Source organism: Mauremys reevesii, linkage group 4, assembly GCF_016161935.1.
Source record: "Mauremys reevesii isolate NIE-2019 linkage group 4, ASM1616193v1, whole genome shotgun sequence".
NCBI lineage: Eukaryota > Metazoa > Chordata > Testudines > Geoemydidae > Mauremys > Mauremys reevesii.
Genome location: NC_052626.1, coordinates 45,585,204 through 46,161,919, shown reverse-complemented (window position 1 = coordinate 46,161,919; position 576,716 = coordinate 45,585,204). Strand labels below are relative to the sequence as shown.

General features: G+C 42.7%; 5 protein-coding genes and 4 long non-coding RNA genes across 21 annotated transcripts in view; 4 read left to right on the top strand and 5 right to left on the bottom strand.

Moving 5' to 3' along the window:
• Nucleotides 1–7,520, top strand: part of PSMA6 (proteasome 20S subunit alpha 6) — an 18,904-nt gene extending 11,384 nt beyond the window's left edge. The window contains exons 6-7 of the mRNA XM_039537665.1: nucleotides 3,058–3,152; nucleotides 7,314–7,520. Coding sequence (XP_039393599.1) covers nucleotides 3,058–3,152; nucleotides 7,314–7,371 — 153 coding nt within the window. The 3' untranslated portion in view covers nucleotides 7,372–7,520. The remainder of the gene's footprint in view (nucleotides 1–3,057; nucleotides 3,153–7,313) is intronic.
• Nucleotides 7,521–22,669: 15,149 nt separating this feature from the next.
• On the bottom strand, nucleotides 22,670–32,481 carry LOC120405393. The gene is made up of 3 exons (XR_005598539.1): nucleotides 32,346–32,481; nucleotides 22,934–23,079; nucleotides 22,670–22,804 (listed from the first exon to the last, which is right to left on the bottom strand). It is a non-coding gene; the product is annotated as an uncharacterized LOC120405393 (long non-coding RNA).
• Nucleotides 32,482–68,146: 35,665 nt separating this feature from the next.
• On the bottom strand, nucleotides 68,147–72,554 carry NFKBIA (NFKB inhibitor alpha). The gene is made up of 6 exons (XM_039538670.1): nucleotides 72,098–72,554; nucleotides 71,512–71,620; nucleotides 70,748–70,958; nucleotides 70,093–70,181; nucleotides 69,717–69,977; nucleotides 68,147–68,865 (listed from the first exon to the last, which is right to left on the bottom strand). The coding sequence occupies exons 1-6, from the start codon at nucleotides 72,355–72,357 to the stop codon at nucleotides 68,818–68,820; spliced, it is 978 nt and encodes a 325-aa protein (XP_039394604.1). The 5' UTR covers nucleotides 72,358–72,554; the 3' UTR covers nucleotides 68,147–68,817.
• Nucleotides 72,555–154,446: 81,892 nt separating this feature from the next.
• Nucleotides 154,447–157,262, top strand: INSM2 (INSM transcriptional repressor 2). The gene has a single exon (XM_039537613.1). It carries the CDS (start codon nucleotides 154,523–154,525, stop codon nucleotides 155,942–155,944), a length of 1,422 nt encoding a protein of 473 aa, XP_039393547.1. The 5' UTR covers nucleotides 154,447–154,522; the 3' UTR covers nucleotides 155,945–157,262.
• Nucleotides 157,263–158,747: 1,485 nt separating this feature from the next.
• On the bottom strand, nucleotides 158,748–417,268 carry RALGAPA1 (Ral GTPase activating protein catalytic subunit alpha 1). 11 transcript variants are annotated; one of them, XM_039534623.1, is made up of 43 exons: nucleotides 416,865–416,985; nucleotides 394,023–394,217; nucleotides 387,615–387,725; nucleotides 386,668–386,717; nucleotides 380,557–380,614; nucleotides 378,462–378,505; nucleotides 377,671–377,848; nucleotides 374,175–374,290; nucleotides 367,057–367,195; nucleotides 364,927–365,138; nucleotides 363,692–363,931; nucleotides 357,564–357,755; nucleotides 355,315–355,452; nucleotides 347,430–347,578; nucleotides 345,267–345,396; nucleotides 342,978–343,215; nucleotides 337,997–338,158; nucleotides 308,562–310,091; nucleotides 306,531–306,655; nucleotides 301,804–302,020; nucleotides 299,106–299,282; nucleotides 295,876–296,028; nucleotides 293,292–293,485; nucleotides 293,086–293,184; nucleotides 292,818–292,973; nucleotides 281,298–281,426; nucleotides 279,702–279,827; nucleotides 274,708–274,766; nucleotides 260,597–260,705; nucleotides 248,216–248,326; nucleotides 247,700–247,768; nucleotides 244,521–244,652; nucleotides 243,547–243,730; nucleotides 229,705–230,566; nucleotides 227,666–227,737; nucleotides 226,057–226,180; nucleotides 224,097–224,252; nucleotides 209,584–209,742; nucleotides 207,013–207,140; nucleotides 173,892–174,016; nucleotides 173,167–173,197; nucleotides 164,188–164,190; nucleotides 159,979–160,086 (listed from the first exon to the last, which is right to left on the bottom strand). In XM_039534623.1, exons 2-41 carry the CDS (start codon nucleotides 394,135–394,137, stop codon nucleotides 173,190–173,192), a joined length of 7,476 nt encoding a protein of 2,491 aa, XP_039390557.1. In that variant the 5' UTR covers nucleotides 394,138–394,217; nucleotides 416,865–416,985; the 3' UTR covers nucleotides 159,979–160,086; nucleotides 164,188–164,190; nucleotides 173,167–173,189. The 11 variants fall into 11 exon arrangements, with proteins under 11 accessions (XP_039390563.1, XP_039390564.1, XP_039390554.1 ...); XM_039534622.1 differs by lacking the exon at nucleotides 164,188–164,190 and having other exon boundaries at nucleotides 159,955–160,086; XM_039534629.1 differs by lacking the exons at nucleotides 164,188–164,190; nucleotides 173,167–173,197; nucleotides 394,023–394,217 and adding an exon at nucleotides 328,103–328,243 and having other exon boundaries at nucleotides 158,748–160,086; nucleotides 416,865–417,268.
• LOC120403514 lies at nucleotides 320,577–321,724 on the top strand. The gene is made up of 3 exons (XR_005597557.1): nucleotides 320,577–320,693; nucleotides 321,339–321,355; nucleotides 321,600–321,724. It is a non-coding gene; the product is annotated as an uncharacterized LOC120403514 (long non-coding RNA).
• Nucleotides 417,269–434,737: 17,469 nt separating the features above from the next.
• Nucleotides 434,738–483,594, top strand: BRMS1L (BRMS1 like transcriptional repressor). 3 transcript variants are annotated; one of them, XM_039537968.1, is made up of 11 exons: nucleotides 434,738–434,999; nucleotides 445,754–445,844; nucleotides 447,433–447,560; nucleotides 455,497–455,576; nucleotides 460,283–460,379; nucleotides 461,672–461,755; nucleotides 466,319–466,383; nucleotides 468,469–468,508; nucleotides 472,276–472,402; nucleotides 477,698–477,741; nucleotides 478,104–478,236. In XM_039537968.1, the coding sequence occupies exons 1-11, from the start codon at nucleotides 434,864–434,866 to the stop codon at nucleotides 478,109–478,111; spliced, it is 900 nt and encodes a 299-aa protein (XP_039393902.1). In that variant the 5' UTR covers nucleotides 434,738–434,863; the 3' UTR covers nucleotides 478,112–478,236. The 3 variants fall into 3 exon arrangements, 2 of the variants coding, with proteins under 2 accessions (XP_039393902.1, XP_039393901.1); XR_005598244.1 differs by lacking the exon at nucleotides 477,698–477,741 and adding an exon at nucleotides 483,215–483,594 and having other exon boundaries at nucleotides 434,739–434,999; nucleotides 478,104–478,282; XM_039537967.1 differs by lacking the exon at nucleotides 477,698–477,741 and having other exon boundaries at nucleotides 478,104–479,654.
• Nucleotides 483,595–504,585: 20,991 nt separating this feature from the next.
• On the bottom strand, nucleotides 504,586–529,276 carry LOC120404713. The gene is made up of 3 exons (XR_005598130.1): nucleotides 529,162–529,276; nucleotides 528,618–528,667; nucleotides 504,586–505,278 (listed from the first exon to the last, which is right to left on the bottom strand). It is a non-coding gene; the product is annotated as an uncharacterized LOC120404713 (long non-coding RNA).
• A 4,701-nt stretch (nucleotides 529,277–533,977) lies between these two features.
• LOC120402979 lies at nucleotides 533,978–558,133 on the bottom strand. The gene is made up of 3 exons (XR_005597398.1): nucleotides 558,104–558,133; nucleotides 552,612–552,714; nucleotides 533,978–534,111 (listed from the first exon to the last, which is right to left on the bottom strand). It is a non-coding gene; the product is annotated as an uncharacterized LOC120402979 (long non-coding RNA).
• Nucleotides 558,134–576,716: the final 18,583 nt, after the last annotated feature.

Sequence of the window (576,716 nt, the reverse complement as noted above, 5' to 3'; positions counted from 1 at the left end):
AAGTGTGTTGGTTGTTCAGGACCCTGCATTGTGGAAGCCAGAAAATCCTGCCACCTCAGTTTGTAGTTGTCATCTTGGATTTGCTCTCTGAAGAGCAAGTCACTGAAGATGGTTTTAAAGGCTTTTAAACCAACCTGCATGCTAGAAAGCACTTTAAAATAGGACGTTACTATATTCTAGGTAGTTACTGTAGCACCAGTGCTGACAGTTGGTGTTGTGGTGAGTGCACATGCTTTTTGCAACAGCAACACTAGAATCATCTTGGTCAAGGATGCATCCCCTCTAATGGATATGTATATCCATAGGGCTACCAGTAGAAACCTTGATAGGAAGATACTGACTTCCTGATCCTCCATATTTGGCCTGTTAGAGGGGCAAGGTACTAAAAGTGCAGTTGTGCCAGAGATTATAGTGCTATTTACTGTGAGGGAAGTGGTGAGTTTACTCCGCATTTTAGGGCAGACTTTAAAATTACTTTCCATAAATCAGGTGGGTGTCGGGGGGTGGGGTGTGTGTTCCAGTTGTATTTTTCTTTCCTCTGAAACTGACCACAAAACAAGTAACTCTTAAAAATAAGTTGTGGACGCTAGTATGTCCCCATTGAGCATCAGTCCCACTGCACTCTAATCTCTTGTGCATTGGTACTATTTATCCTGCTTTTCCACTGGAGGAAAGATGAAGGGCCAGGAAATCACCCTGATCCTAGCACTAGCTCTGCAGTGTGTCTGGGTATAGAAATACACTGTCTGACTCCTGTGATACTCAATTCAGCAGTTGTATGCCTGTTATTGCATGTGTGTACAAGCGGTAAGTATAAAGCCAGTTATTATGGAAATTATCATTCAAGACACAGCCTTAAAATGTAAACTACTTATAAAATAAGCCAACACTATACCTTGTGTTTGATAATTTTCCTTACTGTTTCAGCTAAACATAGGAGATTTGAGTTTAAACAGTCCTCTTCATGGCCCATCTATTTCTCCTGTCTGATCTTGTTCTTAAGTCATAATGCTGATCTTGTGATACACCAAACAGGGAAGTTACATAAACTGTAATAACCTTAAAATAAAATTGACTCCACTGCAGGATTCAACAGGAGATGGCTGATTTAAATACAGATACATGTTTAGAAATGGAATTGAGAGGTTTTTAGCTAAATTGTTAGGGTTTTTCTTCAAGTCTGCACTACTGTGTAAGCTTTTAAAAAGCTTTGTTAGCATTAGAACATGTTCACACATTGCTTATATTCAGTTATAAATTACAGCCTTATAGGGACAATTAAGCAGTCATAATTTTAACACCCAAAATTATTAGAACTGAAAACTGGGGTTTTCAAAAGAGCCTTAAGGGTGCTAGGCACTCAGATCTTATTGAATTTCAGTGTGAGATGAATACTTAACTCCCTCAGACTCCTTTGAATATCCCCTCAAAAAAATTTTTATTCTTTTGCCATGGTTTCCTGGCAGCTTGTATATCACTCACATTGGGCAATTGAAGTAGATTGAGGCTATTCCTAGTCAGTTTCATGTTCTGTTTTTAATGCACAGCACTGCAATGTTTTGGAAGCAAATGCTTGAAAGGAATGTTTAAATGCAAATGAGTTCCAGTTCCAATCAATTCATAGAAACACTTCTGTTGGTGGCTTTTTTTAAGGTTTTGTTAAAATATCTTCACAAACATATATTTTGGACCTATGTTGACCCTATTAAGTGTTCCTTTTAAAAAATGTTGACCCTATTAAGTGTTCCTTTTAAAGTCAGTCAGCCATGATAAATGACTCTGTTGAGCAAAACCAAGAAACCTGATGGTATCTTCATGCTTTTCCGGGATCCTGGTGAAAAGCTTTGTGTGTGTGTGTGTGTTTGATTAAAAAGATTCTTCCGTAATCTGTCTTCTACTGGACCCTGCATTGAAGGCATAATTCTACTACAACACATTAGTTTAGTGTTTCAGAAATTATTGCATTTCTATTTATTTTTCAATTTAAATAACTAAGAAGATGCCTATCCAAGGCTCTCATCACCGTAATGCACCATTAACAATACAATTAAATATCAGCAACATTAAAATCAATTTGGACAGCTAGCCACCTACAAAAGATCTTTTCTGTCCCTTCATCATTATCAGAAGAGAGCCTCAACATTACAATTATGACTTCAGTGCAGGATTAAGTATGGAAAGAGGTTGAGAGAGAACTTGTAACACATACCTTGGATAATTTAATAGGCAGCAGGTTTAAAACAAATAAAAGGAAGTTCTTCTTCACGCAGCGCACAGTCAACTTGTGGAACTCCTTACCTGAGGAGGTTGTGAAGGCTAGGACTACAACAATGTTTAAAAGGGGACTGGATAAATTCATGGTGGCTAAGTCCATAAATGGCTATTAGCCAGAATGGGTAAGAATGGTGTCCCTAGCCTCTGTTCGTCAGAGGATGGAGATGGATGGCAGGAGAGAGATCACTTGATCATTGCCTGTTAGATTCACTCCCTCTGGGGCACCTGGCATTGGCCACTGTCGGTAGACAGATACTGGGCTAGATGGACCTTTGGTCTGACCTGGTACGGCCTTTCTTATGTTCTTATTATAATTAGTAAAAACAGAAAAGGTAATAATCATGGTTAAGTGCAGTATTTCTTAAATCACCAATATGAGGGCATGTTATAAAAAAGAATAACATAAAATAGTAACTGCACAAGTGACTTGTGTATCTGTTTGTGAAAAGCATGGTGGTGACCACCCACCCACCCACAAGGTAAATCTGGCTTGTAATGAAGATATCTAGATTGTTTTGGGGTTTATTTGTTGGTGGTAAATGTGTTCTATTTTCAACTCAAATCAAAAGATTTTAACCTTTGCATGGTAAACAACTTGTTAGATTTTCTTATCAGGAAATTCCAAGATACACTGATTATTAGGGTATCCTGATCTTGTATGTTGTTTGCCTGCGGGGGAGAGAGGGAGGTGATTTAACTTGAAATTGAAAGATGGGTAGGTCTTGACAATGTTTTGAGTGCTCTTTTTTCAGTATTTATCTTTTATTTAACATTTACTTTTAGACAGGAATAACTTGCCTGTCTACTGTTCTGTCCATTGATTTCAAACCTTCGGAACTAGAAGTTGGAGTAGTTACAGTTGAAAACCCTAAATTCAGGTAAGTTAAATGACTAGTGGAACTTAGTGTGCTTTCCTCGTTATGAATGGCTAATTTTAACTCCCTCCCTTCATAAAGGTAAATTAAAATATAGATGGAAATTAAAAGACATTGGGGGGGGGGAAAATCACTTGCCATTTTCTAAAAATTTGGGGTGAGGGAAAGTTTGATGATGTCCTTTCAGATCACTCTTTGCAGTTGGGAACTGTGGCCCTACTTTAAGCTCTGACTAGACAAGAAGACTTTTTAAAAAAAAATTATATAACATGTTTTTAATCAGTTCTTAGTTAAAATGTATTAACACCTAATATAGACTGGTACTGACTAGACATGGTCTTACCATCCTCTTCCCTTGCCATTGACCATGATAACTAGCATGTTTTAGAGGTGTTAAACCTAGTCTATGCTAGGTGCTAAATGGTGTTTAAAAACATAGCATCATAGAAACGTAGGGCTGGAAGGGACCTTGAGTGGTCATCTTGTCCATCCTCCTCTTTCCATTCCCCCACCCCCATGCTGAGGCAGGACCAAGTATGCCTAGCCACTATCCCTGACACATGTTTGGAGGCTTTTAAGAACAGGTTGGACAATGATGGGGATTCCATAACCTCTCTTGGAAGCCTGGTCTAGTGTTTATAGTTAGAGAGGTTTTCCTAATAGTTAAGCTAAATCTCCCTTGCTGCAGATTAAGCCAATTACTTTTTGTCCTACCTTCAGTGGACATGGAGAACAGTTGATCATCTTCCTCTTTATAACAGCCCTTAACATATTTGAAGATTGTTATCAAGATCTCCTCAGTCTTCTTTTCTCAAGGCTAAAAATGCCCAGTTCTTTTGAAGTTTCCTCAGAGCTCAGGTTTTCATGTTTGTTGCTCTGCTCTGGGCTGTCCCAATTTATCCACATCTTTCTTAGTGTGGTGCCCAGAATTGGACACACTACTTCAGCTAATTGAGCAGGACATTTACCTTCCGTGTCTTTTATATAAGACATTCCTGTTGATACACCCCAGAATAATACTAGTTTTTTTTTATAACTGCATCCCGTTATCAGCTCATATTCAGTTTGTGATCCACTATAATGCCCAGATCCTTTTGTGCAGTACTACTGCCTAGTCAGTCATTCCTCATTTTGTTCATGTGCATTTGATTTTTTTCCCCATCCTAAGCGTAGTACTTTTCCCTGGTCTTTATTGAATTTCATCTTGTCGATTTAGACCAATTCTCATCCAATTTGTTGAGGTTGCTTTGAATTCTAATCCTGCCCTAAAAAGTGCTTCCACAGATTTTACAAGTACATTCTCCACTCCATTATCCAAGTAATTAATTAAAATATTGAATATTGAACACATTAATTGCAATGTGTTTGCTAATGCATTTTTTTGAAAACACTTTTTCCTAATATAGAGAAGGTCTTTGAGTAAATCTTCTGGAGTAAATATCACTGAGATAACACTTGCTCATTCTTGAAAAGTGGTGGTTCATAACTTCTCCAGCTAGTTAATAGATTTATGGGTGCATGCAACTTAAAATATAGATTAAATCAGTGTTAGCTGCTCCTTTTTTCCCCCCCTCTTGGTCTTTGAGTGTACCCCTCCAGTTTTTGAGTCTCTTGCCTTTACCTGTTGGGGTGTTGGATCTCTTGCCTTCACCTGTTCTGGGGTGGATCTCTTCTCCCACCCACCCCCCAGTTGTGGGGTCTGTCTACCCAGTTCATAAAACCTACTAAGTCCTTTGTCATCTTTGCTCCTTGAGCCTAGTCAAACTGGCTTGGCCAGCTTTTGGGAGGGGTATCTGGGCGAGACTTCAACAGAGCTGGTTTTCTGCATTGTCCATTAAGTGTCATAAATGGGGTTGTCTAGGGCTATTATCTACTTTCCAGTTGTGCACTCCAGCCCCTGCTTGTATAAATGCGTTGTAATCCTGCAACAGAATAGCAATCCCAAATTAAGACTCTTTAATCAAACTGCATCTTCCCCCTTGCTTCTTTCTTAATTTGTCATGTAAATTAGAGCTCTTTAGTCATAGCTGTGTGCTAATCTGTATTTAGAACAGGGGGGAATAGCTTTAATGTGAATGTAGGCTTTTTCTGTTTGGCTGGAAACTAAGTTGTAGTTGTCAAGGTTTCCTCCCCCACTCTGAACTTTAGGGTACAGATGTGGGGACCTGCATGGACCTTCTAAGCTTAATTCCTATCTTAGATCTGGTAACACTGCCACCAGCCAGAAATCAGTGTCTGGCACACTTTCTGTCCCCCCAAAACCTTCCCTGGGAACACAGATCAAACCCCTTAGATCTTAACACATGGAGAAATTAACCATTTCCCCCTCCTTTCCCCCACCAACTCCTGGTGAGTCCAGACCCAATTCCCTGGATCTTACAACAAAGAAAAATCAATCAGGTTCTTAAAAAAGAAAGGTAAAAATCATCTCTGTAAAATCAGGATGGAAAATACTTTACAGGGTACTTAAATTTATATAGCCCAGAGAAAACCCCCTCTAGCCTCAGGTTCAAAGTTACAGCAAACAGAGGTAAAATCCTCTCAGCAAAAAGAAACATTTACAGGTTGAGAAAACAAACATAAGACTAACACGCCTTGCCTGTGCTACTTACAAGTTTGAAACAAGACTGATTCAGAAAGATTTGGAGAGCCTGGATTGATGTCTGGTCCCTCTCAGTCCCGAGAACAAACAACCCCCAAAACAAAGAGTACAAAACAAAGAACTCCCTCCACCAAGATTTGAAAGTATCTTGTCCCCCTATTGGTCCTCTGGTCAGGTGTCAGCCAGGTTTACTGAGCTTCTTAACCCTTTACAGGTAAAAGAGACATTAACCCTTAACTATCTGTTTATGACAGTAGTACTGGTCCTTCAGTCATGGATTCCTGAAGCTAATCAAGAATAATGAACTTGGTTTATAAATTTTATGTAAACTTGGCCAAGCCCTACCTGAAAATATATATTTAAAAAAATAATGTAAAGGTTATGAATGCTTGTGGATCGCTCTACCTGTGCATATTGGAACTTTTTTCCAAACACACTTCAAAGACACACCAGTTAAAGACCCCGTACTCCATTGGCAAAGCCAGCAAAGCTTGTAAATTCTACAGGCCAAATAGCTCCATATCAAGTTTCTTATGAGGTCATTTGAAAATGGCTGAGTTAAAGGCTGCATTTAGAATCATGGGGGGCTTTAGCATATACCTAGGTTCAAGGAACACTTAGGCTCTACTTGTGAAACGAATGGAACTTGTAAGCTTCCTAGATCAATTCGCTCTGGAATTCTTTCTTTCTCTTCCTTTAAAATAAACTGACATTATTGCACCCTTAGGTGATATATCAAATACACCATCTGGAAGTTCCAAAAGGGGATAGTTGTTTTCACAGCACTAACCTGGCCATGTTGTACATATATGTTCTGTTTGTTTATTTAGTTAAATTTAATTTCAATTTGTTCTTTAATATTTAACCCATGCAAGCATGGTATAACATCAGTTTGGGGGATTTCCTAACTTGAATGCTTGTTAATGCAACATTAAGGGTGAAATAATGCTGGCTTTTTGCATTTAATACGTTTTATGAAAACTAAATGCAAGTTAGCTCATTGTTAAATGGCACAGAAGATTCCCTCCTAACAGGGCACCTACTGCCATGCTCCCCTTTTGCCGCTGTCATGCTAAGGCTCTGCCCTTGTATTCCCTGACAGTGAGTGTGTATGCTGGGGGAGGAGGGACTTCCATAATCTGGTCATGGCCATCCTTTCAAGAAAAGAGGACCCTTTTTGGAGTAATTTGAATCCCCTTTGGAGTAATCGTCCTACTGATTACTTTGGACCACTCTTATCTCTCCCCCCTTTCCACCCCTCCTCCAGTACATCATGGTAGCTACCTCATCAGCTTTGCAAGGGTATTACTAATGACCTATATAATGACCTGTTCTGTTCCACCACTGTCCCCATTGCTCTCCAGGACCCTAGACTTTCCTGTTGGTTTTTCAAAAATAATCAGCATGGCTCATTCATTGCTGTAGCAATTATTTTAAACAGACAAAAGATGCAGCTGTACTACTTACATTTATTTGTGGGGACATTAAAGATGGAAGATGGTGGGTTAAGGAGAAGAATAAACAAAACTATTTCCAGAATTCTTTTTTTCCCCCCCCTTTAGGATCCTTACAGAAGCGGAGATTGATACACACCTCGTAGCTCTAGCAGAGAGAGATTAACTAGTTTTCCTAGTCGCATTGACTGCTTCTGGCCAGGATGTTTGGAAAAAGAAAACACTTATTAATGGCTCTGGATTATGGTTTGAAAATGGAATGCTATATGGTGTATTTTACTCTGTCCAAATAAAACAGAGGTTTTTGAAAACGTTTGGTGTTTGCTTTAATTGCCATACCTTGTTTAAAATGAGCTTGCTTTTTCGGTGCTGTGAAAACATAATTCAAAATATTTGATAGCTTGGAACACTTCTGCAGTCATTTGCCTCTTGCCTAATGAGTTTGTGAAGGAAAATATGGTAATGAAGTGACTCCCTAGGTTTGACATGACTAACTTTTTGTGTCACTATTAACCCAAAATGCTGCCCATGCTCATTTGGGATTGTTATGCTTAGTTCTGATTTTGTCTTGTAATATTTCTGTACGTTTCTGTAGTGCCATTCACTACAAACCTCAGTCTGGCTCCTTAGAGGAAGAATATTATTTTTTCCCAAAACAGTGCCTTAGGGCAGGACTCTGCCTTTCTGTTCCTTGCTGCTGCTCAGATTTTTACTACAGATGCAGTTAGACTGGTGCCCACAAAGCCTGCTTCAAAACAAGGAGGCGGAGTTAGAAAATGCCAAACTTGATCTAATTTAAAAAAAAAAATAAATCCATAGGACTTCTAATATAAAATCAAGGGTTTACTGCTGCTAAATCCTTCAGAATTGAAAGTGTTCAGTGTGGCTTAAAAAAAGATGAGACCTATTCTTTAAAACTATAACATCCCTGGCCCCTTCTCTCCTCTCCCCCCTGCCCCTTCTATGTGACTGACTTTAGCTGTTCATTAATCATGATCAGTGTTGCATGTGAGCTGTGAAAAGGAAACACACTTACTACAATCATTTCTTTTATTAAGGTATCACCCTGTTGTCTCTGTAGACTACCTGATTCTAGGTCATGGTTTTGTGTGGAGCAGAGCAACTACCTTGCTGTGCTTTGTTGGAAGTCAGGCCATTGAGACCGACCCAGCTATTGGTTAACCACATTCAGCTGGTAAATGAAATGACAAGGCTTTACTTTTCCAGTAAGCATTCTGGCTATAATTAGGTTCTTTTAGAAGGGGTGTGTTAGAGGAAGAGCAGGGGGAACCCGGGGGTGGATTGAGTAGACGGGCTTCTTTATTGCGGTACTTGTTCCCCTTGACCCAGTTGTGGAGTAAGCACTGAGTTAATCACATCACACTCTTTTATCTAAGTTAATATGTAAATACCTACATTTACTACAACACCCCCAAAACCCTTATTTAGTAATATGAATCCCGTATACTGAATGTAATTATCCCCGCTCCTGTTTACAGCATTATGCAGATTATACAGACATTTTTAGCTTGAAGATACATTTCTTTGCAGTATTTGTAGCCACAAGTTCCTTTAATCAGCAGTTCACGGGTGATGGAGGAAGGGGCCGTGACCCCGAGCTTGTTTAAGTAGCTGGGAAAGGAAGGGACGGGTGAGATAACACTGCTTTACACAAAGAGTTTCTTTTAGACCCCCACATTCCGTATGCAGCTGCAACATTTATCAATCCTTAACACGCAGAAGAGAAGGGGAAAGGATGGCAACTTATCTATCAAGCGGAGAAATAGTGCTTGCCTGTGCTTTTATTCCCTAATACTATGCCAGCACACCAGCAGTTTCCCAGGTCTTTACTTAACCCTTACTTATCCCAACAGTATGACTGTTGGTAGCTACTGCACTGTGTTTCACTTACAACTTGTAGTGAGCTTCAGAGCCCAAGTTGCAACTTCCAAGTGCTGTCTACACAGCTTTTGTAGAGCACTAGCATGAGCCCCACCAACCTGAGTCTGTCAAGGCAATTTCTTTCTGTCTTCAACTTGGAAACAAAAGATGAAAAGCCAGGTAGTATGATCAGTAGTATCCCTTTCCAAGATTTCAGGCACTATTTAATGGAACGGATCTTTGCCCAGTTTGTAGTAGACAAAACCAGACCACACTGTCTTACTGGAAAGCTTTCAGTGAAGACATTTACTTCCTTGTACAGGAAGCTAGTAAATTGATCCATGCTTACATGCACTCAACACGTTAATGGCATGACCAAGGATATTGCATTCCCCTTACCTCCCTCCCATATATTTGTGGCAAGCCTTGTTAATCTGATAACTTAAGTACCTACAATGAAAAAGTTTTGGTCGGGAGAGAAAATCTGTCGTCTGCAATAGGAATTGCTGGTACAAAACATTTGCTTTAAAAAAGCAAACCAACCCTTTCTTGTAGTACTTAAGACTTTTATTCTCAGCATGGGAATGTACCTTGCAGACCGAGTTATTAGAAGTAGCTACTAAATTTATATAGCTTGCTGACATGTGGAAAGCAAAAGATTAGCATTGGATTTTTCTCTTACTGGACATAAAACAAAAGCTGCTACTGTTCTGAGAACTCAAAATGACAGGTCACTGTCTGACAGATATAATAGTCTCAGGCTCAGTGAAGCTTATTATGTTAATATGTGAATGTGCATGTTTTCTTGTAGCATAATTACCCTGTTCATGTATGTTTTTTTAGAGGAGTTAGTTTTCATTTCAGTCATTTTCCAGACAGGATGTCATTAAAGTGTCATAGTTCGTTCCAGCTAATTCTGCAAGTACAGATTTGTTTTGTACTGCGTATTTGCTGTAGTAGTCCAAATAACACTTGTAACAATGGAAAACAGCCTGTCTAAAATCTCATAGGAATATGAACTGTGGTCATACTTGTTTGAAATGTCAAAAGTAAAACTATAGAAATACCATAATTTGAAATCAGACTCACTGGGCTAGATTTGTCTATGGAAGAAAAGGATCGAATAATTTTTTGGTCCTTCAATTTCTGCCTAAAGAAATGGTTTCCATTTTGCTCTGCTTTTCTCTATTTCTTGTGCCAATTCCCAAATTTCTGTAGATACAGAAAAACAGCAGCTCTGTTGTGTGAGAGATGCATTAAGTGTTTAAAGTACACCTGTTCTAAGACTGTGTGGCTACTGTCCCTTTCACTTCATAGGGAAGGGTCCGTTAGCAGGCTTAGCGAGCAGCATTTCAAATAAACACGATACAGAACAGTTGTAAAATTAGCCTTCAAAATTTAAAAATAGTCATATCCTCTGGATGACCACAACGCTCACTGAAGGCAATTTTTTTACATTGAGTTATTTGCAGTAACACCTACAACTTCCTTACTCCCACTCAGAAAATAGACGTGAGCATCTCAATAGGTAGCTGAACAAGCACAGCTGCTCAACTTGCAGTGACTGTCCAGAAAGCAAACAATGTTGGGGTGTACAAAAATAGGATAGAAAATAGCAAATGAAAATAATGAATATTTATAAATCAGTGGCATGCCTTCACCTGGAATACAAGGTTCTGATCATCTCAAAAAGAACCTAACAAGGGTCCAGAGACAGGTAACAAAAATTATCAGAGGCATGGATAATCTTCAGTATGAGGAGAGAGTGGAAAAGATTGACTGTTTAAATTAAAGAGGATGTGAATGAGAAGTAACAGTGTAAAGAATGATAGAGAAGGTCAAACGGATCATCCTGTTTATCCTTTCTGATGATGCAACAGGCACAAAAAGCAGTGTTTATGGAAGAAAGAATGAAGAGTATGATCCACAAAGCAAGTTAGATGCCTAAACTCCCTGTGCACAGTACCACTGCGATTTTTTCAAAACTTCTGCCTGGCTGCAGCCTCACCCTATAGGTGCCTACACTTGGCACCTAACTTTCTGCTGTAAAAGTTCCCTGAGTGCCCAATGTTTAGACCTTGGGGCATATACACTGCTTCCGCCCTTTAGGTGGCCAGGTGCCTATGTCCCACCTAAGCTCCACAATGATGCATGAACTGGTGAAGAGAGACATTCGGTCACCTAAGTAATTTGTGGGGTCTGATCTGATAGGCAGCCTCTGAGCATTGTTACCATATTGGCCTGTTACTTTGGGGTATGCTCATTTTTTAGGGTTACTCTTTGGGGAGCAGGGGTCTGTAATTCTATCAGTGTACTATTTGTGTTCTCATATGGAGCGCTACTTCTCCCTTCTGCAAATCCCCTCCCAATGGAGCTATCCTGCAGGACCTAGGTTCCCCCGGGCTGGGTTCTTCCTGCCCCAGAATCAGACGAACACACACATTAACAGAGCGTGTCTGAGAGGACCGGGTTAATCAGCACTCCCAAGCTGACCCCTTGTGTGTCTCTGGACTCAGTAGGCTGGGTCGAGCAGCATTTCTAAGCTGTTACCCTCATAGGCCCTTGGATTTAGCAGGCTGGTTCGAACAGCACCAAGCTGTCACCGTCATATGCAATGGGCACCGCGCCAGAATAGAGTTTGCTAGAATAGAGTTTGCCTGAACAGGCTGGGTAGAGCAGCACTTTCACTCTGCCACCCTTATATGTCCCAGGTTCAGCATGTCCCTATCCCCACTTTCATGTTACAATTGTTCTGGTAGTAACCAGCCTGATGAGCAAACCCCACAGGATTGTTGGGTGCTGCAGGGATCTTTTAGCTTAGGTATGAGGAGCATTGCTGCAAAGTAAATGAGGAAACCAAAAAAACACCCATGGGGTGGGGGAGAGAGAGAAGCAACCAGATTAACCATGAAAGTTATTTATTGCCAGGTAATAACCATAAGGGAGCCCAACAAACAATACAGTTATAATAAATCTAACTTAAATTTTATTATAAAAGTCAAGTTTAGAAAACTATAACTGATCACACAACTCAAAGTCAGAAGGCTGTACCTAGAGAGAGAGAGAGAGAAAGCTGGGTTCTCACCACTCCGTGAAGCTTGAATCAATCAGGAGTCCCAGGTGGTGGTGGTAGCTGAGGGTCTGGAGTGCTGGAGACAGGCAGAGCCCCCAGCACAATCAGTCAGGAGAAGATGAAGTCCGAATGGAACTGATGCGTATTTTGGATCCAGGCATCAGAACACTTGAGCATGGGTAGGGTTTTTATAGAGAAACAACAATGGTTCAAGGGAGAACACTAGATTTGTTTATGTGTAAACAGATGTCTCAAGGGAGTGTACCAAAATTGTTTTGTTCAGGCTAGGCAATAGGAACTGATCATTCCTGGCTATGGGCTGTGTTCCTTCGAGGGAGCTCACAATGCAATTAGGGAGCTTCAGTATTTTGGATACCAATAAAGGATTTATTACTAGAATTGGTCTGATAATTACTGAGCGGGTGTGTGCAGGTGGGTTCATTAACGTCTGGAGCAGAGATCCCCATCATGCAGTGCTTCCCTGCTTTTCTGGTCCCAGAGTTTCATGCGATTCTTGCCTTGGAATCTCTCTTCTCCATTCTGTATGCTAATGGAGATGCTTCCTTGTCCTATCTTTGATGCAAATGAAGCTAGGGGAATTTCCTTAATCCTGTCACCCTTATCCCAGGGGCTTCGGTGTGTCTCACACTGCCTTTTCATTGCTTTTTGTAAATCTTGCTTCTGATTGGTTTTGGTTCAAGCAGAGGCTTGGGGTGGGAGAAAGGTCTTTCGTGGGTCAGACAGGCTGCGTACTGCGCCTGGTTCCCCAAGAACACAGAGTTGCTAGGTAACAGCGTGCCTACCAGATCAGGTCCCATTCACAATACAGTTGGAGGAGGAGGTGGTGGAGATGCTGCCACCCACCTGATCCCTTTTAGCCCAGTGGTTAGAGCCTGAGATGTGGGAGACCCAGATTCAGTTTCCCCCTCTCTGCCAGAGGGGGAGAAAATTTGAGCAGAGGCTCTCCCGGCTCTCAGATGAGTGTTCTAACCACTGAGCTGTGGGGTATTTTGATGTAGGGCTTCCTCAGTCTCCTGTTGGAGCTGCTCCACTGTGGGTAAATGATGAAAGTGATTGAAGCAGGGGGACTGGACCTAGGAGTGTCTCCCCCTACCAGGTGGGTGCCCTAACCAATGGACCACAGAGTCATTCTCTCTCTCTCTCTCTCTCTCTCTCTCTGGCCCAATGACTATTTAAATATTTATTCACAGTGGCACAGTCATTGGGCCATTCAGCCATTTTTTGGAGCTAAGGCAGGCACCTAACTCATTCCTGAAATAAATCCCTTAGGTGGCAGGTTCCCATTCATGGATCACTAAGCAGAGATAGGTGCCCCCCATCCCTCCTGCAGCCTGGACTTGGGTGGCTATGTCCAGGAGAAGGGTGGGGCTTAACACAAACCCCATAGCATCTCCCATTGGCTAGCTTAGGTGGCTCCCCGCTCAGTGTCCTGGCTGTGGGTCTTGTCTAAGGTGCCTGCCTTGTCCCATTCATTGTATAGGGAGCACTTAACTGGGCTTGGTGGAGCTACAGTGTTGTTCCTTTGATTGTCTAGGTGCCTGAAAGTTAGGTGCTGTGAGGCTCACTGATCCAATGCCCGAGTTCCTTTGTGAATCCCATCCAAAGCGTTTAACTGTCTGTAGACTGAAGAAGCTGCAGGCTTTGATGCTGATTCCACACCTAGGCACTGACTCCGTGGGTGCTCCGGGGCTGGAGCACCCATGGGGAAAAATTGGTGGGTGCTCTGCACCCACCGGCAGCTCCCCACCCCAGCTCACCTCCGCCTCCTCCCCTGAGCACGCCACATGCCCACTTTTTCCCCCTAACTCCCAGTGCTTGTGCCACAAAACAGCTGTTTCACATGGCAAGTGCTGGGAGGGAGCAGGGAAGAGGGGAGGACGGGATGGGGATTCGGGGAAGGAGTCCAATAGGGGCAGGGAGGGGGCGGAGTTGTGGTGCGGACTTTGGGGAAAGGGTTGGAATGGGGGCAGGGTAGGGAAAGGGTGGAGTCGGGGCTGGGCCAGGGGCAGGGGGGCGCAAGCCCCCACCAGCACCGGGGAAAGTTGGCGCCTATGATTCCACATGGCTAGACAGAAAACCTTTGCAGCATGACCTGGAGTGGCAACTGCTGCTAGAACTCTTCTTTGAGCTGCTTTAACTATTATTGCATATGTGACCTTTCCCCCATTTAGGAGCAGATGTAATCACAAAGCGGGGAGGGTGTGTTCCTGCACTGTGGCAAGCAGGAACTTGCATGTATGGCTGCATGGTTTGGAGCAGGTGTGCTGTACCACACCATGCAACAGTGCTCGCAGTGCCAAAATGCTCTAAAAAAAGCCTCATGGAAGTGGAGCATGAGGATGGGTTCATTTTTTTTCAGCTTCCAGGGTCAGAGTCACTATTTTAGGCTTCTAGAGGACATGCCTGAAGAGTGCTTGCTCAGTGCAGGCTGGATTTTCAGCAGTTCCGGCCTGTCAAAATGTAAAAACATGACCCTGACCTTGTACAAGCAAAAAGGGGTCACACAGCAGATTGCTGAAGTTTGGGGGTACTTTTTTAAAAATAACACGAGATGGAAGGCTTCCCCTAGGACAAATAACCACTTCCCCCCTTTTCTCTCCCTTCTCACACCAGTATATTGACACTACACTGGGGTAGCACTGCCCATCAACAAAAGTAAAATCAGGTTTCATCACTGCAACTGGAGGAAGTGTTCTGCGACTTGGGCCCAAATGTTCAGAAACACATATGGAGGAAAAATTCACATACAAAACGTACCTGCATAGTTATTACAATTGTGGGTAAAGCTGGCTCATTAAGGACTAGATTTAAAAGTTTATTCTCAACGCATAGCTGAGCTGCCCAGGAAAACACCAGGGAATGAATTGTGACAACTTTCAGGTTCCCCCCACTCTGGGTGGAAGAATTTGCTACTGGTCTATACCAAGAGTAGGTTACTTTGGCTGCTGGGTCAGGTCAGCTGTGTTGGGAGGATGGACAGAGTCAAGGTTCTGCCCATTCGCCACCTCTTTCCATCCAGCCTCTTCTGCCAATGGGCTCCCTTGTAAAGGCCTGTAGGGACAGCAAGCCCCAGTCTTGCTCAAATCTCGTTCTGGCCCTTTATGTATACAACCATCATGACTGTGCATTTGCAACAACTGTCTGTGAGCAAAATTGTGCATTCATTTTTGTTCACCCACTTTTGTAACTTTGGAAAGAAAAATAACCATGTCCTACTGTAGCAGCAGTCCAAGACTGTTGCCCTAGTTATCCATCAGCGAGCATCCCACCTAGACACAGCATTTGTGCCTGACTATGGCACTATCAGTGATCCCACTGGCCCCATTTTCATTGACTGTAAAACAGTGTTTAGAAACAGTGAGTAAACACGGTTGTATAGGGCTGCCAACCCTCCAAGATTGTCCTGGAATCTCCAGGAATTAAAGAAAATGGAAGATTAGGTCATGTGATGAAACCTCCAGGAATACATCCAACCAAAATTGGCAACCCTATGGCTGCAGCAAAACCTGTGTAGCTTGTTTCAGCTGTGTCTGTGCTTGGTTATGCTGGCAAACATTTCCCACTATTTTATTAACACGGATGTAGCTTCACTGGTGATACTGCTAGTGTGCCCAAGGCTCCCACTGGCCTAATACTGTGATCTCATGCTGCTCACTGGCTGCGGCAGGAGCCTTTGGCTATGTCGCCCACTGTTGTAACCAGTGGAGACACTGTGCCGCACTGTTAGCAATTGTGAGAACTATTTACCCAAAACATCTGCCATTGACAATGCCAAATATAACATATTTTTAACATGGTTTGGCTGCTGTCCACATAGGCTGATAAACTGTTATGAACCAGTTTCAATTGTGACCATGTTTGAAACCCATTATGCACATGTTCTAGATGTGATTCTTTGATATGGATGAGAGGGTATCAGCAAAATATTCCTTCATTTCATGTAAAAACGATGATGAGCCCAGAAAAACTTTGTAGATGTTGTCTTTAAAGGCATCAAGAAAGTTGTAAAGTAGCAGAACAGCAAAATGATCGAATCAGTCAAAGGACCTAAAAGTTAGCAGCTAATAGCCACTAAAATGCTAATGACAGGGAGGATTCAAAGCAGGCTTCCCCCACCCTCCAGGCCCCCCTCCCTCCCAAGCGAGCAGCAAAAGAACTGTGCTTAATCTTATCAGTGTCACACCCTTTGAAAAGGCAGGACTACACCCTACTGGGAATTCCGATGATCAGCAAGTAGAAACATCAGCATTCGGATACTGACCTCTATAGCAATGCTTAAATATAAAATAAATACATTAGTGCACACAGCCATCTGGATATCCTTCATGCCTTTGGGGAGCCTTTATCCAAATACCTTTTAATCTATTGAAAATAGACTAATCTGAAACCAGTCTGCTTGGAAGTCATCCTAAACTCTGCAGCTATCTCAATATTTATTTCAGTTGCAAGGTGTTGTAAACACTGACACTTCCTCCACAAAAAGTGTAGTCCTGTCCACATACATTGGCTATGTTGTGTAACCTTGTTAAAATACATTTCCTTCTGGTATTGGAGATAGAACCACATCATGGTTTAAAAGTGTGGCATTTATAACCAGGTCCTTAAGCATAGCTGATTTTGCAGTGTAGATGGAAACACAAAGATCAAACTACATTAGACCACTGTTAGGTTACTACCATGCTTAAACACTATAGATCCTGTCCAAGGTGATTGTGTGATTTGGGAACAGTTACAATGTGGCTAGGACTTGTCTACACCACAAGATGGAACCTGGGTTTGGTTGATTTTGTAAGTAGTTGGGAGCAATGTGGGCAGAACCAAACCATGTTATATCCATAGTAAAGAACTGTAGTCTGACCCTAGTCCTGCCAGTAAACTCTTTACTGTAGAAACATCTGGACTTAAAATTAATTCATTTGCCTGTGGAGGGCGCTGTGTGTGCATTTGTCACTTTTCAATCGTCATACCATTTAATGCTTTGTGTGAGCCCTCTGGGCTCAGAGTAGGGCTCACACACCCATCCTCCTGTCTGAGGTGGCAGAGATGTCACAGAACTGAAATCCAAGCTACAGTGGGTGTCAGTGTGAAGAAAAAAAGTGGGGGTTGGGGGGGAGAACCCCTTGTGGTTTCCGTATTTCCAAACTTTCTGCTAGTTCAGAAGCACCATTTTATGAGACACTGCTGGAGTCTGGGAAATCCCAATTTTACACAGCTTCCTTCCTGGTTTCAGCTCTGCCTCCTGAGGAAATGCAGTGGCTTTGACATTACAGAAGAATAAAATGTTCTGTATGCAAAAAATGGGAGATCATTATCCGATTTTGCCCTTGGGCTTTGCAGTTGGTATTCGCTGGTCTTATGCAAAAGTACACTCTAGATTGAACAGTGTTTTTCCAAGTACGGGTCGTGACTCAGTACTGGGTCGCGGAATGTCAGGCACTGGGTCGTCTTGCTGATTCAAATTATCATGATCGCTGCACAGTAGCTCTAAAGGGCCATGCAGCAGGGACCTGGAGAGGAGAGAGGTAGAGAGTGGGTGGGAACTGGGGAGAGGAGCAAGTTGGGGCTTGCACGGCTGCTGCAGGCCTCTCCCCTGTCCCTGGAGCTCGCTGCTGCTGGGGTGGGAGAGAGGGACCCTTCCCCCAGAGCTCCAGCTCCGTGCTGCCTGCTGGCAGGGAGAGAGGGAGACCCTCCCCTCGGAGCTAACTGCTGCTGGTGGGGAGAGGGCTGGTGGGAGTCTTCTGGCCCCAGCCCTGGGGCAGCCTCCCTGCACCCCAAACTCCTCATCCCTGGCCCCACCCCAGAGCCTGCACCCCCAGCCAGGGCCTTCACCCCCCTGCATTCCAACCCTCTGCCCCAGCCCTGACCCCCTCCTGCATCCTGAGCCCTTCATCCCCAGCTCCACCCTAGAGCCTGCACCCCCAGACAGAGCCCGCACCCCTGCACCCCCTGCCCTACTCTGGGCCCCCTCCCACACTCCTCACCATAGGCTTACCAAGGCTACTGTCTAGTGTTGTTATGTAAAGTGGGTTAAGCTGGAATGTATTGCAATATTGTGATTTTATGAAAACTCTAGTCAGAAGATATAATTATGTTGCATCAACAATTTTCAACTGGGTCACGAGGAAAAAAGTTTGAAAACCACTGCCCTATGGGACGCTGGGGTCTGCTGTTGGCCGAGTGTACTGTCTGGCTCTTCACTAGCTATACCTACGCTTAGGCCAATAAGAAGGATGCAAGGGAAAATGGCCTGCAAAGAAGAATCTTTCTGGAAGTCTTCAAATGCCCAAAACTGGTCCTGCTTTCAAGCTCAGCTAAATATGCCAGCAAATTAGAAAATAAAAAACAACCTAACTATAGGCTTGATCCTCCCACACTAAGTATTAAAATGGGTACTGATGGAGTGGCTAGCAAGCATTCCACAGCAGTGGCACCATTTTATTTCATTTCTTTCCTAGAGCCCTGAGGCTGGTTACTGACTGCAATAAAGGAAGCTGGGTTTTGAGACAATGCTGATCATCTTCCTCTTAAAGTCCTGCTGCAGCAGGAACTGAGTAAGCTGCAAAGAGCCATGTGCAGTGAGGTTAAAGCTCAGCTTGCTCTTTTCCTGCCCCATCTCTGCCACAGCGGACAGTAAGCCAAAAAAACCCAAACCCTAACAAACAAACAAAAAAATAGCCAAGTGAAAAAATAAAGGGAGAAAAAAAAGTAACCCTCTTTTGCTGAGTTCAGCTGAGGGGCAAGGCCACTAAAAACACAGGAGGAATATGCCCCATTTTGGAAAAAATTGTGGAACTGACAGGTTTTCTTTTTGTTTCTAACTATCTGAATTGTAAATTCAGGCTAACAAATTAGCAGAAAAATCTGGCTCATTCTTTTCACATTTTCACTGCCAAGCTGCAGACTGTTAACTTTTTAACACACACTTTAAAGAACATAGCATCTTTTGCAGAGGTCCCCTTTAAGAGTTACTTGAAATACTACAAAAGTTTTTTTTTCCTGCTGATAATGGCCCACCTTAATTACTCTCATTATAGTTGGTATGGCAACACCCATTTTTTCATGTTCTCTGTGTATATATATATATATATATATCTTTCTACTGTATTTTCCACTGCATGCATCCGACGAAGTGGGTTTTAGCCCACTAAAGCTTATGCTCAAATAAATTTGTTAGTCTCTGAGGTGCCACAAGTACTCCTCAGTTTGGTCATATTTGCAAACATGCCTATTAATTTGTTTATTATAGCACCTTGGAGCCTTATACATGGCCCAGGACCCCATGGTGCTAGGTGCTGTACAAACACAGAACAAAAATACAGTCCATGCCCCATTCTTAATAATTTCGCATCAGATAGGAAAGCAGGAGATCCAAGGTGACATTTGGAATTTTGGGACCAGATCCTGGTGCTCAGTCTAGATCCTTTGTGGTAAAGGAAAACTTAATTGCTTAGTAATTAATAAATGGAATAATAAGGCTTAGCACTTGCACACAAGGGTCCACATGCTCCTCAGCAAGCCAGGCCTAAACCCTGCACAGGCTCCCTGGTTGTGACAACACAGCAATGCAGCAGACTGAAAACTCAGTGGCAGCTTCATTGAAACACAGAAATGACTCAGGAGGCCTGCCATTACCAGAGCAGAGGCATGGCTGGAATCAGGGAACAGAACCTGGGGTGAAGAGGGACAGACGTTGTCATCTTAGCCAGCACTGCACAGCTGGATCAGCAGTTACAGCATGGCAGAGCAGGTGCTGGAGGATTTCAGGGATGGTGTCTGAGTGGCACAATGGTTGGGGGACAATTGTTAAGGATGCACAGCTGCTTAACTAATAAGGTCTGCTGGCTGAGGGATCTGTCAGCTCTGAGAGCCACTGCAATGGCAGATCTCATTTCCCAATGCATCATTCACACTGTCATGCACTTGGCTGAGTCTGCACCAAATCAGGCTACCCTAATTCTTTCTCATATACAATTTTGGGACAAGTTATGCTGCTTCCCCCAAAATTAACTGCAGCACATTTGTATGTGGAGACACACGGCCGGCTCCAGCTTTTTTGCCACCCCAAGCAGTGAAGAAGAAAAAAAGACAAACCTGATTGAGCAGCCGCCGAAGACAAAAAGAGTGAGTGAAGGACCCACCGCCGAACTGCCGCCGCAGACCCGGACGTGCCGCCCCTTTATATTGGCCGCCCCAGGCACCTGCTTCCTTCGCTGGTGTGCTTGGAGCCGGCCCTGTGGAGACAAACTGGGTACTTTGCAATCAATACTGAGCTAGGGAAGGGACCAGTGTAACATCTCCGACACAGACAAGGCATGACTCCCCTTGTAGCATGGCCTTTTACTAGAACTTTGCCCAGCTTGCCTGTCTGGCATTAGCTCACCCTTTCAATTGGACAGAGCTAAACAGTTTTGCCTTAAATTGGCAGCTTAGCAATTGGCAGCTGCTGGCTGCAGTGTTGCCAATTGCCACAATAGTTGATGGTTTTCTTAAAGCCCGACATCGAACCACAGGAATACATGAAGATCTCAGGTTTGGTTTTTAAAAAAAAAATCTTGCTAGGCCTTATGGTTACGGAGAAACGTGAACTTAAAGGTTCAAAAATAAGGTAAATAAAAAGAATCCTAAAAGTATTATTTAAAAAAAAATCTTATGATTGTGGGGGGAGAGGGATTGACTCATGTTTTTTGAACACACTCAGCACTGGCAGTATTGTTGCTGTTTGTCTGTTCTAGCTGGAAATTACCAGTTTATCCTTTTTAATTGCTCAGGAAATAGCTTATTCTCACACAATGCTTGATTAAAACCTCTTTTTAGATGTTAACAAATGTGTGTGACCCTCTAACTCAGGCAGTGAGCAGAAAGCAGGCAGAGGCTGTTTTATTCTTGAAAGGAATCATAACAGCAGACCAGGGCCGCCCAGAGAATTCCGGGGGCCCGGGGTCTTCGGCGGCGGGGGGCCCCCGCTCAGGGGCGGCTCTAGACCCCAGCGCGCCAAGCAGGCGCGTGGGGCGGCCCTTGGCGGCATTTGGCTCCGCTTGACCTGCCGCAGTCATGCCTGCGGGAGGTCCACCGGAGCCCGGACGAGTGACTGCGGCGGGTGCCGTGGTCCCGCGGCGCCCCTTGACCTGCCGCCGGCAAGCCTGCGGGAGGTCCAGCCGAGCCGCGGGACGAGCGCCCCCTCCGCAGTCATCCCTGCGACAGGTCCACTCGTCCCGGGCTCCGGTGGACCTGCCGCAGGCATGCCTGCGGGAGCTCAACCGGAACCGCAGGGGCCCCAGAAAACACTCGTGGGGGCCCCTGCGGGACGCGGGGCCTGGGGCAAATTGCCCCTCTTGCCCCCCCCTCTGGGCGGCCCTGCAGCAGACCAGAAAAAAAAAAAGTGACAAGGACTGTAAACAGGAACTGGCAAAAGGTGCGTGCAACACAGTCTTTTTAAATAACTATCAAAACTAAAACACAATCAGCTGTTTACTTTGAAAATTAAGGCAGGATGCCCAGTTGGCCTGGTAACTGGCATTTGGCCAGAGCTTCATATGTTGAAACTTTGATTGTATTTCAGAACCCTATCTAAGATCTAGTTGCAGCCCTTGTATAGGGAGTTATTTCAGGTCAAACCCCACAGCGTCTGAAGATATTTCAAGTTGTCAATGCATGGGGCATTTTAGCTCTACAGAAGGCTGGTTCTGCTTGCACCCACCTCCATGTACACTTGCAATAGTGTAGCACCACTGTTAATAAGTGGCTATTGCACTCCCACAATCCTCCTACCCCACTTCACTAAAAGCATTGACAGCCCAGAGCTCTGGCTCTGCCATCTGTTGAGCCACACCCGTACTGGCTGCATGTATCCCTAAAACCAGCCAATGCACTTTCAGCTGTGCCTAGCCCCACCTACTCCCTGTTCAGGGCAGGTCTGAGAGCATCTGAGGCAACACTTGTCTGGTCTTGGCCCCAGTCCCTTCCATATAGGCTCCCTGTCACCTCCCCTCCCCCCAATCACAAAATATGAGAGTGGGGGTGACAGGGAGGCTGCATGGAAGGGGCCAGGGCCAAGGCCAGACAAGTGTTGCCTCAGATGCTCTCAGGCCTGCCCTGAACAGTGCGTAGGTGGGGCTAGGCAGAGCCAAGTGCCAGGGTGCTCCTGGGGGTTGGGGTCGGGGAAGAACAGTTTAATAAGATTCTTTAACAGATGTACACTTTCCTGTTTGCTTTGTCCCACGGTGATTCACTTGAAAAACCATAATGGCCAAAATCAATGGCCAGCTGGCAGACAGTCAGGCGGCACCTCCAGCCATGTACATGCTAGAGGGGGTTGCCATGGCAATGTGTCCACTGCCCCAGCAGCATCTCCCACGCCCCTGAGATCTGTAAAAGAGAAAACAGAAGAGGGTGGTTAGTTCAGATGCACAGCAAGGCTATAATCCCACTCCTGCATCCAAATCCCAAGAGAACCTGCTCACCCAGGAGCCCCAGAACATACTCTGCACTCCTTGTCTCCCTGACACAACCCCGTGCCTGGTATTGAGTATGGAGTCAGGTGGGGCAATATCACTGGACTGCATTGAAGGGCCTGGAAAAATGCACCACCTCCAAATTCTGGTAAAAGGGAGTTTTTCTCAGATTCCTAGAGGGAAATGGAAGAGAGAGGGAAACAATAGTGCAGCTGCAAAACAAAGCATCCAAAAAGGAGAAAAAACAATATCTCTGTTCCACAAATTGCTGACTAAAAAGAAGAGAACATGATGCTCCTGACCTCTTTAAGCAGTAAGAGCATTTTCCATGATGGTCAAGTGCCCTGGTCGTGTGTCTGTCTGTCAGTAGGTGCCATGGGAAATGCTGATCCTCCGCCAGAGCATTTGCAAACGTGGGTGTGTGTCCCTCTTGTCACATGAGCAGATCCTGGTGTAGTACAGGCCCATTCAAAGAAAGGAACAGAACAAACCCAAAATGTGAATAGGTGCAAATACTGTATACCATGAACATTATGGGTGGGATTTTCAAAATGCTCAGAGTTAGCCTAACTGTGCTCCCACTGCAGGCAATGGTATTGTTGGTATAGAAGTCAGACAACCATCAGACACAGACAACAGCTTAATTGTGATCAGAACAAGCAAGCTTAAGAGCAAGAGGCTCACACCATCCTTAGCTTAAGAGCAAAGCTTCGAGTAAGTGTTAAAAGTATTATTAGGATTAAGATCAACATGTATATAACAAGTTAAAAAATCCATTTAACACATAATCAATATTTAAAATAACAAAGGAAAAAGGGGAAAAAATAGAGAAAAAGGTGTCAAGGATTAAAAAAGAGTCAGGAGTTGACATTAAAAAGTGGGGTTGAGAAAATAGGAGTAAAAGTTTCAGACAGTCTATTGGGAAAAGTTGTCATTCAGAGACATTCAGTCTGAGTTAAGTTTCAGTTCATAGAGAGAGTGGACTCAACAGTTTTCCATTTGTAGCTTTAATTTAACTAGACCCCAGCCTTACACCATTTTAAAGGAGCCAAATTTCGAAAAATTAAGGCCTGGGGAAAGGAGAAAAGGAATATAAAATAAAAGCATTAAAGAAAAAAGAAGAAAATAAATAAAAATTATAAATAATAAAATAAATACAAAAAAAAACTAATATAAATAATAAAATAATAAAAAAATAAGAATAAAAAACAAAATCTTGTCAGAATAAAGTAAATAAAAGATACAGCTAAAAGCATACATTGGTCAACGCTGTTTGGTCTGTCAAGTTAAGTCTCCTGAGGTGCTTGGGGTCACTGTGGTGTGGGCCAGAGTGGAGTGGTCTGGTGAGTGTGCCACGCTGCTGGTTTGCTGGGTGAGGTCCCCTGGCAGAGACTGAGGGAGGGCTTCAGTCGAACTTTGGGGCTGTCTTTGACGAAGTCTCTTCTTTGGCACGTAGGGAAAGTCTGAGGAGGGCTGGAGAATCTGGCAGGTAGTGGAAGGCAAAGAAAAAACTGCGCATCGCCTAGTCCCGGAAATGGCAAGAAACATCATGATCCTCCCATAAGTGGCATCCCAATATCTGTCCCAATAGATTGAAAGGGGGTGTCCATACAGAAAGTTCGAAGGGGATAGGGGAGAGAACAAAAAGTAGCACCAGTCCAAGGTGAAACAGAGGGAAAGGCGAAACCTGAGGCCACTTAACCCTGTTTCCCTGCTTCACGTTTTGTAAATGTAAAGGGGGTCCTATTCATACGCTCTTGTTCTTTCAGACTGGGGGTGGTGGGTGGTAGTAGTCAAGTACCTTAGCAGAAAAGTGCCTGTGGCAATGCCAAAGGGAATGCCCAGGATGTGATCTCCGTCCGCAGGGGTGTGGATGCGTGGGAGGATCAAAACAAGGATGCTCTTCGCCACTACAGGGAAACCAAAGGGCAGCAGTAGTCAGAGGGCAAACCAAAACAAGAGTTGGCCATCAAGTCAGCAAAAAGAACAAGTCTTTTTGCAAAGCTTTGTTGCTTTTTGCTTAATTTTTGAAAGAGGTTGAGCAGCGGAAAAGGAGCAGGTTTATTCCGCATTTTTGTTTGAGTATTGAGCAGCTGTGTTTTTATGATAGAGGCAACCATGCAGCAGCATTACACAGGTGAGGCGTATCACCAAAATGTGGCCTATCATTTGAAAGCGTGCGTGCCACGGGGCCGGTATGCGGTGTGCAGGAAGGGCCACACGGGGTATGTGGGTGCCCTTGGACCAGAGTGGCTCCGGGGCAGGCTGAGGTGTCCAGACAGCCAGGGCCCTGGTGACTGTAGTTCAGCAGCGAGGCTCACTACGAGTGGGTCAAAGCAGCGGTACCAGCAAAAAAAAGCTCGCAGTCTTACCAGCGCCAGGTGGGCAGGCCCACCAGCCAGGCGCCTCAAGCACGGCCCAGCTCCCCAGTTTGAGGGGAGGGCAGAGAGCCTCTGCTTGCAGTGATCCAGGTGGCCCCATTTGTGAGAAGAGGTGGCAATCGCATGAATGAAAGGCCGTCCAGTGACATAATAAATCAGGGTTGCGAGAAGTGGATTAAAGTTGTCCATCACAGAAGCAGAGGATGTGAACCTGGCAGGCAGTCTAAATAGACAGCTTTTCACACTTCCTCAGAGATATGGTGAGGCTGCATTCAGTTAGTGTCCTTTAGGGAGTTCGCTGCTAGCATCTCTAAAAAAATTAGCTTAGTTCTGGGCTGTCCGTGACGACTGGCCGCTGCTGCTGCCGTGAGCCAGAGGAAAGGATGAGCTGTGAGAGGGGCAGACAGCTCTTTGAGAGATGGTGCAGCAGGGGCTGACAAGGCAGGCCAGGGTCAGCAGGATCAGCCTGGCAGCCAGCAGGGCAGGGGGTGCAGGATGGGGTTCCCTGCAGGGCAGGGTCAGCCTGCTGGGTTGGGTGGTGGAGGGCATGCTGGGCTGGCCCGGGCCGGGCAGGGTAAGGGGCCCTGGAAGCAATTCCACCCTCTGGGCGGAAAAAAGGTGAAAGGGGGGACTGTAATTGGAGGAGAGACACAAAGGGGAGACTGCCTTGTGGGGGAAAAAGGAAAGGGAGCACTTTGAGGGGTCAGGGCGGAAGGAGGTTCAGAGGCAGGGCGGGCAGTGAGTCGTGGTGGGGAACCAAAGGAGAGTCCCACACAGCCACAGAAAACCACAGATCCTAAGAGGCAGTTAGTGTTTGGCAGAGTTTTGTTGGCAGAGGCGTTTTGGGTGGGTGGGTTATTTTTCTCCTCTCTTTATGACAGTTTCTGTTTCTTTCGGACCTTCTAAGACCAGGAATCCTCTCTGTGAGGATCTGGTGTGTGGGTATCTGGTGCTGTAGGGGGTGTAAAGTAGTAATATGTAATATCTACCTGCTCCTTTGCGGGTTACATAGATCTATACCTTTAGCTGGGGGGGAGTGGGTTGGACAGGTCCGTCCTTCCTCACTGGGGAGTGGCGGACTGGGTGGAATTCGTGGCTGGTGTGTTCGGGTCTGTCTCTGTAGCCTTGATTCCAGTGTGGCCAGTCTCCCACCTTGAGACCAAAGAAGATAACCAAGTCTGGGTTGACAGGAATGGTGAAAAGTGCACTTTGAAAAAGGAATGAGGGGGGTTAACATAATAACAGTGAAGCATTTGAGAGATAGTGGATCAGATGAGCTGATCTGCTGGATCAGGAACTACTGCATGAAACATACTGATGAAGAGGACCCGTGATCCTGTAATCAGCAACAGATAATAGACACTTTGTCAGGCAGGAGAGTCTTTGACAGGATAGTAGGGAGTGACAGGGGAGTGCTGAGAGGGACACTGAGCTTGCAATGAATGAATCTCAACAATGGGGGCGGGATCTTCAGGGACAGGGGGATGGGGGGGGGGGGGGGGGGGGGGGGGATTGGGGGGGGCTCACTGGCTTTGAGGACTGGCCAGAAGGCCAGAGGAGCAGGAAAGTGTCAGCCAGTGAGGAGTCAGAGAGGAAGGCAGAGAGAGGAGGAGAGGAGAGGTGGGAGAGGGAGAGGGGTGGAGGGGGTCCCATCTATCACTGTCTAGCAATATCATCAACCTTCCTACCCAGCAGTCCTACCCCAAAAAGTGCAGGTTCTAAACCCATCAAAAGGATCCCAAAAGCTGGGGAAGAAAAGAAAAAAAAAAAAAATTTAAAAAAAACATTTATCAAAATAGGAAAAAGCAAGATAAAAGAAGTCCCCCAGAGACTGTCCCATGCCTGCCCAGTTGCAGTGAGAGGAGCCAGGATGAGGATAGCCAGAGAGAGGGGGAGCAGTTTTAAAGGAGAAGTAAGCAGGACAGGAATGAGAGAGGAAGGAAGCAGGAGAAGGCTGGAAGAGGAGAGAAGAGGGGGAGGAAAGAGAAAGGAAAAGCTAAAGAAAAAAAGAAGCAAAAAAAAAAAGACCAAAAAAATTGTTAAGGCAATTTGCCTTCGAACCATCCGCTGCAGCTGCTGCTGTTGCTGCGCTGTGCTTGCTGCTGTTTGAAGAGTTGATCAGGGCTGAGGCAGGGCTGGTGGCTGGTGGTGCAGGTAGGCGTCCCCCTGGTGTGGGGACTGCCCTCTGGACCGGACCCTCTGGGCGTACCCATAAAGTTCGCGGGTTGAAAAACTTTTCTGAAATCTGGCACTGCTGCTTAAACCAACCCCCCCTGGGCACCCCCACCTCCCTCTCCCCGACCACCCGCCCTGCCACCCACACGGCCAGCTAAAAAACTCAAAAATAAGCCTTCAACTTTCTCTTCTCTTTTTCTTCTTCTTTCTTTTTCTTTCTTTCTTTTCTTTTCCTTCCTCCCCTCCCTCCTCCCCTCTCTGTCCCTCCCCTCCCTCCTCAGAGATTCCAGTCAGAGTCCTGCAGATTCCTCTGGGAGAGATCCCCTCTGGAGGAGGCAGAGGGGCAGGTGCGGACAGGTGCAACATTAAAACACGCCGTGGTTTACACCCCTTCATCCCATGTTCACATGGAGGAGAATATAATGGGGAGAACCTGACTGAATGCCTGACTGCCATAATTTTTTTGTGCTGCTGCTGCTGTGCTCCTGTAACATAACAACACCAGTAACATAACTTTTGATTTGGGTTTTTCTCTCTCTTCGCTCTCTCCTCTCCCAGAGGCTAAGCGCCTCAAGCCAAGGTCGCCATCACCAATGCCGCGTATACCCAATACCGCCTTATACCACACCAATTTCTTACACACTTCCAATTTCTTCCCTTCCTCTCTTCCCTTCCTGTCTGTCATTCCATATTCCATTCACAACTTATTTACAATCCCCAGACGGACTGGCAGGAGTCATAGTCCCTGACCCTCTGCCCAGGAGCCCTCCAACTGGCTCCTATCCTGTCCACCTCCCCTCAATATTGAATTGGCTGATTGGAATCTCTGGATCGTGGCGCTGCCTGCCTGCCTATGAGTGGGAGTGGTCTGAGACAGAGGCACAGCACCAGAAGGAAAAGGGGACGAGCCCCGAGCCCCAAAAAAAAAAAAAAAAACACCCCTCTCTCCACCTCCAAGTTTGTGAGTTTGTGGTATAGGCTCAGCAGAGATCTGTCAGAGAGAGAGACAACAGATTGATGTTGATCAACGGTCACACACCTTTTAGCTTAAAGCAAAGCTAGTGAGAAAGTGTTGTTTATTGGTTGAGCATATTATCAATTATTATACACAAACAAAAAAGTGATTAACAGATCATAATGGTCAAGCATAAAACACAAAGATTCTACAGGAAAAAAAAACAAAAAAAAAAAAAAGAAAAAGAAAAAGAGGGACACATGGCTTTATTGGGAGGGGGGAGTGTCAGAGAGTTCGCAGGTCAGAGCTTTTGATTAAAAGTTTCAGACAGAGACATGTAGTCTGAGTTAAGTTTCAGTTCATAAAGAGTTCAGACTCAACAGTATAATGCCTGGGAAGGACATGGGAGCTGCCTGAAATAGCTTATGAATATTATATGTTCTGTTAGTCTGATTGTTAGTGTGTTGTTTACTGTAGGTCTATAAGGGGTTAATTCATCACAGGCTGACTGCACATATGGAGGAAGTGGGTACAATGTCCTGATAACAGTTGCACCACAGACACCCGAGAACGCTTTGAAGTACAACTCTGAGTCCCTGGGGAGCCCCCCCGAACTGGTTTAACCAGGCTCAAGCAAGACAAGAGAAAACCAAGGCCTTTGGCTGGTTTTAAAAAGAGCCACACTCCCTGAAGGGGGGGAGACAGGGTTAGTGGGCTAATATATAGCCAGGCTCCAAAGGTTGCAGTGTCTGGGGCATGACAGGCCAACCTAGGACTATGGGTAAAATAGACGTGTGTGCAGACATTTTATTGTGTTAAACCCCTTTTCTCAGGTTATGCTTTGTTCCTGCTGTGACATTGCACTCTATATGATTCTATAAATATATGCTAATGAGTGAATATAATGTAACTGGAATATGCTTCATGCAAAAGGTCTCTTGTAAGGTATCATTACAAAGTTTATAATCTACTGAGTGCGGTCATCCTATCTGTATAAATGTATCACTCTTGTATCTGAAACTAGAAATATGAAATATAACTCTGAGGGCCTATTGTAATTTTGCAAAGTGTGGGCCATTTATGGTGGTTTGGAGTCTTGAAGGCTCCCATCAACCAGGACAATTGACTGGATGGCTCTGTTTGCTTGCAGGCCTTCCTATATGTCAGGCTGGGAGGAATGAAGGCTTGAAGTCTTACAGTGACATGTGATCATGTCACCTGAACTGGAATCCATCTTTAACCTCGTGTCTTTCCACTGAGAAGGAGGGGTTGGGAACCCAGAAAGGAACAAAGGATTCCCACCTTGTGCAAAAGATATATAAATGGGTGAAACAGAACAAAGGAGCAGCCATCATGAAGAATCCCCTAGCTACCACCTGAGCTGGATCAAGAGCTGTACCAGGGGAAAGAATTGTGCCCAGGCCTGGAAGGTGTCCAGTCGGGGGGGGAACAAAAACAAAAAAAACCACACCTTACTAAAGCATCTCTAAGGTGAGATTATCTGTATTCAGTTTGATTAGACATAGATTTGCATGTTTTATTTTACTTGGTAATTTACTTTGTTCTGTCTGTTACTACTTGGAACCACTTAAATCCTACTTTCTGTATTTAATAAAATCTCTTTTTACTTATTAATTAACCCAGAGTATGCGTTAATACCTGGATGGGCAAACAGCTGTGCATATCTATCAGTGTTATAGAGGGCGAACAATTTGAGTTTACCCTGCATAAGCTTTATACAGGGTAAAACAGATTTATTTGGGGTTAAACCACATTGGGAGTTGGGCATCTGAGTGTTAAAGACAAGAGCACTTCTGTAAGCTGCTTTCAGTTTAAGCCTACAGCTGTTAGGGGACATGATTCAGACCTGGGTTTGCAGCAGGCCAGCAGGTCTGGCTCAAACCAGGCAGGGCATTGAAGTCCCAAGCTGCCAGGGCAGGCAGGCAGGGGCAGAAATAGTGTTGGCACATCACTGGCAGCTCCCAAGGGGTTTCTGTGAATCAACCCATCACACCTACTGTTGACATTAAACAATACTTTGTTTTAAGAAAACAAAGTTTGGGTCACTGCATCCGCCACTAGTCAGAGCTTCCTAAAGGAAGACTTGCAGGTGCTGAACTCAGCTGAACCTATGGAGTAATCACAGTTGGTGCACAGGGGACCTGGTCTATGAATGGGAGAGTCACAGGAGTTCATCCAAAGGCAGGTGAAGTCAAGAAGCCTAACATGCTGGGGGCACTCAGTGAGACCAGAGGGGTACAACTAGCTCTGTAGCATGATGCCCATTGATTTTACTGGAAGCAATTTTGAAGATCTCAACCCACATAACTGCAGGAGGCAGTGCCTGGACCTCCAGGATAGGGCCAACAATCCACAGACCCTGCATTGCTCGCAGGGAGTGCTGGGGGGCATAGGCGCTGAATCCTAGGGTGCTCCAGGGCTGGAACACCCACAGGAAAAAAAATGGTGGGTGCTCAGCACCCACCAGCCACAGCTATTTGGCAGCACCCCCAGTCAGCTGTTTGGCAGTGCCCCCAATTAACTAATAGGAAGCAGCACCAAACAGCTGATTGGAAGCTGGGGAGGAGCTTGGGGGAGGGTGGAGAGCAGTGAGCCAGCAGGGGCTTTGGGGAGGAGTGTGGAGCCAGGGTGGGACCTCGGGGGAGGGGCAGAGTATGGCCAGGGCCTGGGGACAGAGTGGGAGTGGAGCACCCCCAGGGAAAAGAAAATCTCAGTGCCTATGCAGGGAGGATACAACGCACTGTGTGCATTTGAATGGCAATCGCTGGAGTGGAGGGCACTGTACTGTCTCAATCACACCGCAGTGCCAGTTGCAGGAGTGAAAGCCTGGACAAATGGAACTCAAAATAACAGCTGCCACCAGCAGAGACCTGCTTTCTGTGTTCTGCATCTTTCAGTGTACAGAACACTAAATCACAACAGGCAGAGAGCTACGCACCCCACCCTGATAGGTTCAGAGCTGTAACTAAGTATTTTAGTGCCTGGGCTGAGCAATCATATTTGAGCCCCCTAGAGGCGATGCAAGGGGGGGAGGGACATGCACTGTCAAGTGCCTCCCCCACCCCCACAGATATCTGCCTCCCATTTAGCACAGAGGTTTTCAAACTGTGGGGCACACCTCCCTAGGGGGATGCACCCTACAGTTTGAAAACCGTCACCTCTTGCCAGGAGGCCAGCAGATTGGAAGCTGGTGGGAACTGCCTGCCCCGGTCAGGCCCTGGGTTCTCTGTGCTATGAGAACCAGGGCAATGGTTGGCTGCACCTGCCCAGCAGCCCTTCCTGCCCACCTCCCCGATCCAGCCACCTCTGCACAGCTGGGCACTCCCCTGGCAGGGCAGGCAGCACAGCTTTGTGCTGCACCCTGACACGCTCTTGCCTCTGCCCCAAAGGAGCCTGGCACTGGCCAGCAACACCCCGTGGAGCCAGGCTCTGCCCACGGAGCCGGAGATGCTCCCCGAAGTGCTCATCCCTCTTGGGCACCTCCTTCTCAACAGCCTGATCACACCCTGCTTGCTGCCCAGGGACTTGCCATTGCAGCCTGGCCACTCTCCCCATGCTCCCTGTGCGCAGAGCGGAACCTTCCCTTCTCTTCGCTGCCCTGCCCCAGCCCCGTGGCTGCTGAGCTTGTGGTCACACAGCTTGAGCTCTGAGCTTAGCCTGCGAGCCCAATACCCATCCTAGGCACTGAGGGCAGGAGGCTGCTGGTAGGGTGGACTTGTTCCCACCAGCTCTGGAAACCAAGGCTGTGAGAATGGAGTGACCTCTAGGGTTACCATATTTCAAGTTCCCACATAGAGGACAATACTGGGGGAAGGAGGAGGTGGAGAGGATATTTAGGGGGTGCTGGAGAGGGTGTCTGGGTAGTGGAAGGAATATTTGGTGGGTGCTTGAGGGGGTACCTGTGGGAGGGGTATCCAGTGGAAGTGGCTGCCAGTGCTGGGGAGGGGATGGGATGGCTTAATGGGAGAGCCCCAGTGGCTGCTACTGCCGATGCTGACAGGACACTGCTTGTGGGGCTCCTGCTCCCCATTCCCCATCCCCTGCTCTTTCCCATCCCATCCCTCTTCCCCACTGTCCCCTGTCCCACCTCCAACATCCCAGCCCCCTTTCTTCCCCACTGCCTCTTCCTCCCACCTCAGCCCCCTTCCCCCATATCTTCTCCCTGCACCCCCCAGCTCTCACCCAGCCTTGTACAGAAAACAGGATGGTGGCTATGCAGGGAGCCCAGCACACGTAGAAGGGGACGCTGATCAGTGCCAGGAGGCAGCGTCCAGCTGCAGAGGAATCAGTGGGCAGGAGAAGCAGCTCCATACTCCACTCCTGGCCTGGCCTGGCCCGGCCCGGCCCGGCCCACGCCTCTGTTTGGGGTGGGGGGCAGTACTCCCCCCACCCTCCAAATTACACCCATGGACGCCAACCTGATGCTGTTAGGTCCAATCCTGAAAGGGGGGAGGAGTTTATGCAGCTGGGCCTGATCCTGCCACGCCCCCCCCCAGCTCTGCACCCTGGGCAGCTGCCCCTCTGTGGTTATGGTCCTGGATAGGTTGCTAAGAAAAAGACATTCAGTTTCAAGTAAAAAAAACACAGGGCCAACAAGATAACCCTCTAAAAAGCTGCTTTAGTAGGTCTCTGTAGGTTGAAATTCTGTCTGGGGCAGCAGCATTTGTTCTGATTATATAGACTAGTTTTATATAAGCATGCCTACAAAACAAATTTGCAGAGGGGAGCAATTAACTTGAGGAGGAGCCTTGGAAATTCCCAAAGTTGACAGCAATGGCTCTATCAGACGGTTTCCTCCCTAAGCTAATTGGCTTCCATTTTGTCTCTGTACCTCCCACTCTCCAGACTGATGGAAAGCATTCTTTGCATCTGAAGAAGTGAGTTTTTTTACCCATGAAAGCTTATGCCTAAATAAATCTGTTAGTCTTTAAGGTGCCACTGGACTCCTTGTTGTTTTTATGAAGGGACTTGTAAGGACTTCAAGCAGAGCCTGCTTTTATTTGATTAAATTGACTGACTGATGAAAACCCCCTGCAGGCTGAGGCTCAGTTTATCTGATGTCAGATGTCTTTTCGAGATAAGCCAGCTTGCCATCTTACTTGAGCTAACCGACTGCATGGAAGCCCTAACAGTATCATAAATTAACAACTGAAGGCAGCCCAAACACCAGGAAATAGAAGTCGATGACATGGGACAGAACAGCTTTACACTGGCTAAGTCTGGGTTGGTTATTTCTTGCAAGGATGGGTGCGGGTTGAACTTCAAAATACAGAATGGCTTATGTCCAGGGGCGGTTCTAGGGATTTTGCCGCCCCAAGCACGGCAGGCAGGCTGCCTCCGACAGTTTGCCTGCGGAGGGTCCGCTGGTCCCACAGCTTCGGAGGACCTCCCGCAGGCGTGCCTGCAGGAGGTCCTTCGAAGCTGCGGGACCAGCGGACCCACCGAAGCCGCGGGACCAGCGGACCCTCCGCAGCAAGCCGTGTAAGGCAGCCTGCCTGCCGCCCTCGCGGCACCGGCAGAGCGCCCCTCACGGCTTGCTGTCGCAAGCACGCACTTGGCGTGCTGGGGCCTGGAGCCGCCCCTGCTTATGTCTAGCATAACTAAATTCAACACACACTCACTGTGTCTCTCAACTGTGATGACACCAAAAGCCAATGGACCATTCTTAGGGTGACCAGACAGCAAATGTAAAAAATCAGGACCGAGGTGGGGGGTAATAGGAGCCTATATAAGAAAAAGACCCAAAAATTGGGACTGTCCCTATAAAATTGGGACATCTGGTCACCCTAACCCTTCTCCAGTTGTAATTGCTAGTTGCTTTTCCTCAGTTCAGCACAGCAATTCAAAACCAGTCTTGTGATTCAGCCCTTTGTCTGAGTTTTGTGGCCTGACATGCCTGCCTACCGTCTCCTAGTACCATTCCCAACCCTAGCCTTTTTTCCTCTCTGACAGACAAAGGCCTGGTCTACACTACGCGTTTAAACCGATTTTAGGAGCGTTAAACCGATTTAACGCCGCACCCGTCCACACTAAGAGGCCCTTTATATCGATATAAAGGGCTCTTTAGACCGGTTTCTGTACTCCTCCCCAACGAGAGGAGTAGCGCTAATATCGGTATTACCATATCAGATTAGGGTTAGTGTGGCCGCAAATTTACAGTATTGGCCTCCGGGCGGTATCCCACAGTGCACCACTGTGACCGCTCTGGACAGCCATCAGAACTCGGATGCAGTGGCCAGGTAGACAGAAAAAGCCCCGCGAACTTTTGAATATCATTTCCTGCTTGCCCAGCGTGAAGCTCCGATCAGCACAGGTGGCAATGCAGTCCCAAATCCAAAAAGAGCTCCAGCATGGACCGTATGGATGTGATCGCTGTATGGGCAGACAAATCTGTTCTATCAAAGCTCCGTTACAGAAGATGAAATTCCAAAGCATTTTTAAAAAATCTCCAGACAGAGGCCACAGCAGGGACTCAGCACACCGCTGCGTGACAAGCGTAACGGAAAGCCAAAGAATCAAATGGACGCTCATGGAGGGAGGGAGGGGGGACTGAGGACTCCAGCTATCCCACAGTTCCTGCAGTCTCCGAAAAGCATTTGCATTCTTGGCTGAGCTCCCATCAGGCACTGGGATCTCAACCCAGAATTCCAAGGGGCGGGGGAGACTGCAGGAACTATGGGATAGCTACGGAATAGCTACCCACAGTGCAACACTCCAGAAATCGACGCTAGCCTCGGACTGTGGACGCACACCACTGAATTAATGTGCTTAGTGTGGCCGCTTGCACTCGATTTTATACAATCTGTTTTACTAAACCGGTTTATGTAAAATAGGAATAATCCCGTAGTGTAGACGTACCCTCAGCTTCAGGGTTCCCAACCGCTTTTCTGTTTTCACACGCTGTTTTGCAGATGGCCCTATTAGCTCTCCTCCAGGCAGGGCCGGATTAACTTTTTTGTGGGCCTGGCGCCAAACATATTTGTGGGACCCCTTTGGGAAACTAGGGCATGTGATGGGGAACGGTCCGCAGAGCGAGGGGTTAGTTGTGGGCAATGAGGCGCAGTGCAGCAGGAGTGGCCTCACTCAGACCAGCACAAGGGCACTGTTTACAAACCCACAACTGCTAGACACACACTGCCCCCCATGCCCTGCCCTTATGCCCAGCGCCCCCTAGCTCAGAGACCCCTCCTGCTGACCTCCCACAACTGCACAGCACCCTGCACACCATACCCCCTGCCCAGCTCCCACACCCACAGATCCCCTACTGTCCAGCATCCCCTTCACAGTCCCACTATCACAGCTGTACAGCGCCCCATATTCCTGAGGGAATTCTGCATCAAATACTGTGCATAATATTTTAAAATTCTGCAATTTTTTTTTACAATAAATAAATGTGGAAGCTCCACCATAGCAGTGGGGAGCACAGGCCACTGGCTGCATGGAGGTGGGAGAATACCCAGCAGCCTCCCCTGCCCCCCTCCCCCCGGGACAGGGAGTTGGCAGTGAGGCGCTGAACCTGACCCTGACACAGCACAAGGGCCAGGCCTGCCACAGAAACACCCTGGGGCCCTGTCCCTTTTGCGCCAGGCACACCAGATGTGGGCACGGAGGCTCAGCCTGGCAGCAGGATACAAGTGCAGAGGGACTTAGTGTGGGGGGATCCAGATCGGGGTAAGAGGGTTCTGTGTGGGGCAATCTGGGGCAGGCAGCTCAGTGGGGGATCTGGATGCACAGGGAGGTTCCAGGTGCAGGGGCAATGGGAGTCTGCAGGGGGGACCAAGTGAAAGTGGTTGGAGCTCAGCGGGGGGGCAGGGAGGGCATGTCTGGGTGCAGGGGAGGTGGGGTTCATTTGGATGGGGGTCTAGGTGTAGGTGGTTGGGGTTCAGTGGGGACGGTGTCTGGGGGGGCTCATCAGGGTAGTACAGATGCAGGGGAGGTGGAGCTTGTCAGAGTGAGGGTTTGATGGGCCTGCTTAACAGGGGAGCCCCAACTGCTGCCAAGGGGATCCGCATATTGGCCCCCTGCTCCCCTATCCCCTTCTCTTCCCCATCCCATGCCCCTTCTCCACCACTCCATCTCCTCCCCATCCCACCCCCCTTCCTTCCTTCCCCACTGCCCCCGCTTCCCCTATCCTCTTCTCTTCCCCATCCCATGCCCCTTCCCCACCACTTCAGCTCCTCCCCAGGCTTGGGGGGGTGGGGGGAGAACCGCCCCCCCAGCACAAGCCGACGAAGCAGGCTGGGGCCGGGTCTCTCCACTTCCTTCCACCTGGCGATTTTGCAGAGCGGGCCCGACCCTGCACTCACAGGGCAGCAGGAAGTGGAGTGACCTGGCCCGAGCCTGCTCCACTCTGCTTCCCTGGCTCCCAGCCTTGGGACTGAGGGGCAGGGGGAAACTGCCCCCCAGCACTCACTGGTGGCACGGAGCGGGCTGGGGCCAGGTCGCTCCACTACCTGCCACCTGGTGAGTGCAGGGTGCTCCCAATCCCTGCTGCAGTCCCCCAGGACATTGTTCAGGAGAAGGGGTGGAGTGGGGGTGGGGCTGGGGAAGAGCAGGGGTGGGAAGAGGCAGGGCGGGGGTGAAGCAGGGGTGGGGGCAGCTTTTCTGGACGGCTCAGCCAGCTGGGGGATCGGGCTGGCCGGGACCCCTTCTGACTCTGGGCCCGGAGCCATGGTAAACCTGGCACTGCCTCCAGGTTCCCACAACTGTCTTCCAGATAGGCCAGCAGAATCCTTAGCCCAGCATTCTTCTTGGCTTCTACCATGGTACAATGACATCTTGTTCAATCTAGCACTAGCTGCCAGCAGAGATGAGTTACAACAAAACTCTGGATCCAAACACACCTGAACTCTGAGGAAGCTGGGGTCTAAATCAAATGGTATAAGGAACCTAGCAGTAAACTATACAGAGTTCCTGGACTAATCAAACAGACTTATCTCTGTGAGGGTTTCTGCCTTCTTGGGCAAAATAAATAGCTTTAATGCTAGATACTTCCATGTATTTTGGCACTACTACAGGCCTAATAGTACAAAGAATGACAATTGAACGGAAAAGCTTTAGAAAACACTTAGTAATGCCCTTGCAGTCTGAAGGGGAAAACACTGTTCAGTATGTTCCTGTGGTGAAGTCACCCTGTCCACATTGTGCTGCAGAAGTCTCTGGTTGATGTCAGCTTCATGTGCATGTACTTCATGTGCATGAATCTCTGGCTTTCTAGGAGGAATCTCTGAATCACATAAGCCACAGTAAGTCTCACTAACGTCTCATGAATACATTACGGAATTTACGCTCTGCATGGTAGAGACTGTTTGACATCTTGGTTGCCAGTTTCCTTGTGTCACTACTTAATCCATCTGCCTATCTAATCTTAGGGCTCTTTATAGAGCCCAGCACTCTGGTATCTAAGTGCTGACTTACCCTGTGTAACTAATGAATAAATGCAGAGGTTTCTTTTTTGTTTTTTTTTTAAGCAAAGACAGGGGCATTTCAGTGGCATTGCAGATTCATCCTACAGGAGCTACACTAGTGAGGATCAAATTGCAAAGGCTGATAATCCTTCTGCTGCAGGATACAAGATAGTCGCTAGTTGAGTTCAGGAAGAAATCCCTCCCTGTTAGTTCTGTACAATTAGTTGGGAGTTTTATGCCTTCCTCTGAAGCTTCCTCTGAAGCTGGAGACACAATACCAGGATACGTGCTGGAACTAAGGGTGTGGGGTGGTGCCGCACCCCCGGCTTCAATTGGTTTCCATCATATACAGGGTTTACAGTTTGGTTCAATGGCTCTTAGCACCCGCAATATACAAATTGTTCCAGCAGCCTCTGGATTAGATGGACCATTGCTCTGGCAATTTCAAAATCCCTATGATGTGTTGAAATCCAAGTCCTTTGCAAAATGTTCTATTTTGTTCATGCAATCCATTCACCCTGAAGCTGCTTGAAATAGCTTGTGTAGCACATACAGTTCAGTAGCAGTTCAATGTGACTGATGCACTTTGTGGTGCAAAGTGCTCCCAATATTGGGTATCCTCAGGTTTGCTCACCTTTGATACACAGGTGAATAGGCCATTAGTTTGCTATACAAGTAACAGCAACTTTGACTGCAGAAGGTCCTAGGCTAGGGGTGGGCAAACTTTTTGGCCCGAGGTCCACATCTGGGTGGGGAAATTGCATGCAGGGCCATGAATGTAGGGCCGTGGCAGGGGGCTGGGGTGTGGGAGGGAAGGCGGGGTGTGGGAGGGGGTGCGGTGCGCAGGAAGGGCCTCAGAGCAAGGGGTTGGGGTGGAGGAGGGGTGTGGGGTGTACGAGGGGGCTCAGGGCAGGGGGTTGGGGTGCAGGAGGGGGTCAGGATGCAGGCTCCAGCCTGGCGCTACTTACCTGGAGCGGCTCCAGGGTGGCAGCAGTGCAAACCGGGGCCAGGGCAGGCTCCCTGCCTGACTGCCCTGGCCCCACATGGCTCCTGGAAGCAGCCAGCACCACGTCCCTGCGACCCCTGGAGGAAGGCGGGCAGAGGGCTTTGTGCGCTGCCCTCACCTGTGGGTACCTTCCCTGAAGTGGTTTCCCGTTCCCGGCCAATGGGAGCTGTGGGGAGCAATGCCTGCAGGTGAGGGCAGTGTCCAGCGCCCTCTTCCCTCCCCCAGAGGCTGGTGGGACGTGGTGCCATCCGGTTCTGGGAGTGGCACGGGGCCTGCGGCACCATGGGGGTGGCAATCCCGCGGGCCGGATCCAAAGCCCTGATGGGCCTGATCCAGCCTGCAGGCTATAGTTTGTTCACCCCGTCCTAGGCAAAGTGCTGGTTCTCATGTTGCGCAAAGATTCACACTAAAGAAAGCAGCTCGAGGACCCCCTGAGGATGAATGGAGATGGGTGGCCGTGGAAGCTGGAGTCAAAGTGTTGGGTTATTGGAGATGATGTTGCAAATAGTAGTGACAGAAGGTTCCCTGCATGTATAAATATTGGCACCATATCCATGTATATCTCCAATGGCTGGAGATGGGACACTAGATGAAGAGGGCGCTGAGAATTCTTTCCCAGGTATATGCTTGATGGGTCTTGTCCACATGCTCAGAGTCTAAAGGATCACCATGCTTGGGCTCGGGAATGAATTTTCCCTGGGTCAGCTTGGCAGAGACCCTGTTTTTTTGGGTTTTTTTTAGCATGGGGCACGGCCGGGTCACTAGCGTAATTGGTGAATACTCTGTAACTTGACAACTGTAAACCATCATTTGAGGAATTCAGTAACTCAGACAGAGGTCAAGTTCTATTACAGGAGTGGGTGGGTAAGGCTCTGCGGTCTGCAATGTGCAGGAAGTCAGACTAGATGATCATGATGGTCCCTTCTGACCTTAAAGTCTATGAGTTCTTTCAAGTAACCAAATGAAGGGCTGGCAGTTCCTGCTACAAAGGTTGTAGAAACTGGCTTGGTTATCCCCTAATCTTCCAGATCTAATCATGCGAAACAAAAGGGCGGACAGGCTCGTAAATACTCCTTTGTGGGAGCCAACCTACTAAGTATGCAAACTTCCATTTGGCAATGCTTTTTGTATTCTCAACAGCTGGAAGCTGTTCCATAGAGCTGGCTGCTGCTGCTCCCTGAGTAGAGGAAAACTGCAAAGAGGCAGTATAATTAGATGCTGGTGTAACATGGATAGATCCTGGTTGTTGATGGGTGGGTGGGATCAAACCTGGGACCTTTGAAGCTTAGTGTATGAGTCTCTACAGCATGAGCTAAAAGCCACATGGCTCTTAGCTCAGGCTGTAGCAGACTCATCAATCTCTAGCTCGGCTAGGTGCCACTAGAGGAGGACAGAGTGCACCACCCAGGGCCGGCCCACAACATTTTGGCACCTGAGTCGGGGAGCTCAAATGACGCCACCATGCCCCCTTGCTTGGGCCAAAACTTTGAAAGGTCTCAATTCTGCCTTCTTTCTGTTCTACTCCTCTCATGGCACTGCTCTGCTACCTACCCCAATAAAGGAGAACTAACAACTTAAAATGCCTTGTTCAAAAATTATAAGTAGCACTTACATTTGCTGTTCAGATGTTTGAAAGTTAACTGGCATTTTTATCTGTTTGAATAATCAAAGTGGGGCTTTCCATGCCTTCTTGGTTGCAAAGATTTGAACTGCTTCCTGGAGGTCCACAGTCTGGGCCAGCTCATGCTCTTTTGAGATGGTTGCAAGGCCGACCAGCCTCTCCTGTGTCATTGTGGAGCATAGATGTGTTTTTATTAACTGCAGCTTGGAGAAGCTGTGTTCTCCACTGGCAACTGTTACAGGAAGTGTTAGAAGTACGCGCAGAGCAACAAAAGCATTTGGAAAGAAGGTAGTCATCTTATTTGTGCACATATATTCCAGAACAGCCTTTGGAGTTGATCCTGCTGAAATGTATCTTGAAAGGGCTTTCAGTTCATCACCTAAATCACTCGCATCAATATCGCACATGTCATCATGTGTCAACACTGTCTCTAGTGCTCTGCATCGCTGGTGTAGGTCTTCTTCAGGTATAGTGAGGAGTTTTGGAATATCATACAACATCCTAACTATACTGCTGTGTTCCTTGAGCTGCATGAAACATTCTTCAACTGACTGTATTGCACAATGTAGCACCTGGTTAAAGAATTCAACTTTGAATTGTTGTTTGGGGTCTCATGGAATTATCCTGTGCATTGTAATCAAAATGTCTTCTTCTTCGGTGACTCTTGTATTCTTGAATGGGTGGGAAAATAGCTTCAGTGTGAAGTTTCTCTGCCAACTTCTGGGCACTCTTCAGAACGTTTTGAAATCCCTCATCTGACCGGCAAGACTGTAGATATGACTTTGCTTTGTCTATGGCTTCCCAATTTGGTGTTTCTTCAGATCTGCCACACCTGTAGAACCTCTCTGTGCATCTAGAGCAGAGAGAATACATATGCACCAGCAGCGGACACAATTTTCTACACTCTGGGTCCTAGTGGCGCACCCCCACAGTCTGGCACCTGAGGCAGCCTCCTCAGTTCGCCTCATGGTAAGGCCAGCCCTGGCCCCACCAAGCAGGCATGGGTTACACTGGGAAAGGGAGAGATTGCACTAAAACTCTGAGGCTGGCTGTTAACTCGGCAAGCAACACCATGCAGAAAGCCACCAGTATCAGCCAGCCTTGCCTGCAGCATCACAGGGTGTATTGACATTACTGCGGGGCGCGAGCCTCCCAGCCCAGGTAAAACAGACTCACACTCGCGGGGCTAGTGCACTAAAAGTAGCAATGTGGACATTGCGACTTGGGCTGCAGCTCAGGCTTTCAAGCCTCAGAGTGGCTTTAGGCCAGTGGAGCCTCTGTAGAGCAGCTCCAGAGGCTGTCTGAGAGGATTCCTCCAACCCTTCCCGTTATGGAGATCTTTAGAGCCCAGCCCAGTGACCTAGGCTGGGTGCTGAGATTTCACCTTTGGGAGGAAACTGTTGTATGGACATTCATTGCATTAAATAGTTTGTCACATTACTTTTCCTTGCAATGGACAAGCCCTCATGTCAGAGTGCCCAGCACTATGACTGGGAGGTGGGGCTTTTGGGTGACTTGCATATATGGGACCCTGCACTGTATTGACTTGGATTTGTGAGAACTGGCTAAAGTGGGGCAGGTGCAATACCCGCAGCTTCCTAGCTATGCTGTAGAAGGTATGGTCTAAACTAGCAATTCTCTTGACATTTCTCATGGTTGTATAGTATTAGCACTGGTATGGGTGGCAGCATAGGTGTAGACCGACCGGCCACCAGTGTTTTTATCACAGTACCATCTAACCCTGCTCAGAGCAGGTCTATGCAACGTGGTGGTAAAAATACCAGAGTCCCCTTTACATTATAGCTTCTGCTGCTCACTAATGGAGCTGCACTAGTAGTGAATTGTGGTTATGAATGTGCTACTAGTGTAGACAGAGCTAATGTATTCCAGCCAAGCTTTCTTTTTGCAATGCTTTTTTATCTTGGGTTCACAAGGCTTCTGATGATGAATATTAGAGAATGTTACATTCACACATACAAAGAAGCTAGATAAAACATAAATACTTCTGCTGGAGGTTTGCAGTGTAACACTGCTTTATTTTTTAGAATTCAGAACAATAACAAACAAGAACCCCAAAACAGATAGAGAGAAAGCAGGCTGCTCCCTAAAACAGAGCAGCTCAGCTCACCCCTCCTTACACTACGCTGGCTTTGTGTAGACTAACTCTGATTACATGCTTCCCTACAGAACTCCCTAGCCTGCAAGCAGGACCAGGAAACCTCCCTGAACATTTAAAGCCATAGCTTATAGTTTTACCAGTTTTCTATACACCACAGAGAAGGACCCTAATATTGTAAGAGGTGGAAAAAGCACATCTCTATATGAGGGCAGTGCAAATCTTGTCCCTCCTCTACATGTGGAAGGCCTTCTGCTGTATAAGAGGGGCAGGCTGCACAGGCCCCATGTTATGCATATCCCAGTTCTGCTGAGAACTGATGTCTGTGTGGCTGACATCAGGGACATAAGGATGCACCAGGAGTGGGGAGGGGCTGGAGCGGAGGATCTTTTGCTATGTAGATCTCTAAATCTTCCCTTCTCCATGAAGGGGAATGTGTGTGCTGGGGCCGTAGAGGTAACAGACAGTGTAGCTTCCACAGAACTCCTCTCGGCTCCATCACCTGATTCTTCTCTCCTTCTCACCATGGAGCTCCCCAGCCTCCAGCTGAGTTACTCATGACGGGCACTAGAGAGAAAATGTATCCCTTAAAGCCACATCCTGCTCCCTTACTCACATGAGCAATCCCACTGACCCTGAAGGGACTACTCATATGAGGAAGAGGAGAAGGGCTTTTTGTTTGGACAACGTCATTGACTTTAGCCCACTCCCTAATCCTGGAAAACAACTGATGGTGCTGCAGTCAGTCATGTGATAACAGCTCACTGAGGAGTAGCTTTAAATAGACTAGGCTTTGTCCAGCTGACAGAGCTCAGAAGGAGCAGGAAGTGGAGGCCCAACCAATGAGAAGGAAGCCTCACCAGCGCTTTGTGCATTTTACCGTCATGCTAGCATTACTATTCTGCATTTCTCTTTTTAAACACGATGCAAGGATGATTCATGTGACGTTTCCCAGCTCAGCCCAAAGCACTGTTAGAGTAAGTCCCTAGATAAATCATTTCTTTCTCCCTCTGATGCTGAGCTAGGTGGGAGTGACGCAGGAGGTGATTAAGTGGGCAATTCTCAGCATCAAAAGAAATTGGAGCCTGTCCTGGGTGATTAATAAAGCGACTTGAGGGGCTGTAGGAAAATCTGATCCTTTGATTTTTGCAGAGAGTGAGGCTCTCAAAAGCTGCATGTATTAAAAGTTAAAGGTTTGCATTTGCATGCAATGCTGAATGCCTTCCTGAGCAGGGCTGAGTAAAGGTGAAACCTATCGATGTGCAAGGCCCCCGGTTTGATGAGAAATCCTGCCAAATTTCCAAATGACTGGGGCATTCTGAATGATTTGACTTATGTGCATCCAAAGGCTTTTTCCTCTTTACATTATTCTAGGTTTAAAAATCATTGATGGAGAACTAGCAATTATGATTATTCTTTATTGATATTGCACTGCTGCCTAAAGATCCTAACTGAGATCAGGGCCCTATTGTGCTAGGTACTGTGGAAACACACATTTACAACCAGTCACTGTCTCAACAAGCTTACACTTTAAATAGACAAAGCATAGGAAAGGAGAAAGAGACTCTGCCAAGGTCACACAGAGGTTTGCTGCAGAGTTGGGAATAGAACATGGCTCGCCTGAGTGCAGGCCAGTGCCCTGTCCAGTAGACCAGGCTGCTGCTGCTTCTCTGTGGGGAGCTGCCTTTTTAAATAAACATTTTGAGTCTCTCTACTCTCTTGAGAAACAGTGTCCTGCTTCTTGGAACTCCTCTTCAATCACCATTCCTTGCTGTCTCTGAGTGCATGGGAAGAATGGGGAAAACCTGCCTTTTAGTGAGATTAAACTGACTCAGACTATTTGGCGTTTATAGTGATTTAAAGCCACACTTTTCAAACTACTTGGTTCAATTTGTTTAAAAAAGATGGGAATGCTTTATCTTTAGCAGAGTGGCAGCCTACTTCCGTGGATCAAGCCCAGAACTGGAAGCCATGGTTCTCTTTGGTCTCATCCTAACTCTGCCACTGGGTTGGCTGAGTGGCCTTGGGCAAATCAATTCACCTTTCTGCCTCAGTTTCCCCCAACAGAGTGTAATAGTACATTGAGTGCTGAGAAAATTGTATGCAGTGCTCTGAACACACTAACTAGTATTATTACAGGTCCTAGCTAAAATTGCCTGCTATTTATCAGTAAAATATTTTTTTCACTCTTTTGATAAAACTGAACAAAGAGCTCAATTCTGTCACTGTTTCTTCTAGTTGGGTTTGATCAGAGCTTTCATCAAAGTCAATGGGAGCTTAGGTAACCTTTCAGAGGGTGACCAAACACCCTTCAGAACTGTGCCACATAACTCTACTCTTGGTAGCCCACACACCTTTCAATCTTATACAGAAACATAAGGTTTGCTTCTCCTCTCAACCAATATACATCCACTGACTACACCTGAGCACCTCTTGATTTACACAGGATCACGCTTAGCTCCAAAGTTACAACTGTGCAGCCAAAAGCCGAGGGATAGAGGCCTAAGCGAAGATCTGTAAGCAAGACAGGTGGTTACAACACGGCTAGCGTGTTGTTTCACGCAGCTTGGACAGCATACGCATGGCTCAAAAATAATTTCCTCTTTTTACATTGTTGCTTACGTCAAAGGCAGCTGGGTGTACCCAGCTCTCACTTTTCAGCATGCATCTTCATGGCATGGTTCTTCCCCATCTCATGACTGACTGCTGGAAAGAGGATCCTTATGGGCATCGATCGGACTAGAGGGACATGTAGAACCATGCTTCTGGACAAGAAAAATTGCTTTCAGTACTAGATCCATGCAGAGTCAATGAAGTGTCATGATCAAATGTATATGTACTCAGATGCTGCCGTGCGGCACATGCTAGAAACGCCTTACATGTTGGACCTTTTCTGTGCTTCAAATATTTGCATTTACCACCGCTTCTTGCTTTCCTTCGCTTCCTTCGTTCCTGTTCTGGACTTTCCATCTAGTAGAAGAAAGGAAGCTGCCATCCAGGCAAAGTGAGTTGCCTGGCTGTGCATTCTAACAAAGCCAAACCCCTAAAAGCTAAGGGCTTGTCTATATGCAGAGTTAGTGCCCAGCAAGCTGGGAGTGTAAATTGACAGCATTCTAACCTTCTGCACACTTAGGCCTGGGCTACACTAGAAAATTAAGTCAGTTTAATTACGTTGGTCAGTGGTATGAAAAACTCATACCCATGAGTGGTGTTATTAAGCTGACCTAAGTCTCTGTATAGATAGCACTATGGCGACAGAAACATTCTTCCATTGACCTAGCTACTGCCCCTGGGGGAGGTAGATTACCTATAACAATGTGAGATTCTCCCCCCCACACACATTGGTGTAGGTAGTGTCTACCCTGTAGTGTTTTAAGTGTAGACATACCCTAGTCACCATGTGGACCCTGATGCCATGCACTAAAAGTTCCCTTCTGCTGTTTGAAACAGTCCTACTAACTACTGCTCACTACAGAACTTTTAGTATGTGGTAGCAGGGTCCACATGGCAACTTAGTGCACAGCAGGCTAGAGTGATGTAGATTTACATCTCAGCTTGCTGGGAATGAAGGCCAGGTCTACATCACTCAGAGTGTGAAAAATCCATGTGCCCCGAGTGACGTTATTAAGATGATCTAATCTTTGCTGTAAAAACAACGAGGCATCCTTGTGGCACCTTAGAGATTAACACATTTATTTGGGCATAAGCTTTTGTGGGCTAAAACCCACTTCATCAGCTGCATGGAGTGGAAAATACAGAGGCAGGTATAAATACACAGCACATGAAAAGATGGGAGTTGCCTCTTACCAAGTGTGTGTGTGTGTGGGGGGGGTCAGTGCTAACAAGCCAATTCAGTTAAGGTGGAAGTGGGATATTCTCAACAGTTGACATGAAGGGATGAATACTAATGAGGCTAATGTAATCAAGGTGGCTCATTGCAAACAGTTGACACGAAGGTGTGAGTATCAGCAGGGGGGAAATTAGTTTTTGTAGTGACCCATCCACTCCCAGTCTTTATTCAGGCCTAATTTGATGGTGTCCAGTTTGCAAATTAATGCCAGTTCTGCAGTTTCTCCTTGGAGTCTGTTTCGATGTAGACAGTGGTAGGTCACAGGAAGAATTCTAGCTGCCACCTCTTGGGGAGGTAGATTACTTATGCTGACAAACAAGCCCTGAGAGGTGCTGAGCACCCCCTGATTTCAGTGGAATTTGTAGGCACTTAGCAGCTCTCAGGATCAAACTCTTTAACCGTGATGTTTTCAATGACTACTCTCATTTTGCGCTTTCCTTTCTCCTGATTATCATTATCACTGGGTGTTTGTCCTCAGCTCAGTATGAGACTTACAAATCCTGTTTACAGGACTGAGTGTGTTAACAAAGAGGACAATTCTCTACAGCACTCCTCTGATCTCAAGACATCTACTCTTTGGCTTCCTGTGGTGCACCAAAGCAGGCTTCTTCCAGTTAACAGGGTCTGGGCCTCCATAGATGGACAAAGAGGCTTTGATCTTGGAGTATGATAGTGGCTGTGAGGCCTACTGGTCTGAGCACAGCACTGGAAGCCAGGAACACCTGTGTTCTAAGGCCAGTTCTGACAGTGACTCACCCTCTGACCTAAGTCACTTAAACTCTCCTCCTCGGTTTCCCCATTTGTAAAACCATTGACACAATTTACCAAAGGTTGTTGTGGATTCTCCATCACTGACAATTTTAAAATCAGGGTTGGATGTTTTTCTACAACATCTGCTCTAGGGATATTTTGGGGAAAGTCCTATGGCCTGTGTTTTACAGGAGGTCAGACCAGACACAATGGACCCTTCTGGGCTTGGAATCTATGAACACAAATAGCAATTACTTCCCTACATCATAAATATGTTGGGAGGATTCACGTGTGGGGAAGAGATTTATTATTCTAGCACGTTGCATTTGCTCATCCTGTTGGGCCCCCAGGGGAATTCCTTTCTGAAGGAGCACAGCAATGCCTCAGTGTTCCTCACATTCTAGTTCCTCCCTTTATTGGGCTTGTGCCATGGTGGCATCTGTTGATCTGGACAGAACCAAATTCTCTTCAAATTACAGCTTCCCAGCTCTAGTAAGAGCCAACAGCATGAATGTCAGAGTTAGGATTCAAACTGGATCCTCATTTGACAGTGAAATTTATTCCCACTGCCTAGGCAAGCTGTGGAGGGAGGGTTGTTCTTACAGCGGTGCCTCTCTGTTTTCAGCTTTCAGTAAATACAGGATTTTGGGATTCTCAATCTTTTACAGGCTACAAATTATACTTCGTATAACACTGAGCAAAATATTTGGTTGACCTAAAGTGACGATATGTCCTGTTTTTTATCATACAAAGTCCTAGGAACTTCTTTCAGGACACCCGAAATTCCCTGATTTTATGTGTCATCAATCTTTTTTTTATATATATATAACTACAAAATGTGTGTTCAAGACATCCTGTTACACAGACTAGGATCAAGTAGTTCAGTGGAATGAGACATCAGGCTGGTGAATGGTGTTTGGAGTGAAGAGAAAAGGTGAATGGGTATAGATATTATCAGAGCTGCTTTTTTGCTTCAGATGACTGTCAACCCACTGGTTCAACTTTTCATGATAAACTCACTCAGTGCACTAAATTATGGAGAAAATCATATGCCACTTTTGACTCAAGCTGGAAGGACAAAAGTTCACATTTAAAAGAACAAATGTCGGTTGGCTCTAGGAGGACTGTTTGGCAACCCCCAAAAAATGTGTCCCCCCCCCCGGTTTTGATTTTGAAAATGTGGACCCCCTCTCCTGACTGGGTCTGTCTTTACTGTCTTTATTCTCGTGTGCAGGGTACTTATGACAGCTAGGACACACAAACATCTCTCTGTGGGACAGGCTTCTGCATGAACTCACTTTACCCATTTCTCGGAACAAGGGGTGACCAGTGCTAAAATTCTTGCTCACCGTGAGCCAGATTTTCAGACCTGGGCTTTGATTTTGATTTTGTACAACCACTTTTGTGCATGCAACTAGTAGTGTGCACTTGTTTTGTGTGTGCAAACCCTGTATTTGCATATGCAGGTCAGGTGAACAGGAAATGTGGGGTTTGTGTGTGTGAGGTGGGTGGATGCCTTTCATTAGGCAGTACAATCTGTCACCCACAGTTGAAGATCATGTTAAGCCTGGCTGAAAATTTGGCTCTTTACAAAACCAGGGATTTTCATAATAGGCTAACCAGATATGACATACAAAATATGTGACAAATAGAGGGGAATTCTGGGCTATCATTCCACTGAGGTGACATCATAATCCCTTAGACAGGAACAAGCCCAGCTCACAAGACCCATGAAGTGGAATTATAGTCCCCGAAGTCAAAATGGCCTTTCTTTCACTTTATAAATAAGTGGGTCCCACTGACTCTCTTGCTTTCCTGCCCCTGGCAAGGCTATTTTTAGGGATAGGCAAAAAAAGGATTCCTAGATCACCACATCTATGGGGAGTGTCTGTCAGTGTTTCCCTCCACTTGCTTTTCAAAGGAAGCTGGTTGCAAAGTAACTTAGTCAGTTTCCCTTTCCAACTGTGTAAAGCCTTTGATGCAAAACAAAATGAAGGTTTGTCAGTTCCTGTCTTCGTAAAGCTCTTTAGCCATAGAACTGACTTGCAAAGGGAAGCTGACGAGGGCTATTCGATCCTAGTCAGCTCACTTTTGCGTTGAACTCCCGTCAAAGAGCTTGATGCAGAAAGGAAACTGACAAAGCACTTTGAGATCCTGAGATGAAGGCACTATATACGTACGTGTCATTGTTATTATAAATTTCCCATTGAAGTATGGGCAGAAGCTGATTATAACCATGCAAGATGATGCAGTGGGGAAAGTTCAAGCCCTTTGCATATATAAAGTGCTGAGCTGGTGACACTGCAGAGATGAAATAAAATTTGAAACGGAAAAGGGACTAGCCAGTATAATCTGTACCTACTCAGTGACAGAGCTTGCAAACCCATGTGTAAACAACAATATAAATGTTCGTGATTTTCCTGTGTGTGCTATGAAATTTCCCTCGTTGTCATCCTGCAGTTTAATTGCCTATTTAAACAAAGCTGACTAGGGTGAAGCCTGCCAGGTTTGTTGTCTGCCCTCCCTGCAGGGTTGCCATGTGCCCTGATTTCCACAGAAAAGTCTCAGTTTCCCCTGAGCTGCTAAAACAGTTTGCAAGGAATGAAATACCCAACGGTACTTCAGGTGCAGGAGGGAGATATCCCTCTTTTTTTCCCTTTATGATGCGACATTGCAACATCTGAGAGTCACATTTTTTTCCCCTGCAGGACAAAACTACAAAGGTGGGAGCAAGTGCACCTCTAAGCCAGACAGCCGCTGTGGGATGTTGTACTAGGCCATCAGGAAATGCCACAGGCCACTAGACAGGAGGCAGAACTCAGATATGTCTGAATGTGGGGGGCAAGTGGGTGGTGTGAATCCCCCTCTGCAGAAGGGTTTTCCCCACACCCAGGTCAGAAAAGCTCCAATAAATCTAGGCTTCATATAGTTTGTTTGAGCAAAGTCTCAGTGAAGCTGCTATTACTAGTCTGATATGAATATTAGACCAAATCCAAAACCCAAATATGACTATCAGCCTTGACGTATATTTGAATGGACACCCATTGGCCAGGAAGAATTGGAATGAAACCAGCCATTGCTTTCACATACTGTATATCCCTGAACAGCCATCAGATGATTCTGACTTCCAGTCCCTACCAACTGGAGATATATTCAGCTCTGTGACTTGGCAGTGAAAGGTTCAGGATCTCTTTACCAGGGACACTGAAAAACTGCAGGGAATATTGCCATTTTCCAGTACAGTATCTCACATACTGTATAACTGAACAACACAGCTTCTTGAGTAAAACTCATCAGCTCTTTGAGGCAGGCTCTGTATCTTGCTTTATGTTGGGGGCAGCACCTGGCACATGGGTGCAAATAAGTAATAATAATAAAGCATGACTGCACAGTCAGCAAAAGTCTTCTGCCGGGGACGGGGTCAGGGCGCTGGGGGCTTCCCCTGCTGCCCTGTGGCTTCTGCCCAGGATGGGGTTGGGGGGGGCACTGGGAGCTTCCTTTGCAGCCCTGCAGCTTCTGTCGGGCACAAGGTTGGGGGGCCCTGGAGCTTCCCTTGCTGCTGCTGGGGAGTGGGGTTGGAGTGCGGGGGCTTTCCCGCCCTGCCCGCCTGCCCAGTAGCTGGGGCTCCAGGCTTCCGCTGCCGGGCGGTGGATTTTTTCCAGGGGCTCCCCAGTTGGCCGGGGTCCATGGGCATGGGCCCCGTTGGCCCAGTGGCTAATCTGCCACTGCCAGCAGGGTGTGGCCTGCCGGGGCTCAAGACTTCAGAGCCACAGTGGGATGGTGGGGCTAGAGGCTTCAACCTTGTGGGAGGTGCCTGCCCAGTCCTGGGGCTTCAGCACTGCTCCTGTTGAGGACGCGAGCCCCAGCAGGTGAGCCCCATGGAGCTGAAGCCCTGAGACCACCCCCCACCCCCGCTGGTCAGAAGCTAGAGGTGACGCGTGGGGGGGCATGTGGGGGTCATGTGCCCTCCCAGATTTTTGCCAGGGTTTGCTGGTCTGTTTGGTTACATGCTGCCGCCAGGCCCTGTCTCTGCACAGCAGCTGCTGGATAGGGTTGCCAGATGTCTGGTTTTTGACCAGAATGCCCAGCCAAAAAGGGACCCTGGTGGCTCTGTTAAAAGTCTGGTCGGCGGTGCTGCGGGTCTAAGGCAGGCTAGGCCCTACCTGTCCTGGCACTGCGCTGTGCCCCAGAAGCGGCCAGCAGGTCTGGCTCCTAGGCGGGGGTGCCACGGAGCTCTGCACATTGCCCTCGCCCCGAGCACCAGCTCCGCACTCCCATTGGCTGGGAACTGTGGCCAATGGGAGCTGTGGGAGGCGGTGCTTGTGGGCAAGAGTAGCGCGCGGAGCCTCCTGGTCCCTCCTGCCTAAGAGACGGGCCTGCCGCTGGCTGCTTCTGGGGTGCAGCACAGAGCCAGGACAGGCTCCCTACTGCGCTGCTGACCAGGAGCCTCCCGAGGTAACCCTGTGCCCCAACCCTGAGCCCCCCCAAACCCGTCATCCCCAGATTCACCTCAGAGCCCGCAACCCCAGCCGGAGCCCTCCCCCCGCCGCACCACAACCCTCTGCCCCAGCCTGGAGCCCCCTCCCACACTCTGAACCCCTCAGCCACAGTGCAGAGCACTTTCCTGCACCCCAAATCCCTCATCCCCAGCCCCACACCAGAGCCTGCACCCCCAGCAAGAGCCCCCCTGCACCCCAACCCCCTGCCCCAGCCTGGATCCCCCTCCCTGAACCCCTCATTTCTGGCCCCACCGCAGAACTTGCACTCCCAGCCCAGAGCCCATACTCCCTCCCACACCCCAACCCCCTGCCTCAGTCCAGAGCCCCCTCCCAAACTCTGAACCCCTCAGCTCCACCCCACAGCCTGGAGCCCCCTCCTGCACCCCAAACACCTCATCCCTGGCCCCCTCCCACACCCCACACCCCCAGCTGGACACCTCACCCCTTCCTGCATCCCAGCCCACTGCCTCAGCCCAGAGCCCCCTCCCACATTCTGTACACCTCATTTCTGGCCCCACCCTGGAGCCCACCTCCAGCCAGATCCCTCACCCCCTCCCGCACCCCAACCCCCTGAATCCTCCCAGTGAAAATGAGCGAGTGAGTGAGGGTGGGGAGAGGGAGCAACAGGAGATTGGGGATGGAGTGAGTGGGGGTGGAGCCTCAGTGAAGGGGTGGGGCATAGGAGGGGTCTCAGAGAAGGGGCAGAGCAGGGGTGTTCGGTTTTGTGGGAGTGGAAAGTTGGCAACCCTACTGCTGTAGCCAGCAAGCTGGGAGCTGTGGCTGTGGTGAGAGGAAGCGGCAAACAGCTGGGATCTGCAGGGATAGCTGCTGCTTTTGCTGCTGCCACTTCCTGCTGAGCTAAAACTTTTGCCCCTCCCTGCAGGTCCTAGCTATTTGCCACTGCCTCTCCACTGGCATAACACCTGGGAGCTGCAGGGAGGGACCTCTGAGGGTAAAAGGGGGGGTATGCCTGGGGGATGTGTGACTCAAGCTGTTGGGAGAGGCAAATCTTTAAATTGTGGCCCCCCCTCACCCTCCATTCCCATTCTTAGCAGGCACCAGTTGTCTCTGGCAGAAGCCACTGGTGCCACCACAGGGCAAAAAAACCGGAGCTCCTCCTGCCCTCCCAGTCTAGTAGGCAGAGAATGAGGTGTGGGGGCTCCACCAGCTGCACTGTAACCGGAAAAGAGCTGCATGCAGCTCGGCCACCCCCGCTCTAGAACATGGTAGTTAAGGCAAGATATTATGGGCTCCAGTGTTTGCTTCCACCCCCACTCCCCCCAAAGCCAATTCTCTTCCTTTGGTTTTGCCTCGATAAGCTGTACATAATGGATAACTCTGAAACCTCATTTGCAGATGTGCTGTGAAGGTGGCTGCATGTTCATGTAGCATTTTAGCTCTACAAATCCATTCTTAGTGCCACATTTAGCAGAATCAGCCAGTCATACAATGAGTAGCCAGCAAAATGGGAGCCCCAGCTGGATTCTGTCTCCCCCACCCCCCACCCCAGGCCGATGGGAGGGTTCTTGTCAAAGCTTCAGGGCTGATCTCTTAACAGCACACCACGCCCACTAGGAATTTTACCAGGAAATTCCCACTAGTGCTATCAGTGGTTCAGCTGCACTGGTAGGAGCCCTGTGTCACACCAGCTCTGGTGGCTCCTGGCTTTTGTTCCAACATGTCAATTAAATCTGCTGTTTAGTGTAGACTGTATGCAGAATCTTATGGCAGTACCTAAACAAAGAAGTCATGTGCCTGTTAGCTAGAGATATAATGAATGGACCATGTTGCAATTGCTGCTGGACTGTCTAAACTGGGAAATAAAATGGAAAAATCCCAATCATGGCTGAGTGGGGAAAACCCCAACCTCCTTCCTGTAGAGACAGCTTGACTGGAAAGTCCTGTTTGGAAAATGTGGGGAAGGAAACAGTCCTGGGAAAATGTGAGTGGTGGGGCCAGGGGAGGGGAGACAAACCAAGGCAAAGCCAGAGCAGGGGCTTTTCCATTCAGCCCCGAGTGGGTGGTTTGTTTCTTACACTGCTCTTACTTGATAAATGTGTCAGCATTTAAATGGGCCCATCTAAGCTCTGATGTGAATGTAGAGAGGGGAGTAGGCGAGAATTCACATGTTAGTGCTGTAACAGAGATTAGCTGGGGACTGTTTCCTGAATATCTGGGTTAAGCCGACAACAGGGTATCAGTTCACACCTTGAATGCCTTTTGAGCTGAAGGAGATGATGGGGGCTTTCCTGCCTCATTCTCTCTCCCTGCATCCTACACAACCCCTGCCAGGGCTGATTTTTAGCCTGGGCTCACACAGAGACTTGCAAAGTGTTTTTTTCCTAGCCTGGATCAGATTTCACTGGGAGAGGATACTCCTCCTGCTTTCTCCCCACCATTGGAACCCTCTACAACAGGGGTCTCAAACTCAAATGACCACGAGGGCCACATGAGGACTAGTACATTGGCCAGAGGGCCGCATTACTGACACCTCCCCCCAGCCGCCCTCGGCCCCGCCCCACCCCACGCCTTCCATGAGGCCCCGCCCATGCCCCGCCTCTTCCCACCCCTTCCCTGCCCCCATTCCAACCCCTTCCCCTAAATCCCCACCCCAACTCCGCCCCCTTCCTGCCCCGGGGGGGGGCAGGAGGGGTGTGAGGTGTAGCAGGGGCTCAGGGCAGGGAGTTGGGGTATGGGGTGCAGGAGGGATGAGGGGTGCGGCATAGGGCTCAGGGAAGGGGGTTGGGGTGCAGCAGGAGGCTGAGGACAGTGGGTTGGGGTGCAGAAGGGGCTCAGGGGGCGGGCTCTGGCCCGGCGTGCACTGGAGTCAGGGCAGGCCCTGCCCCCCGCGCTGCTCTGGGAAGCGGAACGAACGTGGGGGAAGAGAGGCGCAGCGGCGTGTGTTGCTGTTGCTTCAGACACCTCCCCCAGCAGCTCCCATTGGCCGGGAATGGGGAACCGTGGCCAATGGGAGCTGCTGGGGGTGGTGCCTGAAGCTACAGCAACACACTCCCCTGCGCCTCTCTTCCCCCACGTTCTTTCTGCTTCCCAGAGCGGTGCGGGGACAGGTGCCCCCTGTGCACGCTGGGCCAGAGCCGCTCTAGGTAAACGCTGGGGGATGGCGGGGGGGCTGTGAGGAGCTCACAGGCCACAGAAAATAACTTCACAGGCCGCATGTGGCCCATGGGCTGCGTGTTTGAGACCCCTGCTCTACAACAGTGTTCCTTCTTCCCACTGTTTTTCACACCAGAAAGGACCAAACATTTAATGTGTATTAATACACAATCGAAGTGTCTTCAGAAGTACTGTTTTGTTGAATACAACACCTAGCAGGATGGGGCCCTGGTCCCTGATGGGGGCTTTAGGCACTACCACAATACAAAGTAATAAAAAATATTATTAATTAATAGAGAGCACAGAAAATATTTGCTCACCACTCAGCCTCCACAATCACAGTGTCCTTCTTGCCCATTCATTACTCAGTACCAATGTGGACACAAGAACAAATGGATATAAATTGGACACTAGGAAGTTTAGACGTGAAATTAGATGAAGGTTTCTAACCATCAGAGGAGTGAAGTTCTGGAACAACCTTCCAAGGGGAGCAGTGGGGGCAAAAGACATATCTGGCTTCAAGACTAAGCTTGATAAATTTATGGAGGGGATGGTATGATGGGATAGCCTAATTTTGGCAATTAATTCGTCTTTGATTACTAGCGGTAAATATGGCCAATGGCTTGTGATGGGATGTTAGATGGGGTGGGATCTGAGTTACTACAGAGAATTCTTTCCTGGGTGTCTGGCTGGTGAGTCTTGCCCACATGCTCAGGGTTTAGCTGATCGCGATATTTGGGGTCGGGAAGGAATTTTCCTCCAGGGCAGATAGGCAGAAGCCATGGGGTTTTTTTTGCCTTCCTCTGCAGTGTGGGGCACGGTCACTTGCTGGAAGGTTCTCTGCACTTTGAAGTCTTTAAACCATGATTTGAGGACTTCAGTGGCTCAGACACAGGTTTGATACATGAGTGGGTGGGTGAGATTCTGTGGCCTGTGTTGTGCAGGAGGTCAGACTAGATGATCCCTTCTGACCTTAAAGTCTATGATTCTATGATTGCTGATTCCCTTGAGACATCTAGCCTCTGAGGCTGATCTCACTTACATAAGTACAGGAAGTGGGTGGCATCCCTTTAAATAGTCTGTGAGCTCTCTATGCTTCAGAAGCCATCAGAACCCTGCAAAGCAGCAGTGTATACATGTCGGGAGGCATTGCATGTTGTGTATACAGTAGATTCTGCTTTCTAGCAGTCCCTTGGTGGACAGCAAAAAGTTGCCAATAAGTGGAAAGCAGGTTTGTGGGCCTACAGCCAGGGATGGAAGTGCCGAATCATGCCAATCCTGGGCCCCAGGATAGACTTCAGGCCGGGTAGCAATGGGAAGGGGGATACGCTGCTTGTGCGGAGCTGCACAGTACTTCTCCCTGCAATTTCCAGGTTGTGTCCTGCCCTGGAACCAGAGGCCTTGCTCAACTCATTCCAGTGCCCTCTGCCAGTGGAAAGCCCAGCCAGAGTTGGGTTTACAGGGCTGCAGCCAGGGAAAGAAGGTCTTTGATGTGTCGAGCCCAGCATCACTCCCCCCACCCCCTCATCCTGTGGCAGCCAGGGCAGGATGCAGCCCAGAGAGCACAAGTACTGTGCAGTCCCAGAGCTTCCTTCCCTGGCTGCAGCCCCAGAAGGAAGCACTGGGGTCTGCGGAGCACCAGCTTCAGGTTGATTTAGGGGGGGTTGCAGCCAGCAAAGGAGGCACTGGGATGTGCCAAGCACTGGCCACAGACAAGTTTGGGGCTACAGTCAGGGAAGGCACGTCCCAGCACTTCTTTCCCTGGCTGCAGCCCCACAAACCTGCTTGCAGGCACAGCTGCGGCTTTCTACAAATAGCCGGCCTGCCTGTTGCCCACATCTGGAGCAATTAACATTACACTAAGTTTGACAGTATTGACTCCAGACAAAATGCTTCTATTAACTGAAAGTTGTTGTTATCTCCATTGCTATTCAGTGGCATCTACTGTAGATAGTAAACATAGTTATTTGGACCACAGTGTGCTTTTTGTGGTTCTTTCACATTCCATTTGTTGCGTAAAGAGCGAAAATCCCAACAGGGAATAGCTCCATTGAAGTCAACAAGCCTGATTATTATTATCAGCATTTAAGTAATGCCTAGAGGCCCCAGCTGACATAGATCTGCATCATGCTAGGCCCTGTATGAGACATAGGGTATGTCTACACTTGAAGCGGGGGGTGTGATTCCCAGCTCCAAGAGACATACTCACGTTAGTTCCTAGTCAGCTACCATGCTAAAAATGGAGTGTAGCCACAGCAGCATGAGTGGCAGGATGGGCTAGCTGCCCAAGGTACCCATCAGGGGCAGAGCCAAGAATTGAACTGTGATGCCAGTTCACAGCCCTAGCCACAGTGGATTTGCCTCCAGTTTTACACATCTGTAACGGCTTTGAATTAAGTGGCGTGACTCCTGATTTACTTTGGTGCAAGTGAAAGGAAACCCCTTTAGAACCAGAGTGGTGCAAAACTGGCTCTGGCCTCCAGTCTCCCTCATGAAACCCTTGTGCACTGTTGGTTTTCCTTATACCACGGTGAAGATATTCAGCTGTCGTAGTGTAAATACCTGGGAAAGTTATAGGCAGGGAGAGAAGGAGTTGAAGATGATCCCAATGTTGAGAGTAGGAGAGACAAGGAGGCTGACACAGGGAATTGAGTTCACGGAGAGAGGAGCTGTCATAGGAGGAAATAGGAAGTTCAGTATTAGCTGGTTTAAGGAAATAATGGGATATTCAGGAATAGATATCTGAGAAACAGGCAGAGTTGCAAGTTTGGGCAGCATGGGAGAAGCTTTTGGCAAAGAGGTAGATTTATGAATCACATTGTGAGTGAGCTCACCCAGGGAGTCTCCAGTGTATCAGAGAATACGGAGCAGGGACCCTAAGGACTGGGAAGGATGCAGTCCTCAATGACTTTAGTGAAGACAATTTCAGTGGTGTGAAGGGAGCAGAAGCCTGGTTGGAGGGGATCTAGGAGAAAGTTGGCAAAGTATAAAGTCTTGGCACCAAGAAACAAACCAGGATGATCAAGAAGCCGAAAGATGACGGGGTGGTGAAAGATGTCAGCTAGAGAGGAAAGTGGGGATGAGGGAAGATCTCTTTAAGGACAAAAAAAATGTAACACATTCCTGAAGGTGGAGGCTTAAAAGTCTGAATGAGAGTGAGTGAGGAGATGAAGGAAGGAGCCAAGGAGATCAGGGTCCAAATTAAGGAGGAATATGAGGTGCATTGAAGCAAAGCAACTTCAGAGTCAGTAACTGACTGACATAGTCAAAGGAGGACGGGAGGGGACCAAAGTGCCAGATGCAATTAATTCTGTCTTTAAAAAAATTGGTGAGCACCTGAGAGGAGAGGGAGGAGCTGGTGAAGTGCATGGGAAGATTTCAATAGTGTATCCAAAGAGAAGCACTGGCAGGGGCTGAAGGGGAGGGAGGGGCAACAAGGGAGGAGGAGAAGCAGAATTACTCTGCCAACAATAGAACAGATGATGTATGGATGAAAAATGTGAGTACTTAAGGATCTAATAGCAAGCCCTTTTCCCTGAGTCCTGTAAGTACGACTATTAGACATGAAAAGCTTAGCATGAAACTGACAGTCAGAAATGAAACATTGCACAGATCTTAATGCTACCCAGAGTCCATAATTTTGCATAACATGATAATGCAAATGCTAATTGTTAGCCCATGGGACAGCTTTTCAGTTCGCCTCTTTGTGGCTCTGTGTAGGGTTGTGATTTTCTTATGTCTGTTTTCAGGAAATGTCATGAGGCGGCCATAGGGGAAAGGGACAAAGGTTGTGATAATAAACAAAGACCTAAAAAGCCACAGATTTTTCTGCTCAGAAACACAGTTCTCTGTGTCTCAGTAAGAGCACTGTATGTGCCATAACACCAGTTCTGAATACAAAGGCTGCCATACTGGAGACATCCCCTATTCACCCAGTTTGGTTCTCCAAACTAAGAGCCAGATTTTGGCTACTCCTGCATGGGTGTGTAAGGGAGGTGAGAGTGTGGCGAGGAGTCCTTCCTGCCACCTTGCACACCTGCATGGAAGGCAGCCAGAATGTTGATGCCACCTCAAAGTCCAGGAGTCAAGGGCATACTCTGTCTTTAACTTTTGCCATCCTCAAAAGTCACCCCGCTATATAGCTGACCGGCAGCCGATTATGAATTTCTTCTTTTCTTGATAGAATGATCAATTATGTTATCAGACACCATTCTAAAGAGCTGCTCCGAATTTCAGTGCATTAACAGCAGATACATGACAGCTGCAAACAAATGACATGCCAGACACCTATAGTAGGACATGTCTACACTTTAAATTTGTTGTGGGTTTTGTGTATCAGCATCAAGTGATCTACAACGATTGTTTCATAAGCAGTGTGTCCACCCCACATAGTTATCCAGGGATTAAGGCACTTTTGCCTTGTATCATTGTGGCCACACAGCACTGTGATGTTCTGAAAGAAATGCTCAGCATTCTGGTCGAACATCACATGGTGCATTGCTCCATTGCTGTCTTGTATGCATTTGGGGATTTTTTCATGCTGTGCATTGTGGGATACCTACCAGAAAGTGATGGAATTCTGGAACTTGGGGCCAAACTAAATAATTCCTTTGAGTCTTCTTCTTTCATCCCATCAGCCATCAGTTTTTTATGAGGCACTCAGCCCCATTTTCAAAGTGCTGCCAAGCAGCATGGAACAAAAAATGGGAAGTGCTGCAATCCTCCTGGTGATGAATATAAGCAGCCTGCTGCAAGCATATCTAAATTAATGCAATGACTTCAGAACCAGGGAAATTAGGGTGCCTGAGAAGGAGGAGGAGTCTGAAATTGAGCAGATGCTTCTCCTAGATCTTTTCCTAGAGCAGCTTTACTTGGGGAACCGCACATGGGCAGCGCATGGCCCTGGCATTTGGGGAGACTGGCCTGAGCACCAGAAGCTCCCCCAGCATCTGGACCATGGCCCGCCCCCTGCTCTGTCCCAAGGCCCCATGCCCACTTGGCCTCCTCCCGCAAGGCCGTGCCCACACTCCACCCCCACTCTGCCCCAGGCCCCGCTCTGCCCCAGGCCCCGCTCATGCTTGGCTCCCTCACCCGTCGCTTGCTGAGTTGTTCCACACACCCCTGACACCCCCACTGCTTGCCGAGTCCATCCCTTCCTTCACCCCTTCTCCCAAAGGCCCTCCCACCCGCTGCTTGCTGAGTCTCTCCATGCCTCCTCCCCTGAGACCCCCCACTTCCCACAATGTCCCCCGACACCTCCACCGTTGGCTGCTTGCCGTATCTCTCCTCTCCTCCACTCCCGTTCCTCGAGACCCCTGCCATTCACCGTGTCCCTCCTCTCCTTCACCTCTCTCCTCCCCCAGAACTCCCACCCACTGCATCACTCCACACCCCCTCCCCTGAGACTCCCACTGCCTGCCACTCACTGAGTCCCTCCTCTCCTCCACAGCAAGCGAGGGGCGGTGGGCATCTTGAGGGAAGAGGGGAGGACAGGGACAGGAAGAGGTGGAGCATGGGTGGGACAAAGCAGGAAAGGGCCTTGGGGCGGAGTGCAGGCAGGGCCACTATGGTCCAGGCATCCACATTCTCAAAGGCAACAGGTCGGCGGCTGCACTGCGGGGGAGACTTAGCCTTCCCTGGCCTATTACACCTGTCATCTATGAGACCACAGCTTTTGGGCTTAGCCAGCTAGCCCTGACTGGTAGGACAGGAGAAAGCCACTTTCCTAGAAATCATTGCAGCTGCAGTGGTGGAAGACCTTCATGAGAGCTCCCTTCCGTGTGGAGAAGCATGTGGCCATCACCATCCAGAAGCTCACCTCCCTGATTGCTAGCAGTCAGTAGCTAATCAGTTTAGTGTTGGAGCTGTCAAAGCTGTTGTCATGGAGGTGTGCACTACTGGCAAAGTAGCCATAAAGTCTGGAGATGCACAGGAAGTAATTAATGGGCTTGCATGGTTGGGGTTCCTGAATTGTACTGGGGCCACTGATGGGACCTATGAGCCTCTTCTTTGCCCCCTCCCACCCCTTCCCCAGCTGGCCTTGGAGCTCATCCAGAGAAAGGAGTAATTGATCCATTGTGTTGTAAGGCCTGGTGGATCACCAAGGAAGATTCACCAGTATTAACATGAGGTAATCTGGAAAGGCCCTTGCTGCCAGTTCCCTTTGGAAATTCTGGACAATGACAAACAGTACTTTGTCTCCAATAGTCATTATGGACATTGATGGTGTTGCCGTTTCTCCTGTCATTCTGGGCGACCCAGCTTACCCCTCCACTCCTGCGGCTTATGAAACCTTTTACTGGACACTTGGGCACAAGAATGGAGCTGTTTATCTATACCTTGAGTAGTTGCAGAATGACAGTGAAATATGCAATTGGAAGATTGAAAGGTAGATGGAGAAGGATGAGGCTGGAGGCTGTTGAGAACTATCTGCCTATTATGATAATTGCTTGCTGTATTTTGCACATTTGTGAGAGCAAGGGAGACAGCCTGGCTGAAGGGTAGGAGACAGAGGTGAGCAGACTTGCTAAACATTTTGAACAGCTAGAGAGGACACGTGCGCAAAATGCTGCAACTACTCAGGGGCACAGAGTCAGGGCTGCACTGTGCTCTTTCTTTGAGTCTAGAGGCCATTTGTGAACTTTCACATAAGTTTGTAATCATGATGACTGCACGTATCTTCATATGTATTAGTGGAAGGATTTTAACACACTTAATGCCATACAATGCATCTGACGAAGTGGGTATTCACTCACGAAAGCTCATGCTCCAATACGTCTGTTAATCTATAAGGTGCCACAGGACTCTTTGTCGCTTTTTACAGATCCAGACTAACATGGCTACCCCTCTGATACTTAACATAATGTGTGGCTTTTAGCATCGTGCATGTGTGGATTTTATGACAGTGAAGCTGGGCATTTCAAACAATTGTACAGGACTCAAACCATGAATATAAAGACCTTTTCAATGGTTTCTCAATAAATAACAATGGACACACCCAGTTCAATGTTTTGAGCAGTAAAATGTTCTTGAATGTGCTGTGCAAAGCTAAAAGCCATTTAAAGTTAAACCAGTTGTGTGCAGACAAGTTTGGGCTTTCAAGGTCAGGAGAGGTGTTTGCCTCTCCATTATCCTCAGCTACTGCATTTGTGTCATCATCTTCCCCAGTTGTCTAGAACCCCTGGGCCTGTGGTAGAGGAGTGTGGCTGTGGTTGTTGTGGCAACTTGGGAAAAGGGCTAACAGATGCCAGATGGCCTGTGGTGTTCGGGGAATATGGCTAGCTAGAGAGTGCAGCAGAGGCAGGTTACTCATTGCCTGTGAACTGGTGCAAGCTGTCCTTACTTTGGAGGCTGTTACCCTGAACTGTGTCCCCTCAAATAGAGAAGGATTCTGATAAAAAAAGGCAATGGGCAAACCAGGAAGAGATGTCATGCTACCGTTTGCCCAGGTGGTGCCCCCAGGGCTGGTGCAGATGTAGGGCAGAAGAGAGAGCAGTAAGCATCAAGGCGGAGTGGAGCATTGGTACATTCTCTGGCATGGCCACCATTTTGAGCAACTAGTGGTGGGGTTAGTAGACCAGGAGGCAGAGAGAGGGTAGATACATGGCAATACTGTGATAATACCTGAAACTAAGTTGTTTATATCCCACTGTACAGTTGTACTATAATATATTGTACAATTCTTACTGGATGTGGTCTCCTCCCCAGTTTGGATTTCAGGTTGATCCTCTGGCTGTGATTCAGGTAGGTCCTGGGTTTCCACATCTGTGTCTGCCCTGGAGTCAGGTGAGAATCTGGATTTCAGGCTCAGTCCGTGAGTCCACACAATTTAGTGGTTGAGTGGCGGGATCTCCAGCGAACACGGTAGCTGGAGACCATGCATGTTCCTTCATCTGTCCTGTTGTCCTTAAAATTCTTATAGCCCAGACAGAGCTCCTTTGCTGTATTGCAGCACTGGCTTGGGGCCCATTTGTGCGCCCTGTTCTGCACTTGTTGTGATACCTGCTTAGAGACCTGTGCTAAGTGACTGCCATGCAGGTGGGCCTGTACATTCGCCTCTCAGTAGCGGGCAGTGAAGTCCAGGATCTCAGCATGGGTCTATGCATAAGTATGAGGCATGACTTAACAATAATCAAGAGGATGCGACACAGTATGTGAACTCCCTGTGAGCTGGAGTCATAAAGGACAGCACCTGCTGTGTGCCCACATTTAAATGGGGAGGTGACAGCAGTCAGGGTGCTCCTGGAGCAGCATACGATGCACAGGTACAGGGCACTCCAACAAAGCAATGTGAGTATACCAGGAAAGGACTTGGCACATACACAACAGTTATTTTGGGATTGGGATGCATCCACACTGACTTTGTTACACGTAAACTCATCCCACATCTTAGCAAACACACTCCCAAAGTGGGTTTAAGAATGTGTGTTAAAGTGGCAGATGATTTGCAGCAAAAATAATTAGGTTTTTTTTATACAAGTCACTTTAATGCAAAATAACTCAGGTTAGCCCAGAACAAATTTCAAGTGCAGACAAGTCCTTACAAAAAGACATATACACGCCTCATCTCAGTTACTGAATATGTTTGTTTAATGTGATTTCTCACATTAAATTAAGTGCTTTTGATGATGCTTTGGAGAAATAAGAAATTAACAAATGCTTTTTTAACTTGGCAGTGATTTGTTTAGTAGCATAACTTCCTTATATGGTGAAATAATTTCATTTGCACATTTATTACAAGGAAATACTATCTCATTGATAGATAAATTATATTTGTTCACATGTTCAACTCTGCAGCACGGAATATACATTACTTCCTGAATAGCATGGTACCACTGTCGTTTTCTGAATTGTCCTTTTAAGTTCTTTTCATTTGCCCTTGTAATAATTATACTTTGCAATTATGTTGTATCTATATAGTATTTTTGTATAGCATGCCCATCACTGGTATCTGAGCACCTGTAGCATGCTTTCCAGCTGTAGAGTTCAGATGGCTACAAAGCATTTTTATCCACATTTTATAGATGGAGAAACTGAGGCAGAGAGAGGTTGAAGGAACAAATCAACTTTTTTGTTATAGTCCAGTATGTTGGAATCAAGAAAAATTGCAAGTCATTGGGATACTTTCCTGTGCAAGGCCTGCAGGGGAGGGGGGAGGGCATGTGAGTTTGTATTTATATTTCACCAAAGCTGTGTAGTTCACTTGCCCACTGACAATGCTGTATCGTTCCAGTGGATTTTGCTTTTTAAATTTATAACAGGCCTGATTCTGCATTCTTTGTGCCCCTGAATCTTCCATTGTATTCACTGGAAATTTTGGATACACAAGAGATTGGACCCACAGGCCATCAGTGAACCTCATGACCAAGTGTGTGAGAGATGGACTGTACCCCCATATTCACCCCTTTCACACTATTTTAATAATCTTTTACAAAGAATGCCTTGTGAGGTATCATTTGAACACTCATAATTTTCTGGTCATTATTGTCCTGGTTAAAATAAGTGTGGCAACATGTAAAGTTGTACGTGTTACTAACACATGTTCCAAGTCTAGGGAGTGGCCAAACCAGTTTCTCAGAGACAAAGGGCACGCAGGCACCTCAGCCAGGTGTAGACAAGGCTGATGAGCCATTAGCACCTAACTGGCGCCATTCTTTGGCAGGAAAGTGGGCTTGGGTGAAAAATCAACATTTTAGCAAAGAAACCGCATGGGGTTCCTGTCCATACAGACTGCCTGTTACCAGGCTCCCAGCTGGAGATGCTGCTGAAATGGGGGAGAGGACTATAAAAAGAAAGGGGAGGCACCCCTCTCTTTCTGCCCACTGCATCCATGGCACTGAAGGGACATAAGCAGCGGTGTTGGACTTGGGGAGGGGACCCTGATCTGAGAGTTTGGAGTAATCTGCTAAAGCATGTGGTGAGAAAATCCTTGCTTTGAATTTAACATAGTTTAAGTTAGGCACTAGTTGCATTTTTACTTGCAACCATTTCTGGCTTTCATGCCTCATTACTTGTATTCATTTAAAATCTCGCTCTGTAGTTAATAAACTTTTTTTATTTCAATCCAGTGTGTTGAACTGACGTGTCTGGGAAACTCTATTTGGGGTAACTAGACGTGTACATCATGTCTATTAATTAAATGACGGCGTTTATATAAACTTGTATTGGCCAGGAGAGGGCTGGGCAGTACAGGATATACATTTCTGAGGGGAAAAGCTAAAAATGGGAGTGTGTTGGGGGTCACCCTGCAGTATAAACAAGGTTAGTAAGAGCCAATACATGACTGGCTGCCTGCAGCACACAGACATAGCTGGGAGGGACTTACATGCTGCAGCATAGGCATGAAAACTAAGAGTGCGGGGGGTGGGGCGGTGCTGCAGCACCCCCACATTTTATGTGGAGTGCTGGCTGCCAGCCCCACTCCAGGCTGTGGGTGGGGGTCCTGGCTGCTAGCCACGCTCCTGGCCAGGCACGCAGGGTCCTGCATCACAGCTGCTGGCCCTGTGCCAAAGGGCCCCAGCTGCTGGCCCCGCTCATGGCAGCACACGCGGGGGGGGGGGGGGGGGGGGTCCGGGCTGCCGGCCCTGCACGTGGGGCTCCACTACTGGCCCCGCCACTGCCCCCAGCCTTGGCCCCCTTATCCCTGTCCATGGCCCCCCATTCCTGGAGTCACGGCCCTGCTCCTGGCCTCAGCTGGGGGTGGGGGGAGCACGAGGTAAAAAGTTTGGGGATAGTTTTGCTGGCTTTCAGCACTCCCACTATAAAAAGCATGCCAGTGCCACTGTCCTGCAGGCTGTTTATGAGCAGGCCAGCCTGGAAGCTACAGCAGCAAAGTAGCGTAAAGGCAGGTGGACACAGCTACTCACTAGTCTGGATTGTACCTTGGGTGTGTCACTGTCAATTTTTCAGCCTTTCCTCAGAAAGGAAGATCACACAGGCTTGATGCTCAGTAATGACTTTTCCTGCCAAGAGGCAGTTTCAAAGTATGCACCTTGGACACATTAGGGAAAAAAGGGTGGAAGAGAAAAAAACACTGACTCAGGATGACAATTTCCATGTAATCATTTCCACACTGACCTTTGGATCCAATGCAAATCAGCAAGAGCCTAGCCCTTTGAGCCATTCTTCTCCAGGAAAAGCAGCCACTGGCCCAGGGCCATGTCGTACAACAGTTCTTGTTCCATCAAGCCCACCAAGAAGAGAATGGAGGTGCAGGTCCCCTCTTAAAGTTAATGGTCCAGATTTGCCAGTACAATCCAGCTCCTTTGTGCTTCTCAGGTGGTGCAAAGGGGCTGGATTCTGGCTGTAAGTGGCCAGCAGAGAATTCCCCAGGTAAGAGGGGAATGCCTTGCTGGCATAAAGATAGCAGAGCAGACTCTTGCTGGGAAGGAGTGGGCATGTTGGAGGTGGGGAGGGACCCCCTATATCAGTGACTTAAGTTAAAGCAGGCTACCATCCTCTAAGCCAAGAGGTGGTCAGCTGCAGAGAAGAATTTGGCAAGATGATTTTTGCCTCTGCAGATGCTGAAGAGAACAGTCTGAGGAACTCTCAGAGTGGATGAGACCCACTTACTTCTCTTTCCCTCTATGAACTGAGAAGAACCAAAACCTGCTGTGGATCACGGCTTAGGGAGACAGGGATGGGCCATGAGAGAGGGATGGAAGAAGGCAGCGCATGCTCTCTCTAACCCTGCAGAAGCCCCCACCATGAAAACTCTGCAGGCATATGGATTCATAGACTGGAGGGGGACAGGATGAGGGAGGGTTGGCTGCACTCCATAGAATTAGCCTCACTCTAAATCTACCTGACAAGCAAGTGCAAAGTACTGCTGATTGAGCTGCCACTCTTTTACATGACAGGTTTCAGAGTAGCAGCCGTGTTAGTCTGTATCCGCAAAAAGAACAGGAGTACTTGTGGCATCTCAAAGAGTAACAAATTTATTTTAGCACGAGCTTTCGTGAGCTACAGCTGCATCCGAAGAAGTGAGCTGTAGCTCACGAAAGCTCATGCTAAAATAAATTTGTTAGTCTTTAAGGTGCCCCAAGTACTCCTGTTCTTTTACATGAGTTTCCCTTTTCTGCTGTGACACCACTGTGAGATGCTGTGGGCGCTTAGCCATGCCATTGAGGGGGCCACAGGGATCTGAGGATTAGGGCTGAATGTATTGTGAATGCACAGGGGCTCCAAACAATCCCATCTCAAGGTGGTCAGAGGGAATGCGTCTGTGCTGAACTGTCTGACTCTTCTGTGAGGAGGAAACCAGATCTATAAGTAGTTGTAAAATTAGTTGCAGGCTTCTAGGATGTGACTAAGGCCCAGATTTAAAAAAATATTAGGTGCATAAAGCTGCTGATGGGCAAACATGGGTTCAAATACCCAATCAGCTTATTGGGGAGCAGGGACTTGAACCCAGGTCTTCCAATTGCTGTATAAGGGAATCTAAGCAGTGGGTTATGGGATATTCTAGAGAGCCATGCACTCAAGCTATCCTGTAAAGCTGTTCCAGTGTCTATAAACAATTAGCTCTTCCTCAGCAGCAGGACTGGCCTCTGGGCCTGCCACATCCCTGAACCACCATCATATAGCGTCAATATCATTCTTTTGCACCCTATGATTGTTATTCCCACAAACCCTGGCTGGGCTGGCTTAGCCCTTCAACCTCCTGAAGTAAATCAAGTGCCGGATAGTTCACTATGCACAGGTCTATTGGCTGAGACCTTGAAACACACATTACAGAGCCATTTTCCAAAGCAATGCTCTGCTCTGGCATCCTGGGCCAAAATTCCCCAACCCACACTGTTGTCCAGAGGGCTGGGTGCAGGTAGTACTCATGGCTGCTGCTTTCTAACCCCACTATCACAGCATTTCAGTGATGAGACTGCACATATCTAACTTGTGAAGCCCTTGGGATACATGTCATGTAAAAATATTATATTTATAAATACATTCTTAGCTGGCCTACAATGAGCCTAATTAACTGTGGCCTGGTGGACTTAGAAACAATGCAGGTCAGGCCTCAAGGGAATTCATACATGATGGGGGACTGGAGAAAATGATGTATTAGGGCAGTGGCTCTCAAAACTTTTGTACTGGTGACCCCTTTCACATAGCAAGCCTCTGAGTGCAACACACCCCCTTCTAAATTAAAAACACTTTTTATATATTTAACACCATTATAACTGCTGGAAACAAAGTGGGGTTTGGGGTGGATGCTGACGGCTCACAACCCCTCCATGTAATAACCTTGCCACCCCTTGAAGGGTCAGGGCTCCCAGTTTGAGAACTCCTGTATTAGGGCTACACCCTACACAGCTGCTGACAATTTATGTAGCAGATTTGGTGTTGGCTCTGGAGCAGATGTCTCTATTCTTATGGGAGAGGAAAAATATTTACTATCAGATTTGTAAGGTAGGGAGAGGAACTGAAGATGGTAGAAACGTGGTTCCCAGAAAGAAAGTTAACTCAAGGCTCTTGTCCAGCAGAGATTCACTGCATTAACAACTGTGGTGTTGGGTCTGAATAAACTTTCTTCCTCACAGCTGCAGCTGAGATAGCCCACTGACCCATCTCTAACTCTTCTCTAAAAGACAGGAATGTGAACCAGTCCAATGACAAACCAAAGACTTGACATTTTTTTTAATAAATATACATCTCAGGTATCAAAATAATTATAAACAAAATATACAATATATACAACTGCTAAAAGTTTAGCAATCATGCCACATACATAGGGAAATACACTGTTTCCAATGCAGAGAGTTAACATTATTGCTACCTTTCCCATAAAAGCCAAGAGGTCATTCTTTTGTTTCAATTCCTCTACAGTACAAAGAGCAGCTGAGGTCAGTCATTAGGAGTGATTACAATCAGCCCAACAGAAATCTATGCAATTTCTTCCAGCAGATAGGATACTCGTGTGAACCTGTCCAGCTACGTAGGGGGAAGCAACTCCACAGAAAAACTCACTAGTCATCTCTCAGATACAGTCTTGTAGCCAAAATGAATATTCAGGTGGATCCAGTAGTCTGTTGTCCTCATACTGTTCATACATTTTGACAACCAGTTAATCCGTAACTGGCACAAATAAACATAGATTTCTACTGACGTGACACATCCAACTCCCATTAGTAAAAGTACGGGTCAGAATGTGAAACCTGCTGTTATAATGATGTAGTCCATGATGTGCAGTGTAGTATTTCAACATTTTTTTCACATTTTATCATTTTTTTAAAGAAAATAAGTCAGCTTCCTATACATATTTATAGTCATGTCCTTTAAGAGAAACCTCTTCTTCAAAATGCCAGCTGTCGTCCTCCAATAACACAGTCATCATACATTATCTAGAAGGAAAAAAATATATATACGTTAATGCAGAGTTCTACAAGTAGCACTCAGAGTTCACCTTGGAGAATCTCAGGCCAAATTCTGCTTGCCTTGACTTCAACAACACTGCTCACAAGAGTTAAGGCAAGCAGGATCTGAAATGAACTCTTTAGAAGTATTCAATAATAAGTGATAATATAGATTCTTAAGAGGAAAAATTTTGAAAGTCATGTGGAGAAATACATATTTTAGAAGGAAACAAACCAAAACTTTATGTCACAAATGAAGTAGATACACTAGCTATCTCCAACAGAAAACCATGGAGAGAGAGGCACATGCTGTGACACTAGTTTTAGCAACTTTCTTTCCCTGATATATTTGTATATGCCATTTGTGTGCTTTTATATTTGCATTTTTAATGCTCATTCAATCAAATCCTGATGATAATAATAATAAAAAAAAATAGAGTGCTAGATTTCATGTTCCTTAAATGAACAAATTTCTCTTTGAAATCATGGGGGTTGGGAGAGGATTTGCTTAACACATGCAAAAAATTGGCCCAGAGTAAGAGGAAAGGTTGTCTAATTTACACTTTGATTTTGTAAATAAATGTTATAGATTAGCTCTGGGTGTCCAATGGTTAGGTCCTGTACTATCTTCCAAATGCCTCCTATTTAAATTTTTTATTTTACTTTGAGTTTGTAGGTGAATTATATGTAATCCAGTTAATAGGCCATCAAAGCATCAGGAAAAAACACAACCTAAGAGTTGTGTGCATGTTTCCCCGACAACTTTAATGGGAACCACGTAGATGCACATAAGGGAAAATTTAGTCCTTCCTTATAAAAGGGTGAAAATAACTACTTACTTCATCCTCTGTGAATTCTGATTCTGATTCACAGCTCTCCTCATCCTCACTTTCTGGTAGCATTTGTAGGTCAGCCGTGGTTAAGTGCTTCAGCTGTTCCTGTATGCTGAAGCTGTTTCTTCCCCACGTGAGCTGGTATGGAGAATAGCCCTGGTAGGTCACTTTGTTCACATCAGCCCCATGTTTTACCAGAAGCGACACCAGTTCTGAATTCTGCAGGTCTACAGCTAAGTGGAGGGCAGTTCTGCCATTACAAGGCTCCTGGTTAGTAAAAATAAAAGTTCATTTAATATCAGGATAGTTAGGCTTGGCATTACCAAACATTCCTACTCCAGCACCATCATGTTTGGATAAACAAAGAGCTTCAAATACACACCTGAGCATTGACATCTGCTCCCAAGGACAGCAAATATTCTACTATAACCAGATACCCCTGAATAGATGCCAAATGGAGACATGTGTGTCCTGTAAAACAAGAACATAGGTAAAAATTAAGCACTTCTACTTTAATGCATTATCAGTCACTTTAGTCTAAACACTCTAACACACTATCATCATATCTTCGGTTTGAAATACAATCACCATTATCCAAACTGAACGTAAATTGTCCTATGTGAACTTTATATTGTGCATGATCAGATAAATTAAAAGGCATCTTTATTTCTTAGATGCTATGTCTTTTTTTCCACCAGTGTCAGACTGGAACTTGTTTTAACAAAAAGAAACAGAAAAATGTAAAAATGTCTACAATTAAAAAAACCTAAATAAATAGTTAAACAGTGCTATCTAAAAACCAGAGGATAAAGTTGAAGAGTGTGAGAGCCATAGTAAAACACTGGCAGGTAGGAAGGCTGGAACTTATTCTCAGCTCCAGCCCTGACTGCAGTGTGATTTCAGGGAAGTCACTTTATTGCTAGGCCTCAACCTCCCCATCTGTAAAATGGGAATCATAATGCTTATCCACCTTTATAAAGCTCTCTGAGATCTATGTGACAGAAGCACTACATGCTAAGAAATATATTTATGCATACCATTGTAGTTGGCAGACCGTAGGACTGAATCTAGGTGGTGCTGCTGGCAGTACTGAGTGAGGACGCTGACAGCTCTGACAGAGCCCTGCTCACAGGCAATATGAAGTGGTGTATTTCCTCGGAAGTCTCTGATCTCTGGGTCACATCCGGCCTTGAGAAGAATCTCAGCAATTTCAGCCTGATCTGTGATTACTGCCAGGTGAAGTGGCGTCTACAATAAAAAAAAAAGGAAAAACAAAACTATTGTAAAGTACATTACAAACAGGAAATACGTTAGAGACAGCATCGGAGCACAGAGCCCTTCAACCACTTGGTGATTCTAGCTCAACTTCTTAAAAATAACATAAAAATTTGCTTAATATTTTGTGCTCACCAGGAACACTGTATTCAAGAATCAACAGAGTTCTCTTTTAGCCTGGGAGTGACTGATTTAAGGCTCTCTTGATAGCAGAGGACGATACAAATAAAAGGTATCTTTTATATGGCAAACAATGGATGAATGGAACCCACCATAGTATATTTTAAAGCAATCGTGCTTTAAAATGCCACTCTCAAGGAGAATATTGTCTGTACACAAACACAAGTTTGTCCTGGGCAATCTTGTGGGGTTTTTCTTGTTTTTTTTGGGGGGGGGAGGGGTGTCAGATACGAGTTGATTAAATATCTGTCAATTGTAAAAGTGTGTTTTATAAAGTTACTGAAGTCACCAAGGGGGTCGGGGCCGCCTGGCTTCTTTGGTCTGGAAGGCGGATGGTTTAAAGTACCTGGTTTAGGTTATTCTGAAAGTTCAGGAAGGCAGGATTGGCAGTTGCCTGGCGAATGACTTCCACGCTCCAGGCCTTTTCTTCGTGAATAATTGCCAAGTGGAGAAATCTACAAGAGGGAACAGAAAAAACAACCCCTCAAAATCGGTCCGAGAACAATGAGCGGGGGGCTGGGGGGTCACATCAGGCCAGGGCCCCAGCAGCCAGCCCGGGCAATGCCCCGGCAGTCACGTGCAGAGGCAGCAGGCGGCTTTCGCAAGCCCGGGGTTTTCGGAGGCAGCTGCCTGGTGTTTTCCGCGGGGTTGTTATGAGCTGAGTGTTCCTGGCAGCGGGCCAGGGACTTTCCGCGACACCTTCCCCCTCCGCCCAGCCGGGCGCCGGCCCCGCCCCGCGCCGCCAGCACACTCTGTACTTCCCCCTCCGGCCGGGCTGGCGGGCGGCCAGCCAGCCCCGGACTCCCAACTCCGCGGCCCCAGCCCCGCGCGCCCGCGAGGGTCTCAGCGCAGCCCCCTCGGCCACAGCTCCGTGCGTTCCCCTCCTAACGCCCCGGGCGTCCCCGGGCAGCCGGCGCGGGACACACACTTACGTGTCTCCGTCCTCAGTCACTTGCTGTTGCCAAGGCTCGGCCGGCTGGTGCGGCGCCCCCCGCTCCTCCGGGGGCTGGAGCCTGATGTCCGTCAGCTCCTTCACCAGCAGCTCGTACTCCTCCTCCTTCATGGAGTCCAGCCCGCTGTCGTGCCGGTCGTCCTGCAGCAAGCCGAGCTGCCGCTCCTTCTTCAGCGACTCGGCGCGGTTCTCCATGGCTGCGTCCCAGCGGCCAGCCGGGCTGTAGCTGGGCTGGAACATGGCTCGGCCTCCGCTAGCTCAGGAAGCGCAGCGCTAAATCCCCCTCGGCTCCTTCACAAGCGACCCAAGTCCCAGGCTCAGTGGCAGCAGCAGCAGCGGCGGCAGGCAGCACCCGAGTGAGAGCGGCGGCGGGCGGCGGCGCTGGATATACGCCCTCTGCCGAGGGGATTTCTGCAAGGGGCGGAGCCGCGCCGCTGGGAATTTCCAAGCACAAACCAGCCTGTGCCTGTCTGCGGCGTTACATAAAGGCCCAGGCGAGGCTCGCAGCGGAGGAATCCCCTGACTAGCCCGCCCCTCCCCCATTTTTGTAATCACCCGAGGGAAAGTACTTGGTACAGTACAGCGCTGTGACTAAGCCCCTTCCCCCAGGTACTTCCCTGGGAGCCGGCGGTAGGCACCTCGCCGTCTTTTCCCCACCCTGGGCTTTCCCTTCACCTGTTCTCGTGACCCCGGCCTCATACAGCCTCCCTCGGGGCTGATAATACACCATGGGCAGCTGGGGGCGCGCTAGTGCTCCCGCCACTAGGCTGCTCCCCCGCCAGTCCCCCTTCCCTGTTCGCCTCGCCATGGGATGCGCACAAGCCATCTTCCAACCCGCTTGCATTCATGAAGATCCCGCGGGGTTTTTTGTGTGTGCAGAGGGTAGGGTTGTCCTGGACACATCACAGTTCACATCACATGGTGCTTACCTAAAAGCCCCTGGAGTTGCAGCTGGATGCTGTAGCGTCCTTATCGTACAAGGCAGCTGCTGTATTTCACTCCAGTGCTGGGTGAGCCCCCTCTCTCTGATATGTCAGTTTGCTGTGGTGCAAGGCACTATTTAAATGTGAGACTTAGCAGTAATAGTCAATAGCAGCAACACTAAATACATCTAACCCGAGATGAGTTTGGAATATGACAATCTTTTAAGTATTCAGAACCCCTAATTTGCACAACTGTAGCCCTCTTTAAGTGTAAAGCCTACTAGGACTTCCTCCTAGTAAATCTCCCATTAACTTCTCCTGGGCAGGATCAGATACATACAGTGGAGTTCCCTTTCCACCCCAGTTGAGACAGTACTTGTCAAAGATTAATTCACTTTTTTCCTCTCTCAAAAATGTAAGTATTTAAATAATCAATTTTTCTCAGGAAAAGTGACTCATTTTGCCAATGGTATGCTGTTTATTGTTACCTATTATCTAGATATCCCTCTCTGATAATGTCTATTGAGTGCAATGACATCCACTGATAAAGATCAAATGAAAAATTGAAAGAACCTAGACTGATAAAAAATACCTCTAGGCTAACGTGGATTCAACAAAGCTACACTGACTGGGATTCCTGCTGAATTTTGCTTTTTCTCCTCAGACATGGGGGATTTCCCCATGAAGAATTTTTTCCTGCAACCACGCTGAGTAATAATGTCTGAGAAATTTTCTTGTCTTCCTCCCCTGGGATGGAGTCGCTGAGAAAAAAAAATTATGAGAAAATCCAAAGATAGAGGAAGAGGCAGAGGGGAAAGAGATGGTGCTCGTTGGGCAGATGGTCCAAATTTTTTCAGGCCAGCTGCAATATCACTGGACTTTCTTATAAAAAGTAACAATATGAATTGCTAGGCCTGGAAGAACAAAGTAGTGCCTTTTGGAAGGGTCCATAAAAGCTCCACAGCTGTTTCTTTCAAAATTTCAGGGTCATGGAATTTTCACGTGTTTCCCCTTTTTGATTAAATCATTGTCTTTCAAAGGGAAGTATAATTTAACAAATCCATCCCTTTCTCACTAACTGGAAGCCTGTCCTGTACAAACAGTAAAGATTTTTTTTCTTACCCTTGTTGCTGTGCAATCGGAGAAATAAAACATAATAAGAATCCTGCAGCCTGCAACCAGTGCTTTGCTGGAGCCAAACAGAAATTAAACTTCAAGACTTCCCATTCTAGTTAAAATGAGTGGGTTCTCCAATGCTTTCCATGCTTCCAACACTTGGAGTTGTCAGTAGTAAACACCGAATTACTTAAAAAAAATATTCTCCCAAAAGAAAGACCTTTTCAGATGCACCAGCATTTAGATTTGCTTATTTTAAGTTTTTATGTTAGTATAGTCAAGGTTAAAAAGTGTAGGTGGCAACAGAAGGATGGAAAGTGACACAAGGGTCAACCCACTTCCTGACCGATGGGAATGGAAGTGCCAGACTTTCACAGCCATTTCATGCCTTCATATACACTCTTCAGCAAGCAGCAGTTTAGGTTTTGGAGGCTACAGTACCTTAGGAGCAGAGCATCACATTATTTAATGATAAAGACAAATCATATGAAGCCAGATGTTTTGATCTCCCCAAAAGTGCATTTACAATAGCAAAGCTTCTCTGATATCTTGATTAATTTGTCTCAGTGGTTTGACAGCTGTTACACAGACTGCCTCTAGCTTTGGTAGCAACCTCAAGACTTGCATCTGCCAAGCTAGTGAAGGGTGGGTATGATGCAGCCGCTACCTAAAGAGGACGGCTAGGCGGCTAGTCAATGTCTACAGTGACATCTGCTGGGTCTTTGTGGAATATCATTGCTCAGACCCTAGATAAGGCTTGCTGAAGAGAGAGGAGTGTGCAGTATATCATATAGCAATTGTGACCCACCATGGTCTTGCATTTGAGTAGTCTGATGGGAAGGCAGCCAGGTAGCTGGAATATGGGGAATTTATTTTTTGAGGAGCAGGAAGTGCACTAACTTGTATTATCTACAAGACATATGGACCAGACAAGATGGTTGAAGCATCAGTTACATTTTGCTAGTGATTTTGGGATTAAAAAAATTAAATGTACACTGTAAACATTTACATCCTACATACTTTTATATTCAGATGCCTGGTCAGTCTGGGTAGAACTCCCAGACAAAAATAATTAGGATGGAGCTGAGGTTCTTTTAAAGGAGAGAATCAACCCTCAAGAATGTCAACATTTTAAAATAACAAAACACTGGAAAGTTACTTTATAGCCTCTTCATATAGGTCCAATCCAGTCCTCAGGATAGTAGGTTGAAAGACTCCCCCTTGACTTAAGTGGGAATTGGCCTGAGTCCATACAATATTGTACATTTATTCGAGCCAGGTTTGTTTATACTGAGAGAACTTGCAATTATTATTATTCATTTATTACTGTAGCACCTTGTCACAGACCAAGACCCTGTTGTGTTAGGTGCTGTACAAACATAGAACATAAAGACAGTCCCACCCTCAAAGCGCTTACAGTGAAAGTAAATGACAAGAGACATACAAGCAGATACGGACAGACAGCTGGATGTATATTTAAAACAAAGCAGTTCTCTTCTGTAACTCATGACTTCACCCATCATAGCATACACAATGGATAAATAATGTTGGTCCTGAGGCAGAAGCAGCCAAAGCAGGGACTGCTGCTGTAGAATACAGGGGGTAAAGTACTGGACTGAGAACTGTGCAGGAGAGACTCCCATGCTGTAGGTGCACAAGGAGCTAGGTGGTGCCTCCCCTCCCCACCTCAGGCCACATGGTCTTGAGAGAAAACTGCAGTGAAGCTTCCAAGCAGTAGAAGAAGAAGCAGTCAAAGCCATGGCCTTTGGTTATTCAGGCTATGGCTACACTTGCACTTCAAAGCGCTGCCGTGGCAGCGCTTTGAAGCGCTAAGTATAGTCAAAGCGCCAGCGCTGGGAGAGAGCTCTCCCAGCGCTGTCCGTACTCCACCTCCCTGTGGGGAATAACGTACAGCGCTGGGGCTTTGACCACACTGGCGCTTTGCAGCGCTGCAATTTGCAGCGCTGGAGAGAGTATATTTTTACACCCTGCTGCAGCGCTGCAAATTTGCAAGTGTAGCCATGGCCTCAGATACTTTCTGCTGATTTGACTGGACTTTCTCTTCTCTGTGATGATTGGCTGCTTGCTCCAACTCTCCCCCTTCTTCACAATCTCTTCACTTCAGTTTCACTTCACACTTTCTTCTCCCCTGGCCTGCCCCCTTACCCCCTTCCCTTTCCTTTCCTTTCCTTTCCATTTAGCTGATCACCTCCTCATAAACCCACCAAAAAATCCTGAAACCAAAACCACGGAACTGATGTGCCATTTGTTGTCATCACATTGTTCACTCGGTTTGTGTGTTCTATCCCTTTCCCCACCCTGTGTCTGTCTGGTCTATTTGGAATGTAAGCTCTTTGGGGAAGAGACAAGCTCCTTTTTTTTGTTTGTGCAGCATCTAGCACAACTGACCCTTAGGCACTACCATAATAAACATGATTAATAATAATAACAACAGAACAAAATGATAGAAAAGAAAGGAGTTTAAGTAGTAAAGCAAGTCATTGGCACTACTTTTATATTATTGTAAACATTAGTTTTAGAAAATGTTAGAACATTCTAAACTGATTATTTATGAGTTTTCTATGAAGCAACAAGATTAATTAATTCATATGGAAACAAACTAACTTGATCAGCTTTTGATTATATGATTTTTGCCCTTTTCGTTATGTACAATATATCACATTTGTTTTCAAAGACAATCCACCAACAGAATATAAAAGTTGTGTCAGAAGCTTGGATACACTTCCATAGAGTTCAAATGAAGCTTAGCATGTGGACCCAAGGACAGAATTTGGCCCACGGTTCATAAGATAATATTAAAAATCAAATTTAGTCCCGGTATAAATGAGTATAACACCCATTAAATTCAATGAGAGTTGCAGCCATTTACAGCAAACTAAATTTGTCCTAGGGCCTGATTCTCCTTTCACTTAATCCAGTTTAACACCTGTGAAACCCTATTTACTTCACTGGAATTACTCCTGATTTACACTAGTGTGAGAGGAGAATCAGTCACTATATCTTTTTTATGTCAGACCACTGCAGTCCCCCCACAATGAAGTGTGTGAAGGCTGGCATGGCATTCAGTTCAAAGGATTTCAGTGATACCTGTGAATTACCTGGTTTTTCCTTATTACATGGGAATAATAATACAGGTGCTGTATTGTTATACAGCCCTTTGAACATATAAAGGGTTATAACCATGAGAAGTAATATTATGAATAAGGTTGGAAACATATTTTTGACACTTGAGAGCTAGATTCAGTAAAACTCTGTTCAGCTCTGGGTGGCCGGGGAACTCAATTTTCAGCACTGCTGTGCCACAAAACCCATATATTTGTATCAAGTCTAACTCCTGTAAAAAGCCGAGAGAGATTTTAAAAGCAGCCCTGGTTACTGTAGCACTGAAAAAAGGCAGCATGATTTTCATCAGTTTTAAGGAAGATGAAAAATGTTCTCGTGCCACTTCCATAAGCAGAAGCATTAGACTGTGATTTCCTGATTTCCATCCTAATAGGCACAACTGTCTAGTGCTGTGACTGTGGTGCCGCTGATTAACCAGAATTGGTCCCCCAGCTGCATCCCTGCTGAGGCCTTTGTGATTATCAGTGCAGAGATCTGTTAACGATTTCCTTCCACTTCGTCTCAAGGACTGTGCAGGTAAGCAACAAACATAGCAGGAAAAGGCAATTTATACCACTCATCCTGACCCCGGACAGTGTAGTGAAACCAAAAACAAAGGAGCCCCTCAAAAAAGGTTCAACTAAAGCTGCATCACTTGGTCAGCAGGGCAATCTGAAATTTTACACAGGTAGATGCATTTATAGATGCACTTGTTTAGACTATGCTCTTTAGGACAGGACCTCATCTCCTTACTGCCCGCAATGCACTGAGCACATTGTTGGGTGCAATGTAAATAATAATACAATAAAAATTGTGTTCAGATGACATTTTCAATTAAAATTAGGGTGACCAGATGAGAAGAAGAAAATATCAGGACAAATGGGGGGGGGAGGGGGGTCTGCCAGCGGAGAAAAAAAAACAAAACCGAGTTCTGCCGACAGAGCGGAAAAAAAAAAACCTGCTTCCAGCGGAGCGAAATATCGGGACAAATTGCGTCCTAAATACCTAAATAGTGGGATGGTCCCGATTATATCGTGACGTCTGGTCACCCTAATTAAAATCAACATTCCTGAACCTGCTGATTTCAGCCACCAAAGTGGCATTTTGACAACAGCAATTTCACTGGAGTCCAGTGTCTCAGAGAGCAAACTAATTTCAATCCTGGTTTTAAAATACTAGTTTAAGAATTACTAGAACGTTATAGTTTTAAAATTAAAGTGGGATTTTAAAAAACAGGCATGTTCAGATCACTGAAATCTGAGTCCAGGCTCATCTTTGTCAGTTTAGGTCTGGTCTCAGGTTTGTTACATGTGCTTTTAGATCCATGTAGCTCCTCAAGCAGTTTGATGGGAGACCTCCATAGCTATGTCTACACAGCATAGTAAGCCCGGGTTTGTGTGACCAGCACCTGCAGAGTCAGTGCTTCCAAGCCTGTGCCAGAGCATCCACATTCCATTGGAAACCTGGGGCTTACAACCTTGCTGGCACATCCAAATTGCCCAACACAGACCTGAGTCAGCATATCAGCTTCTGTGGGTATATACCATCATATCCCAGGGTGCCTAGTGCCATCGCCAGGTGTAGCCATTCTAGGGCTTAATCCATAGTGGATTGCAGGAGATTTTGTCTGTCTGTCCTCTGGGAGTGTTTTGTGGTTTTAGCCTGCCACTACATCCAGCTGAGCCATTTTGTGTCTGCATGCTTCCATCAGCTGGAGCCATCAACATGGATCCCAACCTGCTGGAAGAACTTTTTCACCTTTCACTGTCAGACCTATTTTGGGAATAAGGCAGAACATCTGCGAGATGCTGGTGGGCATTTTGGCAGCAGTTTTTGAACTGCAAAAGGCATCTTGGAGGATACTGACATGCCAGCTATGACCCGGCTGATGTTGTTCATGCCTGTTGCTTTAGCTGCAGTTTCCCCCTATACAGGCTGGTGCTTCTGGAGCAGGGCCACAAGCACAGACTAGTGGGATCACATTGTCATGCGGATTTGGGATGACTAATAGTGGGTCTAGAACTTTTACATGAAGAAGGAGGCATTCCTGAAGGTTTGTGATCAGCTTGCCCCCAACACCACCATAAGGGAGGCCTTGCCAGTCCGGAAGTGAGTCACTATAGCCATCTATAAGCTGGCTACCTCAAACTGCTACAGATCCATGACTAACCAGTTTGGAGTTGGCAAATCAACTCTTGAGACTGTTATAGCAGAAATTTGTGAGGCAGTCAGGATTGTGATGTAGCTAAAGATGGTGGGTACATTTACCCAAATGTTCCTGAAATAATTACTATCTTTGAGAGAATGGACTTTCCAAGCAGTGCAGGGGCCATTGATGGGACTCATGTGCTTATAGTTTGCCCTCTGCAAGGAGCATGTGAGTACATAAACCACAAAAACTGCAAAGGGTCCTACTCCATTGTTATGTAGGCCATGGTTGACCACAGGGGCAGCTTCATGGAAGCTAATGTGGTATGCACTGGGACTCTATCTTCATAGACAAGCTGGAACATTATTCCTACTGAATGACATTGTTATAAATGAAGTCACTGTTCTTACTATTCTTCTAAGGGCCCCGCTTAACCCCAGTTCCCCTGATTTCAGAGGATCTGGTAAAAGGAGATTTGACTACACACTCAATAACTGTAGGATAGTGATGGAATGTGCATTGGACAGATTGAAGTCCCATTGGTACTGTCTTCAAAACTGTTTGGATACCAGTGTCCTCAATATAGAAAGACCTTTCTGTTGGGAGACTATTTTTTTTAAAGTAACTCATCAATGCAGTCTGCATTATTGTGGCCTGCTTTGTTCTGCACAATGTCTCCTGGATTTCTGAATTGTTACACACTACCAGAAAGTGCACCTAACATGACTGGTACTGGAGCCACATGCTCAATGGAAATCACATATGTCCCCACATAATGAGTTTGCACGGTTCTGTGAATGAGGGGGAATGAAATAGTATTTGAGATTGTGTTGTGTGTGGATGTGGGATAGTTGTGGGATTTAAAAAAAATGCATTGGTATTATGAATTATGAATTTTGTAAACACGTTCATGAAATGTATGGAGATGTGTTCCACACTTTATCAATACTGGCCATGTACTTCAACTCACAATTTACAGATTATTGTGAGGAGAGTTTGTAAGTTTTATTAGGAAATTTTTGAGAATGGGCATCTGATGACATTCGTTACAGCTTGTGCCACTTTTAACATTACAGATAATAAAACTTGCTATGAATCTATGTGGGCAAATCCAACACTTTATTTTACACCTACATTTACATATAAATGTAAGATCCAGACAGGTAGAGCTGCTCCCAGCAAAACTTGCAACACAATAACCAAACTCAGTGCCAACACAGGGGAAAGTGCATGGTCTGAAATGACATGGACAACTGGGGGTCCCCTGACCCTCTGTTATCCTTGGCCTTTCTGGTGCATTTTACATGTGCAGGCTGAGACTGGACTGAAGTGGATGAATGCACAGAGTACATTTGTCTGTTCCATGTGCCACTGTTCATTGCCTGTGATATGATCCAGCCCTGAACTGTCCAAAGGCTGCATAGTCTGGAGTGCACGAACAGCACAGGGGAATCAGGGCATGAGGCTGGAGCAGGAGCTGAAGGTGGCAGTGGGTTCTGCAGTCTGGTAGCCATGACTGCAAGTCATCACTCAAACAGCTCCTTCTGCTGCACTCGGTATTCCTCCCTCAACCTGTGGTTATGCTCCATGAATCTGTCACCAATCTCGCCTCGTGCTGTGCAGCCTCTGTTTGTCTTCCCACCCTTCTTGAATCCTTATCTGTTTGATATTCCATTTGGTCCCTCTGGAACTCTGGCCTGGTCTACACTAGGCGTTTAAACCGGTTTTAGGAGCGTAAAACCGATTTAACGCCACACCCGTCCACACTAGGAGGCACCTTATATCGATTTTAAAGGCTCTTTAAATCGGTTTCTGTACTCCTCCCCGACGAGAGGAGTAGCGCTAATATCGGGATTAACATATCGGAATAGGGTTAGTGTGGCCGCAAATCGACGGTATTGGCCTCCGGGTGGTATCCCACAGTGCACCACTGTGACCGCTCTGGACAGCATTCTGAACTCTGATGCACTGGCCAGGTAGACAGGAAAAGCCCCGCGAACTTTTGAAATTCATTTCCTGCTTCCCCAGCATGGAGAGCTCATCAGCACAGGTGACCACGCACAGCTCATCTGCACAGGTAACAATGCAGTCTCCTGAGAATCGAAAAAGAGCCCCAGCATGGACTGCACGGGAGGTACTGGATCTGATCGCTATATGGGAAGAGGATTCAGTGCTAACAGAACTGCGTTCCAAAAGACGAAATGAAAAAGTATTTGAAAGAATTTCTAAGGCTATGACGGATAAAGGCCACAGCAGGGACTCAGTGCAGTGCAGAATGAAAGTTAAGGAGCTTAGACAAGCCTACCAGAAAACCAAAGAAGCAAACGGAAGGTCCAGGGCAGGTTGAAAAACATGCCGCTTCTATGCTGAGCTGCATGCAATTTTAGGGGGCTGCGCCACAAGTACCCCACCCCTGACCGTGGATTCTGAGGTGGGGGTTGTAATCTCTGCCATGTCTGAGGATTATGCAGACGGGGAAGATGAAGATGAAGAAGAGGAGGACGACCTAGCAGAGAGCACACAGCACTCCGTGAGCCCCAGCAGCCAGGAGCTTTTTCTCACCCTGACGGAATTACCCTCCTCCCAGCCCTCCCAAGCAACTATCCCAGACAATGATGCCGTGGAAGGGACCTCTGGTGAGTGTACCTTTGCAAATAGCAAACATTGTTTTTTAAGCAAGCGTTTTTTAATGATTGATTTGCCCTGAGGACTTGGGATGCATTCGCAGACAGTATAGTTACTTAGAAAAGTTTGTTAACATGTCCGGGGATTGAGAGGAAATCCTCCAGGGACATCTCGATGAAGCGCTCCTGTACTCCAGAAGCCTTTGCAGAAGGTTTCTGGGCAAGGCAACCTTGTTCTGCCCACCATGGTAGGACACTTTACCACGCCATGCATGTAGCAAGTAATCAAGTATCATTGCATGGCAAAGCATAGCAGCGTATGGTCCCGGTGATTGCTGGCATTCAAGAAGCATCCGTTCTTTATCTCGCTGTGTTATCCTCAGCAAAGTGATATCGTTCAGGATAACCTGGTTAAAAATCAGGAATTTAAGTAAGGGGGATGGCCATTTTCCTACTGGGTTCATGGACTGCAGCAGCTTAAAAAAAATCCTTTTCTGCACGTAGCCAAGCGGGGGGAGGGGAGGAGTGAAATGCCGATGATCTTTTTTGTGTTTGGCCAGCGGGGATCTTCCCCAAGCTACCAGCCACGCAGTGGGTGGGGGGGTGGGAAGGGTGTTGATTAGCAGGGAGCTAGCGTGGTATTAGCCATGCGTTGGGGGGAGGGGTAAATCACTACAGAAGCCGAAAGACAGTGGCTTACCATGGCCGCATGCAAGCTGAATTCTGATGCCTGGACCTGTGTCTGTGAGATCTGTAACTTCAGAGCTGCAGGCACTCAGTATTAAGATGAAAAATGCGTCCTTGTAGGGAAATCACATGTGCTATGTAAGGTGAATAGTGCTTTTCACTGTGAAAGAGTATAACCATTGTTCTGTAAAATGTATCTTTTTAAATATTTCTCTCCCTCATGCAGCTGCAAATTTTTCAAGCATCCCTCCTCCATCCCAAAGGCTAGCACAGATAAGGCGGAGGAAAAAGAAGACGCAAGATGAAATGTTCTCGGATATTATGGAAGTTACACGCAATGAAAGAGCTCATCTGAATGAGTGGAAGGACGTGGTATCAAATTACAGGAAAGATGCCAGTGAACGTGAGGACAGGAGGGACACCCGAGATGAGAGGTGGCGGCAGGAAGACTGGCAGGAAAATCAGCGGTGGCAGCAGGAAGATCAGCGGTGGCGGGATGCAACTCTGGGGCTGCTGCGTGATCAAACTGACATGCTCCGGCGTCTGGTGGAGCTTCAGGAACGGCAGCAGGATCACAGAGTACCGCTGCAGCCCCTGTATAACCACCCTCAACCCTCACCATGTTCCACATCCTCCTCACCCAGATGTGTAAGAACGCGTGGGGGGAGGCTCCGTGCACCCGCCCACTCCACCCCCGTGGACAGCCCAACCAGAAGGCTGTCGTTACTGTGAAATTTTTTTAATGGCCTTCTCCATCCCTCCTATCCTCCTCCCAAACCACACCCTTACTTCTCTCCCTCTTTTTATAATGAATTAATGAAGAATTCATGATTTTTAAATGAGAGTGACTTTATTTGCATAAGTAAGCTGTACTCGAAGGGGGAGGGTGAGTTGCTTACAGGGAATGAGTCAATGAAGGGGGTTGGGTGTTCATCAACAAACACAGCAGTCACACTGTACCCTGGCCATTGATGAAGCTCGTTTTCAAAGCTTCTCTGATGCGCACCGCTTCCTGGTGTGCTCTTCTAATCTCCCTGGTGTCTGGCTGCGCGTAATCAGCGGCCAGGTGATTTGCCTCAGCCTCCCACCCCGCCATAAAGGTCTCCCCCTTACTCTCACAGAGATTGTGGAGAATACAGCAAGCAGCAATAACATAGGGGACATTGGTTTGGCTGAGGTCTGAGCGAGTCAGTAATGTGCGCCAGCGCGCCTTTAAACAGCCAAATGCACATTCCACCACCATTCTGCACTTGCTCAGCCTGTAATTGAACAGATCCTGACCACTGTCCAGGCTGCCTGTGTATGGCTTCATGAGCCATGGCATCAAGGGGTAGGCTGGGTCCCCCAGGATAACGACAGGCATTTCAACATCCCCAACTGTTATTTTCTGGTCTGGGAAGTAATTCCCTTGCTGCAGCCGTTTAAACAGAGTAGTGCTTCTGAATACACGAGGCCATGAACCCTCCTGGCCATCCCACGTGGATGTTTGTGAAACGTCCCTTGTGATCCACCAGTGCTTGCAGCACCATTGAAAAGTACCCCTTCCGGTTTACGTACTGGGTGCCCTTGCGCTCCGGTGCCAAGATAGGGATATGGGTTCCATCTATCGCCCCCCCACAGTTAGGGAATCCCAGTGCAGCAAAGTCATCCACTATGGCCTGCACGTTTCCCAGAGTCACAAACTTTCGTAGCAGCAGCTTAGTGATTGCTTTGGCTACTTGCATCACAGCAGCCCCCACAGTAGATTTTCCAACTCCAAATTGATTCCCGACTGACCGGTAGCTGTCTGGCGTTGCAAGCTTCCACAGGGCTATCGCCACTCGCTTCTCTACTGTGAGGGCTGCTCTCATCTTGGTATTATGGCGTTTCAGGGCAGGGGCAAGCAAGTCACAAAGTTCCATGAAAGTGCCCTTACGCATTCTCAGCCACTGGGAATCGTCCCACACCTGCAACACAATGCGGTCCCACCAGTCAGTGCTTGTTTCCCAGGCCCAAAATCGGCGTTCAATGGATAGAATCTGCCCCATTACCATCAGGATCTCCAAAGCGCAGGGGCCCGCGGTTTGAGATAATTCTGTGTCTACGTCCTCATCACTGTCATCGCCGCACTGCCGTATCCGTCTCCTCCTCGCCTCGGTTTGAAGGTCCTGGTTCACTATAAACTGCACGAGAGTGCGCGAGGTGTTTAAAACATCCACGATTGCGGTATTGAGCTGAGCAGGGTCCATGCTTGCTGTGCTATGGCGTCTGCACAGTTCACCAAGCAAAAAAGGCGCGAAACGGTTGTCTGCTGCTTTCAGGGAGGGAGGGGTGAGGCTGTACCCAGAACCACCCGCGACAATGATTTTTGCCCCATCAGGCACTGGGATCTCAACCCGGAAATTCCAACGGGCGGGGGAGGCTGCGGGAACTATGGGATAGCTACGGGATAGCTACCCACAGTGCAACGCTCCAGAAGTCGATGCTAGCCTCAGACCGTGGACGCACACCACCGATTTAATGTGTTTAGTGTGGCCGCGCGCACTCGATTTTATACAATCTGTTTTACAAAACCGGTTTATGCAAATTCGGAATAGTCCCGTAGTGTAGACGTACCCTCTGTCTGCTGATTCATTTGATCTGGAATCTCTCCCATCAACTCATCTCAGACTCTCTTTTCCTTACCTGCAGCAGATGAGTCTGCCCCCCATCTCTGACTCCTGGTGCTGTGTTTGACCCAAGGAGGCAGTAGGGCCTTGAATGGATAATGAAAGAAACATTATTGTCTGACCATGATAAAAATTACATCTTCCACTCTATCAAAGGGGCTGATTTAATTCAGGGTCAAAAGTTGATACTTTTTATTAATGGGCTTTATTTTATTCACATAAAAACCACTGGTCACTTCAGATGTCCTTTGGGGCAGCACTGAGAGCCATCATGTATCATGGTATATACACACAAAATTCAATGGAAATGATTTGTACACCTCTTTCATTTTTTTCTGGGGTGGATCAGAGGGGGAATTTCTGAGTGTTCTAATCACTAGCTATGGCTTTTCAGTCCTTTCAGACGGTGGAGAGCATTGATATTCCGGCGGTCCCCGAGTGGAAATGTAAACCTCTGTATATTAAGAAGTTATTTAAACGTCTTGTGACTGACTAGCACATCTTGGGATAGAGGGGCCTTGTGAATTACAGAGGTGGCCCTAATAAATATGCTCTGCCTCAGAACATAACCAACCATCTGGAGTTCCTACTACTTGAGAAGTTCGCTTTTATCACCAGCCAGCGGTCAAATCAACAAGATGCTGATTTAGCATAGAGATGCAACACAGTTTCCTTACAAGCACCCTGCATCCATGCACAGACCCTATTGACTGCCAGCCATGGAAACTCCTAATCCAGAGAGACTGCCACCCTCCGTTGTAATATGGACTCATATATTTAAGCCAGCTATGGACCAAATACACATTCTGGTTTTGTTTGGACTCATAACAGCGAAATATTTTTGGGACTCAGTTTACAGGCAACACAGGACAGTGCCCATTTATAAGCCATGCTCTATTAGGTGAGAGGTAAGTGAGGCTGTGCGCCCAACCCATACTTATAACAATCAGTGAGTAGCTAGTAAAAATTTCAGGATAACTGCTTGTGTAACTTTTCCCCCCATTTTCCCATTGTCTATTTTGAATCCCATGTAGTACTGAGAGGAAGGGTGGTGGTGAGGGGTGCCCGGGGAATGGCGTTGGTTCCTGTCTGTATGGAAGCACACCAAAACCCTGGTTTGTATCAATAACTTATTAGGGCCATAAGCCAGAACTCCCTCCCGGCCATATATTAACAACAAACATGGCAGCAGAATCTCACCATTCTCCAGTTCTGGCTCTTGCTCTTGATGCCAGTTTTACACTGAGCTGCTCTCCAGGGCCATCCTCAAACATCTCCTAAGAGAATGGACCCAGGATGTGCTGTAGCTGCTTCTGTGACATAGCCTCTTCAGTTACTGACCTCAGCACCAACAGGGTCACCTCTTGCCATTCATCCAGTGGCTGGCCAGCTCTCCTCTGGTGGTAACTGTTATACAGGCGCCATCCCGGCTCAACAGATTGTTGTACATCACTGTGGGCTCAGTGCTCGCTACAGTTCCCAATACCCAGTCATATTCCTCATAAAAGAGGCAGGAAGACAGTGAGTTTCCAGAGGTGCCATTAGAATTGTTGACTTGGTAGTAGTCCATCTGGAGCCACATGATTCACTCTCTACATTGTTCTGCTGTCCGGTCAACCCTCAATCCTGCCAGCAACTCAGATATAGCTTTGTAGACATGATCATTTCTTGTCCTCTTACTGAAGTTGAACAGCTTGCTTGCTTCACACCGGAGGTTAGCCAAGACCTGGCTGAGTTCCTCTGGCCAGCTAGTAGCACACTTCATGTACTCCTTCTTAGTGCTGGCCCTATCTAATACACGTGTGGGCTAATGGTGTTTCCAGTTGAGCAGACTGCATGGAAATGAAGGGTTAAATGCCAAGCAGCTGTATTTGAACCAGGAGGTTGCTTCCAGTCCTTGGGAAGTGTTCAGATGGAAGGGCTTGGAAGCACTGCCCTAGGGAATTGTGGGATAGCATTGGTGCACCATCCAGACCCGAGTTTGGCAACCTGGATTTGAGCTGCGGCCACACTGCAAAATGCCTGGTCTTTGACCCGTGTCACAGTGGGACTCAGGCTCTGACCTACCTAACAGGATCCAGGGGCCTGAGTCCAGAAGGATTCTTGGCCCAAGTTAGGATGATTTCTGTATGGATGGAAGCGGGGCTTGAGCTAAACTTAGTCAGAGCTCAGGCTTAGTGTGCTATGTAGACATACCCCCTGTGACCTCCAGGTGCTTCAGAAAGTGGTACGAGTGGTTCAGTAGGTGGCATTCATACTAATGAATCAGGACTAAAATAACATCTGAGCATGGTGGTTGTACTTCTAGCCGGGGGTGAAAGTAGAAATAGGGACTTACTGGTACGGGGCTGGGTTGAAGCCGGCTCTGGCCCCCAGAAGGGGTGGGGCCTCGGGTGGAAGGGGCATGGATGAGGGGGGTCAGAGCCAGCCCCAGCCTGTCCTGTACCAGTAAGTGCCCTCCCCCTCCCCTGCTGGGGTAGCAGCGGCAGCTGGGGGCTCCAGCAGCAGTTTAAAGGGCCAGGGCTGTAGAGGCAGTGGGAGCCCCGGGTCCTTTAAATAGTCCCGGAGCCCTGCCGCTAATCCAGAGCTCTGGCAGCAGGGCTCTGGTGGCAATTTAAAAGGCCCGGGACTCCAGCCGCTGCTGGGAGCCCCAGGCCCTTTAAATTGCTGCCCAAGGAAGCTGGACCGCCCCGGTACGGTGCACCAGCTCTTGCTGGTACGCTGTACCAGGGCATACTGGCTTACTTTCACCTCTGCTTCTAGCAAAATAGTACCTTACATTTTTTTGTCCTAACCCATTGTGGTCACTAAAAACCCATTGCAATTGCCACAGAAGTATGGAAGTTGCTACTGCAGATGTCTTGGCCAAATTCCACCTAGATTGGTCACATTTCCCTACCTAAATTCACCTGTCTGGTTTCAATTGGATATCCTGTTCTCCTTCACTTTCACTCCTATACGGTTGCACAGTGTTTATATAATTGCCATGTGCCATCCTAGGGAAGATTTGCATTCAGGGAGTGAAGAGATCCTTATGCATTGTTTGTATTTCAGTTGGCTATATTTCTAGAGTCTTTGGAATCCCTCAAGACTAAATGCATCTTATAAATGTAAGATATCTGAAGGGTAAAACGATATCATTTCATTTTGGTCAATCTAATTGAAATCTACTGTCTCTTCCTCGGCTGAAAATTTCTGGCTGATCCTGTTCACTTTCCTCATATACTACATTGTCTATAAGGGTTATTTTGAATGTATGATGGCCACTAATTTGTCAGAATGTATTGATGAGTCCCATTAACATGTGCAAGGAGTATTGGTCTGTGTATCATGTCGTAAAGAAGGGGTCGGCAAACTTTCAGAAGTGGTGTGCCGAGTCTTCATTTATTCACTCTAATTTAAGGTTTCGTGTGCCAGTAATACATTTTAACGTTTTAGAAGGTCTCTTTATATAAGTCTATAATATATAATTAAACTATTGTTGTATGTAAAGTAAATAAGGTTTTTAAAATGTTTAAGAAGGTTAATTTAAAATTAAATTAAAATGCAGAGCCCCCCCGGACCAGTGGCAGTGTGAGTGCCACTGAAAATCAGCTTGCATGCCGCCTTCGGCATGTGTGCCATAGGTTGTCTACCCCTGTCATAAAGCAAATCTTGTGGGGGCTGGAGGGGGAGAGCCTGCTGCAGATGCAGCTCTGTTGAGCTTCCAGCAGAGTTCTCACTTTATGTTAAATATAGTGTTATTAGCTGGCAATACAAGCCTCCTTTTTGGCTGAAAGAGAGTGGAAGCACCTGGCAGGGAATAATGAACTGGAAACATGCCAAAAATTAAAATAAAACAATGGACTTTCCCCCTAGACTTTCCCCCAGTTTGTGTGGTATTAATAACTTATCCAGCTTCTCCCAGCCTGTGTCTTATGAAGCTATTACAATCACTTTATACAAATTGTGGAATCATTGCAGGAAAATGACTTCACTAGAATCTAAAATGAACAGTTCTGTCAAATGAATGGTTAATATGGAGCAGCAAGCAGAAGAAATTGAGGTGAAACTGACTTGCAACATTTATATTTTGGAACTGGATTTAAACGTCCCTGAAATTCTGGGGTACAAGCTTGCTTACACCATATAAACTACCTGCAGCCTAACTGGAGCAAACAGGGCTTAGTGTCAAGTATAGGCCAGGACAAACCATGTTCAGCAGTGTTCAGAAACTGCACTTAGGACCTTCTCTGAGCATATTTTAACCACAGTTTCTTGAAGCTAAGGCCTGTTCAGTACCACTTAAACTGCACCACTTGCTGACAGACATTGTCAGCAGCAAGGGGTTTATGCAGAAGTGCTTGCTGCTAGGCGTGTTTCAGATCCAGTGTCATGTTCAGGCCCATCCTCTCTCTAAACCTATGAAAAGGAGATTAGTGAAAATAAAGCTGCTGCTCATATCGTGGCTAAAAATTACTTTCTGATGGAACAGAGTTTGAAGATGCCGGAGGATATAATAGCAGTTACACCAGTATAATTCTGGAACAAATCCACTAAATCCAAAGGAATTATTCCAGATTATACACAAGAATAGCTTCAGGCCCACTACATGAAATAAAGAGTGCAGCACTGGTTGTAGCTGAAACAATAGAAATGGCAGAAGTGTTTTTAATATCTAATTTATAGTTACTAAAAACAACACCACCACATGCTCTGGGTGTCCCTAAATCTCCATCTGCAAGAAGTTGGGACTGGATGACAAGGGATGGATCATTCGATAATTGCCTTGTTCTGTTCATTCCTTCTGAAGCATCTAGCACTGGCCACTGTTAGAGACAAGACACTAGACTTCAAGGACCATTGGTCTGACTTAGTATTGCTGTTCTTATATTCTCATCTGTGTGCATTTTAAACATTTCCCTGCACATCTGTGTATCTTTTAGAGCCATGGCATACAAGTAACCTATGTGAGGTGGCTCTGTTTAAAATATACAAATATTTAAAGAGACACCAAGACATCTTCTGCTCTTAGTTACGCCAGTGTAAATCTGAAATAATGTCAGTGGTTTCAGCAGAGACACCCTGGATTTACAAAGGTGTCCTAGCAGAAGTTATATGCAGGCTTATTGTCCAGAAGCCTCAAATTAAACACTGCAGATGTGTTTAAGAGAAAATCACTTGCTTTTCTTTAGGATGCAGATACACTGACTACTCTGGGAGTTGAAAGACATTATAAAGATATAGACTTGTCAGCCTGGGTTTTGATAAATCTCTAATTTTTACATAAACTTCTTACTGCTTTCATAGCCTAGTTTACCCTGTTGCTGCTGAATATTTATTCTGTACATAATGTTACTTTCCTAGCCCATGGACAGTTTAAAAACTGGAGAGTTATTAAACTTAGTATAAAAAACCCAAACAGTTTGCACAAACCCTACTGCTGCCGAGTCCTTTCAGATCACACCAAACTCTGTTGCTGCAACCACACACTGCTCCCCAGAACTGCCCCCTTTGACATCTTCAGCAGAGCTCCAATTAGGGCGACCAGACAGCAAGTGTGAAAAATCAGGATGGGGGGTGTGTGTGTGTAATAGGAGCCTATATAAGAAAAAGCCCCAAATATCGGGACTGTCCCTATAAAATCGGGACATATGGTCACCCTAGCGCCAATTCTCAAAGGGACAGGGTACAGGTAAGCATAACTGACATTCCCTTATTATAAGTGCGCCAATAAACTGGCAAAGCGGAGTTATGCCATCGTCACCAGGCCATTGCATTTCACCCTCTTTGATGAGTAAACTGAACAAAGTGAAATCAAATAGCGCCACCTTGTGTTGGTGTTGTGTATTTATTGTTTGCTGAAAATGGTTCCTCTGTTATATAGGCTTAGAGAGCTGTGCTAGGATCTCAGTTATGGGAGATACAGTAAAGAGGAACTCGAAGCAACACTCCTGCCCTCTCAAAGTACACTGCAACTGATGATTCATAGATAGAATTGTATCAGTTAGAGAGAAGAACAAAAAGAAAAAGAGAAGGGGGAAGAGGGAGGACAAAGCAGGCTTTCACAATATAGACTTGGGCTGTGAAGTGGGTGGGTGCTGCAGGGACATGAAGAGGTTTTTTTACATGATTTCTTCCCCTCCAGGCACTGATTCATACATCTCCGGGATGATTTCCTAACTCAGCTCATTCCCTTCAAGTTTTTGACTGCTTCAAACTGAATGAAAGCTGTCTTGCCATTGCCAGGTGGCCTAGGCCCAAAGATCAGGTTTTACGCTGTGTGCAGGGGAGATTAATGAGAGAGAGAGGTAGGGGTGTGTGTGTGTGTGTGTGTTGCAGGGGAGGTAGGGGTGTGTGTGTGTGTGTGTACACACACACCCTTCTCCCCAGGCCATGGAGAGGCATTTGTATTATCCTTCTCCTTAAAACAAGGAGTACTCATATTCAACAATTACATTATTTTATTCTTACTTAACATGCATCTAACCCAAGAGAAACCAGAATCTGCTCTTCGCTGCAGCCCTGTGCCCTGCTGAAGCCTGCATTCCAATACGGAACTGTCTGGCCTTTGCAAATCCTTCCCCACCAATAACAGCTGCTCCTCACAACTGTGCAAGATGCTAGGCACCTTTAGGTGAAGTCGGTGGGAACTGAGGGCATTTGGTACTGTGCAGGATCCATCCTCTTGCCTCTTACCCTTCACATACAAAGCAAAAATCTGTCCTTATCCATTCTTCAGTGGTCAAGGGCCATGTTGTTTTCATGTCTTACCCTCTACATACAATTCTGTCTCCCACCAGTAGCTACTATTCACCTACAAGTCATAATGCTGCATGTCTCCTACAACCATCTCTGTTCTTTCTTCCACAGCACCTGCTCTGTATGGGTACTATCCCTATGCTGGTCTGCAAGGCCACAGATCTTTCCACATTAGGATCCTTCCTTAAGACCCATGTCTACTGTGATGCCTACAAGGGATTAGCCAACTAATAATGGTTAAATAAACTATTCCCATTATCCTCTATATACACATAGCTCAAACCCCCCCTCTCCCCTAATGGAGTGAACAAGCTGCATGTCTTTCTTTACCCTGATCACTTAGCTTGTATGTTGTATCCCTTTTCCCAGCCTTTAGCATTTTTTTTGTTTTAGATTATAAGATTTTGGAGCAGAGACTTTCTGTGTATTTTTAGCATAGTTTGAGTGCTATTGTGATATAAATAATAATAAATGGTATAGCTAAGACCCGAGAAATTCAGATCTATCCTGCCACAGCTGTCAATATAGAGATAAGAATATCACTATATTTATTATATTACTGAATGTGGGTTGGAGAGCCAGTCACGCGCCTATGACTAGCTAATTATCCTGACCCCATTCATTGTATGAATACGAACCACAAGCCACAGAGTATCGCATTCTGTGAAACAGACTGGATAGTCTAGACAGGCCCTATTGCCCACAGAGAAAGGAGAGGAGTTAACAGTAGAAATTTATAATTTTTTGTTGGAGCAGAATTCAGTTTGTTTATGGAACATCATCTTTGAATTTCCAGATACTTGTATTCCCCCCCCCGCAACTTTAAACTTAACTCTGAATTTTCTGGCTTTTCAACTTTTGTTGCTTTGTTATATAACTGGAATGTCCTGATCAGGGTCGCTTCTGATTTTGATGACAAATCTGTAGAACTTCAACTCTCTCAACACAAATGTTTCCATATTCATTTTACCTAAATTGGGTGAGTTACTGTTACAGATTTTATTTAAAATTATATTAGAGTGTAGTTGCATCATGCAGAGGGTGAAATAGTTCCTAAATTGTTCCAAAGAACAGCCGGAGAGCCAACATGTCCCTTCTCAAAGACCCATCAAAGTATTAGGAGTTGGGTAAGGCCCATAAACATGTTTATAGAACCCACAGCTGCAAACAAGTTTCACCTGCATTCTCCAAATAAATTCATTCAATAAAAACAATTAGCTAAAGAAATATCACTAGACAGCAACACTTATCCAAATATCCTACCATTAGCCATTTAATGACCAAATCCACACAATCAATTGTGTTAATGAATGCTAATTAAAATCTAATAACCTTCAGGTTCATCTGATTATGTATAAAGGATTAATCTGCAGTGTTGTTATACTGCAAGGAATCAGACCAGCTAGGTGTTCTAGTGGCAGCACATCAACTGTCCTGTAGCACATCTGACCTTACATTTATGACTTAGTCCTGGATTTGCTAGTTCATCTGGATCCACAAACTGTACAGCAGCAGTGCACTCAAGTTCTGGAGTGGGACAGAGAGCTTTGTGTTATCCCTCTCTAGTGACCCCTTCCTCCTGTTCTAAAAGCAGCATTAACAGGTGCTGGAAGGAGTTGAACACAGTCAGAAAGATGGGATCTCCGCATGATAAGCTTTTAGGAGAGAAGGGGAAGACTCCACTAGAATTTTTTCTTCCCTACAAAAAGTTTCATATGGGGCTGAATCACATAAACTGAGCGATTGGACTAAGTCACAAAAAACAGAATTCCATGAAATCAGTTTGAATATAACTGACAAACAGAGAGAGGGAGAGAGAGACCTCTTTTATTTAAAAGTCAGTAGTATTTCAACCAAGAGCAATGCACATAAAATATAGTGATGTGACTAAGCTAGACCTTTATTCTACGCTTATCACTGTGGTATCTGGATGCTGGACACACTACATTTTTTGCAAAGTACTAATTAATTATATGAATGGAGTAAAAATCCCTGTCTTGATTATGTTCTAGCTAGATATTTATCATGTGTCATCACCACATTATATCATGGAAATTATATATTCACCGGGATTCAACTTGGTTCCAGAGTTCCACCAAGTCTTCTCCCAAAGGTGCTGTACACACACTTATTCTAGTCCAATACACTTCAGTACATGTGGCTCATGCTGTACAGCATCAGTATTTTGACCCTGGCTATGCTTTTGCTGTTTATTTTGCAAGAATGAAGAAGCCTGAACCCATATACTACAGTCTAGTATAACAGTTTACAAAATCTTTTATTTTAAAAATTCTTTCCTTGCAAATGGTTGGTAAAATATTGTCCTATAAAAGGTGATGGGATTATCATGCCTCCTCCTGACACACCTATGTGAGGCATGTTATATCTAGGTGTAGCTAGTTACTGTTTGTGCAGGGCTTTGAAGGTGTGAGGTGCTAGTTAAAGGCTGAATATTAATGCATTTTTACATTTCAAATATAGGGTTCAGGGAAGGTACCAAATCAAATGACCTGAAAATTGCAATTCTACAGCTTTTTTTTTTTTTTTTTGGTAGATCTCATAGTACATTTACAAAGGTGGGTAAGAATTAGCATCCTTATTTTAAAGATGCGGAAACTATGATACAGGTTAATTTTGCTAGCCCAGATTCACACACACACAAGCTGAAATCCTGGTCTGATTGAACTTGATGGCAGAACAGAGACTATAACTCAGGTCTACCAATTCCCATACCAGTGCTCTAGTCACTGAATTCTGTTGCCTCGTTTAGAAGTGATATAGCACCAGAATCAGCAGTGAAAACTGCCACACTACCCACTGTCAATTCCCACCGTGATGTCCTGGGTCTGCCTGGTGAAGATGGCTAGAGAATGACATTAATCATTGCTCCCTGTTTTGAGCTGCAACGAGTGTGAGTATTTTATGCCCCTTTCGCAGCAGCTTATGGCTATAAATGGTCATCCTCATAGCTACGTTTGTGGGGCACACTCATTAAAATTCAGCATCAGTAGCTTCATTCAGTTCACTAGCACAGTATCCTGACAGTTTAGCAAAACAGCAGGTCACTTAGCTCAGCTAGAAGCAAGAAAAGTTATACCAAGGCAGATCCTTCACACTCCACTAGGTGTCACCAGTACACATGTACACAAGCTACTTCATCACAACTTTTATAGACTGGAATAACAATAGTTACAAAAAGGACAGGTCTCTTCTGCTTGTCTGTCAATGTTAGAATTCATTTTCTTTGGTTCAGGCTATGGGTTTTTTTAAAAAGTCATTCTGTGTAATATAATCATATTGGAGTGGAATTCTTATACCTAATCAAATGAAACTAAATGTTGTTAGTTTGTAATTAGCATTCACTAACAAATCTGATTGTGAGGATTTAGTCTCTCACATGGTTAACAGGAAGGCATTTAGATAATTGCAGCTATCTAGTGTCATTCTATTGCTAATTGTTTTTACTGAGTGATTCATTTCAAGGCTGCAAGTGAAACTGTTTTACAGTTGTGAGGGGAGGATGGTCTCATGATTAAGACATGTGTGTGATCCCCAATTAGATGTGAGTTAGGTGGTCTTAATTCCATCAGTACCACCCTCTCTTGTTTACTCATATTACATGTCTTTTATTTACACTAAATAGTGCAACAGCCACCTGTTTTTATATTTAGTTATAATACTCTCAACATGCAGCTGTGTGTAAGATAGAGATAATGAATTCCAACCCAGGAGTTCCTGGTTGGATTGCATATTTAAAGCTCTTTCCAATGTCTTCCATGCAAGTTTACGTATTGGCCTGAAGCTCACATTAAGTACTTGACTTCTTTTCTCATATGCCCACCATTCACTTTATATATCTGCATATTGTATATGTAACCCATTTGATATGGCACTCTGTCCTCCTCTGGAAGTTGCTGGGCCACAGGTAGAGGTGGATGAACTTGCTTCAGCAATAGCTAAGAGACGTTTGTCTGTTTGCTTAAGCAGTTGAGGCTCCTGTGTTCAGATGAGAAAGTTACTCACCTTGCAGTAACTGAGGTTCTTCGAGATGTGTGTCCCTGTGGGTGCTCCACTGTAGGTGACGGTGCGTCCCGGCGCCGTTGATCAGAGATTTTTGGTAGCAGTGCCTGGTCGGGACGCATGCACTCAGTTGGTATCTCCCGTCTCGTTGGAATCTTCCTGAGCGCGTGCATCCCGCACCCTCCTCAGTTCCTTCTCTACCGTGGAGAAATCATACTAATACTCCAAAGTAGAGGGGAGGAGGGTGGGGAGTGGAGCACCCACAGGGACAGACATCTTGAAGAACCTCAGTTACTGCAAGGTGAGTAACTTTCTTTTCTTCTTCGAGTGCTGTCCCTGTGGGTGCTCCACTGTAGGTGAATGTAAAGCAGTACCCACTATGGTTGATGGGATTTTGGAGCTGTGTGAGGAACAAAGGTAGAAAGTACCATATGGCTGACTATGGTGTCTGCTGTAGTATCCCATGCGACAGCATAATGTTTGGCAAATGTATGGTCAAATGTCCACATGGCCACCTTGCATACGTCTGTAACAGGTACGCTGGGAAGGAAGGCAATGGATGTTGACATTGCTCTAGTAAAATGAGTCTTAACACCCTCTGGTGGTTGAATATTCTGGGTCTGATAGCAAGATCTGATGCTGGTGGAGATCCACTTGGAGAGTCTTTGCTTAGAGATAGCATCACCCTTTGATCTCTTGGTAGTAGAAACAAAAGCCTAGGGGATTCACGAAATGGTTTAGTTCTGTCAAGATAGAATGCACGAGCCCGTTGGACATCGAGGATATGTGATGCAGCTTCCTGTGGAGTCATGTGAGGGTTGGGATGGAATACATGTAAGTGTATTGACTGGTTAAGGTGGAAGGTAGACACCACCTTGGAGAGGAATTTGGCCAGGTTTGTATGGTAAGCTTGTGTTTAGAGAAAATGGTGTAGGGAGGGTAGGCCATCAGGGCGCTTATTTCACCAACCCTTCTTGTTGACGTTATGGCAACCAAGAAAGCCACTTTCTTGGACATGTGGAGCAGGGATGAAGTGGCCAGGGGCTCGAAAAGAGGTTTCATAAGAGCACAGAGAACTAGGTTGAGACTCCAGGAAGCTACTAGTGAATGAATCTCAGGGTAGAGGTTTTGCAGGCCGTGAGGAAGAGTTTCATGGTGGGGCGTGTGAAAGTGAATAGCCGTCCAGAGTGTCATGGAAGGTGGTAAGGGCCGCGAGACGTACTGTGATAAAACAGTGAAAATGTGTCCTGTTTTAGTTTGAAAAGATGGTCTAAGATGTCAGGGAGGGTTGCAGTCTGGGGTATCAAGCATCTGTGGAAGCACCAGATGGAGAAGCATTTCCACTTTTGCAGGTAAGTCTTAGGAATGGAGTCCCTTCTACTGTGCAGGACATGTCAGACCTGTTCTGAGCAGGCTAATTCGTGGGACTGAAACCTTGAAAGAACAATACCGTCAGATGGAGTTTCCAGAGCTGCAGATGAAGAAGCTGACCGTAGTTCTGGGAGAAGAGATGTGGTCTGTCGGGGAGAGTACGGGGAGGATGGATGGACATGCGTAGCAGGTAAGAATACCATGTCTGCCTGGGCCAAGCTGGGGCAAAAAGTATGACCCGGGCCTTGTCCTCTGTGATGTTGCGTAGAACCCTGTGTATGAGTGGAATCAGTGGAAAAGCATACATGAAGGAGTTGTTCCAAGGAATGAGGTGTGTTTCTTAGTCCTGTTCTGGAGCAAAATAGATGGCATTTGCAGTTTGAGGAGTGGCAAACAGGTCTATCAATGGAGTGCCCCAGTGGGAAGACAGCTGTTGGGGTATTGATGGATGTAATTCCCATTCGTGTTTCTCGGAGAACTGTCTGCTGAGTGTGTCGGCGGTAGTGTTGTGACACTTGGGCAGGTAGGAAGCGGTGACTTTTATGTGATGATGTATGCACCAATTCCATAGTTTAATGGCCGTTGTGCATAGGGAGTGAGATTGTGCTCCTCCCTGCCTGACAGCTCGGAGTTCTAGGAGATTGATGTGCGGACGCGTCTCTAATAGGGACCAGCGGCCCCATGCCTTGTGGTTGCTTAAGTGTGCTCCGCAATCTATCTGGGAAGTGACCATGGTTAACATGAGTACTGGGGAGTGTGGATGGAAGGGAATGTCCACGCATAGGTTCTCTGGTCTTGTCTACCAATGTAGGGAGGCCAATACGTTCGGTGGCGGAGTCAGTGTTATGCAGAAAACTATGTCTGCTGGGTTGGATGAATGTATATATGGAAATAGGCATCTTGTAGGGTGAGAGCTGTGAACCAGTCCCCTTGTGCAGTGTGGGTATTATTGTGCCCAATGTGACCATCTTGAATTTTTGCACCTGTACAAACATGTTCAGTTGGCGTAGATCCAATGTAGGTCTCCACCCCCCGCCTTTCTTTTAGGAGTAGAATCCTTTTTCCGGATGTTGCATCAGCACATGTTTGACTGCATCTAGGTGGAGAAGATGAGCCACCTCCACGCAGAGAAGGTGCTCGTGAGAGGGGTCCCTAAGAGGGACAGAGAAGGAGAAAGGATAGGCAGGGAAAATAGGAAAGGGATGGAGTAACCTGACTGAGCTATTTCCAGGACCCAATGGTCCTGCGTGATCTGTTGCCAGACATGGTGGAAAGTCTGGAGGTGGTATACAAATGGGCAAATAAGTGGTGGAGTCAAGGGGTGGTTGCATGTACCCCCGACCAGCACTTCAAAATTGTTTGTTACCCAATGGTGGGAAGTAGTTGGTTGTGCCTGGGTTTGCCGGCAATTAAAAGGTCTGTTGTGGTTTTTACCAGTGTCATACGGTGTAGACTGGGGTTGGTGATATTGTTCTGCGCTGGGCATTTGGTAAGGTTGATACCCGTCCCTCCCCAGGAGACAAGGGTAAGTGCCCAATGTGCAGAAAGTGGCTCTAGAGTCTTTCATAGTGTGAAAGATTTCATATTGGGTTTGTTTGTTTGTTTGTGTTTTGTTTGTTTGTGGGAAAAGAGGTTATCTTTGTCAAAGGAGAGACTCTCCACTTTGGACTGCAAATCTTTGGGGATATCGGATGCCAAGAGCCAAGAAGACCAGCACATCACCACTACAGTGGTGCGGGCTGCTGGATCAGACACGTCCAGGGATGCTTATAGTGCCATGCTAGACACCAATTGACCTTCGACGAGGACTAACTGGAAGTCTGCTTTCCTGTCCTTAGGTATATGGGAGGCAAATTAAAGAGCTTGTTGTAGTTGTCATGGTCATAGCTTGCAAGGAGGGTAGAATAAATTTGCAATTCTAAATTGCAAAGTAGAAGAGTATAAACCTTGTGGTCCAGGAGGTCAAGACGTTTGAGGTCCTTGTCCTGCAGAGTGGGCCAGTAGCGTGGCTGCTTTGTTCTCTGTGTTGCTGCATTAATCACAATAGAATTGGGTTGTGGGTGGGAAAATAAGAAATCAATGTCCCTCGCAGGCATGTAGTATTTATGTTGAGCTTTCTTGCATGTTGGTGAATGGAGGCGGGGTCTGTGAGAGAGTACCAGCTGGTTCTAGGAGAGCTTTCTCTATGGGTAGTGCTATCTTTGAAGGTACAGAGAGGGTTGGAGGATTTTGAGAAGCCTATGTTGTGTCTCCTGGACTTCCTCCAAAGGGATGTCCTGAGTTCGTGGAATTGCATAAAACTGTCCATGTTTTGTGGAGGTGGAGGCATAAGGGCGACTTCTGCGGCTGATGGCGAGGCAGGAGCCAGTAAAACAGGGAAGGGGTCATAGCCCACATCTTCAGGAGGGGATTCAGGAGCTCTAGATGTTGATAGAGCTGGGGATATAGGCATAGGATGAGCTTGCGGTCTGGTAGAAGGAGCGCAAAGAGAAGCAGTGGCAGGAGCTGACCACGGGTACCACTGAGGCCAGGGCATCGGGTAGGAAAAAAAATGGGTCCCGGCCACTGGGGCACAAAGTAGGGAAACTGAGGCTGATTCTTATGATGCCTCATGTCTTGGGGTATATATGGCTCCGGTGCGGGGGGAAGACTCAGGCAGGGAGAGCCCTGCCTGCTGCTGTGTGCCGTTCTCACTATCAGTGAAAGTATCCAGGTCACGTCGGGAGAGCTGCTGTTCAAACAATGAGTGCTCTCTGTCCCGGAGCAGAAAGTCAGGCCTAGGGGCCACAGAGATATCCTGCTGATGCAGGAATTGTTGCTGCTCCGTAGGCTGGTGTGCTGCAGAGCATGAAGCCTGAGCGGCAGCCCGGAGTGATTTTAGTTTCACTTTGGCAGGAGTGGAGAGCTGTTTGTGAGAGCCTCGCAGAGGGTCTGAATCTGCTGGGGGTAGCAGGCAGGCTGGGTGCCGGAGGTGGAACTCGTTGTTGGCACCGAGTCCATTGTCAGTGCCGGGGAAACCGGTGCCGAGGAGAGCTTCCCGCTGCGGGAAGTCGGGTCCCTGCTTTAGAGCCCCGTGAGAGTTGCTTGTAAAGTGCAGGGGTGGTCAGAGTTGCCTACTCTCGGCACTGACAGCACCAAGGGTAAAGACTCTGCAGGAGATCAATTACCCTCTTGAGTGTCTCTGAGAGGAGACATTAGGGCTTCCTGCCTCTTCACGTGAGAGGGTGAAGCCGGGCTCCCGGTCGGTTCTGCCTTGGCAGGGGAGCGTGAGGGAGCGGGTTTACTGGCCTGCTCCATAGGCAGCTGCAGTGCTTCTTGCCTCTGCTCCAGAGAGGGTGAAGCCATGCTCCCAGTCGGTTCTGCCTTGGCAGGGGAGCGTGAGGGAGCGGGTTTACTGCCCTGCTCCATAGGCAGCTGCAAGGCTTCTTGACTCTGCTCCAGAGAGGGTGAAGCCATGCTCCCAGTCGGTTCTGCCTTGGCAGGGGAGCGTGAGGGAGAGGGTTTGCCATTACCTGTCTCCAGAGGCGGCTGCAGGGATTTCTGCATGAGAAGCAGTTTCAGCGGTAGGTTCCTGTCAGGACGAGCCCTGGTTTTGAGGCTCGTGCAGTGGACACACTTGGCAGAGACATGTGTCTTGCCAAAGCACTTCACACAGCGCAAGTGCCCATTGGACATTGGCATAAAGTCCTGACAGGAAGCACATTCCTTGAATCCTGAAGCCCCTGGCATTATTGAACTAGTAATGCCAGGGGAGAGAGTCTCAGTGGGAGACAAACCTGAGGAAAAAAATTTTTTTTTAAACTAAGTAACTATTCTAAAGGAAGGGAAACAACTAGGATATTACTAACTAACTATTTCTATGTAATTGTTTCATTCAAAAACCAGGGAAGAGGATCAGCACTGCTCCGAGTCCCGTCTTCGGCCGAGGCGGTTGAGAAGGAACTGAGGATGGTGCGGGACGCACACGCTCAGGAAGATTCCAATGAGACGGGAGATACCAACTGAGTGCGTGCGTCCCGACCAGGCACTGCTACCGAAAATCTCCGATCAACGGCGCTGGGACGCACCGTCACCTATAGTGGAGCACCCACAGGGACAGCACTCGAAGAAGAAGCAGAAGTTACAGGTTCAATTTCCATGACAGTAATCTACCACTGGTTATGGCAATACTTGTACATGTGAACAGCAATGTATTGCCTGCTTCAATGTAAATGTGTGTTATGTAGTAGGTACACCTCGTCACGGGGAGTCAGCTCATGTATGGTCAAAAACAAGGGTGATGCTGTTGCTGGCTAGATTCTATACTGGTGACCCTGACTATAAAGCGGGGTATTATGGTCTAGTGGCCAGAGTCCCTGGGACTGCCCTCACTCTCAGGGTAGTGTTGCCTGATGGCCCAAGTCAGTAGGCAGCTCTTCCTTACAGGGCTGCATGGCCCAGTGGCCAAAGTCAATATAAGTTGCTCACCTCCATGGGATTGTGTGGCCCATTGGCCCATCGGGGAAGAGGGACACCACCTAGGAGAGTGTGGCATCTGGGATGGGGGCCTGGGGCCCTCCCGGCTTCTCTGAGTCCCAGCCCAGGGACTGGCAGGGGCAAGGGTGCTCGCTGCTGAGTCAGTGGGGATCACCTGAAACACGCTGACCTGTTCCCTGGTTCTACAACTGGAGCAAGGTATAAGTCCCCTGGGCTGCTTCCTACCCTGTCTTCCGCTGCAGTGGTCCACAGTTCCCCTTGGTCTCTGGGGTCCTCGTCCACTGCAACTCCTGATGGCTTGGTCCCCTCTCTGCATTCTGCAGGCAGCCTGGGATCTGTCCAGGGCTCAGAGTACCTTGGCTCTGTGTCTGGGGGCTGTAGCAGCTCCAAGGAAAGAGCCTGCAGTCTGCTTTCTTCCCCTTCAGCAGCCTGTCCAGACTGAGTTGGGCTGCTTCTTTTTACATCCTGTCTCCAGGCTAAGCATGCCCAGCAGGGGTGGGGGGTCGTGGCCTCCTCACCCTGCACTGCGCAGTTAACCCTTTCTGGGCCAGGGTGGGATAGGTACACCCCATCACAGTGTGCTTTTTTCAGCTGAGTCGCAAAGTATGTGACATATTTTGTATTACATAAAATGCTAAAGAATATCTTGTCTGTCTATGTATTCATAAGGTGCCCATTCACAATGAGATCTAGCTAGACAGTATAACTGCCATGGCTGGTGTTTTTGTAATGCCAACAGCCTCCACTCATAATCGGGATCGAACCTGGCACCTCTGAAGCTTAGTGTATAAGCCTGTATGGCATGAGGTAAAAACCACATGCCTCTTAGCATGTAGCAGACTCATCAATCTCAAGCTGGGCTAGGTGCCACTAGAGGGGGACAGAGCACCACAGCAAGCAGGCTTGGGTTACATTTGCACACCCAAAAGCTTGTCATCAATATTCCTTATTTAGTTTGGGTACAGTGCTCAGGCCTAAGGGTTGTCCTTGATCCCTCTAGGAGATTACAGTAATGCCTTTGGAGAATGTTCAGATTAGACTACTTCCTTCTCTCATTCATTTGCTGTTCCTTAGAGCAATAGACACAAGTCAAGGGAAAATGACAAAAATAAATGTGTTCTTAGCGCTACACAATACATTACAGGTTATAAGGTACATCCCCCTGCTAGGGGTTATTAAAAAAAGAGGCTAACTATAAACATAGAGGTAAAATGCATTCAATAGACAATAAAAGTCATTGCGGAGAAACTAAATGGATTCTTTGCTTCAGTCTTCACGGCTGAGGATGTTAGGGAGATTCCCAAACCTGAGCTGGCTTTTGTAGGTGACAAATCTGAGGAACTGTCACAGATTGAAGTATCACTAGAGGAGGTTTTGGAATTAATTGATAAACTCAACATTAACAAGTCACCGGGACCAGATGGCATTCACCCAAGAGTTCTGAAAGAACTCAAATGTGAAGTTGCGGAACTATTAACTAAGGTTTGTAACCTGTCCTTTAAATCGGCTTCGGTACCCAATGACTGGAAGTTAGCTAATGTAACGCCAATATTTAAAAAGGGCTGTAGGGGTGATCCTGGCAATTACAGACCGGTAAGTCTAACGTCGGTACCGGGCAAATTAGTTGAAACAATAGTAAAGAATAAAATTGTCAGACACATAGAAAAACATAAACTCTTGAGCAATAGTCAACATGGTTTCTGTAAAGGGAAATCGTGTCTTACTAATCTATTAGAGTTCTTTGAAGGTCAACAAACATGTGGACAAGGGGATCCGTGGACATAGTGTACTTAGATTTCCAGAAAGCCTGTGACAAGGTCCCTCACCAAAGGCTCTTATGTAAATTAAGCTGTCATGGGATAAAAGGAAAGGTCCTTTCATGGATTGAGAACTGGTTAAAGGACAGGGAACAAAGGGTAGGAATTAATGGTAAATTCTCAGAATGGAGAGGGGTAACTAGTGGTGTTCCCCAAGGGTCAGTCCTAGGACCAATTCTATTCAATTTATTCATAAATGATCTGGAGAAAGGGGTAAACAGTGAGGTGGCAAAGTTTGCAGATGATACTAAACTACTCAAGATAGTTAAGACCAAAGCAGATTGTGAAGAACTTCAAAAAGATCTCACAAAACTAAGTGATTGGGCAACAAAATGGCAAATGAAATTTAATGTGGATAAATGTAAAGTAATGCACATTGGAAAAAATAACCCCAACTATACATACAACATGATGGGGGCTAATTTAGCTACAACGAGTCAGGAAAAAGATCTTGGAGTTATCGTGGATAGTTCTCTGAAGATGTCCACGCAGTGTGTAGAGGCGGTCAAAAAAGCAAACAGGATGTTAGGAATCATTAAAAAGGGGATAGAGAATAAGACTGAGAATATATTATTGCCCTTATATAAATCCATGGTACGCCCACATCTCGAATACTGTGTACAGGTGTGGTCTCCTCACCTCAAAAAAGATATTCTAGCACTAGAAAAGGTTCAGAAAAGAGCAACTAGAATGATTAGGGGTTTAGAGAGGGTCCCATATGAGGAAAGATTAAAGAGGCTAGGACTCTTCAGTTTGGAAAAGAGAAGACTAAGGGGGGACATGATAGAGGTATATAAAATCATGAGTGATGTTGAGAAAGTGGATAAGGAAAAGTTATTTACTTATTCCCATAATACAAGAACTAGGGGTCACCAAATGAAATTAATAGGCAGCAGGTTTAAAACAAATAAAAGGAAGTTCTTCTTCATGCAGCACACAGTCAACTTGTGGAACTCCTTACCTGAGGAGGTTGTGAAGGCTAGGACTATAACAATGTTTAAAAGGGGACTGGATAAATTCATGGTGTCTAAGTCCATAAATGGCTATTAGCTAGGATGGGTAAGAATGGTGTCCCTAGCTTCTGTTCGTCAGAGGATGGAGATGGATGGCAGGACAGAGATCACTGATCATTGCCTGTTAGGTTCACTCCCTCAGGGGCACCTGGCATTGGCCACTGTCGGTAGACAGATACTGGGCTAGATGGACCTTTGGTCTGACCCGGTACGGCCTTTCTTATGTTCTTATGTTCTTATGTTCTTATGTTCTAAAAATACTTCACAAATAACATAACCAACAATATTAATTAGACTTTATCAAGACCTCTTCCAATAAATACCTTACCTCCAGCCTCTCATAGGGATGTAGGTGACCCTGGAGATATCTTTGTTATTTAAACTCTTGGAAAATGCATCCTTTATCTTTCAGGAAGGAGAGGGTTATCTAAATATTTCAGCCCCCTCACAGGCTGTTCAATGTCCCAACTTTTCCCATTAACATTATTTGATTTGGACATATGTTTTGGTACCAAACTTTAAAAAAATGAATAGAATTAGGCATACTTGATCTTAAATATTATACATTAGGATATAAATGTCCTTTTGTATTTTGTAATGTGAAACATTAGTCAGACCAAAGCTCAGATTCCAACACTGCATGATTCAAGACCCATGCATCTGCTGGGCCTAAACCTTCTGCGGTTGTGCTTGCTCTGTAGTCTACCCCTCAGACTCCTAGCCTTTTCTCCTCTGCATGATGTCACCCTGTTTCATAGTCACCCTTGCAAGTCTCTCCCCTTGCTCATGCTAACTGTGAGGCTTCTTCTGAGATGGTACACTTTTTTTTGTTAGCAGCCTGTTGCTCATCCACATGTCACAGTTGACTTAGCCATCGCATGATCCTCAAATTGGCAATCTCACTTAGATTCTTCTGCATAACCCTTGCCCACACTTCCTCATTATACACTTTCTCCGGCTAATATATATCAAGAACCCTTCTTCTGCATCTGCTGGAAACCATTCAATCTTCTAATAAGTATGTTGGTTTGGATCCAGCTTCCTACACCACACAGCACTAACTGCTTTGTTGTAAATCCTCCCTTGGATTTTATTACGCACATGATGTTTTGGAGATGTTGTCAAAAGTGCTCCTAAAAACACCTAACACGTGACTCCTTCCTAATGCCTCTTTTCCCAAAAGGACCACAATTTGTGGGGGAGGAAACATGGCACAGATCCTTCATTTTGGCAGATGAGTATGTGAAAATATTGACTCTCTCTGATAGGGAGGCCTGATTATTGTTTTGCTCCCTGACAGCTAGTAGATAAAACTGATTAATCTTATGATTTAAAAACAAAATCAGTGTTCCTGGTACTTTTTAAAATTTTAAACTCTGAGTATCATGGCCTGAATTCTAACTCAGTCTTTACTTAGGAAAATCTCTAGTTGCCTCCAATGAAAATTCTACCAGAGTAGTAACTTTAGGGTTTGGTCCCTATAGCAGTGTGGTATAGCGTTCTGAGCACCAGGCATGACAGTTCTGAGTTCTAATCCTGATACTGATTCACTCAGTAGATTTAGAGAAATCACTTAACCTCCCTGTCCCTGTATTATTTTTCTCTTTCAGCAAATAAACAGAATGTCTAAGTACCTGGGAGAGATGAGTCCTAAGGGGTATAGGTCTTCTTGTGCTTCCACATTATTACTCTTTAGGAAAAAGTAACACATACATTGTATTATTATTTCTAGGGCACCATCAGTGCCTATTGCATAAAAATACAATGCATAATATAATTACACAAAAAGATAACAAACCCTCCCCCCAAAACCCTTCAATCCTACATTAAAAGAACATTAAGGTTGCAAAGTTAAGCACTGAAAAGTTAAAAAAATGCTAGAATTAAGAATGTGTGTGCAACCTTAATTCAGCCCCCTTGTGCATTTATCCTACGATAGTGTCTTTAATCATGTGATCACATGCTAGATAATACTTAGTCCTGCCATGAGTGCAGGAAACTGGACTAGATGACCTCTCAAGGTCCCTTTCAGTCCTATGATTCAATTCTTTCCATAGGACCCCTGCTCCTTTCCATACATAGAATAGACCTGCTCGGGGGATGAATCTTGGCTGTGTAGTGAGAGAGACTGTTGTCAGTAGGATCCCTGTCTCATTTTATGAGTGCCAACTTAAGACACTTTGGGCCTGGTTTGCAGAAATGCTGAGTGCTCACAGCTACAACTGAAGTCAGTGAGAGTTGTGCATTGCCGACAGCTCCATCTATTATTCTCTTGAATTTCTCCTGAAGCGTATGTCTACACAGGAACTAGACACCCTTGTCTGGCCTGTGCTAGCTGGCTCAGACTTGCGGGGCTCAGGCTACAGGGCTGTTTCATTGTTGTGTAGACTTCTGGGCTCTGGCTGGATCCCAGGGTCTAGGACCCTCTGGGATGGCAGGGTCCCAGAGCTTGGGCTCCAGCCTAAGCCTGGAAGTCTACACAGCAATGAAACTGCTCCACAGCACAAGCCCTACAAACCTGAGTCGGCTGGCAGAGGACAGCCCTGGGTTTTTCTTTGCTGTGTGGACATACCCTAAGGGGCCAATTCTACAACCCTTACTCATGTTGAATAGCACTGGCTCAGGTAAGTGCTATCAGAATGTGTGAAGAGTTGAAGAACTGGATCCTTCAGCTCTTAACAGCAAGTTATTCCATGTAGGCAGAAGCCTGTGCCAATGCAGGGCAGGATCAGAGCCTAAATCAAGAAATGAATTATCTTTCCTTGTATTTCACTGAGATGCAAAATATAGACAGCCACACTATTCCTAGACTAGAGGGAAAACATTCTTATGTTAACTTTAATTTAAAAAAAAACCTGTTACTGGCTTCCCTTCATTTCCTGCCTTTCTTGTGAAGTGCCTAGCACACTTATGGATAGTATAAAATAAGTATTAATACTGTAAAATAATAAATATTAATATTAATTAGGGAGCCACAGGGGCTTTGTGGGTGCTGACATGTTGTACAGAGAGGGGATAATTCTGAACATAAGCTAATAAATATTTTAAAGGTTATATATTTTATATAATAATAACTATATAATATCTATTAGTATTGGACTTTTTATCAGTATTTGAATAATACAAAAGTGACACAAACATTTAAAATGTAGACAGTGGGTGTAATCACAATATGGGCTAATCTTGGATGAGGTTTTTACAGCTAATGGTGAAGAGTTTCCTTACAAAATGGTACATTCCTATGTAACCTATTGTTGTGTGTATACATGTTTATGCAGGTAATTTTTGTTAATCTAACTGGAATTTCCTGTGCAAATCCTATGCCATGACATAGAACATACACATTAACTTTCTGATATATAATCTGTGTGCCCTGAATCTTTTACTGGCATTCAGTTACTGTGACAACAAAGGTAAAAAGAAAATGCCAGTATTGTAACCAATTAAAGGATGCTTCAGGACCAAGAAACCCCCCCCTGCTTTTGTAGTGCTCTACTTTAAGGCAGCATTATATGAAAAAAAGAAGATTCTTTGTCATCCTTTAAAGGAGCCATGCAACTCAACCTGAAAATGGTCTCACCTAAAGAAATTGTTGACACATGAAGTTGCCACCATCTTTTTGCAATTAAGGTAAAATATAGAGATGTGAGCAGCTAAGATGGAAATTTGGTTATAAAGCTTTGGAAAGCAAAGTCCATCAACAGTGCAGCTGTTATAATATGGTTAAATAGTTCATCTACACTATGGCTGACAGAAAGTAGTCCCTCAGACTGCTAGAGGGAGCCATCCATAGATCAAATGTGTTAAATGAGATGCACCAAATGTAACATTTTCGAGGCATTCATTGTAAAGTCTTGGTTGTTATTACGACAGTGTCTGTTGGAGGGCTTGGTACTTGCAGGACCATAGTCAACTGACCTGAAAATAGATGACAAATAAGCAGACTGGAGAGATAGTTAACTAAAATAGTACTCACGATCTGACTGATTTACAAGTTAGGAAGTAATTAAATCTAAGCAGATTATTTTTTGAGGGGTGGGTAGGCAGTTAGTGCATGATAAGATGTTCTATGAGATGTAAAGCAGGGAGCAGGAAAGATAGCTGTATTTATTTATTCTTTTTTCCAGTCTCAGTTATTGTAATTAAAATGACTGGAAGCTAAGTCTTTTAGCACCATTAAAAAACAAAACAAAACAACACTGCATAGGTGTTGACACATCTTATCATCAGGTGTAGAAGATAAGTTCAAGAAAAACTGATTGTTATCAGGTGTGAATTAACATATAGTGGGTTTGCCTGTAGCTGAGGAAGGTGACAAAAATAACACATGCATTAATAAAACTCCAAATGAAAGGTAGGGCTGTCATTAGGGATGGTAGTTGGACAACTGATATTGATTCTAGAAATTTAATTTGATTTGATGTATTTTTACTGTAATTAACATAAGGATTTGTACTCACATAGAACTCTTAACATTATTATCTAAGGAGATAAATTATGAAATTAACCGTGGATTTAAAATGTAATTCAAATTTTATAAAGAGTTTCTAGAGTAAATGGGTCTTAGTTAATTCCCTTAAAGCTAAGAGACCTGAATTTCCTCTCGTAGTGGTTTTATACCATTGACTTCAGTGGAGCCATTCCTGATTTACACCAGTGCAAGAATCAGGGTAATGTATACAAATGAAGCAGAATTAGGTTTTGAGGAACACTTGATAGGCTGCTAGCAGGTATATTCTGAAAGCTTGAAATATATTTTCTTTGTAGAATTACATTTTAAAGGCACTGAATATAACTGGCAAATATAATAATAATGGTCAATTATATAGTGCTTTTCATATGTGCACACATTTCAGCCTGTCAAATATCTGCTAGACCCAGACTCATTCTCTTCTCACTTACACCTGTTTTACGCCAGGGCCAGTGCAATTACTTCAGTGAAGTTACCCATGTTTTACACCAGCGCACATGAGAGGACAATTAGGTTCACAGAGTTTAAAACAATGCTTTTAACCAAGACTGCTCTTCTTAGGACCTACCATCAATGTCAAAGCCTAGGCATGCTATTTTTTTTTAAATGAAGACACGGGAATGAGCAGTAGCCCAGGTGTGTCTGCTGTGTATGTTCAGACTGTAAATTTGCTAGAGTCTGTCATAAAAGTTGGTGGTGGGTGATGTATTTAGGTATTTATCTGCTCCCCATAGCGATAGTTTTTGAACACCTCAAAACCATTAATATATTTATCCCCACAACATGCCATGAGGCAGGGAAATGCTATTATCCCTATTTTACAGAGACCAAGGGCCAGCTTTCCAAAAGATTTAGGCTCCAAAAAATGTAGATAGGTGTCTAGTGGGTTTTGCAAAAGCACTTAGGAACCTGACTCCAGTTAACTTCAGTTGGTTTTGGATCATGCCCATAGTTCATATCATCACAGAAGCAAAGACATGTTAACCCAGGAAAAGTTACCCTCAGAGCTGGACATTCTACATGCCTCAGATCTGGCCCACCTCCAGGCCCACGCAATGCTAAAACTTGGGTGCTGCCCAAGCCTGACCTTGCTCTTTCAAACATCTCCTCAGGAAACTAATTAACAGAGCAATAAAAAAGGCAGGATCATCCCTTGCCTCCCTTGTTGGGATGTTTAAAAAAATCCAGAGTAGTTCTAATTAGCAATAATTAAAATTTAATTAAGAAGCTCTCTGTAATTCCCCCCTCCCCGCGCGCCTGGTAGCTCAGCGTTGCAGGAGCTGTTCTTGTCCCTGTGGTGCTGAATCATGGCTTAATCACAAAGCCTTAGATCACGGCTAATCCACACACCAGCCTTGAGGTCTAATCACTGCCGCCCTCCAGCAGAGACGAGTAAGTACTCGGGACATTAAGAACAAGGGCCAATTAATTTTTAAAGTACACGATCACACGTATAGATTGCAATCCCTCCTTATTTATCGGTTGATGATAGATGTAATTGCTTTGCTATTTATCCTTGCAATAGCTTCCCCCTGTAATGGGGGATAACAGCATTAGCAGGCCTCAAGAAGAATACTAATTACTTAAACCCAAAACTTCAAGTTCCAGGTCTTAAAGGCAAACAGGGGAATTAAGGCAAAAAGAAGATTCAAGGCAGGATAAATGTTGAATGTACTGATTCAATATACACACAAAGCTGCCTCCTTTAACAACAGTCTTTAAAAGTGACAACAGCAATAATGTTATTTTATGGAACTAAATGAAAAAAAATATATCTTAAAGTAAACAAAAGTGCAAATATTTCACAATATCACACTTTGGGATGTTAGTGTAATGTGAATTAGTAAAGAAGAAGACTAGCTACTCTGGAAACTGGAACATTTCTTTAAGTTATAAAAACTGAAAGATAAACTTTAGCCCCAGTATTGGGCATTAAGGTTTAATCATATAATTTTCAGGGGCTTGAAAAGAATATATAAAATAAATAATAAATTCTATTATAGCAGGGCCCAAAACTATGTTGCGATGAATAAAATAGTAATAATGAGAGAAAACAAAACATTCAGAAAAGGGTTGTGGAATATTTTTTAAAACCAAATGGCTAAGAAATCTAATCCTACTGTATCTCAGTAATTGTTAAAGGAAGGGCCCCCATTATCTTAATTATGTTTCTGGAGCAAACATTATTTCAATGTGATAAAAGATGACATGACACTAAAGGTAAAGCTAGAGCAGATGTTCCATGAGTAACAAGCCAATATGCCCACATTCTGGTAATTTCTCCCCCACTAGACATGTTCTCATTAATCTGTGATTAATAGGATTTGAGTATAGTAAATGATGATGATCTATTGTCTGTCTTTGTCCAACACCATGGAGAGAGCAATTTGTCAGCTCAGCTTTTGTGTGACTATTTAATAGCAAAGAGGGAGAGAGAAAAGACGCTAATCTTCTAATTGGCATCTATAGAGAAAGGTCTAAGAACAGTGCCTGCCTGGAAATAGCTAGTATGCAATTCCTATGCCTGTGAGGCTGAGACAGACAGACAGACAGACAGAGGGAATTGCATGGATCTTTTACATAAACACATCCTATAAAAAAAGCAGAATGAAAAGAAAAAAGCACCATAGACCAATGCACAATTGCATAACTCTTCAAAGTCTGTTATGTTTCAGCCTGTTACATGTCAAGAAAGCAATTCTTGGCTGGTGTGACTTTAATAATGACAGGAAAGTTCCATATGTACAGAGCAGAGAACAGAACAAGGGTGGGGGACCAGTCACTTTGCTACAAAAATGAAAATCACCTAAGTGACCAAGAAGAAAGAGTATAGAGTGCCCAAAAGCCTAGCCGCAGAGTCAAGTGCAACACCAGATTCAGACAAAAACATAGTGTTTTTATTATATAACTGTGATTTGTGTGCTAAAGTTAATTAATAAAGTGATTGTCCCCTGCCCACAATAAAATACAAACAATAAAGTGATTATGGTTCCAATTCAGCAAAGAATTTAAGCAAGTTCTTAAAATTAAAAATGTGCTTAAGTGTTTTGCTGAATCAGGGCCTATATGATATTTTGCCCCAAGGTCCTCCACTAGTCTCCATATGATACCCTCCAAAGTGTTTAGAATCCAAACTTAATTTTGGAGTGGAACCAATGAATTGACCCTTTCCCTAGTCTGGTTCTGAGCCATACACAGTTGTTTATGTATATCGGGGTTAGGCAACCTATGGCACACGTGCCAAAGGCAGCATGCAAGCTGATTTTCAATAGCACGCACCCTGCCCAGGTTCTGGCCCCTGGTCCAGGGGGCTTTGCATTTAATTTAATTTTAAATGAAGCTTCTTAAACATTTTAAAAACCTTATTTACTTTACATGCAACAATCGTTTAGTTTTATATATTAGACTTATAGAAACAGACTTTCTAAAAACATTAAAATGTATTACTGGCACGTGAAACCTTAAATTAGAGTGAATAAATGAAGACTTGGCACACCACTTCTGAAAGGTTGCTGACCCCTGATGTACATACTTATCTAATATAAAGAGTGTATAGAGAAACTTCAGAGTCATTGTTTTAGAATTAGGTAATTTTTGGTTTAATCTACTGGAATCTGGTAAGTGGTACAGATTGGGTGTGGAAACAGGTCACTGTGGGAACAGCAATGCTATAGCCAGGTAGATTGAAACATAAAATGGAGTCTAGTTTAGATTACCAATGATAGACATAAACTGACTAACCAGCCAGACCACCTTAAAGACCTTAATGACCACCCAGACCACCTTAAGGAGATTGATTCCTATGGTGCTTGATCTACAAGGAGGCTACATCACTTTGGGATTTGCCATGATGATGATGATGATGATGATGATTGATGACTGATGGTAAAGAAATGGGGGAATGACTTAATGGGCCTTATGCTCAAAAAGTGTCCATTTGTGTGTATGTAACTTTATATGTAAAACGCCTACAAATGCACTTCTCAAGCAATAATACCCATGCATAAAGTCACTAGGACCCACTATTTGAGCATATCTGTTACAGACTCTGTATGTGGAAAAGCCATTATGACAAATGGGGTTCATTACAAAAATGCTGTCAGAACTCAAAGAGTGCACAGACAGTGTTTTGTGCACACAAATGGAGGTTGTGTTGGCCCATTTGGAAAGTCTGGTCCATTAGCTCTTTTCCATCTCTAGTTTCTGATTCTGTGAGTAGATCTGCATTTGGAATTTTTCCTAATAACAGTGACAGAGATAGACCTGGACATCTCTTGTGCAATAAGTTTTGACATTCAATAGGCTTCACTCTTGGGGGCGGGGTGGTGATATTCTCAGCTCCAAGTTCAAACAGAGCTCAACCAACTGCACATACTGAATTGTAAAATAGTTAAGAACATAAGAACATAAGAAAGGCCGTACCGGGTCAGACCAAAGGTCATCTAGCCCAGTATCTGTCTACCGACAGTGGCCAATGCCAGGTGCCCCAGAGGGAGTGAATCTAACAGGCAATGATCAAGTGATCTCTCTCCTGCCATCCATCTCCATCCTCTCACGAACAGAGGCTAGGGACACCATTCTTACCCATTCTGGCTAATAGCCATTTATGGACTTAGCCACCATGAATTTATCCAGTCCCCTTTTAAACATTGTTATAGTCCTAGCCTTCACAACCTCCTCAGGTAAGGAGTTCCACAAGTTGACTGTGCGCTGCGTGAAGAAGAACTTCCTTTTATTTGTTTTAAACCTGCTGCCTATTAATTTCATTTGGTGACCCCTAGTTCTTGTATTATGGGAATAAGTAAATAACTTTTCCTTATCCACTTTCTCAACATCACTCACCAGTTCCTCCTGGTGACTTTCTGTCATCAAGTAATTGTGTAAAGCACACTCCAGCCTTGACATAATGCTAAACCTCTGTGAACAAAATGAGGGGGCCAAAAGACAAGGGTGTGGTTATTGAAGATAGTAATAATAAGAGGCTCCATTCATGAGTAACAATTGCCTTTGTGTGGTAGGAAGCCAGCAAGAATCATGACCCTTTGCTCTGCAGCATGCAGATCTGTTTCCAGGAAGGATGGCTGGCCAACCGAGAGCCTCAGCTACAGCTCATGGAAGCCAAAAGAAAGACTGCCATTGACTTTAAAGGGCTTTGGATCAAACCCAGAGTTATATTAATCAGTAATGTGAGAGCGGGATTATGAAGAAGTCAAAAGGTTCCATTACATTTGTATTTATTCTTACATTTAAGCTGAACACTGCTCCTCTCTGGTATAATAGCCCAGTGCCTCAGATACCTTTTAACATTCACTTATTTCCCCCCTTAATGATTGTTCCCATCAAACACTCTGGAGATCCCCTGTTTTCCCCACCCTGGACCCAGGGGTGGCTCCAGGCCCCAGCATGCCAAGCCCGTGCTTGGGGCGGCAAGCCACTGGGGGCGCTTTGCCGGTTGCTGCGAGGGCGGCAGGCAGGCTGCAGGCAAGCCGCCGAAGGCAGCCTGCCTGCCGTGCTTGGGGCGGCAAAATGCCTAGAGCCGCCCCTGCCTGGACCACGGCTACCAGTTTCACTCCAGCAGAAGCAGCCTGGCTTGGACTCACTTTGGAGCCAAGCAGCATTGCTCCTTAATTGGCCAGAGGAGCCTGTACCAAGTAATGCAAGGTTCTCTTCTGCCTGCAGGTGATGAAAGCACTGCCACCACAGTACCTCTTCTCAGAGAGCAGAACATTAGCCTTAGAATGGAAGCCAGTGCATCGCACTAATGCCTCCCTTCTGAGTGCAGAGGAGCTCTAGAATGACTATTTCCATTCATAATAAAAATATCAAGCCCAAGTTAGGATCTTTTCCTAATGCCCCAATCACTATAGTGACTAGGCAACAAGTACCTGAATATTTAACAGAAGTGGCAGTGCACCTCGGCTTGAATGAATTATGGACTCCATAGTGCTTTGCTATCCTCAGAATCATATGTCATCCACCTGATCCTGTGCTCTACATACATGATTGGACAACACATTTGCTTGCAGTGTAGGACACTCCCAGGTTAAATGCTTACGTTCTCTCCTTTAGTCTCTGTTATTTCCTTGTAAACACATGGTGTAAAATAAATGAACACCCATATCTAACTGTTACATGTAAAACCACTAGTGATGGGCACCTACTGTGAGAAGAGCAATTACTCTCTTCTGAGATGGCTAAAGTTAAAAACAAAAGTATTCATATTTATATATGAGCCAGACCACCTGCTTCCACATGTAACCAGTGGCTCCCACATCATTTTAAACCTACATATATTTACAAAAGGAAACATTTCAGTACTGCTCAGTGACCTTTGTTCTGGATGTGCATGCCACACCAGTTTACAGCACCCAGGGAACCTGGCATTTTTCTTTTTGGGGTTACAATGCCATGTAAAAACACCACATTTATCTTCCCATTTTGCTACACCAAATTCAAAAGCCAGCTGTTATGATCAGTCTTCCTCTAACCAAAGCCTATCAGTGCCAAACACAGGAGGTCAGTCAAAGGAAACACAAACACTTCCTCTTTTCAGGGCCCAAGAGAGATGCTTACACTGTGTTTTCAGCTCCTGCCAACCCTGGTGTCTCCAAACTCTGATCACCTGTCATGACAGTGTTGCTATTATACCAGGTCATCCTAACCCGTGCAGCTCTAAGATGGCACACATATGCATCTACACTCATTGTCTGTTGAGTGCTGGTATGCAAAAGAATGGATAACCTTTTGAGGAGTTGTGACATCTCTTTTGTTTAGTACAAACATGCTAGGTCAAAGGTAAGAAGGGTGGTTTAGAGGAGAGTGCACTGGCCAGGAACTCAGGAAAGCTGGGTTGAGTTTATGGCTTGGGCACAGATTTCTTGCATGAGATTAAGCAAATCACTTCAGCTACCTTCTGCCTCAGATTCCCACCTGTGAAGTAGTGATAAGGCTTCCACTCCCACTGAGCATAAAGTCTGTGCTCAGATGGTGATGAGGGCCATATAAGTAGACAGCAGTTTGCCTTTGGCATAAGCGGTGGCCATTCTATTGATGTCAATGAAGTGGTGACAGCTTATGCCAGCAATGAATTGACTTGATGACTGTATTCTATATGGATAATTGCTTCCAGAAATATCACATGAGATAAGGGTGACACTGTGTGAGCACTGTGGGTGGGAACCAAAGGGCTGCCAAAGCAATCCGGGAACACTTTGAAATGGAAAGATATGTGGTTGGGACCAGTTATGAAGAGCATATAGGAGTATTCAGAGATTTTAGGTATTTCTATATTTAGTGTTAAATATATAAAAATGGAGATGGGGGTGGGGAAACTACACCTTCCCTGACACTGACTACTCAGATGTCAGCAAACTGAGTGATTTGATTGATTTGAGTATGAATTTATTTATGTTTTATTTATGTCTCAGGTGAGAGCATCTTTCCCTTGCTCCTACAGAAAGGTCTGTGGAAGAAAAAAAGCACAACACTGACCTTGCGGGGTAGTCACTAGATTGTTCTGTATGCCCTGCATCCAGTGATCAGGGAGGGAGGGAGGGAGTTAGTCCTTCTAGAACTCACAGATATTGGAGGATCCACTTGAGGCCAGAGCCATCTCCACAGCAGCCATGGACTAGCTGATCACCTCCAGCTCCCTGCATGGAGGGGCACTGCTTAAAAATACAACCTCAGTTTGCATTAACTTTTACATAGATTGCCCATAAAGTTGGCTGTGGGGAGGGAAGACAACATTCATCACTAACCCACATCCTTCCTGGCCCCAGAGAGAGTTCTTTGTGGAGGCCAGAGACAGTGCCACAGAAGTAATGCCACCCCTAAGTGCCCCTCCACCCCCACAAATAATAATAAACCTCTACCCCGATATAACGCAACCCAATATAACATGAATTCGGATATAACGCGGTAAAGCAGTGCTCCGGAGGGGCAGGGCTGAGTGTTCTGGCAGATCAAAGCAAGTTCGATATAACGCGGTTTCACCTATAACATGGTAAGATTTTTTGGCTCCCGAGGCAGCATTATATTGGGGTAGAGGTGTACATACTATTTGTTAAGTGCCAAATGTGATCTGTCTGAGTCACAGAAGAAGACAGAATCCCAGCTCCCTAGTGTTTACAGTCTAAATACATGCTAATTTATATAAATACTGAAGTCTAAGACTCGTAGACTAAGGATTTGCAAATATATATATTTTGGCCAGTTCCAAACTACACAGATTGTTTTTAATAGGCCAGAATTTTATTTTTAAAATGTTCAGAATCATGAAAATGTAAATGACTGTTAAGCTCTCAAATGCACAATCTGCCCTCAAATGCACACATAAAGCTCACACTGACTGTAATGGGAACCACTGGGCAGCCAAGAGGGGGATTTAGTTCAGAAGCTTTTCTGTGGTCTGGAGCTCAGTGAGTAAGTTCTCTTCATCTCAGAGTATGAATACATTGCAGCCATCCATCAAAGCCACTCATTATATGGAACTTGAATTTAAGTTGTCACATATTTTCCAATTGATTACTCTCTATCTAGCATGTGAAGTTGTTGCCAGCACTATCTGTTATTTGATATTTCATGCTCTCATAATGTTCTAAAGCTGCTGAGTTAAGGAAGATCAAAACTTGGAGTGACATTTTGCCATAAAGAAGCTATTATTGTTGAAGGACTCCGTGACTGTTGCAATGTGAGAATATAGTGATACTAGAAATTGTAGAAAAACGTTATTTAGAAATATGACCTGCTTTATGCCTGCCCTCTTAAAATCATCCAGTTTAGCGAGAGAAAGAGGCTGCATTTGAATCAGTTATCTCCTGTGTAGGCAATAGCATCTGGTGATATTAAAATGTCATCAGATGAGACTATATGCACCAGTGTCAGCCTCATTTGAATATGAAACACAGCAACAATTGAGGGTCAGACAATTGCTTGTTTAGTATTAAATCTGAATCCAAAAGCTGGCTCATCAATAATAGATTTAGCTTTTTCTTGTTGTAAATTAGAGGTCGGTTTGTGTTTTGTTGTTTTGTTTTTTTAAATTATTTAAACCATTAGCAAGATTGAATGTTACAAAACACTGTATATAGTAAAAAATGTAAAAATATGGAGTGGGGAGAATTAATTTTAAAATCTGGTACTAGAGTAAAACTACAAACCTTGCATCAGCTACATTGAAAATTAGACAGTAACATTCTGTTAGTTCTGTCAAAGTCAAATACAAAAGCAATTGTTAAGTGTTGATAGGCAGTGGATAGAAGGTGTAATCTACTGGGAAGGTTTTGATCCAAAATGAAACAGTTTTCTACCCCTGCTAGTCAGGCAGAAATCTAATTACTCTCTTTTGATTTCTATGGAGAGGTAAACCAAAGAGTTATATGTTATGGACAGTTTTATTGATTTTTACCTCAGAAATCAACAAGTGCAGGCTTTACACTTTACACATACTTGCTTAACTGGTGTTAGGAATGAAACATTTCAAACTGGCTTTCCCTGCTACCAAGTCAATAAGCATTTTGGTTGTTTTGTTCAAGTTGTATTGTTGATGGTAACATTACAGAACTTTCTTTGTGCTTGGAAGCTTTGGGAAAAAAAAGAGGTTGGTTTATATTTGGGCATTTTAAAGTAAACTATCTAGGCTTTTATTTTTCATGCTTTCTCTTCAGAACTAGAGCAAACGTACATTTTATGCACACATACAATTTTCGATCTATATTTCAGTGGCAATACTTGCAGCAACAATACTCACTGTGACTAAGGACAGCAGACTTGCAGTATGAGTGGGGAGGGACGGTTGATCCTCAGCATCCCATCTCCTCTCTCTTGTGGTGATGGAAAGATGCAGCTCAAGTTACCCCATCATTTGCCATCGTTATTCAGGTTCTTCCAAGATCTTGCTACGGTTCTCTATAGCAGAGAGGGAAGGGAAAACTCATATTCCTAGTGTTAGAAATTCCCCTTTAAAACACACCAGCTCTAGTACATCATGACTGAAGTGGCCTATGTTCAGACATCTGAAATACACTATACAATTCCCTTTTGCCCCATCTCTACTTGGTGCAGATGCCCCCCACAACCCCTATTCTCATCAGTCCCAATCTATTGAAATATTTAATCTTAAAACTATTAGTCCTCTCTCTTCCAAGCTTACTACCATAAATTCAATGCAATATTGCAGGGCAAGTCCGACATGAGTGTAATTGGCCAAATGGGGAGGTAAGTCTATGTTTTTCATGAGAGCCTCCCATATACATGTTAAGCAAGTTTAAAACTTTGGGAAACCACTCAGTACTGCTCTAGTAAAATCCTGGGATGAACCCTGGTTTCATTTAAGTCAATAGGAGTTTTGTCATTAAGTTCAGTGGGCTCAGGATTGCACCCCAGATATTGAGAGTCAGGGGGTGCTGGAACAATTTGTATATTGCAGGTGCTGAGAGCCATTGAACCAAACTGTAAACCCTCTATATGATGGAAACCACTTCAAACCAGGGGGTGTTGCCGCACGCCTAGTTCCAGCACTTATATTGAGCGCTATAAATAGTTTGGTTCAGTTCTTGGCAATTACACATTTTCATGCAATGTAATCAGTCTTCAAGAATGTGCATAGAGTCATGTCCGTTTGTTCATTCACACAAGCAAGCCAGCATCTTGTATATAACTCAGCTGTCAGTTACATAGACATAGACATATAAACTGGAAAGAGTGTAGTCTTGAGATTATTTTGATAGCTGCTCTTCCTTGTGTCCTGGGAGATAAAGCCATTTCTCCCACAGCTGCATTTTTCCTGAGTGACTGACAACCCCTTTAGAAGAGATCAACCCCTCTGTGTGCCCTTTCACTCACTTGGAGGTTATCAGCTAAAAGTGCACTCAGCATTCAATCACATTTTTCCCTTGCGGCCCTAACTCCTGTTAACACAATTAACCTTCTGATGGGAACATAAAATGAATCTAGGGAGGGGAAAAGAGCCGAAATGCATTCCCATATTATGGATTAAGTGGCTATGTTTCTTGTATCTGTGATTTTTTCCACTTCTTTCTCCTGCATCGTACTGTACAAAAGAGGTGCTAAGAGAAAGATACCTGTCACAGAATTCTTTCTAGTGACACCAGCATCCCTCATTTCCTCATTGTTTGTGTTTAGGACTGATCAAAAATTTTACACAAACTTTTTTGGGATAGAAAATTCAGTTTTCAATTAAGTGAATTTTTGTGTGGAAAGCATCTGTTTTCCTTAAACACTTTCAATTTTTTGTGGGAAAATCCGAAAATCCAAAACCTGAAACATTTTTGGTTGACAACTGAAAAGCTTCCAGTTTGGGGCCAAAAATACTGTTTTCAGTTGTTTGTTTCTGTTTGTTTTTTGACAAAAGGTCAACATTTTCCATAGTAAAAGAAACCATTTTTTGACCAGTCTATTTGTGTTTACTTGGAAAAGATTCTATCTAAACATGCTATTTCTTTACATATGTGTCCCCACACTGACTACATTCTATCACATTGCATAGGTTATTTTTGTTATTACATGTGAGACATTCAGCTGTTAGCAGCATTGTTTTGTTTTGTTTTGTTTTAAACAGAGATCTCTGAGAACATATTCTTCCCAAAGCTGAAATACAGTAAGAGGCAGGGACATGAGAAATCCCAACATTCCTCCCTTTTAAAGTCTACCCTCTGCAAGGTCCTAAATAACTGCCACACCTCATAGGCCTTGAAAAATAGGATGATTCCCTTTGGAATTGCGCAACCCTGCTCCTTGATTGGCAGTCAGAGATGTAAGCAGTGTGGTCCAGGAGGCAGAGAACAGAACTAGTACTGAGAAAATCTGTGTTCTATTTTTGACTCTGCCACAGACTCACTGTATAACCCTGGGCAAATCAGTTCTCTGAGTCTCCAGATTCTCTAACTAAAAACAGATCTGATCCTTCGCCACCTTTGTGAAGTGCTTTAAGGCCATGTCTACACTACCCGCCGGATCGGCGGGTAGTAATCGATCTATCAGGGATCGATTTATCGCGTCTTGTCTAGATGTGATAAATCAATCCCCGAATCGACACCTGTACTTCACCTCGTCAGGAGGAGTAAGCGGAGTCGATGGGGGAGCCGTGGTGGTCAACTTGCCGCCGTGAGGATGGCCAGGTATATCGAACTAAGATACTTTGACTTTAGCTATGCGAATAGCATAGCTGAAGTTGCGTATCTTAGATCGATCCCTCCTCCCCCACCCAGTGTAGACCAGCCCTAAGAACCACTGATGAAAAGTGCTATGGCAGTGGTAGGTAGTTGTTGATATAAAGCATGTTGAGGGTCCCCTTTCCTGTTATTAAAGCCATTGGGAATTTTGTCATACAGCACTTCTGAAAATGAGGTCCACGGTGTCAAGTGGGACAATCAGAACCAGAGGCCACTTGTGAAAACTTTGGTGTAAGTGAGTTGTTAGGACAATGGAATGAGTCAAGTAAGAGTTGGGACTAGCACTCAGAAAGCTCCTGCCTCTTAGGCCTGTTCTCAGACCTATATGCCAAAATACATTTCCCCATTGTAATAAAATCATTGACATACTTATTTTCATGAAACTAACTAAATAGTAAATAGTTCTCTCTGAAGTGTAGGGCCTTTGCTAAGGTTGAATAAAAATATCTAACAAACATTTAAATATTTTAAAATTGCTTTCTGAGTATACACTCTCACAAAATCAGGGCATACTGTCAACTAAAAGGGATCATATCAGCCATGATAAAGTTTTTGTTAAGCAAGAGAGTGAAGATCTCTAGGTAAGAAATATTTTTGTTAAGTATTAGCGACTTGCAAAGTTAAAATCTCATCCAGGTTAATTTAACTGGCCTAGTTTGGCCCTGAAATGTAATCTGAAGAGCTGAGTAAATAATTTACTACATGAATTTGATCTCTTTTCCAATGCATTTTTGGCATATTCTTGTTTATTCTATGGATTGATTGTTGTGAATAATTTGCTGTATTTGAAACTCTATATTGAAAATTAAAGCTGTGTTGGTTATTAAGGATTGGTCACTTAAGTCACATGATATTATCTCTGTTCCCTGACTGGATGAGTATAACCTTTTTCATTTGCAAGAGCCTTTCACTGAAGAAGCCAGTGTAGCTTTGATTCTCTCAGGCCTGTCTACACTAAAATGTGTTGTATCTGTTTTCCAGCACCAGGTTAGCTGTAACAGCGCTGGAAACAGGGTGAGTGTTATTGTCAGGGCTGGCTCCAGGCACCAGCTAAAGAAGCAGTTGCGTGGGGCAGTGAATTCAAAGGGGCAGCAGTGCATCCGCTATTGGGGCAGCCCATTCGGGTCTTTGGCGGGAATTCGGCGGCGGGTCCCTCAGACCCTCTCTTCCTCTTTGAGCTGCTGCCAAAGAGGAAGAGAGGGAGTGAAGGACCCACTGCTGAACTGCCGCCGAAGAATGGAGCGGTGCGATTGAGCTGCTGCCGAAGTGCCGCCGATCGGCTTTTTTTTTTTTATTTGCCACTTGTGACAGAAGAAAACCTGGACCTGGCCCTGGCTATTGTAAACAGGGATCTGGCACTTTCATTGCCATGTCATAAATGCCAGCTTGAGTGGAAGAAGCAGCAGATAAACAGGATTAGGACATTTTAAGCTTTTCCCTCTCTGGGTTACATATATGTTTCCCAAGGCATCATTCCCAGTAAAATTAGGCTACTGTAAGATTAGCTGGGTGCTGACTTTATATGAAATTCTTTTGTCAGATTTGCATAAAGTAGTTGAGTGTCCAGTCCTAGCTGTTAATGGTGCAGTTGGATGCTGCCTAGCTGGTTTAACTATCTTCGTGCAAGGCCTCTGGTGAGGGATTTTGGGTCCCCGGCCCCATATTGTGTCACATAGCTTCCCAGACCTATAAAATATCCACAAGTACTTGCCTTTCCCACAGGTAAAGCTGATTGTCTCAATGGTAACAAAAAGCAAATACAAAAGGAGCATGAACCATTTTAAAATCTGGGCAAATACTCATGCAAATGGTTCTGCAGTATTTACCCAGTTCTAGTTATTTGTTTACATGCAGTGACATAGGGAACAGAATTAGGATGTACCTTATATTTTGAAAACAAGTGAATATGGGTAAAGACTATAATTTAGGATTTGGGGATAGAATTAAGTTACTTCTAGATTCTTCGGTTTTAATTCCGAGTTTCTTCCCTTACTCTTTTGATCACTGTTCTGCTCTTCTCTTTGAAGGGACAGGAAATAAGTCTGAAGGCCTACCGTGCATTGTCAGACTCTTTTGTACTGTTGCTATGGATTTGGAAAAGCCCTGCCAGTGCAAAACTTACATTGAAAAACTATAGTTAATAATACTGGAACTCTTCCCAGACAGAAAGGACTTTACAACAGATTCCAAGTGTCTGGTATTGCTGGCTGGGAAGAGCTGGACCTTGGTAAATATGAAGAGCTAACAAGATGCGGCCACCCTGTCAGTTTCTAGAAGAGTTACCATCTAGCTGGATGTCCAAGAGAAGAATAAGAAAACAAAATTTATGGGAGAAGGAGGAATGAAAGAAGTCAAGTAACAGCCAAAGGCTGAACTCATTTTGATTGGTTTTTGGTTTCATTTAGTTTCTTCCTTTTGTCTCTCTCTTTAGTTTACGTTTACTTGCTGTTTTTTGTCTTTGCCCCCAAAATTGACTGTCACATCCCTGGAAAATGGTTGGGATGAAGAAGAAGTTTACTGTAGTTAAAGAGGAAAGGGCTGACTTTCTTGTGTGTCCATTTCCCTTCCTCTTGCAAAAGAACCAAGAACTTAACAACAGAACAGGTTGATTTCAAAGTAATTTGCATTCCACTGCAGCATATGAACCATACTGACAATTAAAATATGACCTGTCATAGAGATAAAATGCCCATGGCTCCAGAGAGTTGGGGAGAGCACAGGTACTGAGCTCAGCGAGGATGACTCATCTTTAAAAGCTGGGTAAGAGGTGTAACAAAGGTGGGCTGGTAGGAGATTGGTCTTTATTTCTTGGCAACAGACACCTGTCGTCAGTCAAGATTACAACAGGTTAATGCCTCCTGGCATGGGTCAGTATTCACTGATGCCAGTCTCACAAAAGATACCAGTTAGCTTGTCTCCTTTCCCATGCTGTCTGCCCACTCATCTGACTATTTCTCATTCCTGTCTCTGTACAGTTTAGAAAACACATGGCTATTGAGGAAAGAATGTACCATAAAATGATGGGACTTGTGCCAGGATGGGGAGTTGTGTCCAATACATTCGGCATGGCCTGCTTTCCCTTGGCTTGAACAGGCCATGAAGTCCATAACATGCTGTGATGGCAGACAGAGGATACCAGTCTGCATTTCAATAAAACAATTTTCCTCACTGGTGAGAAATACCACAGATATAAAAAGGATTGCTGTCAAAATATGAATTCAGGACAAGCTAAGTGGCTCTTATCCTCCCAAAAGACATATGTGTTTGAGTTTTATATAAATCCTGAAAGGATACGATTCCCAGCTCATCCCATTGTTGAAAGAGATTACCTTCTGAGAGCTCTGGGCCTTTGGGGATTATGGATTAGAGTCCAGAGAGGGATGCACCCTGGTGTGATATACGGTGTGTAAGGTCTTTGTGCCAGATAATAGTGCAATTCAAACAGTACTTAGTGCTAGTAAGATTTCTTTTACTTGAGTTTTAGTGATCATAGATAATATATTCTTAACTTCATATGGTTCCATTAGCTCTTGAAATATAGAAAAGCGTGGATCCTTTCTCTCCTCCTGGAGCTGGACCACCAGCAAATGTGACACTCAAGAGTAGTATTTAGAAGAAGGAACTGCCATTCCTCTGCTTAACAATACCTGAGCTGTTCCCAAATTGAAGATAACAGTGAAAGGTTGCTCCTCCTTCCCTAGGCTCAGACAAAACCACTCAGTTTCCAGTTGGAGCTGTTGAAAGTCAGGCTAATCCATTGCCTCACAATATTCTAACCATCTGTGGCACCTCATGAATACATTTCTGTGTAAGAGATCAGTGCAGTAGCCCAATCCCGGAGAATTACAATGCCTTAGGTAGCTCTCCTGCAGAGGATACTGTGGTTATCAATCCTTCTGATAAGGCTGGAGCAGTTGCTATTTGGTATGGAGGCTTGAATATTACTGCATCATACATCAAACCTCTTGCACTGCTTTCTGCTGTAGCTTGTTCTAAAGAGCAGATAAATTCTCCACTGACATCTTAAATGCTAACGAGCCAGAACTTTTCTGCTGCTTAGGGCTCACCTACATTATAGTAAGAACTGTGTCAGGGGACTTGGCCACAAAGTTGTTTCCAAACAATCATTTGGGGATTGGTTAAAATATGATTAGATCCCATACAGTTTACAAGACAGAACTGTTTTAAGTAGGTTGAGTGACAACAACCATGTTATAAATGAGTCTCCTGATACAGTTCTTGTAATAATGTAGATATGCCTTAACTGGGAAATAAAAATCTCAATGAAAAAGAGGTAGATAAATCTCTCACCCGTTCTCCTGGTGGAGGCAGCATGGCAGCCTCTTACTTTGGAGACTGAATGGGGAAAGCCAGGCCTTCACTAGGCCTTTTATTTTTTTATTCACCCTGTTGCTACCACCATGCCAATAGTAGTGGCTGTGTGAATATAGGCTGGGCCTTGGTGTTTTATCCACTGTTTTGTTTAACCTCTTCAGAGCACATCTAGGTGACATGGTGGTTAAAATGCTGGTGGCCAGTCTATGCTAATGTATTACCATTAAGGCTAAGATTTTGTCATGCTTATTTTTAGTAAAAGTCACGAACAGGTCATAGGCAATAAACAAAAATTCACGGAAGCCGTGACCTGTCTGTGACTTTTGCTGCTGCGGCTCCATGGTTTCACCCACCACCATAGTGGCTGGGAGCTGTGGGGTTCCCCCTCTGCCCACGGCAGCTGGGAGCTGCAGGGTGACTATATTTCCCAAAGAGAAAATGGAACATGCCCAGCTGCTTGCCTGAAGCGTCCTTCTCCCCCTGCGTGAGGTTGTTGCCCGTTACTGGAACCCTGAGGAGGTCCCCTTCAGGAGTCTGTCACCTGCTGGAACTTTGCAGGGGCCCTCCTGTTGCTTGTTGCTGCTGTCGCCTGTCGCTGGAACCCTGACAGAGCCCCATGGCTGTCAGCTCCAGAGTCCTGCAGCCCCTGGGGGCTGAAACAGAGAATGTCAGGGAGGTCTCTAGAAGTCACAGATTCTCTGACTTCCATGACCTCCATGACATAAATGTAGCCTTAATCACCATTGCTAGAACTGGTGGGAAACTTTAAGAAAAAAAGACTAGTGACTTCTAGGCCAATATGATTCATTTTTGCTATGTAGAAAGAATGTCCAAAGCTCATGCCTTCTGCTCACTCCCCTTCCATTAGGATTTTCAAAATTAAACAAAAGAAAAACATATTGGGATGCATTTTTAAAAGTAACCTTTAAACTTGCAATACCAATTCTGTATGTGCATTTTTTTGCCACCTCTATTTTACATGAACAAAAGCAGGATGTGAAACAATATTAGACCAGAATTGGTGGTGCACATTTAGCAGTCCCTTTGAAAATTTGATCCATTCAATCAAATTTATTTTACCCTCTGTCTAAAATAACAGATTTCCGCTCAAGGCCAATTTCTACAGTAACCTTCAGTTCTTTTACTTTTTTTATAAGCTATTTTTCTCTATTGAGCTCTTATTCATTTCCATTTACTTCAGCAAAATTTTTCTCAGTTGCAAAACCATTAAAGGTCTACCAGCTACTCCCTTTTTAAAGTGCTCTGTTCTTTATCTTTTGATCACTAATTATAGTTGTCTTTTTGACCTCTTTTTTGTTAGCCTCCTCCTCATATTTCTACCTTGTATCCCTTGATCCCATTTAAAACTTTTTTTTCCACCTTTCCTCTCTGAATACCTTTGTTCTTGTTTTTAGTCAGTTTTGAGAATGGCCACATAGCCGAACCTTTGCCCTTTATCTCATTTTCTGGATTTAGTGCCTACTGTATCAAGGACTTTTTCAAAAAAATATATTTTATGGAACACTGAAGCCACACCACCTTCAAGCTTTATAATCATGTTGACTATAATTTAGGTAGTCCTCTCCATATGCTTTCAGTATGACTGTGAGCCAGTTAGCGCCTCTGGAAGCCATTCAGTTTCTGCTGTTGGGGTGTAGCTTGGTGGGACCAGAGAAGGTGCCCAAGACTGATTTTTGGGTTAGGAAGGTGGAATTGTGAATATATACAGGAATAGCACAAATCCAACCACAGGCACATTGTACTGGAGGAGGCATGTTGCAGAGTGGAAAACTTTTCTGCAGAAGGCTGGTATGACAAGTATAAAAGTGCAAGACTTTTAGTGATAAACGGGAAGAACTTTATTAGGACAGGGACATTCCAGTCTATTCTTATCCATAGGGCTCTACCAAATTCACAGTCAGGAAAATGTGTCACAGATCATGAAATCTTGTCTCCCCCCCAAAATCTGGCTATTGTAGGGGGGTTGCGGTATTGCCACCCTTACTGCTGCACTGTCTTCAGAGCTGGGTGACTAGAAAGTGGTGGCTGCTGGCCAGGCGCCCAACTCTGAAGGCAGTGCTGCTGCCAGCGTCAGTGCAGAAGTGACTGTGGCATGGCTTTGTGGGGTGGGTCATTACTTTTTCAGGGGACAGGACCGGCCTTATGGGTGGGCAACATGGGCCACCACTCAGGGTGCTGTGGTTGCAGTGTGTGTGAGTATGGTGTGGTCACCCCCACATACACATACAGCCAGCCCAAGACCTCTTTAACCCCCAAGCACTGGGCCCAGATCTGGGGAGGGGCAGGGCTACGGACACCCCTGACAGGGGCTCCTACTGTGCGCTGGGCTCCAGCTGCTAATCCAGGATGGGCAGGGAGGGATGAGACTTCCTTTTCCATGGCATGGGCCACTCCCAGGGCTGGGTCAGGCCCACCTCTGGGAAACTCCCCTGGCTGCAGGCTGGGAGTGCAGCTCTGAAGGCAGCGCCACCACCAGCAGCAGCACAGAAGTGAGGGTGGCATAGTATGACATTGGTGCCCTTACTTCTGCATTGTTGCTTGTGGTGGTGCAGAAGTAATGATTGCAATACTGCAACCCTCCTTACAGTAGTCTTGCAACTCCTCCCCACCACCCCCAGCCCCCTTTTGTGTCAGAACCCCCATGGTTACAACACTGTGAAATTTCAGATTTAAATTTCTGAAACCGTGAAATTTAAGATTTTTAATATCCTATTACCATGAAATTTACCAAAATGGAGTGTGAATTTGGTAGGGACCTACTTATTCACCTGAATTACTCCTGTTTGGCTGTTCCAAATGCACCACTTTTCTGTGCTTTACAGTGGCTGCTTCATTTGCTTATCTCCTTGTAATGGTCCCTGTTAGGTTTATTTTTTTTATAAAGGTTTGACAAATGTTAAATATTTCATATAGTGCTTTCTCTCGTTGCCGAAAGCTCCCATTAATTTACATGGGGTTCCATGCGTGGAGTAAAGATAGACTGTAGCATGGTTTTCACATATATGTTTTTCCTCAGCCAGGGATGATAGTTATGAAGCGAGGTCAATTTTTCTTTTGAAACCTTCACAAAGAATTCAATCTTACAAATATGTGAATGAAATCATGATAAATTCAAGTGGCAAGGTCTGCTACAGGATTTCGGTGCCTAACATCCGCCTTAGGTGCCTAAATCCAAAATTTAGATCCTAAGCTCCCCCGCCCCACACACACTCTCAGCTGCCATCTAACCCGGTAGGTGCCAAAAGTCCCAAGAGGCCTAAGTTTCCACCATTAAAGTCTTCAAGGTGCCTAAAAATCTGTCAGTGAGCATGAACACAGCTACCTAAATCGAGACACCTATCTCATGTCTAAGCAGAATCCTCAGACTAGGCATCCCCCAAATCTACCTTTTCTGTGGGCCCGAACCCTCTCCTCAGCATTTCCTATTGGCTAGTGTGGGTGGCTCCCTGATCAGGTTGCTGGTTTTTGTAGCTTTCCATTCCATCCTCACTCCCCCATGCATTGTGTGAGGAGCCTAGACACTTAACTCAGGCCTGTGGATTCTATTAGGGAGCAGGGTGCCTACAGTTAGGCAGTGCAACACTCAGCCTAAGTTTCTCCCCTTTGTGGATCTAGCCCAAGGTTATTTTGTTCTTCAAAACAAATGACCGAATATAACAACAGTCTCAGGCACAAAGCAAATATAGTGAACCTCCAAAAAAGTTGGTATTTGGGTGCAATATTTACCACTGAGGTTGGGATTGCTACAGAAACAAAAATTGCTTTGACTTCAGTGGGTGAGATAAGAATCCATTAAATGAATTAATAGCTAAGATGATTCATCACACAATTCTACTTATTTGTAAGAGACACATGAAAGACAGAGATTGCAAAACATTTGTGCTAGAAAAACATCAATAACAAAGCCTGCTGATTCAATTTTTCAATCCCTCAGGCTTCAAAAGAAGTTGTGACTTGTCCACATTTGCCTTAGGATAAAAAAATACTGTACTGTAAATTACCAATGGCTTTAATTTGCCCAGATGCTTTTAATTTTTAATTTAGTCATATATGCATGATATTTACACACATCTCTTATGCTTAAAAATCTAGCAATTATTATTCATTTTGGTGTGAATCAGATTTCTGATGTTTTACAAAGGAGGGAAATGTTTCTCTGAATGCAACTGTTTAGCACTGCTGTGGCTTGAGAAAGGTAAAGCATGTGTCATACTTCTTTCTGCTTCTTATTCACCTCTTTGCACACGGTGTAATTCTCAGTTCCACAAACTGCTTTTCAGTCTGAAGCTTTGACAGACAATAAAACATCTACTTATTACAAATATTAGTGCAGTCATTCAGATGCATAAGCTTGGAACAAAGAACATACATTGGGGCAACAGATTTTGCTTTCAACTGTTATTTGTTTGAGACCATTTAAGTGAATTATTGCACAGATTTTGGTATACTGTGCTGAAATGCATTCATTTTACAGGTTCATTCTTTTAACAAGTTATAGGAGTATTGTGGTAATGGTTCATAGCATAACTATTGTTATGTAATATTTTTATTAAGGTGTTATTTATACAGAATGGAAATAGCATTGAACTCTAAAAAACTGCACATGACTTATAAGATTTGTATATCCATGTATGTTACAGGAGCGCAGTAGAGAATATAATAAAAAAACAAGAGAGAGAAGAAAAAGAAAAGGAAACAAATACCTGTAAAGATGTAAATAGAGAGGAAACTATTATATAGAGAACTCACTATGTTAGAAAAAAATAGGAATTACATCTTATCAAGTCGAAATACCTTTTGTTATAGAATCATAGAACCATAGGGTTAGAAGGGACCACAAGGGTCATCTAGTTCAGTGGCTCTCAACCTTTCCAGACTACTGTACCTCTTTCAGGAGTCTTATTTGTCTTGCGTACCCCCAAGTTTCACCTCACTTAAAAACTACTTGCTTACAAAGTCAGACATAAAAATAGAAAAGCTTCACAGCACCCTATTACTGAACATTTGCTTACTTTCTCATTTTTAGCATATAATTATAAAATAAATCAATTGGAATATAAACATTGTACGTACATTTCAGTGTATAGTATATAGAGCAGTATAAACAAGTCATTGTCTCTAAGAAATTTTAGTTTGTACTGACTTTGCTAGTGCTTTTTATGTAGCTTATTGTAAAATGAGGCAAATATCTAGATGAGTTGATGTACCCCCTGGAAGACCTCTACGTAACTCTAGGAGTACATGTACTCCTGGTTGAGAACCACTCATCTAGTCTAATCCCCTGCCAAGATGCAAGATTAGAGTTTGGATTTTTTTTTGGTGTCATATTGGTGCCAAATCATGGTCCATCTTGCCCATTAGCCTGTCTCCAACAAAGACCATATCATTGCTTAAGGGGTGTGTACAGAACAGGGCACTTATGGAGTGATCCACCTGTCTTCTAATCCTGGTTTATGGTACTCAGAGATTTAGGGTTTCCTCAAGCATGGGGTTGTGTCCCTGACCATGTTGGCTAATAGCCATTGATGGACCTATCCTCCATGAACTTATCTAGCTCTTTTTTTAACCCAGTTATTCTTTTGGCAATCACAACATCCCAGGGCAATGAATTCTACAGGTTAATTGTACACTGTGTAAAAAACTACTTCCTCTTGTTTGTATTAAGCCTGCTGCCTATTAATTTCATTGGGTGATACCTGTTTTTTGTATTGTGGGAAAGAGTAAATAATACTCTCTATTTACTTTTTCCACACCATTGATGATTTTATTGACCTCTCTTATATTCCTCATTAGTTGTCTCTTTTTTTTTAAACAAACAGCTTTGATCTTTTTAGTTTCTCATATGGAAACCATTCCATATCCTTGATCAGCTTGTTGCCCTTTTCTGAACTTTTCCAGTTCCACTATATCCTTTTTGAGATGGGACGACCAGAACTGGATGCAGTATTCAAAGTGTGGAATTACCATGGATTTATACAGTGCCATTATGATATTTTCTGTCTTATTTTTTATCCCCCTCTAATGGTTACTAACATTCTGTTAGTCTTTTTGACAGCTGCTGTGCAGTGAGCAGAAGTTTTCAGAGAACCATCCATGGTAACTCCAAGATCTCTTTCTTGGGTGATAACAGCTAATTTACAATCCATCATTCTATATGTATGGTTGGGATTATTTTTTCCAGTGTGTATTACTTTGCATTTATCAATGTTAAATGTCGTCTGCCATTGTGTAGCTCAGTCACCAAGTTTTGTGAGATCCCTCTGTAACTCCTCATGGTCTTCTTTCTAACTATTGCCTGCAATCTTTGCCACTTCACTATTCAGTCCACTCTTCAGATTATTAATGAATATGTTGAACAGTTCTGGTCCCAGTACAGATCCTTGAGGGATCTCGCTGTTCACGTCTCTCCATTGTGAAAACAGACCCTTTATGCTGACCCTTTGTTTCCTATCTTTCAACCAGTTACTGATCCATGAGAGGACTTTTCCTCTTATCCCATGACTACTTAGTTTCCTGAAGAGCCTTTGGCTTACCTCTGTCCACATGCTTGTTGACCCCTTCAGAGAATTCAGATAGATTGGTGAGGCATGACTTCCTTTTACAGAAGCCGTGCTGATTCTTCCCCAACAAATCATGTTTATCTATGTCTGACAATTCTGTTATTTACTATAGTTTCTACCAATTTGCCCAGTACTGAAGTTAGGCTTACTGGCCTGTAATTGCCAGGATCTTTTCTGGAACCCTTTTAAAAAAATGGTATTACATTAACTACCTTCTAGTCAGCTGATACAGAGGCTGATTTCAGTGATAGGTTACATACTACAGTTAGTAGTTCTGCAATTTGAGTTTGTTCTAAAATCTCTGCTATTGACACATTAGAAAAGAATAGCTCTTATGTGGATATCTCCTGCACATCCTCTGCAGGAAAACCAAAGCAAAGAATTCCTATTAGCTTCTCTGCAATGGTCTTGTCTTCCTTGCGGCGCAGGCGCAAGCAGGCGCGAAGGGCGGGCGGCTTGGCGGGGCTTGGTGGGGGCGTGGAGCGGATCCCGGGGCCGCATGCCTGCGTCGAGGAGCCGCGACACGGGACGGGAGCGGCCTGCGGCGATGGCGCCCCCTCGCGTCCCCCTCTCTCCAGCCGCCCGCCTGCCGAGCGCGCGCGCGGCACTGCGCAGGTCCCCCGCTCCGTGCTCGGGACCCTGGCCAGGGGCAGGCCGGGCAGGAGCTCACCCGGGAGGGGAAGGGGGGACCCCCCGGGAAGGGGGGCGCGGCGCGCAGCGCTCCGCGCTGCTTGGGGCAGCCTACTTTCTAGAGCCGCCCCTGCTTCCTTGGGTGGTCCTTTAGCACCTTTGTCATCTAATGGCCCCAGTGCCTGTTTGGCAGGCTTCCTGCTTCTGATGTACTTAAAGAAATTTTATAGTTAGTTTTTGCATCTGTAGGAAGTTGCTTCTCAAATTCTTTCTAGGGCCTACCTTACCACACTTTTACATTTTGCATGCCAGAGTTTGTGCTTCCTCCTATTTTCCTCATTAGGATTTGACTTCCTAATTTTAAAAGGGCCTCCATTACTCTGCTGTTTAGCCCTGCTGGCATTTTTTTTTTGGTCATACTACTGTCTTTTTGGATTTGAGGTGTACATTTAGTTTGAGCCTCTATTATGGTGTTTTTAAGTAGTCTTCAACGTTCTTTCAGGCATTTTATCCTGGTGACTGGTCTTTTTAATTTTCCTCTAACTAGCAACCTCATTCTTGTGTAGTTATCCTTTTTAAAATTTAATGTTACTTTAGTGATTTTTTGGGGGGGATTTCCCCTAGAAAGATGCTAAAATTAATTACATCATTACTATTAGCAAGCAGTTTTCGAGTTATCTTTTGGACCAGCTCCTGTGCTTCACTTTGGACTAAATGAAAAATTGTCTCTCCCCATGGGAGGCGCATTGCATAGGCTGGGGGAGGCTGTGCCTACCCAGACAGCCCAGCGTGGCCCCTCCCATGCTCCTCCCCAAAGCCCTGCTTGCCCTTCCCTGCTTGGCCTCAGCCCAGGCAGGCTGCTGCCTGCTTCTCTTCAGGGAAGCAGTATGCTGGGACTGGGGCTAGGGCGGCCAGGACCTGGGGTGGCTGGGGTCACCCAATACTCGGGGTGGGGCTGAAGGCACTGGGGTTGCCTGCCCTGTGCTCGGGGGCCTGAGGGGGCCGTGCACTGGGGGGCCGCCCGCTGCCCACCCTGTGCTTTGGGGCTGCGGGGGAGAGGCTTGCGGCCATGGGGGGGGCTCTGGTGGGGGAAGGAGGGCAGGTCCTCGGGTGGGGTGGTGGGGCGGCTCGGGGCTACCCTCCTCAAGCCGGTGGTTAACCCGCTGCCCAGGCCTCTTCTCTTAAGGGTTCCAAGACTAGCTGCTCCAAGAAGCAGTCATTTTATCTCTGCATATCTAGAAATATCATTGCTGAGGTGACATTTACTCAGACAATATGAGGATCGTTGATATCACCCATTATTATTGTGTTTTTTGATTTTGTAGCCTCTCTAACCTCCCTTAATATTTCACAGTCACTGTCACCATCCTGGTCAGATGGTCAGCAGTATATTCCTACTGCTATATTCTTATTATTCAAGCATGGAGTTTCTATCCATAGTGATTCCATGGTACAGTTTGATTCATTTAAGATTTTCACCTTAAATGACTCTATTCTTTTTTTAACATATGCTCCACCACGAGTACAACCTACTCTGTCATTCCTATATATTTTGTACCCTGGTATTTCCGCATCCCATTGATTATCCTCATTCCACCGAGTTTCTGTGATATGTTATATTATATCATATTATATCAACCTATTATATCAACATCCTCATTTAATGCCAGGCACTCTGGTTCACTCGGCTTGGTATTTAGACTCCTACCATTTGTATATAAGCACTAAATATACAGTTGCTTGCCTTCATGAGTTAGATTTAAATGGGATTCTTTTACATTTGACTGTTCCTCACTAGCTCCTACCTCTACTTTACCAACCTCTTTCCTATCCTCTATACTAGGATATAGAGTTCCCGCTTTAATAAATTCCTCACTATGTGATGTCTCCACTCAAACTGTGTGCTGTTCCTTAGCTGTTGGATTTCCCCCAGCCCTTAGTTTGAAAAATACTCTAAAATCTTTGTATTCTATGTGTCAGCAGTCTGGTTCCATTTTGGTTAAGGTGGAGACCATCCCTCCTGTATAGGCTACTCCTTCACCAAAAGGCATTTTAACATACAATTTTGAATGTTCCCAGAGAGAACATTATTACACCTACACAGCAGAGCCTCACTGTCCATTGTTTGCACCAGCTTCTGCTATCTGAACCAGATGGAAGGGTCCCTGGTATTGAAAAGCCTTTCAGTTGGAAGTCTGCAATAGTGAAAAGCAGCTGCAAGCTTCCCACAGCTGGAGGTTGCAGTACCTCTTCAAGGAGCCTGCACAGCTGCAGTGTGGGAAGCACAAAGTAAAGAGCACAACAAGGGTAACGTAGGGATGGACTGATTCAGCATGTCCCTTCTGGTGGAGACTGTTAAAGTGTTCCCATGGAGCACACAGTGGAACTAAAGCAGCCCCCCTGAACTTCACAGGAGAAAGGCTCCATAGTATTGAATAGTCCTGAGACATTAGGATCTGGGCAGGAGCTTAACTTCAGGAATAAAGCTCTGACTCAGCAGAGCACATTAGTATTTGTGTAACTCTAAATATATGTTTAAATCTTGCTGATTTCAGTGGGACAAAATACATCCTCAGATGAGGATTATGTTAAGTTTCTAAGCTTCACAGGGTCAGCGTTAAACTCCTGCAGAGTTTCTACATGCGTCAAGAGTAGAGCTGGCAGAAGAGCTTCAGGCCATCCTGGCTCCCAGCCCTATGCATATTCCCCAAGGATAAGGGGGCATTCTGGTGAGGAAAGCAGCAGGAACAAGGAAGATTTTAGAGCAGTTGGGGGATCTCCGCAGTTTACTGCAAAGCTAAGTTATCTATACATGCATGTATAGCACAGCATTCCTCAGGTATTCACTTCGCAAACTCAAATATCTGTTGCACATACTCTGTATATAATTTACAAACAATCAAATCAAAACCAATTTCCTCTGAGCCAAATTTATGCACTGCTCTGCAGTAAAGACTTTCCCTTCCAAATTGTAATTTAAACAAACATACAAACAAAAAAACCAAATAACAACAACAAAACTCCAAACAATCCCCCAACCCAACCCCAAAATCAGAACCAAACCAAAACAAAAAACCCTAAATAAATTAACAAATAAACAAACCAAACTTCAGCAGCTATTTTGACTGTCATGCTGTTTACAATAATCCTTTTTTATAATGGTGAAATGTATATTTTCCATAGCTCCTGTCATTGAAAAATGGTAGGGCCATTTTTGCTCAAACTGTAGCGGAAAATCATATCTTCATGCAGAGACCAGGCCTGAGAAATTTCAGCCCAAATGGTGAATATTTTGCGATTCATAACTGTCTGAAAATAGACCCTCAGAACAGAAAATGCCATGCATCCTTCAGCTATAATGGTCACTGCTTTGCCCGCTATAATACCTAATTCTTATTTTAAGCATTAGCTCTGCTATTTTTTATTTCTATTTCCATTTCAAATATATTTCTGTTTGTGTATCTTCTAGCTGAACACACTGTGCTTCTGTTTAACTATCTATTTATAGTCATAAAAGAAATAAACATATAAAATAAATGCATCTTGATGCATAGCTGTGCAGGAGTACAGATGTTTTATTAATGAAAATGAATCCAGCTTTTTGTAAGTCATGGCAGCAATATAACATATCATTGTTTGGTTCTCTGCTAGACAGTCCCTGCTGTTTTTACATAGAAATTCCTGTAATACTTAATGGACATCTGGAAGAATTCAGCCAATTAATCGAATTCACGCAGGAGCTAGGCTAATGGCTGTCTGAAAGGCAGATTACATTAAATCAAACTTGCAATATGAATGAAAGTACTTAATCATACATGCAACATTCATTAGATGCGGCACAGCAAGTGTTTTGATTACTTTAATGAAAGATCAGGTAAAGTGCATCAACTGAACAGATTGAAGAGACAGCATGCTTACAAATGTTTGATTATACTGACTATCAACAGAAACAGTGCCAGTAATTTATAGCAAAACATATTTGTACGAGGAGAAGTATGGAGCTAGTGAACTTGGTAGAGATAAGTGATATTTGGGCCTCGCCTCCAAACACTTTAATTAAGAGACAGGATAGCAACACTTTAATCAGATGTCAAGAAAGAAGCAAAACAGATGTATTTGGAGATGCATGCATGGCAATTGCCAGTGAGCATTTTTGCCTGCAAGTCTAATGACTTGATTTCTTGTTGAAACTCCATGTTTTGTTTTCCTTTGCAATGAAAAAGGTATTTTATCGGTTAAAAAGACATTTTTCAGAAAGATGAGATTAATACTGGATATCTTGGTTTGAGAAAGATAATTTGTGATTTGGGGTGACTCTCCCCTTCATGCGACTGGGAGAGATTCCTTCATCCCCTTGTGAATTGCCCCAGATATTTGTTCATTTAAAGCAGAGACCAATCCCCAGAAAGGAAATGGATTTTGGGATTGACTTGAGGAGGGGAGTTAGGCCCAAATCTCCAAAAGTATTTAGTTACCTAACTCCCAGTAAAATCATTGATAATTAGGCATTGATAATACCTTTGAGGACCTGGGCCTTAAGCCTAAACCTTAGACCTTTCTGAAATACCATTACATTTTCCCTGTCCATTAGGAAGGTGTTCTAACTCTCTGGATGGAGTATCATCAGAGCATCACTGCACAGCCCTGGCCACAAGACCCCTATATTTCCTGTGCCATACACCAAGAACATAGGCCGAACTTCTGTCTTGATGCAACCACAAGGGTCCAATGTTGCATCAGGAGAAATCCTCCAGCCTCATCTGTCTGATATTCCCAACCATTAGTGCACAATGGGAGTTTGTAGGGACTGGCACTCCCTCTAGGCCACCAGGTTGATTTAGCAAAACTTTGGAAGTGTTATTTTTTTAAAAAAGACGCTGGTCATTCCACCAGAGCTTTCTTTAAGTCACCACACCCCAGATTCTTTGTACAATGGTTTATGCAGCAAAATGAGTTACATCTGTCATTTTCTTTTCTTTCATCTCTCTGCTACTCTTTTGATCCATGCAGTCACCCAATCTTCTGGATGTGTTTTACAGTATTTTTTTTAATGGTTTATAGTTTTCTGGATAGTTTTTTATATGATGCACGCTAATCTGCTTCCTACACTGGTTTCCTCCTCTTCTTCTTGTCCTCCCCTTCCCTTCCACTTTTTTCCATCGACCTGTCTCTCTCTCCATCTGTCCCTCTCTCTCTCTTATTACATTTGAGTTTGTGTTGTTGCTCCTGTGCTCCCATCTGTTCTGAGTCTCACTTCTTTGCAGCTTATTTCAAAATGTGGATGAGAACCCTCTGCATGAGAAAGCAAAACCTAGGTGATATTTTCCCAGCAGGAATTATGTACATCTCAGGCAGGAAAGAGATCTGTGAGGCTGATAAAATATGGAAAACTGGAGGGATATGGTCACAAGTTAGGTGGGTGGAAAAAATCATGGATGACTGCCCTTCTGCTGTGTGCTGCCCTCCAAATCAGAGCAGCTTTTGTTGGGAAAATCAGTGATAGTTAATCCTGACAGTTTCCATATTAACTCTCCCTCCATGAGAGGGGGTCGGAGCACAGAACAGAAACAGCTGGCGGCAGCACAGCACAGAAAAAAACAAAACAAAACTGCTAGCATTGGGAGGCTGGGAACCACATATAGACAGCTGGGATATGCTCAGTTTTCCCTTGCACAAAGAGCAAAGCCTGATGACTTATTTCAGTTTAAGCAAAACAATGGAGGGAAAGAACAAATATAAAGTCTCCATGTGAGAGAGAGCACAGTGACTCAGTAACCTTCTGTTTCTGAAAGTAAACACAAAATGGCAGCTGCTTCAAAGTCACCTCTGCAGCTCTCCATTTAAAGGTGCAGTACACAGAAGCACCCCTCCTTTCAGTTTCATAGCTACAAGCACCACAGATAGCAATCATACTGTATGAAATCCTTATGGATAAGGAGTTCATAGCTGTGGCCAAGGCCTAAGTTTGTCAGCAAGGAAACAGATACACTGAAGATCCAGAGTTACGTAACAATGGCAACATAGTCTATTCTGCTATAACCTTTATATTTTGAAAGACTCTCAGAGACACAGGAAGGTCAGGCCCTAAAAAAGACATCTACACAGTACACACAAAGAGATTTACACTGCATCTTTTCCAGATGACTTCCCCTCCTACTCTGAGCATCGCTAGCCCTCCCCCCGCGCCCCGCGTGCGCAAAGGATGGCAAGAAATATGCATTATCCTGGTGACAATCCCACAGATATTCAAGTACACCTCTATCCCATTATAATGCCACCCGATATAACATGAATTCGGATATAATGCAGTAAAGCAGTGCCCCGGGAGGGTGGGGCTGCGCACTCCGGTGGATCAAATCGAGTTCGATATAACGTGGTTTCACCTATAACGCGGTAAGATTTTTTTGGTTCCCGAGGACAGTGTTATATCAAGGTAAAGGTGTATTCGTCTCTTCCTTGCACTATTACATGGGAGGGGAGCATAAATATTTTAAATGAGGAAGCAACTATTATTATGGCATTACTGAGTGGTGACAGCTCTACTTGCTACTCTCACAATATCCTACATGTGCTGTGTGGCTGGCTGCATGAGCAACACACTGGCACATTTAATGGCTGTCTCAGGTGTGTAAATCATGTCTCTGTGAAGAGACTATATTTCCAGGCAGCAGGGCTACACTGTGGGATAGAGCATTAGCTGACAGTGCTGGGGCCCTATTGGTTAAAATCCTGTTGTGAGCTTTAATTAATTGATTTTGAATTTTTTAATTTCTTTAAGATAACATGAGGGAGTGGGGAGCAGTTTGATGTGTGTCATGTGAGAAGCAAGAGGAAGAGAACATGTGCTAATTCAAGGGAGTGGGGAAAGAGAAATTCTTCCCCCTCATGTGCAGGGGCCGGCAATAGATGAAGGGAAAGACTGTCCTACTAGAATAAAAGATATAGGATGTAATAATGACATCAGAGGAGGAAGGAGAGGGAGACCAGAGATGGAGCTCATTGCAGGATTGATACCCCAGGATCCAGTCTTACAAAAGGATGCATGAGGGTGGACCTTCCTGCTTGCACTAGAAGGAAAGGGTTAATCCCTTTCTTGCATCAGGACCTAAATTAGACCAATGATAAAATTTTCAAAAGCACTTAACGCCAAGCTCTTCAGAGATATTTAGGCACCTAGCTCCCTTTGAAACCCGTCTGATTTAGGCTCCTTAGGGCTAGATCCACAAAAGATGTAGGCATCACCACACCTAACATTTATATGCCCTACCACCTACTGGAATACACAACCCTGAGTCAGGCACCTAGGCTCCCTATACAGTGCCTGAGGAGAGTGAGGTGCCTAAGAGTGGGGGATTCACAGAGGCCAGTGAGCTGAGTGGGGAGCTGCCTAAGCTAGTCAATGAGAAATACTGAGGAGAAGATTTTGGCTTAGGCCCTGCCCCCCACAGGTAGTTAAGCACTTAACTGCAGGCAGGAAGGGGGCACCTCCCTCAACTCAGGGTTCACAGGCGTTAAATCTCTCCTGGAATTAGGCATCAGGGCAGTCCTTTCTTGAAAAACTATGGTGATGACACAGCTGTTCCCTTAGAACCAACAGCCCAGTAGTTAGGGTACTCATGTGGGTTGTGAGAGACCCAGGTTCAAATCCCCATGCTGTCTGATTTAGAAGAAGATTTGAGCACAGATCTCCCGCATCCCAAGTGAGTGCCCTAACCACTTCCCATGGAAGACTTCAGTATTCATTGGGCCAGAGAGAGAGAGTGAAAATGACTCTGTAGCCAGGTAGTTAGGGCATGCACTTGGGAGTCCAGGGTTCCAGTCCCTACACCAAAGAATATTTAATTCTTTATACAAAATGGAACAGCTTCAACAGAAGAGATTGAGAAATACCCCATAGTTCAGTGACTAGGGCTATGAAAAACATGTAATGGACTCTGAAATCTGTTTTTTTGTGTGCTTTTACCCTATACTATACAGATTTCACGGGGGAGACCAGCTTTTCTCAAATTCGGAGTCCTGACCCGAAAGGTAGTTGCAGAGGGGGTTGTAGTATTGCCACCCTTACTTCTGTATTACCTTCAGAGCTGGGCCGCCAGAGAATGGCAGCTGCTGACTGAGGGCCCAGCTCTGCAGGCAGCAGTGCAGAAGTAAGGATGGAAATACCACACCATGCCATCCTTACTTCTGCATACCTGCTGGTGGTGGCTCTGCCTTCAGAGCTGGGCTTTGGGCCAGCAGCCAGCGCTCTTCAACTGCCCAGCTCTGAAGGCAGCGCTGCTGCCAGCAGCAGCACAGAAGTAAGGGTAGCAGCAGTACCGAACGCCCCACTACAATAACCTTGAACCCCTCCCCCACCACAACTCCTTTTTGGGTCAGGATCCCTACAATGACAACATTGTGAAATTTCAGATTTAAATAGCTGAAATCATGAAATTTACTATTTTAAAAATCCTATGACTGTGAAATTGACCAAAATGGACTGTGAATTTAGTAGGGCCTGAGGCATACTGGGAACTTGAAGTTGCATCTCCTACATCCCAGGGAATGCCTTGGGCATAAGAGCACCATCTCTTCCTCACTGTGTGAATCCCTACTGGACTGGGCCCCAAAGGTGAGATAGTTGGGGGAACATTTAGCATTAGAATCCCACTGGGGCTTCAGGGTAACTGCACTAGAAGCAGAGCAGCTCGGTGGCATCAGGATTTAGGAAGTGTTGAGCTTGCCCACTGGTGGAAATTTAGCTGCCTAGGAGACTTTACTGGCAGAAACATAGGTGCCTCCAGGGTTAGGCAACAGCTGAGTGGGGGTTTTGAGGATTTCAGTGGTGCCTAAATATTGTATTTAGGTGCCTAAATATTGTATTTAGGCGCCTAAATATTGTATTTAGGCGCCTACTCCCAGAACCACAAAGGTATTTTGGTTCCTAACTTCCACTGAAATCAATGAAAGTTAAAAGCCTAAATACCTTTGTGGATCTGGACCCTAAAGTGGCAGTGAGATGCCTAAATCCCTTTGTGGATCTAGCCATAAATCACCTTTGAGAATGGGATTTAGACTCCTAAATCACTTAAATGCTTTTGAAAATTTTACTCCAAAACCACACAAAGTGACAGTATATGAAGGTGGGAAGGGAACTGACGTTGAGGACAGAAAACAGTAAGGCCTGGAACTGTTGGGAACTGCTGTTGGGAACACATATTGTGTAAGTTGTTTCACATATTTCTCGTTAGTTATGCTTTATAATTATTTTATTTAGAATTTGTTTCTCTTTTAGGACATTTGTCTTTCGGAAATATTGATTGGTTAGGAATTTATTTTTAAATAAAACTTATCTACGGAGAGGAAAGATGATCTCTGGTTATGCCCTGGACTGGCACTCAGGAGATCCAGTTTAGTTCTCAGCACTGACCACCAGCAAGTCATTTAATCTCTCTGTGCCCCATCTATACAATGGAGAGTTCTTTTCATTCATGCCCACCCCCCCCATGGGGGGGGCCAAACAACAACAGATCTCCATAGTCTTCTATCCTGGGCCATTCGCTCTAGCTGGTTCCAGGTATAGCCCATTTCCACCTTTTATCTGTTTTGTCTTTTTGTCTTTTCTGTTATGTTTTTAGACTGGAAACTCTTCAGGGCAGAGAATTATCTTATCTGTATACCAGCACCTAGCTCAACGGGGCCCTGATCTTGATTGAGGCCTTCAATGGCCATTAACTTTACTTTAGAGGCAAAACCAAAAACATTGAAAAACCATGAAAAATGTTTTAAAAGTATTTTAAAATCCCTTTGTCCTGCAGCCTGAATATCTTTCACAGAACAAAGTGTTTCATGTCCTGTACTAAACAAGCTTTTTTTTTTTTTTTTAAACATTTGTATTTAAGCAATAAGGAAAACAAAGCAGCTGTTAGCATAATTTCCCCCCTGAAATAAAGTGTCCTCAATTAAAACAAAACACAATTAATTTACCAGAAAGATCAGTTATACTGGACAATACAAAGTCTCATACTGCAGATATTTCCTTCAACCTCTGTCCCCAACCCCTGTCCCCATGTGCAGCAAGATAACTGGCAGCCTACTTCAAGAAGGAAGAGTAAATATTTTATGCTGCCACCAAAACAAACTGTATTTTGTTTGCATAAAGTGCTCAGGCCTAGGGGCTGTATCTCTGATCTAACTATGTTGTTATAGAGGCATGAATCACACAAGGCTGCTTCCCTCTTGCCTCCATTTACTGTTCCTTTAATTATAAAACAGATTGACAGATGGTGAGAGACGATAGAAAAGTCAAGTTTATCTGAATTTTAACATATAAAAAAGCTTGTGGGGTAAGAATTCACAATAACACCATACTACGATGGGGAGGAAAATGAGGTGAAGGAGGGAAATTGTTCTTTAGTTCTTTGCCTATATTCGTCTTCTATTTTATTTTTAGTGATGACCTTTTTTAGTCCATAGGTACTTTTTCTTTGATGAAGTAGCCACAGGAGCTCACCTCTCCCCCATCTAAGTCTAGCAAGGAGTTTTCAATCTTTCCTCTTAGATCCAGACCTCACCACAGTTATTCAAACCTTTGTCATCTCCAGCCTGGATTACTGTAATGCATTCTCCTTCATTTTTATCCCTGAGGACCATTCAGAAACATCAAATGCAGCTGGCCACTTAGTGGTGGTTTCATTCAGAAAGCATATTATACGTGTCCTCCAAAGCCTGCACTGGCTTCCAATTCATTTCCAGGTACAATTCAAGATATTGGTGTTGATCTATAAAGTCCTATATGGCTTAATTCCAGACCCTTTGGAACTGCCTCTCTCTGAGTGCTCTGTCCTGACAGCTGAGACAGAGTTAACTTAAGTTAACAAATCCCAAAGTTAAGCATAAGGGCTGGAACAACACATTCTTGTCCTCAGGAGCTTGCAGTCAAATGGTACCAGTAGTACAACATTTAACTCTGAAACTCAGGGCTGGATTAACTCTCCTGTGGGCCCAGGGCTATTAGATTTTGTGGGGCTCCTGTATACAAGTCTTTTTCCTGGGAGGGAGTTTGGGTGCAGGAGGGAGCTCCAGGCTGGGGCAGAGTGTTGGAGTGCAGGAGAGGGTGAGGGCTCTGGGAGGGAGTTTGGTGCAGAAGGGGATTCTGATCTGGGGTAGGGGATTGGGGTGCAGGAGGGAGTGCAGGGTGTGGGAGGGAGTGAATGGTCTGGGAGGGAGTTTGGTGCAGAAGGGGATTCTGATCTGGGGTAGGGAATTGGGGTGCAGGAGGGAGTGCAGGGTGTGGGAGGGAGTGAATGGTCTGGGAGGGAATTTGGTGCAGGAGAGGATTCTGACTTGGGGCAGGGGGTTGGGGTTCAGGAGGGGGGTGTGGTCTGGGAGGGAGTTTGGGTGCAGGAGGGGATTCTGACCTGGGGCGGGGGTTGGGGTGCAGGAGGGGGTGCAAGGTGCAGGCTCCGGTCAGGAGGCGCTTACCGCGGGTGGCTCCCAGCTGGCAGTGCAACAGGGCTCAGGCAGGCTGCCTGCCTGCCATGGCCCCACGCGCCTCCCGGAAGTGTCTGGTTGCTGGCAGATCTCTGCAGCCCATGGCGGGAGGGGACAGCATGTCTCCATGCACTGCCCGCACCTGCAAGTGCTGCTGGGGATGGTGCTGGGGGTGGGAGCAGCGCACAGAGCCACCTCCCCCCTTGCCAGGGGCCACAGAGATGTGCCAGCAGCCAGTCACTTCCGGGAGCAGGATGGGGCCATGGCATGCAGGCAGCTGCCCTGAGCTCTGCTGCGCCACTGGACTTTTAGTGGCCCAGAGCTGGAGATCGCTGCCTGTGATTTATTTTTGCAGGGCCCCCCTTTAGCCGGGGCCCTGGGCTGCAGCTCCTAAAGCCCCTGCCTTAATCCAGCCCTGCTGAAACTCACTCCCCTCAGTGGTCTAACTTAGTTTGTTGACCTTCAGAGAAAACTGCAAGGCATACCTGTTTGAGTTTGGAAATTAGCTAGAGGAATCTAAAGTTCTTGTTTTCTTTGGGTGGTCATGAAAACAGCTGGCTGAATTATCATTGAGTCAACTTGTTTTGAATCCCGTACATGTGCTTAGGGAGCCCAATAGGCATGTTGTATCTATAAAATAATAACCAGTGGTTAAAGTACATCTGTCTAGGAAGGAAAGCTCACCAATATTGGTGGCTGTTGTCATGGGTTTCAACATCAGCTGGTGAGGAGGTTTTGCATTATCTTGCGGTTGCAGGACAAAGCAAATGGAACAGAAGTGTATCTGAAAGGAGTTGCTGTCCTCAAACAGGCACACAGCAGATGTCAGAGTGACAGAGCGTATGCAGAGCTGGGTAGTGCCACATGGCTCGTTTCCAATCCATAGTATTATAAATATCAAATGTTTAGACTTTGTATGCAGTATAGTTGTAGCTGTGTCAGCGCCGGGATATTAAAGAGTCTAGGGGGATGAGGTAATATATTTTATTGGACCAACTTCTGTTGGGGAGAGAGACAAGCTTTTGAGCCACACAGAGCTCTTCTTCAGCCTGGGAAAGGTACCCTGAGCGTCACAGCCAAATGCAAGGTGGAACAGATTGTTTAGCATAAGCAATTAGCACATATTTTAAGGGACCACCTTCAATGTCCCTTGCAGTATGTGCTACTTATGCTAAACAATATGTTCCATCTTGCATTTTGCTGTGACGCTTGGAGTAACTTTCCCAAACCTGAAGAAGAGCTTTGTGTAGCTCAAAAGCTTGTCTGTAGCATGGGTGGAGGTGCTATACTCCCTCTTATTTTAACTCCCACTATTACCCTTATAGTGAGGATACACCTCCTGCCAAACTCACAAGATGTACTCCTTTTCGGCTTTGCACTGACTCTGGGGTTGGTTAATCCTCAAGGAAAAGGCATCTCTGCTATATCAGCAATAACAATGGAGACAATTTTACAGGTCCAAAAGCACCCAGCTGAAATCTTCTTCCACCATATTCAATACATATCTTGGGTTTACACATATTTATCGTGTTTCTTTCATTTTCCCTTATTTTCTGCTAGCTGTAGAATTTACAGAGGCATCAAAACTCAAACAAAAGTCTTCTGTGCAGCTTCTGATGGTTATTTTTGTTCGCATCGGGAGAGGAAACTACCATGTATGCCCTTCCTACCTGTAATCTCTCCCCTGTAATAATCATTCCTGATTCTGGATCACTGGATGCCATTCAAACTGACTTCCAGTACTAAAGCAAATATCATCCTAAAAAATCCCCAGAGTCTACAGACAACACAAAGAGATCATCGCTTGCCTGTCACAGAAATGCAACACCTGCGAGTTAGTACATACAAGCCATTCTGAATCAGTAGTCCACAGAATTTTAGAGAAATGAAGAATAATTTATCAATTTGAAACCATGGCAGGAATTTTTGATAAGAAGAATTATTATCCAAGTTGGCAGTAAGTGAACAGATTTCTAAATGCTTAGACAATCATAACTTGATGGACAGTGGCAAGTGTTACTAGCACCATGATAGGTTTATAAATACAGGTCATACCAGGCAAATCTGTTTTTTATTTTTTTTTAAATAAAATAAATTAAAAGTAGATAATGGGAACATAATACATATACTATATCGTGGGCCAAATCTTGAGATCATTATGCAGGCAAACTCCCATTTACTTCACTTGGATCCTGGATTTCAGTTCTGCCTTTGAAAAGTTCTTGCATGAGATATGATCATCATTTATTGTTGGTAGCACCCACTATATGCTAAACACTTTGCAGACATTCAAGAGAGGATTGTCCCCAACTTGAGCAGCTTACATTTGCAATCTGAAAAACTGGAAAGATGTCTAGATAAAGTGATAGCATGAATATAAAACTGAATAACAGATGAAAATAGTCAATAGCCATAAATGGCACATCAAACTTGGATGAAGTATCAAATAAGTTTCTATAGGGTTCTTAATTGTAGCTAATACTATGAAATATTTTAATAAATCATCTGAGATTTGCTGATGGCACAAAATTAGGAAGAGTTATAAGCAGAAGATGATAAAATAAAACTGTAGAACAATTTAAAGAGCTTAGAAATTCAACAGAACTCAATGTAACAAGAATCAATGTGGATAAATTCAAAGTAATTTACTTAGAGATGGGCGGTGAAATAATACACTGCAAATATATAAAATTGGAAACAGCTGCCTAGAAACTAGCAATGCAAAAAGGGGACAGGGTGGGAGATAATAGGAGATATTGAATTAAGCATAGGCACGATGCATAATATAGTTGCAACACCCAGAAACAAATTTCACCCGTATATTTGTAGAATGCTCTTATAAGACCACTAGAAGTGACAATTCCTCCCTACACTGTTATAATGAGACCAAAGGTAGAGCAAATGTGTTGGGCTTTGGGTCCCACAACACAATACACATTCATAAACTCCCTGGGAGCCCTTTCTTAAAATTCTGCCCCCAGATTAACAGAAAGATTGAGATGAATTCCTTGTCTCTAGCAGAATCACTTCCTCTCAAAATACTGCAAAATCACTCCTGCCAGAGGTGACTTATTGCTAGGGCTCATAAAAATACCTTTGAAGAGTAATTTTTTGCCTTTGGAATGGCCCAGATTACACTGAGCATACTCTACTCCTGGGGGAATTTTGCACCACTGTGCATGCGCAGAATTCATGTCCCCTGCAGATGTCTTTGCTTCATCGCAGAAAAATGACGTTCTGACAGGGAAGCAAAGGGAAGCTGTAAGAGCAGTCATGCACAACTCCCTAGCAGTACATGTACATCATTTCAGGAACCCGGAGCAGCCAACAGATAGGTAAATCACCATGGGGCTGGGGACACCCCAGTCAGTGGCTCCTACCCTGAGATGGGATCAGCTGCTAGTCTCGGCTGGGCTGAAGGCAGGAGAGGACAGGACTTTCTCTTCCTCTGCTAGGAGTTGCTGGGGCTGTGTCAGAACCACCCCCAGAAACCTCCCTCAGCTGCAGGAGGCTCAATATCTTCCCCAGTTTCCTGCCCCCATTGCTCCTCAGCTGTGGGAGGAGGGGGTCACTGTACGGGGAGCTGCTCTCCCATCCACCCAACCTCAGGGCATCTGGACCTCCCATATCCAGACACCCCTGCCAAGCCTCACCTGGTACATCCAGAACCTTCTCATTCCCTCCATACCTGAAAGCCACCACACTGAACCTCAACTCCTGCATCTGGAGCCTCCTTCACTCAGACCCCCTGCCTCTGTACCCCACCCCTGCACCCAGACCAACCCCCATTGAGCTCCCTGCACTCAAACCCCCACCTTTGTGCCCTGCACCTCCTGTGCCCCCACACCCATGCCATTGACCCCAACTAGCTGAACCCAGACCCCCATCTCACCAAGCCCCACTTCCCCAGCACCCAGACCCCTCCACTGAGACCCCCATACCCAGACCTATCCGCTGAGCCCTAACCAACTTAATCTGGAAGCTCCTGCAGAGTCCTATTGCCCCTGCACCTGGAACCCCCCCAATGAACCTGTGTGCATCCAGATCCCTCCACACCTAGACCCACACACTGAGCTGCCTGCACCCATATTGTCCCCCACAAAATCCTCTCACCCCACACCTGGATCCCCCCACACTGAGCCTCTCCACACTTGGATCCTGCCTGGTTAGCCTGCCTGCCCCATACCTGGTGTACCTGGCACAGAAGGGCAAGGGACCAGGCCTTCTGCTGTGTCAGGGTTGGGTGCAGCCACACCACTGAGTCTGTGTCATGGGGGTGGGAGCTGCAGGGTGATCTCCCACCTTCATGCAGCCAGTGGCCTGTGCTCCCCACTGCCATGCTGGAGCCTCTGCATTTATTTATTAACAAATACAACTTGCAGAATTTTAAAATATTGTGGCCAGAATTTTTATTTTTTTGGCACAGAATGCCCTTAGGAGTAATACTCTAAATATTTCCGTTGGGAGGATAACTCCAGACCTACCCCTTTGCAAGATTTTCAACTCCTGCTTCCACTGCAAGTAATACCAGTTGAACTTTCAGTTACATTATCAATAGAATCAGGTATTGTTTTCGGAGAAAAAATGATAGATTTCCAGCAAGTGCACTTAATACATTTGTTTGCCAACTGGTGTTAGCTCCATTCTTGCTTATTGATGGAGAAGCTTTTGTTGTTTAAATAGGAAAACACATTATTAGATTGCCCAGTTCTCACCCCTGCTGTCTGTAGCATCTATACCTAAATTGGACATATTTTATGACAATCCTTTGTTTAAATATTGGTAGCAAACCATTACCAGTTTAAAAGAGTGAATGAATGATTAGACGGGCTATTTATAAGGAGAAATTGAAAGAATTCTATATGTACAGTTTAGAAGAGAGGTATAACATGGGGATACAATATCAAAGAGGCATATTTATTCAGTAGCAAGTACAATGGGAAAGTGCTAATTACAGTGACCGAAGGAAGGAAAGGCAGCTAAGAAAAGGAAAAGTCAAACCAGATATCAGGAAAAATTTCCTATCAGATCAATTAATGGAATAATCTACTTGTATTATAGTAGAGATGACAGGTCTCACTTAGAACAGTGCTGGGTGTTGTAAAACACATAGGAAGATATGTTCTCTGTCCCCCGACAGTTTTCAATCCCATTTAAGACAAGATGCCACAAGTGGCAGTAATAAAGAGTGGAGGGGAAAGAGAGAAGGAGAAAGAATCTAACAGTAAGAAGTATTCATCATGTTACCATCACCACATGTATTCAAGAGAAATATGGATTTAGTGTTATGAATCACTACAGGAAACCTCTGAACTTGCACCTGACCAAAAGACCTCATCCTTTCTGCTATTTATTATAAGCTCTTGATTTAAAGGCACTGCTTGCACTGGTCCCCTTCTTCTTCACATACCCCATAATAATTTTTTTCCGGGCTAAAGAACATTCACCAGGGGATCATTTGTATTTTACTGTATTGACAAGCTATGTTATTCCATAATTTAATTAGAAATACATGTACAACCCTTCATTTTGCCATTCTCTGTCATATGTTATGCTACACATACATTATACAGTATTCACACACACTAGGTCTACATACAATTCACCTCTCACTGTGGATGTCATAGACTGGCCTGTGCTAGCTGACTCAGGCTTGTGAGGGTCAGGCTATGGGGTTGTTTCATTGCTGTGTAGACTTCTGGGCTTGGGCTGGAGCTCAAACTCTGGGATGCTCCCATCTCGCAGGGTCCTAGAGCCTGGGCTCCAGCCTGAGCCCAGAAGTCTACACAGCAATGAAACAGCCCCGCAGCCTAAGCCCCGTGAGCAGGGGTGGCTCTATATTTTTTGCCGCCCCAAGCATGGCAGTCAGGTGGTCTTCGGCGGCGTTTCTGTGGGAGGTCCACTGGTCACGCAGATTTGGTGGCAGTTCTGCAGGTGATCTGCCGGTCCCACACCTTTGTTGTACCTGCCACCGATTTGCCACTAAAACTGTGGGACCGGCGGACCTCCTGCAGAAACGCCACCGAAGGCTGCCTGACTACCGCCCACACAGCGACTGGCAGCCTGCCCCCCATGGCTTGCCGCCCCAAGCACGCGCTTGCTGCGCTGGTACCTGGAGCCACCCCTGCCCGTGAGCCTGAGTCAGCTGGCACAGGCCAGCTGCAGGTGCTTAGTTGCTGGGTAGATATATTCATAGAGTTTAAGGCCAGAAAGGACCACCAGATAATCTAGTCTGGCCTCTTGTATATCACAGGGTACCAATACCCTATTTTTAAAAAATGATTTTAGATAAATGAGTCAATTCCAGTGTTCAAGAAGGTGAGAAACTGATAGCATGGGCCGAAGACAGGGAGAATTTAAACAATTGTTCCCCATATAATTCTATCATTGCACTTTTACCTTGTTCTATTTTCAGACAACAGCATTTCTAAGGGAAAATGATTACAGGCGAGTCTCATCTTACGCGGGGCTTCCGTTCCACGGTTAGTGCGTAAAGCGAAAACTGTGTATAATCAAAATTACATTGAGTTGAATGGTGGGCAGAATCGCCCGCACTACAGGTACAGTATTAAAATTGTTATTTTTCTTTTTTTTTGTTTTTTGTTTTGCCAACCGCGTAAAGCTGAAATGGCGCATATTAAATGCGCATAAGATGCGACAGACCTGTACTGGATTATCAAACAGCACTACCACTCTATTTGCTATACTCACAAACTGTCCATCACACATACAAGGCCATGAATAAGGTGTTGGGGTATGTATGGGGAATGTTTTGCAAAAAAACCAACCTGATGTGGATGAAATGAAGCAACTCAATCCTGCATAATTCTCCTCTTCTCCCCGCAACACACAGATAGTCAAGGAACTCCCTAGAACTTGAGGAGAGTTATACTCTTGCAGTTATGCACACAGCCTCTCTCTTTAATCACAGATGAATTCTCACATTAGGACAGACATACAGAATTTCAATCATGGCTAGACGCTATCACAAAATACATACCCTGTCTACACTATGATTTTAAAATATGTTATTTAAAGCCTGTTAACTAATAAGTTTTAAAGGAACACCTTTTATCTTCATTTAGACATGCCAAATTGTCCCTAATAGTAACTGAGCATCCCACCTGCACAACCTGCTCCTTCCCTCGCAAATTAACACAGCTTCTGTCACACAGACACTTTGAAGTTAGAAGGTCTTTTAATTTTAATCTTTTTGTCCCTTTGTGCCTAGTAGAAGTTCTATTAGAAGTATTTTACTTTACTTTAGCTGGATTAGAACTGTAAAAGGAATAGACATCTTAGAATTTCTGCTAGGAAAATTTAATTGTGGGGGGAAGGAATTACTATTTTGACCTTTTACATAAGAACATAAGAACGACCATACTGGGTCAGACCAAAGGTCCATCTACCCCAGTATCCTGTCCTCTAACTGTGGCCAATGTCAGGTGCCCCTGAGGAAATGAACAGAACAGGTAATCATCAAGAGATCCATCCCCTGTTGCCCATTCCAAGCTTTTGGCAAACAGAGGTTAGGGACACCATCCCTGCCCATCCTCACTAATAGCCATTGATGGACCTATCCTCCACGAACATATTTAGTTCTTTTTTGAATCCTGTTATAGTCTTGGCCTTCACAACATCCTTTGGCAAGGAGTTCCACAGGTTGTCTGTGCACTGTGTGAAAAAATACTTTATTTTGTTTGTTTTAAACCTGCTGCCTATTAATTTCATTTGGTGACCCCCTAGTTCTTGTGTTATGAGAAGGAGTAAATAACACTTACTTATTTACTTTCTCCACACCAGTCATGATTTTATATACCTCTATCATATCCCCCCTTAGTTGTCTCTTTTCCAGGCTGAAAAGTCTCAGTTTTATTAATCTCTCCTCAGACAGAAGCTGTTCCATACCCCAAATTATTTTGTTGCCCTTTTCTGAACCTTTTCCAATTCCAATGTATCTTTTTTGAGGTGGGGCGACCACATATGTATGCAGTATTAAAGATGTGGGCGTACCATGGATTTATATAGAGTCAATATGATACTTTCTGTCTTATTATGATTCCCAACATTCTGTTTGCTTTTTGAACTGCCACTGCACATTGGTGGATATTTTCAGAGAACTATTCACGATGACTCCAAGAGCTCTTTCTTGCATGGTAACAGCTAATTTAGACCCCATCATTTTATATGTATAGTTGGGATTATGTTTTGCAATGTGCATTACCTTGCATTTATCAACACTGAATTTCGTCTGCCATTTTGTTGCCCAGTCACCCAGTTTTGTGAGATCCTTTTGTAGCTCTTCACAATCTTCTTGGGATTTAATTTACCAAGGTGCGGTAGCTGACAGATAAAAGCCCTTTCCCCTGGAGCTTTTAGAAGGCATGGTTTGAAATGAAAACACAAGCCAATGGTTCAGTGCATTAAATGGTCCCATATCTCCATGCTCCATCCCTCTCTCTCTCCAACAGTGTGAAGCTGCAGCAAGCAGGCCAGCAGCTGTATGGTAATGAGAGTGCTGGTGCCTGGCGGTAGAGGAAATACCCGTGAAGAGAAACACAGTGACAGACACACAACCCCAGTTCCATCCCAAAGTGCAACTGCAGACAGCTTAGATCATTTCAAACTAGACTGGACAAAGCTCTAACAAATGTACAACAGGGACCACCAACCCTGCACTATCTAGTGGGATGGACCTCATAGGAGCTACAGAGGAAAAACCTATAGTTAACTTTCTGAACAAGTCAAGTGTAGCCGAGCGGGTACCATCTCTTTAACACACATAGAAGCCAATCCTCCACCTTTACAAAGTCCTGGTGCTTCTTTTCCCAAGGAGCGCTGGAATGGGGAGATGTGTAAATGGATGTGCTTCCTGTTGCCTTTTTTTTGGGTAGGAATAAAAACCTAACTTAGCAAACTAGATCTAGACTAGAGACATGTCAATTAGATGGGGGTAACCTGGTAATTAAAGAGAAAACGACCCCCACATCGATATATTTCACCTACCTTCTCAGGAAGAGGACATCTTGCAAGGCTGGGAGTGAAGGACTTCCTGTTAAATTTATCCCTTTTCTTGATGTGAGATGGACTAAATTCACCTCATAGGATGCACTTGATGACGGGGGATATGAATTTGATCCATTGTTATAAGAAGCTCTAAAATGTCTTAGTCCACGAGGCAAACGCCTTGCAGAAGAGGGATTAAGTGATGGTGGGGCCCCGAGGAAGGAGGCAATAGCGAGACAGATACACCGAAGAACCAGCTACAGTCAGGACATAAACACGTGGAATTCACTCATTTCGATCAATCTCCAGGATTTTAGAGGGAAGAGAAATTGCTTCTTTCACTTAACCAACTCCCCAGCTTTAAAGAACGGTCATTCCAAGAGAAGCTCCCGTAAGGTGACTCCCATGGTCTTGGGAAGTGTAGGGTAAGTCGCCGAGAGCCTGCCTGGAACTCCCAGGGGCTCTAGTCAAGATAACATTTGGTAGCCGTCAGACCAGCGACCTGGGGCTCCTGTGGCAGCCCACACCCAGCGCTGGGCTGCGGGGAGCTAAGCTGGTCTAGCTACAGAGCGGCTAGAAGGGGGTTCTCTCCCGTTGGATGGGTGTATTGGTTGGTGTCATTCCAAACGCCAGGCAGGGACCATGAAGGTCCAAGGGCAGAGTCTGCGTGGGCTCTGGCCCGCGTTGGACGCCTTGTGCCAGCTCAGACCCTCTGTCTCTAGCGGGGAGGGTGTTCGGAGGGGCCCTCTAGCCAGGACTTAGAGCCCCCGCCACACACTCGAGGCTCCTTCCCTTCCCAGCCCATCCTCCCCCCTCCCTCATCCAGCGGCGGCTCCAACTCCTCATTGGCCGCCCTTTGCTAAAGGGAGGATGACGCCTTGGCAAACGATAGGCGCCTTTAGGTATAAATGCACCTCGGGCAGGCGGCGCCGCGATGCTCAGCGCTCCTGGGGGGCTGCCGTCTCAGCCCGGTGCCCTGGCCCTCGCCACCGCCCCGCACGCGGGAAGATGCCCCGGGGGTTTCTGGTGAAGCGGAGCAGGAGGGTGGGCGGCTCCTACAGGGTGCGCCGCCAGGAGAGGGACCTCCAGCAGCCTCTGCAGGTGCCCCCCGCCCAGGAGCCCCCGCTGGCCGGCACACCCGTGTCCCCGCTCCCCAAAGCCGCTCCGGAGGAGGGGGAGCCGGTCGCCCCGCCGCCGAGCCCGGAGCCAGCTCCTGGGATAGCCACTTGCCGGCCAACTCCGCCCGAGGGACCGGCCGCCTGGGGTGCGGGGGGCGCCTGCAGCGCGGCGGGGCTGAGGAAGGCTTTCTTCGAGCGCTGCCTCAGCTCGCCCGCCTCCGCCGAGTCCTTCCCGCCTGCCGAGAGGCTCCTGCTGCCGCCCCGCACGCCCCTCCCCGCGCCGGGCGGCCGGCTGGTCCAGGAGCCGCTCTGCCCGGCGCTGAAGCGGCCGCCCCGGGCCAAGGCGCCGGCCAAGAAGCCCAAGGCCCTGCGGAAGCTCAGCTTCGCCGACGAGGTGACCACGTCGCCCGTGCTGGGGTTGCGGATCAAGGCAGAAGGGCCGGAGGGCAGGGCCGGCCCCCCCGCGGGCGGGCGCACGCCGCTGGGCGAGTTCATCTGCCAGCTGTGCAAGGAGCAGTACGCGGACCCGCTGGCGCTGGCCCAGCACCGCTGCTCGCGCATCGTGCGCGTCGAGTACCGCTGCCCCGAGTGCCACAAGATCTTCAGCTGCCCGGCCAACCTGGCCTCGCATCGCCGCTGGCACAAACCCCGCCCCGCCGCCGGCGCCGCCGGCCCGGGCGCCAAGAAGCCCTCGGGCGCCCCGTGCCCCTCTGAGGGGAAGGAGAACAGCAGCGAGCCGCGCCCCGCAGCCTCCGAGGGGCCGCGCCAGCCGCCGCCCGAGCAGGATCAGCACCCCAGCGCCGCGGACAGCTCCTGCTGCCGAGACCTGAAGCCCGCCGGCCAGAGCGCCCTGTGCGGGGCGGGCAGCGAGGGGCTGAGGGAGGCGGCCCCTCCGGGCCCGATCCCCGGCGGCAACGAGGTCTTCGTCTGCCCCTACTGCCACAAGAAGTTCCGCCGCCAGGCTTACCTGCGCAAGCACCTCAGCACCCACGAGGCGCCCCGGCCGGCGGCCTACAGCCCCCTGGAGCGGGGCCAGATCACCTTCCCCTGCCACCTGTGCGGGGCCCACTTCCCCTCGGCGGACATCAGGGACAAGCACCGGCTGTGGCACGCCGTGCGGGAGGAGCTGCTGCTGCCCATGGTGCAGCCCGAGAGCAGTGCCACGGAAGGGGAGCAGCAGATCTTCTCCTGCAAGCACTGCCCTGCTACCTTCTTCAGCTCGCCGGGGCTCACCAGGCACATCAACAAGTGCCACCCCACGGAGAACAGGCAGGTCCTTCTGCTCCAGATGGCGGTCAGACCAGGCTGCTAATGAGTAAGAGGGCATGGGAAGGCACGGGCGCTGGCAGGGGAATCTCGTTCATAGGGACTGAACTGTCACCTCGCAGAGTCCAATGTCTAGTGCTCCCCGGGGGAAAGGGTGTATTTGGTTGTAGTCTGCAGTGTTAATGACTCTCCTGTAGTTTAAATAGTTGATTTGATAGGATTCTTCAAAACCACCGGTGAGCTAAACGAATCCTATCCAAGCTGTAATTCCTATGGAAAGTCGCAGTGTGTGCATACATGTCTACAAAGGAAAAATCAGGAAAGGGCAGGGGAGAGGCTGCCAAGTGGCAGCAAACGAAAAGTCCTGTTGCCATCATGCCAAAAGTTTAATAAGTCAACCACAAGTTGACTACGAATGATCCCTGCTACCTTAATGGACTTAGACTGCAATGTATATTCTGTGAATCCAAAAAGTGAGAGAGAACTAGTGACAAGCATCATATTTTCAGTAAAGTTGGGGAGTTGGATCTAGGCATGGCCCCCTTACCACTGAAAGTTAGTAACAGTATTTTGAAGAGCTCTTATATAATGCTTGAAAAGATGAAAATTATCCAAATATAAAAACCTCGGGCTGGCTGTGGGGAGTGCTGGGGAAGCGGCTACTGATAATGTGAAAGTAAATAATCTTCTGTAGTCTCTCCCCCAGGATAGAAGTACAGCTGCATATCCTATTTAAAAAGAAGAGTATTATTTTTCGTGAAACAGGAGACTGGCTTAGTTAAACTGTTTTAATAGAAGCCCCAGCTCCACAAATTTAATAATTTATGTTTTCTTCGCTGTATCCTGTATTAAAGTACATAAAGTTAAGTGTTCATATTAAGTCAGTGTCAAGTCCTATATAACTAGCAATACTTATGGAGAATTAACGTACTGTCTGCTGTTGGTTATTAAAATATGACTTGTTAACCGTTTGTTAGCTATTTGCGCATTTTCTTATCACTGTATGTTGTATACTCTAGAAAATTTAGTGTAGACGAAACGCTCCTCTCTAACAACTGGAGGTTGGAAAACTTTTGCTATTTTAGTGGGTTGCTAGCTTGACCAACACTACACACAAATCGGTACATTCCATGCATTGTGTTCTATCCAGGGCAAAGAGCATCAGTACAAAATCATCACACAGGATGCCTGTAAGTGATCCATTTCAGCACCCAGGATTCCAAGCGGCTATGATCCTGAATCCCCTCTTTCTCAATTAACTCAAACTCCATCCCCTCTACTGATGTTGTGAACATTAGCCAGCTTAAAAGTCAACACAGTCCTTCTAGGATGTTGCTAAAGAGCAGATAAGCACCCCTCCTATATTGACACACAATATTAAGTTTGCACTATTATAGCCATCTGGGTCCCAGGATATTAGAGAGACAAGGTGGATGATACATCTTTTATTAGACCCACTTCTGTTAGTGAGAGACAAGCTTTTAAGCCCCAAAGAGCTTTTCTTCAGGTCTGGGAAAGGTTCTCTATGTCACAGTTAAATATAAGTTGAAACGGATTGTTTAGCATAAGTAGTTAACACACATTCTAAGGGACCATTCAAGGTGAAGTGGCCTGTTGAAAAATAAGTTTCTCTCACCCACCTTGTCTCTCTCTGTATTAATAAGTGCATTGACAATATATTTCCTCACATTGAAGGGATCTGTCTGAATGTTTTAGAACATCACATTCAGAGTGCAAAGATAGTGCTATTTCCTCTTGAATCACTGCATACAAATACTTATTTCAAAATAGGATGGTAACTTAGGCAAAAGTGATATTTGAATAAAGTATTTAAAACAAAACTAATCCTTTTCCTGAAGCTAGCTGGGGAATGGGTTAGCAGGTGATTTTGTATAGACTAATGGATTAAAATAATCAGCTCCTGTACCCTCTCAAATGAGCAGAAGAATCAATTTAAAATAGCTGGATTGGCTTCCTCTACAGTAATTATTTCTTCACAGTTTAGTATCTCTTTATAAACCAATATAAAGTATGAAGACATGGAGTAGTGAGACTTGTATAACAAAAGATTAAAGATACAATGCTAGTTTCCTGAGTACAAATATGCATGAGAGGGGTGTTTCTCTTGTTTGGCCCAAGAACTCAGAAGAGTCAATCTATAAACAGGGGGAAACTGTCACACAAAACTCCTGCTGAAGCAAAACTTCCAGCTCAACAACACTTTTTGTCAGAACTTATCTGAACGGTGCTATTATTACATAAGTGCATCTTTGCAGTTATCTGTTGAGAAACAAAAGGGGCTTTGGTAATTTGGGATTCCAGGAAGGCTTTTAAAAAGTATCAAAAGTCTAAAGGGGGGTTTTAAACAAATCTAATTAATTTCCTTAAAGTAAATTCTCCCTTGGAGAAACTCACTTAATAAATGAGGCTATTGCACCACCAGCCTTAATCTTTGCTCGTACAATCAAATATAATGAACTAAGAACAGACTATAACCATATAATGACCACCAAATGCTGTTCCTGCAACTAGCTAAGAGCACACAGCTCACACAGAAAGATGTTCTCATAGGTGCTTTGTATTATTTGACCTGCTTTAGGTACTGCATATTAGTCTAGTGGCTCTGGGGAAGAGTTTTCAGAGGATGCGTGTTGGAAGCACTACAAGGGGCTAAGGCTAGAGATCTAAGAATTTACACCAAATTTAGTAAGGATGAAAACAAAATCACACATCACACCAACCCTTCCCAAACCCTCTAATTTATCTGATAACAGACTAAGCCACTCTCATTGATTTGAATAACAAGAGTCCAATTTCTGCAGAGGAATGAATAATATAAAGAAGGTGGTAAGAATAATTTTATTGTATTATTAAATAGCATGTCTTCCCTTAACCATTACAAATTTGTAGATACTACATGAATGACAATACGTAATTTATATTTCTATTGTTGCCTTATGATATATTTACACATGCCGTTAGTACCAATGCCATGCTACATTTCATTATAACAGAATATGCCCAACTCAAAACAAATGTGAGCATTTCATCGCCTGTAGGAAAATATCTCTGGGTGGGTGGAATGTGTACTAATCTACACCTATATGGTTAGAAAAAAAGCCACCATTTCAGGTCAGACTCCTGGAGCATGTTCCCTTTTCTTCAAAAGTACACATCACTGTAGCAATGAATTTACATCAGAAAAGTGCTTTTATGTAAGAAAGAGTAATATAGATCTAGATCCAGCAGCCTGATGATAAAGGCCACAGCTTCAGAACAGACTAGAATTTACTATTGATACCACTTAGAAAGCAAACATTATAAAAATATTTGGAAGCCAAGCATAAATAGAATTTCAGCACAGTGATTTTTTTCTGGTATTTGGGCATAGGTTATGGCATCACCTGCACAGTTATGAAATGATACATTATATAGTGAAGGAGTTGGTGCTGCTAGCAAATTCTCTCATTTGAACTCTGAAATGCTAAAAGACCATTTATTTTAAGTATTTTATTCTTATAACATAAATAATCTGTACATATCCTGTGCATTAACAATATCTGTGACATTTGAGGAGGACGTTACAAATGCATTTTCAATTTAAAATTGTACATTCATTTCAAATTGTACATATTTATTTCTTTCTGTTACAAAGAAAATTGCAATGGGGGCACAATAAATAAAATGTAATAAGACTGCAGTTTCCAATTCCGTGTGTGGCTTGAGGTTAACAACAGGGTTAAAAGTGGCTACTTTAGACATCATCATCCTGGAAGGTAAAAAGTGCAGAGAAGAAACTACACTGAAAATAATATGGCAGCCTGGAGTTTTATTTAAAAAAATAACAAAAGCTAAAATATTAAATTACAAATAAAATTCCAGTGTTGCTGTCTAAAATAAATGTACAGGAAAAGGCTGTGCTGGCTATGGGAGACACATATCAAGGACATTTTCCTTTAACTTAAAGCAGAGTCAGTGCACTAGGGGGTTGCTGATCACTGTTTACTTGTTTACTAGGAAGCTGCAGGTTTCTTAATGTTTAGGACTTGTTAGCTGAGCCAGAGGAGCGGCGAAGTTTCATGGACATTCGGCTCTTGCTAGTCCGAGGAGACATTGGAGAGGCTAAATCGGTCCCATCCACCTGCATTGCTGCTGGAGTTTCGTCTGGCTGGGTCTCTGGGCAAGAGCCTGCAGAGGACACCAAGCTTGTTAGTACAGTCTTCCTCACTCACAGCAAGGAAATCTACAGACAGGGAACAGATGGAACTGGAGCTACTCCATCAGTGCACAGCATATACTAACCCTTTACCAACTGTGGGAGACTTCACTGAACATGAAAGTAGCAACAGAACAAATTAACCCCTAGAGAAAAAACTATGCCAAAAACTCTGTCTAGGCTACAAGGTTCTGTAAACCTCAGTCTCTGCAATGAGACAGGACTGAAATGGGCAACACCATTCCCCTTGTCAGGAGGGCAAACAGGACAACTTTCTTGAAGGATGGAGAGTTACTATTCACACTATAACCAGAGAGAAAGCAAATTCACTTGGCAGTCAGAATGTGAAGGATTAACAGCTTGGTAAGTATGCAGTGAATTCTAGGAAAGCAACTGAAAAGGAAGAACTGGGAGAAGGGGATCACTGAGGGGCCCCCATTGGTAGGACCTAATCTTTAGTAAAAAGCATCAGAAGACAAATTCCTCCAGACACAGAAGGCAGAAGCTTGAACAGATCTTACTAATTGGATGTGCTACATGTTTTATTTTCTTTGTAAAAGGAACAAGATGAATTTCAGATTACAAAAGGCAACTCATTACCTGAGCACCCTCAGTGGGCTCAGAGACTTTTTTCGAGAGCTCATTATGAAAACCACACCACCCAACTCTTCCGTCCTCAACATCCTTTCCCACAAAATGGTGCCAAAGAAAAAGTAACAAATGTGGGCTCAAAGTTGCGTTCTCTCTAATTATTTCTGTGTGCAGAGATTTATAACTATGTTCATCAGTCCCTCTTAAGCATCTACAATGAACAGAGTTGGGTGAATTTTCTTCCTTGAATAGTTTATTAGCCAAAAAAATGCAGTTTCAGGTCAGCTGAAGCTATCAGTGATGTGTTGAATTTGCCAAATAGTTTTGACCAAACTGAAGAACTCGAAATGTTTAGATAATGTCAAAACTTGAAATATTTTGTTTTGATTTCAGGCGTTTTCATGTAAACAACGTAACAGATTAACAAAACATGTGGAGGGATGGGGAAGAGGATGTCCCTTATAACATTTAGCCCAATGGGTTCTCAACCTGTTTATAATTGTGGGACGTTACGTGGGCCGTAGGTTGAGAGCCACAGCAAACCCCTCCCAACACCTCTGCCCCCACAGTCCCTATGCCCAGCGCCCCCGTGTCCAGAGACTCCTTCAGAGAGCGGGGCCAGAAGCCGAGCGCTGGGCACAGGAGCAGATAGCTGGGACCCAGACCCGCTGCGTGGGGCCGAGCAGACAGATTGGAGATCCTACTGTGTGGGAGTGCACAGCCAGACCCAGACCCTGCCATGGGAAGCCAGGCAGCTGGGACCTGAGTTCTACCGTGTCTGGTGGCTATGACTGCCCGCACCAGACCTGGAGCAGAGTGCTGAGCATGGACTGGAAGCCAGGACCTGAGGCACCTGGCCCGGAGCAGAACCCCACCTAAAACCTGGGGGTGCTGCAGCACCCCTGCAAACCCCTAGTTCCAGCACCCAACCCCCTCACTGCCAGGAGCCCCCCCCAACCCACCCAAAGACCCACTTTCCCCACCCCCAGGAGCACTCATCAGCCTCCTGCTGGTAGGAATGCTCCTGCAGGCTGCCTTATGCTCTCTCCCCCTCAGCCAGCCCCGCCCCCTGCCAGACCAGAGCAGCACATTTTCAATTTTTTTTTTTTAAAGTAAAACAGCTGAGCCATAGCTGTGTGCTAATTGGGCTGCATTTAGCCTGTAGGTTGAGAGCCGCTGCTTTAGCCAGTGCTTAGAATACTCTCCTGGCATATGGGAAACCCAGGTTCAAATCCCTTCACTTCATCAGCAGAATTGAACTTTGCAGGTGATTGTCCTAGCCACTGGGCTATAGGATATTCCGGTGTGGGGCTCTCTCAATCTGTCCTGTTAAAGCTGTTCTACTTTTTTTTTTTAAAATAAATATTTAAGTAGTATTTGCAGCAGGAACTTGAACTGGCATCTCCTGTATTCTAGGTTTAACCACCTGGCTTATCAAGTCACTCTCACTCTCTTTCCCTGGCCCAATGACTATGGATTGCTCCTATGAATGACAACCAACAGGCCAGCAGACTCTATAGCAGAGGTCCCAAACATTTTACCTTGTGCCTCCTCTTACCGTTGTCCGTGCCCGCTCCCTCCCCAAGCTGGGGCCAGGAGCAAGGCTGCAGCTCCACGAGGGGGGGATGTGGATAGAGATAAGGGGGCTGACACTGGGAGCAGGGGTGGAAGCGGAGCCTTGGCTCGAGCTGTGGTGGGGCGGCCCTCCCTCCCTGTCCCCTGTGGGGCCTGGCCTGGACCCTAGCCATGCCCCCGAACATTCCTCCCTGCCCACGAGGGACATGCCCTAGAGTTTGGGGACCTCTGCTCGATAGCTTGGTAGTTAGGGGACTCACCTAGGATGTGGGAGATGACTGAAGTGTAAGTCCCCAGTCCAGTGACTATTTATAATAAATGGAACAGCTTCAACAGAACAGATTGAGAAAGATCCACAGCACAATATCCCATAGCCCAGAGATTAGGATACTCTCCTGCACTGTGGAGATGCTGAAGTTCAAGTGCCTTTTCTACACCAGGCAGAGGGGAGAATTGAACCTGGGTCTCCCACATCCCATGTGAGTACCCTAACCACTGAACTAAGAGTTATAAAAGAGGCCTTTCCTTCCCCCTGCTCATCCCCTGAATTTTGTGAATCTATGCCTTTGCTTCTGTGAAAATGTCTGAAATCAAAAAAATTGAGGTTGAAATTAAACATTTAGTTTTTGATCCAATTCATTTCCCCCCAATTTTTCTGATTACAAAACAAAAAACAGAACAATGCCCCCCAACAACTCAAGGAATTCTATTTTCACTTCGACTCAAAACAATTTTTTCCTGAATTTTTAGAATTGCCAGCAAACCACAAACTCCATTACTCTCTCAACTCTAACAGACTTAACTAATTATAATTAACTTGTAGCACAGCCTGGCAGATTGATTTAGCTCATTACCGGAATCCTTACTGATAATTTTGGCCTGTAGAAATTATGAGTGAAATCCTGATCCCACTCAAATCAAAAGGTAAAACTTGAATAGGCTTCGATGGGACCAGAATTTCAACCTGTATTTTTCCCATTCCCTGGCCTCTTCTCTACAATATAGATGTAACAATCAAAACTGAGGCTACCACTCCTCAACGTAAGCTCAATGCATAGAGGGGATCACTTTATTACACATATAAATCTCCGAATATAATTTATTTTGATGATGCCCTAAAGTGGTCAGTGAAATCACATACTCAGGTCAGAAGTATGTACCTAAAACATATTGCCATAAACCAAACTGATTTAACAACTCAGATGTTTTACTTGTCTGATACATCATCTGCCCACTCCAAACAGACCACAGTACTTCCCATGTTGTTCAAACTGACATGACCCTCCCAAGTGACAGGGGAGGAAAAGGCACTGTGTTATTTGTTCCCCAGCTGGTGACAGTAATTCTGTTCATGAACTAGGTACCGCATTGCCAAACAATCTGGAATGGTACGATAGTGCCTAACTCACTATGCCTTTTAAAAAATGTAAGTGGGGAAACACACACCCACTTTGTTTTTTGAAATTTTATCTTCCTCTCATTTTACAAGGAATTAAAGCATTTCAAATCATGGGAATTAGAGAACAGAAAACCATGGATGTCATTCACAGCTAGCGTGAAAGACCTTCCGTTTCAAGCCTTTGCCCTTTACCTTGATGTGGCCAGTGCTTTCTAGTGGAGGTTTTAGAAGGAGAAGAAATATCACAGCATTTCTTTCTTTGTTGAGAATGAAGAAGTGATGAAGGAAGGAGTGGACACAAGTGGGGGAGGGGGAAAAAAAGATAAAAGTAACAGGTATGAGACACTAGACATGAACCGCAAAGGTTGAAGGGCATTAACGGATGAGCACAGATGATAGAATAGATAGAATTTCATTATGTAACTGCTGTTCATGCTACAGGTTAAAGAGAATGACAGGTTAGTATGCATGATGAAGCAATAGCTCTGAAATCAGGAGTTATACTTACCGACTAAGAGTTATAAGGAAAAAGAGAGAGAAAAAAAGAGTTCTATAAAATCACCTAGATCCAGCGGTCTTATTTAGTACAAATGCAACACATGCCAATCACTCTATTTTTAAAAAGTTTGTGAAAACAGTTCAATACTGCCTTAAAAAAACCTAAAAGGAAAAATAAAAACGGAAGTCTGATACTTGGCTTCTGTTCACCATCACTGTTTCACATTTTTAATATGCTCAGAATTACACCTAGCATAAAAAAGGAATCAGCTGAAAAGATGAAGCAGGGAAAAATATCAGTGTAACATTTGAGCTATATTGTGTAAGTCAAAGGATAAATCAGAACATGGTGTTTTACCTATAGTGTCAAGAGAATTCTAACATTCACCAACTTTCAAAAGAAAAACCACCAATTACACTGGATAAAGAAATATTTAAAAAATAATGTACAATTTTGATTGACGTATTACTCCAGTGTTGCATAATATTTTGTTTACAATTACTGAAGAAAGACATTAGAAAATGTAAGTATGTATAATCTAAAAACTTTAAAATGTGGGTAACAGACTTTACTGAAGAAGAGATGTTATATAAGGCGTGTTCTACATCTGAACATATAAAACTAGAAGAGTGAAGAATAATGGCAGTTTATGAGATTTAATTCTGACAACAATGGATGGATTAAAATAATAAATTTACTGGCAATGTGTTCCAGATGTCATAGCTATCAATTTGCAAGCTTAAATTCCCCTTCAGAGTTTTAAGTCTTTCATGTAAGGCCTGGTCTACACTACACGTTTAAACCGAATTTAGCAGCGTTAAACTGATTTAACCCTGCACCCGTTCACACAACGAAGCCCTTTATATCGATATAAAGGGCTCTTTAAACCGATTTCTGTACTCCTCTCCGACGAGGGGAGTAGTGCTGAAATTGGTATTGCCATGTCGGATTAGGGTTAGTGTGGCCGCAAATCGATGGTATTGGCCTCCCGGGCGGTATCCCACAGTGCACCATTGTGACCGCTCTGGAAAGCAATCTGAACTCGGATGCACTGGCCAGGTAGACAGGAAAAGCCCCACGAACTTTTGAATTTCATTTCCTGTTTGCCCAGCGTGGAGCTCTGATCAGCACGGGTGGCGATGCAGTCCTAAATCCAAAAAGAGCTCCAGCATGGACCGTACGGGAGATACTGGATCTGATCGCTGTATGGGGAGACAAATCTGTTCTATCAGAGCTCCGTTACAGAAGACGAAATGCCAAAGCATTTGAAAAAATCTCCAGCTATGAAACAGAGTCCACAGCACAGTGCTGTGTGACAAGTGTAACGGAAAGCCAAAGAATCTAATGGACGTTCATGGAGGGAGGGAGGGAGGGTGTACTGAGGACTCCAGCTATCCAACAGTCCCCGCAGTCTCCGAAAAGCATTTGCATTCTTGGCTGAGCTCCCAATGCCTGAAGGGTCAAAAACATTTCCCCGGGTTTTTCAGGGTATATGTTGCCAAAAAAAGAAAAGGGAAAAAACATTTCTTGCCTTTTTTCAATGTCACCCTATGTCTACTGCATGCTGCTGGTAGACGGGGTGCTGCAGCGCTGAACACCAGCATCCCCTTCCCAGTGGCAGACGGTACAATATGACTGCTATCCATCGTCATCATCAGCCCGTGAGTGCTCCTTGCTGGCCTCGGTGAGGTTGGCCGGGGGCACCTGGGTAAAAATGGGAATGACTCCCGGTCATTCCCGGCAGATGGTACAAAACGGCTGGTAACCGTCCTCATCATAGCAACTGGAGGCTGAGCTCTATCAGCTCCCCCCTTTTCATGTCTAAAGAAAAGAGTCTGTACTGCCTGGACTATCATAGCAGCGGGAGGCTGCACTCCTCCCCCTCACCCTTTAATGTCCTGCCTGGACTATCATAGCAGCTGGAGGCTTCTTCCCCCTCATTTTATCTCACTAAAAAGTCAGTGTTTCTTATTCCTGCATTCTTTATTACTTCATCACACAAATGGGGGGACACTGCCACGGTAGCCCAGGAGGGTTGGGGGAGGAGGGAAGCAACGGGTGGGGTTGTTGCAGGGGCACCCCCTAGAATGATATGCAGCTCATCATTTCTGCGGGATCTCTGGGGCTCTGACACGGAGCGGCTGTGCTCTCTGGTTCTCTAGTACACTTGCCCCATATTCTAGGCAGGACTGACTATTTTTAGACAAAACATAAAGAAGGGAAAGACCCAGGGAGTCATTCCCATTTTTGTACATGCGCCCCTGGCCGACCTCAGCGAGGCCAGCCAGGAGCACCCATGACAGCAGCAGATGGTACAAAACAACTGATAACCGTCATCTCATCACCAATTTACAATGGCAGACGGTGCAATAGGGATGGTAACCATCAGTGCTACCTTGCAAAGGCAAATGAATGCTGCTGTGTAGCACTGCAGTACTGTGTCTGTCAGCAGCATCCAGTACACATACGGTGACAGTGACAAGGCAAAACGGGCTCCATGGTTGCCATGCTATGGCGTCTGCCAGGGCAATCCAGGGAAAAAGGGCATGAAATGATTGTCTGCCGTTGCTTTCACGGAGGAAGGATTGAGTGACAACATTTACCCAGAATCACCTGCAACACTGTTTTTGCATTGGGATCTCAACCCAGAATTCCAATGGGCGGGGGAGACTGCGGGAACTATGGGATAGCTACGGGATAGCTACCCACAGTGCAACGCTCCAGAAATTGACGCTAGCCTCGGTACATGGACACACACCGCCGAATTAATGTGCTTAGTGTGGCCGCGTGCACTTGACTTTATACAATCTGTTTTACAAAACCGGTTTATGTAAATCGGAATAATCCCGTAGTGTAGACATACCCTAAATATTATTTTGGCCATCTTTATATATTTATTCAAATTATAGCAAGCCTAAACAAAAATAAAGAACCTAGTTGACAAATGAAATAGAAGCAGAAAATGCTATTAGAAAAAGAGATGACTGAGTGACAATTATGTCAAATAATTTGAAAGACAATTACCAAAGGGTAATCCCCCCCCCCCTTTTTTTTTTTTTTTTTTTTAGAGGAATGATGCTTGACCATGTTAGACTAAAGTAGTATGATGGGCTAGGTGGTTAGGATATTCAGTGATCATAATAAAGCTTCAAAATCCATTCACAGCCAGTTGTGCTTATTTTAGTGGTGAAGAGAATGGGAAAGTTGGAAACCAAAATTTTCATTGTTATATTTTCATTTTTTTAAAGACAAATTTAAAAGCTATTTTGGTTAGTTATTTAAGAAAAGAAGCTTATTTTTACAACTGCTAAATATATTTAGATGTAAGAAATGGGGAAATATAGTTATACTTTCACCTTTGTATGAATTGAAAATGATTGAAGTGGTGTACCCAAGAGCTATTGATCTACAATATTTGACCTCATGAATTCCTATAGAATCCACGTACATATAACTCATTCCACTGGTCAATTCTGACTCTCCAAAATTTTAAAACATTAAAAATAACCCCTATTTTAAAATTCTGTTTTCCCAAGAAACTATAGGCAAGGTGTGTTGCACCACCTGTTATCTAACACTTCCCATGATAAGAACCTGTGTTTAGTTGTTTATCACTTGAAAACCATTTGGCCTGTAATTTTTCCATGCTGGGGATCTGCCTTTGACTGAATTTTTCTTCAAAGTTTAAGCCAAAACAGTCCAGTCATTTCTGAGAAGATGGCTAGAAAGAAATATAATTTTGCCCACGTTAAACTCCAGTGATCTTTTGAGAAATTCCAGTACTCCTATGCTTTGGAACAGCACTAGAAATTTAGTAGGGTGGTGGTGGTGGGGAGTCATTGTTGCAGGGATGTACTTTTTGCTCCCCATGAAAATCTGCCCAAGTTTTAAGTCTTTGAAAAATCAGTTTGCATATACTCAGTAGAGACTTCCTAGAGCTTTGGAGCTAAATTCCCTGAAAATTTTATCTGCGCTGAACATGTTTCAGACCTGGGCTGAAAGGGTGAAGCTGGATTTTCCCTACAGTTGCAGTTCTGAGATGTTGTGGGCTGGGCTGGAGACAAGCAGTGGAACTGACAACAGGGAGCCGGCATCTCCTGTGCTATCAATGCCTCCTCTGCTGGACCCACCCACATAGAGGATGACAACCTGCTACTGCTATCAATTACTCCATTAGTTCAAGTGGCAGAGGTCTGTATGGTGGATCTAAAGGTTCCAATACTGCTGATGAACTATATAGGTATCCATATGATGCCACATGAAGTTTTTGTTTTTTCAGTTTGCTTTTTTAAAAACCTAGGAAATTATACACACAAAAACTATGTTAAAAGAACACTATTAAAGTTGCAAAGCACTCAAAAGTTAGGAAATGCCAGAATTAAGGATGCCCATGAAACCTTAATTCTGCCCTCTTGTGCATATGTATTAAGACATACTCTTGAATTACATGATCACAAACTGTTTTTCCCACTGGATTTCTGTCTCATTCAGTACACAGGATGAGCCTACCAGGTTGCCCAGGATCCCTTGCAGCCCACCTGGCGGGCTCTGCAACTTCCAAGAGGGCCAGCTACTTTGGTTGGTTGGTTCCAGAGTGCCTGACTGAGCAGCTGGCCTGGAATTTTTTTGAAAATTCTGTTTCAGTTCTTAAACAAATTTTTTCTCCAAAATTCTCTTTTCTAGGGAAGATTTTGCATTTCCGGTCTTTTGCTCAGATTTGGAATGAAAAAGATCAAAGATTAAAATTTTTCTGGGGCTGGAAACTCTAGTCACACACAGCCATAATTATGATCCTTGCAAGTACCTTGACCTAAAGCAGGGATAGGCAGGGGAATTCCTGAGTTCTCTCCCCAGCCCTGCCAGCCATGCAGCCTTAATAATGAACCTTTTCAGTTCTACTATACCTTTGCTCCTGAATTTCAAACATCACAATCCATTTTAATTTACAATCCCCTCCCACAGAGAGGTGAGCATCTTTATTACCATTTGTAAGTGGAAAATAGAGGGGAAGAGAGAGAGAGATGAAGTTACATTGAATTAATGGAAGAACTGAGATTAAAACTTAGTCCCTCCATCCTAATCCCTGGTCCCATAACTAAAATACTAAATCTCATGGCCTTCTGTCCAAGGTGGACAAGTCACAACCTCGATATTCACCAGTTCCCTTACACGTAAATTGGGATACATATCTACTGCACAGAGGGCTGGAAGAACGTGAATAATGTTTTGAAACATTCAGTCACTAAACTATTCTCTATGAGATCAAAAGGCTCCTGCCTGTTCAGGCATGGGCTAAATGGTCATAGGATCCAGACTGATCTCATGACACAATACTGCGACCAAATGAACTGTGCTAGAGGAACCCTCTGTTTATAGGAATCAGCATAATTATCTAGTATGGTCCGTGGCATTGGACTGAAAAATAGGAAAAAGGGAAAAAACTCTTCAGCAACAAGCTAAAGATCTGAGCCTCACATTGTCAATAAGCCCTTCCACATCCATGATTTTAACATTGACAAGTATCCTGGCCTGCCCTGCATCAGAGAAACCTGTCTTACTCTAGGGATCGGTATTAGCTCACCTAAGGTTATTGTTACTACCTCCCAGGTTATTGTATTCAAAGACTCAGATACAGGCAGGACAAATATGAAGGCAAAATAGCCATTCTATTCTGTTTGTGTCAAACACAGGAAAAGATCACTTAAAACAAAATCATTTTAGTGTGTCCACCTATTCTGCAAGTCCAGCACCTATAAGCTAAACAAGCTATTTCTTCTATAGGCTGAGAGAGAGATTACTTCAATTTTTAAATACTTGGGAAGTGCTGAGATACTATGGTGATGGAGACCATAGCATCAGCCACAGCTATCGCCTTCTAAGAAGCAACTGTAGTGACCATAATGAAGGTAACAGCTCTTTCTAAGGTCTGCATCTTCAGTAAAGTTACAGTATGTTGAAGCACAATTCTATCATCCAACAGTGTTCAATTTGCCCTGTTTTTCAAATTTGGTCAAAACTTCGGCACATCAAAACTGACCAACAGGATGTCAGGGACAAATTTATTTACAGCAGTTGGTGATTTTTTCTTAGCTTCATGCTTTCTATAAGTTTAATCTTCTTTCCCCTAAAAGGTGAAATTGTATGCACTGCCTCCTTATAAAGCCTATCTTCATCAGTTATACTAACATATGACTGGTCTTGCGGATCTTGGTTAGATTTAAAAAGACATTTGCCATAAGATTATTAAAATAATGGAATTGGGGGCCTAGAACACTGAAAACCTAAAAATATTTTGCACCCCTCTTCATCCACCCCTACTTCTAGTCAAGAATGGCCATAAACTGTGGAATTAGTGAGCATTTTAAAAAATTGGATATTCTGATTATATATCCTGAGTTATCAAGCATATCAAATTTAACAAATATCCCACATGGTTAAGTAGAATTAAGACATGTCAATATATTTTAAAATGAATTATAAAAACTCTAAGAGAAATCTAATACAATAATATTTTAACTCAATTTCTAAAAAGACAACAGTTAGTGAGATAGGATGCATCCTTAAGGTTGTTGAGAAATTGTATGTAAAAACAGTTCAACCTATGGGACCAATTCTCCACTCCGTTATGATGGTTTTAACCCTAATATAACTCCATTGGCTTTAATGGTGTGTAAATGGCATAACAACATAGTGTAGGCCTTATATTTGTATCAGTGCTTTTTACAGAATCCTTTTGGGAAAGCATTTTGAAATCCAGGTTTGGGATTTCAATTTTTACCTGGAACAGTGAGATTTACTTCTGTCAGACAAGAAGAGGGTTCAGTAAATTTGTTAATTTACTTGGAATAAAGAGGAGAAAATCTGAATTTAGTTTTAGCCATCTGCCCTCAAATTGGTACCTGGTTATTTTCCAGATTTCAAAACCAATTGATTTTAAAAAGTGATTTCTTCATTGTTTCTCTTATAATTTACAGATTACTTGGCACATGTGAAGCTAGCAGAAATAAGTAACTGCTGTGTAGGATGCACTCATTTTCATTCAATGACCACTATTATTTAGACAATGATTATATAATCTATTCAATTTTTTAATAAAAGAACCAAGTACTCAGGGCTCTTTGATCACAGATGGCAATAGTGCTTTATCATATTTGTATTAACATGGATAAAAACTATGTAAATATGTAATATTTATAAAAAAGACACTTGTTTAATACAAGTTATTTGCAGAAATTAAACTGTGTCTAACTTTTTTTAAAAAATGAAGTCTATAATAGATACAGTACACACATGGTTTATAAACTCATATGCAAAAATAATTATAATATTCCCGTTGAGATTGACATGGAAAAATAGTTCATTTGGTAGAAATGTTTAACCTAAAATAAAGTTTTAAAAGTATTTGTTCAAACTGAAGTTAGAGAAAATCAAGTAAGATTATTTTAAAAGGAACAGAGGAATTGCCATTCCAAAACAGACTACTAGTCTAACTAAGCATTTGATAATCGATGCTTCAGAGGAAGGTGGTTATGCTCCACTTCCCCCTAAAAATGCACCAGACAAATTATGCATACTATACTCGCTAGTGCAGGGGGATACCTGAAAGTGAATAGATAAAATTAAAACAAATGCTTGAGTAAGTACAGAGAGAGAGAGAGCGCGCGCGCGCGCGCAAGAGAGAAGGCAACTCCAACTATGGCCTGGTCTACACTAGGGGATGGGGTCGATGTATGATACGCAACTTCAGCTACGTGAATAGCGTAGCTGAAGTCGAAGTATCTTATTTCGACTTACCTCCCGTCCTCACAGCGCGGGATCGACAGCCGTGGCTCCCCATGTCGACTCCACTACCACCGCTCGCACTGGTGGAGTTCCGGAGTCGACAGGAGCGTGTTCGGGGATCGATATATAGCGTCTAGATGAGACACAATATATCGATCCCCGATAAACTGATTGCTACCCGCCAATTCGGCGGGTAGTGTAGACATACCCTATGTGGAAAAACTACTGAATACCATTAGGGAACAGGAAGCACAGGGTACTTTTCTTTAAACAAACACTAGTAATGTAAATATAAATGTTATTTCTAAATTTCTTACGAACCCTGTTTTGAATCTCAAATAGATCAATATCCTGTAGCAATCAAGTCTGCTGGTCGATTAAGAGATGTGTAAAAAACATGTCACTTTAACATATTTCTTGTATTTAGCTTATTTGTTCAGTTTAACATTTATTGTCTTTAAATTTAGCTTCCCCTACTTATTGTTATCTTTTCAAACATAGTAATCTCAGTGTTTTTAAGCTTTTCCAGTATTTTTAAGATGTCCTTAATCTTTTCTGGACCAACGTAGCATGTGCTTTAGAATTTATTTCTGTAGATCTTAGACAATTTTGCAGTCAGAAAACCAAATATAAAGAAGTACCGATTTACTAATTCTAATCTCATTTGATTTCTATCTATTGTTTTAAGTAGAAAACTGAACTGATTTTACTCGACTGCAAATGTGTGAATCATGGCTTTTCAAATGGTGGCATTTTGATTTACTTTGCATTAAAATTACCCAAGTTTATCAACAACAAAATTTCAAGTGTTATGAATTCGTCTTCTCCTCTCTTACAGCACCATTATGGATTATCTACCAACATCAATGCAAGACAGTACAGGGTACAAAACACACCACTGCCATCCAGTACTACTTGTTCATGCTGAGAAACAAAAGGTCAACACAAAAAAGTGTTACTAGTTCAACAACTGTGTCTACCATTAGTTATTCTAATCCCATAACCACTGTTAGTGTTTCATGCAGACCTGGGATTAGTAAAAGACAAAAACTTGAAGAAAATGTAGAGGAAATTTCTCAATCAACGTGAAATTCTTTTTAGAGTGAACAAGGGTAACAAGGAAAGTTTGCATACAACTTGGTTAAAAGCTTAGTGCCTTAGTAAGAGTAATAAAAACAAAGGGTTTTTTTGGACATTTTGTCTTACCTTCAGATAAACAGAACTGATATTTAATGATCTAAAAAGAGGGGAAATAAAATAAATGAAATAATCATAAGGAGTCACGAAATCATCATCAGAACAGGAAGGCCTTGAGTTACTCATTTTCTTACTGATTATTATTTTTTATTAGTAACTGAAAATGCAGTACCTTCTTATAAAACAGACTTCTAAAGATAAGTTACTGTGAAGAAAAGAAATGGATCTGAAACAAATTTTGTTGCTTCTTAATATTTTGAGAATATAAAGTTGGTGAATACAAAATTTTGTTGGCATTTTAATTTGACCTTTCACATTACAGCAAGATAGCACCCTAAAGCTGTGTTAGAGAAGGTCTAGGAACAATATTTAAGGATTCATCAGCCCGCAGCCTAGATTAAATGTCACATGTACCTAGATTTTTATGAGATTTAGTATGAGCATGTGATAAACATTCATTGTAAAAATATAGAACTTGATTGCTCTATTAAAATATTTTGCCAAATCATAGTGTCAGGCAACAAACTAAGGAATTAAAGGCAACTCTCCTGTGGTTATAAACTACACAGCTGCTCAAATATGAAAATATAAAATCACTTTGTACATTTTCAGATTAATGATCAGTCTTCATAATACATAAAAGTTTGGCATTTACAGATTTTATAAGTAAGGATACTGCATTTTAAGTGTCATTAAACACTATGGAAAGACAATTTCTTTATTGCATTTCTTACCTGAATCAGAGGGCAAATGGTGATAGGGTGCTGGACAGAAAACCTGAGCAGCAAAGTCCTCAAAAGTTGTGGGCTCAAGATGGTGTTGAACAATTGTTTGCAGATATCGAGCTCTCTCTTCATAGCTGGTTTACCCAAGAGTTAAGGATCAACTTAAAGTCACATCACACATTTGCTAAACACTAAAGCCTACTCAGTAATTCCCTTTAGCAAATTTATTCATGTATGTGCATATTATAAATTTCAATGACCATTTGCAGTTTACTAACACTGAAAGTATGGCATTTTTGGATTAATTTAAATTATTCTCAAATCTTTACATAACATTATTTTAGTTAGCCAATAAAATGATAGTTTAATAGTGCGGCATACAGTACAAAAATTTTTAATTAGAGATGGATCTGAACCTAAACTCTGGATCTGAACTCCTTCTTAACACTGGGATGGGTTATATTCTGATGCATACCTCATGGCTCAGGCTATTTTGATTATAATACTGTTCGACAACTCGATGAAGCTAAAGCAAAATATCTTTGAATAAGGCTACACGTTGCCTTCGGGTCAATTTTACTTTCTTTTCTTACGCACTTCAAAATTGTTTCAATCAACCTAAGATTACAGATTATTTTCTAAAGCAGCAAACTGACTTGGTTATAATACTGTTTAAAATTAGGTTTTAAAAAATTCTGTAGTTGTAATTTGTAGGGGTATATTGTGAAAAATAACTATCATTAACAAACAAACTAGATTCCTCCTCTCAAAAAAATTCTATATATTTTCAATGAAAAATAACTGTTTCCATAATCCCTAAACAAATTCATGCAGTTAAGATAAATACATAGCTTAAAATGTGTACCAGAAAAAAATAGCTAGTCAATTATGCCATTAAAAAAAGCAGACATATTTGTAAAGAATCTGCAGGACCCCTAAATACTGGCTAACAGAGTGTCGGAGGGCACTGACAGCAAAATACCGTACTTCCTTTTCACCACATTCTCCCTCTCTGATATTATTGACTGGAGACCAGCATCTTGAAGTGTTGTTGCTTTTGAAGAACCCTCTCCAGGCTTCTTGTTCCAGCAGGCCTGATTGTGCTGTTAGCACAGAGAGAGCGAGAAAAAAAGAGAATATTTCTGCTGTTCATGAAAGCAACTATGGAAATGGCTGTCAAAATGTAGAGCAGCAGGCAGCAACATACAATTATCAAGAAAAACTACCATGCTGACTTCATGTCGTATAGTTCCTGAACTGAGAAATCAGTTAACCTTTTCTTCCACAACTTTTAAAGTTGTCCAGCTGGACTCAGTGTGTTGAGTTAGGCAGGCCATATTTAAATATCTTACATAAACATAAAAGAAAAAAAATACTCCTACAGTATCTCTCCTTAACGTGTATTTTTAACAAATGATTTACTCTTTGCAAGTATTAACATTTCCATTAACATATTTTTGTTTGCATATTTTAGTAAGAGGCAGCACAGAGTGGAGGAACAAATTGAGGGTTGGCAGTTTGGAAGTCCTGAGTTCTAAGCCTGGTTCTGTTGGTGACTTGCCATGTATTTTTAGGGAAGTTATTTTACTTTTTTTGGTCTCAGTTTTCCTTTCTGTAAAATGGGGATAATAGCTACCTATCTTTCTCATTGGTGTGTTGTGAGAAGTAGGCAGAACATGTAAAATGCTATATATAAAACACAAAATACTATTAAACAGATGAGCCTGCCATTTTCAATTACGATGAGCAATAAAATTTCAGCCCTGAATTAAGACTGAAGATAATACGTTTTAGGTACTCTTCTGGCTTTCACGATTATATTTCAGCAATTAAAAGGGTTATGTAGTGATAATCCTTATATGTAAATATCACACAGGAAGCAATTACAACGAAGTATATTTGAGTAAATTACTCTAATTAAGAAAAAATGTGGCCAAAATCAATAAATACATTTTGTCTAAAATAGTTTTCCCATCAAATAAAATGGGCTCCATAGTATTCTTTGCTTACACCACAACTTGAGTGCATATAAATATTGAAATCAACTGTCTCTCTGGAATTTTTGAAATTCTTTCTGAATACTGAGATAGTTGAACCTCAGAAGATTTCTACCCCGAAAACATTATAATGGAAACACTAGGACAAGAAGAAATAAAAAACTCTCCATTATAAAGTTCTTAGGTTGGGGGACATACACAGTATTGAGCCTTAACACAGGAGACTAATATAGCACAGTTTTTAAGAGGCTATATATAAGTGGTAGAGGATGAAACTGATGGTTGAAGTCTAAATAATACTACATATCTCACAACTTGTTGAAAAGCACTTTTTTTCATTGGGGGAGATTCACAGCTGCTGAATTTTCTGCAGTTAATAGAGTCCTTTGATTCACAGCAGTGCCCCTTGCACAAAAAATACTGGCCTTTGTGTATTACCAGAAGCTAATTTTCTATTTGGCTGAAAAGAGAAAAATGGGGTTATTGCTTCTCCCTCCTACAGAGCTTTTCATTATGCCTGATGCACTCAACTTCTAAGCTCTTCTGAGAAAAAAAAATAACTGAAGAGGCAAGAGGTAGAAAAATGAGCTTGTTAGCACATTAGAAGTGAAGTATCTTGGTGGGCCCTAGAAATTCCCAGTGGTGTGTTAACTTATCACTCTATGCATGCTGGCACTGATAGTCTCCCAATTGATCACTCTCTTTTCGCACCAAAGGTGCTGCCAGGAAGCAAAGGCTGAAGGCCCACAGGAGAACAGGCTGCTATCAAAACAAGCTGTTTTTAAAAGTCTGCTTGAATGGATAAAATGTTTCATGAAAAACTAGGGTAGAGACACCTACCTGCTTTAAAAATGCTCTACTTTAAAAGGTCTCTAAATGAAACCTTTTAGTTTATCTTGTTACATCTGAAGCTTATACATAAATAAGGCAGAAATGAGGCAAAATTAGTATTTTGAAAGTGACCAGGAAATTCCCAATTTGGATGCATACCACCAAGCCTAAGGGGGGGAAAAAAAACAAAAAAAACCAGTCCTGGTACAGTTGCTGATTTAGTAGGGCAGTACTTGTTTTTATTATATTATCTCAGTGCTGCAAGACTAATATAAACTTCACTTAGCATACCCAGCAAAATCATCCGGTTAGCAAAGTTGTTCATTTTATCAACATTTAATAGAATTTCTAATAACTGGCTGAAAACAGCATCCTGTGTCGAGCTTTTTTTAAAACATGAAAGCCAAAACCAGAATTACTACTATTCCATATTGTATGGAGACAATGTTCAATTATTTTAAACAAACAGCTTTCATATATTAAGAATCAAATAACTGAGTGTTTGGGTTTTATGTAGACTAACATACTTGGCAGCATTTGGAAATTTATTAATTCACAACTGAAGAGTAATTTTACTTTTTAAACCTACAAACAAGTTGATTGTCATGGTTGAAATGATCTAATTATAAATTGTGTATGGATGTGAATATCTGCAATAGCAGCTATAAGATACAGTAGTTAATTTCTACATCTATTCATAATAGGCTAGATATTTATCCTTTAAAAGGCTGCTCTCTAGGGAAGAGTTATTAGTACCTATACATTGAATGCCACATATAACCTCAATGGCTAAAATAGGCCAACTCAAGCTGTACTCTCATTGTGAATGGATGTTGCCACTAGCATTGGCAACATAGCTAGAATGGGAGGATGCAAGGATGGACCAAAAAAGAGGAAGAATCTGGGAAAAGCAGCATCTACATACACAAGCAGACAAATTTAAATCTGGAGCTACTGGTAACTAATTTTACTAGGAACAACATGCTAAATGCAATGAAAGACAATGGATAAAAAGGGAAGATTACTTATCAGACAGGCACTCTTTCAAGTGAAGATTCACAGGTCTAAAGCAAAATCTACAGATTTTGCAGAAACTACTAAGCTGTATTTATTGCAGAAGTTATTCTTCAAAATTTTATCAATACAAGGAAGAAAACAGTAGCAGTACCCTTATACATTTTAAATGCCACCCACCCTTCAATCATTGCAATTAACAACACTGGTATTCATTAACTAAATCATTTTACATATGTATTCATTATCTTTCAATTACATCTATTAATACTGTAAATATGCAAGCAGTTTTAGGACTACTGATTTGCACAGGGGAACTACCACTGAACTCTTGGTTGTCACATTAAATATGAGTAGGCAATATGTCAGAAAAGCAGCTTCTCATGTTTCCTCCTCCTGATCACTCTCCCTCCTCTATCACTGTTGACAATCTTAGTATCTTTATCTTCAACTTGGACGACTTATTAGGTCCTCACAACCAGGCTGCATCTAAATCTTGCAGATTCTTTCTGCATCACATCTCTAAGATACAGCCTTTCATATTCATCCACACAGCTAAAACTCATCACATTGTATATTGATTACTGCCTTTTCTCTGGCTTTGACATATGCAATCTTACCTCATTCATATCCATTCAGAATGCTGCTGCAAGATCATTCTAGCCCGTTGCTTTCAACCATGTCACCCTCTCTTTGCATCCCTCCACTGGCTCCCCATTTTCTATTGCATAATACCTAAGCTGCTTGTCTTCATTTTTCTGGTCTTTCATGGCCTACCATCACCCTTTCTATAATCTCTTTTTCACTATCAAAATGTTGGCTCCCATCTCTGATTGCCCAACAATGTCAGCCTCCATCAGCCACTTATCAAATTTTCCAGCAAAGTACTTTTGTGCTTTTTCCCATGCTGCTCCTCATGAGTGGGAGAAGCTCCCCGTAAACATCTGTAAAACTACTTAATTATTTTCCTTTAAATTTCTTTAAAACTTTTGCTGTGATGACTATAAAAATATTGATCACAGTTAGCCACTTGTGCACTAATACTACTGCCTATCATGCTGACCAATATTGCCTCAATGTTTCCTTATACTAACCTGTGTCTTGTCTCCATGTGTTGTCTCGTCTTATACTTCGATTGTAAGCTCTTGAGGCAAGGGCTGTCTTTTTGTTCTGTTTGTATGGCACCTAGCACAATGGTGTCCTGATCCATGACTGGGTTCCTAGGTGCTATGGTAATACAAATAGATTGTATCCTAGCTGTTTTGTGCATTTTGTTTTCTTCCTTTGTATTGTAACTAATTCCTCTACCACCAAAATTCATCCTTTCTACCCTCTCTTTACTACTATTTAAACTTCTAACCATGGTGTTATCTTTCAACTTGATTAGTACAACCTATCCTCTCTGGCCTCCACATTTCTCACCTCTTTGCCTTTCACATTAACAAAATGCTGCTGCTAAAAACATCTCCTGAACTTTTGATCATGAACTCCTCTTCCATAAACACCTTCGCTGACTTCCTCCCCCCTCCCCACTCCCCCTCATCTCCTCAAATTCACTTTCATTTATTTAAATAACCTGAGTTCTGCCTATATCTTCTCAGTAACAGCTCCCCAAAAACTTCTAGAAACAGGCCAGACTGCATTGCTGTAGCATATGAATACAATTCACTATTTTTTTATATAACCTTATTTTACAGATAAGAGAGTACTTGGATTTTATATCCCCACAATAAGCTGGGAAGACCTATGGTAAGTACTAGTTTGACTGAGGTAATAATATGCATCCTATTTTGTAGGTCAAATAAATATTAATTTCAAATTGAGAAAAAAGAAAAAACAACATCTAGCTATGAATATTAACATTATATCTAATATTTCATTTGACAGCTCTATAATCTATTACATTGTTACCATAGTCTCAAAGTACTTGTAAGATGTTGGAAGAAACAAAGAAAGAGAATAGTTTGATTGAGATGGTATTCCTAAACAACCTGTGTTGTGGAGAACCAATTCCCATTTATGAACGTTCATACTGAGGGAGGTAGCTGAGAGACATGTGGTCCACTAATTCAAATTGAAATGCTAACTCAAATAGTTGAAATTTACGAAGACATCTCCTTAAAGAGAGCATGTGAAACTACATTAACATAAGGGTTCAAGAGAACTTACAGTGAACAAATTTAAATGGTACATTTTAATCACAAATGATAGTTAATCTATAGTATTTTTCTAAGGAACAAAAAAAGTGACCCATCATTTCAGAAACTTGACATCAATAAGATGTTTATGCTTAAGCCTATGCATTATCAGATGATTTTCTAGTCTTTGAGAACATTTGAAAATACTTCCAAGACCAATTTGAACTCCTGAAATATCCTAGGCTCACACAAAGGTTCCAAGATTTTGGCTCAACAGTGTTATATGATATTGGAGGAGCAAAATATGCCTATAAGAGAGAAGATCCATGCTGACGGAAAGGTATCTCTGGGAAGACACCAAAAAGCCGATCAGGTCTGAGAAACTGGCAGCAGAACTTTTTACACACCTTTCATAACATTTTCAACAGTTTCATAACAGCATGAGGAAGGAGGGTTGGCATTCTCTGAAGATTCCCAAGTGGAGAAAAAGAGATAATGGGTTCTCCACCCACAGTTTTTCCATCACTGAGATGATCTCCAGTTAGGAGGAAAGGCACTTGCAATGTAACACTGCTTTGTACAGTTCTCTGAGTTGATTCACAATCCTTTGTCATATGGAGTGGGAGCTCCAATCTGTACTGATTTTTAAGTCATGCCAACGGTTTAAACTGGGGTTTCTCAACCTATGGGTTGAGAGAGAAAATTTGGGTCACCAGAATGTTTCAAAGGGTCACGTGGCAGCTCCTGTCCCATGGAGCTAGCTGGGCTTGCCTCCCTGCTCCGGGCACTGCAACCTCCCAGGACCCAACGCTACTCTGGTTTAGCCCAGCCATCATGACGACGAGTCAGGGTAGGCCAAATCTGAATGAGTGGCAAATCCCATGAGCCAGGTCACAACTCCACTTACACAAATGAGAGTCAGGGGGCAGGGCCAAACCTGAGCGGCACTGCAATCCCAGAGGTTGCAACACTTGGAGTGGAGAGCAAAGCTCAGCCAGTCCCATAGCACAGGAACTGCAGGAGCCACCACTGTGGGGTGAGTGCCGAGCAGGACCCAACCCCACCACAGGGGGCAGGATCTGACAGATACCACCCCAGGGCCTCAATCCCCAGATTGTTTACTGGGTTGCGACAGGCCATAAATATTTACAAATGAGTCTTGAGCCCAAAAAGGTGAGAACCACAGGTTTAGACCATATATGTACACAAAATCATGAGCCTAACAAAGACAAAGGGAAAGTTTTACTGGACTGGAAGATGAGCTGCTAAATGGAAGCATCTCTGTATAACTATCAATTTATCCTCTGTATAACTATCAATTTATCTAGACATTTATACTGCAACATCACCGTATTGCATGAAAGTAGAACCTTTGAGCACATATGAGCATATTGCCTCAGGTGAAAGAGGCTCTTTTAAGAGTAGCCTAAAATTAGGGGGAGGGATAGCTCAGTGGTTTGAGTATTGGCCTGCTAAACCCAGGATTGTGAGTTCAATCCTTGAGGAGGCCACTTAGGGATCTGGGGCAAAAATTGGTCCTGCTAGTGAAGGCAGGGGGCTGGACTCGATGACCTTTCAAGGTCCCTTCCAGTTCTAGGAGATTAGTATATCTCCAATTATTACCTTTATTACCTATTACTCTCTGTGACCAAAACATAGCTAAGAGGACATTTTTAAGTAGCAAGAGAAACTCAAAATGTGGACATTATGAATGATTATCAGAAATACAGGTACCACTGCCTCTCTGGATGCTGTGATTTGATTATAGATGGCATAGCCATGACTGAGACACATTTGCAGACTACTTTAGGGGCAAAGGAACAAAGTTTCATTTCAGCACTAACTGGAAAACGGGAATCCTCAACTTGCAAATACTTGCTGGTAGAATGAATGGGCTATGACACTAGTAGGCCAAATGTCAGCTCTTGTAGGCATTAATTAAGAACTGACAACCTGATAGCTGGAGACCAGAGGGGGTCACCCATATATTAGTTTTGCTCAAAACTGGTATTCATATTAAAAAAACATATTTAGTGTTTAGACTATGAAATGCTTGTATGGTGCTGCATGCATTAATATGACTTATAATATCTATATCCCATGTTATAAAGTAATATGTTTGCTCTTCAACTGTAAAAGTGTTTGCTCTGAAACTATAAACTCCCATAGGACAGAAACATTACCAAGTGTGAAATGCTGGTTTGCCACAGGAGGTGTTGTCTCCTGCCAAACAAAAGAAGGTCCATAGATATCAGACAAACCACTGTGGAACATTAGAGGACAAAATACTTCGTTGATTACTTCTCCCCCACACACCCAGGAAGAGGAGACATTCAGGTGAACATATCCCATCATCTTAAACTCTTGGGGAGGGGAAGGGAATACAAATCCCTGGTAAGAAGAAACTGAATCTTATGGCTGTCTGAACTCTGAAGGGCCAGAAACTCTAAACCAGTGGTTCTCAACTTGCCGCCCAATCAGCACACAGCTGCAGCCCATGTGACAACCTCAGGGCCATATAGTAGTATATATATATCAGGGGTCTCAAACATGCGGCCCGCGGAGCTCTTCCCTGCGGCCCTCCAGGGCCGCCCAGAGGGGGGGGCAAAAGGGGCAATTTGCCCCGGGCCCCGGGCTCCGCAGGGGCCCCCAAGAGAAAAGCGGAGGCTCCCGCCTCCGCCCCTCTCCTGGAGCCTCAGCGCATCAAGCGCCGAGTCTCCGCCGGGGCCTCTGAGCCCCGCTCCGCTCAGAGTCGCGTGGGGAGGGGGCGGGGCTGGGAGCTCCAACGGGGCCTGAGCCCCGCCCCGCTCAGAGTCGCGTGGGGAGGGGGCGGGGCTGGGAGCTCCAACGGGGCCTGAGCCCCGCCCCGCTCAGAGTCGCGTGGTGAGGGGGCGGGGCTGGGAGCTCCAACGGGGCCTGAGCCCCGCCCCGCTCAGAGTCGCGTGGGGAGGGGGCGGGGCTGGGAGCTCCAACGGGGCCTGAGCCCCGCCCCGCTCAGAGTCGCGTGGTGAGGGGGCGGGCAGCTGCCTCCGCCGGCGTGGAGCTCACAGCCCCGCCTCACCACGCGGCTCTGAGCGGGACGGCTCAGGCCTCGCCGGAGACGCGCCGGGTAAGGGGGAAGCGGAGCTGCCGGGCCGCCCGGGCCTGGGTGGGAAGCGGACCGGGCCGTGGGGAAGGGAGCGACCGCCGGGCCGGGGGGGTGGGGAGGGAAGCGAGACCGCCGGGGCCGGGCCGGGCCGGGCCGGGAAGGGAAGCGAGACCCGCCGGGCCGGGCCGGGCCGGGGAAGGAAGCGAGACCCGCCGGGCCGGGCCGGGGTGGGGAGGGAAGCGAGACCCGCCGGGCCGGGTGGGAAGCGGACCGGCCGGGTGGGGAAAGAGGACCCGCCGCCCGAGCGCAGCCCGTCTTCGGCGGCGGGGCCCCTTCCGTTCGGGACCCGCCGCTAAGTGCCCCAAAGACCCGCGGCGGGGACCCCCCCCCGCCGCAGGGCTTCGGGGCACGTTGGCGGCGGGTCCCGGAACGGCAGGGGCCCCCCGCCGCCGCAGTCCCTGGGCCCCTGGAAGCCTCAGGGCGGCCCGGGAGCGCCCCCAGGTACTTCCTGTCACCGCCCAACTCCTCACCCCGCCTCCCGAGTTATTTTCTGTTACTAAGCTCCCCGCGCGCTGCTCCCCAGGGTTTGGGGCCGGGTCTCTCCCCTGGCCCCACCAGCCCCCCCCCCCCCCCACCCCCCCGCGTCTCCCCGCCCCCACGTGCTGCCCCGGCACCGCCCGGGAGCCGGCCCGGGAGCTCACGCTGACTCCACTCCTCTGCTATGCCAGCTTCCGGCATCACCTGCTGCCGCAGGGTTCTAGAGCCCCCCTTCACTAGGGCCAGGGCAGGCTGCCCTTCCCCTGCCCTTCTGCTCTAGTCCTGAGACAGAGACAGGGCAGGGGCGGGGCCTCATGGAAGGGGTGGATTGGGGGTGGGGCCAGGGGCAGCAAGGGGGCGTGTCAGTGATGCGGCCCTCGGGCTAATGCACTAGTCCTCATGCGGCCCTCGGGGTCATTTGAGTTTGAGACCCCTGATATATATCATGTGGATGTGGCCCATATAACACAGATTGCTGCACATATGGCTCACAATGGTAAGTAGGTTGAGAATCACTGCTTTAAACTCCTCACCCTCCTGGGTCTGCCCCAAAAGACACTTTGAATAGACAGATCACTACAACTCTTAGGATTTAGATGGTAACTCATTTTTGTGTTTATATTTGCTTGCTTTAACTTGTAAGTAACTCTCATTCCTTTTTCCTAGTTAATAAACTTTTAGACAGTCAATTACAGGATTGGCTATAGGCATGGTCTTTGGTATAGGATCTAGAGCAGGGGTGGGCAAACTTTTTGGGCCGAGGGCCACATCTGGGTGGGGAAATTGTATGCAGGGCCGGGGCGGGGGTTGGGGTGCAAGAGGGAGTATGGGATGTGGGAGGGGGTGCGGTGTGCAGGAAGGGGCTCAGGGCAAGGGATTGGGGCAGAGGAGGGGTGCAGGGCATATGAGGGAGCTCGGAAGGGGGTTGGCGTGCAGGAGGGGTGCCGAGTGCGAGAGGGGGCTCAGGGCAGGGGGTAGGGGTGCAGGAGGGGTGGGAGGTGCAGGCAGAGGGCTTAGGACAGGGAGTTGGGGGCAGGGCCGGCTCCAGACCCCAGCGCGACAAGCACGCGCGTGGGGCGGCAGATTGGGCCGGCGGACCTGCCGCAGTCACGCCTGCGGGAGGTCCACCGGAGCCCCGGAACCACCGGATCTGCCGCAGGCATGACTGCGGAGGGGGCGCTGCTCCCGCGGCTCCAGAGGACCTCCCGCAGGCGTGACTGCGGACGGTTCGCTGGTCGCGCGGGTCGGCTGGACCTCCCGCAGGCATGCCTGCGGCAGCTCAACCACAACTGCCGGACCAGCGAACCGCCCGCAGCTGCGGGAGGTCCAGCTGAGCCGCGCGACTAGCGGACCCTCACCAGTCAAGCCCGCGGGAGGTCCGCTGCTCCCAGGGCTCCGGGGCGCCTCCCGCGCATGACTGCTTGGGGCGGCGGAATATGTAGAGCCGCCCCTGGTTGGGGGGCGGGGTGCAGGAGGGGCTCGGGCTCCGGCCCGTGCCACTTACCTAAAGCGGCTCTGGGGTGGCAGCGGTGCGAACCGGGGCCAGGGCAGGCTCCCTACATGCCTGCCCTGGCCCCACGCTGCGCTGTTCCGGAAAGTGCTGTGGCCCCTGGGGGATGGGGGGTGGAGGGCTCCGCATGCGCTGCCCTTGCCGCGCCTCCAGGTACCTCCTCCAAAGCTCCCATTGGCCATGGTTCCCCGTTCCCAACCAATGGGAGCTGCGGGAGGCAGTGCCTGGCGGCAAGGGCAACACATGGAGCCCTCTGCCCCCCCCCGCCCCTGGGGGGCTGCAGAGAAGTGGTGCCGGCCGCTTCTGAGACCGGTGTGGGGCCTGCAGCACCACGGGGGACAATCCCACGGGCCGGATCCAAAGCCCTGAGGGGCCGGATCCGGCCCGTGGGCCGTGGTTTGCCCACCCCTGATCTAGAGTATCAGCTGATCTGGGGTAAATGACAGGTCTCTTGGTACTGGAAGCAATATGGATGTGGTATGATTTTTGGTGTAACTGAACATTTATCACTAAGTCCAGTATGTCTGGGTGAGACTCTAAGGGGACAATCTGTGACTCCATGATAAGACTGTTAAAGTAATCTAGGAATTCACGTGCGTTACTGGCTTGGTGAAATCTAATTACAGAACACACTACTAGTTTGGAGTGTCTGCCCTGTTTCTGACAGTCTGCCCTGAGGTAGTAAGCCACTCCAGACAGTGTGACATAGACATTTAGAATTTCTTTTAACTGCATAAAGTCAATTTCTATAAAGCATGGTTACAGTCAGAAGAGCAACTGTGCAAAATGGCACCTTCTTCATCAACATATCTGCTCCTTATGAGTCTAGGCAGTCATATTTACATACTTTACTGATAGAAACGAGTTTACAGTATTGACAGTGTACAGTGAATATAATTAAACAACCTGCTAAAACTGTTATTTGACATCAAAGGTCAAAGCAAAGAAAAAGATCACCCTGTTGGTTTATTGGCAGCATGTGTCAGGGATCAGAGTTTTGGCTTTTTGCTCCTTGGCCTGGCAGAGGCGGCAAGCACAGAGGCAGTTATTAAACAGAAGATGTACTACAATTTGGGGCCCTTGAGAATGAGGTTGGTGACTGATATTTTTGGATAGATTCCTCCAAGTAAGTTGTGATTTTTTAAGGTCAAGGGGATTAAGGATGAGTCCATATGGAAACAGGACAAGACTTTTGTAGTAGGTAAAGATTCCTATAGATGATGGTAGAAAAACATTGCCATAATAGAATTTAGCTCTTGAAGGAAGCCAAGACAAAATATTTAATAACAGATTTTTTTCTGGAAGTGAAAAATCTATTTCTGAAAGAGATGATTGGCCAGCGGCTATCAAAACAGCTGAAGTCACACTGAGTCATTGGAATTTGTGCTCTTTATTGGCTCTGAGAATTAAAGATGTAGGATGGACAGCTACTGATCCAGTGTTGGAAGCTCTACAACTAACACCATTTCATCTGTGGGTGGCTGACCAGTATCAACCAAACACACTTGAGATGCGTAGGTAAAGGCCTTCTCTATTCTGAAAAGTGATTCTGTTGAAAAGGCATTATGGCATTCCCTATTAGTTTTGCAAGGATTTCCAGATCTAATTTGTACAGTTTACAAATAAAGAAGTATTTTTCCCTTAACTGCCACTCATGCTAACTAAAATCAATCTGGCATCTGAAAGTCAAGCTGCGTTCTTTTCTGCTTATCTTTACCAGTAATGAAAATGTGTATGCCAAATTCTGCACTGTGTATCTGTGTTTTCTGTGGGGCTGCACAGATGTACTGTAACTGAGTGGAGAATCTGTATCTGCAACTGGAAGTTATTAACAACTCTGCTGATGCATAAAATAGAATCCAATTCATTCTCCCATTGCTGTGTGCCAGCTCTGAAATGCTAACAGAAGTAAAAAGGTAATTTTGTCATTAAAGCAAGCACATAAGAAGTCAATCTATGGGGTAAGACCACCCTATTTTCAAATGGATCAATTATCAGAGTAGAAACTCACTTTCAAACAAGAAATCTTGTCTTGACCACACTGGACAGTGACGGTCAAAGGCTTAATCATTTTGTAACTTTCTAGTGCTATGTTTCTTCCACATGAACTGAGCTTTCAGTATTAGGGACAATAGCTTTGCCATAACATGCAATAATTTCTTTCTTTACTTCATGTAACTCAGCCAGAGGTTAGGGGTCTATTACAGGAAGTGGTAGGTGAGGTCCTATGGCCTGCAATATGCAAGAAGTCAGACTAGATGATCAGATGGTCCCTTCTAGCCTTAAAGTCTATGAGAGCTGAGCAAAAAAAACACAGAGGATTTAATGTTGGCTGATCGTCAATTTCTCTTATCCATATTTTATAAATATTTTATTTAAAATGCTACAAAATATGTTATCAAAAAAGTTTTTTTTAAAAAAGAAATGCTCATATTATATAAGCATCTGTATTCATTAATCTAATTATCTCATGGTTTAATAAAACAACATTCACATGTAAAACAAAATTATCCAAGAATAAAAACTCTATAAAACAACTGAATATTAAACAGTATCATATTTTATAAGTAGTGAGCCTACCTGATACTAACAAATTAGCGTTGGCATAAATCTTCTGTTAATAAAAGGCTACCAGAATCAAGAGATGCTCTCTGATGTAACCTCCAGGAAAATGTAAGTATGCCTCCTTGAGGATAAAGTAATATATATGATAGCTCTCACATATGTGGTTAAATATCAGCTCCAATATTACAAATTTTTTATGTTGGCTCATTGATTTTTTTTTTTAAAGTAAAACATTTATGTTAATTATACCTTAGGAAAATGAAAAAGGAGAAAGCATCTGGGTCAGAGGAAGTAACAATGGATTCACTAAAGTCACTGGAAAGGCATCAAGTATTTTACAATTTTGTTCAATGATATTCTTAAGAAAAAAAAAAGTTGTCTGAATTGCATAAAAGCTTTGGAGTGGCCATTTTTTTAACAAAGGAAATATTACGCGGTGCTAATTATTACCCAATTAAGCTGATGTCACATGCTATGAAAACATGGGAGACGATTACTGAAAAGTGCGTGGCGTAATTGAAATTTGGATGGGTCAACATGGATTTATGGTGGGAAGGAGAATAGCTGATGCCACATTTGTACATAAATCCTTATAAAGAAATTAAAAGGAAAGAGACAGCAACTTGACATGTTTTTTGTGGATATGGAGAAGGTATGTGATCACGTACCAATAGAATTAGTTTGGTGAAGTTTGTTTTATTCAGGATATTATGATGGAGTGGCTACTGTAGTCAAAACTAACTGGGACTACCGTAGAGAATTTCCAGTAAACACTGGCCTACATTAAGGGTAAGAGTTGAACCCCTTTTTGTTTGCAATTGTCATGGATATAAATAAATGAGAATATATGAAGGGAGCTACCTGGAAACATGCTGTTTGCTGATGTTTTAGTGATAGGCGCAGAAGACTGAGAGACCTTGCCAGTCAACGCTGAATAATGGCAACATAATTTTGAGCAGACTGGACAGAGCGAACGTTGATACGACCAAGGCTATGATAACTGGGAGGGATGGGGGAGGAAGGATTCATCATAAAGGATATCACAGGCAGATGGTGTAGAAGAGCAAAAGGACTTAAATACCTAGATCAATGGTGCCCTCCTGAACGATGCCTGGCATCATACTAAAGCTGCTTGATAGAAACAGCAGGAGCTGACCCCAGTTCTTTGTGATAAATGATGTCAATAAAAAGTTAAAAGATAGAATGTTTAAAACTGTAATTCAACCATTCTAATGTATGGAACAAAGACTTGGCCAGCCACTAGAAAAGAAACCAGTACACATACTACCACAGAAATGAAGATGTTGAGATGGTCAAATGGTTGGACAGTATGTGAGAGGAAATGAAACGAGGCTGTAAAGGGTTATAATAAAGATAGGGCCAATTGAAGACAAGCTGAGGGAGGCTAGGCTATGCTGGTATGGGCATAGTGGAGACCTGAGAGCTATATTGATAGGCTGACTCTTGCAATAATCATGGATGGAAGATGACCAAGGGGGAGACCAAAGTCTCGGTACATGGACAGGACATCACCAGACCTCATAGCGATCAATCTGCACGGCAGCCTGGCATACAAGCATGAATTTTGGAAGAAGGCTATGAAACTCACCACTTCAAAATAGGAAATTGTCAAGAAAGAAGAGGACACCTAATTGTTACTTTTTGTTCCAAAAAAGGAGTTCAATTTCTTTTCAATTACTTTAAAAAGCCTTTATGAGACCTATAATATCACAAAATGCACATTTGCCACTGGAGGGGTGAGGGGTACTTATAGCTAAAGGAAATAGGAGGCCATGAGATCACTACAAGGATAGTAAGCTAACAATGTAAAAGGCTGAAAATACTGCAAAACAAGCACAGTGTATACATTGGGCTTTTCCAAGGAAATATTACAACTTACCTAATTTATTGACAAATATATTGATAGACATTTTCTTAACATATACATTCATTTTACATGAACTTAGGCTAAATAGGGGGAGTGTTCACTTATACAAAGTAAGCACTTGCCACAAGTGCTATATTTTTGTCAGAAACTGTGAATGGAGCATACATCAGCAGCAGTACAGTATATTTAACATACTGTTGTACAATCCTTCTAAAAAACTCTAGATATATTATAGGTTGGGGCACAGTGTTTATTTTTTATGTTGTGCCATCAGATCTTATCACTAAATTCTTCAGTGGTTTATGGTATCTTCCACGAAGGAAAAGCAGCGATTTGTCAGAGCAGACAAAGCTGAGCTTTAATCCATCCCTATAACCATATTGCCAAGTCTATATTGTTTACAATGCGTCTCAATTAAGAGACAGGCAGGACACCTGGTACTTCTTTATCTAAGTCTCACGGGCTGCCAGATGACTCAAAATCCATAACAGGTGCTAAGGCAGTGTGAGTGTAGGCACATTAATACAAGCTGGGTAGGATAAAATTTGGACCATACTTAACCACTTACAACACTCAGTTACTAAATGAAAAATGTCAGAAAAACTGCAGCAAGCTACAACTCCTTCTCTTCTGAAGTTCATATGAAAACATTTTAACAGATTAATTGTATCTGTGGAGAATTACAAATTTAAGTCCACAGGAGTGACCCTAAATCCTCCATTTAGAATTAATATTTTCAGAATTAAATAATAACACCAAAGTTGTATAACATTTCATATAAATATTAAAATAAGTATACTGAATATATTCTTAACTATTGATTTGGTCAGTTCTTTAGGTAACAAAAATTGCAAACATTTTAAGCACCAGTTCTGTCAATTTCAAAGTAAAAAACAGTAATTGATTCAGCAACAATGTAAAACAATACTTCTACCCTTTAGAATTCTGAAATAATTTTATTAAACTCACAGATAAAATGCAAACATCAACCAATTCCGTTTTAAAGATTTTTAAAACAAACCTGGGCTTTCAAGTGAGAAAAGCTACAGGATAAGAGACATCACTTGCACTGAAAAAAAATAATGTTGTAGATTTCTTTTCAGCACAAAGATGTTTTAGTTCAGCTAACTTAAATAAAGCAAGCATCTGGAGTTAGTATTAAATTTAGACACTGACAGACCTAAAAAAAATGAATATCAGAAATTTTACAGTGGGCAATTACTTAAGAGCTATCTGTATCTAAATGTGCAGTAATCAAATTAAGTTTCTACTTAATATTGTAATTATCAAGAACACAAAATAGTGATTTTATTACGACAGTAAGCAGTAACAAAGTACAGTAAACTGTCATTTAAGACAGTGTCATAGTATCTATGATAAGCAGCATACTGGCTTAAACTAATGCACTATATGCCTCTAGGGAATGACAGGCTCAGAGACTGGATTTTAACATTAAAATCTATCCATTAATCTTGACTTAAATATAATCTACTCGTACAGTAAGAGGAAGAATGGGCATTCAATGAATTATCTTTTTGAAATATAGCAGGGGCATATTTACTAAATCATGTTAGTAGAAACTCTAAATTTTACTATCATTTGCTGGTTCTGTTTCTCATTCTATAAATCTTGCATAGCTGAGGATTCCCAGCCATACTCGCCATTGGATCGCCATACCACAAAAACCAATTTTTCACATCTGTAATGGACTACCGATTAAATTCATGAGTGGAGAGGTCGAGACATGAATGGTTGTATTCACAGACACTTCAAAGTCTGTGTTTTAGTCACAGGCTATAGGAGGTGAAAACAAAACAGTGAGATAGACCTGGATAAAAATAATGGTCCAGTCCTGAAGTACTTACTCAGGCAACATTCCTATTTTGACTTGACTAGAATGTCGTCTTATTAAGGACTTCAAGGTAGGGATCAATGTGACTATAGGGCAATGTGTGTTAATTATTTTAAACACCATTAGAACTAGCACCACATAAGCTCCTCTATGGGACTTATGCTGGCAAAAGCAGATACAGCGTCGGCACACAGGCAGCCTCTTTGTGGGGTGTCTATGCGAGACCCACAGAAGCAGCTGTGGAGGACAGGGATGGGGCAGGCCAGTAGACTGATGCTTAAAAGCATCCAGTTGCTCTAATCACTACACTGCACAGGCAGTGCAGAAGGATTGCAATTGCTACTGTACTCCAGAGGCCTGTGTAGATATAATGGGGGGTGCACTACTGCCCGATACCCTGATTCTAGATATGGAGAGATGAAATTCACCTCCCCAAATTCCTTGCACTTTATCTGTGTAAAGCTTATGTATGTGAAATGATTTTCACCCTACCTTTTTTTCTTTTAAAAAAATCCTTAAAAGATTTTGCTTGGTAACAGTAGGATTGGATCACTGATTTAAATCTTGTACTCTTTGCAGAGACTACATTTTTAGCTAAGGATAACTGTCTGGAAGCAAACTGACTCTTTACCCTGTGGCTCTAACATGAATGTAGAGTTCAAATGTTTTCATACCATCAGAAGTATAAGCTTATATTGTACATATATACAGACAGAGACAAGAAGAAAAGTATTAAAAAGCTCCCTGTGAAGACACCACTAAAAATGATAGGACTTCATAGAACTAAATTAGAAATACTGAAAATATGCCAAAGTGCCCAGTAGAAATATTATTACATTTATACACACAAATGAATTCACTGTTTTCAATTCAACACCGGTACAGGATAAGTAAACTTCTAACAAGATAAATTTTGTTACCAAGTCCAATCTATAATTGAGTATATTTTCTTCAGGCTTTTGCTTCTCCTATCACAGGAGAAGAAAATATTTTTCCTTACACAGACAAACTCTTGTACAGATATTAGATAATCAAGAATTAAGAATGAAATTATGTAAAGGCAGCTGTGTAATTATGCCATTTCTGTTTGATTTTTGTAACAAACAAGTTCTTTTATGCAAAAAACACATGAAAATAAGTATCAGTTCTCAGCTATTTTCCCCTTCCTTATTTTGAGCAGCAATTAGCAAAGCAAGCCCTTTACCCCTCCTTCCCTGTGCTGTCAAGCTGTTCAGAGCAGTTTGTAACCCTACAATAGTACTATTGTGAACAGTGTCTGGGCTTCCTTCCCACAGAGAGTTAAATGGGCAGTTCCTGCTGCCCATGATTGGTGTCCAGTGAAACAATACTCAAGAGCCAGGTTTTATCTGCTCCACGCCAAAGAAGTGAAGCCAGGGAACCCAAGCCTTCATATCATGCTGAACCATATGCCAACCCTGCTGGCCCCAAAGGTTTATCACTAAGAATCAGGATCCATCATGTCCCCTGTGAAATTTTACTTCACATACCTTCTGTGAAATGCATGGCTTTGCTGAAAACTGAACCTTTTTCACAATTGGCAAGAACAGATGGATGGTAACTGTGGCTTGGCAAATGGAAATTAAAAGATTTTTAATAGCCTGCATTCTTATATGTTTGAGAGGAGAAACATTCAGAAGGGAAGAGATACATTTGTGACCTATATTTGGATAGAATTAATCAGCAATTAAAATATTTTTAAAGTATTCCTAAAAATAGTCTTAAAAAGTATTGGGTATTAATTTTATTAGCAGGGCCAAGATTAGAATTCATGATCTCCTGACTCTCATATGGTAATTCCAATTATTGCAATACTGATTTTTAAAATTTGTTTTATAATGACTTCTTGAGTTTTTCTGTAAAATATGTGGCATAATACATAATGGTGTGTATGTGATTTTACTGGTACCATTTTGGGATGGCCTGATCACTTAACGAGTACTGTTATATACTACACATCTATCTCTAAATAGATAGTGACATGCACACACACAGGTTTAGATACATAGGTTTTTTTCCTTAACAGTTGCAAAACCAGGGAGTTGGAAGACACAGAAGACAAGTGGGCATGTAGACCCTACCTTTTTAAAAATTTCTTAGAAATATATATTTTTAAATCTCTCAGGGGGAAGGGATAGCTCAGTGGTTTGAGCATTGGCCTGCTAAACCCAGGGTTGTGAGTTCAATCCTTGAGGGGGCCACTTAGGGATCGGGGGCAAAAATTGGTCCTGCTAGTGAAGGCAGGGGGCTGGACCCGATGACCTTTCAAGGTCCCTTCCAGTTCTAGGAGATTGGTATATCTCATTATTATTATATTATTATAACTGGTGCAGGATAGTATGATCTAACTGTTTTGATGACCGTATGTAGACCCATGCAGAAATAGATTTGACAATATTCTCAACCAACTCTTCTGAAACCACTGTCATCTTCTACAAGACTGTTGTCTGTTAATTTTGCTTGTAATAAAACAAACAAAAAAAAGCCTCACACATCTTTCACATATCTATAACTTTTCTAATTATTACCATATGGGGGGATAGCTCAGTGGTTTGAGCATTGGCCTGCTAGACCCAGGAGTGAGAGTTCAATCCTTGAGGGGGCCACTTAGGAATCTGGGGCAAATCAGTACTTGGTCCTACTAGTGAAGGCAGGGGGCTGGACTTGATGACCTTTCAGGGTCCCTTCCAGCTCTATGAGAGAGGTATATCTCTGTATATAATCCATATTTGAATTGTATGTGAAGTCTACATTTATTATTGCTGATGAAGATGACTGCAAAGGATTAAAATGATATTTATACCATTTTTTGCTTCTCTATGATGTATAAAAGAAGGCCTTTTTAAAAGAAATTCTGATTGGGTTTGTTTTAAACCTTAGAAATATCAGAAATATCAAGTCTAGTCCTTCCCCGGTTTTGTTGGAGAACTTCTGGGAGGTATCAGGGATGTCTGTACGAGCTATAACATTTAAAAGGGGCAAGAATGTTTAAATTTTAACAGAAGGCTTTTGTTATCCAAAACGTTAAATTAATGAGGTTAAACAGGTATTAACAAAAACTAATTTCCTGCTAGCTACAATGAGATCATACTTCATAAGATTGAATTAGTCATCTTCTCTTACAGCAAGAGAAAATCCCATATTTGCTTTTATAAAACCATTTCAAGTATATTTTACAACGGTGTAATTAAATATTGATTACGCCACCAAGTTCAAGAACAGTATATTTAAATTTCGGACTTTAAAACAGGAGTGAGACACTAACAGGTATAAATGAGACCTCTTCAAGGCAAGCACTAACTACTCACTATTAAGCCTATACATGCAGTTATAATTCCAGAACTTGTACGGGGGTCACAGAGAACAACAGGATTCAGAACTTCCCTACTGCTTTTCAGGGCACTCCACAGAAATTCTGTTTAAACAAAAATTCTCCTTACATAAAACAGTAAATACACTGAAGGAATTCTGTGTGTGCAGTTGAATAATATATATCGGCTATAGGCAGGTAGATAGATAGATATGGGAATGAACTGAAATATTCATTTTTCTAACGTAGGTGGGCAAAGTCAATCCATACAAAAATTGAGACAAGAACAATCTACAGTACAACATACCATCAACTATATGAAAGTATGTGGCTCCGAAATATTTTTTTCTGTAACAGAAAGTGACCAGTGATGCCAGTAGCCCACCTTGAGAGTTTTTCATAATACAGCTTTATGAGTGGCAAAATTATGCTAGCACAGTCACTTTTGCCTCATTTATATTTGATTCTTTCATCTCTTTCCAACATGTCTCCTGAATCTGGATAAGAGAAGAACTGATAACAAAACTGTGTAATTCAGAAACAATTACTGACAACCTGTGTTTTTGATACTAAAATTGTTACACTAAACTAATAGTGATCTAGCTAATGAAAACAAAAGCTTGTGAAAAAAAGACAGCATTTTTTAATTTGGGGAGGGGCAGAATTTTTAGCTTTTGATAATTTCAGTTACTGTTACCGTTCTAATATCCTTTGTTCTGAAGAGAGAAATATGCAATGAAGAAAGTGAGGTAAAGTATTTATGTGTCCTTACAAAAATACACATATGCTTGATACATACATCCCCAACATGGCTTTTGCAGTTATTTGAAGTGTCTATGTGACAAACAACAAGACAAGAGTTTAAAAACCAATCACAAATGTTGGTTCAATCAGTGGTTTCTAGTGGTTAAAATCAAGGCATTTAAAGTGATGCTTTGGAATTATTCATTGCAAAAAAATTCTGTTCTTTCAACAGGTTACTAATAAATGATGTCTGAGAACAAGCTTGTACTACCCTTAAGGTCCAATTGTTACTCAGAACACTACCTAATCTTGCTCCCCAGTGTTGCATTTTAACTCTAATTGCATGATCAAGCCAATAAATTGGACTCAAGGGACAAAAAACACTATCAAGTACCTACCCTGACAAAACCAGAGGTTGCAAGAAAATGCACTTCAAATACAAGTAAGGCAAGACATGACAAGCGAGGGAGAAGTATCAAAGCCTGAAAGACAGTCATCAATACTGACAGATTACTGTAATTCTGGCTGTCAGGATGATCGATTTAAGCAGCATATGCCAATCAATACTCTCCCTCATTTACTGAACAACATTAGATATATAGTTAGGTAAGATGTCCCTGAGATAAGGCTCAAACTACATTTAACGAACATAAATAGCACAATTTATGCTTTGGAATTTTAGTATTTTTTAATTTTTTTTTTAATTGGGAATAAAACAGCTTACACAGCAGTACAATTGTCCATACAAAATTTAGTTTACATAGTGAACATTCAAAAAGATAAAACTATTTATAGGACTACTGAATCATCTGTAATATATTTTAAAAATAGCTCAGTTTATAAAATAAGATCCTAAAATGATTTATTTGATTTTAGAATTTTTAAATATATGATTTCTTATAAATTAAGACATTTTCCTTTTCTTGGGTTTTCAAGAGGTTTGCTGTTCTGAGTACTTGAGCTGACTTTGGTTTACAGAAACCAAATCCTTCTGATATATGTCCTTCAAGTAGTCTTTTTCATAACTACTCATTGTTTAAATGTCCTTTTGAAATCAATGACAAATGCATAAATTAAACCAGAGGGGTAGCCGTGTTAGTCTGGTTCTGTAGAAGTAGCAAAGAATCCTGTGGCACCTTACAGACTAACAGACGTTTTGCAGCATGAGCTTTCGTGGGTGAATACCCACTTCTTCGGATGCAAGTAGTGGAAATTTCCAGGGGCAGGTATATATAAGCAAGCAAGAAGCAAGCTAGAGATAACGAGGTTAGATCAATCAGGGAGGATGAGGCCCTGTTCTAGCAGTTGAGGTGTGAAAACCAAGGGAGGAGAAACTGGTTCTGTAACTGGCAAGCCATTCACAGTCTTTGTTTAATCCTACACCCTACACTAACACCGGAACAAATCAACATACCCTTAGAGCCCTGACCAGGGTTATTCTATCTACTACCCAAGATCCACAAACCCGGAAATCCTGGACGCCCCATCATCTCGGGCATTGGAACTCTCACTGAAGGACTGTCTGGATATGTAGACTCTCTACTCAGACCCTATGTTACCAGCACTCCCAGCTATCTCCGTGACACCACTGATTTCCTGAGGAAACTACAATGCATTGGTGACCTTCCAGAAAACACCATCCTAGCCACCATGGATGTAGAGGCTCTCTACACAAACATCCCACACACTGATGGAATACAAGCTGTCAGGAACAGTATCCCTGATGATGCCACAGCACAACTGGTTGCTGAGCTCTGTGCCTTTATCCTCACACACAACTATTTCAAATTTAATGACAATATATATCTCCAGATCAGTGGCACCGCTGTGGGCACCCGCATGGCCCCACAATATGCCAATATTTTTATGGCCGACCTGGAACAACGCTTCCTCAGCTCCCGTCCACTCACGCCCCTTCTCTATCTACGCTACATTGATGACATCATCATCTGGACCCATGGGAAGGCGACTCTGGAAAAATTCCACCACGATTTCAACAGCTTCCACCCCTCCATCAACCTCAGCCTGGACCAATCTACACGGGAGGTCCACTTCCTAGACACCACGGTGCAAATAAGTGATGGTCACATTAACACCACCCTATACCGAAAACCTACCGACCGCTATGCCTACCTTCATGCCTCCAGCTTCCATCCCAGACACACCACAAGATCCATTGTCTACAGCCAAGCACTGAGGTACAACCGTATCTGCTCTAACCCCGCAGACAGAGACCAACACCTAGAAAATCTCCACCAAGCATTCTCAAGACTACAGTACCCACACGAGGAAATAAGGAAACAGATCAGCAGAGCCAGACGTGTACCCAGAAGCCTCCTACTGCAAGACAAACCCAAGAAAGAAACCAACAGGACTCCACTGGCCATCACATACAGTCCCCAGCTAAAACCTCTCCAACGCATCATCAGGGATCTACAACCCATCCTGGACAATGATCCCACACTTTCACAGGCCTTGGGTGGCAGGCCAGTCCTCGCCCACAGACAACCTGCCAACCTGAAGCATATTCTCACCAGCAACTGCACACCGCACCATAGTAACTCTAGCTCAGGAACCAATCCATGCAACAAACCTCGATGCCAACTCTGCCCACATATCTACACCAGCAACACCATCACAGGACCTAATCAGATCAGCCACACCATCACCGGTTCATTCACCTGCACGTCCACCAATGTAATATATGCCATCATATGCCAGCAATGCCCCTCTGCAATGTACATCGGCCAAACTGGACAGTCTCTAAGGAAAAGGATAAATGGACACAAATCAGACATTAGGAATGGCAATATACAAAAACCTGTAGGAGAACACTTCAACCTCCCTGGCCACACAATAGCAGATCTTAAGGTGGCCATCCTGCAGCAAAAAAACTTTAGGACCAGACTTCAAAGAGAAACTGCTGAGCTCCAGTTCATCTGCAAATTTGACACCATCAGCTCAGGATTAAACAAAGACTGTGAATGGCTTGCCAATTACAGAACCAGTTTCTCCTCCCTTGGTTTTCACACCTCAACTGCTAGAACAGGGCCTCATCCTCCTTGATTGATCTAACCTCGTTATCTCTAGCTTGCTTCTTGCTTGCTTATATATACCTGCCCCTGGAAATTTCCACTACTTGCATCCGAAGAAGTGGGTATTCACCCACGAAAGCTCATGCTGCAAAACGTCTGTTAGTCTATAAGGTGCCACAGGATTCTTTGCTGCTTCTAAATTAAACCAGTTTGCTCATAATAAAAAACCTATACAAAATGGTTTGAACTTTTATTAGAGTTAAATGTAAAACAATTTTAACCCCACCTCTGCTCTCTAATATTTAGGTAATCTTATTTTAATGCAGAAAGTTGTACACTATGCTCATTGCTTTGAAACTGGAATACCTGAATAAACTATTAAAAATAATCTGATATAAAATTAGCATACATCTTGGGATACTCCCAATTTTTAAGGGTAAATAAATTCTTATATTTCACAAGTGAAACTAATTTATTTAATCTTGAACTAGTTAGAAGATTAGGAGAGTTTTTAGTACAATTTAGTTGTGAAATAATTGTCAAATCTACCCATGACAATGTGCTAGTGAGTCTGGATAGAAAATGCTTAACTGTTGTGATTTTTTGCTTGGACTTGGGAAGCAATTTTCTTCATGGCACAGTGGGATGGACTTTGGACATCTGGCCTTCCTTTGGCACACTCAGCAGGGATAGGGTGACCAGATGATTTTTGGGCCTTTTTATATGGGCTCCTATTACCCTCCATGCTCTGTCCCGATTTTTCACATTTGCTGCCCGGTCGCCCTAAGCGGGGATCATCTGTTTGGATCATGTAGCATAAATCTACAAAGCAATCTCTTATGATCAAGGATTGTGTGAATAGTCACCTAAAATAACAGTATTGGAAATGCCCAGATATCTGTCTGGGGCAAAAAATCATCAATACTGAAGACCTAAAATTATCTCTGTTGTCCATTCCTCTCCATCTATGGTGGGGGAGTCAGTGATGTACATTTACCCCAGGTATTTATGCCCCAAAGTACACTGTACTTTTGAAATCCCACAGCCAAATCTTGGATGCTTTGGGTTTTCAGAAATATGGTGCAATTTGGTGAGTGTCCTAGAGGTTTATGGTAGTTCGAACAAAACTGCAGGAGCAAAATTCATTGCAGGGGCAACTACAAGAGGATGCATATTTCCCCATTTTCAGGGGAGGCCACAGTGATCAGTGGTAGCCTCCAGAGCCATCCCTAGGGTATGATGAATGGGGGTGACTGCCCTGAGCCCCATACTTTGGGGGGGCCCCATGCTTCGTGAGGAGGTGGGAGGTGAGGCGGGAATGAGAAGGAGTCCCCCTACCAAACTCCCTCTCCCCCAGCGCCTCCTGCCTGCCGGCGGGCCCCACCAATCAGTCCTGCCCCTCCCTCCCAGCGCCTACAACCGATCAACTGTTTCGTGGGATTAGGAGGCGCTGGCAGGGAGGGTGCGAGGGCGCAGCACACTTTGGGGAGGGGGTGGATCTGGGCATGGAAGAGACGGGGCAGGGATGGGAAGAGGCCTTGGGGAATGGGTGGAGGGGGGCTGGGCCTGGGCGGAGCACCCCCTGGCAGATAGCAACTCGGCGCCTATGTCCCAGGTCTTGTACCTCCCTAGGGACGGCCCTGGTAGCCTGGGAACTTTTCTGTCACTATTGGGGGGGGGAGGGGCGGAAGAGAGAGAGCGCAAGCACCCCTTATGACGTTTATATTGGGTATTCAATTACTGATGCAAAATATATGATATTAATTGAACACAAAATACTGATATTTTTCTTTCCTAGACTGGAGAAATATGGTAGTTGGAGGTTGGGTGGGAGGAAAAAAGAAACTGGCATTAGTGAACCAGTGCCCTTCCTGCCTTCTATTTTTATATTTCTATGTTAATAGTACCCATATTTAAGAAGAAACCTATGACTAGAATTGTGAACAATAAGCAATTCCAGATCACAGAAGATAAAAAACCTCAGAGCATTGCAAGTTGTAGTTAAAGTTGTTCAATTTGCAAAATTAAAAATACAACATGCAGAAAAAAAAGTGCTGTAATATATATTTGTTAAAAGGTTATCGACTATTCACAAACAACAGCCTGAAAACTTACCAGATCAATATGAACTTTTCTTAAATTACATTAAAAAAAATCTGCCCCAGAACTTGAATGGAACAAAGTTTCTCAGTTTATGATATATTATTACTTCACACCATTTTTATTTTTAAGATAAAAGTAAGATGGAATTTAAAGCATGGAAAAGATTATCTGAAGACAGATGTTAGTCTAAGAGGCACAACAAATATGAGATCTGTTTTCCTGCAAAGCCCTCTTCTGGGCAAATCAGTAGAAAGCATATCAAATAAATCAAGTAAGCCCCTCTTCATTAGAAGTTTGAATTTTACAAGTAACTTCGAAGTTTTTTCAACCTTGAAGTGAAATCTCAAAAAATTATCTCATGAATAAAACAAGTGATGGAAACAAACCGTACTCAAAATGAATATGAAAAACAAAAGATATAGAGAGAAGAGTAATGTGTTGGTATACAAGGAAGATTTTTTTCGTTCTCATTAAAACAGCTATGTTGAAAGGCTAAAGGTTTGATAACAATGTTTCAACTATTAACTCTTCAGGAATATACTATAAAGAAAATGTAAGACTAGTTAGTGTCCAGGCAGAATCGAGGTGATTATAAATAGAAAGGCTAGGAAAGATAGTTAGCAAAATAGTCTATCAACCCTGCTTTATATATCTTACTTTACTGATATTGCCTCCTTTTCATTTTATTTTAAATTTTAGGCAGAATCCTTAAAGGACATTAGCCCACATTACAAAACCTCCAAAAACATTTTTCATGATTGTCACTCTCTCCTAGCAGAGAGCTGCAAGAGCAAGATCATGTTATAGTTCAAGACCTATACGCACTGGTGTGGAAAGATTCATACAGTGCCTATTTCTGACACACTTAGAGTTGCTAGCACTGTAAGCCTCTTACGAGCAAAGTTTATCAAAGTAAACAAATTATTTATATTGAATGGCAAAGTTTTTGAGTCGAGACTAGAACTACCCCCTTTTCTCTAAACCTACATGCATGTTTTCTGAAACATTCTCTCCATGAAAGCTTATTTTTATATAATGGAGGCCCCCACCTTTCCTCTTCTAAGCAAGCAGGTGAGTAATGGGCTAACTCAGCAATCCAACAGCATTACATGTACTACCCCATGGATATAAAGATCCTAGATTGATCATTTGCTCTGATGGTGGCTGTAGCATACTAACAGTATGCTTAGCTGTTAGAGAGAGTGCCTTTCATTATTTTGCCAGCAACTTTTTTTGGTGGATCCAAGAATGGCATTAGTAGCACTAAAAGGTGCTATACCAAGCCTTACTTGTCGAAAAGACTGGCTTTTTGACACAAAGATTTGGGGAGTGGGCAATAAATGGGAATTCTGGGAACCAAGGATTTTTGGAGATTTAAGAAATTGAGGGGGATTGAGGGATCAACTGTAAAATAAGACCCTAAATTCCTGATTGACCCAAAATGAGATTTTTAAAGGCTTCTGTATTGGCACTATGAATTGGAACAAACATTCTCTGACTTTAACCAATTCAGATTAGCTCACTGAACTGTATGGAAATCCTTGATCACATATTCTCACTAAAGAGCCACAAATGAGCAAGGCCACACAATATCATCATGTTCTATGTACTGAACCTACCAACTGATAGGAAAAATCAGAAATGGTGGAGAGTTCGAACATTCCATAGTTCATGAGACATAAGCTGAACACCAGAAGAAAAAATGATCTATACTTATATCATGCAGATACTGAACTTAATCTTTCTAAGCAAGCTAGAAGACCTAGAACAAATCAACAGTAGGTATGCAAGGAGTAATTTAACTACACCTCAAGGCCTCTCTAAGTAGTTGAAATTATTTAAAATCATGTTGATCTTGAGAGAGGAGACAAAGAAATAGTTTTTAAGGCTAGAAAAGATCATCTAGTCTGATCTCCTGCATAACACAGGCGATAGACTCTAACCAAGTAATTTCTGCATCAAGCCCATAACTGCTGTTTGAGCAACAACTTGTTTTAAAAAAAGATATCTGGTCTTGACTGAATTGACTTCAGGTGATGAAGAATCCATCAGGTCCCTAAGTAAATTATTCTAATGGCTTCTTACTGTTAAAAATGTGTACCTACTTCTAGTCTGAATTTGTCTAGTTTCAGTTTCCAACCATTGGATCTTTTTCATACCTTATTCTTCTAGATTAAAGAGCCCTCTTCTATCAGAAATTTCTTCCTTGTATAGATATTTATAAAGACAAGATGGGGTGAAGTGATATCTTTTATTGGACTGACTTCTGTTTGAGACACACAGAACTCTTCTTCTGTGTTGCTGGAAAGCTTGTCTCTTTCACCAACACAAGTTGGTCCAATAAAAGATATTACCTGATGTGATAAAGTCAGGCCGGACACCTGAATCCAATTAAGGGCTGCCTGAGACCTTTTAAAACCCCTCCTCTGGTGAGAGGAAGGGGAAAGAGAAGGCAAGCTCCTTCCAGGCTAGTGGCAGCAGGGAAATAAGCTGCTCCAGGAGAAGCTGTGATCCTTCCCATAGGGGAAACAGCCAAACCTGAGTGCCTGCTAGGGGAAGGATTGACATCCCAAGGCAACCAGCAGGACGACACCCTGCACCAGCGAGGAGGCAGTGAAAGCCCCCCCCCCCGGGTTTTCTGTGTTTATGTGACTATTTCCTTTTTGTTTGGTGGAGGATCACCCCTTAGGCTGACCCTGAGGCCTACCCTGAAAATATTACCAAAGGAGCACAGAATGGGGAAGGCAAACCTGCCCTGAGTGGGGCTGATTACCCCAGGACCACCATCATGAGAGGGGGAAGTGCTAAGTCTGGCAAGACGAAGGAGGTGCCTTGCAACACTGACCCAACATAGTCTCTCTAATCCTAGGTCCAACACAACTATAACAATACTGTAAATTACAGTGGTAGGTATTTATAGACCATGCTTAAGTCACCTCTTAATCTTTTCTTGAATAAACTGAATAGACTGAGCTTCTCACTACAAAGATATTTTCCAGACCCAGAATCATTCTTGTAGCTCTTTTCTGAACCCTTCCCAGGTCTCCAATATCTTTTTTGAAGTGTGGACACCAGAACTGGAGACAGTATTCTAGTAAGAGTCTCATAAATGCCATATACAGAGGTAGTACCAGCTTCCAGCTCCTACTTGATATTCACCTGATTACACATTCAAGGATCATGTTCATGCTCTTGGTTACAGCACTGCAGGAATTCATATACAGCTGGTTATCTCCCATTAGAATAGCAAAAACATTTTCAAGGGTGATACCTATAATAAAATTCCAATTGCAAAGCGGTTACAGAAATAATATATATGTATATACACACATACACAAGAGCCATAACATTTTGAAACAGTAAAACACAAAGTTACTGCAATCAAACTACACACACCTAGACAGTGAACCCCATACTCTTCCCTTCAGTCACCATTACTCTTTCAGGTTCCAATCCCGCAAAGACTTGCACATAGTGCAATCCTACACATAGTGAGTAGTCTCAGCAAGCATGTATGTGTTTGAATAACTGGGTCTCTAGAGACTTCCACCTTGGCTTTTTATATCACCAAAAAGCCCCTTCCGGATATGGAGAAGTACACAGCTGGGTATCACCTGACCAACAGTAACCAAAAATGTCTATCAGGTAGCATATACTACATACTGAATGGTGACATGGCATGGTGGGATGAATTTCAGACTGGAGTCAGACTCCTGTGTTCTAATCACGGCTTTAAAATCAATTACTACAGTGGTTTTGAACAACTTTAACATCTCTCTCTCAATTTCTCCATCTTCAAAAAGGAGAGAATACCCAACAACAGGGCACAGCTGCCAACTTTCACGTGGTAAAAATGCACCCCGACTTTCACAATAAGCCAAAAATCAAGCTAATCCCATTTCAAAACAAGGCCAAACCAAGCCAATCCCTAAGAACCCCAACATTCTATACGACTAGATCCCCTCGGCGTGCAGTATGGGGACTGTGGTGTGCCTGATGTGGACCCCTGACTCTCTCCCTCACGTACCCCTGCTTGCCAGGAGCCAATCGAAAAAAAGAAGCAACAGGCTACAACAAGCTACAAGCCAAAAACTAGCCAACAAGCAACTCACAAGCCAATTAAGCCAAAAACAAGCCCAATTTCTGCGTTTTTTCCGCAGGTTTGGCATGTCTGCTACAGGTTTTGAAGAACGTCTGACACTCATTTGCCAGAACACTGATCTAGCAAATGACCTGCCCCCTCAAAACCCAGTCTAATTTAATTACTATTGCCCCACCTTCAATGTCATCAATAAATCACAATGCTGCCCCCAATTAAATCTGCCCCTCCTGTCCAAACAAATAAAAATTAATTTGGTTCCTGCTACTGCTTTGCAGGACTCTATTGTGCTGCAACCGCCTCACTGCTGGACATGCATAAGGTCCATAAACCTCTCCACCTGGGCCCTCTGCTCCTCTCCTGATTACCCTCTGAAAAGTAAAGGCTCCAACTAGTCTGATCTCTTTCATCCTTTCCCTTCCTAAAAATGGAGTAGTATGCATGGGTCACTCTGCTCCCTCTTTCTCCCTTTCCCTCCTTCTAAAGGAGCAGCAACAGGGTATTCTGTCCTTCTCTTCTCCATAGAAGCAGACAGGGGATTCACAGCCCAATTCATCAGAGAAAACATTGTATTCATCCTGAGAAAGTAGGTATTTGAAGCCCTGCTCACATCCCTCACAGAGGTATCATGAAGATTAGATAATGAAAGTGTTTGCATTTACAGTAGATAAAGCCTTTTATCTTCAAAGTATTATGAAGAGCAGTGAACACAACACATAATCCGAGCAGAGGCAGATACCAATTCACACGATGTCACCAATTAATAATGAAGTCCTTTAAAACCGGTACCCACTATATTGGCACTTAATGTGTATGCTAAATGGGGTCACAAATTCCAACATACAGGGAATACCTTTCATACCAAAGCAATGCTAATGATTTAAAATGATAAACGTCCATATTTTAATGGTGACCACTGTATCATGATGTATGATATGTAGATAAGCAACTACAATCAGGAGCACAGAATCTGAAATCTTTGTAGGAGTTCTTCCAGTATATATAACCTTCAGGTCCTGGACAATTTCAGGGCACTGAATTTACAAACCTGCAGGTTAAGTCTGTGGGATTTGTTATATGCACAATACTCTTCACAAAAGCTCAGATACACTGCTCCTTTGCAGAGCACATAGAAGGTTATTTCAAGGCAAGTAACTTTCAACTGTCCACCCTGCATGGTTCAGTACACCCACAGGCCCCAGCGATTTTTGAGGTCAAATGACCGCAACATATTTGGAATTCCTACTCCGAAACAGCAATAAATAAACAAATAAAATAAATACATTAAAAAAACCACAGACCTCTCCAAAAGTGAAATAATGGTGCATCTGCGTATCTATCAACAAAAAGAGACTGCAGAAATGTCATTAAATGTGATCAATGTGATAGATTTTTGTTTTTCCATCTATAAATCTATATCATATCAAATGTGACAGAAAAAGCAAAATTACACAACTACTACAAAGACAATTTCTGAAAGAATACAGAACATTTAAGTAATAGTCTATTGGCTGACAAATGCAAGGCAATAAATCTATACTGCAGGTATACAGGTTAACATACAAAGTTGAAAAAAAAAATCTTAATTCAAATTTAAACTCTCCTGTTCATTACTTAAAATAGATGCAACAAGAACATACATTTACTAGTTCAATAACAGTAATAGTAGAAGTCAATCTTAGAAAGGGGAGAAATGTAAAAAAACAACAAACCATTTACTATGTAATGATATATATGGATAAAAGTGTGTAGCTATATTACATCAAGTGGTATTAAAAAAAATTAAGTGGACTAGTTTACCTCATGTTTTTATTTTCACTTCATGTTGTTCTGTAATCTTATTTTCTTAGGAGCTCCTTGTTCTGAAGTTTACAGAAATATAAAATTCCAACAGGAAAAGGTGATAAACTTTTCAGGCTTCTCTACAAAGACATGCCTAAGTAACTCTGATGACGGCCTGGTGTTCTTAACTATATTATACAACTATGTATCAGGTACCATAATAATTAAGCTAATAAGCAGCAATAATAGATTTTTTTCTCTTTTTGAAACAAAAACAATTCCACTGGATTGAAAAACAAAATTACACAATGTTAACAATGAACAAATATCTACTTTCACTAAAGGAACAAACTGCTAATAATACCACAAATCAGCTATTTTTGGAAAAATCTGTATATGAAATGGACTTGTATGTTAAACCATCATTCCTTATTTAATAGCACTAAAGTGACTTCATTTGGCAATTTTAAAGCATTAATCTGAAGCTTCTTAAAAAACAGTTTAAAATATATTCCCTGAAGGTCTAAAACAAACAAACAACAAAAAATAAAACACGAGAAAAATATCTTTAGCCCTGAAAAGTCAATGTATGTGAAAACTGTACAGGTGAAAAGGATACAAGTTTTGGTATAATGGAATCAGTGATTTCAGTGCTCGGCTTGCATTTATAGCTGTTGCACGAACCATAATAGGAAGAATTTTTCCATTAACAATAGCGCCATCGAAGAGTGGACCAAAGAATGGAACCTGAATCAGAAATTAATAAATTCAACCCTAATATGAAATCTCTGCTATAACAATTAGAAATCAACATTAACAATGGAGAGCTCATCATTCTTTTTCTTCCTCATCTCTGGTTAATCACAACAATTATTTGTGATAGACCTATTCTTTCATGAAAATACTTAGCCATATAACGTGGTAACAGATAATTTTTCTGCACATTCTGTTTTAAGTAACCATTTGAATATTGTGTCTCATACAGGCTTATTTTCAACACTTTCTGCCAAAAGCCTAATAGTAAGTCATATATGTGACACTTACGAAGTTCAAAGGCTAAGGGAGGGGAAATGATTACCCACTTTAAAAAAAATTACATCTTTAGATACAGCATGCATCTATAGTGTGGAACTATCTATTACTGGATCTTCATCCACCACTCCTTCCCCCCATTTGTTGCTCTCATTTTTTATATCATATCTACAATTAGACTGTATGTTTTTTGAAGCAGAAACCACACATGAAGTCTTGACCCCCACTGAAGTCAATGGGAGTTTTGCTGTTGATTTGAAAAGGGCAAGGATTTTACCCCCCTGTCTACTTTGTGTGCGTAATGTACTTAGCACATTTTGGTAGATAAGTACATGAATAATAAAATCAGTCTGAATGCTTTTTGCTTATACGTTAAACAAATTAAAAATAAAAAAAGTACGATTACAGGTGGAAGGCCTGATTCTCTATTTGCTCTCATGGGTTTCCTTCTTTGCAGTATTTATCATGCTAACTTCATGTGAAACTCACTGATGTCAAATCTTGCATTTATGTGTACATAATGAATTGATACATGGCTAACTACCAGATATGTCTGCAAATTCAGGCTTTGCATACACAACCTTATAAGCAGAGTTTTAGAACTTAGGCTGAGACTAGCAGAAAGTTTGGTCCTTAATATATGTATATCCCCAAAAGTCCACAGAATTATCTGGCTCTAATATTTTGACATTATATTTTTCACTGACCAGTTAGCATCTGGGACTCCCCCATCACTCTGGAGCAGCTGTGTGTGGACCTCTGGGGATCTGTGGAGCACTTGCTGGTGTTTCACAGATAGAGGGCTTGTTACATAGTGCTGGGTCTCAAGTAAGAAGAGACCCAGCACTTTGTTTTTAGCTACTAAATAGCATAAAAAAAGTAAAAATATATAAAATACCTTCCTTTTTGTGTATGTAAACAATTGCTGTAGTTGCCACCACAAGGATTTTATATGACTGCAAAAAGGAAGAGAGGTGGTCTATTTGTGATCATGAATGGGAGAGGTACCCAATAGGCAATCTGTCTGCTAAGATGTGATCCACACTACAAATGAGTTTAAGTGCACTATTTTTGCCAATACTCAATTTTGAGCATCTTGAAGTTATCTAGTTTGATTGGTGGAAGTCATTCATTTTCCATTTAATGAATGCTATTAGGGCAAGGCTGTTCCCTTCTTTCTTAAAGCAATTAAAATAGTAATAAAATATGGCAATAATGTAACCCCTCATACTTTCGAGTAAGAAAAAAAATGTAGTTTTAATTAAAATGTGTGCACCCTTGGTAGTACCATACCATTTATGGCATTAGTTTTATCCTGAATGCCATATGAATGCCACTACCATACCACCCTCAGTGCCATATGGTTGACTTCACATTTCTCTCATGTAGCTTATTAGTATTAATATTTATAGTAAATAAAATACAAGTCTGTAAACCCATGCCACTGACATCCCACCTAAGAATTAAGCGATCCAACCATTTATTGCTGCTTCTAGTCCAACAGCTGCTCAATCCATATTGAATGGTTAATCTGGTGCTGTTAAAGAGCATGGCTATGAGACAGGGATGCAACTACATTAAATCCCCAGTTCAACAAAATATTTAAGCATATGCCTTACTTTAAGCAAGGTAAATAGTTCCAATATAGCCAACATGCTTAAATACCTTTCTGAATCTGGGCCTGAATTCCTGTGTGCCAGTCTAAAGGAAAGGTAGAAATGGCTGAGAGAGGAAGGAAAGGAAAATGGTAATACCGAATGGAGCAAGGAGGAAGAGGTAGCCAGCTCAGGACATAGATCTAGGATTTGGATTCATGTGCTAATACAATACAAATCTAACAAACCAGACTAAATTTAATGTAATCTAATCTCAGAGTTCAAGTGACTATATAAAATATTCTAACCTTTGTTCTTGCAGTTTATATTAGTTATCAGAACTGCTTGATGAGATTATGGCCCTTTTGTTCACAGTTCCTTATTTTCCTCTCTACACTGCACTCAGTACACATGACTTCTATCTTGTAGCTATTACTACTGTCATTATTAAAAAAGGATTACCTTGTTGGATCAATATGTCACACCATAAAAAACAGCAACATATATTTAAACAACCCAAAAGTTACTCAACACATGAGGGAAAACACAAAAGAAATTTTTACCTCTGGTTTTTTCATGATCTGAATACTGAACATGTGGTTTTTCATTGGGTAGATAATAATAAGAACATCACCGAATTCTGTAGGAATTATTCCTCTCCTGTAGTCTCGAGTATGCTCTGACCAGACAATGTGCACTTCGTCATTTCCTAAATGTCTTAGCTGGAAAAAGAAGGGAAAAACAAAATAATTTTTAACAGCTGAGTACACAATACTGCAGCTGTACAGAGATAGCCAAGGCTTGTACTCCAAATGACAATGAACTGAAGAAGAATTTGTGGGGTGCAGAGAGAGGACACATCCAAACCACATTGCAATGTCCCTGATTTAGATGCAAGTCAAAGCAAACATTCACAATTAGGTCTGTGTTTAGTATGCTGATGTCAGGTATGACTTTTTTTAAATGAATAGCTGTGGCAATATAGAATATTTCCAAGTTAAATCTATAATTTTCCCTAATAAAATTGGTAGAAGATGTTCAGAGGCTTGTATTTGACTTACCAAAATACTTTAAATCCTCACACCAAGATTAATAGGGACTAAGTTTGTAAGTGTGAAATCTTTCCATATCAATTCTCAAAAGCAGTTTGAATGAATATGTGGCTACAAAGATCTGTATTTGAGGAATCTGCAACTTTGCTCCTCTTGCCAGATTAGAAATGGGCTACCATCAAATAAAATAATCATAGAGAAAAATGTAATCTGGATTTTCCATGGCTCCAAAAACCACTGAAACTAAGTATTTATTTTTTCTTGAAGCCTGAATACCCTTGCAAATTTTCAATGGCCAGAAGTTTCAAAATGTGCACCACTGAAACCATTTGGAACAATAATATACTAGGTTAAAAGAAATACTTTAAATTCATGTAGGGTGTGACTTTCAAAACTGCTCACGATTGTCTGAACTTTTCCATTAAGTCAGTGGTAAACTCCAATCATCTTTCATGAAAGTAGAATTAGGCCAATGATGAACACTTTTGAAAATCTCAACCTTGTGCTCCAAAATTCACCTTCTGTTAAAATGTGTTCTTTCCTGAAAAGTCATTGTAAAAATGGCATGAGGTGGCTCCATGTTATTATTTCTCGATGGATTTCCTGATCGAACGTGTTCAGTGTACAGATAAAATGATGTTTCCTCCCACTAAGTGACAGCCCTGAAAATTCAACCTGGCATCTGAGAGAGGTTTCCCTCTCGCACATCACCACCAATAACAAAGGTTGTATGTGACAAATTAAGTCTTCAGTTACACTTTTCAGTCCAATATGATACCATTTCTATTGGCCCATTGCCTTCATTTAGCTTGCACAGCGTTACCTGTAAACTATTTAGTAAACTATTCTGTTGATGCTACTCAAGGAACAGAATCCAACTCACAATTTGAACTGTGCTGGCTCTGCACTGATAATAAGAGTAAGAAGTAGTCAGCAGATACTACCCTGAACAAAACAAAACAAAAAAACCCCAAACACACACGTACACATTAAATAAGAAAGGGCCTCTTTTACACAGTCATTTTAAGAGCATATCTGTACTTTAAATAAAAGTAAAACCTATGCAGCATCTCTCGATAATAAACAGATACCTCTGAGTAGAGGATGATTTAACAATATAACCTACAAACCTCCTAGAATACTATTTAGGATTTACTTAAAAGGGGGTACATTTTAGGTCCTAAACAGATTGTTAGTGGCCTTCTTTGCATTACAAGTTTTTTTTGTTATTACAAGTTTGTGCTGTTCTCTGTTGGTTTGTAACTGGATACAAGAGTTTTTTAAATAAAGACTCAGTGAAAAGCAACTCTCACATTTCTAGCAGACATGGAGGATGTTCTTGTGGCCCAGTACTGTACTGAACCTACATCTCCTAAGTCTCAATTCCTGACTCTGACACAGACTTCTTGTATGATCCTGAACAAGTCAATTCTATCTCAGGCCCACATAAAATAGTTACTTACCCTACAGTGACTGGTTCTTCAGGATGTGTTGTCCACACAGAGTTGCACTCTGATGTGTGTGTGCCCCGTGAACACAAGATGATTTTTTTTTGTCCATGGGGGCCATTCCTGCACCCTAGCACTCTTTATAACAGAGTGTATAAAGGATGAGGTAGCTCAAATCCACACTCAGTTCCTTCAGTCAGAATCTCATAGGAGCAGGACTCTGATTAGCAGGGAAGGAAGGCAGGCTATGGAATCTGTGTGAACATATCTTGAAGAAGCACAGTTACTGTAGGGTAAGCTATGGTTCTCTCTTCTTCTAGTGAGTGTCCAAACAGATTCTACTCTTTGTGACCTACAAGCAATTGCCTATTGCCTAGAAGTGGATTAGAAGAGTTCTATTTGAACGAAATTTTAAGAATGCCCTACCAAAGCTAGCATCTGATCTGGATTGCTTGTACCAGGCAATAGTGAATGGTAAATCACAGAATCATAGAAACGTAGGACTGGAAGGGACCTCGCTAGGTCATCTAGTCCAGACCCCTGAACTAAGGTAGGACTAAGTATTATCTAGACCATCCCTGATAGCAGTTTGTCTAACCTGTTCTTAAAAACCCCCAATGACTGAGATTCCACAGCCGCCCTATGCAATTTTTCTAGTGCTTAACTACCCTTACAGTTAGGAAGCAATGTCTGACATTGTTGCAATTTAAGCCTCATCACTCCTTGTCCTGTCCTCAGCAGTTCAGGAGAACAATTTATCACCTTTTCTTTTTAACAACCTTTTACATACTTGAACACTGCTATCATACCCCCTCCCCCTGTCTTCTCTTCTCCAAACCCATTTTTCCCCCCAATCTTTTCAATTCAATGCATGGATCAAGCTCCATGTTGCTGCCCTACATCTCTCGGATATGAGGGATGTAAAGTGCAGAGGTCACTTTAGTTCTAGTGGAATGATCCCCAATACATCCAAGGGATGTTTCTTAATCAAACGGTTAACAAGTCCTATTACAGTCAGACCCACTTAGTCTCTGAGGTGACATGGGTTGTCCCTTAATCCTCTCAACAAATGCCAAAAGAGTAAAGGCATACACCTGAATAGCCTAGTCCTATACAAATAAAAGGACAACGCTCTTACAACATTGAGCATGTGGAGTTTTATTTCAACTCGGAAAGAGAGCAGTTTATGGAAGAAAACGGGGAGATGAATTGACTGATTGATGTGAAAATTGGAAACTATCTTAGGCAAAAAAGTGGGTGAGGCCTCAGAGTGGCTCTGTCCTTGTGAAAGATCATATATGGGGGACCTGCCATGAAAGCCTAGCTCTCTTCCATCTTCCTACCTGATATGATGGCTACCAGAAAAACTGTCTTCATTAACAGGTGGTAGAAAGAGCAGATAGCATAGGCTCAAATGTGGACCCATCAAGTCCTGTTAAGGTCCCAGAAAGAAGAGGGTTTCTTGACTGGTGGGAAAACATGAGTTGAGGTCTCTTAGAAATTTCATCCTTGTGGGATGTGAGAAAACTGTGATCTTGGGCAGACAGATGATTATCACAGATTGCTGCCAGGTGCATGCTTATTGAGCTGAAGGACAATCCCAATTGCTTTAGTTAAAGTAGATAGTCCAATAGTGATGATATTAAAGCTTCAATGGTGAGTTGTTGCTGAAATGCCAAAATAGAAAACTGTTTGAAATCTGATTGAAGGTTTTCTGCTTTCCAGCAAAATGTCTTGAACAGAGGCAGAACAGTTTCTGTGTATATCCATCCATTCCTCAATGTACTGAGCATTATCTATCTATATATAAAAATGGGAAGATATACATTATATCTGGAGCCCATGGTATGAGAAAGGTGTCCATGAGGGAGCCCAGGGTTGGCACTCTCTGGAATAGAACATGTAGAATTTGTTTTTCTAAAATATTGCAAATGAGTCCAGATTTTGGAAACCCCCATCTATACATACCATATGATGGGGACTAATTTAGCTACAACTAATCAGGAAAGAAATCTTGGAGTCATCGGGGATAGTTCTCTGAAGACGCCCATGCAGTGTGCAGCAGCAGTCAAAAAAGCAAACAGGATGTTAGGAATCATTCAAAAAGGGATAGAGAATAAGATGGAGAATATCTTATTGCCCTTGTATAAATCCATGATATGCCCGCATCTTGAATACTGCATACAGATGTGGTCTCTTCATCTCAAAAAAGATATACTGGCATTAGAAAAAGTTCAGAAAAGGGCAACTAAAATGTTTGGAATGGGTCCCATATGAAGAGAGATTAAAGAGGCTAGGACTTTTCAGTTCGGAAAAGAGGAGACTAAGGGGGGATATGACAGAGGCATATAAAATCATGAGTGGTGTGGAGAAAGTGAATAAGGAAAAGTTATTTACTTGTTCCCATAATATAATTAGGGGCCACCAAATGAAATTAATGGGCAACAGGTTTAAAACAAATAAAAGGAAGTTCTTCACACAGCACACAATCAACCTTGCCTGAGGAGGTTGTGAAGGCCAGGACTATAAGAGGGTTTAAAAGAGAACTAGATAAATTCATGGAAGTTAAGCCCATTAATGGCTATTAGCCAGAATGGGTAAGAAATGGTGTCCCTAGCCTCTGTTTGTCAGAGGGCCGAGATGGATGGCAGGAGAGAGATCACTTGATCACTACCTGTTAGGTTCATTCCCTCTGGGGCACCTGGCATTGGCCACTGTTGGTAGACAGGATACTGGGCTGGATGGACCTTTCGTCTGACCCAGTATGGACGTTCTTATGTTCTTATCAGTCCAAAGTTATCCCAGTCCAAGCCTACTGGAATTAAGAAAGGTAGTTGCCAAAAGATAACTTGGAAGTGGATCCCAAGGTGTTCCAGCCAAATTCTCAATATGTGAGAGTCAAAACTGGATCTTGCCTGGTGCCTTAGAATGTGGGGCAAGCCAAGGACAAGGCAGATGGTCACCTCAAGTGAAATCATTAACTTCCTTAGGGTCTCCGAGGACCATTTCTGTGGCTAATATTGAGACAACAGTCTCTATCTTAAAATGATATTTTGCCTTTGATGTTTCCTCTTTGGGGCTGACACACATAGCCTTATGAATGCCCTTTAGTCTTTTAGTATATGGAGTGCTTCATCCATGCCACTATTAAAGCGCTCACTGCCTTCAAATGGGTGGTCTCCTATAATGGCTTGGACCTCCCTCCATCTGCTAAATGGAAGCATCTCTGTATAACTATCAATTTATCTACACATTTATACTGCAACATCACCGTATTGCATGAAAGTAGAACCTTTGAGCACATATGAGCATATTGCCTTAGGTGAAAGAGGCTCTTTTAAGAGAAGCCTAAAATTAGGGGGAGGGATAGCTCAGTGGTTTGAGCATTGGCCTGCTAAACCCAGCGTTGTGAGTTCAATCCTTGAGGGGGCCACTTAGGGATCTGGTGGAACCTGTAGAACTCATTGCAAGGGGATATTGTGAAGGCAAAAGTATAACAGGGTTCACAAAAGTATTAGATAAGTTCTTGGAGAATAGGTCCATGAATGGCTATTAGCCAAGATGGTCAGTGATGCAACACCATGTTCTGGGTATCCTAGCCTCTGCCTGCTAGAAGCTGGGAGTGGATGACAGGATGGATCAATTGATAATTGCCCTGTTTTGTTCATTCCCTCTGAAGCAACAGGCATTGGCCACTGTTGGAAGACAGTATACTGGGCTAGATGGACCACTGGGGTCTGACCCAGTATGCCTGTTCTTATGCTTTTTGAATCCTCTTGGAGAAGGACTTGTAAACTGGGCAGTGTTCCAAAGCACAACCCTCTTTCAGGCAGAATGGGCATTGGGAGTGTCCATCATTCACCGACATTGCTGCTTCAGAGGAGAGGCAAATCTTGAACCCCTGCAACTTGAAGTTAAACATTTTAAGTTCTTGTAGGGAGGTGCCCTTGTACAGGGGAGTAGGCCCTTGTACAAGGGAAAGGAAACCTATCACTACTCTAAATAAATCTAAAGTTTTGGAGGGTTTTTTTTTTTAAATCCAGTAGGCAAAGAAATTTTTTCTAAAGTTAACGAACTACAGAAATGAACCAGCTCAGAGCAAGGGATGTGGACTCTAAGGTTTTGTCTTGCTGCCATAGGAGGTAAGAAGAAAGTGAGAGTTGTGGCTTCCCCATCCTTTATACTCTCTGCTATAGGGAGTGAGAGGGTGCATGTGCGGCCCCAACAGACACAGCTATTTAAAAGAATCCAATCTTCTGTGCCTGGGATGCAAATGCACCAAGAGTGGAATCCATGTGGACAATCACTCAAAGATCGTTTATAAATTGTCATAGTTGAAGTCAATGGAGTTATGACAATTTACACCAGATGAGGAAGGTAAATTCGCACCTGCCTGGTGCGAAGGTTGTGGATCTCTCGAGGCATCTAGACAGACTTATGTGTACTGCTGGGGAGGAGCCAGTGGTCGTGGTACATGTAGGTACCAATGACATAGGGAAGGGTAGGAGAGATGTCCTGGAAGCCAAATTTAGGCTGCTAGGGAAGAGACTGAAATCCAGGACCTCTATGGTGGCATTCTCAGAAATGCTCCCAGTTCCACGCGCAGGGCCAGGTAGGCAGGCAGAGCTTCAGAGTCTCAATGCGTGGATGAGACGATGGTGTAGAGAGGAGGGGTTCACGTTCATTAGGAACTGGGGAAACTTCTGGGATGGGAGGAGCCTATACAGGAGAGATGGGCTCCACCTAAACCAAAGTGGAACCAGACTGCTGGCACTAAACATTAAGAAGGTTGTAGAGCAGTTTTTAAACTAGGAGATGGGGGAAAGCCGACCACTGCAGAGGAGCGTGTGGATCGGACACAGACTTTTCTTAGGGGAGAGTCTGATGATAGAGAATCTCCAGGTTATAGTCAGGAGCAGAGGACGGAAGAGGATAATGTAAGGGCCAGATCAGATGATAAACAGTCACATAAAGAATCTGGCACATCAGAAAAAGGCAGGCTAATAAACAGGGACAAGTTTTTAAAGTGCTTGTACACAAATACCAGAAGTCTAAATAATAAGATGGGTGAGCTAGAGTGCCTTGTGATAAAGGAGGATATTGATATAATAGGCATCACAGAAACCTGGTGGACCGAGAGCAATCAATGGGACACAATCATTCCGGGGTACAAAATACATCGGAAGGACAGAACAGGTCGTGCAGGGGGAGGAGTGGCACTATATGTGAAAGAAAGTGTAGATTCAAATGAAGTAAAAATCTTAAGCGAATCTACATGTTCCATAGAATCTCTATGGATAGAAATTTCATGCTCTAGTGAAAATATAACATTGGGGATCTATTATCGACCACCTGACCAGGACAGTAATAGTGATGATGAAATGCTAAGGGAAATTAGAGAGGCTATCAAAATTAAGAACCCAATAATAGTGGGGGATTTCAATTATCCCCATATTGACTGGGAACATTTCACTTCAGGACGAAATGCAGAGATAAAATTTCTCGATACTTTAAATGACTGCTTCATGGAGCAGCTGGTACAGGAACCCACAAGCGGAGAGGCAACTCTAGATTTAATCCTGAGTGGAGCGCAGGAGCTGGTCCAAGAGGTAACTATAGCAGGACCGCTTGGAAATAGTGACCATAATACAATAACATTCAACATCCCTGTGGTGGGAAGAACACCTCAACTGCCCAACACTGTGGCATTTAATTTCAAAAGGGGGAACTATACAAAAATGAGGGGGTTAGTTAGGCAAAAGTTAAAAGGTACAGTGACTAAAGTGAAATCCCTGCAAGTTGCATGGGCCCTTTTTAAAGATACCATAATAGAGGCCCAACTTCAATGTATACCCCAAATTAAGAAAAACAGTAAAAACTAAAAAAGAGCCACCGTGGCTTAACAACCATGTAAAAGAAGCAGTGAGAGATAAAAAGACTTCCTTTAAAAGGTGGAAGTCAAATCCTAATGAGGCAAATAGAAAGGAACACAAACACTGCCAACTTAAGTGCAAGAGTGTAATAAGAAAAGCCAAAGAGGAGTTTGAAGAATGACTAGCCAAAAACTCTAAAGGTAATAAAATGTTTTTTTAAGTACATCAGAAGCAGGAAGCCTGCTAAACAACCAGTGGGGCCCCTTGACGATCAAAATACAAAAGGAGCGCTTAAAGACGATAAAGTCATTGCGGAGAAACTAAATGGATTCTTTGCTTCAGTCTTCACGGCTGAGGATGTTAGGGAGATTCCCAAACTTGAGCTGGCTTTTGTAGGTGACAAATCTGAGGAACTGTCACAGATTGAAGTGTCACTAGAGGTGGTTTTGGAATTAATTGATAAACTCAACATTAACAAGTCACCGGGACCAGATGGCATTCACCCAAGAGTTCTGAAAGAACTCAAATGTGAAGTTGCGGAACTATTAACTAAGGTTTGTAACCTGTCCTTTAAATCGGCTTCGGTACCCAATGACTGGAAGTTAGCTAATGTAACGCCAATATTTAAAAAGGGCTCTAGGGGTGATCCCGGCAATTACAGACCGGTAAGTCTAACGTCGGTACCGGGCAAATTAGTTGAAACAATAGTTAAGAATAAAATTGTCAGACACGTAGAAAAACAAACTGTTGAGCAATAGTCAACATGGTTTCTGTAAAGGGAAATCGTGTCTTACTAATCTATTAGAGTTCTTTGAAGGGGTCAACAAACATGTGGACAAGGGGGATCTGGTGGACATAGTGTACTTAGATTTCCAGAAAGCCTTTGACAAGGTCCCTCACCAAAGGCTCTTACATAAATTAAGCTGTCATGGGATAAAAGGGAAGGTCCTTTCATGGACTGAGAACTGGTTAAAGGACAGGGAACAAAGGGTAGGAATTAATGGTAAATTCTCAGAATGGAGAGGGGTAACTAGTGGTGTTCCCCAGGGGTCAGTCCTAGGACCAATCCTATTCAATTTATTCATAAATGATCTGGAGAAAAGGGTAAACAGTGAGGAGGCAAAGTTTGCAGATGATACAAGACTGCTCAAGATAGTTAAGACCAAAGCAGATTGTGAAGAACTTCAAAAAGATCTCACAAAACTAAGTGATTGGGCAACAAAATGGCAAATGAAATTTAATGTGGATAAATGTAAAGTAATGCACATTGGAAAAAATAACCCCAACTATACATACAACATGATGGGGGCTAATTTAGCTACAACGAGTCAGGAAAAAGATCTTGGAGTCATCGTGGATAGTTCTCTGAAGATGTCCATGCAGCGTGCAGAGGCGGTCAAAAAAGCAAACAGGATGTTAGGAATCATTAAAAAGGGGATAGAAAATAAGACTGAGAATATATTATTGCCCTTATATAAATCCATGGTACGCCCACATCTCGAATACTGTGTACAGATGTGGTCTCCTCACCTCAAAAAAGATATTCTAGCACTAGAAAAGGTTCAGAAAAGGGCAATGAAAGTGATTAGGGGTTTGGAGAGGGTCGCATACGAGGAAAGATTAAAGAGGCTAGGACTCTTCAGCTTGGAAAAGAGAAGACTAAGGGGGGATATGATAGAGGTATATAAAATCATGAGTGATGTTGAGAAAGTGGATAAGGAAAAGTTATTTACTTATTCCCATAATACAAGAACTAGGGGTCACCAAATGAAATTAATAGGCAGCAGGTTTAAAACAAATAAAAGGAAGTTCTTCTTCACACAGCGCACAGTCAACTTGTGGAACTCCTTACCTGAGGAGGTTGTGAAGGCTAGGACTATAACAATGTTTAAAAGGGGACTGGATAAATTCATGGTGGCTAAGTCCATAAATGGCTATTAGCTAGGATGGGTAAGAAAGGTGTCCCTATCCTCTGTTTGTCAGAGGATGGAGATGGATGGCAGGAGAGAGATCACTTGATCATTGCCTGTTAGGTTAACTCCCTCTGGGGCACCTGGCATTGGCCACTGTCGGTAGATAGATACTGGGCTAGATGGACCTTTGGTTTGACCCGGTATGGCCATTCTTATGTTCTTATGTAGGATGTGGCCCTTTGTGCCTCAGTTCCCCACTTGAAAACTGGGGTAATAATGCTCTCCTCCCACGCTTTCTCTTGTCCATTTAGGTCATAAGCTCTTCAGGACTGAGACTGTATCTTCTTATGTGCATGAACAGTGGCTAGCATAATGGATCCCCAATCTGAGTTGGGGATTAAAGGCACGACCATATACAAATGATTAAACAATAGAAAGATCATTTATCCATTTAAGCTACAGTATATGCTTTGAACCTCTTCTCCATTGTTAAAAATAAGTAAAAACACTCAACAATTTGGAAAAGCTAAGTTATCTGCAATTTTAAATCAAAATACTTTAAAATATTCTTACTATACAGCCATCACCATGTGTCAGCTTTCCTAATATGTTTATGTTAACTGAATACAAAAGAAATGTGAAATAAATATAACCAGGAGGGATGATCAAATCTAATTTTGATACATTAGTGTCATATGCTGTACATGTTACAATACCAGCCAGACTTAATACTAAGCTGCAGGCTACACTGAGATTTCCAAATGGCAGATTGTTCTAAGTGATACCAAGTATAATTGAAGTAATAAACGATAGAAAAAGCAAAGAACACTGTCAGGAAAAATTTAAGTATTTACTTTTTAAAATTAAATGAGTTAGGTTTGGAAAGGCAAGACAACTGAAATAATGCAGGGCTCAATTTACAGAAAATTCCTTTTATTTATCTCTTGCATTAACCCTTGAACTCTTGCCAAAATTATTTGTAATTTCTAGTACCCACTTATCTAAAGAAGGAAAGAGAAAAAAAACTATTTCCTTTTGTAATGAAAGCTAGTCTTCAAATTTTATTTTGTTTACTTCAAAAATAAAGTTCACTAGAGAAGTACAGCAGAAACAACACAGCAGAAAAATTTAGGAAGCAGCTTCTTATTGCAGCTACTTTTGGCCGTTACATGTATTCAGCATCTATCTAAGGCACCTTCAAACATTTGGTTAAGTTCTTCATAAAATGTTGTTTTAACACATTCATTTTTTTACTCCTGTAAAATAATGGATACGATTAATTGCAATTTTATAAAAATACTAATATTACACTAATGGCCATGCTTTATGGCCTTATGCCTTTGACCACCCAGTTTGTATTAAAATCAAAGCAAAACAATTAGCTATGAATTATAGGTCTATAATTGTTTTGAAGGGCTTTGAGAATGTCAAACCAAGCTTGAGTCATTTATATAGTCACCAAAAGTTTCAGCTGGATTAATAGGCTAATAATTAGAAAATGACCTCTTTTGTTTTAACATCATATGTATAATATATTAATTAAGACACTTTCACACCTTCCCACTCCAAATTTCCTCAAAGTGCTAGCAGTAGCTAGACAGGGGGTAAGCTGCATGGGCGAATCTGTGATATCACTCCCATTGTGGCTTGTGAGATTTTAGAATTCTATCTTAATTTTGACACTTTCATTATAATGTTACTTTTGTAACTGTATTTAAAATAATATTTTCTATTTTGACACATCCTTTCACTTAGAAAAATTCAAAGATAGGATTAAAATTTATCCTTCTCAGAACTCAAAAACACTCTATTCTCTTCCTTTTCAATTCATCTTCTTTTCTGCTCTCTTATCTCTTGACTCCAGTGTTTCTAAGAGAGCCAAGATACTTAAAATTTTATTTACTATTCAGAAAGATTGATAGAAAATAAGTTTTAAATTGGCCTGGCATCTGAAGCACTAGAATCTTGATGCTGAAGTGGTTGGGCTGGCAGGAAGAAGTTTTATTTTAATTAAATTTAATTTCCATTTATAAGATGAACCTACCATCTACCTCTAGGCACATTACAATATAGAAACCAGCAACAATTCTTCAGCCAACCAAAGTACAATAAATAACACTTAAAAACACGGATAAACACGTTCAAAATCCTCAGTGACAGTTCAAGATCCAAGCTCTTCTTCCACACAACTAGAGTATGTCTACGCTGTAAAAACAACAAAACAAAACAAAAAAACCCCATAGCCTGGGTTAACTGACTTGGGCTCAGTAGCAGCGCAGACATCCCTGGTCAGACTGGAGTTTGGGCTCTGAAACCCAGCAACAGGGATGGGTCTCAGACTGTGCAGAAAGGTCTACACTTCTATTTTTAGCCCTGTAGTGCAAGCCTGAGTCGATTGACCAGGGCTCTGAGACATGTTGCTGCATGGTTTTGGCTTTTTTTCAGTGTAGACATACCCTTTTTTATCTCCCTTCGTTTCCTCCCCCTATAGCACCATTTCTGTGACTTCAGTAGCAACAAGTTATATAAATGTGGAATAAAAATCATCTTCTGTTGTCAGGGGTGGCTCTATGTTTTTTTGCCAACCCAAGCACAGCAGTCAGGGAGCCTTCGGCAGCGTTTCAGCGGGAGATCCGCCGGTCACATGGATTTGGCGGCGATTCTGTGGGTGATCTGCCGGTCCCGCGCCTTCGTCGTACCTGCCGCCGAATTGCTGCCGAAACCACGGGACCGGTGGACCTTCTGCAGAAATGCCGCCGAAGGCTCCCTGACGACCGTCCTCTCAGCGACCGGCAGCCCGCCCCCCACGGCTTGCCGCCCCAGGCATGCGCTTGCTGCGCTGGTGCCTGGAACCGCCCGTCTGTTGTAAAAGCTCACATGCTGCACACTGTATCTAACACATCTTAATAATAAAGAATAATATTTTGATTACTACTGTGTATACTGCTGAAGTGTACATATAGGTTATAAAGGTTCCAACTGGAATCAGAGGCCCACTGTGTTGGGCACTGTACAAAACACGAGACATTCTCTACCCTGAAGAGTTTAAAATCTAAATAGACAGACAGAAGATGGGAGGGGAAATAGAGGCATAGAGAGGTAACGTGACAAGACCAAAGTTACACAGCAGGTCAGTGGCTGAGTTAGGAATGGAATCCAGGTCTCCTGACACTCAGTGTAGTACCCTATTCATTAAGACCATACTGCCTCTCAGAATAGTCTAAATCATTGAAGGATGTGATTATGGGTGAAAGCAGAAAGAAATGGGGTTTAGGAAAGAATGTCAAACTAACTGTGAAAATGGTGACTGATTTGTACTTTTTAAAAAATTACATCACCAAAGGACTGGACCAGCTCTGAAATGTGGCTAACGGTATTAGCTATGTGGAAAAGACTGAATTCTCTTGGAAACAGATATAGGATTCAGGCTGCACTTTCTGCTGAAACCTATAACATGTTGTTGTTTTTTTGTTTTTTTAGTTCTTTAACGAATAGTGGAAACAATTTTCATTATGTTTTCCCCACATTGCTTTTTAATCACTCTAATCCAAAAAAGTTATTGATACGTATTTCTGTATGTAAAGTACAGTGGTTTCTTCAAAAGGGCAGAGAAAGGAATCATACTGTTATTAAAAAGTTATGTTATTTTTACTAAGATACTTTAATAATTTGTTTAGAAACCTAAATAATAAACTGACTGCACTTTATGAAATAAAAGAGTAGAGTAGGAAGTACCCATCTTAGGCATGCAAGAAAAATATTTTAATAGTTTAAAAAAATGTATAATGCCACTTTTAGAATTAAAAGTCAGTTTATAACAACAACAACAATAATGATAATAAAGATATAAATTATTTTCTTCAAGTTGAACAAAAAACAAAAAAAAGTCATTAATAATTGAAGTTTGCCAGAGGCATGGCTATTTCTCTCTTTACTGTCGACTATCTAATTTAATTACAAGTATTAAACTCCATGCTGAGGTCAACCAGCCTCACTTCCTCCAATATTACACTTCAACCAGTGCTCATTAATGTGTCTACTGAATGGATTAACACATCTGAAGATATATGTACAGAGGATAGGGGGACAGTCTAATGATAGCCAATTGTTCATTTGTAATAGGACACATGTTCAAGGCCTCAACTTATCATCACTAATATGGAATTTATTAAATTCTAAAGAAAAAATACCAATACAGAAAGCCATTTTTCCCTTAAGGTGGATATAAGAGAGCAGACTTCTGCTGAACATTTGTGTCATCACCAAAGCAATAAAACTAAATTCACTAAATGTTGTCAAGTTCCTAACATTTTGATTTTCTTTTAAAGGCAAATGTTCTATGAACACACTTTGTTTCAGTTATTCTGCAAGTCTTGCAGCTTTCATCTTTGGACCATGTATTCATCAGCTATTTCAAGACGTTAACAGTTCACATCCAGAAGTCTCAAAGCACTAGAACATGTCATTCAGATTTGGAGCTTTTTCTTCCACACAGACTATTAACTCTGTTCCTTTTCCTATCCTTACATCACCATTCCTGTGACCTCAGCAGCAATAAGATGTACAAATGTGACAAAACTCATCTGTGGCAAAATAATTGGCTGGTAGAAAGTAATTTAACAACATTATAGTTCACCCGCCCCAACCAGCTTCAATAATATATAAACTGTTAGAGGAACAAGCATTGTATTATTTTTAGAAAAAACTACTAATTATTTTTAAGGAATGATTTCCTAAAATCCCTTGATATACTGTTACCTAAGGGAAATGCTGTATGCAAAACCACCTACCTTTTTTGTTAAAGAGTCATCTGAATCAGAAGGCATTCTTGTTGACACATGAAACATTACTTCCACTGTAGAGGTAGCAAAATATGGAGTGGTCAATCCAGTGCTTTTGTTTTTTTGCAATCCTCCCATAAAACCACAATGGTTTGTGAGATTCACCTAAGATCAAAGCCCATGTAACATTAGGGGAAAAAAGTAATATCTGGTGGTAAAATACTTTTCAGAGAAAGCCTTTTCAAACATCATATACATTTAAAAAACCCATAATTCTGTTCTGATGCTGATCCTTTTGTACTATTAAGTTTATCTAAAAGAGCAGAGGCTCACTAATTAGAAGGATTTAATTAGAAAAGAAACTAATTGCAGTGAGGGAACATCTATATTTATTGGCACAAGAGGGTATAACAATCTCAGAGACTGGTGGGAAGTAAAGGTTAAAGGGAAAAAAGCAAGAGTGGAAACAGTGGCGTCTTGACACTCTCCTGAGAGCCAGTACTAGCAGTTGCTTTTCTTCTCCTCAGAAGACATGGGGAACGACCACATAAAGAACCATGATGATTATTCTGGCTTTCCAACAGGAAGGAAGGGCAACTGCTATAGTTCTGCTGGCCCCATCACAAATTAAGATATTGCTGTCCCATATTTTTTCCCCATTCCTGAATACTGAAGAGGAAAGTCAGAAGTAATCCTTTTGCAGTGGGTTATTTCTCTTAGCATTATAAATCTAAATTAAATGCCTTTTAAAATTGGGATTACTTTCCTTAACAGCATATTAAATGTTTTAGTCTCTTGGCATGAAATTTTGGATTTTTTTGTTGGTATAATAGCAAATACATTATTGCCTAGTGTGAGATTGAATCGGTTTGATTTAACTTAGTAAAAATGTTGCTGCAGAACTGAAATAACGCATAATAATACTTTATCAGGTTTACAAAACTTCTTTAATTGTAAAAAAAAAGTCTGTTTCCATCAAATTTAAGACTTACCATATTTGCAAATTTTCAGTTATGTCTTTGAATTTCACAATTTTCCATTCTCAAAGTGAAAACGGATGCTTTCTGACAAGAAGAAAAATTCCCTACACTTAGAATGTGTGTGTGGAAAGTCACTAGGCAAACCAAAATTTGCCAGCTTTGGTCAAAGCTTTTTCACAGCTCAAGTCAGGGATGTATTGCCTTGGAATTAACGTACAAATTGAAAAAGCAAGCTTTAGTCATTTAAGCTACTACCGTTTACTGATCATTAAGCAAACTATTTAATATTAATTTCAGGTGGCACTTCCAAGAGAGTCAGAAGCAGTGATGATTCCTGCACTTCCGTGGGACAGGTCTGTACCTAAAGTGTCCTCTTATTGATGGTAGTGGGGGTCTGTCTTGAGCAGCCAGAAAGGGATGGTGATTAGTGTAGCAAAGAGAATTTGGACCAGGGGAGAGTCAATAGAAGAGAACTATATTTAACTAATGCTTCTTGGTGAAAGAGATAGGGGTATGTGTGTGTCTGTCTCGCTCTCTACTAGGCAAGGAGAAGACGATGAGAGAAGCAGCATGCCATTATTTCTCCAACTCCCAAATCTGAGCAATGTGCAGAACCTTTAACAGATTTAACACCTTTCTGGCCTACACAACAATACAGACATAGTCTAGTTAGTGTATACAAGTCAGGAACAGGGTGGCTTGTTGAACAGCCTCTGATTATGTAGAAGCTTCCACAGGTTCACCTTTCAAAGCCAGTAAAGCTTTGCTGTCTCAACAGTTCATCTACATAGCATCACTGATATAAGTATAACCAGAATTTCTCTTAGTGTCCTATTTTCAGAATAAGATGTTTCGATAATTGTGAGCAGTAATAAGGAATAATAGAGATGGAAGAGTAGAGAGAAAAACAATCAGCCTCCCATTTTATATTTGTTTTCTACAATCTAACACAAAACTCAGAAGATATAAATAAAACTTAAAACAGATACCTCCCAACCAAGGCCTGCTACAAAATCCTCATAGGCTTGGCTTCCTCCAGTGTTAGTAAGGATGGAATGTTTATCTTCTTGTCCCTCAGCAACATAAAATACTGCAATCTTGTGTGTCTCTCGGCTGTAAAACATAGGATTGTCATTGGATTGTCACTAAGAGTTCACTTTCAAGTCTTAACACAGACAGAAAATGCAAACACTACCCACAGATCATAGCTTTCAGAATCAAAAAGGCAATGAAAGTGCAGTACAATTAAAATAAGTCTCTTTCTGTTCTTTGACCATCTTCTATCTTTTCATGTTCTTATCCTCTTTTCTATTCCTTTGCCTTCTCTTTTACAGTTTGCTAATAGGAACTTTCACGTGTGAAGGATCAATTCAGCAATCGGCTGAAATTAGCAGCAACAAATGGTATAATAATGTATTCAGAAAGTTGAGTAAGAGATTTACAGCTGAAGACATGAAATAAGCAAAACCCATGGTTTGGACATTATTTTACATTATGAAGAAGACCCTTCATTACCATTAATAGTGATAATCCTTGTGAATGATAAATGTGTCTCAGGAAGATGAATTTAATATCCTCAAGTAGCAAGGTAACTTCTTGTGTCCCTGGACTGCTGATTGGTGGATATAGAGTTGAGCAACTTAACAGTTTCCCACAACTGTCCTACTAATTCTGAAATTACTAATTCTATAGCTGTTGACACAGTCACGTGATCCTTGGAGGACAACTGACAAAATGCAGAGTAGCCAGCAAATTGTTAAATTCCTTGGCCCATTCTTTAATGCATTTAATTCTGCCTTTCATATTCAAAAATACCTCCCAATAAAGAGAAAGAGCACTAAGCAAAATTTAAGATCTTTTAAAAACTAAATGCATCTCCAAAACTTTCACTTATTTTGAAGCTAACCTACAATGGGAATAAACACTGAGATCTCAACAATGCCACTTGTGTACTAGATGATATTTCTCTAACATCCACTACTGAGAGCCTACATATAATGTACTTAAATGCCCACAGATGCTACTTTGGTGTCCATTCATAAAAGATCTAATAAAACATCTTAAAAGAGAAACTACAAGCCTGAAAAAGTGGCTTGCAGTGGACAGTGACTGAAACCTTTGTTGGTCACTAGTTCATCCTGAAATAGCTTTAGCTTTCCATGAGAACCTCAACTCTAATCACTTTCATTCCTTCTCAAATATCGATGGCTTTGATCCACAGCTATAAAATTAGTTTCAAAGCTATTGGAACTGAATTTTAGAATGTATCCCTTTTATTAGATATGTAAATACAGCATTTGGGCATTATAGCACGTTTCCATAATTTACATGGAACACAGAAAAAATCATATTTGACAGATGAATTATTTATTTTGAGGGTGGGGGTTTATTCTCTTTCAGGATAATCTATTAATTAAATATTCATTTCATTTTAGTTTCACTTAAGTTTTAGCATGTACTGCTTCCAAAATTTAGTGAACATGAATCACTTAGTGGAACATAAACTAGTCTCCAATTGCATATAAAAAATAGCTGTACAAACTCACTTTGAAAAATAAAATAGTTAGGTAATTAGGCAGTTTTTAAAAGATAACTTACCATTGTCTTGAGTCCAAATTTCTAAGTTCTCGAATTAACTTTTCATTTTTTTTCAGGAGATGAAAGCTCCTTCTAAATAGAGAAAAAATTAATAACATTTTTGTTACCTGTCCCGTAATGGGCATAGGACAATACAAGAAAATATTTCAGTTCCAGTCATGCAATCACCTACAATTTTCTTCTCAAATTTCCTTTAAAAATAAGTTATACTCGTTGTCAATTTTATGCCAGAAGGTCTTCTGCATTCTTCTTAAAGTCCTCAGCATAACTCTACATTTGCCCACTTTCCTCTCTCAACCTAGTGACTTCAGTTGTCTGCAGATGACTGGACAGGACTCCCTTTGGAGCCCATATCATTTACTACGTAGTAGGCCTGAGGATAGCTGCTTAGTGATACACGATGGATTCATAGATACCAAGGCCAGAAGGGACCATTTGTGATCATCTAGCCTGACCTCCTGTATAACACAAGCCATAGAACTTACCCAAAATAATTCCTAGAGCATATCTTCTAGAAAACCATCCAAACTTGATTTAAAAATTGTTAGTGATAGAGACCCTTCATGATCCTTGGAAAATTGTTCCAATGGTTAACTAGTTTAAAATTTACACCAAATTCCGGTCCAGAATTTGTGTAGCTTCAACTACCAGCATCAGATTGTGTTATATTTTTCTCTGCTGGATTGAAAAGTCCACAACAAAATATTTGTTCCCTGTGTAGATACTTATAGACTATATCCAAGTCAACCCTTAATCTATTTTTACAAAGAGAAGGTTGAGTCTATCACTATAAATCAGGTTTCCCCACAATCTACCAGCCCAGAGAGTGCATTAAAAACTGAACTCTACATTCCTGAACTGCAGAGCAAGACAGAGTACATCAGCCCACCTTGTCATCTGTAATGCTTTTTGTTTTTTAAGAAAAAACAAAATAACCACTATCCAATTTTTAGACCTACTTAAGATACCCAAAAAATATACTGAAGTGAGATTAGGAGCAGTACCCATTGGAAAACAGGCTGCTTTGGCAAACTAAAAGCCCATTAAGTATTAAGAATGGTAACAAATGGGTTGCAGCCAAAGTTCTTTGTGATCCAAATGTTTCACTCATACGACTGCAATATTATTTTACTGATCCAGACTTATTCTAGCTCTATAGAATATCCATTTTCCCTTCACAGTAGGTAAGTATTTTGATTCAGCATTTCACTCAACAGAGAGATATGATTTTAGAAACGCCCTTACGTTCTGGGATACGAATTCTGTATTTTAAAAAAAAACAAAAAACAGTACTGTCAATACAAGTAGTACCTCTCTTTCTCACTGAAATTTTTTTACCTCCTATTGTTATTTGCAACATTCAAGAGTATGCAGATTGAAAAAATGAGAGGAAAAAACCTCTCTACTTTTCAGATGTACATTTGTGCACTTTTCTAGGGAGAGGACATATGCATCCCCTTTCCTCTGGTAGGGCAAGAGGGTGTTTATCAGTAACAGCACCAACAAACTTCCTGCTATTCCAGAGCTTGGGTCTGGTAGGGCAAGGTGCCGTCTTCCCCATATCCCTACAGAAGCATGGAAGGAGAGCAGAGACGAGGCAGCAAGGGTGTCTTTCTCCACCAATCTAAGGCTTCTTAATGGAGCTGCTGAGGAGAGCAGAGTAGGGAGAGAGGGTATTCTCCCACCAATAGTATCCCTGCACTGAGCTGGAAAGGAGGTCATCTGTCTTCAATTCCCGTTTGCATGGATCTTAGGGAGAAACAAGATCAGCAGGCTGTTCCCTCCTCTCCCAGTCTCTCCACACGGTGGGATGAAAGTAATAAAACAATCTTCTTCCTCCTTAGTAGATACCCACTCCCCCATCTCAAAAATTCTGCTGTCAGTTGGCCAAAGGCATTCTTGGCCTAACCAGTTCTACTGCCTAAAGTTAGGAGGATTAATAAAATGATGAAGGAGAGTTACATAATTGTTACCAAACACTGTACTTTTAAACCAATAGTAATTTGTGTTACAAAACAGGATTTTTTTTTTTTTTTTACCTTTTATCCCATGAATTCATTCCCAATATACTGAGAAGTAATCTGCAATAGTAAAATGCCGACTGGGGCTTTTGTGGAGTTGGCTCATCCTGTTCCACAGCCTTCATATTTAAGTCATTGAAGTGTTTTTCAACAAATTCTCTCTCTTCTGTGTGTTGTTTAAGGATAGCATTGATGACATCATTTTCTTGTTTCTCTGAGATGCAGATAGGTTGAGGAGCAGGTATGTTCAGTGAGACGCCTGCTCTCTGTAAGCATTCAGGACTAGTGACACCTAAATAATGTAACAGTTCATCAAGAGAATCTTCTTCTTCCCTAATTGTATCCCACGTTGGCACAGTTTCTCTAAATTTCCTTTTTATCTGAAGTGCAATTCCATCCCTTACAGATACATCCTCTACATGATCAGATGATGGGGCATCTTCTGGTTTCTCTTGCTGAAATACAGAAAGTGCCAAAAAAGTATGTTCTGATAATCCACATAAAGATGATGGCCCATACAAAATGGCAGAATCCCATGAGTATTTACCAGACAGATCACGCACTATAATTCTGACATTTGAATTAGCAGATGCAAGTCCAGCAGACAATCCTCCTCCAGGCATATTCTCTTCTGCTTGGATTTGTATACAAGAGACTAAAGTAGTGTTGTTTAACACAAAGAACTGGAGGTTTGGGCTCTCAAAAAGTTCAGGAGAAAGCTCAGGACTTTCATTGTAAGGATTGTCATTGTTCTCACAAACTTGACTGGTTAGCATAGCAGGGCCTCCACTCATCGGATAGTGGCCTAAGTGGTTCACCAGATGTGTTATCACAGTACGAGCGGCAACAGAGATTAAGCCTTGTTGCATGTGAGTTTTCACTGTAAGATAAAGAACACTGTATTTAAAACTTAAATTTTGGGAAGCAACATGGAGATTTAAACATTTATTTTGGATTTTTATTGCCTAGATTTTTCAACAAAGAATGAGCTTTATGAGACTAGGACACACCTAAAACAACTCGGGAAAATATGGATTTCCAGGAACTTTAGTTCTAAGTGTGAAGAAAAAAGTAAAATAATCACACTGTTACAGAAAGAATAAACAGTCTATAATTGTAGAGCTTAGCCCATTTTCTCACCATAGCTTTTATGTAGAGCATGGGTCCACTTAGATATACAATAGTGATTCTTAAATTATTGAAAATAGATCTTAAGTTGCTGCTGAACTAGAAGCTATTGCATGATAATCAGTCCAACATCACAAGCAACAGATTTTTATATTTTGGCACAGTAGTACTCTGATGAGGAAAAACACAGCTATAAGTGTGTGCAAAAAAAATATCTAATCACCCTAATTGCCCAAGGGAGTATACAGCTCCAGGTTAAATTAAGAATGACAGTGGATCATTTGAAAACATTGATCAAAGCTCAGGCTATTTATATACAGCAAACTCTAGCAGTAACAAAACAGAAAATAAAAATCTTACATTGAAACTGAAAAAAATATGTACACATGAAAAATTTCTGGGAAAAATCAGCAAGGGAAAGAGGTAAGTTAATCTTGTCAATTCTGTCTAAGTTTCATCTTGCTAAAGGTACCGGAGAAAAATGGGACTTCTATTCTTTCTTCTTTGCCAAAGATTTTCCACTCTTCTGGAAATTATATTAATTTGTAACAAAGGTTTCATAATTTTTATAACAAGCCAAGCATGCCTAAGAATTATTTTTTTAAACCACACTCTGAGCTGGATTCTCTGGTCCATTAAGTCCACTTTGTGATACTCATACAGTGCAAAGTGGCCTTAAACCAGTTGAAGATAACTGGTGGAGAATTCTTCCTGCACAGGGGAGATCTCCACTGGTACTACTAACCCCTTTCCTCTCTCCCTGCCACCTCTATAGTGTAAATGGAAGGAGTGGGTATATTGGGAGCAGAGCACAGGGAGTGGAGGGTGTGTGCCAGAGCAGAGCTTTGTTCAGCCACAGCTTCCACCGGAGGGGCTGAGTAGTCCTGAATATGCAAGTCATAATGGGGCTCCCTGCAGATCCTCCTCTTAGACAAAGAAAAGAAACAAGGTCCCATTTTCAGAATTAGGTAGTCTGTACATGATTGTAAAATATTACTAGAAAGTGTGGGTTTCCTTGGATTTTTAGTAGAAATCTATTGGACTGCCCCTTTCCTTTCTAGCCTCTTCCTCTTTCCATGCAAAATTTAAGAGAATATACCCAATGTCCACTTTAGGGGATAAACTGGAGTAAACCAAACCATTTCCTTTACGCTATATAAGTTACAGTAATTTTTATGCTAAGCAATAAATATTGCTTAACAATATACATAAAACAGTTTAAGGCACAAGGTTTCTTGAGCGCTTTGGCAAAATAAGGGTAAAATGTATAACAATGAATTTCTGTGAAAATTATTTAATGCACGCATTTAGCAAAGCGTGGAGTGCATTTTGCTCTAACTGTTGACAGTAATTACTGATACATATATCTTTGTCTTCTGAGTGCAACAGAAAGCATAAATACGGCAATGTTTAAAATATCTAAAAATCATTCAAGAATGTTAATTTACACAAGTCTTCACAAAAGCAAAGTCTCAATTTGGAATAGCTGAATAGCATCACCCAGATGTTAACTATTTAAATCATTTAACAAATTCTACTGCATGCCAAAAAATAGGCAAAATTCAAGCGCCTAGTTAATGTTTACAAAATGATCTGAAAATAGCTGAAAATGTAGTATCATTACATATTAAGTGGATTTGACAATGTAGATAAGAGACCAAGAAAAAAATATTCTGGCTTCTTTAGTCTCTCTCATGGTTGAAAACAGAGACTCTTTAAAAACAAGAAATCAAAGCCCAGATATGGGGAAACCATGCAAGGAAATTAAGTTATAGTGCCATCTGCTGAAAAGTAGTAAGGACTTGCAAGCAAGTTTGTACAAGTCTTCTAGTGAAATGAATGGGAGACTCTGAAAGTGAAACTTATCAAAGATTGTACTAACCATATTTCTGGGGGAATTCTGCACTAAAAATTAAAAATTCTGTGCACAATATTCTCAAATTCTGCAAAATTTTGTATATTTTATTTTTATATATATTTGATCAATATAATCACACCAGTTTCAATTATTTTTGGTCATTTATTTCAAAATACCTGTCAGCAAGTATGTCTGTAACAATACAGACAACAAAAAAGATTCAGAAAGTGTTTTTTGACAAATAGATTCCTTATTAGGCATATTAATACAGAACCCTGAGTAATAATTTATTTAAACTACAATATGGAACCATATTTCCCGCACCTCTCAGAAGGAGTGGAAAGGCTTGGGGGAGTCAGGGATAATGGAGGAGCGGAAGGAGAGGGAAGTAATTGCTGGGAAGGAGCCTGGGTCTGAGCTTGAAAGGTTATTGGGTATGGGTGGGAAAAATATGGAACAGGTTTTTTTGGGGGGAGAGGGGGGGACACAGGGAGGAACTGTTAGGGAGATTCCCCCATGCAGACCCCTAGCCTCTCCCATTTGGTCAGGCACATCTGCCCCTGCAACCTCTGGCTACATGTGTCCATCCACCCCCACTCAGGCATGCCCCTTCCCCCTGTAGATCTGCACCTCCTTCCCCCTCTGCCCATGTGGTCCTGCACCTCTACTCCCATTCAGCCCCTGCCAGTCTGTTCTCCCCCATTAGCCCTTATGAGTCCCTGTCTGATGCCCCAGCAGCTCCACGCTGTCTATCTCCCCATAGCCCTGGCCCGACATGGGCTGTGAAGAAGGCAGGCTCTTTCTCTTCCCTAGCTGGCTGGGAGCAGCTGCTATGTTCTAGCACCACAATGCCCTCTGGTGGGCAAAAGGCAGAACTGCAGCAACATTCCAGCAGAAGCTTTTTTCTGCACAAAATATTAAAAATATGCACAGCTCATTAATTATGCATTGAGTCTAGGGGAGTGGCGCAGAATTCCCCCAGAAGCGTAACCAGTAAAGGAAGCTCTGCTATTGGATCATCTTTGCTGCAGATATTTACTCTAAGTGACTAGCACACAGTTGGTGTTGTACAAACAAATATTATACTACTACTTTTGGGTTCCCGGGAGCATAGCAACTTTATATTCCCAATTTGTTGGCATTTCAAATTTGAGTCACCCTTAAGTGCTTTAGCTGATGCATCTCTGAAGGGTCAATCCATCCATCCATGTTTGTATACATGTCGCCACAGAGTAAAAACAGATCGACTGAAAGCTTTAAAAAGAAATGAAAGCTTGATAATGAGATAAGCAAGTGACTGCCGCTCTGTGAATTGGTTATTAGTAATTTCTATATGGTATTGCCTAAAGGCCCCAAATGAGATCAAGGTTGCATTGTGCTAGACATTGTACACACTTATGCACAGAGAGTAACTTGTGCCATAAAGAGCTTACAGTTTAAATAGACAGACAAAGGGTGGCAGGGGTACCACAGAGAGGTGAAGTGACTTGCCCAAGGTCATGCAGCAGTTCAGTGGCAGAACCAAGAATAGAATCCAAGTCTACTGACTTCCAGAGCAGTGTCCTATTTTTTTGAGTACACTGCCTCTTAAGAATGCCACTTATTGGAAACCCGTTAACTTCCTCCCCCCAACAAATTTGGAATTTCTTTCTTAGAGTTCCTGCTCTTTATAGAAAAGAAAGAGTTCCCTGAAGAGGGAAGGAGGGGCTGAGGGTTCATTATAAATTTAGTCAATGTATATTTTAAGAACTGCTCTACCAAAACAAAAATGTCCAAAACAAAAACAGTTACATACTACAAAAAAAAGTATGCAGAATATGCCAAATGGCTATTTAGCATATATCTAACAAAAATTTGCAGGGCATATACTGCTCTGGCCCACCTACAATGTGTAGTTAGCGCCCTTCAAACCATCTTTACTGCAAGTGTATAATGACTGATCTACTCCGATAAGTGACGAATCAGAAGGGTAGCCGTGTTAGTCTGGATAGGTAAAAGCGACAAAGAGTCCTGTGGCACCTTATAGACTAACAGACGTATTGGAGCATAAGCTTTCGTGGGTGAATGCCCACTTCATCAGACGTAGAAGTGGGTATTCACCCACGAAAGCTTATGCTGCAATACGTCTGTTAGTCTATAAGGTGCCACAGGACTCTTTGTTGCTCTGATAAGTGATTAATCCTTTTAGAACATAAGCACCAAATTATATAAACTGAGAGATGAGAAACCACCTTAATGAATACACTCCTGTTCCTTCTCTCCCTTACATTCAGTTTCTCTTTCCCTTGACTTGACCATTCTACTCTGTTTTTCTTTCCTTCATTCAGCCCACTTCATTGATCTACATAGGAACATTGGACATATGACCAGAAAGGACCTCCTGAGTCATCAAGTCCAGTCCTTTGCTATCACACGCAACTTCATCATATAATCCATCATAAACTTCTGAAGCTCCATCTTAAAACTCTTCTATGGTTAGACACCTACTTCTAATTTCCAGCCTAAATTTATTTATGTCGAGTTTATAGCCATTTGTTCTTGTGCCAACATTCTCCTTTTGCTTAAACAGCGCTTTTCCCTCCTTGGTGTTTACACCCCTAATGTCTTTAAATTGAGAAGTCATATCCCCTTTCAACTTCTGTTTTGCTAGGCCAGGGGTCGGCAACCTTTCAGAAGCGGTGTGCCGAGTCTTCATTTATTCACTCTAATTTAAGGTTTCGTGTGCCGGTAATACATTTTAACGTTTTTTAGAAGGTCTCTCTCTATAAGTCTATATATTATATAACTAAACTAGTGTTGTATTGTAAAATAAACAGGGTTTTCAAAATGTTAAAGAAGCTTCATTTAAAATGAAATTAAAATGTTGATCTTACGCTGCCGGCCCGCTCAGCCCGCTGCTGGTCTGGGGTTCTGTTCACCTAGGCCGGCAGTGGGCTGAGTGGGGCCTGCGGCCTGGACCCCGGCTGGCCAGGGTCCGTCAGCCAGAACCCCAGACCAGCAGCGGGCTGTGCGGGGCTGGCGGCCAGGACCCAGAGGGCTGGGGGCAGGGTATGTGGGGGGGGGAGGGTGTAGGTGTCAGGGCAGAGGGGGCTGGGTATGGGTGGGGGTGCCAGAGTCACGGCTGGGGTTGCGGGTGGAGGGGGCATGAAGGAGTCAAGCAGAGGGCTGGGTATGTATGAGGGAGGTACAGGGCTCAGGGCAGGAGCCTGGGGGGGGGGTGCGGGGCTCAAGGCAGAGGGCGTGGTGTGTGTGTGTGTGTGGGGGGTTGGGGGTCAGGGCTCAGGGGAGAGTGCTGGGTGACTGCCCCCCTAAAAACTCTCAACCCCGCTGCTCCTTGTCCCCTGACTACCCCCTCTGGGACCCCACCCCCTATCTAAGCCTCCCTGTTCCTTGTCCCCAGACTGGACTCTACCTCCTACCTGTCCCCTGACTGCCCTGACCCTTATCCACACCCCCGTCCCCAGCCAGACCCCCGGGACTCCCATGCCTATCGAACCACTCCCTGCCCCCTGACAGGATCCCCAGAACTCACGACTCATCCAACCCCTCCCCACTCCCTGCCTGCCCCAACCCCTCTCCACACCCCTGCCTCCTGACAGGACCCCCAGAACTCCCGATTCATACAACCCCCCCCCAGCTCCTGGTCCCCTGACCACCCCTTTCAGAGACCCCTCACCCTAACTCCCCCCCCCGCAGGACCCTCCTTGCTCCTGGTCCCCTGACTGCCCTGACCCCTATTCACCCCCACCCCTAACAGACCCCGGGATTCCCATGCCCCATCCAACCCTCCCCGCACCTAACCACCCCCCCCGGGATCCCACCCCCCCCCTCCAACTCACCCTGCTCCCTGTCCCCTAAGTGCTCCCACCCCGTATCCAACCCCCCCAGCCCTGGGCCCCTTACCATGAGGCTCCACACAGAGCTAGATACGCTGCTCCACGGGAGCACACAGCCCCGCCCCTCTGGTTGAGTGGGGAGCGTGTCTGTCTCCCTGCGGAGCCAAAAATTGCCCTCGGGAGCGCGCAGCCCCAACCCCCAGAGTGCTGCGCGCGGCGGCATGGCTCCAGGAGAGGGGAGAAGGCGGGGGAGGGGTCGGCAGCTTGCTGCGCTCGACCCCGCGGCTTGCCGTGCCGGGAGAGTGGGGCCATTTGCCCACCCCATGCGCACAGCTATGCTTCTGCTCCCTGCCCCCACGGGGGAAGTGGAGGGCAGAGGAGAGCATGCCGGGCTGGGCAGGATTTTTAGTGGCATGCAGGAGTCCCAGCAGGCTCCAGCATGCCATTAAAAATTGGCTCGCATGCCGTCTTTGGCACGCGTGCCATAGGTTGCCGACCCCTGTGCTAGGCTAAGCAAGCCAAGTTCTTTTAGTCTCCTCTTGTAAGATAAGCTTTCTTCATTCCCCATATCATCCTAGTAGCCCTTTTCTGCACATGTTCTAGTTTGAATTCACTTTCTTGAACATGCGTGACTGGAATTTTTCCACGGCCACATAAGATTGGTGGCTCTTAGATTGTGATCTACTAATACTCTCCCCCACCCCGCAAGTCTTTCTCCTCTCTTGTTTCCAATTGATGAGCCCCCAGATCTGCCTTTGTGGTTTACACTGCTGCTCTCACTGTTGTTAATACCAGTGGAATTGCACCAGTACTACAGCAACCGTGGGAGAATTTGACAAGAATAGTGAAGACAAAATCCAAATTTAACACTCACCATTCTTTCTGGTAGAAAAGACTGGACATGATTCGCAGGAACAGAGGACGTGCCAAATCAAGAACTAGGAACATCAGATCTGGCAAGCCAATTTCATGGTGCCCAGAAAAGGGAAGTAATATGAGAGGGATTAACTGCATTGTAGATGGGACACAGCTTTCATATCTATAGTCAGCACCCAAAATATGATCCTCATGAAAAACCTGTTGAATCTTTTCATGTAGTTTACTGGTGCAGAAAGGACTCCAGACTTCTTTATAATGAGAAAATACTGTAAGTAAACAACTCTTGCTAATATGAAGGAACTGTATGTGTTCTACTGCTCCCATTTCCAGAAGGGAGGCAATTTCCTACCTCAAACTCACAAGAAAAGGCCCCGTAAAGCAATACGATGGAGGATGCAGCACAATGGTCTTGTGAAGAAAAAAGGTGGTGTAGTGGGTAAAGCACTGGACTGGGATTTAAAAGTGCTATTCCCAGCTCTCCCACAGACTTCCTGTTTGAGTCATTCCCTTCATTTCAAAAGGAAGCTGGACTGAGCCATAAATCTCTCTGTGCCTCATCTGTAAAATGGGAATATTTCCCAACCTCGCAAGGTTTCTGTAAGGATAAATTCATTATGTTGGTGAGATGCTGAGACAAGTACCATAGAAAAACTTAAATATAAATATTAAATAATTGAAAAATAAGAATGTCAGGCTATAGCCCTTCTCTATTATGCCAAGGAACGAGATGTGTGAAGTGATAGTATGTAATGCTGGGGAAAACTAAATCTATTGTCCCCAACAGTCTTTATAAAGGAGACCCACACAGAAGTTCTGATTGGTTCTCTCTAGGATCCCTTCTTAGAAGAAGTAGCAGAGACTAAATTGTTTTGAGATTGTAGTAAGTGCAGGCCCTGATAAAAGCCCAGTATGAGGCCTGAGGCCTGAACTGAAGTAATGAACAAGACTTAGCTAAAAAGCAAAGTGAGGCTGTAAGCTGAAGGCTGACTCAGTTCACAGAAGCTGGCAGGAGAAAGGCTGACATAAACATATATTCACCTAGCATACCGAAGTATAAACAGCATTAGAACACACTATACTGAAACATTCCATAGATAACAAAAGGACAGGCTGACCCATCCCAATGACAGGGGCAAAAGGGTAAAATGATGGATAAAGTTGTTTTGATCGAACCAACATGTACAAGGTAAAAGGCGGCACCTAAATACGTAGAAAGGTTGAACCTTGCTGCGTAAAGGGGTGGCCCCTCAATACATCAGGTGTGATGTGTAACTTGTTTGTATCTGTGTATAAGAATGCATTCCTGGGGCGGTGTCTTTGTCCAGCCTAGGGGGCAGTGGAAAGTCCCGCCACTGACTGAGCTGAGTCCATTGCCAAGAGGCATTCTGTCGCAGTACGCCCGGTAGTCTAAGTAATCTATGGGGACCCTACCAGGGTGTCCGAGGTCGCAATAAACCTAGCCGACGTGGCTTTGCATCTTACTGGACTCTGTGGTTATTGGGGGTTCTCGTCGGGTCTGCTGTGTCAGCTATCTTCGAAGAGCTGGGGCAGCACACAGAGGGAACACACGCACGCAGCCGAGTGATATCAACATTGGAGAGAGCAGAGCACCATACCGGTAACACTCTGACAACAGAGATCACTAAATGAAATTTACTATCTTAAATGTAAGTATTATTATGTTGTTATTAAAGAAACCTGTACTCTGCTGAGGCTGAAAAGATGACTGTTGATGCTCTCCTGAATATTGTGAATGACCCCAAGAACAGTAAAATGGTTGGTTGCCATGATATTGTTTCCTTCAGTCTGCTTGTTTAGCATCAGTCTACCGTTAAATAAATTAGGACCCTTAAAGCACAAATCCAGTATCTTGCCCTCTCTTTCATGAATGGACTAAAGTATGTAACCATGAGAACCTCCATAGCATTACCACAACTACTATTGTCTGAGTTACAGTGTCAACCTAAAATGCCACATTAAGGGTATCAAGTATCAGAGGGGTAGCCGTGTTAGTCTGGATCTGTAAAAGCAGCAAAGGGTCCTGTGGCATCTTATAGACTAACAGATGTATTGGAGCATGAGCTTTCGTGGGTGAATACCCACTTCGTCAGATGCATCTGACGAAGTGGGTATTCACCCACGAAAGCTCATGCTCCAATACATCTGTTAGTCTATAAGATGCCACAGGACCCTTTGCTGCTTTTACATTAAGGGTATGTCATGCCAAGGGAACACCTTTTTGTTCTATATATTTATGGCTCAATAGCAGGCAGCATTTTATTAAGTGATTATAATCATACTTGCTCATGAGCACTTGGTAGTTTGCCAGGAGAAGATTACACTGGCGATTTTTTCCACACTCTGAGATCCTTCTTTTATAGGAAGGCTGATGGTCTTTCACCAACGATTTAACAAAGGCTGCAGAATCTGAGACAATGCATGGAATGGAGGATTTCTTGTCCTCTTTATGATGCTTGGATCAGCAGGTGGCCGTGGGCTTATCACTATTGCAGTGGTGCAGCTGAGGGGGAAAATAATGACCGAATGTCTCTCCTACTCCCTTTGAACCTCCGGGGCAGATAAAGAAACAAGCTAGCTGTACACAGTCCAAAGAAATATCCTTTCCCTAGGCATGCTAAGCACAAGTTGTTCTGGTCTAACTACAGCCTGTGAGAAGTGAATTAAGTGCTTTCTATCCTCTCACCCCCAGAAAAGATACAGGTGTCACCTTCAACTAAAATAGCAGATGGTGGCAAGACTTTAAGGGGAAAAAGTTCTATTATTTTATTAATTTTAAATAAAAGTAAGAACTGAACAAAAAGTTGAGGAAACCTTTGTTAATTTTAGAACCTAAAATCTACAAGGAAAGTTATCTACAGCAGGTTGAATATTTGTTGAGAGGAATATGAAGAAGAAAATAGAAAAAAATATCCAGAACAGTGTAACAGCTGAACACCTTTTAATAATTTTGATCCTGGAGTACAGTTGTGTGTGTGCAGTCTCTCTCAGCCTCATGTCCCAAGCACCAGCCTGTAAGAAGGTCTGAGGTCCAAGGGACACAGTACACAGGTCCCAAAAGTGGGGATCTGTGGATGCAATTTTATAAGAGAAAATGATTTTACCTGAAGCTGTGGAAGAAGTCCCCCCTTTAAAAGTTTTATACAATTGTCTGATTTTGCCAGCAAGTGACACTGCAATAGCTATGTAATATTTAGTATTTTTTTTTGTCTCAGCATAAATACATATTGCTTTCACACACTTGTTACATGACACAATCCTGCAACAACAGTTGAAAGATCAGGACTAGGTAAACTAACAGATTTTTTTTCCATTTTTAACATTTAGAGTTCTACGAACACCTGACCCTGGGAAAATAAAGATTTTTTTTTTAACTTTGCAAGCTTTGCTAATACAGGAAAAGGCTTCCTACTTTTTTTTTTTTTAATATAGATTTGTATCATGTAATTTCAGTGGTATTTAAACAAAACTCTAATATAGATTTTCATTTAATTTCAGAACTGTTCCTTGTAAAAGTCAGCTATACTATCACTTTGCCACAGACACATGGAAGGGAGGACATGGACACAGATTAGCAAATTCTGTATACCTCCCTAATCCCTACTCTTGCCTGCTTCCTAGGGAATTCAACAAAACTTTGCCTACTCCCTCACTGGGATGGCTGTATCAGCCTCTGAGCAGATGCTGCTCTAGTGCATACCAACATGTAGAGAAGGGGTTCTCAAACTGGGGGTCAGGACCCCTCAGGGGGTCGAGAGGTTATTACATGGGGGGGTCACAAGCCGTCCACCTCCACCCCAAACACCACTTTGCATCCAGAGTATCTAATGGTGTTAAATATATTAAAAAGTGTTTTTAATTTATAAGGGGGGATGCACTCAGGCTTGCTATGTGAAAGGGGTCACCAATACAAAAGTTTGAGAACTACTGATGTAGAGGGTTGCTCTGTGGGTATGCCTCCACAAGTCCCTTAATGGTGGACTTATCCCTGCACAATGGGAGAAGTAATATGTCCAGTCTCCCAATCACAGCTGTCAAACCTGCAAAGGACTACCCCGTCTTTAAAATGCTAAACACATGACAACTGCTTATCTGATACAGACTCATGAATGAGCTTTCGTCCTAAATAGAGTGTGGCACACTCTCTCCTTGTCCTTGTACATTTTCCCCACTAATACGCCTGCCCATTCTACCTATCTATGCCCCCAACGGGTTTGTATGAAAGCACCTGTACACTGCTAAGTCTATGTCTAGTGAGAGGAGTGCTGTGTGGTTTGGCTTCATGATAGTTCAAATAGTGTGCTTCTTCTCCAAATGCAGCCAATCAGCATGCTCCTTTGCTGCTGAGATGCACTACTTGGCCCCCTATTTGATCTGGCTTCTGACTACTCTAATCCATCAACTTTGCTTCTACCACAATGCAAGCAAGAGAATACGCTGTGGGATGGGTAAAACAGTGCTTGGTAATGTTCCCTGGGTGATGGCACAGGCAAGAAGTGCCAGGGCAGCAATTAAATCTGTGTTATGGTTTGTCAATTACATCTGGTAATCTAGCCTACTCAGATTTACAAAGCCTTGAAACTTTAAAGAAAACATATAAGGTTACCATATCTCATCTAAGGAGACATAAGGAACACGTGGAATTACCTTTATTTAGAAATTTAACAAGAAATCATAAAAGAACCAATCATGTGGGGAAATGCAAGATGAAGAAATCAATGCTAAGGCTTTGTGCAACTGGCATTCATTTAAAAAAATCTATTCAGGGTTGTCTTTTCAGATTGTCAGATTAAACAAGCCACACAGCATTTGCTGCAAACCCATAATTACAGATCATTATAGCATACAAAAGATGCAAGGCATAAAAAGCTGCTGCAATTCACTACACTGTAATAGAACATGCAGTGGAAGTTAATTCTGGCAAATGCTTTAAATATTAGCTTTACATAATACGTATAGGTGAAACTGTAATTAGGACAGAATGAATCCTTCAAAGCTGCTTTCATTCTGACCCTGCAGATGATTACTTTTTGCTAATAAGACCACTGCCATTTGACAAAAAGCCAAATACAGTACCTTGCTTCATTCTTCAGTAAATTTAATAATTACAGCTCCTCCTGCCAATAGTTCTCAAATCAGACTTGTTCAATCCAATACTGAGCTTATTAGGGGCCAGCTCTATGTTTAGAATTCTTTGGCCAAAAAAGTACTTGAGGATGATGAAGCATGCCTTAGACAAGGGCACAATGATTAGCCATTTTCCCCACATAAAAAAACAGCACGTAGTCACTACAGACCACAAAATCACCTGCTGTTAGCACACAGCTGCTACAAAAAGGTTCTGCATTTATCTGGCTCTTAATACCTTTAAGGAAGCCTAAAGGGAACAACTTAATATGGAGGGAGAATAGCACTACATAGAGTATTTGGTATCAATATTAAACTCATCTTTTTCAATTTTCTTTCCATTGAGGCCATTTGATAGATACATTTTACAAGAAATGTGTCACTACTTTAAATCTTAGTTTCTCGTGTCTGCTGTCTTTATTTCAGAAGAAAGTGTTCTTCAAACCTCATCAGAGTCAGGAATTAAGTAGATGACATAAAACTGTATTCTAGAAATTAACTTCATTTTTTTTTTACAAACGTGTAAAATAGGCACAGAATGAATTATTATAGGTTTCAATAATCCATTTTAAATATAGAAAACTTTCAACAGTCTTTCAAATTCTGTCATGTCAGTTTAGTGATATTATAAAATTACACTTGGAAGATCATAAAAAACAAAATTATAAAAAAGAGCAAAATTAAGACTTAAGTGCACTCATTTACCTAAAACAAAAGGAGAAGTAAAACATTTACACATCACATTGCAATATTTTGCACTTTTTATACACATGAGCAGAAGGATCCATATAAGATAGATCTTTTACAATGTAGAAATCAATTTATTTTAGTTAACTGAGTTGTAATTTTTCAAAATTACACTGTTTCATTCTATACTGATAAACATTACGTATTGTCTAAAAAGACATTAAATATAATTTAAAATTCATTATGTAGACACACACTTCAGTATTGGAAACCAAGAGACTGTCTATTCTCTTTTAAATAAGAGTTCATCCAGACAATTTGACATACCTTCTGTGACTGGCTGGAGCTTAGAAGATCGCTCTGAGTCAGGAGAATGTAGTGGTTCTGGTTCTTTCAGGCTTTCTAAATGCATAAAAGGATCATAATCCACAGATGCCAGATCAGAGAGACTTAAAGGGAAATATTTTGGGTTGCTGAAACACTGAGCTCCATAGACACATCCATGCAGAACCTAGAACAAGACCAGGATTTCAAAACAGATTACTAACTTTACTTCATAATCTGATTAATTTGTTAAAAACAGAAAACCTATCACCAAACAATGAAACCCACTAAACAGAGTAAAAAAAAAAGTGGGATAGTTTTAAACATTGTACATTCATGGATCTGAACTCCTGTCTGCAAGTGCTATACTAAAGGAAGGTTAGTAAAAACAGCAGCTGTGTAAAAAGGATATGTAATAAAAATACAGTAAATAGATTTCCTATTCTCTATGTATCTACATTTCAAATGTAAGATTTTTGAGGGGTAAAATCTGTCTTTGTTTTGTACTTAATGGCATAGACCATATGTTTGCACTAAGCAAATTAAATAAACCAAGGTTAAAGTAATTCAATCTGTAAGGGTCACATTCCAATCTACATACATTGTCTTGTTTGTAGGGTTGACCTTCACCGCTGCCCCTGAACTGTAAACCCTTTAGGGTAGTGTTCTATTATTTGTTTGGCACTAACCTTCTCTTGGACCAACATTATTTATAGCACTATATGAATGATTAAACTTCTTTAGATCAAACCATCACAAAATGAGGCAAAACTAACTGCATAGGATACATCCCAAAACTAAGTAGTTCTGGGTAAAATGCATAAGTTTACAGGCAGAAGAAGCAAATAGTACAGTCACAGAATTTGAGTCAAATAGAACAGAAAGGTTCTGTCTTCATTCCCCATAACTAACATCACCTCCAGCTTTACAAGTTTTCATTAAAAAACAAAACAAAAAACAATGTAAAGGACAAATACCTTATATACACAATTAAGAACAGATTGTTCGGTCTTATATTCAGCTCCTGTGGTGTGAAGAGGTTGCAGTAAGGTCTTTAAAGGCAAGGCCATTATCCAGTCCAATAAACAGAGAAGTAAAGAAACCACCAACTGTAACAACAGTATTTTTAGTTACAATTCATTAAAATAGCAGTCTGATGCTTTACATTTCCTACTGTATTTTGTTTTCCTGCTTTAGTTTCTCTTCCTAATTTAACCATACAGGTAATCAACCTTAGACAATACCACCACATTAAAGTTACTTAGAAGCTACTGCATGCCTAAACTTCATATTGTAGGTGAAAGCTCTAGCTGCTGAAGGCCCCAATTTATATTCTGTCCAAGGACTATCAATATGAATAGCTTTTCATTATCATCATCGTGATAGGTGGATGAATAGCTGTGCCTGTGCTGATAAATTTCCATGATTTTGCAAAGTTCATTTAAAAACAAATTCTTTTAAAATGACAGATCGACAACATGTACGTGGGGGTGGTGGAATGGTCGCACTTGAGCCTCATTGTAAAGAGAATAAAAGATCATGCAAGAGTAAACAATCTGAATTGCCTTTACTACTTTATAAATATTGTTATTCTTCCTTCATAATCTGCTACTATAACTATACAGCACCATATATTCATTGAAGGCTATCCAAATGCTTTCCTAGGTCAACAACTTTTTCACTCTATAATACACCCATCTTCCTCTAGTGGCTATTTTTACACTGTCCATTACGCAACAAACACGCCAAGGTTTCAAACACAGATCAGACTACTAGTTCAATAATAATGGTAAACTCATGTCAAACACTATCTCAAAACACAATTAAAACTTGTTTATAGTTAAAAAACCTAAACAAGTGGCCATGGTGAAATAAATAAAGCAACTGAGTTCAAATAAACAGCAACAAAATTATTCAAAATACTTTAAATATGTTAATAAATATCTTTATCAATGTGACAACAAAGTAAACCCCTAAAGCGATTTCGGAAACTATATTTTAAGACATATAAGCATAATACCCATTTCACAGCTATAATCTTAACTTTTCCCCATAGTGACATCATGCAATAAAACACATGATTAAGGGATTTTAGTATTTATAGTCCCAGATTTAGATGACAGAACATAACTTGAGAAGAAATCTCCTTAAATAGAGGAACCACCTTGCCAGTGTAAACTTGGTGGAGGTGGAGCTCTGCTGTGCCCTACACCAGCTCCGAAGCCCCAGTATAAGGATGCTATTATTAGCATAAGGGGAGGGAGATGGCATCTCATGTGTGTTTTGGGTGGGAAGAGGAAGGAGGTGGTGTGGTGGAGCAGAGCAACTCTATGATCTTCCATTGCTATGAGGCCTAATGGAGCTTATGACGGGGGCAGAAGTTAAAATAGGTCCCTTACTGCTCCACTTTCCACCAGGGTGGGGTGACCAAGCACAAGAGAGCCACAATCAGCCACTTACTGCCCTGAGTAGAGATGCCCTTTTCAAAAATGGCCATTGCCTTTCATTGTTCCTAACAGAAGTGGAGCCAAACTGCACTTCAGGGATGGTAATCCACTATGTTATCAGGAGGCAGAAAGGAGCATTGAGGAGCAGCTGAATGAAAGCAGAGGTCATCTTTGTTAAGGGCCTCAGGCCTCTGTGGCTCCAGGCACACTAAGAACAACAGGAGATGGCAATCATTTTGAAAGAAGGCAATCTTTGCAGAATTAATGAAGAATTATGTGCTACTCCTTCTAAAGAATACACTTTAAATTATTCCTGGTAACAATACAAAATGATAATTAATCCTAAAGTGGTCTTCAAATGTAGTCTACGCACAAGATTTCAATACAATAATTATATAGGAAGTTTGAAAAGTCTGCAATACTCTGGTATTAGGATCGTTAGGGACCAGAAGAAAAGGTCTGACATAGGGTGCTAAGTTTATTAATGGACCAGTTTTAAAATTAATTTTAACGCTAATAGCTTTACAGTAACTCCTCGCTTAACATTGTAGTTATGTTCCTGAAAACTGCAACTTTAAGCAAAATGATGTTAAGCGAATCCAATTTCCCCATAAGATTTAACGTGTGTGGGGAGGTAGGTTCCAGGGAATTTTTTTTCATCAGACAGAAGACTGTATTTAATACTATACACGGCAATGATGATTGTGAAGCTTGGTTGAGGGGGTGGAAGACGGTAGGATATTTTCCATTGAATGCCTTGCTGCTAAATGATGAACTAGAACAGCTGAGTCCTCAAGAGTTAACATGTTGTGCTGCTTTGTAGAGTGTAAGGCTACATTAACAAATGGAGGGAGGGGAGACAGCATGGCAGACAGAGACAGACACACACACCGTGTGTGTGAGATGCACGCGCATGTGTGTGTGTGTGTGTGTGAGATGCACATGTGAGAGATGCGCATTGCCTCTTTAAGTACCACTCTAAGTACATTGCCTTTTAAAGTAGATCAGCAAGTTGAAACAGCAGCTGCTGCCAGCACTCTCCCTCCATCCTGAGCCTTGTCTTGTCTCCCCACTGATCTATTGAGATGGGGTAAGCAGGGGGCAGCAGCAGCAGGGAGGGGGACACCCTGGCATTAGCCCCCCTCCTCTCCCTCCCCACCGCACAACAAGCAGGAGGCTCCCGGGAGCAGCTCCAAGGCAGAGGGCAGGAACAGCACATGGCAGTGGGGGAAGGGTCAGCTGAACTGCAGGGAATTGATAGCCTGCTGGGTAGCTGCCACACAGGGAACTTAGGGGAGTGGGGAGCTGATAGTGGGGCTGCCAGTTCACCCTGATTCCAAGCCCCCACCAGCTAGCTCCAACGGGCCGCTCTTTTTGTGGACAAAGCAGGTGGCTGCTGAACAACATTATAAGGGAGCATTGCGCAACTTTAAACAAGCACATTCCCTAACTGATGTAACAACGAAACAACATTAATCGAGACGACCTTAAGTGAGGAGTTACTGTACTTGTAAATTCTGAGAAAACTCATTCTATTCTCAAAGAATAAATGCTGTAATTTCGGGGAGAATATAGTATATTTTACATACAAAGAGTCTGAATCCCAGCCTTAAGGCAAAAGTCAACCATAATCATAGAGCCATGACTGGCAGTTTCATAGTTATATTAACAGTAGCATATATAAAAAAGCATGATTAATGTCTAATTACCCTTTTGTCCTGTTCATAAGAGGAAGCTTCTGTATTGGGTAGAAGATGAGTAATAGTTGCTATCAGGATCTGTGGACAATAAATAAATAGTTTTCTTTAAAAGTTATATTTAAGTTTAAAGGAACTGTGTCATCAGGAAAGTGTGATACAATACCATACCTATGGTTAAATTCTTCTAAAATTACGTCAAACTGTAGAATCCAGTTAGACTGTTGTTTGTAAAACAATTTTTATTGAACTTCAAAAAGAAATTACTTAATGAACTCTAGGGACTAAGTTATATCTGCCTCATGCAGGTGTGCAAGGAGGCAATAGAGGCCACAGAGGCCTTCCTCCACCTACCTAGCGCATCCATGCAGGCGGCAAACTTAATTTGACTAAAAGCACACTTTATACTTAACGTCTATAAAAACATTCACATCACAATCTTAAATTAGCTAATTCAATTTCAATTATATGGTTTCCTAAAATCCCTAGAAAACTGCAAATTGTTTAAAATATTTTGTAATTACTTACTTGAATAATTTTTAAAGGTGAATCAGCTTGGTATATTTGAAGCCTATATACATAATGAATCAGCATGTTAAGCATATTGCAGGCAACATGTGCAACTGTTTTATTTGGAAACTGTAAAAAAGAGAAATGAGTGGTAATAATTACTTTATGACTGTCCATGATTTCAAGCTATGACACACTGAATGGACAAACACCTCATGAATAGTATTACAGATTTTGAAATAGATTAGGAGGAGCTGTGGAATGAGTCCTTTGCTTTACACTTACTGATCTTCAATTTAACATGACTTTATAGCCTTTATCCTAATAACCCTTTGCCTATGTACAAAAAAACCCCAAAAAACGGTTACTTACCTGATCACTGCTACATGCTGCTGTACTTGTGTCCGCGAATCCCCCTGATGAGCCAGTCGTCTAGGTAGGGAAAAAACGCAGATGCCGCGCCGACGGAGATGCACTTCGTAAATACCCTCGGGGCCGTGGATAGGCCAAAGGGGAGGACCGCAAACTGGAAGTGAAGGTGATTGAGCGTAAATCGTAGAAAGCGCCTGTGTGGTGGAAAGATGGCGATGTAAAAATAAGCGTTCTTCAAATCGAGGGCGGCCTACCAGTCTCCAGGATCCAAGGTAGGAATGATGGTCCCCAAGGAGACCATGCGGAACTTCAACTTTAGCATGTATTTGTTGAGGTCTCGCAGGTCTAGGATGGGCCTGAGGCCCCCTTTGGACTTGGGTATCAAAAAATAACGGGAATAAAACCCCTTGCCTCTTTCCCTCTCAGGAACCTCCTCTATCGCTCCGATAGCGAGGAGCGTCTGCACCTCTTGTAAGAGGAGTTGCTCGTGAGAGGGGTCCCTGAAGAGCGACCGGGAAGGAGGGTGGGAAGGTGGTGGTGAAACAAATTGCAGGTGATATCCACGTTCCACTGTGCGGAGGACCCAGGTGTCGGAGGTCAGCCGGGACCACGCCAGGAGGAAGAAGGAAAGGCGGTTGGAAAAGGGAGGGAAAGGATCCTGAATCAGAGCTGGTAGGCCGTCCCTGGGCGCATCTTCAAAATGACGATTTTGGCCCCGCCGGTGGCTTAGAAGGGGCGCGACCTTGGGACGGTTGTGGACCAGGCTGCCGTCTACGTCCCCCTCGACCGCGTCGCTGACCAGAGTCTTGCCTGTACCGGGGCATAAAGTAGGGCTGGTTAAGCGGGGGGTGGAACGGACGTCTCTGGGTCACAGGGGTGTGCATCCCCAATGTGCGGATAATAACCCTGTGGTTATCCTTCAGGCTTTGGAGCCTGGGGTCCGTTTTTTCGGAGAACAACCCCTTGCCGTCGAAGGGAAGGTCCTGGATTGTATATTGTAGTTCAGGGGGGAGATTCGAACTCTGCAGCCAGGAGATGCGGCGCATGGTGATGCCGGAGGCCAGAGTTCGGGCTCCTGAATCGGCCGCATCCAAGGAGGCTTGTAATGATGTACGAGCCACCTTCTTACCTTCCTCCAGGAAGGCTGCGAACTCCTGGCGCGAATCCTGAGGTAGCAGTTCCTTGAACTTTTCCACCTCAGCCCATGTGTCATGACAGTAACGGCTCAACAAGGCCTGCTGGTTAGCCACTCGTAGTTGTAAGGCGCCCGCAGAGTAGACTTTGCGGCCTAGCAAGTCCATTCGTCTTGCGTCTTTAGACTTAGGAGCCGGGGCTTGCTGTCCATGACGCTCCCTGTCGTTGACGGATTGGACCACTAGCGACGAGGGGGGAGGGTGGACGTACAAATACTCATATCCCTTAGAGGGGACCATATACTTGCGTTCCACCCCTTTGGCTGTGGGAGGAATAGAGGCCGGTGATTGCCAAAGGCTGTCAGCATTCGCCTGAATAGTCTTAATGAATGGCAGAGCCACCCTGGATGGAGCGTCCGCCGACAAAATGGTGACCACAGGGTCGTCCACCTCTGGCACTTCCTCTGCTTGGAGGTCCATGCGCAATGCCACCCTCCGAAGGAGGTCCTGGTGGGCCCTCAAATCTATCGGAGGGGGCCCTGAAGAGGAAGACCTCGCTACTGCTTCATCCGGGGAGGAGGAAGAAGAGACCCCCGGGACGATGGTATCCTGCCCAGCCTCTGGGTCCTGGGACGGTTCCTGATCAAGAGGCTCCGGCAAAGGCTGGAGGGGTGGTGGTGGTGGTACCTCCGTCTCATCCTGGGGGTGGCTTACAGTAGCCTCTGGGACACGCGGCTCTTATGGAACTGCGTGGGTGGCAGGCAGAGGAGCGCCTTGGGCCTGATGGTAAGCCCAAGGAGTCCAAAAACCCCATTGACGAGGGTCTTGGTCTGTGTATCGGGCCTCCTGGAAGACTCCCGAGGGCACCTGAGGGTCATGCTCGTCCACATAATAGCTGTCGGCCTGTGATGATACCGACACATGCCTGGAGGGCCATGGAGGAGCAGAGAAGCCCTGCGCCGAGGTGCCGACTGATCTCGTTCCCCGCCGTTCTGGTGACCGGTGCCGGGAGGCAGTGCAGCAGCGAGAGCGAGATCGGGACCTACAACCGGCACGGTGTCGGGAAGTCGACCGTGATCTCCACTCTCGGTGTCGAGAATGGCTCCGAGAGGCACGGTGTCCGTATCGGCACTGGGATCTGGATCGGTGCCGCGAGTGTTGAGTCGGGGAGCGGGAGAACGACCGGTGCCGTGAGTCTGACCTGCGCTGCGTGTTAGAGTGGTGCCGGGACTGCGAGCGGCGTTGCGATCGACGCCGGGAATGAGATCTGCGGGACCGGGAACGTTCGTGTGACCTGGAGCGGGAGCGGTGCCGGTCTGACTCAGTGCCAGGAGGTGGTTTGAGCAGTGCCGGCTTGCCAATAGAACGGAGCACCCACACCGGTGGTGCCGGGGGCGGAGGCACTGCTGGGTCCGTCAAAGCAATAAAGGTCCTTTGCCGCTGCGAAGGTCTCTGGAGTCGACGGCAATGGGAGCTCTACCGCGGCGGGTGGCGGGGAGGACACAGGTTCCGGACTCGACGGCCTCTGTGGGGCCGGAGTCGACGGTACCGGCAGAATGGTCGGTGCCGGAGCGGTCGGCGCCGCGGCAGGTTTCGGTGCCGGGCGGTCCGGTCGGGGCGCACTCTGCTGCCTCGAAGCGGGCGGTGCCGAGGTGGCAGCGGCCTTCGCTTTTTTTGCCCTTGGCGAGAGAGAGCGTCTCGGGGCCGATTTTGGTGCCGATGGTGCTCGCGGTTTGGGCAGAGAAGAGTGGCCTGGTGCCGAGGAGGTACTGCGAGAGTCCGATGGAATGGCAGACGGTGCTGAAGCCGGAGGGGTTAAGGCTGCCTCCATGAGGAGCTGTTTGAGCCTGATGTCTCGCTCCCTCTTGGTGCGCAGCTTGAAAGCCTTGCAAATTGGGCACTTAGTAGATAAGTGCGACTCTCCCAGGCACTTTAAACAGGAGCTATGTGGATCTCCTGTAGGCATAGGCCTGTGGCAGGCCGAGCACAGCTTGAAACCCGGGGAGCCGGGCATGCGCTCCGGTCCCGGGAGGGGGCTAATCCCCGAACCCGCTAACTAATACAACTCTAAAACTACTGAGAACTAATAAAACAAGAAAACTGAAAGAAGATAACTATGTACAATTTCACAAGATAAGAACTATGAGGAAGCTAGGGAAGTGGAGGTCAGCTAAGCTGCACTCCACTGTTCCAACGACCGACACGGGCGGTAAGAAGGAACTGAGGGTCAGGTGGGTCGGCTGAGGTATATATCCAGTGCCGTTATGGCGCCACTCCAGGGGGCGCTCAGCCGACCCACTGAGGGTTGCTAGGGTAAAAATCTTCCGACGAACGTGCACGCGGCGCGCGCACACCTAACTGGAATGGATATGAGCAAGCACTCGAAGAACTGCTTTTTCATGCTTTGAAAAAAATCTCCAAGGGTATGAAGGACAGAGGTTATAACAGGGACCCGCAGCAGTGCCACGTGAAGCCTACCAAAGAACCAGAGAGGCAAATGACCACTCTGGGTCACAGCCCCAGACATGCCGCTTTTATGATGAGCTGCATACCATTCTAGGGGGTGCCCCTACAACTACCCCACCCATGTGCTTCCCTCCCGGGCTACCTTGGCAGTTATCCCTCCATTTGTGTGACAAATTAATAAACAATGTATGAATTTGAAACAACAATGACTTTATTGCCTCTGCAAGCGGAGATCAAAGCGGGGAGTGGGGAGGGCGGTTGGCTTACAGGGAAGTAGAGTGAACCAAGGGGGAGGCTTTTCATCAAGGACAAACAAACAGAACTTTCACACCGTAGCCTGGCCAGTCATGAAACTGGTTTTCAAAGCTTCCCTGAGGCACAGCGCACCCTGCTGTGCTCTTCTAACCACCCTGGTGTCTGGCTGCATGTAATCAGCGGCCAGGCTATTTGCTTCAATCTCCCACCCCACCATAAACGTCTCCCCCTTACTCTCACAGATATTGTGGAGCACACAGCAAGCAGTAATAACGGGAATATTGGTTTCGCTGAGGTCTAATCAAGTCAGTAAACTGCGCCAGCAAGCTTTTAAACGTCCAAAGGCACATTCTACCACCACTATGCACTTGCTCAGCCTATAGTTGAACTGCACCTTACTACTGTCCAGGCTTCATGAGCCATGGGAGCAAGAGGTAGGCTGGGGTAGGTGCGACCGCACGGTGCTGCCAACTGGGAGGGCAGCCTGAGGCAGAAGCCTCCAGCTGGCATGATATTCCAGGCAGGACTGAATCTCCATTAGATGAAACTTAGAGAATGACCTGGAGTCATTCCCATTTTTGTCCAGGTGCCCCCGACTGACCTCACCAAGGCCGGCCAGGAGCACCCATGTCTGCCCAGGCGCCCCCGACCAACCTAACCGAGGTCAGCCAAGAGCACCCATGGGATGACGACGGCTAGCAGTCATATAGCAGTGTGTGCCATCCGCAAAGCAAGGGGATGCTGCTGTGTAGCATTGCAGTACCATGTCTGCCAGCAGCACCCAGGAGACATACGGTGACAGTGAGCTGAGCGGGCTCCATGCTTGCCATGGTATGTTGTCTGCACGGGTAACCCAGGAAAAAAGGCGAGAAATGATTTTTTGCTGTTGCTTTCACGGAGGGAGGGAGCGGGGCCTGATAACATGTACCCAGAATCACCCGTGACAATGTTTTTGCCCCATCAGCATTGGGAGCTCAACCCAGAATTCCAATGGGCGGCGGAGACTGTGGGATAGCTACCACAGTGCAATGCTCTGAAAGTTGACATTAGCCTCAGTACTGTGAACGCACACCACCGACAATGTGCTTAGTGGGGACACACATAATCGACTGTATCAAAATCAATTTCTAAAAAACTGACTTCTATTAAATCGACCTAATTTCGTAGTGTAGACATACTCTTACTCAGGGCTTGTCTACACTTACCAGGGGATCGACACGTGGAGATCAATGCATTGGCTGTCGATTTACGGGGGTCTAATGAAGACCCGCTAAATCGATCGCAGATCGTTCTCCACTCGACTCCTGTACTCCAACGGATCAAGAAGAGTAAGGGGAGTCAACGGGACACCATCTCCCATTGATATCACGTAGTGTGCACCCCCCAATAAGTAGATCTAAGCTATGTCGACTTGAGTTACCCCATTCATGTAACTCAAATTGCTTAGATCGTAACTTAGACCGACTTTTCCCTGTAGTGTAGACAAGGCCTTTCTCTCTCATATGCCTCATCCAAGCACTGAGTATTCAGTTTTTATATTACAGAGAGTTTATTACTAATGCAGCAAGTTCAACATCAGAGAGCAAAGACAGGGATGGTTGACCGCACGACTAAAATTGTCTGGAATAAGAATGGAAATGTTGGGTGTAAATGTCACTAGTCGGAACTGTGACTAAAAGGAATTTTGCACTTATAATTTTTTTTTTGTTCCAATGTAAACTGATGGTTTCTCTCCTGTTGCTCTATCTTGGGACCTCCGTGAGACAGCAGTTCTAATAACTGGTTTCTTCTTGGGCATAAGCCTGTGAAGCTTAGTTCCGGGAACTGCTTTGGTTAGGGAACCATTAAACTCAAATTCATTTAGTTTGAATAGCAACAAGGACCACTGCTTTTTCCTTAGCAAGAAACTTTGACTCCGATCTGTAAACAGTAACCCCTAATTGGAGACGTCTTCTTTTTCCTTTTGCTGAGAGCAGACATTTGCAGTTGTGTTAGCTGAGTGCAAACTGTACTAGATTTTTCTTCAGGATACAGTTCCAATATATACTATTCAAAAACACTTTTAAAAAAGGTTTATTTCTCAAAAATTCTAACAATTAGACTCCTGGTTGGCTCACCATGAGACTCAGTTAATTATCACACTCGATTAATAGCCTAAGGAATAGGGTAGCCTAATAACCCTTTGCCTACATACAAAAAGCTGCTTTAAGCATCTCTTAGCAATGCTAACCTTTGTAATACGTTTGGTCAACCAAAGTCACTCAAAGTCTACATGCATGCATGGCCTATGTTCTTTACAACTAGGAAAAATCCCCAGGCTCACTGTGCTTATTTTTTCATTTTTTTTTTTTTTTTTTTTGCAGTATGGAAGGGAAGTCATTTAACATAGGATTCCAACACTGTCAAAAGACTATCAGGTACGTTTCGATCTTTTATTTACTTTCCTTTTAGTTACCAGTGAACTAGAGCACACCTTCTCTCAAATTCAGGGGATGCACTTCCATATGGTTACATGTCCAGCTCTGAACTGAACCTAGGGGCAGTTACTCCAGTTGTAAAAGATGCTTAGAGACAGCATCTTGGATTTCTAGGACATTCCATGAGGTCATCAGTCCTGTTCTATGACCCCTTGCTAGAATGTTATACCTTAAAAATGTCAAAAAGGCAGACTTACAAATGAAAGTTAAGAGTTAGTGGGTAAGAAAGCACAGATAGAGAATTAAGAGGAAGGGGAATTCAGGGTAGCTGTAACTTTCTGAATAGCAAAATATTCAAGACAGAAAAGAACTACATTGCAAAAGAAAAAAGTAGTAAAATAATTATGGTTGTCACAATGGCTTTTTGGAAACAATATGACAAGGAAATTATGGTGCACAATAAAACAAGGAGTTAGACATTTCATGTGGCGTAAGTAAATGAGCTCTGATGCTCTGAGAGGAAGCTGCATCCTGGGCCAGCTTCTTACCTCCACAGATGCTGCATTTTGAATTTTTCATATCTTCAATGTGACTGGGAAGAATGGGCGAAGTTACACACTTGGATGAAGCACAAGAAAAGGTTCTGATTGCAAACTTTCAGTTAATTTTCTTTTATATCTGCATCAGAATCAAGAGATCTTGTGGATGACTCTTGTGAGCCAGTCAGAGGGATACAAATGAGCAGATATAAGCAGTTAGTTCTCTTCTTCTGTCTCTCAAACTATTTAGCTTTGCACTTTTGTTTGTAAGTAGCTATAGATTCTGCCACCTTTTGCATTTGACTGAAAGAAGGCAGACATTTGCAAAAGAAAATTTAAAATCGGCAGGAGAAGCTTCAGAAGACAAGACTAAAACAGAACTCTCTTTTATTCCTGATGAAATCATCTCTTCTGATCTGCTAAATGATAATGCAGAAGTGGTTGAGAGTACAATAAGCAGAGTACAGATTCTCTACTTATGTTCCTGGGTGACCTCCACAGTACCTTGACAAACAAAAAAACTGAAAGCTTGACAACTGGATTACTGAATTTGAAATCAAATCCAGACTGCTGGAAGTATCTTTAAAAACCTGCATGACTACCCATCAAGAAACTTATTATTACTATGAGAGACAGACAGTGGGGTGGAGGAACTTGGGAATTGTTTGGACATCCTGAATGTCCAGATTATTGAATTTAAGAATCCTTCCTGACCTCTGCAGGTAACTAACTGAAGCCCTGGAGCATGAGATTTAATTATGGTTATTGCTTTCATGCAGAGTTGCAAGTGCTAAGAGCATGCTGCAGGCAATGCAAGCAATCCTTTTCTCCCTACTGCCCAGGAAAAAAGGGGATGAACAGGGTACTCAGTCACAGATTTCAAGGCCAGAAGGGAGCACCATGACCACTCAGCCCAACCCCCTGCACACACACACGTGCAATACAATTTATCCAAGAAACTGAATTTAAAAAAATCGAATCGCGTCTTCAAGTCTCCAAGCCATGGTGAGTCCACCACTAACCTGGTAAGCTGTTCCAATGTTCAAGTTCCCTCACAGCCAGGAAATTGCAACTTATTTCAGAGCTGAATTTGTCTAGCTTCAACGTCCAGCCCTTGGATCTTGTTGTGCCTTTGTTAGCAAGGTTGAAGAGCCCCCTCACTATCTGATATTTTTTCCATGCGTAAGCACTTACATACAGTGACCAAGCCACCTTTTAACCATCTCTTCAATAAACTAAATATATTGAGTTCCTTAAGCCTCACACTATATGGCTGGTTTTCCAACACTTGTGGCCCTCCTTTGAACTCTCACCAGTATTTTCGTATCCTGTTGAAGAGTGGACATCAGAACAGGACACAATGTATTCTTACTAATGCTATGTATGGAGGCAAGATCGCTTCCCTACTTCTACGTGACGTTCCCTTTTTTATACATGCCAGGATCACATTAGCCCTTTTTGCCACAGCATTGCACTGAGAGCTCATGCTGAGCTGATTATCTATGATGATGCCCAAGTCCTTTGAGTCACTGCTTTCCAAGACTGTCTCCCATCCTTTAGGTATAACCTAAGTTCTTTGTTCCCAGATGTACTACATCACGTTTGGTTGTATTAATATGCATTTTCTTGGTTTGTGACTATTTAACTAGGCAATTTAGACCACTCTATAACAACAACTTGTTTTGTTGTTATTATTTACTACCCCAAAGATTTTATATCACCACCTGTGTCATTTTGATTGGTCTATATATTAGCAAAATTTTGTCTCAGAGGGTAGTATTAAGATATTATACCAATGTACACGGTCACAGAGGAAGTAAGGGGTGATAAGTCCATGGGATATTGCTCAAACTATGTAATACTCTCTCTCAATCATTTCTCTTCAAATAGACCTAGGTCTTGCATGTGTGGCTGATACTCTACTCTATTACCAGATTTTCTTTGATCAGACTGAGACACAGTTTCCAGGATGGTCCATCAGAGTCCATCCACATCTTCAATATATATTTTCCTAAAGTTACTTTCTGGGCTGTTCCCCCCTCCACGTTTCTTGTGCTCAGAATAGGTTTCAGCTACGGTTCCCAAAACAGCACTAAATAAACTAAGTAATTATCCTTTACCTATAGGATACATTCAGCACTGGTTCAGCTGAACTCATTTCTGATTACTGGCGTCAGCAACAGGTATTTTTTGGAAGGCTTTGAAGTCACTCCAAGATCAAGATATTATTGAGTGGTACATAATCTCTAACTGCAGTGGTACAGATGGCCAATTAGCATCTTTCATGCTGAGACTTTCAGTGTGGTTAAAAGAGACAGCAGTGTCTTCACAGTGTTTATAGATAAACTGCTGGCTATACTTGGACATAGCTCCTTGGCTGGAGTTCTGAATGAGTTGCTAAGTCGGAGTTATAAGCAAGCAATTTGCTTTCGTCATCTACATTCCTGTTCAATGGTGTACATACTATATTTGTAAATATGTTAGTCTAGAAATATAGCTTCCTGTATCTGTAGCCATTCAGTCCTCTCCCAACAAGAAAATAACCCACTCTGGGAGTCCAAATCCTTGACTATGTGGAAGCCAAGACATTATTGATGTACCACGCTACAGCTGGCTTGTTTCGTCATGACACAAAACTGTATTTATGAACTTTTCATATTAGATAGTACATTTGCAGATATTTTACCCCAGTGTTCAAGGTGAGAGAAAAGATGGCATGCTCCAAAGTTTTTGCCAACTTGAAGCAGTGTTTTCCAATACAAGCACTAACTGGTCCATACTTAATATGTGCAGTTATTACAGATACTGGTTTAAAATAATTGTTGTTAAAAAGAATGAGAGAACAAACAGGAAAACAAATTATTTTGGATGACAGGATTAAAATATTTTACAACTTTGATAAATTGGAGAGATGAGTTAAAATCAAGTGACATTTGTCTAATATCAAATTCACAAAGAAACTGGCTGAAATCATCAAATGCACAAGTTATAGAATATTAGAGAGATTAATCAGGTCACTGAGAAGGTGTCACACCTAAAATGTGATTTGGCAAAACAGGCAACGGCAATATGGTGTTTATTACTAAAAGAACCATGTTAAAAACAGCAATGTAATTATTCAGCTCCACTTGGCACTGGTTAGCCTCCAAAGCTGCATCACCATTCTGTTTATCACAGCCAAAAAAGACTATCTGTAGAGAGTTCAGGTGAAAATAAGGAAAATTAAGAAAGGTTTTGAAAATAAGACTTATTAGGAAAGTTTAAGAAAACAGAGCATGCTGTTGAGAAATATACCAGTCGGCAACATCTTTAGCTTATAAAGATGCTATTAAGTGGGTAGAAGCCAGGTATTCTGATTATTCAATAAATGACTGAATAGAAAGTAATTGTTTTTAATGGGGAAAAATACAGATTACATATTTGAGGGGGGGAAGAAGGAAGATTGGCTAAAGAACAAGCTTGGCAATAGACCAGATTGTCAAGGAAGCTGTAGAATACCATCACGAGGCTGTAAAACTTTCACGGAGATCACAGAAGTCACGGATACTGTGACTTTCCGGGACCTCTGTGACTTCCACAGCTGCAGCAGCTGACCCCAGGCAACTGGTCTCAGGCTGCCCCAGAGCAGCACCCACCCTCCCCACAGCATCTAAGATCTAGTTAGGGGTATTTTTAGTAAAAGTCATCGACATGTCACTGACCGTGACTTTTTGGTTATTGCCTGTGACCTGCCCTTGACCTTTACTAAAAATACCAGTGACTAAATCATAGCCTTAATGATCACTACAGAAACTCAAGGCTGTTTCAGAATAATGAAGGTTCTACCACTCCCAAAGGAAAGGACAAGATGACTCCACCATATCTCTCCATCAGGTATTACTGTGTTGATATTGGTCCACAACCGCTACTAGCTATATTTGAATATACTGCTTTTTAAAATGTGTGTGTATAGCACCTATGTCTAAATAAGGTACAAATGAGTGAACAAATGCCAAAATAGCAATCACATGGACAACAATCCTTCACTCCACCAGGCTATCCAGAAGACATGAAAATCTAGAGGTCTTTATAACAAAGTAACATCCACACAACCTAAAATTGTAAAAGTTTTAATTTTATAAATTACCCAGATCATATTGAGGGGGAAGTGAAAATCTTTATGAACAAACTAACATTCCTCAGCATTAACAAAATGAATTTAATAATAAACTTTACAAATGTACACCTCTACACCAATATAACGCTGTACTTGGGAGCCAAAAAATCTTACCGTGTTATAGGTGAAACCATGTTATATCGAACTTGCTTTGATCTGCTGAACTCCACAGCCTACCCTCCCTCCCTCCCCCCCGGAGCACTGCTTTACTGCGTTATATCCAAATTCGTGTTATATCGGGTTGCATTATATCAGGGTAGAGGTGTATTTTAAAGTAAGACAGTAGTAAAAATAAATTCTTCCTTTACTTTTTTTGCCAAAATTAGAGTTCTGTTATTTCTTTCCTATAGATAATTTCATCATAAACTACAACAGTGCAAAGCTGTGACCTACTTCAGGTTCAGAGTATACACTGTGCTGCACTGCCCCAATGTGAGCGCTGAGAGGCACTTTGCCCCAGAAAGGCATAATACCTATTGGAGCTCTCAAGTGCACAGGTAACACATCCCTTAGGATGGTGCAGCATACTCCCCCTTGCACATCTGGCCAGAGTTGCTGACTGGTCAAGAGTAGGGACAGAGATGCTGTTCTGCCTCCTCTGCTCCATTTAGGGTGGCTTGCACTATGAGGAAGAAGTGCCTGAGGCTCTGCGGGGACTATAAATGTGACTGACACTTGCGCAGGTGTGTAAAGAAGGGATACTCTTTGTGCTCTCCCCTTCAGCTCACAACCTGGCCTTTAGATGTTAAGCAATGCCTTGCTTTGGCAGGTACTAAAATGTTAGTTTCACCTTTAAAAATAATTTAATTATTTTGCTTCGGAGTGAACACAGGACTGGAAGCCAGGGACTTCTGTATATAACCCTGCCTTTGACACTACATCACTGATCTATGTCGGGCAAGTCACTTAACTTGAATCTCAGTCTCATCATCTGTAAAATGATACTTGCCAAATTCAGAGTTGTGGTGAGGATTAACTAGTTAATTTTCACATTGGACTTTGAAGATGTAAATAATTTTTAATTTAAGTTATAACAGATTGCAGCACACCTAATCTCTTACCTTCAAAGAGACACAAATCACATTCAGTGCTTCCTTTATCTGAGGATGATGTGACTCATGAACCAGTTCCTCACAGATCCAAATGCCAAGGCTACAAAGAGCAACACATCTGCAAAACAAGATTAGATAAGAAAAAACATAAGGAATGGTTACTTACCCTGCATTAACTGTAGTTTGAGATGTTGCAGTCAGTGTGCCTCTTACTACAGGTGCACACCACCACACACGCATGAGCTCACAATCTTTTGAATAGTGGTGTCCGTTGGGGCTGCACATGCATCCTGTGCCTTCTCATGTTCCTGTATAAGGGCATAAATTTCAGAGCGGCCACAACCCTCCCTCGAAAGACAAAACTCCAAAAGCGGGGATGGAGGGCAGTTTGCAGGATCCACGCATTACCACATTTCAAAGAACCACAGTAGTATAGGTCAGTGTGGATCCCACTGTAGGTAACTGGCAAGTGAGATCATCCCCGGATGGTTGGAATGAGGAGCAGAATCAGTTGCACGGAAATTGGAGTACTGCTCTTCCAAATTTGGAATCTGACCTAATAGCTAAGTCCAGTGTATAATGCTTGACAAATGTGAGTGTATTGCTCCACGTAATAGCCTTGAAAATTCCTGATATCTGTATGTTTTGGAAACAAGTCAAGGATACTGCATAGGTGCTGGTGGAAAGGGCTTTAGAAGTTGGTGGGAGAGGCAGCTAACTGGTAGTACAGTGAGACACAATGACTTACCCGTTTTGTAAGTCTTTGTGACACAATGGCCTGACCCGCTGAAGCAACAATAGCCACAAGCAGACGTTAGGAGAGTTGAAAGATTTGGTCCTGTTGATGCAGTATTGAAGAGCTCGGGATATTTCTAGGATGTGGAGTTTCTTCTCCACTTGTATGGAATCTGGCTTTTGGAAGAACATAAGTAAGTTGATTGACTGGTTTAAGTGGAATTTAGAAACCACTTTGGCGATACATTTTGCAAGAGGTCTCAGTACAACCTTGTTTGTTGAAACAGAGTGCATGGGGGCTCTACCACAAGTGCCTGAAGCTTGCTCATTCTTTTGTCTGAGGTGGCAACCACTAGAAAGACTATTTAGAGTGCAAGACAATAGATGGAGTGCCCCAAGAGAGGCTTGAAGGGGTTTCAGTAAGCTTTAAAAAGATGATGTTGATTTCCCATGCTACAGTAGATACTCTAAATAATGAATATGCATGTAGCAAACCCTTAAGGAATCTGAATACTGTTGGATGAAAGAGGACTGAGAATGACTGTATTAGAGGAAGATACCGTTGCTACATGAACCTTGACTGAACTAAATGGAAGCCCAGAGTATTAGTTACAGCAAATTGTCCAGAATCCTCAATACCAGGGTGGCTGCAGTGGGTCTAGGCCATGTTTGGCTGCCGTGAGTCTCTTCCAGTTGAAGGAATATGTCTCATGAACAGTTTTCTGCTTTGTACTAGGATTTCCTGAACATGTGAGGAATGGTTCTTTCCAGGTGCTCAGCCAGCGAACATCCACACCAGCTTGGCAACAATTTCAGTTCTGGGTGCAATTCTTGACCCTGATCTTGAAAAAACAGGTCCGGGCAATCTGGGAGCCTGATCAGTGGATGCGTGAACATCTGCTACAGGTCCATCAGCCAGAAATGTCTCAGCCAGTAACAAGCTATGAGAAGAAGCCTGGCCTCGCCTCATCAGCCTGTGGCAATCAACCTGGAGAGTAGGAGAATCAGTAAGAAGGCATAAAGGATGTCCCAATTTCAATGCAGATGGGTGTCTGGCAAGCATCCCAGGCTCATGTCTCCTGTGGAACATAACATAACAGAAGACTGGGCAATTGATGTTGTCCTTGGTGGCAAACAAGTCTATCGCTGGAGGAATATCAAGTAGGTGATAGATTTCAGCAGTGCCCACTCATGGATGGTGAGAGATTGTCTACTTAGAAAGTCTGTCAAGTCATGTTGACTCCCAAGAGATGCACGGCTAGTGGTTATGTCATATAGATAGCACCAGTTCCAGACTTATTGCTTTGTGGCAGTTATTGCTTCAGAGCAGGCACCCCTTTCATGTATATGGCATTTTACATCCTCTGAGGACCACATCTCTTGTATTTGCAGATGATTCAGGTGGGCTTCTCAGCCTGTTCCACATGTTTCTATGATTAATGGTCTGGATGGTGATGGGTCACAGGCAGTACCCCATTTTTAAACACTGTTGGGATGCAGGTACCAGATCAGCACTGCGAGAACACAAGATAGAATTGAAGCTCCCGTTTATCTGATGCTTCACAGGGGAGTACACTGACCTGAGCCAGAGTGGTAGAGGCGTGAAATGAAGTCTGGCAAGCAGTGTCCCATTTGTACATGCAGACATATGGCCTAATAATGTGAGGCAAGGCCATACTGTTACAACCAGGTGTAATATCACCACATTTATTAACAACTCAAGTGAGAGGATTCAGTCCTAAGGTAAGCATGCCCTCACCATCATGGAATCTATCCTGGCCCATATGAATTCTATCATGAGATGATTTCTTGTAGTTTGCCAGGAGGCCGAGCTGGCAAAAGAGGTAGCACATAGTTGAGGTTTGTCAGAGAACTTCCTGATGTGATCTGCTTCTGATCAGCTAGTAGTCTAGATACAGATATACATGGATGCTTTTTTCCCTTAGGAGTGCACGTACAATGAGGCACTTTTGTAAAGACTCTCGGTGCTGCAGAGTGTCCAAAGGGTGGCACCTTGTACTGATAATGGCTTGGCCCTACCCTAAATTGCAGGTACTTCCTGGGGGCCAGGTAGATGGCAGTGTGGAAGTATGCATTCTGTAAGCGAAGAGCCATTAACTACTCTTGAACCTGCAATGACTGGATAATGGAGGCAAGTGTTACCATCCTGAATCTCAGGCAGTGTATGTATCTGTCAGTTTCCTCAGGTCTATGATAGAATGAAGATCCCCTCTCTTTTTTGGAGTAAGGAAATACTAGGAATAGAAGCTTCTCCCTCTGAACTTCTGCAGAACCTCTTCTATGGCTCCTAGATGAAGCAATGAGGCCACTTTTTGTAATAGGCTCCTGCGAGAAGAGTTCCAGAAGAGGGATGGGGAATGGGTGATGATGTCCAGCACTCCTGTGTTGGCCATAATCTCCAGTCACGCTCAATAGAAAAGGGGCAAGGTGGCTTCCAAAGGTCAACTCTGGGATGGTTTTGGGGTGGCTCTCAACTGTCTTGTCAAACTTGCCTTTAGGAGGAAGTCTGATGTATGCCAAAGATTAAGATGGTATTGTGTCTTTAAGGGGGCTGGTACCAGAAGGACATACAGGATGGTACTGGAGTGTAAAACACCTAAGACTTCAGCACTGCCCTCAAAAATCAATCACTCTCTTTAGGATACCACTCCTGTCTCTTGGAAGAGGGTTCCCTGCTTGTAGCAAGGGACTCAGAGTGGCCCACAGACAGTGATGAAAAGTGTATCTCTGGGGATGGCAGTGTCACTGGCTGGGATTCTAGCACTGATATTGCTGGTGCTGGTGCCAGTGGAAAGAGGACGGTGGTGGTGTCTCCTTGAAGGCATACCTGAGTAGTCAAAGGGCTTGCTGGTCAGTGCTAGAGTCTGTATTGGGTTGGATCTTGCTCTCAATATTTATACCAGTGTGACAGTCGCTCAAGCCTTCTTCTCTGACTTTGCCTTCAACATCATAGACGGTTGAGCACTCATCTCTTGGCCTCAAGTCCTTGCAGTATGGTTGTTTGACCACCTTGAGTTGTGTTTGCATTCAGTGTGGATACTTTACTTGTCAGATCTCTATCCCCGGGTGTTGGTGCCAATGTGGTCAGCACCGGGAAACCCAGCCCCAATGCTGATCGTCTTGGAACTCTTTTAGATTTTGTCTCCCTTCTGGAATCAAAGATGTGGGCACTTGCAAAGATAGTTTTCTCAGCTCTGGTTTGGAGGACATTTCAATGCCTGGATTGAATGCAACTTCATTGATTGCGCCAAGAAGTGTAGTTTGAGTCTTGTATCTCAAGATTTTCCAGTGTGCAATGAGAAGGAAAGGCATATATAATCTGTTAGGGATATTACCTTCCCCATGGCAGAAGAGGTATCTGCTGTGTCCACCAATTAAGGGCATCAGACCATTGCAAGAAGTACAGCATATAAACCCTGTTGGTTTAGAATCTGCCATTACCAATGGTTGGTAAAAAGTATTTTTTCACCCCAGTATATCTGAATGTACAGGAGGGTCTCACCTTGCTTATTCACTTCCTTTTGGGGGAAGTGGGGGGAGGAGGGTGGAAGAATGCCCAACTAAAAAATCTCAATAAGGGGTAAAGAGATTTCTTCATGAATTAGAATTGGGTCAGACAGTCCAAGTTCTGTCTTGCTGACACAGGTGGTAAGAGGGAACTGAAGGAGAGTTGCGGCCACTCCGCCCTTTATGCCCTTACACAGGGCACATAAAAAGCCCTGACAGCCACTGCTATTCAAAAGAGTCCAAGCTCACGTGCATGAGGCACATGCACACCAACAGCAGGGCCTACACTGACATATTCAAAGAAGAACTCAAGATTCCAAGAATGCTCAAATACCTGCAATAAAACACTATATAATATAGGATATTTGTGATTTTTAGACTGCCTTCCAAGATATATATTTAATGTAACTACAGTTTCCTAAACAAGAAAAACATAAAAACCTTAATTTATGATGCTATATAAATGATTTTTAAAATTTACAAGAATCTCAATTCCTCATCCCAGAGGCTAGAATAGGGTAAAAGTGGAGTTCCCTGCCAAGCAGGTGAGGGCAGGGGGAAAAGGAAGAACCCCTGAAATTGTGCATATATCTTTCAGATTAAAAATTCAAACTAAAATTAGCGCACACAAATTGTGGGTTAGGGCTACACTCTACAGGTTTAAAAAAATTAACAGAACAAAAACAAACATCAGTATTTTTTTAAAATCTCTTGATTTTTAAGACAACCTATGTATTATTATTTGTATTATCCTAGCACCTAGGAGTCTCAGTCATGAACCAGTACCCCGCTGTACAAACAGAGCAAAAAGAACCTCATGGGTTTAATTTTGGTTTTTGGGTCTTGCTCATGGATGTTTTAATACGTTATATTTGCAATAAAGAGGAGATGGTAAATCTTAGTGGAAGAAATCTACATTGATTTTCCTTAGATCATGAGCAGAGCAAACAGATGTGAGGTACAAAGACAGGACAAAGTTTGGAAGGGTGGACTTCACGGTGGGAGAAGTCTAAGGAGTTGATTACAGAGTCAGTGTTGATGGAGAGGATCAAGGGCAGTGGAGAGGAGAAGATGGTGGTCAGAGAGAAAGAATTCAGCAATAGATGGGCCAGGGAGGGAATATTGCTGAGTGAAGATAAAATCTGAGTAGTGGCCATTTTCACATGGCCAAGACATGACCCAGAGATGAAGGAGAGGAGATGGGAGAAGAAATGATTGAATGGGAAGTTAACATGAAAAGTTGCAGTTGCAAGGCTAATGTTGGAAATTGAAAGACAAGGAAGAGATAGTACAGTCAAAATCAATAAGTAACGTGAAAAGGAGAGAAGTGGATAGCGATTGACAGGTACATCATGGGACGGGGAAGAGTACAGTATGATAGATAGAAGTTCAAAGGCAGGAAGGGGGTTGGATCACAGTGGGGGAGATATGTGGAAGCTGCAAGAGTAGGAGTGCACTGAATCCCCGAGGGAAGCAAAGAGCTGGAGAGCTTGCTGAATGGAGTCAATAAGGAGACTTCCCTCAGGTGAGCCAGTTGTTGATCTATGGGTAACGTATGACTCATTAATTACTCAAGTAGGTTGTTACTACAGCCAGGCATTTGGTGAATGCCTTTGGTGTCCCTGACAATCCAAACTGCAATTCCTGGTACTGATAATGGGAACTGATCACTTGAAATCTTAGATATTTTCTGTAGACATGATGGACATCTATACAGACTTGAAGGTCAAGAGCTAAGTATGACTCCTGTGGATCTACGGAGGGAATTATGGAGGCGAGGGTTACCATCTTTAACTTGAATCTGTAGATGAAGGTATTCAGCTGTCTCAAATCCAGAATTAGTAAGGAGACCCCCTTTTCCTTTGGTATCAGAAAATACTAGGAGTAAACCCCTTTCCTTCTGAATTCTGTTGGAATCTCTTTTATTGCACCAAAAGACATAAGTGACTCAACTTCTTGATGTAGCATGCTCTAATGGGGGGTGGGGGTGACCCCTGGGGAAAGAGGGGGAAGATTCAAGTGGAAAGGGTGTGATACTGAATGGAGTATCCTGGTTCTACTACCTCCATAGCCCCCTGGTCTGTTGTTATAGTTCTCCAAATGTGATGAAAATAAAAAAAAGATGGTTTCCAAAAGGGAGGAAATAACAGAGGCCCCAACTAGAAGTCATACAAAGCTCTTGGCAAATTCTCTTCCTCAAGGATGTAGATGAACGTAATGATGATATAGAGGATGCTGATGGTTTTTTCCTCTGGAACTTCTGATGCTTTCTTGGGGGCTGAGAAAGTCTGTATTGAGGGTAATAGGAGTGTGTAAAGCAAGACTGAGGCCTACCTGCTTTCCTCTTCAAAGCAGATGAATACACTCCTAAAGAATGCAAGACCTCATTAGTCTTCTGAGTAAGTCATATCCTTCAAACCACTGGTCTTCTGTTATAACTTTGTACTTTCTAAGGAATGCGGGAAGCTTGGAGCCAGGATGATCTTGTCATGACATCTGAGGTTTCTTAGGCCTGGTCTACACTAGGCGTTTAAACCGGTTTTAGGAGTGTAAAACCGATTTAACGCCACACCCGTCCACACTGAGAGGCCCTTTATATCGATATAAAGGGCTCTTTAAACCAGTTTCTGTACTCCTCCCTAACAAGAGGAGTAGCGCTAGTATCGGAATTACCATATCGGATTAGGGTTAGTGTGGCCGCAGATCGACGGTATTGGCCTCCGGGTGGTATCCCACAGTGCACCACTGACCGCTCTGGACAGCAATCTGAACTCGGATGCAGTGGCCAGGTAGACAGGAAAAGCCCCGCGAACTTTTGAATATTTCCCGTTTGCCCAGCGTGGAGCTCCGATCAGCGTGTGTGGCGATGCAGTTAAAAATCAAAATAAAGAAAGAGCTCCAGCATGGACCATGCGGATGTGATTGCTGTAAGGGCAGGCAAATCTGTTCTATCAGCGCTCCGTTACAGAAGACGAAATTCAAAATAATTTTTAAAAAATCTCCAGACAGACGCCATAGGAGGGACTCAGCGCACTGCTGCGTGACAAGCGTAACGGAAAGCCAAAGAATCAAATGGACGCTCATGGACTGGAGGACTCAAGCTATCCCACAGTTCCTGCAGTCTCCGAAAAGCATTTGCATTCTTGGCTGAGCTCCAAATGCTTCTAGGGTCAAACACAGTGTCCGCGGTGGGTCAGGGCATAGCTCGGCAATTTACGCACCCCCCACCCACTCCCAGAAGTGAAAGGGAAAACAATCCTCTCTTGACTCTTTTACATGTCACCCTATCTTTACTGAATGCTGCAGATAGACGCGATGCTGCAGCACTCAACACCAACATCCTTGCTCCCCCCCGCCATGGGTGGCTGATGGTGCAATATGGCTGATATCCATCGTCATCATCAGCCTATTGGCACATGGGGCAGTGCAAAAGGACTGGTAACCATGCTGACTAGCATCCGTGAGGTCGATCAAGGGCGCCTGGCCCTAATTTTTCCTGGTAGATGGTGCAGTATGGCTGGTAACGGTCCTCATCATAGCAACAGGGGGCTGAGCTCCATCAGCCCCCACCCTTCATGTGTAAAGAAAAGATTCAATTGCCCCTGGGCTAGCAGCGGGATGCTGGGCTCCTCTCCTCCACACTGCTTAATGTCCTGTCTGGACTATCATAGCAGCTGGAGGCTGCCTTCCACTCATTTCTCACTAACAAGTCACTGTGTCTTATTCCTGCATTCTTTATTACTTCATCACACAAGTGGGGGGACAATGCTACGGTAGCCCAGGAAGGCTGGGGGAAGAATGGAATCAACAGGTGGGGTTGTTGCAGGAGCACCCCCTGTGAATAGCATACAGCTCATAATTTCTGCGGGATCTGACACAGAGCAGCTGTGCTCTCTGGTTCTATGATACAGTGGTTCTCTAGTACGCTTGCCCATATTCTAGGCAGGACTGATTCTATTTTTAGATACCAAAAAGGAGGAATTGACTCAGGGAGTCATTCCCAATTTTGGCTTTTGCGCCCCTCGCTGATCTCAGCCAGGGGCACTTATGACAGCAGCAAATGGTGCAGTGCAAAAGGACTGGTAACCATGATCATCTTATTACCAATTTATGGTATGGTAGATGGTACAGTATGGCTGGTAACCATCTCTGCTGTCATGCAAAAGCAAAAGCATGCTGCTGTGTAGCGCTGCTGAATCGCCTCTGTGAGCGGCATCTAGTACACATACGGTGACAGTCACAAAAGGCAAAACAGGCTCCATGATTGCCATGCTATGGCATCTGCCAGGGCAATCCAGGGAAAAAAGGCGCAAAATGCTTGTCTGCCGTTGCTTTCCCAGAGGAAGGAGTGACTGACGACATTTACCCAGAACCACCCGCGACAATGATTTTTGCCCCATCAGGCACTGGGATCTCAACCCGGAAATTCCAAGGGGTGGGGGAGGCTGCGGGAACTATGGGATAGCTACGGAATAGCTACCCACAGTGCAACACTCCAGAAATCGACGCTAGCCTAGGACCGTGGACGCACACCACCGATTTAATGTGTTTAATGTGGCCGCGCGCACTCGATTTTATACAATCTGTTTTGCTAAACTGGTTTATGTAAATTCGGAATAATCCCGTAGTGTAGACGTACCCTTAGTCCTGGCCATGGTATCAGATGCATCAACATCTGCCATGGCCAGGACTAAGGGTACGTCTACACTACGGGATTATTCTGAATTTACCACTCTGAAATCAAAGACTTAATTTTTTCCCCCTGTAGTCCTGTGTGATTTTATTGGCAATTTGGAGACGTTATAAAAATTCATAGTCAAATTTTGCCAATAATGCTAGAAAATTGGCTAGCATCTGTAGGCTTAAAAAAGAAGCAATTTTTGCATTTAATTAAGTCTACTTCTTAAGCTCCTTATCTCAAGTGGTAGATTTGGAAGGACCTTGATGATTCATCTTTTCATGGACTACTGACACCACGAGGATCTTGGAGCAGGATGTATATAAAACTGTATGAAACCAGCAGATGGTACTTGATATTGTTGCTGTAAATGCTTGCAAGTTGAAGCTAGAGAGGCCAGTTTCTGTCAGAGCAACTTCACAAGGTGCAGGAAGCCTTCATTAGCAGCAATAGCTAGATGACCTGGCATGGTTGTATCCAAGATGTCAGAGCTTGTATGACTTCCCTTTGACAACTTCTACTAGGATCTCTAGCACATCTGCCATTCTGCTGAGCAATGCCCAAAAAGATGTGTTGCCCTCTGACTATGAAGAGGGCATTAACAAAACTACAGCCATATGAGGAGAGGACAAGGTTACATGCGCTAGAATAATGAGATCATCGGTTTAACTTCTTCAGAGCCTTAGTCTAGATGTTCAGCAGAAGCATCTGGTTCTTGAATAGTTAAAAGTGCTTTTCTTTGCGACAGTGGAAGTGGAGATATAGGCCTGGAACATGTTGCAGATGCTGACCAATTTGCACACTGAAAGCTTTATCGAGCCCAGTAGGGCCAAAGGTGCTGTAAAGCATAGGGAGCAGGGGACCATGGTGGAAGATACCAAGAAATAGGGTTCAGGTGAACTTCAGAACTAGGATAATGATAATGAGACCTAGACTCCCTATGAGAGGTGTATCTATTTAAATCCCAGGGAATGAGAGGGAGAGGGCTCTCCACCATCATCAGAAGCTGAGTAGGAGAAGAAGCACTTCTCCTTTAGTGGTGGTGATGTTGTGGCAGAGATGCTAAGCAGACCCTCTATGCAACTTCTGGCTGGTACTACAGGTGTGCTCGGTACCGAGGTCTAAGAAGCATCCGGTACCACTAGGGGGTACCTTAGTGAATGCTAACAGAGAGAACACTATCAAAGAGATAGATTATTCTCTACATGCCATACAAGTCCTCAGTACCAAGAACTCTGGTACCAAAGGTAAATGAACAGACTGCATTGGTACAGGGATAGTCAGTACTATGCGCTTTGGTGTGGGTAATTTCTTATGAACTGAAGAGACTGGTACTAAGGATTGGTGACCAGAGTCTGCATGGGTTGCAGAAGGACCCTTTCTGGGCTTTGCATTACCCTTCTCCAAGGATAAATGTGGAGTTTTACACTTTTTAGGGTTAGAATGTTCCTTTCTTCCTCCTAGGCTGATAATAGCTGTCCTAGCAGGGGAAGATAGCCACAGGCATGCAGGAGTGAAATCAGGAAGGCCAAATCACACTTGGAGTTGCAGCTAGCAAGAGATGTTAAGAGTAACAACAAGGGTTTCTTCAGGTATGTTAGCAACAAGAAAGTGGTCAAGGAAAGCGTGGGCCCCTTACTGAATGAGGGAGGCAACCTAGTGACAGAGGATGTGGAAAAAGCTAATGTACTCAATGTTTTTTTTTTCCTCTGTCTTCACGAACAAGGTCAGCTCCCAGATTACTGCACTGGGCAGCACAGCATGGGGAGAAGGTGACAAGCCCTCTGTGGAGAAAGAAGTGGTTCAGGACTATTTAGAAAAGCTAGATGAGCACAAGTCCATGGGTCCAGATGCGCTGCATCGAGGGTGCTAAACAAGTTGGCGGATGTGATTGCAGAGCCATTGGCCATTATCTTTGAAAACTCATGGCGATCAGGGGAGGTTCCGGATGATTGGAAAAAGGCTAATGTAGTGCCTATATTTAAAAAAGGGAAGACGGAGTATCTGGGGAACTACAGGTCAGTCAGCCTCACCTCAGTCCCTGGAAAAATCATGAAGCAGGTCCTCAAGGAATCAATTTTGAAGCACTAAGAGGAGAGGAAAGTGATCAGGAACAGTCAGCATGGATTCACCAAGGGCAAGTCATGCCTGACTAACTTAACTGCCTTCTGTAAAAATGAGATAACTGGCTCTGTGAATGAGGGGAAAGCAGTGGACGTGTTATTCCTTGACTTTAGCAAAGCTTTTGATACAGTCTCCCACAGTATTCTTTCCAGCAAGTTAAAGTAGTATGGGCTGGATGAATGGACGGTAAGGTGGAGAAAAAGCTTGCTTGATCGTCAGGCTCAATGGGTAGTGATTAATAGCTCCATGAATAGTTGCCAGCTGGTATCAAGCGGAGTGCCCCAAGGGTTGGGCCTGGGGCCAGTTTTGCTCAATATCTTCATTAATGATCTGGAGGATGGCGTGGATTGCACTCTCAGCAAGTTTGCAGATGACACTAAACTGGAAGGAGTGGTAGATATGCTGGAGGGTAGGGATAGGATACAGAGGGACCTAGACAAATTAGAGGATTGAGCCAAAAGAAATCTGATGAGGTTCAACAAGGACAAGTGTAGAGTCCTGCATTTAGGACAGAAGAATCCCATGCACTGCTACAGACTAGGGACTGAGTGGCTAGGCAGCAGTTCTACAGAAAAGGACCTAGGGATTAGAGAGGACGAGAAACTGGATATGAGTCAACAGTGTGCCCTTGTTGCCAAGAAGGCTAACGGTATTTGGGGCTGTATAAGTAGGAGTATTGTCAGCAGACTGAGGGACGTGATCATTTCCCTCTATTCGACATTGGTGAGGCCTCATCTGGAGTACTGTGTCCAATTTTGGGCCCCACACTACAAGAAGGATGTGGAAAAATTAGAAAGAGTCCAGTGGAGGGAACAAAAATGATCAGGGGGCTGGAGCAAATGACTTATGAGGAGAGGCTGAGGGAACTGGGATTATTTAGTCTGCAGAAGAGAAGAATGAGGGGGGGTATTTGATAGCTTTCAACTACCTGAAAGGGGGTTCCAAAGAGGATGGATCTAGACTGTTCTCAGTGATACCAGATGACAGAACAAGGAGTAATAATCTCAAGTTGCAGTGAGGGAGGTTTAGGTTGGACAGTAGGAAAAATTTTCACCAGGGGGGTGGTGAAGCACTGGAATGGGTTATCTAGGGAGTTGGTGGAATCTTCGTCCTTAGAGGTTTTTAAGGCCCGGCTTGACAAAGCCCTGGCTGGGATGATTTAGTTGGGGATTGGTCCTGCTTTGAGCAGGGGATTGGACTAGATGACCTCTTGAGGTCCCTTCCAACCCTGATATTCTATAATTTTAAGAGCCTTTAGGCCAGGGTTTCTCAAACAGGGGTCGCCGATTGTGTAGGGAAAGCCATTGGCCCAGAGCCATGATCGGCCGGACCTTCAGACGGGGCAGGTAAACAAACTGGCCTGGCCCGCCAGGGGCTTTCCCTACACAAGCGGAAACCCCTGTTTGAGAAATCCTGGTTTAGGCTATGTCTACACTATAGCCTATGCTGGCATAACTTCAGCTGCTCAGGGGTGCAAATATTCCCCCCTCCCGCGAGTGACTTAAGTTATGCCGACATAAGCGCTCGTGTGCACAGCACTATGTTGGTGGGAGAGCTTCTCCCACTGACATAGCTTCTGCTATTCATGGAGGTGGTTTTATTATGCTGATGGAAGAGCTCTCTCTTGTCAGCACAGAACTTCTTCACCTGATGTGCTGCAGCAGCACAACTACATTGGTACAGTTGCACCGCAGTAGGCATGCCCTTAGTTACTTGCACATCAAAGGAGCAGGCTGATGAGATGATAGGAGTATTTTTACATGATAGTTGCCCTAGGTTTTCAGCCTCTGTTGCTCCTGGATCTGAGGAGTGATGCATTGATCCTTCCATAAAGAACATTGTCGGGTGTGGCTCCCTAGCTTTGTGTGTTCTTTTTGAGAAGGACGAACAAATTGAGTACCTATTAACAATATGCCCTTCTCCCAAACACATTTGGCATCTTATTATTGAGGGGCATTATTTACATGAAGGACAGTTCTTAAACCCCAGACACTTCTGCTCTGCTACAGCAGAGGCAGGATAAATTAAAGGAATGAATTAAAAAGCAACACTGCACTATACTAGTCACTAAACCACGGGTGGGCAAACTTTTTGGCTTGATGGCTGCATCTGGGTATGGAAATTGTATGGTGAGCCATGAATGCCCGGTGGGGGAGGGGGGCTCTATAAGGACTGTTGCCAAGGTGGGGGGAAGGAGGGCTCATGGAATGTTGTGCGGGGGGTGGGGGGAGCAGTACTGGGGACTCCTAGGGGCCCTGCCAGCAGTGACACCAAGGCGGCCGTACCAGGCACCACCATGGCACCCTAGCTGTGACGGGTGTGGCCCCTGGTCAGTTTCAAAGCTGTCAAGAGCGGGGCCGTAGGAGACCAGGAAGACATTGGGTGCGCTGTTGCGTGAGTGGGTGGGGGACTGCCGCGTAGGGGCGGGTAATGATCCCGGAAACAGTGTGGTTAAATCACGCCTAAGCAGTGTGGCTATGCATGCCAGAAGTTGGTACTCATCAAGGGAACTGTGAGTCGGGGGCTTGGGAGCGCCGGGCAGAGCGGGGCAAGCCCTTGACCCCACTCCCTGGCAGGAGCTCAAGGGACAGATATAAACATCCGACGGGCTGGAAACAGTCCGTGGGCCATAGTTTGCCCACCCCTACACTAAACTAACAACTACCTAACAATCACTACCTAGAGCTATTTACAAACAATTATGAGGCTGTCCAGGGAGCAAGAGCTCAAAACACTGCAAAGTTCAGTGAGGGCTTGGATATTGCAAAGTCCTGACCCAAAGCCACAGGGTGTGAAAAATAACTGAGGAGTGGTTGGGGTCATCCTGCCCTTTATGTCCTTTGACAGAGGCATGAGGACTCTCAGGGTGCAGACGCAGTCCCCAACAGGTACTGCTGGCAAAAGTGAGCAGGGTGCACATGCACCACTAGTGGAATATATGGACAAGCACTAAAAGGAGAACTTCGATTACAACATACCTACTTGAATACAGTGCAATTATAAAAGAGCTCCAATAATATGGCAGCCTTTCATCACTTGTTCAAGTATGACCTACCGTGCAGGACCAGATGGCTCCTCTCTTGCAGAACTTAATACAGTTTTGATTGTGAGTTCCTAAAACAAAAGATGAAAATGTTCAAACTCAGTTGCCAGAAATGTCTCCACAAAAATCTTTAGAAAAATATAAGGGCTCTGCTATAGAATACACAGGCTTATTCTTTTGCTGGGTCTCAAGTGAACGGCTCTTTAAGTAATCAGACTTTTTACTCATCTAACACAAAACACACACACACACACACACACACACACCCCTTAAATTTTAAATTATTTTGTTCCTAGCAGTGCCTCCAATGCACCAGGCCCTTTAAAGGAAAGTATGAACCCTGCCTGAAGAACTCACTTTCTCAAAATACACAGAAATGGACCATAGGCCTGAGGGAAACAAACAAACAAGTAATTGGCCACATCCAGCTAAGTTTTATTGAACTACATTTTAAAAATTATATTTTCATAAATTATACTAATATCTAACATAATACATACTTATAATTTCCTGGTTATGAACTCTCACTTCTTTTGAATCCTCACAACATGGTCATCAGTCATCATCTGCAAGAGTGTATTCTTTCAGGACCCATCAAGCCTTGTTACTGACTGGAGGAGTTGCTGTTAACTGATGCACAGTACTCACTTTCCACAAATCTGGGTAGCAAATAGTCTCTTTGGAATACTTTTAAAACCTGCTGCCCCAGAGAGTGTGAGTGACTGAACCAGGATTTGATACATACTACAGAACTTTACCACTAAGTTAAAAGGTTTCTTTTAAAATACAAACTATGAATTGTTCCAGGTATCACACTGAAAACAGAATATTAGATATAAACTAAGAAAGCAATACATGCATCTTGTGTTCCAGATATAATCCTATTTGAGGAAGGGGGACAGGAGACACTGGATGCGGTTCAGTTAGGCTGTAACTTTAGTCCTAAAGGTCAGGGAGTACTCAGCAAATAAAAGTGTACAGTGCAGATAATTCCAGTTACTAGTTATCTGATTCTAAAAGCTCCATTGTCAGTGTGGAAACCAGACCTCTGTAAGTAAGGCCATCCATTCTAATCATAGCTTATGATGTGGTATGATCCACTGGATCCTGGTTTGTGTTGCCACCTTCAATCTAAACTCTTAGTCATAGTTAAGCCAAGCCATGCCCCCAAATGTATTATATACCTTCCTGATTATATCCATATATTTGAACAATGCTGGGCTCATCTGGGTAAGCCTCCGCAATAAAGTTTGTATAGATCAGGAAGGCGGCTTTCCATTTTCTAGCCACCCTTGGCCACTCGACTATCTGATTGCCCTGCTTGCTCTGCCCCAGTTTACACTCTGTCAACTTATCACTGTTGGACAGGGAGGCAAAGTCTACATATTCACCACTAAAAATTTTATATTTAATAGTAGTGAGCTGGTGAACTCCCACTGGGTCAGCCACCCCAGGATAACCATATTCATGATTGACCATTGGGGAACCTTCAGTGACCTGCTGCCCCTGGGGCAGTAATTCCATCCAGCAAATTCACATTCCTTGTAAGCTGGTGAGTTGTAAGGTGCTCAAAAATCACCCCTTCACCCTGCCCAGTACGGGTTCCTGGCCCTGGTGAGGGGTCTGCCTCACCTGAGTATTGTCCATCTCCCAAACTCAGACCCATGCTGGGTTTCCATTATTACCACTTCCAGAACACCCAACCTTCCCCCAGCCCCCAGAAGCTCACAGTTGCTACAACAACTGAAGGCTAGCTTGCAACAACTGTGTAATGCCATAAGTTTCTGTAGGTGTGTGTATCCCAGACATCCAAGACACAGTTCCTAGGACAAGGATGGCCAACTGGTGGCTCCGGAGCCACATGCGGCTCTTCATAGGTTAATATGTGGCTCCTTGCCTAGGCACTGACTCTGGGGCTGGAGCTATAGATGCTAACTTTCCAATGTGCTGGGGAATACTCAGTGCTCAGCCTCTTCTCTGCCCCAGGCCCTGCCCTCACTCCACCCCTTCCCCCGAGCCTGCCATGCTCTTGCTCTCCCCCCGCACACCACCAGAGCCTCCTGCGCACCGCATAACAGCTGATTGCGGCAGGCAGGAGGTATGGGGAGGGAATGGAAGGCACTGATTGGTGGGGCTGCTGGCAGGCAGGAGGCACTGCAGGTTGGAGTGGGAACAGCTGATGAGGGGCTGACGACATATTAGTGTGGCTCTTTGGCAATGTACATTGGTAAACTCTGGCTCCTTCTCAGGCTCAGGTTGGCCGCCCCTGTCCTAGGACATCAGATCCACCCCCTGTAGCCTATTTGCTAGTTCCGCTACCCCTCTAGTTTCAGTTTCTCCTGCCTTGCAATGTGGGAGATGGGGTGACTACCTTCCCCTCCCACACTTAGGTCCCCCAAGAGGAAAAGTAGGCAAGTTCCCTGAACCCCCACACTGAAATCCCCCTCGTCCCCCCCCCATTGCAGCACTGTCCAGAAGGGACTCAGTTCCACGCCCTGCCTCTGCAACCTCCATCTGGTGCTGGTCACACTCACCCCTGCCAGCCGTGCCACTCTTCTGTCCTGCAGATTTTTCATTGAAATATCATGGGTCTGGGTGACTCACTACACCTTGTAAACATTTTAGTGCCGTGGAAACAATTTCAGAAGCAACTGCCTAGACTATTTGAATCAATTCTCTGATGGCTCCTCCACCCCAAAATGCAGGTGGTTCACCACTGGGAGCATTTGCTTCCACAGGGTCCACATTATCTCCCACTAAAGAGGAATCCATTTGGTAGACAGACAGATCACCCCTGGATCCTCCAACCTTGGTCAAACCCCTTGCCCATGTGGCAAGGATCCCACCTCTGGGCTCCCATGACCGTTTGAGTCCCACTCTGTCCTCTCTGAGCTGGGTTTGGAACTCCTTTCCTCGTCTGCTCTAACATGCCTCTATGGCTGGCTGGAAGTGAGTGGCGGACAACCCTCTCCTGTTCTGACCACTCTGCTGTGGCACCACACTGATGAGTGTGGCTTGCCAACTACAAAACCAGTTTCTCCTCTCTTGGTTTTCACACCTCAGCTGCTAGAAGAGGGCCTCCTCCTCCCTGATTGAACTAACCTCGTTATCTCTAGCCTGCTTCTTGCTTGCTTATATAGACCTGCCCCTGGAAATTTCCACTACATGCATCCGACGAAGTGGGTATTCACCCACCAAAGCTCATGCTCCAAAACGTCTGTTAGTCTATAAGGTGCCACAAGACTCTTTGCTCCTTTTACAGATCCAGACTAACACAGCTACCCCTCTGATACTGATGAGTTTGAAACTCCCTCCTCTTCCCCTTCTGCTAAAAACACCTGCTTCTGCTGCTGCAGGCTGGAAGGGGGAAGGCTCCTCCCCATTCTCACCAGTCTGCTATGGCTCTGAGCAGAGTTCCCTACCTCACCCTCTCTGTTACCAAATGCCTGCTTTTACCACTGTAGGCTTTGGGGGAGAGGGGAAAGAATGCCTCCCCCCCTGCTTCCTGTTCTCACCTATCTGTTCCTATGTGGTGCCAGGAGAATTCGTTGTGATGTTGTTCCTGCTGCTCCACCTGGTCCAGGTAAAAGATGGCTTTTCTTGCACTGGCATGAACCTAAATAGTCTCCCCCTCTTTCGGACATCTGGGGGCTGAAGTTGCTGCAGCAAGTCACTCTCTGGCTATCTAGTCCTTAAAAGGGCCACACATCTTTTCTTACAAACCAGACAATGGCTCCCACTGCTTAATGTGTGGGTAGGTCATTCTGCCTGAGTCAAGAGGGCCAAATGTTCTTACTGGTGAAATTCACCTTCCATAAAGCCCAAGTAAACAGGCTTTGTGCAGGGAACTAAATTTACTTCTAAACAGTGAGCAAGGTCTGTGGAGCTACCTCATACATTATTCCACTCTTAATATTGGAAGCAGGGGCAGCAACCTGCAGGATCCCTATAGTCAGAGACACAGTGGACTAATGGTTCTCAAACTTATTTGATCACACACCCCCTTCTTTGTGTCTGTAGTAGTTTATGACCCCTCCCGCTTCCTGCCACACAAGTACATATATATATGCAGCAATGGTGCTTCTCTTGAACCAGTTTTGACCTCTTTGGTTTTCACTTGAGTTTCTTTTTATCTGTTGCATGAATAAGCCAACAATCCATTGTAATAAGAGCAAAAGCAAAACTGCGATTGTGGTCAATGCGTACAATTAAATGTGCACACTTCATTGTAGCAAATGGGTTAGCGTACAGATGGCAACGACATTGTATAAAGCTATGCAAGCTTAATAAAAATCCATCAAAATGCACAGTGTCATCTAGAGTCAAATGCACAGCGCTTTCTGAGAGGAAATCAACTTTGGTAATTATTCATTGCTGTGGGTAAAATGTGTGCAGCAAGTTTTCCCCCCCTAAAGCTCCTCATGCTCCCTTTCCCCCCGAATACATTCCATGACCCCCAGTTTAAGAACCTCAGTAGTACACAGACCCCTGAACCCAGACTGCTTTCAGCTACGTTAAACTGTCACAGAGCCCAAACTTCATGTGCTGGAGTCTCTCTGATTTTATGTATTGTGGCCACCACGGAGGTGCACATAGGGGCTTTTGGCAGCCCCTAAGAAAATAAACGGCAAATGGAATAAATAGTGCAGCTAGAAACCAAGTCTTTTTCTTCTTTCTGAGATGTTTGAAGCCAAGAAACTTTTTAAGTGATCACAATGACCAAGCATAAGAAATGTGCATTATTTTGAACATTTACTTTTAGGAACATATGCAGACACTTTTGAAGGTTTTTGTTGATCAACAGTAATTTCAAAATAACTACATGTTTAGAAGTTTAAAGCCTATTTTGACAAATTTTATGGACTTAAATCTTGTCCTCTACATATGAAGATCTAAAAAGAACATTAGAATGTCTAAATATTAGTAAAAATTACCTGGAACACTATACTACTAAAAAAGACAGCTTGGTAGCTGCAATACCATACATATGTTTTCAATATTCCCACCTTAACATCTGTGAAATGAGACACAACTATGTCAGGAGTGTTTGGGTGTAGAGCTGGCAATTCACAATATAAGTTAGGAAAGCAGACAAGAGATCCCAACAGAACTTGTGCTTCTACTCTTGGTGCCTAGGAATGGGGAAAAAACAAAAATATTTACTCAGATTGCACTAAGATGAAATATCCAGCTACCTTACATAAGGTTGAATTTTTATTAAGTTTATCCTGGTGACAATATGGAGGCCAGAGAGAAACTCAAGCAGTTTGTATTTATCACAAAAAGTACAGCTGTGTGATATACACTAAGATTGCTTAAATAAGCTGCTGTGTTGAAACGGTAACTCAAAATTTCCATTACCACGTACGGTACTGGCTCTACATCCTATATTACCACAAAAGAGAATAATTTAAATAGCCTTTGTGATAAAACACTGTTTCTAAATATTTTTCTTATAAACACACAATAGAAAGTTTTAAAGGATAAATAATGCCTCTGCCAATCAAGCTGATCAGAAATAACTGAAAGGTATAAACTTTTAAAAATACAAATGCAAAAGCTAGCAATTTTAAGAGCCACCAGCCCCATTCTTGGAAGGCACTGTACAGCAACAACATGGAGGAATTACAAGTGTAACACACTTTTAAAGAGAAAACACTGTAAAAATCCATAGCAAACTCCAAAGAGATTATACTGGATGATCCAAAAACTAAGCTGACATCACCTCAACCAATATACAGGGGAAATTATTTACCGGCAATAGTTGTTTTCTAAGACAGTATTTTGCCAAGAACCCCATTCTTGAGGCAAGAGATCGCCAACATACACCATCAATAGAGCTCTGAATATTTCAAGATTTTGAAGAGAAAGCCAACCTTGGTCAGTTAAAAGTTAAATATCTCAGGATGAGCAAGATGACACCGGCTCATGGTGAGCATTAATTGAAGGTTGCAGTATTATATGAACATCCCTTGCTAAAAGGTATTTAATTGCTTCTGTGAATCATGGAGTGTTTTGTACAGTAACAATGTAATATCTATGGTATACAAAGCACTTCTCCTAAAATGGATCATCATCATTTAACGGCCAACCGCAACATTTTTACTTCTTATTAGTCCCAAAGGATACATTGCGACATCAGTACAAAACCTACTATATTTAAATAGCTGTGGACCTAATACACCAATAAAGTGTTCCTTCCCTTTAAAAGTTTGTTAATATGGTACGTCTTCCGTAAGTTTTAAAAAACAAAAAAGACTCTGGATATGCATGTGGGTGATGACATAACTAAAAAACACCACACATAAAGGAGTTTATTTCAAGAGTTCTCTCATAATTGTTCCTGCAATTCTGAGGCTAAACAGACATCAGGAATAAACAGCAAATTTTTGCATTCTTTATATTATACCTTCTATATAGGATTTTTATAATGCCATCTTTTAATGAACTACTTGGTGATTTCAATAATTAAGCATTAAGTTCTCTTTTTGGGACAGGTCAATACACACTAGCTGAAGAACAATGTTGCATAGTATATTTTCTATTAAAAGATCTCATGATTACATACAATCACAAAAGCAAATGAACTGATGAACACTTACATTGAGAAAAGAAGAAGCAGCCACTCTACCAGCTGCTATAATAAAATCCATAATAAGCATGGTAGCACCAGGCAAACCAAGTGAAAAGAATTGAGGAGAGCAGTGCTTGATGATTGTATTAACAATATCCTTGGAAGGGAGAAGGGAAAGAAGTATATGACATTCATTAGTTAAACAAAAAAGCACACTGACAATGGTTATTATGCTCATTACTGAGCAAAATCTGAATAATTTAAAAATTTACTAATCAGCTGTAGAGTCCAACAGGTTGCTTATAACCATTCATTACACTTTCTACTGAGGTACTTATAACCAACTATACCACGTACTGCTTATGATTGCAACATGCTTATAATACCTGTTAAGCATTTATTAACCCTTTATAAATTATTTGTAAATGAAATCTTAATATAAAGAATGACATATTAAAGTGTCTTAAAATTCTTTTCTTTGTAGCTATACATTACATGATATATTACGTGAATGCAGATTTAGTGAACCCATGAAATATATCATTAATCAAGATTTTCAATTTCTAAGGTACATGTGATTTCTCTAAGAATCTATGAATTGTTTAAATATATGAATCTGTGTGTGGACAAGATACAATCAGTATAAAAAACTCCACAGTTCATATGCAAATAAACTATATAATCCTTCTCTGAAAAAAATTCTCTAAGAGATAGACTCTAACATACCCTGATGGTCAACGTTAACATGCAAATTTGCAATTCAGTAGGAGAGAAAACGTAGTTTAGTGGTTAGAGGAGGGGAAAACTGGTTAGGTCTCTTCGGTTCAATTCCTAGCTACACACTGACCAATCTTAAGAAAGTCTTATTCTTCCTCCATTCAAATCAGTTAAAATTCTCCATTGACTTTCATGGGAACAGAGTTGCTCAGGCCTTTAACCTCTCTCAGCTAGATCCACAAAGGGATTTAGACATCTACCTGCTACTTTAGATGTCTAAATCCAACATTTTAGCTCCACTGAGACCTCAAAACCCCCACTCAGTTGCTGCCTAAAACTGGAAGTGCCTAAATTCTCTACATGCCTAACCTGCTGCTGGTGGGCATGTGAAAAGCTGCCTATGTTTTGACACCACTGAGCTGCTTGGCATCCTGACTCACACCCAAGCTGTGGAAGAGTTCTCAAAATAAGCATTCCCCTGCCTATCTTGCACAGAGAGCCCAAAGTGGAAGATGTTTTCAGAGCAAGCCTATCAGATTGGGCCTTTCACAAAGAGCAGCTGAGGGCAATCAGATTGGGAATTTGGGTATGTGTGCTTCACAGAATACCCAATCCAGTAGTTAGGGCACTCACCTAGAATGTGTGAAACCTGTTTTCAAATCCCCCCTTTGCCTAATCTGAAGAAGGGACTCCAACCTCTCAAGTGAGTGCCTTACCAGCAGTCCACTGGGTATTCTGGAGTGAGGCTCTTAATCTCTCCTCTTGAAGCTGTTCTACTTTGTATAAATGACTAATAAGGCGTTAAAAAAAATTGTCGGCCACAATGCCATTCACTTAGATTTTGGCATGGCTCTCCCTCCTGGCTGGGCCATATTTCAGTGAGAGGCACTGTGACTTGGCGCACGGCATTGCAATGCCATTCAATAGGGTTTTTTATGGGTTATTTTTAATGTGGTTCTTTTATGGTACTTGAACGGACCATACAAAACTGCAACTTAAATTGTAGCTGCAATTTTTGAACCAAACCCCACCTGCCCAAACTCAAAACACCACAACTTTCTTACAGCCTTAATGATTAAATATTGATGGTGCGCACACACACACACACACTTTCTTCCTTCCTTCCTGGGATGTAGGAGACCCAAGTTCAAGTCCCTGCTCCAAATCAGGCAGAGTAGGGATTTGAAAACAGGCCTTTCACCTCCCAGGTGAGTGCCCTGACCACCAGGCTACTGGGTATTCTGGGGTGGGGTTCTCAATCTCCCTCTCATTTTTAATGAAAAAGGTCTGACATGGTTTAGGTGCCTAACCCAGGAGAGGGTTCGTGGCTCTGAATCCCAAGTGGAGATAAGTGCCTAACTGAGCCACCGGGTGGTGCATAACACTCTTTCAGAGGCAGGGATTAGATCACACCCCTCTCCTTGGTATTCCTATTGAGTAGCTCAGGTGGCTCCCCACTCAGTTTTCTGGCATCTGTGAATCCCATTCTTAGATGGCTAACTCTTGCATATTGTATAGGGACCTTCACACCTAGCTCAGGGCTGAGGATTCCACCGGGAAGCAGGTTACCCAAAAGTTAGGAATCGTAATACTCAGCATTGCCGCCCCCAGTCCCTCTGTGGATCTAGCCCTCTCTGCCTCTATTTACTCTGGGGGGGAAGTTGGCTAAAACGAAACGGTGACTTACTGTAACTGTGGTTCTTTGAGATGTGATGCAAACATATATTCTACTTAGGCGTGTGTGCACCCAGTACACCGGAGCCAGAGACTTTTGTCTAGCAGTACCTGTAGAGGGGTGGTGCTTGTGCCCTTGGACCCTCCCCTGGTGCTGCCCAGATCCCCTCTAGTTCCTTCACACCAAAAGGCCCTGAGAGGAGACTCCGAAACAGAGGGCACAGGGGGTGCCATGGAATACATGTCTGCATCACAACTCGAAGAACTACAGTTACAGTAACTAACAGTTTCTTCTTTGAGTAGATGCAGACATGTATTCCACTTAGGTGACTCACAAGCAGTAAGCCATCTGGAGGCGGGGCTCAGAGTCTACTGCAATAGGATTCGTAGGACCATCCTTCCAAGGCCTGCGTCCTTTCTGGAAGATGTGGTCTGTAAATGTATGGATGGATGACCATGTAGCTGCCCTGCAAATGGAATGGAAATGTCACCGAGGAATACTACTATCAACATCACTTGTGCTTTCGTGGAGTGAGCTTGCATCCGTTGAGGACATAGCCGAAGCGCTCTCATATGCAGTCTTGATACAGGATGTTATCCATCTAGAGATGCTCTGTACAGAGACTGCTTGCCCCCTTCATGTGGTCTGTATATGATATGAACAGGCAAGGTGAAGCACAAAATGGTTTACTCCTGACTAGATAAAAGGCTAGACATTGCCTGACATCCAGAGTATGGACGGACTGTTCTTCCAGGAAAGAGTGCAGCTCAGGGGAAAAAAACATAGGTAAACACACCACCTGATTCAGATGAAACAGAGACCATGTTGGATAAAAAATCTTGGGTGTGGTCGCAGCATCATCTTGCCCTTAGAGAACTGAGTGTAAGGAAGCTCAGCCATCAGGTCCTGCACCTCTCACAACCTTCTTGCAGATGTGATAGAAAACTGTGTTCCCAATAGCTAAGACAAGAAGGGCAGTGGACAGGATGCAAGTGACTTGAATGGAGGGCCCATTAGAGCAACCAGAATGGGGTTTAGGTCCCACATGGGAACTGGTTCGTGGTCTGGAGGATTTAAGCAGAGAAGCCCTTTCAGAAATCCTTTCAGCATGGCATTGGGAAAAAAACTGATTTCCCTTGACCAGGGGGATGATATTGATACTGATATTGCTGCCAAATGCACTTCAGTGAACTGAGCGCAGGGTCCGATTTCTGAAGCTGTAACAGCTACTCCAAGATGTCCTGGATGGAAGTCCCTGTTGCTTTGGTCCCATGGACCAAGGACCACACCATTTTGCCAACTAGGCCATCCTAGTGGAGATCTTCCTACTGCTGAATAGGACTTGTTGGATAGCCTCCGAGTACAGCTCTGTGTCTTCATTCAGCCATGCAGCAGCCACACCATAAGATGCAGGGAGCTGATCACAGGCTGGAGAGTGTGGCCGTGGTTCTGAGTGAGCAGGCTGGGATGGAGAGGAAGTGGTATGAGAGGTTGAACCGACAGAGCAAGGAGATCAGGGAACCAGCACTGCCTCGGCTGGAGCAACGAGGATGGGCTTGGGCACGATCTGCCTTCAGTTTGAGGATGATCTGAGGCATGACCAGAATAGGAGGAAAGATGTACAGAAGAGTCAACCGCCAGTTCCAGTGGAAAACATGAGAGAGGGAGCCTGGGCTGAGACCCCCATAGGAGCAGAATAAGGGATGCTTTGTTTTCCCTCGTCACAAACGGGTCGATCACACAGATGCCCCATGTCTCAAAGACAACCCAGAGGACATTCACCTTCAAGGACCACACTCAGTTCAGGGAAAGAACCCTGCTGAGATGTCTGGAAGACAATTTTGTGCCCTCAGCAAGTGGGCTGCTACCAGAGTGATGTCTGCTTTGATGCAGAATTGCCATAGGTTGATTGCCTCTAGGCAGAGTAACCTGGAATGCCTCCCCCTTGTTTGTTCACTTAGTACATTGCAGTGGTATTGTCGGTGAATAGGTGAACCACTAGGTGTGTGAAATGGTCCCAGAAGGCACAACATGCATTGTGGATGGCTCAAAGTTCCAGCACATTGATTAAGAATGAGGCTTCCTGTTTTGACCACAGGCCCCTGCACCCTCAATGAATCCAGATGTGCCCACTCCCAACCCAGAAAGGAAACGTTGGTAACTACTGACTTAGTTGGAGGGACCTAGCGAAGGGACTCCCTGGCACACAGTGCGTGGGGACTCCAACCAGTGCAAGGAATCTAGAACTGGTGGAGGAAGGCGAACCAACCTGTTCAGAGAATGCAGGGCAGGGTAGTAGCTTCTCCTGAGGAGTCGCATCTGAAGATGGCAAAGGTGCAGTCTGGCGACCTGGATCACTTGCATGCAAATGAACATGTGACCCAACAGGCTCAGACATACATGGAGTGTCATGGAGGGCTGAGACTGCAGACTGAGGCAGAGCTGTTGAATTGCCTAGAAATAGTTGATCGGCAGGAACGCCCTCAAACTTGTGGAATCTAACAGGGCCCCAGTGATTTCAATTTTTTGAGCTGGATCCAAGGTTGACTTTGTGATGTTTAAAATGAGTCCCAGATACTAAAGTGAACGCAATGCGGTATCAATGTGGGTGAGAAGGCCAGCCTTCAGTAACCAGTCGTCGAGGTATGGGAAAACGTGGATTCCTTTCCACCTGAGATATGCCGTAACAACTGCCATGCATTTGATGAAGATTGGGGGGCAGAAGAGAGGCTGAACGGGAGAATCATATACTGAAAGTGTGTTCTCCTACCATAAAACAAAGTTACTTCCTATGGCTTGTTAGAATAGTGACTTGAAAGTAAGCATCCTGAAGGTCCAGAGTCGTTCTGAGATAGCGTGGGGAGTAATCGATAGAGTGACCATGCGGAATTTCATGTACTTGTTGAATTTGCTGTGGCCCTGAATGTCAAGAATGGGTCTCATCCCACCCTTGGATTTTGGTATCAGGAAGTACCAGGAGAAGCAGCTGTAGCCCCAGTGTTCCTCCATTGCTCCCAACATTAGCAGAGAGCTGACCTGCTTGATTAACAGTGTCTCATGAGAAGGGTCCCTGAAGAGGGACAGGAAGCAGGGGTGGGAAGGGGGCCTGAAAAGGAACTGAATTGTGTAGCCTGATCTGATAGTGTGTAGGACCCAGCCATAGGAGGTAACCAAGTCCCAAGCATTGTAAAAAAATGGGCCAGCCTGTCCCCAAAGGGGGAGGAGGGGAAAGAGGGCAGAGTAGTGACTGGACCAATACTCTGGACTAAGGAGTCCAAATGGGCCCTTAGCAGGTGCCAAGGGAGGGCATACAGATTGTCTGAAGCCTGAATCTGCCTGCTTCTTTTTGTGGGATCTATCCCTCTTTATAGGGTAGTCCCACTGTTTCAGAGAAAGGCTGTGCAAAGGAATGCTGTGGGCAATATTGTTGCTGCTGCTGCGCCCCATAGTGGAGTCTTTGCACAGATGGTGTGTACACTCCCAAGAACCTCAAGGTACTCTGGAATCCTTAAAAGAGTGCAAATAATCAGTCCTGTCCAAGAGCAAGACTCAGCTGTCAAAGGGAAAATTTTCAATGAGCTGGACGTCCAAAGTGATCCCAGAATTTCACAACCAGGAAGCCCTCCTCATAGTTATCGCCAAGGCCATCACCTGGCTGAGGTGTGTGCAATGTCCGGGGTGGTCTGCAGGGATGTTTTGGCCACCACACAACCTTCCACAACAAACACCTGAAACTCTTCACATATGGCCTCAGACAACTGGTCTTTGAATTTAGACATGGCTGACCAATTGAGGAAATCATACTTGGACAGCAAAGCTTGTTGATTTAAAATCCTCATCCGTAGGAACATTGAGGTATAGACCTTCCTGCCCAGAAGATCCAACCACTTGGAGTCTCTGTCCTTGGTGGTAGACTTGAACCCACTCTGTCGGTCACTGTCGTTTACCACCATTATGGTCATGGAATTTGTGGGTGGGACCAGAACCCTTCAAATCCCTGCATGACGCCAAAGTAGAACTTTTTTATGAACCTTGCCACTGGCGGTACACAGGGCTCTTATTGGCTCAAAGAACACATCATTGATTGGGAGGGCCACACTCCCAGGGACAGCGGACTTGAAATCTACCAGTCTGTGTGCTCTCCTGAAGAAACTCTGCCTGGATGCCTAAGGATGTGGCTATGTGGAGTAAAAGGTCCTGGCATGCCTTAAAGCCCTCCGGAATAGAAGGGGAGGCTGAACCGGGCAGCACTGCATCATCCAGCGATGAGGAAGAGGGTCCTGGCTGAGCAAAAACTGGCTCTCACCCCCCCAAAAGATGTATCTGGAAAGGAGGACTTCTCTCAGGAAGAAAGACTGCTGATGCTTGGGCTTGTGGCTCATCCAAAGTCACCACCGTTGACCTGGCAAGTGACTTCAGCTTTGAATGGGGTGAAGAGTGGGATCTCTGTAAGCGAGGAATGTCCCACTGAGTCCAAGGTGGCCACTGATATGGGTAGGACATTGGTGACCAGTAGGAGCCTGGCTAAGGTCCTCTGTCCTGGCCACATGCCAATTATGAGAGCCACACTTGTCCACTGGCAGCCCCCGGAGTTCATTAGGAGATGCGGAGCAGGAGGATGACTGACTTGGAATCAGAGCCCCTGGATCTCGGCGACATGGGCGGAGTGATGCCTGGGCAGTCCAATTCATCCATTGTCCAGAACAAGGCAAGAATCAGCTCCTGCGATTAACAAAGTGCTGTCAGTACCGAGCATGTCAGGCAGCATTGGTCCTGGAGCCAACAGAGATACCAAAGCATCCAAGTGCATCAATGTCTACGATGATGAAAGCCCCCATGGGAACACTTGAGGTGTCAAATATAGCAGGGCCAAAGAAGGCTCCGGTTCCGATGCCCCTGCACCAATTCCAGTACCAGCTCCATGCCCACCATGAGGAAGGAGTGTCTAGGTGCAGTGCTGATGGGCATGAAGGTTCAGCGGGGCGCTCCACTGGAGGGGCTGCTGAAGGCGTGAGCATTGCAAAGTCCTGGACCAGCAGTGAGGACACAATGGAAAGGCAGAGCAGGTCCGCTAGACTGGTACTGGCATCACCCTCATCGGGACCTGCAGGCTGGCACTGGAGTCAACAATACGGGGTTTATGTCCTTCCCACAGTCCCATGCTGATTTGTGCTTTTCCTGGGGGAGGCAGAGGAGTTGCGTCGCAACCTAGAGCAGTCCTGATTGGTCTAATGAGACCTCTTCCTCAGCACCAATAATGGAGAGCAGCTCCTCTGCCTCTTTGGAGAAGTACCTGCCCCGGAATGAGAGGTGGCAGCGCTTACTGAGCCTGAGGGCCATCTTCAGCCTGAGGAGGGCTTCAGTACTGGATCAGGCAACATGGCCTGTTCAAGCAGATGCTGCTTGAGAGGAAGGTCCCTGTGCCACCCGAGTGCACTTCTTGAATGATATAAGATCGAACAATGCTCTGTAAGGTGGGCCTTGCCAAGACAAGGCAAGCACCTCATGTGGGGGTGTCATTGTTGGGGATCACCCCTTCACATGAAGGACAACATTTAAACCCTGGTGTGGGCATCAGAGGGGAACACTATCAACTAAGGGTATGTCTATATTACCCGCTGAATCAGCGGGCGGCGATCGATGCAGCGGGGGTCAATTTATTGTGTTTAGTCTAGATGCAATAAATTGACCCCCAAGCACTCTCCCGTCGACTCCTGTACTCCACCGCTGTGAGAGGCACAGGCAGAGTCGACGGGGGAGTGGCAGCAGTCAACTCACTGCAGTGAAGACACCATGATCAGTAGATCTAAGTACATCGACTTCAGCTATGTTATTCACATAACTGAAGTTGCATAACTTAGATTGACCCCTCCCACCCCACTGTAGACCAGGCCTAACACTCTCTACTAACCACTGACTAACACTAAGTATATACCATAAACTAGACTAAAACAAAATGTGCCACCCCTCTACGGGTACTGCTAGGGAAAAGTCTCTGGCTATGGAGTGCTGGGCATGCACATGCCTAAGTGCAATACATGTCTGCATCTACTTAAAGAACACCTACTTCACACAAATATGAGCCATTAGGACAAAAATTTAAGCTGTGAAATGTCTTTAGTTTCTTTCATGCATTTTAACACTAACTGATCTGTTCTATATTTCCTTCTCTAAAAGAAAGCATAAGAACATAAAAGGGAAAAAATTAACTTCATTTATCCTACAGCACAGCTGAGGGAGAGGGTTTCAATTGTCAGCTAAAGAATCACACTAAATGGTTACCTAGAAACACAGTAAATTCTGAAAAAATAGCAGTGTTGCCCACTCTCACAATATTTGGTGTTTTTCTAAAAAAGCACCCCCGCTCTCCCGAATCCTCCTATTTCACAAGAACCTCCGGCTTTCATAAAACAGTAAGTTTATAGACTTTGCACGTGTGGAGAAAAGCTTGAAACCATGATGTAAGTGTGTCCTAAAGACTCAGAAACAAGACAATTCCCAGGGGCGGGGGAGACTGCAGGAACTATGGGATAGCTATGGAATAGCTACCCACAGTGCAACGCTCCAGAAATCGATGCGAGCCTCGGACCATGGACGCACACCACCGAATTAATGTGCTTAGTGTGGCCGTGTGCACTCGACTTTATACAATCTGTTTTACTAAACCGGTTTATGTAAAATCGGAATAATCCCGTAGTGTAGACGTACCCTCAGTAAGGCAGAAATAGCATCAGGGAATGAGGGAAAGAGAAATTAAGACAGAGGAAAAGAAGGGTAACCAAAAGCAGCACAATGTATGAAAAAATGTAGATAGTGATCTTACATTTTTACAAAAAGAACCTGCTAAATCACTCATAGGAAGATTGTGATTTGAATAGGATTACTGGAACTAACATCTTCTTACTGTGATGGGTTGTAGCAACCCCGCACTGATGAGGTGAGGTTAGGGAGCTTCTATGGATGCCGGAAGCTTCGCTCCCTCATCTCTGCTGGGCATGCTCCCAGTGGAGGAAGCATTCAAAAGGGAGCAGCTCAGTTCAGTCTGGGTAGATGGAGCAGGAGAGCAATTGGGTACAGCAGCCTCCTGTACAGAAGCTGCCAGGGCTCCAAGAAACCAGGACCGGGCCTCACAGCTAAGCCATTGCAGACCTTCAACCACAGGGACTAAGGGTGATGAATCACCGCCAGCAGGGGAAGCTGCTCCAGAGAAGGACCTGAGAGGACGTCAAGTGGGATCCCAGGCAGACCCGTGGCACTGAGTAGCAAGAGATGAAGACGATTTTCACGGCAGTATTTTGGCTGCTTCAGTTTCTTTACATCTCTCAAGTAATTATCATCAACTACATTTAACTCTGCAAGACTGTTTCTTCCAGTATTTTCAGAGAGGTATATGGCTTGATCTTGTTCCTACCAAAGTCACTGGAAAAACTGTAACGGACTCCAATGGATGTAGGATTGTGCCACTGGTGAAACTCAGAAAAAAGTACAAAAATGTTTGGATTTGTAAGCTCTACTTACACTTCTCTAATGGCTCCTGAATGAACATTTTGTATTTGACTGAAAGACTGTTAATAAAATCTACTCTGATCTTTAACTTCTCCTACCTACTTTTTTGGAAAGAATTCAGTCCCCATGCTGATCAGCTCATAGGCCTTCATTTGTCCAAAAAAAGTTCTTCACTTTTTCGTAATTGTTCTTCAGGATGTGTTACTCATGTCCATTCTGTTACCAATCTTCCTGCCCCTCTGTTGGAGTTGTTGTCAAGAAGGAACCAAGGGGGTGTAGGGCTGGTAGCACCTGATATACCAGCACATGAGCGCAGCACTCAAGGGGGTGACACAGCCGGCCCTACAGATACCGCTAAGGCAAAAGTCTCTAATGGCCACGGATGTGGATGCACGCACACTTACAATGGAATAGAGATGAGCAAGCACTAGAAGAAGGGGAGTTTGCCTGCATTACCGATCTGACAGATATAAGGAAAAAGCTTGACCTACACTGGAGGGATCCTGACCAAAAAATAATAATAATAAAAAAAAATGCTAATCACTTCAAGTTTAAAAAAAATACGCCAACAAAAACAGCATTCTAAATTGGCTTGGATTACTATATGCTAATAGGACAATGGTATCTTGAGCAAATATGATGTGTGCTTTGTTAACAGTTTCCTTTTGTACAGTACACCTTATGTGTGTCAGAGATGTGGTCTATATATAGGATCGGGAGCTGACAGCACAAGAGGTCTCAACCCAGCTCTGACAGTCACTTAACCTTTTCATAAAGGTTTCTCCACTGAAAATTTGGGACAATACTACTTATTAAATGGAAGTTAATACTGTGAAGATTAGCTAATGATTTCTATCAAAGTACAGTGAAGATTTATATTGCTATACATACTAAGATAGATTTTGATTTTACCACAAGCACTAGGTATGGTGCAGCATGTAATTGCACCAGCCAGGGAGCAGACCAAGAACCATGTTGTGACTCACAGTCAATATGGTCCTTTGTTCCTACTTTGCTCCTGGGATGGAAGGAAAGGGAAGTAGCAATCTGAACCAATTTTGTACCTGGCACAATTACTTTCCCACCAGCCCAACTGCAAAGGCTGGTGTATTGAAGGGAGGGAAGTCTCCCAGAAGTTGCTTGTTTCTCTTTCCTCCATGCTGCAACCTGCAATATGGATAGCATAGCCTATGCAGATGAAAAATGGGGCACCTTCTGCCTCCTTATGCCCCTGCACAAATGTGTATAGTAGGTTATAATTGTGCTCATTACTATGGGCATGATTTACCAAGGCAATTGCTCAGCAATAGGATATACACTGAAGTACTGATTCTTAATTACCAAGTTAAATTATTTAATTGAAAATCCACTCAGTACACCTTTACCTCGATATAACGCTCTCCTCAGGAGCCAAAAAATCTTACCGTGTTATAGGTGAAACCACGTTATATCAAACTTGCTTTGATCCACCAGAGTGCGCAGCCCTGCCCCCACGGAGCACTGCTTTACCGCATTATATCCAAATTCGTGTTATATTGGGTCACATTATATCGAGATAGAGGTGTATTTTCTGACAGAGACGTGACTCCATTTCAGTTATATCGTACATCCTCATCTGAATTAAAAAAATATATATAAAAAAACACTTACCTGATCAACATGAAGAAGTCCACAGTGCATTATATTGTAGAAATGAGTTAAAAAATCCCTATTTGGAGAAACATCTTGTCTTCGCTTCATCGTATTACAAATAAGCTTATAAGCATGTAGCTTGCCTTGTTTGTATTTATCAGTCAACATGGTTGCCTACAGTTTTTTAAAAAAGTACTTATTACACAAATGAAGTAACAGGTTAATGTTAGCATTGTTCTATATTATATGAACGTCTCTTATCTACTGAATGGATTATTGTATTTACCTTGAAAAGCCATGGAGTTAGAATTCTCAGTGGTGGGATTAAAACTGGTGGAGAGGGTGAAGTCAAGTTATCAGCTGAAATACCAAGATTATCTCTTATCTGTAATTATTTAAGAACACAGAGGCAGTATGTCAGAAATTTATAGTTTTTGATCCATTCTCAAGCTCTTGCCCTATCAAGCTGGTCTGTAGAGAAGGTTCTTGTACCTTAGCCAGGTTCTGCCAGAGTTCACACAAGTAATCAAAAACTTGCGCATGAATTTCAGGGTCCATAATGGTGTTAACATCTCCCAAAATCCCTAGCATTCGTCTCCACATTACAGTAGCAACATCTGCATGCCATCCTGTAAGGGTGCCCCCTGCCATCACACTGCAACATTCTGATGGGAATTCACTAGTTTCTGTAATAGGAGAAAAAACATACAATAAGAATGACCTTTGGTAAAGCAGAATAAGGTCTGATATTTAAATCATGAATAGTTTCCTTAAAACAAGTAATAAATGGATAAGGCATGTATGTAGAGTAAGTACAATAAAGATATTTCTTATAGAGCTAGCCACTTTAGCACGGAGTCATCCAATCTTGTTATTAAATTAACTACATCAGTCTACTTTTCCTTACATAAATGAAATTTCTTTAGCTTTTGCTTCAATGAAGCTGCAAATGTCCAACATTCCCCATTCAAAGGATCGTCAGAAAATTAGCCTTCAGCTTTAAATCTTACTCACTAAAGCAGTTGGACCTTTTTCTTTAGCATTTACCATGACTGACTCTTACTTGCAAATTAGGGAAGAGAATCGTGAAGGAAGTGTGAACTGCTGTATCTTACCACTAGTCCCTCCTTAGTCAGCTAGTGAGGGGGTAATATTCAATAACTCAGCCCAGGAGCCTGAAAGCATCACACAAGATGCAGTTCTCTCCACTTCAATGTAGTACAAATAAAACCTACTTTTCCAACTGGCAGATAGTTTATCTACTTTTCTTGTACAACCCAAAAGCCTAAATTAGTTAAGATTGCTAAATATCTATCAACTGATATTAAACATTAAAAACTGTCAATTATAAATACTATGCACAAACACTTGAAAGTCAGGATATTCAATGTTGTGGTTTCTCAAAAAACAAAAACAAAAAACACTTCACTATGATCCCATATCTCAGCTGCCATCCATATGTAGTATTTTATGGTACAGTATCTAAAATCTTATTTGAGCATTACAAACAGAGAATATAATTTTTGGAGAGAGAATGAGGTTAGATTTGAATTTTTGATGCATAGGATTAGTTCTTCAAAATACCTAGGATTTTAAAGTGCTCAGCACTCACAACTGGAGCCAGGTTTAAAAAAAAACCCAAAAATCTCTCTCTCTCTCACACACACACACTCCAGAATTTCATAAATAAATGTGTTTTGAAAAAGTTAAAAAAATTTCACCCTTTCGAAACATTTCTGAAGCTCTCCAAGCTGGCCAGAGCCTTGGTAGCCTGCCATGTGGGGAAGAGTCAGGGCTTCCAGGACTTAGCCAGGAGCCTAGAACCCCTGAGCAAACACTGGGGAGGCAAGTTGGAAGGAAACTGAATGAAAAAGTGCTTGATTTCCATTGGGATTTTGTGAAAATCAACATGTTCCCATGGAATGTTTTGATTTTGACAAATTTGCATTTTTTGACAGAAATATGTTCCATTGGAAATTTTCCAACCCTTTCTACTCAGTTTACATTTAGGCACTTATATGAGGGCAAGAACTTCAAAAGTGTTGGTGCACAGCAGCTCCAGTTGTGACATTTGTGGTCAGATTTTCAAAACCTCTCACAGCACTAGAACATACTGAACTGTTCTGAAAATCTGGCCACTTATTTAGATGCCTAAATGGGATTTGAGCTCTCTTGAAAATCTGGCCCTAACTGAATACCGTGCTTTTTAAAAAAAAACCTGGGGAAAACACTATTAAAATAAAATTAAAAGGAGGTATATATTTTATTTATGTTAATAGTGTTTTCCCATAGCCACTATGGGATGGATATATATATATATCCTTTTTATTTTTTTTATTTTTATATTTTATATTTTTCTGTCTGTCAGTGAGTTGTGGAGGAGGGTCTGGAATTTGGGTCAGTGGTTCATATAGGATATGTGGGAGGAAAATATAGCTATGTACAATAGGGTAGATATTCTCTGTATATCTTTACTGCATTTACACCATAGTAGTTAAGGGTTTGTTGTGCATGAAGTTTGGTAGTTAGGTATAGTTGATCATATAGGGTCAGAGAAAAAGTTACCTTTCCATAAACAACTATCAATTTCTTGATTTACCAACATTTCAACTAAGCAAGTGTGCCACACAATTAAATGGGTACCATTTAGCCTCAACTAAGAGTTTGTATAAATCAGAAGAGAAAAACAAAAGATATCCTAAAATTACATTACAGCATCATATAAATGTAATGATGCTTCATTACTTATGTATTAATGATGATGCAGTTCTGGACAATACTGCACATTACATTAAATTGTTGTGATTTTAAACATAAAAGGATTAAAAGGTTTTTTAGACTGATAATCCAAATAATCCACTGATAAGCCCCTGCAGTGATACACAAAAAACACAGGACTTTCTGTAACTTTTTAAAGGAAATTATTTTCATTCAAAAGTTTCAAAATCTGTCAATGTAAATTAATATAAAAGCCTTGTATGAGACTTTTCCATACTGAAGAAATACTAGCTATTAATTATATTGCATTGAAAAAGAAAGAAAGAACAATTTTAAAGTTTTCTATTCCAGATATTGCCTAGGTCATCTGGCGTCTGTAAAACTGAGTGGTGGAGCTTCTCATCCAGCTGCAGATCCTTCTGCTCAATATGATCTGCATTCAGAGTGGCAGGAGAAGGTGTCTGTGATCGGGATCCAAGAGCAGATTGGATTGGAGAAGCACTTTCAGAGCCTGTAAATGCAATTTTTTAAAAGTTAGCTTAAAAATCTTTTCTATTTCTTCGAACTTCTGAAAAATTTTCTAAACATAACATTAAAAAAACCCTGAGCTCTTTTTATAATCAAATCTGGCCAAGAAACTATATACACCACAAGCAGGTGTCCATGTGAATAGTGCTGTGAAAGAAGTCATCAGTCAAGTGATAAACTGATACCAAATCGTGTACATGGATTAATTGGCAAAAGTCTACATTACGTACAAATTGTTTTAGAGTATTTATTTTCTCTGACAATACTTTCAGTGTTCTCAACCAAACAAGTTTCTTCCCACCTTCTTTCACCAAGATCCCAATTCAGTAAAAGCATTTAGGCACGTGTTTAAGTCCCACTGAAGTGAATATTTTTCTGAATAGGTATAGATTTTAGATATATGCTTAAGTCATATGACTTAATTGGTGTCCAAATTCCTGAATGTGAAAAATAAGGCCAGAGAAAATACAAAGAACAAGCAAACCGTAGTTAAATGAAAATTCTTATTCCTTCAACTACCAAGGGAAGTAAAATTCTGTGCTGGGGAGCAATGCTGCAAAGACACCTCCTGATGTTTTATTATTTCTTGGTATCCTTGTCAGGTCTCCACTACTGACAGGCCCAGGAAAGGAGAGCAGCTGTCGGTCATGTTTCTGTTCTCCAGTTCTGCTTCTCTCGCCTCACAGTTCACCTTGCCTCTGAGTCAGGAGCTGGCTGAAGATCCCCATAAGCAGTAGAACTCAGGCAGCTTAGTTAAGTAGCAGAGAACATGGGAGATATGTGATTTAACCACTGGCTTACCTAAGCATAAATAAAACTGTTACAATGAAAAGGCTGAAACCTCTGATTTTTAAAATTTAGACAAATGTAGCCTATATTTGAGATGTCAGGATAAACATGTATGTATGTGAAGTTCCAAAAGTAACTCATTTAGCTACAAGAACAAGAAAAAAAAAAAAAGAAAGAAAGTTAAAGGCTACTCAGGCTAACTTGCAAAACAATGATTTTAATTGATTGTTCTCTCTTTAAAAGTTAGATTTATCATATCCAGAAAGCATTAAAAGTAAATTCAATTGTTGTCTGAATAGTAATTATGGTAAATAAGGAAACTAAATTAAATTGCTCAAATGTGAAATACAGGGATTTCTATCCTGCTTCAAGTGAAAAACTTAACACAACCTTAAATATGGAATTATAATTAATGCCTTTATAATAAAAAGATAGTAGCAGTTGACAAAAGCGGACACCAAATAAAAAAATCTGAAAAACACCACGGATATATCCTGGGGAAGTACTTTCCCCCGCTTTTAGCACTTCTCTGCAACACAGCATACTGTTTCCCTCTGGTAGTTAAAAGGTAAAGGATTTTTATTAGCTGCCGTTTGCTTGTTCTCCATCTTTTCCTCGGGTCTTATTTAAAATGCACATTTCAGGCAAATAAGCTCCAGGACTTCTCCAAAAGGACATTATTCACTACTTTCCACAGAGAAGCAGAAAATACTTATTTTAGGGTGAGGGAGGCATGGGGAAGAGAGTACATCAAGTACTGTATTTAAAACCTATTAAAATAAACTTTTATTTCTGTTTTCTGCTCTCTCCACATGGAAGGATATAGTGACCAAAACAATTCTGTACAGGAGTTGGAAAGGAAAGGGCAGACTAATTATGCAGAATTTGATAAGCCATTGGGCTCTTTTGAGAAAACTGAAGGATATGCCATCACAGTTGCCTCTAATTCTTACAAAGAGTACTGCAGAATCACTTTGCTCTGATGCTACTGAATGAACAGTGATTGACAAACTCATTAATTTCCTGTTAATACTCCAGCAAGAAAATTTCCCACTTAGAAACTGGAAAGCAGAGCTAAAAAATTCACAAAAATAAATATCTTTGCCAAACAAAAACTGACGATCCCTGAAATGTTGGCTAATATCCAAAATGTCAACAATTTGAAGGAAACTGGGGCAGTAAGATTAATCCTCTTAACACTTCCATGCCAAATAATGAATTAAGACTGCAAGAGTACAACTGAACAAAGCCACTACAGTTTATAAATATGGAGGGGATTAAGAAAAAAATGTCTAAGGAAGCTAGTACAATGCTTCTTTGAGTATAACGACAGCTTCAGGAAAGGAAAATAGAGTATTTCTATGGCTCATCTGCCAAAAGTAGAGATGTCTTCAACATGTCTCAAAATGCAGGAGTTGGATTTGCTATAGACCCCCACAGCCCAGGGTACAGATGTTCGGTCACAAAGATGAAACTTCAAAGTAGCAATCATGTTTGATCCTTGGCTTGCAACTGGCACAGCATATACAAAACAGCTAGAGAACAAGGGATGTGAAACTGGCTATGGAATCCATAAATCCTGGCCCTAATAAACTCAGACACTTCCACAGGATGCGCCTTGGAGAAGATTCTTTCCTCAAAAGGGAACCTGCTCACTTTAGGCTCACAATCTAGTTCTCATGAGGTTAAAAAGGGTGGGGAGAAGAGAAAAATCTAATAACTCAACATTCAAGAGAACATGGATTGTATACAGCACATATGTTGATGTTTTATGTATCAAAAGCATCAAGCTCCATAACAGACCACCCTGAGAGAACGTAAGAGGCAGGAGTGTCTTAGGCATCCCATGATGTAGCTGTAAGTTGAGCTGAAAAAGTATTGTATACCAGAATACTTTAAAAAGAGTTATTTATATAAAAAAATTTGTTTTTCTAGTAACAACAATAGTTGGTAACACTTAATCGATGAGATACAGTATATTATGTGCTCACAGTTTTCTACATGATAAATCTGTCTGTTTTTCAAGAGAAGACTAAACATATACTTAGCCCTCTATGTCAATATCTGCTGATCATGTAAGTCAATGGAAAGTTTTTCTTAGTCAGGTTATTTCACTCAGTTTTCATAAGGATTTCAATTAACACACTACCTGAATTCCAAATATCACTGTACACAGAAAATATATTAAATTGCAAAAGTTGCTACCTGTATTCTTCAGAATGAATGAAAATATTTGAAATTAAAATCTACTTATTTTTACAACTACTTTACCAGTAATAGTTGCAGCTTCAGCAGACAATTGTTGCTGGTTAAGACTGCTTGTTTCAGAATCAATGTGGAGTGTAGTTAGACTAGTCACTTCCTGTTCCTCGGCACTCTGCTGATGTCCTGAAATTGCATCAATCTCAGTGGAAGCTGGTGTCCCAGCATCAGTGCCAAAACTGAAATCTACAGTAAGGGAAGAGCTATGTGGTTAATTAAACCATTGTTGATGAACACCAACTTAAAGAACATTGCCAACCAAAGACATTTCCGAAATGGTCCATGTAAAAGTGTATACACCCCTTTATGTTAACAATAAACTGCTCAAGCAAATTACTCCAAAACCAACATTTAAATAGGAAACCATTTACTATTTCAAATGCTTCTCCAGTTTCAGTCACAAAACTGAGTTATGCAAAACACACTGCTATTGCATATTCTGCATTCTATTTAGTTGGCAAGGTCAAATATTTTTACTTCATTCTCATCATTTGGGTATAATATAACGCACAAATTATGGAATCTCCTCAACAACACTGAGGGCTTGTCTACATGGAGACAGTGTGCAGCAACGCAGGGTGTGAATATATGCCACACCAGTTTGCCGAGTGCTAACTGGCCATGTGGATTCTGCTACTGTGTACTAAAAGTTCCACAGTGCACTCTGAAGTACTACAGAAATTTTAGGGCATCATAGAATGGTCCATACAGCATGCTAGTGCAATGTAGATTTACATCCTGGCTTGTAAACAAGCCCTAGGGTGCCTAAAAGAAAACATTTAAGTATCAACTTTAATTGAGAATATTATGGCAAATGACAGTTTTCTGCAAATAGCACTAAATTGATTGTTTTATATCCTGAGTTTTAGATTTAACAGTTTTGAGATTATACTAAGTGATAGCTCAGTGGTTTGAGCATTAGCCTGCTAAACCCAGGGTCGTGAGTTCAATCCTTGAGGGGGCCACTTAGGGATCTGGGGCAAAATCAGCACTTGGTCCTGCTAGTGAATGCAGGGGGCTGGACTCGATGACCTTTCAGGGTCCCTTCCAGTTCTGTGAGATAGGTATATCTCAAATTATAAGGAACACTAAAGACAAAATGTCATGCTCAAATCAGTTTAGCCAACTTAGGTTTTGTCGCTCTGCTATAGTTAAGGCTTATAGTAAGATTCCAGGATTGTCATTCCACGTGTCCATCTGAAGCCTACGATGTCTGTTGAAAAAAAACAGGAGTACTTGTGGCACCTTAAAGACTAACAAATTTATTTTAGCATGAGCTTTCGTGAGCTGCAGCTCACTTCTTCGGATGCATAGAATGGAACACACAGACAGGGGATATTTATACATACAGAGAACATGAAAAGGTGGAAGTATGCATACCAACAGGCAGAGTCTAATCAATTGAGATGAGCTATCGTTAGCAGGAGGAAAAAAACTTTTTGAAGTGATAATTAAGATGGCCCATGTGATGGAAACAGCTACAAGCATGGTTGAGGTCTCTTTGTTTAGAACATCACCAGGTTCAATCAATACTGAGATTCACAATCTCTCTTTGTAATTTTTAGTTCTCACCCATTTTTTGGCTTTTTTACACTTTACAAGTTACACCAGTAAGACAGCACAAGTTTTAACTGGTAGTTAATTAACTTCTAAAGTGAATAATTAATTCCTACACTTTATATAGATTTTCCAAAGAAAACCCATCACTTCTCAGTTGTACAAGGTGTGACGTGATAGTCCTCAGTGACACTTGTAGCCTCTCCCCATTAACAAGAATGGGAGTGTCATGAATAAAAAAAAAATTAAAACGCAGTTAATTTATTAAACCATTTGTTGTTTATCAGGTAGTATTTTGCTTCACTATTCCACTGCAAGCATCCGATGAAGTGGGTTTAGCCCACGAAAGCTTATGTCCAAATAAATTTGTTAGTCTCTAAGGTGCTACAAGTACTTCTCGTTCTTATTCCTAACTACATAGTCAAAAAGAATGCTATACTAAGAAAGGTTATTACTTTTTTATAGTTAAACTGATGTTTCGAGAAGTAAAAAAGACTTCCAAAATGAATGCATGAAGACATTCCTCAGCGTTGGGACCATATCTTCCTAGGTATGTTGTGTGGTGTTTTAGGGGGAGGAGGGTTGTTCAACACATTACACTAGGGGTAGGCAACCTGCGGCACGCGAGCTGATTTTCAATGGCACTCACACTGCCCAGGTCCTGGCCACCGGTCCGGGGGGGGGGAGGGGGTCTGAATTTTAATTTAATTTTAAATGAAGCTTCTTAAACATTTTTAAAACCTTATTTACTTTACATACAACAATAGTTTAGTTATATGTTATAGACTTTACAAAGAGACCATCTAAAAACGTTAAAATGTATTATCAGCACATGAAACCTTAAGTTAGAGCGAATAAATGAAGACTCGGCACACCACTTCTGAAAGGTTGCCAACCCCTGCATTACACAGTAAGGCCCCATTTCTGCTTTGGGCTCTACTACAATACAAATAGTGAATAAAGCTATTTTAATAAGAATTACTGCATCTTTCAAGAACTATTACTGCACTAACTAAACTATTAACAACAACATCAATGGGATGTTCATACGAAATGCTGTTCATGAGACAGCTGTATACAATCTATTTAAAAATGGAAATTAATATGCATAGATAAAAAACGTTACTACTAGTGGAAAAAATATACTTGCTTTCAAATTTGCGGCCATCATACTGGAAAGCACTGAATGAGTCAGAATGGCTATCTGAACTGATGAGGTCACTGCTTCCTGCACTGGCAGGAGACGTCCATTCAGAAGGCACACCTGGATCATCTATAGGGTGCATTTGGCTCTGCTTGTTCAATATATCAGGAAGGTCTTTTGGAACTTCCAGGCTGCCAGGACTGCTCCCTCTTCTTGTCACATTCTAATAATTGAAGAATTATAAAGTATTTTACAATCTAATAAAGTTTCCTTATTCACAGCAAGCAGTTATCACACATTTACAAATGTCAATATTCAGGGAAATAGTTCACAAATAACCAAATTCAAAATGTCTAGATATTATGATTTATATTGATAAGTATTTTTTCTTTTTATAAAATGCACTTTAGTTTATTGAAAGTATACAAGTTACAATGTTTTAATTAGAATTTACCTCCTTTATTAAAATAATTCAAAAGTAATTCAAAAGTAATATTAAAAAATAACTGAACCCATTCTAACAGTATTTAAAGCTGTATCAAAAAATGCCCAGTGCAGAGAATTCTAGGGCCTACATTTTGTGAACTTTTTGTGCCTAAGTTGTGTGTGCAAAAAATCCAATAAGCAAGTAATAAATGTGGAACTTGCACATGCATATAATATTGTGCACACAAATCCCTTACCCACACCTGTGCATTGGGCTTTTTGCACACCAAAAAAAGGGAACAAACAAATGTGCATGCATTTCAAAAGACTGGCAATGAGGCCAATATGTGAAACATATTTGCTAAAACTAGAGATGCAGATAATATGGAGAGAGAATATTTTGAAAATTATCTCCAAAATACTAAACAAATTTTTCAACCTTAGCTTTCATTCAGTATTTATGAGAAAAAACTCCATAAAACAGTCTTGACAAATTTTGACTTGCAACCTACAAAATTGAAAGCAGAATCTCAATATACACCAAGAGTCAAATGTTATGTACATCTTAATTCCTTAGACACTAAACATAATACACGGTATTCACTTGAATACCTTTTCAATGTATTGTGATGATGGAACCTACAGATCCTTCCTTACCCAGAAAAGACCGAAGTATTTGAAACCTTGTGTGTGTGTTCCTGGACTCTCACAACTGCCCTTTTAACAAGTTAGGACTATTTGGGTGAGGATGGAGAACTGAAAAAATCTGGAAAAGTTTTTTATGAAACATTCTGAACTTTTCTATGAACTAAAAGTTAAGAGACTAAAGGTAACTGGTGACAGGATTTTTTTGTTTTTTTAAACACTAGACCTGATCTGTTCTTTCCTTTGTCCTTTCCCTATTATCTGATCTTAATTACAGGTTTCACCAAGTTGCTATAGTTTTCATACCATAAGTTTGACGTTTCTAGGATCTTCAACTACCTGAAGGGGGGTTCCAACAAGGATGGAGCTAGGCTGTTCTCAGAGGTGGCAGATGACAGAACAAGGAGTAATGGTCTCAAGTTGCAGTGGAGGAGGTCTAGGTTGGATATTAGGAAAAAACTATTTCACTAGGAGGATGGTGAAGCACTGGAATTGGTTACCTAGGGAGGTGGTGGAATCTCCATCCTTAGAGGTTTTTAAGGCCCGGCTGGACAAAGCCCTGGCTGGGATGATTTAGTTCAGATGGGTCCTGCTTTGAGCAGGAGGTTGAACTAGATGACCTGAGGTCTCTTCCAACCCTAATATTTTAAGAGTCTATGGATCTAACAAGTTAGCACTTGTTGGGCTAACAATTTGGACCTTGCCTGATATTCCCTTTACAAATCTGCCACAAGATCAAGGAGGAATTCCATCCAGCAACTGGATCTCAGTTCCTCATTCCTGCTGACCTCAGCAGCGACCACAACTTTCTACAACACTGAGGTAAGAGCCATGTTTCCTGCCTGAATTGATAACAGGCACAGTCAACATGTTTGATCACCTACTTATAACAGAAAGTTCTTCCCTTTTCCTCACTCATCTGCCCTTTGTGTCTATTTCTGTTTTTGTTGGAGTAAATTGATTTACCAAAACCATAGAATGAGTTTATGACGACTATAATTCAGTTAACATTTTCCATTTTATAGTAAGGGTTAATTTGATGAGTAGAAGGTTATTCATTCCTTAGTAACAACACATGATGTTCAACTTTGAATCATATAGAGAAAGAACCAGATCTTTTCTAAGAATGAGGAGCATAAGTAACATCTGAGTCAAATGATTTTGAATGGTGTAATTAAAAAAAAAAAGGCATCTTTAAATACACACTGAGATTGGCCAAAAATTCAATGGTTTTGGAATTGAATAATGGAACATGGCAACAAGATAAAGGATTGGCAATTTGTTCTATACATGCTGTAGGCTGTATTGGGACTATGCAATATATTGTGCACCAACAGTTAAAATCTGATAAACATGGGATGTACCTTTGAAGGAGAAAAAAAACCAGCATTTGAACAGACATTTAAGGCAAATCACTTGCCACTTATTTATCATTTATCAGATATGAAGATAAATCAATCCAAACTACATAAAAAGATAAATAAACACAAGTCAGATATTAGGAATGGCAATATACAAAAACCTGTAGGAGAGCACTTCAACCTTCCTGGCCACACAATAGCAGATTTTAAGGTAGCCATCCTACAGCAAAAAAAACTTCAGGACCGGACGTCAAAGAGAAACTGCTGAGCTTCAGTTCATCTGCAAATTTGACACCAATCAGCTCAGGATTAAAAAAAGATTGTGAATGGCTAGCCAACTAGAAAAGCAGTTTCTCCTCCCTTGGTGTTCACACCTCAACTGCTAGAAGAGGGCCTCACCTTCCCTGACTGAACTAACCTCGTTATAGAATCATAGAATCATAGAATTCAAGATCAGAAGGGACCATTATGATCATCTAGTCTGACCTCCTGCTAGATGCAGGCCACATAAGCCGATCCACCCACTCCTTTAGCAAGCGACCCCTGCCCCATGCTTCGGAGGAAGGCGAAAAACCTCCAGGGCCACTGCCAATCTTCCCTGGAGGAAAATTCCTTCCCGACCCCAAATATGGCGGTCAGCTGAACCCCGAGCATGCGGGCAAGACTCTCCAGCCATACCCTCTGGAAAAAGGTTATATCATATCATTGACTCATTGTACTATTTACCAGTGTGGCACTTAATTGACCTATTGACTAAGCCCGTTATCCTATCATACCATCTCCTCCATAAACTTATCTAGCTTAATCTTAAAGTCATGGAGGTCCTTCGCCCCCACTGTTTCCCTCGGTAGGCTGTTCCAGTATTGCACTCCCCTGATGGTTAGAAACCTTCGTCTAATTTCAAGCCTGAATTTCCTGACTGACAATTTATATCCGTTTGTCCTCGTGTCCACATTAGCACTGAGCTGAAATAATTCCTCTCCTTCCCTGGTATTTATCTCTCTGATATATTTAAAGAGTGCAATCATATCTCCTCTTATCCTTCTTTTGGTTAAGGAAAACAAACCGAGCTCCTCAAGTCTCCTTTCATACGACAGGCCTTCCATTCCTCGGATCATTCTAGTGGCCCTTCTTTGTACCCGTTCCAGTTTGAATTCATCCTTCTTATCTCCAGACTGATTCTGGCCTGCATATTTATACCTGTCTCTGGAAATTTCCATTACATGCATCTGATGAAGTGGGTATTCACCCACGAAAGCTTATGCTCCAATAGATCTGTTAGTCTATAAGGTGCCACAGGACTCTTTGTTGCTTTTTACATGGAAATTGTTCCTCCTTTAACCCATGCTATTAAGGAGCCCAACTACTCTTTGAAAACTTTGTGAGCAAACCTTAGAATGGCATTGGATACATCCACCACCTACTGAAAAGGAATTTGCTAATCACACAAAATTGGAGTGATCACTAAGTTTGAAATAATAAATTTAAATTTCTTCCTATTCAGTCTATTCGTTGACAGAAAAACTTGCAATAAAATAGTATTTTTATATTTTGCCTTTCCCATCGCTGCCAATTAACAAAATATTTATCTTCTCCAATCAGCTGCCTCTTTTATAATCATTCAATGATAACTCAATCCAATGCTTGTAATACAGAACTGCTTACATGATTATGAACAAAGACATCTCAAACATGGCATTACTGATCAAATATGGCAAGAGTGAAAAAGTCAGGCTCTAGAGCAGAAAACTTGATACAAAAATATCTTGATAAGCAGAAGTGAAAAGAAAAGAAGTGAAGGCACACCATTTAAAAATATTTAGTTTTCCAGATTGTGCCAGTGAATACACCTTCACAGAACAATATACAGTGCTATACTGTGTATGTTAATACACACATTCAGGCTTTGATCCTGCAAACACTTATGCATACAAGTAACTATGCTCAGGATTAGTGCCATTCAACCCAAAGAGACGATGCAATAGAATACTCATTTGTGTGAAGTGACTTATATGGTTTGCAGGATCAATAATGAAGAATTTTAGCATAAAATGGTGTGTGAATATTACATCACTGCCCATTAGACTGTAAATCCTGTTTTTTAAGTCATGGTGTGTGAGACATAATATGCATGCAACATGACTTAAAAAACAGGATTTACAATCTAATGGGCAGTAATTTTCAAATAATGTATTTCTGGTTCTTAAAATCCAGAATAAAATATTTCTGTAACTTGAGCAATAATTTTATAAATGTATTTGCATTTTTTTTTACATGTAAAAAAAAGTCATAAAAACTTACCAATGCACTACCACTGCGGAGTCTCTCAGCTATAAACTCATCCATGAGGTCAGGAACATTTGTATTGCTACTGCCAATATCGCTAGCAAGAGGGTGCAGCTTTTGACTCATGTCCTCTCTATTAACTAAAAGCAAATGAATGACTACATATAGTAAGGGATACTTTTAAAAATACATTTTAAAAAACAGAAGTCAAATCAAAAAACCTAGGTCAGTAAAAAAAATTACTTCCCAAACATGCATTTAAGAGTTTTCAACTCTTGAGTAGATTCAGTTTTAAGAATTAGTAAATCTCCTTTTTCCTTCCCACTAAGCAGGTGTTAGTCAATTTCCAATATAACCTTAAAGAGCAAGAAAGCTTACAGATAAGCACTACTCAAAGTTGTTAATGCTTGCTTTAAGGATACAGCATACATCCCTCCTCCCTTCCTCCACATCACACAAAAAAATAATAAAAAAAATGTACAAATCCTAAGAATTTTTATTATTTCTAATGAGGAACAATGTTGGAGAAGAAAGTACATTAGATAAAGAAATATGATAAATGTCAATGTAGTACTGTATACAGTTAGTATACTTGCAAATAAAATCTTATGTAATAAAAATGTATGGTGCAATATGGAATACAAACTCAAAAAACTCTTTAAATGGTCAGTGATTTATGAACAATTAATTAATTTCTATCTTTTTTAGTTTCCACATTATATAGAATTACATTGCCTTAATTATACTATGAATGTTGCATCTAATTATAGCATTTTAGCCTTTAAGGTTGCAATTATCCCTCAGGAGACTACAGTGAAAATTATATGAATTTATCATAAGACCTTAATATCAAAATTTCAAAAAAAAAAAGATATTTTGAAATAATTTGTGTCTCAATACTTTTGCAAATGTAAACTGTTTCTCTTGGAGAAACTACATAAAATGTTAAAACAAATGATACACAAATAATCTTTCTTCTGAGATAGTATGATACTAATACCACTGCCCAGATTGTTATTGTGCTATGCCTACAAAGACTGCCCTCAGGTGGCATTAACATCTCAATGCAGGATGCATGACAGAACATTCTGTTAATCATGCTAGCATAACAGTGTAAAAAGGAAAACCTACCTTACTGCTGAAAGTTAATTTATTGTTCATTTAAGGTTATTTAAGATGAGAACTAAGATGATGAAAATTAGAATAGCCTTGTTCTATTTGATCAGTCCACAGAGGTCCCATATTTAGCTGAAGGACTACCATGAGACCTTTATGCACATTCATGATCCAAAGAAAAAGAAAGCAATGATAGAGATTGCCAAGATGTAACTGCATCCACTTCAGTGAATGCATACAGAAAGACCTAAAGCATGTTTTGAAATGGTTCAAACAAAAAATTACTAAAGCCACATTGGATTGTTCTAATGAAGCCATCCAAATAAGAGGAAATTTCTGGTTTACTTAACGTTAAAAATATTCTGTATGTGTTACATAACTGATTAAAAGCCAAGTCTCAACTTCAAAGCCTAATTTTGGGAGAATTTTTTGTTTTGGAGGAGAGAAGGAGGAGGAGGAAGAAAACATACTAAATGAACTAGCAATTTTAGCTGATAGCCGAGTCTTTTTACCAGACAGACAAACAATAGGTACCAGAACTTACTATTCCACTAGAAATAAAAAAAATCTGAAAGCCATACAGTAGGCTGAATTTCAAAGCCCTCTAGTGTAGGCTATGATGCAACAAGACTTGCATTTGATCCCTTGGTAGGTCATTTACTGTCTCTTCCTCTTCCCTAACTTGATGGTCTTCAGCAGCAAAGAGGTTCAACTAAGTATCTTTAAAAGGGAAATTAGTAATTTAAAGTATGTAAACATAACTTATGCTGGGGAAAATTTCAGCTGGCTAAAGGCGCATGCATAACCAAACAGGGAAAGCAGTGATCATCCCAAAGCCTTCTGATTGCTTATAAGAGCTTGCTTCAGTTGCATTAAGCCAAACTGGTGCTGCCTTTCTCCTTTTGCACTGTGCACACTGTTAGTGCTCACCTGCAGCTTTCCTTCCAAAATAGCCCATTACATGACTGTACAGATCCCTCAGTGGAGCCTCTGCTGGTATTCTGTTCTGCCTCTGTGGGGAAACATTTGCCTTCGGCTTCGAAAGAGCATGTACAACAGTTTTATAAACACCACCCAGGGAGCCCTGCTGTGGTCCTGACTCCTGACCTGATGACCTAGGTGCACTCCGATTATGCAACTGATTAGCTGCAATACCTTCTTTCTGAAACATATCTGTTTGAGCTTCTGTGGATTCCTTAGTCTGTTTACTACTAACTGAAGCTGCATTGGCTGCATCTAGAGGTCTATATACTCCTGGTCTGACTAGCTCCAAGACAGCAGAGGAGCTGGTGCTTGTGTTGCTACTACCACTACTGAAGCCACCGAGTTTACGAAGTCTTGCCCTCCAGGGGGCCTCTCTGTTTTCTAGAGGATTATAAAATTGAACAGACTCAGTAGATGGTCTAAAAGTAACATGAACACTATTTCGTTTCTTAGTAGTTATTTTCATGATTTTGGCCTTATGGGTTACTGTTTCAGATATACTCCTTTTAGTTGGTAAAAGTTTGCCTGTAGCGTGAGGCATTCCAGGGTTAACTGGTGCTTTAGGTAGAACTTTCTTTGCATGCATAACACGTGTGTCAGTTATTTTTTCATTAAACTGGGCACTTCTAGGCTTTTCAGCTAAAGCTACTTCCACAGCTACATCTACATCAACTTCAGTGGCTGTTTGTCTGTACAGGTATCTCTTTCTTTCTTTGTTATCAGGACTACTTGACCCATGCTCAAATAAGCTTTCATTTTGTTTACCAATATGTAATTGTTTGGCTTTATCGATCACTTGATTTCTTGTAAAACTGTCTACCTGGGTAGGAGCAATATTACTTATAAAGCCACTTTGGTTTTGTTCTACATGTTCAGCTCTTTCGGCCACAGTGTTGCTACTTGCATATTTAACAGTCTGATCTCTATACTCTAATTCATCCAGTGGTGAACTATCATTTCTATTTTCTGTTGTATTGACTTCAGGAGGAGAAGCCTCAAATTTATCTATCTCATAGTGACTGCAAAGTTCTTCTTTTTCCTTAAGATATTCTCTCAGAGAGGAAAGAAGATCATCTTCACCTTCAAGGTCAACATACTGGCTTTGTTCAAAGGATGTATTTGCAAGATCTACTGGCCCTATCAAATGACAGAGATGGTCATAAATACTATCCCCAACTTCCAAGGAGGACTCTCTGCTATTCGTATCGGTAATATGACTTTCAGTGGATCTATATATTGAAGAGGTCTCAGTGGAACTCTGTAAGCTTGGCGCATGATGGGATGAACTGTCAATGACAGGAACTGCACCTTTGGCTCGTTCAACTGTGAATGGTTCCAGGATGTCAGATGTGCTGCTACTTCTTGGCAGTGGCTGTTCCTCATTCAGTGCACCAAAAACTTCGCTTGGAGTGTCCTCGCTCTGTGAAAAATGTCTGACTCGAGATGGACGTGGAAGAATTTGAGTATCATCAATGTCTGTAGAAAAAAAATTATAGGTAATGTGCACAAGGTAAGTCTATGAAGATTATTATTATTCTTCACTGCTATATCCTAATAATATGCTTTAAAAAAACAAAACAAAAAAAAACACACCAGAAGAGTGCAGAGCCTTGTTTCTTAAATACAAAGATATTTTATCTAATATTAAATGTTGTTAAAAATACATACACAATAGCCATACAGAATATGATATAAATGAGTTAGACCATCAGAACACAGCTTAAATGTTAACATGCATGGAAATGGACAGTGAGATCATGGAACATTTGGAAGTACAGTTAAAGCTAGAGCTGTGCCAATAAATTAAATAATTCAAGCAAAATTATTTTAACTAAATGTTCAAAAGAGGAAAAAAAGGTACTTGTAATATTATCTCAACAGCAGAACTCTCCGTGGATTTAAACTCTTGAGAAATACATAATTCAAGAGGAGAACATGGCAGTTATCTGGAAATATAAGACTGTTCAGTACACGAGTAACACCTAATATTTATCAGTCTCTAGTAATTTATTTTTTTAATCTAACACATAATGCATACATGAAAGCTTACATTTTAAAAAGAGAAGATGTGGAGGAGTTTGGGCCTCTGGGACACACATGTACAGATGAAGCACAACATAAGAACATAAGAAAGGCCGTACCGGGTCAGACCAAAGGTCCATCTAGCCCAGTATCTGTCTACCGACAGTGACCAATGCCAGGTTCCCCTGAGGGAGTGAACCTAACAGGCAATGATCAAGTGATCTCTCTCCTGCCATCCATCTCCATCCTCTGACGAACAGAGGCTAGGGACACCATTCTTACCCATCCTGGCTAATAGCCATTTATGGACTTAGCCACCATGAATTTATCCAGTCCCCTTTTAAACATTGTTATAGTCCTAGCCTTCACAACCTCCTCAGGTAAGGAGTTCCACAAGTTGACTGTGCGCTGCGTGAAGAAGAACTTCCTTTTATTTGTTTTAAACCTGCTGCCTATTAATTTCATTTGGTGACCCCTAGTTCTTGTATTATGGGAATAAGTAAATAACTTTTCCTTATCCACTTTCTCAACATCACTCATGATTTTATATATCTCTATCATGTCCCCCCTTAGTCTTCTCTTTTCCAAACTGAAGAGTCCTAGCCTCTTTAATCTTTCCTCATATGGGACCCTCTCTAAACCCCTAATCATTTTAGTTGCCCTTTTCTGAACCTTTTCTAGTGCTAGAATATCTTTTTTGAGGAGAGGAGACCACATCTGTACACAGTATTCGAGATGTGGGCGTACCATGGATTTATATAAGGGCAATAATATATTCTCAGTCTTATTCTCTATCCCCTTTTTAATGATTCCTAACATCCTGTTTGCTTTTTTGACCGCCTCTGCACACTGCGTGGACATCTTCAGAGAACTATCCACGATGACTCCAAGATCTTTTTCCTGACTCGTTGTAGCTAAATTAGCCCCCATCATGTTGTATGTATAGTTGGGGTTATTTTTTCCAATGTGCATTACTTTACATTTATCCACATTAAATTTCATTTGCCATTTTGCTGCCCAATCACTTAGTTTTGTGAGATCTTTTTGAAGTTCTTCACAATCTGCTTTTGGTCTTAACTATCTTGAGTAGTTTAGTATCATCTGCAAACTTTGCCACCTCACTGTTTACCCCTTTCTCCAGATCATTTATGAATAAATTGAATAGGATTGGTCCTAGGACTGACCCTTGGGGAACACCACTAGTTACCCCTCTCCATTCTGAGAATTTACCATTAATTCCTACCCTTTGTTCCCTGTCCTTTAACCAGTTCTCAATCCATGAAAGGACCTTTCCTTTTATCCCATGACAGCTTAATTTACGTAAGAGCCTTTGGTGAGGGACCTTGTCAAAGGCTTTCTGGAAATCTAAGTACACTATGTCCACCGGATCCCCCTTGTCCACATGTTTGTTGACCCCTTCAAAGAACTCTAATAGGTTAGTAAGACACGATTTCCCTTTACAGAAACCATGTTGACTATTGCTCAACAGTTTATGTTTTTCTATGTGTCTGACAATTTTATTCTTTACTATTGTTTCAACTAATTTGCCCGGTACTGACGTTAGACTTACCGGTCTGTAATTGCCAGGATCACCCCTAGAGCCCTTTTTAAATATTGGCGTTACATTAGCTAACTTCCAGTCATTGGGTACCGAAGCCGATTTAAAGGACAGGTTACAAACCTTAGTTAATAGTTCCGTAACTTCACATTTGAGTTCTTTCAGAACTCTTGGGTGAATGCCATCTGGTCCCGGTGACTTGTTAATGTTGAGTTTATCAATTAATTCCAAAACCTCCTCTAGTGACACTTCAATCTGTGACAGTTCCTCAGATTTGTCACCTACAAAAGCCAGCTCAGGTTTGGGAATCTCCCTAACATCCTCAGCCGTGAAGACTGAAGCAAAGAATCCATTTCGTTTCTCCGCAATGACTTTATCGTCTTTAAGCGCTCCTTTTGAATTTTGATCATCAAGGGGCCCCACTGGTTGTTTCGCAGGCTTCCTGCTTCTGATGTACTTAAACATTTTGTTATTACCTTTGGAGTTTTTGGCTAGCCGTTCTTCAAACTCCTCTTTGGCTTTTCTTATTACTCTCTTGCATTTAAGTTGGCAGTGTTTGTGCTCCTTTCTATTTCCTCTCTAGGATCTGACTTCCACTTTTTAAAGGAAGTCTTTTTATCTCTCACTGCTTCTTTTACATGGTTGTTAAGCCACGGTGGCTCTTTTTTAGTTCTTTTACTGTTTTTCTTAATTTGGGGTATACATTGAAGTTGGGCCTCTATTATGGTGTCTTTAAAAAGGGCCCACGCAACTTGCAGGGATTTCACTTTAGTCACTGTACCTTTTAACTTTTGTCTAACTAACCCCCATTTTTGTATAGTTCCCCCTTTTGAAATTAAAGGCCACAGTGTTGGGCAGTTGAGATGTTCTTCCCACCACAGGGATGTTGAATGCTATTGTATTATGGTCACTATTTCCAAGCGGTCCTGCTATAGTTACCTCTTGGACCAGCTCCTGCGCTCCACTCAGGATTAAATCTAGTCGCCTCTCCCCTTGTGGGTTCCCGTACCAGCTGCTCCATGAAGCAGTCATTTAAAGTATCGAGAAATTTTATCTCTGCATTTCGTCCTGAAGTGAAATGTTCCCAGTCAATATGGGGATAACTGAAATCCCCCATTATTATTGGGTTCTTAATTTTGATAGCCTCTCTAATTTCCCTTAGCATTTCATCATCACTATTACTGTCCTGGTCAGGTGGTCGATAATAGATCCCTACTGTTATATTTTTACTAGAGCATGAAATTTCTATCCATAGAGATTCTATGGAACCTGTGGATTCGCTTAAGATTTTTACTTCATTTGAATCTACACTTTCTTTTACATATAGTGCCACTCCTCCCCCTGCACGGCCTGTTCTGTCCTTCCGATATATTTTGTACCCCGGAATGATTGTGTCCCATTGATTGCTCTCAGTCCACCAGGTTTCTGTGATGCCTATTATATCTATATCCTCCTTTATCACAAGGCACTCTAGTTCACCCATCTTATTATTTAGACTTCTGGCATTTGTGTACAAGCACTTTAAAAACTTGTCCCTGTTTATTAGCCTGCCTTTTTCTGATGTGCCAGATTCTTTTTTATGTGACTGTTTATCATCTGATCCGGCCCTTACATTATACTTCTCATTCCTCTGCTCCTGACTATAACCTGGAGATTCTCTATCATCAGACTCTCCCCTAAGAGAAGTCTGTGTCCGATCCACACGCTCCTCTGCAGCAGTCGGCTTTCCCCCATCTCCTAGTTTAAAAACTGCTCTACAACCTTTTTAATGTTTAGTGCCAGCAGTCTGGTTCCACTTTGGTTTAGGTGGAGCCCATCTCTCCTGTATAGGTTCCCCCCATCCCAGAAGTTTCCCCAGTTCCTAATGAATGTGAACCCCTCCTCTCTACACCATCGTCTCATCCACGCATTGAGACTCTGAAGCTCTGCCTGCCTACCTGGCCCTGCGCGTGGAACCGGGAGCATTTCTGAAAATGCCACCATAGAGGTCCTGGATTTCAGTCTCTTCCCTAGCAGCCTAAATTTGGCTTCCAGGACATCTCTCCTACCCTTCCCTATGTCATTGGTACCTACATGTACCAAGTTAACTTAATTCTTTATTGTTAAAAAGATATTTTCCTACATCTTTCTAATCTTCAAGAATGCAAAACTAAAGGGATAACTGATACACAGGTAACAGATATTACCACACTAACTGTTAAAAGATCCCATGTTGGGAAGCCAAAAAAAAAGACCAGGACTGGGACCAGACCAAAAGACAACAAATTAACTTCCCTCAAAAAAAACCCCATACCTACTCCCCCTCTCCCCCAAAACTGCACACCAAAAAAAAACAAACAAACAACCACACCACCACCAAACAGTTTTAGTCAAGTAAATTTAGGTTTGGTAACTCATGAACTTTAAAAACCTAGGCCGGGTCTACACTGCGGGGGCTGGGGGAGGAAATTGATCTAAGTTACACAACTTCAGCTACGTGACCAACGTAGCCGAAGTCGACATACTTAGATCTACTTACCGCAGTGAAGTCAACAGCTGATGCTCTCCTGTCAACTCCGCCTGCGCCTCTCACCCCAGTGGAGTACCAGAGTCAACGGGAGAGCACTTGGTCGATTTATCGCGTCTAGACTAGACACGATAAATCAGCCCCCACTGGATCAATCGCTGCCTGTCGACCCAGCAGGTAATGTAGACAAGCCCCTAGAAACTGAAATCTTACATCCACAGAACAGTTAATACAGTTAACCAGTATAAAAGAAAAACCATCTTTATGGGTGAAAGGAGAAAGCACTCTATGCCCATTCAATTATTAGTTCTTAGCCCATCTGCTTAGGCTGCTAATACAAGTGAAAGTTAGTACTAATTAAAGTGCAGGGCTTCTACAGGCCCAATACATATCCCCCAGCAAATGGGCAGAGATCACACCAGAACATTTCACATAATCAATTGAATTGAGAAACTATATCATCCCTCAAATTTCCTAAAATGGTAAAGGAAACCCTAACATTACACCAAATCAGTGATGTGGGATACAGAAAAATGGATAACAGCAAATGGCTGTTACGGATGCTCAAATAGTATCAGTTTCCTGATAGGAATTACAGCTATTCGAAGCAATATTTTTAATGGAATGTGTAACAGAGTTTTATTATAAAAATATCTGCCTCGTTTTTGTTAGAATCACTCACTTCCTGGTTATGTTTTTTTAAATGCAGATTCTTTTTAAAAGCCAGAACCATTATTAACCATCAAGGTTACTTGATCATAAAAATGGAGGAATTATTAGGGTTAAATTAATTAATTAAGGTCCAGGACTGTAAAGGTGTATTTAAAACCATGATAAATTTTGAGGTGGAATATAACAAGAGAGACTCTGACATGTTACTGCAAGATTAACGATCCTATGTTAAAGAAAGTAGGCTGACTTCACTTTAAAATTTTCTGAATTACTAGTTCACAGTCACCTAAAACAATGACAGCAACATTTAATTAAGACTACGACTGAAGTTACCTTACAAACCTCCCGTTTAAGGAGCTTGTATGCAGAGCAATTTAATCTTTGAGCTGAAATTTCTTGTTTGTTATTCAACCAAAGGTGAATATTTTGGAGAAGTTGGATATATGGAAGTGTACCTATTTCTGAGTTATATGAATGTATCCATTTGTGGGGTGGAGGTGGAAAAATAAAGTAGATATTTTCATGCTAAAAATAATTTTGGGGGGTGGGGAAGAGGGTGTGGTTGTGATAAAAAAATTTTAAACAAGTTTATCATGAGCTTAATACTTTGGGCCTGATCTAAAGCCCACTGATGTCAATCGGCATCTTCAATGACTTGAATGAATTTTGGATTAGGCAATTAATGAGGACAAGCGGGAGGCAAATTAGAAAAAGGTGGTATTGGTACTCATCTAAGCTCTGCTCTGTTCACAAAATAAGTTGCACCCACTTGAGTGACTAAAATGAGATTCCTCTCTCAGCAGAGTGCAGTTGTTCATAATATGATCACCCTACTTCTTTCTTCCCCACTTTGATTAGCAGTGCATTAGTTAATGATAATAAAAATATCAAAAAATTTAAGTACCTGAGTTAACACCTCACTGAGATGAAGCAATGGTCTCAAGTTGCAGTGGAGGAGGTCTAGGTTGGATATTAGGAAAAAACTATTTCACTAAGAGGGTGGTGAAGCACTGGAATTTTGTTTACCTAAGGAGGTGGTAGAATCTCCATCCTTAAAGATTTTTTAAGGCCCGGCTTGACAAAGCTCTGGCTAGGATGATTTATCTGGGGTTAGAATAATAGAATATCAGGGTTGGAAGGGACTTCAGGAGGTCATCTAGTCCAACCCCTGCTCAAAGCAGGACCAATTCCCAACTAAATCATCCCAGCCAGGGCTTTGTCAAGCTGGACCTTAAAAACCTCTAAGAATGGAGATTCTACCACCTCCTTAGGTAAACAAAATTCCAGTGCTTCACCACCCTCCTAGTGAAAAAGCTTGTCCTAATATCCAACCTAAACTTCCTCCACTGCAACTTGAGACCATTACTCCTTGTTCTGTCATCTGGTACCACTGAGAACAGTCTAGATCCACCCTCTTTGGAACCTCCTTTCAGGTACTTGAAAGCAGCTATCAAATCCCCCCCCCCCCATTCTTCTCTTCTGCAGACTAAACAATCCCAGTTCCCTCAGCCTCTCCTCAGAAGTCATGTGTTCCAGCTTCCTAATCATTTTTGTTGCCCTCCACTGGACTCTTTCCAATTTTTCCACATCCTTGTAGTGTGGGGCCCAAAACTGGACACGGTACTCCAGATGAAGCCTCACCAATGTTGAATAAAGGGGGATGATCACGTCCCTCGATCTGCTGGCAATGCCCCTACTTATACAGCCCAAAATGCTGTTAGCCTTCTTGGCAACAAGGGCATACTGTTGACTCATATCCAGTTTCTCGTCCACTGTAAGCCCTAGATCCTTTTCTTCAGAACTGTTGCCTAGCCATTCGGTCCCTAGTCTATAGCAGTGCATTTGATTCTTCCATCCAGTGCAGGACTCAGCACTTGAACCTCATCAGGTTTCTTTTGGCCCAATCCTTTAATTTGTCTAGGTCCCTCTGTATCCTATCCCTACCCTCCAGCGTATCTACCACTCCTCCCAGTTTAGTGTCATCTGCAAACTTGCTGAGAGTGCAGTCCACGCCATCCTCCAGATCGTTAATGAAGATATTGAACAAAACCAGCCCCAGGACCGAGCCTTGGGGCACTCCGCTTGATATCGGCTGCCAACTAGACATGGAGACATTGATCATTACCCGCTGAGCAGAGTTGGTCCTGTTTTGAGCAGGGGATTGAACTAGATGACATCCTGAGGTCTCTTCCAACCCTAATCTTCTATGATTCTGTGTTCACAAATACAACATTATGGTATCCTCAGCAACTGTAATTCATCCTTGTTGCACACTGGTATAAATTCAATTTTGGACACTATTTATTCGGGGAGTGGGAGGAAGCATGCACACATTTCTTATTAATTGCACTGCAGAAACACCTACTTGGGCTTTGAATCAAGTGGTGTCAAAAACATGCAAAAATACAGGTTTAACTCTTCAGGATTGACCCATTCCTAAGATTCTGGGAGGAGGTTGTTGCAGGACAGGGAGAGTCTGTAGTTAGGCAAAAGAAGGAAAGGGTGCAACTCAGGGCTCTTAGATGCGCCAATCCAACCCAATCACATCTCTCCTTCCTCTAACCTCCCTAACCCCATCTGCTGGGCCCATCCATTCCTTCATGTTGAGAGACAGGACAAGCAGACAACTTCATAGCACTGCTGGGGAGCATGACAGAATAGGCACATAGCCAAGAAGTGGATCCATTCTCTGAGATCAAATGGCAAAGAGCAGGAGATTCTCCACATAATTTATGGGGAGGGGTCCTGCTTCAATATCTACAGAAGGGTCACAGAAGACAGGGAAGGCTTGTTCAGAGGGTGGAGAGAAAGCAGCAGATTTTTTGGCTCTCATCTATCATCTTAGAGCTCTTAAAGACAAATATTTTCATTCTGAAGGTTTCTAGGATTGACTGTACGATATGTAAGAAAATATAAAACATTTGCAGAGGTATGGTTGAATTATGGGACATTATAAAAATAGATTTGTCTACGTTTCAATTCTCAGTCATAATACTGTTTCATCAGAGTTTTGCACTCAACTTGGAGGAAAGCTGTAAAGGCACAATATTAAGTATCCCTCTCTGGCTCCTCCCTATTCTTTCAATTTACTGCTTCCTTTGCCTCTTCGTCGCAATGCTTGGAAAAAATTCCCACTTCCTGTTCAGTAAGCCTGCTCTCTGCCCAACACCTTCAAATCCATCTCTTCCAGGCATCTTTTCTTCCTTTGCCTCATCAATACCATTGCCTCACTCTCCCTTCTCAAAAGTGTCCTGTATGTTTTAGTTATCACAGAGTGTCCCAAATGGTTATGGAGCCATATATAATTATTTTAAAAGATTCTAATTAAAAAATGTTCCTTGATAGAAGACTGCAGATATGCCTCCAAAGAAAGCAGACTGTACTAATCATATTTCTAACTACAAGGATCAATTTGCAAATCCTCATTTTTATTTTGTGGATTAAATTTGGAACGTTTACTGCTATTCTATTCATGGAGCTATAGCACAATTCTGAAGCGTCCGAAAGGTGAAGAAATGATAGACTTGTATTCAATAATTACAGCCATAGTAAAAATGTCCTATATGTATAATACAGATTATTATTTTTGCCACAAGTCTGTTAGTCAGCTGATTGACTTTCAAGGAGAAATGTCACATTTTCCCCCCCACCAGAAAAAGTGAGATCTCAGAGGCTGGATTGGAGCTAGTCATTTTCTTTCTGAAAGCTAGTGCATTACAGTGCACATATAGTGAAGGTTTTGGAAGAATTTCTCTCTTATGAGCCTTCTTAACTAGTGAATGTTGGCTGGTGTTCAACAACTTTTTTCCTTAAGTGTGGATTTTCAAAAGACTTGAAGTGAGTTGGGTGGCTAACTCCAACACAATATGAATAGGATTGGCACCCAATTCCCTTAGAGTCCTTTGAAAATCTTAAGCTCAAAGTCCAGTGGTGCTGAAAGCCAGTTTTGATAAAAAGATTACTAGCATTCTAATATGCAACCTTGTGAACAAGTGGGCAGAGGAGCGGTCACAGCCAATTTAGCCAGTCTCACCGTCTGTCATGTATAAGTTATGCATGGTGGACAACAAGATCAGGCCCTGATTGCGCCTCCACTCTGTGCTCAGGTATTGGGCAAGAGAAGCCTGGAGAAAAAGACTAACATGCAGAAGAATGCAGAGATACCAGAAACGTCTGGGCTATTTGGGAGCAATCATGATGACCAATGCTCTGTCATGCTTCATCTTTTTCAGTGCTCGTAATAAGAGTGGGACAGGTAGAGAGCAGTACATCAGCTGCCCTGATGCAGTAGAAATGTCTCCCCTTTGGAGTCTTTACTCAGGGTGACCCTAAAGCAATAGGTACTACATTTTGTGTTGTCCTGAATTGTAAACAAGTCAGATGTCAGTGTCCGCATTGCTGGAATGTCGACTGAACCAAACTGTTCTGTAGTTCCAATTCTTGATCCCCAGATAGGAATCTGCTGAGGCTGTCTACAAGAATACTGTATATCCCTGAAAGGTGCACTGCTGATAGAATGATGTGGTGACTGATTCACCAAATTTCACAGGCTGATGACTGCTATACAAATTGATGGCTGGGTTGGATTTCATGCTGCCTTGCTTGTTGATATAGAATACGGTCATAATATTGTTTGACTGTACTTGGACATGTCCTGTTTTTATGTATGGAAGAAACCTTTCACAAGCTCTGAGGACTGCTTGCAGTTCCAGACTGTAGCATCCATATGTCTCATGCATGCGGTATGTTCACCCAGATGACAGCCCCATCTCAATAAGCAGGTTTCTGTGATGAGTATTTTCTCATGTGGAGGGGGAATGAATGGGAGTCCCATACAAACAGTTGGTAACTGTTTTTCCACCAATTTAGTGAGTCTCATACTCTCTGAGGGATAGATTCCTGTTTTTCCATGCGGTCTTTGCTTGGGACATATACTATCTTGAGCCAGACTTATCAGCTGTGAAGTTGAAGCCTTGAAAACAGTATTACATATGTGCAGGCAGCCAAGTGGCCTAAAAGAGTAAGACATGTCTCAACAAATGTCTATGGACTGGCTTGAAGCTTTGTGACTAGTGCCTTCATGATCAGGAGTCTGTCCTTTGGGAGATATGCCCTGACTGTGATTGAGTTCAGTGATGCTCTGATAAAGTTCTATCATTTATGTGGAGACCAACATGGATTTCTCTTTGTTTACACAGATGCCCAGTGATCGCAGCAGCTTGAATGGAGCTGTTGTTGCTGAATGGACCTCTTGATGAGATCTCCTTGTCAACAGCCAATCATCGAGGTATAGAAAGACAGAAATTCTGTTGTGTTGGAGGTGAGCTGCCATGACTGACATCACCTTTGTAAACACCCTTGGGATTGTAGGAAATCCAAAAGAAGCACTTTGAAGGTCCAAAACACTATCCCTACAGTGACCCTGAGAAATTTCTTGTATACGGGGTGGATATCTATATAAAAATAGGGATCTCATGTTGAGAACTGTGAACCAATCTCCTTCATTTAAATGAGAGAATTGTTGCTACCAACTTTCCCATTCTGAAACGTACTGCTTGAATGTAGATAGTGAGTCATCATAGATCTAGGATAGGTTTCCATTCTCCCTTTTTTTGGAGGGTGGGGGGAGAGAAATCAGGAAGTATCTTGAATAGAACCCTTTTCCTTGTTATTGAGGAGTCTATGGCTCCCAGATGCAGAAGGAATCTTTTTCCTGAATAAGCATCTCCTCATGACAGTGGTCCCTGAAGAGGAACAGGGATGGAGATTTTGAAGGGGGAAGAGAGAGGAACTATATCATGTATCCTGCATGAACAATGTTGAGGACCCATCTGTTGGATGTTTTGGTCCACCAGTCATTGAAGAAATAGACTAGATGTCCTCCAAATTGGGTATAGGAAGACAAGTGTAGGAGCAGAGTCGGTTCACAGCTCTAGACAATCTTGTCATAATTGTTTCCTTACAGATGGCTGGGTTCCGAAGGTAAAAATCAAGAGGCGCAGTCTGTCTAGTTCTTTGCAGCCTCTGACACTGCCTTAGAGGCTCATAAGGTCTGTGGTAGAAAAATGGTTGGGAAGTAGGTCTTCGCCTGTATGGTTGCAGCCTATGAAAAACTCTCTTGGATGCTGGTGTATAAACACCAAGCAAACTGAGAGTTCCCCTATAATTTTCTGGTAAGCATAGGGACTTCTTTGTCTTCTCACTAATGAGATAGTTCTCTTCAAAGGGCAAGCCTTCTACCGTGGATTGGACCTTTCCCAGGAACCCAGAAGACCGAAGCCACAATGCTCTCCCCATGACCACTGCTGTGGCCATTGAATGGGAGGCTGTGTCAGCTACAGCAAGTGCAGTCTGCCGTAATGATCTCACAATCAGCTTTTCTTCCTCGATAAGCACTTCAAACTGTTTGGATTCGAATGAGTAAATAAAAATTCTGCCCCTTTGGCACCAATGTTCATGATGAGCACCATCTGCTTGGATTGTGTTCCATGAGCGGTGCTGATGGTACTGTATACTTCATAGTATCTCTGCTAGTAGAGCATACCAGAGACCGAATCTCTGCATACACTGACGATACTGTTGGTTTAGCGAGACCTTGATTAGTAGAAGGTCTGGTGGAAGGAATTCCCCTGTTGTGCCATTCCTGAATAGATGAAGTCAGAATGTCTAGAGATGGTAGGCCTGAAAGAATGGGCAAAACTTAGAATCCTGCAGGATGAGGATGTCTTGCTGAGCACTGTATTTTTCTCTTAATAAGTGGGGAATGAGTGCTCCTCTCCGCCTGCACAATCAGAGTCAGCTTAATGAGAGATCTTGGCAACGAGGACTCCTAAGTCAAAAATCCTGATACTATCTGTGCTGGTTGAGGCCAATACTCTTCTTTCAATTGTGCTCTGGACAGTAGCGGGGTAGTCGATGGTGCTGGTTTCAAAGCAGTCTTACTCTTCAGTGCTATGCTTGGAAAGAGCTGCTGTGGTACTGTCCCCAAGGACTTATAAAAGGGGGCTCCCTTCTTAGGAGAGAGAGCTCAGATGGAGATTTATCCCTCTGCTTATGAGAGGATCTTCCCTCATGTTTCCACTTAGAGGCGGTAGAGGACTTATTCCCACCTTTCTTGGCAGTAATGGAGTCTACAGAGCCTGGAGGAGCACTCTGTGGTTCCTCAGCCCATTGTACAAGGGGTTCTCCTGGGTCTGGTCCATTAGGAACCTCTGCAGTCAGTACTCACGTACCTTGCAGGTTCTTAAAGGAAAGGATTGGCAATTGAGCACTTGGAGTGAACATGAGTTTCTGCAATGCAGTAGACTGGGCGTGGTTGTCACCGAACTGGGAACTGGGCTGGGGGGGAGGGAGGGGGAAATATCACCAAATTTAGCAACACTGAACAACTACCTGTATAAACTATTATCCTAAGGAAACTAACAAACATTTACAGATAAATCAGTGAAGGAAGCAAGTGCTGGACCATTCTGTTTCACACCACGGGCAGTAGAAAGGAACTGGAGAGGTCTATGCTGCCATTTATACCCTCAGTCTGAAGCACCAGGAAGATGACTGTGCAGATGCGGAACAGCAGCCATTTCTATCAAAAATCTTGTGGACTCAGATGCATTAAACGCATGCACACCCCACAGTACAAATAGGGACCAGTGCTCGAAGAATATTCCACCCCAATTTAGAAGACACTTGAAGGTGAGATGAAAGAACAAGAAACAAGCAGAGACAACATTACTGGTATGAGATGAGGGACTGGAACCAGCTGACTGAAGCCTGTGAAGAGGTATAAAAACTGCCATCTGAGCACACAAACCATAACAAAGGGGGGCCTTCTTTGGTTGGAATCCAAAGGTAACAAAAACAGAGAGAAACTGTTCCTTTGCAGAAATAAGCTTTCCAGCTCACTGCTGACAAAGTAAGCTAGGTCCCCCGGTTCTGGAGTCAGAATCAGAACCAATGCAGGGGGGTGGATGGACTGATCAGATGTTTGGTATGGCTACTAGCTTCAGTGCCCACTAAGCAGCACAAGTGGTATCTCTTGTGGCTTTAGTCATCTGCAACTCTCCTCTCACATAATTTAGCATTATAAGGCTCTCTCAGGAGATATCATAATTGCCTAATCTAGTCAGATACTCCCCATACTAGCAGTATGTGCCATTTGCCACATGCACCTGGTTGGCAGTTTTAGAGGCATGGGAGAATGCACATGGTGTGGAACTCCAGGACAGAGAGAGAAGCAGTGGCCAGGTAGTGAAGGCAGACAATGAGCTTTCAACACAGGTTTATGTATAGTTGTACATTCCAATTGGCGCTGGTTACACCATTGGGCAGTTTTCTCCCACAGCGTTAGAAACCTATACCAAGGCCTATGACAATATTTTATTTCAATAAATCTGAAGCCAGCATCGCACCTCCCTCACATGGTAGGAATTAGAACAAGTGAGGTTCTAAGGAAAGGCTTTGAGTCCCTGGCCAGTCCCATCTGATACAAAACTAGAGGATCTTACCTTTACGAAAATGTATGCACCATCTACCTTGCACAAAGGGGCAGTCATGAAAGCAGTGTTTTTCTAGCTTATCTAGCTGTGCATTCTGAAATGAATTCAGTCTTACGAACTTGCTAAGGATGTGGAACAAGCACATGTGAAAAGAATACTAAAAGAAAAGTGTAATTGGATATGAAATCTCTGTTCACTCAGATTATATTTAAATTTTGGCCTCTATTCATTGCTATTACTTATCATAACACGGACCTGCTAATATATTTGTTTCCTGTAACACTTTACAAAAAGTGAGGTTCTATGAAGAGTGAGTCACTACAAATACGGCCTCTATAGGAGTCTTTCCAACAGTATTAAAGAATTAGCCATCCTAGTGGGAGAACAGTTCAGGGATGCTAAGATGCTCTTCTATATGGACTGGCTGTAGTCATCAGCCTAAACTGAAAGAATGCAGAAGGTTAATCGTATTGGCCTGGGCATGTATACTGCAACATTAAAGTTTAACATTCTCTCAAGAGCAGGCCATGTTGCTGCTTCCTTATCTTATCAGGTAAAGAGATTTAGAGCTTTCATATTAGAAGATAAATGTGAAGCCTACTCCGGTTACCAATTCTGTGCCCTTGATCACTAGAAACACTGTGTTGGACATATAAATTGCCACAAATATTCAGTTATCAGAATCTAGAATTTTACTTGGTTCTTGGGAAAAATTGACCTGCCAGATGATTAGACACAACCATTTGGTATCCACCAAACATACCACCATCCCACTGCCTGATGTTCCTGAATGCAAGGCTAGAGCCTGACAACACAGAACCTCAGGGCTCAACATAATAACCCTTAAGAACATGGTGAACAGCTTGTAAAACTGGAAGACAGAATGAGCATCAAGAATTCTCTACCATTCATCATATTATATCAAGCAAGCAGAAATGTGATTTAGTAAAGCTGCAGCTCATGGCCACTATGAAGGGGTGTCCATCTTTTCATTATAGAAGTGTTGCACCAGGAACTACATTTTTCATATATTTCTGATAGACATTAAATTCTCTTGCTCCCCATTTCATGCTAGAAGATAGGAGCAGGTATCTAGCAATTGGAAGCACATGACAGAAAAAGTATAAAGCCAGGAGGATTATCGTTCAATGAACCAACTCAGGCCAGCCAAATGGTGACTTGCACTACATGAAGGTGGTGTAAGGATATGAGGGGGCACATTGTGCCCCCTTATGCTCCTGTATCAGCTATCTGCATCACAGATAGCAGCACTGCAACTGATGGAGCCTCCATAAAACTGCTCCAACTACCTCCAAACAAGTGGGAAAAAACAGGCTGAAGTGTGGAGCCTTGACTCACTGGGTTGCAGCTTCCCTCTCAGGCTGTTATGGGCAATGCTGGCTCTAACAGAGGGCTTATTGGCAGAGGCACGATTGAGCTCTCAATAGCTTCAAATGAACTAATTTTATGGCGTACAAACCAGACTGAATACTTACTCACTGGGTGTATTCAGAAAAAAAAAAGTAGAAAAAATGCTTGCTTATCTTAAACATTAGATGATTTCAAGATAATTATAATTGCACTTATTACTTTCATACCAAAGGAAATGTCCTTTTAAAGCAAGAGGCCCGCTGCAGAAAAAAAGATCTTTCAAAGTAATATTTTTAGAAAATCCAGTCTCCAGTTCTGAGCACCATTAAAGGAATTCAGTAGATAATCAGTATTCAAATTCATAACTCCTAAGAATGTGTAGGAGGCAAATTAGCAGCCTTCATTTTCTGATAGCAGCTAATAACTTTTGAGTGGGTCCTTCCATTATGGGGAATAGTATTCAGCATATTTTTCCTTTCCTTTTTAAATGACCTCTCAAGTGCTGTACACCACAGAACAGAATCCGGAAGGTGTAATTTTTTCTCAGCTCAATTCAAGACGTACTACCAGAGAGAGGGAGGTAAAAGCCTTCTTTTTCCCTTTTTAAATACTAAGATTGATCTGCAGTGATTTATGTTCATTTAATTAAAACAACAACAAAACCCGAGGTGTTCCAAGCCCATGTTAGTCACTTTAGAGCCTCAGTTATTTTTGTGGGCGAGGAGGATGATATAGGAAAAAGCATCAATTGTTTTGAAGTCAGAAGAGTGGTTTTTGTTTGCTTGATTTTAAGATGTATAGGCTCTTTTAAGGATCTTTATCACTGCATCATGGTCACTTGCATTGTTCTTTATATTACATATGTATGCAAACAGTGTTTGGTGCTTCATCTACCACTATACTGATGCTGTACTGAATGCATTTTATTTTTTACCAAGGAGAATATTCAGTCAAGATTTACAGATTAAAAGATCAATATGCATCAGAATAGGGCTACTAGATGTCTTATAGTGCTAATTAATCTTCCTAATTCCATCCTACCCGCTGGTGTATTTAGAAGCTTTTTTAGATTAGCCCAATCTTTTATGAAACAGATTTTAGAATAGTATGGCATTAGCAAGCAACGTTGAGTTATAATGAAAAATATTACATTGAAATTCTGCACAAAAACCTTAATGCATTATTTTCACTCAAAACTCAAATACTAGGGTAAAACAACACAGTTGGGCTATGCAGAAACACCAGGGAAGACACCGGTGGGCACAAGACCTCACCATTAACTTTCTTCCTGTCCTAGAGAATTTAAGGTTGCTAACCCCTCCTTTTTTTAGATCCACAACTGACAAAATAAATAAATGGAAATAACAACACAATGCTTTCCTTTTATAAGAATCACATCTGTCCCAGAAGATTTGATTTTTATAAATGGTTGATTCTTACAAGTGGAGTATAGGTTAGTACAGGGAATTATTTTATCCCAGTGGTTTTGATCACTATATGCGCTTGATTCTTTTATAAGCGATTCTTATAAATGGAGTACACTGGTACCATCTAGTTTTTAAATCTATTTTCACCCACACATCTCAAAGCACTTTACAAAGAATGTTACAGATGGGGAAACTGAGGCACAGTGAGGCAAACTGACATTCTCAAGGTCACCCAGCAGACTAATGGCCGAGACAGGAAGCCTCAATCCCAGTCCAGTGCTCTATCGACTACATCATACTGCCCCCCTAAAAAACAACACCCAAAATTATCCAGAGACCCAAATCCAACCATTCTTTACACATAAAAGATTGCAGAATATGGTGGGTTGTGGATTTAAAAAAAAAAAAAGTTGAAAACCATTGTTCTAGTGCAACCTGCTTCCCAGCATAGAGTACCTTGGAATACTGATGGAGTTACCCAGGAATGCACATTTTAGAGGAAAGGTAACAAGCTGTCGGGTTGCTTCATGAAGACCTTGTTAGGCAGGGGATAAGGAGGGATGTTAGCAGAAAAGAAACTAACAGCTTAATAAAGGTACTTAGAAAACAGCAGGAAAAAATACCCAACACATCTAGCACAACCAGCTAGTTACTTTTAAAAATTTGTTTGTGCTAATTCTAAATTTTACTTATTTGTTGAAAAACTAAATTCTCCAGAAGACACTATTGTCAAACTTCCAGCCAACCATTCTGCAGCACCAATCATGTTTTCAGAAAACTCCAGCTCTGTACAGAAGACTTTATCCTCAAAAAACAACAACAACAACAACAAAAAAACCTGGGGATTTCAAACTATATATTTTCCACTTTAAATATATTTTAAAGGAGGCCGGCATACTGTAGAATATGTTTTGCCATGCTACATGGCTTTTCTAAAGAATCTCTTTATAAATATTCAAATCACAAATTACTTTTCTATTACAGTTGCCATAATGTTGACAGTACAATGTCTGTGGACAGCATGCTCAAAAACTCTTATGTTGAAAGACTGCCTATGGCAAGTCAGTCAAACAATGTGTTCCTCTTTTTCCTCTCTTTCCCCCTCCACCACAAATAAAGCTTTAGAGCAATTCTATCCCCCAGCTTATGGATGTTAAATTACTCTTATTGAGTAAACTGAAAAAGCAGAAAAGTTCCATTATTTTCATATTATTAAAAATTGGCACAGCACTAACTTCTAACAGCTCCAGAATGGGTTGCAAATAAAGCATGATATTTCACATAATTCAAAATGTTCATTCTTAATCTTTTCCCTTCTCCTCCCGCTGCCCCATAATATTTTACTTTGAAGAATTTATTGATTTAGCAGAATTTGAAAGCAGAAGGATTAAAAAAAGTGATAAAGGGGGTGCAGAAATTAGCAGAGGTGGCACTACCTGAAAGCTCATCAGAAAGGGGAGTGAGAACAATATCAGGCAAGAAGGGTTTGGAAGTATGGATCAGAACAGGAGCACTTTTAGCACTGCGTATATAGGCCGATGGCAGAGCACATTCACCAATGGATCGGCTTCTCATGGCTTCAAAAAAGGAAAAGAAAGAAGTGGGGAAGGAAAAAAAGAAGAGTGACTATAATGAAAGGCTTGTGTCACAGAAAAAGCAGCAACAGAGAAAACAAAGAAAGGAAGAAAAAACTTTAAAACTTAAAACATTTCAGCACAGCAGATATTGGCAGAGCTGTAAGAAAGAAAAAAAATCAGTGGACACATAAGAAATTTTGAGTTTTAAACTTTTTATGTAAAGCAGCAATAATGCCTTTAGTCTGACAGTTACAATGATTTTCCATCCAAAATTGATAAACTAATTAAATAGTATTTTCCACTGCATCAGGGGTTGAAAAATCAGCAAGTTCAACACCATTCCAAAAACAATCAGAACTTGTGCAATTTTAATCTAAAAAGTAATTTACACTATTATAGTTCTATTTTTCTAGACTAGCTTTAGTGTTGAACAAGAGTATCCTGATTTTGAAATGAACAATTTTCAATTCAAGAATTTCCAATGGGTTTAAAATACTAAAATAAAATTATTTTTTTGTCAGAGCTTAACAGTTTAAACACAATACTATAATAATAATAATAAAATAAATAGTTCATAAAAATCTAGTTGAAGTTGATTAACAATTTCTTATTTGTACAGAAAATTTCAATAGTAAGTTCTGAACATAAATGGATATTTGATAAATCTTCCCAGATATGAATATTTTCTTACTTCAGTTTATTCAACTAGCTCAGTTCAATGACAGGTTCAAAGTTGAGAAACCAAATGAGAGCTGACTGAAAAGACTGTTTTCCACTTCCAATTTATAAATAAAGAAGGTATGTGTGAAAGGATGAGATCTACTAGTTCTAAAAATCTTGAAGGACATAGTGAACATGGTGGCCAAAACCAACCAGTTCAATTTGCTAACCACAGATAAAATACTTCCTTTGTCTAAAAAGTTAGTTTTAAATGAAAAACGTATTTGATAAACTTACTTTTCCCTTGTATTTCCAGCTCATTTAGTTTGATTTTAGTTAATTAATAAACAAGTTTGAATTGCAGTTTTTATGCATTCTTATTTTAATTGCAGTTTCCAGCCAAACGCAGTTTGACAAAAATCACAAGTAAAAATAAATCTAGTAAATCAGAAAATCTTGAATGGCACATTTCTAACAAGTTTAAAAAATGCAAATATTAAGAACCTTAATAAATGTGTGTTAACCTTAAATAAATACATATAGATGTAGTGTTTCCTCCTGGTGATTAAAAAGTATCAAATTTAGTGTAAAAAGTGCTTGTTTTAGTTGCTAATCAAGTTTTATTGGATACTAGGCAACAAGAATCAACCTCTCTTTAGGAAAATAACTAAAAACTACAAATGCAAAACAAGATTAAAACAGATCATTTATATCAAGGATTTCTGCTGGCTGATTTTAAATTAGTCAATTAAATCACTTTGATTTAAGTCAATCCACCCTGTTTGGTGGGATTACTTATATAAAGATTGCAGGATAAGAATTATATTTGCCATATTCCCAATAATCTTAACAGTTCCTTGGATAATATTGGTTTGTTTCCATTTTGCAGTATATCGGTAAGAACAGATACAACAATTTATTTGTCAGTATAACTAAAGCTTATAAAAGATACAATTCATGATCTTCCAGTAGTGTTCTCCTTCACATTTTCATGATGGAAATCTTAATTAAATAATATCAAAAACCATTATACACTGACAATTTTTTCATGGGAATTTCAGTGCTTTTAAAAAAAATAAAGCTTGATTAGTAAATACAATATCTATAGACTTGTTACTCAGTTGCATGTATCTTCAAAACATTTTGAAATAAAATATGGGAGTCCTATTCTGCATGGGAATTAGAAGTACATGGAGGTGGTACAAGTTGGAATTAGTCACAGCACACTTATCACTCCAATTAGAGGGATGCCTCTAACATAGCAACATGCAGAAAAAAATGGTGAATCAATGTATGTGGAGCAGGAAACACATGGGACAAGTGGAGTGTAGAGATTATAGAGTTCTAAAAGCACTTTGAAGAGCATCTGGTAAGACATGTTTTAAATCAAAACAAATAGTTTCCTATTAAACACAGGGCTTCTCTACACAAACATTTAACTGGTGCAATTTCAGGTATGAATCTACTCTGCATTAGCTCCCTACACACTAAGGGCTAGTCTACCCTGGCAACTTTAAAGCACTGGCTTGTGTAGTCATGGCAGAGCGCTGGGAGAGCTCTCTCAAAAAAAACAAACCATGAGGGGCGTAGCTCCCAACACTGGTGCACTGTCTACACTGGCACTTTACAGCGCTGAAACTTGCTGTGCTCGGAGGGGGGGGGGGTGTGTGGTTTCACACCCGAGTGAGAAAGTTGCAGCGCTGTAAAGTGCCAGGGTAGACAAGCCTTAAGTGTCTGTTAGTGTCAGTTCATTTGCGTACTTTGATCTAGTCCTATTTCAAAGTCCTCGATGGATCAAAATGAACTAGGGAACTGTTAATGCACATCATCAGGGTCCATACAGACAGATGGTGTATGGCAAGCTAGTACAGGGTTGATTCACATAAACTCAGTGTTGTATAGACAAGCCCTCTGTTTATGAAAGAGAAAGTGACTAGAAGTAGCTTTGCTGCAAAGTCTACAAGTAACGGTAAGTGCAAGGCTCCAGCTTCCTTTATTTTCAAAATTTATAGTATTAAAATATAGGCCATATTCTATTATTAGATGCACAGCATGCATTATTGTGTATCTTAAAATAAATCAAATGAACATGGATATTAGAAGATCTTTTAAACTACAGAGCATGTACCAAACTTTTATAATAAGATACTAGACCTAACACAAATTTGCTGATAATAGCTCATCTTAATTAATTAGCCTCCTTACAGCTGGTATGGCTACTTCCACTTTTTCGTGGGGTGTGTGTGTGTGTGCGTGTGCGTGTGCATGTGCGTGTGCGTTTACTATATGTTCCATTCTATGCAGCTGATGAAGTGGGCTGTAGCCCATGAAAGCTTATGCTCAAATAAATTTGTTACTGTCTAAGGTGCCACAAGTATTCCTATTCTTCTTAAAATGAAGTGTTCTTTGTAATCAGGAGCTTGTCTCCTCAACTCCATGCCCTGGAATAGTGTTTCACAGCCTTCTGAACAGCCCAGTTGAGATTATGGAAATTTAAACTGCCTTTCCAAGATAAAAATGCAAATCAATATTATTAAGACAACTGCCTATGAGGTGCTGTGAAATACATTAGCCAGGCTAGCCCAAATTTTAAAATTATTTTAGTTTAAATAAGATGTGCTATATTAGTATCAATAGTCAAGTAAGGGGAGTCTTATTACCAGGATTTGAGGTTTTCAAATGAGCGAAGGTTTTGTAGCAGCATTTTTACAATAAATTGTACCAGACAATTCTGAAAGTTCACAAGGAAGCGTCTTGATATTTTTTCTCTGTATAAATACAGTAATAGTAAAATTAAAAATATTTATTCCCCTTCCATATTTTGATTGGTGGGGGGGGAAGGGAAGGGAGGAAGTAGAGGAGGCAGATGGAGATGCCATATTTGCTGCTTTCATTGTATGCCTATTTTACTCTGGCCTGTAGATTATTTGGGGCCACATTCTCACCTAAGTTATGCATCAGTAAATACCTCACATCATTCACTATTGTTCTTGCATACAAGTGTAGTAATTAGTGGATTTTTCATATTATGATATACCTCTAGGATCAGAATCTGCTGCTTAGGCTATGAATCCTGGACTCTAGCCCAACAAAGATTTTTCAACCCATATGCATACAAAGTTAAAAGGCCCTTTTTGAAAAAAACACTTTACATAAGATCAGACTAATAAATGTACACACTGCACATCAGAGAAGCTGTGAATTTTACTCAACCCAAATACATACACAAAAATGTGTGTGTCCAACTAACGGGTGCTGGCATGAGGATGGCTCAAAACAGAGGTGACAGACGTATACAAAACATACGGATAGAAAAATAACCCCATCTTTTTCTTACCATAAAAATATTCAACATATACTTCCCCTACTCAAACATATAAGGAGTATATTACCAACAATCAAAGGAAATATACTGTATATCAAAGACCAAACATCACATCTGAGGACTGACTCCATTCCAGACCTAAATTCAGGTCTGTCTGCAGAGTCCATATAGAATTTAAAAGAATATGATAGCCAAATACAGCATAGGAGAAGATATATTCTACCCCTGGGCACCAAGGTCATACAATTACAACCATGGTCACAACCAATTTATGTTCCATTTATTTCAAATAAGAAACCAAAGCAATGCCTTCCTAGTGCTTTAAGATATTAGCATAGGGTTAAGATTTTGGTCTCCCTCTCCTCTCCTAATGAGAATTATGCTTATGAGGGAAAAGAAAATAAAGCACAGGATTAAAATAAGGCAGGGTTCAATTAACTCACCAGAGCCAGCCTTACATATTTAAGGTTGGAGGGGGAACCTTGATGTTCTCAAAACAAATTAGTTGCTAATGCTAGACATCACCACCAGCTGCAGAAGTCTTTAAAAAGTTAACTCTGGCTACTAAAAATTATTAACTCTCTGTATTTAAAAACTGAAGAAGGAAACTCATTACACATTTTACTTAATATACTGTATGTCAAGTAGTACAGTAACAGTTTGATAAAGACGTTTGCGGAAAAATTTAGCTAATATCAGAGTTCAATTTTTAAAATTAGCCGATTACTTGTTCCAAACGAAGTAAATTGTAAATATATATGAAAAAATTAGTATCCAAAAGGATATTGGAGTATGTTACTGTATATCACAAATGGACTATTAATCACTTCATAATTTTTTAAAAACATATAGGGATTTAGAGGGCTGGCTCTGGCACCTATTTTGGGGGTTTGCACCTTATAACTGTAATATTAGTGCTGGGACACTTGTGCACAGAAAATATATTCCCATGTAAACATGAAGAGATTCATGATTTTTTAAATGGTTATATTAATAAATAAATAAAATAAATAATAATAATAAAAGTCCTGTTAAGATTCTGTCATGGAATAGGATTGTTTGGGGGAGAAAAAAAAACAAACAGATGATATGTTACAATGAGACTAAAATCAGATTAGTTTGTTACTGATTAGGTCAATATGTAGCTTGACTTGGACAAATTTCAGTGATTTAGGAATGAAACCATACAATATCTACCTTTTGAAATGTTAATAATTAGAGACAGCAAAAATGTAACAGGATCTTTAATTTGGTATCACCTTGTTAAGGCACTGAAGGTTAACAGAAAACTCTCATACAAGGGTAATCACAAATGAACTACAGAGAGCCAATAATTATATTTTAAATATCTGAACCATAATGAAGAATAATTAGTCAAACTAGAGACCGTCAACTTAACATTAGACAGGAAATGCAGATTGGTGTTTGAATGCATGAAAAAGGCAGACATTTGAAGTTGTTTTTAAGCTTTATGGGGCAGAGATTGAGTCTTCCTACACATTTACACAATGGATCTCCAGACCTGATGGAGGCTTTAGGTGCTAAACAAATAATTAAACAAATAATCACAGAAACAGAAATGTTGAGAAGTCATCTAGGCCAGTCCCTGTGCTAACGTAGGAGCAAGTATATGTTGACCATCCCTGGCAGGTGTTTGTGTGAGATGCTCTTAAAAACCTCTAACAATAGGGATTCCCACTCCAGTGCTCAACTACACTTTTAGTTAGGAAGTTTTTCCTAATATCTAACCTAAATCTCCTTTTCCGCAAATTAAGAACATTACTTCTTATGCTACCTTCACTGGACCTGAGAAAAACTGATCACAGTCCTCTTTGTAACAGCCCTTAACATACCTGAAGACTTATCAGGTCCCTCTCAGTTTTCTTTTCTCAAGATTAAACTACGCCATTTTTTTTTAAGCTTTCCTCATAGGTCACATTTTCTAAACTTTTTTTCTCTCCAATTTATCCAAATCTTTCTTAAAATGTGGCACCAAAACTGGACACAATATTCCAGCTGAAGATTCCCCAGTGCCGAGCAAAAAGGACAATTATCTCCTAGATCTTAAATATAACACTCCTGTTAATACACCCCAGAATTTAACTCCTGGATCCTTTCAGGAGTACTACTGCCTAGCCATTCAGCCCCCATTTTGTAGTCAGGAAGAAAAATATTAAATGCACAAATGTAGTACTTTGCACTTGCCTTTATTGAATTTCATCTTGTTGATTTCTGACCAATTCTCTAATTTGTCAAAGTCATTTTGAATTCTAATCCTGTCCTCCAAAGTGCTAGCAGACCATTCCAGCTTGGTATCATCCACAAATTTTATAAGCATACTCTTCACTCCATTATCGAAGTCTTCGTTAATGAAAACATAAAATAGAACTGGACCCAGAACAGACCCCACTAGTAATAAATAATAGAAACTAATAGTGTTGTAAGATATTCTTAAGAAAACTAACTTGGTTAATTTAAACACTGAATTAAAAATTTAAATTACCCTCAAGAATTTCTGGGGGAAAAAGGAGAAATACTTGCATTTCTGAAAGTCTACCTCAATTATATATTCAATTGATGACATGCACAACCACCATCTCAAACGGTGTCAAAACATACCAGCTGTTAGGCAGTATCAGTAAAATTACTTCTCTCACTGAATAAGGCTAACATCATTTACCACTATGGAGATATTAAAACAGCAACAGACATTTCTAAAAAAACTATTTCTCTTTTGAATTTAAACAACTGCAATTTTCCTTCAAGCAATAGAGAACAACTGAAATCATTTTAGGAGATAACTCATAATAAGTAAGTTTTTAGTCCAAGTCACATTTGCATTTTCTAAGTAAGTCATACAAGCGTGATTGAGGCCTCCATTAAGTAATCCACCTAGAACACTATCTAGCATGACTCATTTTTAAAATAGGAACAAAACATTTCTTCAAGAACATAAGAATGGCCATACTGGGTCAGACCAAAGGTCCATCCAGCCCAGTATCCTGTCTACCGACAGTGGCCAATGCCTATAGGGAGTGAACCTAACAGGTAATGATAGTGATCTCTCTTGCTGTCCATCACCACCTCTGACAGACAGAGGCTAGGGACACCATTTCTTACCCATCCTGGCTAACAGCCTTTAATGGACTTAAATTCATGGAGGTTATCCAGTCCCCTTTTAAACCTTGTTATAGTTCTACCCTTCACAACCTCCTCAGGCAAGGAGTTCCACAGGCTGACTGTGTGCTGTGTGAAGAAGAACTTCCTTTTATTTATTTTAAACCTGCTTCCCATTAATTTCATTTGGTGGTCCCTAGTTATTTTATGGGAACAAGTAAATCACTTTTCCTTATTCACTTTCTCCACACCACTCATGATTTTATATACCTCTATCATATCCCCTCTTAGTCTCCTCTTTTCCAAGCTGAAAAGTCTTAGCCTCTTTAATTGCTCCTCATATGGGACCCGTTCCAAACCCCTAATCATTTTAGTTGCCCTTCTCTGAACCTTTTCTAATGCCGGTATATCTTTTTGGAGATGAGGAGACCACATCTGTATGCAATATTCAAGATGTGGGCGTACCATGGATTTATACAAGGGCAATAAGATATTATCTGTCTTATTCTCTATCCTTTTTGAACGATTCCTAAAATCCTGTTTGCTTTTTTGACTGTTGCTGTGCACTGCGTGGATGTCTTCAGAGAACTATCCACGATAACTCCAAGATCTCTTTCCTGATTAGTTGTAGCTAAATTAGCCCTCATCATATTGTATGTATAAGTTGGGGTTATTTTTCCCCAATGTGCATTACTTTACATTTATCCACATTAAATTTAATTTGCCATTTTGTTCCCAATCACTTAGTTTTGTGAGATCTTTTTGAAGTTCTTCACAGTCTGCTTTGGTCTTAACTATCTTGAGCAGTTTAGTATCATCTGCAAACTTTGCCACCTCACTGTTTACCCCTTTCTCCAGATCATTTATGAATAAGTTGAATAGGATAGGTCCTAGTTGAATAGGATAAGTCCTAGGACTGACCCTGGGGTTACCCCTCTCCATTCTGAAAATTTACCATTTATTCCTACCCTTTGTTCCCTGTCCTTTAACCAGTTCTCAATCCATGAAAGGATCTTCCCTCTTATCCCATTACAACTTAATTTACGTAACAGCCTTTGGTGAGGGACCTTGTCAAAGGTTTTCTGGAAATCTAAGTACACTGTGTCCACTGGATCCCCCTTGTCCACATTTGTTGACCCCTTCGAAGAACTCTAATAGATTAGTAAAACAGGATTTCCCTTCACAGAAACCATGTTGATTTTCCCCAACAATTTATGTTCTTCTACGTGTCTGATGATTTTATTCTTTGCTATTGTTTCAACTAATTTGCCCGGTACTGACTTTAGATTTACTGGTCCGTAATTTCTGGGATCACCTCTAGAGCCCTTTTTAAATATTGGTGCTACATTAGCTATCTTCCAGTCATTGGGTACAGAAGCGGATTTAAAGGGCAGGTTACAAACCTTAGTTGTTAGTTCATATTTGAGTTCTTTCAGAACTCTTGGGTGAATGCCATCTGGTCCCGGTGACCTGTTACTGTTAAGTTTATCAATTAATTCCAAAACCACTTCTAGTGACACCTCAGTCTGACAATTCCTCAGATAGGTCACCTACAAAAGCCGGCTCAGGTTTGGGAATCTCCCTAATATCCTCAGCCGTGAAGACTGAAGAAAAGAATTAATTTAGTTTCTCCACAATCTTTAAGTGCTCCTTTTGTATCTCGATCATCCAGGGGCCCCACTGGTTGTTTAGCAGGCTTCCTGCTTCTGATGTACATTTTGTTATTACCTTTAGAGTTTTTGGCTAGCTATTCTTCAAACTCCTTTTTGGCTTTTCTTATTACATTTTTAAACTTAATTTGGCAGTGTTTATGCTCCTTTCTATTTATCTCACTAGGATCTGACTTCCACTTTTTAAAAGATGCCTTTTTATCTCTAACTGCTTCTTTTTACATAGTTAAGCCAATCCATGGTGGCTCTTCTTTAGTTCTTTTACTGTATTTTTTAATTCGGGGTATATATTTAAGTTGGGCCTCTATTATGGGGTCTTTGAAAAAAGCGTCCATGCAGCTTGCAGGGATTTCACTCTACTCACTGTATTTTTTAATTTCAAGGAATATAGTAGTGGCGTTGATCACTGCAGGAAGTTAGCTCTGCACATGTTTGTGCCTATTTATAGTTACCAAAGGTTTTAGGGATATATCCAAGACGACAAAACACTTCAAAGTACTTCCAGCTGATTTAAATACTTTACACAGTTCATTGCTCTACTTTGGAAATCCACTGCATATTTTGTGCAAAATGTATTCATACAGCATTACTTAGAGAGCCTCATACTAATCACTTATGCATATCATTCTTGAGATGGCCTATTCTTGTCATCACCTCTTTCTAACACATAAAGCAGTTTTGTTGTTGTTGTTTTAAGTACAGCTAAACTGTGCCTAAGCAACTGGGTAAAACATTCAGCATTAATACATCAATTGCATGACCTGTATTTGTTAAAAATCTATATACAAGTAACAAAACACTATTCACTTACCCCCAAAAAACACCACATAAGATTGGTAATTAGTAATATATGTAAATATATATTAAACACACATGAAACTTGTGTGGGAAAGTTCACTATGTAGATACAAAAATGTTCAGTTATGAATTCTTTCCCTCTTCCCTCACGTCACATCTCTCATAGTTTGTACAGATACATACCAACTGTTTTCTGCCGTACTATGCTTCTTGCCTTTTCTGTCCCTGGAGATCCAGTTGTTGTAGCACTGCGCTGTCTCATTGGTGCCTGTCCAGGCTGATCACGGCTCCAACCTCTAGAAAAGGACTTATCAACGGATGATTTTTGGAACTCATGCCCAACTCCTGCAAAAAATATAAATTTTGAATCTATTCACTTTGTCACCTGAAAAGTTCATATACTAGACCTTTGCAGTGGTCACCTTTTCAAATAATTTCCACTTAGCTTCAAATATACAATCTTGTAATGCCAAGCATGCGACTTCAGAAGCCGAACAAAACTTTTTAAAACCACATTTATGAGCCCCATCCAAACAACATCAATTGAAATATGTCCATACTATGTCAAAGCTTCTAGTGCAATTAATGTTGTAGTTCTTTTCTGACCTTTCCAATACACAAACCCAAGAAAAGTAAGCTTAGCAACGCCATACAAAATAAAATGAACTGTGGATAGTTTTTCCTCCTTTTATTTCCAAAGCATTTAATATAAAGTATAATTCCAGCTATCCAAATTCCTTTTTTCCAAAAATCCTAGTTACCAAATCCACAGTCTCTCTCCATATAGCCCTACTGCAGCTAATAGCACTTTCATCTATATGAACAACCAGTTATGCAAAACATTCAAATGTCCCCCAGGCCATTTGGATAAATGGGAGTGCACTGTATTTCATCTTTTGTTGTCCCTATTAGAAGTGAGACATACAAAGCAAGATATTTAAAAATCATGTATTTAACTAATTATTTTTTGTTGGAAAATAATTATACACCATAAAGATTCAGGCACCATAAGTAACTAAGATGCTAAAACATCTTAACACCAACATGAAAGAGAAAAAAATAGGACTAGCTCATAGCAAAAGGTTTTTGTGATCTCAATATTAAATTGATCTCTCTATGAAATCCTAATGCAACAATCTCAAAGAGAAAGTAGTAAATTCTGAATGAAAATTTTATAAATCCCCAAATAAGTTAAACAGACATCAGTATGGCTACTGCAGCTGCTGGAGCAATTTGAATAAGTTACTTGTATTGCAAGAAACAAATGAACAAAGGATAACCAACAAATGAAGTATGTCCTCACAGAATACTGATCCACAATGTAGCAGTATGTGCCAGATATAGAATCTTAGGACTGGAAGGGACTCAAGAGGTCCTCTAGTTCAGTGCCCTGAAGTATTATCTAGACCATCCCTGACAGGTGTTTGTCTGTCTAACCAGGTCTTAAAAATTTCCAGTGATGGAGATTTCATGACCTCCCTAGGCAATTTATTCCAATGCTTAATTACCCTGACAGTAAGTTTTTCCTAATGTTCAACCTAAACTGCCCTTGCTGCAATTTAAGCCCATTGCTTCTTTTCCTATCCTTAAAGGTTAAGGAGAACAATTTTTCTCTCTCCTCCTTGTAACAATCTTTGAGTACTTAAAAACTGTCATATCCCCTTTCAGTCTTCTCTTCTCCAAGCAAAACAAAGCCAATTTTTTTCAATCTTCTCTTAAAGGTCATATTTTTCTAGACCAGCAGTTCTCAAATTTTAGCAACCGAAGGACCCACATTTTGATTTAAAAGGTTTTGGACCCCCTAAGTACTCCCTTGCTCAGCCCCAAACCCTGCCTCCACTCCACTCCTTTCCCCAGGGCCCCATCCACACCCCACCACTTCCTGCCCCCACTCCACCTCTGCCCCTCTTTAATGCCTCTTTCCATCCCCTGCCCCAAGCACACTGTCCCCACTCCTCCCCTTCCCTCTCAGTGCCTCCTGCATACCACTGAACAGCTGTTTCCCGGCATGCAGGAAGCACTGGGAGGGAGGGGGAGGAGTTGATCAATGGGGCCGGCAGACCCCCTGGACTACCCTGGCAGACCTCCAGTTTGAGAAACTCTGTTCTAGACCATTCATTATTTTTGTTGCTTTTCTCTGGACTTCCTTCCATTATCTAAATCCTTGATGAAGATATTGAACAGAACCGGACCCAGAACTGATCCCTGTGGGACTCCACTTGATATTCCAGCTTGACTGTGAATCACTGATAACTACTCTCTGGGAATGGTTTTCCAACCCGTTATGCACCCACCTTACAGTAGCTCCAACTAGGATGTATTTCCCTACTTCGTTTAGGAGATCATGACAGACAGTATTTAAAGCCTTCCTAAAGTCAAGATCATATCACATCTACCGCTTCCCTTTATCCACAAGGCTTGTTTCCCCATCAAAGAAAGCTATTAGGTTGGTCTGACACGATTTTTTCTTGACAAATCCATGCTGACAGTTATTTATCACCTTATCTTCTTCTTATAGGTGCTTGCAAATTGATTGCTAATTATTTGCTCTATTATCTTTCCAAGTACTAAAGTTAAACTGACTGGTCTATAATTTCCCAGGTTGTCCTTATTTCCCTTTTTTATAGATGGGCAAATTATAGTTTCATTTTCCAGTCCTCTGGAATCTCTCCCGTCTTCCATGACTTTTCCAAGATAATCACTAATGGCTTAGATATCTCCTCAATCAGCTCTTTGAGTATTCTAGGATGTATTTCATCAGGCCCTGGTGACCTGAAGACATCTAACTTGTCTAAGTAATTTTAACCTGTTCTTTCCCAATTTTAGCCTCTGATCCTACTTCGTTTTCACTGGCATTCACTTACTAACCTTTTTGGTGAAAACAAACAAAAAAGACATTTAGCACTTCTGAAATTTCCACATTTTCTGTTATTCCCCTCCTCCCCCCGCACATTTCCCCCCCATTAGTAGTAATGGGCCTACCCTGTCCTTGGTCTTCCCCTTCCACCATTACTTAAAGCATCATGTTCTCCATGCCTGAAAATTGTGGTTTGGTTTTACTCAATGAAAAGAGGTTAAATATTTCGGAATTTATCGACAACATTCAAAGTGATGCTTGATGAGGAGTAAAGTAATTGAAAATGCATCTTATTTGCAGAATGTGCCATAATCAGAGCAATATCCTCATTGCTATTTGCAGATGTGGGTGTATGTACTATTACCAAATAGGAAGCATAAGGAAGCTTGCCAAAAAAAAATTAATTAAACTAATCACCTCCAGAAATCACATTTAATAATGAATGACTCTTAGTGGAGCTCTATGAAGACTATTCACTTCTAGATAAACATCTCTTTTCATCATTTATTCCTTTTTTTGGGTCTATGGCTGCATACAGAAAAATATATTTGTGCTTTCATGCATGTGTAGTACTGTTCCATGATTCAAAATACATGTTTAAGCAAATGTTCAGTTAACTGCATACATTCTTATTTGAGAACAGACTCTTTCAAACACTGATGACATGAAGAGATGCAAAATCTTAGTTTCACTGTGGGTAGCAGGAATGGGAAGACTATGAAGGACAGGGAGAAAAGAAAGTGTGCTTTAGAGTGACACCTCTAGGCCAATTTAGGAGGAAGATGTATTCATCCAATCCTCACAATACCAAGCAATACAGTGAAAACCAGGGATTTCTTGGGGCTTTACAGATTCCCCTACCTAAGATGAAGCATTTAAGTAGAGGATGAAATGTATTTAATTATAAGAGTATACAGAAACATTCCTATCTGCCCCTCCCAAGAGAGAAAGAAACATTAGAATACATTATCTCTCATTCATGACACGCAGAACATAACAAGTGTCTTCTCTTAGTCCACCCAAAGCCATCACCTCAACTGGTCTGATTCTAATGGTACGTCCATACTACCCGCCAGATCTGCGGGTAGCATTCGATCTATCGGGGATCAATTTATCGCGTCTCATCTAGATGCGATAAATCGATCCCCGAACGCACGCCCATCAACTCTGGAACTGCACCAGGGCTAGAGCTGGAAGCGGAGTAGATGGGGGAGCTGCAGCCATCAATCCCGTGCCATGAGGACGGGAGGTAAGTCGAAATAAGATAAGTCAATTTCAGCTATGCTATTCCTATGGCAGAAGTTGCGTATCTTACATCGCCCCCCGCAGCGTAGACCAGGCTTCGGAGATAAAAAGTGGACTGTAGAAAAATTACAATTATTGCAACTGTATTACAGATTTCCATGTAACATAATACCTACTGTTTACATAGTGCTTTTCATCAGTAGATGTGAAAGTGCTTTACAAAAGGAAGTCAGTATCGTTATCCCCTGTTTTACAAATGGGGAAACTGAGGGACAAAGAAATGACGCGACTTGCCCAAGGTCACACAGCAGGCCAATTGCATACCTGGGAATAGAATCCCAGTTTCCTGAGTCCAGCTATTAAGCCACTCTGCCTCCCTTCATATTATTCAGGACTGTAAAATAGCCCATTATCTACATTCTGTAGAATATCTACAACACTGAACTCTAATCTGATTTAAAAACTTGCAACATTCAAATGCATTATTAAGAGGCTCCTTTTTTCTTAAATAATCATTAGTCAAAGTAATTTTGACAAAACTGGCCTTCTCCAAGGCTTGCACCTCAAGACCTGAACTCTCATAGTCAGTGGCAAACTATTAGCCCAGACTACAACTTTAATCAATATTCCAATAACAACATCTTTACTTTAAAAGATTTAGAAAGTGAATAATGTTAGCAGTGGATTTACAATCTAGTTAAGGTTTACTATAAATCTATCATGGACATAATTCCCTCTTATTACTAATCAGAAATTAATGGTTATGATTGATGCTTACAGTTAACTAAATTAAACTGACACAAAGAGAAAGAAATACCACTCCACAATATGTAATTATGGGCTTAATCCAGCAAACATTTAAACTGTTTGCAGGATTGGGTCCTATGCTAGGATGTAGTGGTTTTTAATTTACAAAATATAATCTACAAAAAACAGAAGTTGTCCCATTTCAGTTGACAGACACAGCTAATTAGACATACATTAAGGCCCGCCTCTCTCTTTCCCCCACCTCTTCCAAGACTCAAGTTGTATAATTAAATTATTTAATGCAGGATGTCTTACCTTTGCCTTTGTGCTTTTTCTGTTTCTGCTCACTTAATTTATCCAGTGGTAAGTCACTGAGGTCCAGGCTGTACAGGTTTCTAGCTAATACTTTTGTTAGTGTCTCCATAGTCAGTGACCACTCAGTGGCCAGCTCTTCCCAATATGTCAGTGATGACATTACAGACAGCAAATCATCCCAAAGCTCTCGAGAGATGTACACATTTAGATTTGCTTTGATCCAGGCTACTATAAGAGTCTAAAAGAATAAGTAATTTAAGTGACAATAGTTGGCTTGTTAACATAAGGCAACAGAAGAGTATTCAAGTATCAGACTTTACTGTCTGAAACAAAAAGTTGCCATATAGTGTCCACAACACACACACCCATCTCTACCTCACACAAATCTTACATGAATTTCCATGTGATGATTAAGCCTTTTTGTTTTCACTCATAGTTGTGTGGTATGTTAGGTTACTTAGCTGTGGGAACAAATTGGTTTGATTCATAAAAGATTTCTTCAGATCGTAACATAGTTTAGTTTGGATTACATCTCATGCATTTTGTTTCTTTTCTTTTTTTAAAAGCATCTGGAGAATCTCCTGACCCCAGAGAAGCCATCAAAAGAGCAACTTGAGGCTATCTACTTTGAATGACTCTACTGCTGGCCCATCCCCATAGATCAATGCATTTTCTGCACAGGTAGGGCAACCACTACAAGGGGAAAAGGGTGGGGCTGCAGTTTTCAAGCTAAGCACATGGCAAAAGGAGAGAGACTACTTAAGAAGGGTGTTGCTCAGAAGCAAGTAGGGCCTGACCACTGCCACATGAAAACAGGATATGCAGGAAAGAAGCCATCAGGGACTTTGCCCTGCTGGATATGCTGGCAATCCTTGGATGCATAGAAGAGATGAGATCAGACCAGGGATTTGGAGCTGTGCACCGGCTCCGCTCCAGCTCCAGGCAAAAACCTGCAGCTCCACTGCTCTGTGCTCCGGGCTCTGCTCCAAAGCCCTGGATCAGACTGGAGGGTATTTTTCCAAAGAACTGTAACTCTCAAGTGCTTTAACAGTAACATGACTACAGTTCAGAAACTCCTTTACTGAGCCTGTATTCCTTGTTTTCTTGCCATGTTGTCCCCAACATGGGCTTCTAGCTTAATCCAAGTGCCCACAGCATCAGTGGAACTCTGGGAAAGCATATGTAAGTTGGTGGGAGGCTCAGGAGGTCTGAGGCATTTGGTTTAAGGGTCTAGGCTGGCTGAACAGCAGAGTCCCATGTCCCAACCCCAGCCTCGTGTCCCCATCCCTGAGCCCCCAACCTGGCCCTCCCCACTCCCTGTCCTTCGGGGCCAGTCCTTGGAGCCCCAACCGGCCTCTTTCCCTCCCCCGTCTGTCTCCAATCACCTGTTTCTGCCACATCCCAGCCTCCTACCATCTCCCCAGGGCTGCTATCTGGAGTCCCATTGGTCCCTCCCACTACCCAGAGCCTCCTTCCTGCCCCTCTATTGTCCCATCCCCCAGAGGGGCATCGTACCTCTAGCTGATCATAGATTCCAACAGCTTCATCTCCTCAGTCCAAACTCAAAAGTACTCATACACATTCACACCTTGCTTTGCGCCCCAGATCCCAGCCCACACCCATTCCTCTCCCCTCTGGCCCATTTCTGTTACTTGGCTCAATTGGTGGGTACGGAGGAATGTTTAGAGGGGTGAGGGGGAACAGTAGCAATGCCAGATGCCTCAGGCCAGCCTCGTGCATCCCGTTTTCAGATAAGGAAAATAAGGTCACCTTACTCTCTGGGCAGGGTGGGTATAGAGCTGGCAGGCAAACGGGGGTATGGGAAGGGGAGCTGGACCTTGACAAAAAATAATCACCCCCAACTTAGACAAATAGTTGTCAGCATGTTGTTATATATAGTAATGCTATTATCAGATGCAACTAGCCCTTTAACATGCAGTGGTCTCAATATTTAGGCAATATGCTTATTAAAAATTCTAGTCTCACATATAACAAAGAGAGAAGGTGGGTGATGTATTTTTTTTATTGGACCAACTTTTGTTGGTGAGAGAGACAAACTTTTGAACTTACACAGAGCTCTTCTTCTGTCCTGAAGCCATGTAAGCTCAAAAGCTTGTCTCTCTCACCAACTGAAGTTGGTCCAATAAAAGATATCACCCACCTTGTCTTCAATACTCTGGGACTGACTCGGCTACAATACCACTGCAGATGACAGACACGACAACTGCTTTTGTTGCAACCAGCCTCATAGCCAAAGTTAAAACTCGTATTAAATTTTTATTTAATTGCCTGAAAAAGAGGTCCTGCAAGTCTTCCTGCTAAAGTGGAGTTCTTTCTTCCTTGATACTGCAGGAAAGCCTGGGATGGCATCTTCAGCACAGATTCTGTGACCCTGAGCAGCACAAGTAACATCTGCTCCCTGCAAAGCAATATTAAATTGAGTTACTTCTTCAGTATATATTTGGGCCGTGACACTTAATAAATGATCACTGTCTATGTTTCTCCCCTTACACAAACATTTAAAAAAAAAAAAACCAGAAAATGTAAGAGTCAGAAATAGCTCAACATCAGTCTATTTTTAAGAAATCTATCACTCCTGCCCTTTATTGTCTGTCTCTCTCCACTGCCACAACAAGGAACCCCTGCAGGATTCCCTTTCATGTGTCATATACGGCTTTCTACCTGCTCTCTCAAGGAAGCATGGCTCTCAGGAGTCCCAAATGGCAGCAAAGTTACTTTTAGTTAGATCACTATTTCTGAACCTAACCTACACTTTAAAACCAAATAAGAGTATTTGGCAGGGCACTGGTGTCATAACAGAAGATGACTTTTCTAAACATACTCTAGCAGCCCTAAAGAGGATGGCACGGTGTCTTCACAGTCACAACTGAATAATGTTGGTTGAAAGTTTATTTAAAGTTATATGAAGCCTGTGAAGGTGTTACATTTAAAATTATCTATTGGAATTTGCTAGAGATTCCCATTTTACTCCCAAGTCTCCACTGGAAAGCTGAGAACCAAGTCTGACTATTGTTTTTCCATATATGGATATATAGTGATGGCAGCCCTACTTATGAAGAACTCAGGAGACATCAATAAGAGACAATGAAATTTAAATTACAATGAAAAAAGTTGGAAATTTAAAGATTTGCTGTTGCTCTCTGCTGCAGCAGACCATGGTGGCATTCTACTATTCCATTAGAACAAGGCGCGGGAGGGGGGAGGGGAAGGGGGGAGAGAGAGAGAGAGAGAGAGAGAGAGAGACTGATTGACTACAGAAATGGCTCAGCTTTGGAGCTGGGTTTTGCCCCATGTACCTGGCTTGTTAGAAAAAAAAAATGAGCTGGTTAAAGTGCAGATGGACTTTTGCATAAAAAATCCTGAAACCAGAATAAATTGCAGACAAGGACCATTACAGACCTTTAAACACAAAATTACTGAACTTGTATATACCCACTACCTTCATGTTAGCCCTACTCCAACACAGATCTCTGAAAAGAATCTTCCTATAGCTTTCCTAGGTGAGTGGACGAGTACCCCCATGTCACAGAGAGCAGGACAAAGGAGAACAAAAACAAGTCTATGCTCCTTTCCCCCACAAAAACAAACTGAAGTGGTCACAGGTAATACAAACACCTTACCACCATGGGAGATGAAGGGGGGAGGAAATACCCACAAACAGGAAGTGGTAGAATGGGCATTCAACCCCAACATCCTTCCTCCAAAAGTGGTAGAGTTTGGCTTCCCCAGCTCTTGGCTCTCAAGCACGATTTCCCCCAATGGGGAAGTGAGTAGTAATGAACCCAGCTTTTAGCAGGGTTGAGGCCAGTAAACGGGATGGCTATATACACTGCCCCCACCTTCCCAAAAGCTGGTAAGACTGGCCCAGGCATTAGAATAGAAGCCATCAGTGTCCATACAGGAGGCATACAGATTATCTGCTTCTCCTGCCTCCCCACATCCCAAATAAGCATTCAGCATTGGCTACTCAGAAAAGGTGCCTGTCTATGACCTTTTAAATAGCTCTGAAGAAAGGACAATTGCAGCTGCTTATCTTTGCCTCACAGCTCCTCTCACCATCACTGATGCTGTCTTTTAGTGCTGAGGGTGTCTATTTCTATCCCTTCCACTTAGCAGTCCCCTTCCAGCTAGGATGGAGGTGTCCACATTTGCCTGTTGTAATAGTTATCTAGGTTTATTTAAAGGTTTTTTTTTTTTTTTTGTGCAGGGGGAAGGCAGGAGATGGTCCATATGTACTTTATACCACCAACTCCAGCAAAATGATACTTTAAAGTAAACCTAGATATGTATCGCTCTTAAAAAACTGACTTGTTGAGAGAAACTGACTCACTTAGTAGAAACCATTTCATTGGACTTTCTGGGTATTAAAAAGTTTTAAATAGTCGGTCCAGTTAATTAAAAATCTTAAAGATAAAAGCATAAGCTTTTTACCAAGTCTTCTTGTCCATTGTTATTTGCACCACCATGTGACGATAGATATTAAGAATGCGTTTACACATATCAGTGTGCTCATCCAAAAGAGTTTTAATTTCATTTGCAGGCTCAAGAAGAAATATATTTGAAGAGTTTATTATAAAAACCTATAAACAAAAAAAGTGGCAATTAAAATTATTAGCCTGAGAAGCTAGCCAGTTTTAGCTCTAATTAAAACAACTCAACAGATAACCGTAGAAAATAAAAGTAGTGATGTAAATTTTCATAGGTACATCACTTGTTTAGCCTGCTTTAATGAGTGACAAATTCAAGAATAAAATGGGTTTAAGTTTCAGTTTAGCAGAAGAGAAAAGTTTTCACATTTTCTGTACAAATTTCTTCAGATGTATTATATGGAAAATTACTCAAGGCTGTGTTAAAACTGGAGAACATCCAACAGCATAAACCCACTTCTGTCCTCTGTAACTGCAACCACAAAGTAACACTTGATAAAACCATGATAGCGGATCTATATATACACACACAGTGTGCCTGACAATGATGGTGGAATTTCGGGACTTGAAGTTTTTATTCCACAGCGTATAGCACTGCTTGCTAATATTTGGGATATTTACCAAAGAGGCTGCCCTACACTTAGCAGCATTCTAGGAGTTTTGTATAGCTAGCCCAAGATTCCAACACTCCAGTCCATACTTTAGAGTTCATTGTGGCAGTATCAGAGTCAGCCACATACAGTTACCTTCAATTCTGTAAACAAGTCTTGCTCAGCATTAAAAAAAGAACAGAACAAAACAGCAATGGGAACAATTTAGAAGAACTAAGAAAGGTGATCGCAATCTTTGAAGCATTATTTATGGGACAATGCTCCAAGATGAGCAGCCTGACATCAATGTCTGCTGTGCTTAGATCCTGGTCACCATACCTGCTCAAGATGAGTGCCAATTTTGAGACTTGGTCCAGTGTCTTGATAGGACTGCACTGAGAATCTAAAATGAGTGGCTGAAAATCTTTCAGATAAAACACACACCTTTCATTCTTTCTGTATGCAACTTAGCCTAACATGACAGCTAGACTCTCAGTATGAGAATAGCTTTACGCATTGTGGAGACTGGCCACAAATTACATGTGCAAATTTCTTGGAAAGGTTATTGCATTCAGGGTAAGCAATGAAATATATACAATCCTAGAGAGGCCTCTTATTACTAATAAGCATTCCTCTAAGGTAAGAAACATTTGTAAATAAGGCTTCCCAGCTGCAATGGATCTACTGATGGAACTCAGCTGCCCATTCTCCATCTACTAGACAAAGCACCAAGCAATTCAACCAGAAAAGGTACTAAATCTACTGTGTTGTAAGCCTTTGTTGATCACAAATGTGATGTCCTGGATATTTACTTTAGCTGGCCTGCCAAAGTGCATTATATATGGTGTCTCAGGAACTCCGGCTTGTACCAGCTGGGATATTATTTTTTACCATGCACACCAAATGTTAATAGAGTGCAACCACAGGGATTCTTGTGATCCTGCCTATTCTTTGCTTCCTGGTTAATGAAATTATATCTGGATTATCCCAAGAGCAAGACACTGCTTTAAATACTGCCTCCAAAAGAATAGAATATGCCTCATGAGGCTGAAGGGGAGATGAGACGCCTTTTGAAATGTTCCAATGCCATTTTGGGATGCTGTGGTTTATACAACACTATATGACAACATGGGGAGGTTTTCCAGACAGACAGAGAATAATTTGGAGACAAAGTTAATACATCTCAGACACCTCCAATTCCTGATATACAGGAGACCATGTCAGGAAAGCTAACTTAATGCAAAGTGTTCTCTGCCAATACAGCAGCAAATGGGAGAGAAGAGAAAATAATCAAGTCTCAACAGCCATAGGCTACCAACTGAGCTGTGCACTATCTGACTTTGAATACCTACCTCTTGGATATGGATAATGCTCAAACTGATTAAGTATGGGAGTACCTTTTATTTATTTATTACAGCCGCTATAATTTTTGACTAATTTATCTGTTTCAAATTCGAAGAGACAAAATACTTCAGGTATCAACGTTTTTATTTCTCATTCTTTAGGAAACCATGAAACATATGGTATATTGTAAAATACAGCTTTTAATAAACAATCACCCCCCAACTTGGGATCTGAAAATAATATAGTTTGTTAAGATTGACTGTACATTTGAATAGTTTCTGAGTTACTCCGCTGAGGAAGACATTAGGTTTAGGGCCTGATCAAGTGCTCATTTAAGTCAATGGGAGTTTTTCCATTGGATTTCAACAGGCATTGAACCAGGTCATTGGGGACAGCATTAGTAAGAAAGAGTAGAGTAGGATAACAGGTAGGACAAGGACAACGTGGAGGTTAAAGGAACCACTACTAGAATGAAAGATTCCAGAGTGAGGTTGGTGGAAGGTGACACTACATTAATACTCCAGAGTAAGTTCTCACTCTTCCTTTTTCATAGTGGGAGTAGAAGCCTCAAATATTTGCCTCCAAAGTTGAGCCTGGTTTTCTGATTCTTCTGATTTGCATCTCTTGGCCTATACACTCATGAAGTCATTGGTTATATAGCTGCAGTTTTACTCTCGTCTGCTTTGGGTATCTGCAGCTCAATATTTAGTCCTTTGCCAGCTTTTTCCTCTTCAAGTTTTAGAAGGAGGTAGGGTAATTTTCCTTTTCTGTTCCACTGAAATGCAAGCAGCTGCAATGGAAGGGGACTCTCAGCACCTTCTAGACTCAGCATGGCAGCTGTGCCTTCTTGGTCTGTTGAAGAAGCAGAGCAGAGATTAGTTATATTTGGCAGCAGGCATTTATTCCTGTTGCAGGACTGAAATGCTGCTGTGTGCTGGACTTGAAAGAATTTAGGGTTCCCACTGTTAAGGTCTGCCTCAGGAAGTCACTGGTAAAATACTATGTATTCTTTAGAATGTGTGCCATTAGTTTCAGAAATATCTATTCTTGATTAGTGCTTTTAGAAGCAATAGTAAGGAACTGAACAAAGAATAATCATATACATACTTCTCCAAAATTCCTAATGCTTTATATGTTTGTGCCCTTGAATGTTGTGTTTATTACAAGGAGAAAGAACAGAGGTGAATATGTGTATTAAATATTTGTCCTTCTCCTGCAGGCCAATGAGGAATTTTGGGCTTCATGTACCAATTACTTTATTACTGCTTGGGACTTTGGTTCCCAATAAAACATAATGCCTTAACTCAATCTGGTGTTCTATTTGGCTTTAATAAGTTTAAATAAGAGACAGTTAAATGCTATTTCTCTCCTTATGAAATCAGCTATACTGACAACTAGAAGCTTACAGAAAAAAGCAGTTTGGTTGCAAAGGTAGCAGGAATGGGAGTTTGGCTATGCCACATTAGTGTGTGTGTGTGTGGGGGGGGGGGGGGGTTGGGCAGAGAACAAAGCAGCACCAGAGATAGTCTAGGCTCCATTTGCAGCTTTGTTCATCTCTGGGAAATGGTAAGCATACTTTTTTTTTACTGGCAGCTATCACTGTCCTTATAACATCAGTAGCTTGCAATGCTGACACAGTAAACCCCCTTCTATTTTCAAGCACACACCAGAAATAAGATCCAGTAAATGTAGAGAGAGCACAATACCTTGCATGAACGGCTGCATGTCTTGATTGCTCTGGTTTGTCTCCTCTGCCAGCTGCACTTCATGTGGTAAGACACACTGTTTGGGACTCAAAGCGTATTCACCTTACTCATTTGTTGCAGTGGCTCTGATAAACTGAGAAGGCTTTATCAGTGGCCTGGCCTGGCTCGGCCCAAGAATAATGTACATCACATCAAAAAAAGGGCAGGTTATTCGTGCTGAACCAATGCTACTGTTGTTGTCTCTGGTCTTACTTTACCAGAGGCTTTAATGTTCTCCCAACAATGCTTGGCATTTCATCCAATCCATAGATAAGCTAATCTCTGACACCTTGTTGTAAATTTCCTTATTGTTGTCAAAGAGAACGCAATATGGATGGAGTTTTCACTTCAGATCCTGATTGTAGAATCATAGAAATGTAGTGCTGGAAGGGACCTTGAGAGGGCACCTAGTCGATCCTGCTGCACTGAAGCAGAACCAAGACCATTCCTGAGAGGTGTCTGTCCAACCTGTTCTTAAAAACCTCCAATGATGGATTCCATACAGTCCCCCTTGGAAGCCTATTCCAGAGCTTAATTGCCCTTACAGTTGGAAAGTGTTTCCTAATATCTAATATAAACCTCCCTTGCTTCAGATTAAATCCACTACTTCTTGTCCTACCTTTGGAGGACACAGAACAACTGATCACTGTCCCCTTTACAACAGCCCTTAACATCTCTGAAGATTTATCAAGTCCCCCTTCAATCTTCTTTTCTCAAGACTAAACATGCTACTTTTTTTTTTTAAACCTTTCCTCATAGGTCAGATTTTCTAAACCTTTTACCGTTTTTGTTACTATCCTCTGGACTCTCTCCAGTTTATCACCATCTTTCCTAAAGTGTGGCATCCAGAACTGGACACAGTATTCCAGCTGAGTCCTCACAAATGCTGAGTAGAAAGGAGAAATTACCTCCTGTGTCTGGCATATGACATTCCTGTTAATACACCCCAGGATGATGATAGCCCTTTTTTGCAACTCCATCACATTGTTGATTCATTCAATTTGTGATCCACTATGACCCCCAATCCTTTTCAGCACCACTACCACCTAGCTTGTTCTTCCCCATTTTGTGTCTTATTAATTACTTGCATTACTGCAGCACCTACATGCTTTAGTCATGGGCCATGACTCTCTTGCAGCATTGCAAGAGGGAAGGGGGTGATCACAGGAACCCTTCAGTGGCCACTGGTACAGCACCCCCACCCCATACTGTACCTTACATCAGGCCTCACACTCATTGCCCCAACACACTATTGTCACAATATCTTTCTCAAAAGGTGTCATCTAAGGTATCATATGTAAACTGGCAACACACTGGTTCTGAAAATCATTGTGTGATGTATGCATGGATTGTATACAAAGAGTTGTAGATGTGTGCTGGAAATATGATTTTAAAATGTATTTGGGAGGCACAGCATGATCCCAGACAAAAATGTACATTTACTTATGTGACCTGTTTGGTTACAGGCAAAAGTACAACAGAAATACATTTATACATAAAGTAAACAGACATCAAGCTAAATGAGAGGGGGAGAAAACCATTTAACAACCACACTGGGGGACAGAATCTGCACCCCAAGAAACCTTTCTGAGAAAGTCAATGGACTCTGAAGTATTATAAAGGGGAGCAAAGAGACAGTTTAGTTACCCTTCACCTAAGGGTTGATAGGATACAGCACCCACTGTGCCTATTAAAGCTGATCCCTTGGCCTGAAAGGCAAGAGTTGGTGGAAACTTCACTGTAAGCGAGAAACTTGCTTACACAAAGATTGTAACTTGCTGAAATTAAGTTTTAGTCACTAGAAAGTGTTTTGTTTGCTTTGTAACCACACTTGTCTTCTATTCATATTCAGTATCACTTCAATCTCTGTTCTTTTTTAATAAACTCAGTTTTGTAATAAAACAAGAATCTCTCTGTGCGGTGTATTAAACTGGAAGGTGAGTCCACAGCGAGCAATACAGGCTGGCGCATACATTTTCACTTTGGAGGCAGTGAACTTAATTTCTGTGAATGTCCAGTGAGGAGGGACTAGACACTCCAGAGAAACATCTCTGGGTAACTCAGGAGTTGGGATTCACGGATTGTTATCTGCAAGGTAAGATTTGGACTAACAGAGTCCTGAAGAGTTTGGGGGCAAGGCAGACAAGCTAACGTCTCAGGTTGCTCATACATGGTTTGGGAGCAGCAAAAAGAAAAAAAAAACAACCACCTCTCACTTGCTGAGGCTGAGAGGAGTTACACAGGGGATCACAATTCTGGGTACCCCAAGCAGGAGGTCACACATCTGTCTATACATTCTATATTACAGGAACCGTTTTCCTTAAAAATCTTCTTGGGTGTCTTTATTAACTATTTGTACTACCCTGGTGCCTAGAAGCTCGAGATATAGACCAGGACCCCCATTGCACTAGGCGTTGTATAAACACAACAGTGACCCATGTTAAAGGTTAATGGAGTGAGAGAGGAGCAAATGCACATTTCTGCTGCTGCTACTGTTTGGTTGGATTCTGCCAAAGAACAAGCGCATAGGGTGAAACAGTAAAAGCTATCTTCATGCCAGAAAAGCCTAGCCTGCTATGCACTAAGGCCATGTCTACACTACAGCTGTTACAGTGGTACAGCTATGGCACTGCAGCTGTGCCACAGTAGCATCATAGTGTAGATACTTCCTACAGCAATGGAAGGGGTGTTTCTGTCAATGTAGTTAATTTACCTTTCCAAAAAGGTGGTAGCTAGGTTGAAAGAAGAATGCTACCATTGACCTTGCCATGTTTACACTGAAGGGGTTAGGATCAACCTAACTATGGGACTCAAGGTGCAAAAATGCCCTCAGTGATATCGATTTAATTTTTAAGTGAAGACCAGGCCTGAGTATCTGTGTGGACCCTGCTGCCGCACTCTACTCCTATTTCAAAGAGGGGTAGCTCTTGGGAACTGTTAGTGAACGGCAGCAAGGTCTAACCAGAGAATTTGCACAGACAAGCCCTATGAGACTTGCAGTCTCCTCCCTGCAAAGCTTCCCGGTAACAACTAAGATCAGCAGCCTGTATGTCTGCTAGGGAGAAAGATCAGTTCTCCCCATTCCCTAGCACGTCACATAGCTGAGTCTAATGAGTCTCTGCTTAACATCATATCGCCTACAACTTTAAAAACTTGTGCTCCAGTTGCCTGATGAGTGCAGGAAAGCTCAAGGATTTTTTCTTTCAATTTAAAAAAGGTTGGGGTTTTTCACTCAGCAACTAAAAAATGCCTGTAAGCACGCTCAGTGGACATCCAATACTGCTAAGACTTGTGCTCATAAATGACTTTATGCACCTGAATAATCCCATGGTGAGACTCAAAATGTACACTGAACACGCTAAAAGGTTAAAAAAAAACCCACAGTGTCTTATAACACAAGAACAAGGCATTTTGCTCAAAATGTCCAAAATAATTGACCTCTGTGCTAAGACCAGTTATAGAAAATTTCAATTCCAAAAGCAGAATTTTCAGGAAGTTATAAACAAATGGAAATATAAAGGCTATATACACAACTCTAGCTAATCTTTACTACAGCATTTGCAACTTACAATAGTATTGAATAAGTTATTTCTATTTAAAATACACCCATGCAAAGTTCCAAAAATCCTTGTATTAATTACATTTTAAAAATGTAAATAAACTGTTAATATAATATGATTAAAATAACTAAAGAACAAAGATCTAATAAGTGTTTATCTCCAGCTATAACATTAAGCCACCACATGTGTTCTAATATAGATAAAATTTCATAAACAGGACAGCACTCAAATTCATACAAACAATCTTCTAGTGTGGATTAGTTTAGATAATTTTTTTTGTAACACCCTGTAGAATGGAGTACACTTTCTGATGTAGAAATGAACATATGGAATAAAGATTTTTTTCCTTGTGTGACCCAACAGTAGTAAATGCAGTCCTGTATACTATGTGTTAGTTATGTCAAAAACGAAGAAAGAATGCAGGAAGTCAATAAGAACACATTAAACTATCATTATATCTTTATTATCCATCCCCTTAATTAAATCTACAATCATTTAGCAACACTAAGATGTTATGGAACAGCAGGAGACTCATTCTGTAATCATGTTCCGTTTTATCCATTAACATTTTATTTACACAATATTAAAGAAAACACATTAAACAGGAAAGAATAAAATAGAGGGGGAAAAAAATAGAGTGCATTCTGTACCTGTAACACTGATTGTACTCCAGCTCGTATATTTTGCTCAGCGATATCTATTTCCGATATTTTATGGGAAGCATCTTGGTGGCAGCCATTTCTTGTCCAACTTGAATTTTGAACATGACCAGAGTTTGTCATTTTTTCCTGAAGCATAAAATATTTTGTTTCTTAAACTCCCAGAGAAAAACCAAACAAATGGGAATTAGATTTTTGCCCCCCTCTTTATTTAAAAAAAAAAAAAAAAGGAGGAATATGAGCTGAAAATGACTACTGGGAGCAGCCTGCCTCCCAGAGACTGGAAAATGGAAGAAGGTGCATGTCCAGGCACCTTAAAAAAAAGGATACAATGTAAAAAAGAGTCACAGAACAAATATTCAAAATAATAGGGGAAAATTACCATATATACTCAATCATAAGCCAGTTCGTTTATAAGCTGACCTCCTTCCCCCCCAAGATGGATAAGTAAAAATGGAAAATTTTTATGACCCATTCATAAGCCGACCCTATAATTCAGGGGTCAGCAAACTTTGGCTCCCGGGCCATCAGGATAGGTTGCTGGCGGGCCAAGATGGTTTGTTTACCTCGAGCATCTGCAGGCACAGAGGTAAACCTAAGTAAACAAAGTGCCCCGGCATGCCAGCTGCTTACCCTGATGGGTTGGGACAGCAACTGGTGGGGAAATTTGAGGGGGTGGAGAAGGGAGAAGCTTGGGGTCAGGGGAGTAACCCCTGTGACCACCCCCCACATAACCCAACCCCTAGCCCAGTAACCCCACACTCTCCCCATCCCCGCCCTTCCCATCTTATCTGGGGCAGGCCAGACCGGGCAGTGCGGCCGCAGCGTGCCTGCCCCGGAGCTGCAGCTGCCTTGGATTTAGGGGAGAGCAGCGTGGCCAGAAGCGGAAAGACTCTGGCCCTGCCTCTTCCCTTCTGGCTCTGCTGGCTGTGCTGCCTCTCCTTGCTCCCTCTGTTGGGGAGGGGGCTGTGTCCCACCTCTCCCCCTCTATACCCATTCATAAGCCAACCCACTTCTCTGGTGTTTCCCTTTTTTACTAAAAAAATATTCAGCTTATGAACAAGTATATACGGTAATTGCTACTTTGTCTCATTCTGCTTGGAATTATTTTTCATATATAGTGTAAGGATATAGTGCACAAACCATCTCCCTAAGTTAGTTTATAGTTAGCAATGAACCATAAGGTAATATGTATGGCAACAATTTTGTCACGGTAAAATTAGGCAAAATTTACAGAGCAGTCATGGTAAAAACGTACAAAATCAGGGTATGCCCAAGCCGGAGCCAAAGAAGTCACTGAATCCGTGACCAAATCACATCCTTACTAATGAGCCATACTAGGGAGTACATTACACTAATAAAGCAATCGTAGTCCTCAGTGTCCTGCTCCTTCTTGTACTGAAGTCACTGGGGAATTTTGCAGTTGACTTAAAATGTGCAAAGTCAGGCCTCAAAGGCATTTGGCTTTCACCCTGTGCATACTTTATTTATTAAAAACCAATGAAAATGCTTATGCTTATAGCTATTTTGAAGGGAATTGAAAAAATAACGACAGCATTTAAAGATGGTAACGGTCTGACTATTAGAGAAACTTATAATTTTGTTTTTGGTCCCCAAACTGAGGAGTTCTCTCTTAGGAAGCTCTTGGTAGGAGAATACACAGTGTCAAGTTCTAAATATATACATAAATCACTAACATTAAATTCCACTATTATAATTTAGATTAGGAATAGGTTTTCAAAAGGCATATGAGCAGTTAGGTGCTGGCTTCCTATTGAAAGTTAAATGGACAGTCTGTGCCTCTGAAAATCTCCCCCTTAAATTTAATTTAAAATAGGATTTTTCTGTATTTGGTTTGTTTTATTTAATGCTGGCCCCTAGAAGTCAGTTACTGCTGAGTTAAAAAAAAATTCCTGGTCATTTGCATAAACAATCTGAACAAAGAACGGATATGAAGGTGAGGTGGAGGCATGAATTGAAGGATTTGGGAGTATAGCTTTTATGGGGGGCGGGGAGGGAGGCACCTTTACTGTGCTGCTACTCTATTTACTCATACCTGAGGGGACAGATTTGTGCCTTCACAGTTTTCATCTCAATATTTCCTTTCACTCCTCTTTTCTAACTCATGCACCAACCAGACTGCTATGTGGAAACAAAGTACATATGCTAAATTGTTCAGGAAATGAGACATCTATTTAACAATGGTCTTTTTAAATTTGAAGAAGTTTGGGTTTTTTTACCTCATCTCTCTCGTTTCCCTTCTCCGCTGAATTATGTTCTGCAACATTTTCATCACAATCTATATTTACAGATGTCAATATTTCTTCAGGTTCTTTCATAAATAAAGGCTTATCTTCCTGTTGGATCCATTCTTGGTAAACCTTCACCACTTTCCTCATAGCAGCTGCTTCGCAAATTGGCAACAAAAATGCCTAGTTGGGAGGGGGAAAAAAGTTATAACATTTGGAGACACGTTAGACTCGAACTACGTTATCTCACGATACTGCTAGTAGTAAACAGTTTCAGGAACATGCATTTCAATTTATGGATATGATATGAAGATAGAAAGTTGACGTGATTTAATTTTATTTAAAAAGTTTTTAGGACTCACTATACTGTACAATTCTGTCGCTTTGAGGGAAAGGAAAAGTGAGAAACATCCAACTCACTTCTTTCAACTCTAGGAAAGCTCCCACCCCAGGCATCATGCTCTACAGATGGAGAAACTGCTGCAGCCACTCTGCAGGAATTTAAACTAATGCTGATTTACATCAGTATTAATTTATTAACTTTCCCCATCTGCAATCTGGAACACCCTGAAAGTCGGAAGGAGGGCAAAGGGGGAAGGACAGAAAGTTTTTGAGGGAAAAAAGTGACACTTGGCAAAAAAGCTGTGCTGCTAGGGAGCTGGATGTAGTTAGCAGGGAAAGGGAGCAGCTGCCAGTGGGACTCCATGCGGACCTGTTCCTGCATAGATCTTAGGGGCCCTGCTGATACTGAACACCAAAAACAGAACAGAACAGAACAGAACAGAACAGAACAGACTCGGTGGAAGCTTCTGCTGCATCCAGTCCCATACACGGGGGGAGAAAGAGTAAGGGGCAATAGGGTTCTTAATTATATTAGCCATTTGAATTTGTACTGATAACAAAAAAGCCATGTTTTACTGCTGCTATGAATGAGTGGCGCAAATCAGATGACACAGAAAAAGCATTTTTTTAACTACAGTTATGAAAAAATGCATGTCAGCAAGCCAGTTTGCTTGCAAGATGCTGCCCTCTTCAGGAAGTATTATGTAACTGTGGGGCTAAAATAAAAGTGCTCTCAGATCAGCCGTCTCTAATGCAAGTCTTGGGATTCTGCTAAACTTAACTATGTTCAAAGACAGTCTACGTTAATGCAATATATTTACTGGGAATTTAACTTTCTTTTAAATTCACAACTTTACCAGCTTGTGCACTTTTACTATACTAGTTGTATTAAAAAGAATAAAATAAACTGAACCAGTTTGCATTTCCCAGGAGCCATTGGATATACCAATATCCCAAAGAAATGCATGATTCTTGTTATGAACAATTCATTCTCAACTTCAGGACTGAACACTTTAAAGGAGTATCAGAATGGCACCCAGCTATTCTGTAACTTCCAAAGTCAGCTAAAAAGTAGGATAGGCAACTGCTATCCTTTAGAGTTTCTTATGCTTTTGCAACACAGAATGCCCTACAGCTTTCAAAGTGCAGGAAATATGATGTGGCTGAGGAAATATTGCCACACCTGCTGGGCCAGTTATTAATGGATTCACAGACTCCAAAGCCAGAAGGGATCACTATGATAATCTTGTCTGACCTGTGTGCACAGACTATAAAAACTTTTTTCCTAGAAACTGGATTAAGACAGGTTTTATAGAAAGGTATCTAATCTAAATCTAAAGACGCCATGGGATGGTGATTCCATAATCTCCCCTGGGGTAAGCTCCTCTGATGTTTAATTACCCTCAGAGCAAGGAAATGGAGTCTTATTTCAAAGTTGAGTTAGCATACCTTCAACTTCCAGCCACTGGATCTTGTTATGCCTTTGTCAGCAAGATTGAGAAGCCCCTCGCTATCAGATATTTTCCATGTGTAAATATTCATACACAGTGATCAAGTCACCTCTCAGCCTTCTCTGATAAGCTAAACAGATGGAGCTCCTTAAGCTTCACTTCACATTATTGTTTTCCAGCCCTTGAAACATTTTTGTGACCTTTCTTCAAACGCTAACATTCACACATCATTCTTCAACTGTGGACACCATATCTGGGCACAGCATTCTTGCAGAAGTTTTACCAATGTTGTGTACATAGGCAAGGTCAGTTCTCTACATCCATTTAATAGTCACCTTGTGTACGTCCAAGGATCACATTAGCCCTTTCTGCCACAGCAGTGCACTGCATGCTCACTGAGGTGGTCATCTACAACAATCCCAAAATCCTTTTCTGAGTTACTGATTCCCAAGACAGTGTCCCATCCCACAGGTATCGCCTGTATTCTTTGTTCCCAGATGCAGTAACCTTGCATTCGGCTGTATTAAAACACATTTTGTAGGATTGTGACCATTTAACTAGGAGATTCAGATCACTCTGTAGTAGCAATCTGTTCTCATTATTTACTATCTCACCACACAGCATGTTATCTGCAAACTGTACAAAGATTTTATATCATCATCTAGATAGTGAATAAAAAATATTGAGTAATATTGGACCCCAAAAAATCAATCCCTACGGGACCTTGCTAGTAATGGGGAGACAGCAGTAACTGGGGCCATTCTGAGATCTGTCAGTGAACCAGTTTTTAATCTGTCCAGCATGTGCCCTGTTTGACAAGATCTAATCTTCCATGAAACCATGTTGATTGACATAAGAGGCTAAAAAATACTTTTGTTGACTTAGTTCTGAATTAACCATTCCATTATTTTACTTGGGATTGACATCAGGCTAACCAGACTATAGTTCCCTTGGTCACCCCTTTTACTCTTTTTTAAAAATATTAAATCTTCCATTCCTCAGTTTTCCAAGATTTGTTAAAAATTAACATCGTGGGTAAGGGAAAGCCTCAGCTAGAGCTCCTCAGATAGTCCCATTAAGACTGTTGTATACAAGTTATCCAAATGTTTAATTTTAGCAGATGCTGACTTGCAACTTCCTTTGTTACACACAGTAGACTTTCTATTCCATCCATAGCATCAGAAGCAGTTGATATAGCCTCCTGTTTTGTATCAGATACAGAACAGAATTATCTACTGAACGTTTTTGCCTTTTCTGCATTACTATTTACAATTTTATCATCTGCATCCAGCAATGGACCTATGCCTGACCTAGGGTTCTTTTTGCTCCTAATATGTCAGGGATGGCCAAACCATGCTCATGAGCCACATGTGGCTCTTTTACAGTTAAGTGCGGCTCAAAGAGTCCCCCGCCCCCCATTCTCTGCCTATCAGACTGGGGGGGGGGGTTGTTTTGCCTCAGGGCTTCTGACCTCAGGTCAGGTGGTGGGGCTAGGGCTTCTTTCTAGCAGGGAGGGAGGGATAGCTCAGTGGTTTGAGCATTGGCCTGCTAAACCCAGGGTTGTGAGTTCAATCCTTGAGGGGGCCGCTTAGGGATCTGGGGCAAAAATTGGTCCTGCTAGTGAAGGCAGGGGGCCTGGACTCGATGACCTTTCAAGGTCCCTTCCAGTTCTAGGAGATTGGTATATCTCCAATTATTACCTACTACCTTTTATTACCTTCAGCCCTGCTCCTGCTGAAGTCCCTAGCTCCGGCAGGTGCACCTCCCCTCCTGCAGAGTTGAAGCCCCTAGCCCCAGCAGATAGCCCCCCACCCCCACTCGCAAGGCTGAAGCCCTGAGCCCCAGCAGATGCACCTGGCTCTTGAACTTCTGAAAATTACTGTACGCAGCTCGAAGGGTCAGTAAGTGTGGCCACCCTGTAATATGTTTTGAAAATACAGTACTTCCTCCCCCCTACTCTGTTGGCCATTGATATTTTCATTTGTCTCATCTGGAGAGTGAGAATGTAAAAGTGGATGGAGCAAGCAGCCAGACACAACCCTAAGGCTGATCTCCCCTTCACATTTCAGGTGGCATGAGAATGGGCTCAACAAGTCTAATAGCCTTTTAAAGCTCAACCCACTCATATTTTCCTAATTTTCTGTGGTCTGAGTGCATTCTAAGGCATAAAGCTCTTTAAAGTAGGGACACTTTTCACCACTTGTCCTAGGTGCTATGCAGACCACTGGAGCTTGATCCCAAGGTGTCTAGGTACCACTGTAATAAGAATAAATACTAAAAATACAGCCCTTGAGTGCAAGAAATTTGAACTGAATATGCAATGAAAGAGATCACAGGCATTTAACCAAAAACTATCCACTTTACATGGATGCATTTCCAGAAGAGTGTCTAAATGAACAGCAAATGCAAATTTCAAGATTCAGATGCTTTACTGAGAATAAAGAAAAAGAGTACTTGTGGCACCTTAGAAACTAAAATTTATTTGAGCATAAGCCCACTTCATCGGATACTGAGAATGTTCAGTATGGCATTTTCAAATAGAAACTTAATTTGAACCCAAACTTTTCATATTCAGCTATGGACACACTTCACAGCGAGGCCTACATATTTACACTGCGAGTTTGAAATGCAAATATTTAGGTTGCTTCAGTAAAGTGAAAAATCTAGCAGACAGATTCCACTTCTTGCCATCCTCACTGTATAAATGAAAAACAGAGGAAGGGATTTTTCTAAAACATTCTCAAAGAAAAAAAAAAAGTTCCCACAGCTCAGCCCAAATCTGGAACTGACTGCAGCAGCTAAGAAAATGTTATGCTAAAGAAAAAGGAGTTGAACAGGTTGCTTATTTTGGCTCTCTCCTCAAATCTGCAATGCCTTCTTCACTAACTTTTTTGAGCATTGTTTGAAGTGTTTTTAATAAATACATCAATCACTTCTTATATAATGTAAAGTTATTTTCCTCCCAATTACACAAGGTTTAGATACTGTTTGAAAACTAAACTTCTCAAATTCTCTTTTTACTGCATTAAACTAAGATGATCAACACATGATTTGATCATCTTAAATGCTCTCATACTAGAGTAAGATACCAAAAAATAAATTAATCGATTCACCTAAAAATATAGTAGAATGATGCATTAGTACTAATTCACACTGACTAGTATTTAAGTTATATTTTAATATCAGAATAGTTTTCATTCATCTTCATGTGAAGTTCAAACATTTTCCAGAGTTTTCAATTTCCCTTCATTGCAATGAAACAGCAAACTAGCAATATAACTAATTTGAATGTCAGTTTACCACAGTGAGTAACAACTTCATTTTAACAGCTAATACCCTTCCCTTGCTCTAGCTCCCACCAGTAAATTTTCTTTAAGCAGAACAAATGAAGTAAGTTTCACATTGTATCTTACTCTGTTTTTAACCTTATATGTTGTCAATTTTGTATAATTTATAGGTTCTTACTCACAAGCTACTGGTAAAAGGGCCTCTGAAATCTTAACCTATTTTTATTGTCTGACTAAGATATTCTTTTAAGTGAACTTCATAAAGTCCTACTTAAGCATATACAATTACAGCATCTTACCATTCTTCCACATTACTTCACGGATACTTTTACAGCACTGGTCAAAATATGCAACTGCGTAAAATAGTGCTCTTGTAAAGTTTCATTATACTTTAAAAATTCTTAGGATCTGTGCATTTACCCTCTTATAGGAAAGACATACAGGAACAGAACTACTCCTTTGCCCACTTCCATTCATCTTTGTTTGATCCTTGCCATTTTTCCAGATTCGTAATTAGACAGGGAACAGCTAGGTAATCCAGAAGGAGGATTTTTGGCTCCTTATATAGTTACTACAGTTCACCCAGATGACTTTGCTAAAATTGTCTGCATTACATGAAGTCAAAGTTATGTCACTCAAGTGGTGGAAAAACAAAACAAAACCAGAAACCAGAGGCAGATTTTTCATATTAGTTGTTTTAAATTAGCTTTTGCTTTCCACACACAAGGGAGAGAGTGAGGTGGAAAACAGATGGCAAACTTTGCTGAACAAAAAACAACGTGTTTACCATCGGCCTAAATTAAAAAATAACAGTGTAAATAAAAACAAGGAGTCCGGTGGCACCTTGCTTTTGTGGATATAGACTAACATGGCTACCCCCTGATACTTGACACCATGAGTGTAAATAAAAACACAATCAAAGTTTTTACACTTTTGTGCACTCTTACTTAACACAACCTATTTGAAACAAAAGCTATAAATATGATCAGGGCTTAAATTAAAACAAAAAAAAATCTTCCACACTTGAGGGTTTCTTTACCTGTCGAAATATCTCTGTAAGAAAGTTTACATTACTTCTTTTAGAAGAAAAGACTTTGCGAACTATTTCAATATCAGTTAGATGCTCTTCATCAATACTACAAAGGCTGGAGGAACTTGGTTCTCTTTCTGTTAGGGTGCTTGTATTAGAATGAGATTGTTCTGGCTCTGCATTTCTATCCGGTCTATCAGCACTGTCGTTTTTACTGTCTTCTCTAGAAGCCATGCTAGCAGCTGCTCTCTGAAACAAAAGAGCAAGAAAATAGTTCTAGTAATATAATTTGAATACAATTCTTAAAAACAGCACAGAGAATTCTGCAGACAGACAATGTGAGAAATAAGTATCTCAAAGCACTACATATCTACTAGGTTATGTAGAAAGTTAGTGGTTGTCTAAAGCCAGTTAAAGTACAGATCTCAAGCACAAGGGAGTCCAGTTATTGTCCAGTCAGATCAATGACCTTTACTAAGAACTCTAATCTGTGTTTCCTTCATTCAATTTGCTAACCTATAATTTGACATTTCTTGGGAGTATTTAGAAGTATTATCACAAACAACCCAGTCTTACAAAACCTCAGCAAACAGAGCCACTGAAGTCAAATAGAATTTGGATTGCTGGACTGGGCTTTAAGGGAAACTGAGCATATCACCCTATGCAGAGAAATTACTGTAGATTTACTTCAACAATTCACTAAAAAATAATTTACAGATAAAAACATTTCTTTAGGTGAATGAAAACAGTACTTCACAATATATTTCTATTATTTTGGTAGAAAAACCAAAGATTTAAATATCTGGCGATTCTTTCCAAATTGGATTCAGGTCTTGATATTTCATTTAAAAAAAACAAACAAATAGCCTTTCTTCAATTAGCTAAAACCAAAAAGTATGTCTACACAGCCGACGCAGTGCTTTAACATGGCTGTGTAATCGCGGCGCCAGTGCTGGGAGAGAGCTCTCCCAGTGCTGTAATAAAACCACCTCCGTGAGGGAAATAGCTCCCAGCACTGTAGCAATCTACACTGCCACTTTACAGTATTGAAACTTGCATCAATCAGGGGGTGTTTTTTTTCACACTCCTAAGCGAAGGAAGTTTCAGCGCTGTAAGTGGCAGTGCAGACAAGGCCTAAGAGAAACATACAGTGGTAGAATTTCAGTGTTGACATCACAACAGAAGACTACTAAGAAGTCTTTCAAAATGGAGAAAAACTATTTGAAATGTGCGTTTGGTGATACCTGAATATTCTTTGGCACAATTTCACCACCTTCCATCCCAGGAATATGAGGCCCTGTATGAGGTTTTGGCTCAAGCCAGAAAGATACCAGCCATCGAATAACAATAACACGAGCCTTAAGGAAAGGTTCCTTTGTGCAATATATTGCTTCATTGGTTTCAGCATCTTTCTTTACCATTACATAGTGTGGCTTTGGTCTCATTTGTGGTATCTCTGTGATGAAAATCAAGCATTTTAAAATTAGTGTCAGAAGAAAGGCCTACCACCTCAAAGCCCTATCCAACCCAATTGAAATCCCAGGATTTCTTGGTTTTTGAAACTCCCAGTGCAGCACAATCATTGATTCCTCAAGGGGATGGGACAGAGTCTCTCAATAGCAGTAAAAGGGTAGAGCATTAAGCTTCAAAAGGCAGCCCCTGGAAATTGTATTATTGGCCTAGAAGGCTGTAAATATTTCCTATTGGATGAACTGGTCCATTTACCTTTTCTTTAAGCTCTCAAACAATTCTTAACAAATAAAGCTTAATTTATACAGTGCCTTTCTATCCAGATGATTCCCTAAGCCGTTTTAAAATTATGTACTCTATTGAGGAATTCTATAGCTTGCTACTGATATGGAATGAAACCCAGCAAAATTTTAACAGCAAATAGCAACATTACACCACTGTTCAAAACAAAAAGTAAAGGAAACCACCTTCCAATTAAAACTACTTGAGCAATTTTAAGTGGCAGAATGCAATTACCCAAACTGGACTTTGGCCCAAACAAGCACAGCATTTTCATTTAGGGTGAGAAGAAACTGCCGTAGGTTTATTTAGAAATGAAAAATTGTTTATAATTGATCAAATGGGTTATTGAGCAACAATTCATAGATGAAGTAATTCACCCATTTTGCAAAGGGTTATTTCATACCACTTAAGTCCTGTGGTTGAACCTATGTTGATATAGATCCACAGTTCCAGCACCCCTGGCATGGTGGGTTCAGGGCCTCTATTCTAGTCCACAGGCTTTAACAGCAGTTTTGAGGAACATGCAACAGCCCTTGCTGACCTTTGTGGAGGCCAGCAAGTGGGAGGAAAGTATGTGGCATGCATATCACCTCCCCAACTTATAGGCTGTGTTTAAATTAGGATGTAAAGATGTGTTGTTAAATTGTGTTAGCTAGCTCAATCTAACCAACACCTTTTAAAACTCTAGTTAACCCAGGGAAGTTATATTTTAACATATGCAAAAATTGTCAATTTAGAGCTTGGGAGATGCCAAGCTCTTAACATGACCAGTTTAGCACATGATAACACATAATTTGCATTGTCTTGACTTTAGACGGTATTATGGAGTCCAACTGATCTGGCTCCGTGTCAATGGAGTGGATGTTACCCAACGAGCAACACTGCTAATTTCTTTTGGATCCACAGAAATAACAGGTTTTTTCCTCTTCTAAATGTAATTTATTCATGATTCAGGGTGCATTAAGTTTGATTTTTTTTTTAAACTTGGTTTTTAGTGCAGTGAGTGTATCCAAATGACTTATATGGTTTAGATGGAACAGCAGACTTCCTCCTGGGATAGAAGCTTGGCTCTACAATTGGCTCACCTAGAAGCTGAAGAGTGAGTAACTTTTTGGAGAAGAGGAATTTAAGACAAACTTGAAAGGATCTTGTCTAATTTTTAGAAACCTTTGATTAATTCTTAAGTGGATGGAAATAGATAATGCTTTCCTTTCCCCTCACTGACCTTGATCCTTCTACTCCTTTCCCTCCCATCCCATTCCTTTATATTTTGTTCTTTAAGTTATTCCCTTCTGTTGTCCCCAGATTTTAGGAACGTGGGGTGAAATCAAACTATAAATTAAAAAAAAAGATTTTTTTTAAGTATGTAAGAATTACTGTAATGTATTTAAAGTGAACCAGAGCAATACAGCATCCTGGCTCTTAAATAATTAAAAAGAGAGGTCAAGTGGTGTTTCCATTAATACAGGTGAACTCAATAGAACTGAAAACATACATTGTAGATAAAGGCCACATTTCATAACAGATCCAAGTTCTCTGCAGGCAGCATCACTCAAAAAAGCTGTCTATATTGTAAATTACAAAATGTTTAAGCATCTGTAAAATCATTAAACAACACTTACCAAGTACAGGGTTATACAAACTGGTCTCCTTACAGATGTTTGGAAAAATATAAGGCAAGTAATATTTTTTAAAATATGAAAACAAGAATGAAAATCCCTTTTCTTGGTTTTCCTTGTTCTTCCATTCTAAACTCTTGACCTTAAAAAAAAAAAATTTTTTTTGAGGTTGAAATATGGGAAATATTGAAACAAATATTTCAAGTATATCAAATGTTTCAGAACTTTGCTGCAGTGTTGTTTTTTAAGTTGTCAAAAGTCAAACAAATTTCAGTTTTAATTAAATTAAAGGTCAAATGCATTTTCAAGACTTGCTAAACAGAGCAAAAGATAAAATAAGAGGAGAGATCCTATTACTTAATTATACAAGAGAGATGATTATATTAGGACTGGGCTGTATGCATTTTAAGAATTGTTACGTTTTCAAAATGCTGGGAGAGACTGGCTAGCTGAGAGATTAAGACGACTATGCAAAGCTTTTCCTCTAAGCTTTAGATTCAGCAGAATACTTAACCATATATGTAATTTTAAGCACATGTAGAATCCCACTGAAATCAGAGATTACACACACTTTTAAGAGTATCAAGCCTGAAGTGACCCCTCCAGAAGTTTAAGTTGTAGTAAATCATCCTTCTGTTTCAAAGTTACCTTATAAAATATAAAAATATTTGTGCTTACCTAAAAAATTCCTCTTTTTTGTGCAATAATGTCCAGAGATCTGTTACAATGGGTACTTCAGCCTGCCTGCAGCTCAAGAGCAAAACCAGACCTGTCAATCACTGACAGCCAGGGTATGCTCTGCTTTCTGAAGTTCCTTCCAGTTCAGGTAACTTCTACAGCCAGGATAATTCAAATATGCTTTCTTAAATTATAGATTGAGTAAATATGCTTTGAGAAAAAACAAATCAATTTCTCCTACTGCAGAATATGGTAAATTCGACCTACTGACAACATACCCAAATCCTTGAATATCAGTTTACATCTCTGTCCTGGGTAATCCACTTGTCTCCAGAATAGATCTGTGGACCTTATTACTCAAAGAAGGAAATTTTCAGGTAAGCACTGAAAAGCTTTCCTCTTGTTCTTCATCCTAAAGTCCACAGACCCATTACAATGGGATTTTCAGAGCAGTGCCCTTTCAGGGATTATCCTTCAGATATGGACATCCAAAACAAGATACACCTCTACCGTGGTATAACGCTGTCCTCGGGAGCCAAAAAAAAAAATCTTACCGCGTTATAGGTGAAACCACGTTATATCAAATTTGCTTTGATCCAGCAGAGTGCGCAGCCCCGCCCCTCCGGAGCGCTACTTTACCACGTTATATCCGAATTCGCGTTATATCAGGTAGCGTTATATTGAGGTAGAGGTGTACTTGTATACAATCTATCTAGTCAAGGGCAGTAAGACACCGAGAACTCTTCTGCAAAAGCAAGTTAGTGGCATTGGCTATGATTGGATGACCAATCTGCAGAATTTGGTCAACTGATGGTCATTTGCAGATCTCAGTACAGGACTATTCTGCTCTGCGCTTGTGAGTGCTCTTAAGAACAGGACTCTGGTGCTTAATTGAAGCAGGAACTGTTCTTGAATTTACTCATGGAATGGATGCCATGACACAATTATGAACAGTTCCTGTCTGAATTAAAAGTATAATAATGGGACTTTGTTAGAGAAAGCTCCCAACCCAAAATAAAAATAAATAAATAAATAAAAAACCACCACACACCTCATTGGGAAGCCTACTCTAATGAATAGCAAATATGACGACACTTTCTTCAGAGATTCAATCTGGGTAGTGCTGGAAGATGCAGAATGAGGTTCCAAGAACATACTGAGTGACCTTGCAGAGTTAGAATAAGGTGGATGCCCAAATGAAGCATTTAATATTGGATTGCACAAAACTTCCTTTTCATTAAAATATTGAGAATATTATACCTGAGCTTAGCAGAATTTGATTTTTATAATTTCTACAAATAAAAAATAAATATTCATGTTAAGCATTTTTTTTATTTTTATGGATTTTAAATGTTCACAGTTGTGGAAAATTATGGGGAGGACAGTCAAGGAGGTGATTAGACAATGACTGTTGAGATTGTTTCTGTGACACCACATCATCAGGGCCATCTTCATCATGTTAACATTCTCCTCAAATAAGATCTTGTGCCCAATAGTATTCATCCTCCATAGGCCTATGACTGACTTTCCTGGCACCATGTGTTTGTTTGACCTGAATCAAAAGATAGTTCAGGAACCAAATCACTCTATATATTCTTCAGTTTTCTCTCTACAGAACCCTGACCAAAAATGTTTTCCAGGAAGAGATAAGTGAATTTCAGCCTTCTCTAAAGCCAATAATATTGCTACCATGATCCCAGAGACAAACCCTGGAATCACGTCAGTTCAAATGATAATGATCAAATTTGGGAAAAGAAAAAGGCTGCCACCTGTCTGAAAAAAACATAAGAATTGTCTGAGGATGATAAAATAGGAATTCTTGAAGAAAAATCTCCTTTAGGAACTTATTTAGATGATTCAGCTGTGCCCTGTTTGTTCTCAGTTCCCAGAGAACAGAAATAGTATGGGGAGAGGGTTTTAATGCTCTGATCTGAAGAAAGATTATGGATTATTTCGTTCATGTAGTGGCCTTTCCATGGGTTGAGACTGGGACAGGGACAGAGCTGTTTCTAAAATTCTTGCACAGCTCCACAGGGTCTCCCCTCTGGGCAATATCCAGTGACCCCATCTGATCAAAGCTATACAGATAGCTCTAGTATTCCCTAACTGAGAAAGCCTGGCATCACATGAGATCTTACTCCACATGGAGCTGGTTAGGAGGCCTGCAAGTATCTCTGAATAGAGATGAGCAAGAGAGATCAGTTACTGACCCTCCACTTGTTCTAGCTACTTCTTACAAAAAGAAATATTTTCTCCTGTTGTGCTTCAGACTGCTTCAATTTCCCATATCACCAGTATTCCTTTCCGCAGTACCTGGCAGGAGTCAGGATTGTAAACTGACTTTACTGATAACTCAATAGTCTCAGCTTTCAACTGTATCACTCAGACAGCTGGGAATTGCTTTGTCTGAGTGCCTTACACCAAGAACCAGAGACCCATATATGCCTGCATGAAACAAATTTGAATCCAATTTCACTCACTTTTTATCCAGGGAGACGCTCTTGGTCACACAATTTTGAGTCCCAAAAAGACCATATTACTTGTAATTAGGGCTGTCAATTAATCAGTTAACTCACATGATTAACTCAAAAAAATAATTGCATTGTTAAATGACAGAACACCAATTGAAATTAAATATTTTCAGATGTTTTTCTACATTTTCAAATACATTGATTTCTATTACAACATAGAATACAAAATGTACACTGCTCACTTGATTATTATTTTTGATTAAATATTTGCACTGTAAAAAACAAACAGTATTTTTCAGTTCACCTCATACAAGTACTGTATGCAATCTCTACCATGAAAGTGCAATTTACAAATGCAGATTTTTTTTTTGTTACATAACTGCTCTCAAAAACAAAACAATGTAAAACTTTAGTGCCTACAAGTCCACTGAGTCCTACTTCTTGGACAGCCAATCGCTAAGACAGACAAACTTGGTTACAATTTGCAGGAGATAATGCTGCCTGCTTCTTGTTTACAATATCACCTGAAAGTGAGAACAGTCATTCGCATTTTGTAGCCAGCATCGCAAGGTACTTTTGTGCCAGATATGCTAAACATTCGTATGCCCCTTCATGCTTTGGCCACTATTCCAGAGGATAAGCGTCCATGCTGATGATGCTCGTTAAAATATAATGAGTTAATTAAATTTGTGACTGTACTCCTTGGGGGAGAACTGTATGTCTCCTGCTCTGTTTTACACACATTCTGCCATATATTTCATGTTATAGCAGTCTCGGATGATGACCTAAGCACGTTTGTTTTAAGAACACTTTCCCAGCAGATTTGACAAAACGCAAAGAAGATACCAATGTGAGATTTCTAAAAATAGCTACAGCACTCAACCCAAAGTTTAAGAATCAGAAGTGCCTTCCAAAATCTGAGAGGCACAAGGGGTTGAGCATGCTTTCAGAAGTCTTAAAAGAGCAACACTCAGATGTTGAAACTACAGAACCCAAACCACCAAAAAAGAAAATCAACCTTCTGCTGGTGACATCTGACACAGATGATGGAAATGAACATGCATTGGTGCGCTCTGCATTGGATCGTTGTCAAGCAAGAACCCATCATCAACATGGACGCATGTCCTATGGAATGGTGATTGAAGATGAAGGGATATATGAATCTTTAGCACATAAATATCTTGCGACGCCAGCTACAACAGTGCCAGGCCAATGCCTGTTCTCGCTTTCAGATGACATTGTAAACAAGAAGCAGGCAGCATTATCTCCTGCAAATTGTAACCAAGTTTGTTTGTCTGAGCAACTGGCTGAAATAGGACTGAGAGGACTTGTAGGCTCTAAAGTTTTACATTGTTTTATTTTTCAGTATTTATTTTTGTATATAATTCTACATGTGTACGTTCAAGTTTCATGATAAAGAGATTGCACTACAGTACTTGTATAAGGTGATTTGAAAAATACTATTTCTTTTGTTTTTTACAGTTCAATTATTTGTAATAAAAATAAATATAAAGTGAGCACTATATACTTTGTATTCTGTGTTGTAATTGAAATCAATATATTTGAAAATGTAGACAACATCCAAAAATATTAAGCAATAATGGAATACCATTTATTTAAACAACGCAATTAATCACAGTTAATTTTTTTTAATGGTGCAATTAATTTTTTTACTTGCTTGACAGCCCTACTTGCAATATTATCCACCCATGTTAGCATTGCTTGTAAAAGTATGCAGGGGCATTTAGGGAGTCAGAGGACTTGTTTATTTGTGTTGTACTAATTACACCTGGAAGTTTTCATGCCCCAGAGAGGGGACTGAAATTATGCCAGTCCACGCATGGCTGCCTTTGAAAGGCCTGTATAGTGAAGAGAGTACTCTTTCAGTTAAAAATCCTGAGTCACTGCTCAGGATAGCCACATTTATAGGATACCACATTACATTTTAACTAGTACACAAATTGGGAACCTGCTAGGGTGACCAGATGTCCTGATTTTGTGGGGGCAGTCCCGATATTTGGGGCTTTTTTTTTTTTTTTTTTAATATGGGCTCCTATTACCCCCTACCTCCGTCCCAATTTTTCACATTTGCTATCTGGTCACCCTAGAACCTGCTGGCCTTATAAAATGGAGGCTGAGAAAGAATGAAAAAAAATGGCAAGCCAAGAAACTCTTTACTGCCTGCTGACTCTTCCAGATCTGGGATGCTGCCTCTCTCATCACTCCATAACCATCTGCTCAGGGGAGCAAGTTGAGGCAGGTTTTTGTTCCCAGTTTCCCTGGACATTAGGCCATGGTGACCCACAATGACAGCTGGGAATGATAGCCCAATACTTTCCCATTCTTTTAGGTATGGCAGGAAATTCCTACCCCACTATTACATCCTTCCAGGCTACATGAGAAAGAATATATAGCTATAGCTTGCCTTGGGCATTTGTAGACCCACTAAGTTTTAGAATTCTTGCCTCACGATCAATCCTCTGGTGTTTAGATATATTATTTGATTCTCAGCTGATTTGGACTGGAGATCTTTTTCCCTTAGGAGAAAGAATTCTCTTGGGAGGTTCAGGGAGGGGTGCACACCTACAGGAATCAGCATATGTTTATGGCCTGGTCTTTTCTGCTCTAATCTGCCATGCTGCACTCTGTGGAGCTGAGCAGGGGAAACAGGCACTGACGATTATCTGCTCTGCTGCACTCAGTAAGGTGAGCAGGGGAAACACAATGGATTTGTTTTCCCTTTCAGAGTCTGTTCCCATAAGCCTGATTCAGAGGCAGTATGAAATCACCCTCAGAAGACTCCAAAAATATTTCAAGAGGCTAGTGATCTCCCTGTTCTCCAAGAGGCTTGATTTGTTTCCTCTCCCACAAATGGGCCCCTCCTGATTGCCTCAAGAAAGGTACTGACTCTGCAGAACTAGATCCCTCTCTGTTGAATGGAATTTACATGGATCAGAGAAGTCTGTTTTCCCAGGAGGTCTGAGCCTCAGACATGAATTGGGATTGCTAGGGGAGCAGAGTTAGAGGTGGCAGCTGAGCCCAAAAGCCCCTTACTGCATTCACTGGCATCAACAGTGTCCAGTGCCCTCTAGCCTCTGTTCAGCGAAGAGGAGGCAGTTGAGCTCCACAGTCAGAGGTCTGGTTGATGGGCTATAGGACTCAGGTGCGATCTTCCATCTGGCAGTCTGTTCTTTTGGCTTCACTTCCCTCATGTACTTTGGGGAGAAAAGGACTGGCTGCCCCAGAGCAAATTCTTTTCCAATCCTGCCTGGCTCATCTCCTTCCCTGGGAAAGGAAGGGAGCTAAGGTGACCCTGCCCAGCTTATGCTGGGAGGGTGAAACTGCATCCTGCCTGCAGAGCCAGCAGAGCTCTCCAACAACACGCTTCATCCCCATATCGAGTAAGACCCTTTTGCCTCTGGGTTTTCCTCAACCTAGCATACTCCCTGAAGCCTGCAAGGGCATCAGCTGAGGAAAACACCTCAATAGCAAAAGTGGAGCGGAGGGGACAGTCTCCCCAAAAATCCAATGAAACCTTAGGGACACAGCTAGGAATTAGACATATTACTGAACTAAACTGTTAGTCTAAACATTTGAAATAAAGTTTGAAATTTTTCCTCAGAAAAGCTTGGCAGCAGGTAAAGTTGGGCTGAGCCCATCAGCCACATGGGGGCAGAAAAAACTGGCGGGAACTTCCAGAGGCCAAGCATTCCCCTCCTATCAGTGACTGACAGGTCTGGTTCTGCTCCCAAGTTTTAAGCGGGCTGAAGTATCCACTACGATTGATCTGTGGACCTTGGCACAAACAAGAAATGGACACTTTCTGAAAGTATATTTTCAATAAGGTACGCTCTTGGAAGGCGAAACAAAATAATGCATCATTCCCGTGTATGTTAATGGTGCTGTTGGTCCATTACAATAGATGGACAAAAAATAGTTACTTTTCTTCTGTTTGCAACCTATGGAACATACCTGAATTACTATGTATTTCAAAAGTGCTTCTAGAAAGTAGCTTGTAAGATCTTCTTGTCCTTTATCTCCTGATTGTGGAGGGACAAGTGGAGTAATTTCCTCTACAGTTACTTGCGCTGTCCAAAAATGAAAAATAGTTAATTAAGATACTGGAACAAATTACTAAACCATCAATTTGTAAGCACCTAGAAGGCAACAGGGATATATATAACAGCCAACATAGATTTGTCAAAAACAAACCAATTTGATTTCCTTTTTACGAGAAGGTGGATAGGAGGCAATCAGCAAATGTGATTTATCTTGATTTGAGTAAATTCTATGTCAAAGTCCCACATGACATTCTCATAAGCCTACTAGTGAAATGTGGTCTATATGAAAATTATTACAAGGGTGGTGCGCAAATAGTTGAAAAACTATACCCAAACAATACACCTCTACCCCGATATAATGCAACCCAATAGAACACAAATTTGGATATAACACGGTAAAGCAGCGCTCCGGGGGGGCGGGGCTGAGTGCTCTGGCGGATCAAGGCAAGTTTCACCTATAACGCAGTATGATTTTTTGGCTCCCGAGGGGTACGTCTTCACTACCCGCCGGATCGGCGGGTAGCAATCGATTTCTCGGAGTTCAATATATCGTGTCTCATCTAGACGCAATATATCGAACCCCGAACGTGCTCCTGTCGACTCCGGAACTCCACCAACGCGAATGGCGGTACAGAGTCGACATGGGGAGCCACGGACATCGATCCCGCGCCGTGAGGACGGTAAGTAATTCGAGCTAAGGTACTTCGACTTCAGCTACGCTATTCATGTAGCTGAAGTTGCGTACCTTAGATCGACCCCCCGCCCCCCCCAGTGTAGACCAGACCGAGGACAGTTATATCGGGGTAGAGGTGTAGTTATCAATGGTTCACTATTAAGGTGGGAGGACGTATCGACGAGGGTCCCACAAGAGTCTGTCCCGAGTCTGGTACTACTTAATATTTTCATTAATGATGTGGATAATGGGCTGGAGAGTATGCTTATAAAATTGCTAATGACACCAACCTAGGAGGGCTTGAAAGCCTTAGGAGGACAGGATTAGAATTCAACACGCCCTTGACAAATTGGGGAACTGGTCTGAAATCAACAAGATCAAATTCAATAGAGAGAAGTGCAAAGTACTAAACTAAGGAAGGAAAAATCAAATGTAACAAATACAAATTGGAGAATAGCTGGTTAGGAAATAGTACTGCAGAAAAGGATCTAGGAATTATAGGGGATCACAAACTGAATGAAAGTCAACAAGTGATGCAGTTGTGAATAAGGCTAATATAATTCTGGGGTGTATTAACAGAAGTGTTGTATGCAATACACTGTGGATAATTGGTCTGCTCTACTTGGCACTGGTGAGATCTCAGCTGGAGTAGCATGTCCAGTTTTGGATACCCACTTTAGGAAAGATGAGGACAAAATGGAAAGAGTCCAGAAGAGAGCTACAAAAATTATAGAAGCTTTAGAAAAACTGAACTATGAAGAAACTGGGCATGGTTAGTCTTGAGAAAAAGATGACTGAGGGGGGGAAATCAGATATCAGTCTTCAAATATATTAAGGGCTATTATAAAGAGGATGGAGATCAACTGTTGTCCATGTCCACTGAAGGTAGGACAAGAAGTAATGGGCATAATCTGCAGCAAGGGAGATTTAGGTTAGATATTGGGAAAAACGTTCTAACTATGAGGAAATTTAAGGTCTAGGATACATGCTACAAGAGAGATTGAGGAATTCCCATCACTGGAGGTTTTTAAGAACAGGTTAGATAAACACCTATCAGGCATAGATTAGTTATGTCTGGTCCTGCCTCAACGCAGGGGAATGGATGAAGTGACCTTTCATGGTCCCTTCCAGCACTATATTTCTACAGTACATTTCATCAATAAATATATTGTTTCCCTTAATTTGTGTTTGCCTGCAAAATTATGACAAACAGGTGTTAGAAAATTGGCTGCTCAAAACAAAATCAAATACAAAATTACAACCAAAAATCCTACCCCGAGAGTGATTCAAATTTTAAAAACCAATAAGTCCTCTACAAGTTGTCTTATCATGCCCTTTGTACTTTTTTCACTTTTATGTGGTAAGCACACATCAATCATCATTATCATCAAGGCTATCTGTGCTTACTTTTGAATACTTATTTTATTAAATCTATGTGCTCAGTCCCTATTTTAAAAATCTGTTATCGTTCCATTTTGGAATTTTCCTTGTTTCGCTTGATTTTATGGATTTCACACTTTTGTTTTAAGGAACTAAAATATCTATCCTATGGTTCTTTCAGTTGTTCTTTCATTAGTCAGTAATCCTAAACCTGTTTTATGATTATTGTTGCTGCTTTTAGATTTTAGTTACATGTTTATTTAAAAACTCCCCAATTACATTTGTTCAGTGCTTCTCTATTTTGTACTCTTGTAATCAAAGCTTGAGCATTTTTTCCAGCTCCTCCTCCTCTATAATTCTTTGCTGCCTAACAGCATGTAAGTCCTGCCCTGCTTGTTCCTCCTTTCCCATTGTTTTGGACACTGCAGGACGATAGACACGACAACAAGAACCTCTGGGGTCCCTGGCACAATCTGCACTATGGGGCTGCTCTGAAGCTGCAACCCCTGGAAGCCCTGGTGTCCCCAGTAGCACACCAGGATAACTGCTGGGAAACCAAGCGTGGCCTATGGTGTTTCACTGGAAGTTCATTGAAATGGATATATTTCCACAAAATATTTTACTTTTGACAAATCAAGTTTCTAATAAAAGCCCGTTTTCTCAGAAAATTCTGACCAGCTCTAGTTACGATAACTAATATGAGAGGAGATGATGCTATGAATCTGTTTTTCCGGAAAAGGTGAAGTTGAAATAGATCTTCATACAGGGGTCTTATGGAGTTAGTGATACAGCTACAGGTATAAAAGTTGCTCCGAGTGATCTGCAGAACTCATTGTCCCAAGAAATCATTGAGACTAAGAATCTAGTAGGAATCAAAGGATCATCCATATGAATAATGAAAATATCCAGTTGCCTTAGCTAGTATAAAAATTATGTCATAAAAGGATATAAACCCTTATGCCTTAGGGCACAAGGCTGCAGTTAGAGGTTACAGTTTCTCCTATGGGCAGGTTATTCTATAATTGTCCAGTATGGTGGTTCATAAGCCTCTCTCTCTTGAATATCAGGTACTGGACACTGTAAAGATACTGGATTAGATAAACCACTGCAGTAAAGCAACACATATGTTCCTAAGAGACTTGGGAAGAGAAAGAAGGGTCAGGGTCAAGAATGACACCAGGATCCTAGAAGGCCTGAGCACAGCTGCACTCATTAGTGGTTCCATAAGCCCCATGGGTAACAGAAAGCATGTCAGATGACTTACATTAGTTATTTCTACAGTACCTGAGCAATGGAAAAAAGTTAGTGAAATGGAACCATGTAAAGAACTGGGTAATGTTACTAAATTACTTACTTTCTTGAACATTAAGTGGAGGGTTAATGAGATTATCTAGTGTTCGAGGTCCATACTCAGATTGTGGTGATGAAAATCCAGGAATTAAGCAAGAAAACATACATAGCTGTTCTTTACTACAGTTATTCTGAAGTGCTTGCAACCACAAGAGGAAGAGACGCACACCTTCTCGACGGATCTTAAAAGGGGAAAAAGGGAGTTTGTCAGACTCTTTGCTTTTTAAGCTGCATTACACTCTAGTGTGTAGACTTGCAAATAGCTTCCTTACATATGCATACAAATAAACAAAAGGACCAGGTCTGGAGAGTACAAAAGTGCTATTTTTGCACAATCTCTCCCTTTCAATAAAGAACTGCACCACAGAGGGCATGTCATCAATACTCTTTTTTCTTCAAAAGTAATCAAAGTGTTACAAAATATATTTCTTAAAAATTATTGGATCTTTCTGCTCATAACCAAAACTATGATAGAAAAAGACTGAAGTCTCATATTATATAAATGAACCAAAAACTATTCCTCTCCCCATATAAAGTAAAAATTAGGACTTCTTTCCTCTTGAAAGCAAAAACTAAAGCGTCAATCCTGCAAACACTATGCACCTGTTTACCTCTATGTGACTTCTGAAGGTACGAAACCAGGCGCATAGAAGTTAACAGGTTCAGGGCCTATTATGAACGTAATCAATCTTGTTAGTCAGTGTTATTGTTTTTGTGCCAGTGATTATTCTAAGAAAAACAACATATACACATCAAAAATGCAAAAGCAAAGATATATGTATTTATTTTCCTTACCTTTAAGGAATTTCCGGTGTGAAGGAGTTTCTTTAAAATCAAGCCTGAAAGGAAAATACATTTTAAAGATGTTCTTTGCTCTTTACTTAACTGCAGATGTCAGAGTTCTCGGTCAGACTTGATAATCTTTTAAGCAAGTCCTTGGCAATCTCCAATTTACTCTTGGTGAACTTAATATCCTCTGACAATCACCTCAATGCCAGAAGGGGGAAAAAAGATCACCTGCTACAAGATCTGTTCCTTTTCTCATAATCAATACCAAAAAATTTATGGAAATGTAGGGTGGTGTAAATAAAAGCACAAGTGGGCAAAGGCTCCTAATTCATCAATGCTGTTGCTATTCAAATGTCTAGTTTAGGGTTATACTGGATAGCTTGTGTTCCAGTATCTCTCTTTTTTACATTAAATCATTACCAGACAGGAAAAGGATTTCCTGGGTCATCTACTGTAATTCATAGCATAGAGCAGGATTTTCCATCTACATTATCTTTATGTTTTCTCTAATATTGTTCTTTTATACCAAACTCCAGTAATGGTGCCTATGACAATCAGGGTCCAGACACTCCAGGTGGCATGAACCCCAAAGAATAACGTTATTGTGTTAAAAAAGTATGTCAAGTAAGGTCTTTAACCTTGTAATGTTCTGAACTTAATGGTCTTTAGGAAATATTTATAAAGACTGTGGTTTTGAATTTATATATAAAGAAAACTGTGCTCATAATTTGTGCTAGAACATTCAGCTCCACCTCACAATAGGGTGGTAAGTAGTGAAGACTGGGAAAGGATGCCTCACCAAGCAGATGAGACTAGCTCCAAGCACCTAGCACTGTACAACCTGAAAAAAAGATAACTAACTAATGAACCATTAACATCAGTAGGAAGGCACTAAAACACCCCAGCTATAAAGTCAAGAGGGGACTTCCCCCACCCTGAGTCATTAATCTGATAGGGGGGGGACCCATAAAACTGCAAACCCTTTTTAGAAGGGAAGAGGTTTGAAGTGAAATCTATCCAGAACTTAGACATGAATCATAGAATCTGAGTTGGAAGGGACCTCAGGAGGTCATCTAGTCCAACTCCCTGCTCAAAGCAGGACCAATCCCCAGACAGATTTTTACCCCAGTTCCCTAAATGGCCCTCACAACCCTGGGTTTCGCAGGCCAATACTCAAACCACTGAGCTGACAGTCTTGAAGGTGGGAGGCTGCCTGAATGCTGGATCCCCACTGTGGCAGTGGGCATGCTGGGAAACTTTTCAGAGATATCAGGTAAGTTTAATTAGAAATGGAAGTTTAATTTGAAAGCAGAAAGCTTGTGGTTGCATCTTGATGTTTATCTTCTGTGTAACTTGTACCATGTGTTTGCTTCCCCTTACAATTTTCAACTTTGAATTTATGATTTTTCTATCAAATAAAATGTTTCCAACGTGCAAAGTACGTGGAGTGTGCGCGTCAAAGCAAGCAAGCTGTTGTCGGAGGGCGGGGGGAGTGGGGGGTGGGGAAGCAGGTTTCATGCATTTGAGGGTGATGAACCAGATGGGAAAAGTGCAACTGTCTGGCAGTTAAGAACTTGGGATAGACTGATCTGGAGAGACTAGGGACTAGAAGGGCTGCTGGGGTCACCCTGAAAGGAGTAACTATTCTGGTGGAAGCCAGGGTGAGACTTTATACTTCTGGGCTGGCTAGTGGTATCAGGGCTCTGAACCATAGAAGTAAGGCACCTGAAGTTACAAGGCAGGCAGTGATAGAAGCCCTTGCTGATCTGAGTGATTGCCAAGTGTCACAGTGCCTTAACTATGTCTCTAGAAAAACCATTTCATAATATCAGTTACCTTATTGTTAAGACGCTTAAGAACATCCAGACTAAGTTTCGTTTTAAAAAGTTGCAGAAGTTTCAAGTCCTTGCTCATTATGCCACTTTAAGTATGTAATCCCTATCCCCTCCTTTATGAGCATCACAGAATTATCACGCAAATAAAACTGTCAAACTTAAGACATTAAAGAACTCAATTACACTTTATATAGTATTTTGTTTGATTCTATTTTTTTTTAAACCACTTATAAAAAACAAGGCTTCTTTTTTAAATACAAACTCACCAATACTATGAAACTGCCACCTCTGGTGAATCCTTTCTGGAAGAAGTTGTAAAATTTTCTACAAAAGCAAAAGCCAACAATCCACACTACACAGTTATTACTTAAAAAACGCAAGCTAGAAATACCAAAGATTAACAGCAGTTATCAAGGGAGAAAATGTAAGTTTTCTTAATTAATAATGCTGTCTTTTTGTGGCATCCACCCACCCCCAAAAAACAGCCACCCACAGGAAGAAGAAAAGCAAATTTTTAGAAAAATTTATTTTATCTGAATCCAAGATACAAGTTAAATATGTATATGCAGCATTTCACTGTAATTATATAAATGAACAGGTATTTCTAGTGTCATCCCAGGTACGTGACCACCTCCAATATATGACAAGCTATAAACAGCTTGATTCACCATTGAATTACATTCTTTGTGGGAACACAAGGTAGGTGCGGTAATAGCTTTTATTGGACCAACTTCTGTTGATTAAAGAGACAAGCTTTTGAGCCACACAGAGGGCTTGGCTACACTTACAAATTTGCAGCGCTGCAGCAGGGTGTGAAAACACACCCTCTCCAGCACTGCAAATTGCGGCGCTGCAAAGCGCCAGTGTGGTCAAAGCCCCAGCGCTGGGAGCGCGGCTCCCAGCGCTGTACGTTATTCCCCACAGGGAGGTGGAGTACGGACAGCGCTGGGAGAGCTCTCTCCCAGCGCTGGCGCTTTGACTACACTTAGCGCTTCAAAGCGCTGCCGTAGCAGCACTACCACGGCAGCGCTTTGAAGTGCTAAGTGTAGCCACAGCCAGAGCTCTTCTATGTCAGGGAAAGGTGCATCTTAGCTAAATCCAATGTAGAACAGATTGTTTAGCATAAGTAGCTAGCACAGTCTAAAAGGACCATTCAAGGTAGAGTGGCCCGTTAACACCTCTACAGTCATAGGATAAAAAGAGAGGGTTAGTGGGTTACAGATTGTTGTAATAAGCCATATATAGTGTCTCTGTTCATGATTTTTAGTATCTAGCCGAGTGATCAATTTTAAGCTCCCATGCTTGTCTTCTGAAAGTGTTATGCACGTTTCCTTTGAGGGTGAGGACTGATTGATCATTCTATATCTGACCTCTTTGTGAAATGTTCACCCACAGGTGACTGATAAAAAAAAAGACAAAAATATCCTTTTTCTTGTGAGAGTTCATTTGAGAGCATAGCAATTGTCTGGTTTCACTCAGAGTTATTGGGGCATTTAGTGGCCTGGATGAGGTATGCCACATATTGGCCTGGTCTACACTACACGTTTATACCGAATTTAGTAGCATTAAACCGATTTAACACTGCACCCGTCCACACAACGAAGCCCTTTATATCGATATAAAGGGCTCTTAAAACCGATTTCTGTACTCCTCCCCGATGAAGGGAGTAGCACTGAAATCGGTATTGCCATGTCAGATTAGGGTTAGTGTGGCCGCAATTCGACAGTATTGGCCTCTGGGAGCTATCCCACAGTGCACCATTGTGACCGCTCTGGACAGCAATCTGGAGTCGGAGACAGGAAAAGCCCTGCGAACTTTTGAATTTCATTTCCTGTTTGCCCAGCGTGGTGAGCTGATCAGCACAGGTGACCACGCAGAGCTCATCAGCACAGACAACTATGCAGTCTGAGAATCGAAAAAGAGCTCCAGCATGGACCGCACGGGAGGTACTGGATCTGATCGCTATATGGGGAGAGGATTCCGTGCTAACCGAACTCTGTTCCAAAAGACGAAATGAAATGAAAAAACATTTGAAAAAATTTCCAAGGCCATGATGGAGAGAGGCCACAGCAGGGACTCAGTACAGTGCCGTGTGAAAGTTAAGGAGCTCAGACAAGCCTACCAGAAAACCAAAGAAGCAAACGGAAGGTCCGGGGCAGGGCTGCAAACATGCCGCTTCTACGCTGAGCTGCATGCAATTCTAGGGGGGTCCGCCACCACTACTCCACCCCTGTCTGTGGATTCTGAGGTGGGGGTAATCTTAGCCTTGCCTGAGGCTTCTGCGGACGGGGAAGATGAGGAGGAGGAAGAGGAGGACGAGCTTACAGAGAGCACACAGCACTCCGTTCTCCCCAACAGCCAGGAGCTTTCTCTCAGCCTGACAGAAGTATCCTCCCACCCTCCCAAGCCACTATCCCAGACAATGAAGCCATGGAAGGGACCTCTGGTGAGTGTACCTTTGTAAATATAAAACATGGTTTAAAAGCAAGCGTTTAATGATTAATTTGCCCTGAGGACTTGGGATGCATTCGCGGCCAGTAAAGTTACTGGAAAAGTCTGTTAACATGTCTGGGGATAGAGCGGAAATCCTCCAGGGACATCTCCACGAAGCTCTCCTGGAGGTACTCCAAAAGCCTTTGCATAAGGTTTCTGGGCAGGGCAGCCTTATTCCGTCCTCCATGGTAGGAAACTTGACCACACCATGCATGTAGTAAGTAATCTGGTATCACTGCATGACAAAGCCTAGCTGCGTATGGTTCCAGGGTTTGCTGGCATTCAAGAAACATCCGTTCTTTATCTCGTTGTGTTATCCTCAGGAGAGTGATATCGTTCATGGTAACCTGGTTGAAATACGGGAATTTAATTAAGGGGACAGAGATGGTTGGGCTGTTTGCCTGTGGCTTAAAAAGAAATCCTTCCCTGCATTTAGCCAAACAGGGGGTGTGGAGGGGGGTGATTGGCGCTGAGCTTTTTCGCTAGCTGGGATCTTCCCTGCTACCAGCCACACAGTGGCGGGGGAGGGTGGCTAGCAGCGATCTTCCATGATACGAGCCACGTGGTGGGGGGAGGGGTAAAGCGATCATCCCAGAGAATTGGATGGGGGCGGTTCTGATGCTGCATGTTAACAGGAAAGAAGCAGCACTCAACGGGCTCTGCTTTCTATTTGGGAAAGGAGGACGCTAGATATATGAAGGCTGCAGAAGCCGAAAGACAATGGCTTACCATGGCCACATGCAAGCCGAATTCTAATGCCCGGACCTGCGTCTGTGATCTCTAACACCAAAGCCGCAGTCACTCAATATTAAGATGCAAAATGCGACCTTGTAGTGAGATCGCATGTGCTATGTAAGGTGAATAGTGTTGTTCACCGTGAAAGTATAACCATTGTTCTGTAAAATGTATCTTTTTTAATACTTCTCTCCCTTTTTTCCCTCCCTCATGCAGCTGCAAATTTTTCAAGTCTCCCTCCTCCATCCCGAAGACTATCTCAGATAAGGCGGCAGAAAAAAAGACGCGAGACAAAATGTTCTCGGAAATCATGGAAGTGACCCGCAATGAAATAGCTCATCTGAATGAGTGGAAGGATGTGGTATCAAAGTACAGGAAAGATGCCAGTGACCGTGAGGACAGGAGGGACCAACGGGAGGATAGGAGAGACACTCGAGATGAGAGGTGGTGGCAGGAAGATCTGAGGTGTCAGGATGCAACTCTGGGGCTGCTGCATGATCAAACGGACATGCTCCGGTGTCTGGTGGAGCTTCGGGAATGGCAGCAGGATCACAGAGTGCCACTGCAGCCCCTGTATAACCGCCCTCCCCCCTCACCATGTTCCTTAGTCGTCTGGTGGGTGAGGAGGCTAAGAACGTGTGGGGGGAGGCTCCGTGCACCCGCCCATTCCACCCCAGTGGACAGCCCAACCAAAAGGCTGTCATTATTGTGAAATTTTTTTAGTGGCCTTTTCCTTCTCTTCTATCCTCCTACCAAACCCCACCCAGGCTACCTTGTCAGTTCTCGCCCTCTTTTTATAATTAATTAATAAAGAATATATTATTTTTAAACAAGAGTGATTTTATTTCCTTAGGAAGCAAGCGGTAATCGAAGGGGGAGGGTGGGTGGCTTACAGGGAATGAGTCAATCAAGGGGGGGGGGGGTTTCCATCAAGGAGAAACAAACACAACAGTCACACCATACCCTGGCCCATGATGAAACTGGTTTTCAAAGCTTCTCTGATGCGCATCGCTTCCTGGTGTGCTCTTCTAATCGCCCTGGTGTCTGGCTGTACGTAATCAGCGGCCAGGTGATTCACCTCAGCCTCCCACCCCACCATAAAGATCTCCCCCTTACTCTCACAGAGATTGTGAAGCACACAGCAAGCAGCAACAACAATGGGGACATTGGTTCGGCTGAGGTCTGAGCGAGTCAGTAATGTGCGCCAGTGTGCCTTTAAATGGCCAAATGCACATTCTACCACCATTCTGCACTTGCTCAGCCTGTAGTTGAACAGCTCCTGACTACCGTCCAGGCTGCCTGTGTATGGCTTCATGAGCCATGGCATCAAAGGGTAGGCTGGGTCCCCCAGGATAACTACAGGCATTTCAACATCCCCAACTGTTATTTTCTGGTCTGGGAAGTAATTCCCTTGCTGCAGCCATTTAAACAGAGTAGTGTACCTGGAGACACGAGCGTCATGAATCCTTCCAGGCCATCCCACGTGGATGTTGGTGAAACGTCCCTTGTGATCCACCAGTGCTTGCAGCACCATGGAAAAGTACCCCTTTTGGTTTATGTACTGAGTGTCGTGGTGCTCCGGTGCCAAGATAGGGATATGGGTTCCATCCATCACCCCATCACAGTTAGGGAATCCCATTGCAGCAAAGCCAGCCACTATGACCTACACATTTCCCAGAGTCACAACCTTTCGTAGCAGCAGCTTAATGATTGCTTTGGCTACTTGCATCACAGCAGCCTCCACAGTAGATTTGCCCACTCCAAATTGATTCCCGACTGACTGGTAGCTGTCTGGCGTTGCAAGCTTCCACAGGGCTATCGCAACTCGCTTCTCAACTGTGAGCGCTGCTCTCATCTTGGTATTCTGGTGTTTCAGGGCAGGGAAAAGCAAGTCACAAAGTTCCATGAAAGTGCCCTTACGCATGCGAAAGTTTCACAGCCACTGGGAATCGTCCCACACCTGCAACACTATGCGGGGTCCCACCAGTCTGTGCTCATTTCCCGGGCCCAAAATCGGCGTTCAATGGCTAGAACCTGCCCCATTACCAGCATGATCTTCAAAGCGCAGGGCCCGCGGTTTGAGAGAATTCTGTGTCCATGTCCTCATCACTCTTGTTGCCGCGCTGCCATAGCCGCCTCCTCCTCGACTGGTTTTGCAGGTCCTGGTTCAGCATTGACTACACGAGAATGCGCGACGTGTTTACAACGTCCATGATTGCTGTCTTGGGCTGAGCAGGGTCCATGCTTGCCGTGCTATGGCGTCTGCACAGTTCACCCAGGGAAAAAGGCGTGAAATGGTTGTCTGCTACTTGCACAGAGGGAGCGGTGAGGCAGGGGTGAGGCTGTACCCAGAACCACCCACAACAATGTTTTTTGCCCCCATCAGGCACTGGGATCTCAACCCAGAATTCCAATGGGTGGGGGAGACTGCGGGAACTATGGGATAGTTATGGAATAGCTACCCACAGTGCAACGCTCTGGAAATCGACACTAGCCTCGGTACATGGATGCACACCGCCAAATTAATGTGCTTAGTGTGGCCACGTGCAATCGACTTTATACAATCTGTTTTTAAAAACCGGTTTCTGTAAAATCGGAATAATCCCGTAGTGTAGACATACCCATTGTGTTAGGCATGTGTAGGATCCAAGGATGACTGCAGAGATGTTAACAATAATCTGCCTTGAGTGGTCCCTTACAATACATGCTAACTACTTACCCTAAAAAAATGAGATCCACTTTGCATTTTGCTGTGATGCTGAAAGTACCTTTTCCAGAACTGAAGAAGAGCTGTGTGTGACTGGAAAGCTTCTCTCTTACCAACAGAAGTTGGTCCTATAAAAGATATTACCTCATACACTTTGTCTCTCTAATATCCTGGAACCAACACAGTTACAAGTACACTGAATACATTATTTTTTGGGCAGTTAATATTTAACCTGTGTAGTTGCACCCAAGGAAGCAGACAATGGGCCCTACCAAAACCATATTCACCGATCCTCCCCATGAAATTATATGATTTGCTCATTCCAGGTTTGCTCCAACTTCTAACAGCCTAATCCTACAGTTCCATTGTGTTAAAACCCAATAACTTTTCTGGCAAATTATAGGAGTCAAAAAACAATACTGAAAGATTCAAAACATCTTACCTCAAAAATAAAAAGTATAGCATCTAATTCTTCCCTCTGAGACTTGTGACCTAAATTTAATTTAAAAAGAATCCTTAAATTATGTAGTTTTCATTATGAAAAGTCATTTAAGGGCCCATTGACTAAAAATATAAATACACAAAACATCTATACTTCTACAGATACAGAAAGTAAATTTCTCTCATTCCTTCCATTGCATTAAACCATTGCATTGGTTTAAAATAGTACCCTGTGTTTTTACATTATATTTAGAGTCTACACCTGCAACCGAATGTAACTATGGAGCTAATGACTAGTGTAGTTACTAAAAATATAAAATGCAAAATATTTTGCAGGGATAACAATACAAAACCTAGATGTCAGTGGAATTTATTTAGGTTTCAGAGCAAACTTTTAGATTTCACTTTAACTGCATTAAAATGTGAAACTGCACTATTAGATAAAGTTTTGAGTTCTGGTTTATATTTTTCTCTCACAGAATATTAAAGCAAGCTCTGGAACAGAGTTATAACATTCAACAAGAGAGAATTAAAGAACTTTTTAACAAAGGTGATGTTTTTTGACCTGCTCACCCTCCAGATCAAGTTATACCACACACTTTATGAAACATGCAGTATTTTGGGAAATAAAAAAAATGTCTTGTAAAGAGATTTAAAGAAATGAGCTAGCTTAAATTTTGAGGATCCTCAAATCTTCAAAAAGATTAGAAAGGCTAGCAGGCAAGCTTTTTCTCTCCTTGCCCCATATGAGTGTCAGTTGCTTCTCCCTTTGTCTCTTGCTAAGAGTGATCCAACTGGTGAACCTGCCTTGGATCTCTCAACCTACACAGATAGTACCAAACAGTTGAGCACAAATGATGGAATCAAGGCCAATCCTGCTTCAAAGTGTTAATAAACATCACTGCAGAGAAAGAAATTTCAAATTTGAAAGACATTTGAAATTCTTACCTTTCTGTTTGAGACCTACTTCAATAGTCACAAAATTTTCAAAGAACACATAATATATAGGTGAAAAGTGTAGGTCAAAAAACTGTTTAAGATCAATGGACTCTGCATTCTCTGAAAGACAAACAGAAGGTTATTTTTCTCTCATTATCTAGCCTTATGGTTCATCAAGTTATATCAATGTTTAATAATACCGGATGAGCAAGATGTTTAGGATGACTAATATAGTCAATATAGAAGTCAAAGCACATTTACAATTCTGGCTAATTAAATTCAAGTTGGTGGGTATGGATTGCTTAGTATATATTTATGTTTAAGCAAGACAAACAATGACCATTCTTTCTTAAATTATTTTTGCATGCAAGACATCAACAAAGGTGTCACACCAATTCCATCTTAAGCATTCCTTGAGTGCGGGTCACTCTAGTATCTAGAAACTCGTAAGTAGTTCCCAACCTGCACCCCAACCCCCTGCTCTGAGCCCCCTGCCACATCCCACACCCCAACCCCCTGCCACATCCCACACCCCTTTTGTACCCTGAGCCCCCTGCTTGCCCCCCAACCCCCTGCCCTGAGCCCCCTGCCTGCACCCCAACCCCCTGCTGCACCTTAACTCCCTGCCCTGAGCCCCCGCCACACCCCTCATGCACCCTCTGGGGGCAGAGAGGGGGCGGAGTTGGAGTGAGGACTTCAGGGAAGGGGTTGGAATGGGGGGCAGGGCCAGGGGCAGCGGGGGAGGGGGGGTGTCAGTGATGCTGTCCTCGGGCCAATGAACTAGCTCTCATTTGGCCCTCATGGTCATTTGAGTTTGAGACCCCTGGCCTAGGATCTTTCCAGCAGGCTGATGAAGTGGGTTATAGCCCATGAAAGCTTATGCCCAAATAAATTTGTTAGTCTCTAAAGTGCCACAAGGATTCCTCGTTTTTATAAAAGAGAAGTGACATCATCACTTGACCTTATTCCCCTCACAACTCAACACCTGAAAACAAAGACAGAACTGGGGAGGTGGTCCCAGGCTGAAGGAGAGTTCCAGCCTGTGTATGGAAGATTTTTAACCTGCACGTACTATCTATCTATCAGGGTGAGAAACTGCTTGATTCAAATCCTGTCCAGTTTATAGAACTCAGATTGTGAATTTACTTTTATTTCTTAGATAACCAACTTTTATCTGTATGCTTACTACTTATAATCACTGAAAATCTTTCTGTAATTAATAACCCTGTTTTATGTTTTAGGTAAAACAGTGTGTTTTAGTTGAAGTGCCTGGGAAATCTGCAGGACAGTAGAGCTTTGGGGTCCTAGGCTGGGGAGCTGGGGGAACTGGCGGGAGACTTTCTATTATTGGTTCATGAGTGGTTGGCAAAAGCATTCATGTCACTCAGTTGGGTATGTTCCTGTCTGTGTAAGTGCAGTACCTAGAGAGCTTTGCCATTTGTTGTAGAATCACAGTGTGAGAGGGAGCCCAGGCTGGTAAGACAGAGTACTCAGGAGTACCCAGTTCCTGGTTGCATCCTGGTGAACCCATCACAACAGTAATGAGTAACAACCAATTAAAGAGGATGGCTCCAAGTACATCAAGTTACTAATTGTTTTTTCTGCTGCCCAAGTCTGCATTATTGCCATCTCTCATAATGTCATTCCAAGTATTGCCATTTATTTTAAAAAGGATGCTCATGAACATCTGATTTCTTCAGTCTTTTTCAACATCAAAACTTCAACTGTACCAAGTTTTGCCCTTACTCAAAGTGACTATCAACAATGGGGCAAATACCAGATTGCCCTCAGGGAAGATGGTGGCCCCTTAATCATCACATGAGGACCAGGAAGCAGGGATGGCATGGGTAATTTTTACCATGATAAATCATGGTTGTAATCACACTAGAAAAAAAAACTAGTTTGTCCGAGTTTAAGGCATTTTCTATTTTAAAAATGGTTTTGTTAATGCACACCACATAACACTTAGTTTGAGTAACATTCAAATTTTGGTTACATAAGGCAGTAGATAAGTAGATTAATTTGGGATTGAACAAACAGACTACGGTGGGCTTAATATTAACGTGTAATTATAATACTGAACATTGGAATGTCTACACATTTGGTTCAGTATTTTCTCAAGGAAGTTATACATATGGCTCATATTTCAGTTTTCAATATTATATAAACTGAAAAGTCAAAAACATTCTATTACATGAAAATGCAGAGTTGTAGGCTTGAAGCATTAAGTAATCAGAAACAGAGTTGGCCATTTGGCCACACAGCATTCTGTAGCAAAAGACCAACTTTGATGTAGTGGACAGACCGAGTCTTCAGTTTTGAATGGATGTTTCCAAAGTTTGAAAAGATTCACTCTACACTTGCTGAACACTGATGCGGTTATATTTCCAAGTTTAAGCCAGTATTTAGCAGCACCATGTCCTAAACTAGTTTTTCCTTGGGAAATTGCCAACCCTACCAGGAAGGGGACAGAAGAATATGGAGGACCAGGAATGGAACTGTGATGGCATCAGGAGGGAAAATCAGGGTAGATAAAAATCAAAGATTTTAAAAAATAAATAAATAAATAAAAATCTTTTTTTTTAATAAAAAAGGTTTTTGAGGGGAAAAAAATCTATCTAAAGAAATAGTATAGCTCAAGGATATCTCATCATGGAATAGAGATTATAAATACTAATTCTATAGTATGAGACAATATATTCATGTAACGTTTAAGAAAAGTTTTGTAAATGAGTTCCAGTAGTTCATGGATTAGGGACCCACAGGGGCGGCCCTAGACTAGCTTCTGGCAACTGGCGCCCTAGGCGAACCATGCAATCGGCATCCCCTCCCCCAGGGGCAGATCTAGGCTGAGGTTTTTGATAAACTGGGAAATTTTGCTCCTTTTTTCCTTTTAATGTTTTTACTTTAAAAAAAAAAAAAAAGAGGCTTAATTATTTGGTCTGTCCGTCCATCCAACCAATGTTTCTGAGATCAGATAAAATAGACAAAATTTTCAGAATAGATTTGTACACGACAGCTAGGTATTTCAGTCTGATTTCAAACAAAAATGCATTAAAATGTTAATTATAATTACTACAAATCCAAAATCATCCATTACGCTATCCTGCTTTAACTGCCATTACCACCACATCCAATATAGAAAGAAATAAGAAAACTTTTCAATGAACTTTAACCTGTATTTACAAAACACACCCCGAATAAAAAACACTGTGCTCTTGAAACATGACTTTTCTTGATTTAAGTTTTGAAAATTCAGTCACTACTTCTTTTAGATCCAGTTTTCCAGCTATTTCATGCTCTATTGACATTGTGGCAAGTCCAACAAGTCTCTCTTGCACCATTGCTGAACGCAGATGTGTTTTTATCAATTTTAACTTTGAGAAGCTACGTTCCCCACTAGCTGTGGACACAGGCAAAGTTAAAAGAATGCGTAGAGCTATAAAAATGTTTGGAAAACTTTATGAGTTTATTTTCACAAACAAATTTCAGTACTTCTTCAGGAGTGGAAAGTTTCTTAAGTAGTCTTGAAAAAGCCTTAAGCTCACTAAACAAATCTGTGGCATCAATAGTCTTTTGAATTTTCATGAGTCAATGCCAACTCCAGTTTTATACAAAATTCTCTTATCTGTTTTGCTGTTTTCTTTTGCAAGCTGTGGATATCATACGGAAAGCCAAATACTGACTAGCTGCTGCATCTGTTGAAATCTTTCATCAGCCGAGTGAATAGCAGTATCAAGGACTGCAAAGTAGAAATTCACTTTGAACCTTTGTTTTGGGTTCTGAATGGGTGTGTGTCTCGTCCTTCATAAGAAAACTGCTGTTTCTTTTGCTGAATTGAACCAGAGCCAGTTCACAATTGGGTTGGAAAGTTTATTTCTTCAGCAAGCTCGAGAGAATCTACCAGTGTTCTTTCAAACTCTTCATCAATTCTGAATTCCTCCAGAATATTTTTAGTTTGCTGCAGTTTTTGAATAGCAGAATGTATGTTCAAGTTCTTTTCCCGAAGCTGCTTACTAATGAAGTTAATCTTGAAAAGGATATTACCACCACAAAATGAGTGAAGTTACAAATTTGAACTTGCAGAAGCTCTTGCAAATGGCCTTTCCATCTGAATGTGCTGTATTGTCAGATGATCCAGTAAAGTTAGTATCATCAGAAATTTCAATTAGGGAATTATAAATGTTTCCAAGTTCATAGTGAAGAGGCTTCAAAGCATCAATGCAACTCTCCCATCTTGTTTGACTAAGTGGTTTCACAGTTAGAGAATTCACATGGCGAGTCAGAATCTCCCAATGGCGTGTTAAGTCTGAGAAAAAAAGAAAAAAAAAAAAAAAAACACACGTTGCACTAGGTCAAAGAAACTGCTTGCCTCCAAACAGCATCTAACAGCATCATTGACAACCTAATTCAGAGAATGCACACTGCAAGGAACGAAAGGCCCTAGGATTGATTTCCATCATTCTCCTTTGCACACCATTGTCTTTACCCTTCATATTACTCCCATTATCATAGCCTTGGCCACGTAAGTTTTCAACAGATAATGACATTGTTTCAAGCTCTTGTAGAATAGTTTCAGTCATAAATGCTCCAGTTGTCTCCTTCAGTGGTACGAAACCCAAAAAATGTTCCTTTATGAGCACTTCAACATTATCTTCATCTGCAGACTTTTCCATATCCACAAAACGAATGATCGTCATTTGTTCAATATGACTAACATCTGGTGTACAATCCAGTATTACTGAAAAGTATTTTGCAGAATGGGCAGTTTCTACAATTTTCAAATCCTCGCAAATGCCACTAAAAAGAATCAGTTCATTCTGCATATTTTTTCCTAAGTAATGAACCTGTGTTTCATGATCAGTTATTTTACGTAGATGCTCCTTCGTGACTGGATCAAACAAAGCTAGGTAGTCAACAAACTTTAAAACGTTTCCGTTATCTGGACTGTATAATTTTTCATTTCTACTGTGGCCACAGAATGCTAAATTTTGCCCATCGAGAACTCTCACTAAAGCAGATGCTCTAATATTTGTTGCCAATATTCTTCTTTCTTTGATCACACAAATTCTCTTCATCAATAGTTTTCCCTTTTTCATTTGTAATTCAAGTTCTTTCCAATTTTGAAAACATCCCAAATGTTCTGTACTTCTTTCATGTGAAGAGAAAATTGAAGATGTGTTTTTCCAGTCCTTCGAACCATTTTCGGTAAGTGATGTACCAATTGCTTGATTTCTAAACAATGTGCAGCAAAATAAAAAACAGAGTCCTTTGACACTGAATATTGTAACCAGTTTTGATGACTTTCTTCCCCATTAATGCGTTTCCTCTTGTAATGCTGAGCAGAGAATTTTCTTTTATTTCCATCCCTAGGGAAGGGAAATTCATGAACTTGTTCGGGTCCATGTTCTACGAGAATTTGCCACACACTGTCATCACATCTAAGCCATGAAGCTGGGTCCCCATACTGTAACCTATTTGTAACTTCCTCATCCTTTCTTCCTTCTACTTCATTTACTTCAATTTCTGCACGTGTCTCTGAAGGGGTATACATTTTCTCCACTTCCATATCAGTCTGATGCTGTGAACTGCCTTCATCTAGAAGTAAGTTTCCATCATCTTGAGTTTCCAAACTGCTTTTTTGTTGATGTGAGCTACCCTCATCTTGAAGCAATATACCTTCATCTTGATGTTCCAAACTGCTTCCATGCAGATGTGAGCCAACCTTCTCTTCAAGTAAAATTCCTTCATCTGGATGCTGAACTGCTTCCATCTTTATTTGGAAGAAAGATATTTCAGGAAGGATCCCTACTGTTTTGCTTGGTCCTTTTCCTTCTCAGCCTTTCGTTTATGATACTCAGCTCCTGATGGTTTTCTTTTTCCTCTTTCTGCCATGGGGCATTTGAATATTACGTACCGTGCTCCCGACTGAAGCACTATAGCATTAAGGATGGCTGACACACCACATGGTTGGCGATTTAAACCACATTGCAGCCATCCCAACACATCTTTTCACTGCTTAAAGGTTCAATGTTTAGTTACATACACTCACTTACCTATTCAACCAGTTAGTTACAGCGTTTACACGGAAACAAAATGACCTTTTTAGACGTTATAACCTGACACCAGTTGTTTGGAAAGTAATCCCCTTCTTCACGGTTACCCACTTGGAGTGTGACATCACTTCCACAGTCTAGTCAGCATTAATGCTGTTACTTTTCTTTTATGGACCTTATTTATTACATGTGAACCAGTTATAACAAAGAAAAGTTCATAACTATACAGCCCGATAACGCTAAGGTTTAACAATGCTTAAAGATACTCATATTTTGGATTTATAATGCTAAAAGACATTCTTTAATCTTTGGCATCAAGAAACAATTTTACACAGTATTCACTCGATTCTTAGCCATCTACCTGTGACGTGTGTTAAAACGACCATTTGACATGTATCAGCTTGTGATATCTCCATTCTACATGAATTTCTGGCTATGCAACCTTGATGTATATTCGAGTTAGGTGTCACTAGCATTGCAGCTCTTGCCACTGGCGGATGTGTTTCATTGTGGTTGAGTTATTGCTTATCAAATTGCGGAGTGGGTCATCTTGACCCTATATTGCAAATTGAAAAATAAATTAGCTAAAATATTATTTATTTTTGCAGTAAAAAAATATCTGACATTAATAAATTCTCAGAAACAGAGAAATGAATTATAATTCATATTCCTTCCATACGCGCACAGGAATTGAAATAATGACATCTTTGTTATTTTATTTGTTCCCTCCCCCCATCTTTTTCATTTTTTCCTCCATTTTTTTTATTTGATTTTTTCCTTGAATTTGGCGCCCCATTTAACTTGGCACCCTAGGCAACTGCCTAGTTCACCTATATGGACTGGCCGCTCCTGGGCACCCAATCTTATGGGGCTCCAGGGACTTCTGTATAGATTATTTAGGTTAATCTTTCTATCTACCCAATGAGATTCAGTGTTCAGTCTAGAAGATACCATCAGAAATGCTTAGTTTTGCAGTTCTCAAACTCTGGATTGTGTCTCCAGAGATAACATGCTTGTTAACAGCAAAAAAGGTTAAATAAATAAATGTGAGAAATAACAGACCTCAACCCTATTGTTCCTCTGCAAATTTGTGTACACAGAGTCACGCGCTCTTACCTGTCTCTCTAAGTGCAAAGTTTTAAAAAGTTCAATAAACAGAAGATTGTTGAGGGCGGAATAGATCTGGACAAGAAGAAGTCTGGAGATAAATGTGAGAAGGAAGGGAAAGGCAGTACAAACAAAAGTGAAACTGTTTGAGCAGCATATTCCATAAGTCTTGAGGTCTGAGGATAGCCTCCATTGATTTGAGATCTACCACAGTGGTCTCCAAACTTTTTTGATTGCACACCCCTATCAGTAAAAAATTTGAGCATGCACCCCCAAATTTATGTATAAATTATATACATGTACTACCATTTTAATATATTATGTACATTACAAAACATACACAAAAATAAATTAAAAAAGGATGAGATAAAGATGAAATAAAATTAAAATATTGTTTATTAATGGTACAAAAAACCTTTCTGCTCTCACAAAAAAATATTTTTTAGTGAGAGCAATGTAATTGAATATGCATCATTATTTCTGAACATCTTGGTTTAACACTGATACAGCGATTCGAAGGTCTGGGTTAGGGTGCGGGAGGGCACTTCAGGGTGGGGTGCGGGGTCTGGGAGGGAGTTAGGGTGCGGGACGGTGCTCAGGGTGGGGGTGTGGGAGGAGGCTCAGGGCTGGGGCAGGCAGGAGGTGCAGACCACTTGTCTGGGGCAGCTCCTGTTTGGTGCAGGGAGTGTACAGGTGGCTCTGCCCAGCGCAGCACCGCCCCCATGGCCGCGATTCTGGGAGCTCCCCCCACACACACCCCCGAGGGGGCAGGCAGGGCCACCCGGAACACATGGGCTTTAGGGACTGCAGGGCCCTGGGCTAAGAGGGCCCCGGGGCCCTGGCCTGCAGCTCCAAAGTCCCTTTCAGAATGCGGGCCTGCGAGCACAGGCCAGATGACTCAGGAGGAGCCGGGCAGCCACGCAGCGAGCCGCCGGAGAGAAGCGGCACTTTTCCCTTCAAAGCACCACTTCTCTCCAGCTGGCTTTGAAGGGGAAAGTGCCACTTCTTTCCGGCTGCTGGCTGCGCGGCTGCTCCTGCTCCTCCACAGGCCGGAGGACTCAGGGCCGCATTCCGAAAGGGGCTTTAGAGCTGCAGGTTAGGGTCCCGGGGCCCCTTTAGCCAACGGCCCTGCAGCCCCTAAAGCCCCTGCATTCCGGGTGGCCCTGCACACCCTGGGGTACACGCATCCCCACTTCAGAGACCACTGATCTACCATACCATTCACTCACTAAAAGGGAAAACCTATAATGGCGGCAGGTCACAAAAGAGACCCAGTTTGGGAATATTTTAATGAAGTTCCTCTACCTGTGGGTAAAAACAGGCATGTGTGCAAAATGATACAAGGCCTGGTTGCCCGAATTAAACAACGTCATGAGAAGCGTTCCTTCTCAGGAGTTAGCTGCATTGAAGATGATGAAAGGAACATGTCTGAAACATGAAGGACCTTAAGGTTCGTAAACTTTATTTCATGCTTCTTTTTTAAGGACTGCCTGTCTTCCTTCTGGACTGTTCTTGAATTCTCATGTTTGAGCAAAAAATATAGTACCATAGAGTAACAACTATAATTTTAGATGCAGTTGTGATAAAATAAATAAATAAAATAGCTGAAATAGGCAGATCTTCCTTTTACAATTTCACCTTTAAAAATGGTACTGAGTGTCAGTGAATGCAGTAATACTAAATGAGCAGTATGGTAATAATTTAATAACTGCATTGACTTATTTTGTTTAGGAAAATCCATCCTTAACATACAGGATTCTGAAGATTATCCACCTCCAAGATCACCATCATTTTCTATAGTTTCAGAATTATCTGCCAATGATAGTGTTTCAGTCACATTATATATGGTCACATAGCCACAGTATATCATCTGTAGCAAAAAGAAAAAACCCTCCATCATCCAGAAACCACCATAGATACATTTGTGATAAGAACCAGCAGATTACAAAAAGAGGTAATTGATGAAAAAATTGCCTGTTTATGCAACAAACTGTTCTTTCCCACGCTTCATTAACATGGTTCAGTCATTAAGACCAGGATACAGTCCACTCAACGGAGCAGATGTCACAGGCAAATTGCTGGATAAGTGTATGAAAGAGAAATTGAGCAGTGTGCAAAAGGTCTAGAGGATGAAATTGTTAATCTGCGTCTTGATGGGTGGAGCAATGTCCACAATGATCCTGTTGTATGTGATTGTGTGACAACAGAAGTAGGGAATGTCTTCCTTAAACAATTGATACATCAGGAAATGCACACAGCAGAATACTTAGAAGTAGCAGCAAAAGCTATAACAAACTGAAAAAAATTCAAATTTCTGGTATGCAGCTTGGTCACAGACAATACTGCAAACGTGTATCCAAGATGAGAAGTTATTTAGAAGAGAGTCCCAAGCTAATAACATACGGTGCTCATTTGATGCACCTTGAGCACTATATCAAGAACTGAGCTAATCTGATGACAGTTAGTGAACAAAATTGTGAAAAAATAGATGGCACTGTCACAGCCAAAGTTGTCAACATTGGGCTTAAGAGAAATGTTGAACCCATGTGGAGTACCCTGAAGCCCATTTCTGTAGCCTTGAACAAAATGCAGGGAAATAGCTGTTTTATTGCTGATGCTATTGAAATTTGGAAGGAACTGAGTGAGATCTTAAAGAGAGAAAAGTACGACAGAGTTAAATTACAAGCATAACAAAAAAAAAAAAAAAAAAAAGAGAGGGACAAGCACTATTTCCAGCTCATTTTCTTGCAAATAGTCTCAATACTCGGTCCCAGGGTCAAACCTTAACTGCTGAAGAAGAGGAGCTGGCTATGACATGAACATCCAGCAATCATCCCTCCATAATGCCAACTATAATAAACTTAAGAGCTAAGGGTGAACCATTCAAGAAATATGTTTGCTGACGTTTTAAAGAAAGTCACACCAGTGAACTGGTGGAAGTCACTTAAGCACTTCGATTCAGAGACTGTTGAAGTGATGATCTCACTTTTAACAGCAGTAGCTTCTTCTGCCAGTGCAGAAAGAATATTTTTCTTCCTTTGAACTAATTCATTCCAAAGTGAGAAATTGTTTGGGACCTGAAAAAGCAGGAAAGCTTGTTTTTCTTTTCCAGATTATAAACAAACAGGAAAATGAAGGTGAAGACAACGGAGTTAGCTGCAGAAGCCAATATTTTAAATGTCTCATGTTGACCTGGCTGACAGAGTCGGTTTGTTTGTTTTTTAAAAAATATTTCATGTAACTATTTTAGTTAAAAACAATTTTAACAAAAACAAGTCTGATTTTAAAAATCTTGAATGTTTAACTAAATTCATATGCTTGTTTTGTTAAAATATTATATGTCTGCTGTTGAAAAAAAAATCCAGAATACGTAATATTGTTTTAGTTAAATAAAACAATTTAAATGCCTGTCTGGTGATATTCTCCTCCTAATACAGCATGGCAAGAAAATCCTCCAAATATTAATGATTAACCTGTTGAATTGGAGATATTTCACCTCCCAATGACTTCATAAATATCTGCTTCAATTACCTTTGGTAAATGAAATAACCAAACAAACAAACATTCATTTTCTGATATAGCTGTAAAACTAATCTGAAATGTTTTCAAAATAAATCGCTTCAAAAATGTATAGTGTGCACCTTCTAAAAATGAAACCTACATCTTTGAGTTGAAGAATCTGTATTACGGTTATAACAACCAACAAGAATGCACTTTTATGTAGAAATCCATGATTAAATCGAGTCTTCCTGACTAGTGATTTAAATCATGATTTAAATCAAATCCACCCTGTGGGAAATGTTAGGAAACTGGGCATGAAACAATGAGGAGTCAAGGAATGAGTGGCAGGAAACAGACTGGAGGGAGTAAAGGGCAGCGCCACCTGAGGGGGGGGGCAGCAAGTGGGTCAATTTGCCCCAGGTCCCGGGCCCCACAAGCCCTGGCCCAGCGGCAGTCCGGGTCTTCGGCCGGCATTTCGGCAGCGGGGCGCCCTTCAGTTCTGCAGAAGACACGGAGCGACTGAAGGGCCCCCCGCCACCAAAATGCTGAAGACCCGGACTGCCGCCGGGTGAGTAAAAGCGCCGCAGCTCCCCTGCTTTGCCCCAGGCCCCCTGAATCCTCTGGGCGGCCCTGGTAAAGGGGCCCATGAGGAAGCAGAGAGGGCGAATGTGATAGGTAGGAGACTGAGAGAAAGAGAGGAAAATACAGGGGCAAGTGATCGTAGGGGGCAGAATCTCTGGGGGGAGCATGCAAGGAGAATGGGAGTGGAGCAGCTGCCTATCTTGTCAAACTGGGGAGAGGAATGAAATGGCACCCTTTCCTATGCCCTGAGGTATGGTGAACTAGGTGGAAATCCTGCCTGTCAACAAGCAGGGAGGCTGCATTTGTGTGTGTCCTCTAAAGTTTCATTTTGATCCTGAAATGATCACATACACATTGTGAATGTGTGGCTTTCCCAAATGATAAAACAAAAAGAAGTGCGATTTAATGATTTTTAAAATCTCATTTTTTTAAACCATTCGTATTTTTAATGTTTAGCAATTGCAATACTGTTCCTCGCTCCTACGCCTTCAAGAGATTAATTAAAGCTTTGTCTAGATGAGGGAAATCTGTAATATAATTATATCCATGTAGTTGCACCAATGTAAAACCCTAACAGAGGCACGCTGTACTGGTGCCAAATGGCGCTTGCACTCACCCCAAGGTAAGCCACACTATCACAAGCCTTGTTTTACACACAGGAAAGAGACATACTGCACCAATCTCTTTACACGTGTTCCAAGATGGGTTTCTATAATACTCCAGCATGGAGCCTCACGGCTTTCTGACTCAGCCAAGATGCCAATTGGCTGAGACTCGATGATACTGTGATGTGATATACTATTATAATTAGGTAACTACCTATTCTGATTAGACCACTAATCATCAACTAACATATCTGAATTTCTTAATTTTAGGAAACTGCTCATAACTTTTAAGTATATGATATGGGGAAAAAGAAAGATTAAGTAGACGGAACATTTTAGCAGTTTTCAGTAGTTAAAATATTCCATCCTGATTTCCTCCTAACATTTACTTAACAGCACTAGCAATGGCAAATTTTTTGGAGTTCAAATAATAAAATGATTCAAGAGTCAATGGTTGCTGCAAGAAATTCTATTACTCCAGGCTGAAACAAATCAGAACAGAATATTTTCTTTAGTACTTTCTCTTGTACATGCCATGAAAATATTTACTGTATTAAAGTAGTAAGAGTTTTCTGTTAATTCTAAAACAACTTCCACAGCAGGAAAGTACAAAGTATACATCTGGTTTATTTAAAATATAAAATTGTTTAGGACCTCCATTAAAAGGATAGTTTTTCCATGAACAACCTAGTACACCTCCTTTTGGCACTGATCCTGCTACATGTTGTGCACAGGGGGACTCCCTGCACCCATACGAAGTCACGTATGAACACAGTCAATTGAGGTCTCCCCCCGACACCTGCAATGGGTTGTTGATCTGGGGCCACAGGGAAGTATATATACACACCAATATTTCCTCCTCAGACCTGATTTTTATAAAGGAAATGTGGTGCTCATTGTATGCATCACACCAACAGTCCAGGAGAAAAGTCCTATATCCTTTGAACAGGTACAGGATAGGAAATGGCAGTACAAACTTCAAGACCAGATGATCATTAAGCCTGACCTCCTGAATGACACAGACCATAGAATTTCACCCCGTTACTCCTGAATTGAGCTGATAATTTGTGTTTGACACATCTTTCAGTCTTGATATGAAGACATCAGAAATGGAGAATCCACCAATTTCATTGGTAGTTTTTCCCAATGATTATTCACCTTCACTATTAAAGATTTGTGCCTTAATTCTAATTTGAGGTTGTCTGACTAACTTCCATCCATTGATTCTTGTTATGTTTTTCCTCTACTAGATTAAACAGATCATTAGTACCTGGTATTTTCTTCTCTTGAAGGTACTTATACACTGATCAAGTCACCTCTCAATCTTCTTTTTGATAAACTAAGTCTCTCATGGCAAGGAATTTTTTCCAGCCCTCAAAACATTTGTGTCTTTTCTCTGCACCCGCTTCGTTTTTTCAATAGTATTTTTCAAAATGTGAACATCAGAGCTGGATGCAATATTATGGTATCAGTCTCATCAAGTTGTATAGAGAGGTAAAATTACCTCCTTCCTCTTCCATTTATACATCCAAGGACCACATCAGCACTTTTTGCCACTGCATCGCATTGGGAGCTCATGTTGAATTGCTTGTCCACTGTGATCTCTAATCCTTTTCAGAGCCACTGCTTTCCAGGATACAGTCCACCATTCTGTCGGTACGACCTGCATTCTTTGTTCCTATAATGTATAACTTAGGGCTTGGCTACACTGGAGAGTTGCAGCGCTGGTGGAGGCTTTACAGCGCTGCAACTTAGTAACTGTCCACACCTGCAAGGCACATCCAGCGCTGCAACTCCCTGGCTGCAGCGCTGGCTGTACACCTGATCTGCTTGGGGTATAACGAGTGCAGTGCTGGTGATGCAGCGCTGCTCGTCAAGTGTGGCCACACACTAGTGCTGTTATTGGCCTCCAGGGTATTAGGAGATATCCCAGAATGCTTTTAACTAAATTACTCTCTTTGTTTTGTTATGATGCCTCTCTTTGTTTTGTTGTGAATTCGGGGCTCCGGGAGCTGCTTATCTAAAAAACAAACACAGCTCCTGTTTGCTGTGATCAATCTGTAACTGACTGTGAACAATCAACTGAGATAACCCACTACCTTGCTGTGAATGAGGCAGGCAGGGGGATGAATGTCTACAGCCTAGTGTTTGCTTGAGGAGAGAAACGGGGGGAGGGGGAGAAAGGGAGTCCGTTGGAGCAGCTGCTTATCTGGTCTGCAGGCTATTTGCAGTTAAGAGTGAATGAGGGGTCGAGAAAATGTTCAGATTTTCAAGGCAGGGAGCTGACACACAGTGTCGGCTCCAAAAATCCACTCTCTCTCTCTCCCCCGCTCCCTGTCACACTCCACCCCACCCCCCTCTTTTGAAAAGCACGTTGCTGCCACTTGAACGCTGGGATAGCGGCCCATAATGCACCACTCCCAACAGCGCTGCAAATGCTGCAAATGTGGCCACACTGCAGCGCTGGTAGCTGTGAATGTGGCCACACACCAGCGCTTTCCCTACACAGCTGTACGAACACAGCTGTAACTCCCAGTGCTGCACATCTGCAAGTGTAGCCAAGCCCTTAGCTTCCTCATGTTGTTCCACCATCAGCATGTCTCAACCCTAAACAGAGGCGTTTACCACCTTTGGAGTAAAAAGGCAGTTCAGTCTCATGGAAGTTCAATCGTTGTTTCGTTCGCCAAGATGGCATAACAAAGTTGAAAGTTGTGGTGGGGATTTCTGTGACATGAGCACCCGTTCATTACGAACTGCACCAAGACCACCAGCTTATTTTATGTAGGCGGAACAGCTATTGGAAATTAATTGCCAGATGTGACTTTCTACAGGACTTTGAAATGGATTCTCTCCATCCTCCCATATTTCTTGACGTTTTAAGGGGTAAAGATGTGATGGGTGAGGAAAGTTGAGTAGGGTGACAGTGAGTAAGAAAAGGTTATGAAGCAGTGGGAAACAAGATGAATCCTTCAGTGTTCATTTCCAGACACTTTAATGTTTGGATTTTTAAAAAGGTACCATTTGTTTCTTAATGAATATCGTGTAATCTTGGTTGTGGATGTTATCGGGACTATAATGAAACACTTTCAACCTTAACAAAAGTTAGTTTACAAATAGATCTCTGTATCCTTGATCTGCAGCTACATATTTCCAAAACAATCCAATTTATTCCTTGTTTTCTTGGTAACCTATGCTCTAATGGAAATAAAGCCTCAGAAATAGATCTGGCACCATGTAATTCAGTCAGAAAAGTTTGTCGGGGGGGGGGGGGGAGAGAAAGAGAGGAAGGGAGGGGATAATGTATTTCTATATTTAGAGACTAGAAGGCCAAAGCTTGAACTGTATAAAAATAGCTCTACCATAGTAAAGTTCACTTTCCCAACATCATTACAAAAATTCTGAGTGTAGAATAGGAAGATACAGTTCACTTAACACTTTGCTATCGCATAAAACATAAGAATGCAGTACTTAAGTAGATAATTAACTCTCAGCAATTTGAAAAATGTATTGCCAATCTCAAAATTTTAGAATACTTTAATATTCTACTTTAAACAAATACCTTGTAACTGAAAAATTGGTAAGAACCTGTAATATCTAGTCACTAGTATGCCTTGTGTATGGTGTATGTAACTTTTCCTTAACACTTTTTCCCGCATTTCTCCAATCTAGTCTTTATGTTCTTTTAGATGTATTAGAAAGAAGATTTTAAATTAGTTTGTCTGTTTAAATTAAAAAAGTTAAATAGGTGAGCATTTTCCAAGTTCATTTTATGACAAAATGGGTGTCTTATTTTAGTTAACCTGACAGAGAGAAGCAAGGAGAAATACAATGAAAGAAAAAATAAAACTGTAATTATGTAAAACCATTAAAGAAATCCACAATTGGTATGTAAATACCATTGGATAGTCACATCCCTTAAAAAAAAAAAAAAAAACTTTGAACAAAGGTTTAATGTAGTTTTAAAAAAAGAAAAAAAAAAGAAAAAGCCTGAAGTACACTAAATTCTCCACACACATGCAAAAATACACTAACAATTAAAAAAGAAATACAGGTACTTCACAAGCCCTATTATAGAGGTGCCAAAGGAAGACAGCAGTTACCCACCAACAGGGACTGTTAGCTGGTAAAGCAACTTAACATGACCACATGAATGGGTAGCAAGTGCCTGAAATCTATTTACCTACTTAAGATTTTATAGTGGCCAGGGACAAGTAAATATAACATGGCCATTTTTAAGTTTACTTCAAACTATTAGGGAAGAGAGAATTTTCTTGTGCATTTCATGCATTTCTGAAGTTGATGCTTATATCCTCAAATTAATATTTTATATATTACCCATAATAGGTAGATTGAAAGATCCAGCCACATCATGAAGTACAGTTGAATACAATTTAGCTTACTGAACCTCCCACATTTGTATTTATATGCAAGTTGGATTTAGCAAAACAGACTCTATAAAGAGGGATCTTTCTGTGCTTTAAAGACTTATTATTTGTATTTCATTTAGCTTTTTAATGCATTATTTTTAGGGTTTTTAGACTGACAGCCCTGAACATTAAAGATCTCTACTGATTCACAGAATCACTACTGCAGACTCAGTGGCAGTGCAAGCTTCCCTCACACACCCCTGCTGAACAGGAATGTGGCTCACTGGTGGAGATTATCTACTGTTGCAAGAGGATAGTTCACTTTCTCTGTCTCCTATACTATGAACAAAATAGCAATTTGATAACAGCTGTGTGTGTTGTGGACACTTTGTCTTTAGAAACTGCATGATATTACCAAGCCCTTACAGTCACACCATCAATCATTAAATGGCAACAACTTCTGGGCACTATGATGGACAGAGGTTCCATTCAAGTCAGGGACCTATATCTAAGGTACTTATATAGCCTCCATTACCACAGTATCCGAGTGTCTCACAAGCTTTAAATGCATTTACCCTCAACAACCTTAAAGACACAGATGTCCTATTATCCCCATTTTACAGAGGGGAAATTGAGGCACATAGACATTAAAACCAAGACTTTAAAAAGGGACTATTGATTTTGGATACCTACATTTTCAGGTACAGTAACTCCTCACTTAACGTTGTAGTTATCTTCCTCAAAAAAATGACTTTAAGCAAAACGATGTTAAGCAAATCCAATTTCCCGATAAGAATTAATGTAAATGAGGGGGTTAGTGTCCAGGGAAATTTTTTTTCACCAGACAAAAGGTTATATAGTAAGGCATTCCCTGGGAAATCTCTCACCCTTTGACTTCACCACCTCAACCAAGCTTCACAATCATCATCACTGTGTACCGGTATTAAATTGATGGTTTAAAACTTATTGTGTGTGTGTGTAAGTTTTAAACCATCAATTTAATACCGGTACACAGTGATGATGATTGTGAAGCTTGTTTGAGGTGGTGAAGTCAGAGGGTGAGATATTTCCCAGGGAATGCCTTACTCCTAAATGATGAACTAGCAATTGGCTGAGCCCTCAAGGGTTAACTCTCACACTCTGCAAGGCAGCAGGAATGGAGGGAGGGGAGACAGCATCGCAAGTGTTGCGCATTTCCCCTTTAAGTACTTGACCCTACTCTTAAGCACACTGCCTTGTTAATTAGATCAGCTTGCTGAGACAACAGCTGCTTCCAGCAAGCTCCCTCCGTCCTGAGCCCTGGTGTGTCCCCTGCTCTATGGAAGATGGGGTAAGCGGGGTGCAGGACCAGCGGGGAGGGGGATACCCTGACATTAGCCCTCCTCTTCCACCCCTTCCCCTCCACCCCCCGCACAGCAAGCAGAAGTCTCGGGGAGCAGCTCCAAGGCAGAGGGCAGGAGCAGCACATGGCAGTGGGGGGAGGGATAGCTGAACTGTGGGCAACTGATAGCCTGCTGGGCAGCTGCTGCACAGGGAACTTAGGGGAATGGGGAGCTGACTGGGGGCTGCCGGTTCACCCTGGTTCCAAGCCCCCACCAGCTAGCTACAACAGGCAAGCAGTGGACAAAGCAGGCGGCTGCCAAACGATGTTAGAAGGGAGCATTACACAACTTTAAACGAGCATGTTCCTTAATCAGCAGCATAACAATAAAATGACGTTAACCGGGACAACTTTAAGTAAGGAGTTACTGTACCTAACTTCAGATACTTTAAAGGAGCTTGATTTTCCGAGGGTGGGTGCGCAATGTTTTCAGAAAAAAATTACCCCCTATGATGGGCACCCAAAAAACAGTTGCCCAAAAATTGGTGGTCTTTTTCAAAAGTCTTGTTAAGTCACTTCCCCAAGGTCATACAGGATATCTGGCAAAGCAAGGAACTGAATTCAGACATTGCAAATCCTAAACTACCCCTTGACCACGGGACCATTCTTCCTCTCAACCTATATGCAAGAGATTTTGTATCCATGATACCAATCCCATGACTCTGTTAAGTAAAACCATCTTAGCAGTACAAATGTCAGAAAATACAATATGTTATGCAGAATATCAAATATTTAAGTTTATAAATCAAAAGTTAGATTAATCACAACTTGTTGCTTCAAACACCTTAACACAGTGACCCTGAAACAGATGTGCAGCATAGAGTGAAGGAAGCAATAATTTTTAATGTGTACCTAATCCTGTAAAAGGGAGCCACATGGGCAGCTCCTTATACCCATGAACTACCCCCAATAAGTGAAAGTTTGCACAGGCTTAAGGGTCCACCCATCCATGCACTTGGGGAGCTTTTTTGAAAAATATATAAAGTTAAACAAATTATACTAAAACAGTTTTGTTCATTTTACCCCCTTTCTATGTATTATAGCGTGCAATCACAGATTTTCATACCAAATTGATAAAATAAGTTAAATTACATATAATTTTAATGGGCTATGTCACCAGAAACCATCAAGGGATGGTTACTTAGAATTATTAATCTCCATGTTAAATTAAATTTTGCTTTGTTGACTAGATTATCTACAAATTAAATTGCTACTACTATTAGATTTTAAAATAAATAATACTCTCTGTGTAGGACAGAGGACTCAATGATGAACAGAACTAGCTTACCAAAACTTCAAATTTAAAAAGAAAAGAAGAAGAAAAAAGAAAACCAAATGTTATCTCCACTACAATCACGGTATGTATGCAAGGTAAGGTGTAAACAATCTATGCAGGACTAGGATTTACACTACAAAGTTATCACTACTAAATGCTGTATGTGTAATGCTGTAAAATATGATAAAGACCAAGCCATAGTTGCTTTTACATATGATTTTGACTGTTTAAATAGTTTTCAACAATCGTTCTTTATTTAAAGATAACAAAAAATTATGAGTGAACACAAAGTATGTGGCAACACTAACATAAAAAAAATATTTTCTCACTTTACAGCAGGTTATACCAACTTAATAACAAAGATACCCATGTCAAGTACTGCTATATAATTAGAAAACTTAAAGGGCTAGATTTATATTGAGACTTTATAGTATCAGGACTTCAAATGCAATTTTTGTAATGATCTGTGCAATCAATAGGAAAACATTTCAGTGTCCAAAATTCCTGTATGTGTCTGATCAAGAAGGCAAATGGTACAAAAATTATAACTATTCCAGACTTCAAGACAAGTAATCTGCTTGCTGCCTTTCAGTAGGTTACAGTAAACTGCACAAAGCACAGATATTTATAATGACAGTTCTCTTTAAATTAAATAAAGGAACTAATCATTTGGAGAAGTTCATTAGAAAATTCTCAGAACTTAATGGAACTGATAAAAGTTACCAGAAAGAATGTTAAAATAAGATAACATTTGATAAGCCATATTGCTTAAAATTACTGCATTCCAAATATGAGATGGGGAAGGTAGCATTGCTATTCAGTAAGGAGTTTCCCAGCTCTCTTAATGCTTGACTGTTAAAATGGTGGAAGGCTTTTTACAACTCCCATTTAACTCCAACATCTGACTAAATGTTTGGAGAAGGGTGTCTTTGTTTCATAGATTCATAGACTCTAGGTCTGGAAGGGACCTCGAGAGGTCATCGAGTGCAGTCCCCTGCCCTCATGGCAGGACCAAATACTGTCTAGACCATCCATGATAGACATTTATCTAACCTACTCTTAAATATCTCCAGAGATGGAGATTTCACAACCTCTCTAGGCAATTTATTCCAGTGTTTAACCACCCTGACAGGAACTTTTTCCTAATGTTCAACCTAAACCTCCCTTGCTGCAGTTTAAGCCCATAGCCTCTAAGGACAGAACAAGAAGCAAAGGTGAACAAGTTTTCTCCCTCCTCCTGATGACACCCTTTTAGATACCTGAAAACTGCTATCATGTCCCCTCTCAGGCTTCTCTTTTCCAAACTAAACAAACCCAATTCTTTCAGCCTTCCTTCATAGGTCATGTTCTCAAGACCTTTAATCATTCTTGTTGCTCTTCTCTGGACCCTCTCCAACTTCTCCACATCTTTCTTGAAATGCGGTGCCCAGAACTGGACACAATACTCCAGTTGAGGCCTAACCAGCGCAGAGTAGAGCGGAAGAATGACTTCTCATGTCTTGCTCACAACACACCTGTTAATGCATCCCAGAATCACGTTTGCTTTTTTTGCAACAGCATCACACTGTTGACTAATATTTAGCTTGTGGTCCACTATAACCCCTAGATCCCTTTCTGCCATACTCCTTCCTAGACAGTCTCTTCCCATTCTGTATGTGTGAAACTGATTGTTCCCTCCTAAGTGGAGCACTTTGCATTTGTCTTTATTAAACTTCATCCGGTTTACCTCAGACCATTTCTCCAATTTGTCCAGATCATTTTGAATTATGACCCTGTCCTCCAAAGCAGTTGCAATCCCTCCCAGTTTGGTATCATCTGCAAACTTAAGCAGCATACTTTCTATGCCAACATCTAAGTCATTGATGAAGATATTGAACAGAGCCGGTCCCAAAACAGACCCCTGCGGAACCCCACTTGTTATACCTTTCCAGCAGGATTGGGAACCATTAATAACTACTCTCTGAGTACAGTTATCCAGCCAGTTATGCATCCACCTTATAGTAGCCCCATCTAAATTGTATTTGCCTAGTTTATCGATAAGAATGTCATGCGAGACCGTATCAAATGCCTTACTTGTTAAAGATATAACACCCGTGTCCCTTTAATTAGGGTATGAAAACATACAATACATATCCTCAGAGACTTCAAGGGACTTTGGATCAGGACCAAAAGTGTATACCACTCTGTGCATACTATAAATAAGTCTGTATCCTATGGGGGTACATTTAGACCTAAATTACATAGCATGAGCCCCAGATCAATGCAACTGTCCTTCCAATATAACATGATCCATTTTAATTTATTTATGTTAATTTTTTGTAATGCTGTCACAGATTATTTGAGTGCAACCAGATTTTTGTATGGAAAAGTCATTACTGCTTTATAGAAGTTGCCAGGGGAAAGCAGCTGGATGTTTTGACATCTGTGGTGTTCAGCCTCCAACATCCCAAAAATTGATGAACAAGCACATTTGCTGGATGTTTTTGCTGAACTGAACAGCAGTAAAATACCGAACATTGACATTTACACGGTCATCAGGTTTAAATTTCAACATTCCATTGAGATGAAATAAAGTATCCGAGAGCTCTCAAACCTAGTTGTTTCAGGTTACCAGCAAACTCAGGGGGAATCAACACTTGTTTACATTTATTCCATTTTTAATGTTCTCGCTGTAACCATACAAACTGGAGTCTTAAAACTTATTTTAATGAAAACTTAAGCGCGGGGGGGGAGGGGGGAGAGAAAGGTGGGTGAGGTAATCCCTTTTATTGGACCAACCTCTGTAGATGAAACAAACAAGCTTTCGAACTTAAACAGAGCTCTTCTTCAGGTTCCAAAACACAGATATGAGGCAACTGTAAGACATTCTGCCACATCTGCAAGTCTTCGTAAGTCACAAATTTAGCCCATGCAAACCCAAGTCCGCCCCCAGAAGCCAAAACTACTCCTTTGCCTACCTTGGACCTTTGACCTGATCCCAAACTGTTTCCTAGCACAAACTCATTATTCAGTATGTTTGCCAAAACTCACTTTGGCAATGCCCCTGCCCTCCCCGCTCCCACCCCCCACAAATAAGCAGCAAACCTAGTCCAGGCTCACAAGTCAAGACCAAAACTTAACCTAGTCCAGATTCCTTAACTACAAGGCAATTCCTTTACATGAGCCCAAGAACAACAACAGCAACATATCCTATTAATTAGGTATAGCTGTTAACATTAAAGAAAACACACATTCTGCTGCTATTGCAGAAAATAATGCAGGTTTAAAGATCCAATAAGAACTTTGTGGCCTATCATCCCTAAAAAAAATTCCAGAATGCTTTTCTTTGCAATAGTATTCCCCCTCACCCACTTCTATTACCTTTGCTAGAAGGATCATTAATTCTTTCAGCTGGTATAGTTTGCAAGACTGAGAGATTATAAAGCACCATTTTACAGTATAAAGCCACTGGATATTTATCCTTTTGAAATGTTGTAACAGACATGTTCAAACAGGTATTTGTTTAATTTAAAGCCCTTCTGATTTAACCTAAATAGGCCAATCCACACCTGTAAGCATCTCAGAAATAAACTTTAGATAATGTTTTCACCCCTGAACAAGAGACCAGTCAAACTGGATGTCCAACATATGTTTCATCCAGCTGTAAGGTACAGACTGATTTCCTCTCTACAGATAGCTATAGATAACTCAAAGTCAACAGGACTGCTATGGATGAAAATTCTTGAGTTCTCAACCACTGTAAAATTTTAAAACAGTAAACTGGAATTGTGGAGCATGTTTACAAACACAATACTAGCAATAAATTGGTTTGAATTAGCAGCTATTAAGTTGGTCTTAGTTTTATTCCACAGTGAAAATGTAATGGGGAAAGAATAGTTTTATTGTTGATGAATATTTTGCATCTAAAATTTAAAACTATCAGGACCAGAACATACAAAAAAAAATCTGCTTAAGCTAAGATTTTATTCTCAAAGGACCTAGTTTGCAACAGTGTACATTTAACTGATTCCACAAAGCAAACACCCATAATTGCCTACTGCGGTGTTTTCTTTCTTTGAAGCAGCTGGTACTGGTCACTGTTAGAAACAGGCTTCTGGACTAGATAGACCACTAGTTTTGATCCAGTATAGCAGTTCCTATGTTCACGTGGAAACTTGTTTTGCAGTCATCAGGAACTTGTGTGTGTGGCATATGCTTTCTTAATGGTATCGATATTTCAGTGTGGTTTTACTGAACTATGGTGACCTAGTTTTCTTTAATGTGAGTCACCTTGGATTTTTAGAGGACATCCAACTCCACATGCTTTAAAACACAGCAACCTGAAGCAGGGACACTGCTTTCTCCCTGTGCAGGAGAAAGGAAGCTATTCATATGTAAATACCGCCTAGTGTTATCTCTCATGGCCTGTATGAGGTGACTTGATTGCTAATGGGCCATGTCTTTGGAGATGAGTTCCATCTGTTGGGGAAGGCTGCCTTAACAGGAGGGGCAGAGATGTGCTTCATGCTCCTTATTGAGGTAGGTCTTGCCTTCAGAATAAATAAGGCAATTTTCCAGTCTAATGTTGGTTTGGAAAAGTTTACAGATGCTAAAATTGGGTTTTATGGTAGCGAAGCTATCACTTCTCTACAATATTTCCATGACACCCCCCCACCCCGATAATTGATAAAAATTGCCATGACTAGTCACCGCATTCTTGATCAAAAGATGCTTTTAGTGAATTGTGTGCGCACAGACACAAATGACCCCTTCCTACTTTTTTAAATATATATATTTATATATTTTATATAAAAATTACTATGGTAATTATGGATATTATTGTTATCCACGAAATGTTTAATTCTTTTTAGGATGCTGCCAAGGTCTTGGTCTCTATAAAAATCTTGTCACCATTATATCCATATCTTCATTGTGTGAAAAATATTTCCTTTTATCAGTTTTGAATTTGCCACTTTTCAATTTCAATGCATTTCCCATTGTTCTTGTATAATGAGGAAAAGTGAATAGACATTTTTACCTTGTCTGTGTCATTTATTATTGTGTATTTACCGTATTTTTCCGTGTATAAGACGCCCCCATGTATAAGACGACCCCCCCACTTTTCTAACCCAAAATTCAGAAATCAATATTTTAAACATAAAACAGAACACATTTTTATTTAGTAATTACCGTAGGCAACATTTACATACCAGCTGTGAGCGCGGGAAGCCTGGGAGGGCTGAGAAGCAAGCAGGCTTCCCGCTCAGGCCCAGGAAGAGGACGCCGAGGTAGGGGTAGAGGGAACGAGGAGGGCCGTGCGCCCCGGCTGGTCTCCGGCCGCGGCCCTGCCCGGCTCCTGCCGCATCCCTCCCCGGCCGCCCGGCCCCGGCCCCGCGTCCCCAGCCGCGGCCCCGGCCGCCCGGCTCCGGCTGTGTGACTCCTGCCCCATGACCCCAGCCGCCGGACTCCTGCCCCGGCCGCCCGGCTCCGTCCCCGTCCCCGCGTCCCCGGCCGCCCGTCCCCATCCCCGGCCCCGCGACTCCTGCCCCGGCCCCGCGTCCCCGGCTGCCCGGCTCTGGTAGTGCGGGTCCGGGCACTGCGGCGGCCGCAACCCCACCTACCCAGATGCCCGGACACTGCCTGGCCCCGTGGCTCCAGCCGCCCGGCTCCTGCTGTTTTACCATGCGGCCGGGCTCCGGCAGCGCGGGTCCGGGCACGGCTCCAGCTCCGGCTGCGTGGCTCTGGCCGCGGCCCTCCCCGGCTCCGGCCGCCTGGCTCCCGCCACATCCTCCGGCTCCGGGCGCGCAACTCATGCCCCGGCCCCGCGTCCCGGGCTCCCAGCTCCAGCCGCGGCCTGACTGTAGCGCCGCCAGCCACGTCCAGGCAGCATGGTAAGGGGGCAGGGAGGGGGTGTTGGAGAGAGAGCAGGGGAGTTCGGGAGTGGGCGAGTGGATAGGGGTTGGGATTTTGGCAGCTCATCACTGGGTATGGGCAGTTTCGCAACCGCGCGGTTCTCTCCTTGGCTTACTTCCGTGTATAAAATGACCCTCAATTTTTAGTCTAACGATTTTAGGAAAAATTATAGTCTTATACATGGAAAAATACGGTATACGCCCTCTCTGAAGTCAAGTCTCAATCCTTTTAATTTCTCTTCATATGAGAGGTTTTCCAGATCTGAATCATTTCCATCTCCCATCTTTGAATCTTTCTACCTTCTGTTAGTCTTTCTGTGATGGGGGTTACTAGAACTGAACACTGTATTCTATGTGAAGGCATATCATTGTTTATATGGCATATTTTCCATATTCATCTTCATCCTATTCTTTATGCATCGTAACACTGTTTGCATTTTTTACTGCTACTGCACATTGAGCAGAAGTCTCAACTGAGCTGTCCACAACAATGCCAAAGTAGTTTTCTCAAGATGATGCAGTTACTTTAGAACCAACTGAGCTGTAAAACTAATTCAAATGATTCCTTCCAATGTCTATTACTTTGCATTTGTCAACAGTAAATTTCATCTGTCATTGTATGGTCCATTAATCTAGTTTGGTTAGGTCTTCCAAAGTTAGTCTCTTCTGGTTGTGACCAACAATATTGTGTCATCTACATGTTCTGACACCTCATTGCTTGCCTCCTCCACTTTTAAATACATTTAGACTCTGGTCCTCATACAGAACCATGTAGAACCCAAATGTTAATCCTCTGTCATGATGAAAACTGACAATTCCTGTTCTTTATTTTCTATTTCTGATCCATGCCAGCACTCTGCCTCTCCTACCAGTACTATTGTACTTCACTATTTTAGTAGCCTCCTATGAGGGACTTCGTCAGAGGCCTTGTGAAAAATCTAAACAAGTTATGTTAGTCGATTCTCCTTTTTCTATTATTTTATTAACACATGCAAAGAGTTCTAATAAAGCAGTGACTGTCCAGGACTTGGATTTGTAGTCACACAATCACTTACTGGACCAAACATTAAGTGTACAGCAGAGATTCAGCTCCCAAGTACGTTACCATCAGCGTACTTTGCAGCTCCATTAAAGGGGTTTAAAGTTTATGAAGGGAGGTAAACTCCTGTCTTCTCTGTGGATGTGAAATGACTAGGGGATTCTCCTTTTGCTACAACTTGCTGATATGCAGAAGTTGGGGAAATAAGTGATCTGACAGGTACAAAAGTCAGTCTTCACAAAGAGTGGGGAAGCAAAACAGAGCAGATTGTGGAAAGCTTTTCCCAGAGATGACACTGGAGTGGTTGGGTTGGCTCCCCTGGAGCATATGGCAGAGTGCCCACTATTACAATGTGGTGGAGTAGTCACAGAAGATGGTAAACAGGAAGCTACAACACTTCACTGCTCAGAATAGGAACAGCTCCTGGTGTACCAAATAAATGCAGACAGTTATCCATATCTATTGCTACCAGACATCTATCTGATACTGGCACCAATATTTTTAAATTTGGTCCTGCAGACCAATCATGAAAGGAGGATGGGAGAAGAGGCAGAGTGTCTTGTAAACAAGCAGCAGATCTGCTTGCACTGTGTGCATGCCATGTTTTTAAGGATTGAAGGGAAGGAGTAAACCTTACAGAATAGAAGACTACAGACAGACAATCAGCAATCCATTTATTTCATTGTCAAGTGTGTATGTGGGAGGAGCCAATAGGAGCATCCAGAATAAGTCCTGTCATTTTTCCAATTCACAGATATATAGGAGAGCACATCTGCAAGAAGGCACAATTTTGTAGCCAGATCATGGCAAAAAAAAGAAAGGATACAAAACAGAGTCATACCCAGCAAATCTGCCTTTGTCTACATAGTCATGCATTGGACTGTACTCTAAGGCTATGTCTACACTGGCAGCTGAATGACAAAATTTTGTCTTTCAGAGATGTTAAAAAAAAAAAAACAACCTGAAAGACAAAAAAGTTTTGCCGACGACAAGCGCCAGTGTGAACAGCGCTTTGTCGGCAGGAGTGCTCTCCTGCCGACAATGCAAACACCGCTTATTGGGGGTGGAAGTTTTTGGCGGCAGGAGAGCTAACAAACAGCAGCTACACTGCACAACTTTTAGCAGCACGGCTGTAGCGACACAGCCATGTCAGTAAAAGCTGCGTAGTGTAGACATAGCCTAAGACTGTGGCAAATGGAACAGGCAGGTGCTGTGATGCCCCAACTGATTTAATCTGTTTTAAAGTCACTGCAAAAACCTCAGATTAATTAAGAACCATTAGCTGACACTGTGATGATGTTCCTAATAGAGCTGCAGCCCTTGTTTCTTATCAACCACATCTAACTTCCAAAGGAGTGGAAGTAAATACTCCACGTTCAAATCAAACAAAACAATACACAGACTAAGGGTAGCCAAACAACATCAATTCAGAATTGCATTTTGTTCCTTTGTGAGGCTGGTTCCTATTGCAGACCTCTTCAAATGCTGGAGAAGATGAGGTTACTTGTCTTCTGCCTCTTTTGAATAAAAGTAGAGTACAGAATGTGCAATTGCATAACTTCCTGTGCAGTATACTACCTGGTTACTAGATTGAAAATTTGTATCGGAGAATATCAGAATATAGAACTTTCTGATTGATAAACTGCCGGCTAACACAGCATATTTATACACAGCGCAAGCCACAATTGGTCCAGTATAAACAGGTAAGAACAATTTAATGATTTCAAGGATAGGGAGATAGCTGTTCCAGCCCACCCCAGCAGTAAGAGAAGTTAATTACAAGGATGTAGTATCCTCTTTTGAGGCAGTGTAATTATAAGTCCTTAAACTGTAAGGCTGCCACACATTAACAGTTGTACCCTGGCATTTGGCATTTAGAGGAACAAATATCAATAACCATTTTTCTTGGCAGTTTTGAACTGTAAGGACAAGAAACTTATATACCCCCCACCTCAAATAAGAACAGCCGAGAGCACTGACTCCTACCCAAAAACTAAGAAACACAGTTGCACCAAGGTCACTCTTCTTGACCCAGCTCTAAATACATGTAGAGAAAGTGACAGACCTACAATTGCACTCAATGTATTTCAGGGCAGAAAAACAGGACACAGCTAACTATTTGCAGTAAATGTAATCACTGTGTCTGTTCTCCAAGTATCCTTGAACAGACTTGGATTTTTACAAATGTATTTGTTATTTCAACCTACTGACCTCTAACAAATCATCATCACCATGACTACTGCATCATGTATTCATTACTTATCATTCACTATTTGTACTAAGCTACTGCTTAGTGCTGATTCCACTCCGACTGAAGAACTCCCAAACCCAAATGGAGCTTTCAGGATGATCACATGAACACGTCCAGTATGAATACGCATCTGAATACATTTTAACGAGTATTTGTGATGCAGTTACTGTGAAAATCCTTACAAACAAAATTTGCTAATACAAGCATTTATGTAATATGGATAAGAGTGGTTACAAATGCCATTAAAGCTCATTAGCAGTTTTTATTCAACAAAGATATTAAACAATTTTGCAGTATTTATACAGATCTAGCATATACTTCTTTCACAGGACAAATTAATCCACAACTTCCAAAAAACTCAGCATTACTGTAGTCTTTCATATTACAGGGCTTGGGGGGGTGGAGAATAGAGCAGGAGGAGGACGAGGGGGGAAGAAGAGGTGGCATGAATTTAATTAACCCTTCACTCCACCTCAAGAATTGCCTCAGGGAATGGCAGAGCGATGCTCAAGGACCACAGGAATAAAATCCCCGGCACTCCTGCAAAGCCCTGTTCCAAGCAGATGTTCCATGACGTGAGCTCCTTAGGAACACTCAATGTTAATGTCATTTACACTTAATCAACACCGTGTAGACTATCATGCCAACAAAGAGGTTTGGTTTGAGGCTCTGGGCCTTCCCTCCTATCTTTGGGTGAGAATCCACCCACCCCCTACAGACAACACCGCCCATCCTCCCTACTCTCTCTGCCCCTCACCCAAGCAGCGGGGCAGACACAAGCCTCTAAGTTTTGTGTCTTTCTAAACTAGGAACCTGAGCCAAGAAACCCCACCGCCAGCCGAGGGAGGGAGGGAGCGAGCACCCAACCAGGGCTCATCAGGAGGCGCCCACAAGCCTGGGTCGCCAACCACAAGGCACCGTAACACACCCCAGACTGGAGTGGCCCCACCCCTGTGCCCCCTCAGGGCCGGGACCCCTCTCGCTCTCAACGCCCCCCGAGTCGGGGCACCTTCCTCCCCGTCCCCACCTAGACCCCACTCGCTCCCCACGCTAGGGTACCGTCCCCCCGGCCGCTCTCGCTCCCCACGCCCCCCAGGCCAGGGCACCTTTTCCCCCGGCCCCGCCCGGTCCCTTTCGCTCCCCGCGCCTCCCGGGCCAGGACACCTTTCCCTCGGCCTCCCTCGCTCCCACCCTGGGCCTCACCGATGAGGACGCGCAGGTGCTTGAGGCGGGTGAGCGGGTCCTTGCGGCTGTCCAGCACCTTCTGCGTGGATTTCCGCACATCCCCGTGCGGCTTCTTGGAGAACATCTCGCCGGACCCCCGGCCCGGCAATCGAGCCCCCCTCGCCGCTCTCAAGAGGCGGACAGCGGCCTCCGGATCCGCCCGCACCAGGCCCCCTACATAGCAAACAGCGGCAGCACCGCCTCCTCCGGCTGCGATACGGCGGGGGAGGGGGAGGGGGAGTGGCGCGGAGTCAGCGCCCGAGAGAAGGGGGAGGCAGGGCCTAGGCTCCCGCCACAGCTCTAGTAGCCCCGTCGCTTCACGACAGCCGTCAGGCACACCCCTGGTGTTTCCGTAGCAACCGCGCCGTGACGTCACAGCGGGGCAGAGGTTCCAAGCGCACGTTGAGGCGGAAGGTTCACTTCTGCCTTAGGGGGAAGCGCCCAGAGTGATGGCAAAGGGGTGGGGCTTGGGGAAGCGCGCGGGGGGAGTAGTGCCCAGGACTGAGCTGGGTCAGTAGCTGGAGCAGAAGGACCCGTGGGCTGATTGGGGTGACAGTCACAGCAGGCATTGGAGTCAATGGAGAGTGACCCCAGCCCTGGGATAACCCTCACCAAGAGAGTCAGGAAATAAAGTTTCAATTTCTTGCTAACACTTCTCTGTGTCACCTTCTTATGATCAGTAGCAAAATCAGGTTTTTTGACACTACAGCTACCAGGCAGGAGCAAGAAGGGAAGACATTTGATATAAGGATTCAATGCTTGGTCTCCTTCAGGACACCAAAATGACAATAGCCAGAGAAGGAAAATATCAATATTCCAAATATTGAAAAAGTCCCCAAAGTTAATGCTGGCAGTATAGCCAACACCTGGCATTCAAAAATCATAAGTTACCCGCCAACATTAAGTTTGACTTAAAAGCCATGAATCATAAAATATTTCCTTCCCCCCTCCATTTTTTGTCTTTTCATTTGACTTATGGTGCATTTAGGGTTTGTGTTTTCAAGCATTTTTCTGCAACCATGAGTAAAGCTGTGATTTTGACACAGAGCTCATGATGTTCACAGTAATATGAATTTGAATAAAGTCTATGAGAAGTCTGTCCTGCACTCACTCTGCAGTGGCAGTTGCTGTTCTTCAAGGCTGGTCTCAGCTCACCACTCTAGATGTTGTGACCTAGCGCAGGCCTATCCCTCCTCCATAGATGGAGGCAAAAGTGACAGACACATCAAACCTGAATGCGATCTTGTGTGCCAGGTCGCAATGCCCAGAGAGCAGGGAACTAGACAGAACACCGCAGTACATGCATCTCTGCTGTGGTGTGGGTGCAGGGTGGACTCTCATCCCCCCTTTTGTGACTTACAGTCTTTTCCCCACACCTCTGCCATGAAATTTACTAAAAATGTATATGCCAAAATCATAGCCTTAAGTATGAATGCTAAAAGGTTACTTATTTTTAAATGAAAGCTGAGGTTCTCAGGTGATAATGTGATCCCAGCAGCTGGAGCTTTAAGAAATATACCAACTGTTTGCAAGATTCATAGTAAAATTGCAAGAATTGGCAACATTATCTTGCGGATATAATAAAAGAACACATTTCATTACAACACAATAACTTTAACTCTGAAGGTTGATTCTTTAATATTAAATATATATTACTTTATACTTAATGAGAATAATTTATCCAATCAGCTGGCAGTGCAAGATTTATGATATCCTTAACAATTTGTTTCTTTATTTTTAAGTGCTTGGTTTTCTAAATTGTGTGACAAGTAAATACATTTTGTAATTCCACAACCTTAATTTTTTTAAATAATATTTTTGTTTTGAGAATTTGCCAGGCCTTTTCTTTTCTTTTTAAGTAACTAAAATGAAGCCCCTTGCTTGATCAAGGTGTCCCAGGCTTTAAGGCCAAGTGGGAGATAGGGGAACCCAGGCCCTCCTACTCCACCAGGTCCCAGCCCAGGGCCCCATGTAAGTCAACTCTTGGGTAGGGGCCTCCCAGCAGGGAGACTACATTCACTGCCCTGAGCTACTTCCTATTGCCATCACTTCATTGTGAGGCATGGCAGTGGTGACTTATCTCTAATAGTATCCCCTCATGGCCACTGGGTCGCATCCTGTTGTGGTCCCAGGTTCCTCTGGGCAGGGCAGCCATGTGTTTGGCAGGGTCAGAACTCCACATGGTCTCTGTTCTTTGGTCACACAGTTCTGTCTTAGGCTGGGTGCTCCTAAGCCTCTTCCTCTAGCCAGGGAGACGGTGCTTGTCACAGATGCCGGCTTCCTCCTTGCCCCGAGGGTGTTCAACCCCAGCTCTGCCCAAGGTCCTGCCCTCACTCCACCCCTTCCCCAAGGCCCTACCACCTGCCTGCCCCCTCCCCCAAGCACGCCCTGTCCCTGCTACTCCCGCCTCACCAGTCAGCCCCAAAGTGAGGCAGGTTCCCCTCTTTTCTCTCCCCTCCTGGCCTGGCATTGGCTCCTGGTATAAGAGGACAGGGCTAGCTGGGCCCAAAGGTTCTCTTTAACCCCTTCTGTGCTGTGGGCTGTTTCTCTGATTCATCATTCACAGGGATATATCACCAAATTATTAGAGTAAGGATGGAATGATGCTGGTCAAGCTAATAATGACTCCTGCAGAGCCATGCTTCATTCAAAGCACAACTGGCAAGATATGCCTGTTCATTATGTAGCTAAGGCTGTGATCTTATAAACATGTAAGCACATGGGGTGGGATTTAGAAGGGACATAGGTGTTGCAGTGCTGAGTGTCACACCACTTAGCAAACCACAGGAACAACACTGCAATCCACAAAGTTGTTAGACACCTAGGCTCCCTATACAATGAATAGGGAGAGATAGGCACCTCAGAACAGGATCTACAAAGCCAGCATGCTAGGCCCAGAGCTGCCTAAGCTAGTCAATGGGAGATGCTGACTACAAAGGTGTATGCTAAGTTCCACTTCTCTCTCAGAGATAGTGCCCAAGTCTGGTCTGCAGGGAGGCACTTGTCTCTACTTGTGATCCACAAAGAGGAATCCCCTGCCTGGAAAGTCAGAGAGCTTAGATGCCTAAGGCACTTCTTGAGGGAATAAGTTAGGTACCTGCCTCCCACTTTTGAAAATAGACTGAGGCAGTGGAGGTGCCTATCTTATAACTTTTAGCCCAGTAGTTAGAGTAGTGATTGCCTGGGATGTGGGAGATCCAGGTTCAATTCCCCCCTCTCTGCCAGATGGGGAGAAAGAATTTAGACAGGAGTCTCCTACCTTGAACCATGGGATGTTCAGATGCAGGGCTCCCTCAGGGTATGTCTACACTATCAGAGTAGTTCGATTCTACTTAAATCGAATTTGTGGAACCGATATTACAAAGTCGAACGTGTGTATCCACACTAAGGACAGTAATTCGACTTTAAGAGTCCACACTAACGGGGCAAGCGTCGACATTGGAAGCGGTGCACTGTGGGCAGCTATCCCACAGTTCCCGCAGTCCCTGCTGCCTATTGGAATTCTGGGTCGAGCCCCCAATGCCTGCTGGGGGAAAAAATGTGTCGAGGGTGGTTTTGAGTAACTGTTGTCATTCAACCGTCACTCCCACCCTCCCTCCCTGAAAGTGCCGGCGGGCAATCAGTTTGCGCACTTTTCTGGTGAGTGACAGCACGGATGCCACAGCACTGCGAGCATGGAGCCCGCTGCGATCATCGCTGCAGTTATGGCCGTTGTCAACTCCTCGCACCTTATCGTCCACCTTTTTCAGAGTCAGATGCTGAGAAATCGGGCGAGGAGGCTCCGGCAGCGCGGTGAGGACATGAAGTGTGAGAGTGGCACAGACCTCTCACAAAGCACGGGACCCCGCGCCGTGGACATCATGGTGGCAATGGGTCATGTTCATACTGTGGAACGGCGATTCTGGGCCCGGGAAACAAGCACGGACTGGTGGGACCGCATAGTGCTGCAGGTCTGGGATGAATCACAGTGGCTGCGAAACTTTAGGATGTGTAAGGGAACTTTCCTTGAACTGTGTGAGTTGCTGTCCCCTGCCCTGAAGCGCAAGGACACCCGGATGCGAGCAGCCCTGACTGTGCAGAAGCGAGTGGCCATACCCCTCTGGAAACTTGCAACGCCAGACAGCTACCGGTCAGTAGCGAACCACTTTGGCGTGGGCAAATCTACCGTGGGGGTTGCTGTTATGCAAGTAGCCAACACAATCGTTGAGCTACTGCTCTCAAAGGTAGTGACCCCGGGAAACGTTCAGGTCATCATAGATGGCTTTTCCGCGATGGGATTCCCAAACTGCGGTGGGGCTATAGATGGAACTCACATCCCTATCCTGGGACCGGACCACCAGGCCAGCCAGTATATTAACCGAAAGGGCTACTTTTCAATGGTGCTGCAAGCACTGGTGGACCATAGGGGACGTTTTACCAACATCAACGTCGGATGGCCGGGCAAGGTTCATGACGCGCGTGTTTTCAGGAACTCTGGTCTGTTTAGACGCCTGCAGGAAGGTATTTTCTTCCCGGACCACAAAATAACTGTTGGGGATGTGGAGATGCCTATAGTGATCCTCGGGGACCCAGCCTACCCGCTAATGCCCTGGCTCATGAAGCCCTATACAGGCGCCATGGACAGTGACAAAGAACTCTTCAACTACCGGCTGAGCAAGTGCAGAATGGTGGTGGGGTGTGCTTTTGGACGTCTCAAGGGGAGATGGAGAAGCTTACTGACTCACTCAGATCTCAGCGAAACCAATATCCCCATTGTTATTGCAGCTTGCTGTGTGCTCCACAATCTCTGTGAGAGCAAGGGGGAGACCTTTATGGCGGGATGGGAGGTTGAGGCAAATAGCCTGGCTGCTGATTATGCCCAGCCAGACAGCTGTGCGATTAGAAGAGCCCAGCGGAAAGCGCTGTGCATCCGGGAGGCTTTGAAAGCTAGGTTCCTCAGTGAGCAGGGTAACCTGTGACTATTAAGTTTGTTTACAGAGAAGCTGAACCTGCCCCCGTTTCTTTACCCAGCTAATGTTGACTATCCTCTGCAGTTGCATACCCCGTTCACCCCCTTCCAACGCATGCTTAAAAATAAAATACATGGAACTTTGTTAATTAACACCGTTTTCTTTATTACTGATTTCGCGGTAAAGGGTTGAAACTGGGACGCAGACTGTGGTGGGTAGGGTGGGTAGTGATGTAAAGACTGCTTCTAAACTCGAGGAATGACAGGCTCCTGCTCCTAGAGCGGTCCGCAGTGGTGGACTGGTTGTTTCAATGGAGCCTGCCACCCCTCCTTTTCGGGACTCTGTGTGTGGTGGCTATGTGACTTTGTGGCGGGGGAGGACGGTTACAGATCCCCTGCTGCGTGGCTCTGTGATCCAGGATAAGGACCGCTGCATAAGATCTCTAACCACCCTCCCCCGCCACAAAGTCACATAGCCCCCCACACACAGAACATGAAAACCACCTCCCAGACTGACCAGGGTGCCTAGTGACTGTACTGTGTGTGTGACCTGCTGCTGAACCTGCCCCCGTGTCTGTACCCTGGTAAAGGTGACTGTCCTGTCCAGTTACCAACCCCCTTCCCCCCCTTCAAACACAGTCTCCTCTAAAAGAACATGACGGAAACAGTAATTAACAGAAAAGTATTTTTTATTATCAACTAGACAGTTAGGGGATGAAACTGGGACGGGGGCTTGGGTGAGGCGGGAAGGAAAGGACTTATCAAAATTTTGGGAATGAGAGCCTTCTTGTACTTGAGCACTCTGTAGGGGTGGAGTGACAGTTTTCATGGCCCCTGCCGCCCCTCCTTCTTGGTACTTTGGGTGAGGGGGGTATGGAACTTTGTGGCGGGGGAGGGAGGTTAGAGATAGACTGCTGTGGGGCTCTGTCCTCCTGCCTCCAGTCCTGCAGAACATCCACAAGGCGCCGGAGCATGTCCATTTGCTCCCTCATTAGTCCAAGCAGCGTTTGAGTCACCTGCTGGTCTTCCTGCTGTCACCTGTCCTCCCGTTCGCTGTGTGAGCGCTGGTACTGCGACATGTTCTCCCTCCACTGGGTCTGCTGGGCCGCCTCGGCTCGGGAGCAGCCCATAAGTTCTGAGAACATCTCGTTCCGTGTCCTTTTCTTTCGCCGCCTAATCTGCGCCAGCCTCTGTGAGGGGGATGCCGGGGTAAGTCGGGAGACAGTCACAGCTGTGTGATGGGAAAAAGGGAGTGAATTCCTTACAAAGATACATTTTTGCGAACAATGAACACAGTCTAGTCTGTCTCTGTGAACAAGACCATGCACAGCACCTATCTCATGCACACTCAGGACAAGGTCGACTTTTCAGCCTTCGCATTCAGTGCCTGGGGTCTTGCAGTGGAGATCAGACAAGTGGGGCAGGACAGCAGAATTCGTGTAGCAGGCAGACATGGTAAGCCGTAGACTTTTGGCTGCTTAAAACTTAATTTATAGCAGTGCCCTCCTTTCACGGTCAAAGCAATGCTCCTAGCGTTGGCCAGTTCCTGCTGCCGGCAATCCGGAAAGCATGAACTCTGCCCCTGTCCCACCCCCTCATGGCTGTCACCGGGAAAGATCCCTGTATGCTGCCCCTGTCCCGCCTCCACCGTGTGGCTGTAAACCGCTGGTTACAGTTATGTAAAGGAACAGGCAAGCAGTCCCAATACTAACTGTCCCCTAATTCAAAGCAGGTCATCATGAGCGAGATCACCCTGATGAGGATCAGTGACACAGATAAAGGCCGCATGCTGCATGAAAGCCAGCAAAAACCCGGGCCCTATGCCGCCATGCTCGTCGAGGCAATGATACCAGACTACCTGATGATAGCCTGGCGTGGAAAAGTGTGCTACCACAGAGGACGCAATAAGGCCACTCTCCCCAGGAACCTCATGCAGAGGCTTTTCAATTACCTCCAGGAGAGCTTCGTGGAGATCTCCCATGAGGATTTCTGTTCTATCCCCGTACATATTGACCTTCTTTTCACATAGTTAATATTCCTGTTCTGTTAAAAATAAATGTTTACATGTTTAAAGCACTTACCGACTGATCCTTCCCCTGATTCAGGGTCCGGGTTAACAGCTGGGGAGGGTTGGTAGGGGATCTCCGTGAGGGTGATGAAGAGATCCTGGCTGTTGGGGAAATCAGCGTTGTAAGCGCTGTCGACTGCCTCGTCCTCCTCATCTCCTTCCTCATCTTCCCCGTCCGCGAACATCTCCGAGGAACCGGCCGTCGACACTATCCCATCCTCAGAGTCCACGGTCAGTGGTGGGGTAGTGGTGGCGGCCACACCTAGAATGGAATGCAGTGCCTCGTAGAAACGGCATGTCTGGGGCTGGGATCCGGAGCGTCCATTTGCTGCTTTAGTCTTCTGGTAGCCTTGTCTCAGGTCCTTGATTTTCACGTGGCACTGCATTGCATCCCGGCTGTATCCTCTCTCTGTCATGGCTTTGGAGATCTTCTCGTAGATCTTCGCACTCCGTTTTTTGGAGCGCAGCTCCGAAAGCACAGACTCATCGCCCCACACAGCGATCAGATCCAAGACTTCCTGGTCAGTCCATGCTGGGGCCCTCTTTCTATTCTGAGATTGCATGGACACCTCTGCTGGAGAGCTCTGCATCGTTGCCGGTGCTGCTGAGCTCGCCACGATGTCCAAACAGGAAATGAGATTCAAACTGGCCAGACAGGAAAAGGAATTCAAATTTTCACTGGGATTTTCCTGTGTGGCTGGTCAGAGCATCCGAGCTCGGACAGCTGTCCAGAGTGTCAACAGAGTGGTGCACTGTGGGATAGCTCCCGGAGCTATTAGCATTTAATTCTATCCACACCTACCCTAATTCGACATGGCTATGTCGAATTTAGTGCTACTCCCCTCGTCGGGGAGGAGTACAGAAATCGAACTAAAGAGACCTGTATGTTGAACTAAATAGCTTCGTTGTGTGGACGGGTGCAGGGTTAATTCGATTTAACACTGCTAAATTCAACATAACCTCCTAGTGTAGACCAGGCCTCAGTCTCTCCTGGTGAAGCTGTTCCACACTGGATAAAATGAAAGAGTGATTGGAGCAAGGGGACTGGACACTGGCATCCCTGCCTCTTGTGAAAGTAGAATGAATTATATTGTAAAAATAAGAATGGATTAAAGAAATGTTGTATGTACCTTTAAGCAGAAATAAGAAATGTTGAAATACAGGTGCCAGGAAAAGAAGCATTAGGCATAAACAATGGTGCTAATGGCGAAACATTAACAGAAGATGGGTAATAGTTATGCATGCCTAGCCCAGGTGAACTTATCTGATTCTGCTTCCTTTGTTATCTTGTTAAGTTCTCACCCTTTATCTGTATAAATAAGATAGTTTGTGTCTTGCATGGTGCTCACATTATCTGGGTGTCATTAGCAGAGCGCTATGCTAATAAAACAGAGTGGTCTGACAAACTGTGAGTCCTGAGTCTAACTTTGACACTCCCAAATGAGTCCCCTAAAAACTGGACCACAGAATCATTCCCACTCTTTCTCTCTCTCTGGCCCAATAATTGTTCCATTCTGAATAAATACTTAAATAGTCATTGGGCCAGAGAGAGACAGCATGTGAGAATGGCTCTGTGATCCAGTGGTTAGGGAACCCAGGTGGGATACCCTGGGTCCAGTCTCCCTCTGCTCAGGGGCAGATCAATTATATAGATTTTATTAGGATCAGGGTCACAGTTTTTCCCTAGCTCAGTGTAAAAAGCTTTATAAAAACATGAAAATGTTAAAATCATATACATTTTTTAAGGGCTTTACCTCAGGAACACTTGGACCAAGTGACCGCAAATTTACACCACTAATTCTGCCTTCAACCGGCATAACAATTTTCAGGAAAATCTGACTTTGCATGTGGTGTGACAGGTTCTGTCACAGAGACCCCCTGATGTGCTGAAACTACCTCTGAGCCCATTTTCCTTGCCAGCTTGACTTCCAGAACCCTGTCTTGTTGAGCCAGACACACTACTCTGCTCCTACACAGACCCAGGGTCTGAACCATGTCCCCAAAGCTGCAGGCTTTAACTGAAAACCCCTCAGCAGCTACTACTGTCTCCAGCACCCAGACACCCAGCTCCCAATGGGATCCAAACCCCAAATAAATCTGTTTTATTCTGTATAAAGCTTATACAGGTAAACTCATAAATTGTTCACCCTCTATAACAGTGACAGAGAGATATGCACAGCTGTTTGCTCCCACAGGTATTAATCACTTACTTTGGGTTTAATAATTAAAAAAAGGGATTTTATTAAGTATAAAAAGTAGGATTTAAGTGGTTTCAAGTAATAACAGACAGAACAAAGTAAGTCACCAAGTAAAATAAAGCAAAAACACGCAAGTCTAAGCCGAATACATTAAGAAACTGAATACACCCTCAGATGTTCCAATAAGCTTCTTTCACAGACTAGACTCCTTCTTGTCTGGGCCCAATCCTTTCCCCAGTACAGTTCTTGTTAGTTCCAGCTCAGGTGGTAAGTAGGGAATTTCTTATGACTGCCGCCTCCTTTGTTCTGTTCCACCCCCTTTTATAACTTTGGCACAAGGCGGGAATCCTTTGTCTCTCTCCGGGTTCCCACCCTTCCTTCTAAATGGAAAAGAACCAGGTTTAAGATGGATTCCAGTACCAGGTGACATGGTCACTGTAAGACCTCATTCTCCATTCTTTCAGGGTTGGCCTGCACCTACCCAGGAAGGTTTGCAAGTAAACAGAGCCAGTTACAACCAATTTTCCTGGTTAATGGGAGCCATCAAGATTCCAAGCCACCATTAATGGCCCACACTTTGCATAGTTACAATAGGACTTCAGAGTAATACTTTATATTTCTAGCTTCAGATACAATAATGATACATTCATACAAATAGGATGAACACACTCAGTAGATTATAAATTTTGTAATGATACCTTACCAGAGACCTTTTACATAAAGCATATTCCAGTTACATTATATTCACACTCATAAGCATATTTCCATAAACATATGGAATGCAACATCACATGTGGATTTTAGAGCACTTTAAAGAATCAGTTCTAAACAGAAAGTTCCACTCAATCTTAACAATGATGTGACTAAGGCTATTCCATAACTGGGTCTGATATTGCTCTCACTGAAGTCAATTGCAAAAAACTCCTATTAGCATCACTGGGAGCAGAACTGGACACCAACAAAAACGTTGCTTTAACACAGAATGGTTACCACACCTCTACATAATCTCAGTATCTGACTGCATAACCATAGAACATATATAACTATTTTTCTCATTATCATCAGTAAACATGGTAAAGAACAGGTAGCTGGTGAATAGATGTTGTTCCTGGGGTGATGCAGCCTTGCAAAGTTGTCATGAAATTGTAACAGGACCTAAGAAATGACATATAGTCTATCCTACACCGATCTTCTCAACATCTGTGGTTTGAGTATACAGTATTGGATCTATCTGACCTAGATTAGAGACGCTATCTTTCATATTTTTACATGTCCTTTAGAACTGTGATTCTTCTGGCACTCTGCAATAATCATCACCATCTTCTTGTGAATTGCGTGAGTCATGAATACACTCACAAACCATCAAACTCACATTTTCTAGTTATCAGGTCTCAGCCATCACTATAAAAAATATTACCCTATTCTATAGTAATAGCTCCAAACTCTAATACTATATTGTTATAGTAAGGTATACTTGTTTTTATTTTCTTTACAGGGATGTCATTGGAGAACTAATGGAGGATGGGAGAGAGAGAAGAGAACTGGAAAAGGGCAAATATATAGTACCTATCTATAAAAGGGGAAATAAGGACTTCTTAGGGAATTATATAGACCAGTCAGCTTAACTTTAGTACCTGGAAAGATAATTGAACAAATAATCAATCAATCAATCAGTTTGAAAGTAAGGTGATAAGTAACAGTCAACATGGATTTGTCAAGAATAAATCACATCAAACCAACCTAATATCCATCTTTGACAAACAGGGATGGGAGGAAGCAGTAGATGTGATATATCTTGACTTTAGTAAGGCTGTTGATAGTCTCATATGAGCTTTTAAAAAACAAATTAGAGAAATAAAGTCTAGATGAACCTGCTATAAGGTGAGTACACAACTTTTTGGAAAAGCAAAATCAAGGAGTAATTACCAATGATTCACAATCAAGATGGAAGGACATATTGGTTGGGGTCCCGCAGAGATCTGTCCTGGGTGCTGTTCTATTCAATATCTTCATCATTTGTTTGGATAATAACATAGAAAGTACACCTATAAAGTTTGTGGATGATACCAAATTGGGAAGGGTTGCAAGCACTTTTGGAGAATAGGACTAGAATTCAAAATAATCTTGACAAACTGGAGAAATGGTCTGAAATCAATATGATTAAATTCAATAAGGACAAATGCAAAGTACTACACTTAGAAATAATCAATTGCACAAATACACAGTGGGCAGGGGCGGCTCTAGGCACCAGCAAAACAAGCTGGTGCCTAGGGCGGCAAAATCTAGGGGGCGTCCCCTGCGGCCGGGGGGGGCGGCAGGCTGGGCCGGCGGTCCTGCCGCAGTCATGCCTGCGGGAGGTCCACCGGAGCCCCGGGACGACTGGACCTGCCGCAGGCATGACTGCGGAGGGGGCGCTCGTCCCGCGGCTCGGCTGGACCTCCCGCAGGCATGACTGCGGCAGCGCAAGCGGAGCCGCCAGACCCGGGAACCGTCCGCAGCCGCGGGAGGTCCAGCCGAGCCACGCGGGACCAGCGGACCCTCCGCAGTCATGCCTGCGGGAGGTCCGCTGCTCCCGCGGCTCCGGGGCGCCTCCCGCGCATGACTGCTTGGGGCGGCCAAAAACGTAGAGCCACCCCTGACAGTGGGAAATGACTGCCCAGGAAGGAGGACTGCAGAAAAGGTTCTGGGGGTTATAGTGAGTGGATCACAAACTAAATATAAGTGAACAATGTAACACTGTTCCAAAAAAAGTGAACATCATTCTGGAATGTGTTAACAGGAGTGTTGTAAACAAGACATGAGAAGTAATTCTTCCATGCTACTATGCACTGATCAGGCCTCAGCTGGAGTATCGTGTCCAATTCTGGGTGCCACATTTCAGGAAAGATGTGGATAAATTGGAGAAAGTCCAGAGGAGAGCAATAAAAATGATTAAAGGTCTAGAAAATATGACCTCTGAGGAAAGATAGAAAACATTGGGTTTGTTTAGTCTGGAGAAGAGAAGATTGAGGGGGGACAAGATAACAATTTTCAATTACATAAAAGGTTGTTACAAAGAGGAGGGAGAAAAATTGTTCTCGTTACTTCTGAGGACAGGACAAGAAGTTATGGGCTTAAATGGCAGCAAGGGAGATTTGGGTTAGACATTAGGAAAGGCTTTCTAACTGTAGGGGTAATGAAGCAGTGGAACAAATTACCTAGGGAGGTTGTGGAATCTCTGTCACTGGAGGTTTTTAAGAATGGGTTAGACCAGTGGTTCTCAGCATATTTACCATTGTGGGCTGCATATGTAGCTCTCTCTATGTTATGTGGGCTGCATCCACACAATATATATACTACCTATACATTAAAAAAAAAAAGGTTTAGTATTTGTTATATGACAGCACTATGATTTAAATCAATATAGTAACCTTTCATTTCAACGGTAAATGTCTACCAAGAAATTTAAAATTAGCAAAATAAGTAAAAACATTAACTATTAAAATTAATTAATTTACTATAAGTGGGCCTTGGCATGGTAATAATTGGAGATATACCAATCTCCTAGAACTGGAAGGGACCTTGAAAGGTCATTGAGTCCAGCCTCCTGCCTTCACTAGCAGGACCAAGTGCTGATTTTGCCCCAGATCCCTAAATCGCCCCCTCAAGGATTGAACTCACAATCCTGGGTTTAGCAGGCCAATGCTCAAACCACTGAGCTATCCCTCCCCCCCATGGCATATTGCAACCCTCACTTCCATGTTGCTGTAGGTGGCATGGCTGATCTGAGTGCCCAGAGAGCATGGCTGCAGAGCCTGCCTTACAAAGATGGGAGTCCTGCCAAGTGTGGGACACACACACACCCTGCCAAGGACTACCCCTACATATACCCAGCCCCCCAGCCAGGGACTGCCCCTCAGCCCCTCCTCAGACTGCCCCCCCCAGCCAGGGAATGCGCCCCATCACCCAATTCCCCTGGAACTGTCCCTGCAGCATCCAGACCCACCCCCAACACTAGGCTGGCACACATGCTTGCCCTGCAGGGAAAGGGTGCCCTGTCCTGGGCAGAAATGACCCCCCAGGGATTGCCCCCCCATGCACCCAGACCCCCACCTAGGGACTGCCCCCGGCAACTTCCCCCAATGCCCAGCCCCCACAATGACTGCCCCTCAGCACTCAACCCCCCTCCCGTCTAGGGACTGTGCCCCAGTATCTAGCCCCCCATCCAGGGACTGCCACCAGCCACCAGTCCCCCCCACTTAGGGTCCTTCTCCCATGCACTGGCTGCATCCCCCTCCCCATGGCCCAAGCCCCCTTCTGCATCCTCTCCCCATGCACCAGCCTCCTGCACCCCCCCCCCCACAGCCCTAGACCTCTGTAGTGCCCTCCCCACACCTGCTAGTCTCCTACTGTGGCTGCAGGTAGCTTAGCCATGCAGCGTGCCTTGCCTGCCTGCTGCTGCGGTCCTAGTGCTGGGGGGTGCGCTCCAGCCAGGGTCACTGGACCCATGATCCTGTTGGGTGGAGGGGTGCTGAGCACCCATACCTCCTGGCAATGCTTCTGGGCCCGATCCTGCCGGGGTGGGGGCTGATGTCACTGGGCCCAATCCTGCCAGGAGCACTGATGCTGGGCCTGATCCTGCATCGCCCCATTTTTGCACCTCCTCACCACCTCTGCGACCGGGGCAGGTGTCCCGTCTGCTGTGCCCTAGTTATGATCTTGAGGATGTCATGTGGGCCACAGCTGTGTGCTAACTGGGCTGCAGGTTGAGAACACTGGGTTAGACAAACACCTGTAAGGGATGGCCTAAATAATACTTAGTTCTGCTTCAGTGCAGGGGACTGGACTAGATGACCTAGTGAGGTTCCTTTCAGTCCTACTTTTCTATGATTATACATATAAAACTGGAAGCACCACAGAAACGCCTTCTCAACTTTAAAAGCAGCAAAGAAACCTGTGGCACCCTATAGACTAACAGACGTTTTGGAGCATAAGCTTTCGTGGGTGAATACCCACTTCGTCGGATGCAAGTAGTGGAAATTTCCAGGGGTAGGTATATATATGCAAGCAAGAAGCAAGCTAGAGATAACGAGGTTAGTTCAATCAGGGAGGATGAGGCCCTGTTCTAGCAGTTGAGGTATAAAAACCAAGGGAGGAGAAACTGGTTCTGTAGTTGGCAAGCCATTCACAGTCTTTGTTTAATCCTGAGCTGATGGTGTCAAATTTGCAGACCAACCCAAGAAAGAAACCAACAGGACTCCACTGGCCATCACATACAGTCCCCAGCTAAAACCCCTCCAACGCATCATCAGGGATCTACAACCCATCCTGGACAATGATCCCACACTTTCACTTGGGTGGCAGGCCAGTCCTCGCCCACAGACAACCTGCCAACCTGCAGCATATTCTCACCAGTAACTGCACACCGCACCATAGTAACTCTAGCTCAGGAACCAATCCGTGCAACAAAGCTCGATGCCAACTCTGCCCACATATCTACACCAGCGACACCATCACAGGACCTAACCAGATCAGCCACACCATCACCGGTTCATTCACCTGCACGTCCACCAATGTAATATATGCCATCATATGCCAGCAATGTCCCTCTGCTATGTACATCAGCCAAACTGGACAGTCTCTACGGAAAAGGATAAATGGACACAAATCAGATATTAGGAATGGCAATATACAAAAACCTGTAGGAGAGCACTTCAACCTCCCTGGCCACACAATAGCAGATCTTAAGGTGGCCATCCTGCAGCAAAAAAACTTCAGGACCAGACTTCAAAGAGAAACTGCTGAGCTTCAGTTCATCTGCAAATTTGACTCCATCAGCTCAGGATTAAACAAAGACTGTGAATGGCTTGCCAACTACAGAACCAGTTTCTCCTCCCTTGGTTTTCACACCTCAACTGCTAGAACAGGGCCTCATCCTCCCTGATTGAACTAACCTCGTTATCTCTAGCTTGCTTCTTGCTTGCATATATATACCTGCCCCTGGAAATTTCCACTACTTGCATCCGACGAAGTGGGTATTCACCCACGAAAGCTCATGCTCCAAAATGTCTGTTAGTCTATAGGGTACCACAGGATTCTTTGCTGCTTTTACAGATCCAGACTAACACGGCTACCCCTCTGATACTTCTCAACTTTGCAGCACTCAACATGTACAGGTATGTTTCTTCTCCTACTTTCTGAGGTTGGCAATGGAAATATTTTCCATTTGATCTTTTGTATTTTTTTTTTAGGCCACAAAGCTTATTCTTCCCACAGAGGTGGTTTAACTCCCCTTAACCAAATTCATGTAATTAGTAATACTCCAAAATACTGCAGTAACAGTTTTTTAAGATGTAGAGTCCTGGAGCATTACTGTGATATGTTTTTATTAACAAGCCAGGATGGGTAACTAATTGGCCCCTGAATACATGGTCTTTGATACTATAATGCCCCATACTGACCCCAGTCAAGACTTGCTGGTGTAGGCTGCTGGACTGGCAGCAGTTGGGTTGGTCTTGTGGGGGAAGACAATGCATCGTGTATAAGGGGAGATATTTAAAAAGCAAGAATGCTTTAGGTAAGGCATCACTGACAATGCAACAGGGGACCCAATTATGAGGTTTTTAGGTTCTGTAGCAGTTGACTGCTCCTGGTTGAGAGGATGAGCTGCTTTCAGAGATCCCATTGGGGGAATAGAGAAGCTGAAGATTTCTAATTACAAAGCAACAAAATGTAGTTTTTCATGGTGTTTTGTAACCATTAATAAGTATTTTATGTAGACCTTGTCTTCGCTAGGGTTTTTTTTTTTGCCAGTTTTGCCAAAGGATATACAGACAAGTCAAGTACTAAGCGACCCAGAAGATGGCTGTATTTTTTTCTTTTGTGTTTGTTATTTTTTCTTGTCCTCATCATATGGGAATGGGTAACTGATTTATGTGGCCCAGTGTTTTGGGGCCTCATTAATATATGTAATAATTTACATTCTATGACAGGTCTTTCTAGCTACAGTTTAATGAAACAGCTGTTAGTAAGTCTGTCTCATACTTAAACCTCAGTTTCCTATTCACTACCCATCCCATCAGCCACCTCCTTGTGATTCAGCTGTGGTTTGAAATTCCCAATTTGAGAACCCCTGCGATACTCCAGTTGGTGCTAAACACTTCATGCGGTATCTTTGAATACATCCCAATCTCATCTAAGGAAACATTCATGCTGTCATATCCAGCTTTCAGTCCACACCTTAAGTGAATAGAGAAATTTTGTGTTGTGGATTCTTACATGGACCCCGTTGTTACAAAACTCTTTTGAAGCCTTCCTTTATTAGTGTTTATTCTGAAAGTAGGGGAGGGAAGTCTATTATACAGTTATAAGATCTGACTGAGCAATACGTTTCTCTGCTATGTATAAGAAGATAATAAGGTAGTCATTAATTCACAATTTTGTGGTTAATGATTTTAAAGAGCTGTGAAATACATAAATTGCTAATATGACTAAAGGAGCAGCACTCCACATTAAGGTAAATACTGTAGGTGAAGGTGAGTTACAATTTATTCATAATTATTAATTAATAATTTAACCAAGAACCTGGAAGGCTTGTCCAAGGCTGGTTTTGTCAGGAGGAGGGAAGCCAATGAAACTCTTGGGCCTGATTATCCCTACAGATGCAACTCATCCCCCATTGAAAAGTTGCATGCATGCATTTGTGGAAAAAAATACGGACCTCTTATATGTTTAACGGCAAACATAAAACATTATAGTCAGAGAAGGGAGAACAGACAGCTCCTTGCTCCCCTCCCTGCGTCTCATCTGCCTAAAAAGTTTTGTCTTCTGAAGCCCTCTTAAAAGCTTAAAGGTTTCAGTCATCTGCTTCCCCCCGTGCTCTCCTTCCTTGCTACCTTTGCTGCTTCCTTCCCATGGAGTTTATCAGCTTTGAGCAAACCACCTGGATGCCTTCATTATTTAAATTTCTCTTAGCTGAACCTGATTGGAAGCTGGAAAGATTTAATCCTATGGTAAATGGCTCAGCCTAGGGTGAACCATAAATGTTTGTGGTCTGTCCAGACCCAAGGTACAAATGTGTTAGCTAATTTGAGGTAAATGGTAATCGAGTAATTTCAGTTAAAAGACAAAACAAAAAACCTCTAAGCATTTTGGAGAATTGTTGTGTGAAGTGACACTGAAGCTCGGTATTCAGATGTAGGGTTCTGATGTCTAGGCCAGGAGGTACTGCTGTGACCATTCACCCAAATGCTAGCCAGCCTCTCCGTCCATCCCTCCCTCCCCTGATCCATCTCATGCTGCGCAAGGCTGACAGGAGGAGATGGAACCAGCTCTGGCACATATTCCTAGCTCTAACTCATAAACTGTAACCACCAAGGAGCCTTTCAATTAGATCAGCACCCTTGGCGCCAGAGGGATTGCAGGGAAGGGTGCGAATTCCCCACCTCTACCTGCCCAGCCCCAACCCCAGTGCTCATCACAAGCCTGGCACCTCCCCTATCTAACCCATGGCTACGAAACTACAGTCTCCTCCAGACGAACTACAATTACCGAGATGCCTTGCACAACGGCCTACCACACTTGCCGAGTTTGGCGGGGGAGCCGCCCACTCGGCCCGGTATCCACCAATAAGCGGCGAGAAGGGCCATGCGGCAAGGGCTTGGGTTGCGTTGTGGCGCGTGCGGGAATGGCGCGGTTTTATTGAGGGGCGGGCAGGAGGAGGAGCAGCCGGTGGCGGCGGAGGAGGGAAGGGCGGTCCCGTGGCTCGGCGGCATCTCCGGGGAGGATGCCGGTCCATTCCCGGGAGAAGAAGGAGAACAACCACGATGAGATGGAGGTGGATTACGGGGAGAACGAGGGAAGCTCCTCGGAGGAGGAGGACACCGAGAGCTCGTCCGTGTCCGAGGAGGGGGACAGCTCAGGTAACCGGGGAGCGGGTTCGCGGGCGGGGGTACCAGGGGCCGCTTGCAAATGCCGGGGAAGGGCGGCAGCCTGCGCAGTTACCCTGCGCGGGGGGGACCGTTAACGCCTTCCCCTGCTGTGGGGGCCGCAGTCCGCCCCAGCCCCCGCAAGGCAGCGTCTGACCCCGCCCCTCCGCCTCTGACCACACCCCCCCTTCAGCTCGCCCCCTTCCCCCGGCACGGCAGGGTCTGCCCCCTTCTCCCCTGTACTGCAGCCGCTGAATCCCCTTCTTCTTGGCCGGGGTGGGGGTGACAGCCCACACTCTTCCCTGCTGGGCAACTTGTGAACCCCCCTTTACGGGGGTACGGCCTGCCCCCTCTCCATGGCAGCTTGTGGACACGGATCCTCCTTCCTTGCCTGACACCTTCTGAGCCTCCTCTTTGCAAGGGGATTATATCTCACCCCCTCCTTGTTCATGGTAGCTTTTTGCTTTACCCCATGGGACCACAGCTCGTGCCACCACACTCCCTCTGTATGTCAGTTTCTTCTTGCCCTGTTACCTGATGTGGGGGCCACAGCCCCCTTTGCCTATCTGGTAGTTTCTCCTTTTCTGACCTGGAGGGCACATCCTTTCTCACCTTCCCCTACGTGGAAGATTTCATCCTGCTCCCTTCCTGCATGGCATCTCCTTATCTCTCTTTCTTGACTTGAGTTACTATTTTTTCCTCCCCATACACAGCATTGTAGCATCTTGTACCTTGCCAGGAGTGTGGCATTCAGTTGCTAACTCTTACAAGACAATATTATGCATTTCAAATAAGGCTTTTAAAAATAAACTATGGGTGTTTAAAGAAACTGCAGAACATTTCTTATCAAAAGTTCCATAGAAAAGACTTTGCAAGGAATAAATATAATTTTTAAAATACCACATATCACTTTCAAGAAATTACCTGTTGGTAGTGTTGTTGGCCCAGGATATGAGATGCACAAGGTAGGTGAGGTAATGTCTTTTATTGGACCAACTTCTGTTGGTGGACAGTACAGTCTTTCCAGTAACACAGATCTCTTCTTCAGGTTAGGGGAAGGACATCAGAGTGTCTGAACTAAATGCAGGTTGGGACAGACTGTCAAGCAGGGGTCTCAAACTCAATTTACTTTAGTGCCAGTGCCACTCCTCAAATCCTCCCAGCAGGCTGATAATGTCACTGAAGATGGTGTTCAGAAAAGAAAACGTTTATATTGTATTTTTTATTTTGAATGTCTTAGAAATAATAAAACTGTCATACAACTTTATACAATTCTTTGCTGGCTAGAGAGTTTTTAGTGTTTCCCAGACACCTGGCAATGCTTCAATTCTGTCAGTTTGTTGATGTTTGGCATCAGTGACTGAGCAGTTGAAACCTTCAGGATTGCAGCAAGGTGTGCATCAGATAGTTGGGTTCAGTATTTTGACTTGTTTATAGTCGTGGAAAAAAGGGACGCTGCTGCCATGGCTGACTCTGTCCGGCGACTAGTGATGGTATCTCTGTCCCTCTCCCCCAGCCAATTGGAGTAGCAGCGGGCTGCGTCTGCAGCAGACAGTGCCAGCAGCGTGGCTGCATGCATCTCTCCTCCTGAGGTTCTTGGGCCGCAGATGACCCGTGGGCTGGGACTTGGAGACCCCCGCTGTTAAGCATAAGGGTTAATGAATAATATATACCTTCCACCAAGTTGGTACAATAAAATAATTACCTTAGTGTCAATATTAATATGGCTGTGAACTCAGTTGAAGCTACTACACCGCTACCTCAATACATTGGGTGGCGTTATAACACAAATTTGGATTTATCACGGTAAAGCAGTGCTCGGAGGGTGGGGTGGGGGGGAACTGTGCACTCCGGTGGATCAAAGTAAGTTCAATATAACATAGTATCACCTATAACACGACAAGATTTTTTTGGCTCCCAAGGACAGCGTTATATTGAGGTAGAGGTGTATATTGCTTCAAACAGGCAAAAAGTGAGGTTGAGTTGGATAGCAAATTATTCTGCTTTAAATCAAGGGAAGAAACTTTGGATGGAATGAAGTTCTGATAAGTATTGAAAATAATTGGTGAGTTTACCTTTAACATATTTAACTCCAGTTGGTTTATTTTATCAATAGGTGTTGTCTAGTAGTTTTAGATATAGTTAGACAATCAATACAATCTGCCCTTGAGCATCAAGACTCCTCCAATCCCACTCCCCTGAGTTTAGAAATGCCAGATTAGTAGGGCCCTACCAAATTCATGGTCCATTTTGGTCAATTTCACGGGCATAGGATTGTAAAAAGGGTAAATTTCATTATTTCAGCTATTAAAATCTGAAATTGCACAGTGTAATTTTAGGATTCCTGACCCAAAAAGGAGTTGCGGGGGGTGGGGTGGTCACAAGGTTATTGTAGGGGAGGTTGCGGTACTGCTACCCATACTTCTTCACTGCTACTGGCAATAGCGCTGTCTCCAGAGCTGTGCTGCTGGAGAGCAGCAGCAGCTGCTGGCAGGGAGCCCAGCTCTGAAGACAGAGTTGCCACCAGCAGCAGTGCAGAAGTAAGGATGGCAATGGTATGGTATTGCCACTCTTTCTTCTGCGCTGCAGCTGGTGCGGCATTACATTTAGAGTTGGGCATCCAGCCAACAGCTGTCACTCTCTGGCGGCCCAGCTCTGAAAGCAGCACAACATTAAGGGTAGCAATACTGTGATCCCCTTAAAATAACCTTGTGACCTCCCCCTGCAACTCCTTTTTGAGACAGGCACTCCAATTTGTGAAACGCTGGTCTCCCCCCATGAAATCTGTATTGTATAGGGTAAAAGCACACAAGATCAGATTTCATGGGGGGGTGGGAACGACCAGATCTCCTGGTCTGTGATGTGTTTTTCATGGCTGTGAATTTGGTAGGGCCCTATATATTAGTGACGAATGTCAAAGCTACAAGTTATGCTCATCATCTCAGATGAGAACTCAGACATTTTTGTAGGACACCTTGGTATATCTGTATTGGCCACATCTTACAGGAGAGCTAATTCAGAAATTTACTTTAAATACTGTTATTATCTTTACCTTTAAGACAAGCTGCCCTAATTACCACAAGTCCCACCCTTCAGGCTTTAGAGGAAGAAGAAATTGTAATACATTTTAGAAACATACCAAAATTACCTAAACCAATTCTCCCATACATAAAGTTGTGATTTTTAATACCTTGAGGCAACTCCAGGTCTAGAAATGAGTGATCTTTTGGGAAGTGATCTCTGTCTCTATACATCCTCACCTGAAGGGCAGTGAGATATCTGACCTAAAACCTGTTACTTTTCCAGGACTATTACCCATCATGCTTCTCAAGTTTGGGTAACCTTAGGGAAGAAATTCCAAATTTTGGGACATAGGAATATAGTAAACTACTGGCAGTATTTTTAAAGATACTTTAAAGCTATTTGGAGGTTGGAAATGTTACAGATAATCCTAGTGGAGATGGATTAGTGGGCAGAGTGCAGGTGAGGCAGTCAGAGGTACGTGATAAATCCAGTTGATCATGAGGGTGTGCCATTCCATATGTGTTATGTATACATGAAACACTAACTTCTGCTAGATGGAAGGTCATTCTGGCTTGTATATGTATGTACACAGATGTAGAAATGGAGGGTCTATGATGGTGCTAGCTGCAGCTGGAAGAGGGCATTATTCTCCTACACTTCGAGGTGGTGCATTCCACATTGTAGCAGATGATAAGAGTACACATTCACACTACCCAGTATGTTATGCAGGGGGGAAAGGGTCCAGAGGACCACTGATTCTCAGAGGATTGGGGTTGAGGTTGCTTATCTTGATTTAAAATCCCATGATATCTGTTTATGAAGTAAACAAATACTAATTATTTTGAAACAAAGCATTAGTTACAAAAATTACTTACTGGAACATGTCTGAAACCTGAAACATAGCTGAGACCCACCTGAACCGTGGAACAAAGTGGAAGAAACTTTAGGACCCTGTTTGCCTTCCTGACTTGTGTGAGGCAGACATCCTGAGGAGTAAATTGTTGGGATAATTATATAAGGGAGCTAAAGGTAAGACTAGAAGGGTTTTTTCCTCCTCTCATTTATGCTGTCTGCAATGCAAGCCAATAATAGGCTATGCCTGTTGAAAATGTGCACGTAGAACAATGGGTTATGGCTTGATAGGATATTTTAAAAAACTACTAAATTACTTGGAGCCAGTAAGTTGTGCATATTTTCAGTCCATGTAACTTTCTGATCTCATTACTATTACCCTTGTCTTCATTGCCTCTTCTCCTTACTTGTTTACGTGTTGCATCTAGTCTTTAGTCAATAACAAATAGTTTATCGCATCCTATTGTTGCTTCTTGCCTGTTAACAGTAAAATAATATTTTAATCAACAGAAGTCCTCTTCTGTGTTAAATATAACTTAATTTCAAATTGTAATTTTGTATCTAAAAATTCCAGGACCCTTTCTGATCTAATATTACTCTTGTGTGTGTGCGTACGTATGTACGTACGTACTGTGGAGCCTGATACAGAACTCCCTGCCTCTCGTAAGCTGTTGGGGTGAATGGAAACACTCTGAAATGGCTGACATCTTTCCTTTCAGAAGGAGCCCAAAAGTTCACTGTGGCCTGCTCTTGGTCACCACCAAAGCTCTCCTCACTTGTGGAGTACCAATGTTCAATCATTCCACCATGCTGTTCAACTGTATGAGCCAGTGGGAGAGCTAGTGAGACAGCATAGTTCGAGGTGCCAACAGCATGTGGACAACCCAGTTGTTTACATCAGCTGTAAACTGTACCATTGTCATGCTGGCAGACCAGATGCCTGCTCATGCCTAGGCCTCCCTGAACACTGACAAATGTATATCTGGAAGCCATTCTGGCTCACCTATATGTTAGTATTTTTTAAATAGATCTTATGTTTATAAGAATGTGTTTAGACTTGATGAGATGCTTGTAGGATGCTGTATGCTCCCTTATAACATTTGTATCTTGTGGTATAAAGTTATATTGAATGTTTGCATTATAAACCTCTAACTGTGTAACTCACCAAACAGGAAAGAAGCATTAATTAATGTAAAATGCTTGTCCTGTACACAAGAAGCCCCATTGCAGCCAAATGAATCATTGTGAAACATCAAAGGACAAAGACTTTGTTGACTGATTGCCTTCTGCCTGCTCTCCCCACACCCATGAAGAGGAGATGGGTGCAAATGCTTGTCCCATGAGTTTGAACGCTGGGGGAAGGGAATAAAAATTCATGATCAGAAGGAACTGTATCACTGTGCAGCTTGGCATTTGGAGAGGGCAATATTTCTAAGAATAAGCATGGGGAGATCCCCATGCTGCTTAGCTTGGATTAGCTATAAAGGATGTAGAAAGCTTGCGTGGTACATCAGCTTCTATTACCTTTTGGAACCTAAGACTGTAACTTATTTGTGTGTGTATGTTTACTTGTATTAACCTTGTAAATAACTTATTTCTTTTTCTTGGTTAATAAATCTTTAGTTTGTTATAGGATTGGCTACAAGCGTCTTTGGTGTGACCTCATGTAAGTGACTGGTCCTTTGGGACTAGGAGTAACCTGGTTTGTAACAGTCTGCCCTGAGGTTGGTATTCAGTCATGAGCACCTGGCTAAGAATCTCCTCAGTCTTCCCTGTACATTTACATTAAAGTTAATTTGGTAGCAGCCTTATGAGGGAGTAGCGCTAACTTGCATCAAACAATATTGAGTACCTTCTGTGGTAACAGAAGAACACACAATTCCATATATGACTGTCTAGGAGATTGCACCCCATCCTATTGGACACAGATTCCGCTGTATTGATGAAGGGTTCGTGACCTCAAGGCTTGCTTATTGAAACTCATGGAGGAATTAGGATTCATTGTGTAGCAGCTGGAGCTCTTTCAGGCAATGAAACAGCCACCTTGCTTAGCAACACAGTTTGATGAAGCTTTCTGGCACAAGATGGCTTTCCATTAGTCCCTATGTGACCAGGGCTCTTGATCAGTTTGGACTGAAGCTAAACTTTCAGATAGTTTGTTTCTTTGTTTTTGACTATGATGCCGAACTTCTTTATCATCTGTACAGTGATTAGGTGAATAAAATTTACCTGACTTTTCTGTGTCGAAGCCTGGAGGATAGACCAAATGTTTCAGTTGGAAAGAACTAATGCAGGAAAGCTGCTGCAGGAATTGATGACATTCTACCAGAGCCTCGTGGTGAGGGTTGTGAAACAGTGTGTTGGTTTTTTTTTTTGTTTGTTTTTTTTTTTTTTGGAGAACTGGACTGCTGTGTTAAACTAAGACATCACCTTTGAGTCGTAGACTTTAAGGTCAGAAGGGACCATTATGATCATCTGGTCTGACCTCCTGTACAATGCAGGCCACAGAATCTCACCCAGCTACTCCTGTATCAAACCTATGTCTGAGCCATTGAAGTCCTCAAATCATGGTTTAAAGACTTCAAGGTGCAGAGAATCTTCCAGCAAGTGACCCGTGCCCCATGCTGCAGAGGAAGGTGAAAAACCCCCAGGGCTTCTGCCAATCTGCCCTGGAGGAAAATTTCTTCCTGACCCCAAATATGGCGATCAGCTAAACCCTGAGCATGTAGCAAGACTCACCAGCCAGATACCCAGGAAAGAATTCTCTGTAGTAACTCAGATCCCACCCCATCTAACATCGCTTCAGAAGCCATTGGACATATTTACCACTAGTAGTTTTGTGCAGTCTATTTTGGAGTAGCTTTTCAGCTGGAACTTTCAAAATACACACTAAGCGTTCCTGTTGTCAAAGACATCAAAAGTAGGTGTCGAGATTTCTTGTTGGAATTTGTGAAACCGAGATCGCCATCAAACGTTCAGTGATTAAATCCCTTTCAGTACTAAGTTTTTTTTTCTATTGTGCTCAACCCTGCATGACCTAGATGAAATATCAACCATTGTTTTGTAGAGATCTTGGACAGTTGAAACAGCAGTAAAGAGTTTTGCCTATGGTTCACTGGCATACTCAAGACAACTAAGTAGAATAGATTTGGGTTGAAGTTCTCGAACGCACTGCTGCTGGGGACAAAGACTTAGTGGACTTGGCTTATTTGCTCTTTTGTTGCTGTCGCTACCTTCTAGCAACACTGCACTTGAAAGAGTTTCTCAGATGAACTTGATAAAAACAAAACTGTGCAACAAGATGCAAGAGGAACTTTTAGAAAACATTCTTTGTGTTGGAGCATACATGCGGTGACAGAAAATCTGTTGTGAACAGTTTGCATCAATGAAATGATTTCACTGGTGATGTGTGACCACCAACAGAAGCATTCTACTTCTGACGAAGACTGCTATTTTTAATGCTGTCATTAGCCATATTTTGTTTGAAACATCTGCCAACCCTCTCTTGGGATACAGGTACCAGAATGGTGGTTTTGATTTTTGAATTTGATTGCCATCTCATAGCTTTGTTGCTAATGTTGATGAACTTCTGCTGGGGCATGTAGCTTTTTTATCAAATCTGTACTATGTATCTAAAGCTTTTGTTTGGTCTATACATCAAATAACAATGCATTTAATAAAAATCTTCAGTATACAGATTGGGCTATTTTTAAAGTGACTTTGGGTTATTAATGCAGTAAAAATCTGGCGATTCTTCACCCTTGTATATAGTTCATTGTATTAGTGTGGTTATGACAAATCAACCTCATTTTGCCTCAATTTTTGTAGGAAAACTCTATCTGCTGTAAACCTAACCTGCTAGTTTTCAGGCTGAGGTGACTAGATTTTGTGAGCAAACTCAGGTTTATAAGGGAAACTTAGCTGCAATAACAACACAGTTACTTGTGTTGCTCCATAATAAGGTATGCATATTGAGTGTAAACACTTTTAATCACCAAATTTGCAGGGTCAGGAGCATCTTGCAAGGGACAATGTAAAATTCAAAGCAATTTTTCACCAGCTTTTGCAGAGTAGTCCAGATTTTGCTGGATTTCTTTCAATTTGAGAGGGTGTGTGTTGTTTTCCCTCCACTCCCCCCCCCCCCCCAAGTTGTGGTAGTCACTGTTTACTCAATACTGAAGTGTTGGCTCTTTAAATTAGTATACAATGTATATGCGGGTAACTTTTTTGGCTTAGAAAATCAGTTTAGAGTTTATACAGCTATCTCAAGCAGGAAAGTAAGAGATTCAGTCTTGCATCTGGTTTGTCTTACTCAGCTAATCTGTATAGCTGTGTGCACAATACTTTTTTTATTTATTTTATTTTATTTTTTTAAAGCCCTGCTGTGTAAAGTAGTAAACTTTTGAACAGGCCTGACTTTTTCAGAGATGTCTAGCACCCACAACTTCCATTAACTTCAGCTGGACTTTTGGGTTCCCAGTACCTTTTTGAGAATCAAGACGTGTGATGCTGTGCTACATTTTATAACCCTGGAGGGACCAACTTTTTGCTAGGCACTGTATGAACACACAGCATTATGAGATCCTGGTCCTTGACTGAGGCTCCTAGGGGCTGATGGAGTGCAAATAATAAATTGTTCCTTTCCTCCTTTTCGTCATATCTCCAAGCACAAAGAAGCTATCACCAAGGTTTGCCCCTCATCTCCAAAAGCTTAAACGCCCCTCCCAATTACAGTGTAGTTGCAGAAGATTCCATCCAGCCAAGAAGTCTAGGAGTGGAAGAAACCAGAAAGCACTATATTTATCACCATATGACAACTGTTGATATGCAGGCATTGAAGCTCTGCCTTCCATGTCATCACCCATGCAGATTGCCATGTTTAACAAAAAATGAGTCTGAAGACTTGAGTGGTACTTGTGTAAATCAGTCTGATACAGACACTTTGTTAAAATTCCCCATGGCAAACTTATGCTGCATTAAGGAGGAGGCAAAAGAGCTTAGTATGGTCACACCTAGCGGAGCTCCTTGGGACCGTAACTGGTGTTGTAAATCCATCTGGATATCTGTGATGAATTGTCACTGTACTTCACAGAGACGAGAACTCATATCTGAAGTGGCCTCATGGGGACATCAAGAACAATGGGGTCTAAGACAACCCTTCCTCACCAACAATGCAGCCTGTCTGTCCACGTAGTAGTCATGGAAATATTAACAGCAACTGGAACTGTCACATGTGTCTTTGACCCTTCCTAAAAGATGGTAGCATGCCTTTCAAATAGGGAATTCTCCTTTCTAACCAAGAAATAGACAATAGCCTGATTGGTGCTAAAGATGCTGCTGCCACCACTGCTACTACTAAATCCTAGTGACCTTGCCAGTTACCATCGGATATGCTTTTCTTCAGGAGGTTGTATCTCTATCATGAACAGAAGTTGGACCAAAAAAAAGAGGTGGTATTATCAAACCCACCTTGTCTCTGTTTTCCAGGCAAGCCAGTCAAGAAGCTAGTCAAAAAAGCTCCAGAGTCAACCAGCTCTGCTGGTATCCTGGTTATTTTAGAGTTTAGGGACAAGGAATTTTTCAGAAACAGCACCAGTTGCTCTAGGAGATTACCTGTCTGTGTACAAGAGAATTATATCCATCCTCATTAATAGATCTGTGGCATTCAGTGCTAATGAAATTCTCTTGTCTCCACTCCATGATATTGTAGGGGTGAACAGAAATGTCCTTTAAATAACTCTTAGTGTCACCACTTAACATTTTGTTTTTGTTCATGCTTGCTGAACTCTGGTGCATCCAGCTAACTTTCTTCTGACTCCCCTACATTTGAGTGGTGAGAGCTCACAAATACGCATCTCTTGAGACACTTTCCCTTCTCTTCTGCCAAGAAGTCCTCTGGGAAAGATTAGGTGAAAAATGCCTAAAAGACGGTGGGGTGGAAAAACAAAGCAGAAACTCTTGTGGAAAAACACTTTTCAAATTCTCTTGTACATTAGAGAGCAAAAAGGCAAATTCCACCCTGGAAAAAAAAATAAGATTTACATTCAATATTTTGGAGCACGTACTCAATACCATCGGGGATTCTCTCCATTTCTAGGACATTTAACATTTATCTGCATCTGAATTAAGAAAGCAACTAAGCCTCTGTATACCTCTATAGTAATTGGAGGTGTCAAGCAAAGTTTTTAGGGAAAGTCTGGCAGAAGAGCTTTGCCAAAATCCAACATTCCTTGTGTGTTTTTTTTTTTTTTTTAAAAAGGTACTTGATCTCTAAATGCAAAGTATATTTAAGGAAATATTCAGAAATATCAATAAAATAACTCTCCGGTAATGGTGATGAATCTGTCTTTATTGCATTGTGTTAAAATATTTATTTAAATACTAAGATAAATGAGGGAGATTTCTATACATAAGCTCTCTTGGCTGCAAAACCAAGAAAGCAATTAATATGAGAATAGTCTTCCAAACTGAAGAACTATGACTTCTTTTTTTTTAAGTGGAGGTTGATCTAGACAAAATATCAGTCTATGGATAACCACTATAACTCCAAGGACTATGCACTCATTTTATGTGGATTGCTATTGCTTCAACTAACTAAACTGATCTCCATTTCTTCTAATTCTAGAAGAAACCCAGTTAGGTTAATTTCTTTTATATACCACAGCAAATGTAAGGTAGCTTTGAAAATTGGAATTGTCTTCAGCAGGGACTAATCTCTTAAACCTTTAGCTTACGGAACATCGGTAGCTGGCTCAGTTTTTCATAAATAGTTTATGGTTAGCTCGGGGTTCAGTTGTATAAAACTGGTAACTTCATTTCCAATAAATTTATTCTGAGATATTGTTCTCCCAAAAAAACCTTTTAATTTTCAGAAATGGATGATGAGGACTGTGAAAGAAGAAGAATGGAATGCTTAGATGAAATGTCCAATCTTGAAAAACAATTTACAGACCTCAAAGATCAGTAAGTAGTCAAACATTTTTAAAAAGTCTCTTCCTTTGGGGGCTCATTCTTTCAGTAGTGCTATAAGTGACCACGAACAGTCAGTCTTTCTTTTCCTGTGTTGCAGGAATTACTCTTATCTGGAAGAGGATTCTACCATTCCAGCAGCTGTTGACTCTTTAAAGAGCATAGTGTTAAATTGGCATTCTGAGATGAAATAATTGTGCGGGTAGTCAAATTTCTACTTTATTCTCTCAGTAGAATGTTTAGGGGGAAGATAAATGTAGTTTTAGAGTAAGAAAGGGGATCTTAAATGCAGTTGCTGGGTGGAGGTGCCAGCATGAGTCTCCTGTCCCAAAATGCTGAGGGGATATATGTAGACCTGCATTCTTGGGGTGGCATCAGGACCCCTTTTGCTTCCCTATGTGATTGGTACCAGTGTATATGCAACCAGAGGCATTCCCCCAGCATTAAGTAAAAGCGTGTCTAGAATTAACTCTTCAACATCAGTGTAACAGACTGCAAAATTTGACTTCCCTCTCAGCTGATAGTATCACCAATAAAGTCTGTTTTGAATTGTCATTTAGATTTTGTTTTCAGAAATAATTATGTAAGGTCAAAAAATTGTGCTTTAGCAGCAATTAATACCTTTTTAAGTTCTATCAGCCTACTTCTCTCCTTCACCGCTTTAGATAGGTTTATCTGTTATAGACATGAAGGGAAAACTAAAACAAGCAGGTAAGCTAATATTAATGGTTGACCATACCGCTTTCAATTTAACTGATATGCTATACACTTTTTGTAAAAGTTATCACTATTGAACTCAGAGGCTCCACTTGAGAATGGGGCTCTCTTACAAACTGTAAAAACTGTTTATGATAGATACATTGTAATCTTTAGACTTAACCTGTCTGTTCTGTAGGGAAAAGGATTTTGCCCACATCACTCTGCCAATTAATATCAACTTGTTCAGAATGGAACAATTTTAGAGGTTTTAAAATACCGGCTCACTTTCCATGCCAGTTGAGTATGCGATATCTTAGCTGAAGGTGCCAGTTAATGTTATGGTGGGAATATTTTATGTGGTATGCAGAATCTGTCCACTGAGAACTGATATGGAGGCTCATCTCTTTCCATGTAGGTTGCTCATCTTTTTGCATGTAGTGTTATTTGATAATTCAGTTGCTGCCAATCTGGGTAAGTTTCGTAAAAGTTTCTGTATACCATCACCAGTTCCTAGTCACTTTCCCCTTGGTGTTGGTCGTGGTTTTTTTTTTTTTTTTAAAGTGACGCGATCATATTCTGCAATGCTGTTTAATATCTGTGATTCCATCTTCAGAAAGAAGGGATAGAAATGCTATGCTTGTACATCTTTCCTAGAAGAGTGAAGTATACAAAAAGAAAATAGTTTACCTTAAACATGACTTTTTTGTCTTGGAATTTAGAGTGGCAACATTTAGATTTCTAGGTTTTAGTAGATCTGTCATGGGATTATTAAACTTTGATTGTAGATATGGGATTGTCTAAAGAATTCTTGCATACAAAACTGTCATTTCTGCTGTTCTGCTTGTATTGGCTCTTAAGTAATGCACTACATTTTTATTTTAAGACTTTACAAAGAAAGATTAAGCCAAGTGGATGCAAAACTACAGGAGGTCATAGCTGGAAAGGCACAAGAATACTTGGAACCATTGGCAGCTTTACAAGAAAACATGCAAATCCGAACAAAGGTGGCAGGTAGGAATGTGACATGATTGTTGCTGTTTAACAGTGTAGATCTACTATGCAACTTTAAAGTCAGTTGACTCATTCTAGAACAGGGGTAGGCAACCTATGGCATGGGTGCCAAAGGTGGCACGCGAGCTAATTTTCAGTGGCACTCACGCTGCCTGGGTCCTGGCCACTGGCCCAGGGGGCTCTGCATTTTATTTAGTTTTAAATGAAGCTTCTTAAACATTTTAAAAACCTTATTTACTTTACATTCAACAATAGTTTAGTTATATATTATAGACTTATAGAAAGAGACCTTCTAAAAAAACGTTAAAATGTATTACTAGCACGCAAAACCTTAAATCTGAGTGAATAAATGAAGACTCGGCACACCGCTTCTGAAAGGTTACTGCCCCTGTTCTAGAACATGTGACTATTATAAATTTGAAATGCCTCAGAAGAGAAATCTAATGGATGCTTTTTTAGCAAAAGCCAACATTGTAATAGGTTGTCTGTCTCCTCAAGGTACCGTCTGATTAAACCCTAGGCAGTGTGATGTTAACTTGTGCCGCATCTGTTCTCTGTCTCTGTAGCATTGTACAAAATGATTACACTTCTGCATTAATAAGGGCTGTTATTTCTATTAGTGTCAGAGGATTTCAAAAATAAAGGATATGAAAATGTGAAGGAGACTTTTGCCCTTAGATTAATCTCAAATAGATAAAATTTTGAGTACTTTTTTACGGCTTTAGAAACCTTGTTGTGAGTTGTCTTCTATAAACTTTAAAACTGCTACTGTATTTTATTAGAACTTGTTAGATCCCTTAATGTACAGTGCTAGAAGACAATATGACACACACAAACACACTTAAGCTTGTAATTTTTAACATCTAACACACTGAATATATTCTAACACTCTAAAATAGTTTCTAGTTATAGTTTTGTATAACCAGTTCAGCTGCCTTGTAATCCATGTCTCCAGACCTTATTGTGCAGAGGATATAGGGCATGTAAATTCCTTAACAATGGGTCTACAGCAGGTGTGCAGTTCTGACCCCAAAAAAGAAAAACCAAATAATTCCAGGAATTTTAAACTCCTAGCATTTAGATAAATTGGATCTTAACATCTAGATACAGTTTTAATAAGAACTCTTGTCAACTCAGTTTTGTCTGCTGAGGTTGAGTATTAGCCATGCCTCATGGCAGTTACATGGTACGCTGACATGACAAAGAAATTGAAGAGGAAAACAAAGATCTGCTCCTCTTGTTCTACCCCATTACTAAGTTTTTGGATGGTGACCTCTTCAACCAGATTAATCCACAGATGCTCAACCTGTCTGTGGTAGGAGAGGGTGTCCCCTAGCACAGGTTAGAAAAGAGCCACGAGGTACCATGCCTACCCCTTCTGAAGGGAGAACCAGCAGAAATGTTTAGCTGTACTTCAATCTGGAAAAGTGCAAAATTGCCTCGGCTTGCATCATTAGTGTGGTGATCACAAACATTGCCAACACCTTCTTTCTCATCACTCAGCTCCATGCCACGAAGCAAAAGCAGGTCAGGCCAGGAGGATCAAAAGGGATCTTCTCTTTATTCTGTGGGTTCCTCTCAATGGGGTTTTCCCTACTGTTCCCTCATATAAGGATAACTTAAGATTTCGGGGGCTAGTGATTCTTTCCCCCAGAAAGATAACCTAACCTTTCTTCAATCCTAGATATCCTCTTCAGAACTGGTCTTTCCCCTGGGATTGACATATGTTGTTGTAATGTGCCCTGTTTATCCTAACCTAGGTCTTGGATACCCTGGCTCAAACCTCAGACCTGTATTGCGAGCAGTGGCATAGCCAGGTGTAGTGACCACCAAAAAAGGTGCCACCTGCTGCGGCGCTTTTACTCACCCAGCGGCGCGTTTACTGACGGGGCGGTGCTCCGGGTCTTCAGCAGCGGGTCCTTCACTCGCTCCGCGGGTCTTCAGTAGCATTTCGGCAGCGGGTCCTTTGGTGCCGCCGAACACACACCGGGAGTGAGTGAAGGACCCGCTGAAGACCCAGAGCGCTGCCCTATCAGTAAAAGCACCACTGGATGAGTAAAAATTAAAAAGGCACCAAGAAATTTGAAAAGATGCCACTTGCGCTTGGCAGGAGAGCGGCCACTGCCCTGCTTTCCCCCTCTTTCCCCCCCCCCCTCCCAGCTATGCTACTGACTGCATGTACTGAGTCTGGAGTCACAATGGTATGGAGAGGCAATATATTGAGATTCTCTGACCCATTCACATCTTCAGTGCAGTTGGAAAGCCCATTACCCTGTCTCCTTCAGAATCTGAGAGTAACCATAAAAGACAGAGAGAGAAAAGTAAGCAGGCCTTACCCAGTTGGAGCTACTGTATCATGAATACCTTTCAAGTTGAAGAAGAAATTCATGGTCTCCACGCTCAGACTAGTCATATCTCTGAATCAGATTCAGAGGAGTTGGTTCTAGAGAACTCCAAAAGCCTGGGTTAGTTGTGGAAGCCAAAAAAACAAAAACAAAAATCTATAGCATTATTTTCTCCCAGTCATCTTCATAATCACTAGACTCAAAAATGGCTTTTCTCAAATCTTGAGAAAACAGTAAGGAAAAAGAAAGCTATGAAATCTAAACAGATGGATTCCTGCTGGAATTAAGGGTTAGTTATCAGAAGCAGAGCAGGAAGCTTAGGAGAAGGAAGTTTGTCTTGTACTATTTGTCCCAGAATAGTATGAGACCCACATACAGCCATAGCAAGACTAGAGCTTGCTGGATAGTTCTTCCTGGTCTCCCCCTTGCCCTTAAAAGAGAGAGGGCAGGCGGATGAGACTGTCAGGGATCAAACTAGACCTATACATTCCCTTACCTGCTGCCTTGGAGGACATCATTAGAATCCGCAAAGACCAAAAGGCTGGAAGGAAAGGTAAACTTTTTTGCAGTGTCAGTAGGGATAGGATTTCCTAATGAGTAGGGCCCTACCAAATTCATGGTCCATTTTGGTTAATTTCATGGTATAAGATTTAAAAAAAATCATAAATTTCATGATTTCAGATAATTAAATCTGAAATATCAGTGCTGTAATTGTAGGGGTCCTGACCCAAAAGGAGCTTGGGTGAAGAAACAGTTATTGTAGGAGGGGTCACGGTATTGCCACCCTTACTTCTGCAATGCTACTGGCGACACTGCTGCTTCAGAGCTGGGTGGCTGGAGAGCAGTGGCTGCTGGCCGGGAGCCCAGCTCTGAAGGCACTGCTGTTGCCAGCAGCAGTGCAGAAGGATGGCATGGTATGGTATTGCTACCCTTACTTCTGCACAGCTGCTGGTGGGGCGCTGCCTTCAGAGCTGGGTACCTGGCCAAAGCTGCTGCTCTCTGGCCGCCCAGCTCTGAAGGTAGCACAGAAGTAAGGGTGGCAATACTGTGACCCCACCCCCACTATAACCTTTCAACTCCCCTCTCCCCCATGCCCTCCTTTTGGGTCACAGATTTCACAGTCCGTGACGCATTTTTCACAGCTGTGAATTTGGTACGGCCCTACTCTTATCTGGAGAAGGACACAGCATTTCCTATGAGGAGACTTGCTATCAAAGAACTTGATGTACATGATGGTAAACTCCTCCCCGGCGGGAAATAATGAAGTACGCTCCAGCAGCTTCCATTTGCTTCACTTGGGCCATGCTAGTGTGGACAAGACTCCTTGTTCACTTTTTGGGTTTCTTACTGTCACTCAGGAAGCCCTGGCCTCTAGAACAGTGGTTCTGAATCTTTCCAGACTACTGTACCCCTTTCAGGAGTCTGATAAGTCTAGTGTACCCCCAAGTTTCCCCTCACTTAAACTACTTGCTTACAAAATCAGACATAAAAATACAAAAGTGTCATAGCGCATAATTACTGAAGAATTGCTTACTTTCTTTTTACCATGTAATTATAAAATCAATTGGAATATAAATATTGGACTTACATTACAGTGTATAGTAATATAGAGCAGTATAAAGAAGTCATTGTGTGAAATTTTAGTTTGTACTGATTTTGCTAGTGATTTTTATGTAGCCTGTTGTAAAACTAGGCCACTATCTAGATGAGTTGATGTACCCCCTGGAAGACCTCTGAGTACCCCCAGTGGTATGTGTACCCCTGGTTGAGAACCACTGCTTTAGCAGAAACTCTTGCAACCTACTTTTCTTGCATTCCCTGCACAAGTTGTTGTCAGGCCATGTCTACACTACTAAATTATGTTGACCTGACTTACGTCAGAATACAGCCACTGTAGTTATCAAATCACTCTGTGTGTGTGCGCGCACGCTTAGCTACTTGTGTTGGCAGTGCGTGTCCTTACTAGGAGTGCTTGTATCAATTATATTGACAGTGTGAGGCATTGTTGGATGGTTCCTGAAAGCCACTAACAGTTGATGTAAGCAACACACTGACACTGCATCAATGGTGACTTTCTGGGATGGGGCAGGAGGTTGGCGTGCAGGAAGGGGTCAGGGGGTCACTGGCTACCTGGGGCAGTGCCAGCTCCTGAAAGCAGCCTGCACACCCCTCTGGTAGTGGCTCTATGGTTTGGGCAGGGGCAGCATGTGAAGGACCCTCCCCTCCCCGGTCCCTGCCCCCACCTCCCACCCCACCGGGGCTGCAGGGATGTGCTGGCCACTTCCTGGAGCAGAGCAGGCAGGAAGCCGCCGGAGGCTGTGTCTATACTGTCACTTTCAGTGCTAAAACTTTGGTCGTTCAGGGGTATGAAAAAACACACCCCAGAACGACAAAAGTTTTTTAGCGCTGAAAAGCGCCAGTATAGACCGTGCTTACCCCTCATTTGGGGTGGTTATTTTTTATTGCTGGGAGAGCTCTCCCACGGCAATAAAGGGTGACTACACTGCCCATGTCACAGCGTGGCCAGTCCTGCTGCACTGCTGGTGGTGGCAGTGGCTGGGGACCCCTGGGCGCTTTTAAATCGCCCGGGGGCAGCAGTGGGGGCTGAGAGGCACACAGGAGCAGCAGGTGGGGCCGGGGGAGGAGATCCGGCCCTTAACATTGGTGGAGCTGGGCCCCAGACCCTGAATATTCATGGAGCCTGGGCACCACAGGCCCATACAACTCGCCGCCCCTGGCTGGGATCATAGAAAACTGACATAGCAACTCAGATACTATGAAAGGTGCTGACATAAAGCAATATTAGACTTCATTCTTGAACAAATTATTTGAAGAGGAAAGCTACTCAGTTCATTTGCATTATAATACTGTGATTTGTCCTCTCAAAAGTGCAAGATCTTCCATACACGCACATACCAATGTTATCCAGGGTTGGGATATTTAACATAGAGTCAGTAGTCTTGTTCTCAGTGTTAAGGAACACCACCCTTACATGAATCACCCAAATACAGATACACATAGTCCTACTTCTTGGAGAAGAAAACTCAGATAATTTTGAGCAGCTTTTCATGTTTGATTCATTACATTCTGCTACAGAAGTTTTCTAAATTGTCATGATACTTGACATACAGCTCAACAGTTTTTTGGTTGTTCCAACTGTAATCCCCCTACTGTTCACCATCCCAGTTTGAGATTGTACAAGAATCGGGTATATCTGCCTGGTAGCTTTTTACAAAACTTTGGGGAACTGGGCTTGAGATTCCTCAGTGTGCTTGGCATTGTGTGCCAGCATGTGGTCACCTCAGACAAGACCCACTCAGACAAACGACCAGAAACAAAGCTTTATTTGTAAGGAAACATCAGGACTGCAGTCTAGCAGCCTCTTCTCTGCTTGCTTCAGGCTCCCTGCTTCAATGCTAAATCTTCCTGCTGGGAAGGCGGAGGGTACTTCTGGCAGGGCCCAGGAAGTTTTCCCAACATGCAGTGGTTTGTAGTCCACTTATAGTTCTTGCTGCTGCTGAAACACACGGGACCTTGGGCTATACAGCCATCAGTCAGTTAGCAACCAGAGAGGTTATAAACAAATAGTCCAAATCTTTTCTCAGCACACTTTATCAGCCGCTTCACTTCTTTAGCCAACTTGCTTAGATTCTGTTTCACACCAATATGCAAGTGCACTCCACTAACTTGGAGTTTTAATTCTAGCCTGAATCAGAAGTGCTATATTATCATGTCCCATTAATCAGTAATAGCATTCATTTCACTTTTATTTTATAGTAACTCTATTTCTTAAACTCTAAACTTAATATCTAAAACTGTTACCCATACTGTATTCTCATTTCCCAAAAGTGAGTTGAAAAGATGTTTTGTTGATGATCAGCTCACAGAGTATGAGAAGAATATTTTAAGAAACATGATGATTTGTCTTCTAACATCTTAACTCTTCACAGTGTTAGATGGGGGATATAACTGAGTAAAACTTCAGTGATAGAAATTGTTCATTCTAGGTCTCTTATTGCTAGATTAATATGTTAATCTGACATCTGTTGTGTAGGGAGGGTTGGAGAAGCATTCTGAAAGAGTTTTTAAAAGCTAATATTTGCTGACACAGTAAGGATTTTTTTTTTATTTTTTTAAATAAAAGTGGCTATTCAAATCAGTGTGTAAAATGCCCTTTTAATTTTTAAAAGTGATTCTTTTTTTCTTGGGAGTAGAGAAATTGCTAATTTGTACTCATTAATTGGGGAAGTACTTTGTGAAAGACCAGCTGAATTTGAAAACAAAAACTGTCTTATGCCAGTACATTTAATTGTATTTTAACTATTCAGAGCCCTTAATTGAAAACTTATATGAGCAGAAATGGATGCAAATAGAATTTGAGGTTACAGAGAATTCAGTGGTTTTTTTTTTTTTTTTTTTTTTTTTTTTTTTACGAAAACTGCAAGAGACTGTCCAGGAGATTCAAGTTCTCCATTTAGAGAAGAGATACAACATGGACCACTAATAAGAATGGAAGAGCACTTCAGTTCCCATGCTTTTCAAGCAAGAAGCTTGTCCTCCTAGGTCACATAGGTGAACACAAGAATAGCCATACTGGGTTGGACCATTGGTCCATCTAGCCTAGTAACCTGTCTTCCGATAGTGGCTGCTGCCAGATGCTTCAGAGGGAATGAACAGAACAGGGCAATTTCTCAGGTGATCCATCTTCTGTCATCCAGTTCCGTTTCTGGCGATCAGCGGTTTAGGGACGCCCAGAGCATGGTGTTTGTTCCTGACTATTTGGCTAATAGCCGTTGATGGAGCTATCCACCATGAACTTATCTAATTTATTTTTTTTGAACCCGGTTATATTTCAGGCATGGGATGTTGTGAAGGCCAATTCAATCTTTGACCTATGTCATAAGATTGCCCACAAGATAGATGGTTGTGGTGGCTTGTCCCTTGAGAATAGCTTGGAGACCACCAAACAGTTAGTAATACCCAAGAACTACTGACTTTGGCTGGATACATTTTGTCCTCTTCTCCTGCCTTATTAATTACTGTATTTTTGTTAGCCTCCCATTCATTACTTTTAAACACAGTACTGCGGTAGCACCTAGAGACCTCAGCCAGGTTGTGGCCCTATTATGTTAGTGCACTGTATGCACATACATGTACCTTCTTTAAAAAAATAATTGTGCTTTCTGCTTGAAACGATCTTCCTGCAATGCACCAAGTTATCTCAGCCAGAAGTGGCAAAGCTGTAACATAGTAAGTCTACCTTGTGTTGCAGTGACAGAATGTTGTGGGATAAATTAGTTTCTTTTCCACCTATATTGCCAGCAGGATAAACTTTTTAGTCTCTATAAATATAAAAGTGAACAAAATTGAGGACAGTTTTCTCTGCAGCCTCTTGAGTTCAGTCAGTTATTTTTCCATACAAGTTTTATACTCTGTGTACTGTCTGAACACTGTCAATATGTAAAATAGTATTTTTTTTCCATATGTGCATTACTCTAGGACTAGCAATAGCAATCTTAACAGATAATTCTGAAATCTGTTACTCTTATTTTTTAAAAAAAGTAATAATGCTGTAATTTGTCTGGTTGCAGGTATCTATAGAGAGCTCTGTTTAGAGTCTGTAAAGAACAAATATGAATGTGAAATTCAAGCTTCTCGCCAGCACTGTGAGGTATTGTCAACTTGTTTAAACTGGTGGCTAATCAAGTCTGTCCTTAATGGATGTGCAACAGTTTCCAAGATTGGTCCATTTTAAGTTTGTATTATTTTGTAACTTCAGTATTTTGATGTAACTTTCTTTATCATTTCAAAAGAAATACATCCTTAACAACTTAAAGAAATGAGACCTCAACTAGGTGTCAGTTTGGTTTACATAAACAAGATTAATACTACTTTCATTAACAGGGCCTGTCTAAGATTGAAAAGACCTCCAATCATTTTTGGAATCTCTTTTATATACTAGGCATCTGAGAAAATAGCTAGTGGTATTCTACCATAAATATAGCAGTCACATTTTGCAATAATTCTATTTTTAAAAGCAGTTTATGGGCAGAAAATAATGTTGTCACTATTCAAAAATTGGTATGAGAGAATTAGACATGTTTCTATTTCAGTAGACTCTCTGATCATTTCAGCAATAGAGTTGTAGAACAATTACCGTATATACTCGTTCATAAGCCGAATATTTTTGGTAAAAATGTAACGTATCAAAGAGTGAGGGTCGGCTTATAAACAGGTCTACACCAAAATTTGATGATTTTAAACTCTGTGGAATCATTAAATTGAATATCTTAATACATTGTCGTTTTGTTTACCTGGAGCATCTGCAGGCATGGAGCCCCTCAGCTCCCTGTGGCTGCGGTTCACCGTTCCCAGCCAATGGGAGCTGCGGGAAGTGGCTTACCCTGACGGGCCGGGAGCCAAAGTTTTCCAACCCCTGAAATATAGGGTCGGCTTATGAAAGGGTCATACAGTTTTTGCTATTTTTACCTATCCATTTAAAAGTATCAAAACCTTTAAACCCAGAGATAGAAATTCTGCTTGTAAAAACAAAAGCTTCTTTCTGTGAATGCATATAATACTTGAAATGTCTGGACTAATATGGATCTTCATATTTTGATACTGTTACCTGTTTACCTGGATGTAAATTGTCACAACCTGATCTAGTCCTTCTCTGAATAGACATCAGTCTACTGAGATTGACTTCCATGTGCTTCTAAGCCTCCTGAGACTGGATAGTGACTGATCACTGCTCCGAGCTCTGTATCTCTGAAACATACTCCCTCATGTCTGACACCATTCTTGGGCAGTGGGACCCTGCAGTCTGGCTGCCTACACTCAAGACCCAGTGCCTTAGCCCTCCTGACCCTCCAGTTGTTAGATAAGCCTTTGTTTCCTCCCCCAACACCAAGCTGTAGGAGCTCCAATTTCCTTGTTATACCCTTCAGGGATAACATGGCAGTAAAGCACAGGCTTAGCAAAGAAATCTGACACTCTCTTCACATAAATCACAAGAGTTACAGACCCCTTGAAAACAAATTCCTAAATACAATCCCCTTCAGTGAGAGCCCTGCCTTTGGTTAATCCAGGCCAGTCCTAAAGCACTCAGTGTGCTTGCACAGGGCCCCCATCTCAGTCGGGGCCCCAGTCACTGGATGGGTAGTGTTATGATGTGGTGCACAGGGTCGCAAAGCCACTCATCACTCAAATGTGGCCTGCTCCATGGAGTGCAGGGTAGGTGGTGATAGCGAGCAGAGCATCTGGGATTGGGCAGAGCCTCCCTAGCCCAGGATGGGAGCGGAGTACTGAGCTGGGAGGAGATCAGGGAGTGGCTGTGGAGGTCCTGGTGAGGGGTTGGGGGTGAGTTGGTGACAGGTTATGAGATGAGTGGGAGTGTTTGGGGAGGGGGGCTGCAGGGTGAGTGGCGATGAGTGGCAGATGTTGGGGTCTGTGGCAGGAATTGAGGATGTTGTGGGATGGGGAACTAGCTGGTGGAGCTGCAACGAGCAGGAAGTATGTCAGGGATGCTGGGATGTGTGTGGGGGGGCTCTCGGGATAAGTGGGGGCTGATGGAGGATTCTAGGGGGATGGCTACTCATGCATTCCCAGATTATTAGAACTTCAAAAACAGACTCCAATGAGAGACTTCTGAATTGGAATTAATTTGCAAAATGGACACCATTAAATTAGGCTTAAATAAAGACTGGGAGTGGATGGGTCGTTACACAAAGTAAAACTATTTCCCCATGTTTATTCCTCCACCCGCACTGTTCCTCACAACTTCTTGTCAACTGCTGCAAATGGACCATTTTGATTACCACTACAAAAAGTGTTTTTTCTCTCCTGCTGGTAATAGCTCACCTTAACTGATCAGTCTTGTTAGAGTGTATATGGTAACACCCATTGTTCATGTTCTCTGTGTGTGTGTGTGTGTGTATATATATATCTTTCTACTGTATTTTCCACTGCATGCATCCGATGAAGTGGGCTGTAGCCCACGAAAGCTTATGCTCAAATAAATTTGTTAGTCTCTAAGGTGCCACAAGTACTCCTGTTCTTTTTGCGGATACAGATTAATACGGCTGCTACTCTGAAACCAGATTATCAGAGTTTCCAGTACTTCCCAGAATGATGTGAGTCTGTCCCAGCTGGCATGACCACACACTGCACTAGGGGAAGGGGGCATTTCTAAAAGCGTGCTGCCCTGCCCCCACTGGCAGGAGCTGAAATGCGCTGTAGGTTATTAACATTAACGGACATAAGTCCTTAACCTCTTTCTTTCACTGATATGGAAGTTACAATAGAAAGTTGTGAAACAGACTTATAATTCTAAATGGGGATTAAATGTGTATGAACATAAGTATTGTGTATATTTAAAAGTGAGGTAAATATAACTTTTCTAAGAGATTTTATCTACATCTTAGCAATTTATCCTTAATAAGGACTTGAGCAAGCATCTTGGTGCTTTCTTCTTGAGTTTCCAAAGCCTCCATCTTTTCTTGTATTTTCTTCATATTTTTTTTTTCTGGTCCATCTGTGGTTTTTTTGTTTGTTTTTGTTTTCCCCCTTTACATTTCGGATATCTTCGACAACAGAGAATCTGAGATATTCTCATGAATTAAGTTAGGCATCCAAGCCTTTATATTACAGAAGAGATGAATTCCAGTGCAATTTTAGGTGCAGTTGTAGAAACTGATTTTTTGGTACCAGATCATTTCTTAGCCATCTGAACCACCTCAAGTGCTATTGTAGATAAAAGAGAACGTGACTAGTGAGTGTTTCCTCTTCGTTACTTTCAGCCCTTCTAGGAGTCATTATCTGTTGCAATAAAAACAAAAACCCTCCAAAGATGCATGTATATTTGTCATCCTTTAGGAGACATGCCAACAAATGAAAGGAGCAATAAAGGTACTTCCCCAAAGCCCAAAACTCATATAATACAAAATGATATGCACAGTTCTGGGATTTCAGATACTGTTTTACATTTCTTTAAAAGTCTAATTGCTATATCTAAGCAGTTTATAATTATTGTGTCAAATATGTACTATTCTGTAAATAAAATCCATGGTATAACCATTCTTAACTTTAAAGCCAGCAACCTTGAGGGATGGGAAAGCAGCTGAAGTATTTGTTGGATTATATAGAGAATCAGAGCTTGCGTATGCATCTGCTTCTGTTTGTCAATGAAGGAAGGGTCTAGTACAATACCTATAACTAAAGATAAGCCATTAATGTATTTGAAACCAAATGGTGGTAGAGTTTTTATATCCCCTTTGAAAAGTGCTAATTAAATTACAATGTTTTAAACTATTGTATGGTTGTGTCACTGCTGATTTAGGACTGTTTCAGTTCACACTTTTAAATCTAAGTTCCATTATTCTGGACACACAATATTTCTATTGTAGCAGTCACTTCTTTGTTTGTTCACAAAGTTCAAAGGACAATTGTTAATACAATTCTATGAGAGAATGTAACTGTTACTAGTACTATAGTTAACAAAGATTAGATCTGGCTGAAAAATAGGGATGTTTTAATAAAACATAATTATTTTTTCCCAAATTTTTAAAAATTTAGAAATTTGGAAAGCTTGACCAGGTGTAAATAGATAATTTAATTTGCACACCACTACAGAGTACATTCTGAATATGAAGTCCATAGTGAATTTGGTTGGAGATAGGACACCAGACTATATTGACCATGTATTTGATCCAGTCTGGTATTTCCCGTGTTCCTGGGTGTGACTTTATAGGACTGAAGGAGTGGGCAAGTCTTGACCAATGCACACAGTCCAATGTCCTTGACCCACACCTAAAGCCCTTCCAAGTTGGTAAGAACTGCCATTCATTCAGGTTTATTCTTCGTTATCCTGACCTAATCAATAGACTGTTTCCAGTGCTCTTTGTGTTCCATTTTTGCTTTAGATCTACTTCATATCTTGAGAAGAGCACGAGTGATGGGTCGACCATCTTCTCTATTCTTCATTGTGAGTCTTTCATCAGACAGTCATGATGGGAGATAATGTCCAACTAGAGAATGTTCTGGTGGAGATCTAGCTGCTTGCTTTAAATCTCCTTCCTATCATGGTCCCACTCAAATCCTCAGCACATGCACCCTTCTTTGATATCTGTATATCTTGCATCCACATGAAATGTCTGGAATAAGTGTAAGCTTTAAGGGGCTGGGACATCACACTGAAAAAGCAGGTGGATGAGGGACTCAAAATCGGGTACAAAATGTGGCTTATGCTTCATGGCTGTATCTAAATGCATAAGCGACTCTTATCATGTTGCACCTGAACTTCTAAACCAGTTGATGTCAAGTGCATTTAGTTGATAAACATGCATGAATGCATGTTATAATTTCTTGCTTTTGTTTCAGAGTGAGAAGCTCTTGTTATATGATACTGTACAAAGTGAACTAGAAGAGAAGATCAGAAGATTAGAAGAAGACAGGCATAGCATTGACATTACCTCAGGTAAATAGAATTTGAAAGATTTTTCATGACTTGGTGTCACAGTTTAGGGCAGCTGCACCTGCACTGCCCCTCCATGGGCCATTAAGAGCACCCACTCTAGGCTTCTCAGCCATCACCTCTCTTGGGCAGACCCATATCTCTCTCCCTCCTGACTGGGCTTTTTCCCTGCTGCAGAGTTCCCTGTCTACACTATGATTTCCCCATCAAACCAGACTACCTAAGCAGGTTTATTTCTCTGCTTTGCTTTCTCTACAAAGAATATGAGCAGCTGTAATTGCCGGTGGTCACAATTTACCACACAGTCATTTATAAGCAATCACATTTATTCTTAAGATGAAGGCATTACAGAGAAAACATTACAGAAAAGAACTTGCACATATGCCAATAAGCTTACCAGAGAGCTCCCCCATCTCCAGCCAGGGCTATGGTAGGAATCAATCCTTCATAACTCACAAAGGCATTTTTTCTGTGGTTACAAGTTCATAGCAGCCTTATCTTAGGACTAGCACACCCATGAATAGGTTAGTCTTTTCTTTTATATAGATTGGGCCTTTGATCTTTGGGTTCTGGGAACAGGTAATCAGTGGACAATGGTCCCCTCTTCAGGATGCAATTTCAACAGGCTGGATTTTTGCATAGCTGCAGGTGGGAAATTGCATTAGTCTATAGAGATTCCTCAGGCAAACACTTGACACTGTTTGTCCCAAAAGTCCATTCTTGACTGGTACATTGCTCAACATAGTCCTTTGAAGTTCATAATGTGCCTGGGTTCACATCCCATCTCACTCTTCTGCGAAAAGTTACATGCAGTCCTGGCCTGTAATAATACATAACCTTTTCATTTAATATAATGGACTCCAAAGATAGTTATACTTGATTCAATAAGGATATTGCAGAAAATTGTCATATCCATCATCTGATAGCTAACTGCGGGTTCAATTATATGCAAGTACTGCATCTATAGAGCCTTTCATCACATTGTGGAATGCTGTTAATTGTATTTTAGACTTTATTCTAAGCCTCAATGAACTTAAAGTAGATACAATCTGCTGTTAGAGCAGATGTCACCATGCCTTGTCTACTATGGTGAGAATCTGTTAATTTTGGCAGACAGATAAAATTAAGGCCTACAAAATATAGTACATTAAAATGTGACAATTGCCATTCTTCTCACAAAGAGCATATATCAGAATCTGATTTATATCCTTGTCAGACAATTTTTTTTACTGTAGAAGAGTTAAACATCAAATTCATTAATGTAATTGTAGCACTCTTATTATGCTTTTTTCCAGAGTTATGGAATGATGAACTACAGTCCAGGAAAAAAAGGAAGGATCCATTTAGTCCAGATAAAAAGAAACCTGTTGTCATATCAGATATCCTTTTTCTATCATTCTTGTCTGTGCAGCATTTTGTGGTTTACATCCTTCTTACCACATGTTCTCCTGTCATATTGTCTGCTTAAGGAAGACTATATATAATTTTTTAAAATATATTTAGGAAGTCTTAACAGGCTTGCAAATCCTTGCCATGTAAATATCCGTAACAAAACAATTTACAACAGTGAACTTTTCTTTAGAGGGACATTATCCAGTGGTATTTTTTTTTTTTTAACATGGGGATATACCTATATTATAGAACTGGAAGCGACCTTGAAAGGTCATTGCGTCCAGTCCGCTGCCTTCACAGCAGGGCCAAGCACTATCTCTGACAGATTTGTTTTGCCCCAGATCCCTAAATGGCCTCCTCAAGGATTGAACTCACAACTCTGGGTTTAGCAGGCCAATGCTCAAACCACTGAGCTATTCCTCTGTCATATAGCTGTATTTAACAAGTTCCTACCATATCAGAGTGAGCATGATTATGATGTCCATGACATGCCACTTCCAGTGTTTTTTTATTAAATACAGTGAAATCTCTGAATACACATTTAACAGACCAAGCATGTATATCAAATGTTAATATTTCAAAAGAATTGGACAGGTGTGCTGGGTTTTTTTTGCAGGTGACTATCTTGTCTGAATATTGAATAAATGGCACTCAAATATGCAAGTATTTGTCCTTTGTCTATTTTTTGGGTACATAATTGGTGTATTAATTTTCCCATAACAATCTCTTATCTCCTAGTAGCTGCTAGGCTGCTGATAGCCTCTCATTGAAAAAGATAGCTCAGCTCTAGAGGAATGCTTAATAAATACTTTCTTACTGCTGTTCTTGGCAGACAGATTGTGTTCTAATTGTGGTGGTGGAAATCTAGTTGAAAGGTCACCTTTTGTGACCTTGAAAATCCAGATTAAGATCACTGTTTTCAAAATACTAGTTTCACTGTTAAGTAATTGCAAAAGTGACTGTTTTTAATTCCATCTAATTTTTCACTTCCAAAAATAGAAACAATTGAATTCTTGAACATGTCAGCCAGGTTTCTGCTGTGACTTTGTTTCAATACACTGATCCATGGCATCAGCTCCAGGCAGCAAAAACAGAGGAAGGAAGTTGTTACATAGTAGCAATCATAACAGTGAGAGTAACATAGGCCAAAAAGAGAGGAAAAGCATATTCTAAACATGCTTACAGAACAATTTGGGAGTGAAGGGAGAGGACTCAAGGGAAGTTTAGGGGAAAGTAAGCGAGAAGGCACAGAGAATACTCTAAATTAGATAAAATTTGGAAACTAATTCTACTGGCCTTTGACAGTGATCTTTTTAAAATAAGAGGGATTTAATCCCAAATTCTAGTCTTTTAAAAACTCACCCTAAACTTTTTCTGGTAAGATAGTAAAGCATTATTTGATATGTCTAGTAAGTGGTGTCATTATGCTTGGTGCATGGAGAAACACATGATTCTCACTCCAAGGAGTTTGCAGTCTTTAATTTAAAAAAAAATACAGTTCCATGCACATGCTACGCAAGATGATGTGACAATGGATACATAATCTCCAAGAAATGTAGAACCATTTTTCTGATAATGTTAAGCCACTAAGGGTAGGTCTACACTTACCTGCCGGGTCGACGGGCGGCGTTCGACTTCTCGGAGTTCGAACTATCGCGTCTAATCTAGACGCGATAGTTTGAACTCCGGAGTCGACGGGAGCCTGTCCGGAACTCCACCACCGCGAATGGCGGTGGCGGAGTCGACGGGGGAGCCGCGGACTTCGTTCCCGCGGTGTCTGGACGGGTGAGTAGCCCGAACTAAGGTACTTCGACTTCAGCTACGCTATTCGCGTAGCTGAAGTCGCGTACCTTAGTTCGACCTCCCCCGCCCGCCCCCCCTTAGTGTAGACCAGGCCTAAAATCCAATATTGATATGCTTCAGAAGTTTAAGGAATTGATACATTTGAATAAAAATGATACCTTCCCAGGACACGAGGATAAGTAAGGAGTTAACAGCGTAAGGATGGCATGATATATGCTCAGGTGATGGAGGATGAAATGAATGATTCTGGACGATGGCTTTGGAGATGTAGGTAAAAGGAAGATGAAATGAATGTAGGTGGAGTTGTAGTTAGTGTTCTGAAGGTGAAGATTAGAAACTTGAATTTGTGAATAGTAGAGAAGCAATTTGAAGACTGACATGATCAATAGTATTTTTGAGGGCTGAAAAGTAGTCCTGTCAGAAGCAGGAAAACTAGAGAAAAAGATTGCAGTAATTGAGGTAAATTGGCCAACATCTGGACTTTGCTTTAGAGGTAGAAGGTTGTCTTTTTTTGCGGAGATGTCAGAGGTGGAGCCTTCAGAGGCAAAGATTTGTATTTGTTTTGTACAGTGCCAAACACACTTCTACTACCAGTGACACAATGACAGAATTTGGCAGTAGGGGGGGAGAGAGGATGCTTAATATGACATTGTGGTTGAGATTAGATGATGGAATGTTCAACTGTGGAGTAAAAATAGGGTAAAACTTAGACAAAAGATGCCCCTCTCCAGGTAGCTTTTTGAAAGGGAGTTGCACTATGCAGAAAGTAACTTACTTGTTGACCTTTTCTTGTACTATGTTCTGTAGCTTGTGCAATTTAACTCCCATATCTTGAGTATTCTTTACCTTGTTTTATTGACTGTGGTCTAATTGTTAAGGCTTAAGAGCTCTATGTTTATCACTTTTTTGATTGCGTATTTTAAATTCCGGAGGTCAGGGTTGCTAATGTGTGCAGGCTTTAGGTTAATAAGGAGTAAGGACAAGATTCAAAAGCTGTGAATTCATAACTTTGTCACCGTTTTACAGCTGATGTCCAGTGCAGGTGAGAGGCTCAAAGGAGCCAGCTTCCAGAAGTAAACACAAAACCCAGGAAATGATTGGTAGACCCTCTTAGCCTGGAGGAAGGGGAGGAGGTCTAAAGTCTTTGCAAACTGAGGTACCCTTCAGGTGCACCCTCACTTCCCCCTTGCAGTGGAGGATGAGAGAATTCAAAGGTGGGCTGAATCCTAGGAGTTAGGCCTAAGGGGATCAACCCTAAATATATATTTATTTATTTATTGGTTTGGAGGCCATTTAATATCACATCAAACTCAAAACACATGATATTTGAAGTGTTTAGGTCCCCCTATTAAAATTTAAAATAAAAATGAAGTTAAAGTTGTGGCTTTCTTTTTTAAAGTCTATCACTGTCTATTTCATTTTGCGTGTCTCTAATTGGGACACACCACATCAAGACTGCTGCTTTATTGGAATATTTCCCAGAAAGATGACCTGTCGTAATGACAGTGGATAATAACGAATGTTACTTGGTTAAGATGGCATTATCATAAATTCAGCTTAGTGGAGATGCTTTTAGCTAGTGCCAGAAATTTAAGTGGTGGTTATTCAGGTGTTTGGATGTAACCCTATCGTCTGGTCTTCTAATACAGAAATTGCTAAAAGGAATTAGGGGGTATAAATTTCCAAGTATTCATGCGCAGGATGGCTGTGTGCTGGAGGTGTCAAGCCAAATAGCTTCAAATTACAAGATACACTGGCAGATCTTACTTATTTTTACAGACAGAGATCCATGTTAATTTGCTGTCTTGTTCTTATTTCTTAAAGTATGGTTAAATTTGTCTAACAGAATATGTAATGCATACTGGAATTTCTTAGTCTTTCAGTACGTTACAATACATAGTCTTTGAACTTGACTTGAAATCACGAGAACTACAAAATAATTTTTTTTAAGTGTTGATTAGTAATGAATGTTTAATTTCAACAACTTAAACTTTTTCTTCCAGTTTTTCAATCTGCTTCAAAACTAATGTGTTTTTTAAAGTCAGGGCGATTTAACTTTAAACCTTCATAATTTATCAACTTTTTCAAACTTGCCTTGTGTTATAGAGCTTGCTGAGGTTGAAAAAACAAGACAGATCTGAAGACTATTGTAAAGTAGTGTGTATAAAATTCTGTTTTGTATTTGTGTATATTGTAGTAATTAACAACTTGTGGTACAGAGTTGATATTTTAAGGTAGAGCTTTCGAACTTTTTTGACTCAGTATTTCCAGTCTTTCAGATGCTTGATTTCTCAACCTTAACATTTTTTCCACGTAATAGTATAGGATTTAGAGTCACTAAGAAACTGCACTGAAGATGTTAATTTAGATGCTTGATTTCAGTATTGTAGAAAAATAAGCTGCCAGGATTGATTTATTTTGTTTGGAGTACAAGAAACAAGAATTGTTTTGGTGTTTGTCAAGTACAGAATGGGTATGTAATGTCTGTTGTAGTTTTGTATCCCTGTGGTGTTCTGCAATAACAACCTTAATGTAATTGTAAATATGATAGCTTCTAGGAAACTTAAGTGACACTTGTGCACTGTGTGGCTCTCAAGACCTAATTTTTGCAGTGCTCTTTCACTTCATTTGGAATTCTGTGTGTGGAGCAATTGCAGAATAGAGTCACTAAGTCATTTCAAATTATGAAGATTATAGACCTTTTATGCGAATTTCACTGTAAAAAGCGATTCCCTTAACTTTTCAACGTCCCTATATAGTTTATATGTTACAGGACCTCGATATACTTGAAGATTGGACAACAATAAGGAAGGTATGATTGGAGGATGAATGTCAATTTTGTTGCCTGTGTTGTTGCCCTGTTCTCATACATTTTACAGATATATAGGCAAGCTTCCATTAAAATAATCGAGAGCATAAATATTGCTAAATAGTATTTTTGCAAGGAAGTCTGATAGTTATAGCAAGGGAACAGAGTGATGTGCGTTCTAAACTTAGCTCTGATACTGCATAGTTTGCCCTTGGCCATGTCTCTTAGGGTATGTCTTCATAGCAAAGAATGGAATAGGATGGAGGACGGAGAACCTTGCAGCAGTGAGTCTCATATCCTGGGTCAACTGACTTGGGCTTGTGGAGCTGTCTGTCGGGGCCTAAAAATAGCAGGGTAGACATTCCTGCTTGGGCTGGTGCCTGGGTTCTGAGACCCACCCGTCCTTGCTGGGTTTCAGAGCTCAGGCTCCGGCCCAAGTGGGAACGTCTACACTGCTATGTTTAGCCCCAGTCTGTGAGTCCAAGTCAGCTGAATCTGAGACTTGCTGCTGCAGGGTGGGTATGTGTTGTCGTTGTTGCACTGTAGGCATACCCGTAGCCTTTTCACCTCAGTTCCTAATCTGTAAAATGGGGAATGCCATATTGAAGGCCTGGTTTACTCTACAACAAGCTGGACCTAAATTCTGTTTTACTTTTGGTACAGTATGCTGGAAAATCTGCAGCAGCTTTTTAAAAAATTTCAAAAACATTTTTTAATTGTGAAAATGAATGAATAAATATGGTAGTTTGTTTAATTTGATAGTAAATTCAGTTTATTTTGCTCTGTCACCACATATTTCATTATGACATAGATGTTGGTCAGGTGGTGCGGCTAGAGTCCCAACCCAGTGGTTCTCAACCTGCAGCCTGTGGGCTGCTCGCAACCCAATCAGCACAGAGTTGCAGCCCATGTGACATCCTCAGGGCATAGATGTAGTATTAGATGTGGCCCACACAACACATTGTGGGCCCCATATACAGCTCACAGTGTTAAATAGGTTGAGAACCACTGGTCTAACCTGACTGTAACTCCCCAGTGGCTAGAAAACCACCTTTCTGCCATAATGTCCCGGGACCTAATAAAACCTAGAACCAGCTAGTCAGCAGGGTGTATAAGCAGTATTTCCCATCTTGTGGAACACCAAACTAGTTCAAGGGGAGATGGGCTAGAGGAGAGAATCAGGACAGAGACACCTGCATGACATTGCATCCACCTCTCTTCCTGACTGTAAACATTCTCTAGACTGCACATAAAACTGGATGGCTACTTGAAAACCAACCTGTCTTCCTCCTCTTCTTTGGCACTAGAGGAGAGGAAGGAAAATAGAAAAATATACAGCTGAGAAATATACAGAAAAGACACTGAAGGTGGGTGTGGGTAGGAGATAAACATGTGCAAGAAGGTGAACAAAGCAGAAATGTCCACTGTGCTCCTGAATGGTACAAGGGAACATGGGCAAATCCATCACAATTGAGGGTCCAGCACATAAAGTTGGAAACTGCTTTACTTAAACTACAGCAGGAATCATGCTGAACAAATATGTGACCATAGACACAATTTCACCCTAGTAGCTCTTAAGTATGGCCGAGAGTAAGTAAAACGGATTATTATACACACAGCCATAGAATGTACTTGGATACAACTGTAAGCTAGGCAGAGGCTTGTTTCTATAGCTTTTGAGTGAGCTTGTCATTTTCCAAAATCTTTATCTGGCAGCTGTTGATTGTAAGCTGAACTAAGAATGTTTTGTGCTATTTTGGGTTTGGTTGGCACTCTGCAGAGAGATGTAACACCAACTATAAAATATTGTATAAAGAATTGCTCCTGAGTTATTTAAAACCAAGCCCATTAAAGCAGATAATGGTTCTGTTTCTCTGCATGCTTTTATTCAGCTAATCAGTGGTGTTTAATGTTATAAAATACTTGGATTTTTTTTTTTTTTTAGAACAAGCATTTAAACATTTATATGTAAATGCTAATCTATTAAAGAGCTGCGCTGCAGTATAACTTTTCTTAAGGCATTTTTTAATAAATGTTCAACAAGTAAGCTTTCTTAGCTTTTTCTTTTTTCCTTTTTTGTACTTCAAGGCAATGGCTACGCTTGGGCCACACAGAGTAAAGCCAGAACGTAAGTAATAAAAACCCTCACTGCTTAATACATTCTGGTTTCATAAGATAAAACTCATTAAGCACAACAGCATAGATTTCATCTGGACAGAACAGAGATTTATCAGACACAACAGGGACTGCAGTGGTTGAGGAGGGGAAAGGAAACCAGAGGGCTTTAAGGATATGTCTGCACTTCAAAAAGAAAAAAAACAAACATGGCAGTGAGTCTTAGAGCTCTGGTCAGCTGACTCAGGCTTGCACCATGGCAGGGCCACCGGGGGGAGGAGGGGGGGCAAGTGGGGCAATTTGCCCCGGGCCCCGCTGGGGCCCCCACAAGAATGTTAGAGGCTCCCTCCTGCCTCCGCCTTCCCCTATTGCCCGGCGCCTCAGCGTGCCGCATCCAGGAGCGGCCCTGGACAGAGCTAAAGTGGCCCGGCTTGGGCGGGGCCTGAGCTCCTCCCCCACTTGGAGCCGTGTGGTAAGGGGGCGGGGTCTGAGCTCCTCCTGCTTGGAGCCGCATGGTAAGGTGGCAGGGCTGCAAGCTCAGGTCCCACTGGAGCCATGCTGCTGCAGTGCTGTCCAGGGCCACTTGTGGACGTGGCGTGCTGAGGCTCCGGGAGATGGGGGAGGCAGGGGTAAGTGGCATGGTAAGGGGGCCAGGGCCAGGGGGGTTGGATAAGGGGCAGGGAGTCCTGGGGACAGGGAGGGGGCAGAGGTTCAGGGGGGCAGTTAGGAGACGGGGAAAGGGGGGTTGGATCGTGGACGTTCTGGGGGTCTGTCAGGACTCGGCGGGGGGGGTGGATAGGGGTCGGGGCAGTCAGGGGACAGGGAGCAGGGGGAGGTTGTGTGGGGTGGGGTCCCGGGGTGGTGGTTGAGGGGCAGTCAGGGGACAAGGAGCAGGATGGATCAGGGATTCTGAGGGGAGAAGTTGGGGGGCAGGAAGTGGGTGGGGGTCAGATAGGGGGCAGGGCCAGGCTGTTTGGGGAGGCACACCCTTCCCTACCCTAAAGCTCATTCAGCAGTTTGAGGCTTGCAGACAGCTATTTAACACAAAGAGCCAAGCTGTTATCTTTTCCCTTAGGGCTACCATCCCTTTCACTTCTCAAATGCCAAATTATAGTCTACATTTAATTTCAATGCCATAGGGAGATTCATGTCAGGGGAGGGTAGTCTCATTTAAAATTAGCCACTTTAGATTAACAGTGATAGAGCCAACACAGCCATGGGGGAGGGATCACGTGAGAAGAGCAATATCCTACTCCACCTGCCTCCTTCCCAGCTCTACCAAGGGAGACCCTCCTCCCCTGCATTCCCAGAGGGGTTAATTCAGTCATTCTCAAACTTTTGTGCTGGTGACCCCTTTCACATAGCAGACCTCTGAGTGTGACCGTCCCCCCCCCCTTATAAATTAAAAACAATTTTTATATATTTAACACTATTATAAATGCTGGAGGCAAAGCAGGGTTTGAGGTGGAGGCTGACAGCTCACAACCCCAGTAATAACCTCGTGACCCCTTGAGGGGTCCTAACCCCCAGTTTGAGACCCCTTGGGTTAATTTAATTTTAGCATCCTGTGTTCATTCACATGCATGTGCTATTTTGAGCATTTCAGTTTTCACAACATAGGCTCATCCCAGATTCTGGAATAAGCTCAAATGCTCAGTCCGTGGAATATGTACATAGTCTATACTACAGACAAACCCACAGTAACCGTCTCCAGTTTGTGAGGGACCCCATGGAGCCAGTCTCTAGGAAACAGATAAATGCATGGAGGTTAAGTCCATTAATGGCTATTAGCCAGGATAGGTAAGGAATGGTGTCCCTAGCCGCTGTTTGTCTGAGGGTGGAGATGGATGGCAGGAGAGAGATCACTTGATCATTACCTGTTAGATTCACTCCCTCTGGGGCACCTGGCATTGGCCGCTGTCTGTAGACAGGATACTGGGCTGGATGGACCTTTGGTCTGACCCAGTATGGCTGTTCTTACGTTCTAACCTAAATGAACCCAAAGTTATGGAGACAGAGATGAGTCAAGGAAGCCAGCAGAGTATCAGAAACCTAGAATAATCTCTGTCTGGATGGGCTCAGGCATTTGGTCACAAGCTGAGGTGGTTCAAAAGTTTTGGATTTTTTTAAGCAGAATTTTTTTATTGTTTCTTTAAACAATCAAACACAGCAAGCAGCAAATATTTGGCCACACACTTCTGAAACCCCAAATCATGTTCAGGTTTTGGCAGACTAATTTCATCTTTTCAATTAAAAAAAACCACAAAAAATTTTGAAGGAAAGCAGACATTGTCCGTGATTTTTTTTCCTGCTTTTTAAAAACCCCTAGTTTTCGATCCAAAAAAGTTTTGATGGAAAATATTTGTCCAACCCTTTTAATGAGCTTTAGTGCCTTTTTAGCACTAGCTGATGCTGAGAACCAGTGATACCTTGTAAAGGTGACTTGAAAAGAAGTTTTCTCAAAATTGCTGAGATGTGGAAGGTTTTTAAATGTTTATTTTTCCTGGGGTGGCAAGTGGGGCAATTTGCCCCGGGTCCTGCAGGGGCCCCGACGAGACTATAATATTCTATAGTATTGCAACTTTTTTTTATGAAAGGGGCCCCTGAAATTGCTTTGCCCCAGGCCCCCTGAATCCTCTGGGCGGCCCTGCACTATGGGGCTGCAAACAGCAATGTAGATACTCCTGCTCGGTCTGGGGCCTAGTCTCTGAGACGGCTGTTTTTAGCCCTGCTACACGAGCCCTAGTCAGTTGATCTGGACTCTGAGACTCAATGCTGTGTCTCTCTTTGTGTTTGCTGCATTGTAGACATACCCTAAGCTGCTTTCTATCTCTCAGGCCTTGGTTGAGGCACTGTTGTGCTCTGTGCTTTGCAATAGGGTTGCTCTCTCCACTGACAGTCTGACTTTCTTACATATATTTGTATGAAATAGTTATTTTTCATTATGGTGAAATGTTTTTAAAGTCAAAGTTAATACTTAAATGGTGGAAGAATACCAGTAGAAGGAGTAGACTTGTAGAGAAACAGATTGGATTGGCTTGATACATGTCAGTGCAGCATATTAATGCTTTTTCTCTGGCTTCTACCTCCCCCAGCTGCTCTGCATGCAGCAGCTAATTGAAGTTAAGCAGAGCTTATCCATTTCACTATGCTCTGCTGCTCTGAGTCAGTGAAGAGTAGAATTTGGGAGAGAGGAAGGGGACAATGTTTGGATACCAAGGTGATATTCACCTTAGATGCCCAAGTTAGGTAGAAAGGGAAGCAACGGGGAGGAAATGGTTGGGGAACAAGAGAAGAGGAAGCAAGTAGGTGTTGCTTTATTTAGTGACAAATTTCTCGTGGGGTATTGTGGTTAATGACCTAGTACACTGACACAATTGTATTGGGGAGGAGAGGTGTGGGGTGGGGAGAAAGAGGAAGAAATTTGATCAATGGTTGATACTTAGACTTGCCACATATACCACAGTTACTATGGTGTTTGCAAACTTTCACATTATTGGTATAGGAATGCTGCAGATACTGTGGTTAATGTCAATTTTACCTGAAAATGGAGTTTTTAATGGACCCCACTACATGAGGAGATAAACGAAAAAAGCATCTCGTCTCTTAACTATCTTAGATTTTAGTTTGATTGTTGCGCAAGGTAGCAGTGCCCTTTTTTATAACTAACACTTAACTACATCAGCACATGCATATATGCTAAATATTTGAAAATAAATTTATAAACCTGACTTTAATATCTGCATGGTCAGTAATAAATATTTCTGTTGATCATTTTAGCACCTGTCAAATTGGAAAAGCATCTGCACAGTGCTAGGTCTGAAGAAGGAAGACTCTATTATGATGGAGAGTGGTATGGACGTGGACAGACAATATGTATTGATAAGAAAGATGAGTGCCCTACAAGGTAAAGGTCATTATAGCCTACTCCCGTTTACAATAGCATACATTATACAGTGAATGGAAAGCCCAACCTTACAATTTCAGTCAGCTGTTGCCATGTTAGTTACTTATCAATATTTTCTATCTTAAAAGATAACGAGCTGCTGTCTTGTAGATACCTATTTTTGCCTTCCGCCAGCATAAGTACCAAATGATATAAGTGTAGAGGCTTAGTTATCTTAATATTTAAAATACTTAAAATTTGAAATAATAGCCTAAATCTAGGGCTGTCAATCACAGTTAATTCACGCAATTAACTCAAAACAATCACAATAAACAAAATTAATCTCGATTAATCATACTTATAACAATAGAATACCAATTGAAATTTAATAAATATTTTTGGATGTTTTTCTACATTTTCAATATTGATTTCAATTACAACACAATACAAAGTGCACAGTGCTCATTTTATATTGTTGTTTTTTTTATTACAAATATATGCACTGTAAAAATGATAAAGAATAGTATTTTTCAATTCACCTCATACAAGTACTGAAGTGCAATCTCTTTATCATGAAAGTGTAACTTACAAAGGCAGATTTTTTTATTTTATTTTTTTGGTTACCATAACTGCAGTCAAAAACAAAACTGTAAAACTTTGGAGCCTACAAGTCCACTCAGTCCTACTTCTTGTTCAGCCAATCACTAAGACAAACAAGTTTATTTACATTGAGGGGAGATACTGCTGCCTGCTTCTTGTTGACAATGTCACCTGAAAGTGAGGCATTTGCATGGCACTTTTATAGCCGGTGTTGCAAAGTATTTGCCAGATATGTTAAACATCTGTATGCTTTGGCCACCATTCCAGAGGACATGCTTCTATGCTGATGATGCTCGTTAAAAAAAGTGTCAATTTAAATTTGTGACTGTACTCCTTGGGGGGAGAATTGTATGTCTCCTGCTCTGTTTTACCCACATTCTTCCCTATAACATGAAATATATCAGTCTAGGATGATGACCTAGCACATGTTTGTTTTAAGAATACTTTCACAGCAGATTTGACAAAACTCAAAGAAGGTATTGATGTGAGATTTCTAAAAATAGGTACAGCACTTGACCCAAGGTTTAAGAATCTGAAGTGCTGTCCAAAATCTGAGAGGGATGAGGTGTGGAGCATGCTTTTAGACGTCTTAAAAGAGCAACACTTTGATGCGGAAACTACAGAACCCAAACCACCAAAAAAGAAAATCAACCTTCTGCTGGTGAAATCTGACTCAGTTGATGAAAATGAACAGTCCGTACCACTTTGGATCGTTATCAAGCAGAACCCATCATCAGCATGGAAGCATGTGCTCTAGAATGGTGGTTGAAGCATGAAGGGACATATGAACTTTAGCAAATCTGGCACGTAAATACCTTGCAACGCCAGCTGCAACAGTGCCATGCAAACGCTTGTTCTCACTTTCAGGTGACCTTGTAAAAAAAGACGCAGGCAGCATTATCTCCTGCAAATTGTAACCAACCTTGTTTGTCTGAGTGATTGGCTGACCAAGAAGTAGGACTGAGTGGACTTGTAGGCTCCAAAGTTTTACATTGTTTTATTTTTGAATGCAGGTGTTTTTGTACACAATTTCATAATAGAGATTGCACTACTGTACTTGTATGAGGTGAATTGAAAAATAATTTTTTTGTTGTTTTTACAGTGCAAATATTTGTAATAAAAAAGTGAGCACTGTACACTTTGTATTCTGTGTTGTAATTGAAATTAATACATCAAAAATATTGAAAATAAATGGTATTCTTTTGTTGTTTAACAGCGTGTTTAATCGCAATTAATTTTTTAATCACTTCACAGCCCTACCTAAAACATGAATATAAACAAAACTCCATATCTTAACCCACTAAATATACCACACTTAAAATACTCTATTCCCTTAGACTTTCCATCTGTATTTTTCTATGGCTTCAAATCCACATACAAGAGGGGACATCAGGCTATCTGACTTTGTTTATAAAAATGAAATCTGAGCCCACATCCTAAATTTGTGTAATACATTAATTAAAAAGCCATTGAAAATGTCAAATGCTTGCCCCTATTTTTTCTCCAATGAATCCTGTCACAAGCTGCTCCACCTCAGGAAAAAGTCTGATTAAAAACCTGGGAGTGAAAATTCTGTAAATGTTCTCTTTGTAGTTTCTAGTACTTGATAGAGGCAAGACAGGACTTGGCACTGACATCAGTCAGGACAGTGGACTAGATTGAACATTGGTCTGATCTGGTATGACAGTTTCTATGTAAGAGGGCAGAGATGTGATAGATTTTGAACTATGAGTGAAGTCCTGGCTCCATTGTAGTTAATGGGAATTAAATGGGGCCAGGATTTTACCATATAGATTGAAGCCCCGAAACTTGTTACCAGATTCTGAAACTCTTTCCTCAGTGTGTTTGGATCAAGGGGATTAAGTTTAGATCAAGTTTTGACCCAGTTTTAAATGGAATCTTACCTGAATATTTCCAGACTTATTGACAACTGCATTAAACCAATGGTAAATCATGGGTCCTTGCTTTCAAATGTCTGATGTTCTGAAAAGTTGGAGCTCTGTTTAGAACATGAACCTCTTAACTATTCCGAGACTAGAATCTTTGTTAAATGTGGATTAAAGTACAAATTATGTGGAATCTGTAGGACCTTTCAAATTTCAGTGAATTTTAAGCAATACATTGAAAATGTAGATAAATGTGACCCTCTGCCCAGTATATAGATACATGTATTCACAGCTAAATTTCCACATTCAAACTTCAACAACCGTCAGCATCAATGGAATGATACAACTAAATTTAGGGTGGAGTTTGATCCAATATATGCAAAGCCACACAGGTTTGTGTGAGAAACTACTTTTCTGTAATGGAGGAATCCATCTGAATTGGACAATAGTAATTGAAGTCAACTGTATCTGCTGATTCTCTGTTACTCTTATCAGGGAAAACATTTGAACAGGGAGTTTAAAAAAAAAAAAACTGTTTAGAGCTGAAGCAAGAAAGAATTTGGATACAATTATACATTGTTTATTTTAGCACTTACATTAACCGTCATGAAACAAATCTGTGGAAATCACTTGCCCTTTCCCATTTTGCCTTGCATTGAGTTTGAAGACTTTTGTTAAAGTTTTGGACAGGATCACACAGGTAAATGTGTTCAAACATTCATGCATAGAGCATGGCTTTCATAAATTTGATTGACATGCTACATCCTGCACTGGATCCTGCTACATCAGAGCAGCTATGCCATTCAGCAACGATTAAGAGTATGTTAAATTTACAATATTGAGATAATCTGGAGATCTGATATGGACTGTAATGTGAGTTGTGTAAATAAATAGCTCTTACTTTGAGGTTGTCTATTGTTACCACAGCTTTAAACTATGTAATTTGTACACTGCAAATATCCAAGTACTACATGATCCTCTAATATATATTAGTTATTTCAAGGCTGAGTAAACTGTTGCAATTTTAATATAATATAGAGAATATCTTTTGAGAACTCATGGAGGATGGGCGAGGTCCAGAAGGACTGGAAAAGAGTCTTTAAAAAGAGAAACCAAGAGGACCAGAAGCATTTATTGACCAGTCAGCCGGACTTGAATACCTGAAAAGATACTAGAGTGAATTATTAGAGAATACATTTTTAAGGCCCTTGTTGGCTATTACTTGTCATCTATGATCTTCTAGGATTTATCAAGAACAAATCATGCCAAACCAGCCTAATACCTCCTTTGACTGGATTACTGGCCTAGTAGATAAGGGGGAGACAGTGGACACTTACCTTGATTGATTTGATTTTTTAAGTAAAGCTTTTGACACAGTCCCACATGACATTGGCATAAGCAAACTAGGAAAATGTGGTCTAGATAAAATTACTATCAAGTGCATGCACAACTGGTTGAAAAACCATACTCAGAGTAGTTAACAATAGTTAGCTTTCAAACCGGGAGGACAAGTATAGTGGCAGAAGGTCTATCCTGGGTCCAGTACTAGTCAATATTTTCATTAATTACTTGGATAATGGAGAGTGTACTTATAGAATTTGTGGGTGATGTCACTGTGGGGACTTTCAAACACTTTGGAGGAGAGGATTAGAACTACCTTGGCAAATTAGAGACTTGCTCTGAAATCAACAAGATGAAATTCAGTAAAGATAAGTGCAAAGTCCTTCACTTAAGAAGGGAAAAGCAAATGTATAAATATATAAAATGGGGAATAACTGGCTAGGCAGTAGTACTGCAGAAAAGGATCTGGGGGTTATGGTGGATCACAAATTGAGTAAAAAATGTTATGCAGTTGTGAAAAAGGCTAATATCATTCTGGAGTGTATTAACAGGAGTGTCATATGTAAGACATGGGAGGTAATTGTCCAACTTTACTCAGTACTGAGCCCTCAGCTAGAGTACTGAGTGTGCTACTGAATGTTGCCCTTTAAGAAAGATGTGGACAAATTGGGGGGAATCCATAGGGCAGCAAGAAAAATGAGAAAAGGTTTAGAAAATGTGACACATGAGGAAAAGTTTTTTTTAAAAATGGGCATGTTTAGTCTTGAGAGAGAAGACTGCGGGTGGGGGAGGGGACATGACCTGATGATAGTCTTCATATATGTTAACGACTGTTATAGAGAGGATGGTGACCAATTTTTCTCCAGGTCCACTGAAGGTAGGACAAGAAGTAATGGTCTTACTCTGCAGCAAGGGAGATTTATGTTAGATATTGGGGGGGAAAAACTTGCTAAATATAAAGATCTAAGTACTGAAATTGTTACCTAGGGAAGTTGTACAATTCCCATCTTTGGCATTGTCTAAGAACAGGTTAGACCCCTCCATCGGAGATGGTTTAGGTATATTTGGTCCTGATGCTGTTCAGGGAGATGGACTAGATATCCTCTGGAGGTCCTGTCCATTCCTACATTTTCATGATTCTGTGAATTCTCTTCAGCTGAGTGTCAAAGTAATAATGACTGAACTGGCACACCACTAGCAATCAAGTGTCAAATTATATTTATATTTTAATCCTTAAATGAGGTGGTCCAAAGTAAAGTATGGCCTGTGCCTTGAAACTGCTTTCTAGTAAGGAACAATGAGGAAAAACAACTCCAGAAGTGTTTGCATTAATGTTTAAGTAAGTAATCCATGTAAAAAAAGTTCAATTAGCCAAACAATTCAGTTTTTACTTTACGTGTGTAGTGGCTAACAGTGAAATACAAGTTCTCCCTAACTTTCTTTTTGCTGGAGAGCAATTTCATTTGACCTGTTCATTTTTTTTTTCCAGGAAGCTCTCTTCAGATTGGTGTATTGATAAGGTCTTCTCAATGGGTACTATGAGACAAACTTCTATTTTTACTATAGACTCTGTACATTAAAAGGGAAGATGAATGCTTTGTTTAACCAAATTAAATGTTTGAGATTCATTAGAACTATCATTTTTATTACATTCAAGAGATGCTGGGATGAAAAATTATTAGTGAAGATATAGTGTTCCTAGATATGTCCATGTATCTTTTGTGTCAGCTACAGAATTCTGTTAAAAATATCAACATAATCAGGAAGGAGGCAGTAGCTGGGCCTAGTACTTCTTAATGCAAATATTTAGTATTCCAAAAGAGCACTCTACTTGTGAGGCTGATCCTTTGGCTGATAAGATCATTTGTTTCTAAATTCTATTTTTTTCTTTTCAGTGCCATAATTACAACAATTAACCATGATGAAGTGTGGTTTAAGAGGCCTGATGGAAGTAAATCCAAACTGTATATTTCTCAGTTACAGAAAGGAAAATATTCAATAAAACATAACCACAATTGACCATTACTAATCAGATGTGTAACAAGTGGTGTTAACATGCTTGATGTGCCATGAGGTGAAAGATGTATTTAATAATGTTTTGTATTCCCATTAAATTTATGGCAGTATCTGATGTATTTGTAGTACTGTATGTAAACTTCATATGGATGTCCTTGAATGGTGATGACTCTTAATCATGTTGACCAAGACATTTTACCTCTAAGCTGGGTCCAGTGCCTAAGATATGAAGTATGCCTTCACAGATAATGGCTGAACTTCTGATTTAAAAATATTTGTAAAATGCAAAACATTTGCTTTTATTATTTGTGACTAGATTGTGTGGTAACTGTGCAATTATTTTTTACCAGCAGTTCACTTCATATATTAAGTGAATTGTCATGTTTGTCTTGTGAGTGTAAGTTAATCTGCACAAATGTTGCTTCTGAATAGTCTAATGACTTACATATTCTTTTATCCAAAGTGAATAGAATTTTTTAAACTTGAGACCCTGGACAGTTCTGACGTTTTTATAAGGTTTACCATGCCACTTGTAACAAAATAAAGTCAATATTAAGACATTTATGAGAAGCACTTTCTGGTACCCCATTATAAATTTAAAATGTTGGTGGCTTTCTTTTCTAAGTTATGCAAGAACGTCACTAGCAAAGGCAATGTAAAATTAGTTACACTACAGGTAGAGGCAGTGCTATGTGGTCCACAGAGGGCATGAGTGCCTGGCAATATTACCATGTAAATGGTAAATAACAAAGTATTATATTGCATGCTGTACTTGTCTGATCTATAGTCTTATGAAACAAACACTTTTTGTCAAAAGTAAAATGTACCCTCAGAAATGGTATCTCTGGGACAAATTAACAGTGACCTGCTCACCATGTGCCATCTTTCCAAATTTCCCATATTTTACTCTTTTCTTAATGGAATTGTTTCATGCAGTTTAGAAAGTTAAGCTTGCACAGAGGTTATATTTCAGGACATCAGGGGCAGAGTCTGAAATCCTTAATGTTATAGTACCTGTTTGGAGCATGTAGAATAACAGGTGGGAATGGAGGAAAAATAAGTTTTTCCTGGTGGTTGTGTGCACTTTACTGTCCATTATGACGACTCATCTTGGAGCAAGGAAAACATGCATTTGCTTAAGTTGATCATGGCAATGCAAAACTCTCTTTTGCCCTACATAATACTTAACTGCTTTACCTCTGAAATGTCCTTGCTGGTGCAGGGTGGTAACTATGTGACTGTTGCCAAAAGTCTCTAAAATATTGGACCTTTACAGTGATAGAAAAGCATTCCTCAGGATAAACTGCATGTCACATTAACATTAGCCAACTGTACATAAAATAACAATTGATGTGTTGGCTTTTGACAGTACTTACTGTATGTACACAGTTTGATAAAAAAAATTGTAATAAAATATTTGTATTTTTTAACGTAGGGTATAAATGATCTGTGATAGTGGACACTTTGTATAGTTACTCCTTTTTTTATTTTTCCTTGAAAGTTGCAGATCTTTAATTCTAAAGAGAGCTTAAAAATATTGTAGTTTTTAATGCTGCCTAGAAATGTTTGTCTTCCACAGAACCTAAAAAGGTGAATACAGATATTTGACTGGAAAATCACTTTAAAATCCAATATCTTTGCAATAAACTAAAATATAGAAGTCCATATTCCAGTATATGTATGGACTTATATAACCAGAGATGTAATACAAGTCTCTGTCTTTCTGGCTTCTTTACCCCCATGTCTTTATAATATGTGAAAGCTTAAACCCTATAGAAGTATAAGTCATACGCATGTACTAAACAAGGTTTGCTTAGAAAATTGTAGAAATATACACTTGTTAATTTGAAAGTTAACTTTCTTAGTTTTTTCAAAATCTTTGAAGGAACTGCACAAGTTACTCAAATGCTATCTAAGTGTGTACATGTGCAACTTTTATTAATTTAGGTTTGGAGAAGTAAATGTGGGCATTACTGTAATATGGACACTATGGATTACTCAAGCATTTTTAACAGCTGGCCACAGTAACATTAATATACACTTTTGCCTGCAAGAAAGGGGAATGAGCGTAAAGCAAACTTAAGGACTGTGGAAAATAGTTTACAGTCTAGAATAGATGTGCAGGGGAATCTTAGTTTATATTGGGCATGTATCTTGAGAGTAGTGTCTTTGTACACAAGCTCAGTATTTGCTGCTTTGTCTCCATGCTCTCCCTTGCTACTGGTAACAAGCCAGTATTACACTCTCCAGACCTGCTCTGCACTAACAAATGTATTGTCAACTAACCCTTTAACACTGTTCAGATGCTATGTGGACAAATAAGGGCTTGCTTAGCATTTGCAGCTAAGCTGTGTTCAACCCCAGTTCAGATAGCACAATTGCTGCCCTTAAATTTTGTAGTGTAGCACAAGTGTCAGCCCTGGGTACAAAGTAATGCCTGTCTGCAGCTGATATGAATGGGACAGAATTGAGTTTGGGGGCTGGGGAGGAAATTAGAAGTCCTTACTGAAAGAAGGGTTTAAAAAGCACATTGCTTACTTTTTGACTTGCCTGATTTACTCAATAAATCATTTAAAGACTGTCTGCACTGTAGCTGGGAGGTGAGATTCCTGGCACAAGTAGACAGACTTGCACTAGCTCTGCTCGAGCTAGCATGCTTAAAAATAGCAATGTGGATGTTGGGCTTGGGTGGTGGCTCAGACTAGCTACCTAAGCTCAAACCCAGGGAGTTGGCCAGGCTTGGGGATGGGTGACTAGCTCAAATTGCCATCTGTGCAGCACAGTCTATTCTGCTGTTTTTAGTGCACTACCTCAAGCAGTGCTAGCATGAAGCTTTCTACTTGTTCTGGCAATCACACCTCCCAGCTGCAGTGTAGACCTACTTAGAGTAAGCACCTCTTTGCTTTGCCTGGCAAGTAAGAGGCTAAGATTCTGAACTTTTTTGCATTAGATACAAGTTAACTACTTATTTTTAACTTGGAATTTTTAAAATTGACATTCCAAGTCCAGTGCTTTTCCCATTAATTTCAATGCAGAATTCCTTTATATTTTCTCAAAATTATTTTACTCCTGAATGCTCAGAAGAAAAGAGAAGTCCATGGAGTAAACATGGATAACGGTTGCCAGAGAAAAGCTGAAACTTCAAGAGGAGTTGATTTGTTTGGCTAGTGCTCCCTATTTATTAGTGATCAGGAAAAAGGAGGGAGCTGTACTGTGGCAAAATTTGTAGACTCAATTACTTAGTCAAATGCAGAGAACATACAGAACTTTATAGGGACTTGACTAAGCTGCATAAAAGGGAGGGGTCTACTATAAACCACCAAATCAGGAAGAGGAGATGGATGAGGTATTTTTAGAACAAATAACAAATATCCAAAACACATGAGCTGGTAGTAATGGGGGACTCTACCTATCCAGACATCTGTTAGAAAAATAATCTAACAACACAATATCTTTGAATGTACTGGGTACAACTTTTTGTTTCAGAAAGTTGAGGAAGTAACCTGGAGAGAGCCACTTTAGATTTGACTCTGACCAACAGGGAGGAATAAGTTGCCAATCTGAAGGCAGAAGGCAATTTGAGTGAAACTGATCATGAAATGCCAGGTTTCATGATTCTAAAGAAAGGAAGGAGTGAGAGCAGCAGAATAAGGACAATATACTTCGAAACAGACTTTAACAAACTCAGAACCTATGTAAGGTTCCTGGAAAGAAAATCTAAGGGGAAAAGGAGTACAGGGAAATGGGCAGTTTCTCAAGGAGACCATATTAAAGGCGTAATTGCCAACTATTCCAATGTAAAGGAAAGATAGGAAGAGGCCAATATTGCTCCATCAAGAGCTCTTTAATGACCTGAAAATCAAAAAGGAATCCCACAAAATGTGGGAACATGGATGAACTGCTGAGGAATACAAAAGAATAGTATAACCATGTAGGGACAAAATGAGAAAGGATAAAGCATAAAATGTGATACACCTAGCAAGGGACATAAAAGACAATTGGAGGTTCTTTAAATACATTAGGAACACAAGAAAGATGAAGAAAAGTGTAGGTCCTCTACTTAGTGGGGAAGGACAGCTAATAGTAAATGCCAAGAAGGCGGCTGAGGTGTTTAATGCCTATTTTGCTTCAGTCTTTGGTAATAAGGTTAATGGTGACCAGATGCTCAACACAATTAGAGGTTAAAGAATATTTAGATAAATTAGAAGTATTCAAGTTGGCAAGGCCTGATGAAATTCATCCTAGGATACTTAAGGAATTATATGACTCAACTTTGGAACAGTTAGCAGTTCTTTGAGAACTCATGGGGAGAGGGTGAGTTCCCAGAGGATGAGAGAAAGGTACTATGTTTGCTTATCTTTAAAAAGGGGGACAAACAGGACCTGGGAAACTTAAAGACCAGTCAGCCTAACTTTGATACCTGGAGATATTGGAATGAATTTTTAACCAATCTAGAGGATTAACAGTGTTATAAGGAATAGACAACATGATTTTGTCAAGAATAAATCATGCCAAACCAACCTAACTTTCTTCTTTGACAGTGTTACTGTCCTAGTGGATAAGGGGAAGCAGTAGTCATGTCGTCTTGAATTTAGTAAGGCTTTTGATGCAATCCCACATGACTTTGTCATAAGCAAACTAGGGAAATGGGGTCTAGATGAAATTACTATAAGATGAGTGCACAACTGGTTGAAACACTATAATGAAGGAGTAATTGTGATGCTGGCAGACTAGGTGCCAGCTCTTGCCAAGGCTTTAGGCCTCAGCTTAGCACTGACAAATTCACTGCTGGAAACCAGTCTGTTTCACCTGTGTTGGTATAGTTAAGATGGGTCTTGAACTTTATTAACAATGTGTTTAGTGTTTAAACTTTATGAAATGCTTGTAAGTTGCTGCTTTCATTAATCTCAGTTATAACATCTTTATCACATGCTATAAGGTAATATAATTTTTTGCTTTATAACTGTAAAAAATGTTTGCTCTGAAACAGTTAACCCAGTCAGGAGGAATTCTCTTCTAACCATCAAGAAGTCCTGTCAAAAGTAAATGGGCCATTGTGGGACATCACTGTACAAAGACTTTATTTTCCCCTTCACACCCACAAAGAGGCTACGTGCAAAAGGGCTCGTCTCATCAGCTTGAATTCTCGAAGGAAATAAAAGTAGCTGACATTTTTTTCATCTCTTTTGCTATCTGGAGTCTTTCAGGTCCACAGCAGCTATGAACCAGGAGGAAAGATCTCCAGAATCCACCTGTGTTAGCCCTGAAAGACATTCAGAGCTGACCGATTACTACAGCGCTGTCACCTTTTAAAACCATAGACTCTCATTTCTGTATATGCTTGCCTGCTGTAAACCTTGTAATTAATTTTTTCCCTAGTTAATAAACTAACTAAAAATTTATTACAAGATTGTGATCTTTGCTGAGAGATTTAAGGTACACGGAGACCTGGGGTAAGTGAGTGGTCTCTTGAGACTGGGAGCAACCTGAATATTTTGTGATCTTTGGTGTATAGCAAAGGGTGGCAAGATAGACTGGAATGCCAATGGGGACTGCCTGTGACTCCATGATAAGACTGTGATAGTGCTTCAGCAGTTCACATTTGTTACTGGGTTGGTGAAATCTAATTATAGAACACACAACCAATTTGGGGTCTCTGGCCTGCTTCTTGACAATCTACCCTGAGGTTAGCACTCATGGTCATGAATCACTCCAGACAGCGAGTGTGACAGTTGGCCTAGTCTTGGCATGATTCACATGCCACAGGTCAGTTGGGCGCTTAGATCATAATCCCAGCACTGTTCAAAATTTAAACTTGATATTGAGAGTTTTAAGAGCTAAAGATTAATAACAAGGAGTGAATCACAGTCTTATGAGAGTCTTGACCCAAAAGCCATTAAACTTATGTAAGGAGAGGGGAAATACTCCCTAAAAAAGAGCCCCAGATCAGGAACTGAGAACTACTCCAGACAGTGTGACAGTAATCATCAGTGGCTTGCTGTCAAACTTGGGAGGATGTATCTAGTGAGATCCCAAAGGGGTCAGTCCTGGGTCCAGTACTATTTAACATTTTTATTAATGATTTGGATAATGGAGTGCAAACAAGAGCATGCACAGGAATAAAAATGTGGCTGCTTTTGGAGGTGCACTTTCTGTGCCCCTTGTGGCTGGAGGAGCTGCCTCCTTCCCCCTCTCCCATGGCCAGAGGAGTTGTCATCTGCCCCTGTCCTACAAAATTCCCAGATTGACACCAAGCTGGGAGGGTTTGCAAGCTCTTTTGAGGACAGTATTAGAATTCAAAATGATCTTGGCAAACTAGAGAATTGGTCTGAATTCAACAAGACAAAATTCAGAAGTCCATTTCATTTAGGAAAGAAAAATCAAATGCACAAATACAAAATGGGGAATAACTGGCTAGGTGAGGATACTGCTGAGAAGGATCTGGGGCTTATAGGGGGATCAAAAATTAAATGAGTCAAAAATACAGTTGGGAAAAAAAAAACTAATCTGATATGTCTTAACAGAAGTGTCATATATAAAACATGGAAAGTAATTGTCCTGCTCTATTCAGCCCTGGTGAGGCCTCAGCTGGAGTAGTGTGTTCAATGCTGGGTGCCACACTTTACAAAGATGTGGACAAAATGGAGAGTCCAGAGGAGAGCAACAACAATGAGAAAAGGTTTATAAAACTGACCTATGAAGAAAAGTAAAAAAAACTGGGCATATTTAGTCTTGAGAAAAGAAGACTGAGGGGGGACCCGATCACAGTCTTGATATATGTTAAGGACTATTATAAAGAGGATGGTAGTAATTGTTCTGCAGATCCACAGAAGCTAGGACAAGAAGTAATTAATCTGCAGCAAGGGAAATTTAGGTTAGATATTGGGGGAGAAATAATCTAAGTATAAGGATAGTTAAGCCCTGGAACAGTTACCTAGGGACGTTGTGGAATCCCTGTCACTGGAGTTTTTTAAGAACAGGTTAGATAAACACCTCTCCACTGATGCGGGGGCACCACCACTGCTGCCCAACAGCTGGTGGGGCTGGGCTGCTGACAAACAGCTGATAGAGGGCAGCACCACCACCAAACAGTTGTTTGATGGCTCAGGAGGGGTTTAGGGGAGGGCAGAAGCGGTGGGCGGGGGCCTCGGGGAGGGGATGGAGTGGGGGAGGGGAAGAGCGAGGGCAGGGCCTTGAGGGAGGGGCAGAGCAGGGGCAGGAAGAGACAGAGTGAAGGCAGGGCCTTGGGGAAGGGGCAGAGTGGGGGCGGGGCCCTGGGGAAAAGTGGGTATGGAACACTCCTGGGAAAAAGTAAAAGTCAGTGCCTGTGAATGACCTGGTTTAAATCATCACTGATAAAGTTTGCAGATGACACAAAAATTGGGGGAGTGGTAAATAATGAAGTGGACTGGATACTGATATAAAGGGATCTGAATAGCTGGGTAAGATGGATGCAAGCAAACAATGTGCATTTTGAACCAGCTAAATGTACATGTATACATTTAGGAGCAAAGAAGGTAGGCCATGCTTACAGGATGGGGGACTCTCTTCTGAAAAGCAGTAATTCTGAAAAAGATCTGGGGGTGGATAATGAGCTGAACACAAGCTCCTAGGCTAACGTTGTGATCAAATGGACTAATACAATCCTTGGGTGCTTAAACAGGGGAATCTTGAGTATGAATAGAGAGGTTATTTTACGGCTGTGTTTGGTAATGTTGGGACTGCTGCTGGAATACTCTTGTCTGGTTCTGGTGTCCACGGTTCAAGAAGGATGTTGATCAACTGGAGATGGTTCAGAAAAGAGCCACAAGAATCATTAAAGGATTAGAAAGCATGCCTTATAGTAATAGACTCAGGGAGCTCAACCTATTTGCCTTAACAAAGAGAAGGTTAAAGGGTGACTTGGTCACAGTCTGTAAGTACCTAAATGTGGAACAAATATTTGATCAGGGCTCTTCAGTCTAACAGAGAAAAGTATAACACAATCCAATGGTCATAAGTCAATGCTAGACAAATTCACACTGGAAATAAGGCATACATTTTTAACAGTGAAGGTAATTAACTATTGGAACAATTTATCAAAGGTTGTGGTGGATTCTCCATCACTGACCATTTTTAAATCAAGATTGGATTTTCTAATCTTTCTAAAATATTTTCTATTTTTTCTAAAATATATGCTCCAGGAATATTTTTGGGCAAGTTTTATGGCCTGTTATGCAGAAGGTCAGGCCAGATAATCATAATGGTTCCTTCTGACCTTGGAATATATCAATCTTGAATCTATATGCATTTCCTGCCTCACTTTCCTCTCTGCTCTGCAGAATTCTTTGGACTTAGGATAGTCAACTGGGGTATCCAGGATCCTTCTGCACAAGGCTTCTCTCAATCATGGAGTCTCTCTCTCCTGCGCGTCAGTTTTCTTTTACTTTGACTAGTCCCACAGTTAAATAGGAACACTTCCCAACATCAGCTACAAAAACATACCCCTCTCTTCCTCAATCCTGCCCATACCTTTATCTGTGAGTCCCTTGAGTTTATGAGGCTATGTCTACACTAGCACTTTTGTCAGTATAACTTATGTTGCTCAAGCATGGGAACCCTCCTCACCGCCGAGTGAACCTCCCCCACAAGTGACATAAGTTACACTGGCAGACATGCTGGTGTGGATAGCGCTATGTTGGCAGGTAACCCCCCACTGACATAGCTACCGCCACTCGCTGCAGGTTGTTTAATTATGTCAGAAGGAGAGCTCTCTTCCCTCAGTATAGAGCAGTTACACAGGAGATCTTAGAGCAGCACAGCCACATTAGTACTGCTGTGCCACTGTAAGGTCTCTAGTGTAGACATGAGTTAAGTCTTACCGCTGGTTCCTTTGTTCTGTTCTCACTATCTGCAGAGAAACTGGAGGAATTACTTTCTCCTATCTTCTACTTTCACCATGTTGTCCCAGGTTTGGCAGATACTTGTTATAGCCCTTGTCAGTTCATGGCTGACACACTGCACATTGAGGCACTCCATCACACAGCAATTTCATATCAGCCAGGAATCATAAGCTGTATGTAGAGATTTCCAAATTCTTAGACAGCTTCTTAGGGTATGTCTACATGGCAATTGAAAACCCACAGCTGGTCCCTGCCAGCTGATTCAGGCTCCTGGGGCTCGGGCTAAGGGGCTGTTTAATTATGACATAGATATTCAGGCTTGTGCTGCAGCCCAAGCTCTGGGACCATGCCACCTCACCTGTCCCATTTGGCCTGAATCTCTACACATCAATTAAACATCCCCTTATCCCAAACCCCAGTCAGTTGCCATGTCACAGCCACAGGTTTTTAACTGCAGTGCAGACATACCAATAGAGGTCAATATGAGGGCTGAGAGAAGACAAGAATGCCTGCACATCAAAGGCTGGATATCTAGTCCTCGAGAAACTTTAGTGCCTGAGGTCAGAGAGAAGCAGCCTTTTGGCCTCTCAGTGTATCTAAAATAGCACATTTAGGCCTTGTCTACACTACCGAGTTAAGTCGACAAGTTACATCAATGATCATAAGCTGCTTTAATTACATTGGTTGTGCATGTCCACACAATGCTCCTTGTGTCAGCAGAACACATCCACAGTTGTTGCTCTTGCATTGACAGAGAGAGCATTGCATCATGGGTAGCTATCCCACTGTGCAACTCACCACCTTCTGGCACCCTCTGTTGCTGGGAGATCTGGGCATGGATAGCAGTGCATCATGGGGGTGTGCTCACCCTTCCATGATGCAGTTATTTCCATCCCATCATTCCATGGACTTCCAACTTCATTTTGCACTGTTTAAACTGTGTGCCCACCATCTCTGCCTGACACCATGGATCCTGAATTGCTGATAGGTCTGGTGAGGAGCATTATGAACATTCAGGATTGCTGCTGGCATTCAAGAACAGCTGCACATGGTGGACCATCGGCACTGGGCTCAGGAAACAAGCACTGAATGGTGGGATCACATTGTGATGCATGTATGAGATGATGAGCAGTGGCTGCAGAACTTTCGGATGAGCAAATCCACCTTCCTGGAACTGTGTGTGGAGCTTGTCCCAGCACTGCGGCGCAAGGACACCAGAATGAGAGCTGCCCTCACTGTTGAAAAGTGAGTGGCCATCTGTGACGGGGTATACCAGCCCCTCTGCTGGAGACTTCATGGCCCTGCCACACTGTGCTCCAAAAAAGGGCAGTGGAGAGGGTCCTCCAAGCGGCCTAGAGTGGCTCTGTGGGACACAGCCAATCAGAGCCCAGCAGCCTAGTATAAGAAGGGCTGTAGGAGTGTGGCTGGCTGATGGAGCTACAGAGGACTAGGGTGCGGTGTGACTGGGGAGAGTGAGAAGGAGCCCTGAGCTGGTTGCTGGAACTCCATTAGGACAAGGTCCTTAGGTAAGGGTGAAGATGATGCAGGGCTGTGGGGAAGTGACCCAGAGAATTAGAGAATCCATATGATACAGTTAAATGTACACAGCAGACAGCTGCTATCTATAGGGTCCCTGGGCTGGGACCCAGAGTAGTGGGTGGGGCAGGGTCCCTTCCACCTCCCATTAGCCACTTCAAGACTCCTTATAAGAAATGGAAAGAGAGGTGGATGTTTTTTCTATTTTTAGAATTAAATAGATAGCTAGTATTGTTCTAAAAATTATTATCAAGAACAAGTTTAAGCTTTGTTGTAATGTATGTTGTTTGCCTGGACTGAGGGCTGTCCTTACCCATAGACAAAGTATGCAGCTGCATAGGGCACCAGGAAATTTGGGGCACCACATTTTCTGGTACCCTATGCAGCTGTGTGCTGCCCCTGCTCTGCCTCTTCCCTGTGGCCTCTGCCCCAGCTGTTCCCCCACTCCACCCCTTCCCCTGAGGATTGCAGTAGAGGTTGGTTTCCCCCTTGGCCCCCAAGGCTGGGAGTCAGGGGAGCAGAGCGGAATGGGCTGGGGCTGGGTCACTCCACTTCCCGTTGACCTGTGAGTGTGGGGTCAGGCCTGCCCTGCACTCACTGGGCAGCAGGAAGTGGAGCGACCTGGCCCCAGCCCGCTCCACTGGCTTGTGCTGGGGGGGGTTCCCCCCCAAGCCTGCTCCTTCCCCCCCTGTGGAGGCCTGGGGCTACCCCCTGCCCTGTAGGAGGGCTGTGTAGGGCACCAAAATGGCTAGCGATGGCTCTGCCAGGACTGCTCAAGACCTGAGTGCTTGTGTAGGAGGAACTCTTTGAGTTGGCTTCTTAAATACCTTCATGCTGTTTCACATCTGATGCTCCTTGATGAAACCTAGGAGCCTTCACTTATAACAGGCTTATTCAAAGTGATACAAGCTATGAAAGAAGCAGCAAAGAATCCTGTGGCACCTTATAGACTAACAGATGTTTTGCAGCATGAGCTTTTGTGGGTGAATACCCACTTCTTCGGATGCAAGCAGTGGAAATTTCCAGGGGCAGGTGTGTATATATTTTCAAGCAAGTAGCAAGCTAGAGATAACGAGGTTAGATCAATCAGGGAGGATGGGGCCCTGTTCCAGCAGCTGAGGTGTGAAAACCAAGGGAGGAGTAAACTGGTTCTGTAACTGCAACTGCACACCGCACCATAGTAACTCTAGCTCAGGAACCAACCCATGCAACAAACCTCGATGCCAACTCTGCCCACATATCTACACCAGCAACATCATCACAGGACCTAACCAGATCAGCCACACCATCACCGGTTCATTCACCTGCACGTCCACCAATGTAATATATGCCATCATATGCCAGCAATGCCCCTCTGCTATGTACATCGGCCAAACTGGACAGTCTCTAAGGAAAAGAATAAATGGACACAAATCAGACATTAGGAATGGCAATATACAAAAACCTGTAGGAGAACACTTCAACCTCCCTGGCCACACAATAGCAGATTTTAAGGTGGCCATCCTACAGCAAAAAAACTTTAGGACCAGACTCCAAAGAGAAACTGCTGAGCTCCAGTTCATCTGCAAATTTAACACCATCAGTTTAGGACTAAACAAAGACTGTGAATGGCTTGCCAATTACAGAACCAATTTCTCCTCCCTTGGTTTTCACACCTCAGCTGCTGGAACAGGGCCCCATCCTCCCTGATTGATCTAACCTCGTTATCTCTAGCTTGCTACTTGCTTGCTTATATATACACACCTGCCCCTGGAAATTTCCACTGCTTGCATCCGAAGAAGTGGGTATTCACCCACGAAAGCTCATGCTGCAAAACATCTGTTAGTCTACAAGGTGCCACAGGATTCTTTGCTGCTTCTACAGAACCAGACTAACACGGCTACCCCTCTGATACTTGAAGCTATGAAAGTGAGCTCTTGGAAGAGTGTTGCCATATTCATAATGTAATAACACTATAATGATTAATAATAAACAGTGTGTAATAAGCATGTCATAAAAACAAATTTTATATTTCCAAGATCACTGCTTTTATAACTTATACTCCAGATAAAGGAGAAAATCCCTAGAGATCTTCATTTTTAAGAGGGAGTTTGTAAGACTTGACATTTTAGTTACAGGGGTTCACAGGTTGTTAAAGTTTGGGAACCACTGCCATAGATCCAACAAACAAGAGTGGAAGAGTCTGTCCAAAAGTGGGGGCGCCAGGGCCCCCTGCCCCTCCTCTTCTGCCCAAGGCCTCGCCTCTGGCCAAGCCAGAAGCCGGAGTGGGCTGGGAGCCATGGACCCTTCATTTCCCTACAGCTGCCTGCACATGGCTCTTACCTGGACCTGGTTCTGGCTAGGGGGCCTGAAACCCAATCATGGTAAGAGCCACGTGGGGAGTTGCACCACGGACCTTTCACCTGCCCAGGATGAGGGGGTTGAGAGCAGCCCCCGGCCCATGTCTCTACCCCATGGGCCATCTGCCCAGGGCAGGTGGAGAGTACATGGTGCAGCTCCCCACAGCTGCCCGAGTGACTTACCACAGCCTGGGTCCAGCTAAGAGCTGCACGCAGCACACAGGCAGCTGTGGGAAGCCATGGACCCTCCTGTTCTGGACAGGGGGCCCACAGGGCAGGGACATGAGCTAGGGGCTGCTCTTGACCTGCCCTACCACCACTCCGGGCAAGTGGAGGGTCTGTGATGCGTTGCCCCACAGCTGCCCTGGCTTCCTAGCCGGGCTTTAGCTGCTGGCCTGGCCGGGGAGAGTGGGACCTGGGGTGGGGGGGAGAGAAGAGAAGGGGTGGGAGCAGAGCCCCTGCTGAAAATTGGCCAGGCCTGCCCACTTTCAAAAAGTGGGAAGGCCTTGACCTCCCTTTATTCTGGTGCCACTGCCATCAGATCCAACAACTCCAGTGTGCTCCACGAGGGAGCGCATCTCTGGCATAAAGCCGGCATGGTCAGCTGGGAGGATGCTGTGTTAACTGTCCATGCTGAACAAACAGGAAGAGAAATTTTAAAAATTTCTGGGCCTTTAAAAGTGGGAGGAGCACATACCTGTGTACCTTCTGGTTCAAACTGCTGACCAGAGCAGTCAGGATGGACATTGTGGGACATCGCCTGGAGGCCAATTAGCATGACAGAACCAAGTACAGTTTTCAATGATGCTGTGTTACTCTAACTATGTTGCAAAAAGCCCTGTGCCGCTCACCAAGGTGGTGGTGATATGTTGGCATAGCAGGGGAGTTACAGCAGTGGGAAGAGCATTTCAGTGTGTACACTTCCACGGTTTTGTCAATGAAAGCTGACTTTTGTCAGCAAAACTGTAGTGTAGACAAGTGTAGTCTTATAATAGGCATCTCGTGGGAGGGACACACAGGGTGAACCAGGTAAAGGGGAGGACACATGACCTCCCAACCTGTCTCTTCCCAGCCCATGGTCCCCACACTCTCCCCATCCCCTTCCCATTCCATGTTACCCTGGGGAGGAGGGGGCTCTGTCCTCCTGCTGCAGCGGCTCCCCCTGGCATGTTCAACTGCTCTTCCTTGCAGCCAGGCCCAGGAACCACTTCTGGATGCTGCCCAGTGCAGCACAGCAGCTGCCTGTGAGAGCACCTGGCTGTGGCAGTAGTGGGCTGCCTCCCACCCAGGCTTAGCTTCTGGGGACAGTGGCCAATTCTGAGCATGCCAGAGGGGCTCCAGCTTGCTCAGTCACTGTCCCCAGAAGCTGAGCCTGGGCTGCTGCAGCCAGGCACTCTCCCAGTCAGCCATTGCGCTGCACTAGGCAGTATCCCAGGTAGTATGACTGGAAGAAGAGAGCTTCTGGCCTTGCCTCTTTCCTTCCAGCTCTGCCCCCACCCCCATCTGGGCCAGCTGCTGGAGGGTCAGTTGACCCGTTGTGCCCCACCCACGAGTTGCCCCTCTTGCTGTGGAAACTGATGTTAACAGGCAGTTAAATTTTGCAGGAAAAGGTCCCTAGAGTTATGACAGGGTGGCAGTATTACCTAGTAGATAGAGCACTGGATTTGGAATCAGAGTTCTATTTCTGGGTCAGCTACTCCTTGCTGGGTGACCTCAGGTTAGTTACTACATCTCTGGGTGCCTCAGTTTCCCCATCAGTAAAATAAGGATAATACTTAAACCTCCTTGGTAAACTGATTTAATATCTGTGGATGAAAAGGACTATATATGGGCTAGGTTTTATTATGATGACAGGAAGTTGCGGTGGAGAAAGCCTCATGGAAAAGTGCATATGTATATTTCACAGAAGTTACTGAAACTTCTAAGTGCAAGTGGTGGTGTCCTGAGAATAAAATCTGGGAAATGTCCTGAGAATAAAATCCCTGTTTTTTATTCCAATTGGATTTATTCAGTTAGGACCTGATTCTGCCAACCTTATAATGGGTAGCCTTATTACACAGAACTATAGGCAGAATGTAATACTCAGCATGAGTCAGTGTGACAAGATTCTGTTATTGCTGTATGTATTTAAAGATTGCTGATCCTGATTCAAAGCCCACTGAATCAATGAGGGTCTTTCTATTGACTTCAAGATGCTTTCTATCATGCCCTGACTTCAGGAAGGCGAGAGATGAGTCAGCGCATTCACACTCAGTTGGAGTCTTATGTTTTAAGAACAGGTGATAATTGAATAATCCAGAAAAAGATCTATGGTCTCCTAAAGGCAGTGAAGGGCTATAGTAAAGCCTCCAAGCTTTATTTAAGGAAGAGGAGCTACATTACCTTTCTAGTTAAGAGACTTGTATTATCTGCTATGGACAGTGTGGCCCAGTGATGAGAGCAGGAGTCAGGTCTAGGGGGTAGAGCAGGCATCTAGGTTGGGGAACAATTCCAAGGGTCAGCACCAGAGTCAACTTCCAATTACCAGAGCCAGGGGTAAAGCCAGGAATTGAAGCTGAGGGTCAGAGCCAAGGTCAGATACTAAATGCCAAAGCCAAGGGTCATGCCACGACTAGTAACTGATGGTTGGAAGTATGGCATAAGGGCAGGAACCAAAGAAGAGGCAAGGACCAAGCCTGGTGCAGGAGCACATTGGGAACAGGAATGAAGACAGAGGTGAGGCAGGAGTAGAGCAGGAACAGGCTTAGGTGAAAGAAGCAGGCATAACCAGGGTCCAACAGAGCCAAAACAGGAATTGCCTAGTTGCTCAGACAACTTCCTGGGCCTCCTCTGGGTTAAATAGTGCGATTGGATCAATTGGTTCAAGTGACTTGTCACACAGAACTCTGGCAGAGGCAAGGATAGAATCCAGATCTCCAGCAGTCAATTGTTTTTGGTTTTTACAGAAGAGAAAACGGAGAAAGTGCCGAATATTTAGCAGTAGCATTTGGCTAGCTGTACTGGATTTTGTATTCTTGTCCAACAGAGCAGTGCAATGGGAAAATCTTCAAACAATATAACTACCTTTATTTTTCCAATGGCTCAGTGGTAAAATGACAAAGAGGAAGATATAGTGAAAGAGCAAGTTTATGAAGGAGATGTGGAATTTCTCTTCAGACTGTGTGTAAATTAACCAGGCTTCATACTTTTTCTGAAACCAAAAAATTCTAATGGTTCATTTAGAACTTCCCCTAAAGAAATTAAATCCGAAACAGTCAGTGACGCTTGGTAAAGTTAAATCTGCCTCAAGCAAATAATTTGACCAGAAGACACATGAAAACTATATCAGAGATGTATTTTGATGAAAGCCTGAAGGTGGCAGTAAATTCATGCAGGAGTTAGTTAGCAATAGTTTTTGAATTTTCTATTTCAGTATAATATTAGTTATATTCGGTTTCTTGTAGTTGCAGTAGAACTACTTTTGGATTTAATCCTACTGCATACTAATTAAGGGATATTCAGAAAGAGCAGATAGTGTCTAGAGTTCTAAAGAAGGATTATTTTTTTACTACTGTACACTGAAAGCAAAATCACTGTGTAAAGACTCAGGAACTGAAACTGATTATATGCTTTCTAGTTGCTATAGAAACAAAGTATGTAATTAAACAAAAGGAAACATAACAAGGGTTACCCTGATGAAAGTACTTAGAAAGGATTGGACAATGAATTAATGTTTTATGGGAACACTAAACCAACAACTAGGCTGGGTTGGCTTTTTTTTAAATAAATGAAAATTCACCCACTCAATATTTTGCGCTCAGTTGACAAATCCTCCAATGGATTTATAAAAAGGAGCATCAAGAATAATACAAAATGAGAAGTGGTGACACTATGAAAACTCATTTCAGTGTTTGCAAGCTAATGACATTAAATATAATACTTTTATCATGGGATGGAAAAATATCAAAAGTAAACTTGAACAATTGGGGCAAAAACTAAAGACTTATTAACATAGTGTTTAATAACATTAATTTCAAATCAATAATTTTAGTCTAAGACAAATACTTATTCTATACAAGTGCAATATTTACAGTTTCAAATACTTGCTCTGGGTTTTGCAGATATTTATAATATCAGTTCTGTGAAGAGTTCCTTCAAAGAAAGGACATTTCTATAACATAAAGGCCAGGCATAACAATTTCCCTCATTTAAATAATATTTTAAATGTACAGATTAATATTTCTAGTCAAACTAGTTCAACTGTAGGTCAAACTATTATGAGATAATCTGATAAATAATGTAAAGTGTCAGGAAAAATCATACATCATAATCAGAAACAAGAAATACTGTGGGTTTAACAAATATTTAAAATTAACTAGCTGTTAGTAACAGCTTCCAGAAGAGGGCACTTTAATCGTATTGATAACATAAAAAAACTCAATTTTCAAAGTTTCACTTCAGTTCCCAGAACTTTCTATTTCTTTATTTTTTTTCTTAAAATAAGAAAGTCAATTAGAATTCAATGTTGCTTTTTAAGCAACAATTATAGTGTCTCCCCTCTCCCTGAAATACTTTCACAGATACCTGTTCTTTGGGATGTGAGGTGACTACAGTAGTTTAACATATCTTTATTGGAAAAGAGGTTATGATTGTATTATCCCAGTTCTGTTCATACTGTCTTAGAACCCTTTCATCAGCTTGAACCTGGCTTTGACCAAGTTTGTCACTGAAAAATCTAGAAAAGAGAGATTTTTCAGGGAAGGGTCTCTGCTTAGCATATGCCTCACAGCATCCCTCAGCGCAGACTTCCACCAATGGCTCTCCAGTCCAGGGTCTTTTGTAGAGCAGTGGGTGCTCTGAACAATGCCATCTGCTTCTCCAGCAGTAACGGTCACAGTGCTTTATAGAATGGGAAGTGCAGGGAGGTAAATAAAAACCCTGTTCCGTGTAAGATTCTGTGTTTGGGTGACATTATTACAAAATGTGGTTAAAGTGAAAGAACACGCACCTCCAAAATAACATCAATTAGCTCAAGGAAAACAAGTACTTTACCTTGTCTCTGTCTCCTTTCTAAGGTTCTGTGTAAAATGGGCCTTTCTCCCTCCCCACTGGTATAATCCCAGCTATGGGAGAGGATTACCCTATAAATGGAACAATCTCCATTTTTGGATCCCTCCAAGTCCCTCTCAATGCAGCACAATTGAGACAAACAAGCTACCAAAAAGCAGGTAACTTTGAATAAAACAGGGGAAGGGGGCAGACCTGGCAAGTGCTGTTACAGAGGCTGTATTCATCTTGTCTCTAGTCTGCCCACTTTCACTTTGAAAATAAAATTGGGGGGCAGGGGGAGGAAAATGAAACAAAACTTGACTACTTGGAGTTCTCTGGGACAGGAAACCATGTCAGACCTTCCTACTCACCAATCACCCCTCTGCCTTAGCCCTGATTTGAGCAGCAGCTAGTGTTTTCCTATTTTTGTTCTGATTTATAAAGTGAATTGTACCTTAAACCAGGCATCCAACAGCATCAGCACAAGCATCTCTGAACAAAAATGAACTAGAAAAACGTGCCGATTCCCACTGACTTTGTTAGACTCATTTGAGTTTGCCATACTTTTAGGCCATGTCTATACTACAAACTTCAGTTGATGCAAGTTACATTGTTGTACAGCTGCTAAAGCTTGTATGTCGCTTGGGTGCATGCATACCTGTTTGCTTGCATCAGCGCTGTATGTACTCACCATGAGTGCGTGTGGCAACACAAAGTGCATTGTGCCAGGTAGGCAATCCAGTGTTCCAAGTGCCAGTGTCCCATGCAGTTCCTTTGGGGGCACTTTTGTAGTGTTTTGTGGGGCAGTAATGATTTGCCCAGGGATTTCTGGGAGTTAAGGATCAAGTTCCCAGCATGCAGTCTTTCACCATCCCATTATACATCCCATAACTGTCATGCTATTTTTTTTTTTAAATCTCGCAAACTCATTCTTTGCTTTTCAGTTTCTGCAATGTTTGACAGAAACATGGAGCCCACAGAGCTCAGCACTATTCCCTGGGAATATTGCAAATGCAGGATGTGTAATTTTCCTGTACTTGCAGATTTCAGTAAATTCCACAACAACTGAAAACACAATGAGGAAGACAGATATATTTGAGGAGATTTTTTTTGGATGGACATACAGAAAAAATTTCCAGATTGCTGGTGATGTTCACAGAGCAGCTGCAGATGGTGGCATGCTGCTTCTGGGCCCAAGAAATGAGCATTGATAGGCGAGATCACATCGTAATGCAGGTCTGGGACAACGAACAGTAGCATCAGAACTTTCAGAAGTGAAAGGTCACATTCCTGGATCTCTGTGCTGAGCTCAACTCATCCCTCTATTGCAGGGACACAAGAAACAGAACTGGATTGACAGTGGAGAAGCAAGTGGCAATCAAGCTCTGAAAGCTTACAATGCTGGATTGCTACTGGTCAGTGGGAAATCATTTTGGAGTTGGAAAATCTGCAGGATGGCTGTTGTCATGCAAGAGTATGGGGCATTTATAATCTCTGCTACCGCAGGACTGTGACTCTAGGCAATATGCAAGACATTTGCAGCAGTGGGGCTCCTGAACTGCGGTGGGGCAATATATGGCATGCATAATGCTATCTTGGCACAAGCCCACCCTGCTACTGAATGCATCAATGAAAAGGGCTACTTTGCTCTGGTTATGCAAACAATAGTGATCACCAGGGATGTTTCATTGATATCAGTGGGGGTTGGTCAGGGAAGTTGCATGATGCATGCATGTGTAAGAACATAGGACCATTCAGAAAACTGCAAGCAGAGACATTCCTTCCCAATTAGCAGATTATCATGGGTGATGTGGAAATGCCAGTAGTGATTCGAGGGTACCCAGCCTATCCCTTACTCCCCTGGTTCATGAAGCTGTACACTGGCTATCCAGAGAGATTGAAGTGGTCTCCTATTGGTTTTTGAATGTTATGATTCCTGATGTCAGATTTGTGTCTATTTATTCTTTTGCATAGAGACTGTCCAGTTTGGCCAATGTACATGGCAGAGGGGCATTGCTGGCACATGATGGCATATGTCACATTGGTAGATGTGCAGGTGAACGAGCCCCGTATGGTGTGGCTTATGTGGTTAGGTACTATGATGTTCTCCCTTGAATAGTAAGAGAACACTTCAATCTCCCTGGTCACTCAATAACAGATGTAAAAGTGGCAATTCTTCAACAAAAAACCTTCAAAAACAGTCTGCAATGTGAAGCTGCAGAACTGGAATTAATTTACAAACTAGATACCATCAGATTAGGCCTGAATAAAGACTGGGAGTGGTTGGGTCATTACAAAACTTAAACTTTATTTCCCCAATACTAATTTCTCCCTACTGTTACTCACACCTTTTTGTCAACTGTCTGTAATAGGCCACTCTCTTACCATTTCAAAAGTTATTTTTCCTCCCTTGGTATCCTGCTGTTAATTGACTTATCTCATTAGACTGACCTCACACTTGGTAAAGCAACCCCCATCCTTTCATATATTTATACCAGCTCCTGTATTTTCCACTGCATGATTCTGATGAAGTGGGTTTTAGCCCACGAAAGCTTATGCACAAATAAATTTTAGTCTCTAAGGTGCCACAAGGACTCCTCGTTGTTTTTGCTGATACAGACTAACATGGCTACCACTCCATGAAAGTTGCATAGTATGTATTTCATATGTGAGGTAAAAGGGGAATAGCTGCCACCAGTAAGGAAGGCTGAGGTGGAGTGACTGTCTGCAGACATTGAACAGCAAGAGATCAGGGCTATTACAAACCCAATGTGGAGCTATGCTTTTGAGGGAGGCGTTAAAGGGTTATTTTCACAATCAGCCATAGTTGTGTTCTGTCTTAGGATAGTGTCTGTCTTGTGTAATTTACATTATATGTGTTTTAGGTTTGGCTGCTGGTACCTATTCTGTTGTGCCTCCTGCAAATTATAAATACTGCTGGGTCTGGAGCAAGGCCAGCAGCCAGGGCCCCAGACATCAGCATAGGTGCTGGAACTAGGAGTGCTGGAGGTGCTGTCGCACCCAACTAGCTTGAAATGGTTTCCATGATATACAGCACTTATGGTTCGATTAATGGCTTTCAGCACCCCCCACTATACAAATTGTTTTGAGCACCCTCAATGTGGGACCGGCAGCTGGGGCCGGGAGCAGAGCCCCAGGTGTGGGGCTGGCAACTGGGGCTAGCAACCAGGGGCGGCTCTAGGTATTTTGCCGCCCCGAGCATGGCAGGCAGGCTGCCTTTGGCGGCTTGCCTGCGGGAGGTCCCTGGTCCCGTGGATTCGGTGGCACGCCTGCAGGAGGTCCGCCAAAGCAGCGGGACCAGCAGACCCTCCTCAGGCATGCCGCTGAAGGCAACCTGCCTGCCGCCCTTGCAGCGACCGGCAGAGTGCCCCCCGTGGCTTGCCGCCCCAGGCACGCACTTGGCGTGCTGGTGCCTGGAGCCGCCCCTGCTAGCAACCCAGGGCCAGGAGCAGAGCTGGGTGGCACTCCCTCCCCGCCCACCATGGGGGCTGGCCAAGGCCCTAGCCACTCCCCTTGAATGTTCCTTCACACCCTCCTGGGGGGGGGAGGTGTCCCACAGTTTGGGGACCTCTGCCCTAGGTGGGTTTTAAGACTTGGGTCCTGAGTGCTACTGACCCGAATCATACAGATTTGTGTGCGGACAGTAGGGGGATTGGGCTCAACTCCAGTTTACAATGCAGTGTAGACATTTCCACTCCTTGTCCTAATGGTACTCCCAGGCCCTCTGCTTGTCCTTTCTGTTTTTCTCCATGCTCTTGATCATATTGGCCCTTTGTTCACGGTATGATACAGCATTTGCTTGTAGGATTTCACAAAACACATCTTCCATAGTCCTCTTCCTTCTCCTCATCAGGGTCAGACATTCTGCAGGGGAGGAGTCGTCTCCCCTCAGGGCCATCATGTTAGAAGCTGCTGATAAAAACAGACACATTCCCCATTAGATTTACAATCACAATGAAAGGGCAAAGATAAGTTTCAAAACTTCTTTCCTGTATTCTTTTTAATAAGAAATGTCTGTTGACACTTCAGCTTTGGTGTGCCTCAGCACAGCCCTGCTTTCCAGCTTAGGGTTGCCAGATCTGCAGGATGGTCCCACAGTCTCCAAGAATTAAATATTAATCTTTAATTAAAGATGGTCATGTGATCCAACCTCCAGGAATATGTCCAACCAAAATTGGCAACCCTACTCCAGCTCAGACCATGGTGTGTCTTGCCAGGCAGAGAGGAGGTGGGAGGGAGAAGACTTTCTGTTGCATGAAGCTATAAAATTCTGGCCTCTATTCCATGGATATGAGTACAGAGCAATGGAAGTGAATATTGGCAACATTTTCCACAGGAGGTGGTGATTTTGGCTGATATCTTACTCCTGAGGGTCACAAAGGGACAGAGAACCCAGCTGCTACTGGTATCCTGAGGCCATCTGGGCCCATATGCCACTAGCCTGTTTGCTGCCATGGTGACAGCTGGACTCACTGCAGAGTGGCTGGGAAAGTGTCCTATCATGGAGGAAGAAATGAGGACACCCTCTCCAGAAGGCTTCTAGGGATGATTGCAAGGTATCCCCAGGAAAGATTCATCAAGATCTCTCAGGAGGATAAGAGATATAAACAAAGTGTTCCACATGCTCCTTCTCCCTCTGTCTAGCCTAGCATGGGAATGAAAAGCAGATGGCAGTGTGCCCCTTTGGGGTCCATCCAGATCAATAAGCGTTTGTTACCGCCTGCCTTGAAACCTTGGGTGCTTCTGTGCTATGCAGCTTTGGCCCAGAGCCCTGACACCAGCAGCCTGCACACAGTGGTCCCACCTGGGCTTCCACCAGCTTGGTTAGTCCTTGCAGGGTGACACCAATAGCCCTTCCAATCCTGAGTCTTCCCAAAGTTGTCTCTCCTGCAGTGTCCAGTCCCTCTCACTGGATACTCACAGAGGTTGTTAAATTTGCTACCTCCAAAGATACAGAGCACACACCAGCCTGTTAGTTTAACTGAGGACTTCCCCCTTCAGTTTAATACACAGCACTGAGATGGTTTTGTAATAAAACAAAATGAGTAATTTTGTTAGCAAAGAACCGATATTTAAGTGATGGTAAGTAAGAATAGGGGATAGATACCGCTACAAGTGAAACAGAATAAAACACGCTTCCTAGTGGCTAAAACTTAATTTCAACAAATTACAATCTTTTTCTAAGCAGGTTTCTCACCTATACTCAATTCTACTATTCTTGATTTTTTTCAAGCCAAGAAAATCCACTCCTCTTCCTTTGTTTCCTAGGTACTGGATGCCTAAGTAGCTTTCTATTTCTGCTTATATTTCTCAAAATCTATTGTCTCTGTTTCAAGAGCCAGGAAATCTTCCTGGCAGGTGTAGGCTTTATCCCTCAACATGATCATTAAGTGGCCTTCCTTCTTGCTCATTTAGCTTGATTACTTTCTTTACCTTCTATGCAGATATACTTTTCATTGTCCGTTGAGTTATTACCTGGCTCAATTTATACTGGAGACACAGGAAAACAGGCAAAACAACATGCCTTTAGCTAGGACAGGTTGGGCTTATGCACTGCTTGCAAAACACCTTTTAAGAGCATATTTCCAGCATACATCTGTAATTCTTTATACACCACATGTAAGTACATCACAGAATAATACTGATGACCAGTGTGTTACCGATTTTCATATGGCACCCTTATATAAAGATTATGACAAGTGTGTTGGTGTAATGAATGTGTCAGACTTGATGTTAGAGTATGGTGTTCCCTCTGCCAGTTGGCACTGAAAGACTCCCTGGGTCATAGCCAACTCTACCACTGTTTGTTCTACTTCTGCCTGAACACAGGACCCAGAATCGATGTGGATCATGTAATCAGACTGCCATAATACTGTTCAAGAACTTGTTTTGAATTTAGTTTCGGACTTTTTTTTTTATTTTCCCACAATATACCAGTAAAATAATGAAAAGTTGGTACCTTTGTCTTTCCCACTTGGGGATGGGATGGATACCACATTTAAATAGTTGGAAGACAGGGGGAAAGAGGAAGTAAATGGAAATAAAACATTGTAAGGAAAAAATGCATGAACACACTTTCTACATCATCAGTGGGCTCCTCTGCATTTGCTTGGCAGGATTGGCTAAACTCCTGCTGAGTTTCAACAGGTCACGGCTGTAGGGACTGAGGCATAGCTGGTCATGCCTATGGTTAGCAGCAGGAGCCTGGAGTCAGGTACCAAGCTGAAGGTCAGAGTCAGCATCAGTGGTAAGGTGTAGGAGCAGGGTGTTGGAGCAAGGCAGGAAAGCAGGAACAGACACGAATTTAGGATAAAGAGGACAGGAACTGGGAGTGAGCCAAGTAGACAGGGTCCATAGGAGCAGGCAGCCAACAATTCCTCTAGTTGCTCAGACAACTTTGTTTGCCTCTTTCTGGTTTAAGTAGAGCTTCCCAGCCAATTGGTGGGGATGGACATCTCAGCCCTCTCCATGGGTGGGGTCCTTTGTGATCTAGAGGTTCAGTGACTCCTTTCTCCAGTAGTTCAGGTGAATTGCTGGTTGGTGGACCTGGTCTGAGCTCTGGATGGTGACCCACGGGACCATGTTAGAGGCTTGTGATCCTTCCTGTCACCCTGTTCCCTAGTGCAATCTCTGGGCAGTAGTGGGCCTGACTTTCCAAGATGGTTTTTATGGAAGGTGTTTACCAGGGCAGGAGCATGGACATTCTCCAGTGGTGCCCATGAGTGCTCTTCAGGACCGTAGCTTTTCCAGCCCACAAAGTGCCAGAGTCCACCCCATCTGATTCTGACATCAAGGATCTGATGGACGATATACTCATAGTCTTGAATCTATGCCGGTGGGGGTGTGTGGTTGGGAGTGGTGAGGGAATGGGTCCTGAATGTATGGCTTCAAATCAAATTTTGTTTTTATTTGTAGCCACTTGGACCCTTTGAGGTGAAAACTTCTAATTGTGCTAATCTAAGGTTGGTCAGAAAATTCCATCAAAACTATTTTCAACCAAAAATTAGGTTTATCTACTACAATACATTTGGAAAAAGCATGTTTTCCATAGAAAGTTTTGACTTTTCATCAGAAAACTAAACGTGTGAAAACCAAAATATGACCATTTGGAAATGTCAAAGCACTTTTTTTTTCTGTTTTCAACTGAGAATTTTTGGGTTTTGATTTTTCACCAAAAAATTGAAATTTTCTATACAAAATGTCAACAATTTTTGTTTTCATCAGAAAATTTTCCACAGGAAAATAATACTAACTAGCTAGTAATAGCTAATACATGAAGTATGGTTGTTGTGTAAAGCTGGCTAGTACTCGTTTAAAACAACCAAAGCTATTTCATTTAAAAACCATAGCCAAAATTTGAACTGTTCTACTAAAAATGAAACCATACGGCTATATATTCTTTTAACGTATAAATGCTTCCATCAATCAGCCTTCAGTTGCTTTTAAAATATAGTAAATAATAACAGAAACCCCAGTCACATCTGTGTTAGCTAGTGCAGTAAAATGATCCTCCTGCCCTTGAAAAGAAACAAAAATATACCTTAGCGCACACTTTTAGCATTTTGGCTATATTTTGTTCAGCATTTTGTGCAAATTTGTGATTTTTAAAAAACAAGAACCAAAACCAACCACACAAATGTGGGAAGGTTTCATTTGACCCTAAAACTGCCACACATCTCTTCTATCTGAAACATGTTTAAAAATGATCATAAATAGTTTTAATTTTAAACACTATTATAAAAAGGATTAAGAAAGCTGCTATCATCCATTCAAATGGCTAGTAAATATCCATTAATTACTTGATAACTAAGTCAGCTTGCACATAACATTCTTAGCCATATTTCCTAGCTGAAAGATGATTAATGACTTGTCAGACATGATTAACAAAATGTGGAGAAGCTGCAGGAAGCTTCTACAATAGGGGTAGCAGAAGAGGAAACTTACCCCCATCCATTCTCAATAGCAGGAACAGCCTGTGAGTAAGGGGACTAGAGAAATAGAAAGACTGTCACATGTTAGAAAGATTGAAACTGGCCTTCCCTTATGACAAAGAAGGTCAGCAGCCACTGCCTGTGGAGCTGTCAAGCATTAAAGGTCTCAACCCCAGGTTGATACAATTACTGATAATACCCTCCCACCAGAGGCTACACCTGCTGACTCCGCAAGCTCAGGTGACTAGCAGCTGACTGCTAATTGGGCACCACCAGTATAAAGCTTCCAGTTCCTATCCAACCCTTTGCTTATGCCAGGGGTTCTCAACCCGTTTTTTTCTAAGGCTATCCCAACATGCTATAAGAACTCCAGGGCTCAGTGGTGTGGGGCTTCAGCTGCTGGGGGGGCTCAGGGCTCCCACCCTGAGGGGTACCAGGATGCCTGCCCTGCAGGGCAGCAGCTCTTGGGGCTTTAGCTGCAGGACAATGGGGCTCTGAGATTTCTGTCCTGGGCCTCAGCCAGTCTAACACCAGCCCTGCTTTGCAGACCTTCTGAAACTGGCTCATGGCCCCTGGGGGGGGGTGGGGGAGGGGGGGCTGCTGACTCCTGGTTGAGAATGGCTGATCTAAGCAACTGGTTGCTATTGCTGACAGGGCTCCTGAAACCAAGTTCCTGCCTCATTGCTTGGGTCTTGTTCCTGCTATCACACCCTGTTCCTCGCCCTAACTCCAGTTACTGACTCCAGCTTGACCTTTGGTGATGCTGCCCCTGGCTTTGATTATCACTTGACTCTTCATGGGGCTTTGGACTCTGAGATGGAATCCTGGGGTATGAGCTGGAAGGGTGGGACCACTGTCCCCCTTTAACTCTCCAGCCTGGGCTGTCTCTCACAAGGCTAGGCCAGTGACAAGCAGCAAAAACCCCTCCAGGCGATGTGATCGCTCAGCCATCAATATGTGGAGCCCCACCCACCACTAAATTACATAAGGGCTCTTCAAGTCACTCATGAATTATACAGAGAGAGGCACCAGCTTTGAATCCCAGAAATATGCTGTCTTAGGCTGCTCAAGACTCCCTTGGACAGTACACGCTCATTAATTAGTTTGCCACGCCAACAAAGGGTAGTGGACATGCAACAGCCCTTGTTAACTTGAGCCGAGATTCCTCAAGCACTTCAACCAAAACCACACTGTTTTAGGTAAAATATCAGGGCTTTGGAGTGGAGCCCGGAGCAAGAGCACGGACCAGTAGGTTTTTGCTTGGAGCTGGAGTGGAGCCGCAGAGGAGCACTTCAAAAATTTGATTGCTCCAAATCCCTGTAAAATATAAAACAGATTTATTAACTACCGAAAGAGATTTTAAGTGATTATAAGTAGCAGGCATAGATATCAAAGTTGGTCATATAAGAAATAAAAATAAATTGGCAGTCTAAATTCTACAGACTAAGCAAGATTGGAATCAAGCTCTTTCTCATCCTAATAGATGTTACAGGCAGCTCACAGTTCCTAATACACAGACTGAATTCCTGTTCAGCCTGGGACCAATCTGCCCAGTTCAAAATCTTTGTCTTCCAGATGATGATCTAGGTGTTGAGATGGGGAAGGAGAGAGGCCAAGTGATGATGTCACTGTCCCTTTTTTCTGCATTCTTCCATTTGCTAGAAAGATCCTTGTTGTGACATGGGTTTAGTGAGCCCTTTCTGCATACGTGCTTTCTCTGAGGAGTCTATGGGATAGTGGATTTTTCTTGATGGGCCATCAACATTCGTCTGGCTGGTCCTCATGTAAGTCTATCTTCTAAGTTACTGATCCTTGTTGCTACTGAAAGGTTAGCTATGAGCGTTCCCCTCTTCACAATATATTTCAGGAACAAACCTATAGCAATAATTCATAACTTCCCATACAATGATAGTACCTACAATTCAATGTGGTATTAGGGTTCAATAGATCAAACCTTTTAAAATTATACCTCACAAGGGGCATGCATTGTAGAAAACATATCATATGACTGGTGACTATAGGTTCCTAGGGTGCTATCTTCAAGTACAAAGTGTCACAGACTCTCTCTGGTTTTGACCTTTGGTGTGACTTCTGGCTGTTTCCACCAGGTCACACTGCTACATTAGGGGCCCTGCCAGGACAGAGAGTAGATAACATTGGAGCAAATAAAGGGAGAGGGAGGAGTCCCATGGGAGCAAATAGGAATTTGGGTGTGTGTGAGAGAAAATAAATTGCATAGTTCTATCATTAGCCTCTGTGCACTCCTGGGCCGTCAGCTAGGATGTTCTGCAATCAGGGACTTCACAGCCAGATGGATCACTTGTTCTGTCCATTCATTTGGAAGTTTCTGCACCTTTGCATTAATGCCACATAACATACACATACACATTTATTATTCTTGCAGGAAGCTAATTAGCTTTCAGAATCTAGCTCCTGCCAATCTGAGTGATTAATCTTACTACTAATGTATATCATGCAGAGTGGTGAAACTCAGTAGTTTTCCTCTCTGATGTGATTGCATTTTCCCCAGTGTAAAATTTCACCATGCTAACAGGTAACAAGAAGCATTTCTTTCATTACAAGTAACAAATTCAATGCTATCATGAGAACGCTTGTGTATTAGCTCACGATAATGGACAAGTGTCACAAATGGCCTACCCTCTTCCATAATGAATGGCATTTTTTGTGCTACGCTCTTACAGTATGCAACAGAGGTCTATGAAATAGCAAACCTGGATGAAGACCACTAGCAATTCCTAATTTTCTTTTGCAAGCACTAGTTATTTGAATGCTGAAGGGAACCAATAAGTTATGGAATGTAAGTTCAATAAAAGCCATTTGCTGCTGTCAAGGTCCTATTTCTGCACACTTTTTCATTACGTTACCACCATTATATTAAATTCCTTGACCTTTGGTACCTTCTACAACTCTCTAAAACCTAGTACTGGCCACTCTTTTCTTGATTCTCTTTCATACTACCAGACCATATTTAACCTTCCCCTTCTTAGCAAATTGCTTGTAGAGGTTGCCTTCCCCCATCTCTTTAGTCATTTCTCACACAATTGTGCAGAGTGGTGACTGCTTTTAATAGAAAATTTCAATCAGTGCAGTTATTGGCCAATAGCATGGCCATCCCACTTCTATGTATATAATAATCTCCCCCTTTCTGATGATGGCCACATCTTTCCCCACCCCTTTTTATCTCTTTGACATAGTTGCCTTTGATTCTGTGGCATGCTCCATCCTTCAGGATCATCTCCATATCTGTGCAGGAATCTGTGGTCCCCTCCTGCTACTTTTCCACTCATAAATATCTAATAGTTAAGGCCCTACTTAATTTGTGATACCGTGGAAATTGCAGATCCTGCAATATTAGGTTACCACTGCAATCTTGTCAGCCAGGGGGCTGTCAGCCGCTGGGGGCTGAGAGTGGGAACCCTGCCATGGCTGGGGCTCCTGCTGTCAGCCGCTGGTGGCTGGGGCTCCTGCAGCCAGCCCTGCACATTAATTATTACAATATAGGTGAAGCAAAATGTCTGGTTATCCAAAATATTAGCAGACATAACACAATACTTGTGTTTATATTGTTCCAGCAAATTTTTCTTAAACAAATAGGTCTTCTCTGGCTTTTCCAAATTACTGCAATTAATAAAGGTCCATTATTACTTTTCCACGATTTTCCATGTCTTGTCTGCAACTCAGCCACAATTATTTGATAATCATCCTGCAATTCAAGTACTAATAGTGTTTTCTTCTGGTGCTCCTTTGCACCAATACCATGGAGTCCCTAAGTACTGAAAATCATCAGGATAGACATGGTAGTTTGTATAAACCAAGGAAAAAATAATAAAGAATAGAGGCCTGACATTTTTCTCTTCTACCTTACCAGCTCTACCCTGATAATACTCAAATGTACGTATTTTTTGACACCTCTAATGCACCCTTCATGGTGCCTTCCCCCTGCTGCTCCCATGAGGGAGCCCTAGATGACTCCTTCTAGGCCTTCATAGGAGAGGGTAAAATTTATTTCATTTTTGGGCAAAACGGGGACTTCCTGGGGCTCCTTACCCACAGAAAATGATCAAATTTTTGCTGCAAATCTCATCTATGCCTTCATCTTGAGTACTGCTTTTCTCAGTGCCCCTTCTAGTCCCAGCTTCATAGGCCCCAGCATGTGCAGAATGGTGCAGGCTTTCTCTTCCCCAGTGTGGCTGCCTGCCATCCCTATGGCACCTATGCTGTCTCCTCCATTCATTTCTGGATCCAGTTCAGAATTGCCCTTCTTGTTTTCAACTGATTCTCACAGTTTCTAGAATTTGAGAGGTATGTTTCTGATTGTTCTAATGAAGACATGATCATTTGTGTATTGCTGTGTCAGGATATTGTCTGGTGCATGAGTTCTCCTTTCTTCTCAATTTCAGACATATTCTGGAACCAGAAGGAAATATTGAATATACTTGTGCACCATTATTCTTTTTTAAAAAAATGTATATATGGTGCTTCTGAGCCTACATTTCAAAAATCAACTAGATTATGAGTTTTAAATGTTTGATTTTCTTTAGTTCTTAATGTGTTTTGCAGTAAGAGGCTGTATAGGCGCTGTGAAGCTCTCCAAGGCTGTGGTGTGTGGCACAACTGACTATGGAACTGTCACAACAGAGCAGTACCTCCCTGAGTTACTCCTTTGCCACCCCAGTGCCCAGTGAGCTGTTCAGTGCAATGAAAAGATTGTTACAGAATAGAACAAGGTCAAGTAAAAGCTGGCCACTGTAATTTGAAATCCGTGTGTGAGTGACAGGAGCCATCATTTCATCAGCAGCTATGGAAAACTTGAGTCTCCAGACCCCTCAGCTGGAATTCCAGCCTGGGGCTTCCCAATTCTAGGAGATCTAGGAGGCCTTTCCTCCTTGCCCTGCTGTGTAGTTGTTTCAGGGTTAAAGCAAGGGCAGAGGTCAGCCCTGTGTGTGGCAAGGGCTCCATGATGGCACTGACTCTGTAAGTGATCTGAGCAGTGCCCCATGGGTGTGTGTCAATGCAGTGTTCAGCCAGGCCTCCCAAGAGCCACGGCTGTGCAGTTCAGCCTCCTGGCTTGTCCTCAGAGAAACCTTGGCCAGGCAGGAGTCTGTTCAAATTGCAAACACCCTCTAGTGGGTACAACTGGTGATTAGCAACTTTAATGAGAGCCTTATCCCCAGGTGCCCTCTCTCCCCCAGTGCTGGGAAGGGCCAGGCCCCAGGCTGGTGGCAGTGCTCTGCCAGGCCTCAGCCCTGCACGTAGGTTAGGGAGCGTGAGCAGAGCCAGTGGCGCATGGCCAGACAGTGGGTCTGGGGAATGCAACAGCTCCGTTTTGAGCTAACCACCCAAGCAGTCACTTATGGCACAGATCCGTACAGCCTAGCATGTTTCATATATGCTCCATCACATAGTCCCACTTGTGCACCCCTTATCCTCCTAGTGCTTATGCTGACGCTCATGTATCCCCTTCTCCCCTAGCCTCTGCACTCCCCTCCTGCACCCCTTCTCACCAACCTCTCCTGTGCGCCTTCTTCCCTAACCCCGGCACTCCCTCGTGGCCCTAGCCCTTTGCACTCCTCCTTTGTGTCCCAGGCACACAGTGCGGCCAGTCTCCTATTTCGAGCAGCTGCACGTAGCTCCTTCTTCCCTTCCCACCAGACACCATCCGGCATCTGCAGCACTGTGATCAGCTCCCCAGCTGTGAAGCGCAGCTCCTGCTGGTGCTGCTCCCTGGAGAAGGGGTACAGAGTCTGGCAGCTTGAGCTTGACATGCTGTGCTGTGGAGCTGGCCTGCCGGGGTGTCATTTAGGGAGGGCAGGGAGGTACCCCTACCAAAATCTGAAATGGCACCCCTGCTCTGTTGTGGTACATAATTTGGGGGTGGGGCTGGTGCCCTCTGCTACTCCTAAATATTGTCCCTGCAAGCTGCTACCCCTCTTTCCTGAGTCTGCTACTTTTGTCAGTACAGGAATGAATCTGTCTCAGAGAAAATGGTACATACACAATGATAAGAATAGGGATTATCACTTTCTACCTTTAAAGAATTACATGTTCTTTGTAGTGTGTTATATATGTATCTGGGGGTGGCCTTAGCTGTTTTGCTGGCCAGGCTGGAAGATGTTTCCAGTCCCCACCTTCCTGTGACCAAGTCCAAAAAAATAAAAAAGTCAAGTGACCCTGCAGTCCAGCACCCCCTGAAAGTGATTGCCCTCCTCGCATGCCTCTAGAATCAGCCCTGTGCGTTGAATATGTTGCCTCAGAAGTAACTAAGCCTTGATAACCATTAGTAAAATATGATACTTTAATCTGTGTTCCAGATGCTGAGAGATACAGCACAAAAAATATACATACAAACCTTTTCCTTTTTTATCAGGTCCTGACAGTGGCAATGAAGACTATAATAAACCATTTATGCTTCATTGTTTGGATCTACTTGACTGTAAAATGAAGCAGGGAGAATATAAATGACATAATTTGTCTTGATTATTTTGTGTCCCTTTTCCCAAGGTTAGCTGGAATAAATATTAAGGTAAGAACTAAGCAAACATTGACATAGTCTCTTCTTGAACCTACATACAGGATCAGATGCCTGGTGAGAATTTCAATTCTGAATTTGCTGACTATAATGCAGACTCCAGGTGTATGAGAGAGAAGAGAAATTTCTCACAATCACTGTTTACTAAAAACAAGACAGCTTTTAAAGGAACTGTATGTTTTCAATTTTCACCAGAAGGGAACTTTAAATGAAAGTTAAGAAATGTGGAAAAACAGTATAAAAGTATCCCAAAACTGAACTTTCTTTTAATTTTTTAAATTCATACATATTATATATACAATAAATAAAATGTGTGTGTGTGCGTGTACATACTCAACTACCAAATTGGGTAGCTATGATAGGGTACAATATTTCTCCCATTGAAATCAATTGTAAAATATCCTAGCAGTAGGATGACCAGACAGCAAGTGTGAAAAATCGGGACAGAGGAGTGTGGGGTGGGGGGTTAATAGGAGCCTATATAAGAAAAAGCCCCACTTCTCTACCTCATAGGAGTTTTGTTAGTATAAATATATTAAATTGTGAGGTACCCAGATACTATGGTAATGGGAGCCATATAAGTGACTAAGGCTATGTCTACACTACACATTACTGGCCGTGGCATGTAGAACACGTACTTACTCTACATACCACCGAAAGAAGAGTGGCGTGTAGATGTACCTTAAGATAGACAGCTAGTACAATATGATTATATGCAATATATTTTCAACACAGTTATGCTCGCATATCACAAGGTTATAGCTCAGTTAAATGCAAAGTAACCCAACATTCAAGATGAGGTTAAGAAACAATGTGATAACATGATATTCAGATCACAGACCAAATCCTGCTCCCCTAATTCACACAGATAGTGGGATTACTTGCACAAGAAAAGTACGCAAAATATGGCTTTAGCTGTATTTACTAATCCAGTGATGAGACTATTTATATATATATATATATATAGTCTATGCTATCTGAATAGTAAAATTTAAAACAAATCATGCCTTTCTTTCAACAGTTTCATTTCTTGCAGAGGTAGCTCAAGTCTGAAGAAGATTGAGATGCTATGATGAAAGGTGCTATATAAGTAAAAATATTCTTGATTCTTTAACTATCTTTATTTTTTAACCAGGTTGCACCACTTTTACAGCATATCTTGCTGCTTGTTCATTTGATACATTCATGAAGCATCCCCTTCCTCCAAACATATTTGTATTTATGTGTTTTTTAATTTTCCCAGGAAATGTTTCATTTAAAAAAAATTTGAGATGTGACTAAGTGTTCCTGTAATTTGGCAATAAAATCAGGAATTTCCAACATGCCTTTAGATGAACCACTTTTAAGTCACGCTTCATCAGAACTGGGGACTATAATGAAAATCTCTGATACAACCTAGAGACAGCTGTTTCTCATTTTAAATAATGGTCTTTATTTGTTTCCGTCCTTTCAGCCCTAACAATATATAAATAGCTTGGTATTGTTTGGATTAACATAGAACAAAGATATGACTAGTTAGTCAAGCAGGGTGCAAGATATGGGTATTCACTTTTTGTCTGTGGTACATGAAGGGTTTTATTATAGACGACTAACCAGACAGTGCATTTATATTTTTACTGGGTGAAGGGAGCCTCGATAGCAAGTAGTATCTCCTGGAATCTGGCATTAGACTATTCCCATTATCTCTGATATTAACTTGGCTTCTCCCTACTCCCCCAAAATATAATTAATGAGACAGTTGGTGTAGTGAGGTGGATTGGCCGCCCACAGACGTGGTGAGGGAGGGGCCCCTCACTGAACCTGGGTGGGCGGAGCTAGGAAGTACAAAAGGCAGACTGGAGAACTGAGTTGGGGCCCAGCTGCCAGAGGAGTCAGATAGCTCCTGCAAGCTCTTGAGCTGGGAGGATGCTGCAGACCCTGAGGAAGCTGAGGACTGGCCAGGACCACCAGGGCCATTTACAGACCCAAACACAGAGGCGCTACAAGCCCTGACAGAAGCCCTCTTCCCTGACAACCAGGATGACCCTCTACAAAGCCAGGTACACCCTGAGGGGGAGTTGGGAAGTGGCCCAGGGGTAGCCGACCCCTGCCTGGCTGCAATGCTGCCAGCAAGTGAGTCAGCGTGCTGCAGTCAGGATCCCTGCTGACCCAGTGGCAGATCATTCCGGGATGCAGTGGAGTGGGTGGGCCGGCATCCACCCTGCCACCCCAATCTGTGGTTTGCATTCTCCCCCCACCTTAGGCAAGAATCCTGTGCTTGTCGGCCCTCAACTAGAGCTAGGAGGCCCCACTGTTTGCTGCTCAGCCTGGGTGCAGGCCTGAGGCAGAAACTCTTTGATACCCCATCCTGATCAGGGGCTGGGATCTGTAACAGTGTTTGTCATTCATCCCAGATCACAGACCCACTCTCACGTCACCCTGCTGATTCCCCATGCCAGGCAACCTCCCAGAGATGTAGTGAGGCAGATTGGCTGCCCATAGACTCAGAGGGAGAGGGACCATTCTCCCCAGTGGACTACACTTGGTGGAGAATGTGGACATCGGCCTGACTCCAGCAGCCCACCGTAGGGAACCCTAAAAGAAGTGGGCGGGGGGAAGAGAGAGAGGGGGAAAAAAATGGAGTTTGAGAAGCTCATTAAATATCTGGCTGAGAGCCAGCAGCAGAAGCAGCAGCAACTGGTGCAGCAGCTGGGGGCCCAGCAGCAGAAGTTACTCTGGAAGCTGGGAGCCCAGCACTGAAAGCAACAGCAACGGTCGCTCCAGCAACTCGCAACCCTGCTGCCTGGACCCAGTCTGGCCACAGCTGGGGCCACAGGGAATCTCCCCGCTCCCTCAGTGTCATAAGACTCTCCAAAATAGGACCCAAGGACAACCCTGAGGTGTTCCTTGTCACCTTTGAGTGGAGAGCGGTAGTGGTGGGATGGCCCCAAGAGCATTGGGCCACTCTCCTGGCCCCCTACTTGACTTGGACTGCACAGACAACCTATTGGGGGCTTCCTCTGGATGAGGCGCAAGATTATGGGTGGGTGAAGTCAGCCATTTTAGATGCCCTCGACATCATGCCAGAGACTTTCAGTTGGCAGTTCCGGATGACGACCTACCTGCTGGGTGCCCAGACCCACATCGTAGCCCAGAAAATTAAAGACCTCTGCTGGCGATAGCTTCTTACCGAGCAATGCTTGGCGAGTGAACTCGCTGAACAGGTTGCCCTAGAGCAGTTCATCCAGGTGCTCCCACCCCATGGTAGGGCTTGGGTACTCCGCCACCACCTGATGACCTTGAATTCGGTGGTCACCTTGATGGAAGACTTCCTGGCTTCAGAGATCCCTATCAGTCCAGGAACCCAGACCATGGGCCCTGCGCCAACCCGGACCCAAGACTGAACACCCGATCACAGACCCATGCTCACGTCTCCCATCACCTCGCTGATTCCCCATGCCAGGCGACCTCCCAGAGACTTAGTGAGGTGGATTGGCCACCCACAGACCCAGAGAGGGAGGGGCCATTTCCCCCCAATGGACTACAGTTGGTTATGACTGCATTTGATGATAATCATTTGGAGATACTTCATGGGTGGAAGGATAGTCTTGTGGTTAAGGCAGAGGACTAGGTGACACTGACCAAGTAGACACTTGGTCAGTGTCACCTAGTCCTAGCTGTGCCATAAACTTCCTATGTGATCTTGAGTAACTTGCTTAACATCTTGGGCTCTCAGTTTTCCCTAATTCATGGGGGGGAATTTTGAGGATAAATTCATTGTTTGTAAAGTGCACTAAGGGCCTTGAATGAAAGGTGCCATAAATTAGAGAAGTCCCTTCCTCCGTTCTTCCACTTAGTTAAGGGACTTCCTCTAGGGCCTATTCTGGAAGTAAATGCTGCTTTACTGTAAAGGCTGCAAATGGAGATAATGTTGTCCTTTGTTAGCTGGTCTGGTCTGCTCATACTTTGGGCACAAAGATCCAACATTTTGAGATGGCTGAGTAGCGCACTAGATTAATTTGTAGCATGCCTTTTTATGCAGGCATATAGCACTATTTGTTAGTTAAGGTATATGTATAATGCAAGATATTTTACTGCTGGAACAAAATAGTACACTCTGCGGGAAAGCATTTGGAAGCAAGTAACTTGATAAGCAAAATATGATAAATAACTTAGACCAAATCTTGCCAATATTATTTGCTTTCCAAGGCTTCCTTCTGGATTCACTCCTTGGTGTGAACCCAGTGACAGTGCTTGTGATCTTGAGCCCAAGCTACAGCTCATGACTGGAGGGGTCAGAGTTGAACCTTCGTGGGCAGATTCAAATAATTCCAAATCAGAGCCTAGCCAGTTGGGTTGGCAGTGGCTCAGTCGGTGTTTGGGCAGTCTAATTAGTTGTGAGTTTCCTCTGCTGGGCTACCTAAGGAACCTTCTAAGGTGCACAGGTCTATTTCTGTTCTCTGCATGCTGGAGTTCTATCTTGTTGCTTCACTTGAGGACTCAGAAGCCACAGGTTCACCTATGCTCATATCAGGAAGGAGAATTATTTCTAATTCTGAGTCCAACCACATTTGATACCTGAAGTTTTACAGTTTCCCTAAGAAATGTAATTTTTTTAATGTTGGTTTAATCTGTACTGATTAAAAATATAAAAAGTACGTTCTAATTGTGACCTCCTTTAATGTTGTCACTAACTTACTTATGTGGCAGGGAGGCAACACACTCATCACTACAGCTCCATATAGATGGTGGTAATTATTTATTTTATAGAGGATTTGGCAGGTGGCAGATACACACAGACCAAGCTGGGAGTGACTTATGTGCTGGAGGCTGTTTGTGAGCACTCCTGACTGGAGGCTACAGCAGCAAAACAGTGTAAAGAGCACCCCAGGTTAGGGGAGTGTAAGCTGTTGGTCGGGGCTCAACTCTCCGGCTGGCGGGAGGGGAGCCACACCGACTCGCTTCTTGTCCCCTCTAACTGGTGGGACAGCAAGACTTCAGACGGCAAGACAACACCTCCTGTTCTCAGGCCCTCTGGATCAGGGGGCGGGGCTGAATAACAATAGTTCGAGGTAGGCCCAGGCCCTCTGGAGCAGGGGGCTGGGCGACAGTCAGCCTCAACAGGGCCAGGCCCTCTGGAACAGGGGGGCTGGATAACCACAGTTCAATAGGAGCCCAGGCCCTCTGGAGCAGGGGGCTGGGTGACAGCAATCAGTCTCAATAAACCCCAGGCCCTCTGGAACAGGGGCTTGGGTAACAGCAATCAGTCTACAAGCCCAGGCCCTCTGGGGCAGGGGCTTGGGTAACAGCAATCAGTCTCAATAAACCCCAGGCCCTCTGGAGCAGGAGCTTGGGTGACAGCAATCAGTCTCTATAAACCCCAGGCCCTCTGGAACAGGGGCTTGGGTAACAGCAATCAGTCTACAAGCCCAGGCCCTCTGGGGCAGGGGCTTGGGTAACAGCAATCAGTCTACAAGCCCAGGCCCTCTGGGGCAGGGGCTTGGGTAACAGCAATCAGTCTCAATTAGAAGGTTCACAGGTTCAGACCCTCAGGTAGGGGCTGAACACAAGGCACCCAGTCAGTTAGTGGAAGCCCAGGCCCACAGTCAGGGCGGGGCAACAGCAGTTCCAGTCTATAAGCCCAAGCCCTAGCTCAGGGCGGGCAGCAACCAACACAGGACTCAGACCCTCAGACCGGGCTGAGCAGCAGTTCGAGTCTATAAACCCCGGCCCTAGTCCAGGGCGGGGCAGCAACAAGAGGCAAGGCTCGGCCCCTTAGGCAGGGCTGAGCAGCAGTTCAGCTTATCGGCCCAGGCCCTCTGGAGCAGGGGGCTGGGCAGGCAGCAGTACAAATAGGCCCAGGCCCTCTGGAGCAGGGGGCTGGGCAGGCAGCAAGGCCCAGGCCCTCTGGAGCAGGGGCTGGGCAGGCAGCAAATAGGCCCAGGCCCTCTGGAGCAGGGGCTGGGCAGGCAGCAGTACAAATAGGCCCAGGCCCTCTGGAGCAGGGGCTGGGCAGGCAGCAAGGCCCAGGCCCTCTGGAGCAGGGGCTGGGCAGGCAGCAGTTTACAGGGCTCAGGTCCTGGTGGCAGGAGCTGAGCAATAACAATCGCTCAAATTAGTGCAGGCGCTGTCTGCTCTGGGGTGAGGGGAGACTGCCACCCGCGAGTGGGGTGGCAGGGGACACAGGCCCACCCACTCCACTGTGTCCCAGCCCGGGGCCCTATTAGCGGCTAGCACGGCCGCTGGTCAGTGGGGTCCTGACCGAACACACCAACATGGGCACCTAGGTGCCTATAGCCTGACCGAGGTCGGCTATCCCCGGCTACAGTCCATCTCCCTCCGTGGGTACCTGCTCCTCGGTCGCCGGGAGGTCGGGCCAGTCCATCTGCATGGGCTCCGGGACCAGGGCTTGGGGGCAGGTCCGCAACTCCTGTTGGAAGTCCGTCCGCTGCCTCCGATGGCTCCTCCGGGTAACAGCAGGGTGGAAGCGCGGCGGCGGCTCCTCGGGCGGAAGGAAGTCCGGGCGGCTGCCCGGGTTCCGATCCCGGGAAGTTCCGCAGGTTCCTCCACGGGCAGCGGGGCCAATCCGGATCGCCGCCTCGGGTCCTGGAGGGTTCCCAGTCCGGAGCTCCCGCCGGCACGTCTGCTCGCGGCAGTGGCTGGCCCCTGACTGAGGTCTGGCGTTCTCCTTTTCTACTTCCTGTCCCGCCCCTTGACTTCCGGGGGGCGGGGACAGGAAGTGGTGACTCAGCCCAGCTGGGCTTCTGGGAGGGAGCGCCCTCTGCTGGGCAGGAGGGGAGCCACACCGACTCGCTACAGGGAGCCATAGCTACTCACTCATTTAGATTGTACGCTGGGTATGTCATTGAAGGGTTTCTCAGCTCTAGCTGCACCTTTGACCCCCTGTCAGTATCTTTGAGTGTAATCCCTCCACGTGATGGATCCTGAGCCTTCACAGGCCCAATTGCCCTGTAAAACTTCCTTCTGGGAGCTGTGACCAGTAGGTAAATGCAATGATATAAAAGTCTTTTCAAAACAAAGTATTGTTTAATCTTAAGAGTAGGAATCAAACCACAAAAAGAAAAGGGTTTTCAGCACAAAAGTCTACATATCTGTGTTTTACGCAAAGCTTAGGTAGGTCTATCTATCTCAAGTACCCCAACCTCAGGAACTGGGGTTCGGTCTGCTCCCAGCAGACTCTTCTCTCTCTTTTCTGAGATTTCAGGAGTTGTCTGTGTATCAGTCCCAAAGCTTTTTTGTCTCTCTGGATCTCTTCAACCTGGTCAAAACCAGTTTGTATGGCTCTTGGAAGGTGAGTGGGGACCAGCCAGACTCTATACCTCAGAATGGCTGGAGCCGGTAAACTTCAAAGGAATTGTAAAAAGCATCAGAGTCCTGTGGCACCTTATAGACTAAGAGATGTATTGGAGCATAAGCTTTTGTGAGTGAAGACCCACTTCGTCAGATACTTCAAAGAATACTTCATATTCTCTGTATGTATAAATATCTTCTTGCTGTATGTTCCAGTCTATGCATCCGATGAAGTGGGCTGTAGCCCACGAAACCTTATGCTCAAATAAATTTGTTAGTCTCTAAGGTGCCACAAGTACGCCTGTTCTTTTTGCGGATACAGACTAATGCGGCTGCTACTCTGAAACCATTCAAAGGAATTGACACCTGCATTGTCCTTTTGAGTATTGGTGAATAGGTGGCTGTCAGAAGTGTTTGTCTGCTTCCCAGTCTACATGCTGGTCAGCTCATGCCTGAATTATTCCCTTCAAACCATACAGAAGCAATTCTATGACAATCAAAGAGAGAAAACATTCATAAAATATTACAGGCGGTTTCCAAGTTCTTCCTAAGGGGTATACAGGAGGATGCCATGCAGTACTTTCAGTCCACAATATATAGGAGCAGGTAGTGGTTCTGGCCTCTATCAAACACATCCCTGTTGTGATTCCACAGGAAACAAAGAGTGACTCATATGACTGCAGAGCAGCTGGGAGCACTGAATGTAGGTGACCTTGGCAAGCATGGGCCCAGACATAGAGAACTCCAGGAATAGTCTCCATAGTGCAGGCAGATTTGCCTGAGTACAGTGCATCTTGCATGTGGGAGCCTGGGGGATGGGGAAGTGTAGTACTTTTTGTGACCTCCCTGTTTTTGTTTTGTTTTGTTTTTTAATTTTAGTTCAGTTTCCATAGCAGCACGGATTTCCCTGTCTGGGCCTACACTGCTGCTCATCACCCCATCTTGGACAGCCAGTCTGGCCTTGATAATGGCCATCCTAGCACCTCAGTATCTGTCAAGATATTATACAGACCACCCTAAAGCCTGGCTTGATGGGATCCACAGCTGGTGCTCCTTCTCCTCCTCCCCCAGGTCCCATGGAGTTCCTTTAGTCTTATAATCCTTGGTAGCACTATGTGTCATGATTTAGGCAAATTAAGTCCCAATAAACACTCCATCAACTGCCACCCTAACCCCAGGGTCCCCAGACACCCTGCCTCCCTGATGGGCTATTCATGAGCTGTCCTCTCAGCAGCCCCAGAACCTTCTCCTCCATGCTGACCTGTCACCTTCCAGTTAGGAGAGAGAAAAGCAGCAGTTGCACTACTTGGCCAATTCATCTCACCACCTTCTGCTGACCTAGGCTCAGTGGATTCATTGCAGCATATACAGCTGTACCAATGAGAATCTGCCTGTCATGTTCTAAAGGAGCCTTACGTGGGGGGAAAGAAGGAAGGTTGGAGTGCTTTCTAGTCCTTGATTTGAAGATTTTTCTCTCTGAGTCTTTTAAAAGGGGGAACGGAAATGTTAAAAAGAAAACTATTTTGGATCCAAAATCATTAACAGGACATGCATAAGATTAAATTTTACAATAAAGTTTACCTCTAGAGGACTCACACAAACACTGTATTTCATTCTCTCCGCTGTATCTTGTTCATGCACTGTACTAATTCTTTGTGTGCTAATTGTCATCTTAACATATAAAAATTAATGCTGTTGCCTTGCTGACCTTATTTCTGTTTCCTTAGTATTTAGTAGTCTGGAAGTTACTATAGAACAGATTGTATCTTTTTCTTTTCCAGGCCACTCAGAAATGGAACCAACTGATCATTGAGAAAATGGTGGATGAAACCTCATATAACTGGAGGAAGAGTATGACAAGTTTCCGCCTCTCTTGTTCTAGGATCTTATAAATAACAGCACATTTTGGAGTTTAAATTTACTGTGCTAACTATAAAAATAAACTTATGTGGTTAATAGAGACTGATTCCCTGTGGAAGGTTTTTAAATGACGTTGGGACGGCAAGGGACTGTTCAGAACAATAAAAGAATGAAGGGGACTTATTGGCATATTGGCCAGCACTCTGGTAGGAGGAAGCAGCTTATTTCTACAGGCATCAAGAATGCTGGCAGTCATCCTGCATGGTACCTCAAATCTGAGGGAGAAAGGTAAGGCCAAATAATGTGATGGTGCTGGTTTGTTTTATGGGGGAGTGGGGAGTGTGAGGCGGCAGGCAGGGGCAGCTCCAGGCCCCAGCATGCCAAGCGCATGTACTTTGGATGCTGTAAATTAAATAGTGCTGTCTTGGTCCCTGATCCTGTACTGAGAGCCCTGCACGTGAACCCCTGCACCCACGTGGTGTCTCATTGAAGTCAACAGGTCATGGTGTGAGTACAAAGATCTGCCTATGCTGTTGTCATGGCAGGAGCAATGTCTTGTTGCTACTTATTGTAGATGCTGTAGTTAAATAATTGCTATCTTTGGGCCTGATCTTGAAGTCAATGGGACTAATCATTACTTGTGTGTGAAATTGTTTGCAGGATCAGGCTGTGGTTTCTAGATAAGAGAGCACATCTAGTGGATTGGGCCCTGCAGGTGAGAGACAGATTAATCTCACTGGGGCTTGGGAATCAGGCAGCTCGGTTTTATGCATGCCCACCAGCAGACACTTATGTGCCTGGGGAATTTAGGCACCTGCTGAGTTAAGCAGCAGCTGAATGAGGGTTTTGAGGCATTTAGGTGCCTACAGTGGCCAGGCTTAAGTCCTTTTGTAGATTTAGCTCTACTCAGCATTCCAAGGCATAAATCATTTAGATGGCTACATCCCATTTTCAAAAATGACTTAAGCATTCAGGGCATCACCCATATATCTTTAAAATCTGGGCCTTTGTCATTTTCAGAAGAGTAAATAAACGTATTATGGTCTCTGTGTATAAAATTTCCTAATCATATGATCAGAAATCAAAGGATGTTTATATCAGAAATGATTTGCTAGTAACTTCAAAAATTATTAGTCATATGCTCACTCATTTTATTCATCGTATCATATGATAATTAACCCTCTCTTATTTTATTGGCCACTTGCTTTAAACCCAACTTCCTATACAGGGCCGGCTCCAGGCACCAGCATTCCAAGCAGGTGCTTGGGGCGGCAATCTGCAAGGGGCGGCAGTCTGTGTGTTTTTTGCCCCCAAGCAGCATGCTGAATTGCCGCCGCGGACGGCGGGAGCAGTCCATGCGCCGTTAGGGCGGCACGTGCGTTTCCGCGGTGGCGGCAATTCGGTGGCAGCTTCTATGTTCAGCTGTCTGCGGCTGCGCAGCTTCTGTCTTCCGGCTGAAGACAGAAGCTGCCGCCGAATTGCCGCTGCCACAGAAACGCATGTGCTGCCCTAACAGCACACGGACTGCCCCCACAAGCAGCGTGCCGAAAACAGTAGAGCTGGCCCTGTTCCTATAAATGAAAAATGCATAATATTTAAGAATTACATTTAAAATTCACGTATAACAATATTTTTACTTTATGTGTACGCAGAAGAAAATGTGTTCAGAATGTTTGTAATAAAACAATCAAATTGAGTGGCTTGACATTAAGATGAGAATGGGTGCTTTAGAAATGCATGCAAGAAAAATGAGCTCAATAAAATAATTAATATAGAAAATATACACTTTAAAAAGCCAATTGTTCCTTGCTGTTGCATCTCTAAAAGTATCTGCAGATAATACTCTCAATGACTACTTTTTAACTCATTCTAGAAAATCTGTTCCAACTCTTTTAGACTAAAATTGCAATCTAGTTAAAACTAAGTATTTCTTTTAGAAACAGAGTATAAAAGTAAAAAGATTAAGAGAAAACTGTCCAGAGATCGAATTGTCTGTCTAGTCTGAGTTTTTTAAAGAGAAATGCAAGAGTGCAGAATATAGATTTTTATTTTTTTGAGAGTGAGAAATTACCTTTGTATTGAAGTGGATACCATTTAGCATGAAATACTACGATTTCTTGTAAGAATAATTTGAAAACTTTTTGATTGTTGTTAGCAAAGTTCACATCAACTTTTTTAAATAATAGAATTAGATTACCCTTTCTATACTCCAAATTGGAGAAAATAAAAGATAAATTAAAAAAAACGGAAAGGCTTTAATCTTACCACTAGTGACTATACACATTTGTCATTTCACATTTTTTCCCACTATACTGCTTATGGTTTTCTTTATTTCTGTTCAGTTAAAAGAAGTGACTAACTTTCTCCATAGTCAATTTCTGTAAATATATAAATATATTGTATCTGACTACAGTTAAAGACCTTATCAGAGGCATAATTTTAACACTGCCTTTCATACAGGATGTCTATAGGAAATTAGGATCTACAATGTGGGATTTCTGCTAAGAAATATCTTCTAAGCAGTATGAATGACTTACTTCCAAAAGTGGTCTCAACTGCCGCCTTAATGCTTTCATTGTCAGCTTTAATATGAAGAGGTTTTAGATATTCTGACAATGAATATGCAAGCACAATCCTACTGCTCGTGTTATCCATTATCTGAATGGAACATTACAGCAAGGTTAAGTATATATGTTCGAATAAGAGCCCAATTCCCATCTCAGATATGTGGCTTAAAGACTGTGTAAATTACACCAGTGCAATAATGCACTGGGTACATTATAATTACTGTGGTCCTGATACACCACTTTTTCATTATTGTAACTCCATTGATTTCAGTGAACTACTCCCGTATTTCATCATTTTATTCCTCTTTATCCCCCTCTAAACAAAACATCATTTTATTCCTCTGATCCCCTGTGAGATCAGAATCAGGCTTTATATAAACCGTACATATGAATAACAGTTGGCAATATTGCCTTTTAAAAAAAATTAAACCGTGGTACAATAATTACTGATATTTAAATTACTAGACACTTTCATTTTTTATAATGGCACTACATCTGCATTGGCTTTCTTTGTATAACAGAGACAGCAAGGGATGGTTGATAAGTAATTAAATTAAATTGCCTGTCATGTCATGTACTTGATAGCTCAGCGGGGAAGAGACCCATTTGTTTTGGTATGTAGTACTAATTCTCATTTTATACAATGAGGTACTCGTGCGTAACTCACATTCACGAGGAAAGGTTCTTTAGGAGAACCTTAGAAAACTGTGGAGTAAAAGCCTTTAATTTAAAACCCAGGTATATATTTATATTTTCTCCAGCAGAGCATGGGTTATTACATGTAATGACAACTGAATAGTGAAAAAAGTATTATGATTGGCTGTAGAGGAGAAAATTACTTTGAATTACATTAGCTTTTTCTTCTAACTAAAGGCTGGGAATTATGCATAAAGACCATACCATGTACAAGCAGTGCACTGTTTACAGTGGTAACGACAATGCAACTTGCTGTGCAGGTTCCCATTCCTGCAATATGTTATGAAACTCTTTTGCATCTAGTGGTATGTAATCCCTTAAATTCTGTATGAGGTTTTCAAAATACTAAAACTGTATGGCAATCAGGGCCAGTGCAACCCATTAGGCGAGCACTAGTATTTGAGGGGCAGCATTTCGGGTCCTTTGGCGGCAATCGCGGCAGCCGGATCTTCGGCCGCCCCAGTCATCGTCGGCATTTAGGTGGAGGGAGCTGGGGCAAGGGGGCACGGGGAGGGCCGCCTGCAGCAAGTAAGGGGGGGGCGTCACGCAGGGGAACTCCCTGCCCCAGCTCACCTCTGCTGATTAGTGCCGCAAGCCTGGGAGGTGGGAGAAGTGGAGCGGCGACGGTGTGCTCGGGGAGGAGGTGGAGCAGAAGTGAGCTGAGGTGGGGAGCTGCCTCATGGCTCACCGGGCCGGGGGGAGCTGCCGTGGAGGGGGAGAGCTGCTGCAGGGGGGGCGCCTCAGGGTGGGGGGAGTGGGGAGCTGCCGCAAGGGGGCGCCTTAGGGCAGAGTGGGGGCAGAGAGCTGCCACAGGGCTGGGGGAGGGGCCACAAGGTGGAAGTTTCGCCTAGGGCACAAAACATCCTTGCACCCGCCCTGATGGAAAGGCATGGATGAAAAACTCCATTGTGGTGGTAAACATTTTGTAGTCATGGGTCAGATCCTGCATGGGCTCAATCACCCGAGTAAGGTGTGCAAGGACCATCCCCCATGTTCTTTCCTACTTGGAAGTGTTTGTGTGTGCTTTTAATATTCACACAATGGGATTGCAGTGTTATAACCATTTAAAAGTACTCTTCAAACTCCAGACTTTAGAGAATAAAATGCCATTTTTGGAACAGTTAAGGCTCCATTATTGGTTGAGTTAATTTTATGAGATTTCCTGAAAGACTTAATATTTTACCCTAAGGTGCTTTTTTTTTTTTTTGGCCTAGAATGGAATGGAGTTCCTTACCAGAAGATAAAAATCTGATATGATGGAGATAATCTATAAACCACTGAGGGAGAAATATTTTGTTCCTATAGAAAACCTTTCAAAAATATATATTTATGAAATTCACTTTTCAATTTTCAGGCACACATTAGCTTTAATTTTGACATCCAGTTGGAGAAGAAAGTGAGGATATGTTAATTGCAGTTGAATAAATTAACACATTTCCATTACTTCCGGAGGATTGAAATGAACAAATCCGAAATCTTTATGGAAACAAGGTGATATATCTAGCACTCTTATTATCCCATTCTAATTTAATGCACGTTGTTATTTATGAATGGCTTCCCTCTAATTAGATATTTAATTTAAAGCAGAATTTGTCCCATAAAAAGTAAAAATATGGGGCATTAACTATTTGGAGTTCCCCAAAACCTTTCAGCCGCTAGTATATAATTGATTGTATATCACATGAAAGAATTTTTCATTATTTTATAGGATTGTTAGGACAGTTTTATTGGAAACAGCTTCAGTCACTAAACAAAACTCCAGTTTCTGTTTCCAAAGATTTTTCTCAGGTTGCAGTATGGAAAGTTTGAATTTGTTCCATGTTGAGGGGAAAAAAAACACTCTACAGTAATGAGCTCATTTCTTTTTGCAAGAAAGAAGGGACACTGTTCATTAAGAAAACTGTGTGCCTAACATATTGTCTTCATTTAGATTGCTTACAGGAATGGAGATCCACACATGATAGGGTAAACTAAACAAGGTTTTATTTACACGGCTTTCAAATACACCTAATATGAGAAAATGTACAGTCTAGGGGTACATATATCTATATATACACAATGGAGATAAAAGTGCTAAGCATTGTTATATAAAGTAGCAGTGCTAATGGTCAGTTTATAAACATGGGGCCATACCCTCTGGTGCAATATGGTTGCAGCTAGAGAGATGGCAGGAATTAATTATTGTACACTATTTACCTACCCCCTAAAGGAGAGTGTAAAATGGAATTTTAACACTGTTATAAGGCAGGTAAGGGGGATTCTCTCCACACTGGTTAGGGAAACCAAGCTAGAAATGTGATAATTTGGGCCCTGTTTGCTGCAATTTTCCTCATGCATGCCCACCCCCTTTCCTATCCAATGGTAAAAGTTAAAACCCATGAGAGGGGGATAAAGAGGAATAAATCTCTGAGGGAGTTGTGGAGATTTGTCCACATTATCATTCTACCAGGGCTGGGGCTTGGCCATCTAGAACAAGGATGTGGCCAACTCACAGATCCAGACAATCATCAGGTAGGGTCGTGTACCTCCACATTGGCTCTGTGGGCCCTGCTGCGCCCCAGTATTTTCCACCACAAATATATTCAAAAATTGGGACCCAGGAATTAGAAGATTGTCTTAAATGAGTTTTAAAAATAATAGATACTATTTTAAAATGTCCTAATTTTTATATACATGAACAAACCGCAGCATTACAGAACCAGCAATGTGTGCACATGTATTAACTGGGACTGAGGACCCATTGTGCCAGGGTGCTGTACATACACCTGGTAAGAGGCTGTCTCTCCCCACGCTGAAGAGCTTACTCTCTAATTAGACAAGAGGGACAAAAGATGGGGGAAGAGGAAGTATTATATCTGTATTTTACACCTGGAGAGCTGAGGCACAGAGACATTGAGGTCCTGAGCCTGTAACCAGCTCCAGGTGGGGAGGACCCTGGCACCTGCATTGAGCCAGGTGCAGAATCAGGCCTTATGTGACTTGTCCAAGATTACACAGAAATGGAAATTGAGCATCTATCTTTTGAATCCTAATCCAGTGTTTAACCACCAGACTGTGCTTCCTGCTTATGTAATTGCATGACTGTGTTGCTCTAACCTATGCCACTCCTCACCCCACTCTCGCCTTACTTTGTTACCTTGAATTATATCATAGCTAAAATTTGCTTGTCAGCTGTTTGAAGCTGAGGCCACATCTCCTTATGCCTTCTGTGAAGTACCATAAAACGCTGCTGAGCTACAAGCCACTGTGTTACCTCTCTGCTTCAGCAACAGAACATTTTGCAGGCAATTAGACTGCCTGTCAGCTCCCTGCCACATCAGTCTGTCTTTTTCATCAGCAAACTCCTCAAGGCTCCCTGGACCAAACTTCACCTAGCAGGTAACAATTAGTGAATGCCAGCCCTGAAGCTCCTCAGAGATGTTTCTCTGCAATACACAGCCCCAATCAGGACCACCGAGAGCGGGTTCGGCCCCGGTGAAAAAATTCTTTCGGGCCCCTCAGCAAGGGTGGACTGGCTAAACAGGGCTGACAAAGCCCCTTCTGGACTGCTGGGGCCTGGTAATTTGTACTGGCTTCCCCCCGTCTCGTTGACCCGGGCCCCAGTCACTGTGCATTCTCAGAAGATATTAAGTTCTTCTAAGGTGAAGGATAAAGATGGAGTCTGCCTCTATTTATTATATTCGCAAAGGAATGCTTTTGTCATACAAGTCAGGAAGACCTCCTGGGGATTCAGTCTCCTGTGTCTCTCAGACGTAGGAGCCATGTTAATTCTCTGTCTCTCGAGGTCAGGAGCAGGATAACCCTAGCTAATTTAGCTCAATAGCTTTGTTGTAAATTGAGGTAAATCCACATTTCTTTGTCTGGGATAGACCTGTTTACCACCTTTACCTAGGCTAAGTAGTCTTCTCTTAAAGATGTTCTAGTAACATCATACAGAGGAAATTCTTAACTTCACATAAAAGGCTAGCACAGCTGCATTTTACAATGATATTAATAAACAGTTTTATTAGCTTTCATGTGATACCTCACAAGGTATATTTTGTACAACTATGATTGAGGTAGTGTGTAGGGTGTGAATACAAAGGTGCCTAAGGTCCCAAATGCCCATAACACTTTTGGATGGTGGAGAATAACAGAACAAATCCACATCAGGAGTTTAATGCTGCGCTAACAGCATCAGTCTATGGCAGCTTTAGGTTTTATGGGTTCACAGCAAAAGAAAATATTATGTTATTCTTATATTATAAATATGTGCAGCCCAAGCTTTTAAAAAATCAATATATTTAGCCTCTTGGCACTATGGTAATACAGAATAGTAAACAATCATAAAAAAATGTTAGAATCCGGAGAACACCTCCCTTATGAAGGCAACTAGTGTCTCTGTAGCTGGTGGAATGAAGACAAATTTTGCAAGCAAACTTTAAGTAGGAATGTTTTTCTTTTGGTAGACAAGATAGTCTCCATTGGAAATAAGAACCACATTTTGCAGACATGCACAAGCTAAACTTTACTCCCATGTGTAAAGCTACTCATGTGTCTAAGTGCTTGCATGATTAGGGCCTTAGTTAACAATGAAATGTCACTTCTGTGTGATTCCTCTCCTTAACATTGGTCTCCAGATCAGATACTGTCTTTGCTGGGGGTTGTAGTGTCCGAAAGCTCTGCTTATTTTTCAGCAAGCAAGGAGTTACAGGTGTGCAGGAGTGGAGACTGAATGCCCGATCAGACTCTCAGAAGGACTACAGGAAATTGTAAAAACAGGCGCTTGAGCTATAGAGTGGGAGGGTTTTTGTGAAGGTCTGGCTTTGTACCCAGTTATTATGGGTGAAGTTTTCAGTTTGCTTTCATGTAAAGCAATTTTTGTTTCTCTTGTTATAACTGATATACTCCAAAGCCTTGAGGAGGAATACTTGTTGACTAAAAGACTAATTTTGGTTCTTCTAGTAGCTGATCTTCACCAGTTTACAATTGTTTTTTCTTTATCCTTTGGATACCATGGACCTATGAAATCCAAAATAAGTATACCTATGGAACTACCGTTCTTTGATTTCATATAGTAAGGATGATATATTCCCAGAGTCCTCATAGATTAAGTATTCAAAATATTTATGCATTTTTAAGGTAATTTAATCTTGCAATTGTGTAGTAGGTCTGAAAAATGTTTGTCACAAAACTCTATGTATCAGTCTTGTATGCAGTTTTTCTCACTCTTTCTCAAACCCATGCTCACACCATTTAATATTGGTTCATTGTTCAAAACCACCTTAAATGTGTCATTATTTGTATACAAAAGACATTTTAAAGTTGAATTATACAGTTATTGTACTGGATGACCTTTGCCATGCTTTGTTTATTGGATGTCACATTTTCATTTGTATTACAGCTGTGTACTACAGTAGTTTCATTTTTCTATGAAGGGCAACTAATGCACAAAACAGTCAAACACAGAGCAGTAATTAGTCTGGGAAAGATCAAAGTGAGCTTTTCTAAATCCAGCCAATTTGCTGTGGGTGTGCAAAACCAATAGTCTTTCTTTTACCTTGGTTTCTTATTAATTTCCACTTTCATTTGTTGCAGTGCAGCTGCTTTTCTGTCAATCCAGTGTACTACTTCAAAAAATCCATTTTGATGTCACAAATGCAATTTCAGTTGGTTTAGCAATAATACCTTGCTTTTTTTTTTTTTAACCCTACCTTTCTGAAATGGAAACTCCAAAATGAAGAAATTCCTTGCGTGACAGCATCTACAAAGTGAAAGAATCTTATAGTACTGGGACAATATTGGGCTACCCAGCTCTGTGGGTCACCTTTTACCCCTTGCCTCCAGCCTGAAGGAGTTTTCCTTATGGAAGCTGGTGGTATTAGCTCCCTCACACTACCAGACTTTTAGCCACTCAAGAGCTCTCCTCTGGGCTTTGCCAGACCAGTTTTTACCTTGCAGGTTAACAAGAGGCACATGCAAGTCCCCTTGAAGCATTTTTCTGTGATATCCAGCCCCTGACACTGGCTGCTCATAGGAGTCTCAGATCCTCTGCTCCCAAAGGAGCAGTGTATCCACGTTTAACCTTAAACCACTGTTCCTATATAACATACAGCACTTGTAATGAAACAAAAGGAGATTTATTTAAGAAAGAATAGAAATTCCGCTAGAAACAAGAGAGACTGAAGGAACCAAATGGTTACAAAACTAAACAAAGTCATCAGATGTGAACTAGGATCTAGCCTTACTAATAGTTACCTTTCTCATCTAATAAAGTAGGTTTTCCCCTCAAAGTTCAGTCTGTTGCAGATCTGGCTGCCTTAAAGGAACCAGGATCCAATCTTCTATAGAAAACCACCCTGCTCAACAGATGTCGCCTCAGTGAATGGATCCAAAGTACCTCTTCCCACTCCGTATTAGGCTATGACTACACTATAGCTTAAGTTCCATGATGGGGCAAAGGTAGACAATAGAACCTTCTGTTACTTCACTGGCTAACCAAGGTGGGGTGGAAATGCCCTCCTGCATGAACTAGCCGTCTCTAAGGCTATGTCTACACTAGCACTTTTGTCGGTATAACTTATGTCGCTTGGGTATGAAAAACACTTCCCTGAGTGACCTAAGTTACACCAACAGAAGCATCAGTGTGAACAGCGCTATGTTGGTGGGAGACGCTCAATAGAGACCTTACATGTTACCCTCTGGCCAATATCCCGTAAGCAATGTGTTTGGTGTAGTGAGTTTGTCAGGTATGAGATGAGAATTGTTTGCAAAGAACTGGGGGCCCTTTGCCAAGGGGCCTTTAGGGTCACAAGCAGATCATGGAAGAAGAGTGCCACGTGAAGATTAGGTACCAAGAACTGGGAATTGTTGCTTGGTGGGCCACTGTCTTGATTCACAGGAAAAATATAGAGGATCATAAATGGAAAATGAGTGAGTCCTGGGTAAATATGACAACATAAAAGCCCAGGACCTCAAAGATATTTGGTGCCTAGCTCCCACTGAAATCAAGGGGACTTGGATTCCTAAATACCTTTTAAGATCTGGTCCAAAGTCATTGAAATGGATTAGCACTACTTGTAGGCAGCTGTTAGTAGTGCCAATAGAGCAACACTATTGACAGCATGCTTGCTATTTTGAGTGAGACTGTCCTAGTTTTTTGGCTATTGTTCAAAGTCTCCCTCTCTTTCTTCTCCCTCCACCACTCCTCTTCTCAAGTAGCTTAGGACAAAAATTCTCTTGATTGCAGTTCCCTGCCCTTGTCTGGAACCCAGTGATTTGAGCATTGGCCTGCTAAACCCAGGGTTGTGAGTTCAATCCTTGAGGGGGCCACTTAGGGATCTGGGGCAAAAATCAGTACTTGGTCCTGCTAGAGAAAGCAGGGAGCTGGACTTGATGACCTTTCAAGGTCCCTTCCAGTTCTAGGAGATTGGTATATCTCCAATTGTTTATTTATTTAACCCAGAAGCCATTGCTTTGCATGCTACGGAGAAGTCAGTTGCTACTGATGCCACTTCTTCCCCTGCTGGTTCCCACTAGCAAGAAAAAAGTATCAGCAAATTTTAGCTCAGGCATAGGTGGAGGGAGTGTGGTGTGACAGGAGAGAGGAAAACAACATGATAGAGGGGAGGAAAAGATGTGAGAATAGGAAAGAAAAATTCCACAGCTGGGGTGGGGAGCAGAAATGCACTGAAGCTTGGAGAGAGAGTACAAAAAGGATCTGGAGGTAGGAATGCTTGGGCTGGGGGTGGGGCAAGAGAAAAGAAGAAATGTCCCATAAATACACCAGAGAAGCAACCAGGCCTAATGGTTTCTCCAGTCACATCAAAGCGGGGAGAGAGTAATGATGACTCTGCTTCCCCTGCCCTTTGCAGAAGATCACAATAGGGTGGGAGGGAGCCAGGGCCTAATTGGTTAAGGCTGATTTTATGGGAACAGTCATGGTACCTAGTGGAACCTTTGTATACATTCAGGTAAGGATCCCAACTGGAGGATGCTTCTGTACACCATAAACCCATGGGGTTTACCCTATTGCTAGTTTCCTATATTTAGTACTTGAAATAGATTGAAACTGGAAAAGGTGGGAAGGGGAATCTGAATCTCTCCATCCTCAACTAGTGGTGTGGAAGTTGTGGGGGAGCAGTGCTTGCCCAAGCTAGGAGGCAATGTAGTTATGAATTCTTATGGAGTGTGTACCCTCAGATCCCCACAGAAATAATCTGTCACAATTAGCTCTGTAGTTTATACTGATTTAGTTAGAACAGCTTATGTCATTTTTAACTAAAAATGAGCAACCTATTAACGTTTAAAGCCTTAACTAATGACACTGCATGATAAAGAAACCTATTTAGGAAGCTGTAGTGCAGATGTTTCATTAACATGCTGAAGACTCTTGAAACTGTGAAACTTTAAAAGAGAAACACAACACATTTGTGCATTAAGGAATGAGAACTTTTTTCCCCATCCTGCTTTTGTTCTGATACTCTTTGAAGTGATCACATCTGAGACTCAATAGAAAGCAAGAGAGCTGTATATCAATATAAGCGTGATACGAAATGGTAGATGTGCTTATTATAGAACTTATAAGACACTGAGAACATTTTTATTTAAAAAATGACAAATCTCACACAATAGACATCTGAATCTGCCATTTATTTTTAAAATAGAACCATGAGCATTAGACTATCTTTAATACTGAAGATGCAAGTGCTTTCTTGCTTGTTTGTCAGGCTAGAGAGAAATGAAACTAGATGCTTTTTTTGAAGGCAGGTACCCACCAGTATTTCATAAAATGAAGCGTCTTATTGGCCAGTTTTATATTTGGATCCATCCATACATAAGAGAGAAAAGTGTTTTGGATGGCGTTTGTCTCATTATAATCCAAAAAGGTTAACTTAGGATCTGTGACATTCTGCCATCTTTCCAAAACATGCCTAAATTCATATCTGAATGTCTTGTACTCTGCATTTTTGAACCCTAAAAATGTGTGTAATTTGGCCATAAAGGAATGTGTAGTGGTACAATGCTCAACACCAAAAAGCATCAGGCAAGTAATATAGAAACACCTTGCAGGGCAGGAGAAGGCAGGGAGAAAACTTGGGCCTCAATCCTACAAAAACATCTGTGTTTTAACTTTAGTCATTGGGACCACTCTTGTGAGTAAAGAAAAGCATGTGCTTAGGTGTGTGTGCCTGGGACCCAGGTCTGAAAGACTAAGAGTTTCCCATGCCCACTACACATTCCTACATCAGAAAGGGGGTGAGAACACCTGGAAAAGAAGGGGAAAAAGATCAACTTTATAACCCTAAATTGATAGAAAATTAACAAAAAATCACATCCAGTAGTTTTTATTTAAGGAAAGTTATTTTATTTTAAAATTAAATATCATTTACCCTAAGATCATTTGGGAATTTTTTTGTCTTTACATGCCCTAAGGAGGGAGAAATTATACTGCCTAGGCATGTGCCTGACTGAGCAGTGTCACTGGAATGTGCCACAACACTCTGAAAGTAATAGCTGCAGGGTAGCAGAGTGGAAGTGTTACTTTTAGAGGTGGAGTATTTAGGATTCAGAAGGAAAAAACTAGTTGTTTGCTTCTTGGGCCTCCATTTTATTGCTGGTTTATAAAAGCATCAACAAGGAGCTACTGACTAAGTCATGCAAATCAGCAGGCATTTCTTCCCCACTTTACAATTTAAGGTTCCAGAGAGGTTTGCTGAGCCTTTAAGGTCATAGGCATACAGAATGAAGAAAAGGAAAGAAATGAAAAACAGGTGGCTCTGCACTAACCAAAAGCAGCTTTTGCTCTAACCAAATTAGAGAAGAATTTTTAAAGGAGCAGTTAGCTCCCCCTTGGGGTACTATGCTAGCCGAGTTCTAAAGGAGCCTTTTGAAACTGTGCAGTACCAGTTAGAGGTGGAAAGACAGAAAAGGTTCTTACTATTAATTCTGGGAAACAGACCCAAGTTCGTTCCAATGTGTGTGAAGAAATTAGCATCTTATGATGAAATACAAAATTAATTAAATCTGCATAAAATCATTTTGTGTGAGGCCTCAAAATGTATTGGTTTAGCTAGATTGCTGAAGTATGCCAACATAGGGCTCAATATTGCAGCTTTTATACTCAGGAAAAACTTCCATTGACTTCATGGGATCTGTCTCATGTAAGGGGAGGGGAAGGGACTGAAACTAGTAGTAACTTAATGAAACTTAATAGTAGTGGAAAAAATTAAATGGAAGGATGTGATTTATCTGGATATTCCTCACTTTTTTTTCTTCCTTCTTTCACAAACTTCTACACTCAGACATGAGAGAGAGAGAATACATGATGCTGTGGTACTGTATAAATCCTTATGGAAAAATTCTATATAATAGAAGTCTATAGAATTTAAATAGTATCTGGTAGAAATTGCTCTAAACATTTGTAGAATTTAATATAGAAGATCCTTTCTGTAGTGTTTTTAATCTATCCTATATAATTAAAAAAAACAATTATAGCCCAATTATGGTTGGTTTAAGGATTCTATAGAAAAGTTATCACTCTGTCTTATATCCATAGGATTTTTCATATGGGATGGTATTACCAACCTGCATCTGGGATAGCTGTGGTATTAATGAATGTTGAAGCCACAAATTAGTTATGTAGGTGAAGGCATAGAGATACCAATACCATTTTCACATTATCATGTATTTGGTGAATATCACATAATTAGTTCCAGAGACTTGAAATAAAACAGTACTTTTAAAAAATCCTTCTGCCAATCAGGCAAGATAACATAGCACCACAACTGCATAGGGAAAACGATAGCTAATAAAATTTATACCCCCTTTACTAACTACATCTACCATTAAAATGGTTTTTGTATGCATAATGTGAGAGAGACTGAATGTTAAATCTTTTGCTGGTGCATGACTGAATGTTGCTCATAATGAGTTTCCAGCTTGTAATTTCACCATGTCTATTAAAAAGTACCTCTCAGGAGCAACACACACAGGATGAGAGAAACATCTGTACAGAGATAAAGAAACATTCCAAGACAAAGCTTTTCTTAGGAGGTTAGGGAACATGTGCATCTTTATCAAATCCCTGTAGTCCCACCTGATTCTACATCAGTTTAACTCAAATTCCTTCCTGTATTGCAGCTGCTATGTTTCTGGCTGCGTCGCTTTGAATGCTGCCATTCTCTCTCCCCTCAGGAGCATTCCCAGCTGCAAGGAGAAAGGAAGTAAGATTTGAAACCAAACTATATCCTGCATGGCACTATACCTACACTACCAAATATTTTAAGCTTGGGCATCAGGGTCACTAATAACCTCTAGAACACACTTGTATCATAGACTGTAATTTGCTATAATTCACATCTGCTCTCCAAGACTTACAATTTTTTGAGTACCTTGTTCCGTAGGTGGAGTCCTCCAGTGCTAGCCCTAGGAAAATGTTTGGAATTTCCACTTGATGGTGGTTCTTTAGTGTTTTCTGTCTCATTTACCTCTGTCCCATAAGAATGGTCTTAAAATGACTTATGTTTTTAAGTCTTCAAGTATGACATCGTGGAATGATCCCATTTTGTTCAGAAGTATTTTATGATGGTGGCTGTTTCCCTTCTTACACGATTGCTAACTGAGGGAAGCCTCTATTTCTCCTCTAGCAACATACTACTGTACTAGCAAAGCAATGGAAATCTACTGCAGAAATCAGAGTTGTTTTTATGTGCTAGGACAGTCTCCTCCAGTTCAGCGACTGCCCATAATGTACTTTACAAACAAATTTAGTCTTTTCACACACATTCCTCATAATTGTTATGAAGACTTTTTTTCCTATTCCCTATTTTCCCCAAAAAATTCTTGAAGAAAAAAATAAGCTGTAGTCAAGTGAGATGAGGAGAGGTTACATGGTTTGTTAATTTAAGACAAATCAAGACAGTTTAATGTGCATTCTGACAATTAGCAAATTGGTGTAACAGTGTGGCAAGTCTTGTGAATAACAAAATTGTTTCCTTTTTGTACTGAAATGTTCTCTTTGAGCTGCTTGAATAAGCTGGAGAAAATTACTTGTCTGTAGTTTAAAAAAAACAAGATTTTTGCTTTGCTGTTGATGAGACTTTAACATTGCCTACAGTTTGTGCCAATAGTAAAAGGAACAGGAAACAAAAAAGTCTTTAGGAACTCAGTTCAAGGGGGTCTGACACAGCACAAGAGAGAGAGACATGACATCTGCACACTTATCTGTACGTTAAAACTGGAAAGAGGATAGAATTACCAGTAAATGTTGCCCTGTGATTTCTGTATTGAAGTGGCTGCATCTGTGCCACCTGTTGATGACATGATTGGCGCATTAGTTCTTGCTCTGCCTTAGCACTATTGATAACTCTGCTTAACATCACCACAGGGGAGGCTTTGTTGGAAGCTGCAGTCACTTTTCCTGAGCAATGGTGTACATTGGCTCCTCCATTTAACCTTTTATTCTGACATTAGCACATTTGAATGGGCCACCAGTGAAGCCATTCAGTGAGAACATGCACCAAGGCTTCTGGGTGGCCTAGGGCTGAGCTGAGAACTCTTGTTAATGGACTGCAAGTCTCAGCCTATTGAGGTACATGAACTCAGTGACCAAAGAAAAGTGAGACAAAGATGTCTCTCATAGGAACATGTAGGTCAGAACCGGACAAAAGCAGACATTGACCAGTCAGAGCTATTTGATTATTGAACTGAGAAGGGGGATGCTTATTACTATGGGAGAGCTGTTCTGACTAGTTTTGTACTGAAATATCTGTTCTGTGGCATTTACCTGTGTTCAGAAGTGCATCTTTTGTATAACCTTATTTAAAGATTTAACTGATTTTGTTCTAATCATGATTTAAATTCTATTTAAGCATGTACTTATGTAGTATCTGTGGTAGCAGATTGTTATATGTTTATTCAAATATAAATTTGTAGATGTGTTCTATTTATATATTGTATGTGTGCGACTGCACTTAATACAAGATTAGGTAGCTTAAATTTTTGCATTAGGGTTTTTGTGCATCTTTTTCTTAGGTGGATAGAAACTTTTATTCAGGCATTGCAAACGGTCGAATTCCAGATTGAAAATAGCACAGATTTTGTTCTTGTTATGTGTGTTGGTAACAAATATATTCAGCACTAAAAGCATATCATCTAATTTATGTTCTGTTAAAGAAGAATTTTTGACTAGAGTTTATGAACACTTACAAAGCATGTATCTTCTACATTTTATTTTGCTTCTAATTATATCTGTAGGAAACTAACAACTGTTGCTTGCACTCATTAAAAGTAGTCCAAGTCAGAGCCATCGACCAGGTAGAGAGGTCCTTTTCATTCTCAAGGTTAAGGAGAGAGAATTTGGGAGAGGGATGGGGAAAGAGAGAAAATGCTGTTCGTTCTATCTAAGCTCTTTACCATACTGTAGCTCAGACACACAGATTTGGATCAATGACCTGAACTCCCCTTGGTTTCTTTTGAATAGGGTTACTATGCAAGACTACCCCCCTGTCCTTGCTTCTTTTTGTGCTCTCCCTGGATTTCTTTGCCCAACAGATTAGGCTTTTCCATGAAGATTAATTGGAGAGCTGTGAGAAACTTTGTTAACTCCATGTACCTCTTGTGTGTTCGGTTATGAAATTTGTGGTTTGCATGTGCAAATGTGGGTGCACTTTGCACTCCGCCTCCACCTTTGTGAAAATGGCACCCTAAAAGTTGTACAGGTGTTAAATCCCCTCTGCAATGAGGGGCAGGACAGGAAGATCTGCATATCAGAGGCTCCTTTGGCCTCACTCCTCCAGCATCCTGTTCCCACTATGCATGCCGGGAAAACCCCTGGAACTGAGGTCTGTGATGCACAGACATTGCATATGTGCAATGAAAGCTACTCCAATCCACCATTGCCTCCTTTCCTTGTTGGAGAAACTTCTGCACCTGCCAAAGACCTGGATCAGCTGTCAGTGCTGCTATAAAAAAACCCTTTTTTTTTGTTTTGACTGAGGATGATAACCTGAGAGAGAATCTGAAAAGTCATTGCTCTCTATTCAGTTTACCATGCCATACAGCAAAATATTATGTGCTGGGGTGCTTTACAGACATGTAAAACAACATGGACCCAGCCTCAAAAGAGCTTATAATTGATGGAGGCAGCATGCAGCTACAGTGATGGTGAGGGGGAGGCAAAAGCAGCATGAAGGAGCTGAGAACTATAACTAATTCAGAATTTGTAAATTCTACAGTTTTATTATTTTAAATTCCTCAGATTTTGTCAGTTCCACAGTTTATTACATTCTCTACTCTACAACGTCGGAGTTGTGGATTAGAGAATGTAGGCTTGAGGAAAGCCATGCAGTCTAAGGAGTCACTTTTCGGAGAGGGTCAAGTCAAGGGTTCCATGTGTAGAACATGGCATGGAGGCAGACAAGAAGGCAGAAGTAGGAAAGGACATATTGGGAGTGATGAGTCTGGGTGCTGTGGGTGAGCAGCAGAAAAGGAGGCAAGAATGGAGAGGTAGCAGGAACCAGGTTGTTAGTGCTTTGAAAACAATGAGGAGGAGCTTGACTCTGATTTGAAAGGGAGGGGAAGTCTGGAGGAATTTTTGATGGGGCCGGAAGTGGTCAAAGTGGTAGGGAAGAAAGAGTCAGGGAGTCACTTTGTAAGCTGGGACTAGAACCTTGGCTGGCTCTCAGTCCTGTATTTTAATGTAAACTTTTGTAGCTTTTGAGCATCATATGGCTCCACTGCAGTGAACAACATTTTACATCTTCTAACAACTTTAGAACATCATTGCCAGTATTCTTATGGAGAGCTCAGTAATTTGATGGGGCTGGAAGAATGAGCAGAAAAACTTCTCCACCCTGGGATAAGCTTTTGATTCCTGAATCAGTGGATCTCCAGGCCAGCAAATTGCACTAAAACTGGCCAGCTGCTGTCAAGATCTCTGACTTGGTAGGTCTCACATCTTTTGAATCCATGTTCTTAAAAATAAGAACTTGTGTTGGGTAGAATTTATGTAGAGTACATATGATTATATGTCTCTGAATATGCAAACTGTAAACATTCACATGATATTTAAATACCTCAATTTCTTTAGGAAGGTTCAGAGATGCAGTAACAAAACACACAACACTTAGCATTTACCTACAGGCATCTCCCTTCTCTCACAGAAGTACTTGAAACATGAAGTCTGGTTATAGACATATTTTCAATTTTAAGAGCAAAGAAAAGTATAAAGGCTCATAACAGCTATTGCAGCCCGGCTGCGATCACTATATCAGAGAGGTTTCATGATTCTGCTTTCTAATGTTAAAAATTATGACCATGTTAACAAGAAGCCATCAATACACTCTATGGTAGGCACTGGCAGCCTGTGACCACCTCCTGTGTTTATTTATAACAGGTACTTTAACTTTACACATTACCTTAGAAAGGTAATTACTTCTTCAGCTTAGTCTTCAAATAACTGGATTTTGGTTTTACTAGACTTCCTACAGTAGATAAATTACATTTACTTTTACCCTGATTATAGAATAATGTTATTTCATATCTTGTGACCCTGTACCATTACCAATTTTATAAGTATACAACAATATCTGTTTAATTTCTCTGTTATCCATGTTCAAACACTCTTTTGTCCCATGTGAATTGTTATAAGAGCTAATAAAATTTTTTTTTTAAAAATGGTTTTAGTTATGTCTCCTCTGTTTCCTATCAGAGTGTTGTCGCTAATGTGAAAGGCACTGAAATATGGAACCAGTCCTTTAGAAAGAATGATCTCTTCTGCTCCTTTGGAGGGGGTTTCTACCATAGTAGCATAGGCCATTGAATCTCATTTTACCTTTTGCTCAAATCTTGGAACACAGAGTTGGAAACTATGTGCCTGATATTCAAGGGTGGTGGACACCCACAAATTCAATTAAAGCCAGTTGGACTTGCCAGATGTTCAGTGAAAATTGGGCCCTATATTTTCCTCTTTGGGGACCATCACCTTGTTGTGATGAAGGGGCTTGCATGTTTCAGTGATCTTCAGAGCTAAGTTGTTGGGAGCATCATATTCCTGGTAGGGTCTCCCAAGGTGAACAGGTCTGAGGGGAGGTCCCAGACAAAGCACGGTCCAATCCCCCAAGTCCTCAACAGTGGATCAGGCGGAAGAGGGTCCTTGGATCTCAACAGCTTTGATGGCTGCAGCAAGTGGAGAGCTTCAGTTGTCTTAGACTTTCCCTGCCACTGGGCCCCAGACCTCCAACTTGTCATGATCGTGTGGTTGCTGTAGGTGCACCAGCTTCCCCACATTAAAAGAAACCATGAGCAGGCTTCTATCACGGGAAATAACATCTTTCCAACAGGATTGGACTCCTGAGTCATCTCAGGAACCCATGGTAGAGATCATCCTCGAATCGAGGGATTGACAATCAATCATATGGTTATTAATTACTGAACATTATGGAGCATATAAAGGTGGTCAAAGTATCAACCTTACCTCAGTTTCCTTTGGTCATCAACTGGAATTATAGAGACTTGGGTCAAAGACTACAAAAGTGTGCTGTAGTTGAAAGATGGGAGCAGGACAGTGAAGAGCCAAATTTCCTTTCTCACTTTGATAGGCTCTGAGATGTTACCTTTATATGATTAACCATTTATCTGTATTGCTAACCAGAGAAGAATGCCTGTGGTGAAGTAGTAAAGAGTAGCCTCTTCCTAGCTGCAGACAGTATGTTTGTATATTTCTTCAATTGCCTATTTCATTGCTTATGAAATTCAAGTTGAGAATTGTGACATGGTCCAAACTCTTAGAGCCCAAAAGAGATGAAAGATAAAATGCTGAAGCTCGAGTCAATATTCCCACTCATGGTGGGATACTGTGACCTTCCTTGGAATATTAGATTACTTTATATAAGATTATGAAGGGCAGACTACTTATTAATTGTCATTAGCATATTGTGGAACAGTCAAAAAAGAGGACATTTATTGAAATGAAAGGACATTCATTTTAAACAAACAAAAGGAAATAATTCTTTACACAGCACATATTAAACCTGTGGCGCTTAGTGAAACAGAAGATCATTTAGACAAATAGTATGACAGGATTTAATAAGACCATAATTTTGTGACTATCAGTAACATTTGCAGCTGTGCAAGCTAAAACCAATGTTGTAAGACTTCATAACACGATTCAGAAAATACACACTGAATCTTGATAACAAACAGTTAAGAGAATATTACTGTTATATAGTATTTATATAGCCTATGTATTCTCTTCTCGTACCCTTATATAGCTTGTATTCCTATACATAATTTCACTCTTTTGCTCCACACATCTGGACCATAACCAAATCCCACCCTTTATTCTTCCTCAATATCTCCAAAATGTGTCCTTTTCTTTCTATTTCCACAATCTCCTCTCTAGCCTCCCAGACACACATGTTGTCTCCCTTCAGTCCATACAAAATGTAGCTTCTAAAGTTATTCTCCTTGCATGTCAATTTGATCATCCCTCTATCTGAATCCCTTTACTGTTCATACCTTCTTGATCATCTGGCAAGTGCCTAATATGCAATGGGTATTACCAGAAACAAATAACAATAAATAATCATGACATTTGTCGGGATGGATCACTTGATGATTACCGGTGCTGTTCATTCCCTCTGAGGTACTTGGCATTGGCCACTGTTGGAAGGCAGGATACTGGGCTGGATGGGCCTTTGGTCTGACCCAGTATGGCCATTCTTATGTTCTTCTGTTCTTATTTGTAAACCCAGTTCAGTTATCAAATGTGTTTGCTAACTAATTACATCTGTCATTGTGACAGGGTAGTCTGCCCCCTTAAGGATAGTGTGCCTAATGCTCAGATAATGCTGGTCACATGCCATGACCCTTTAAGATTTTGGGAGGTTTTGATGTATGAAAAAAATCTAGGAAATAAGGCATATTGGTGAAGAAGAAGCAGTTCCAGGAATAAGTAGTGTTTGGGAGAAAGTCAGTACCTGTTTCTTTAAGGGCCTGGGAGTAGGTACTTCGTGGAGTAGACAGGGCAAGACTACAGTCTCACGCAACCAATTGGGAATGAGCTGTATATATTCTGCCTCTTCTCTCAGACCCCAGAGCCACCAATAGGAGCAGGTTGCCTGCTCAACCTTCTGGACTAATTGGAGAAAGGGACCAGATGAAGAATTGTTATGAGCAAGCTCAACAAGGGGAGCCGTGGGCAGAGGCGGCTCTAGGTATTTTGCCACCCCAAGCACGGCAGGCAGGCTGCCTTCGGCAGCTTGCCTGCGGGAGGTCCCTGGCCCCGTGGATTTGGTGGCACGCTTGCGAGAGGTCCGCTGAAGCCACGGGACCAGCGGACCCTCCGCAAGCATGCCACGGAAGGCAACCTGCCTGCCGCCCTTGTGGTGGGCTTGCCACCCCAGGCACACGCTTGGCGTGTTGGTGCCTGGAGCCACCCCTGGCTGTGGGCCTCCTGTGCCAAGGAGGGAGCAGCTTGACAGAAAACTCCAGCACTAAGAAGGAGGGCTGGGAAGACCCATGAACATGAGGGGAGAACTAGGGACTAGGAAGATAGAATTAAAACCCTACAACCCCAAAGAGGAAATGGGGCTAATAAGACCCCTGATCCCTAAGGGAAGCTCTTTTTGGAGAAGTTGTATGAACTAAATAAACTAGACTTCAGGAGAAGAAGAATATTGTTTAAAGACTCTGAAGGCAAGTGATTTTTTTTCCAAACCTCGGTACAGGGCTCTGAGGGAAGCGTGCTTTGCTTGGACACAAAGGGGTGTGCTGAGATTATACCCTGCCAAAGTCATTCTGGAGCCAATGGAGAAATTGTCTAGAAAACATAGCCCTTTAGTATACAAATGTGTTATGCAGGTGCTGGTCATGATTCCATAGTTAAGATTGAATTCCATTTTGCAGTCAGAGAAGGAATTCAACCTCTTTGTTATGTATGAAGCACACAGTGCATCCTCCCCAAATGTACAACATTAACTCTGATTAGTATAAATCTTTTGAGAATTTACAAGTAAATCTGTTAATTACTCTATGTTAAACGTAATTAAAAACTGGTTTGTCTAAAAAACTTAGCATCTGTGTCAATCTCTCCATTGTCTTGAATGATCTTAACAATGGAATTGCACAGATACTTCAAACTCTACATATACTGATACTTTCCTGTAGTAAATGGGCCAAAAGTCCTTTTTTTAAAAATGTGTTTTTAAAAATCAGTTTAATCTAATCTGGGACCACAACACTAAAATACCTAGTCATAATCGTATGATTATTTCATGATGTTACTACAGGGTAGACTTAAAGTTTGGGTTCCTTCACTGTGTATTTGCATATTTTAACAACTGGATTTTGTTTAAGTGTAACCTTTACGCTTAATTTCCTGAGTTTCTAAACCTTGATTTTGGGACAATTACAACAGTCCTGTAATGTTTTTACCATAAGTTATTAATAGGTACGCTCAACTTTAACTCCATCTTAATGTATTTTTTTTTGGTCAGGGAATAAATATAGAGGCTTTGTTTGATTATTAGTATTTAGCTTCAGTTGGAGTTCTCATAGAAATAAATCTACATCCATATGTTGCAGGATGGGGGCCCTATATCTAAACTGAAGAAGTGATGACAAATAGCAATTGGGGGGCTAACATGGTGGGGATAGAGATATTATATAGCAAGGTCCTGGGGTGACTTGGTTTGTTATGCACAGATCTTGCATTGTTTTCTAAACCGATTAAGCTAAAGTAGTTTTTTAATATATGATCATAAACTAAATGTTTGGGTTTGGAGGCAAAGAATAGGAGCAAATATTAGTGGTGGAAGAAGGAGGTAAAGGTGTGGGTGAGGAAAATAGCTGTAGAATGTATCAGAGAGGAAGGAGAAGGGTGAATTAGATGGGGGAAGAGGAAGAAGCTGGGGAAATAATATGAGGAGTATAAGACAGTGTAATGAGGGAGGGCTCAGGATGGAGGGCAGGCAATTGATGTGGCTAGTGAGTGGGGAACAATAGGACAATACACAGAGAACTGTCATTATAACAGGAGTATAGCAGGTAGGTTTGAAATAGGCAGATGTCACTTGGAAAAAAAAATTGCTGCTGTGATGTGGAGCTCTGTGTTATAGTAGAACTAGCCAGTGAATTATTTCTGCGGCAGTGGAAAAAACAAACGAGATGGTGGTGTCAGTGAACTATGGTAGAGCTAGACATCAGCAAGGGGAGTTATTGAGCTAGCAACATTGTTATGCTAGCCAGAATTTAGACACCACAGTGACCTAGAAAAACAGATAGAAGGTAGGTCACAGAGCAGTAGCTGGAACTTCTTGGGAACAGGGAACACCTTTAAGTGTGTGTTGCCTGTATAACAACTACTGAGTACATGTTGTGTAATTTGACATACTTGAGAAATTCAGTCCCTTTTTGTATGTTGTGAACTACTTTTCAAAGCATGACCTACAGCTCCATAAATGGGGGATTTGTGTACCTTAAATGCATATAACTTGATTCCTTTTAAAAATCTGAGATGTAGGCAACAAACAAGTTACATTATCATCAGAGGATACTGGGAGAAGAGTTCAGTTTTGTTTATTTTTAAGTACTTACTGAAAAAGACACTTAATAGTTGAATATGAGGTGATGGGTTTACTAGAAATACCTCATACAGAACAAACTTAGTCTGCAAATTTGGTTGACCTTAAAATTATGGAATGATATAGAATGCATTCCATAGTCTAAATTTATTACCTACTGTTTCTGTATAACCCATGCAGTATTACTTTTACTGTGCTGTTGTAGAACAAGTTGCCACTCAGCTAGTAGAGGGAGCACAAGTTAGTGAACAAAAGCATTCCAGTACAACTGGGGTAGTCGTTGCTATCAATTTTCTAGACAGAGACCTTGGTTGTACCAGCTAGTGCATGTTGCTTTCCATTCATTGCTCCAACCCACAGTGAAAGGTGGGTTGCTCCAAGCTCTAGTTTTGTCATAGTACTTTTTCATTAAAACCTGTGGTACCAATATGAGACTATGTATCAATAGATGGGAACCGTTGAACTAATACATTCTGTTCCCATAACCATGCTCATATGCTTGAAAGTAAATAATAGGCAAACTGTTGCCTGGAACTCCTTTAGTGTCTGTACACTCAGATACCAATAGGTGCAATATGATTATCTATTTATATTATCAAAAGCACAGGCAGGGGGGATTAATACTTAGCAAAAAGAAAAGCACCAATAGAGAGATGCTATTTTCAAGTTTGAAATAAGATAACTGAAGCAATGGAACTTTTAAAAAAAGTATTTTAAATTATTTTTTTTAAAATGTGCTTGTGTTTCCTAAGCTGTATACAATGGGACATTTCACTGCTGCCAATCATTTAATAAATGACTCTCTGACTCAGCCTCAGAAAGGAAAACTACTTTCAGCAAAATATCATGTATAGGTTAGAGAATAAGATTAGGTGCAGTTGTGACATTCTGTTTTCACTTTGTTCTTAGATTTGTGGGAAGTGTCCTCATGACTACACCTACTAGATCAGGACTGGGCCACTGAAACACCTCCTGCGGTTGTCCTCTTCTTCTCAGAGTGTGGTAGAAGGCAGGGAAACTGCCTATGGAAGTGAACATCATCTTCTGAATAGGGTGACCAGGTGTCTGGGGAGTCCCCGTGCTGCCCCGTCCGCAGGTGCAGCTCCCATTGGCTGCGTCAGGACAGGGGATAAACTAGCGCGACTTGTGAGCGCTCAGCAGGTGGCTATTGAGGGGTCATGGCACACGCCTCTCCTGCTCCTGCTGGCCCTTTCTCCTCCTCACGCTCCTCCTGTGGCTGCGGCACATGCCTGCCACGAACCGTGATCTGTCGCCCCATCACTGGCTCCCAGGAGTTCCAGGTATGTATCCCCATCTCTGAGTGCTGGGAATGGGGCTGTTGGAGGGGAGGTGAGGAGAACGAGACAAACCCAGTGCCCAGCTCGGCCCAGCCACCTCAGGGAGTCAGGGGCGGGCCTGGCCCGGCAGCACAGCCCCAGCACAACCTCTACCCCAGCAGCACCGCCCCCCGGCCCAGGACTGTCCTCCTGAGTCCGTTGCTAGCCCCAGAAGCCTCGGACTCTGGGCAACTCCTCCCCCCGAGCTCTGGACCCCATCATTGCATCCCTCCCTGTCCCAATCCCCCCACGCTCCATCCCCTTCACTACATCCCTCCCCATCCCACCCCCCACAGCCCCATGCCCCATCATTGCATCACTCCCCGCCCCAACTCCCTGCACCCCATCCCCTGTCATTGCATCCTCCCCATCCCACCCACCCCTGCACCTACCCATCCCAGCCCTGTACCCCTTACAGCACTCTCCCACCCATCCTCTCCACCTCCCAGAGCTGCCACCCCCATGTCTCTCACTCTCCACAGCCCTGTACCCCATTCACCTCCATACACTGCTAGACTCCCATTATGTCCCTATACATCCCTGTGCCCCCTACATCCTCATGCACCTGTAGTCTTCTGCCTCCTCCTGCATCCCCATTTACCTCACATACCCCCTCCTCTCTCCTTCACTGCCTCCTCTCACCACCACCCTGCTTTCATCCTTGGGTTCTTTCCCCTCCCCATCCTCTCTCCTCCACCCCCCACATCTTTTCCCCTCCAGCCACCCTCCTCCCTTCCCAGCTGGGTGGTTTAGGCAGCCCCTGGAAGAGTGGAGTCCTCCCAGGCACCATCATAATCAGAGAGAGAAAATAAAAAGGCAATAAAACCAGACAATAAAAGTCAGCCAGGAGCCTGGAGCCCAGGCAGAGCAGAGCCCCCTCAGTGCCAGGTGGCCAGCCTTTGGCCTCTTCGCTCTGGGGCCCAACCTTCACACAGGGCACAGCAGCACTGCAGCCCCCTGGGCAAGGGGCCAGTGGGCACAGGAAGTCTCCTGCAGCTAGGGTGACTAGGTGTCCAGTTTCCATCTCTCACATTCCATCTCCCACATTCAAACTGTGGCAGCTCCTGGCCTTCTCCTGGTGCCTGTTTGAGCCTTGCTGTGAAAATGAGCATGTGAGCGAGGGTGGGGGAGAGCAAACGATGGAGTGGGGGCGGGGAATGGAGTGAGCAGGGCGTGGGGTCTCAGGGAAGGGACAGGGCAGGGAGCGGGGCAAGGGTGTTCGGTTTTCTGGAATTAGAAAGTTGACAACCCTACTTCTGAAGCTGACAAATAACTCAATCAGGAGACACTTGCTAAACAAACCACTTGTGCAATCTGTGGTGTGCTTCAGTGGGATCAGGGGTGAAAGAAATAGGTCCCAGTATTTACTAACAGTTAATGGTTTGTAATAGCCACCAGGGATGTTTTTGTCTATGATATCACTCAACCAACTTTCTGATCGGCTGCAAGTTATTGTGATGCTGATGCTTCTCACTTAGTCATGAATGCTAGTGTCTTTTCTTCACCATCATAATCCTGAATTTCTATATCTATCTCCTATCTGATTTAGCTTGTTGAACTGTTATTGAATTTGTACTATGTAAGCATCTGTCTGGGGACCCATGTCTGGAAGAGAAAACAATTAAGATGGAAACAAAAAACATACTTCACAACTCTTGAGGGACACTCAGCTATATTTAATATCCATTGTGGGCAGCTGGAGATTGTATAAAGTGACTTCTCACTGGTATTGAGAGTGCATTTACCTTTATATCATAACAGGAATATCAGATTACATTTTATTAGCTAGCATCATTATAATGTAGGAAAAAAAAGGGTTTATACCTAGTGTAGTTCATGTTTTCTTTAAAATCATTTAAAAATTCTGTGGCTGAAAACAAGGAGCATATTTCAAATACTTTTTATTCTGAGGATGAATTGGAATCAAACAGATTATACTAGGTTCACCAGTGTACACAGAAAGGATCAGAGCCTTAACTGATTCTTTGAATTTGCGGCTCACACATAGTGTTCAACTCTATAGAAGAAATATTTTCATTTTAGAATTCAACTTTTTTGTAACCTTTGGCAACATGTAGTATCAATGGCTCTTTGTTGTTCAAAAAAAGTGAAACTGTAAGCTATCTACAAGAATATGCGGGGCATTGCTATAGCAACACAGTCTGCCTTCCAGCACCAAGAGAGAAGTCATGAATAAAAGATTGGGTTCTAAAGACAACAAAATAGAAAAAGGTTGTTTCAATCCTACTAATACCTGACATTTGCAGTTATTTTGTTAAATGCAAAATAAAAAAAGTCTTGGAAAAGGGCATGTGTTGCTTAAAAGTATGCATTTATAGCTAGAAATGTCACCAGGTGGATGTACACTTTCTGCACTTAGCAGCTTAGAAAAGGGAAAATAGTATGCAATTTCTTTAAAACACACACAATATTCAGCTTAAATAGTCCTGATCTGAAAATGCTTGGAGCTTTACTAGCTAAGTTTACATAATAAAAATATAATGGATAAAAATGCTCTTAAAAACTGTTTTATATTTATCCTTGTACACATTTTAAATTTAAACTCTTCCTTATTGAAAGGAAAAATCACCCTAAAATGAAGTCACAATATTTTCCTCCAGATTATTGTAAAATTCAATAACAACTTGCTTTTCCCACTGTGTGCTTACTCCACCCAGTGGGCTGTAGTATTTTTAACAGCAATATCTTAAATGAACTTTGAGACTTCAAGAATACCAGTATAGTTTGAATAGCTGTTTTAAAAGATTCTTTAAAACACATTGTGGGTTGTTTCTCTGTCTGTGTTCAGTTTAATAAAGACAGAAGCAACAATACAGAACTGATTGCGGATAGTGGGCACATTTATTAGAACCTGTTCTTCGTTCCCAATAGAGTACTATAATTAGAGACAACATCCATACAGATCATAAACAAATGGTTTTATTTTCCCCTTAGTTGTTTATTGGGTTAATTTGGTGTGCGCATGTGCTCACGGACTCATTTTATATGATACCATGAATGGCTTAGTGACAATGGATAGCTAATTGTATTGGCAGGCTATCATTATGCATAATATATATGAAACAGGAGGAAAAGTGAATCAATAATAGTGTAACTGAATACATTATTTATAAATTAGTCATTGATATAACTTGACTTAAATGTTGTGGTACTTCAATATTCAGAAAGGCAAGCACTCCTTTTTATAAATTAATACATTTTATTTACTTTGGGGCTAAGTTTTGCCCACGGTTACATCTTTGCGCCATTGTCTCCAGTGGGCTGTGCACAGATATAACTGAGGGAGAATTTTGTGCATTATTGTTAGAACTTTTAAAATCAAATTAATTGTTAATTTTTTTCAATGGGTAAGTCTATAAAATGGAAATTAAACATGTTTTCCACAATATTTTTAATAATGTATCAATTAGAACCTGTTTTTCCATACTCCAAGTGCAACCACATACTTTCAGTTATAATAATCTTTGTTATATGGAAACAAAACACAACATAAAATAGGCACACTGCTCTCTACAGAGAACTTATCTCCTCTATAGCAGGCTGCATAAGAGCACAAGATGGCATTAGCTTCTGGAGCCAGATAGGTAACTTCTCTTCACTTAAAGGTGCAATAGGCAGAAAACAAATCCAGAATAAATAGCTATGTACACCACAGTAGCAAATAATATTACAGCTCAAATTTTCAAGTAAGCAAAGTGCATAAAAATTTGACAATTTAAGCAGGATTAAACAATAGTCTACACACTGAAATATGAGGAAGCTTTATGGATGCATCATAGAAAGATAAATTTGACTACTTCATTGTTCACTGGGTCAGGAAGAAGACTCGTTAGTTAATTCCTTCTATGGTATTACAAAAAATCATACGTATTAATTTATTAAAAGAAAAAAAATCTCTGTTTAAGCAACATACCATGACAGAAATACATTATAAACCCCCACTTATTATGGTTTAAATATTATAATTATTGTATAATAGTAATTTTGTAAAAAGACTATTTGTATGATAGTAGCACATTAAGGCCGCCTTGTGCCACATATGAACACCTGAGAGACATTCTCATTGACAAAGAGTTTACAATCTAAATAGGCAAGACAAAGGCTGAGAGAAAGGAAGTAATATCCTTGTTTTACAGATGGGGAACTGCAGCACAAAGAGACTGTCACCTGCCTAAGATCATGCGGGAGGGTGAGGCAGAGAATTGGGAACTGAACCCAAATCTTTTGAAGCTCAGTCCAGGATCTTAACCAAAAGTCAGATTTCTTCCTCCCCCATGGACCCATTGATGGGCATGTATCTCTCAGGTCTCTAACAATTAATGCTGGTGTCTGGAGCTCTGTCGCTATGACACTTGCTGTTTTTAAAGTAGAAACAGTGATGATCTAGATGGAGTTCATGGGGGTTAAAATCATTAAATTGAAGCAAGACTTATTATATTTATCTGCAACTTTTGTAGTTCACTCCTTTCTGAATACTACTAAATCATTCCTAGTAGAAATGACTTTTGCCCTGATGGTTCATAAAAATATTTTGGAGATGAAATTGTCTGCCTCAGCGAATGCATGAGATTGTGCTGTGTCAAGCATTATTTTAAAAAAAAAGGCAGGAAAATATCCCCTAACTCCTTCATCTGCTCTCCTATTTTTCAGATTATATAGACTGACCACCATGCAATGCAATCAGAGTAAAGAGGGCTTTTTCAAGGGCAGAGTATAAACATTTCCAGCAAAAAATGATGGTTCATTTAATATACATTTTTTGTACAGTGCTTTTGCCTCCCTCTTTGAGACCATTTTTGCTTAAATGGAGAAACAATTGTAAAAATCCCCCAGTCCCTTAAGCGCACGTACTTCTGGTACATGAGGCTTATCATAAGCTAAGGGGAAAACTTTTTGTGACAGCTCCCCGTTAAAATAATTGGCAGAGCATCGTTCAGCAGTATTGTTGATTGCCTTCTTGGCACTTTGTTAGAAAGCAATTGCTCTCCTCCCCAATAGGCTCTAATTCCATCAAAAATTAAAGATGCTTAAATCACCGAAAATGCGGCAAACACCTGTTGGCTCTTGTGACTATTAGCATGCTGAACAGTGAGTTATCTGCATGTTCTTGCAATGGTGTTTATCAGTGGGCAGATTCTGCCTTTAGGTACTTAGTCACTGCTACCACTGACTTGGCTGAGAGTTACATGCATATACAAGGGCAGAATGTTGTCCTTGCAAATGATTTTTGATCCCTGTAATTATATTGGCAATAAAAGGCACCCAAGCTGAGGGGAAAAAAATAAAAAATTGTGCTACCTGGAGAGTCTTCCTGCCATCCTTCTCAGCAAGCATCTGAGGTAAAATGTTTGCTCCAAGCACTTTTGGGATCATGTCTTCGAGCATTTCTTTGGCATTAATATGGTTCAATATGTATCATAGCATGCCTTTTATAAAAACCCTTCTGAATACTTAGATATCACAAATTAAGTTCAATGGTGTTGTCTGTATAATTGTGAAATAGGATCTCAATAGTTGTATTCCTGCCTTGACCGTACTTCTCTTATGTTGGCTGCTGTGTTACGGGCTCAGTGGCGGAGCAAAGGGCAGGGAGAAACAGAAGTAGCACCGACAATTTTTTTAACTGTAAATTGGACAAAATTGGGAACTTTCAAGGCAAAATGTGTGTGTGCAGGGGAGGTGGAATAGGATTCTGGCTATCTCCCCTCCACCTCCAGTGAAAAGTTAGCAAATAGGTAGACTTTAAACTATTAATATTATTTATAAACCCTAAGTTAGCCTCAGATTGTAGCAGATTCTTGTCTGAGCACACAGGGCAAAGAGGGTTCAAGGGGCCATCTGCAAACCTTTGTGTCCCCTGCACATGGTCCACCCAGTGTGTGCAAATTGTCTCAAAAATTGATTTGGTGGAGGCTGGGACACTGCCAGCAGAGCTGACCAGCCACAGATGTGTGCAACAAGAGAAAGGACAAGAAGGTAGATGAATGAAAGGAGAGATTTAGTGATAGAGAAAGAGGGAAAAGGCTCTCCCATAGACTGAAGGAAAAAGATAAGCAGATATAGAATACCAGGGAAAATGAGGTGAATGAAGAAAGAGTGGAGGTGGGAAAGGAGGCATGGGGAGTTAATTTTTTTTCTTTTAAACAAAGGTTGTTGTCAATTTATGATAAAATACAATGAAAATGTGTTTGGTTAGTGTGTGTGTGTGTATGCACGCCTGTGTGTATATATATTTGTAAGCACTTGAATATAACTGGTATAGTCTAAATTTTTTCTCTTGTAGGTAAGAGCATGAAACAATTTCTGCAATGTTTTCTTGCATTTAAAATGTATTTGAAAAGAAGAATATTGTTTTATATACTTGAAATGCATAAAAGGATTTTGGTTGCAACCCACTTAACTTTACAACTGTAAATTCCTTTCCATTGTGTTGTTGATGTTGTTCAGTTCCCATTGTTCAGATTTCAGGTGGTTCTGAAAATTGTGGCTATATTCCTCTCCACTCAAGGAATTGAAATTATACACCTCTGTCTCCTTGACTGACTTCCTCTCCATCTCTGAATTCCATTCAAAATTTACTCCCCTGTATAACTTTTCAAAACATTTAAGAGATTCCTACTTTAACCTAGTATCTACTTTCCCCATTGCTCACCCTATTCCTGCAATCTGGGTCTGCAACCTGACTCCCCCACACCTCTACAGCTGGGGTTTGCTGTCTCAGTGGTACTGCCCTCACAATGCACCACTCTCTTCCTACTAACTTCTTTCCCCTTGTTAAATTTGACCTTAAATCATCCCTTTTCTTTCACGTTTAGTCCAAGACTGACACTCACTGAAGTGTTTTCTGACACTGTTTAAAAAATGTTACATCAAAATATGATATATTGTATAAAGTACAGCAACTGCAAGTGCTTTGACTTTGCAAGTGAATTCAGTTGTGGCTGTAAGACGGGGAGGGAATTAAAAAGATAGTGTATATTTAGATCCCTAAGTAATCTTGTAGTTTTAAGAAATGATTCAAAGTCAAGTGATTAATTTTGTTCCTGCAGCGCTGAGGGTTGTCTTTACAAATTTCTCTGCTGACCTGAATCATTGTTGTCTCTATCTTCAATAATTTAGAATGATGTATAAAAATGTTATTCAATATGCGTATAAAATTGAAGTTTATTAAACTTTTGACCTTCTTACATCATTTAATGAAATTGCATGAACACTAAATTGAAACGTACACTGTCAAAGTGCTGAATTTTGAATTGTGTTGCATCTGTAAGTCTTTGTTCTGCTCCAAACCCACCTAAATTGACTTTTGTCATGCTCATGCATGGCTCAATGTTTTCAAATGACTTGCAATCAGCCACAGTTGTTGGCAAAAACCAGCCCTAGAAGATTGATATTGTTTTGCAGTTGGTGTGTGTGTGTGTGTGTGTGTATAGATATACACACATATATAAAATTCCTATGATCAACAGAAAATAAACTTTCATTGTCTGATTTTGGCCCGTACAATGTGGGAATTACTATGATGCAGGGAAAAATTTAGTCTAGTAATTTCTTTTATGTTACTTGCCTTCTGATCATTTTTTAAAAAATGAGACTGCAATGATAAAGTATTTATGACAAAAATGCATTGAATTTTCCATGCCATACACAAAGAAAGAAAACAAATTGCTGACAGATTGAATTAATTCCCAGGGGATCACTTATGTCAACAGCAACATCCAGAATTGCTATTTTTGAACTGGAAATTTCTTTTGTATTTACTCACATCTGAAAACGAAGGTGACTTTTTCATTTCATTCTTAAAATCACTCAAATTGCAACTGGATCGTTCACTGGTGTAAACTGGATCTTTCATTTCTTTCAAGAACCTACAATATTGAAATGACAAAAAGCATCTGTTTTTATTAATAAAAATGTTATCTCTTCTGTATATGTGTACTGAGTGACAAATTACAGCATCTAACCCCTACCCCCCAAAAAAGCCTACGCTTTATATAAAGGAAGTTTAGTGACAAATGTATTAATTTTATGCTCCAGCTAAACAACTAAAAATTTAGTAGCAGATTATGCTAATCACAATAGCACATTACAGCAAGAATGTGCCAAGGGGACATGTATCTCAGCATTACTCTCCTATTTAAAGGAAATAGTCTAGATTAGAACTGAATGCTAACTGCATGCTACACTTGGTACACAATTGTAAAATCCCCTCGGGCCGTTTTCCCAGTCCACCAACAAAGATCATCAGAAATCTATAGATTCAAGAGGATAAGGAAAAGAAAATTAACTTTATTCTCAAAACTGTTCTCCATGCGTAGGATCATAATGAAAATGTAACTATATGAGGTACATAGTCATAAACATTTAGGGTCTGATTCTGCCGCTCTTACTCTTGTTGAGTATACCTCAGGGTATGTCTACACTACAAAATTAGGTCAAATTTATAGAAGTCATTTTTTCAGAAATTGTTTTTATACAGCAGATTGTGTGTCCCCACAAAAAATGTTCTAAGTGCATTAAGTTGGCGGACTGGGTCCACAGTACCGAGGCTAGTGTTGACTTCTGGAGTGTTGCACTGTGGGTAGCTATCCCACTGTTCCCGCAGTCTCTGCCGCCCATTGAAATTCTGGGTTGAGATCCAAATGCCTGATGGGGCAAAAACAGTGTCGCGGGTGATTTTGGGTACATGTTATCAGGCTCCCCACTCCCCACCCCCGTGAAAGCAATGGCAGACAATTGTTTTGTGCCTTTTTTCCTGGGTTACATGTGCAGACGCCATACCACGGCAAGTATGGAGCCCGCACAGCTGACTGTCACTGTAAGTCTCCTGGGTGCTGGCAGACATGGGACTGCATTGCTACACAGCAGCAGCTCATTGCCTTTTGGCAGCAGATGGTGCGTTACGATTGGTAGTCGTCGTCGTCGTATTCCTGGGTGCTCTTGTAACCGACCTCAGTGAGGTCAGTCAGGGGCGCCTGGGCAGACATGGGAGTGACTCAGCCAGGTCATTCCCATCTTCTGCTGAGCACCCAGAAGCAGGGCCAGCTCTAGGTTTTTTGCTGCCTCAAGCAAAAAAAGTTTTGGCTGCCCCCCTACCCCAGCCCTGGGCTCTCACTCCCACCACTATTGCTCCCACCCCCCCGCACCTCCTGCCACTCCAGCGCTGGGCTCTCCCCCCCCACACCGCCTACCGCCCCAGCCCTGGGATCCCCCTTACCAGTGCTGACTCTGCCCACTCCCCCCTTGCCTCCAGCTGGTCTGGTGCTGGCAGGGTCAGGGTAAGCAGCAGGGCTCCTGGGCCATGCCTCAGCCCAGAGTCCCTCCAGCCAGGGCTCCCACCTCCAGGACCGGCTGGGACCCGGGAGGGCAGAGCTGGGGGACCGCCCCGGCAGGAGGCTGAGGAGCCAGGGCAGGGTAGCCCAGGAGAGCGGGATGTGGGCCCTGCATGGCAGCGCCCTGCCCTCTATGACCCCACTGCTGCTGCTGCTGCTTCTGGCCACCCTGCCGCAGTCCCTGGGCAGCTCAGGCCGCTTCGCCCAGCCCCGGCTGTGGTGCTGGGGGGCAGCCGCCCTGCGGCACCTGTAGGAGGCTCCGTGTGCCCCACGGGGCGGCCCCCAGCCTGAGTGTCCCCTGCTTGGAGCCTGCCCAGCCAAGCCACAAAGTGTGGGCACTGCTCCCCCTCGGCATGAACCGCAGCAGCCCCAGGGCACCCCTGCGCACCTAATTGTGGTGGGGCAATAGATGGAATCCATATCCCTATCTTGGCACTGGAGCACCATGCCAGCGAGTACATAAACCAAAAGGGGTACTTTTCAATGATGCTGCAAGCATTGGTGGATCACAAGGGACGTTTCACCAACATCAACGTGGGATGGCCGGGAAAGGTACATGACGCTCGTGTCTTCAGGAATTGGTCTGTTTCAAAAGCCACAGGAAGGGACTTTTTTCCCAGACCAGAAAATAACCGTTGGGGATGTTGAAATGCCTATAGTTATCCTTGGGGACCCAGCCTACCCCTTAATGCCATGGCTCATGAAGCCATACACAGGCAACCTGGACAGTAGTCAGGAGCTGTTCAGCTATAGGCTGAGCAAGTGCAGAATGGTGGTAGAATGTGCATTTGGACATTTAAAAGCTCTCTGGTGTAGTTTACTGACTCGGATAGACCTCAGCAAAACCAATATTCCCATTGTTATTACTGCTTGCTGTGCGCTCCACAATATCTGTGAGAGTAAGGGGGAGACATTTATGGCGGGGTGCGAGGTTGAGGCAAATCGCCTGGCCACTGATTACGCGCAGCCAGACACCAGGGTGGTTAGAAGAGTACAGGAGGGTGTGGTGCGCATCAGAGAAGCTTTGAAAACCAGTTTCATGACTGGCCAGGCTACGGTGTGAAAGTTCTGTTTGTTTCTCCTTGATTTCCCCCACCCCCCCGGTTCACTCTACTTCCCTGTAAGCTAACCACCCTCCCTTCCCCCCTTCGATAACCGCTTGCAGAGGCAATAAAGTCATTGTTGCGTCACATTCATGCATTCTTTATTAATTCATCACACAAATAGGGGGATAACTGCCAAGGTATCCCAGGAGGGGTGGGGGAGGATGGAAGCACCGGGTAGGGTTGGGGAGGAGGGAAGGACAAGGCCACACTGCACTTTAAAACTTAAAAACGTTAAAACTTATTGAAGGCCAGCCTTCTGTTGCTTGGACAATCCTCTGGCGTGGAGTGGCTGGGTGGCTGGAGGCCCCCACACTGCGTTCTTGGGCATCTGGGTGAGGAGGCAATGGAACTTGGGGAGGAGGGCTGTTGGTTACACAGGGCTGTAGCGGCAGTCTGTGCCCCTGCTGCCTTCCTGCAGCTCAACCATACGCTGAAGCATATGAGTTTGATCTTCCAGCATCCTGAGCATCGACTCTTGCCTTCTGTCAGCAAGCTGACACCACCTATCATCTTCAGCCTGTCACTTACTCTCTTCAACCCACCACCTCTCCTTGTGTTCATATTGTGCTTTCCGCACTCTGACATTGTCTGCTTCCACGCATTCTGCTGTGCTCTGTCAGTGTGGGAGGACAGCAGGAGCTCAGAGAACATTTCATCCCACGTGCGTTTTTTTCGCCTTCTAATCTTCACTAGCCTCTGCGAAGGAGAAACATTTGTAGCTAGTGGAGGAAAAGGGAGAGTGGTAGTTAAAAAGACACATTTTAGAGAAAAATGGGTACACTCTTTCACGTTAAACCTTGTTGTTCACATTACACAGCACATGTGCTTCGTTACAAGGTCACATTTTGCCTCTTGTATTGAGGGCCTGCCGGTTTGGTGTGAGAGATCACTCATGCTTCACCCCTCCCCCTCCACGTGGCTAACAGTGGGGAACATTTCTGTTCAGCCACAGCCAAACAGCTGAGCAGGAATGGGCACCTCTGAATGTCCCCTTAATAAAAGCACCCTATTTCAACCAGGTGACCATGAATGATATCACTGTCCTGAGGATAACACAGCGGGATAAAGAACAGATGTTGTTTGAATGCCAGCAAACACTGGGAGCATACGCTGCCATTCTTTGTTATGCAGTGATTCCCAACTATGTGCTACTGGCCTGGCGTGGTAAAGTGTCCTACCATGGCGGACGGAATAAGGCTGCCCTCCCCAGAAACCTTTTGCAAAGGCTTTGGGAGTACATCCAGGAGAGCTTTATGGAGATGTCCCTGGAGGATTTCTGCTCCATCCCCAGACATGTTAACAGACTTTTCCAGTAGCTTTACTGGCCGCGAATGCCAGGGCAAATTAATCATTAAAACACACTTGCTTTTAAACCATGTGTAATATTTAAAAAGGTACACTCACCAGAGGTCCCTTCTCCGCCTTCAGGGTCCAGGAGCATGCCTTGGGTGGGTTCGGGGGTTACTGGCTCCAGGTCCAGGTTGAAAAACATATCTTGGCTGTTGGGGAAACCGGTTTCTCTGCTTCCTCGCTGTGATCTGTCTTCAATCTCTTCATCATCATCTTCCTCGTCCCCAAATCCTGCTTCCCTGTTGTGTGATTCTCCATTGATGGAGTCAAAGCACAGGGTTGGGGTAGAGGTGGCTGCATCCCCTAGCATGGAATGCAGCTCATCATAGAAGCAGTATGTTCGGGGCTCTGATCCGGACAGCTGTTTGCCTCTCTGGTTTTTACGTAGGCTTGCCTTAGCTCCTTAATTTTCACACGGCACTGCTGTGCGTCCCTGTTATGGCCTCTGTCCTTCATGCCCTTTGAGACTTTTTCTAATGTTTTGGCATTTTGTTTACTGGAATGGAGTTCAGCTAGCACGGATTCATCTCCCCATATGGCAAGCAGATCCCGTACCTCCCATTCGGTCCAGGCTGGAGCTCTTTTGCGATCCTGGGACTCCATCATGGTCACCTCTGCTGATGAGATTTGCACGCATCTGCACCTTGCCATGCCGGCCAAAAGTTCATGGGCCTTTTCCTGTCTACCTGGCCAGTGCATCTGTGTTGAGAGCGCTGTCCAGCACTCTGGGATAGCTCCCGGAGGCCAATACCGTCGAATTGCATCCACACTACCCCAAATTCGACCCAGCAAGGCCGATTTCAGCGCTAATCCTCTTGTCGAAGATGCAGTAAAGAAATCGATTTAAGGAGCCCTTTAAGTTGGAAAAAAAGGGCTTCATTGTGTGGACAGGTCCAGGCTTAAATCGAGGTAATGCTGCTAAATTCGACCTAAAATCATAGTGTAGACCAGGTCTATGCAAGTCCATCAAGATGTCAATGGAGCTACTAAGTCATGCTGAGGGGTATCAGAGGTGTGATTGGAGCACCTGTAGACACACCCAAGCTAATTTTAATTTAGCTAGTGTGAATATGAATAGCAGTGAAACTGTAGCAGCATGGTTTTCAGCCCAAACTAGCCTCCTGAGTAAGTACTTAGGGTTTCTATGGCCTGTGCTGGGGCTTCACTGCTATTTTTTGAGCTAGCTAGATCAAAACTAGCTTGGGTGTGTCTACAGATGCTCAATCACGCTGCTGACTGCAGTGTCAACATACCTTCAGAGGGGCCCCTAGAAATTGCTCATTTTTCAACAGTTACCTAGTTAAAATGCTTTTATCAAAATTTTCTTTATACACTTTCTACAGTATCCTTTTGTATATCTGATAGTATACAGATGTGGTCAGTATTAAAAAATAGGAACATATAACTTGGAAATCTGAACAATATGTATAAGGCAGATAAAAGATAAGCATGGGGGTATGTCTCCATACCTTGGTTAAGGACATCAGTTCCATTTCTTTACAGCCTTTCTTAAGTAAAGTGAGAACCAGAACCACTGTAAGAAATCATTCAGCATTTTTCAATATCTTTGTGTTGTAAAATCATATGAGCAGAACTGTAATCCAGGTAAATGTCATCCTTTATTTCCTTGTGAAAGCTGAGTCTTCCATTCATTTGAAGGGCAACTCCCACTAAATGCATGATTTCTGTGAGCACAAAAAGCAGTGTGGTCAGAGAGAATATGAATGTCGTCCTTAACTGGTAGGTAAAGCTAGTACTATAGTGATGAACCTTTTCCCTGTCAAGGCCCAATCTGAACCAAAATAATATTAATCTGTCCAGAACATGCTCCTTGGAAGCTTGCTAAAGGTTAGAAGGGATTTTTTCCCCTTCTTTGTGGTGGAAGAATTAGATGCTACAGGTTCAAAACTGGATCAATTGTGTGGTGAATTGATCTCTAACTAAGAATTGTCTAGTCAAAAGAGTAAGACTCTGAGGCAGGATGAAAGCCTTAGGAAACAAGAGAGCAACTAGAGAAAATGCAAAAGGTTGGTTGTGAATATTTCATTCTGAATATCTTTAAAGTTAGTTTAATACTGTGATCTGTAACTTAAAATTTTCAAGACACATGCTTGCATGTTCAATTTAGAAGAATAGGCCAAATCCTATGTGCTGTTCCTGGCTCTCTCACTGACTCACCATGGGAGGCAACAGAGAGAAAATCATTTAACCTCTCTCTGGCTGGTTCAATTTTTAAAATGAGCATATATTGTTTATCTGTTGCATATTTTCTGAAAAAAAAAATAACCAGTGCTTTAAGATCTTCATGAACAGTGCTATATAATTGGAGAGTATTAACATTTTTTATAAGATATTATTATATTGCTGGGAATGCACATTGCAGAAGGTTTGTGAATAAACATTTATTTTCCTACTATTCTTTCTTTTCATTTGAAAACAGATTGTTACCCTCTTCCTAATAAAGCAGAGGGTAGTCTGGGTGCCTTTTGCTGGCATAAATGATGTCTCTGGGAAAGTGTGGCATTCTAGAAATGTGGTCTCTTAGCTGTCAGCTGGCTAAAGAATAGCAGCCCAGGAACTCATCCACTTGTAATGTTACATCAAATAGTGAACCTTTTTAAAATTCCAACAGGAATTTGTTTATCTCAGTCACTGGGTAGGGTTCATTTTCTTCTCTTCCTCACTCCTCAGTATCAGGTTTCTGCCCTAGCTTGTGCACCTCAGATTCTCTGATGACTTGATAGGAACTTCTATGTTTCTCTCAAGCCATGGGGGATTAATCTGTCTTACCCCACTCCTCAGTGACAGGTTTACCTCTGTTCTTCTTTTGTGCCTTTTTCTGCTGCATTCTCTCTATTTTACAGCAGAGTGTTTTTAATTGCTGTGTAGACATACCCATAGATACCTGTGGTAGGTGAGTCAGGCTCATGGGGCTCAGGCTAAGCAACTGTTTAATTGCAGTGTTGATGTTCGGCCTGGAGCTGCAGCCCAAGCTCTGGGACCCTCTCACCTTACAGGGTCTTAGAGCTTGCGTCAGTTGGCACTGGTCAGCTGCGGGTTTTTAACTGCAGTGTAGACATACCATCAATGGCTCTCCTGCCATGGTACTCTCCAGTCAGGGGATCCCTAACAGACACCTTTGTTGGGCATCTGTTACTGCAGCTGTAACCCGCACACCTCCTGGTTGTGGGGGTCTGTTCCATCTAGTGGCACTGAGACGAGAGCGAGAGCGAGCGAGAGCGAGAGAGAGAGCGCTTTAGTTAAGAGGCAGTTGGCTTTTAGCTCATTCGGTAGAGGCTTATGCACCAAGCTCCAGAGGTCCCCAGTTTGATCCTGCTCGCCGACGACCAGGATCTGTCAGCGTTACATAGCAGCATAGTTATATCTCAAAGTTCTCTGTTATTCTCCCTAGTGTACTTTCAATGCCTTCTACTTCAGCCTCAGGCTGTATAGGCACACTGACATGGCTCCCGTCTGCACAGAACGTAACCCCTCCTAGGATACAGCCTAACTTTAGATTTCCTTAGCCTGTTGTTGTTCTTTGCTCCCTGGTAGATAGAATCCTGTGATAATGTCGGATTTTCTGCATGATGGCAGAAGAGGGTATGCAACAAAGTGACCAGTGAGTCATTTTCCCCATCATATGGTACCAAAACACTTCAGTTGTCCTCTTAGCATTGCAACTTTGGGAAGAGATTTCTCCACTCCCCTGTGAGGGGAATACCTACCCTGCACCAGCCCAGAAAGGGTTAACTGTGCTTTTCAGGCTGAGGAAGCCCCACCCCTCCAACTCTGCTGCACACGCTCAGCCTGGAGGCAGAGTATAAAAGGAAGCAGCCCAACTCAATCTGCGTAGGCTGCCAAAGGGGAAAACACACACAGATTCTCTCCAGGGAGGTCTGCAGGCCCTGACTACAAAGCCACAGCACACAGAGCTTCAGATGGACTCCAGACTGCCTGATGAGCCTGGAGAAGAGACCATGCCGGCAGGAGCTACCCCACATGAGGACCCCAGAGACCTGGGGGAACCGTGGAGCATCCCTGAGGGAGAAAAGGTATGAAGCAGCTCAGAGGTCTTAGACTTTTCTCCAGTGAGTGAACTTTTCTCCAGCATGTTTTGGGAGGATCTCTGCTGATTTGGTGGTGAGCACTGCCAAGGCCTTGGGCTGGGACTTGGAGGAGCAGGGATGGCCAGTATTCTATTACCTGGGCGCCACATACCTCTAAGTGGCACCCCACTTTCCCAACAGGTCAATCGGCCACACAATCTCCCAGGGGTGGGTTACTTTATTGACTCTGGCCATTAGGCCATGCTGTCCTGAGTTGAAGGGCCACTTATTGACTCCAGCCACTAGACATACTACCACGTTTTATAGTCAGGGTCATGAAAACCAGACCTAACAGGCTTCTATAGTTTTTTTCCCTTCTTCTCACCGTACGTGACCAGCATCCTGGACAGACTATACCTATGCCACGACACCCCCATATGCAAGCTGGCTTTTGTGTTTTTTTCCAAAGTTCTTTTCAATAAAGTATTCAAAGATTTCCTCTGCATACACTAAGTGCTATTCCATAAGAACTCATGCATTTTCTTGTTACCTTGCTTTTCTTACTTTTAGGCTGAATTATGTTAATGTTATACATTTCGCCCGCCCGCCCCAGCCCAGCTGTCTCCTGTTTTCCTTAATGTTCTGCTAGTAACATTGGTCATTTATTTTTAGATCTTGATTCCATCAACAGTTTGTAGATGTCTCATCTTGTTTACTAACGCACTCAGAAAAAACTGGACATGGAGAAACTATAGTACCATTTAGAAAGCTGTTATGTCTGCTTTGTACTCAAGGAAGTTATACATAAAAATATCTAGTAGCTTTATATGAACACTAGAACTTAAATTTGTCAAAACTTTTTTGAAAAAGAGACTTTTTGGACAAAATTGAATTGAAATTTTCTAGTTCTTTTGAAGAAAAATTAAAATATTTTTTCTTTTGTTTTCCCCATTTCTTTCCAGTGAAAAAAGGAGAGAGAGAGGGAAAAAAGAACAATCACCAACCCCCCAACAAAGTCACTTTGTTTTGTCAAAAAAATTCAGCAAAAAATTTGAATGCAATGAAAAACTTTCATTTTGTTTTATATTTTTTACAGAAACTATATAGTGTTTTTTGTTTTTGTTTGTTTTTACCAGTTCTAATAAATGTACACAAATGGTAGTTTTCTGCTTACTAGGTAATTTAATGTCAATCAAATTTTGTTTTCATCTGGTCGGTTAGGCTATAACATGTAATTTTGACACTTAATCTTTAAATGTTTTAAAATATAAGTATTATATGCAAAAAAAAAGTGTTAATGTCGTGTTAGGTTTGTAGTGAAATTAGCCAAAACAACAACAACAAAAAAGGTTTCAATTCCCACGTTAATATGGCTACTTTGCACGTCCTTTCTATCAAAGTTACATTAAAATATTCTCTTCCAAGCAACTCAAGAAAGAGCAACCTTTTAAAGCAGTGACCAATAAAAAAAACACTGGTTGGCCTAACAGTTTTGCAAGCAATGCTACATACGGCTGCATGGAAGACTTGATGTTTGTAGTGGATGGTGGACTTCAGTTCCCCAGTTTCACAGATGGACTTAGTCTCCGTGGAAGCTCTGGTCTCCACAGGGGGAAGGAATAGTTCATGTCCTCTTTGGCGCTCATACCAATACCATAGAGCCATACCAACTCTTTTCAAACTCTGTTCTGTGTACAGTTGCACCATTTAATGCAGTGTTGGGATAAATAAACCATAGTTTGTAGACATGTTCTGTGCTGCATATGGCAAATGATAGATAGCAAACAGGATCAATAACTTTGAACTTGTGGGACAGTGGTCTGAAGTCAGAATGGAAATGAAATCCGAACTTGTAGTTGCTAATGTAATTATCCAAAATGGAAAATTCTTATTAGGTCATTTAGTCCACACCCTGCCAGTGCAGGATTGTTTCATACAATATGTTTTCTAATGATTACACAAGTTTAACTCTAAATGTAGCCTGGTAGATCAGGCACTAGGCTGTGAATCAGAATACTTAGTTTCGAGTCCCAGCACTGCCTTTAAGATGTGTATTTTGGGGCAAATCATTTAATTTATATATGCTTCACCTTATCCATCTGTAAAATGGGAATACTAAATGAGAATACAATCTTCCTTTGTAAATTACTTGGACTTTATGGTGGAAAAGTGCTATTTAAGTTCTAAACTGTATTATTTTTACTCAGATTCTAGAAATGTAATTGTGTGGTTTTGTGTTTGTTTCAATAAATTCAAGATTGGTATTACAGGCTTATAGACTTTAAGGCCAGAAGGGACCATCATGATCATCTATTACTGCACATTGCAGGCCACAGAAACTCACCCAACCACTCCTGTAATAGACCCCTAACCTCTGGCTGAGTTACTGAAGTCCTCAAATCATGATTTAAAGACTTCAAGTTAGAGAACCCACCATTTATTCTAGTTTAAACCTGAAAGTGACCCATACCCCATGCTGCAGAGGAAAGGTTTCTGCCAATCTGACCTGGGGGAAATTCCTTTCTGATTCCAAATATGGTGATCAGTTAGACTCTGAACATAAAATCATAGAATCGTAGAACTGGAAGGGACCTTGAGAGGTCATCTAGTCCAGTCTCTTGCACTCGCTAGACCATTCTTGACAGGTGTTTGTCTAACCTGCTCTTAAAAATCTCCAATGATGCAGATTCCACAATCTCCCTAGGCAATTTATTCCAGTGCTTAATCACCCTGACAGTTAGGAAGTTTTTCCTAATGTCCAACCTAAACTGCCCTTGCTGTGATTTAAGCCCATTGCTTCTTGTTCTATCCTCAGAGGTTAAGGAGAACAATTTTTCTCACTCCTCCTTGTAACAACCTTTGATGTACTTGAAAACTGTTATCACATCCCCTCTCAGTCTTTTAGTCTCCAGACTAAACAAATGTTTTCAATTTTCCCTCATAGGTCATGTTTTCTAGCTCTTTAATAATTTTTGTTGCTCTTCTCTGGACTTTCTCCAATTTGTGCACATCTTTCCTGAAATGTGTTGCCCAGAATAGGACATAATACTCCAGTTGAGGCCTAATCAGCTCGGAGTAGAGGGGAAGAATTACTGTGTTACAATGTTCACTCGTATTTAGCTTGTGATCTGCTATGACCCCCAGATCCCTTTCCACAGTACTTCTTCCTAGGCATCATTTCCCATTTTGTATGTGTCCAACGGATTGTTCCTTCCTAAGGGAAGTACTTTGTATTTGTCCTTATTGAATTTCATCCTATTTACTTCAGACCATTTCTCCAGTTTGTCCAGATCATTTTGAATTGTAATCCTATCCTTCAAAGCACCTCCCCGTTTGGTATCATCTACAAACTTTTAAAAGTGTACTCTTATGTCATAATCTAAATATTGATGAAGATATTGAACAGAACTGGACCCAGAAATGATCCCTGCGGAACCCCACTCAATATGCTCTTTCAGCTTGACTGTGAACCACTGATAACTATTCTCTGGGAATGATTTTCCAACCCACCTTATAGTAGCTCCATCTAGGTCGTATTTCCCTAGTTTATGAGAAGGTCAAGGGAGTATGTGAGCAAGACCCAGTGGCCAGACATCTGTAAAAGTATTCTCTGTAGTAACTCAGAGCCCTTCCCATCTAGTGTCCCATCTCCTGCAGTTGGACATATTTGCTGCTAGCTTTACACATGAAAAGATGTTTTCTTTTCTAACTGCTAGCTCTCATCTTGAACCCTGAAAGTTCAAGCTATGTAGTTTTTCTGGATTTCGCTGTGTCACCAGCAACCTTGACCCAATTGAGTTGTGTTGTAGGTAAGGTGTACACGCCAAGTAAAGATTCTGAAATTGGAATTCATTTACAATGTTCTTAACAATGTACAAACTGCAAGCTAGAACAAAATCTGTTCAGTTTTCCTTAGCTGCATCAGTTCTGCTGCGTGAAAACGAATAAAAAGAAGTAACAATTTATTTTTTGCCAATAAAATAAGCAGATGTGGCTGACATTTTTTGAGAGTGCCCATATAAAAATGACATCTTAAGCCATAGATCCGCTCCTTGCGTATTTATAAAACTTTATTTTGTGATACACTATAAATATACAGTAGAACCTCAGTTACGAATACCTTGGGAATGGAGGTTGTTTGTAACTCTGAAGTGTTTCTTACTCTGAAGAAAACGTTATGGTTGTTCTTTCAAAAGTTTACAGCTGAACAGTGACTTAGTACAGCTTTGAAACTTCACTATTCAAAAGAAAAATGCTGTTTTCCCTTTATTTTTTTTAGTAGTTTACATTTAATACAGTGCTGAACTGTATTTGTTTCTAATATTTTTGTCTCTGCTGCTGCCTGCTTGCGTACTACCGGTTCCAAATGAAGTGTGTGGTTGACTGGTCAGTTTGTAACTCTGGTGTTCATAACTGAGGGTCTACTGTAGTAAAAACTGCATATTAACATGAGTACCTTTCTGTATATAGTACCAACATTAAAGTAAAAAGAGTTAATCTAAAAAGATATTAAGTATATGGTGTCTACTATTTAGAGAAAAGAGAACTCAAAAAAGAGGAGCTGGGAAGAAGCAATAGCAGTTCTTTCTCAAATGTTCTTTCTCGCAGAGTCTGGCAGAGCTCAATCTTGTTGATTCTGTTGTTCAAAACATATGTGAATTAATTAGGGGAGATTGGTTTGCACTGTACCGCCATCAGTATGCTGATAACATTCATCTTTACATCCCTCCTAGCAAACACATACAGTGTGATGCACCCTCTGAGCAAAGCAGGTGTGCCACACTTTGTGTTTGTTAGCAGTGACATAGAGATGATGGCTCAAGCTCATTCCAAGTCAAATGGAGATGATCATGACTGACAGAGGGGGAAGTGTTTCGAACAACAGGCAGGAGCTGTAACCTCTCTTTTATCTGAGGTGGCTTTGCTGTCTTATTAATTCTTGCTCCTGGACTCTCAAGTAGTGGGGATGTGTTGGGTCAGAAATGATTTTCTACCTTTGGTGAGCCAAGAAACTGCAGCATTTACTCTCCGATGTGGATATAGCTATGGTGATCCATGCTTCGGCACCTCAAAGCTAGATCATGGCAGTACTTTCTCCCTCGGGCTGACGCTGAAGGCCACTCAAACATCACCTGATTCAAAACACAGTCCTGCCTTTTAGATAGGGCCGACTGGCACGAACACACACTGACTGCTAATTCTGGGTCCAGTTCAAGATTCTGATCCTTGCCTTTAAAGCCTTAATTGTGCTAGAACCCAGCAAAATCAGTGACAGCCACTTCTGTCTCTCCACATTCCGGTGTGACAACTAATATTGTTTAAGGTACATTGCAAAACTCATTTCTTCATACAGGTTTTATCTTAACCCAGAGATTGTGTCACGGACTACCTGCCTTCCCATTCACAATTACATAATATCCCTGTGGTAACTGTAGCAATTAGAGATGAAGAAGAAACTAACAGAGAAAAGTATTTTTTTGAAAAAATTAGCTACCACCATAATACAGGCAAGATCACTATTTGAATGGACCATCTGCTATATACACATGCACGTTTCACAAGTAAAAGCTTATCTAATGCAGTTTATACATATACACCTGACTATTCAGAAGTTATTTAAGGGTTCAGTTTCAAATATTATGGGCCTGATTCTTTTCTCATAGTCTTACACTAGTGTAACTCCATTGATTGATAAAACTATTCCTGATATGCTACTGTGAAAGAAGAATCCAACTTCTGTGGGTTTCTTTATGGATCAATATAATCTATAATCTCTTGATTCATCTTTGGATTGCAAAAGTGTGCATAGGGACACACCTAGAATCTGCTCACAAATTGTTAGTTATATTTTCTTGAAGCTGTCATAATTGTTTGTGATTAATAGGAACTAGTGTAATAACCCACAGTGATGCTAATCCACTTGTAGTGCTACCATTCAGAAACATGTAAGTTGTTCTATGAACCTCTCTCCTGGTGAGGACCTACTTTCAATACGACGACATCCTTGGTTTTCAATTTGGGAATGATTCATTATTTCTATATGTATAAGTTCACCCTTGAATGGAGAGTGAGGTATGGAGAAGAATGGATGGAGGGAATAGCTCATCTAGTTTTTTTTCCTATTAGTCAAAGTCTTAGGATGTGTGTTGAACAATTCTAATGTAAACTGTAGTATAAAACTAATATTACACATGTACAGTATTGAGACACTTCATACTTTAAATACCTTTCTGGAAGTAAATCTTCTGGTATGTTTGATAAAAAGAAAATATTAAAATACTATTGTGTAATAGGAAGGCATTTTCTCTGAAATTAGTGTTATGGGAGTTTGTGACTCAAATACTGATTTCCAAGATGCTCAGCATTATACCACTAAACCAATCGCTACAAAACAGAATTGTGAAGTGAGCATTTCAGTTCCCCCTTGATGTTAACATAGTCATCTTTAACTTCTAGACTTTGATGATATGGTTTCATTCGTAGAATTCAGTGTATTTTACATCTGAACAAATTTTGTAAAGAGCTAGTGTGTATGTCTGTATGTATATCATTGCTGTCCTTTACTAGATAGACTCAGAACTTCTCAAGGGAAGGTTAGAGACGGTTTGCTCACAGTCTGGAAGTACCCACATGGGGAGGAGATATCTGATAGCAGAAAACTCTCTTACCTAATGGACAAAGGCCTAACAAGATCCAGGGGCTGGAAGTTGAAGTTAGAAGGTGCACATTTTTGACAGTGAGAATAACTAACCAAAAGATGTGGGTGAATTCTCCACTTGACTCTCTTAAATCAAAACTGGATGTCTTTCTAAAAGACATGCTCTAGTTCAACTACATATTAGACAATGCAGAATTATCTGTAAAATTCGATGGAATGTGTAATACAAGAGGTCAGATGGGATGATCACAATTGTCCCCTCTGAACTTAAAAAAAAATATACAAAATGATTGTCAGCAGTATAAGGCTTATGACACAATGTTGATTAATGTATTTCTTCTTTAGCTTTTGGAATATTAGGTTCTAAGTTTATATCACAACTATTGTTGTGAAGTTCTAAATAGTCATGATAGTTAGCTGACTGACAACTATCCAGTTCTAGGAAACCACAGAAGTGTAGCACTACACTGAAAGTACAGTACTTTATACTGCATCTCTCTTAGCTATTTTGGTATATGATAGGTTGGCTATTTGTTTTGTTTTTTCTATTTTTGTTCTTGCTGAATTATTTTATTTCTCATTTATTTTTCAGTTTCCTTCCAGAAATGTTTTTCACTTTCTTTTAGGTTGTCCCCTATTAATTTTAAAGCAAGCAGAAAAAATGTCAGAAAGTGAAGGACATCTGCTTTCCATTGTGGAATCTTGGTAATGTGACTCCCCTGTACACAAAGACCAGGGAACTTTCTCTTTGAAATTAGAATGGCTTCGCTTCATTTTATCTGGAGTACTCCTAAAGGCCTTTTAAAAATTGCCGATTGTGAATTGCCAAATTTCAAATGAAGAAAGTTAATATTAATGAAAGGAATATAACGGAAAATCAATTGCATTCCAGACAGGGGCGGCTCCAGGCACCAGTGCAGCCTCGGGGGGCAGCTGTTAGGGCAGCAGTCAGGCAGCCTTTGGCGGCATGCCTGTGGGAGGTCCACCGGTCCCGCGGCTTTGGCAGCGGGTATGCCAAAGGCGCGGGACTGGCAGATCACCAGCAGAAACGATGCCGAATCTGCATGACCAGCAGACCGCCCGCAGGCAAAAACATAGAGCCGCCCCTGATTCCAGAAAAAAATTGCACAACATTATTATTCCCTTAAGCTAGAATTTTATAATGTTTCACATTCATTTGAGATTTGGAAAGGGGCCATGCAAATCAGAATAAAATGCATATTTTCATATTTTATATAAAATATAAAAGAAATATATAGAGAGAAATGATTAATCCTTATAATTTAACATTAAGAAAACAGTTATTTGATAGCTTAGCCCAATATGTTCTAGCTTTATTGGTCAGAACTTCAAAAAGATTGATCTAACTAACGTAATAAATGGAGAACTTGGGAATCATAAACCAGCCGCCTGTTCTTTTATTGTATGGGTTATGAGGAGGTGGGTGGGTTTTGTTTTTTGTTTGCTTTGGTTTTTTTTACATAATAAACTGTAATAATGTAACGGCTCTAATACTTCCAGACTCATTTTACAAAAGATGTTTCATTACAATTTAGGATTTAACTAGGGGTATAGAAAAATCCTGAAATCTAATGCTGAATTATATCAAGAATCCTTCCCAGTAAACTACAAAACTGGCAAATCACTTGTTACTTTCAAATGCAGTTAATTCTTTGATGCTAAGTGAATCCATTGCCCTCATTACCTATGCTAGTTACGAAGGGATGTATTTTAGTAATGACATTTCATTGGAGTGGAGTATGTCTACAGCAAAGTGCTTAGATTTTTTTAAAAAATAGTTTGAAGTGACGTGGGGTTCAACAGAGTCATGGTGCAGAGAGAGACTGCCTCATTTCAGGAGACTGGTCTGTTGGAAGCAGTGAAGTGAATGTAAGATTGCAGGAGGGCTTTGTTGTTGACTTTGCTTTTGTTTATCATCACGATAGAAATAAAGTGGTAGTTCAGCAATGCAAATGACCTTGTACTACTGAGGAAGAGTTAGTTGTGTGACATAAAAAAGGGTATGAAATAGAAAGGGTAAGCTGGGGTCTTTCCCAACCTACTCCCAGATTCTATTTAAAATCCACTCGTTCACCCCTTTTCTGGTGCTTGACCGAGAAATTAATAAAACAGCAAAGTTAATCTCAAACTGTCTCCCTGCAGTCATCTTCTCCGTCTCAAGCCTGCACAGCCAACAACCTGGATCCTCATTCTCTTGTGCGGCTCTCCCATCTCTATTATATGCATGTGAGATAAAAAGCTGCCTTCCTTAGTGAGTCATCAGAATCTACATAATATTCCCCAGCTGGATCATCACGGGCTAAAAGGGTGGAGTATTTCAATCAAACACTGTCAGCATGTTTCATGAGATGTAAAAGATGGAAGATGAATCAGGAAAAGTCTGAGGTCATGATCACATCAAGGGCAAACAAGTGGGTGTGAAACACATAGCAGCAAGTCAGTTCAAGCAATTTAGTGTGTCCTGGTACAGTGGCAGATGTAGATGGAGGCATGTTAGCTGAGGAGATAGTTTGGTATTTAACAGTGTGGGGCGAGAGAAGTGTGGTGAATGGAGTGTGTAGAAGGGAGAGCGGAGGGCTAGTTTGAGGGAGTAGTTTGTTGGAAGGCTGGCATTTTTAAGAGTACATCTATACTGCAGTTGGTAGTGTGCATCCCATGGTGGCTAGACGGACACACGTAAGCTGTGCTTGAGGTAACACGCTAAAAATAGCAATGGAGCCAGGAGAAGCATGGGTGGCAGCTCAGGCTAACTGCCTGAGGACAGGCCCACCCAGACCTTGTGGTTATGTCATGCTGACAGACACTTGTTGTCAACGGGCAGGATCAAACCGGGGACCTCTGGAGCTTAGTGCAGCCTCTACAGCAGGGGTGGGCAAACTTTTTGGCCCAAGAGCCACATCTGGGTGGGGAAATTGCATGCAGGGCCATGAATGTAGGGCTGGGTCAGGGGATGGGGTGTGAGAGGGGGTGCGGTGTGCAGGAAGGGGCTCGGTGCAAGGGGTTGGGGCAAAGGAGGGGTGTGGGGTGTACAAGAGGGCTCAGCGAAGGGGGTTGGGGTGCAGGAGGGGGTGCACAGTGCAGGAGGGGGCTCAGGGCTGTGGTGCAGGGAGGGGTGTGGAGTACAGCAGGGGGTTGGGGTGCAGGAGGGGTCTGGAGTGTGGGAGGGGGTTTGGGGAAAGGGATTGGGGTGCAGGAGGGGTGCAGGAGGGGGCTCAGGGCAGAGCGTTGGAGTGTGGGGTGCAGGAGGAGTTCAAGGTGCGGGCTCTGGCCCAGTGCCGCTTACCTGGAGCTCCCTGCCTGCCCCGGCTCCGGTCCTGCGCCGCTCCAGGAAATGGCCAGCTCCATGCTCCTGAGGCCGCTGGGGGGTGCAGAGGGCTCCGCATGCTGCTCTCACCTGTGGGTACCTTCCCCAAAGCTCCCATTGGTCGCAGTTCCCCGTTCCTGGCCAATGGGAGCTTTGGGGGAGGTACCCACCCTCATAGATGAGGGCAGCGCGCGGAGCCCTCTACCCCCCTCCCCCAGGGGCCACAGGGACATGGCGCTGGCCGCTTCTGGGAGCGACGAGGGGCCCGCGGTATCATGGGGGTGGCAATCCTGGGGGCCAGATCCGGCCCATGGGCTGTAGTTTGCCCACCCGTGCTCTACAGCATGAGCTAAAAGCAGACTCATTTTAACTCTCTAAGTGGTCTCATTGCCACAAGATAGGACAGAACACCACACTCAGAAGGTGTGTGGGTTACAGTTATGTACTTGTTCAGATAGCCTGAGCTCTGGCCTATGCTGCCCCTGGTTACATTGCTATTTTTAGTGTGCTAGCTCCAGCAGAGCTTGTGCATGTCTGTCTAGCTGCACTGGGAAACACTGTTCCAGCTGCAGTGTAGACATACCCGCCTTCCAACATACTCTTTACCAAATTGCAGTGTAGATACAAAGGGATCAGACTTAAGGTTGTGGTAGCAGTAAAGGATATGTCTGAGGGTAGAAGAGTAAGAGGATTTTACGTATCTTAACTTTTCATTTCCTTGCTTTTGTGTTTATTGTGTCAGGTATGGTATGCATGTAGCACTAGCAACCTTAATTGTTTCACAATTTAGTTTTTGTGCATTAATGGTATCTCTGGGTAGTGTGGGATGCTAAATATTGAAACAGGATGTAGAAGTGATTCATATTTCATGAACTCCAGTCCTGACCTTTTCACAATTACCAGAACAAATGCTATAAATTACTCTAATTAAATCAAATTACACATGACATAAGTTTTCATTAGTATCCATTACATAAAGCAATATAGGAACAAATTTTCTAGTTTCCCTTATTAATTGACTGTAAATATACACAATCTTACATAACAATCTATTCCCAGTGGGCGATTAATAGTGCTTTTTATGTGAAAAATATTTTCTGTATATTGAAATAAGTGTTTTGTAGAAAGAATAGTATTCATGAATTTAATCTGAGAACACATATCAAAGGTATTGCCTAGTCTGATTATATTTGTAATGCCATACTGTGAGAGTATACACTAGTCAAAACCCTGTTAAAATATAGATGTTTTATTTTCTAACTTTTATATACCAAAATAGATTTATATGCATATTAGATTTATATGCATATTAGAGATAAAGGAGTCTCTCTCACACACACACACACACACACACACACTCTCTCTCTCTCTCTCTCTCACGTCTGTCTTAATTAATGCATGCCATAGTAGATTTGTTTATTTAACAGGTTCAAAATTCACATTTTAGCAAACTTTTACACTGTTCTCCTCTCTTTCTTTAAACAGAACCAGTTGATTAAGGGTTATGGTCTAGGTTGGAAGACCCACCTTGTTTTCTCTTCCCCCTACCTGCTATATCTGTTTGTTAAAGCCATATATTTCTGTGAGTTTCCCACCAAACCATGTGAATCATACTCTATTATTCCTTCTACTTCCATTGCTCATCACTCATGAGCAAAATCTTACTATACTGAACCAGTGTCATGGATATAACTTTATTATGAAAAATAAGAAAAAAATACATGAAAAATACCTGAACAACTCTCTTCTAGCATTTTAAAAAATCATCTGATTGTCAGTGAGGAGTTTAGAGCATCTGACTCTAAAGTGCCAGCTAATATATTCCTCATACTAGTTTATTCCATTATCAAGTATTCTACTTTCTTTATAGACTATTTTTAATCAGCAGAGATGTTCAAGTTGCAGCTGTACGTTACCATCCAGCTTATATGCACATTGGACATGAAACACATTCCTATTCTCAGCACATACTCTGGGCAGGGTATATTTTCATCTCCAGTATACTTTTGGTGGTGATTTCTAAAAATATAATATATATATATATATATATATTTAAAATTTACAGCTAGATTTTTCATTGGCCACAGTTTAGCCACTGAGGCCCCAGTCCTGCAACTGACTCTGTGCAAACAGATCACAGCACTAGCCCAGACTAGTTGGCTTGGTTGGCTGTTCCAGGGCAGCCTCTCTCAGCTCTCTCAAATGCCCTCCCTTTCTCGGCCCAGGGTCATATAATGGCTTAGTGTTCCCTTTGATCTCTCTCTTCTGAGCCTTGGCAGAACAGCTATGTCACCAGGGTTGGGGCTGAGGAGTTGCTTATTCTTGGCCATAAACCTGGCTGTTGCATTTGAGTGTTTACTGGGATGCTGCTTATTTAGGCTATTGTTTTACCTTTCCTGCTCAGTTTCTTTAACAACCCCTTTTGATCTAAGTCCATAAAAAATAACCAATCATAAATAAAAATAGAGGCATTCACTGTATTGGTAAAAAAATCAATACAAGTATTTCCAAGTTCATCACTGGTGTGCAAATCAAGTGATGTCTTCATCTAGTCAAGTTGCTTCTATCAATGTAAGTTTGCTTCCCAAATAGGTGAATTTGCAATTTTATGCATGCAAACACTGCAGCCATTAAAAAAAAAAAGCTCTTAACTGAAAAATACAAGGAATCCTATTTTTAAGTCACTATAAAACACAAGAAAGGCATCATTATTACATCGACCCATCTCAAAGAGAATAGCGAAGAAAACAGAAGGGGATGTAACACAGGAAATATGGGAGCAAGGAGAAGGCTGTAAACACAAGTTTGATAAGGGACAAACCAAAACAAGTTTTTAAAAATATGTGGTCAGGAAAGGACAGAGAAGCATCAAAGAAGAACTAATTCTACACACACCCTCAGGGCTACTGCAGCAAAAAACTCAGCCAAACTAACATACTGTTGGTCAGATTTTTAAAAGAGTTCAGCATATTGACCATCAAACCTTCAAGAAATTGTCATTAAGTTCCACAACAGCAGCAGTTGGGTGCTAAGCACTTTTGAAAATCTGGGTCTTATTAGGTGCTTCAATTAGAGGCTCCTGAAGAGAGACTTATAAGTGACTTTTTGATGAAAAAAGAAAATTAAGAGCAAAACAAAAAACACCTCAGAACTCAAGAGTCTTCGTAAACATGCTCTACCCTCAGCTATTCTGGGTCACCAAATCTCACCAAGCTCTCAAACTTCTGCTTATACTCTACCTTTCAATCAGAGAGGGCAATTGTCCATACTCCACATTATAACACTGTGGAAAGAGAAGCAAGAGGAATAGTCTAAAGACAGAAGAGTCCTTCGTTATCTAGAGAGGTTCTCTAAATAATTCAAGGTACTATCTGGGTTCCAAATCTGGGTTTGATATAACATCCTATAGTACATCGTGGTCATTTATGCCAGCCTGTGGGACACACATCAGATTTCTGATGTGTGTTTGTATGATCACCAGGATGTAGGGTGTGGAAAGGAGAGAATTGTATGTGATCCATAGTGAGGCATGATACAGTTTTAGTGTCTGTAGCAATACTTCAAGGGTTGGATGCTTAGATACCATGGTGATGAGCGACCTAATAAATACCTAAAGAAGGAGTAATTTTGTGCTGTCTCTCTAAAGGTATGTTTATACCACAAATGAAAGCATGATTGCACTTTAGCTAGCGTGGCTAACGGTAGCAGTCAAGACATGCTAACTCGGGCCAGCAACTCAGTACAGACTCAGTTTCCTTGGAGGGCTTGTATTGGGGTAGCTAGCCCTTGTGGAAGCCTGCGCCATCACATTCTCACCATCACTGTTACCCATGCCAGCTAGATTAATGCTTAGTGCAGGTATGCCTAGCACACCTTTATTTGTAGTTGAAAATGTACCCTAAGAGAGGTGCAGCACAAAATTCACAGCTATGGGAGAGGGAGAGCTAAAGTGGCTCCCTGAAGGGATTTCCCAGTTACAGCAGCAGCCCTTGGCTGCCCTACATGCCTCAGCACTGCTCAGAATCTCCTCAGTGCTATGTGCTGCTGCCCTATCATAGAATCATAGAATATCAGGGTTGGAAAGGACCTCAGGAGGTCATTTGGTCCAACCCCCTGCTCAAAGCAGGACCAGTCCCCAACTAAATCAAGGCTCTGGCCATGGCACACCCCCATGCCAGGACTTGCAAAGGGGTCTTTGGAAGGTTATGACTGTTACTTCAGTTCCTTCACTGTGGGAATTCTCCCCTGCCTAGATCTGGGGCCATTCAAACCCGTTTACGCTGCTCCAGCTCTGACGCCTGGCATAAAGCAGTGGGAGTGGTCGGAAGATCTCCCCTCAGGGTGAAGACTGTCTCTTAGCTAGAACCGATAGAGAGGGAAACTGGCTGGTTGTGGCAGCTGCTTGATTTTGGGGCGAGGACAGGCTACATGAGACATGGATCCAGAATTTAAAAGACAATTGTTACGTTATTGTGTTGTTGAATTGTTGTTATTATTAGAACATGGTAGTAGTATTATGAACACTATAAAACATAATAAGATGACCATGGCCTTGGGTAAGCTAGCATGAAATTTAATTTGCACGTACCTTTCCAAAACACAGGAGGCCTGAAATATACTGTACACAGGATAATTTACAAAGCAAATTAAATAGGAAATCTGAAATATTTAAAAAATATATTTTTACCAGTCTTATGTTCTTCTACCTCAATTCACAAACATTATGCCACTCTTCAACTCTTTTCAGGAAAATGTCACTAATTTTAGGTAGATTAACTCAGGAAAACACTTCTGTGATATGTCATCACGATAGGTCTTTAAACCAGCATTGAGCCTCAGTACTTGGTACCATTTAACACTGTATAATCATTTAAATCTGCTTTAATGACTTTATATTATAAATGTTTAAAGTATAAAAACAGACAATTATTTTGACAAGTGTTTCCTGGCTCCATGCATATGTAAAGAACACGAGGTATATAATATGTCTGCACAGATAACTGCTTTTAAAAATTATATTCATTCTTCCTTATTTAGCTTCAAAGTGCACAGAGTTCAGTATAGTTCAAGGAAATCATTGTGGTAAACAGACAGCTTAAATGTGAGCAGTGTAAAGAGCAGCAGCTTGCAGAAATATTGCTATAGATACTAAGACCGTATCCGGCCTCACTATGGACCACACATAATTGAATCATGTTCAATAGAAGGCCATTACAAAACCGAGCTGATTTGCAATGCTAATGTGGTGAAGACAGCTGTCACTGGGAATTAAATATGATCATTCAAAGCCTGAATAAATGAGGTGTCCATTATCTCCTGGCTCTGCTGCAGTCTGCTTAAAGAACAGAAATAAATGATACTGTCTCAATAACTAGCTTAGTTATATCTTCTAGCTAGGGAAACAGGAAGAAGACAGAGAGAAGAGAGAGAGCATATAACAACAAAGCATAGCAGGTTAATAAAGGCAAGCAGACAAACAGGGCTCTAGGACTACATTTTCAATGAAACTACACATATTGGAACAGTTTAAAAAAGTTTTTTGCCAAAATAGTAGATTTGAATGTTAAAATATATGCGTATCTAGAAAGAAACAATAAATACAGAAGCCCACAAGCCAGAGCAAATTATTTGCAAAGGAAGCGAAGTAGGAGAGTCCAAAATATTTAATGAACTAGCCCTGACAAAAGATTTTATGTCTGCAAAGCATCATAATGAAGACAAAGGAAACATAGTTTCCCATTAACAAATATTTTTGTGAATGTCATAAGAGAATTGTACTAGATTTTACTGTAAAAACCCAATCTATAATGGAGAAAAATGTTGATTGGGTATAGAAGAAATTTGCATTTAATTGGAGAAGACACTTTTCAGCAAGTGTGTATAATTTCACAGTGGTCATAAGAGCCAGCATTGATCTGGCAGAAGATTACCATAAAGACTAACTGTGAGACCAGTGTTGTGTCTGTGAATATACATTCCAGAGCTTGGCACCTAGGTCCTAAAGCTGACACGCTCAGCCCATGACTGCGCAAATATGTTGGCTCCAGTGC

Excerpts from the sequence above, each read along its gene's own strand:
- INSM2 (XM_039537613.1), top strand. The coding sequence starts at position 154,523 with ATGCCCCGGGGGTTTCTGGTGAAGCGGAGCAGGAGGGTGGGCGGCTCC.
- NFKBIA (XM_039538670.1), bottom strand. The coding sequence starts at position 72,357 with ATGTTCCAGCCCAGCTACAGCCCGGCTGGCCGCTGGGACGCAGCCATG. Across the intron at positions 71,621-72,097 it reads GTGACTGAGGACGGAGACAC|ATTTCTCCACTTGGCAATTA; the intron begins GTAAGTGTGTGT and ends TCCCTCTTGTAG. Across the intron at positions 70,959-71,511 it reads TTCAGAATAACCTAAACCAG|ACGCCACTTCACCTGGCAGT; the intron begins GTACTTTAAACC and ends TTTTTATTGTAG.
- RALGAPA1 (XM_039534629.1), bottom strand. The coding sequence starts at position 416,970 with ATGTTCTCCAAGAAGCCGCACGGGGATGTGCGGAAATCCACGCAGAAG. Across the intron at positions 345,397-347,429 it reads ACAATGGACAAGAAGACTTG|GGAGCAGATGTTACTTGTGC; the intron begins GTAAAAAGCTTA and ends ATTGCTTTGCAG. Across the intron at positions 293,185-293,291 it reads TCTGGCAGAACCTGGCTAAG|ATAAGAGATAATCTTGGTAT; the intron begins GTACAAGAACCT and ends AAATAATTACAG.
- BRMS1L (XM_039537967.1), top strand. The coding sequence starts at position 434,864 with ATGCCGGTCCATTCCCGGGAGAAGAAGGAGAACAACCACGATGAGATG. Across the intron at positions 466,384-468,468 it reads ATTGGACAACAATAAGGAAG|GCAATGGCTACGCTTGGGCC; the intron begins GTATGATTGGAG and ends TTGTACTTCAAG. Across the intron at positions 468,509-472,275 it reads ACACAGAGTAAAGCCAGAAC|CACCTGTCAAATTGGAAAAG; the intron begins GTAAGTAATAAA and ends TGATCATTTTAG.